At 41.7% G+C, this 576,716-nt stretch overlaps 5 protein-coding genes across 9 annotated transcripts; all 5 read right to left on the bottom strand.

The window, feature by feature from the left end:
• Positions 1 to 15,917: 15,917 nt before the first annotated feature.
• Positions 15,918 to 108,303, bottom strand: LOC136877305 (juvenile hormone esterase). Of its 2 annotated transcripts, XM_067151237.2 has the most exons (11): positions 108,246 to 108,303; positions 89,297 to 89,451; positions 84,476 to 84,613; positions 78,362 to 78,521; positions 76,472 to 76,657; positions 74,204 to 74,406; positions 66,244 to 66,415; positions 65,155 to 65,336; positions 50,810 to 50,957; positions 24,341 to 24,473; positions 15,918 to 16,172 (listed from the first exon to the last, which is right to left on the bottom strand). In XM_067151237.2, the coding sequence occupies exons 2-11, from the start codon at positions 89,432 to 89,434 to the stop codon at positions 16,013 to 16,015; spliced, it is 1,620 nt and encodes a 539-aa protein (XP_067007338.2). In that variant the 5' UTR covers positions 89,435 to 89,451; positions 108,246 to 108,303; the 3' UTR covers positions 15,918 to 16,012. The 2 variants fall into 2 exon arrangements, with proteins under 2 accessions (XP_067007338.2, XP_067007339.2); XM_067151238.2 differs by lacking the exons at positions 89,297 to 89,451; positions 108,246 to 108,303 and adding an exon at positions 86,269 to 86,412.
• A 22,211-nt stretch (positions 108,304 to 130,514) lies between these two features.
• Positions 130,515 to 202,389, bottom strand: LOC136877302 (juvenile hormone esterase). 2 transcript variants are annotated; one of them, XM_067151232.2, is made up of 11 exons: positions 202,128 to 202,389; positions 197,340 to 197,491; positions 193,497 to 193,634; positions 173,859 to 174,018; positions 162,497 to 162,682; positions 154,571 to 154,773; positions 149,621 to 149,792; positions 147,014 to 147,195; positions 138,914 to 139,061; positions 137,200 to 137,332; positions 130,515 to 130,756 (listed from the first exon to the last, which is right to left on the bottom strand). In XM_067151232.2, the coding sequence occupies exons 2-11, from the start codon at positions 197,475 to 197,477 to the stop codon at positions 130,597 to 130,599; spliced, it is 1,620 nt and encodes a 539-aa protein (XP_067007333.2). In that variant the 5' UTR covers positions 197,478 to 197,491; positions 202,128 to 202,389; the 3' UTR covers positions 130,515 to 130,596. The 2 variants fall into 2 exon arrangements, with proteins under 2 accessions (XP_067007333.2, XP_068084708.1); XM_068228607.1 differs by lacking the exon at positions 197,340 to 197,491.
• Positions 202,390 to 217,266: 14,877 nt separating this feature from the next.
• Positions 217,267 to 342,024, bottom strand: LOC137501520 (juvenile hormone esterase-like). Its single transcript, XM_068228606.1, has 11 exons — positions 341,905 to 342,024; positions 314,487 to 314,638; positions 292,775 to 292,912; positions 288,143 to 288,302; positions 287,577 to 287,762; positions 281,012 to 281,214; positions 274,360 to 274,531; positions 266,687 to 266,868; positions 246,784 to 246,931; positions 232,080 to 232,212; positions 217,267 to 217,571 (listed from the first exon to the last, which is right to left on the bottom strand). Exons 2-11 carry the CDS (start codon positions 314,622 to 314,624, stop codon positions 217,412 to 217,414), a joined length of 1,620 nt encoding a protein of 539 aa, XP_068084707.1. The 5' UTR covers positions 314,625 to 314,638; positions 341,905 to 342,024; the 3' UTR covers positions 217,267 to 217,411.
• Positions 342,025 to 360,477: 18,453 nt separating this feature from the next.
• LOC136877173 (esterase FE4) lies at positions 360,478 to 462,459 on the bottom strand. Of its 3 annotated transcripts, XM_068228603.1 has the most exons (11): positions 462,347 to 462,459; positions 452,911 to 453,053; positions 416,607 to 416,744; positions 404,764 to 404,920; positions 389,505 to 389,690; positions 384,856 to 385,058; positions 381,795 to 381,966; positions 380,238 to 380,419; positions 379,322 to 379,469; positions 371,157 to 371,289; positions 360,478 to 361,168 (listed from the first exon to the last, which is right to left on the bottom strand). In XM_068228603.1, the coding sequence occupies exons 2-11, from the start codon at positions 453,046 to 453,048 to the stop codon at positions 361,009 to 361,011; spliced, it is 1,617 nt and encodes a 538-aa protein (XP_068084704.1). In that variant the 5' UTR covers positions 453,049 to 453,053; positions 462,347 to 462,459; the 3' UTR covers positions 360,478 to 361,008. The 3 variants fall into 3 exon arrangements, with proteins under 3 accessions (XP_068084704.1, XP_068084705.1, XP_068084706.1); XM_068228604.1 differs by lacking the exon at positions 389,505 to 389,690; XM_068228605.1 differs by lacking the exons at positions 416,607 to 416,744; positions 452,911 to 453,053; positions 462,347 to 462,459 and adding an exon at positions 405,974 to 406,044.
• Positions 462,460 to 491,771: 29,312 nt separating this feature from the next.
• LOC136877304 (esterase FE4) lies at positions 491,772 to 551,842 on the bottom strand. The gene is made up of 10 exons (XM_067151236.2): positions 551,664 to 551,842; positions 546,337 to 546,474; positions 535,275 to 535,437; positions 531,524 to 531,709; positions 529,528 to 529,730; positions 521,715 to 521,886; positions 517,711 to 517,892; positions 510,853 to 511,000; positions 493,033 to 493,165; positions 491,772 to 492,589 (listed from the first exon to the last, which is right to left on the bottom strand). The coding sequence occupies exons 1-10, from the start codon at positions 551,799 to 551,801 to the stop codon at positions 492,430 to 492,432; spliced, it is 1,623 nt and encodes a 540-aa protein (XP_067007337.2). The 5' UTR covers positions 551,802 to 551,842; the 3' UTR covers positions 491,772 to 492,429.
• Between the last annotated feature and the right edge of the window lie 24,874 nt (positions 551,843 to 576,716).

Raw genomic sequence — 576,716 nt, 5'->3', positions numbered from 1 at the left:
TTTGGATCACCGCTACGTTCATCTAGAAGAACGATGAACTCCCCGTTCTAGGTGATATGAATTCAATGGATGGACCCAACGAACCTTAGTAAATTTTCTTTCACCTCAACCTTATTTTCGTAAGAATATAAATCCCAAGGATAACGTTCGTGTCCATGGACCAGATTCAAACCGAGACGCAAAATATGTGGTGGGGACTAGAAGTTGCCGGCAAGTTGACGGAAGTGGATAGCAACTGTCTGAGAAGTAGAGGGGAGTGACGTGGCGTGGCGTGGAAAGCAAGTGGACCGTGTGAAAGGAGCCTTTTAGCCTGGTCTCTCAACAGATACCCATCCACTATAGTTTCTTAATCTGTTTACCCTCCAGGGTTGGTTTCTTTCTCGGATTCAACGAACGATCCTACCTCTACCGCCTCAAGGACAGTGTCCTAGAGCGCGAGACTTTGTGTCGGGGGATACAACTGGGAAGTAGGATCAGTACCTCGCCCAGGTGACCTCACCTGCTATGTTGAACAGGGGCCTTGTGGGGGATGGGAAGAGTGGAAGGGATAGACAAGGAAGAGGGAAGGGAGCGGCCCGGAGGAGAAGTGGGAAACCATGGAAAGCCACTTCGAGGATGGCTGAGGTGGGAATCGAATCGCCTCTAGTCAGTTGACCTCCCGAGGCTGAGTGGACCCCGTTCCAGCCCTCGTAGCACTTTTCAAATTTCGTGGCAGAGGCGGGAATCGAACCCGAGCCTCCGGGGGTAGCAGCTAATCACGCTAACCACTGCACCACAAAGTCTATTATTATTATTATTATTATTATTATTATTATTATTATTATTATTATTATTATTATTAGTAGTAGTAGTAGTAGTAGTAGTAGTAGTCGTCACTACCATCAGAAACCACCAACATTCTTCTGTTATGGAGCTTATGACATTGATATTTAAACCCTTAGAAATACATAAATAAATAAATTAAATAAATAAATAACAAGAAGCAAGCAAGTAGTCATCGCCAAAAAGAAAATTACCCTGCGGAACTCCCGTTTCTCCTATAAGAGCCGATGCGCTGCGATTGGCTTTGGCTGATATAATATACGACACTTAGGCAGAGAGCAATCCTACGGCTTACTATTTGCCCACCACCGAGCAATACTGACAGTCATAGCTGTGACAAGTACGACGCGCCGAATGTAGTACGATAAGATTGGAGCGGTGATAACCTGCAATGAATAGTATACTCATTCGGAGTGGTAGACGTGCTCCTGACCGCCGTCCTCTTGCGAGTTTACAGAAGCAATCGCCTTGTGTGTGGGGATACACCCACTCGACAACAGGAGACTGAAAAGCTGTGGTGTTTTAAGGCCACCTCATCACTACCACCATCACCATCGGAGATCACAGGAATTAAGATCGTCGCAGTGTCTTCACCATGTGAAGAAGTAGCTAAGCATTAAGGAGAGATATTTAATGAGCAGCGACTAATATAGTAGTCAGAGTCAACGTCAATGCTAGTATGGTATCAATGGGTGATTTCTATGCTAGATTAATTGGAAATAAAAGTGGATGGTATGAGGAGCTAATGGACAGAAAAATGGAGGAGACATACAGTAGAAGCTAATAGAAACATGAAGTGTTTATTGGACTTCCGTGCTAGCATGGGATTAACAGGCGCTAATTCACACTTCAAGCACAACGCTCACGCATCCTTAAAAGATGATATCGTAACTGATTCTGAAATCAGAACATCTGTTACGAATGCACGAGCATTCCGGAAAATTGTTTGCGGTACAGAACTCTGTAATATGATGTCCAGTGAACTAAGTATCAGTTAAAGTCTCAGATAAGGGAGGATAATCTTAATCTATTTATATTAAAAGCAAAGCAAAGCCAAGTCACCTCCGTACAGGCCATGAAGGCCCTTGGAGGAGTGGAAGGTAAAGGCTTCCACCATTGTTAACCTCGGCACGTGATGGGGTAGAGTGGTTAGCTCTACGCCTGGCCACCTTTGCCCCCAGAAATTAACCTGGTACTCATTTTTGGTGTAGGCTGGGTGAACCTCAGGGCCTGATGCCCCTCCGCAAATGGAAATCTCGTTTCTTAAATTTTACGACTTCCTGAGGGGGATTCGAACCCACGTCCTTTCGGGCGAACCAAGCATGCCTTTACCGCCTCGGCTAGGCAGCTCTCATTTATATTAAACGCGTTGACTAAAAACAACTCTGACAAATCCGTCCGTCCGTTCTACTGGACTGATTTGCTTCATTTCTGTTTTATTCTCTCCGGAATTACCTGCCGGTGAATCGTGAGACATTGGTAGGTCTCTAAGTTTAGCCAACTTTGAGTAATCATGAAATCAAATCAATAAACGATCACTCCAATAATTGCAGGCGAAGGCTTACCCTAACCCGCAATACATTACGTACTTAGCAGGTTGCTAAGCGATTAACTCTTTCATTATTATTATTATTATTATTATTATTATTATTATTATTATTATATTTTCATCCTTAGTAATGTCATTGCATGCAGCCATGTTTGATTACTCCTTGTCAAGCCAAAGAGTATATATACACTTCTTGTGATCATGGAAGAATATTATTCTGTGCTATATACTCTTTGATTCTCTAACCTCTTTGATTCTCTAACCTTCTCCAGCGTCTGCATATATTCGACGGATGGCAGAACTTTCCTAATAACTTACATGCTTCTAACAGAAAACAGTCAACGTATGCACAGACGGGAATGTATCAAGTCGGCTAGCAGGGGCAAACTCTTGAAAAAGTAGGAGTCTATAATACTTACCCGGCCAATTGTATGTTGCACTATCCCGGGCAGGGTCGTTTGAAAATGTTAAGATACAGATTTTACGGAATGGTCGAAGCATAGTGAATAATGCATGTAAAGCAGTGTTATAAACTATATTACAGGTGTTAAATGTTCATAAAACTATTAGAAAGAGCAGGCAAAACAATATTCTACGACAGGCATATCATGACGAGTTATCTGACCTATTTATAACGAATGTTGCGGAGCAGCGCGGTTCCTCTAGTAATTAATTAATGTTATTGTTTTTATCCTACTATAGTAAATACATTCTGACGGTTTTCGGAGATGCCAAGGTACTGGAATTTTGTCCCGCAGGAGTTCTTTTAAATGCCAGAAAGTCTAACAAGGCTGACATATTTGAGTACCTCCAAATACCACCGGACTGGGACAGGATCGAACTTGCCAAGTTGAGGTCAGAAGGCCAGCGCCTCAACCATCTGAGCCACTCGGCCCCGGTTGGAAAATCTTCCGGTAAGGAAAAAACAGACTGAAGAATGTAGATGTGATCACAAAGAATAGATGATAAGCAGGTTTAGGATATATTGGAAGGAAATCTGAGGTATACAGGAATACTTTTTTTTTTTTTTTTTTTTTTTGCTATTTGCTTTACGTCGCACCGACACAGATATGTCTTATGGCGACGATGGGATAGGAAAGGCCTAGGAATTGGAAGGAAGCGGCCGTGGCCTTAATTAAGGTACAGCCCCGGCATTTGCCTGGTGTGAAAATGGGAAACCACGGAAAACCATCTTCAGGGCTGCCGACAGTGGGGCTCGAACCCACGATCTCCCGATTACTGGATACTGGCCGCACTTAAGCGACTGCAGCTATCGAGCTCGGTGGAATGCATTCAAAAGCTTTCTGAAACATGTTACGAGAGTAATAGTAATGCTTATACAGGGTGAAGCGAAATTCGTGCACTCGGGCGTCGCAGCGTGACTCCTCACATGCCAGTAATAAAAACTTGTCTCTCACAAAAGTTCGTTCTGCGAGTATATCCGGGAGAAAAAGGACGTTGAAGAGTGGCAATCTGCCAACACTGTAACCACATGTAGGGTAACTACCTCTGTCAACACACGTTACTCGTGCTGTACAGTTGGTGTAGTGGAGAGTGTTTTGGGTTAGCATGCAGGAGATCGAGGGGACTCGATCGTGGTTTGAGGCGCGTATGTTTTTTTATTTCGTAAATGTAGTCCAGGTGGTATGGTATCTGGCATCTTAATCGTCAACAGCGATTGCAGCGCGTCCTCTAGAAACCATTTGCACTTATACACTATGATCCTAGAAAGCCACGAACATTCGTTTTCATTGGTCAGCTTTGAAAGACGCCCTTTCTACGTCGTGGGAGTGAATTTATACGCACCACTTCATCTACTAGATGCGTTACAACGTGTTCAGCGTTACTAAATTTTGTAAATGTAGGATACATGTGACCTAAGAAACGGTGTCTTACTTTATTACAGTGTGTAATGTCCGATGAAATTAGCAAATAAAGAAGTGCGCCTCAACCCAGGATCGAACCCTCGACCTCCTGCATGCTAACCCAAAACTCTATACACTGCACCAACTGTACAGCACGATTAGGACTTGCTGACAGAGGTAGTTACCGTACATGTGGTTACAGTGTTGCCAGATTGCCACTCTTCAACGTTCTTTTTCTGCCGGATATACTCGCACGACGAACTTTTGTGAGAGACATTTTTTTATTGCTGGCGTGTGAGGATTCGCGCTGCGACGCCCGAGTGCGCGAATTTCGCTTCACCCTGTATAGCGTAGATCTATAGAAGGCATTTATAATGACTGATGACAATCATGCCACAGCGAAAACTGATGATAGAATGAGTTGTTGGTTCAAGGTAGTTATGGGGTTTAGACAGTCAATTAGTGCCAGTAACACGTAATATTTCACACAGGCCAACGAATTTGGAATTGGAGCTCACGGTGGCTCAAAAAAGTTTCAGTTTCAGAAACCCACTTCTTGCAATGACAATTCTAGTTCTGATTTCTACATCTGCAATAATAATAATAATAATAATAATAATAATAATATAATAATTTTATATCCCACTGACTACTTCATGGTTTTCGGAGACACTGAGACGCTAGAATTTTGTGCCGTGGCAGTTGTTTTATGCGTTAGTAATTTTAGCGACACAAGACCGGCATATTTGAGCACATTCAAATAGCACCACATTGAACAAACACAATACAAATAAATATGGTGAATTATAACACTGCAGAGTGCTAATAATTGAAATTTGCAAAAAGAAAGCGGAGATCTCACTGAACTAATGTCTTTTTTATTTAATTTTTGTAAAAAAAATTACTTTTATTGCACCGACACAGATAGCTCTTATGGCAACGATGGGATAGGAAAGGGATAGGTGTGGGAAGGAAGCAACTGTGGTCTTAATTAAGGTTCATCCCTGGCATTTTCCTGGTGCGAAAATGGGAAACCACGGAAAACCGTCGTCAAGACTGCCGACAGTACGGTTCGAACACACTATTTCCTGAATGCAGGCTAATAGCTACTTGACCCAAACCGCGCAGCCATTTAATTGGATGAACCTTTGTCCTCCCTTTGCATTGTCCAGTATAATTTCACATGGAGTCACCGACGTTTGAACTCAAAATGCGGCAGTAAAATGCTGACATATAACTATTTAAACCACGAAGGGTCTAAATTTAATTCTCAAATGTGATAATTATAGTTCACTTTGCGTAGATGCTCTAGTATTTTGGATTTTTTGTTGTTTTCTTAGATTTATCGAATACATTCAGAGTTATGAATTCGTATTATGTTGTCACAAATATTTTAGCTAATGACTCTTGTAGATTTAGTATAACTGAATTTTTATTTCGTGGTAATTTTTGGTGTATTGTATAGATTACAGTTGTCATTATTAATTAAATGTTTATTTACGACTGCCGAGTGAGTGGTAGCGCGATTTGGGTTACGTAGCTGTCAGTTTGCGTGTGGGAGATCGTGGGTTCGAACACCACTGTCGTAAGACCTGAAGATAGTTTTCGGTGTTTTTTAAATTCATACCAGACAAATGGTGGGACTATACCGTAATCAAGGCCACGGACACTTCCTTCCCACTCCCAGCCCTTTCCCATCCCATCATCGCCATGCGACCTACCTGTGTTGGTACATCGTAAAAAAAAAAAAAAAAAAAAAAAGGCAAAGTCGTCTCCATACAGGCGATGAAGGCCCTGGGAGGGATGGAAGGTAAAGGCTTCCACTAGCGTTAACCTCAGCACTAGGTGCGGTAGAGTGGTTAGCTCTACACCCGACCGCCTTTGCCTGGTACTCATTTTTGGTGCAGGCTGAGCGAAGCTCAGGGCCATATGCACCTCCGGAAGTGGAAATCGTGCTTCTTGAATTTTTCGACTTCCTGACGGGGACTCGAGCTCACGTCCTTCCGGGTGAATTGAGCACGCCTTTACCACTCGGCCACGCAGCCTTCTGCGGTGACCGTACTTACTGATTACAAAGCCGTCATGCAAAATGTAGTATTTGGAAGGAAGCCGCCATGGCCTTAACTAATGTACAGCCCCAGCATTTGCCTGGTGTGAAAAAGGGAAACCATGGAAACCATCTTCAGGGCTGCCGACAGTGGGATTCGAACCCACTACTTCCAGGATGCAAGCTCACAGCCGCGCGCCTCTAACCGCACGATCAACTCGCCCGGTCGTATGGCTTTTAGTGTCGAGAGTGTCCGAAGGCATATTCGACTGGACTGTTATTTATTGTGTGGCTTTCAGTATTGGTAGTGTCCGAGGATATGTTCGTCTCGCCTGGGGCAGGTCTTTCTGTTTGACGCCCATTGGTGTCACGGAGTTGGCACATAGGTTACTGCTGTCCAATAACATCAAGGCCAGGTTCGAGGTCCACTCAGCTTACGTAATTGGAATCAAGAGCTATCTCACGATGAGATGGCAGCCCCGGTCTCGAAGGCCCAGATATTTTTTTCTTTGTTTGCTAGTTGCTTTACGTCGCACCGACACAGATAGGTCTTATGGCGACGATGGGACAGGAAAGGGCTAGGAGAGGGAAGGAAGCGGCCGTGGCCTTGATTAAGGTACAGCCCCAGCATTTGCCTGGTGTGAAAATGGGAAACCACGGAAAACCATTTTCAGGGCTGCCGACAGTGGGGTTCGAACCAACTATCTCCCGAATATTGGATACTGGCCGCACTTAAGCGACTGCAGCTATCGAGCTCGGTAAAAGCCCAGAATAACGGCCGGGAAGATGCGTCGTGCTTACTACACAGCCCCTCGTAATCGACATGCCTTCGGGATGAGCAGCGGTCGCTAGGCAGGTCAGAGCCCTTTCAAGGGCGTTAAGTAGCGTGGGGTTTGGTAGCATACTCCAGATCAGAGATTTTTACGTAGACTTTAGAGTTTGTACAGTTTTGAGCGGAGCAGCAGTCGCTAAGGAGCTGTCGCTGACAATGTTCAGCCAGACAGCTGTAATAAAAAGCACGTGTAATTTCAAATTGCCCGCTACTACGTGCATAAGGTAGCAGCCATAAAGTTTTAGCCCCGTCAAGATGCCAGCACTAACGTTAGCGATGCTCTCTTGTTTAAAGAGCTGACAGCTGTCAAAAAGCACGTGGAATTTCAAAATTTTGCGCGCCCACGTAAATAAGGTGGCAACCATAAGGATTTTTTTTGCTAGGGGCTTTACGTCGCACCGACAAGATAGGTCTTATGGCGACGATGGGATAGGAAAGGCTTAGGAGTTGGAAGGAAGCGGCCGTGGCCTTAATTAAGGTACAGTCCCAGCATTTTCCTGGTGTGAAAATGGGAAACCACGGAAAACCATTTTCAGGGCTGCCGAAAGTGGGATTCGAACCTACTATATCCCGGATGCAAGCTCACAGCCACGCGCACCATAAGGGTTTAGGCCCGTCAAGATGCCAGGACTGACGTTAGCGATGCTCTCTTGTTTAAAGATGGCAGCTGTCAGCTTGACAGCAGTCAATAAAGCACGTGGAATTTCACATTTCGCGCGCCCACGTGCATAAGGCGGCAGCCATGAGGTTTAACGCTGTAAATATGGCAGCATTGAGGTTACCGATGCTCTCTTGTTTAAAGATGGCAGCTGTCAGCTTTACAGATTTCAAAGAAGCACGTGGCCAAGCACGTGACTTTGTTTACAAACAAGAGCTTGTGGTCGTGACGTCACAGTCACATGGTCATGACGTCACGGCGTCAATGACATTTGGCCGGGGTCAGTGGCCACGGGTGCTGACGCAGCAGAAAAAGTGCTGACTCTGGGTGTTCAGGAACCCTATAGCCCTACTCAAGAAGTCAGCTCTGGAGTTAGCGATGCTCTCTTGTTTAAAGATGGCAGCTGTTACCTTGACAACTGTCAAAAAGCACGTGAAATTTCAAATTTCCCACTGCTACGTGCATAAGGTAGCAGTCATGAAGTTTTAGCACCGTCATGATGCCAGCACTAACGTTAGCGATGCTCTCTTGTTTAAAGATGGCAGCTGTCAGCTTGACAGCTGTTAAAAAAGCACGTGGAATTTCAAATTTCGTGCGCCCACGTGCTTAAGGTGGCAGCTATGAAGTTTTAGCCCCGTGAAGACTAACGTTAGCAATGCTCTCTTGTTTAAAGATGGCTGCTGTTACCTTGACAGCTGTCAAAAAAGCAAGCTTGATTTAAAATTTCGCGCTCAAGTGCATAAGTTGGCAGCCATGAGGTTTAGTGCTCTAAAGATGACAGCAGTGAGGTTAGCGATGCTCTCTTGTTTAAAGATGGCAGCTGTCAAAAACGCACGTGACCAAGCACGTGGCTTCGTTTACAAACAAGAGCACGTGTTCGTGACGTAGCAGTCACATGGTCATGACGTCACGGGGTCAATGACCATTGGTCGGGGTCAATGACCTCGGGTGCTGACGCAGGAGGAAGGTGCTGACTCTGCGTATTCAGGAACCCTACAGCCCTACTACTCGAAATGTTAACTTATGCAGTGAAAGTCGGAAGGACAAATGGTGGTAAATGGTGTTTATATGCATATTCCACAATGATTTAGGTAATGGTAGATAGTGCTGGAATTTAAAAAAAGGCTTTGTAAAGTATATTTCGTGTTTAATTCTGAAATACATGACCATGAAGAGGAATCAGACAGTGCACTCCATCGACATTAGATATTACTCACGCAACTTTTAGGGATATTTGGGGTTACGGGGAGTGAGGAGTAAGAAGGGAGCTCTCCCGGTTCCGGTAATACTGCCAACTGAATTGAAATTAAATCTGAATTAAATCGATAATATAATCGATCGCTATGAATTTTCTAAACCTTTGGTTCATGTTTGTGGGTTACTGTCGTCACGTCCGAGTTCGTGAACCATGGGCAACGGCTGAGTGGCTTAGTAAGTGGTCCTGAGAGTCGGGATACCAGTTGCTATGGAATGGGAGTGGGCATCTCGGACATATTCTGAGTCATGGCCCTCCTTGTGTTCAGGCGGTTAGGACTATACAATTCACCGGTGGTCCATAACCCGTTAGAGGAGAGATCCTCACTTGGACTATGTGCAAGTAGGGTAGCATCCTGCTTCATGAATTTACCGAGCTCAGAACATTTTAAGCAAGCCTCGGACCTATGGGAGTAACGGAGTCCTACTCCCATTTGACAGGCGAGGGACTCCTTGGAAACAACTTGGCGAACGAAATGGAATTCGATGGGGAGCTATCAATATTAATGGGGCTTATGGAAGAAAGAAAGTAGAACTGGCTGAGTCAGCAAAGAGGATGCATCTGGATGTGTTAGGAGTACGAGATATTCGGGTAAGGGGAGATAACGAGGAAGAGATAGGAGATTATAAAGTGTACTTGACGGGTGTTAGAAAGGGAAGGGCAGAGTCTGGGGTAGGGCTCTTTATCAGGAATACCATTGCACGCAACATAGTTTCTGTTAGGTACGTAAATGAGCGAATGATGTGGGTAGATTTGTCAGTTGGAGGAATTAGGACTAGAATTGTGTCCGTGTATTCACCATGTGAGGGTGCAGATGAGGATGAAGTTGACAAGTTTTATGAAGCATTGAGTGACATCGTGGTCAAGGTCAACAGCAAGCATAGAATAGTGCTAATGGGCGATTTCATTGCGAGAGTTGGGAATAGAACTGAAGAATACGAAAGGGTGATTGGTAAATGTGGGGAAGATATTGAAGCTAATGGGAATGGGAAGCGTTTGCTGGACTTCTGTGCTAGTATGGGTTTAGCTGTTACGAATACATTCTTCAAGCATAAGGCTATACACCACTACATATGGGAGGCTAGGGGTACAGGATCCGTAATAGACTATATCTTAACAGACTTCGAATTCAGGAAATCTGTTAGGAATGTACGAGTTTTTCGCGGATTTTTCGATGATACAGATCACTATCTGACCTGTAGTGAACTAAGTATCTCTAGGCCTAGGGTAGAGAAAGTGAAATCTGTCTGCAAACGAATAAGGGTAGAAAATCTCCAGGACGAGGAAATTAGACAGAAGTACATGGATATGATTTGTGAGAAGTTTCAAACAGTAGACAGTAAGCAGGTTCAGGATGTAGAAAGTGAATGGGTGGCTTATAGGGATGCTGTAGTAGAAACAGCAAGGGAATGCCTAGGAACAACTGTGTGTAAAGATCTGAAAAGGCAAACATCATGGTGGAATGATGAAGTGAGAGCAGCTTGTAAACGTAAAAAGAAGGCTTATCAGAAATGGCTCCAAACAAGGGCAGAGGCAGACAGGGATTTGTACGTAGATGAAAGAAACAGAGCGAAACAAATAGTTGTTGAATCCAAAAAGAAGTCATGGGAAGATTTTGGTAATAACCTGGAAAGGGTACGTCAAGCAGCAGGGAAACCTTTCTGGACAGTACTAAGAATCTTAGGAAGGGAAGGAAAAAACAAATGAACAGTGTTTTGAGTAATTCAGGTGAACTCATAATAGATCCCATAGAATCACTGGAGAGGTGGATGGAATATTTTGAACATCTTCTCAATGTTAAAGGAAATCATCCTGGTGGTGTTGCGAACGGCCAAGCTCATGGGGTGGAGAAAAATTATGTCGGTGAAAATATGCTTGATGAAGTGGAAAGGATGGTAAATAAACTCCATAGTCATAAGGCAGCAGGAATAGATGAAATTAGAGCTGAAATGGTGAAGTATAGTGGGAAGGCAGGGATGAAATGGCTTCATAGAGTAGTAAAATTAGCATGGAGTGTTTGTAAGGTACCTTCAGATTGGACAAAAGCAGTAATTGCACCGTTCTATAAGCAAGGGAACAGGAAGGATTGCAACAACTATCGAGGTATCTCATTGATTGGTATACCAGGCAAAGTATTCACTGGCATATTGGAAGGGAGGGTGCGATCAGTCGTTGAGAGGAAGTTGGATGAAAACCAGTGTGGATTCAGACCACATAGAGGCTGTCAGGATCAGATTTTCAGTATGCGCCAGGTAATTGAAAAATGCTACGAGAGGAATAGGCAGTTGTGTTTATGTTTCGTAGATCTAGAAAGAGCATATGGCAGGGTACTGAGGGAAAAGATGTTCGCCATACTGGGGGACTATGGAATTAAAGGTAGATTATTAAAATCAATCAAAGGCATTTATGTTGACAATTGGGCTTCAGTGAGAATCGATGGTAGAATGAGTTCTTGGTTCAGGGTAATTACAGGGGTTAGACAAGGCTGTAATCTTTCACCTATGCTGTTCGTAGTTTACATGGATCATCTGCTGAAAGGTATAAAATGGCAGGGAGGGATTCAGTTAGGTGGAAATGTAGTAAGCAGTCTGGCCTATACTGACGACTTGGTCTTATTGGCAGATTGTGCCGAAAGCCTGCAGTCTAATATCTTGGAACTTGAAAATGGGTGCAATGAGTATGGTATGAAAATTAGCCTCTCGAAGACTAAATTGATGTCAGTAGGTAAGAAATTCAACTGAATTGAATGTCAGATTGGTGATACAAAGCTAGAAAAGGTAGATAATTTCAAGTATTTAGGTTGTGTGTTTTCCCAGGATGGTAATATAGTAAGTGAGATTGAATCAAGGTGTATTAAAGCTAATGCAGTGAGCTCGCAGTTGCCATCAGCAATATTCTGTAAGAAGGAAGTCAGCTCCCAGACGAAACTATCTTTACATCGGTCTGTTTTCAGACCAACTTTGCTTTACGGGAGCGAAAGCTGGGTGGACTCAGGATATCTTATTCATAAATTAGAAGTAACAGACATGAAAGTAGCAAGAATGATTGCTGGTACAAACAGGTGGGAACAATGGCAGGAGGGTTCTCGGAATGAGGAGATAAAGGCTAATTTAGGAATGAACTCGATGGATGAAGCTGTACGCATAAATCGGCTTCGGTGGTGGGTCATGTGAGGCGAATGGAGGAGGATAGGTTACCCAGGAGAATAATGGACTCGGTTATGGAGGGTAAGAGGAGTAGAGGTAGACCAAGACGACGATGGTTAGACTCGGTTTCTAAAGATTTAAAGATAAGAGTCATAGAACTAAATGAGGCCACAACACTAGTTGCAAATCGAGGATTGTGGTGACGTTTAGTAAATTCACAGAGGCTTGCAGACTGAACGCTGAAAGGCATAACAGTCTATAATGAGAATGTATGTAATGTATGTATGTATGTAATTATCTTAAGCCAACAACTGTGCCACACACATAACATTTCTCGATGCGAATCTTGTTCTTTTTTTTTTTTTTGCTAGTGGCTTTACGTCGCACCGACACAGATAGGTCTTATGGCGACGATGGGATATGAAAGACCTAGGAGTTGGAAGGAAGCGGCCGTGCCCTTAATTAAGGTACAGCCCCAGCATTTGATTGGTGTAAAAATGGGAAACAATCTTGTTCCTAGCATGAGTTCTATAGTTTGGCTTTGCTGTGTAAACAACAATAGTACTAGTACGTAAAGTGTGCGCCATACGTCTCACAGCGATGCATAAGCGATTCATAGTTTGTGTTTCAAAGGTTGCCAATACGAATCACGAAGATAACCGAGGCCTACCGATACAGCACTAAGAGAGCCCATGTATCACTAAAAGTTGCGCGAGTAATAACTCAGTCAAAACGCTGATTTTCGCAATCTAGTTAATATAATCTGAAAATGTATTTTATTAATTCCTATATCTGGACGTTTAAGAGACATCATATAGGAGATAACTGGGGTTATAGCTTAAATTCACCTGGGAACCAAGTGGGGGTGGTTTGTTAACCGTGGGAGTCAATGTGTGTTCTGCTGATCGAATTAAATGGATGTATCTGAACACACGATAACAGTTTTGCCCGTTATGGTACGGGGATGAGTTAGTGATTTGCTCGTTGATAGCTGCACACTTTCAAAAATAATTTCTGAGTATGCACTGAATAACAACGATGGACGTACTCTTCCCTGTCATACCCTTCTACGGTTGTTGAACTCTTCTGATAAGCTTTCGATTTGTAAAACTATTCCTGATAAATTTTGAAGATAATGAAAATAACTCTATTAGGCAGCGTCATCTGACTCCGCGGTATCAATGCTTCGTGGTTCAGTTCATTTAAAAATGTATTCAAGCGAGAAGACAGGTACACCATATCACATGTTTTGATATATCTGAAGAACATATCTGCTAAAGTGTACAACAGCTTCTATTTTATATCATTTTATATTTTCATTCGAGAAAGTGGCTGCGCAGTTTGGGTCACGTAGCTATCAGCTTGAATTTGGGAGATAGTGGGTTCGAACCCCACTGTCGGCAGCTCTGAAAATGATTTTCCGTGGTTTCCCATTCTTCAGTTGGTTTCACGTTGTCCGACTCTCATTGGCTGAATGGCCAGCGTTGAGACCTTCGGTTCAGAGGATCCCGGATTCGATTCCTGGCCGGGTCGGGGATTTTAATCGCCTTTGATTAATTATTCTGGCGCGGTGACTGTGTGTTTGCGTCTATCCCAACACTTTCCTCCTCATACTCAGACAATACACAACACTACCAACCACAAAAGAAACACGCAATAGTGATTACATCCCTCCGTATAAGGTTGGTGCCAGGAAGGCCATCCAGCCGTAAAACAGGGCCAAATCCACAGTGTGACTTCGCATCCACGACCCCATACGTGTGGTAAAAGTGGTAGAAGAAAAAGAATAATTGGCTTACCATCACTCCGACACAAATAAGTCTTATGACGACGATGGGATAGGAAAGGGCCAGGAGTGGAAAGGAAGCGACCGTGGCCTTAACTAAGGTACAACCTCATCATGTGTCTGGTGGGAACATGGGAAACCATCTTCCGAGCTGCCGAGAGTGGGGATTGAACCCACTATCTCCCGAATGCAAGCGCACAGCTGCGCGCCCCTAATCGCACGGCCAACTCACTCAGTGTTTCCCATTTTCACACCAGGCAAATGCTGGGACTGAACCTTAATTAAGGCGACGTTCGCTTCCCTCCTACTCCTAGTCATTTCCTGTCCCATCGGTACCGTAAGACCTATTTGTGTCGGTGCGACGTAAAACCAATTGTGAAAAAAAGCCTGGGACTTGCAAACCTCATCAAATGCGTCGGAGAAGGAGGAGAACAAGAATTGACCAAGTGAGTTCGCACAGGAAAGATGACAGTGAGGAACCTGACTAGTAAGTGGAAGCCATGTCACTCTTTGCTAGATGATCCGTGGTCGCCTACACACACTTCCAAATTGAGAGCCCGTGTGCTCGTCAGGCACATAGATAATGAACATAGTATGAGACACTGATGCGCACCCGTTCTTCTTATTCTTCCTCGCCTTTTCTCAGTTGCCTGGGGTCGGCACTTTGTATGTATTTAGCCCATTATTACGACCGGATACGTTTCCTGACAGCAAGACGATGTGGAGGGAATTATTCATTATTGCATACTTCTGTGGTAGTTTGTAGTGCGACATTTTGCGTGTTATATGAAAATGTGTATTAAGACGAATACAAACACCCAGTCCCCAGGCTAGATAAATTAACTGGAGAAAATATCACAGACCCGGACGGGAATCGAACCGGGGACCTCTGAACCGAAGGCCAGTGCGCTGATAATTCAGCCAAGGAGCCAAACGTCACATGTTATGTAATTATTTTCTCCCTTTTCCTCTCATCTCTTTCATTATATTATTTCCATCTTTTCTGCCCCCATAAATTTTGACTTAATTTCTGTCTTCTTCCGCTTCGCATCTCGAAATATAATGACGCTTAGTGAGCCATCCGATGACGAATGCGACTATCATTGCATCAGTAGAGCAACGGTCAGTATGATTTCAAATCTTTTGACTTTGTTAGAACAGTAGCAGTAGTTTTACTGCCAGATGCCCTTCCTGATGCCAACCCATGTGCAGCAATGTATTCAATATTTTCTGTTTCAATGGTGGTTAGTAGTATGGTATATTGTGTTGTGAGTGTATGAAGATGTGTGTTTCAAGAAAAACAAAAATATCCAGTCCTCGAGTCAGAGGAATTAACAGACGTGGCTTAAATCCCCGACTTGGTCGGGAATCGAACCCAGGGTTCTCTTAAGCGAAGGCCAGGACGCTGATCACTCAGCCAAGGAGACGAACGATGACGACGCCGATACTAATAATAACAATCATAATAGTCTGCCTCTGTGATGTAGTGGTTAGTGTGATTAGCTGCCACCCCCGGAGGCCCGGGTACGATTCCCGGCTCTTCCACGAAATTTGAAAAGTGGTACGAGGGCTGGAACGGGGTCCACTCAGCCTCGGGAGGTCAAATAAGTAGATGTGGGTTCCATTCCCACCTCAGCCATCCTGGAAGTGGTTTTCCGTAGTTTCCCACTTCTCCTCCGGGCAAATGCCGGGATGGTACCTAACTTAAGGCCACGGCCGCTTCCTTACCTCTTCCTCGCCTATCCCTTCCAATCTTCCCATCCCCCCCACAAGGACCCTGTTCAGCATAGCAGGTGAGGCCGCCTGGACGAGGTACTGGTCATTCTTCCCAGTTGTATCCCCGACCCAACGTCTCACACTCCAGGACTGCCCTTAAGGCGGTAGAGGTGGGATCCCTCGCTGAGTCCGAGGGAAAAACCAACCCTGGAGGGTAAACAGATTAAGAAGAAAATTTAAAGTAAGCAACTCACTTTAATGACAATCATTTATGTGCAATAACAAAAATAACCGTACAGTACAAATTTCCCATATCATATTTCGTCACATGGGACATCACAGATTGCGGTACAGTTCCTCCCAGAACTTGATGCGTTCCTTGAACAAATGCTTCTCCATTGTCAGTTCTTCACCAATTTGTAGGTAGCAAGGGTTAACAGCGGTATATGGCTGCCATGCGTTTGGAAGTAGAGGATCTGCCTCTGGTGTTGGATTCCTGAAACCAGACATACAAAACAAGTGCTGTATATGACTTACAAGAAGACCCGTTTGAAAGAGGTGCAGCAGGTAAAGCTGATACGAAATATTTAATGAATGAGCAACAGACTTTGTTCGAGCCATTTTCACATCTTACTACTTTGGGAACTCGATATGTAGATCTATCCTTTGTGATTACTGATTAGATAGGTATTACGGCAGTACATAGAGTTCTGTGAATCACAGTGGTACAACAGGTTGTCTGCGGACCTCATTCGGACTGTGCAGATATTTTTAATTGGCTTTCTAAGAAATTTCAATTATTACATTAACGATCTACATTGGCACATAACAAGAGCCTCCGTGGCTCAGGTGGCAGCGCGCCGGCCTCTCGCCGCTGGGTTCCGTGGTTCAATTCCCGGTCACTCCATGTGAGATTTGTGCTGGTCAAAGCGGAGGCGGGACAGGTTTTTCTCCGGGTGCTCCGAGTTTCCCTGTCATATTTCATTCCAGCAACTCTCTCCAATATCATTTCATCTCATTTGTCATTCATTAATCATTGCCCCAGAGGAGTGCGACAGACTTCGGCAGCCGGCACAGTTCCTATCCTCGCCGCTAGATGGGACTTCATTCATTCCATTCCTGACCCGGTCGAATGACTGGAAACACTGTGGATTATCATTATCATTGGCACATAACAGGCTGTCTGGCACCAACTTCGATCCACCACCTCATTTCTACTCTTCCTGTCGAGCGACTTGGCTGCGTGGTACGGGCCGTTTAGCGGTAAGCTTGCAGTAGGGAGATGGTGCGTTCGAACTCGACCATTAAGAGCCTCGAAGAGCCATAGTTTTCATTTTCACCTTAATTAAGGCAGCAGGCGTTTCCTTCCCATCCCTAGTCTTTTCCTTTCATATCGTCCCCAAACAGTTGTCTGCAGCAAATAAAAGAACATTAAATAATCTAAGATTCCTGTAAAAATGCAGGCTACAGATTTTCCAGATCCTTCATGTGACACATTTGAACTTTATCGGAAAAATATTGTGGCGAGTTATCGGGGTTATTCAAACTAAAATTATTACACGGAAAGTGTCAAATTATCCACTAAATTTATTGAACTACTACTTCTTTCTTTTTCTTTCTCTACCGCTTTTCTCACACCTATGTCCGGTTCCATGGCTAAATGGTTAACGTGTTGGCCTTTGGTCTCAGGAGTCCTGGGTTCGATTCCCGGCAGGGTTGGGAATTTTAACCATCATTGATTAATTCCGCTGGCAACGAGGGCTTGGTGTATGTGTCGTCTTCATCATCACTTCATCCTCGTCATGATGCGCAGGTCGCCTACGGGAGTCAAATCAAAAGACCTGCACCTGGCGAGCCGAACATGTCCTCGGACACTCCCGACACTAAAAGCCAGACGACATTTCATTTTCATTTTCCCACCCTCTGGGGTCGCCGGTGCCAAGTGTGTCACACATGTGGATTTGGCTCTGTTTTGCGGCCGGATGACATTCCTGACGCCAACCCTATGTGGAGGGATGTAATCACTACTGCGTGTTTCTGTTGTGGTTGGTAGTGTAGTGTGTTGTGTTGTGTGAATATGAAGAGGGATAAACACACACACCCGGGCCAGAAAAATTAATTAGAGGTGATTAAAATCTCCGACACAGCTGGGAATCGAACCCGGGACTCCCTGAACAGAAGGCCTTAACGCTGACCATTCGACCAATGAGTCGGACAAATTTATTGAACTACTATTTATAGTTAATCAAAAACTCAGTTTCGACGTAGTTATTACTTACAATCGAAACACACTCACTCGATAGATTACACTGCACACTTGCGCATCGAACTCCAGGTCCACGACACGGTTTCTACCAACGCAGTGTTTTTCTAGAATAGTTCACAACAACAAGCCTCGTTAAACTCCACGTAGTCGTCTGACGGACCCACTCCCGATGAATGACTCGTCAGGAACACCCGATCATCTCGTACTGCTTACTTTCACTCGCAATTGATGAACTCAAGACTGACTCCCTAGCGACTGACTCCGGACTGACTGGCATGAGCAAGTTGCGCTCTTTACAAAGGCCCGTAGAAGATCCCAGTGGTTCCTTCTTCCAGGTTATTCTGAGCGCCTCGTCCATCGTTATGCAGCTTCCAGCTGCTTCTAGGAGCTTCCTAAACATGGACCTCAACAATTCGCTAGTGTTATTGTTTAGCTCGCTGCTGGCTTTGTCCACATTGTTGCAACTGCGCCACAATTATTATTTCTCTCAGGCATTTTTGCCGGCCATCTCGCACTCGGCCTTGATAAAGAAACCATGGTGCAACAGCCCCAAACACAAGCGCCTAAAGACAGTCCCATGCTATGAACCACTTCCAATGTGCGCATGCGTAACACAACAGACAAAGGGCGAGAACCAGCAAGCTACAGGCGCGCATTACGACAGCTGAAAGGAAACAAATAAAAAGCAAGAGAGTTTACGCAATGACTGACATCGGTAACATTCCCTGTAATACAGTACTTGCATCCGGGAGATAGTAGGTTCGAATCCCACTATCGGCAGCCCTGAAGATGGTTTTCCGTGGTTTCCCATTTTCACACCAGGCAAATGCTGGGGCTGTACCTTAAATAAGGCCACGGCCGCTTCCTTCCAACTCCTAGGCTTTTCCTATCCCATCGTCGCCATAAGACCTATCTGTGTCGGTGCGACGTAAAGTCCCCAGCAAAAAAAAAAAATAAAATAAATGTAATACAGTACAGGTACTTAGTTTTTTCAAGCTGGTGAACGAGCACAAGTTTAGCACACACAGTCGACGGGGAGTTTATTCAGAAGACAGCAAGCAGCACAAACAATTGTGGACTTTGCAAACGATCACCCGCAATTTCATAAAGAAAGCGAACATGATAATTTACCCGCACATTTTATCTACAAAATGGTATTTTATAAGTTCTTTGAAAATACGAAGCTAATTAAGGACACACCGTATCAGAGTGCTGGTTGCACTGATGCCGTTTCAGACACGATTGCCGAATGAAAGTTTTATTACATTATGTTATAAACACGTACGAATCCCACTACCCTGAGGTTTCCGTGAGTTTGGCACTATCTCTTCAAGTTTTAGAGGATGTTCCTTTTTTACATACCTCCACAAAGCAGTTCTTGCTTCGTACACACTACACTGAGAGCAAGTAAACATTGCCTATCTTTTTATTTACAAAAAGAAACACAACAGCAGCAGCAACAACAACAACAACAAAATAAAGAAAAAGATCAAATCGAAATGAAAGCACGTAATAACGATAGTCACCTTACGATAATAGGAATTGTTAACTCGAACAGTTGCATTAGCGCGGTTTCGTTCATCTAGAGGTAGAGCACGGAAGCGTGCATGCGCATTTCGTGTTTGGTTCATAGTATGATCCTGTCACTAGGCGCTAGTGCCCCAAACAACCTTGCTCTACCCAGCGATCGACGCTCAGCCTGAAGGCCTACAGATAACGGGGTGTCGTGTGGTCGGCACGACGATCCTCTCGGCCTATATTCTTGGTTTTCTGAACCGGGCCGCTATCTCAGCTTATCAATTGTAATCCCGTAGGCTGAGTGGGCATCGAACCCGTTCTGAGATCCAGGTAAAACTCCCTGACCTGACCTGGCAGGAAATCGAACCCGGGAGAGGCATGCTACCCCTTTACCACAGGGTCGACACTTGGACTTGATAATTATAATATTTCATTTACTCTAAGTTAAAACATCTATGGCTGCTATACAACCCTTTAGGGATCTTGGTTTCCCAGGATGACTGCTTCTTCTAGTTTTACTGCTGTCTTGAACATATCCGCAGCCTCTCATATCGAGAGCTCATCACTTGTACCCACTTAGGCGAATTGAACGCCATTCCAGTCCCCGTTCCAGTATTAAAATCTGGGAAAGGATCTCGATGTTACCGGGTAACGCTACACTTACATTAGATGTGGGATCCGACCTGATAAGACAAGGACCGACTGATCAGACCGTAGGAAGGAAAACTAACACTCATTCCTGTATTAGAGGTTTAACATTGCAGCCGACCCAATTATAGTCTGGTTGACATAACGTCACTCCAAATATGCTCGATTTTAACACGGATATATTTTTAGGATAGGTCTATCTAGAATTAGCGTCATCAATTTAGCGCAGAAAATTTTGTGTGGTCAGAAAACCGACAGCATAGTAACCAGGCAACCAGTATTTGTCATCTGTCTGTGGTAAGTCTTTGTCACCTTCTTCGTCGCGTTATTACCGTGTGCCTTCCATAGGCCTATGCAGTAGATACAAATGGAGTCGTGAACCAAACGAGTTTCCACTGTCTTTGACTGGCGTTTCGTCTGGGTCACAGCGAAGCCACATAGGCTTTTCGTCCACTAGAAGCGGAAACCTGCGAACTGCGAGTTCGGACGAATGTGTGCGAAGTCTGTTCGTCCGAAGTAGTTCGTACGCTATCGTTCTTTGGCTGCGTATTGGCCGAGTTATTTAGTAGGTGTATGTGTGAGATGATGGCGTCTCCTGAAACTTTGTGTGATTTCTATGCATTAGATACACCTCAGAGCTCAGCAAAGGAGACGGAAGTGGGTATATGATGTTATCGAAAAGGAAAATATTTGGTGAATTTTCACGTACTGTATACTTATAGGCTGATCTGGAAAAGGACGAAAGCCAGTACTTTGGTTATGTTCGCATGACTTGACACTCCATAATAACTTCTGCATATCCCGAATGTGGTAATTAGACTCTCGCTGGTCCCACAAATACCTCCCATCTTGTACCATAAGTATCAGCTTTTCAGCATTGATGATAAAACGCAGCTTTTCGGCCGAAAAATCCAAACCAGTCCGGATAGTTCGCAGTTCGGAAGTGTTCGTGCGTTCACTGACGAACAACGCTGGTTCCAATAGACGCAGTCTTGCTTGAATTCAGCGGATTGGATCGTTCGGCCGTTTTCGTGCGTGTTCGTAAGAATTCGTCATCGCAGCTTTTCGCAGGTTTCCGCTTCCTATGGATGAGACCCCTTACAGTACACGTGGTAACGTCACCGAAGGCAGCGGAATGTTACATAAATATGTCTTAATGGCTGTAGGTCATCTGAACATTTGCGTTACGGAAGTTTAACCCTAGCAACCACGCAGGCTGTGATATAAGATATGAATGGCCAGATAATGTTATCTAACAACCGTGCAAGCTATGTCTTATGGCTGGTGGTCATGTACAATTAGCAACCGTTGATGGATGGTCATGACTGAGAGACATACTTATGATAATTCGTTTTTCAGAAAGGGAAAATTGGTTTCTTGTTCTCATAATATGTACCTTGCGAGTATTTATGGCCATAGAATTGCGTACTAAGTCACCTCCCATTTTGTTGGGCGCAGATCTTGATAGGTCTTGTGACATGGCATGGGAATGTTGTATGCTGGATCAGCTGGCATATTGTTGGACGTAGAGCTTGATAGATCTTGTGACATGGCATGGGAATGTTGTATGCTGGATCAGCTGGCATATTGTTGGACGTAGATCTGGATAGATCTTGTGACATGGCATGGGAATGTTGTATTCTGGATCAGCTGACATATTGTTGGACGTAGAGCTTGATAGATCTTGTGACACGGCATGGGAATGTTGTATGCTGGACCAGCTGGCATATTGTTGGACGTAGATCTGGATAGATCTTGTGACATGGCATGGGAATGTTGTATTCTGGATCAGCTGACATATTGTTGGACGTAGAGCTTGATAGGTCTTGTGACATGGCATGGGAATGTTGTATTCTGGATCAGCTGGCATATTGTTGGACGTAGAGCTTGATAGGTCTTGTGACATGGCATGGGAATGTTGTATGCTGGATCAGCTGGCATATTGTTGGACGTAGAGCTTGATAGGTCTTGTGACATGGCATGGGAATGTTGTATTCTGGATCAGCTGACATATTGTTGGACGTAGAGCTTGATAGGTCTTGTGACATGGCATGGGAATGTTGTATGCTGGATCAGCTGGCATATTGTTGGACGTAGAGCTTGATAGGTCTTGTGACATGGCATGGGAATGTTGTATTCTGGATCAGCTGGCATATTGTTGGACGTAGATCTTGATAGATCTTGTGACATGGCTTGGGAATGTTGTATTCTGGATCAGCTGGCATATTGTTGGACGTAGATCTGGATAGATCTTGTGACATGGCATGGAAATGTTGTATGCTGGATCAGCTGGCATATTGTTGGACATAGATCTTGATAGGTCTTGTGACATGGCATGGGAATGTTGTATGCTGGATCATCTGGCATATTGTTGGACGTAGAGCTTGATAGATCTTGTGACATGGCATGGGAATGTTGTATGCTGGATCAGCTGGCATATTGTTGGACGTAGATCATAATACTATATATTTCCTTCGATTTATCAGAACTCGTTATTGGGCCGATGACCTTCGATGTTAGGCCCCTTTAAACAACAAGCATCACAAGAATTCGTTATCTCCCCTGAGAGTGGAACAAAAGGATGTGTTATCTGTCCCCACTGTATGTCGTAAGATGCTACTAAGAGGGGAACAATCAAATAATCTGTACTCGTTCTCTTGTCTTCTAAGCCCAAAATCATATCCATCATTCTATGCTCTTTGCCGGGCTGAGTGGCTCATACGGTTGAGGCACTGTCCTTCTGACCCCAACTTGGCAGATTCGATCCTGGCTCAGTCCGGTGGTATTTGAAGGTGCTCAAATATGACAGCCTCATGTCGGTAGATTTACTGGCACGTAAACGAACTCCTGCGGGACTAAATTCAGGCACCCCGGCGTCTCCGAAAACCTTAAAAGTAGTTAGTGGGACGTAAAGCCAACAACATTATTATTACTATGCTCTTTCGTGTAGGGAAGGAATTTACTTAAATCTTTTCTTCCTCAGTGTCTGGCCAGTTTTCGCCGAACACGTGAGTCAACTGCGGAATAATATGCAATAATATTCTTAATTTGTACTAAATTCATTGCTTTTGTAATAAAGTAAAAGTGTTTTAACTGAACTGGTAAGAAATGAGAAACTATTGTGGGATCAACGGGACAAAAATTAATCCAAACTGTCATATGAAACCAGCCTTGTGGGGCAAGATCGGAAAGCTGTGAATGTTTCTGGAATTTAAAAGCAATCTTACTTTACAATGCTCATAATAAATATCAGAATTAAAATTTACAAATGAGTAATGTATTCAGGTACGGTAATTATTTTGCCATCGAAATGAATGACCAGTACTGATGAAGTAACTGTTGAGAGGAAAATTACGACTGCATTCGTCTGGTCTGGCGTTGAATAACTGCGGCCAGTGTCAGAACCTCGCCCAAACAAACACACCTGGTCGTCGGCTTCTAAGTGTGGTCGGCTCGGATCCCGTGTTCAGTGTAATCGTAGCGTAAGACTCATACTCATTACCCCTACACCATGCGACCAGCACAATAATAATAATAATAATAATAATAATAATAATAATAATAATAATAATAATAATAATAATAATAATAATAATAATAATAATGTCCGCCTCTGTGGTGTAGTAGTTAATGTGATTAGCTGCCACCCCCGGAGGCCCGGGTTCGATTTCCGGCTCTGCCACGAAATTTGAAAAGTGGTGCGAGGGCTGGAACGGGGTCCACTCAGCCTCGGGAGGTCAACTGAGTAGAGGTGGGTTCGATTCCCACCTCAACCATCCTGGAAGTGGTTTTCCGTGGTTTCCCACTTCTCCTCCAGCAAATGCCGGGATGGTACCTAACTTAAGGCCACGGCCGCTTCCTTCCCTATCCTTTCCAATCTTCCCATCCCCCCCACCAAGGCCCCTGTTCAGCATAGCAGGTGAGGTCGCCTGGGCGAGGTACTGCTCATTCTTCCCAGTTGTATCCCCCGAGCCAATGTCTCACGCTCCAAGACACTGCCCTTGAGGCGGTAGAGGTGGGATCCCTCGCTGAGTCTGAGGGAAAACCAACCCTGGAGGGTAACCAGATTAAGAAAGAAGAAGATAATAATGATATGCGACAAGGTCCTCCTAGCGGACAAATTCTAATGTTTACTGAAATTCCTAATATGAAAGAATACTTAACAACATTCTACTTTGGAACACATTGGTCATGTGTTGCAAACTGCAGTACCTAATACAATGAAATCTTACCCGGTCTTAGCGAAGTTGGTCCACAGCTTGACCATTCGGGCTCGAGTGAGAGCATCTTTGGAATCCGGTGGCACCTCCGTGTTTAGTACTTCAGGGTTGAAGATGTAACCACCTTCATCTCCATGACCGGAACCTGAAAAAAGAAACAATTTAAGGTTAATCCATGAACGTAGATTATTTTATTTGATATTTTAACGTATTTGCCTTCTTTCCGTACTCAAAAGAGTATATACATGTTCATTATACATCGAATGGTCAAAAGTCACGGGAAGGGATGTCTCATTAGAGAATGTGTCCTTATGACCCCTGAGCGTTGCGGCTAGCTGTGGCGTAGCTGAGCAGTCTGTCACAGACAACAGTGTCGTGAAGATGGCAACATGTCGCGAGTTAACCGACTTTGAACGTGGGATGTTCATAGGCGCACGGCGCCTGACTCATAACATTGCGGAAATTCCACGCGAATTCCAGGTTTTCCGAGGTCAACAGTGTCGAGGGTGGATCTTCAATATCGCAGAGAGAATGTTACCACCGCATGGGAATACCACAGGTGTTCAACGAACGGACATCACGTCGCCTCCGCAGAACCATACTGGGTGCTGGACGGGCTGCTGTGATTCAGATCACCGCCCAGTTGAATGTTGGGAATCAGGAACCCATTTTTACCAGGACTGTAAGGAGGCAACTGCACCGCATAGGCTTCACCAGCCGACGACCAACTCGTGTCCCTTTGCTGACACCTCGACACAGAGCTCAACGACGTGCATGGGCCCGCGAACATTGGCAATGGACCACAGAACAGTGGCGGCGAGGGTAATAATAATAATAATAATAATAATAATAATAATAATAATAATAATCGTATGGCCTCAGCTACCGTTTTGCAGACATTTCGATTTGACGCCATCTGGCTGTCTGCTCGTCAATTTCGACGTTCCGTTTTACTCTAGGTCCGCTAGATGGCAGACAGAATAAAAACCGGATCTCTCTTGGGCGTCTATGGCTGATATTTAATTAATTTTGTCAGGTAAATACCAAATGTATCACCAGAGATCTTTTACATGCCGACAAGGTACGACATGGAGTGTCGAATGGACTTTCTTCCGCTCTTCAAAAATCCGACTACCTCTGCCGGGTTTGAACCCGCTATGTTGGGAACCGGAGGCCGACACTCTACCACGGATCCACAGAGGCAGGCAGAGGCGAGGGTATGGTCCGATGAATCCCGGTTCCAGTTGTATCGAGCTGATGGGCGCGTGAGACTATGGCGTATGCCCCATGAAGCTATGGATCCTGCGTGTCAATAACTTTGTGTCCAGGGGTGAGGTGGCTCAGTTCTGGTCAGGACGGCGTCTTCATGGTTCAATTAGGCTCCATTGTCCTGTTGCAGGGAACGCTGACAGGTGCACATAATGTGGACATTCTTTAAGACCATCTGGCCTTAGAGTACCCTGATGGAGATGCCATGTTTCAACAGTGCAATGCGCCATGTCACCGCTCTGAGGTGGCACGCAGGTGGTTGGAGGAGCACTCCAGTCAATTTACGAACATGGTTTGGCCCTCCAGATCTCCCGATCTTAATCCAATCCAGCATTTATGATATGCTGTCGATGCTGGTGTACGCTCCATGAACCCCGCACTAACTACACAAGACCAATTGTGGGTAGCAGTGCAAGATGCGTGGGTTCAAATCCCTCCAAAACGATTCCAACACCTTGTAGAGTCAATGCCTCGCCGTCTTGCTGCCGTTTTCAGGGCTCGCGGAGGAGCGACTCTTTATTAACATCACATTCTGTGTCTTTCCATGACTTTTGACTACTCAGTGTAGAATGTTAAGCTTTTCAACTTCATTTTTTAAATAGGACATTATTTTGACGTCATTTGTAACCAGGGCCCTACCAATAACCAGCAGGAAAAAAGTGTTTGTACTTATCCCCCAAATATTTTTTACATAACTTGCCTTCTTTGGAATGAAGATATCATCATCATCATCATCATCTGTTTACCCTCCAGGTTCGGTTTTTCTCTCGGACTTAGCGAGATGATCCCACCTCTACCACCTCAAGGGCAGTGTCCTGGAGCTTCAGACTCTTGGTCGGGGGATACAACTGGGGAGTATGACCAGTACCTCGCCCAGGCGGCCTCACCTGCTATGCTGAACAGGGGCCTTGTGGAGGGATGGGGAGATTGGAAGGGATAGGCAAGGAAGAGGGAAGGAAGCGGCCGTGGCCTTAAGTTAGGTACCATCCCGGCAGTCGCCTGGAGGAGAAGTGGGAAACCACGGAAAACCACTTCCAGGATGGCTGAGGTGGGAATCGAACCCACCTCTACTCAGTTGACCTCCCGAGGCTGAGTGGACCCCGTTCCAGCCCTTGTACCACTTTTCAAATTTCGTGGCAGAGCCGAGAATCGAACCCGGGCCTCCGGGGGTGGCAGCTAATCACGCTAACCACTACACCACAGAGGCGGACGGAATGAAGATATACCAAATTAAATTATTTTCCGCGGAATGAGTACATAATGTCCGAGCAACAGACTTCTGAAGTGCCGGGCTGAGTGGCTCAGACGGTTCTAACCCCAACTTGGCAGGTTCGATCCTGGCTCAGTCCGGTGGTATTTGAAGGTGCTCAAATACGACACCCTCGTGTCGGTAGATTTACTGCCACGTAAAAGAACTCCTGCGGGACTAAATTCCGGCACCTCGGCGTCTCCGAAGACCGTAAAAGTAGTTAGTGGGACGTAAAGCAATTAACATTCTTCTTCTTCTTCTTCTTCTTATTATTATTATTATTATTAGACTTCTGAAGCAATGAATGTGTTAAAATATTGGCCCTATGATCAGTATGTCCTATTGTCCGCCTCCTTGACTGAATAGTCAGATTTGAGGCCTTCAGTTCAGAGGATCCCGAGTTTGATTCCCGGCCGGAGCGGGGATTTTAATCGCGTTTGATTAATTCTTCTGACTCAGGCAATGGGTGTTTGTTTGTTCCAAAATTTCTCTCTTCATATTCAGATAACACACTACACTACCAACCACTTCAGCAACTCGCAATAGTGATTAATGATAATGAAAATAATTCTAGTGCTATTGGCTTTACGTACCACTAACTATTTTTACGGTTTCGGAGACGCTGAGGTACCGGAATTTAATCCCACGGGAATTTTTTTACATGGCAATAAATCTACCGACACGAGGCTGACATACTTGAGCACCTTCAAATACCACCAGACTGAGCCAGGATCGAACAAGCTAACTTTGGGTCAGGAGGCCAGCGCCTCAACAGTCTGAGCCACTCAGCCCTGCAATAGTGATTACAGCCCTTCTAATAGGGTTGCGTCAGGAAGGGCATCCAGCCACAAAACAGGGCCAATCCACATGTGAGACAGTTCGCACCCCCGACCCCACAGGATGTGGCAATCGCGGTAGAAGAAGAAAAAAATAATAAGAAGAAAAGATCGGTATGTCCCATTACGTTTCTTTGGACACATTTCTCCTTCCCACACATGTTGGTGTGGGGTATTTTTCGATACGAGTGAAACTGCATACCCCTACCACTTCCTCTGTTTCCGGAAGTGCAAGATGAACACGTACAGAATGTGGTCGTATTGGAGAAGACCATGGTTTTCGCTTGTGGCGACGGTTCCTGGGCACCCTGTTGTCTCCCTTTTATTGACATAAGATAGTGTGACCAGACGTTCCTTATTTTTTTTCTTATATATATATATATATATTTTTGCTATTTGTTTTACGTCGCACCGACACAGATATGTCTTATGGCGACGATGGGATAGGAAAGGCCTAGGAAGTGGAAGGAAGCAGCCGTGGCCATAATTAAGGCACAGCCCCGGCATTTGCCTGTTGTGAAAATAGGAAACCACGGAAAACCATCTTCAGGGCTGCCGACAGTGGGGCTCGAACCCACTATCTCCCGATTACTGGATACTGGCCACACTTAAGCGACTGCAGCTATCGAGCTCGGTGTTCCTTATTTTTACGGGACTGACTATTATTTCTCTAAAGTGTTTCGTTGTCCCAGGAAAAAATATACGGGACGCATATTGTGAACTGTCCCGTATATTTTTAAATACCGTGTTTAAAATGTATTTATCACAAATCTCTGATCCTTATTTCTTATTGTGTAAAGTAATCACAGTTTGTTTGGTTGGTAATAAATGTAAAAAAGCCAGTGAGATAGACGTATATAAAATGTAAAAATGGCAACTGCATAGTGAGCATTGTTTTGACATGAATATGTCTTATGGCTTGGGGTCATGCAAAAATGTGTGTTACGGGACAAAATGTGTAACGAAAGTTACGTGACATTAGTCGTTACCGTACGCCTTGGTCGCCAAAGATGCTGCGGCTGTGGATTTGTATCAATAGTGTGTTTTGAAATAGAAATTGTACCGTCAGTGACGTCATATTAGTCATTACCGTACGCCTTGGTCGTCAAAGATGCTCTGTGAAATGGTGCAGATAAATCGTTCGTTATCAATATTTGAATTTCATTTATTGAAAAACATTTTCATGATCATTATCTTTTCTCAAATGGAAATGCTTTTTTCTTTGCAACACTTTATCTTCTGAAATTGGACCTCTTCCATTTTTAATAATAATAATAATAATAATAATAATAATAATAATAATAATAATAATAATAATAATAATAATAATAATAATAATAATAATATGTACTTGTTTTCTATAAATGAATACTACTCTTTGTCAGGTCTGTGACTCGTGTTAAAAATTCTCATTTTAAATAGGGCCTAATAATCAACGGCAGGCGGAATGTCCCGTATCTGGTCACCCTAAATCCTCTATTACTGAACTTGTAAATCGCAGTTAACATTGTTCTGTTATTTGGTGTCTTCTTATTAAGTCGCTCCTCGTACTGTTCTCAAATGAGAAGCAAACTCAGCCCATTCTGACGCTCCGCTCTGTATGACAGGAAATAACGTACCGCGATAAACACCTTCTCCCTAGTTGTGAGAATCATAATTGCAGAACACAACACTGAATTTAAAATGTCAAACTATTATCTGTATACAAATGGACGTACGCATGTTCCAACATAATTCTGGAACGCATTGAGCAATTTCAACCAAACTTGGTACACATATCACTTACTATTAGGAGAAAAATATTGTGGAGTAGAACATCCGTAGCAGCCCTAGGAGTGAGTGGGGAGGTGTGACATGTAAAAATAATCGAAAACATTCAATATTAGTGTCGAATCCATAGTTTTTGGGGTCACTGAGATAAAAACTGACACACCGGATGCCATTTAAATCCAAGTTCTGACACAACTGGCATGGTGGGGTCATAAGGGGTATAAACGAAAACGTCCAAAATTACCGCGGTTATGGATGTATCTGTATATATGTTCCAGCATTGTTCTCAGCCAAACTTTGTACAGATATGATTCACTATCTAAAAATGTAATGTGGGGGTAAGACACCCCTAGCACCACTATGGGTTGAGGAGGAAAGGAAGTGACATGTAAAAATAATCGAAAACGACCAGTATTGGTGTCGAATACAAAGTCTTCAGGGTCCCTGAGGTGACTAATAACCCTCCGTTTGCCGTTTAAGTCCACATTCAGCACTTTCGGCATAGGGGTGAGAAGGGGTGAAACACGTAAAAAAAGACCGCAATTCTGGATGTGCGTATGTTCTATCATAACTCTCAACCAACACACATAAATGGCTATCTGAAAACAAATATTGTGGGGTAGTACCCCTCGGGGTTGAGTGGAGAGTACGTGACATGCACAATATAGAAAACAACCGATATTAGTGTCCAATCCGTAGTTTTTGGGGTAGCTGAGATGTGACTCTCTGGATGCCGTTTAGTCCAAGTTCAGCCTTAAACGGCATAGAGGTGAGAAGGGGTGAAGTAGAAAATGTGCGAAGATTAGTGTTGAATCCACAGTTTTCGGGTTTGCTATCTGATTGGTGACTGACTCAATTATAGTATTTAACAATGAACGCCTTAGGGCTTTGCTGACATACATTGCAATATCTTCCAGTGTGAAAACGTTCACTTCTTGTACGTAGAATGGTTTTATACAATTTACGCATTCATACTACCCGATGCTGCAGTGCAGTGATGTGCTACTGCACCTGTCCAGGGCTCCAGTGCATAACAATTTATATTAATTGGCTTATAAAGTGGCTGTAAGGATTTATTCGACGAGACCCTTGGACATTCCCTGGAATCGAAAGCCATCACCCCTACTTGAGTTTCCTTCGGCTGGCTCAAGAGCTTGGGTTCGTGGTATGTCCGGAAGGGGGCTTAAACTATTTAATTCTAAGTAAGGGGAAAGAGTCTCGGATATCAGAGGAATACGAACACACTACTAATGAGAAGGAATACCGTCTATTTTGCAAAAACACTTTTAATTAACTAAGGAAAACACTTGAAATTTCATTACATACAGATATGCCGAAATATTTATTAACACACTACACTAATTATTAATCAGGCCTGAGCTTGAATGTCCCTTTCTGGCTTTTTCTCAGACCGGCATTCATCATTTCATAACCTTTAAATCATTAAACACACTGAAAAGGGCGTCCCCTTTGAATTATCTAACACACGAAAACCTTATTATATTAAGCAATTTTACACATATGTTATTTACAAGGGCATATCTTCTTACGGCGCGAGTTGTATCGCCCAATTCATTCGAATCATGTTAATTGAGTTTGTTTAAATGTTCGAGTACCCTTCGAAATACATGATAGCTATGTCACAGTCTCTATGCTAATGACCTCGTCTGATTTATCACACGGAGTATTTACCCCTTATAACGCCTGTTTCATAGGGATTTACCTAGGCGTTAATACAACAAGTGACATTTCATTTCAACGGCGTTCCTAAAAACAACAGGCATATCAACCAATAACTAACATATAATATACACACTGGAAGAAATAACATAACACCTAGCATTTGCTTCTCCATGCCAGAGAAGAAAAAAAAAAAAACAACAACACAGGATCTTGATACAGCTCCGATTTGTTACCACATGTGGGTAACAGTCCCCTTTGAACCCTGGAGCCTCGAGCGCAGGACTTCCATGATTTGTTACCACATGTGGGCACCAGTCTTCTTCGAACCCTGGAGCCTCGAGCCCAGGACTTCCATATGTGGGGTGTACAAAAAAAGAACCTGAAACCCTATCCTGGTTTTTATTTTAATAATAATAACAAAGGTGGAAGGAGTTCATTCATCTGTCATACCTAAGATATGCGCGACGGTGTCTTTATCTTGAATCGTGCACTGTTTTCGTTCTACCATGAAAAGAAGAGAGGGCTGAAACATCCCTTTCATACAGTGGCCAGCGAGTTCCTTTCATTCCCCCAGGCCATAAACCTGTCAAGCGGTTTGGCTCGCTTGTCTTTTATTTTCTTTTTCTTCACCCACAGAGCAAGGCTATCCACTTACTTGCAATATTCTAATTCTCGTATTATCGCAAAAAAAAACCTTCTTGCTGCGATTCATTGGCACTCTCAGCGCATCACCTTACATATGCCCTCAGCCATCTTATCTCTGTGCCGGCATTTTTTTTTCACTGTCCAAATGTCTCTTCTACCGGAGAACACATATATGTACGCACCACTGTACTTTCAAACTTACGAACTCACAAATCACATACCGTCCCTTCTCCCCTCATATCCCGAAAACAGTGCACATTTAACCAGAGGACTCTAGCCTTCAGAATAAAAATAAAATACAATAAAAATGATTCATGGTTAATCGCGTCTATAAATTCAAGTACAACCCACACTTTGTGTACTGCCGTCTTGTAGTATGCCGCCTTAATATATATACAGGAGGAACTTCTATCATCAGGTGACGTATCATCCTAAATAACTAATCAGGAAATTTGTGAGGATTCGTAACAGTTAAACTCAGCCTTGGACGATCGGATCACCTACTGAAACTTTATTCCCGTTATTTACATCACGTCACCTGTAAATTATACTAGGGCCTCATTAATTATCATGCATTATATCCCCTAATTAATAAAATGAGTGGCTCCGGCCACGAAGAAAATCTAACAGGAAAATCTTATCAACTATAATCCCTGAAACCTGCGTTATACTCAAATGATACTCAAGGTATTTACATGCAAATTAGAGATGTGTAGTTCCTGACTGAACTGCTCCTAAAGAACTGCTCCTCGGGTTGAGTAACTCTTTAAGGAACGACTAGCTACGGAGTTGTAGTTCTTTTAAGTCCCAACCGACCAATGAGACGCTTGTATCAAGGAAGGACTAGCTACGGAGTTGTAGTTCTTTTAAGTCCCAACCGACCAATGAGACACTTGCATGCGATATGAGCGGGACATGGTGGAACTAAGAGTATGAGTAAGACTAATCAGAACATAAAGGTTGGCTACTAGTAGTGTTTAAGAACCTTCGGTTGGCTAGTGATCAGTGAAAGGTAAGTTTACTTGTGTTGATTGATTGCATTGTGTGATGCCAGTTGCGAAACCATAAAACTTGGCGTATATTTATGTAGGCCCTAAATGTCGACATAATTTGTGTACATTTTCTTGTCGGGGGACTAGATATGGAGCTGTAGTTCTTTTAGTCCCAACCGACCAATGAGAGGCTTGTATACGATTTGAACGGGACGTGATGGGACTAGGAGTAGGAGTTGAAGTGAGACTAACCAGAAGTTTGTCCCGGGACTCTTCTACAGGAGTGCACGGAGAGAACTTTCTAGTGAAATATAAATTTACTTGTGTAGTTTGATTGTATTATGTGATACCAGTTGCGAATCCATAAAACTTGGCGTATGTTTATGTAAGTGTCGACATAATCTTTTACATTTTCGTGTCGCGAGACTAGCTACGGAGCTGTAGTTCTTTTAGTCCCAACCGACCAATGAGAGTCTTGTATGCGATTTGAGCGGGACCTGATGAGACTAGGAGTAGGAGTTAGAGTAAGACTAACCATAAGGTTGGCTCGGGACTCACAGGAGTGCGCGGAGAGAAGTTTCTAGTGAAATGTAAAATTTATATAAGTGTCGACACTTTCTTTTTTTTTTTTTTTTTACATTTTTGTGTTCGTGATGTAAAGTACCCAAAGTTAAAATAGGCATAATTCAAACGCACGTTATGCGATATTTAGAGGGTTTGAAACCATAGCCCAAGTTTCATAATCAAAATATTAATAATGTGGAATCACAGAACTCACAGCTTTTCACCGACCGGTATAGCGTGACGGTAAGCACTGCTTGCTTGTAACCCGGACTCGGGAGGCGCTGTGGGTTCGAATCTCTCCATCGGCTGTTCTTTAAAGGGTTTTCCGTAGTTTTCCATTTCCCTCCACGAACATGCTAGAAAAGTACCTTCTTCAAAAGCCATGGTTGATTCCTTCCAAATGCTTTTCCAAACCAACCCCCAAACCCCATGGCACTACAGCCCTTGAAGGGCCTTGGCCTACCAAGCGACCGCTGCTCAGCCAGAAGGCCTGCAGATTACGAGGTGTCATGTGGTCAGCACGACGAATCCTCTCGGCCGTTATTCTTGGCTTTCGAGACCGGGGCCGCTATCTCACCGTCAGATAGCTCCTCAATTCTAATCACGTAGCCTGAGTGGACCTCGAACCAGCCCTCAGGTGCAGGTAAAAATCCCCGACCTGGCCGAGAATCAAACCCTGGGCCTACACCACGGTTTCCAAACCACCACTTAGGAAAAAAATACCATTAAGAATGAATGGACTCTAGAAATAGATTTCCTTTTTTTTTTTGCAATTTATGGTGAAAAATAAATAAGTAGGGTCCTAACCTTCTCATACGTTTCAAAGCTTAGACCTTTATTTCTTTGTCACAGGTGAAGATGTCCAACAGAAGAAGTGCTGTGTGGCTGCATTTCAACTATGCAGAAAGTAAAGGCGTATGTCGATACTGCAAAGCAGAAATTAGTGTGAAAGGAGGAAATATAAGTAACATGTCGAGACACCTCAAGAATAAACATCCAACAATCCACAACAGTGCATATACCGGTATTACAAACAATGTTAGCGCTCAAAACCTCAACAGTGTATCATGTGACATTAACAGTGCCCCCAGTGCATCCTTTTCCCACCCATATCCACATTCCACTCATCAGCAACAACTTCTCCAGTCTCAGTCAAGTGAACCCCAGCCTGGACCCAGTACTTCCAACAAATCTGTCCAGCAATCCCAATTTCAAGAACGTATCACTAGTTTCGTCGATGTAATTAAACCACTTCCAGTGACTAAAACCAGAGCCCTGAATGAGCAATTACTAAAATTAATTGTAAAGAGATATCATCCCTTCAGTATTGTTGAAGAAGATGAATTTGTCCAATTTGTACATATGCTTTGTCCGGGGTATAAACTCCCAACTAGGAAAACCTTAACAAGAAGCATGATGCCCGTCATTTATTCAGAAGTTCAGGATAGAGTCAAATGTGAACTGCGTGAAGCTACTGCAGTATCTTTAACGACAGATTGCTGGACCTCCGTGGAGAATACTAATTTTCTTGCAGTAACTGCACATTCCATTGTGCAGCCATCAACTGTTTTGAAATCTTACCTCCTATCTTGTGAATGTTTTCCAAGCCCTCATACAGCTGACAATATTAAAAAAGTAATAGTTGATTTGTGCGTGGTATGGGGTATTGAAAACAAAGTTACTTCTGTAGTCAGTGATAATGCTGCGAATATGAAAAAAGCAATTGCTGACGCAGGTTTTCGGCACTTGGGTTGTTTCGCACATACTTTGAATCTCATTGTTAGATGTGGGTTAGAAACAATTGACAGCATTCTTGTTAAAGCCAAGGCTTTAGTGCAACACTTTAAACATAGCTCTAAGGACATGGAAAAGCTTCACGAAATCCAGAACCAAATGAACATGTCTCAATTGAAATTAAAACAAGAAGTTCCCACACGATGGAATTCGACTTTCGATATGCTGGATAGGATTCTGAAGAATAAAAATCCTATTATCTCAGCAACTGCACTTTTACAATTAGACCCTGACCTTGTTTTCACTGCCAATGAATGGACAGTGATGCAACAGGCTGTGGATGTATTAAAGGTATTTTATAATGTCACTGAAGAAGTAAGTGCTGAAAAGCGACTGGCTTTGTCTAAAACCTTGGTTCTCATTAGTATAATTAAAAAACGGCTGGAAAAACAGGCATGTAACCCAGAACTCAGATCAGAAGTTAAGGCAATGGTAGAAAAAATGATGGATGGGTTAAATAATCGTTTCAGGAGTTGGAAAAAAAATGAATTGGTTTGTCAAGCGGCATTTTTAGATCCGCGATTCAAGAACAGGGCTTTTGATACTGATGGACAGTTATTCAACGACATGAAGAAAGCAATAATCGGAAAACTAAATGCTGTTAACATTACATCTGACAGTGCTTTAACTGTGGACTCAGCGCTTCAAACATCAAAGCCACGAGAGAAAAAAAAACGATTTGTGGGACGAGTACATCGCTGAGACAGCAGCCTTGAGGGGAGCATCCAATAGTACAAATTCATCAGCCAGTATCATCGAGTTTGACAAATACCTGAACGAGCCACTTTTGGAGATTGATGATGACCCGCTGCAGTGGTGGGATGGAAGAAAGAAGGTGTATCCGCGTCTGTACAGTCTTGTGCTGAAGAGGCTCTGCATTCCTGCTACATCAGTTCCTTGCGAACGAATATTCTCCAAAGCCGGCAATACAGTAACGGAAAGGAGGAATCGTTTGACATCGAAAAATGTCAATCAAATTTTATTTTTGAACCATAATTTGTGATTCTGGTCGCGGACAAACATCTCAAAAATAAGTGTTTGATAGTTCATACTATGTATTTGTTTTTTACAAGTTTTACAATTTTTTTACAAATTTTAACTTAAATTTTAACTTAGTCTTTTATTTCTTTCTGATGTCAGTTCCAAAATGGGATTTAGACCTAGGCCCTATTGCGGCATACGTGTGATTTTATTTGTGGTATATTTTGTTCTATTAACGTAAGCCTGTATGATAACGTAATTAATTAATACCGTGGTTTATGATCGTACTTTGTTACTGATGGCCACATTTCAGAGTTATTGTAACATTGTTCCTGTACAGTATATATTTAAAGAAAATGCATTGAAAATCCAACCATTAATAATTTTCTTCTCAGTATCCTCATTGCTATGCCCTTTAAAATAATTTTTAAAGGTACATTCGGCTGCTGCGGTGCGAAGCGCGAGCAGATTTAACGTACCCACATGCTGGTCACGGGCCATTGTAGGCAGCCCAGCCGCCTGGGAGCGATGTGACTAAAAGAACTAAAGGAACTAAAAGAACTGCTCCCAAAGAACTGTTCGTTTCAGGGACTGAGCAGTTCTGACACTAGTCCTTCCGGTGAACTACTCTTACCCATCTCTAATGCAAATGATCTTTATTTCCCTACAAGTGACTAGCCATCAAGATAAATGAAAGAGTACTTATCACTTCTGCGGCTCGCTGCCCTCAGGGAGTACATCCATTAGCTTAGACGGTCATCGGGGCGTTGATATCTGCAGGGTTGTCCATGGTCTTCATCTGCTGGTTCGTCCGCATGCCGACTGGATCCTCAGATGTCGTTGGAAGGTCCAGAGTATACCTGACGTTTTGAAGTGACTATACAGCCGACCTCTCACCAGCCCTGAAGTTCTCGTAGGTCACACATGCAATGAGGAAGGATTATTGCGTTATAAATGCACTAAGTGTGTCGTGCATTTTAAACCCTTCTCGGCTAAAGGTACTCATATGTATATTTAAGTATCCTAGCCCTAGATTATTAGTCTGTCCTGCAGCTCGACACCATTTCTTTCCCTTGCACACACTAGTTCTCCATAAATATTTTAGTTGACTCTAGGAGCACCACGCGCTAGACGGACGCACTCACAGGGTTTGAACATACGTGTTACTATATCTTTTTATATCGGTCATCAATCGACCCACTCCACTTCAATAATATTTAATCCAATGTGCAACTCACTGCGTTAGAGCGAATACGGCGGACACTGCCCGGTCTATAAACCAATGGCTGAATGCCAATCACTGATGTCGTCGGTTCGAATCTCACCGCAACACTGTGATCGAACTATATTTTGAACACCACGCGCCTCTCTGACACGCAATCCGAATTTTTTTAAAAAATTTCACATCCAGCTCATTACAGGCTGTATTAGAAGCATGATCAATATCTGGCTTGCACCGCACTGTCACTCACTAGATGTTATCATTAACTATTACATATCACTGTTCGATGAGGAATTTCCACAATGTAAAACACTAACTGCTCACTCACGAAAAGACCTGTCGATTACACCGACGGCACAGAATATACTGGGTACCCTGGTCTCTTGCCTCTCGCCTATATGGTGGAACGAATTATTTCTGGAGGGGGAATCAGTCCACGCCCCCTTGTCACACCTCACTCCGCTGGCAGGTGTATTTACACTTTGAATTTAGTATCAAATTAAAGCTTGTACATTCCCCTTTCCGTGGATCATTTTTCATTGCGAATTTTTCACGGGCTCGCCTGTAATTATGAAAGCGTCAGTACCAATTTAAAGTAGGTGGAGCTTGACTCCTGGGATTTTTTAGTTTTCCTGGTCCTGTCAGAGCCGGGCATCTGGTCTTTCTCACTTCAAGATATTCGCTACCTGCGCAGTTCTCGTTAATCTTATCATGTAGAATGGTTCTCTACATGATAAATCCTCATAAAATCCCCTCATTTATTGAAGCTGTGACTCGAAATTATCTATCAAGCATTTCCGAGTTATCAATATTGATAGCCTCGTAACAGTTGAAAGCGATACATTGGTACCACCAGATATTTAGGGGAATACGTGGGGTGATATCGTCTAGAATGTTGGGACGACTTCCTGGAGGCTGCTTCGTGACCTCACCTCTCAGTCATGTGACATCCCGCTTGCTCCAGCTCCCTCGCTCAGAGAGAGAAAGAATTCCACTTACGGGCGCCTGTACTCCCTGTTTTCTCAATTACGCGCAACGAGAGGAGAGGCGCGTGACTCTACGGGGGGCGGCTCGCATCCCGGAACCGACAAGATTATCCCCGTTCGGCGGCTATTTGACGTAGAACCGCGCGGAAAACGGCATATTCTTTCTACAGGATGTCTCCATATACGTATGACGAGGTCATGAACGGTCACATCCCTCCCCCACTTGGGTTAAGAAAAATCACGACAATGAGGAGGGATTTTTCTTATAAATCAAATGCATCATCATGACCCTTTCACTTGACTATGTCGGAGGATAACGTTCTCCAACCTCAATTCATATCCGATCATAAGGATGCGCAAGTAATCTTGAGTCATCATATCCCGTCTTTCCGCGCAATCTATACAATCATCCTCATCTGAATAACCCCCGTCACCCTCTGCATCTCGATCCTCTTCTTCCATCAGCACACAGTTGACATCATCACCCTCTTCTTCCTGTTCATGGTCATTTTCAACGTCGGCTTCATCTTCTTCCTCATCTTCCTCTCCCGATGGTTCTCCATCACCACGATCATCCGGGTTTCCTGCTGGTAGCTGTCCAGGCGCGTGATATAACTTCAGATTTCCCGCATTGTATATGGATTCACTGGTGCCATCCATGGACTGAACCTTATATGAATTGTTCTCTAAACTCTGAATTACTCTATAAGGTCCAATGTATAGTTCTGCGAACTTATGGTAAAATTTACGTGGTGGGTCTGAACTAATGGGACGCTTTACCAGCACGAGCTCTCCCACACGTAATGCTCGGTGAAACCTCCTATTCCGGTGTCTTCGCATTCGTTTGTCTGCCTGCTTTCTGAGAGACTCCAAGGTATCTCGTACTCTTAATTCTGCTGAAAGCCTCGGATCCTCTGGACATGGTACAATGTTCTTCCAGGGCCTTTCAGGATGCTCATTAAAATGTACAACACTAGGAATCTGCCCCGTTGATTCGTGGACTGTGGAGTTGATGCATTCCATGATAATCGGAACAACATCTACCCACCGCCAGTGTTGCCTTGGGCAATATATCCTACAGAATTTACTGATTTCCCGCATAATCCTTTCTGCTGGGTTGGATTCTGGGTGTCTGATTGAACTCATGACGTGACGGATTCCCATTTGCTCCATAGCACGGCGAAATGCAATAGACGTGAATTGGGGTCCATGGTCGGTTAGCAATCGTTCTGGTTGGCCCATTTTCGGAATGATTTTATTCCTGATCTGAGTAATAACTGCACGGGTATTCGCTTTTTGCACCGGGCATAGAACCACAAATTTAGTAAATACATCCATACAGACCAAGATGTATTGGAGTCCTCTGGTCGCCTTGGGAAGGGGACCGTAAAAATCCATCGAAAACAACTCACGGGGCTTCTCAGGTATTATTGGCTTCGGTGGTTGTTTGAGCAAGTATGCGTTTGGTTTAATCCGCTGACAGGTATCGCAAGTCATCAGAACTGTGCGCATTATTCTCCTCATCCGAGGCCATGTGAAGGTCTCCCTAAGTGTGGCCATGACCTTATCAACTCCTCCATGCCCTACGGAATGATGCGCAAGCCATATTAAATCCACTTGGAGAGCAGGTGGAACGACCACTCTAAGACGCGTGTGAGCTTCGTCCACATATTTGTACAAGACTCCGTTTAGGAAATTGTAATTTGGAGCGCGTTTCTCAGCATCTTGATATTCAGGCGTTCCTGGCTGTAATTCTTTGCGAAAAAAGCGGATCATACGACGGGTTTCAGGCCAGCTTTCCTGTTCTTCCGAAATTTGCCTCAATCTGTCAAGAATCTCTTGATCACCTTCTACAAGCTGTAATTGATGCACGGCCTCCATTTCAGAATCCGGGTTTCTGCTAAGCGCGTCGGCGACTACATTCTCCTTACCCGCGCAATGTTCCACCTCCAAATCAAATTGTTGTACAAATAAGGTCCAACGGTTTACTCTTTCGGACGACATAGTGGATTTAAGCATGAATGTTAGAGCTCGATGGTCTGTACGCAGAAGTATGGGGAACCGATAGATATACTTTCGCCAATGGCTAAGAGCTGTGACAATAGCAAGCATCTCAAGCTCAGTTACGGTGTAATGTCGTTCATGTTCACGCAGCTTGCGACTCATGAAAGCCAAGTAATTTATCGGTGGCACAGCACCCTTCCTCTCTTGATAGAGCACGGCGCCTACCCCAATCATAGACGCGTCCGTTTGGATGACAAATTTCTGACTGAAGTCAGGATATCCCAATTTCACGCTCCGGCTCATTAACTCCTTTGTCTTACTGAAAGCTTCTTCACACGTGGCATCCCACTTCCATCTGTTATTTTTCTTTAGCAAGTCTTGTAATGGCGCCACGGTGTTGGTATATGCAGGACAATGGTCTGCAAAAAACCCACATAGACCTAAAAATTGTCGGACGTGCTTGACCCTCGTGGGTTTCGGAAAGTCCTGAATCGCCTTTATTTTCGTCGGATTTGGAGAAACACCCCCTGCATCGATTACATGTCCCAGGAAAAGGATGCTGCGCTGGCAGAAGTGTGATTTCTCAAAGTTAATTTTGAAGTTGTTCCGACTCAGATCTTCGAGAACAAGACGCAAGTGTTCCAAATGTTCTTCTAACGTTTGCGTAGCGATCAAAATATCATCCACATAACGGACCGTTATTTGTTTGACTTTATCACTCAAGTTTCTATCGAGTGCTCTGATTAAGGCTGACCCAGCATTCTTAATTCCAAATGGTAAACGGTTATATACATAGGTCTGCTGATCAAACAGGAACCCCGTCAAGACCTTAGACTCACCGGTTAGTTCCACGTGGTGATAAGAAGATCGTAAATCGATATTTGAGAACAATTTCATATTCTGGAATTTCTTCAAAATATCTTTGATATTCGGTGCCCTATCATACTCCGGCACGAGTCGTTCGTTAATGGCCCTAGCGTCCAGACACACCCTCAGAGATCCATTAGGTTTAGCTACAACGACTAACGGGTTTAAAAATGGCGTTGGAGCCTTTGATATGATATCATGATCTTCCATTTCTTTAATGAGCGCGCGCACCTTCGCGTGATGTTTCTCTGGGATAGGATAAGGGTTTTTCTTGAATGGTTCCCAACTAGTCACCACCAGATTATATTTGGAATTCAAAATTTTCCCAGGTTGTGAGCCGAAAACATTTCTATGCGTTTTTAGGATTCCCTTCAATTTATGTTTGTCATTTTCATTGATTTTAGCCTCATCCAATTTAATCTGCAATACGTCTTCAAACCTAGGTTCTTCTCCTTCGTCTTCTCTCTCCAAATCAACAACCATCATCTCGAATTTCTCCCTGATTTCTTCCATCATTTGAGCGTTCCAATTCGGAAATTCTCTAGGCCTATCTTCTTCGCTATGGAGTACCTGCGTTGTCCAGATCCTTTCTCCGTCTTCTGTTTCTGGCCTATCATTTAACCGGACATCCTCGCGGCTCATATTGATGCAAAATTTGACTTGATTTTGATCCATGTCGATAACCGCTCTATACTCACGCAGAAGATCTGCACCCACAATCACGTTGTATTCCATCTTGTCTAGAACCAAGAATGGATGTGCGAGCGTCGCGTTACCTATCTGTAGGTCTAGATATACTTGCGTATCGCATACCGTCGTGCGATCCGGAATGATGCCCCGCACCTTTACCTTAGCTACTGGTAAAGTAGGAATTTTAAATTTTGATTGGATCTCTCTGACAAAATTTCTCGACACCACGCTCACGCTGGCTCCGGTATCCACTAAACAACGTACGCGGAGTCCTTGGACACGTATGTAAATCACCGGTAATTCTCTAACTATCTTTTTACTGCATGGATTTGGGTCTTCTATCAGGTCCTCTGGTTGCATCACCCAGGTATCAACGGTAACGGTGGTCCATTCTAATTCGTTTTGGTGGTTGTTGGTATGGGGAAAATCTATCTCCTCGATACCTAGTTCATCTTTTTTTTTACGGCTCCACCCCCAGCATGATATTCGTTCGCGTGAGGGTTGAGTCGATTTTCGGAATCTTGTCTACGTTGGGCCTGAAGCTGAAGACTTTCCGCCCCTCTACTTTCTTCCATCGCGGCCATCTCTTGAATTGGTCCTTGCCATTTGTCATTCATAACAGGTTGATTTCTGAGGTGTTCAACGTATCTCCGAGACTCGGTCTGACGATCCCGTATGTGGCTGTCCGAACCTCTAGATCTATCCCATGGCCGTCCTCCATCACTTCTCCATTTCGTGTACGGTCTTCGATAACGATCGACTTGATTATATCCGAATCCATTTCTTCTTTCGTAAGGTCTTCTGTGTTCGTAATTTCGAGAACCCCATCTGTCACGATACCGTTCTCTTGGTCTATTCCACTTCGGAGCTGAGGCGTTCCTCCTTCTCGATTTGTATTGACTGTGTAGATAGCCTCATGGTGCCTCTGTCGAACGTATCCCCCGTTAGTTGTTTGGTCGAGCTGCCGCAAAACATGTTCAGCCTCGACCGCGGTCCTAACATTAGCAGAGATAAGTAATTTCTGCACCTCTAGTGGTAGCTGCTTCCCTATCGCTGCCACCAACTCCATTTCTGTTGGCGGACTATCCAGCTCTTTCATCCTCAGGAGCTGGTACACAAAGTATTCACAAAATCGTGTCTGCCCCGTGGCCGAATACCGCCGAGAATACAACTCCAGGCGTAGATTTTGTTGAGTCTCAATTGACCAATATTTCTCAAGGAATCGACACCTAAATTCCTCGTAACTCCCGAAGCAATATTTGAACGCCTTGAACCAAATGAGAGGCTGTTCTACTAGATACTTCTCCACCATTCTTAGGCGCTTATCTGCTGGAATATTGTGATCAAGAAAGTATTGATCCATTTCAGAAAGGAACCCTCTTGGTGTCATGTGAACGTTCGAGCCGAACTTCTTTGGTTCATCGTAACTCATGCGAAGAAAATTGTAAATTGGCATTGAGCTACAATCCTGTGGTGCCGAATTACGCCCGGGTGGAATACGCATGCGATTCGTTTCATTTATCTGTGAAGAGTCCTCCATTTTATCTGGTTCGGTGCGATTTCCGATAACATCGTGTTCACCTTTCTCTGGCTTCTTTAAGGCGGATTTTAACAGTCCATCTCCTCGAGACTCTTGAGATTTAAGGTTCTCGACTTCCTCTTGTAACTCCAGTATTAATTTGTCGTGAACATCAGCCTTAATACTAGCTTTATGAACCTTCAGTTCGAATCTATCAACCTTGTCCTTCGTCTCCTTCAAATTGCTTTGAATTTCCCGTTGTTTTCCCTCGACGTCGGTTTTCAATTCGACTTTCATTAGGTCCACCTGTTGGTCGAGGTACTCCCTACATTTCGCCTCTGTACTGTCTGTGACCACTATCAGTTGTGCCTCAATATCTTGGGATTTCACGGACAATTCTTCAACTTGAGTTCGTAAATTTACGACCTCTTCCGTTCCGGTATTAATCTTTGCTTCCAACCTATCAATTTTACTTTCCTGAGCGGTACATTTTTCATCAACTTCTTTTATTTGTCCCTCCAGACGGATACTTGTTTGATCTAATTTTTGTCTCAAAGAATCTATATGAGCAGTTAAGTCATTAACACGGGAAGTGAAATGGTCTTTAAGTTCTGTGGCCTGGGCCTTACATGATGCCTCGTATCTCTCTAAGCGTTCAGTGAGTTGCCCAACCTGACTGGTCTGTTGGTTCAAACATTGGTCTAACTTACTAAGCTGTTTTTTCGTCTCAGCGTCCGCTTGCTCCTGTCTAGCAAAACGTTCCTCGAGCCTGTCACTATCGGCCCTAATCTGCTCCTTCAAGAGTCCCGCTTGTCTCTCACTATCGATCCTGATCTGCTCCTTCAAGATTTCCGCTTGCCTCTCATTATCGATCCTGATCTGCTCCTTCTGTTCGGCCAATAGACCGGCCATCATCGCCTTAATGTCCTCTACATTCATACTGACACTTATTTGTGGAGAACGTGCACTCCCTGAATCGAGCTGACCGCAGTATACTCAATTAACATGATTTATTTTCCTAAAGTTAGGCAGGTGTGTTCATTTTTGAAACACGTAATTTGCCTTATACCAAATTTAGCTTCACAACAGCTACGTCACACCTCCTAATAACTGCAAGTGTTTCCTTAGTATGCCCATACATCATTCGTAAATATTTTCCCGGAACTCACTACAAATAACTTTCTGTAGCCCTTTATCAAATTACATGTCACCCGAATTCATGACCTAAATGGGCTCGGCAATTTACCTATACCAGACACCTGGTATATTCGATGAACATTGGATGCCGTCAGCTTCAAGATGTACAAGTTGCACTAGCAGTCAGTTGTCCGTCTATGAGCTGACAACATTTCACTGTTCATTTTAGGAAATATAAGAGTCATGGGGTGAGGCTCCCTCTCTTACTAACGGTATCTAATATTTAAAATAGGACGTATTCCCTAAGTTACCAAGGCCTGCTACTAATGCATCGCCTCTGGCACAAACCCGTAACCAGCAGGATTTGAAGAATTCTGCCCGATCACTTTGTCCTCACTAACGGGAAAGACATTGTATTGTCTCTCTGAAGTTTCACCATTTTGTAACGTCATCGGGTCTGCCATGATCATGAGTGACCATCGTGCACGTTACCACTTAATCTGGTTACACGATTTTCCCAATTTTTCTCCGTATATTTATTAAATATAATCTATTCCAATCACTCATTTACATATCATCACGTGTGATAAAACTGTCTACGGAAATGACCTAAGCACTCCGCCCGACACATCATTCATACTAGTTACTGTATTCACACGTTCTGACTTCATCTCGTATTCCTCCTTCCTACTAAATTCAACATTCGGATACATTCGGTATTTCTAATCCTTTAGTTCTCACCATACACCTTTGGTACTACTAAGTTTACCAGGTACTCCTTTTTATAGTAGTGGTGTTCGAACTAAGCCACATGTTCGGAGATGAACTTGTGCTCTGGAATACGGTTATATATTTTTGCCACTAAACTACCATATTAATGCCTGAACGTTGGCCGATATTTTGTACGCCCCTAACGTCGGCCACTATTTGTACGCCCTTACGTTGTGCGCCATTTGTATGCACCTGTCCAGGGCTCCAGTGCATAACAATTTATATTAATTGGCTTATAAAGTGGCTGTAAGGATTTATTCGACGAGACCCTTGGACATTCCCTGGAATCGAAAGCCATCACCCCTACTTGAGTTTCCTTCGGCTGGCTCAAGAGCTTGGGTTCGTGGTATGTCCGGAAGGGGGCTTAAACTATTTAATTCTAAGTAAGGGGAAAGAGTCTCGGATATCAGAGGAATACGAACACACTACTAATGAGAAGGAATACCGTCTATTTTGCAAAAACACTTTTAATTAACTAAGGAAAACACTTGAAATTTCATTACATACAGATATGCCGAAATATTTATTAACACACTACACTAATTATTAATCAGGCCTGAGCTTGAATGTCCCTTTCTGGCTTTTTCTCAGACCGGCATTCATCATTTCATAACCTTTAAATCATTAAACACACTGAAAAGGGCGTCCCCTTTGAATTATCTAACACACGAAAACCTTATTATATTAAGCAATTTTACACATATGTTATTTACAAGGGCATATCTTCTTACGGCGCGAGTTGTATCGCCCAATTCATTCGAATCATGTTAATTGAGTTTGTTTAAATGTTCGAGTACCCTTCGAAATACATGATAGCTATGTCACAGTCTCTATGCTAATGACCTCGTCTGATTTATCACACGGAGTATTTACCCCTTATAACGCCTGTTTCATAGGGATTTACCTAGGCGTTAATACAACAAGTGACATTTCATTTCAACGGCGTTCCTAAAAACAACAGGCATATCAACCAATAACTAAAATATAATATACACACTGGAAGAAATAACATAACACCTTGCATTTGCTTCTCCATGCCAGAGAAGAAAAAAAAACAACAACAACACAGGATCTTGATACAGCTCCGATTTGTTACCACATGTGGGTAACAGTCCCCTTTGAACCCTGGAGCCTCGAGCCCAGGACTTCCATGATTTGTTACCACATGTGGGCACCAGTCTTCTTCGAACCCTGGAGCCTCGAGCCCAGGACTTCCATATGTGGGGTGTACAAAAAAAGAACCTGAAACCCTATCCTGGTTTTTATTTTAATAATAATAACAAAGGTGGAAGGAGTTCATTCATCTGTCATACCTAAGATATGCGCGACGGTGTCTTTATCTTGAATCGTGCACTGTTTTCGTTCTACCATGAAAAGAAGAGAGGGCTGAAACATCCCTTTCATACAGTGGCCAGCGAGTTCCTTTCATTCCCCCAGGCCATAAACCTGTCAAGCGGTTTGGCTCGCTTGTCTTTTATTTTCTTTTTCTTCACCCACAGAGCAAGGCTATCCACTTACTTGCAATTTTCTAATTCTCGTATTATCGCAAAAAAAACCTTCTTGCTGCGATTCATTGGCACTCTCAGCGCATCACCCTACATATGCCCTCAGCCATCTTATCTCTGTGCCGGCATTTTTTTTTTCACTGTCCAAATGTCTCTTCTACCGGAGAACACATATATGTACGCACCACTGTACTTTCAAACTTACGAACTCACAAATCACATACCGTCCCTTCTCCCCTCATATCCCGAAAACAGTGCACATTTAACCAGAGGACTCTAGCCTTCAGAATAAAAATAAAATACAATAAAAATGATTCATGGTTAATCGCGTCTATAAATTCAAGTACAACCCACACTTTGTTTACTGCCGTCTTGTAGTATGCCGCCTTAATATATATACAGGAGGAACTTCTATCATCAGGTGACGTATCATCCTAAATAACTAATCAGGAAATTTGTGAGGATTCGTAACAGTTAAACTCAGCCTTGGACGATCGGATCACCTACTGAAACTTTATTCCCGTTATTTACATCACGTCACCTGTAAATTATACTAGGGCCTCATTAATTATCATGCATTATATCCCCTAATTAATAAAATGAGTGGCTCCGGCCACGAAGAAAATCTAACAGGAAAATCTTATCAACTATAATCCCTGAAACCTGCGTTATACTCAAATGATACTCAAGGTATTTACATGCAAATGATCTTTATTTCCCTACAAGTGACTAGCCATCAAGATAAATGAAAGAGTACTTATCACTTCTGCGGCTCGCTGCCCTCAGGGAGTACATCCATTAGCTTAGACGGTCATCGGGGCGTTGATATCTGCAGGGTTGTCCATGGTCTTCATCTGCTGGTTCGTCCGCATGCCGACTGGATCCTCAGATGTCGTTGGAAGGTCCAGAGTATACCTGACGTTTTGAAGTGACTATACAGCCGACCTCTCACCAGCCCTGAAGTTCTCGTAGGTCACACATGCAATGAGGAAGGATTATTGCGTTATAAATGCACTAAGTGTGTCGTGCATTTTAAACCCTTCTCGGCTAAAGGTACTCATATGTATATTTAAGTATCCTAGCCCTAGATTATTAGTCTGTCCTGCAGCTCGACACCATTTCTTTCCCTTGCACACACTAGTTCTCCATAAATATTTTAGTTGACTCTAGGAGCACCACGCGCTAGACGGACGCACTCACAGGGTTTGAACATACGTGTTACTATATCTTTTTATATCGGTCATCAATCGACCCACTCCACTTCAATAATATTTAATCCAATGTGCAACTCACTGCGTTAGAGCGAATACGGCGGACACTGCCCGGTCTATAAACCAATGGCTGAATGCTAATCACTGATGTCGTCGGTTCGAATCTCACCGCAACACTGTGATCGAACTATATTTTGAACACCACGCGCCTCTCTGACACGCAATCCGAATTTTTTAAAAAAATTTCACATCCAGCTCATTACAGGCTGTATTAGAAGCATGATCAATATCTGGCTTGCACCGCACTGTCACTCACTAGATGTTATCATTAACTATTACATATCACTGTTCGATGAGGAATTTCCACAATGTAAAACACTAACTGCTCACTCACGAAAAGACCTGTCGATTACACCGACGGCACAGAATATACTGGGTACCCTGGTCTCTTGCCTCTCGCCTATATGGTGGAACGAATTATTTCTGGAGGGGGAATCAGTCCACGCCCCCTTGTCACACCTCACTCCGCTGGCAGGTGTATTTACACTTTGAATTTAGTATCAAATTAAAGCTTGTACATTCCCCTTTCCGTGGATCATTTTTCATTGCGAATTTTTCACGGGCTCGCCTGTAATTATGAAAGCGTCAGTACCAATTTAAAGTAGGTGGAGCTTGACTCCTGGGATTTTTTAGTTTTCCTGGTCCTGTCAGAGCCGGGCATCTGGTCTTTCTCACTTCAAGATATTCGCTACCTGCGCAGTTCTCGTTAATCTTATCATGTAGAATGGTTCTCTACATGATAAATCCTCATAAAATCCCCTCATTTATTGAAGCTGTGACTCGAAATTATCTATCAAGCATTTCCGAGTTATCAATATTGATAGCCTCGTAACAGTTGAAAGCGATACATTGGTACCACCAGATATTTAGGGGAATACGTGGGGTGATATCGTCTAGAATGTTGGGACGACTTCCTGGAGGCTGCTTCGTGACCTCACCTCTCAGTCATGTGACATCCCGCTTGCTCCAGCTCCCTCGCTCAGAGAGAGAAAGAATTCCACTTACGGGCGCCTGTACTCCCTGTTTTCTCAATTACGCGCAACGAGAGGAGAGGCGCGTGACTCTACGGGGGGCGGCTCGCATCCCGGAACCGACAAGATTATCCCCGTTCGGCGGCTATTTGACGTAGAACCGCGCGGAAAACGGCATATTCTTTCTACAGGATGTCTCCATATACGTATGACGAGGTCATGAACGGTCACACTACGAATTGATTCTTTTTTTCACATTACGCGTGCATACGTCCAGAAGACGCAGTGAAATGGTGTGTATAGCTGCAATGCACTGTTGTACTTAGAATTGTTTCTAATACATTAGGCATGCTGAATAGGTTCTGAAGCCGCAATGGAGGGATGTGTACAACTGCAACACAGTGAGGTACTGTACTTAGAATTGCTTCTTACACATTTTGCATGCGGAATACGTCCTGAAGTCGCAGCGACGTGATGTGTGCAGCTGCGGTGCAGTGATGTATAGTTCTTGCGATTTCCTCGTTAACGACCGGCACGCTTTGGAAGCCTAGCTGGCCGGCTGTGTTTACATTCCTTGGACGCGGAGTGCCAGAATTTCCTCAACTCCAGACAGAGCGTTGTGAACTCTTAACTTTTAACTAAATAGCCACTCAAAGCGAACAGTGGGACTGGACAGAAGACCCGAGAAGCGAGCCGGCTTCAGAATCGGCATGATTTTAAAGCACTCCACGTGGACTGTCACTGACAAAGTAAGCATGCTATTGGTCAAAAACCATCTGGTATTGGTCCCAGCAGAGGAGTCCCCCTGTGGCTTGGGGAGGTAGAATAACATCCACGACTAAAAGAGGCCCCCAGGTGGTCTCAACTTGGAAGTGTGGGTTGGTGACCACGGTGCCCTGTGCTGAGTCCCGGCATTGCTTCCAGTTACTTGTGCCTGGCTCCTCACTTTCATCTGTTCTATACGACCTCCCTTGATCAACTCTTGTTCTTTTCTGACCCCGACAATATTAGGTATCAAGGCCTTTCATTTTCACGCCGTTCGTGGCCCTTGTCTTTCTTTGGCCAATATCTTCATTTTTCAGTGTCTGATCCTTTCCATTTTTCCCTCTGATTAGTGTTCATAGAGGATGGTTGCCTGGTTGTACTTCCATTTACAATAGTAACAACCACCACCACCACCACCACCACCACCACCGTAGAGGCGATTGTAGACAGTCGTAAATCTGGTTACTGTCGGGTGGTGGTCCCGCTTAACGATTGAGTCGCCGGTCGTTAACGAGGAAATTGAGAAAACTATACTTAGTATTGCTTCTCACACGTTACAGTTATGCATATTGCCTGAAGTATAGTGCGGCGGGTGGTATAAGCCGGTGGTCAAGCGAAGCTCTATTTCAAGTTCCTCCCTTGGACATACCATTTGCTATTTTTTTTAACTGCGGACTACCTTCCGTAAGATTATTTGTAGGCTACTTATCTCCCGAGCATCCTGTACGTTGCTGATTTTCATGGGATTCGTTGCCAACGCAACTGACTTCCCTTGTGAGTGTAACTGAGTATGCTAGCGAATCCACCTGGCTGTCTCACGCCTTGTATGTTTGTAAATTATGAACTTTATACATCCTGATACATTTTCCAAACGAGGACTCCAGCATGTAACATGAACTCTGTCGAAATGTTAGCCGGAGTCATAAAGAAGATTTCATTTACATGTACTGTATATGTCATCAGACGCATAATTACCACTAACATTCTTACCTGGAAAGTTTACTTGAAGTAATTTCTTTATTATATTGAGCTGGCCTTCGTACGTGAATTTGTACAAGTACACTGGAGCTTTTGCAAGCTGAGCCATCTTCTTCACTGTGGTATGGATCCCCTCGTTGAAGATCAGATCAGAATGCAACTGGAAGAACAGAGCAAATTACAAACGAATATGCATACATACATGTTCATTATAGAGTGGCATTCTTTTCAGCGTTCAGTCTGCAAGCTTCTGCGAATGAACTAAACTCCTCTACAATCCTCTATGTGGTGGCTAATGGGTATCTATAAGAATGAGGGCCTAGGAAACATAAAGAAAATTGCATGACGAGGCACATTTGTTGAGAGTATTTAGGGAAACAAAATCCCTTAGGATCAAACACCTGGGCAGTGATTGTAAATCAATAATAGAAAGAGAAAAATAATTTTATAAGATTATAAAATTATTAAACAAAAATTGGATCGCACCGGGTAGGACAGCAACATTTTTCGAGATAATAAAATTTATATGTAAAAGAGATTCAAAGAAAGCAAACAAGCACAAAGTCAACTTTTAGTATTATGGTCGTATTGTTGTTGTCATTTTCATTAAGGGAACTATGTGTTAACTGCATGTGAACTTGCTTAGGTTACAACAGATTAAATGTTCCTTCCTCAGCTTGTGGAGTTCCGTGGCTGTAGGCTGAGAGCATTCATTCATTCATCCATTCATTCATTCATTCATTCATTTGTTCATTCATAATGTCTGTTGTAAGCTAAGTCTAACTCTGTTCAGACTCGTGACACAAAAATAAGGACTCCTATTTTTGTAAATAAATACATAGACCTGTTTATTTCTATAATGGTTTACATCATTTTACAGCTACTTTTCTACATAATCGCCATTTCGGTCGATGCATTCTTGTAGATGCTGTGACAGTTTTTGTATGCCCATGTCGTACCAGCTCGCTGCCATGCTGTTCAGGAAGTTGTGAGCGGCGCTTCGGGAAACCTCAGGAACCAAAGTGCAGAGAGCATCCAGGGTGATCCGCCGATTTCATGCATGATTTGCTCAACCTTCACGACTGTCTCGGATGAAATTGACGGTCTCCCGCTCCTTTGTTCGTTCGTCGTGAATTTCTGTCCGACCGGCTGCAAACTCTCTACATCACTTACGAACATTTCTGATATCCATGCACGACTCACCATACACGTCCGTCAATTGGCGATGGATTTCAATCGGTTCAGTACCTTTTGCGTTCAAAAACCGAATAACTGTGCGCACTTCGCAGTTGGCGGTAACATCCAACGGGAGCTCCATTCTCAACGGCTGCCAAGCCAAGACTGAGTGCCTCAGCGCGGCGTGCGCATGTTTGTATGCGAACGCGGGAAACACTCTTCACAATATTGTGACCAACAGCCACACGAACAGAGTTCTGTATTTATAAAAAAATAGGAGACCTTATTTTTGGGATTACCCTCGTAAATACTTGCACTAACACAAATGAATAGGGGTAAGTTTTATGTTGTCTTAGACTATATAACAATATTAACGTCTAGGACAAAAATGAAAATCTTAGAAAGTACAATTTAGAGATCGGGTGTATTTAGTGAGTAGGCGTAATTGTAATATTTAAGGTAGTATTAGATAAATTAATTGTAACAAAACCATGCATGTATCAAAATAATTTGGATTTCAATAAATGGCTACTCTCTCCACAGTTCCTGGAGATCCGGAACTAGGGGATGGGAGTATTCTATTCTGTTCTATTCGAGAAAATCGTCTGTTTTCAACTAGCTCTGTTGATTCGTTTAGTTCCACAGTTATTTCATTTAATCATTTAAAACTGAGTCTAACCATCGTCGCCTTCTCTTTTTCTCTTACCCTTCGTACCTGAGCCCATTGTTCTTATAGGTAGCCCATCCTCCTCCACTCACCTCACATGATCCCCATCGCCGAAGCTGTTGTATGCTTACAGCTTCACTTTATTTCCTCATTTCGAATATCCTCCTGCCATTGTCCCCACCTGTTTGTACCAGCGATCATTCTCACTACTTTTAAGTCTATTCTAACTTATGAATAATTGATCCAGAGTCCACGCAGATGTCACTCCCGTAGAGCGAACTCGGTCTGAAAGCAGACTGATTTCAAGAAGGTTTCGTCCGAGAACTCATTTCTTTCTTACAGAATAATGTTAATAATAATAATAATAATAATAATAATAATAATAATAATAATAATAATAATAATAATAATAATAATAATAATAATAATAATCGTATGGCCTCAGCTACCGTGTGCAGACATTTCAATTTGACGCCATCTGGCTGTCTGCTCGTCAATTTCGACGTTCCGTTTTACTCTAGGCCTACTAGATGGCTGACCGTGTAAACCGAAACTCTCTTGGGCGTCTATGGCTGAGATTTAATAAATTTTGTCGGGTAAACACCAAATGTGTCACCAGAGATCTTTTACATGCCGACATCGTACGACATGGAGTGTCGAATGGACTTTTTTCCGCCCTTCAAAAATCCGACTACCTCTGCCGGGTTTGAACCAGCTATCTTGGGATCCGGAGGCCGACACTCTACCGCTGATAGCTAACTGCATTACCTTTGCTGCACTTTAATTTAATTTAACTTACGAGGAGACCTTGACAACGTGTCCCCACCGTTTTGATCTGTTTTCAGTACAGGATGAAGGCGATGGCCAGGAATTCAACCGATTCAAATTACAAGACACAGCTCCCAACTACGAGAACACGAGAAAATGTAATTTGGATATTTTGAGAGTGTCACGATATCTCTTTAATATGTTCGTAGAACCTGCAGTTAGAGAAATGAAAGAGCATACTAACGGGATGAATTTTAAGGTATTCAGGTGTACAGTATCCTGTTCGCAGATGCTATTGGTATCTTAGCTAATTCTGGAAAGGATATACATAAGATGATAAAAACATTCAACAAATCCTTAGAAAAATTTAAACTAAAAATAAATACGGTATAAAGAAAACAAAATCCACGTGAATAGACAAAGCAAGCCTACAGCTAGAAAAACTTAAAATTAAATAACACCGATAGAACAATCAGAGGATTCTCCTATTTGATTTGTGTAATTACTTCTGATAACACGTCTCTTTCGGAAACCAAGAAAAGAATAGTGGTAGCAAAATAAGCCTTCGGAAATAAGGAAACTTATTGCTAAAGAACCGTCTCAGGTTGAAGACCAGAAAATCATTTCTCAAGACCTTTGTTTGGAGTGTGCTACTGTACGGATGTGAAACCTGGACGTTATGGTAACAGGAAGAAACAAAACTTCAAGCTGGAGAAATGAGGTTTTGGAGAAAAACTTCAGAAATAAATTGGATGGATAAAAACAAATTATCTTGTTTTAAAAACATAAATGAGGATCGATGGTTATTAAATACGACGAACCATCAACAAATCAAACCATCATCGAAGGTAAAATATAGGGAAAGAGACCCAGGATGTCATACATCAGGAACTCCATCGGTGAAATGGCATGTGGTTCATATAGCAACATGAAGAGTCTAGCAGAAGATCGTCAGATGTGGCTACAGCGATAAGGCATTACCTTTAGTATATGATGATGATGATGATGATGATGATGATGATAGTGATTCATAAGACCTACAAACGAACCATTCCTACAGCGAACGTGCAGTCCAACGAATAAGCTCGTGATCTACTAATCCAGTCTCGACTTCGTAGTGCTTTTGTTTATTGCTGAGTCAGGTAGTAATCTGTACTGCAGTAGCAACACGAACGACTTTACAGTGATACTGCATGGTGGGATGATTCTGGCGCATGATAAATATTTCTCTCTAACTATAGTTACGCGAGATAAAATGAACCTTCCTGCATGATGAGACGCTGGAGAAACATCTATGTAAGTAAGCGGGTCCGACTCGTTGGCTGAATGGTCAGCGTACTGGTCTTCGGTTCAGAGGATCCCGGGTTCGATTCCCGGCCGGGTCGGGGATTTTAACCTTCATTGGTTAATTCCAGTGGCCCGGGGGCTGGATGTTTGTGCTGTCCCCAATATCCCTGCAACTCACACACACCACACATAACACTATCCACCACAATAACACGCAGTTACCTACACATGGCAGATGCCGCCCACCCTCATCGGAGGGTCTGCCTTACAAGGGATTCACTCGGCTAGAAATAGCCACACGAAATTTAAAAAATTAAAAGTGGGTATTATTTATTTTTCATAATGTTGGCAGCACTTTAGAAGGAAGAAATGTTTGAACGTCCTCCAGATCAGGAGGGAGTTCAGTATTTGCGCTAAAATCACATGTAATAATAGCGTGATACTGCATGGTTGTGCCGCTAAGAAAAAAACATACTCTTGCTGGTAAGTCTTCCGCTTAAATCCAAGCGCGGTTTGGTGTTTGGTTCAGATTCGTCCCATTATGCAGTGCAGTCTGGTCATGCAGCGGTGTGATAAGGGAGGAGCATAGACTCAATCATGGCATATTATCAAATCATAATGAGAACTAAGAAACTGCACATCAAAACTCTTCTACCATTTCTGAGATGTCACAATTGTGAATGCCTGAATTTTGTATCGACAAGTTAGTGGCCGGCTGGGTATTCAAAATATCATGACACTGGCATCATTCCGAGAAGATTTAGCACTTTCATTCTATCAAGTGGGGCTGTCAATTACCCCAAAACGAAGACGGCCGAGTTCTTAAGTTGAAGAACTCATAAAGAAGGCCCCAGGAGCAGTTTGCCGTCCACAACCAATCCGTTGCACAGTGAGTAATTTCTAACATCCAGCCGGCCAAATATAATATTTTCATTTAGTCGTGTTTATATAAAATTCTTGGGTACAGTAATTAAGTGTTGAAAGGTCCGGTTGTCTGGTTACCTTATCTCACCGAAGGCTTAAAGTGGCTCTTCTCTGTTAGGGGATAATATTCTAGAGAGGCGAGAGCACATTTTTTTTTTATGTGAGGGCTCAGTAAGGAGGTCAGAACTAAATATTTCTTTAGCGTACAGTATGAACATATTAGATGAAGGTATGTTTTTTATAGAGTATGTAGCATTTGCTGAAAATGGCTATATTATTGTCCGCAATGTGTGCTTAAAAGTCAGGTACAGGGTGTCCAAGCGCTATCTAATTATACAAATTTGAGCTGACTTTCAAAAGGGGTTGCCTTCGATTTCTGTAACGAAAGTTTTTGAAAGAGTTATCTATACTTTAGTGAATAGAAAACTGTGACTTTTTGCTACGACCAGGAGTGATCATGAGAGTAATTAATTTTTTTCAAAAGCCATGTACAATGTAACCCGGAGGTCGGTTTTCGAACTGTGGAGGAACAACAGGGAATATAAGCGGAACTATGATATTGCGAATGTTGTAATTGAACATTTAGGCCTTGCCGATTGTTCCGAGCATATATCCAAGTTAATAAGGAAATCGGTTAGAATTTTGTGTGCTAAAATTCGATCACTCTGGACAAAATATAGTAGAAAAAGGGACAAATTCCTGAAGTACAACAAAAGTTGGTTGGACCAGAAAGTGAGCCTTGCAGAAGGGCGTGCATCACAACAATGACAGGATGAGTCTGTCAGTACCAGCACTCGAGGACGTCCGCATAAACCGTTTGCAGATCTGGGGGAACGGTCTAAGAGAAGCAAAGCTAGATCACTTCTTGAAGAAAAATTACAAGAAGAGATAGCTTCTGCCATTTAGATGAGTCTTCAAGCTTCGTGAAAAAAAGGATGCCGCTGATATTGGTGAACTTTCATTTTTCTCACCTCAACGTGCGACAGAAATGAAAAGGTCACGCAATTTACTTTTGCACAACAACCGATAGTGTCACCTGATCAGACTCTCGCTATGATAATTGATTTGCAATTGTCATCTAATCAGTACATGGAACTGAGAGAAAATGCTAAAACATATAGCTGTAACTTGTACCCTCTATATTATCTAGTGAGAAAAAGTAAAGACGAATATTACCCCAGTGATATTTTAATCAATGATTCATCTGCAGAGCTGGCCACCCTACCGCACGTAAACTCCGGCTCAGGCACACCTCTGCGGAGGTTCGGACCTGCCTTCGGGCAGAATACACCCTTACCATCTGCAGAGGTCAGATTATGAGCGATTCTTGACCATACAGTACGCCGAATTTGACAAATACAAGGGAATATGCTGAATTCAGCATATCATGAATGCAAATCTATATATATAAAATAAGAGTTTTGTCTGTACATTGTTCAGAATTTAAAAAAGGATGGTATTTCTGTGTAAGAAACATGTTATGGGACAAAGATGTGCCAACGGAAGCAAAGGATACTATGTACAAGATGTATTACGTACCCATAACAACTTACGGAGCAGAAACTTGGACAATGACAAAGAAGGATGAGAGTCGAATACAGGCAGCCGAAATGAAGTTCTTGAGGAGTATGATACAGAAGAGTAGAAGAGACAAAATAAGGAATGAGAAAATCCGGAAAGAAATTGGAGTGGAAAAAATTAATGATAGAATAGAGAAGAGCCGACTAAGATGGTTTGGGCACATAAAGCGAATGAGCGACGAAAGAATGCCAAAAAAGGTGATGGAAATGCAAATCCAAGGAAGGAGAGGCCGTGGACGATCACGATTGAGATGGAAGGATACCATCCAACGCAGCATTATACAGTAGAAAGAAACCTGGACTGGGACACAGTGTCGGAGGAGGAGTGGTGGAAAGACCGAAGAAAGTGGAGAGGGACCATATTTGCCCCTACCCGGCTACAGCTGGATAAAGGGAAATGATGATGATGATGATGATGATGGTATTTCTGTATCAGTCGTTCCCACAGTAACAAGGAAATGCACTTTTTACTTTTCCGTAATTTCTGTCTGTCTGTCTATCTGTCTATCTGTATGTATGTATGCATATATGTATGTATGCATATATGTATGTATGCATATATGTATGTATGTATGTATGTATGTATGTATGTATGTACCTGAATCACGAGAAAACTGCTGGAGAGAATTTAATGAAATGGTAATTTAGGGGGAGGACTAAAATTTAATTCTCAAATATGTATGTTATTGATGGTCGTATCTTAATGAAAATCGGTATACAAAGTCGGGAAGTAACTCTCTATAATCTAAGCCATCAATAATTTTACTCACGCTGAGTGAAATGGTAGTTTAGGGGAACGCGTAAAATGTAGTTCTCAAATATTTGTTATTAATGGTCGTATCTTAACGAAAATCGGTAGGGGAAGTCGGGGAATAAGTCGCTACAATCTAGACAATAAATAATTGTATTCACGCTGAGAAAAATGATAGTTTAGGGGAAGGCCTACAATGGAATTCTCAAATATTTATGGTATTAATGGTCCTATCTTAATGAAAATCGGTGTGCAAAGTCGGGGAATAAGTCGCTGTAATCTAGGTCATAAATAATTTTATTCACGCTGAATGAAATGGTCGTTTAGGGGAAGGCCTGAAATTTAATTCCCAAATAATTATGTTATTAGTGGTCGAATCGATAAATACTACATAACGAAAGTTATATAGTATTATGTTTCCAATCATTTATGTCTTATACATACCAGCTATGATAAGAGATATTCATGAATTTGGATTTTTGTTACTAAGTCCTTATCAGCGCTGAGTCACGAGAAACTGGGTGAACAGGATTTAATGAAAATCGGTATGTAAAGTCGGAGAATAAGGAACTACAGTCTACACTATAAATAATTTTATAAGAAGCCCTAATATCACAGTGTCTAAAGAAAACTAAATGTGAAGGCATACAATATAGAAAGCTCATAAAATTGATCAACAATAACATTACATTGACCATTGTTTGTTGTGATGTGCTTTGTTTTCTGTTGCCACTCATCTCCGATAGATAGGATTACTGCTCCGCACTGATAATTTTTTTAAAACTTTGCCTTACGTCGCACCGACACAGTTAGGTCGTATGGCGACGATGTGATAGGAAAGGGCTATGCATGTGAAGGAAGCGGCATTGGCCTTAATTAAGGTATAGCCCCAGCATTTGCCTGGTGTGAAGATGGGAAACCACGGAATAACATCTTCAGGGTTGCCTACAGTGGGGTTCGAATCCACTATCTCCCGGATGCAAGCTCACAGCTGCGCGCCCTAACCACACGGCCAACTCGCCCGGTCGTACCGAGTGTAACAGTCTGCCTAAATATTGGCGGGAAGTAGCTGGGGAGTTAGGTAACTTTCTTATTTAGCATGCCATTCCTCTGTTTCATAAATTTTCCGATACTACTGGTACGTAACACACTGGTTCATCATAGCATTCGAACTATTTAATGCCTACTCTGAGGCACTGATTGGAATGAGAAGCGTGCATATTTAACGGAATAATGACAGAGAATTGCTCATGGCTGTCTGCGGCCTGGTCATTCCAGCTCTGGAACTTTGGACTGTTATTATTTGACTTTAAGTACATTTCAATACGGACCATAACATGAGATTTGTAACATGTAATCGTAGTACTGTTATATGATAACATTGCTTTTAATCGCTACATTCCTACTGACGTTTTTGTAATGACCTATGTTGACTTCAGTTAGAAAAACCACAAAGTCAGTCTTTCTGAGAATCCCGTAGCGAAGCACGGGTACATCAGTTATTATCAGTATAAACTTGTAACGAAGTAGGGCTGTGATGGCAGTTCAGGCTAAAGCCGCTGTAAACAAAGATTTTCAATGGATCGATCATTAAGTGACGAGTTTCTGATTTTCATTTCTTTTGTGCCCCCTCAGCTTTTGTTTAGCCACCCAAACACCGGAAACCAGGATACAATTTGGCATAATCCTTGACCTTTATCATCTCGTTACTGCAGGCCTATTAAATCAGAGTTCCAGAATGAAACAACCGACTTAATCCGGGACGAGGTGCAATGTATTAGCGCCAGAACTCTGTCGCAAAGAGCACTTTATACATGGCGCAGAGAGAGAAAAAAATGTATGCTAGAAAAATGCATTGGAAAGTTTTAAGAGACATACTTGCTTTAAAACTGTTCTGGACTGTAAGCTACTCCCTGTGACTTCTTTCTTACGTACAGCGTAGGCCTATTGCAAGGTAAATATATTCCAGCAGGATTTTTGAAATGGTAGTTCGAAAATTTTTTGAAACCAATATTGTCTGACATCGTGAGACAAAGGGGAGTATGATTGCTCTACATATGCAGTGCCGCTACCCTTTAAATCCAGCAATTAGAGTCTTAAAACGGTATTTTTTTTTTTTTTTTTTTGCTATTTGCTTTACGTCGCACCGACACAGATAGGTCTTACGGCGACAATGGGATAGGAAAGGCCTAGGAAGTGGAAGGAAGCGGCCGTGGCCTTAATTAAGGTACAGCTCCGGCATTTGCCGGGTGTGAAAATGGGAAACCACGGAAAACCATCTTCACGGCTGCCGACAGTGGGGTTCGAACCCACTATCTCCCGATTACTGGATACGGCATTAGGGCAATACTGATAATTAGGGGTCGGATGTTTATGACATGTCATATTTTATTTCTTTATATTCGTCTTCTTCTTTTTAATCGGTTTACCCTCCAGGGTTGGTTTTTCCCTCGGACTCAGCGAGGGATCCCACCTCTACCGCCTCAAGGGCAGTGTCCTGGAGCGTGAGGCATTGGGTCGGCGGATACAACTGGGGAGAATGACCAGTAGCTCGCCCAGGTGGCCTCTCTTGCTATACTGAACAGGGGCCTTGTGGGCGGGGGGGGGATGGGAAGATTGGAAGGGATAGACAAAGAAGAGGGAAGGAAGCGGCCGTGGCCTTAAGTTAGGTACCATCCCGGCATTTGCCTGGAGGAGAAGTGGGAAACCACGGAAAACCACTTCCAGGGTGGCTGAGGTGGGAATCGAATCCACTTCTACTCATTTGACCTCCCGAGGCTGAGTGGACCCCGTTCCAACCCTCGTACCAGTTTTCAAATTTAATTGAACCCGGGCCTCCAAGGGTGGCAGCTAATCGCACTAACCACTACAACACAGAGGCGGATTTCTTTATATTCTTTTCATAGAAAATACAAGTTAAGCATAATGTTATTTATGGTGACAAAAATTATGCGATTTTTACTGGTAATATAAAGTCATACTGTATTTTCGCTGTTTTAACGTTTTTTGTCATTTTCCGGTAATTTTTCATATTGTGGTCATATTTCTCCCTGAATTTTCGTTTTTTGTCATATTTTTATCCTTTTACTCCACTTCGCATACCTGCTTTTATCCTTCTCAGAAACGGATTTTTCACATCTCCTAATTGTCGCGTATAATTTCTTACAAATATACCGGGTGGAACAGCTGCCCCTATTTTTTCCCGAATATATGCAACCAGCTAAGACGTAAATGCCTCTTAGTCCCATCCTGCGCAACACCTTACAGCAATGTTATGTGCAGTTAACCCGATGTAGACTTCTCCGCACAATGGAAAAATGGTACAAGAGGCAGTAAGTGAGGTCCATCTCAAAAACACTGTACCATTTTATGTAGAGCGGTGTCCAATACTCTACTAATTTTTACGAAATGTTACTATACTGTACAAACCATAAACACGCCTATAGCTGTCGGTAGAGAACTGCGCACCTGATTGGTCCAAGAGGCCATTTTCTTTTGATAGAAAGGGCGGTCGTGGTATCATAGAAAACGTGATAGGGTAAGACCAATTACAGACATGTCAATGCACCACCATTTTGTACAGTCTCATCACATCGAAATTGATAGAAACGTGTTTTGCACTGTAGTTTATAATCTGTGGCACGCAAATGCTGTACAGCAGATGTGATAGCTTACGCCATGTAATTACTACCGTTAGAGCGATAAAAAACGGCATAAAACGGGACCATAAGGCTGTAACTCATCAGTAACTTGTCGAAGCGGGAACTTCCGCTCTCCTCGTGAATACAGAGTTACAAGGATGGCGATTGTACGTTGCAAATAGCTGCGCGGAATTACGTATGGAAGACGTACCTCGATAGGTTACTTGAAGCAGGAAGGGTTCCAACCATGCATTTTTTAATGTCATTTCGTATTCGGCTAGGCATCGTTTACGAAGACCTTTCTGAAATCTCCGATATTCTTCTACGGAAGTTATAATAAACAGGTAACATAAATATCGCTACATACGCACCGATTGTGAATACCACCTGAAACATAACGCTGGACTCATTCAACCAAGTAACGCGTAGAAAATGGTTGCAACTATCTGGGCGTAAGAGAGACGCAATTCTTTAGTTCACTGTGGTGTTTGCACATTCGAGTTCAGAACTTTTAACATCAACGATCAGTATCGAAGCGATAGCCTAGGTAATTCCATTAGTACAGAGCTACGAGACCAATTCTTTGTCGCCTGAAGTAGCTATATGGCATCAATCGCAGCGAGCATACGATATGTTAGCAGGCATTTAGAGTTCGAATCTAGTTACGAGCTCTTCAATTTTATTTTTATATTATACTTGTAAGGCCATTCGTAATAAATATTTAACGTTCTTAAGTCTCAAAAGTAATTTGCCACCTTTACAAAGAAAGCATACATACGAAAGGAATAATAACATGCGACTTCCATATGGCAAACGACTACAGGGAATGAAGCACAGTGCACGTGTTGTCAACATTCTGACCCACCCATTCAACCAAGCAACTGCGCACGTTCGACTCGAAGACCAACTGACAGCGGTCTACACTTCATACGTAGGGCACATGAAACAGCATATCGTAATCCTAGCAGCAACGTGTGAGCACGTACTGTACGGTTAGCACGAAAGCAAACATTATGTATTCACGGGATGATTATGTGAATATGGTACTACTTTATGGAGAAGCAAGGCAAAATGCACGGGAAGCCAGACGCTTGTATCAAGAACGATTTCCTGGACGAAGGCTACCAATTGCAGATACATTTCGACATGTTGAAAGATGGTTGCGTGCAACGGGGTCATTTCATACATTACCCCCCGTTCGGGATGCTCCAGTGACGTCTGGAAATAACGACGAAGCTGTTCAAAATGCAATTGCATACAACCCGCACACAAGCTCACGGGCCATAGCAAATGAACTGAACATCAGTCGTGTATCTGTACTGCGAATATTGCACCGCCATAAATTCCACCCTTTCCATCAACAGCTGCACCAGGAACTTCACGGAGATGACTTTCCAAAACGGATAGAATTTTCACAATGGATATTACAAAGAGTTGAAGCTGATGCGAATTTCTTAATGGACATTCTCTTTAGTGATGAATCCAGATTTCACAACAACGGAACTGTTAATCGTCACAACTTCCATTACTGGAGCGTTGAAAATCCTCACTGGATCAGGGGAGCTCGATTTCAGGTACAATGGGGCGTCAACGTGTGGTGCGGGATACTAGGTGACAAGATAATTGGACCATATTTCTTCGAAGGAAACCTCACGGGACGACGCTATCTAGAGTTTCTTCGTGAGTACCTCACACTCTTATTGGAGGATGTGCCCCTTATGACACGGTTACGGATGTGATTCCAGCAGGATGGAGCTCCCCCACACTGGTCGTTGGCAGTACGGAACCACTTGCATAGGACATATCCTGGACGATGGATTGGACGAGGGGGTCCGGTCACATGGCCGGCTAGATCACCTGACCTTACTCCACTCGACTTTTTCCTCTGGGGTTATTTCAAGGAAAGAGTCAATGAGCAGGAGCCTGAGAGCCCGAATCATTTACGGCGGCTCATCACGGAAGCCTGCCGGCAGATTCTACCACATATCTTGCAGCAAGCAAGAATGTCTCTCCTCCACCGTGCTCAGATGTGCATTAACGAAGCAGGTGGTCATTTTGAACATTTGCTTCATTAATCGAATGGCCCATCGCACCGCTGTCGGTACAATCTCACTTTATTGCAAATAGCTCTTTTAAGAGCTCCTTAAAAAACAAACATAGCTGAGTACCTGCAATATGAGAACTGATCATGATTTAGATTTGTCGTCAACAACACGACTCTCACGAACATCAACAACGCAATAAAAATATTCGTCGTACACAGGACTCGAACCGCCTACTAACGAACACCGGTACTCTCCTCTAACTTTTACCAAGCTCGGCTATCACGGGTTGGCGTTTAGCGCAGTTGTGTTGCTGCTACTTCTAGTCATTCACCAATAACATTCTCTGTACAGGACGTTTCTGCGACACATAATTTTCACGATTCTTTACCATCAATCGGTATTTTATCATTAATGCTGATTTGCTTGACACGAATAAACGAATTATGGAAAGCGTTGTAAGAGCAGACATTGTAGTGAGTAGTCAAGGTCAATATTTTTAGGTTCGACTATAATCTGCGGGTTGCATAAAACTGCGTGAATAGGGGCAGCTGTACCACCCGGTATATTTATGTGAATTAGGAGGGCAGGCTGTCTAGAAAGAGACAAATGCGTACAAAGCGACAGAATAGTGACCCTGAATTGAATTCTAATGATTTGAAGTATTTCAAACATGGCTCAATAATATCCTGCGATGTTGAACAGTCTTTTTTTTTTCCTTTACAAGTCAATGTTGCGTGAAAATAAAAGATAGTTTCTATTTGAAAAGTTTAAAATCTATGTAATTGGCTGTTGTAATTCTTTCTGATCCCATCAAAATGTGACATTTATTCCATTCTGTGCAGAGTCGAGAGTTACCTCTCGATTGAGTAATTAAATAAATTCAAAATATAGAAATAAAATTAATATTTTACTTATTTATTATTATTGAATGTTCTAGACTTTAACAGTATATTTTCAATATAATGTAAACTTAAACAGCTGCAAGATTTTGAGGTTTTCAAAAATGTGACCAAAATACTTTTAAGTCTTATTTATTGTCATATTTTAATACATTTTAGGCCATAAATTCTTGCATATTTCTAACACTTTTAGGTCATAAACATCCAGGCCCTACTGATAACGGAATTTGAAAGAGGACGAATTGGGGGATTTTTTAGGTTAAAATTGAAAATTCTATTTTTGGTCAAAAATTCCAACCAGTCACGATCCCCTTTAAGTACTCACGGCAACCAGTAAATACTGCGGGAAAATTTTAAGATACAATGATGTAAGAAAAGTACGTTTTATATAAAGACCGAGAAGAACTCTCGTTTTCAGACATATGAACTACACTACCTAAACTGGAAATGACAGTACAATGAACGTCTGGGACAGCAAAGTTTAAAATGAGCACACTGAACTGAGTTTGGATGTGATGATAACGCTTCCCATTTCCACCATGTTCTGAATAAGTAAATGTTGCAAAGTCTGGTCATACTTTGCCCGAAGCAAAATTAAAAAGAGGTGAAGTCTACTCACATCAATATACCCAGGCAATGTATCTTTCGTTATAGGTTTGTTGTTCAGGTAGAATTGCCTCACTTTACGGACGACCTCATCTGTCTTCTTATAGTTTTTAGGCAGACGAATTTCAGCTAGAACAATCCTTGCTAATATTTTCTCGAGTTTTTCGACCATTTCTGGATTGTTCAAATCGTTAACTGAAACAAAAATATGTTGTTAGTTTCGGCAGCACAAAAGAAGAAATAAAGGTAACAATATACAATTGAAAAAATAATATTTACAAAACAAGTAGGATTTTTTTTTGCTAGTTGCCTTACGTCGCACCGACGCAGATAGGTCTTATGGCGACGATGGGACAGGAAAGGGCTAGGAGTGGGAAGGAAGCGGCCGTGGCCTTAATTAAGGTACGGCCCCAGCATTTGCCTGGTGTGAAAATGGGAAACCACGGAAAACCATTTTCAGGGCTGCCGACAGTGGGGTTCGAACCTACTATCTCCCGAATACTGGATACTGGCCGCACTTAAGCGACTGCAGCTATCGAGCTCGGTAGTTGGAAAATTATGCCAGAAAGCAACATTATTTGAAGACGACGTTAGACGTCCTCTTCAAATAGTTAATTAAAATTATTCTTCTCATCTCGCATTGGAAAGTATGTCAACTAAAGGGCCACGATCACAAGAAGTAGTTAACTTGTGGTCAGTTACTTACCACTCTCCTTCCAGTCAACAGCTGCGCTATCTATCGACGTGATGACCGCATTTAATGTTGCTTAAGTTCAGATGTACCGAATAAGTGGCTGTATGGTTTAGATCACGTAGCTACCAGCTTGCATTTGGGAGATAGTGGGTTCTAATCCCACTGTCTGAATATGGTTTTCCGTGGTTTCCCAATTTCACACCAGGCAAATGCTGGGGCTGTACCTTAATTAAGGCCACGGCAGCTTCCTACCTCTCCTAGCCCTTTCCTATCCCATCGTCGCCATAAGACCCACCTGTGTCGGCGCAACGTAAAGCAAATTTTAAAAAGAAAGAAAAAAGAAAAATACATGTATTGAAATTAGTGATGATCATGATTTATCTCATTATCTGAAGAGTGGATAATCACACAAAAAGGCGACGAAGCCCTCCTTCTCGGTTACGCCCGTCATGTATGGCACATCGTGGTAACGGCCCTCTTCGAGCAGTTCCATAGGACTGGCAGGGAGGAATCTCTCCACGCCTTCAGCCTCCACTTCCAGTGCTGGAGTGAAGGCTAAGGCCAACATTCCGTCTTTTTCCTGAAAAACATAACATAAATCGCGGATTATCAACCGTGCAAAACTGTAAAGCACTGTGTAAGGTCATTTAAAACATAGATAAGCAATGTAGGGAGATATTTCCGATTCTGTGTGGAGTCTGGCATTTAATGGAAGTAAAATATTGATAGAAAACGGATGGTCTCACGCTAAAGAGAACCAAATGGCATTTATATGTCTTCGAGAAATCTTTGGTACAATCTTACTACTTATTTACTTACAGTAAGAATATGAATTAAAACTTCACATGCCCTGATGAAGGCAATGCTATTTGGCAGAAACCTCGGCTTTGTTAAAAATATATATGTTAGTGACTTTAATCCAGTTAGCACATTTATTTCTTTATTTTAATACAATGAGCCACGAAAACCTACGTTCATTAAAAATATGACTTTTTTCATGCAACATATTTGTAGAACATTTTATTATTATTATGTTATTAATAATAATAATAATAATATTAATAATATTATAATATTAATAATAATAATAATAATAATAATAATAATAATAATAATAATAATAATAATAATAATAATGGCGGTGAATATGGCATGTCATATGATATCACTACTCTAATAAACATGGCATACATAACCAAACGGTGCTCTCCTAGGGGGTTCTAACTACATTTCCTGATACAGAAGTGAGTTTTATATATGTGATGGTGTTTTCTGCATTACCTGTGCTATTAGTCACGAGATTTCTGTTTGTTTCTTACTTCTACAGTAATCGTTTTGAGTTTTGAGAGGTAACCATTTTTTTAACCTCCGTCTGGCATTGATCATATACTTGGAAGATAATAATCGCAAGCAAGCTGTGATAATTTCCAAAGCTGCGCTCCAAAGAGAAGAGAATTACATAACAAAACAGCATCAAATAGTTGGCATAAACTCGTACTAATGAATGTTGCCGGTTTTCATACATAGCTGTGTCACAATCATCTCCTGCACAATAAACGACACATCATTTTATTTCTCCTTTAGCATACATGCAGCGCTGTATCAGAATAACAAAGAAAAAGCCGTACACCGTGCCATATTTGTGACCATGAGAATATACAACCTGTGACAATAAAGTCGGTGAATGAAGTCAGAACGGTCGATCCGGCAACACTGGCGACACGCAACGCTGCACCTGCGTAGCAGCAAGTTTTGACCACCCGCTCCCAACGTTGCTCAGTTGAGCATCGTGTGTGTGGCGTGTAAGACCTGTTTGACACAGTGCGTGTTTAGTGCGTTGTTTCTGAACTGCGAACAGGAACATGAACGACCAAAAGATCAATGTACAGTTTTGTTTTAAGCTTGGCAAGACACAGCGAGAAACGCATGTGATGCTGGTACGGCTGGTACGTATTTATGAACATCAAGCACTGTCCTTGAAGTGTGTGTACGAGTGGTTCACCCGTTTTCGAGGAGGCCGGGGAAGTGTTTCTGACAACCCCCGTAGCGGAAGACCGGCGACCGTCGTCAGTGACGAAAACATTGAGAAGGTGAGGACATTAATCACGAACGATCGGCGATTAACTGTGCGCATGATAGTGGATGAACTGCAGATTAAACGTGAATCCGAGCGACAAATCGTTACCCAGAAGTTAGGGAAGAGGAAAACGTGTTCTCGTCTTGTGCCACATCACTTGACTGACGATCAGAAGCAGGCACGTTTAGAGGCTTCGCAGGATGTTGTCGAAACGGCGGATGTGACACCAAATTTCTTGGACTGTATTGTCACTGAAGATGAAACCTTGTGTCTCAGGTACGACCCTGAAACGAAACGGCAAAGCATGCAATGGCGTTCTCCGGAATCACCTCGTCGGAGAAAGGTCAGATCTCAATCCTCCAGACTTCTTCCTTTTCCCACGACTCAAACTCGCTTTGAAAGGAAAGAGATTTGACGATATTCCTGACATCCAATGAAACGTGATGAGGCTTTTGAATACCATCCCAAAGGAAGCCTTCTTGCAAAGTTTCCAGGACATGTATCGCCGATCTCAGCAGTGCATTGTTAATGGGGGGGACTATTTCGAAGGACAGTAAGGTCACTCTCGTGCATTGTTCATCTATGTTGATAGTACAGGACTATTCACCGAACTTTATTGTAACAGAACTTCATGGGTTAAAATGGAGGCGAAGTGACCCTTGCCTCCTTTTACATAAATATGCTTAGAATTTTTTCCTAACTGCTGTACATCACAAATGTAGTGTTGCTGTCATCCTCATAAGAAAATTTGATAATCAGTAAGAGATTGTTGCAAACCTGGTCGTAGGTAAAAGAGACAACACCCAAAGTCTCATGGCTTTGGTGAATAAATAATTGAAGAAACAGACGCTGCCGGAGGAACGTCCAGGCTCATCTAGAGCTGGTGCTGGACGTGACAGTTTACAAACCACCAGAGTCAGGTTGTTGATACAGCACACACCTGTCGGGTCAGACAAAAAAAGCTACACCTGCCAATGCTGATACCCAACAACAACATGTCGGCATCACCGAAAGTGCTTTGCAGAATTCTTCTGCAACATCCAAGGCTGGTCGCAGTAGAAAACGCTTCAGAAGGACTCGAGAAATGAATACAGACGTCATGCGTTTCTACTTCAACGCAATGGACATGGAAAGAAACACGACCGGATACCGAACTATTCTCTATCAGATGTTTGCCAATAAATACCCATTCTTGAATATAACCGAACAACGAATAAGTGATCAGCGTAGAACCATAACGTTAATTAGCCTTCTTAAGGGACTTCGAAATACAACAAATCAAACAGGAAGTTCTCAATGAACTACAACCAGTGCTGGAGATCTTCAATGAAAATCATCAAACAATTGATATAAACACAACACAAAATCAGAGAATAACAGATAATAATCAATCCCCACATTTAGAAATAGGAACGAACCAAAACACACCAGAGCAACAAGGAAAAATAACCGACATTATGGTGGCAGCATTTATCAAATGGGAGGGCAGTGATCCAAATTCAAGGACCTTTATCCCAAAGCTGAGATCAAATCACAGTTCTAAAATGATTATTGAAGATGTTAACCAATGTCTGCTATTATTTCTTGACAAAGTAGGAAACGTTACAGCCTTTCATCTACTCATATACTGCGCGGCTGTTACTGTGTTAACACTCCTCGACCAGGTTCCCAGCGACCAAAACTTTAACCCCAGTACGAAAAGAATTCCTCAGTGGGAACGACGGGTAAGTTAAAAGTAAAGGGCTTGCGTAAAGTTCTGGGCCTGCTCACACAGTATGATTTTTGATGATAACTAGAAAAGCCACTTCCAAAATCATGAGAAAGATACCAAACATTAAAAACAAGCAAAGCTGGCTGTACAGACGGAAAAATTGAGGAGATATAAGGAAAGCTATCAAAGAAGGGTACAGAATTTTCTCTTCAGGGTTAATGAACAGGCATTCTACAGAAGTCTTGATAAAAGGTTGAATTAGCAACTTCCCAAATACCAAATGAAGAAGAAATAACCAACTTTGGTGAACTATGTGGACCAAACCTGTACAGCATAGAGAGGATGCAGAATGGATCCATAAAATATATTAAAAACATTCAAACATCGATCCAGAACAAGATCTATTCATTACTGAACAAGACATACAGAGGGTTATTAACAGGACATACTCTACAGGTAGAACACTCCAGGACCAGACAAAATCCAAAATTATTGATATAAAATATTCACCAGCACACACAAGAAATGCTTGATCATGTAACTCAGGTAATTGATAATCCTCAAAATATGCCACAATTTCTCACCGAAGGACTAACCTACAAACTGCCAAAGAATGATGAAACTGCTAACCCAGTAAATGATAGACCAGTGACCTGTTTGCCCACACTCTACAAAATCATCACATAAGTCATCACCAATGTCATCTATTGACACATACTCCAGTATAACATTTTGACAGAAGAACAAAAAAGCTGTATGGCGTGTGGCCGAGGCTATAAGTAACAGCTCAAAATCGACCATGTAATCCTACAGCAGACACAGAAGCAGCAACGCCATCACTTGATGACCTACACTGACTATAGAAAGACATTTTGATATGGTGCCATACAGCTGGTAATCCACGCCCTTAAACTATACAGGATAAATGAAACACTCATCAATTTTCTCAGTATAACAATGGGTCTTTGACGTACCAGGATCATCCTGAAGACGAACACCTACACAGTCAAAGAAACAGAGGTCATCCCAATCAAACGTGGTATCTTTCAAGGCGATGCTTTGAGTGTAATATGGTTCTGCTTATATCTCAACCCAATCTCTGAGAACCTGAAGATGACCAAATATGGATATCAATTAAAAAGGAATTAGAAGTAATCTTCACAAATTAAACCACCTCTTCTACATGGATGACATCAAATTATATGCAACAAAAGTATTCCAAATGACTTCCCTCTTCAAAATTACGGAAAACATTTCCTAAAACATCTGCATGGAATCTGGTACGAGCAAATGCAAAATAACATTAAAAAGGGACAACGGTATAGGACAGGAGGATTAACCATAGGAGCTGATCAACAAATTGAAAGCATGGGAAAAATGAAACATAAATATCTAGGTTTTGAACAATCAATCAATATCGAAAAAAAAAAAAAAACTTCAGAAAGGAAAGCTCTTACAGAACTTTCAGCACAGACTCTGCCTCGTCTTAAAAACTAGGCTTAACGCTTCCAACCTATCAAAGGCAGTCAATACACATGCTGTAACTGCAATGACAATTAATTTGGCATTCTAAACTGGTCTCAGACAGATCTATAAAACATCAATCGCACAATAAGGACAATGCTCACTAAGCACAAAATGATGCATCCTAATTACCGGGCGAGTTGGCTGTGCGGTTAGGGACGCGCAGCTGTGAGCTTGCATCCGGGAGATAGTGGGTTCGAGTCCCACTGTCAGCAGCCCTGAAGATGGTTTTTCGTGGTTTCCGATTTTCACACCAGGCAAATGCTGGGGCTGTACCCGAATTAAGGCCACGGCCGCTTCCTTCCTACTCCTAGGCCTTTCCTCTCCCATCGTCGCCATAAGACCTATCTGTGCCGGTGCGACGTAACGCAAATAGCAAAAAACATCCTAATTAATGCATAGAGGGGGCAGAGGAATTCTTGATGTTATTGCTCTACAGAACCAACGAGCAATAAAATTGAGGAAATGCTTTCATTGCCGGACAAATGACAGCATTCTGCATAAAACTGTGGTTGAAGCAGATCTAAACTACAGTCCTCTGAATTTACATGAACGCCCCATGAATATCAAAGACACGAACATCCTTCACAGGGAGAAGATAGCGAGATGGGCTAGTAAAGAACTTCATGGAAGGTACTACAACTACAGCAATTTGCTCAGATTCATTCTATTCTATGTGATCAGACAGCGTGGACATTTTGGTACTCATTTGTTCTGTGGAGTTGAACGTCTTTCAGAGTTTATTTCTTTCCAAAATTGCTGGATTAGGAAGATTTAAAGGAGTCTAGGCTTCGAAATATTGAATGAGACTCGTGTCTTATGAATGAGTCTCAACGAGTCTACATGTTGTTTGCACAAATCTAATCTCTAGCATAAGAAATCTTATTTTAGTTCCTTAAAAAATATGCCACTGGATTTAGTTTAGCATAAGACCAGAAAAAATAGAATGGAAACTTTTGAAATACTGTGTCAGCAAATAACGTTGATGATGAAATGGGTGTACCGGGCCACTAATTAACTGACACTGAATGAAATTGGTGAAGGGAGAACGATTTACTGAATTTGTCAGAAGAGTGAGAAAGTAGAACACATATTGTAACAAACAGGACTTGTTCAATTCGATATTTATGGAAGCGCATGAGGACAGGACATGAATATGGTAAAGAGATTAGAGTCATTACAGGGTGTAAGGGTTACTTCGAAATGAAGAGGTTAGCACAGGATGGATTAGGCTGCATTGTAACATGCTACGGAGTGATGATCCAAACAACAAAACCAAATAGGTACTTACAACATTGATACATATTATTCCCTGTCAGGACTAAGTCCATTAATATCTGTGATTTATTTTATTATGAATTCCTTAAAATTGCGTTCTAATACCAATGGATCCTAGCATGGAATTGTTATCTGAAATATCACGTGGTATGAAAAAGGGCAGTCATCCTTAATCCTTCGATCAAATCATAAAATGAACCAGGATGGGCTCCGGTGACTCCTGAATTAACTGGGACCAGAGTAAGAATTTTAATCCAGCGAAGCTTACCCATGGAATGAAGAAGGTGAAGATGCCAACAGAAAATTACTTTAATCTCTTCAGCGTACTCCACACTGAATTTCACACACATTCGTCATTGATTAGGACGCTTGTGTATATTAATTTTTTGGCTCAAACACATACGCGAAGATAACAGTTCGAAGTTCATGAGATAATTTAGTTTTTTCTATGAAGAGATTATATTTACTTGCTAGATGTTGTAGAACTATAAATAGTTATTATTACAAACATTTCTAAAGGCTTGTGTATACACTAGCATGGTCATCGAGCGATAGAAAATGGTATGCCTATTTCGCCCTTCATCCTTGCATATTCGACAACGAAGGAGTGAGGAGATTTTGCAGTGACTTTCACTGTTGGTGGACCGCTTGGTGGGAAGTCACATTCTAAACATGATCCCTTCAACGTCCCATAAAAGATAATCACTCAAACAATGGGATGTCTTAAATTTTTTGAGTTATCTATTCTACAGCATTCAGGACACTTACCTATCGTTTCTTCAGAAACACGAAGAAGTCGCCACATACATTCATCTTCATTTTAGACTGCTATGCCACTAATCACTCAGTCTGCAAGCCTCTTTAGATTAACTGTCCACCTCCACAATCCTGTATTTGCAACTAGCTCCGTGGCCTTGTTTAATATTGATACAAATAATTAAAAACTGAGGCTTTGTCTCCATCTGCTTCTTTTTACCTCACGGACGTGTCCATTATGTTTCGAGGTAACTTACCTTTTTCCATTCACTTCGCATGGCCACACCACTGAAGCTGATTTGTACGTAGATCTTTATCCATTGAGTTTATTCCTAACTTATCCTTTGTTTTCTCAACCGGAGTACCCTACTGCCATTCTTTCCATCTGTTTATACCAACAATAATTCTCGTCACTTTCATAGCTGTTACTTTCAACTAATGAAGATATATCCTGTGTCCATCCAGCTTTCACTCCCGTGCTACGAAGACCGTATGAGAACAGACCGACGCAAGCTTACTTCTTTCTTACATAACACGGCTGATCGTAACTGTCAGCTCATAGCGTTAGATTTGCTGCATCATTATTCAGTTTCGCTTAGTAACTATCATCCTGGGTGATTACCCATCTTGAATACTTGAAGTGATTCACCATTTTCAGTTTTGTACTCCCGTCCTGACATTCAGACCCTTAGATTTCCTCCTTTTATTCTCGAAAATGCTAATGTTCATATCATACTCGCTGCACTTCTCTTGAAGCTCAAAGCCTTTGTTTTCTGCACTGTCTACCATTTAAATATAAGAATGACGAAAAAAGTTATGCCAATAAAAAAAAAATAGGAATATCTTCAGTGCCCACCGTTTCTTCAGAAACATAAAGAAATGGCCACATACATTCATCTTCATTTTCTACTCTCTAAGATGTAACACTGGAATTTACATTTTTCATAAATTTACATAAATGCAATGGAATGGAAACGTGAAGCCCACCGGCCGTAAATCACTGTGATAAAAAGAATGCTTACCTCCTCGCTAAAGCCATGTTCGGTGGCAGTCTTAACAAGAATCATGTCGTTAATGCCTTGTAGAAACTCCACCAACTCTTTAGGATGTTTGCCGGTGTATCCAAGTTTCTCAGCCACTCGAAACGCCATTTCTCGAGGATGCTTTTGTATTGCCCAAGGGTTAACCGCTGCTCCGTTCTGAGCTATTGCTCGAGAAAATAATCCTGCGACAGAAATATTTGGTAAATTAATAGTTAGTCCGCTTACAGAACAATTCTCACATTTAGTCAAGAATAGAATGCAAAGAATCCTTCCCAACTTGCTTCCTGGCAGAATTATAGTAATGTCTCCTTAGCAACCGCACTGTGTTGGTTGAATTGTTCCAGTTATGCATAAGGCAAAATAAAGAGTAGCAAACTTCGAACCAAAGATACGACACAAATCATCAAGCAAAATACTGAAGTGATGCTTGAAAGAAACAGATGGCAGGAATGAAGGACTATCCACATGGGAGATGAAACGACGGGAGTATTGCAGCCGAAACTGCCTGTTACCAGAAGTCAGAAGGACGTGGGGATAAGACGAAGACGATCTCGATAGCTTGTATAGGAGGGACAGTAGCAAGTCAGATTTAACAAGATCGAGGGAGCTCAGTACTGCCAAATACACACGAATATTAGAACGATGGATCTACCGCAATACCTATGCAGAAGAGGACACAAGCAAGACCAGTTTCTAGTTTGAGGTGCGGGAATGAAGCTCTGGCCGACATGTACTGGGCTAAAGTTCAAAAGGAATGCAGAATCTGCACAGAAAGTGAAGAGAGGTAATGGGACACCAGTTACTAGTATACGAGTGTATGCGGTCAAGGAGGAGAGACAGAGGAAGAATTCAGGAGGACGTATTGAACAAGAGAGGGGTGGAGAATTGTGTATGGCAGACCTTTTAAACCAATTGGAAAAGGCCATTGTATAAATTATTTCAATTTTTTTATATATATAGCCTACGCATTGCATATTAGGTAAAGATAATAAGTGCGAATTCCATTCACTATGTGCTCTATTAACATTGAACTACTACTACTATTATTATTTTTACTTGTTAGTCTGAATATTTTCCGTCATTCTGGCTGAATTGTCAATGTTGTCGCCTACGTTTTAGCGGATCCCGGGTTCGATTTTCGGGTGGGTCGAGTATTTTTGTCGTGTTTGATTAATTAGTCTATGTCGGAGGCTTTATTTTCATATAACTCATCACACTACCACTACTATAAAACGCGATTTTTAAAAATACATTTCTGCACAAATGGTTGATGTCAGGAAGGGAATCCGTCGTAAAATTGGGCCTAAACCACAGTAATGGTAACAAGTGTGAAAATAAAGATCCCGGCGGTAAGATAGGAGTAATATTATTGATCAACGTTCCTGTGCGAGTTCCTTGTTGATTGGAAAGTTTTTATTGATGTGAAGTATTTAGGATATCTCTCACCCACTTTGCTACCGAATACACGTCACTCGTACCAACTCAGTTTAATTAATACCACCCGCGTACTTATATCTTTGATGTACATCTCCTAACTTTACTAACGGGGCATTTGAACTCTTTGTCTTTCCGGTTACACAGGGTGGTCGGAAACAACGTGAACCGGGTTTATGAGCGTTAGAGGGTTGGTCATACTGATAAACAATTTGAAAAATATAATTCGATATCCTTCGTCGTTGTCTTGTTATCAGCTGCTGAAGTTAGCCAATTACATCGCTTCGCGGGTGAATTCAAATGGGATTTGCGAGGCGGTGTTGCTAAATCTACACGTGGTAGGCCTATAAGACTGGCTTAAGAGCCATGCCGATAAATCAGCATCAAACACAAGGAGACCATGAGTTTCAGCCGGTTTCACCGTAGCGTACTTGCTATGGTGCGATCGTGTTAGTTCGGAGATCCTTGCTCAAATCCCTCCCCTAGATAAGTTTTTCTTAAGCCAAGTACAGGTTTAGCAACACCACCATGCAAAGACCATTTGAATTCGCCCGCGAAGCTATCAGATTGGCTAACTTGAGCAGTTGATATCATGACAACGTCGCGAGATATCGAATTATTTTTCTCAAATTAGTTGCCAGTATGACCAACCCTTTAACGCCCACATACCCGGTTTCTGATCACCTGTATACTAGTGAACTGACTGATAAACTTCGTATTATGTCGGAAGGGAGAATTAAAGAACTAAGCAAAGTTTGAAACTATACATAAAATATTGTTTAATACTTTTTCACATGATTAAATTTAAATTACCTTTAGACATAGGTGACAGCATGTGGAAATGTACTGAACCTCCTCCCGCACTCGCACCGAAGATAGTGACATTGTTAGGATCTCCGCCGAACTTGGCAATATTTTTCTGTACCCAGCGCAGTGCTGCCACCTGATCCTTGAGACCAACATTGCCTGGAGCTGCGGGATCATTCAAGCAAAGGAAACCTGAAACACATAATAATGTAGCATCATAAATTATGTGACTAGGAACGCTGCTGGACTTCCTGACGACAATCGTTACGAAACTTTCAGAGGTGGACGATCGGACAAGCATGCAACATGTGTGATGTGCCACACTTCGCAATCGTACGTAACCCCTTAAACAGGAACCACCAATTACATCTCACAGACCGGGCGAGTTGGCCGTGCGGTTAGGAGCACGCAGCTGTGAGCTCGCATCCGGAATATAGTGGGTTCGAACCCCACTGTTGGCAGCCCTGAAGATGGTTTTCCGTAGTTTCCCATTTTCACACCAGGCAAATGCTGGGGCTGTACCTTAATTAAGTCCACGGCCGCTTCCTTCCCATTCCTAGGCCTTTCCTGACACATCGTCGCCATAAGACCTATCTGTGTCGGTGCGTCGTAAAGCAACTAGCCAAAAAAAAAAAAAAAAAAAACTCACATAGGTCCATTTTCAAATTACTAAACGGAGATGAGGTCCGGACCTACTGAACATACGTGGTTATTACAGGAATTTGGTAATTTCGTGATAATTTGGAACTTATTTAAATACCGTAAAATCGTGCCAATATTTACACATGTGCAAGTTGTATTTCATTAGATTGACATTTCGGTCGTTAATATTTGTGGATGAAATAATATTTTAACTTACTTTTTTTATGCAACTTACGCCTTTTTTCACGGTTATTTCGTGATATTCTTGGTAATTTCGTGATAGTACCTTGGTAAGTTCGTGATGCTTAAATTAAATCCATTAAAATACCATTCAAACCGCTATTTATTCTATAAAATTAAAATATCCCTTATTTTATAAAACAAACCTAACAAGGACGTGAAGAGAAAATACAATTTACGGGGTGGGAGGGGGAGAATTCACGAATAAAAAACAAACACACATCACAAACATCATGATGTCACAGTATCCTTCATTTCATCAAAATATCCAATAAAAAACTTCCATGTTTGCAAAACTGTCAAACCGAATCCCATTTCCTGCATATCGATAACATATTTATATATTCGTTGTACCATCTTCACCGACAAAGCAAACGGTTTGCCTAGTTTAGGGACGCAGTGCCCGACATCGTCTTCAACTTTAGTCCGTTTTAAAAAGATATTTTAGAGTGGACCATGGCACCTCACACTCTTTCGAAGCTTTATAAAACGAATAGTTTTGCTCTTTAACCAGCGTTATGAATTAAACAAGTTTTCGTTTTTGCATTGGCGATACTTCGGAGGCGTGCTGACCACATGGCACATGATATGTTAATTTAAATAGATATTTTGTTTAAAACATGGTATATTAACACCATTGTTCATGTAACAGTCAAACACGGCCAAATTCTTTCTTTCTTTCTTTCTTTCTTTCTTTCTTTCTTTCTTTCTTTCTTAATCTGTTTACCCTCCAGGGTTGGTTTTCCCTCGAACTCAGCGAGGGATCCCACCTCTACCGCCTCAAGGGCAGTGTCCTGGAGCGTGAGACATTGGGTCGGGCGATACAACTGGGGAGGATGACCAGTACCTCGCCCAGGCAGTCCCACCTGCTATGCTGAACTAATTGTGAGAAAGATATCCAATTTAATTTTAAATAAATGAATTCCACAAATTAAATAAAATTCAAGTTATCTACAGGAAGATACAGTACAGAGTTTAATAACTCCAATAATACATAATAAGTTAGATACTCACCTAGAATTCCAAGGCGGTAGTTGAAAGTGACAACTATGACTCCTGCATCCACCAAATAGTCGGGTCCGTGGATGTCAGTGTTGCCACATCCAAACACGAATCCTCCGCCGTGGATCCACACCATGACCGGCAGAGGTTTCTCTGATCCACTCCCCGGCAACTGTGAATATAGCACAAGCAAGATTGTTAACTTGATTATTATTATTACCGGTATTATTATTATTATTATTATTATTATTATTATTGTTACGGAGTTTTCCGTGGTAGTTAGAGGTGAACGAAGGTGCGGGGGGGGGGGGGTGAACAGGTCTCAGGCTACGAAATTAAAGTGAATTTAAAATTTAACAAGGTTATATTTTCTTTTCAAAATTAAGAAATAACAAGCATGGCAGGTACAGAGTAGCAAAGCCACTATACGAGAATGTACAATTACAGAGTTACAGGATGGGCTCCGAGAGCCAAACCCACAATACATGAACAATTAGCTCAATCTCACGATATACAGAAATTCAACAAAGGGGCAGAAGACCCCAATCATGCCCCGGAGCACTTGCTCCGAATTACACAGTAAAGCCTCCTCGAGGCATACAACACTCAATTTTCGAGAAAGAGCCACTCGCTCTCAACATTAAGCCTATTAAAGGCCACACCAAACTCCACCTTCAAGTTGTCCTCTAAGGACATAGATACAGGGGTAAAATACCCAACCTACTGAGGCCTATTAAGTAAGAAAAAGGTTAATTACATGACCTCAAAAATAACCACTTGAGAGGAGGCGATCTGCGCTCCTAATACATTTTGTTTAAAACCTAATCTGGCTCTAGGCCGCTAATGCAAGGGCTAATCCCATACTACAGAGGTGACTTTGGAAAAGAACAATTTACCTTACATTAAGGAAGAATCGGTTGTGAGAAATAAGTTCACCTCAAGGCAATATGAGTGGGAGCTCGAGAGGGTTAAGCACTCTCTATCCCAATATGTAGCTTTAAAAGAGAATAGGTGCTAAGAGTAGTTACATTTTAGGAAAAGGTTACATGGTGGAAACGCTTCGGACCCGCCCCGAGAGTTAAACTGCTGAGCTAGCAAGAAAAGAAGTTATTAAAGGGCCATTACCTGGTTATTGAGCTGCTGCCCGAAGAAAGAGGCGCTTCCCGCCCCCTGCTACGTACTTTACACACTGAAAGATGGTACAGAAGTGGCGCAGAGACCCCAAAATCAGCAGTTTATATACTCTCGCAGAAAGTTCGAGGCGTTTCAGGAAGAAAAACACCCGCCCACAATCATTTATTGGCTAGGGTACAGCAACATATCCCCTTTGGAGAAGATACACCTGATTGGTTAGAAATTAATTTTAAAAATTCGGGATTGGCTAAATACAAAACAAGGGGAAAGAAAGGGGTATACAGCCAACTTAAACAATAACAGAAAGAAATTTAACAAGAAACAAACTTTTGAAATAAAATTTTCTCCAAAAAACAGTTCTTTCACTTCGCACTAGGGTGCACTATTGTTGATCTTCAGTAGTGTCCTCTAGAAGAGAATGTTCACACTTCTTACTACAAGCAAAACAAAAATACGTCGAAAACAACACAGTTCAGAAACTACAAAATTTCCCAGTAGTGACATCTTCTGAGAAACTTGAAAATTAATTCCGTAGATAAAGTTCAGGCTTCCTCCAGCAGAGGAGTTTCAATTGGCGCAAATTTAAAATAAGCGGCGTGGAGGTGTACCGCCCGGTACAATTATTATTATTATTATTATTATTATTATTATTATTATTATTTCCCTCCTTATGAATTTGCCAACTCAAGCGCAATGAATTCCTGCCAAATTATTTAGGACATTTGAAATTAGAAGTCACGCCAATGGGGTTTGGTTCCATACAAGATAATTGAAATGTGATATCTACTGTACCAAAGGGCATGGCATATTTTACATTATCTCTCTCTCTCTCTCTCTCTCTCTCTCTCTCTTAATCTGCTTACCCTCCAAGGTCGGTTTTTCCCTCGGACTCAGCGAGGGATCCCACCTCTACCGCCTCAAGGGCAGCGTCCTGGAACTTCAAACTCTGGGTCGGGGTATACAACTGAGGAGGATGACCAGTACCTCGCCCAGGCGGCCTCACCTGCTATGTTGAACAGGGTCCTTATGGGGATGGGAAGTTTGGAAGGGATAGACAAGGAAGCGGCCGTGGCCGTGGCCTGGAGGAGAAGTGGGAAACCACGGAAAACCACTTTCAGGATGGCTGTGGTGGTGATCGAGCCCCCCTCTACTCAGTTGACCTCCCGAGGCTGAGTGGACCCCGTTCCATCCCTCGTACCACTTTTCAAATTTCGTGGCAGAGCCGGGAATCGAACCTGTCCGCTGGGGGTAGCAGCTAATCACACTAAGCACCACACCACAGAGGCGGACTTGACATTATCTACCAAACATAATTAAATACTTGTGTTTATCTCAAGTCTTTGTTATGCCATAGTCTGCTGAAGCCACCCCGTGCTACTACGTATAACCGCAGAAACCCTGTAAGCCATACTCTCGACTACGGCATCCATTGGAACGTACCACCATGCCTCTTTCAACCTCTCAGACAGTTGAGTAAAGGAAGTAGTTTGCGTCTCTCCAGAGCTCCATTACAGGTCCAATTCGTCCCATTCAATGAGATTCAGATCGGGACCGAAAGCAGGCTATTTAATCGGTGACATTGTTCTCTTCATACCACTTCATAGCAGCCACCGCAACATATCACCTGGTATGGTCCTGGAAGTAACAGGGATCCGTTTTGTAAAAAAGCCACAAGTTTCTCTCATTGATGACAGAACAGGTTAAATTAGTGTTATTGTTTTCTAGCAACTCTGAAGACAGGTGCAGTAAGTTCAATTCCCCTGTCGGCCATCGTCGGAGATCCTTTTTTCCGTAATTTAATTGTTTCAATTCCAGGCAAATGCCGGGATGGTATTTTCTCATGGCCGCGGCCTCCTCCTTCCCATTCCTAGCGCATACAATTACACCCATGCCTTCAGACAACAAGGCATTTACACAGTGGTACATGCAGTGGGAAAAGCAGCTTCAGAACTGGCGAACAGAACATGTTATCGGACACTCCCGGAACTAAAAGCCGCCAAAGAGGATCTCATTGCCTTGAATTGTACGTGTACCGTACGACTAATAAGCAATGCTCTCACGAACAACTCTCAGAATACCCTCTACACCAGGGTTTCCCTAACTTTCTGTCACTGAGGCCCCTGAGCATATCACCTACATGTCTAAGGACAGCTTATGATGCTGATGCTTGTTGTTTAAACGGGCCTAACATCTAGGTCATCGGCCCCTAATGGTATGAAATGAGACGAAATGTATTGACAAAATAAAATTCCAAAATCCTCCACTGAAAAGAATTAAAAACGTGAGGACGGAGAATGAATGGATAGATATGAATTTAAAACAATAATTGGATCCGACCCGCAATGCCTCACATTCACAGAAACTGACGTAAAACAAAGGTATTACTGACCAAGGGACTGCTTCTAAAGCACAGTGCAGAATCGATGATGCTTGCAGTCTAAAGGGGTCCACAATCCAAGTCATCGGCCCCTCATAATGGTACTTATGGCTAGGAAAGTAAGATCATGGTATTTGTCATGTTGCGGTACTAATCTAAAGTAGCGTAGACTCGCGGTATTCCACACATTATGGTACCACTCACAGGTAATGAAATTTGCACACGTAATTACAGACCTATGGTGTTTCGCACATTGCGGTGCCATTTACAGGCAACGCAAACCTATGGTATTCATCACATAATGTACTAACCACAGGGACCCCGCATTATCCCGTAGAGTTCTTCATGTAGTGGGTACTAATCATAGGCAAGCTAGAACCATGGTGTCGCTCCAAAAGTGGTACTAATCACAGGTACTGTGAAAGCCGGCAACGCACTCAGTTGCTGCTAATCACAAACCTATTTTCTACCTAACATAGTGGTACTACGCGTAAGTAAAAGCGATCCATGGTGTTCCCCGCGTGGTGGTACTAATCACAAATAGTTTCATGGTTCTAATACAATCATCCCTTGATCGCCCCTTTTAGTTGCCTCTTACGACAGCCAGGGGATACCGTGCGTGTATTCTTCATCTGCGTCCCCCACCCACAGGGGGGTTGTGTGTTTGGTCCGCGAGAGGTATTTTATTTCCCTCAGGTCTGCCGGCAAGGCGGTTAGGACCCCTCTATCCGCCATCTGGGACGCGCCACGTGGGAGTATCATTTCTCCCCCTCTACGCCAGCGTAGTAGGTTCGTGGAAGGACCCCTTAGCCACAGAACTTAATACTGCATTCAGTATACAAGAAACAGAATTTTGTAATGATACAATGCTTGATTTTATTCTTATAAATTTAGGACTAATATTTACTTTCTTTTGAAATTTAATTTACATAAAGATACTTTATAAATGCACAGTCAGAACTTAATTGAAAAATTTCTCTTGTTGCGGCTGTTGGATCAGTGAGACCGAGCGTTTTCCAAGCGTAGTCACTCGAACTGAAGATCAGCCTCCACATTGGCTCTGTTTCTGTACTTCGTCTTCATTTGTGTGAGAGCAGAAACGATACACTCACACAGATATGTTGTCATGAAAGGCATTATACGCAGTATATCCTTTCTAGAAATTGTAGGGCATAGGGGTTATCACGAACCCAAAAGTCGATCAGAAACGTGGAAATGTGATAGATTCATGGAACTTCCTGGAGCTAAACATGCCATGTGGATTTGGCCCTGTTTTAAGGCCGGATGCCCTTCCTGCCGCCAACCCTGTATTGAGGGATGTAATCACTATTGCTTGTTTCTGTGGTGGTTGGTAGTGTAGTGTGTTGTCTAAATATGAAGAGGAAAGTGTTGGGATAAACACCCAGTCCCCGGGCCAAAAGAATTCATCAGAGGTGATTAAAATCCCCGACCCGGCCTGGAATCGAACCCGGGACCCTCTGAAACGAAGGCCTCGACGCTGACCATTCAGCCAATTTGTCGGATAATGCTGGGATGGCCACGAAGAGTTAAGTCTATCGACACGAATGTGGTGTATTTCAGCACGTACAGTCGCAGTGAGCCTGAATCAAACACACCAACTTGGGCTGAGAACGGTACTGCTCACCATCCGAGCCGGAGAGCCCCATGGGCTGTTGTTGTTGTTTGAGTCATCAGTCCATAGACTGGTTTGATGCAGCTCTCCATTCCACCCGATCTAGTGTTAACCTTTTTATTTCTACGTAATTCCAGCATCCTACATCTGCTCTAATCTGCTTGTCATATTCATACCTTGGTCTACACCAACCATTCTTACCCCCTACAATTCCCTCAAAAAAGAACCAACTGAACAAATCCTGTGTGTTTTAAAATGTGTCATATCCTTCTATCTCTTCTTCGCGTCAAATTTAGCTAAATCGATCTCCTCTCACCAATTCAATTCAGTATCTCTTAGTGATCCGATCTGTCCATCTCACCTTCAGCATTCTTCTGTAACACCACATTTCAAAAGCTTCTATTCTCTTTCTTTCGGAACTAGTTATCGTCCATGTTTCATTTCCATATAATGCTACGCTCCAGACGGAAGTCTTCAAAAACGTCTTTCTAATTCTTATACCAATATTCGAAGTGGGAAAATTTATTTTCTTAAGAAAGGCCTCCTTTGCTTGTGCTAATCTGCCTTTTATGCCCTCGTTAGGGCCTACTTCTGCTATCGTTAGTTATCTTACCACCCAAGTAACAGTATTCATCTACTTCCTTTAACACTTCATTTCCTAATTTAATATTACCTGCATCACCTGACTTCGTTCGGCTGCACTCCATTACTGTTGTTTTGGATTTATTTTCATCTTGTACTCCTTACCCAAGACTTCGTCCATACCATTCAGCAATTTCTCCAGATCTTTTGCAGTCTCAGATAAAATAACGATATTATCGGTAAATATCAGGGTTTTGATTTCCTCTCCTTGGATTGTGATTCCCTTTCCAAAATTCCTATTTGCTTTCCTTTACTGCCCATGGACTATGCAAGTGAAATCGCTACTCGCATTGTACAAAGTTACTGGACATCCAGAGAAAAATGGTCGCATTTAACTTACTTTTGGTGAATACACATTGAGATACAGGCAGTCTTCGATGCCTTCGTATTGATTCATGAAGACATTGAATTGTGTACATTTTCCGGCTTCTTGTAATGCGTCTCGAACTCCGACCCACGGCTCAGGAGGTTCTGCTACCTGTAAGAAATGTGACGTACGTAATTAGAATATATTTCACTTTAATCCATAATTAAGAAATAATGTAAAATTGCTCCTTAAAAATCTTTCTTATTAGCAAAGAATTGTCTGCCGTTCTTCTCACAACTTCGTCGAGATCTTTCTTTGGAGTTCCTCACAATTCTGTAACATATTTATTACTTTATAGAATATAACACCATCCACAAGGAAACCTCATATGTGATTCTAGTTCTTTATCATATAATTTGTACAGTATAAAAAGAAACCTAAAGATCCAATAATATTGCCTTGTGAAACCCCCTTCCTAATAATTACAGAATCAAATAATGATTCATCTATTTTAATTCTAGAAGTGTAGCCACCAATTCAGTCAAATAGACCTCATTTTCGTCATTAGACTCCCATGATTTGATAGGCCAACTGCATCACAGCCTATTCAAACGCAACAATCGCCAACTGCCACCAAGAATAGGCAGAACTCACCACCGCCTGTTAGCCAAGCTCAACGCAGGCACGAAGCAAATTTGTCAGAGCCCTCAGTGTGGTCTCTGGTTCGAAGCTTGTCCCGTTGTGACACGACAAAACTAAACCTATTTCGACCGTGCCTACTGAGGGAGCACCTACCAGCGCGCCGGTCCTCTCATTGAGTTTGACCGTTCCAGTGTTTTAATAACCCCAAGAACCCTCCAATTCTGTCGGGACCACCTCGGTGGATTGAGCAGCCGAGAACCCGACACTCCCGTTTCAAATCATGTCCACGAATTACCTCGACACCCCCCCCCCCCCCTCCTTTCGATCAACCACTAGAAATCCGAACCAACGCCCGTGATTCCAGATATGACCCCTTCATATTCCCCATGCCAATTGACCGATTCCTGAACAAACACCAAAGACAAAACGCGCGGTATGACCACCGCAAAAACACATACTCAGCCATCAAGCCTGTCATTAAACACGTGCAACTCTTGCAGGAGCTCTGTGACGGATGCATTATCATCTTTCCTATGGATACAGAGTAAAGCTACAATGCAATATTTGAACATCTAAAATCTCAGGACATCCGTTACAGAGTTTGCTTTGGATATACTCCAGACGCAGGAGCAGCCACCCAAACTGAGCCAGACATAACACATACAGCAGCACAAACAAACCCTTCACCACTAACATTCACGAAATTAATACCAATATAAATGGTCCGTTATTGGACATTATAAATTTTCCAGCTAACTCATTCCTGGTTGCCAGCGTTTCGCCCTCGTGTGCTAGGCTGGGCTCATCAGTTGGTACCTAGCACACATACCAATACGCTGGCTAGTGCATACCGTGGAGGCCACTGCGTAGGCTAATTGTAGCCACCGGCAGTGCCAATGCACTATGAGACACTTCGTCTCATTATCAAAAATTGATGCCTGCTTGGCCATCAGATGATATAGATGTTGATTCCCATAGTGAATCTGAAACGCTGGCAACCAGGAATGAGTTAGCTGGAAAATTTATAATGTCCAATAACGGACCATTTATATTGGTATTATAAATTTACTCATTCGGAACAAATATTTCAGATTCCCTATGGGAATCAACACGTATATCATTCACGAAATTCTCACAAACCCACCCAAACCACGAACACCAGACAACACAGACAGATGACTTACCAATCAGCACAGACTCTCCCCTCTGCCCCCCACCAGCAACCAAACACGGGACTGGGACCCCATTAGTCTCACAACCGGGTACGGACACGCAATCCAAGTACACTCAGACTGGGAGCAGGCTTAACAAACCTGCCCGTAAGTCTAGGAAACCACCAGCACGGTACTCTAACACCACAGAGACTCGAACCCGCACCCCCTCCCACCCAACACTCATCACACAATGTTTCAATTGCCTTCGGCTGAACCACTCTGCAGCCTCGTGCTCAGAGAGCGTTGTAACAGATGTAGCGGTCCTCACTGTCTGGTTGCATAGTGCCACGTGACCAGGCGAGGTGCGCGAACTGCCAAGGCAGTCACGCCGCCTCATTCTCTGTCTGGCTGGTGCAAAACACCTACAAGCACACAATACACCTCCCCCATTATCAAGCCTCAATATCCCGCCCCCTTCGAACCCTGGACCTCTCACCCACGAACACACCACTCAGCCCAGTCAAGACCCCTACGCCCTGATAAACCTACTCATTAAATTACTTTCAGCCCGAAACCAGTCACCATATCCCACCATGCCAACCAAGCAACTGATTCTTACCTAAGCTAACCCCCCCCCCCCCCCAGCCCAGCAGCCATCCTCGCCCAGTAAACGCGCCAAGTCCTCACTTCCTGAAAGCAGCACTAAAAAGCACTGGAACACTCGGAAACCGAGGCGGGAGCACTCCATACTACATGCTGCAAAATAATAATGCTGATTTTTTCAAATTTAACATCTCCAGATGCTGTTAACTCATTCATATTTAACATCCGCAGATACTTGCTCTTTTATATGTTAAAAAGAGCAAGTGGCGAACTTAAAATACGATGCAGCGTTGCAGACTTCCGAACGCAACATTATGCTAGGGAAGGCCTGAACCAGGGCCTCTCAAACGCCCAAAATCTCACGCGTGCAGACAGAGGCGCAACAGCTCCGTGCACTGTGCATCGCTGCCGCTCGGCATGGCTCGGATGAACGCTTCGTCTCTGGGCTACTCGGCTAAGCTCGGCTCAACTCGCCTATACTCGGCTCAAGTCAGCCCGGATATGGAGCGCTACGGCGCAAGTGGGGCAGAGGGAGACAGGCAGAGCGAGCGAGACAGGTGTGAGGAAAGAGAGAGTAAGCGCTATTGCTCCAAATCGAGGAGTGGGGGGTCTGCACTCTGGTCAACCAAGCCAAGTCGTCTTTTGCACCGTGCACAGTGCATGCACCACGCGCATGCACCCTGAGAGGCCCTGGCCTAAACTATCAGGGCGAGCCACATCGTATACAGAAACACTGTGCTAGCCATGTCACTGAATGAGAACGTTACCTTGGGCACCTAACACACATATAAACACCACACACACACACACACACACACACACACTACACTACACTACACACGTACACAGTTAAGCATCATTGGGCGTGGTCACCCACTGAATAGATGACCACAACATATACACAACTTTCTACCACAATATGGCAACAATTAACATACTGGAAATTCAAAACACAATGTTAGCTAAATTACTGTTTAAAAAATACGCTACAGATAACCAACATTACAGGCCGACAGAGGAGACTCGAACGAGACACCGGTATGGGCGAGACACAGGCTGGAGTATACAGAACCTAGGGTTAAACTCTCCATTCATTTGGCATAGGTCGTTCATGACAACAGTAACCAAATAAGTACTTCAGATATGGTACCATAATCCAACCCATTATCTTTAGTATATCCCCAGAAATCTTATCAATTCCAGCTGCTTTTCTAGGTTTCAGCGTTTGTAACTTTTCGTAAATATCTTAATTATCGCGGGTAAATTTAACTTCTTCACTCATATTACTCACCTCCTTTACCTGCACATTATCCTAATGTTCAACTATCTTTACATATTGCTTAATAAATACTTATGCCTTCTGTAAACCCTCGCATATACACTCTTCTTCTCCATTAACGATTCCTGAAGTCAAGTTCTGTAATCTTTTTCCGCCTTAAAGTAACTATACATACCCCCATGGCACTACAGCCCTTGAAGAGCCTTGGGCTACCAAGCGACCGCTGCTCAGCTCGAAGGCCTGCAGATTACGAGGTGTCGTGTGGTCAGCACGACGGATCCTCTCGGCCGTTATTCTTGGCTTTCTAGACCGGGGCCGTTATCTCACCGTCAGATAACTCCTCAACTGTAATCACGTAGGCTGAGTAGACCTCGAACCAGCCCTCTGGTCCAGGAAAAATCTCTGACCTGGTCGAGAATCGAACCCGGGGCCTCCGGGTAAGAGGCAGGGACGCTACCCCTACATCACGGAGCCGGCAACCTATACATACCTTTCAATTTTTCACTAAAATCTATATGACTGCCAACTATAATTGCAATCATGTTTTGCTTAACTGACTTTTTTTTGTTAAATTCAATTGTCTAGTACGTTCCTTGAGTCTCTCCTTACTCTCACAATCATTCCTAACCCTGTTTCTCTCTAACCCGGACCTCCTCCTAAATCTCTTTCTTCTCTGATATAATAGAGTGAGTCTTTACTTTTCCTTATCACATTTAGTAAATATCTGTTTTCACACTCCTTAACTTGCTGTTCAAGAACTCCTTCATGCCTATCTTATCAATAAGACGGTATTTCTTAACAGACCTACTTATATAACCTCCGTCTTGAACACATTTATTTTTAATTACGACTAAAACAGCTTCCTCATCACTTATACCACAACTAAAGATGTTCAAATTCATTGAAAGAAGTGTGTCGTCCTCTGCTTTATTTCTGTTTCAGCCTTTCTTTTATGTGATAACTATTTCCTGTTCAACCTATTGGAAATATTCTCACGTCCTTACAGTTAACAAGTCCATACCAGGCACGACTTCTAGCCAATCTATGTATTAGCACGACGTTAAACCAATATTTTAAAGGATTATATGTATATCTGCCTTTCATAATGTATTACTCTACGTATGTTATTCTGATAAGAGTCACACACCTTAGAAAATAAACAGCGGTAGGTTTTACCTTAAAACGTAAAGGTCCGGTAGGAGGCTTGGCGTACGGGATACCTTGAAAGCTGTAGTACGTGCCTCCACTCTTGGAGCTGGTCTTCCTTCCTCTCAGTGTACCCTGAGCTACATCCACTGTCACGGTGTCAGTCATGATGATGATCTTCAGACCTGAAACATGGCCAATAAAATATTAGAATGTCACTAGAAGAACACATTTCACTTAGATATCGGAATGTACAAAGTTGTTGATATCGGTCAAAGCACTACAGAACGTGGAGTTCACATGCTCAATATCAGGGATAAAAAGGGGATTCTGGGCCAGGGGCTAATGCGCAAGATGGCCGCTATACATGTCGTTTACATGTCGTTTACATATTTACAGGACTCTGTTTTATATATACATAACTCTTCTAATAACATTATTACTTGAGAAATATTAAATCTTATAACTAAACCACATATATTACAGAAGTAGTAGGACATATTATCCACATATTAATACTTAAAATAAATTGAACTACTAACTATCTCTTGCACACATTAAATAAATTATTATTATTATTATTATTATTATTATTATTATTATTATTATTATTATTACTATTATTATACAATATCACACCAACCTCATCAGAGTCGAGTAGATATCAGTAAAATACCACGTAAGGTGAAACCTTGTGTGTGGTAATTTAGAATATTAATTACATAGTGAGAAATATATTTTAAATGATGCCTGAAATACGAGCATGGGTATGAGTGAATGACGGATATGATCAACAGCACATGGTGGAGCATTGAATAGAAATTGGATATGGTGACGTGATATTCTCATTTAGTTATTTCTTCCATAACAGTTTTATTATCCCTGACAAAGGATTTAAGACACTTCAGACTCATTTTCTGACCTAATAAAGTAGTTTGTAAACAACCGGGAAGGACATTAAAGAATTTTGGAATGAAGTACAAGAAATTGCGCTTTGTTATGCTAAGTTTGGGTTTGTATAACATACAACGGTGGTTCATCTTACTGCGTGTTGAATATTCATGTTTAATGTTCTCAATTATATTTTTGTTTTTGTTAATATATTTGTATATTTCAAGGGCATAGAGCTGTTTTACATTAAATATATTTGCTTCAGCATATAATTGACTACTTGGGTATAATCTTCCTTTCTGGTACATTATTCGTAATATAAGGTTTTGAACAACCTGTATTTTATTGATTACATTTTTGTAGGCTCCTCCCCATGCCAAAATTCCGTAGCTAAGAATAGACTGAACTAAAGCGTGGGCTCTTATGGGACTAACTTCTTGCACCTGGGCTAGGGGCTACTGCGCAAGATGGCGGCTATACATAGGCTCTTATGGAGAAAGCTAGCCATGGGGGAGACATAGGCCTTAAGGAGACGGCCTATGGCGATTGCACAATATGGCGGCTATACCCGGGCTTTTATGTAGAAAGCTAGCTCAGGGGCTACTGCGCAATCGGAATGTACAATGTTGTTGATATCGGTCAAAGCACTACAGAACGTGGAGTTCACATGCTCAACATCAGCTGCTTATGGGAAACCTTGTACACAGGTGAACGATAGAAATTCTGACTTTGGCTGGCGTGAAAAATGTTTCTGAATAGGAAGATGATCTACAGGAGATGTGAGTTACATTTCAAAGAGATCATCATCATAGTTCATAAAATGATAAGAACATATTTTTTTACTTGCATCACGATTAGCGAATGAAGAACGAGTTACTAAATTGATAAAGGAATTGATGAAGGAAGGCAGGGTATGCTGTATCGGAGAGAGATCCACGATGTTAATGCGCGAATCTCAAATGTTCCCTGAAAAAAATAATGAAATAGCGCATGGCTTTTAGTGTCGGGAGTGTCCGAAAACATGTTCGGCTCGCCAGGTGCAGGTCTTTTGATTTGATTCCCGTAGGCGACCTGCGCGTCGTGATGAGGATGAAATGATGATGAAGACTACACACACACACACACACACACACACACACACACACACACACACACACACACACACACACACACACACACACACACACACACACACACACCCAGACCCGTGCGAGAGAAATTAACCAATGATAGTTAAAGTTCCCGACCCTGCCGTGAATCGAACTCGGGACCCCTGTGACCAAAGGCCAGAACGCTAATCATATAGCCATGTCCCCTGGAAGCGTGCAGTCACGAATTCGAATAGCACGCCGCGTTGAGTTTCTTTCAGTCTCTGTATCTTCCACAGCTCTCAGCGTTGGTAATTTTGGACTTCTTCTCTTTGTTTTCAAGCATCTTATCGTTCACTATGCGTCGCTTATAGAACCCGCTCCAAATAAACGTACCGCGTGGTGTGTGAGAGGTAAAGTGTTCACGCGCTTCTATTATGATTCCTACAAACATTCCTACCGTTCCGCCCGGAACATTCAACACCTCAAACTGAATGGATTGCGCTTCGATGTTCTTGGTTTAGTACAGATGAGAGAGCGGGAACATTCCTCTGAGCAGAAGCGGTGCTAGAACAAAGCTTATCACACCGTTCAATGCACTGCAAACTTTAACAGCGATAACATAATTTATGAGCAGTGTGCTAGTTGCGTTCTTTTATGACGGATAGCAGAGAATTTACAGTGGTGCTTCGCGCTGTTGGAATTGTTTGTTCCTTCCCTACCCAGCGAGGGTGCCAGCTGTATATCAAATCCTCGAATGAGCTCAATCCCATCCGTTACATCAAGGATATATTGACAGTGGGCCCACCAGCATGAGAATGAAATATTGCAATTAATACGTTCTTAACTGAGGATGTCTGTAAAGTTTGCCTGTTGGAGGGGAGGTACAGTTTTTCATTTCTGCGCCCGGCACAGTTATTTGTATGGTGTTACACCTCCAATCTCATTTATACTGCTTATACCTCGCCATTGTGAATTTACTCAATTTTTTACAATTTGCTTTACTTCGCACCGACACAGATAAGTCTTTTGGTGGCGATGGGATAGGAAAGGGCTAGGAGTGCGAGGAAAGCGGCCGTGCCCTTAATTGAGGTGCAGCCGCAGCATTTGCCTGGAATGACACGCAGCCACTCGCTCGGTAATTTACTCAAGTTCACTAGCGAATTTCTTCAATTTAACTTGGCGACTGCTGATTGTTGCTCACTTTATATTGAAGCTTGGTTCATTACAAATCGTGTAACACCACTGTGAATGTTCTCTAGCTTTGCGTTCTTGGGTTGTACGAATTACAGTTAGGGTACGTTCGTGCTGCAGCTTCACTGCTGGCACATGGATGCTCGCCCTAGCACCTCGCTGCTGGCTATAGCCAGGCTGCTCGCCATGGACCTTTTACCCTGCAGCATCCCGCGCTCACACTGCTGGCAGCTCTGAGTATGTTGTAGTCGAACCGATAGTTAAGGCTATTTGCAATTTGCATAATACGATTATAGATATAAAGGGGCTGAACACTTAGACTACGAAGACGTACTTCCAAGAGCTACCCTGTCAAGGAGGTGCAACGCACCTCCCGCTGAAGAGTTTGAAGTGCGGGATAAATTCAAAGAATTTTTAACGAGCGAGTCAAAGTTTGGTTGGCGAGTGTATCCTAACAATAATCTGGTGTATTGAATGTGTAATAGAACGTGCAAAATGCCTCGCATGGATTTTTCAGTGCTTTTTCTACTGCGGAAGTTGATTGAAGAATGAAGTTACAGCTGCGTCATTTCGTAATTTAATACTGTACTTTTGAATAATATAAAGTAAGGGGTTTTAGAGTAGGCCTACCTCATGTTGACTTTAGTTAGGTCTCCTAAACAAAATGTATTTACAGTTTAAAAAAATAAATGTCGAACTTTCCATGAAAAACGAGGTACCGTTATTGCATATAAATCACCTGCTTTCCCCTAAATAAAGAAGCAAAGTTGTCATACTCTTCCAAGTTCTTTTGCCACTTCATTCCATAGTTTGATGATGATGATGATGATGATGATGATGTTTGTTGTTTAAAGCGGGCTAACATGTAGGTCATCAGTCCCTGATAGTACAACATGAGGCGAAATGGATTAAAAGTTTTAATAAAACCACTGAGTAGGATTAGAAAAATGATGATGAGGAAAATTACTATGAATTTATAATAATCAGTGGACCTAACTCGCAGTGCCTTATTTTCCTCTAATATTGGCAAGAGTAAAATGTAAAAAATTCAATAAGCCATTGACATAGCAGTAAAATCAAATTCAAATTTAAAATACAGAAAGGTACGGTATATAAACATATGGCCAATATAAAAAAGAGTAGTTAACAATAAAAGAAAAAAGCTTTACTTTTAAACACGATAAAAACAGGCTACTATCCCTCTTTAAACGGAGAACGAGGTCTACAGTATGCTCGTCATCTCGTCACTTCATTTATCTCATTTGAACCTCGTTTTATGATGATTCGCATGCCGCTCGTTCCCAGTCGCATTTCGTTCGAAGACAGATTCAGATAGCACCCTGGTGATCCGTATGTGTCACCCACCTCCGTAGAGATGGATGGTATGTGGGATACTGGTACCGGTGAGCTCCTGGTGCTCCTTTGTCGGTCGCAAATGCGTGTATTGCGTATAAGAATTTTATAAGGCGTGATGCGTTTGAGAACAGTATGATGCGTAAAATTTCTTATGCTTGTGTGTGTATTAAGTATTAATATGTTTGTGTTAATGTGTGTGTGTGTGTGTGTGTGTGTGTGTGTGTGTGTCCAGGGGACGGTGCTTGCTGGGGTTGGCTGACGCAGTAATTTATAGTGTATCGATATGTGGTAGTGACCACGCCCGATATTGCGCGGGTATTGCAACGAGACAGTATCGATAATATTGTGCAGTGACTGTTACATCTTAAGATGTGAGTGTGCGGTGTTAGATTTAGAAAAGCAGCATTGAAATTGACAGTGTTTATTCGATTGCACCCGCCTCATTTCCAGTTTCTGGTATTTCAGGTATTTTAGTTGAGGTAGTTATTATGGGCTAAGAAGGCAGTATTGGCAGTGTCCAAGAAGTGAGGGGGTAGGGAAAACGTGTGTCTTGGCATGATAGTCATTACTTGGCGGGAATATATAGGTACTTGGCTGCAGGGTCTCGGCTACTCGATCCTACTCCGCCCTGTATTGGAGGGAGATTAATTAATGAGGGAGTACTTGTTGAAGGGGAGGGTATCGGGGTCGGGAATGGGAGGAATGGGAGGGCATGGCCCCTCAGGAGGGGGCGCCCGAAGCAAACACGATCCACCCCGCCACGTGTTCCGGAATCGCGATGCATCGGCCGTAACAATGAGCAGGGTGGGGCACGCGCCCGAAAACAGACTACCCCACATCCTCGTGGTACCATGAGTTAGGGGGAGGTTGTAGGTACCTTGGCATTTCCCCTTGACCTAGGGAGGGAGGATCCACAGCATCTATGTGACGTGGGGACCTGGGAGGAAGGGGTGAGGAGGGGTGCGTTTGAAACACCAGAAGGGTCAAACGCACTTGGCGGACCGACCTAGATGGCAACCCGTTGCCTGGGTCGTGACAGGGGTAGTGTTTTAAGTGGTTAACGCTACTGGCAAGTCACGAACACAGCACACTGTGCCGCCGCGATAAATTGCTTTCCAGTACTGTTGTAGCTGGAACTTGAGACTTCGTTAGCAGTATACCAGCCGACGCGACGTTAGGGACGTTGTTGATATCCCCGTACTACTATATCTTGGCTTGGAGAGGACGTGGTAGTAGTACGGAGCCTTGGTTTGAGCCCTTGACGAATTCCTTGATGCTGTTAGACCGAGGGTGCTGATTGGTCGCTAGGTCGATGAAGTGTGCTCTGTTTGGTCGGTGATTTTTTCCGGAGCCAGCTACTTGGCTGCTGGGCCGGCCGTGGTGTCCGCGAGAGCCGGTGGCTCCCGCACTTGGCGGCCATCTTGTCTTGAGTCTTGGCGGAGGCTATCTTTCTTGGTTGCTATTGGCTGGTGTGACAGCGAGAGCCGGTAGGCTCTTGGTGGTCTTCTTCCTTCTACATGCACCTCGTGTTGTTCACACTCGGTCACCTGAAGTGAGAGTGGAGTGCCAGTGTGTGAGTCACAGATTCAGATAGCAAGTGATCACAGAACATCTGTATAGAGTGGGAGAGCAGCTGACCTTGAATGAACCAATCACAGTCCAAGTTACAGGATAGACAGCGATATGCCAGGCTCGAAAAACAGACGTGTTTGAGACCGTCTCGATGTGGTGAGGATTGCAGCCATCAGCGTAGCGATAAGACGGGCTCCAGTGTAAAAGCACGATTGAGATCCATTAGTTTGTTTCATCATCGCCAAACATCCACCAGCGAAGCTTGGCGATGTGCCAGCAGCGAAGCTGCAGCATAGATGTGCCCTTCCACTATGGCTGCAACGCGGCCCCCCAATTCGTGCCTTAACTTCTTATATCGTCGTTGCACCTGCAAAAACCACGAAGTGAAATATTTCAGCTTAGAGCTTTGGCCAGTAAGGTTCTGTTTTCTAAGGTTCAGTATTGTGCGAAAAGGTAGTTTAAAGGAATTCTCGCTCTTCATAATATATGTGCTGCGGTCAGTATTTCTCCAAAAATATTATTACATTTTTCGTAAGCCCAACGACGATGTGTTGCGTTTCGCTACATGACATACGCTCCAACTCAAGGACACATTCGATACAGTTATCCTTCGCCCATCATCATCGTTTAATTTACTGGAATATTTCGCGTAGTTCAGGAATTATAACAATGACAAAACTTGCCTGAAAAAGTGTCGGTCGACTTTCCGGGATGGTCCCCTATTTCAGTACAGGACTAATGTTATAGACTCATTCACTTCAAACAGACAACTTCATTTAAATCTAAATAGAAAGCTACCTCTTGCGTGGTAAACTAATCTTGGCGATCACATTTGTATACCATAGTGATTTAAAGTGCAATTTTGAAAAGTCCACATATTGAACCCATGACCTTTGTGCCCTAAGAATTGTAAGTATGAAAAGTTACTACATTTCTGAAAAGTTCTTGATATCACGGGAGTGTCAAGCCCTGAAAAACAGTAACGTATCATTTACGTTTAAAAATAATAGTGTACTCAGCACATAATTTTTAATCCATAACCGGTTTTCAGAACTCACATTTCATCACCAGTGGGTATAATTCCGCTACTTAGGCTTGAAGTCAGAAAAGGCGTCCAGTCGTAAAACTGGCCTTAGTCCACATGCTGAAGACGCAGTGTATTGATATACGTCTGTCACGGTGCCCATTTCAATCACAACTGTCTTGTAACAGGCTGTCTATCTGCAACAATGCGTTAATCGAGGAAGTGGGGAGATGTTATGTTTGTTTATATCGGGACACCATTTCTGTGCATGAGTGTACAAATGTGATAGGACACACCACCAAGTATTTGATTAGAATCCCAAGGGTGCTCGGAGAAGGAAATGGCCTGAGCACTCGTGAAGCCGTTCCGTCGAGGATTACGGTCGGCGACTGGGAGAGAAATGAAGAAATGAAGTGTCAAGATGGCGGCTGGAGGAGACACGCGCAAGCTTAGTGCTGCTGCAGTTTGTGTTGTTTGTGTGGTAATAATCAGAGTTGTTGCGCTTTACGGTTCCCTGCACGGGTGTATTCGAGTTAAGGAATCGGTGTATGCAAGTGAAAAAGTGAGTTCTCCTTTTGCATGGCTACTAGCAGAGAGAAACTACTACATTCCGGCGTTCTCTCTGACTGGATGCGCCATTTTCCAGACTTATAGGCGCCTCCCTACTAGCTCGGAGCCGAACAAGTCTAGGCCTGGTCGCTCAGCTTTTAGGGGCTTGCTTTGCCTCCTACTACTGGCTGGAGATGTCCACTTAAACCGCGGTCCCACCACTTGTGAAATGAAAACAGACATAAACATCTATTGTCAGAATGTGCAAAGCCTAAACAATAAGTTGTCTGATTGTGAACTATCCCTGCAAGACTTAAGAGAAGTTGACGTAATCGGACTTACTGAAACATGGCTCTCGTGGGCTAGTGACAGTGAACTACCACTCAGTGCTAATTACAGCATATTCCGTCGTGATCGCGCTACTCTAGGTGGTGGAGTGATGCTAGCAGTAAACAGTGCGTTACCGTGTAAACGAAGGACAGATCTCGAAAGGAACTGTGAGTTAGTGTGGGTGGAGCTACTCTTTCCTCGACGCCCTATACTTGTGGGATGTTACTACAGACCACCAAACAGCCCATTCTGTGACCTTGAACAGTGTCTGGACTCAGTCATTGCAGCGCTCCCTCATGGTGAAGTAATTTTAATGGGCGACTTTAACCTGTCTGTAAAGTGGTCTTCTCCAACTACCGGACAGTCAGCTAACCACTGTGACACATACTTTATAGACAGTTTTATTAATGGCCTCGGACTGAAACAGTTTAATATGTACCCAACCCGTGGACCCAACACCCTGGACTTCATACTCTCCTCATTAGAACTTAAAACAATAACCCCAGGCAGAAACCTTTTCCTGTGCGACAACCAGTCCCTCTATGCTACATTCCTCCTTCCCCACCCCTCCTCAAAGCCTCACAGCAGGACATCCTACCGCCCTACCTACATCTGGCGCCGTGCCGACTGGCCTGCAATGTGTCGTGCCCTGGAATGCCTTCCCTGGAGTCTGCTCGAAATAGCTGATATCGAATCGGCTCTTGACCTGCTGTACGACTGGCTGCAAGCTGCAATTAAAGACTTCGTACCTGCACAACGGGCTACTACCAGCAAACATCAACACTGGATATCACAAGAGACCAGACTGATACTATTTAATAAGAGGAGAGTTTGGCGCCTGTGGAAAGACTTCCCTAACCCACACACTCACAACACCTTCGTTAAAATCCTCCGCCACGCGAGGTTTATGGTCAGAAGAGACTACAAAACACACGTAGACACTGTAACTGAAAACGTCCGCAGCAATCCCAAGCGCTACTGGAGTCTCATCAACACACGGAGAAGGACGGAGCGGATTCCTGTCAACGTGAACCACAACGATGCAACATCAGATGGCGCCGATCGCAATGAACTGTTCAACAGATATTTCTTCTCCAACTTCTCCCCTCCCTTACAAAACCAACCGCTCCCTCCCGTTGGTACAGCTTCAAACATAACCCTATCAAGCATAACTACCACACCAAGTGAAGTTCATAACCTTCGTCAAACTCTTCGTACCAACAAAGCTACCGGTGCCGACACTATAGGTCCTCTTTTCCTAAAAAATACTGCCAGCACTCTTTGCGTCCCTCTCTCTAAATTATTTAACAGATGTTTTGCCGCTGGCTATTTTCCTATTACCTGGAAACAGGCAAATATTGTTCCACTTCTCAAATCAGGCAACAAATTTAATGTTTCATCTTACCGACCAATCTCTATTCTCCCCACACTATCCTTTATCTTTGAAAAAATTATACACCAGCGTCTCCTCGCATTCACTTTGCCGTATATCTCAACCAAGCAGCATGGTTTTCTACCAGGTGGCTCTTGTCTAACAAACCTGGCCACTCTGCATAGCTTTGCATCACACGCCATTGCAGCTAAATCACAGCTGGATATATGCTACGTAGACATTTCGAAAGCTTTCGATTCTGTAGACCATACTCTGTTGCTCCATAAACTCTCCGAACGATTTAATATACATGGCAGTCTTCTGGCCCTTCTTGCTGGCTTCCTACATAACCGTTGGCAGAGAGTGGTAATATCAGGCACTTCATCCTCATGGTTACCAGTCACCTCCGGTGTCCCACAAGGCAGTACCCTTGGCCCCTTGCTGTTTTCTTTGTTTATGGACGATCTGCCGTTCGAACTCAACGAAACAGCGAATACCCTACTCTTTGCTGACGACTGCAAGATATTTAGGGAGATCAGGAATCCAGCAGATGCAGCTCTGCTACAGTCCTCACTTAATGCCCTCTCGAACTGGTGCCGTACTTGGAAACTTATCCCCAATCCACAAAAATGCAGCCACATGACCATAACACTACGTAAATCTCCTCTACCGACATCATATTACGTACTCGACAAGCCCATCACCGTGGTTACGCAACAGAGTGACCTAGGTGTAATATTCGGTACAAAATTACAATTTAAGACCCATATAGAAACATAAACAACCAAGGCTATGAAATTACTAGGCATTCTCTATCGCTTCACAGAAATTTCTGACCCCATTGCTCTTAGTCACTTCTTCCTCACGATCGTTCAACCTCTCTTAAACTACTGCTCTCCGATTTGGACAACAGCTGCCCCCTCCAATACTAAGCACTTAGACAGAGCAGTGTCCTTCTTTGCTGCAATTGTAAGGAACAGAAACCCCAAACTCAGAAATCAGTCTACGCAGCAGGTATTAATGGCAATTAATCTGTCACCGCTGCACATCAGGCGACAGGTAGCTGAGTTTCCTCCACGAGATCTTAAATGGACATTACCGCTCGGAACATCTTGTCTCACTCTTCTCTCTCCGCGTTCCTTCCCGCTCCACCAGAACCAAAGGCCTTCTCCACATTCCCCCCACTCAGCACTCAATACTTCAACGATCTTTCCTAACCCGCCTCCCAACACTCTTTAACAATATTAATAGGAGACAAGAGCTTGATATAGCATCAAATAAAAGTGTATTCGAGAGATGTGTAAATAGTATCTTAAAGATAAGTTGATGTGAAGGGATTATACCGCCATCTTGACCCACGACGACTTGGCTATGAACATAGACATTCTCATGGTTTTCGATTTGGACAGTTATTAGCAGGATGTGTACCTGATCTTGTTATATTTTGTTATGTTTGTTATATTTTATTATGAAAGTTTACGTTTGTGAAATAGTCTGTTGACAGTGCAAGTGAAATTTACTCAATGTAGCTGTATCTTGTGCTTTGTGAATAAATAAATAAATAAATAAATAAATAAATAAATAAATAAATAAATAAATAAATAAATAAATAAATAAATAAATAAATAAATAAATAAATAAATAAATAAATAAATAAATAAATAAGAGGATCGCGAGCAAAAGAGTGAGATGCTGCAGCTTCATGGATGCCCTACAATGTGTTCCAGAGGGAGCTATAGGATTCAAAACAAATTATTAATATTATTAGTAGTATTATTTGTACACAGCTAAGTAGAATAGATGGGAAGCATGCATTTTTCTCTATACCTCATCCTCGAGGATACTTTTATGACATGACTCAGCATGACTAAACAATAACCACAAATGGTTAGCCAACTGGGCACAGTGAACTCATCGTGTGATAGAACTGCCTAGCCATGGCATGGTCTTCGCAGTAATAAACTTTCTAAAGCTTATATCATACCGCTGAATCATTCTACTACATAGTGAGTTGGCTGCGCGGTAGCTGTGAGCTTGTATTTGGGAGGTAGTGGGTTCGAATCGCTCTGTCGAGCAGCCCTGAAGATGATTTTCCATGTTTTCTCCATTCTCACACCATGATGCTGTCTCTCAATTAAATTCATAGCTGCTATCTTACCGGTGCTTGTTCCGTCTTATCACATCATCGCCGTAAGACAAGTCTGGGTCGGAGCGACGTAAAACTAATAGAAAGGCAATTTACAATTACAAAAAATTAATCAACTGAAGTTTTTTTGTTAAGATTAAAATAGTACTGGTAATAATTATATTCATACCGAGCAAGTTGCCACGCGGTTTGGATCACTAGCCGTCAGCTTGCATTCGGGAGATAGTGGGTTCGAACCCCACTGTCGGCAGCCCTGAAGATGGTTTTCCGTGTTTTTCTATTTTCACACCAGACAAATGTTGGGGCTGTACCTTAATTTAGGTCACGTTCACTTCCTTCCCACTCATAGGCCTTGAGAAAACTTGAATAAGCAATCAATTAACAAGATATCCTAAATGTAATGGAAAGAAACCTTTTGCCGTAAAATCCGTGGTAGTGAAAAAATAGCTGGGAGGCTTGGAGCAGGGATGAAACCTGCCAGCTTGAGCTCAGAAGGCCAGCGCGCTACCGCCTGAGCTACTCAGACCCCCTTTTAATATATACGAGTGTAGGAATAATGGCGTCTAATAATATAATTGTCGGCTAGTGGACATTATGCCGACGAATTTGAGCTTGCATCCGGGAGATAGTAGGTTCGAATCCCACTATCGGCAGCCCTGAAAATGGTTTTCCGTGGTTTCCCATTTTCACACCAGCCAATGCTGGGGCTGTACCTTAATTAAGGCCATGGCCACTTCCTTCCAACTCCTAGGCCTTTCCCATCCCATCGTCGCCAAAAGACCTATCTGTGTCGGTGCGACGTAAAGCCCCTAGCAAAAAAAAAAATGCCGACGAATTTAATTATATTATAGGAAGCAACATTGTTCGGGTTATAATGAAGGAGATATCGGACCAACTGCGATGTAGCACGAGTAGCTGGGCAACGGCGATTTGTATTGGGAGACTGGATCCCAAAGTGTTTAAATGCAAAACCTAATATTTCCGTGTAGAAGATTTTGTTCTCTGTATAAAACTACAGGGGTACAAAATACAATGCAATGGATGAAACTTCATGAACGACGGGAAATCTCAGTAGCTGTTGCTACACATAAAATTTTCAAACTGAAGACCCCATCCTATCTTTATAATGCATTCAAACCTATGGAGTCGGAACATAACAGAGATAATAGGTTTACAAAAACTACCCTTCAAATTCCCCTCCAACGTACCACTATATTTAACAAATCCTTTATTTGCACTCCATCACGTAACTTTCACACCTTTGATCTTCACGTTTCGCAAATAACACTAACCGTACTCAACTAAAGCAGTCCTTTAACGTCTATCTTCCAGGAGGAGTACGCAAGATCAGGTATTCTTGTGTCTAACAGAAATATGTGTGTTTCTTAGAAATTGTTTTACTCTATCTTTTAGCTTTAGATTCATTTGATTCTTGTATACATACATACATACATACATACATACATACATACATACACACATACATTATCATTATAGACTGTTATGCCTTTCGGCGTTCAGTCTGCAAGCCTCTGTGAATTTACTAAACGTCACCACAATCCTCGATTTGCAACTAGTGTTGTGGCCTCATTTAGTTCTGTACCTCTTATCTTTAAATCGTTAGAAACCGAGTCTAACCATCGTCGTCTTGGTCTACCTCTACTTCTCTTACCCTCCATAGCAGACTCCATTATTCTCCTAGGTAACCTATCCTCCTCCATTCGCCTCACATGACCCCACCACCGAAGCCGGTTTATGCGTACAGCTTCATCCATCGAGTTCATTCCTAAATTAGCCTTTATATCCTCATTCCGAGTACCCTCCTGCCATTGTTCCCACCTGTTTGTACCAGCAATCATTCTTGCTACTTTCATGTCTGTCACTTCTAACTTATGAATGAGATATCCTGAGTCCACCCAGCTTTCGCTCCCGTAAAGCAAAGTTGGTCTGAAAACAGACCGTTGTAAAGATAGTTTCGTCTGGGTCAATCTCACTATATTACCACCCTGGGAGAACACACAACCTAAATACTTGAAATTATCGACCTGTTCTAGCTTTGTATCACCAATCTGACATTCAATTCTGTTGAATTTCTTACCAACTGACATCAATTTAGTCTTCGAGAGGCTAATTTTTATACCATACTCATTGCACCTATTTTCAAGTTCCACGATATTAGACTGTAGGCTTTCAGCACAATCTGCCATTAAGACCAAGTCGTCAGCATAGGCCAGACTGCTTACTATTGATTCTTGTAGTCTAAAATAATAAATGTCCTGCTCCATTGTGAAATGGTTGGCGTGCTGGCCTTTGTCACAGGGGTCCCAGGTTCGATTCCAGGCAGGGTCGGGAATTTCAACCATCATTGGTTAATTTCGCCGGCACTGGGGCTGGGTGAATGTGTCGTCTTCATCATCAGTTCATCCTCATCACGACGCGCAGGTCGCCTACGGGAGTAAAATCAAAAGACCTGCACCTGGCGAGAACATGTCCTCGCACACTTCCGGCACCAAAAACAATACGCCATTTCATTTTTGTCAATAATAAATAACCTTAATGTTTTACTTTCGTACATATTAATGTAAGTTTTAATTTTACTGGATTTGGTATCTGTATTTTTAATGTTTAATTTAATATTTTAATATTATACAATTTAGTTAGTGTGCTCATAAACCTGTACATGATAATATGAAGACGTTAAGTAAAAGGGCTTTTCAGCCTCAGTGGCATGTAAATTATCAATAAATTTAATTCATTCATGCATCTGTTCAATTGTTGGAACACATGGCGACTCGGATGACGGCGTACAGTGCTTCGGCCACGTATGGACGATTACCACCCTCACCCTCACTCGTTGGCTAAATGGTCAGCGTACTGGCCCCTGGTTCGATTCCCGGTCGGGTTGGGGATTTTAACCTTAATTGGTTAATTCCAATGGCTCGGGGGCTGGGTGTCTGTGGCGTATTCAGCATTAGAAATCATCCTAGGTAGGGCCCTCACCTTCACAGACATGCAGTCGCCTAATAGGCCGTCTACGAGAAAAAATCCCGCACCAGGCCTCTCCGGAGGCCATACGACATTATTATTATTACCCAGGATAAGATGCATGTCACAGTACTCTACCGCATCTCCCTGCCACTGAGCACGACACTTGCAGACGCAGGCGGGTGGGTGTGAGCTTTCCATTACGTACACGTTTCCAATGGCTAATGGTATGCGAAGTGTACATGTAGTCGGTTCCTACACTGTGGAGCGCAGGCTACCAATGCCCGCTGTCTTCGTGTAATACAACTGTTCACTGTTAACAACATAACTGTGATGTCGTGGGCCTCAAGGCCGTAGACCGCACCGCATATCATTCTTTGTCCCAATCGCCCTGAGATGAAAATTGACCTATCCTGATTCCCCTTTATCACGCCCTGTGATAATTGGATGCCATGTTTCGTACACTCTGTATAAATTAATCGCAGTAGCACAATGGAACATCTTCACTAACTCACTTCACCACAGATTGCATAATCATCATACAGTATTGGGAGACTGGATTCCAAAGAGTTGAAATACAAAAATAAAACCTAATATTTCCGTTTGGAAGGTTTTGTTCTTTGTATACGTTACGACTACCTATATAATATGTACTTTTTTGATTTATATTTATGCACTTTTATTATCATTATATGTATGTATGTATGTATGTATGTATGTATGTATTTCTGTTATTTCGTTTCTTACCGGGCGAGTTGGCCGTGCCCGTAGAGGCGCGCGGCTGTGAGCTTGCATCCGGGAGATAGTAGGTTCGAATCCCACTATCGGCAGCTCTGAAGATGGTTTTCCGTGGTTTCCCATTTTCACACCTGGCACATGCTGGGGCTGTACCTTAATTAAGGCCACGGCCGCTTCCTTCCAACTCCTAGGCCTTTCCTATCCCATCGTCGCCATAAGACCTAGCTGTGTCGGTGCGACGTAAAAGCCCATAGCAAAAAAAAAAAAAAAAAGTATTTCGTTTCTGAACATGGTCGGGTATGAAGTAAGATGAATCTTCGCAGCGAACTTTTACGACCGGATGATCTTCCTGACGTCAGCCTCATCATAGGAGCTAATAAAAACCAAACTCCATGGCACTACAGCCCTTGAAGGGCCTCGGCCTACCAAGCGACCGCTGCTCAGCTCGAAGGCCTGCAGATTACGAGGTGCCGTGTGGTCAGCACGACGAATCCTCTAGGCCGTTATTCTTGGCTTTCTAGATCGGGGCCGCTATCTCACCGTCAGATAGCTCCTCCATTCTAATCACGTAGGCTGAGTGGACCTCGAACCAGCCCTCAGGTCCCGGTAAAAATCCCTGACCTGGCCTGGAATCGAACCCGGGGCCTCCGGGTAAGAGGCAGGCACGCTACCCCTACACCACGGGGCCGGCTCATAGGAGTTAATGAGATGAAATAAATGACGTAATATAGGATAGTAGGAAAGGAGAGGGTGAAACTCGGTGCCAGCACATATCCTACTCCTGTCGAATAACACCAAGGAGTCTGCTCAAAGCTTAACGTCTACATCCGACGGATGAATCACCATCAACAGCGTCATATGCCCTCACTCCAGATGAACACTTCGGAGAGGTTTGGAATTGATTCCAGGCTTTTGGCACGCAACCTGCAGGTCCTACCAGAAGTTTAAGGGCACCTGCCTATTTTATGAACATGATTCTTGTCCTTAAACTTCTGATCTCAGGCATACGATTTTTACAGGAAACTAGTACACACTTAGAGGAAGATTTGCTGGCATTATCATTGAAATATTACTCTTTATGTTTATGATACTAATTTTTTGTTTGTAATAGTTGGATAGGAAATAGCTACTTTTTAATACTTGAAGAGATCTGGACAGTACACTATGGGAATTACATTAATAATTTTTGTTATGGAGATACAAGGATACCTGTTTAATATTTATAATTGTAATAGAAAACACAATAAGTTTTCATTAAAAAATTCCCTGTTTTTTAGCTCGCAATAGAACCACAGAAAGTGGTCATAAACAAACATTCTTTGAACTTGACTGAGCAGGAGACCCCCCGAGTTATCTTCAACATGGTGAACGTTGAGAAAATACCGTACCTTTTCCAGTAAGGGGGCATTTCTATTTTAGGAACGGTAAGAACATGGGTTTGGTGAATTCAAAAGCCCAGACAAATTGTTCTTACGGAATGGATTTCTATCATCAAAACACGTTTTTGGAAGCCCGCAGCTCTATGTTGTAACAGTGGACCACATAATGTTTAGGAGCTCTAACCACTTTCTCGATGAGAGGTATGCAAATCACCATTTCTATCCCTGCCAGTAGCAGAGATCAAGATCCAGTGAGAACCATTGTTGAGCTTCCAGACCACTTACAACGGAGCTTGAGAATCCGTCTCCATAACAGCGAAACGGAAGAAACATGATGCTTCCAATCATCCTGATGGCCAATTTGACCTGCCAGAGGAAGCTTATGAAGGTAAGTGCATCATTCTCTTCATGGTGTAATTCTCACCCTCACTTAATTACCCCAACATAGCACAATGCTTTTCTTTCCTAAGAGCTTTGCCCATATCTGTCGAAAAGTTCATAGATTTAGGGTTAATTAGATTCTACGAACCCCCTGTGGGTGGAGGACCCAGATGAAGAATACACCCACGGTATCCCCTGCCTGTCGTAAGAGGAGACTAAAAGTGCCCCAGGGGCAATCAAATAGGGAGCGCGGTTTGGTGATCACGGGGCCTTAGCTGAGTCCTGACATTGCTTCCAATTACTTGTGGCAGGTTCCTTAGTTTCATCTATCCTGTCCGACCTCCCTTGATCAAATCTTGTTCTTTTCCTACCCCGACGGTATTGGAGCATTCGAGGTCTAGGGAGTCTCATTTTCACGCTCTTCGTAGCCCTTGCCTTTCTTCGCCCGTTACTTTATTTTTCAATGTGACGGATCCCTTCTTTTTTCTTCCTTTTTCTCTCTGATCTACCCCAAGTGGGGGGGGGGGTGCAGACGAAGAATACACCCACGGCATCCCCTGCCTGTCGTAAGAGGCGACTAAAAGGCGCGACCAAGGGATGATTGTATTAGAACCATGAAACTACTTGTGATTAGTACCATCACGCGGGGAACGCCATGGGTCGCCTTTACTTGCGAGTAGTACCACTATGTTAGGTACACAATAGGTTTGTGATTAGTAGCAGCAGAGAGCGGTTCACTGTGGGTTTCCAGCACCCCTGATTAGTACCATTTTGAGAAACACCACGGGTCTGGGCGTCGCCTGTGATTAGTACCACTATATGAGGAACACCACGGGAATACCGGCGCCCGTGATTAGTACACCTAGGTGAGGAACACCATGGGTTTGCATTGCCTATGAGCGGCGCAATTATGTGAGAAACACCATAGGTCTGCGTTACCTGGGCGATGTACAATACTTGTGAGTCTACGCTACATTTGATTAGTATCGCAACATGACAAATACCATGGTTCTACTTTCTTTATTTCTTAATCTGTACCTCGCCCAGGTGGCCTCACCTGCTATGCTCAATAGGGACCTTGCGGGGGTATGGGAAAATTGGAAGGGATAGACAAGGAAGAGGGAAGGAAGCGGCCGTGACCTTAAGTTAGGTACCATCCTGCCATTTGCCTGGAGGAGAAGTGGGAAACCACGGACAACCCCTTCCAGGATGGCTGAGGTGGGAATCGAACCCACCTTTACTCAGTTGACCTCCCAAGGCTGAGTGGACTCCGTTCCAGCCATCGTACCACTTTTCAAATTTCGTGGCAGAGCCGGGAATCGAACGCGGGCCTCTGGAGGTGGCAGCTAATCACACTAACCACTACACCACAGAGGCGGTATGGTTCTACTTTACTAACGATAAGTACCATTGTGTGGGGTCGTTGACCTGGATTTTGGACCCCTTTAGACAACAAGCATCCTCGATTCAGGATTGTGCTTTAGAAGCAGTTGAACTGTAGCCTGTGTTACGGGATGTGATGGACGTGATGGTTACTTAAGTTAATTAGTAAATTGTAAAATGTGATACTGTGCTTCTCAGGGTCTTAAAAAATGTTCGTAGTTTATACATATCTTGTTATTTTAATTATGATAGTGACAATAAACAGTAATACATAGACTTAAGGTAATAGTTCAGTGCAATGAACGCCTTTTTTTCCTACACATGTACGTAACCCAAATATATATATTTGTCTCATTGCATGTTAAAATTCCATATTGAAAAGTAAGTTACACATTTATAATGAATATAGATACTAAGATTTGTGAATTTCTGGACTTCTAAATCAGCAAAGAACTTGTTCTACAAGTTTTGAAATTTGAAAATGCTTCTATTGAAAAAGTTAGTAAAATGTTGATGAGCCCCTTCTTTCCCTGTACCCTTCAAATATCAAGTAAGTCCTGTGTATCACAGCTTTAAGCAAGTGTACAGTACCTGGTCTCCTGCGGCACGCCTTCTCTCGCTGTATACACAAGGCTAACTGTAATCGCGTGAAGCGCATTGGGCACTCGCAGGAGGCCTTGGAAATTGATATAACTTTCAGCCATTTATCTTGAGAGATTGTAATAGATTTGGTGGTTCAGCAGTCCTATGTCTGCCCATCCACTGACTAAGCATTATCACCAAATAATAAAGAACGAAACCAAAGTAAACAGTCATTTTTTTCTCAGTATTGTTGATTCCTGTCCGCCTCTGTGGTGTAGTGGTTAGCATGATTAGCTGCCACCCCCGGAGGCCCGGGTTCGATTCCTGGCTCTTCCACGAAATTTGAAAAGTGGTACGAGGGCTGGAACGGGGTCCACTCAGCCTCGGGAGGTCAACTGAGTAGAGGTGGGTTCGATTCCCACCTCAACCATCCTGGAAGTGGTTTTCCGTGGTTTCCCACTTCTCCTCCAGGCAAATGCCGGGATGGTACCTAACTTATGGCCGCGGCCGCTTCCTTCCCTCTTCCTTGCCTATCCCTTCCAATCTACCCATCCCTCCATAAGGCCCCTGTTCAGCATAGCAGGTGAGGCCGCCTGGGCGAGGTACTGGTCATCCTCTCCAGTTGTATCCCCGACCAAGAGTCTGAAGCTCCAGGACACTGTCCTTGAGGCGTTAGAGGTGGGATCCCTCGCTAAGTCCGAGGGAAAAACCGAACCTGGAGGGTAAACAGATGATGATGATGATAATGATTGTTGATTCATTTCTCGCTAATATTAACCACTTTTCTACTTTACAAAAGTGACAATGAAGGAGGTATTACCGTGTTAGGTTTCGTTTTGTTTCACTATTTGCGTATTGTGGATAGGAATAGAGCCGGCCCCGCGGTGTAGGGTTAGCGTGCCTGCCCCTTACCTATAGGCCCCGGATTCGATTCCCGGCCAGAGTAGAGATTTTTATCTGGATCTGGGGGCTGGTTCGAGATCCACTCAGCCTACGTGATTACTATTCAGGAGCTGTCTGCTGCACAATGAGCACGCCTGTCGAGTACACAAGAGCAAGTAATACCAGCGCCATCTGCGTCAGGCTCGGCAAACTCGTGGCAGTACGTTTACATGCAGGATTCATATCGATCTGAATACACTTCCCGTATTGATAACGTCATGTAAACGGGGACTCAGTTCGGATTGAGTCTCCAGGTCGATATGGTAAAATCTGGGATCGTATCGTACTCGGTTCGAACTGAGTTCCATGTAAACGCGGATCGTACTGAGATCGTATTGAAAACGACCGCGCACACACTCCATGTTTGTTCTGACAAAATCATCATAATTAAACTTCTCTCGAAATAACAAATATAATAAGCCAGTAAATATATTTACCTCTATAAATGACCAGCAACTGCAATCATATAATAAGATGGCCAGCCCTGGCGATTAAGAAAATCACGATAACCTTCTGTTAGGGGTAAAATTGAAATGTGCGTTCTATCTATTGCACCAATTACATTTGGAATACCACACATACTTTCAAAACTGAAAGTTATCTCCTGGGCTTCTACGTCTTTTGGCGTTTTTAAATTCTAAGAGGCGATATCGATTTTACTACAATTCTGCATTGTCTGTATACGTCGATGTTGCCTGGCGGATTCAATACGATACTCAAATACTACATGTAAACGGGGATCGTATTCAATACGGTAAGTGTACTCAAATCGATCTCAATCCCCATGTAAACTTACTAAATGAGAATGCGCTGCCTCAGCACCCCGTTAGACTTAACAGCGATGTAGACAGGGTTGATATTGTACTAACCGCAATACCTTGGCTGCAGCTGTAGACAACAGCGCTGTTAACGGAGCGGTTGTTTACGGAGCGGAGGCTCCGGGCGCTTTCAATCGGTGCCTCCGGCGAACCTCCGATTGAATTACAAGCGCGTAGTTTAAACTTGGTATGGGAGAAATGAACGAGCATTTGTACAGGAATTTATAACTTGTCGCTGTTAATGTGAAAAACTACGCTCCTCCGTTAATACTTCAGTTATTTGGCGATATTACAGATAGCATTCTTACGTAAAAACATAATAATTATGTAACAGAACCTCCGATTGAATGTCAAGCGCGTAGTGTGAACTTGGTACGGGAGGGAAGAACGACCATTTTCACAGGAATTTATAACTTGTCACTATTATCGTGAGAAACTAGGTCCCTCAGTTTATACCGGTACCCTTATTATTGGACGATAAGACAGATAGCATTCTTACGTACAAACATTGAATGATCGAACTCGATAGCTGCAGTCGCTTAAGTGCGGCCAGTGTCCAGTATTCGGGAGATAGTAGGTTCGAACCCCACTGTCTGCAGCCCTGAAAATGGTTTCCCGTGGTTTCCCATGGGGCTGTACCTTAATTAAGGCTACGGCCGCTTCCTTCCCACTCCTAGCCCTTCCCTGTCCCATCGTCGCCATAAGACCTATCTGTGTCGGTGCGACGTAAAACAACTAGCAAAAAAAAGAAAAGACATTGAATGACAAGCGCGTAGTGTGAACTTCATACGGGAGGAATGGACGAGCATTCTCATATGAATTTATAACTTGTCGCTATTATTGCGCGAAACTACACTCCTTCTTTAACTTTTGTAAATGCTATATGTTCGGGGCGTCGACCTTTGAAGATCTTTTGCCTCTACTTGCACCATATGTGAGGAAACCTGCGTGTATTATGTAAATGGCGATAGTATAAAGTGTTGAATGTGATGAAAGGAACGTTAAGGATGACACAAACACCCAGTCCCCAGACCATGGATATTAATAATTTAAATAAAAAACTCTGAACCGGCCAGGAATCGAACCCGGGGCCGCCGGGTGACAGGCGGACGCGTTGCTACCTACACCGTGAGACCGGTGTTTACGAGCTGTTTGTGCCATGTTTTACAGCGCAGCACTTACAGACTTGAACCGCTTGAACTCCTCCGTCCACTCGTAAATAATCATCCTTTATTTCTGCACGTCTTTCGCGTTTTTTACATATGTCCAGAAATTAAAAGTGAATTCAAATTTAACTTGAAACTACTGTATTCTAGTGCCAATACAATGGGAATATTTCCATAATAATGATAATAATAATAATAATAATAATGAACGAAGTGTATGTACTGTGTAAGTTCTGCACAGGTAGGGCCTGCACTTTTCTGAGAAACAACTGAACCTGTTTAGATATATTGTTTGTTGTATCTACAGGGTTTATACCTACAGGTATATGGGGTATGTATTATATGTCGATATAATTGCATTTTATTGATAACAAATGAGACGATGCATTAATTATTCTGAATGACTATACGTTCTTTGTTAAGGGGTATTGTACGGAATATCGGTGATATAGATCAATTTTTGTTTATGTAGGTAACGATTTTTATAGGGCGCCTACATTCATGGACGAAAGTTTGAAATTACAGCCCACTAAGTCCTTACACTCGGAGCTACTGTTGCGAATAGAGCTGGGAACGGAGCAGTTGCTCCTATGATTGCAATCGGTAGTGCGAGTGAGCGCTCCCTCCGGTATTCTCCGGTAGTAGACTGTTGCTGGGAAACCAATCGGTGCTTCGGCACGCGAGCGGAGGGCGAGCGGAGAACGGAGCAACAGTACTGAATGTGTGCCTCGCTTGCCGTTCCATCCGTGGTGCGCAACGGATGTGCTAGCGACATAGTAAATACTGCTTTATAAGTATGACGAAGGAGAATATAGGAAATATATACATTCTCATTTATCGTTCGTGTTTCATTTGTCGATTATTTTTGTAAAAATTTGCTTTACGTCATGCCGTCTTATGACGACGATGTGATAGGAACGGCTAAGGAGAGTAATTTCTAGTCGTGAAAATGGAAAACGACGTAAAACCATCTTCAGAGCTGCCGACAGTGGGGTTCGAACCCACTTTCATCCGGAAGATAGTGGGATCGAATCCCACTGTCGGCAGCCTTGAAGATGGTTTTCCGTGGTTTCCCACTTCTCCTCCAGGAAAATGCCGGGATGGTACCTAACTGAAGGCCACGGCCGCTTCCTTCCCACTCCCAAACCTTCCCTATCCCATCGTCGCCATAAGACTTCTCTGTGTTGGTGCGACATAAAAACAAAACCCAAAGTCTCACGCTCCATGACACTGTCCTTGAGGCGGTATAGGTGGGATCCCTCTCTGCGTCCGACGGAACACCCAACCCTGGAGGGTAAATTGATGGAAGGATTATTATTATTATTATTATTATTATTATTATTATTATTATTATTATTATTATTATTGTACTCCCATAACCACTTCTGTGGTTTTCTGTGACGATAAGGTGCCAAAAGTTTGTCCCACAGGAGTTCCTTCATGTGCCGGTACAGTAGCGACGATTAGGGGGGACGAGAGGGGACAGTCGCCCCCCTACTTTGTGGAGAAAACTTTGCATTTGTATTCCATTTTAGCTGGATGAAACAAAGAATTATAGGAATTATTAAAACAAGCAATTTGTACAAGCCCTGTTGTCTTATCAACTAATTATTTGCTTTAATTAATAACGAAATTATTAGCGGAAATACGCAACAAAGTCGTTCACGCGGTTAACCGATTTGTATAGCGCCACAGCGAGTACTGTAGTGGAGACTTTGTATGTGCTGTGAGGAAGGGTACGCGTGCATTCGTTAGTCTGGCAGTCTATTTAGTGTCAGTTTTTTTTAGTTTGTACTCAAATACTAAATGATTTTAATTATATAATCTATTTAATTGTAATACATGTGTAATATTGTTCCTCTCGTGAAAGTTTTATTGTATAGTATTGAATCAAAATCTCAAATAAATATTATCAACACAGGTAAGTTGGTAGGCTGAGAATCTTTACCTCTCTGTCGAAATTCCATTTAGTAGTTTTTTTTTTCAGTTTTAATGTATAACGTATATACCCCCCCCCCCGCTATATACCACAAACTGGGGTACTTTGTTGTATTTACATTTTTTGCCCCCCTACTTCTAATTCCCAATCGCCGCTACTGCCGGTACACCTGACCACCTTCAGGTACCGCCGAGCAAAGTCGGAATTGAAACCGCAAGCTTGAGCTCAGAAGGCCAGCGCTCTACCGTCTGAACTACTCAGCCCGGTACAGCATATAACCAGTTTCAATCAGAAATTTTCACTAAAAATTGAAATGGCGTATGACTTTTAGTGCCGAGAGTGTCTGAGGACACTACTCACTTCTTATCCATTTTTGTTACTTCTGTTCTACTTCTCAAAATTTCACTTCACTGGCCTCGATCCTGTTTTCGTCTATTCCCTTCATTACCCAAATTTCTGAAGCGTAGCCTATGTCAGTATTTGAATATAGTATGTCTTGCATATAATTATTTTGGAATATTGTCTCTGTGGCTGCTTGGGTTTCGTAGTTATAGGCCGAGAGCATTCATTTCATCATTCATTCATTCATTCATTCATTCATTCATTCATTTTATTATGAATGCTCTCTTCCCAGTTGATGGTTATCCGTGACTGGGTGAGAAGAGTTTCGTTTCGTTTCGTTTCGGTTCGTTCGTTCGTTCGTTCGTTCGTTCGTTCGTTGAATGTGGAGGAGAACTCCGTACAGACTTATGACATAAATAAATAATTGTTCTTTTGGTGTTCCGGGAGACATTCTTACACCAAGCTTCTAATATTTTTGAGGAATGTTTCTGCTTGAGCACCCCGCTGACTTTAAAAAGGTATCCTTATGTGTTCTTCCATTTTCTTGTATTAACCTGCCTAGTTACTTGTAGCTCTCCTTGCTCAGTTACTCTTGTTCTCCACAATTTTCGTTGTTGCTGCATCCTTCCTGCTCGTAAGCACCATCTCACTCTTTTTTTATACACTACTTCATGCCATGCATCCAACTGCTCCTGAACGTCCTCCCCATACCATCAAATCGTATTCAGGCACCATTACTTTAATCTTTTCTTCCGTAATTGCCTCTGTAATTCTCACCGTTAGATCTTCCATTACTAATTTTGATAGGACACTTGAGATTTTCAGCGACGGAAGGATGGGAAAGGGCTAGGAGTGGGAAGGAAGTGGCTGTGGCATTAATTAAGGAACAGCCCCGGCATTTGCCAGGTGTGGGAAAACCACGGAGGATCACTACTCCCGAATGCAAGCTCACAGCTGCGCAACCATTATCGCACGGCCAACTTGCTTGGTCCCATAAAATGTTTTCAGATTTTGCTTTACACCGCAATGACACAGATAGGTCTTATGGCGACGACGGGATAGGAAAGGGTTAGGACTAGAAAGGAAGTGGCCGTGGTTTTAATGAAGGTACAGCCCCAGCATTTGTCTGATGTGAGAAAGTGGGAAACCACGGAAAACCATCCTCAGGGCTGCCGCCAGTGGGGTTCGAACCTACTATCTCCCGAATGCCAACTCGGCCATACTTTTATTCATATTTCTTGAGGTCCCTCTTTCCCTCATTCCCTCCCAGGTTCATTGTCAGCAGTCAAAGGTCACTGTCCAAGGCCTTTGATGGTATTACTTTAATGTCCGTAAAACCTTTCTTCATTTCGCTGTCAAAGAACATACATGAAATGTCGTATAGCTTTTAGTGCCGGGAGATCCCAGGACGGGTTCGGCTTGCCAGGTGCAGATCTTTCTATTTGACCCCCGTAGGCGACCTGCGCGTCTTGATGAGGATGAAATGATAAAGACAACACATACACCCAGCCTCCGTGCCACTGGAATTAACCAATTAAGGTTAAAATCATCGACCCGGCCTGGAATCGAACCCGGGACCTTCTGAACCGAAGGAGTACGCTGACCGTTCAACCAACGAGTCGGACAAAGAACATACATGGTCCTCCGAGACCACTCTCTACTGTACCAGGACATTTTGTAAGTCTTTTTTTTTTTTTTTTTTTTTTTTTTTGCAACCAAGAGTTTCCATTTATTCGTTCATTCAGAAAATGCAGAAATAAAGTAATTTCTCGCTTAACCCTCTTTTCCAAACACATTTTAACATCCTCACCTTTTTCGCCTGTATATACGTTCAAAAAACCCATGCCTATCACTTTCCTTCCTTCCAACTGCATTTCTTCTTCAAAATCTTTCTTTTTTATTGCAATGTTCAGACATTTTTTTGTGGGATACACTTGCACTATCTCCAATTCTTTCCCTTTAGTGCTGTTTAAAATTTTGTTATTCTGCCATTTTCCCCTGCACTTTCTCTCTTAAACCATCTCTCGCTACTATTCCCACTCTATTTCTCCTTCCTCCCTCATTTCTAATCCAGTGTAATTTAAAACTGCTTCTGCTATCCTCCCTTCGCCTTTACATATTGCGTCTGCCAGTCTGAGGAAATGCGATTTCCTTCCATAGCTCCATGCTTCCTTATTTCCACCGCCTTCCCAGTCAGTGTTTCTATATTTGTGCTCCAATCCGCAGGCTTGGAGCACTTCTTTTATTATACCTAATTTGTATATTGTTTCTTCAATCAATCACGCCTTTTCAGTGCAAATGTACTAAACTGTTTCCTACTTGGTCGTGGAAGTACAGTACAGGCATATTGTTCTAGATTTTAAGCGTCGGTAAATGCATAGTGGGTCTCGACCCACAAGTGGCCACGGCTGGTCCGTGGTCCGACAGCTCTACATTCAAACCGGCCAACCGAGCAGAGGAGGGATGGTGACTCTGCCGTGGCTTTACGCCTCTACATTCGGGAGATAGAGAGGGGCTGGTCTCCATCGATGGCTGTCCTGATAATGGTTTTCAGTGGTTTTTCATTCTCCTGCACTACGGCGAATGCCGGGAGAGTTCCTAGTATAGGCCACGGTTGCCAACCCTCTCACCTTCTCCGAACATCTCCTTCACCTTATCACATCTGTCTGGACTGACAGATGGCGTTACCGTCTAGAAGACCCGCCATTCCCGTCAGGGATGGAATGAAAATTGTTTAGTAGTAGCAGTAGAAGTAGTATATTTTAAGGTATGCGGATGCAGAATGAGTCTCGGCCCACAAGTGACCTCCGCATTCGGGAGACGGATAGGGGCTGGTCCCCAACGTTGGCTGTCCTGAGAATGCTTTTCCGTCGTCTTCCATTCTCCTGCACTGAAGCGAATGCCGGGACAATTCCTTGTGTAGGCCTTGGTCGCCAGCCCTCTCACCTTCTCTGATACGGCGTCACCGTCTAGGAGGCCCGCTTTCCCCTTCATGGGAGGAATGAAAACATTTAGTAGTATAGTTTTATGCATTCTTCAATTATTTCAATGTTTTATAGTTATTGATCACGTAAAGCCCGGACTTGTATGCAGTAACAGGTTAGATTGCGAACTAATTTGGTTAGTAGGAAGTGTCGGCCACCCGCTCTTCAATAATGTAGCAAGAGTAACATACATTATAGGGGTTCTGATGGGCCATACCCCTAATGTTTATACAAACCCCATAGCACAGTCGTTGTGAAGGTAGACCATACTTGCTACCAAGGCCCTACACCGCTGGCTGCGCAGTAGCGTGTGACTGGGGAAGAGCTGTCCATGCGCGTATCGCCATGTTGCGGGCACTTCACAGCTCGCCGAGGAGACCGTAGTATGGAATTCATGCATTAACTTCAATTACACACAAATGAAAACACCTGTCGACAGGTTATTTTAATTCCTGCGATACAGGATAACGCGGTAAGGAAAGGTGTTCATTAGATACATCCAAAATGAAATGTTAAAAAGGTGCCGCTTCAGAAAACAGAAGCAGAAGATCCGTACGGAAATGTTTCGTTCCAAGCATCAGGAATCGTAGCTATTCCCAGGTCCTAATTCATTAATAATAAATGGCATAGCCTACACCGACTAACGTGAATACACGCAATAAATAAACAAGAACCAAGACGGTAATAACAAGGAAATGATACTTATGCATACAGCTGAACACATTTGCATTGTTATTGAACAAATCTCCACAAATAGTTTCGATAGCTAGCCTATGAGTAACAGATATAATAAAACAACATTTACAAAACGGGATAAGAAGACTTCAAAATGTACACTACTAATGATAGAAAATATATGCCTACGTAGATAAACACATGTCTTAAATTTAGAGAACAGTCTCCAAAAACAGAAAACATTGTATACCAGTACATTAAATTAATAAACTTCAAGAAAGAATATGTAGCTCAAATTAGGCCTACTATAATGATCATATTTGTTACTGATTTGTTTGCTTATTCGGAATAGACACATGCAATAAATCCTACACTCAGCAGTTAAGCTTTCATGAAAATACCAAGACATTTTCAAATCACAGCAGTTTACAACTTCACTATGATTTCCAGATCATGAGGAGAAAAACAATCTTTTACCTGTGACTTGGAGACTGAAGAACATCAGTAATCCTACAATTCTTTCAATATTTACAGTTTTTACAAACAGTTGTATCAAAAGCAAGAATCTGTAATATTGGCAAAAAGGAAACTTGTGAAATAGAATGTTTTTATGAAAGTTACATGGCAGATATTTTCTTTCTGATGAGTAATCACAGCAGATATTATTCAGTGCTATGAACAGATTGTTGAAAATGTACATGACTGCAGAAATCTGTAAAAAAATAAAGCTATGCCCAGTGTTCACCACAAGTAACTTTGCTTACTTTACTAATTTCCATCTGAGTGACATTTTTCTTTTTTATTATTTCCAGGATGTGAAATAGTATATCAGGATGAGTATACCTTCAGTTATGATTTGTATATGGTTTGGAAAATAGCCATCTAAAATATACTAAGATATACTGAGATTTTTACGTTTTGTGGGGCTTTCTGCAGTAAAATAATTGTGCCCCGATGAAATGCACTGTGTAACAGTACTGACTGAACTGCTAAATGGACTGGGATCTATGGTGTTATTCTGTTGATTTGTCTCTCCATAATCTAACTTCCTTTTTAAAATCCTACAGGGAGCCTTTTCAGTCTAAAAAAATAAAAATATATAGTCCTATTGGGTCTGTCATAAGAAAAACCTTATCATTAATAAAAAATGAAGTAATACAATATCTAATCCAAATTACTTGAACTACAAGTACCTTTTGTAGATTATCTGGAAAGTCAAACAGTGTTGGCACTGCATCATCTTTCAGAATTTTGTTCCCTTCAGATTGCCAAAAACTTACTTCTGTGAAGTGAATTGAACATAGTCTATGCAAATAAGTTGGAACAAACTTGTCTCTTTTAACAGCAACAAGCCACTTCGACAGAAATTCAGGCTTATTCAATGGAAATATGTAAGCAATATGTCTAAAAATAATAGCCATGTATTCGAAATCAAAGAAATGTATATATTTCTAATCTCCTCCTTTTTTTTCCTCAACCATTCCTGGTACAATGACAGAACATTTTCCCAGTGATTTATCACATATTCACCGGGCGAGTTGGCCGTGCGCGTAGAGGCGCGCGGCTGTGAGCTTGCATCCGGGAGATAGTAGGTTCGAATCCCACTATCGGCAGCCCTGAAGATGGTTTTCCGTGGTTTCCCATTTTCACACCAGGCAAATGCTGGGGCTGTACCTTAATTAAGGCCACGGCCGCTTCCTTCCAACTCCTAGGCCTTTCCTATCCCATCGTCGCCATAAGACCTATCTGTGTCGGTGCGACGTAAAGCCCCTAGCAAAAATTATCACATATTCTTCTGCTTCATAAATAGAAGCTCATGTGATATATTTCAGAACAGAGTGGTGGAGCCAGTAATCATTCACATTTCACTATATTATTTTACATTTTGAAAATATTCTTCCTGAAAATACACTATTTACACTAGTCTACTCTACCTCATAATTCTAAATGTATCTAACAATGAAAAGAATACCTAACTTACTTTAAGTTTCTCTGAATTAAATATATTTTTACCAGTTGGTTAAATTTAAGAGAGAAAAAATATATCATTTAGGTTGCAAAATTCCTTCTCATACTATTCTCACCTTAAATACCAATGGTAGCCCTGCTGATTTTATAAACTCAAACTGAAAGGAGATTTTCTGACCAAAAATTAAAATTGAAAATGTGTTCTAACTTTTCTATTACAGGAACATTGGAAGAAGATAAAGGAGAATGAATATTAAGCATACATGAATATAACAGTTAAAAAGGTAGTTTGATTAGTGTTTTCTAGTGCAAAGTAGAGTCAGCCTAGTCAAACTTCTCTGGAACAGCATACTTAACAATTCTTTTATTATAAAGGAGATGTGAAAACATGGATAATGATATCAATAAATCATTTCTCTGATAATTGTTAATAATCTGAAGCCATAATTTGACCTAAAATAGATGGGATTACGAAGCTTTATCAAGCATATTTTTCGGATTCTAGGCCCGTGTTCATCGAAATTTTAATACGGGCACACAGTCTATAAGAACAAAATGCGCGCTTTTACAGAATAGCTGTTTAGTTCTTAAGAACTGTCCCTAATGAAATGAAAAACGCCAAGAAGAAGAAGCCTAAACATTGAGAATGCCACGTCCATACATCCCGGAATCCACCACTCTGTAGCCCATTCTCGATTATGGTAATTTTATAACATTTCAATTTCTACTAACTTGTGAAAAGAAATACCAGATCCTTTCTGATACCGATTTGTGCAATTGAAAGCTGCACAAAAGGTCACCATCGTGAATATTTCTCCACTCCGCACTTACGGCATCACTTAGGCCTACTCTCCTTTAATATCGCCAATCAATGTAAGCTCGCACTTATCACTAAAGAGAGTTACCAATACTACAAATTATCACTTTATCACAACCACAGATCCGCTAATCGATAGGAATCACCATGAAAAACACACAAGAAACTGTAAACACCACGTGTTAACCATGCATTCAAAACTGAAGTGCCCGCAACATGGCGATGCGCGAAGCTATTCAATTTTCTGCATAGCACCAGCGCGCTCTGTGAGTCTAGATAAGTAATATTAAAGTCTTTGCTTGCTACTCGCTTCAGTAAGTTCGCATTCTAACCTATTAATGCATAAAAATCCGGACTGTAATTGATCAGTCATAAATTCCAGCAGTGGATTTCTGCGGTAAGTACTGTAGAATTGTTTGTATTGAATGCCTGACTGTGTGCTCCAAAGCAAGTGTGCTGCGTTATTTATTTTCAATCTTCAGGCAATATGGTACATTTCTGTGTGCCTAATCGTACATCTGCTGCAAAGGAGAACAAAGATGTACATCATCACCTTTCCTCGTTCGGCTCCATAGCTAAATGGTTAGCGTGCTGGCCTTTGGTTACAGGGGTCCCGGGTTCGATTCCCGGCAGGGTCGGGAATTTTAACCTTGATTGGTTAATTTCTCTGGCACGGGGGCTGGGAGTGTGTGTAGTCGTCATCATCATTTCACCCTCATCACGACGCGCAGGTTGCCTACGGGAGTCAAATCAAAAGATCTGCACTTGGCAAGCCGAACATGTCCTCGGAAACTCCCGGCACTAAAAGCCATACGTCATTTCATTTCATTTCATCACCTTTCCTCTAAGGAAGCTTCATTACCAGAGAAATGGAGTGTAGTAGTTCCTGGTAGCACTATTGTTCAAATGATAATTCGCGAATATGCAGTTGGCATTTTCTCCAGGTTCGGCTCCTTGGCTGAAGGGTCACCGTAGTCGCGTTCGGTTCAGAGTGCTCCGGTTTCGATTCTCCTGGCTCGGGGACTGGTTGTTTATAATGTTCCCAAGATCCCTGTTACTCAGACACCACACACAATACTGTCTTCTACTCCGATATCACGCAGTTTCCCGTGTATAGCATCTGTCATGTATGAGGAAACTGATCATTGCTTTTATTCACGATTACCTCGTTAATATCCTCGAGGATGGAGACGGCGATGATTTGAACGCATAGTACATATTTGCATAGTTCGTAGATTGGCCGATTGGTTTCGCTATGTCGCTGAAGTGACCTTATTTGTGCTTTTTTCATTGTGCTTCAACACATTCGGTGCTTATCCGGCAATAATTACCGTGCAAACTTCTTCCTCAGTCATGCTGCATGTTTTTACAATGAATGCATTTTTCTATCGTCAGATTCAAAATCACATAACTTGAGTTTAAACCTCTATACTTATTGAACGAGTGGGTCATTCTCAACTTAAAACACACCAACCATATCTCCTATTTTTTCTTAATTTTGGAAGTGATATAGAATCTTTCCTCGTATATTTAAAGTTTAGAATATTTTGACGGGATCGGAAAAAGAACCTGTTTTTTGACCTTCCATGGACGAACATCCAGTTTACAGTCACGTACAATAAAAAATTGGAGGAAATCGCATTTTTTAACGCAATGTAGCCTCGGCTGTTCAGTTTGCAAGTCTCTAGGAATTTACTGAATGCCTCCACAATGTACGTAACTAGCTGTGGCATCGGCGAGTTCCATACCTTGTACATTTAAATCATTAGAAACTGATTATGTCCATCGCTGTCCCTCTACTTCTCTTAACCTGCATAACAGAGTAAATTATTCTCCTAGGTAACCTATCCTCTTCCATTCGCCTCACATTACCCCAACACCGAAGCCAGTTTATGCGTACCGCGTCATCCAAACGGCCCATTCGAAACTCAGCCTTTATCTTCTCATACCTAGCACACTCCAGCCATTCTACCCACCAGTTTGTACCAGCAATCTTGCTACTTTCATGTCTGTTACTTCTAACTTATGAATACGATATCCTTAGACCATCCAGCTTTCCTCCCGTACAGCAAATTTGATCTGAAAACAGACCGGTGTAAAGATAATTTCGACCGGGAGCTGACTTCTTTCTTACAAGAATACTGTTGATCGCAACTGCGAGCTCACTGCGTTAGCTTTTCTGCACTTTGAATCAATCTCACTCACTATACTACCATCGGGAGAGAATATACATCCTAAATACTTGAAATGATCAACCTATTCCAGTTTTGTATTCCCGACCTGGCATTCAATTCTCTTAGGTTTCTTACCTACTGACATCACTTTAGTCTTGGGAATGCTGATTTTCGTATTGTCATGTGCTAGCCCTGTCATAGTCGCATTCGATACTTCCTGGAAGAGGCTAGTGAGCCAACTGGGAGCTCCCAGTCTGAGCGCATGGCCGGCATATCCTTGAATTGTTCTCTTAGAGTGGTTTTACCCTGCACCTTCTGGAACACGAAACGGGAGTGTTCTGTCTCTAGCCGAGCCCTGAATATTCCAGTAACCCATCATCGAGATCTAAATACAAGGCCGCCGCGAACGAGGAGTTGTTGTAGTGTCGAAGGGTCGAGTGTTTGGTGTGTGCTCCACCAGTCATTGTTGGAATTCGGTAGTCGGACTGGGGTGTCAGTAGAGTTGGCTGCCACCAGGGTCCCACCGGTGTCAGGGTATCTGAGTGGAGTACGCAAGTACTGACGGGAGTGCTGTACGTGTACCGACGTGGAGTGAGTGACTGGAACTTGACGGCAGTAGTGCTGGTTGTCATTTGTACCCCGCCGGAGTCAGAATATCGTCGTGTCCTGACCAGAGTACTGCCTTGGAGTACTGCGTGTGTACTACCGTGGACTGAGGACCGTCGTGCAGTCAATGTGTGGAGCAGCTGTCGTGAGTGTAATTGGAATAGTGTTAATAGTCGTTGTGAGGAGTACTGTCCTGCTGGTTAGCACTGTTGAGCTGTCGCTGTTTAGTTGTTCACTGTATTTGTATATGTGAATTACAGGACTTTCTCTCGAGTCGAACCAAGGAACAGTCATCGTATGTTGTGGAGGGCAGTGGCTCTGGTTTGTATCTGTCCATCTGTAGCTAATGTGCGGGGAGACTGGACTTGCGAGTGAAAGTGAAAGTAAGATGAGCCGGTCAATAAGGATTTTAGCGTCTCAGGTAATACGAACGAGCCGGACTGCCGACTGGGGTGAAGAGGACAGAGACTTGTAAATAAGCCATTCGTGGTTAATAGAAGTGTGTGTGTGTGTGTGTGTGTGTGTGTCCGCGCGCACTTATTGGGTCGTCCTAAAACAAATTAGAACTATAAAACAAACAGTGTTGTAATCATGAGAGTACCATACTGCACCTACTGTATTTTCGAGTTCCAAGATATATTGCAGGCTTTCAATACAGTCTGACATAAAGACCAAGTCATTAGCATAGGCGTCCGACTCGTTGGCTGAATGGTTAGCGTACTGGCCTTCGGTTCAGAGGGTCCCGGGTTCGATTCCCGGCCGGGTCGGGTATTTTATCCTTCATTGGTTAATTCCAATGGCCCGGGGGCTGGGTGTTTGTGCTGTCTCCAACATCCCTGCAACTCACACACCACACATAACACTATCCTCCACCACAATAATACGCAGTTACGTACACATGGCAGATGCCACCCACCCTCATCGGAGGGTCTGCCTTACAAGGGCTGCACTTGGTTAGAAATAGCCATACGAAATTATGGAATTATTAATTAGCGTAGGCCAAATTGCTTGCTACGTTTCCACTTAATTGAATTCCTCCCTGCCACTTTATACCTTTCAATAGATGTTGTAAACTATGAACAACAAAAGTGAAAAATTAGAGCCTTGTCTAACCCCTGAACCAAGAACTCATTCTACCATTAATTCTCACTGCAGCCTGACTGTCAACACAAATGCCTTTAATTGCTTTTAATAATCTACCCTTAATCTTATAATTCCATAGTTCGCCTAACACCTTTCCCTCGGTACTCTGTCATATGCCTTCTCTTGATCTATGAAACTTAAACATAACTGTCCATTCTTCTCGTAGGATTTTTCAGTTACCTGACGCATACTGAAAATCTGATCTTGTCAGCCCCTCTGCGGTCTCAAACTACGCTTGTAATCCAACTCACTCTCAACCCTCCCTTTCAAATTACCAGTGAACACCTTGCCTGGTATACTGATGAATGAAATACCTCGACAGTTGTTGCAATTCTTCCTGTTCTCCTGCTTATAGAGAGGAGCAATTACTGCTTTTGTCCAATCAGAAGGTATCTTACCAACATTCTATGCTAATTTTATAACTGTGTGAAGCCATTTTTCATCCATGTTTTCCCACTATATATCACCATTTCAGGTCTTAATTTTATCTATTCCTGTTGAATTATGATAATGGAGTTTATCACCTTTTCCACTTCCTCAAGCGAAATTTTATCAACCTCATTTTCCTCCCACCCACCTCCATGAGTTAGGTGTACGGGTCATCAACAGAAATATTTTCTTTTACGTTGAGAAGATTTTCAAAATATTCATTTCATCTGTCCAGTGATTCCCTGGGATCTACTATGAGTTCACCTGATTTACCCACAACACTATTTCCTCTTCTCTCCCTTTCTAAGAATCTTTATTGCCGTCCACAAAGGTTTTTCTGCCGTAAGCCTTTCCTGGTTATTACCAAAATATTCCCATGACTTCACCTTAGATTCAACAATCACTTATTTCGCTCTGTTTGTTTCATCTACATTCAATTCCCTGTCTGCATCGGTTCTTGTTTGGAACCATTTCTGATGCGTCTTCTTTCACCAAGGTGTTCTCTTTTTCCCACCTTTACACTCAGTTGTTCTTGGTATTCCCTTGCTGATTCTACTGCAATTTCCCTGCATGCCACCCATTCTCCTTCTATATTCTGAACCTGCTTACTCTCTGTTGTTTGCGATTTTTCACTTATCTTATCAATGTTGTTCTATGATTAACATCAACAGGTTTCGTTTCTAAGTATTTAATAAAATCAAGAAACTACATTAAATATATTATCAAATCCAACCACAATAAACTAAATGTTGTTTATCAAATAAGGTTCGCCATCCCAGTGCATAAAAAGAGAGACATTCAAAATTCAGGAAAATATATATTTCTATAAAAATTCCGTGACAACTTTGCATCCTGCCATCTTGAGTTCTGGGACAACTCAATACAGATCACAGATAATGTAGCCTATCAGACACTTTTACCCAGCGTCCATCTCCTGTTCTATAACCAGACACTTTCTGTTAAATTCTCCTAGTTTCACCAACAAACATTTTGTAATTCTTTCTCTTGATTGGGAGATCCAGGATGAAAGCCCTCATCGAAGCTCCTTCTCAAGTCATCAGATGTGGATACAGGTCGGGTCAGTTCTCCATTAGCAGTCTATACCTTCACCACTCTCACAACTCCATCTCGACCAGGGATGATCTTGGTGACTGTGCCAAGAGGCCAATTCAGACGCTTCAGGGTATCACTGCCAACAACGACGATGTCTCCTATTCTGACTGTGGGCTGACTCATCTTCTTCCACTTAACACGCTTTATCAATTGTCCCAGATACTCGCTTCGCAATTTACTTCGTAGGACTCTCTGGATTGATTGTCTTCGGTTCAAACTACGATGATCAACTTCATCTTAATCTGGAAGACCCACTTCTTTCATATATCTTGCAGAAATCATACCGGACTTACAGCAACCTCCAACAAATAACATAACATTTCTAAATGAAAAACAGGACGTGTGCCCATGATAACTCGCCGGTAAACAGGATCTGTAGTATCTTCAACAGTGCCATTCAGGAAAATAATGGTCTTGACTTCAGTCTGCCATTGCGTGAGTTTGTAACTGAACTTCATCGCGCAATTGTATGAAGTCCTAAAAATAGGGGAAATTGTAAGTTGAAGTCGTATAATATTGTGTTTGTACGTGTATTGCTTCATTTATTTTGTCATTTTACTTTGTCGTGTGTTGTTCCATCATATTAACATATAAGTTTCTTTAGTTTTAAGAAAAATAGTTAAATATTTTATATCAATATTATAGGAGATTAGGTAAAATTGTAGAATATATTTTAGATATAAGTTTTTAGAGAAATAGTTTAATATTTTATATCAATATTATAGGAGATAAGATAAAATAATTGTAGAATATAGTTTAGATATAAGTATCACCACGTTATTTGCAGCTTAACTTATCCGGCATAGTTGCCACAGTAATTGGGACACTAAGTCCTGTAGTGTGCAATAAATAAATAAATAAATAAATAAATAAATAAATAAATAAATAAATAAATAAACTCTAAATCAGTCTCAGTAATGAAGGTTAAAAGTCGTAAATTAATTATTGATTCACAGTCACAAAGTTTAGAAGCCATCTCTTCATAATCTAGACATTATTTAGCCAATACTGTTTAAATCAAGTCTTTTGATGATTTTTATGGTTCTCTCCCACCAATCATACCACCAAGCAGCGGTTGGGGTATTGAATATCCATTCAATATGATGAGTAATACTGTTCTCCAGACTCAAATCTAGCGATTTCAGTTGATTTCTAGCTCCAAGAAAGTTTGCACCGTCAACTGAGTTGATAATGGAGCATCCTCCTCTCTGTGCTACTTACCTTCGTAAAGCTACCAAAATATATTCCCTTGAAAGTGACGTTACTCAATCTAGGTGCATCGCGCGATAGAGTGCACAAGTGAATAGACAGACCCAAGATTTCCAATTATTTTTAAGAAACAGAGGGCCAGCCATGTCTGATGCGCTTACCTCAAATATACACTGACTGACAGAGCAAATGCAACACCAAGAAGGAGTGGTCAGAACTTTATGCCAATTGCAGGGTAGACTGACGTCACTGAGGTATGCTCATGATGTGAAATGCGCCGCTGTGCTGCGCACGTAGCGAACGATAAATGGGATACGGCGTTGGCGAATGGCCCACTTCGTACCGTGATTTCTCAGCCGACAGTCATTGTAGAACGTGTTGTCGTGTGCTACAGGACACGTGTATAGCTAAGAATGCCAGGCCGCCGTCAACGGAGGCATTTTCAGCAGACAGACGACTTTACGAGGGGTATGGTGATCGGGCTGAGAAGGGCAGGTTGGTCGCTTCGTCAAATCGCAGCCGATACCCATAGGGATGTGTCCACGGTGCAGCGCCTGTGGCGAAGATGGTTGGCGCAGGGACATGTGGCACGTGCGAGGGGTCCAGGCGCAGCCCGAGTGACGTCAGCACGCGAGGATCGGCGCATCCGCCGCCAAGCGGTGGCAGCCCCGCACGCCACGTCAACCGCCATTCTTCAGCATGTGCAAGACACCCTGGCTGTTCCAATATCGACCAGAACAATTTCCCGTCGATTGGTTGAAGGAGGCCTGCACTCCCGACGTCCGCTCAGAAGACTACCATTGACTCCACAGCATAGACGTGCACGCCTGGTATGGTGCCGGGCTAGAGCGACTTGGATGAGGGAATGGCGGAACGTCGTGTTCTCCGATGAGTCACGCTTCTGTTCTGTCAGTGATAGTCACCGCAGACGAGTGTGGCGTCGGCGTGGAGAAAGGTCAAATCCGGCAGTAACTGTGGAGCGCCCTACCGCTAGACAACGCGGCATCATGGTTTGGGGCGCTATTGCGTATGATTCCACGTCACCTCTAGTGCGTATTCAAGGCACGTTAAATGCCCACCGCTACGTGCAGCATGTGCTGCGGCCGGTGGCACTCCTGTACCTTCAGGGGCTGCCCAATGCTCTGTTTCAGCAGGATAATGCCCGCCCACACACTGCTCGCATCTCCCAACAGGCTCTACGAGGTGTACAGATGCTTCCGTGGCCAGCGTACTCTCCGGATCTCTCACCAATCGAACACGTGTGGGATCTCATTGGACGCCGTTTGCAAACTCTGCCCCAGCCTCGTACGGACGACCAACTGTGGCAAATGGTTGACAGAGAATGGAGAACCATCCCTCAGGACACCATCCGCACTCTTATTGACTCTGTACCTCGACGTGTTTCTGCGTGCATCGCCGCTCGCGGTGGTCCTACATCCTACTGAGTCGATGCCGTGCGCATTGTATAACCTGCATATCGGTTTGAAATAAACATCAATTATTCGTCCGTGCCGTCTCTGTTTTTTCCCCAACTTTCATCCCTTTCGAATCACTCCTTCTTGGTGTTGCATTTGCTCTGTCAGTCAGTGTAGCTTCGTCTCTTATTCTGGATTCTAGAAGTGGTGCAGCAAGTGTTTCGTCACACTATTCATCTAGATGTAACATATCTCGCAGAATTTTCACAATTTAGAGCTCAGTATCGCTTTCGCAGGATGCTCCTAAGGTACCGATACCAGCATGTTTGTTTGACTCATGATGTGAAAACATCAGTCTTCTGACGTTAAGTTTTGAAGGCAAAGTCATGGGTCTTTTGGAATCTTCCTTATATTTTCGGTAAACAAGTTTGATTCCAACTTTTATAATGCCATCAGCATCAGGGCATCTAAAGACCTCAGTTTCTCATCGCTTTCGCTGGAGAATGATTCCTCTTGAATTTGAAGCACGATCTTTCTTACTGCAACACGCAACACTTAAGGCCTTTTCCTGGCCAATCTATTATGTTCTCAGAACTTCTTCATTTCTTTCGCTTATCTTTCTCTGATCATCGGGCTCTAACAGTTTTGGCCTACTCTTTAACTACTTCATTTGTAAAATTTGGAGGTTGTCCATTCGAATATTGAACTTCTTTCTCTTGTGGATTAACTCTAATGGGATTCCAGTCTGTTCTACGTACTTCTTGAACTCCTGTACCCACAAACTGGTTGCATTTATTCCTATGACATATTCAAAGATCCTTTCGGTCAATCCGTTTTTATCAATTCTCACTAGATGTCTATATAATTTCAACCCTCGTTAGCTTATTGTATCCGCAGTCTTTTTGGTATACAGTCGAACCTGCCCTAATGGACACCCTTATTCAGCGGACACCTCCCTATACGGACAATTTTCCTCGGAACCGATTTTATTTTACATAAGACAAGTGTTAAATTGGCCTCATATAAGTGGGCACCTCGAACTCCGGACAGCGGACAGCCATTTTTCCCGTCCACTTGACTTAAGCGGACACTTTACACGTTGCAGGACAACTTATTACGCCGAACCACATTTCGTTCTTTCTTTTAAAACCATTCTTCAAACGTAAGGAAATCCCTTTTGAATGTTTATACTATTTCGAGTGCAAGGGGAGAGAAGGTACATCGGAATGCAGTTCTACGTAGTGGTGTAGGGGCCTATTTCGAGAATTCTAATTGCCCAGAAGTGCTGTCAGAGACTGTTAACTCACAAGTTACGTGGGGATTTTTTTCCCTACTTGCATCATTCTATTCATAACTCGGATTGTCGCTGATAAGGTCGAGCTCAGGTAGTCAACTTGAGAAGGAAAAGACAGTACAGGCGCTAATTAGTGAGACAGAAATACCATATCATTTCAGTTGTCTGTTAAACATGAGTAACAATGGATTACTTCGCGAAGCTGTAATGTTTGTAAATGATGAAAAATCACTTATAATAACTCTCTATGACATACTAACACAGAAATGACTTAGAATAATAATAATAATAAAGATATGCATGCTTATATTTCAGGTTCAATTAGATTACAAACTTGTTTTTGCGGACACCTCTCGTAACGGACAATTTTCCTCGGAACCGACAGTGTCCGCAGAAAGGAGGTTCGACTCTACTTGAAGAGGTACTCGTTTTTTTCGTTTCTTCCTTGTCACGACTATAGATTTCTGTTGTCCTAAAACATTCCTCAGCTCTTTTTTTCATTTTCTCAATTTCTTGCAGCTTTCCTTCCTTGACATCCCGAGCAGTAAAGTGCCTCTGGTTTTACCAATGTGTTATAGCATTTGATTTTGGCCTTATACCATATTGCCGGTTTATTAAGGCTGAAGTCTGTTAGTTTGTCGGCTACTATTAAGTCCACAATCTAATATCAAGGCAGCACACAGAGAGCAGCTAGATCGGCCACGGGTAACCCAATAAGATACAGGAAGGTTGTCATAGGAATCTGAAGCCATGCTGTCTCCAATGCATCTCGCAGCAGCTGCTGGATGCGTGTGGTGAAACCACAGAGCGAACACAACGATCGAGATGCACACGGATAATGAACATAATGAAGGTACACCCGTTCTTGTTCTCATTCTAATTCCTCGCCTTTGCTCGATTACCTGGGAACGGCACGTAAAATGGATTTATCCCATTTATACGGCCGATGCCCTTCCTGACGCCAACCCCACGTGCAGGGATGTATTCACTATTGTCTGTTTCTATGATGAATGGTAGTGTGGTGCGTTGGGATTGTATGAAGAGTTGTGTATTGAGACAAACAAAAACGCTCAGTCCTCGAGCCAAATGAATGAACAGACTTGGCTTAAAACGCTGCTTGGTCGGGAATCGAACTCAGCGCCCTCTGATACGAAGGACATGACACTGAACATTCAGCCAGGGAGCATGATAATAATAATAATAATAATAATAATAATAATAATAATTTAAAGTAAACAAGTCACTTTAATAACAACAATTTATTTAGAGTAACAAAATTACCCGTATAATACACATTTTCGATATCACATTTCGCCACTTGGGACATCACAGATTGCGGTACAGTTCCTCCCAGAACTGGATGCGTTCCTTGAACAAATTCTTCTCCATTGTCAATTCTTCACCTACATCTAGGTAACAAGGGTTAACGGCGGTATATGGCTGCCATGCGATTGGAAGTAGAGGATCTGCTTCTGGTGTTGGATTCCTGAAACCAGATATACAAAGCAGGTGATGAATATGATTTACAAGAATACCTGTTTGAAAGAGATACAGAGGTGAAGCTAATACGAAACATGTTGTGAATAAGCAGCAGTTTCTAGCGGGTTTTTTGTAGACAGACTTTCTCGGTCCTCGGCTTGAAAGTATGGTCGTGTCGGATCCCGTGTATTATCTATATACTAGCAAATGTACCCGTGCTTCGCTACGGTATTCTACATTGTATTCGAATATCGAAGTAAATACTGTACATACAGTAAATAAGATTGTTTTAAAATGGCATGTCTCTTAGCGTTATCCGAGAAACAGCATAGGGAGGTTCCCAATACGGTGTTTCCAATGTAAAGTGCTTGTTACGGATTTCTGATGATAACGGCAGGCTCACTTCCATACTGCCATTCACAATCGAGTTGGGGAGTTTTCATTATAATTGCAGGCCCCATCGTCTACTGCGCGGTCACAATCGATGTGGGAGTTTTCGTTACAATGGCAGGCCCCCTTTCCTACTTCCAGACAGATTAGAGTTTTCATTAGAATGTTTGACAACTTCCCTACTACCAGTCGAAATTGAATTGTGCAGTTATAATTATAATGACAGGTCCCTTTTCCTACAGCCAGCCAGCCAGCTTACTACCAGTCACACCATGTTGGTGAATTTCCATCAAAATAGCAGGCCACTATGCCTAATTCCAGTCACATTTTAGATGGATACATTTGTTTGTAAGGGCGGATACCCTTGCCTACAGCCAAACACAATCGGGTAGGGGACTTTTAAACAACAATGCATGCTCCCTTGCCTTCTGCAAGTCAAATCGAGAAGTGAATTATTCACTACAATGGTAGGCCTTCCTTACTAATGCCAGTTACACAGGTGTTGGAGAAGGCCCCATTCCTATTGCCAGTGAAAGTCGGTGTGGGGAGTACTGATTACAATAGCATACACACCCTTTCTCGATCGCTACAAGACGACATCAGTGAATGTATATAGATCGGCATACGAAAGTATATGCATGCTTAAAATATTGCAGACCTTCATTTACAGATTGACTGCTGCAAAACGGTACGTCATATCGACAAAGGATTGTACCATAAGACGTCAGATTTAGCGGCCTAAATGGCTTGTCGTATGATATCTGATCTATTCATGGGTCATTTTGAGTTAGAAACGTTGAATAGGATAACATTTTTGTAAGATTATCTCACATTGCATTAGTTTTCAGATAATTATGTGACAGCTACATACATAGCATTTGGCTCACATATGGCTACTGGGTGGGCCAATTTTCGTGTAGGGTTTGATGATTCTATCTTTCTTATAAGTGATTGAAAGTATGAATTATGCATGTGAAAAGTCCAAATTTACTTAACATCGAGAAATAGACAAAAATCAAACGTCAAAGGGATACAGATACAACAAAAAGTCATAAGACCAAGGCTGTAGATCGCTCCAAATTGAACGGAGATTGTGCCTTCCCTTATGTGATAGGACTTCGCGAAGATCTGCACCATCATTAAAATTGCCTCCATATTTTGATATTCTTCGGGGAAAAAGTGAAACATTTAAAGCTCTCAGAAATGTTCTGTCCCTTACAGGCTAAAACGTATAATTTTGCCAAATTTCTGTTTTCTTGTTTATCTGGCAGATTATGCCGCAATGTGGATTTTGGGCGAGGAGGGTTAAAATTAGGACTTTCAGGAAACTAAACCAAAAAATTATGCAGATGGTTGTTATTATTACCCCTTAAACGCGTAGCTGTGCGAACATTTCGCCAAAATAGTCAATGTACAGGCGCACAGTCTTTAGGATTTTACTTATATAGATAGATAAAGAATCTGCTCCACGTACAACACCTTTTGGTCTATGTCTGCTGGACTTACCCTACAAAACCGACCATTCATGATATCTCCCTTATTAGTCTTTCTGTCGAAAAAATACACATGAAGAAAAGTTTTAGAAATGGATTTCCAACAAATTTGGTTGATTTCCAGTCAGGTTGGTCATGTACTGTATATATTCTGGAAGAGTAAATTCACCATTTCGGTTCCCTATAAACCGCCAGTCCATTCCAGGAACAGGAAATGTTATTGACCTTTAAAAATCTACCTTTGGAAAGGTGGATGCTAAATATAAAGTTAGGTTCAAATATCTTCAATAGTTTTCAAGTTGTAAGAAATACGCTCAACACGCGACCGTTCTTAAGTTAAGTCCGGTTAATGATATCTCCCTTATAAATCCTCTTAGCGAAATGATGCACATGAGAAAAAAGTTTTAAAAATTAATTTCCATTAAGGCAGGTAGATTTCTATTAAGTTTGGTTGTGTATATTTTGTGGAAGTGCAAAATCACGGTTTCGGTTTCGTATAAACCCCCCCAGTCATTTCACGAATTTAGAAACAATATTTGTCCTGAAACCTACCCAAGGAATGGTGGATTATAAATATGAATTTTGGTGTAAATATATCGAGTAGTTTCCAAGTTAAAGACAGAGAGACAAACAGAAAAACAGACACCAAAGCTAAAAATATGCAGATGGTCATTATTACACTTGAAACGGATAACTACCGAAATGTCGCCAAAATAGTCAATGTACAGACACACTCTAGAAGTGCATACCTTTATTTCGAGAGTTACTGCTTTGAAACTCTGCGATATATCTGCAAACGGACCTCACCATCAGACGCCTCTTTCAGTGTTCTACATGGTTGGTTCCATGATATCGTCTCGTATCTCCTATATTTATGGGTTAGATTGAGTTAGAAACATTGGGTGTGAAATTTTGTACAGTTTTCGCATACTACTTTATATTTGTGATACTCATGTGACAGATAGAATCATAAAATTTGGCTATCACATTGCCACTGGTCATGCCAATGTGCGTGCCGAATGTCATGATTCTATCATTCCTATAAGTCTGCCAAATTAATGTTAACATATACGTGTGAAAGTACAAAATTAACTTGAAATCGAGAAATACAGCTCTATTTAACGTGTAAGGAATAGAAATACGATAAAAAGTCATAGGACCAAAGTTGTAGATCTCTCCAAAATGAAACGCGATTGTGCTTTCTGATTTGTGATAAGACTTACAGATTAACCACCAATTATCCCGAAACGAAGGTGTGCACCGTCATTAAAATTGCATCCATATTTCGATATTTTCCGGGGCCGAAAGTTATACATTTGCATAGCTTAGAATATTTCCTCAAAGGAAACAGTGTCAAGCTTTCGGGATTAGCACTCGCATACATACGGTGTAATTAAGGAAGAAAGTAATTCAGTAAAGAAAGTTGAAATGAATAGAAAATGGATTAAAACTGAGGACAGCCGGATGACGACAAAGTGAATGTATTGGAAAATCAAATGCCCCTCAATAAATTATGCTGGTGTGAGTTATGGATATAAGAAAGAGGTAATAGAGGAGAAATTTAGGCGCAGGCATTCTTAGGTCAACAGATAAGATGACTAATGGTGTTATTACTTAAGCTATTCGAGGACGGTTACAAACTCCAACGATGTTCTGCCAATATCCCGCAGAATGGCCGATTGACGCCTTCTCTTGCCTTCTACCCAAGGAACAATCATGAATTTAAAGGTATGGTGAGAAAAATGGCAATACGTTACTTCCCTGCTGACAAGCAGTCCGAGACGTTGCCATGGTAACCTGTAGGTTTGTTGTCGATCTGTCGGTCACACACGCAGACCATGATATCCGCAGAAAATAGTAAATTTCTCCGTCATTTGAATAGTAAGGTAAATTACGAACGTAACGAAAGTTGTTTGTAATGAAGAGACGTTTCACGTACGGTCCACGGAGTTTACAGGAAATCAATAGTATAAGAGAAAATGGAGGAAAACCGTTGTGGTTTTCCTATAAACCCCCGTCTAATCAAAGATTTAAAAATGAAATGCATATAAAAACCTTCCTCGGGGTGAGTATACTCCAAATATGAAGTTTGGTTGAAATCTATCCAGCCGTTTTGCCGTGATGGTGGAACAAACAAACAAAAGAACAAACGAACAAACAAACAAACAAACAAACAAACAAACAAACACGAAAAGTTAAAACCACCGATTCGGTCTTGAGTTGACCTAAAACGGATAAATATCTGAAAAATTGGCAAAACAAACGAAATTACAGACAGCGGATCCCCTACAACTTTATTTATAAGATTAACAAAGTTTACCAAAAACGGCTTTGTCCATTCCGTCCGACCATTCTACTGGACCGATTTGCTGCATTCTTTTGTTATTCTCTTCGGAATTGCCTGCCGGTGATTCATCCGACAATGATAGGTCTCTAAGTTCAGTCAACTTTGATTAATCCTAAAATCAAATCATTAAATGATCAATCCAATAATTGCAGGCGAATGCTTCCTCCAGCCCGCAATACATTCTATACTTCGTGAGTTGCTAAGCGATTAATACTTGCATTAATGTTCAGATACATGAGATTTTCCATCCTTAGTAATGTGATTGCATGCAGCCATGTTTGATTACTACCTGTCAAGCCAGAGAGTAAACACTTCCTCTGATCACGGAATAATATACTATTCTCTGCTATATACTCTTTGATTCTCTGACCTTCCGCAGCTTCGAAATATACTCAACAGATGGCAGAACGTTCCTTATAACTTACATGCTGCTAAGAAAAGACAGTCGACGCACAGACAGAAAGGTATCAAGTCGACTAGCTTTCTGCATGGCCATTAATAAAGCGTAGGGCAAACTTTTGAATAAGTGCGTGTCTACTTACCCGACCTACCGAGCTCGATAGCTGCAGTCGCTTAAGTATGGCCAGTATCCAGTATTTGGGAGATAGTAGGTTCGAACCCCACTGTCGGCAGCCCTGAAAATGGTTTTCCGTGGTTTCCCATTTTCACACCAGGCAAATGCTGGGGCTGTACCTTAATTAAGGCCACGGCCGCTTCCTTCCCACTCCTAGCCCTTTCCTCTCCCGTCGTCGCCATAAGACTTATCTGTGTCGGTGCGACGTAAAGCTACTAGCAAAAAAAAAAAAACAACAACTTACCCGACCCAGTATTTGGTCACGGCCAATTGTATGTTGCGCTATCTAGGCCAAGATCTTTTGAAAATATCAAGATTCAGATACTCTTGAAGAAACAGAATGAATGTTGTATGGAAAAACATGTTTTAAACTACATTACGAATTAATCAATTAGTACGTACTGGTGTTAAATGTTCATAAAACTATTAGAAAGAGCAGGCAACACAATATGACTGCGACAGGAATATCAAGAAGAGTTATCTGACCTATTTATAACGAATTCTGGGGAGCAGCACGGGTTCACTAATTATTATTATTATTATTATTATTATTATTATTATTATTATTATTATTATTATTATTATTATTATTATTATTATTATTATAGGCAGTTGCCCTTATAACGGGTTACTCTGATAATGATAAACTTACGACACCATAAGGTTAAAGAAAGGCTAAAAGACCTGCTAGGCAAGAAAGCCTAGGAAAGCAACCGATAGGGAATCTGCCACCTGGGCGACTGGCCTAAATGCAGATCAGTAGTGACTGAGGTTTTGAATGCTATGAGGAAGTGTTTGTTGTTGGTATGGATGGATCTCGCTGGTTCAGTGGCATCGTCGCATTTAACAATAATGATTCCCCAGCCATTATTATTGACCCGACCATCCGGTTCGAAAACAATGATCCGGACCAGTCTACCTCGGTTCAAAGCCATAAATCCATATACAGTGAGTGTGATGATTACTTTAACACCAAATTCTTCCAACAGTAAAGATCCCGGAAATTGGAGTTGTATTGCCATCTTTTTGTATCGAGAGGATTACTTTCAGATTCTGTCCATAAGTTTTTCGAAAATTATCATCTGGAAAGTCAGCTTAATAAAGAGTGGGGGGGGGGGGGTGAATCGATTCCTACCTGAGGCATCCTCGAAGTGGTTTTTCGTGGTTTGTCACTTCCCCTTCAGGCAAATGCCGGGATGGTAACTACCTTAAGGCCATGGCCGCTTCTTCCCTCCTTGTCTACCCCTACCTTCCCATTCCACCTCAAGGCCCCTGTTCAACATAGCAGGTGAGGCCGTCTGGGCGAGGTACTGGTCGTCTTTCCCAGTTGTATCCCCCTGATCCAAAGTCCCGCACCAGGATACTGTCCTGAGTCTAAGGGAAAAAATCAACCCTTGAGGGTAATCGGATTAAGACATAATAATAATAATAATAATAATAATAATAATAATAATAATAATAATAATAATAATAATAATAATAATAATAATAATAATAATAATAATAATAATAATAATAATAATATGCAACCTAAAGGACACAGTGTAACGTTCACTGCAGATGGAAGAATACTTAACAAACATTCTACTTTTTAACATATTGGTCATGCGTTGCAAACTGTAGTTTCTAACAAAATGAACTCTTACCCAGTCTTAGCGAAATTAGTCCACAGCTTGACCATTCGGGCTCGAAGGAGCGCATCCTTTGAATTCGGTTGCACCTCCGTGTTTAGTACTTCGGGATTGAAGAGATATCCAATTTCATCTGCATGAGAGGCTCCTGAAAGCGGAAGCACATAAATTTTAATCCATAGACGTAAATTATCTTTGTGTGTGCGCGCGCGCGCGCGCGCGCGCGCGTGTGTGTGTGTGTGTGTGCGCGCGTGTTCCTTCTTTATATCCTTAAAGGAAAGGCAGGTGTAAAAAGATACAAAACTGAAAATAGAGGCCTTGAATAAAGAAACACAACCGTGTATTCGTATAAGAACCCGATTATTTGTTTCAGGGATGAAATGAATTGAAATGGCGCATGGCTTTTAGTGCCGGGAGTGTCCAAGGACATGTTCGGTTCGCCAGGTGCAGGTCTTTCGACTTGACTCCCGTAGGCGACCTGCGCGTCATGATGAGGATGAAATGATGATGAAGACGACACATACACCCAGCCCTCGTGCCAGCGAAATTAACCAATGATGGTTAAAATTCCAGACCCTGCTGGGAATCGAACCCGGAGCCCCTGTGACCCAGGCCAGCACGCTAACCACTTATCCATGGAGCCGGACTGTTTCACAGATGAGCGGCTCTCTCTCGAACGTGGTGACGTCACTTGTACTATTTACTAGTTCCAGCACCAAACAGCAGCTTGAATCCAACGAGATTACTTCTTCTCCTATATAAATCGGTGACAGTTGCAAGATGCCTCAGTGGTACTAGTATTTGTTTCCTACACTTGTATTTGAATACAACGGATGTTAAATGTGCGTTTAAAGGAAATATTTATTTACAATTCAGACAGCGGTAATACTGAATTTCTTCAAAACGTCAAAGTCATCTCCGTACAGGCTGTGAAGACTCTGGGAGTGGTGGAAGGTAAAGGCTTCCACTATTTGTAAGCTCGGCACTTGATGGGTTAGAGTGGTTATCTCTACGTCCGGCCATCTTTGCCCCAGGAATTAACCTGGTACTCATTTTTGGTGTAGGCTGAGTGAACCTCAGGGCCATATGCACCTCCGGAAGTGGAAATCTCATTTCTTAAATTTTACGACTTCCTGACGGGGATTCGAACCCACGTCCTTCCAGGCGAACCGAGTACGCCTTTACCGCCTCGGCCAGCCAGCCCCTCCTGAATTTCTTCCCCTTACCTATTTTTACGTAAACGTGTGACCCCCTATGGGTGGGGACCGTAGAATAACATCCACTGTATCCCCTGCATGTCATAAAAGGCGACTAAAAGGACCCCAGTGGCTCTTTACTTGGAAGAGTGGGTTGGTAACTACGCGGCCGTTAGCTGAGTCCTGGCATTGCTTCCACTTACATTTGCGAGTTTCCTCACTTTCATCTGTCCTATCCGACCTCTGTTGCTCATTTCTTGGTTTTTTCTGACCCCTATGGTATTACGTTTCCGAGGCCTAGGGAGTCTTTCATTTTCACGCTCTTCGTGGCCCATTCCTTTCTTTGGCCGATACCTTCACTTTTCGAAGTGTCGTACCTCGTTCAATGTTTTCCCTCTGCTTAGTGTTGGTAGATAAGTGTTGACCAGGTGTACAGTACTTCAACAATAATCACCACTACCACCACCTAGCCCTTTCCTATCCCATCGTCGCCATCGTCGACGTAAAGTAAATTGTAAAAACAAAACACTCACCTGGGTAGTTTATGTGACGAAGTTTCTTTAAGAAATTGAGCTGGCCATCGTACGAGAATTGGTAGTAGTACAATGGAGCTTTTGCAAGCTGAGCCATCTTCTTCACTGTAGCGTGGATTCCCTTGGTGAACATCAGTTCGGAACAAAGCTGGAAAACCATTGAAATTTATCATATAAATATTCACATACATATTAATTATGGAATGTTATGGTTTACAGCGTTCTGTCTGTAAACCTCTGTGAATTAACAAAGCGCCTCTACAATCTGTTTCCAACCAGCTTCGTTTAGTTCCGCACCTGCTAGCATTAAAACTGAGTCTCACCATCGTGGCATTGATCTCCCTCTTCTTCTCCTATCCTCTGTGCCTGAGTCCATTGTTCCTATAGATAACCTATCCTCTTTCACTCGCTTCACATGACCTCTTTCGCCGGAGCCCGTTTATGCTTACAGTTTCCTGCCATTGTTCCCACCTGCCTGTGCCAGCAATCATCCTCACTACTTTCATGTTTGTTACTTCTAAGCAATGAATAAGATATCCTGAGTCATTCAGATTTATCCCCGCACAGCAAAGCAGACTGATGTCAAGAAATTTTTGTCCGAGAATTCATTTCTTTTTTACAGAATATTGTTGATTGGAACGGCAAGCTCACTGCATTACCTTTGCTGCACCTTAATTTAATTTAACTTACAAAGAGAATTTCCCTTTAAGTGCGGCCAGTATCCAGTATTCGGGAGATAGTGGGTTCGAACCCCACTGTCGGCAGTCCTGAAGATGGTTTTCCGTGGTTTCCCATTTTTACACGGCCGCTTCTTTCCCACTCCTAGCCCTTTCCTGTCCCATCGTCGCCATAAGACCTATCTGTGTCGGCGCGACGTAAAGCAACTAGTAAAAAAAAGAGAGAGAGAGACTTTCCCAACGTGTCCTCACAGATTTGATCTATTTTTCTGTATAGGATGAAGGCCATGGCAAGGAATTCCACCTATTCCAAGGCGAAACTCTTAACCAAATACGAGAAAATGGAATTTGTATGTTTCGAGAGTGCTTCATATGACTAGAAAACGACCCATTCCCATAACTAACGCGCAGCTAGCGAACAAGCTCTTCGTTTCACAAACTCGTGACCCACGGTTCGAATCTCGACTCCGTAGTGCTTTTGTTTGTTGCTGGGTCATGTAGCAATGTATAGTCGCAATACGACTCTTATAATGGCATATACCGTACTATAAACGGTAGTCAACAAATAAACCGATGTAGACGTGTGAAGAAATCAAAACTGTTCAAATGCGAGTATTCCATTTGTGATACCAAACTAATACACGTTATAGGTGCACTTATGTAGTACTTGAAACAACCAACGCGAACGTATTAACAATAGAGTACTCGTATTTAATACTTAACACCATCTGTCCCATAAGAACAACCAATTACATTACGCACATTAACTACTATACTATAATCAACCACTATTATTAAATACATATCATTGCTCATATCTGTAATGTGGTTGTAATAAATGACGTACAAACTAAACTAGTACGACTAGCAATGGAACATCGTTGCATAACGAGTTTTGAAGCAGGAAAACGAACTTTTTGTGAAGAATTAAACTGACGTAGATTACCAAATAGGGTACAAAGATAAAAGCGGAAAGCAGGCGTGAAAACGTTCGGCAGCGATTATGACTCACTCTGGTGGCTCGAAGTGCGCACTAACAACCGGGTATCAACAGCTGTGAAGTAATACAATATCAAGTGTGTATACTTAATTATTTTAAGGAAAAATGGCTGGATGAGGTAGTATTTGCGCCATATATGGTTGTAATAATTACAGAAAGTAAATTGCGTCAAAGTATTTCTACAGATTTCCGAAAAATAAGGAAATGTGAGTATGAGGTGAAATGTACATGTCATGTGTTACAGATTGTTATTTCTTGTTGGCGCATAAATACTGCGCACCGAGCTCGATAGCTGCAGTCGCTTAAGTGCGGCCAGTATCCAGTATTCGGGAGATAGTGGGTTCGAACCCCACAGCCCTGAAGATGGTTTTCTGTGGTTTCCCATTTTCAAACCAGGCAAATTCTGGGACTGTACCTTAATTAAGGCCACGGTCGCTTCCTTCCGAATCCTAGCCCTTTCCTGTCCCATCGTCCCCATAAGACCTATCTGTGTCGGTGTGACGTAAAGCCAATAGCAAAAAAAAAAATACTGTGGAGTCCTCAATAAAGCCTTTGTAAATAAAACAAATGATTCCTATACATCTCAACAGAAAAGTTTGCCTGAAAAGAGTTGCACCACCTCGGGATGAGGACACGTGTTTACTTTACCAGGAGTCAACATTTCTTTTAGGAAAAATTACATCTCAATGATATTTATGTACCGAGGGAAACGTATTACGAAACTGCAAAGCTGACATTTAAATGGTGATTAAGAGTTTAGAAAATAGGATACGAGAAAAATAATATAGTTTGATAACAAGAAAAGTATTTGACAATTTTTATGCATCAAAACTTGTTTTTTGCAGCGAGTTTATTAACAACAGACACCAAATTCAATCAGGAAATAGTAAAATTCTTTGTGGGGTGAAAATATCAAAATATCTCATGTTTTGCGGTTTCCACTCCCCTTAAGGGAAATTTTTACTTAACTGTGAAGTCGACGGAAGAATGAGTTTACTGATTTTATTCGTAGAAATTGTCTAATATAATTTGTCTTAGTAGTGAAGTTAGACGGGAGAAAACGTTTACTTACATTATTTTATGCATAAAAATTGTCAAATACTTTTCTTGTTATCAAATTATATTATTTTTCTCGTATCCTATTTTCTAAACTCTTAATGGCGATTTAAATGTCAGTTTTGCAGTTTCGTACCGGGAATCGAGTCCGGGCTCCTAAGGGCTACGCTATGGAGGCGGGCTTGACTAGTAGTGAAAACTCATGGATAGTGCATACATTTAAATTATCTCTTAAGTTTTGGAAATAATTAAATTTTAACCCATGGTATTGGTCATTTTCTCTAATAATTTCAGTCTTTGATTAATGAAGGTAACCGGGAGATACTGGGTTCGAACCCCACTGTCGGCAGCCCTGAAGATGGAGGGCTATCTAGCGCAATACAGAAAGGAGAAAGGGAAGGAGGGCATCTGTCCGTAAAATTGTGTCATATAGGGAGAAAGAGGGATTGGCATCTAACCGTAAAAGTGTGAGGAAGAGGAGGGGGTGGAGAAGGGGAGGAGGAGGTATTGAGCTGACCTCCGTGACGTCACGCTGTCGGATACAGAGCGTTCCATGGTTTTCCATTTCCACATCAGACAAATAAGATGACGTTCCAAATGGGCATCTCATTATAAAACTAGGTGCTGTAAGGTTAGACCCCAAGATGGCGTCGGGAAGGGGATCTGGCAAGATAGTAACGGAAAGGGGGCATCTGACCACCCTGTAAGGATAGGCCTCTCCAAGTTGGTGTCACCGGGCGAGTTGGCCGTGCGCGTAGAGGCGCGCGGCTGTGAGCTTCCATCCGGGAGATAGTAGGTTCGAATCCCACTATCGGCAGCCTTGAAAATGTTTTTCCGTGGTTTCCTATTTTCACACCAGGCAAATGCTGGGGCTGTACCTTAATTAAGGCCACGGCCGCTTCCTTCCAACTCCTAGGCCTTTCCTATCCCATCGTCGCCATAAAACCTATCTGTGTCGGTGCGACGTAAAGCCCATAGCAAAAAAAAAAGTTGGTGTCGGAGAAGGGGTATGCGGCAAGATGGTGTCCAGAAAGGCAACTAACCATAAAACTAGGGTCCTCTGAGTTAGGCCCCTTTAAGATGGTGTCGGGAAGGGGCATTTGACAAGATGGTGTCGAGTAGGTCAGCTAGCCTTAAAACTAGGGTGCACTGAGGTTAGGGCACCTCCAAGATAGTGTCGCGAAGGGCATCTAGCCTTGAAACTAGGACCCTGTGAGTTTACAACCCTCCAAGAGAAGATGGCGTTGGGAAGGGCATCTAGCTGTAAAACTAGGTTAGGCCCCCAGTCGACGTGGCTAAGTCCCGCCAAAAAGCACGTGGCTAAGACCCGTCAAGATATCGGCAGTGAGTTTAGGGTCGTTCAAAATTCCGCGCCTCACACCTGTCAAAAGCACGTGGTTAGGACATGTCAAGATGGCAGCAGTGAAGTCAGCCACGTTCTCTTTTTCAAAATTCCGCGGCTGCACGTGGCTAAGTCCCATCATGATGTCAGCTGTGAGGTTAGAGTCGTTCAAAATTGCGCGCCCAACAGGAGCACGTGGGTACGACCTGTCAAGGTGACAGCAGTGAGGTTAGCCATGCGCACTTATTAAAAATCCGCGCCGAACAACTGCACGTGGTTAGGACCTATCAAGATGACAGCAGTGAGGTTAGGGTCGTTCGCAGTTCCGCGCCAAAAGAAGTGCACGACGTTAGGACCTGTCAAGATGGCAGCAGTGAGGTTAGCCATGCGCACTTATTCAGAAATTCCGCGCGAAAACACGAAAGTAAGGTTAGAGTCTGTCATGATAATAGCTGACAGCTGCCACGATCACGTGGTCTTGTTTGTAAACAATAGCACTTGGCCGTGACGTCGCGGTCACGTGACCATGACGTCATGGGTCAATGCCCTTGGAGGGGTCAATGACCTCGTGGGAAAATGCTCACGCAGCACCCATTGTTTTGAACCTGCCCAGCCCTACTACTGCGGTCATATAGTGGTACTAAACGCAGGCAACGCCTAGACCCATGGTGTTTCTCACATAATGATACTAACGACAGGCAACGCAAGCCCGTGGTGTTCCGCATGTAGTGGTATTAATCACGGGTACTGTGAAACCCATCCTGATTCACAGTGTTGCTACTAATCACAAACCAATTGTGTACCTAACAGAGTGGTACTACTCGCAAGTAAAGGCGACCCATGGTGTTCCCCGCGTGATCGTACTAATTACAAGTAGTCTCATGGTTCTAATTCGATCATCACTTGGTCGCCCCTTTTAGTCGCCTCTTACGACAGGCAGGGGATACCGTGGGTGTACTTTTCGTCTGCGTCCCCCACCCACAGGGGGGTTGGGTGTTTGGTCCGCGAGAGTTATTTTATTTCGCTCAAGTCCGCCGGCAAGCTGGTTAGGACCTCCTATGCGCCACCTGGGTTGCGCCATGTAGGAGTATCACCTCTCCCCCTGCTACGTCAGCGTAGTAGGTTCGTGGTGCATAAGTTGGATGATGAACTTTGCGAACAATACTGGTTTAAAACTGCACGCACATTTAAACTAATGCCCATTATACATGCTGTTTCTTGAATTTTCTGGAAAGGAAGTATTTGACTGGTTCCTTTTAAACAAAAACCTCAAGTTTCTTCGGTGGGCGTTTCCAGATAAATCACAGTTTTTTAAAGATAATATATGACACTTGTACCGAGCGAGTTGTCCATGCTGTTAATGTCGCGTAGCTGTGAGAATGTATTCGGGAGATGGGGGTTCGAATCCCATTTTCGACAGCCCTGAAGATGGTTTTCCGTGGTTTCCCATTTTCACACCAAATAAATGCTGAGGCTATACTTCAATTAAGTTCACGGCCGTACCTTCCCATTCCTAATCCTTTCCCACCCTTCCGTCGCCGAAAACCTTCGAAGTGTTAGTACGACATTAACCCCGTGACAATAACATTTGTAACAAACTTAGAAAAACCACTTACACTTTTAGGTTTTTGTTACTTTAAAATAACAGATTCAACTTTATCCCTATTCATGTATATATGCACCCCATAGAACTGGTCTTTTTGTCCGCATCCCAAACAAGATACAAGATTGTCTATATTTCTGAAAATCTCGGCTGCAGTAGGTCGCTGGTCTTGAAGCTTTATATTCTTCTTAAATACTGTAAAAATATGTGAGCAAAAGTGCAAATTTAGTGGCCTTCTTTAGGCATTCTTTTCAATACAATTTTCGTCATCTTCAGTACACAGCTTTTCTTTATGGTGAAACAACTTAGAAAACAATTTTGTACTGCTAGTCAAAGTGAAGCCAGCTTACTTTTACATGGTTGTTTAGTTCTATCCATTCAGTTTCTATTAACATGTCTTTAAGCTCTTTTCTTCTTGCAGAGGGTGACATAGAATGGCCGTAAATTTTCAAAATTATTGACTCAACAACGAGCTCTACCTTTTTGTGGTAAATTTGAATACACTGTTGACCATTTGAGCAAGACAGCCAGCTTTTATATTCCTAAAACAATATTACTTACCAAGCGTGCAAGCTGTTATGTAAGGTACCCTACAGGCTGTGATGTGAGGTATGGATGGATGGCCAAACAATGTTACCTAGCAACAGTACAGAAGGTCTGAAGCTCTTCTAAAACTGTGGAAGAAGACCAGCCTGGACTCCAACCTCCCCGTTCACCAGGATATTACTCAACCTGCCCCTCCACGACTTAAGTCTAGATCTCCACCCTGGCGCACTGCACTTACACTGGAAGAATCTGGGTTCTCCATCACGAACGCCTGGTTACACCATTGGCAGCAGTCTTTTGTTCCCAATCAACATTTTGTGACTCTACCTCATGTTCAACCTCCCGGATTCCATCTACCCAGACGTCAATGGAGGACTCTAAACAGGATAAGAGTCAATCAAGGAAGATGCGGCTATACTCTTTATAAATGGCAGAAGTCTTCTGGGTGTGATTGTGGAGCTACCTCACAGACCATCCACCACGTAATTGCCGAGTGTCCACAGAGAGCATTTCAAGGTTCTTTGGAGGACATTCATAATGCAACTGAGGAGGCCTTAAAATGGATCAATGGACTTGATTTGGAACTATAGGCTTCTGCTTGTATATATTGTGTATATATTGTATACTTATTTATATAATCTATCTGTGCACATCATACGATAAATAAATAATAACAGTACAGGCTATGATGTGAGGTATGGATGGGTGGCCCGACAGTGTTACCTAACAACCGTGAGGTATGGATGGGTGGCCAGACAATGTTGCCTAGCAACAGTGTAGGCTATGATCTGAGGTATGGATGGGTGGCCCGACAGAGTTACCTAATACGGTGAGGTATGAATGGGTGGAGAGACAATGTTACCTAGCAGTCGTACAGGCCGTGATGTAAAGTATCGATGGATGGTCAAACAAAGTTATCTAGCAACTGTACAGGCTGTAATGTAAGGTATGAATTGATGGCCTACGAATTTTTTTAATTTTATTAACGTGTATTTAGCTATGTGAATACCAAAACTGGCGTTAGTGTTATTAAAAATCGTAATATTCGGTGCCCCAACTAACATCACGGCGGAAAAATCGAAATCCGAACTACTCACGAAATTCGGGTATGGTGTTAACCCTGTCTTCAATTATGGAGAAACGATATAAAATCCATTCCAAATAATATGAAATAACAATATAGCTTAAAAACTAAGAAGGATTTTTAACCCTTCATAAACACGGTAGTCATAACAGTGCTTAAAGGTACCATTTGTATGTTTGTGAGCGATGCTTAGGGCTTATGAAGGTTGATGTCACCAAGATCTTTTTATGTAGGCTAAGTATACATTGTAAATATACTCCTCGGTTCACGGAATGTGTGAAGTAATATCGTGCATGACGTCATTCAGGAGAGAGCGGAGCCTGATTGCGCATGCTCCCTTTACTCTCTCCCACCCAATTAGCGTCAACGTGATGTTCCCTCTCTCGCTCGTTCCTTTTTGTGGTTGGTGACTACTCATTGGCCCAGTCAGCAATGGTGCCGCTGGCGCAGAAGGCTTTGCTCCCTGCCACTTCACAGATTCCGTGAACGGAGTTTAACTATTTCGACGGTGCGCGAGCAATACCTCGTGTCCCACAATGCTACTCAGATCTATTACCCTCCTGAAGACTGTCAGCCACACATGGATATGCAGTCCATCAGAACGACGTTCGTTCTGTTCATTTTCCTGTGCTAATGTCTAAAGGATAATGTTAACCCTTTCTGGTTCCTCCATGCTCACGTACAGTGAGGGCATGCTGTAACTAAGTTATAGACGACATAAGAGTGTAAATGTTGCAAAGATTGTTCACACTTTCCCTTAAACAAAATGAAAGAGACGTGAAGTCTACTTACATCAATGAAACCAGGCAACGTATCTTTCGTTAAGGGTTTGTCGTTCATATAGAATTGCCTCACTTTACGAACGACCTCATCTGTCTTCTTATAGTTTTTAGGTAGACGAACTCCAGGTAGAACAATCTTCGCGAAATTCTGCTCTAGTTTTTCGACTATTTCTGGTTTGTTCAATTCGGTTACTGAAACAAGAATATTTCGTTATTACCTGAGGCACAAAGGAAGAAATGAAGACAATAATATACAATTAGAGGAAATAATTTTTTCCAAAGTAAATGGTGAAATTTTACAATAAAACAACATTATTTAAAGATAACTATAGATGTCCTAAATAGAAGCTAATGGAAATTATTCTTCATTTCTCACATTAGATAATATATCACCCAAAGGGTCACGATCAGAAGCAGCAGTTTACTTGTATTCAGTTCCTTACGACTCTCCTTCTAGCCAACAAATGCGTTACCTATCGGAGGGGTGACCACATCTAATGTTGCTTCAGTTGAGAGATTTTTCGGAATGCTGCTAGAGTCACGACGATGTTCATAACCAGTTAGGTACTCGTACCGCGCGAGTTGGCCGTGCGGTTAAGGGCGCGCAGCTGTGAGCTTGCATCCGGGAGATAGTGGGTTTGAACCCCACTATCGGCAGCCCTGAAGATGGTTTTCCGTGGTTTTCCAATTTCACACTAGGCAAATGCTGGGGCTGTACCTTGATTAAAGCCACGGCCGTTTCCTTCCCATTCCCAGGCCTTCCCTCCCCCATCGTGTACAGGAATTGGTTAGATTGGTAATTTTTGTGCTCGTAAAGAAAAAAAAAACATCTAAAAACTGTTACAACACATTCCGGTCTTCCTCTGTGGTGTAGTGGTTAGTGTGACTAGCTGCCAGCCCCGGAGGCCCGGGTTCAATTCCCGGCTGTGCCAAGAAATTTGAAAAGTGGTACGAGGGGTGGAACGGGGTCCACTCAGCCTCGGGAGGTCAACTGAGTAGAGGTGGGTTCCATTTCTACCTCAGCCATCCTGGAAGTGGTTTTCCGTAGTTTCCCACTTCTCCTCCGGGCAAAAGCCGGGATGGTACCTAACTTAAGGCCACGGCCGCTTCCTTCCCTCTTCCTTGTCTATTCCTTCCTATCTTCCCAACCCCCACCAAGATCACTGTTCAGCATAGGAGGTGAGACTGCCTGGGCGAGGTACTGATCATCCTCCCCAGTTGTATCCCCTACCCAGTGTCTGAAGCTCCAGAACACTGTCCTTGAGGCGGTAGAGGTGGGATCCCTCGCTGAATCCGAGGGAAAAACTGACCCTGGAGGGTAAACAGATAAAGAAGAAAAAGAAGAAAAAGCACTACCTAAAAAAATTGTTAAAATAATTTTTAAAGGTTCCATGTTTTACATGTTTAGTCTCGCTTAGTGATGATAGCCATGAAATGTCTCTGTGCTTAAAAACACACAAAATGAAGTAATATATTTTTATTTGCGCACTTTTCTATCATTCCAGCCCCGTGCGAAATAAGTCAATGACTTCCTTCGGACTGGCGTTCTATGAAGTAATTCTAATTATAAATTTGATGCTAACTTGTTGAAAATATAATTTGTAATTACCGGGATGAGTGGCTCAGGCGGTTGAGGTGCTGGTCCTCTGAGACCAACTTGACAGTTTCGATTCCTGGCTCAGTCCGGTGGTATTTGAAGGTGCTCAAATACGTCAGCTTCGTGTCGGTAGATTTACTGGCACGTAAAGGAACTCCTGCAGGACTAAATTCCGGCACCTAGGCGTCTCCGAAAACCGTAAAAGTAGTTAGTGGGACGTAAAGTCAATAACATTACTATTTTATTTTACTTGTAATTGTAGTTGAAAAATATTTCTTAGCTACAAGCCTCCGTGCCTCAGGCAGCAGCGCGCTGGCCTCTGACCGCTGAGTTCCGTAGTTCAAATCCCGGTCACTCCATGTGAGATTTGTACTGGACAAAGCGGAGGTGGACAGGCTTTTCTTCGGGAACTCCGTTTTTCCGTGTCACCTTTCATTCCAGCAATACTCTCCAATATAATTTCATTCCATTTCTCAGTCATTAATCATTGCCCCAGAGGAGTGGAACAGACTTCGGCAGCCGGCGGCAATTCTTGTCCAAGACGCTAGATGGGGGCTTCATTCATTCTCTTCCTGACGCGGTGCAACGACGGGAAACAGGCTGCAGATTTATTTATTTATTTATTTATTTATTTATTTATTTATTTATTTATTTATTTATTTATTTATTTATTTATTTATTAGCTAACTGTAATTCCCGCCGAATTACTTCTTTCTTGTACTTTTCCCATCAATGGTCTTAATACACTTCATTTGCATAGAACACAACACTCTGCTAATCCCCACAGAAACGCACAATAGTGAATATATTACTCCACTTGAGGATAATGTTAGGAAAGGTATCCGCCCGTAAAACTGCGCTTAATCCACATGAATAGTGACCACAATTACATTGGGAAAAGACCAGAAAGAATGAGAGTACCTGTATTCCATGATCGGGAATATTAATACCACTGCACCGACTTTATTGAAAGTACTGATGTTCTTGAATGTTCTCATTATCTGAAGAGTGGATACTCACACATGAAGATGACGATGCCCTCCTTCTCGGTTACGCCTGTCATGTATGGCACATCGTGGTAACGGCCCTCTTCGAGCAGTTCCATAGGACTGGCAGGGAGGAATCTTTCCACACCTTCAGCCTCCACTTCCAGTGATGGAGTGAAGGCTAGGGACATAACTGCGTCTCTTTCCTGAAGAATATAACATGAATCACGTGTTAGCAACCATTCAAAAATATAAAGCGATGTGCTAGGTCATTTAAAACATAAATATGCAAATTAGGGAGATGTTTCTGAAGACCTTTCCAAGCCTTATTTCCTGTCGTTTGCAGGCTTTCAGCACTGTCTGACATTAAAACTTAGTGGGTGGCTTAGGTGAACTTTTTTACTGTATTTCCACCAACTGAATTTTACCCTTCCATTTTAGACCTTTCAATAAAAATATCCATGTATGTTATGAACAACGAATGTGAAAGATTACAGCATCGTCCAACCTCTAACCTCTGTTACTTTGAATCATGAGTGCATCCTACAATTAATTTCCACTGCCGCCTTATTTTCACAATAAACGCATTTGTCGGGCTATAACAACTTACTCCTAATAGCATAACCCCTCAGTGTAGCTAAGACCTTTTCCCTCGGTACTCTGTCTTATCCATTCTCTAGATCTATCTTTCTTTCTTTCTTAATCTGTTTACACTCCAGGAATGGTTTTTCCATCGGACTCAGCGATGGATCCCACCTCTACCACTTCACGGGCAGTGTCCTGGAGTATGAGACTTTGGGTCGGGGATACAACTGGGGAGGATTACCAGTACCTCACCCAGGAGGTCTCACCTTCTACGCTGAACGGGAGCCTTATCGGGGGATGGAAAGAGATAGACAAGGAAGAGGGAAGGAAGCGTCCGTGGCCTTAAGTTAGGTACCATCTCGGCATTTTCCTGGAAGAGAAGCGGAAAACCACGGAAAACCACTTCGAGGATTTCTGAGTTGACCTCCCGAGGCTGAGTGGACCCCGTTCCAGCCCTCGTACCACTTTTCAAATTTCGTGGCAGAGCCGCGAATCGATCCCGGGCCCCCGGGGGTTGCAGCCAATCACATAAACCACTAAACCACACACGCGGACCTGCTCTAGATCTACTAAACATAAATACAGTGTGATTCAGCAGTCCCTTCCAAAATCGTTTGCTGCAGCCCAACTAACGTGCACATGGTTGTAGGGGTACTATTCCCCTGCAGGCGTACTGAATGGTACTAGTGTTCAGTGAGCACATTTTGCACACGATTCTGAACCATAGCGAAATGTTATATCATCCGTTCGCAAAATGTGACGCCTTAAAATCATGTAGCAACGTCCTTTTACCATGTAACTATGTTAACGTGTCGTGCCTCGTGACTGGGTGTAATGAAGAGGGGAATCTTTCTTTCTTAATCTGCTTACCCTCCAGGGTTGGCTTTTCCCTCGGACTCAGCGAGGGATCCCACCTCTACCGCCTCAAGGGCAGTGTCCTGGAGCATCAGACTTTGGGTCGGAGGATACAGCTGGGGAGAATGACCAGTACCCCGCCCAGGCGCCCTCACCTGCTTATGCTGAACATGGGCCTTGTGGACGGATGGGAAGAGTGGATGGGACAGGCAAGGAAGAGGGAAGGAAGCGGCCGCGACCTTAAGTGAGGTACCATCCCGGCATTTGCCTGGAGGAGAAGTGGGAAACCACGGAAAACCACTTCGAGGATGGCTGAGGTGGGAATCGAACCCACCTCTATTCAGTTGAACTCCCGAGGCTGAGTGGACCCCGTTCCAGCACTCGTACCACTTTTCAAATTTCGTGGCACAGCCGGGAATCGAACCCGAGCCCCCGTGGGAGGCAGCTAATCACACTAACCACAACACCACACAGGCGGAACGAGTATAACATTACGACGTTCTATCATGGTGAGGCGATAAATACCAAGATATCCGGTTGTGTTGTCTGAGCATACCGGCAGGGCAGATGTTTTCAGGACGGAATTAATATTATGGATTGCATTAAACTACATTGGAAGGGGCGGCTGAATCACGCTGTATAGCTGTCTATTCCTTTCATAGCATTTTTCAGTTACTTGACGTGTGCTGAATATTTGGTCCTGACAGCTCCTCTACAGTGTAAAACCACACTAGTTTCTTCCTTCTTACCAAGTTTGATAGCTGCAGTCGCTTAATTGCGGCCAGTATCCCGTATTCGCGAGATGGTGGGTTCGAACCCCACTGTCGGTAGCCCTGAAGATGGTTTTCCGTGGTTTCCCATTTTCACATCAGGCAAATGCTGGAGCTGTTCCTTAATTAAGGCCACGGCCGCTTCCTTCCCAGTTCTAGCCCTTTCCTGCCCCATCGTCGCCATAAGACATATCTGTGTCGGTGCGACGTAAAGCCAATAGTAAAAATCTTCCTACTTACTCTGTACAATTGATTGCACCCTCCTCTCTAAATTGACTGTGAACGCGTTACGTGGTATAGTGATCAAAGGACAACTTCTATAGTTGTTGCAAGTTGTTCTGTTTACTTGTTTATAGATTCTTGCAATTACTAATTTCGTACAGTCAGAACGTATCTTATTCGTATTCTTGTTAATCCCATTACTGAGTGAAAGTGTTCCATACGAGGGTTGGGGCAAAAGCCTTAGCAACTATTTTTATCACACGAATGCGGGGTCTATCCTACGAATGAAAATATACGATGGGAGTGCGTAGCATAAGTTGCTGCTGAATGTATGAATAATGCCGAGTAGGTTTACAAGGAAAGTCCGCCTCTGTGGTGTAGTGGTTAGCGTGATTAGCTGCCACCCTCGGAGGTCCGGGTTCGATTCCCGGCTCTGCCACGAAATTTGAAAAGTGGTACGAGGGCTGGAACGGGGTCCAGTCAGCCTCGGGAGGTCAACTAAGTAGAGGTGGGTTCGATTCCCACCTCAGCCATCCTGGAGTGGTTTTCCGTGGTTTTCCACTTCTCCTCCAGGCAAATGCCGGGATGGTACCTAACTCAAGGGCACGGCCGCTTCCTTCCCTCTTCCTTGTCTATCCCTTCGAAACTTCCAATCCCCCCACAAGGCCCCTGTTCAGCATAGCAGGTGAGGCCGCCTGGGCGAGGTACTGGTCATCCTCCCCAGTTGTATCCCCAGACCCAGAGTCTGAAGCTCCAGGACACTGCCCTTGAGGCGGTTAGGGTGGGATTCCTCGCTGAGTCCGAGGGAAAAACCGACCCTGGAAGGTAAACCTTTTACGAACGAACGAAGTTTTACCAGGAGCAGGATGTAACGCGAGCAGACTCTCAGACATGAAATCCTAGTTCTTCACAATGTTTATTCTTAAAGAGTACAGTAACCTTTACTGTAAACCTTCAAAGTAGTCCCCTAGATAGTCCACAACACGTTACCCACAATGCGGAAGATGTCGGATACAAGTCGTCTCACCAAGTGTGAATTTTGCAGTCTCATGCTTCACAGGGTTGGCAATACCCTCTCGTGTTCGGAACCGTCTCCCACGCAATTGTTCTTTCACTTTGGGGATGCAATCAAAATCGCATGGAGACAGGTCGGTGAGTATGGCGGGATGTCCAATGCCCCAGCGCTGAAGTTGGCTCGAATACAGCCCCTGCTGCGTGTGGTCTGGTGTTGTCAAGGAAAAGGATGACACTTTTTCGGCTTGTAACTCAAGTAGTGTCAATTTTCTGTCCATGTACATTCACTGGACAATTACTGCACGTGGCACATCAGTTTTGACACTAAAGGGCTTCCGGACCGTTGCATATCGCTGCTTGCTCCGTGCTGAAATGCTGCTGCCCATCTCGCAACGGTTCGGTACGGAAGGGCACTCTACCCCACAGCTTTCTCAAGTTCTCTGTGACATTCTTTGGCATTGCGACCCAGGTGATCGGCCAGTTTGAAGTACGCGCGCTCTTCTTGTAACATCACATCCATTCTGCACGGAACCTGACTCTCTACTGCAGTTTCATCACCGCCATCTCGTTCTGTGGCCATGCACTATGAGGGCCATGTTTTCCAAAATCATAGCCCGCTGCGATTTATGCCAAAACATAGGATCATTGTATAGTAGCACCGTGAAAATGTGAGGAAAAATAGTAGCATTGGCTTATGCCCCAATCCTCGTATTTATCTTCCCATTATATTTCACAATTTCTCTCTATTCCAGCTGTTTTCTCTCCGTAGACGAACATTTATATCACTTATATAATTTCACTCTTATGTTCATATGAATGGGTCGGTAGATGCAAAGTGGGTCTCGGCCGTCAGGTGGTCCGTGGTGCAACAGCTCTGCACCCTGACTGGCCAACCGAGCAGAGGAGGGTGGGCCACGGCTCTACCGTGGCTCTACGTGACTGCATTCGGAAGACGGGACAGGGCTGGACCTCACGGCTGGCCCCAACCGTCGGCTGTCGTGAGAACGGATTCCCGTAGTTTTCCATTCTCCTGCACTAAGGCGAATGCCGGGACAGTTTCTAGTATAGGCCACGGTCGCCAACCCCTCACCTTATCCACTAAGAGGCCCATCTCCCCGTTCAGGGGAGGAATGAAAACACTTTAGTGATGATAGTAGTCATATAAATGTTCGAGCTATATACAGATTTCTGTTATTTGGAGGATGGGCTTTGAACAGCCTGAAAAGTAATTATTGTTCGAATCAATACGTTCCTACTACACAGGTGATTCAATGAATATGTCATGTCCCTCGTTTCTGGTGATGTAGCCTAACAACAGGAGAAATCTAAAATTTTAAATGAATAAATGATAGCAACAACAAAAATTGGGGAAAGCTGACTTAGAATGCCCGACGGATGAACTCCTCTTGTCTACAGATCTACTCTCTCAATTGCAACACTGTAATTTACATTTTGCACTCATAAACAGGCAGGAGTATAATGGAATACAAACCTGTAGGTCACCGATCGTACATCACTTGGATTAAGAGAATACTTACCTCCTTGGTTAAGCCATGTTCATTGGCAGCCTTAATGAGAATCATGTCGTTAATGCCTTGTAGAAACTGCACCAACTCTTCAGGATGTTTACCGGTGTAGCCAAGTTTCTCAGCCACTCGAAACGCCCTTTCTCGAGGATCTTTTCCTATAGCCCAAGGATTAATCGCTGATCCGCTCTGAGCTATTGCTCGAGAAAATAACCCTGCGACAGAGAAACATTCGGTATGTTAAGCCACTTACGGAAAAATTCTCAGTTAGCAAGATGTGAAAGCAAGGAGTGCTTCCCAACTACTGTAGTTTCCTGGCAGAATTCTAATCACGGCTCGCATTGCGTTTCTTGAAATGTCCTTGTAACTCATAGGTCTCCATATTTTTTGCCTCCTTGGCTGAAGAGTCAGCGTTGTGACCTTTCGTTCAGAGGGCCTCGGGTTTGATTTCCGGCCCAGCCGGGTATTTTGTCAGTGTTTTATTAACGGGGCAGTCTGGAGATAAACATCGATATTTTGTTAATTTTGGCGGAAACATTCTTATGGCTGAAATTGAAAAGATTGAGTTTCTTCTTTCTTGTCACTAAATTATTACGTTGAATTCAAACAAATCACTTTAATAATACATTCTTTGCCAGTCTGCACACAATAGAAATGGGCGTTGCGTCAGCTTTGCTTTCGTTTTCCTACCAATTATAATTTTGCATTCTATTCCAATGTTTCTCCTATAATATACTGCCAAAATATAACAAAATTTCTATGATACACTTAAGAAAATGGAAATTGCAACACCATGAAGGTATTGGTCGTTTGTGTTGATTTTCAAGATATGGAACGATGTCATGTAGGTATGTAAACGAGCAAAGTTTCAGACCCATTGGATTGTTGCTACAGGTCTCCCCACGTGATTGGTCGCGGAGGAATCAACTCCAGTATACGGACTCTGGTGTAGCGTAGTTGACTTGCAGTCTGTGCAGTGAAGTGTTCCCCGTCAAACATGCCTTGACGACAGAGAAGAGCACGCTGTCAACAACTGTCGCCGTTTGAGAGGACTCAGATAATTGGGCTGTGTGAGGCTGGATTATCGCTAAGGACTGTAGCTGCACGTGTTGGCCGACAGACATCTACGGTACAACGTGTATGGCAGCAGTGGTCAAATGAAGGTACCCACACTCGCAGACCTGGCACAGGCCCAGCGCGACAAACAACTGTGAGAGAGGACCGCCGCATTATTCGGATGGCCCGGATGGAACCCCATGCAACAACAGCGCAAATTCGAGCAGCTGTGGCACCCCACGTTACACAACAAACAGTTGGTAATCGCCTGAGTGCAGCTGGCTTACGAGCCCGTGTCCCTGCAGAAGGTGTTCCATTGACCCCACAACAGCGACGTGTAAGGCTGGCCTGGTGTCGAGAAAGATCGATGTGGGTCGACGAATGGCATAGGGTCGTCTTTAGTGATGAATCGCGCTTCTGTCTTGCCCGCAGTGACCGCCGGAATCGTGTGCACCGACGTACCGGGGAGAGGGGCCTTTCAGATCTTATTGTCGAGAGGCACACAGGGCCAACACCAAGCATTATGGTCTGGTGAGCTCTTGGCTTTAATGTGAAATAACAATTAGTGCTTGTTGAGGGCACTATGACTGCTCGACAGTACGTTGATAGGGTACTCAATCCAATGGTTGTCCCTATGATGGCGAACATTGCTAATGGGATGTTTCAGCAGGACAATGCCCGGGTTCACATTGCACGCATCTCCAGAGAAGCTCTCCACGACATCACAACCTTATAATGGCCCGCCAAATCCCCGGACCTCAGTCCTATTGAGCATGTGTGGGACATGATGGGTCGACAACTAGCCAACCGTCCTCAGCCACCCACAACTCTGGAACAACTGACCCGTGCAGTGCAGCAAGCATGGGCCACAATTCCTCAGGAATCGATCCAGGGCCTTATTGACTCCATGCCTCGACGAATTCATCAATGGATTGCAGCTCGTGGTGGGCACATCCTGTATTGATTGTTGTCCCAACTTGCGATCAGAGGGACCTGAAAGTGTAATCATCGACTCACAACCGAACACTCGTCCTGCATGTTCAATTGCAGCAATGTGGCACCACTCTTTCTGGGTGTTGCAATTTCCATTTTCTTCAGTGTATATGTATCACAGTTATGTTAGGAAACCTGTGTATGGAATTTAAGATTCCAGAATTTTTCAAGTCATAGGGATCTTTAAATCCAAAAGTTTAGAACATAAAAGTTACACAAAATTTAGTACAATATATCTCCTAATATGAATTATGTACAGAAAAATCAATACACAGTGCTTTCTACAAAAGCATTGTCTATCTCATTTCAAAATTTCATTAACATCTGAATTAAATTTCATGGACAAAAGGAATTAAAAATGTCAAAACTATTTTCAATTTCTTTGAACACAATTAATTGTATATTAAATAAATATTCGCGATATCCCTACTTTTATTTAGGTGACATTCCTACAAAGTTTCTTGAAAAGTCATGCATTAGATAAAAATATCTGTCTATCTCTGGATTCCCTTATGTCTTTAGCTCGAGGGCTACATACAACACATTACACTATCAACCACCATAAAACGGGAAATAGTCAATCCATCTCTGTACATACATTTAACGCTAGGAAGAGCATTCGGCCGTAAAACTGGGCATAGTTCATAGTAATACCTACCCCAGATAATTGGAAAAGATGCGAGGAAAGAAGAAATCACAAGTCTCAATGTTCTGCTATAGTTCCGTAAGTTTGATCTGAAACATCGTTATGTAATCTGATGCATCACATCATCTATAAATGAACAAGAAGAGATAGACCATGTCTTCCAGAACTGGACCCGAACCAATCCGATAATAATAATAATAATAATAATAATAATAATAATAATAATAATAATAATAATGACGTGTGGCCTCCAGAGAGGTCTGGTGCAGGTCTTTCGAGTTGATGCCGTATAGGCGACCTGCACGTATGTGAGGATCTAACTATGATGAATTCTAATGATGAAAACGGCACACCACCAAGACCCCGAGCCACTGGATTCAAAAATTTAAGGTTAAAATCTCCGACCCGGCCGGGAATCAAACCCGTGACCCCTTGGGGCAAAGGTCAGCACTCTAACCATTTAGCCGTGGAACCGGACAGCGAATCTGATGGTGGAAAAATGTGCAAAGGAACGAACTGAAATCAGCATTGGCCAGTTTCACAGTAAGGCGAAATAAAACTGTGGAAGGTCAAAGGAAAAATGCTGTCAACTAATTTAAAGACTGGCATAATATGTTACGTTCACGTGGCCGGAGACAAAAGCAAAGAGATGTGTCAATGAAGTTTGTTAATGCTTGAATGTATACATGACTAAGTAACTTGCTGATTCTTTTACGTGTATTCCTTTACGTTGGAATAAAATTATTATTTTCACTTCACCATTTCATGGACTGACTGACATTTCATAATTCAGTACTCATATTTCAAGTATTGGGCTTTACTCATACACATAAGGTCTACCTTCAAAGTTGCTGGACTTGCGACACTTTTGAAATAACGATTTATTATTATTATTATTATTATTATTATTATTATTATTATTATTATTATTATTATTATTATTATTATTATTATTCCTCTCAATCCGTTTACCTTCCAGTGTTGGCTTTTCCCTGGGACTAAGCGAGGGATCCTACCTCTACCGCCTCAAGGGCAGTGTCCTGGAGCTTCAGACTTTGGGTCGGAGGATACAGCTGGGGAGAATGACCAGTACCCCGCCCAGGCGGCCTCACCTGCTATGCTGAACAGGGGCCTTCTGGAGGGATGGGAAGAGTGGATGGGACAGGCAAGGAAGAGGGAAGGAAGCGGCCGTGGCCTTAAGTGAGGTACCATCCCGGCATTTTCCTGGAGGAGAAGTGGGAAACCACGGAAAACCACTTCGAGGATGGCTGAGGTGGGAATCGAACCCACCTCTACTCAGTTGACCTCCCGAGGTTGAGTGGCAGCCCTCCAGCATTCGTATCACTTTTCAAAATTCGTGGCAGAGCCGGGAATCGAACTCGGACCTCCGGGGGTGGCAGCTAATCACGCTAACAACTACACCACAGAGGCGGACAATAAATTAGATAACTTCTGTTTTTATTTCAGTAAGAAATCCTGATAGTTCGCCTCTGTGGTGTAGTGGTTAGTACGATTAGCTGCCACCCCCGGAGGCCCGGGTTCGATTCCTGGCTCTGCCACGAAATTTGAAAAGTGGTACGAGGGCTGGAACGGGGTTTACTCAGCCTCGGGAGGTCAACTGATTAGAGGTGAGTTCGATTCCCACCTCAGCCATCCTGGAAGTGGTTTCCGTGGTTTCTCACTTCTCCTCCAGGAAAATGCCGGGATGGTACCTAACTTAAAGCCACGGCCGCTTCCTTGGCTACCCCTCCCAGTCTTCCCATCCCCTCACAAGGTCCCTGTTCAGCATAGCAGTTGAGGACGCCTGGGTGAGGCACTGGTCATCCTCTCCAGTTGTATCCCTCGATCCATTGTCTCACGCTCCAGGACACTGCCCTGGAGGCGGTAGAGGTGGGATCCCTCCCTGAGTCCGAAGGAAAAGCCGACCCTGGAGGGTAAACGTATTAAGAAGACGGAGAAGAGAAGAAGAATTGTTTTCAAAAGTGTCGCAAGTCCAGCAACTTTGAAGGTAGACCTTATGTGTATGAGTAAAACACAATACTTGCAATATGAGTACTGAATTATGAAATGTCAGTCAGTACATGAAATGGTGAAGTGAAAATAATAATTTTATTCCCACGTAAAGGAATACAGTCGAAATTGGTTATAATGACCCCGAAGGGACCGGCAATCAAGCTGATCGTGGTACAAACCGGTTTCCTTTCACTTTCTGTTTCTTTTTTTTTCCTAAAAATGTCATATCTGTAAGTTTTAGGCTGCACAATTAAATATTTAACTAAAAGAATTAAGTAAAAATTTCAGAGACGTAACTGAAATAATTACTGTATTTATAGTACAGTATTTGTGGAGTGGGACTGCGAGGAATTTCGTTGGCTTTCTCTTGAAGAAAATATCCATTGTTCGGTAGGTACATTAATTGTTGTTCGCTGCTTAAACGATCTAAGTAAAGATTCTTCAATACCTTTGTGCTCAGACGATTTGGCTCGTAGCCGCGCGGTTAGGGGTGCGCAGCTCTGAGCTTGCATCTTGGAGATAGTGGGTTCGAGCCCCACTGTCGGCAGCCCTGAAGATGGTTTTCCGTGGTTTCCCATTTTCACACCTGGGAAATGTTGGAGTTGTACCTTCATTAAGGCCACGGCCGCTTCCTTTCCTCTCCTGGCCCTTCCCTATCCCATCGTCGCCATAAGGCCTATCTGCGTCGGCACGACGTAAAACATATCGCAAAAGAAAAAAGATCAGGCTCGCTTGATTTTTTTCTTCGAAAAGAGACGTATTTTCTCTCGGACCTTCCAAATTGTAGAATTTGTTCACAATGCTGATGTTTGTATCCCCATTTTCTAATCGCCATATTATGTGTGACTTTTCTTCTGCGGCATCTTCTAGCGATGCTTGCTTTGACTAATTAATAGACAGACTGATTTCAAACCTACGATAATAAGCTTTATATTGTCCGACTCGTTGGCTGAATGGTCAGCGAACTGGCCGTCGGTTCAGAGGGTCCCGGGTTCGATTTCCGACCGGGTCGGGGATTTTCAACTTCATTGGTTAATTCCAATGGCTCGGGGGCTGGGTGTTTGTGCTGTCCCGAACATGCCTGCAACTCACACACTACACATAGCACTATCCTCCACCACAATAGCACGCAGTTACCTACACATTGCAGACGTCGCCCGCCATTATCGGAGGGTCTGCCTTACAAGGGCTGCACCCGGCCAGAAATAGCTACACGAAATTATATTATTATAGCGTTATACTGTTGTCAAGAATCCCCAAATACTTAACAAACAAAAGTCAACATTGGACGTTATAGCCCATAAATTTCTCCAAAAATGTGATCAAAAGATGTCGTTTTAAACGATGTGTCGTAATAAGCGACGTCGTACTAACAGAATTTTTAAAATACAGTGTTTAAACAGGAGAACATTGGACGTTATAGCCGATAAATTTATCCGAAAATGTGATCAAAAGATGTCGTTTTATACGATGTGTCGTAATAAGCGACGTCCTACTAACAGTTTTTTAAATACAGTGTTTAAACAGGAGAACATTGGACGTTATAGCCGATAAATTTCTTCAAAAATGTGATCAAAAGATGTTTTAAACGATGTGTCGTAATAAGCGACGTCGTACTAACAGAATTTTTAAAATACAGTGTTTAAACAGGAGAACATTGGACGTTATAGCCGGCAAATTTCTCCGAAAATGTGATTAAAATACGTCGTTTTATACGATGTGTCGTAATATGCGACGTCGTAATATCAGAATTTTTAAAATACAGTGTTTAAACAGGAAAACATTGGACGTTATAACCGATAAATTTCTCCGAAAATGTGATCGAAATACGTCGTTTTATACGATGTGTCGTAATAAGCGACGTCGTACTAACAGAATTTTTAAAAAACAGTGTTTAAACAGGAAAACATTGGACGTTATAATCGATAAATTTCTCCGAAAATGTGATCGAAATACGTCGTTTTATACGATGTGTCGTAATAAGCGACGTCGTACTAACAGAATTTTTAAAATACAGTGTTTAAACAGGAAAACATTGGATGTTATAGCCGATAAATTTATCCGAAAATGTGATCAAAAGATGTCGTTTTATACGATGTGTCGTAATAAGCGACGTCCTACTAACAGTTTTTTAAATACAGTGTTTAAACAGGAGAACATTGGACGTTATAGCCGGTAAATTTCTCCGAAAACGTGATTAAAATACGTCGTTTTATACGATGTGTCGTAATATGCGACGTCGTACTAACAGATGTTTTAAAATACAGTGTTTAAACAGGAAAACATTGGACGTTATAATCGATAAATTTCTCCGAAAATGTGATCGAAATACGTCGTTTTATACGATGTGTCGTAATAAGCGACGTCGTACTAACAGAATTTTTAAAATACAGTGTTTAAACAGGAAAACATTGGACGTTATAGCCGATAAATTTATCCGAAAATGTGATCAAAAGATGTCGTTTTATACGATGTGTCATAATAAGCGACGTCCTACTAACAGTTTTTTTAAATACAGTGTTTAAACAGGAGAACATTGGACGTTATAGCCGGTAAATTTCTCCGAAAATGTGATTAAAATACGTCGTTTTATACGATGTGTCGTAATATGCGACGTCGTACTAACAGATGTTTTAAAATACAGTGTTTAAACAGGAAAACATTGGACGTTATACCGATAAATTTCTCCGAAAATGTGATCGAAATACGTCGTTTTATACGATGTGTCGTAATAAGCGACGTCGTACTAACAGAATATTTAAAATACAGTGTTTAAACAGGAAAACATTGGACGTTATAGCCGATAAATTTATCCGAAAATGTGATCAAAAGATGTCGTTTTATACGATGTGTCGTAATAAGCGACGTCCTACTAACAGTTTTTTTAAATACAGTGTTTAAACAGGAGAACATTGGACGTTATAGCTGGTAAAATTCTCCGAAAATGTGATTAAAATACGTCGTTTTATACGATGTGTCGTAATATGCGACGTCGTACTAACAGATGTTTTAAAATACAGTGTTTAAACAGGACTTAGACGGGACCGTTAGATTTCTTAGAGGTATCCAATACGTCGTTGGAAACGATGTAGCTATAAACGGTTTCGATTGCATATCGTATTGTGCTCCTCATTAAAAAAAGGAAGCTTTGGCGGAATTAGGATTAATTTGAACTCACCGCATCAAATATTATTGCGTAATACTTTTACTCCTGATTAACTTCCAATTACCTTTAGACATAGGAGATAGCATATGGAAATGAACTGAACCACCTCCCGCACTCTCGCCGAAGATAGTGACATTGTTAGGATCTCCGCCGAACTTGGAAATATTCTTCTGTACCCAGCGCAGTGCTGCCACCTGATCCTTAAGACCAACATTACCTGGAGCTGCGGGATCATTCAAGCAGAGGAATCCTGAAACACAACATGTCAAATCATAATGTAGGTTCAGAGCCTTTCACACTAATTCAAAATTCTTACATTCAAGAAAAGGTTTGAACGGTTTTATAGTATTTGTCAATATCTGCTCTCAGATTAAGAATGATTCACATTCTCTTTAAAATTGTGCAATGGGTTCACTACTATACTGTCTCGCTGAAATTGTATTTTTCATAGCTAAGCCAGTCTAAGTAACAGCTTTATCAAACCATGTCAATAACTTAATGTAAGCAAGTAGTTACAGAAAAACGACATAATGTAGACAGTGATTTTTACGTGTTAATTTTCCACTACATACAGCACTTATATCACAGTTAAACATGGTTAAACACATTACTTCACTTAAGTCTTTTACCTGAATAAAGTTTATCTCTCGAGACTGAGCATGAAAATGAAAATTAGAAAGTTCAGTAATATTATCTCGTACGAAGAAATCACATAGGGCTGTGTGAAAATGTCCAAAACTAAAAAAAACTGACATAATGATTTTTGCTTCAAAACCCACTAGGGACGCTACTGGACCTCCAGGCGACAATCGTCACGAAACTTTCAGCGGAAGACGAATATATATTGGAAGCGACAGGTGTGATGTGCTGTACTTCGCAATCGGTAGAAACTGCTTGATGCGTGCGGGTCGCGAAGATCCATTTACAAAGAACTATATCAAGTTGAAGTCTGGGATTACTAAACATACTGGCTGTTACAGGAATTTGATGTACGTAATATATATATATATATATAGATATAACAGAATCAAAATGAATAGCGGGAAATATATTTAATTTAATTTTAAAGAAATTAGTGTCTCAATTTAAATAACACTCCATCGAAGTACTAGGAAGTGCAGTACAGAGTTACTAACTCCAGTATACACAGTTCACATAAATAGGATTTTCATTAGACCTGCTCACTAGGCTTTTGCAATCGTAACATTACCAGTTTTACTCCAGTGACGCAACGACCTGATGAGTTGGATTGCCATATCTCTCCAAATGTGATAGCAGATCTGTATTACTCTATGCTGCATTTCTATATCATATTTACCTTCCCATGCATCTACTACAGTATTTTCCAGAGTTTAATCCGACGAGGCAAATTTATTTTGTTCATCAGCGTGGCCTTTTCCCAATTACAATACAATAATACAATCAATACAATCAATACTGATCTGGATTTAGGGCAGTCGCCCAGGTGGCAGATTCCCTATCTGCTGCTTTCCTAGCCTTTTCCTAAATGATTTCAAAGAAATTGGAAATTTATTGAGCATCTCCCTTGGTAAGTTATTCCAGTCCCTAACTCCCCTTCCTATAAATGAATATTTGCCCCAGTTTGTCCTCTTGAATTCCAACTTTATCTTCATATTGTGATCTTTCCTACTTTTATAAACGCCATTCAAACTTATTCGTCTACTAATGTCATTCCACGCCATCTCTCCGCTGACAGCTCGGAACATACCACTGAGTCGAGCAGCTCTTCTTCTTTCTCTCAATTCTTCCCAACCCAAACATTGCAACATTTTTGTAACGCTACTCTTTTGTCTGAAATCACCCACAACAAATCGAGCTGCTTTTCTTTGGATTTTTTCCAGTTCTTGAATTAGGTAATCCTGGTGAGGGTCCCATACACTGGAACCATACTCTAGTTGGGGTCTTATCAGAGACTTATATGCCCTCTCCTTTACATCCTTACTACAACCCCTAAACACCCTCATAACCATATGGAGAGATCTGTACCCTTTATTTACAATCCCAGTGAAGATCTTTCCTTATATTAACACCCAGATACTTACAATGATCCCCAAAAGGAACTTTCACCCCATCAACGCAGTAATTAAAAGTGAGAGGACTTTTCCTATTTGTGAAACTCACAACCTGACTTTTAACCCCGTTTATCAACATACCATTGCCTGCTGTCCATCTCACAACATTTTCGAGGTCACGTTGCAGTTGCTCACAATCTTGTAACTTATTTATCACTCTATAGAGAATAACATCATCCCCAAAAAGCCTTACCTCCGATTCCACTCCTTTACTCATATCATTTATATATATAAGAAAACATAAAGGTCCGATAATACTGCCTTGAGAAATTCCCCTCTTAATTATTACAGGGTCAGATAAAGCTTCACCTACTCTAATTCTCTGAAATTTTCTAGAAATATAGCAACCCATTCAGTCACTCTTTTGTCTAGTCCAATTGCACTCATTTTTGCCAGTAGTCTCCAATGATCCACCCTATCAAATGCTTTAGACAGGTCAATCGCGATACAGTCCATTTGACCTCCAGAATCCAAGATATCTGCTATATCTTGCTGGAATCCTACAAGTTGAGCTTCAGTGGAATAACCTTTCCTAAAACCGAATTGCCTTCTATCAAACCAGTTATTAATTTCACAAACATGTCTAATATAATCAGAAAGAATGCCTTCCCAAAGCTTACATACAATGCATGTCAAACTTACTGGCCTGTAATTTTCAGCTTTATGTCTATCACCCTTTCCTTTATACACAGGGGCTACTATAGCAACTCTCCATTCATCTGGTATAGCTCCTCCGACCAAACAATAATCAAATAAGTACTTCAGATATGGTTCTATATCCCAACCCATTGTCTTTAGTATATCCCCAGAAATCTGATCAATTCCAGCCGCTTTTCTAGTTTTCAACTTTTGTATCTTATTGTAAATGTCATTGTTATCATATGTAAATTTTATTACTTCTTTGGCCTTAGTCTCCTCCTCTATCTGGACATTATCCTTGTAACCAACAATCTTTACATACTGCTGACTGAATACTTCTGCCTTTTGAAGATCCTCACATACACACTCCCCTTGTTCATTAATTATTCCTGGAATGTCCTTCTTGGAACCTGTTTCTGCCTTAAAATACCTATACATACCCTTCCATTTTTCACTAAAATTCGTATGACTGCCAATTATGCTTGCCATCATGTTATCCTTAGCTGTCTTCTTTGCTAGATTCAATTTTCTAGTAAGTTCCTTCAATTTCTCCTTACTTCCACAGCCATTTCTAACTCTATTTCTTTCCAGTCTGCACCTCCTTCTTAGTCTCTTTATTTCTCTATTATAATAAGGTGGGTCTTTACCATTCCTTACCACCCTTAATGGTACAAACCTGTTTTCGCATTTTTCAACAATTTCTTTAAACCCATCCCAGAGTCTGTATACATTTTTATTTACCGTTTTCCACCAATCATAGTTACTTTTTAGAAACTGCCTCATGTCTGCTTTATCAGTCATATGGTACTGCCTAACAGTCCTACATTTAAGACCTTCGTTTCTATCACATTTATTTTTAACTACCACAAAAACAGCTTCATGATCACTAATACCATCTATTACTTCAGTTGCCTTATAGAGCTCATCTGGTTTTATCAACACCACATCCAGGATATTTTTCCCTCTGGTTGGTTCCATCACTTTCTGAATCAGCTGTCCTTCCCATATTAACTTATTTGCCATTTGTTGTTCATGCTTCCTGTCGTTCGCATTTCCTTCCCAATTGACATCTGGTAAATTCAGATCTCCAGCTACAATCACATTTCTTTCCATGTCGTTTCCCACATAGCTGACTATCCTATCAAATAATTCCGAATCCGCGTCAGTGCTACCCTTTCCCGATCTGTACACTCCAAATATATCAAGTTTCCTATTATCTTTAGAAATGAGCCTTACACCTAGAATTTCATGTGTCTCATCTTTAACTTTTTCGTAGCTTACAAATTCTTCTTTCACCAGAATGAACACTCCCCCTCCCACCCTTCCTATCCTGTCTCTACGATACACACTCCAGTGCCGTGAGAAAATTTCTGCATCCATTATATCATTTCTCAGCCATGATTCAACTCCTATTACAATATCTGGTAAATATATATCTATTAAATTACTTAATTCTATTCCTTTCCTTACAATACTTGTACAGTTCAACACTAACAATTTTATGTCATCCCTACTTGATTTCCAGTTCCCTGTTCCCTTATCACCGCTCCCTAGGCCATCCCGTTTCCCTGAATGTACCTCCCTATTACCCTTTCAAACAAATTTCCTAACTTATACGTACCACTGCGGTTTAAATGAAGGCCATCTGAGCGCAGATCGCTGCCTCCTACCCACCCATTAGGATCTAGAAATTTCACTCCCAGTTTCCCACATACCCACTCCATGGTCTCATTTAAATCCCCAATCACCCTCCAGTCAGTATCCCTTCTACACAGTATTCCACTAATAACAATCTCCGCTTTCTTAAACTTCACCCGTGCTGCATTTACCAGATCCCTCGATACTATGTGTCTAATAGGCCTAATTTTACGGCCGGATGCCCTATAGGCTACTATCAGTAAATAACAAGTTAGGTACTACGCCCCTCTGCTTTTAAGATGCATACGGTATGTGCTTGTGCTAGACCAGCCTATGTTATTCTTCTCGCATGTCCACGGCATCGTTGGGCACGATTAGCGCCAAGGAATAAATAACCGGAAAACACAACACATACACAGGCAGAAAGATATCGAAAAATAAAAACAAAACAAAAATCAGTGGAAGCTCCAGTCAACCAGACGACATCATCCAGGTATTCTGCCTTATGCCAGGTCTTGTCATGGGATGAACCTCTGCCACTCTTGCCTGTCCTGCACCAAGTTTTCATGTCCGAATATTTCTTTCCTTTGATTTCGTCCAACATTTGACATATTTTCCTTCCTCTTCCTCGTTTGACTTTCAGCATTCCTTCTATTCCTTGTTTCAGTAAAAAGTCCCTCTTCAAACAATGCGCGATCCAGTTCATTTTTCTCCTTCTAATGATTTGCAACATACTTCGTTCTTCTCCAATTCTTCGTAATACCTCCTCATTCCTTACCCGGTCTTCCCATTTCACTTGTTCTATTCTCCTCCATACCCGCATCTCTAGTGCCTCCAATCTTCTCTCAGTACTTATCTATCATAGTTTGCGCGGACGGGATCGAAAATGACCAGAAACAAAAGTCATGAACAGAACTCGAGCCTATTCAATCAAAAGGGTAAGATTTAAAAGCCTGCCCCTCCTACTCCTTCAATAATAACGCCGAGTAGGAAACATAGATTTTATTAAATAAACATGGCCACACTAAAATCAGAAACAAATAAAATAATGAAAGAAAACAGGCTTCGAGAAATCATTACATATAAATCTTTCTACTACCATCATAGTGTCGTGCCTACCCATAATATGATCCAACCAAGAGATTCAATCTTCATAAATAAAAATATGCAGAATATAGGGAAAGAAATTGTTACTTTAGGAGCAAAATAGCCTTGTTGCATTACGCAAACCTCGGCCCAAAGCAATATATCATTTTGACATCCATATCACAAGGACGAGTATTTACAGGTCGCGACAAACGGTCATAAAATAAAATACAACTCAAAACCATTGTTTCCAACGAAAATCAACAAAAGGCGGAAAGATAAAATATGGCCCGACCAAAGATCAAAATAAAGGTCGGGTTACGTGCAAGCATGGCGCCCGGGATCAGATATAAAGAAGGAGCTGCTAAGGAAACATACATAAAAATAATGCAAGTGGCCAAGAAAATGTAAAGATAACAACAAACAAACAACACAACCACGCAATATGATATGCGTCCTACGTATCTCACATTCGAACACTCACGCAATAGCTTAAAGAGATCCAAGGAACAGGGAACGTAAAACAGAGAACAACGGTCAGAAAAGACCGCAAAAATATAGAAGTACGATTCATAAATAACGTCTTATGCGGATATGCGAAGCCAAACCCACACAAAAACTGAAGCCCAATTCACATTATCAATACGTCTCTCATATACAACTCAAATGCCTGTGCAGCACAAGCCTCCCATGTAATGGCTTTTGCGATACACAACCACATAGCGAGGACATCGGGGACCAAATTGGTACATGAGTAATAAGACAGAGACCTCTACAACACAAACAGTAAAAAAAATGGACGTAAGACACTTCCAAGGTGCAAATGAGCTCATTCACCCAATGCAGACACTTAATGATTGTAAGACACAGATCAATTTACCGAGTTGTGACATCAATAAAAACAAAGCTAATATAAATAATGTTACATGGATAACAACAGAACGAACAAAGACAGGCCACAAAATAAATAAATAAATAAATAGCTACGGAGAATAAAGAAATAGTAGCCAAGCACAATGCCGCGTGGTGGTATAAAATACGTATACATATTCCACGAGGCCAACCACAAATAACAGGGAGAAAGAAATCGAAAAAGAAATAGTAGTTCAATTACCTTAATCAGGCCATTCATGTAAGTACAATAAAGCACGTTGAAAACCTCCGAGACCAGAAATATTCACATCTTAAAAAGTTTGAAATAACGCCTGTAAAAAACAAGTTTAAAATGGCGGCAGAGTAACAAGACTGTGTGCGAAGTCTCTTGAATTTCGGTAATCCGCGAGTAAAACCTCTTTCCAGTTCTTTTTCAAAAGGCTAAATGGCAGCGGGACAAAATGGTGCTTGCATGTGACGGATGAAACAGTTGTGGAATTCATTAGTATAAGTGTGATTTGTGTTATTGTGTCTTGTTGGTGAAGGCATGGGAAATCAAAAGCAGAACAAAAACAAGAAGATGGTGAACTCACCCACACCATTGCCAGACAGAAGCCAGAGTTGCGTAGCGGGGAAAAGAGTGACGAAGGTTCAAGAAGAAATTACATATCCTCAGGAGGCTGATTTATCTGACTTAACCAAAGAGTTAATTAGAGTTATGAGTAGCTCTGCATTCTCAAATGCCGTGTTGGAACGTCTAGTTGAAAAAGTGATTGCTAGCTTAACTGATAGTACTGACTTTAATAGTAAAATGATTACTGATTTAAAGGCAGAATTTAGTCAAAGAGATCAAAAGATTCGCGAGTTGCAACAACAGTTAGACGTGCTGAATTTTAACACACACGATGTTGAATGAATGATTGAATGAATGAATGAATGAATGAATTAATTAATTAATGAGACGAAACAACGTGGAAATCCATGGTGTGCCAGACGTACATAATGAAGATGTTTACAGTATTATCAGTAGCATAGGTGCGGTAATCGGATGTGACGTAAATAAAAAATGACATTGACGTTGCACATAGGTTACTGTTCAGACACCTAGCGTTGTGAAGTTTGTGAATAGGAGGAAGAGGGCCGAATTGCTCAGCACCAAGAAAAGAAGTACACGAATTTCATCTCGGTCTATTGGTATTATTGCTGCGCAACAGCCGATGTATATAAACGAGCACTTAACTCCCAAAGCAAAGGGACTCTTGAAGAGAGCAAAGGACCTTGGAACGAGAGGATTTAAGTATATATGGTCCAGAGAAGGAACAGTCTTCGCTAGGAAAGACAACACCTCACAGGTAGTAACCATACGGAGCATAGAGGACATCTTAAAATTAGAATCGGCGTAACTAAGTTATGTTATTCTTAGTCAAACGGCATTAATTGTCTAAAGATGAATGCTGTAGGTAACTTAGATGATTCAAAGATTCAGTTAAATGATCTAGGAGAACTAAAACCGGAAATTCCTAGCACTCGTATTCTGTATGTTAATGCTCAAAGTCTTCGTAATTAGTGGCTAGAACTGTGCACTCTAACAAAACAAACCCAAGCGCCTGATATTGTAATAATTGTGGTAACATGGCTATATCCTGAAGAAGAGAATTATTTTATTCTGAATAACTATGTCCGTTATTTTTTCTCTAGAAATTGCAATAGGGGAGGTGGAATTCTTATCTATATTAAATCAGAGCAGCAAGCCAAAGAATTATTGTCAGTTAATTGTATAGATAAATCGTACAATATATTATCAATACAAATCAGTGCGATTCAAAAGGAAATATTTTAGCTTGCTATAACCCACATTATAACTTCAGTAAGTCCTTTCTAAGTGAACTTGAAGAAATATGAAACAAGAATTGTAGGCACTTTTGTGTTACAATTGGTGATTTTAATATTGATAAAATACCACAAAATCAGCAATCTATTGAGTTGAATAAACTAGGAGAATGCTATGGCCAACTGCCATGTAATAATATGTACCCCACTAGTGTGACAGAAAAGAGTTCTACACTTTTGGATCATATTTATATTAATGCATCATGTAAATAAATTATGTATAATGTTTACAGTGACTTCAGTGATCACAATGTACTGGTCTGTGATCTTGACATTCCAGTGAAAGATAGTAGCATTATTTTTAAATATTCCTCAACACACACCCTAAAAATAAACATTTAAAGTGTCAGGAAACTTTTATCTAAAAATCCTTTGATATTTGATGCTAATGACAACACTGTGAAACTACTGGTTTTTTTTTTTTGCAAGTTGCTATACGTCGCCTCGACACAGATCGGTCTTACAGCGACGATGGGCAGGAAAGGGCTAGGAGTGGGAAGGAAGCGCCCATGACCTTAATTAAGGTACACCCCGGCGTTTGCTGGTGTGAAAATGGGAACTACGGCAAACCATCTTCAGGGCTGCCGACAGTGAGGTTCGAACCCACTATCTCCCGAATACTTGATACCGGCCGCACTTAAGGGACCGCAGTTATCGAGCTTGGTGAAACTACTGTTCATAAGTTAACTAATCTCTTAGCAGAAGCCAGCATATACAGTTTTAAGACAATAACTGAATCAAGACATAAAAAAACTCAGGATGTCCATGGATGACTCCTGAACTCCTTGGCCTCATAAAACATAAAAATAAAATATATATGAAAATTAAGAAACAACGTTATAGGTTGGGAAGGGGATGCCAGCATGTCTCAGAATATCTAAAAGATGAATATACTGTAAAATACTCTGTAATAAGGTCACTAAACTTGAAAGAGTAGCTGAAAGTTCTTTAATATTTCAGTATCAGGTTAGTTTCTAGTAAAAATCCCTGGAAATTTGTTAACAAGATACTTCAAACAACAAATAGCAACTATACAGATATTCAACTAAAATTAATAATACTATGATCACCAATCCCTGTGATATTTCAACAACATTAAGTGAATATTTTACTATTCGTAGTATTGGCCAGGATCTAGCTGTTAATTTGCCTACAGCCATTGCCAGTAATCCACATAGTAATCACACAGCGCCAAGAAATTCTTTATTTTTGTATCCAAGTGACAAAGTAGCATGTATGATAAAATAATTGCGATTGTTATGGTTTAAGCAACACAATTCTCAAACAGTTATCAACCGAACTAGTTCCATACACCACTGCGTTTATTAGCAAATCATTAGCTGAAGGTACAGTTCCTCCATTGTTAAAAATGTCCAAAGTTTTACCCATCCACACGGGCTTAGATACATTAGACATAAACAGCTACAGACTGATCTCTATCGTTTCCATTTTACCCAAAATTTTAGAAAAAAATGTTAAAATAAGATTATTACAATCCCTTCTTAAGAATAATTAATTTTATAAGTGTCAATATGGCTTTATTCCAAATTCCAGCACATATAATGCTGTTGAGGTTATTATCATTAGACTGCAGGAAGCTCTTGACTCACTAAAATTAGCTTCTGGGTTATTTATAGACTTAAGAAAAGCCCTTGACACAGTTGATCACGAGATCATGATAAGAAAATTGGAAGAAGCAGGAGTAAGAGGTGTAGCGATGAACTGGTTTGATGATTATCTCAGTGATCGATCACAGTTCGTTTCAGATAAAAGTGCAAAACGTTTATCTCTTCCTACATCAATTGGAATTCCTCAGGGTTCAGTACTAGGTCTAATTTTATTTCTAGTATTTGTGAATGATATAGGCTCCTTAAAATTACAAGGACAATTATCTCTTTCTGGAGATGATACACACATTTTTATGTTGATACTTCTGCTAAAGAACTTGAGGTAAAAATGCAGTATGACATTAGCTTATTGCAAACTTGGCTTTCAAACAATGGACTATCCAGCAATCTTAGCAAGGCCAACCAAATGATTTTTCACAAGCCCTCATGTGCAACTCCTCTTGATTTTACATAAACATTTTTCGATCAACCTTTACCAAGAGTACTATTTACTAAATTACTAAGTTTAAAAATAGATGAAATGCTTGACTGGAATGAGCAAGTTAAAACCATATGCAAAAAATTAAGTCCAGCAATTGGAGTGCTTCACAGACTAAGATATAAATTCAACCGTAAGTTTTTAAAAACTATTGAAAGTCACCTTACTTATATGATTCATGTTTGGGAATGTTGCAACAAGGACCTCTTAGAGAAAGTTGGGATTTTACAAAAAAATGAGCAATAAAATACTTTATAATTTACCGCCCTTAACACCTATGGATTATTTGTATTAAAAAATTCAGACTTCTACCAGTCGACATGTTACGTGATAGAGCTTCAGCTATGATGGTATATAAAATTAAGCATAATTTGGTTCATACAAGCACTATCTATATCATAAATTCTGACATACACTCATATAACACTCGAGGAGCAAAGACAGTCCATACCGAATTTGTAAAAAGTAGTAGGTATTGTTGTAACTCGTCATTGCACTACTCTGTGAAGGTGTACAATGCTCTCCCTAACCATATAGAACAATTTCAAAATTTAAACAAAAAATAAATAATCAATGGAGAAAAGAAACTGAGCAGTAATGTACAGTGGTCGTATATATTCGTAAGGGTTTCCTCTTCTCTAAGACTGTAACGTATTTAGAAATAAGGTATTATTGTATTGTAAATATTTTGTAAACTCTGCCAATATTTATTCCTTGTATTTCACCTTTACGAGCCTCGGGCCAGGTGCCCTTTCTTGAATGAATAAATAAATAAATAAATAAATAAATAAATAAATAAATAAATAAATAAATAAATAAAATTTAAAAAAAGCGTCGAGAAATATTGTGTCGCTCTCCATTGCCCTTCACCAAGATAAAGCTAGAGAAGAAGAGGCATGGAAGAGCCAGGTAGACAAGATCGGCAACATAACGTAAAATCACAGGACGACAAAAGTGACACCTGTGATCTTCTTGGGCTAATTTTGCGTGTACAATTAGAAGTCAAAGTTGGCCATTACAGCCATGTCAATGAACGCGCATCCTAACAGAAGGCGCGAACCAGATAAAGATAGAGATATCCAGGTATGGCATAGTACTCACCTAATATTCCAAGGCGGTAGTTAAAAGTGACAACTATGACTCCTTCATCCACCAAATAGTCCGGTCCATGGAAGTCAGTGTTGCCGGAGCCGAACACGAATCCTCCGCCGTGGATCCATACCATGACCGGCAGAGGTTTCTCTGATCCACTTCCCGGCAACTGTGAACATAGGACAAGCGGAAATATTCACTTGTTCACTAATAATAAAAAAATTGTATTATTTCTCTCCTTATGAAATTACCAAGTCGACCACAGTTAGAATTCCAACCGCTCTGCGCGGAAGATAGTACCCGGAGGTCTTACATGAAACTTGTATCCAATGTTTTAGAGTAATTTCACCATATTTTGAGACACAACGTAGGATATGAATCACAGACGCCAAAGCTGAGCGAGGACACAATATGCCTCTTATTAGAACTATAGTAGAAATTTTCAGTCTACTTTACAAATGTATATTTGTACACTATCAACCAAAACTAATTAAGTACTTGCCTAAAATATTTATATCGGAGTCTTTGCTCAGTCAGAATCTCCTGGAGCTACAGATCGACCGCCGAGTGATGGAGACTCAAGTTAGCTCTGGCCAGACCTGACGCGGCAGATTTCCAGTCACGTTTCCATGGTAAGGGAACGGCCCTCGCAGTGAGTCCCAGCCCGTCGTGTTGTCGACATCGCTTATAATCTTAGCATGAAATTGTCTGAGCGCGGCGCAGCACTCGAAACAGCCCTACAGCTCTCCACTAGAGTTGGCTAATGTGTGTATGCTTCGAAACACTGAGCTGGCGCAGTCAGCTGTCTCGATGCCTCAACACATCAACGCTTCACTGTTTTGAAGCAGTAAGATTGCATCGTGCGTCGTGTCGCGTGAGCAGAAACTGCAGTTGTTCCGTACATGTCAGCTACATCTCGATGCTTCGAAACAGTGACGGTGCTTCATTTTCTCGCCTCAATAGAAACATTGCGCGTGACATTGCCCTAAATTTGAGCCGACACTCGATAATAGACGCTTCATATTCTGAACCGCAATTCAGGTTACTAAAAGGACAATGTACGCCGCAATATAATGTTTTACACAGAAAAAGGACATTGTTTTCAAAGGAGGGTCATACTATAACAGAAAGACGCTCCCGTTTGTCAAGTGCAAAATTTTCGATAATTATATTTTAAACTTCAATTTGAGGTAGATTTTTAAACTGGATTAGGTCAAGTTGTTACTTTACTTATAATATCAGCGTTGGACTTCTTAGATTTAATTTCTCATTTTATAATAATTCATATTAATTTATTTAGTTTATTAACTATCTTACTGTGCTTTCGTAAATAGTTTAGGTTGTTTCTTAATGTACGTAAACTTCCGATTTCCGACTCTTCTTGGATTTTCTAATTATTCAAGTTACTTCATTTACTTATACTAGTATTTTACAATGCTTTTGTAACTGGATTAGGTGAGTTTTTATTGTACATAGAATACCTAGTTTGAACTCTTCTTAAACTTCATTAATCATTTAATCATTCAAATTTGTTCCTGCTTTCGCTTTTAAGTGATCTCTTTTAGTATCATTCTAAGCGCGTAGTGAAGAAACAAACGCATAATATTACTGTATACTAGTACTATTATACTGTACATTCTCTATTTATCATACCGTATTTTGTACATTTGCTCATTAAATATTTAATGAACCTCATATTTTATCGTTATCAGAACGTCGAACAGTTTATTCAGTAAATTGAACTTAGCTATGAAGCGTGGTTCTTGTTTCACCATACCATCGCGAGACACTGCCTCTCTTGTAGTCCGAGATGGAAGTGCATCGTGTGTTGACACACTGCTTTACCACGTTATCGCGAGACACTGCCTCTCTTGTAGTCCGAGATGGAAGTGTGTCGTGTGTTGACACACTGCTTCACCACGTTATCGCGAGACACTGCCTCTCTTGTAGTCCGAGATGGAAGTGCATCGTGTGATGACACACTGCTTTACCACGTTATCGCGAGACACTGCCTCTCTTGTAGTCCGAGATGGAAGTGCATCGTGTGATGACACACTGCTTTACCACGTTATCGCGAGACACTCCTTCTCTTGTAGTCCGAGATGGAAGTGTGTCGTGTGTTGACACACTGCTTCACCACGTTATCGCGAGACACTGCCTCTCTTGTAGTCCGAGATGGAAGTGCATCGTGTGATGACACACTGCTTTACCACGTTATCGCGAGACACTGCCTCTCTTGTAGTCCGAGATGGAAGTGCATCGTGTGATGACACACTGCTTTACCACGTTATCGCGAAACACTCCTTCTCTTGTAGTCCGAGATGGAAGTGCATCGTGTGATGACACACTGCTTCACCACGTTATCGCGAGACACTGCCTCTCTTGTAGTCCGAGATGGAAGTGCATCGTGTGATGACACACTGCTTTACCACGTTATCGCGAGACACTGCCTCTCTTGTAGTCCGAGATGGAAGTGCATCGTGTGTTGACACACTGCTTTACCACGTTATCGCGAGACACTGCCTCTCTTGTAGTCCGAGATGGAAGTGCATCGTGTGTTGACACACTGCTTTACCACGTTATCGCGAGACACTGCCTCTCTTGTAGTCCGAGATGGAAGTGCATCGTGTGATGACACACTGCTTCACCACGTTATCGCGAAACACTGCCTCTCTTGTAGTCCGAGATGGAAGTGCATCGTGTGATGACACACTGCTTCACCACGTTATCGCGAGACACTGCCTCTCTTGTAGTCCGAGATGGAAGTGCATCGTGTGATGACACACTGCTTTACCACGTTATCGCGAAACACTCCTTCTCTTGTAGTCCGAGATGGAAGTGCATCGTGTGATGACACACTGCTTCACCACGTTATCGCGAGACACTGCCTCTCTTGTAGTCCGAGATGGAAGTGCATCGTGTGATGACACACTGCTTTACCACGTTATCGCGAGACACTGCCTCTCTTGTAGTCCGAGATGGGAGTGCATCGTGTGTTGACACACTGCTTTACCACGCCATCGCGAAACACTCCTTCTCTTGTAGTCCGAGTTGGAAGTGTGTCGTGTGATGACACACTGCTTCACCACGTTATCGCGAGACACTGCCTCTCTTGTAGTCCGAGATGGGAGTGCATCGTGTGTTGACACACTGCTTTACCACGCCATCACGAAACACTCCTTCTCTTGTAGTCCGAGATGGGAGTGCATCGTGTGTTGACACACTGCTTCACCACGCCATCACGAAACACTCCTTCTCTTGTAGTCCGAGATGGGAGTGCATCGTGTGTTGACACACTGCTTTACCACGCCATCACGAAACACTCCTTCTCTTGTAGTCCGAGATGGGAGTGCATCGTGTGTTGACACACTGCTTCACCACGCCATCGCGAAACACTCCTTCTCTTGTAGTCCGAGATGGAAGTGCATCGTGTGTTGACACACTGCTTCACCACGCCATCACGAAACACTCCTTCTCTTGTAGTCCGAGATGGGAGTGCATCGTGTGTTGACACACTGCTTCACCACGTTATCGCGAGACACTGCCTCTCTTGTAGTCCGAGTTGGAAGTGCATCGTGTGATGACACACTGCTTTACCACGTTATCGCGAGACACTGCCTCTCTTGTAGTCCGAGATGGAAGTGTGTCGTGTGTTGACACACTGCTTCACCACGTTATCGCGAGACACTGCCTCTCTTGTAGTCCGAGATGGGAGTGCATCGTGTGTTGACACACTGCTTCACCACGCCATCGCGAGACACTGCCTCTCTTGTAGTCCGAGATGGAAGTGTGTCGTGTGTTGACACACTGCTTCACCACGTTATCGCTAGACACTGCCTCTCTTGTAGTCCGAGATGGAAGTGTGTCGAGTGTTGACACACTCCTTCACCACGTTATCGCGAGACACTCCTTCTCTTGTAGTCCGAGATGGGAGTGTGTCGTGTGTTGACACACTGCTTCACCACGTTATCGCGAGACACTGCCTCTCTTGTAGTCCGAGATGGAAGTGCATCGTGTGATGACACACTGCTTTACCACGTTATCGCGAGACACTGCCTCTCTTGTAGTCCGAGATGGAAGTGCATCGTGTGTTGACACACTGCTTCACCACGTTATCGCGAGACACTGCCTCACTTGTAGTCCGAGATGGAAGTGCATCGTGTAATGACACACTGCTTCACCACGTTATCGCGAGACACTGCCTCTCTTGTAGTCCGAGATGGAAGTGTGTCGTGTGTTGACACACTGCTTCACCACGTTATCGCGAGACACTGCCTCTCTTGTAGTCCGAGATGGAAGTGCATCGTGTGTTGACACACTGCTTTACCACGTTATCGCGAGACACTGCCTCTCTTGTAGTCCGAGATGGAAGTGTGTCGTGTGTTGACACACTGCTTCACCACGTTATCGCGAGACACTGCCTCTCTTGTAGTCCGAGATGGAAGTGCATCGTGTGATGACACACTGCTTTACCACGTTATCGCGAGACACTGCCTCTCTTGCAGTCCGAGATGGAAGTGTGTCGTGTAATGACACACTGCTTTACCACGTTATCGCGAGACACTGCCTCTCTTGTAGTCCGAGATGGAAGTGTGTCGTGTGTTGACACACTGCTTCACCACGTTATCGCGAGACACTGCCTCTCTTGTAGTCCGAGATGGAAGTGCATCGTGTGTTGACACACTGCTTTACCACGTTATCGCGAGACACTGCCTCTCTTGTAGTCCGAGATGGAAGTGTGTCGTGTGTTGACACACTGCTTCACCACGTTATCGCGAGACACTGCCTCTCTTGTAGTCCGAGATGGAAGTGTGTCGTGTAATGACACACTGCTTTACCACGTTATCGCGAGACACTGCCTCTCTTGTAGTCCGAGATGGAAGTGTGTCGTGTGTTGACACACTGCTTCACCACGTTATCGCGAGACACTGCCTCTCTTGTAGTCCGAGATGGAAGTGCATCGTGTGTTGACACACTGCTTCACCACGTTATCGCGAGACACTGCCTCTCTTGTAGTACGAGATGGAAGTGTGTCGTGTGTTGACACACTGCTTTACCACGTTATCGCGAGACACTGCCTCTCTTGTAGTCCGAGATGGAAGTGTGTCGTGTGTTGACACACTGCTTCACCACGTTATCGCGAGACACTGCCTCTCTTGTAGTCCGAGATGGAAGTGTGTCGTGTGTTGACACACTGCTTCACCACGTTATCGCGAGACACTGCCTCTCTTGTAGTCCGAGATGGAAGTGTGTCGTGTAATGACACACTGCTTTACCACGTTATCGCGAGACACTGCCTCTCTTGTAGTCCGAGATGGAAGTGTGTCGTGTAATGGCACACTGCTTTACCACGTTATCGCGAGACACTGCCTCTCTTGTAGTACGAGATGGAAGTGTGTCGTGTGTTGACACACTGCTTTACCACGTTATCGCGAGACACTGCCTCTCTTGTAGTACGAGATGGAAGTGTGTCGTGTAATGACACACTGCTTCACCACGTTATCGCGAGACACTGCCTCTCTTGTAGTCCGAGATGGAAGTGTGTCGTGTGTTGACACACTGCTTCACCACGTTATCGCGAGACACTGCCTCTCTTGTAGTCCGAGATGGAAGTGTGTCGTGTGTTGACACACTGCTTCACCACGCCATCGCGAAACACTCCTTCTCTTGTAGTCCGAGATGGGAGTGCATCGTGTGTTGACACACTGCTTCATAGCAATTCGTTGTGTTGTATCGAACGTTTCGAAACAGTCAGCGGTGTCACTTCGCCCATCTCTACTCCCCACTACTGATACTACAGTGCGACCTTGAGGCTTCACCACTCCCCGGACGAGCTATACCCAGACATGCCAACTCCCCCGATTTAAGCGGGAGACTCCCTATTTTTGATCCTCCCTTACTCTCTACCGATCGCAGAGACTTATCTCCAAATTTGGAGAGCAGATTTACCGTCTTACTAATAAAAAGTCCTTATACATTTGTTTAACACTTGTATAGTTATACAGTGAATAAACCCTGTATAAGCGTTTTGTATTTTTCTTACTAATAAACGTGGTATACGCATTGTATTACTATACAGCACGTATAGACTCGTTCCAAGGCGTTTGTATCTCTTTCTGCAGTTCACTGGCGTTTTTCGCACGTTCACCGCCTTTACGATCTACGAGCAAAACTTTCCGGAAAGTCGCGCAGTAGCACGGCATATCGAAAAGGCAGTGGCAACACAAAGTGAGACAGCTGGAAATTGGCTTATACCGATATCAACATTTCTTCAGCTTGCTTGCGTAATGAACGCCAAAAATAAATGAAAAAGCTTAAGAAAAGATCAATAGCTCGTAACTGGGATAGTACGGAAAACATAAGCAATTGTAATTGAATCGGCGAGTTGAAAAGTGTACACATTCCAAAATCCTTACTTTTCAGGAGAAAGGAAAACCTGTTTTGTAGCTAAAAGAAAGGTTTGATCCATGAAGTTTCTATTAGGCATTTGTACATCATATTTCTGCGTATTCAAGTACAAAGTATGGAAATCATATTATGTAAGGTTTTCAAGTTATACAATTTTTTATGTCGAGGAATATGTCCCTTTTTATACTCAAATTTGATAAAGATCTTTGTAGAGGCAGATAATGTACAATAACCTCGCAATTTCAAAAGTCTATTAAACAGTAACACAGTATTACACAAAAATATGCCCAACCATCATTCAATTTATCGTTATTCGTTGTCATTCCGTGAGACAGCTGGAAATGGGCTTATATTGATATCAACATTTCTTCAGCTTGCTTGTGTAATGAACGCCAAAAAAGAAATGGAAAAGCTTAAAAAAAGATCAAAAGCTCCCATCTGGGATATTTAGGAAAACGTAAGCAATTGTAATTGAATCGGCAAGTTGAAAATGTTACGGTACACATTCCAAAATCCTTACTTTTCAGGAGAAAGGAAAAACAGTATTGTAGCTTAAAAGAAAGGTTTGATCTAAAAAGTTTATCTTAGGCATTTATACATCATATTTCTGCGTATTCAACTACAAAGTATGGAAATCATATCACGTACGGTTTTCAAGTTATACCATTTTTTTTATGTCGAGGAATATGTCCCTTTTTAGGGTACTCAAATTTGATAAAGATCTTTGTAGAGGCAGATAATGTATAATAAACTCGCAATTTCAAAAGTCTATTAAGCAGTAACACATTATTACACAAAAATACGCCCAACCATCATTTCTTTTATAGTCATTCCGTCTCTTTGAAGTGTTTTACTTTACAAAGATGTCTAGCCTCCATAACCTCTGAATGGTTTATGTCTTCTATGTTTAAAATACCGTGAAGATCACCAACGTTATCGTCTATTCCTTCAATGTGTGTTCAATGTTATATGGATAAGTCGAATATCTCACCACGATTATATTACTGTAGACAATAAATACCACGAAAATAAACTGCTCACTCGTTTCTTTTTCCGCTACTCGCTGCTATACAACGCTTGTACAAGGGTCCTGGTCTGTATAAGCAATTCAATGAATAACTATAACAGATTTATACACAGGAGGCTTATACGCGGTTTATTAGTAACGAATTTCACATAAACGGTGTATAAACCTTGTATAAATGTTATACACCGTTTATTAGTTAGACGGTTAGTATTCCTATATTTTTTGAAAATCCCAGGTTATTCCTCGTTCTTAAAGTAGCTGAAGAAAATTGATGTTTAGTGGGCACTGGCAAGACAGATGCAATCAGCTGGTGCTGTTCTTAAATACGACAGAATCCCTAACGTAATGTTTTTATTTTATCATTTCCACATACAATGCAGACTTTTTTAAGCGTATTTACAAGACAAAAACTCAATTCAGACCAAAGCTTTCCGAAAGAGAATCCTGAAGAAATTAAACCTTAAAACCCGTTCAACAAGGCCAGTGCTTGAGCATAAATGTAGTTCAGAAATTTATGAATATGAAGAGGCCTAAAGCAGTTACAATGAATTCTAAAGGTCAGATACATGCAGTATTTCAGTATTTACAAATAAATCAATTAATAAATAAGAAACATTACATAACTGATTAGTATGTGTTAAATAAAGGTATTCTGCAAAGTTGCGTCATCAATGTTGTGTTTTAAGATGTCGGGATATGCCGCAAAAACCTCCCGATTTTTTACTTTTTAAAGTTGCCACATCTGTAAATACATCTAGTTGCTATAACCGGAGCCATCTTTCAAGCCATGCTCTCGACTACGTCGTGCAGGATATCTATTGGAATGTACCACGACTGTGGTACCACCATTCCTCTTGCAACACATCATACGGTTAAGGAAAGGAAATTGGTCGCATCTGCGTACACCCTGCAGGTCTGAGGTCTTAGAACGTGTAGGATAGGTAATGGATAATTTCGCACACGTGGCCGGATGCCCTTCCTGACACCAACTTTTTATGGAAGAATATAATCACTATTGCGTGTTTCTGTGGTGTTGGTAGTAGTGTGTTGTCTGAATATGAAGAGGAAAGTATACGAACAAACACAAATACTCAGTCCCCGAGACAGAAGAATTAATCAAACACGATTACAATCCCCGAACCGGCCTGGAGTAGAACCCGAGACCCTCTGAACCGAAGGCTTCAACGTTGATCATTCAGCCAATAAGTCGGACATAGTTATTTCTTTCATCATTCTTAATCTGCTTACCCTCCAGGGTTGGTTTTTCCCTCGGACTCAGAGAGGGATCCCACTTCTACCGCCTCAAGGGCAGTGTCCTGGAGCGTCAGACATTGGGTCTGGGGATACAACTAGGGAGGATGACCAGTGCCTCGTACAGGCAGCCTCACCTGCTGTGCTGAACAGGAGCCTTGTTGGGGATGGGAAGATTGGAAGGGATAGACAAGGAGGAGGGAAGGAAGCGGCCATGGCCTTAAGTTAGTTACCATCCCGGCATTTACCTAGAGGAGAAGTGGGAAACGACAGAAAACCACTTCCAGAATGGCTGAGGTGGGAATCGAGCCCACTTCTACTCAGTTGACCTCCCGAGGCTGAGTGGATCCCGTTCCAACCCTCGTACCACTTTTCAAATTTCGTGGCAGAGTTGGGAATCGAACCCGGGCCTCTGGGGGTGGCAGCTAATCACACTAACCACTACACTACAGAAGCGGATACATGGTTCTTTAATAAAATAAATATATGGTTTTGTCTCTTCTACCATCCCTAGAATTTTGAGTATTGAATTTTTACGCACCTTGCATGTAAGGCGCATGACACAAGTAAATGAAAGAAATACTGGACTCATCTCGTCTCACAAGCAAGGCCATTGGAGGTAAAGATACGACGACTTTAAAAAACCGCACCGTTTCTTTCCATAAAACTGAGATAAATAAGAGTGTAATACTTGATCTTAATACTTGATCTCAATATATTTCCAATAGAAATGCATAGCAAAGCTGCTTGATTTTTAAATGTATAGTAACGCTCAGAAAAACACGACCTCTCCCATGTGCCACACAATCGGCCAAATTTTACAATAAGACCCTGGTATTTGAGCCGAATTAGAATGTAGAGGCTTGTTTGCAACTATTATACGGCTAAAAGAAGTTAGATATTAGACCACATATTTATCTCCTATAAGACCGGACCCCTGTGGGTTGGGGCGGTAGAATAACACCCACGGTATCCCCTGCCTGTCGTAAGAGGCGACTAAAAGGGGCTCAGTGGATCTGAACTTTGGAGCGTGGCTTGGTGACCACGGGGCCCTTAGCTGAGTCCTGGCATTGCTTCCACTTACTTGTGCCAGGCTCCTCACTTTCACCTATCCTATTCGACCTCTCTTGGTCAAATCTTGCTTTTTCCGACCCCGAAGCTGTTAGGTTTGCGAAGGCTAGGGAGTCTTTCATTTTGACGCCCTTCGTACCCCTTGTCTTTCTTAGATCAATATCTTCATTTTTCGAAGTGTCGGATTCCTTCCATTTCTTCCCCTCTGATTAGTGTTGTATAGAGGATGGTTGCCTAGTTGTATTTCCTTTTAAAACAATAACCACCACTACCACCACCCTGTAAGACCAGAGGACACCCAATCCTGTTCAACTGGCAATATCGGGTTCCATTGTATTTCTGTGTACCCTGTCAATAAAAGAGGAATGGAGTGAAAGTATGCAGTTCCAGGGAAAAAGTAAAATTTTAATGATCTGAGCCATATATATATATATATATATATACAGATCGTCAATTTGAAACGTAGTTTTCTTCCGTTAACACAATTACTGTATTTCGGGTGGAATTGTTAATGATGGTGACCTAACGCACCATTAGGATTCCTGGACTGCTTGGGACCGGACGAGTTGGCCGTGCGGTAAGGCGCGCGCAGCTGTAAGCTTATATCCGGGAGATGGTGGGTTCAATTCCCACTGTCGGCAGCCCTGAAGATAGTTTGCCCTGGTTTCCCCATTTTCACACCAGGCAAATGCTGGGGCTGCACCTTAATTAAGGCCCCGGCCGCTTTCTTTCCACTTCTAAGCCTATCCTATCGTCGCCATAAGACCTCCCTGTGTCGGTGCGACGTAGAGCAAGTTGTGAAGAAAAAATGACTGCTTGGGACCGTGATCAAACTCTTTACCGATTCTCCATCTCTGATCAAGGTTAGGCCCCCGTTGAGGCTAGCCAGTGCAACCAGTCTCGCTTGTCTGAAATGCGGGCAGCCTACGTACCAAGCGTACGTCACAGTCAAGCGAGAGAGCAAACATACTCGGCACGGGACAGGCGCAGTGATGTTCGATTGTGACTACGAAGTTCTTCTAGTACCATTCAAGGAATTGTTGATTGGCGTACAGTATAAAAAGGACACCATAACTGCAAGGAAAAGAGACCTTGATTTATACTGCACTCAACATTCCTAGACTTGGTTTTATTCTCCTATATTTTTACATTAAAAAACTGACATGATACAAATTTCGTGTTACAATTTACAAATATACCAGACTGAAGGGCGCAAGCTACGATTTCCAATTTCTTGTATGGTGATGACAGAATTTCCACTAAGAAAAGTAGAAAATAGCTAGCGAATTTAATCGCTATTGGGGACACCGATATTTACAATCCAGCTACTACACTGTAAATGAAATAACAAGTAGATATACATCACGTCTTCAAATAAGTAGTATAACTAATCTTACTCCAGGTAAACATGACTGGATTGTTGATGAGTTTATCAGATCATTTAAACTCAAGCAAGAAGAAGCCATTGCTTATCCGCTTTAGTCCTTATTAGGAATATTTCCAAAGAGTGCCCCTCTTAAAGTATAATAGTAAAAATTGTAATTCATTGTGTAGAGTAAACAAATATTTTGAGATACCAGTAAACTCTTTATTGTATCGGGTCAGTATCAGTGGCGGCTGGTGCATTAAATCAGTTTTGTGCTGTAACCCATTCCCCATCAAAAAATAAAAATATTTAGAAACATGTAGAAACACTCACTCAGTGACGATAAATGAATTCCATACGTCGCTCCTTCTTTCTGCAGGATTTGACAATCACCTTGGCGTTGAACCACTCCATGCTGAAGACCATCTTCTTCTCAGTGGAGAGCACTGTGAGGGCGCTTAGTCTTTCTTGTGACATGATGTTCCGCAGGAAGGTCTTGATCCTCTTCAGTAATGAGTGATGAGAAACATCTCTCAGACTCTGTAGTAATCATGGGTGTTGTTACTAATATCCTCAGAAGGATAGTTATTTGGCAGAATGTACCTTGAAGATTACTAGAAATTGTGAACTGCAGAAGTGGGGCTGTCCCACCAATATTCTTAAAATCAGGACTGCAGTACAGATCGACAGTTCTGTTCTGAGCCTTTTTTCCACGATTTTATAGGTCTGGACAGTCACATCAAATTCTTTATCCGCAAACATTTTCGGGAATCTTTCAAAGCTGGTGGTGGACTCTAACAATATTGCTGCTTCCAGATGATCCAAGGTATGGAAGCGATCACGGGACTCAGGTATTAATCTGTACCACAGTTTCTTGGCACCAGTACGCCGACATGATACCTTTCTGCGCTTGTTTTCTGAAGCACACGTTTCTTCAGAAGTATTGGCAATATTTCCAACTGATTCCCTAATGTTGTTTACCACTTGAATGAAATGTGACACGGCAGACATTATTTTTACAGCATTTGCTGTCGTTGACGCAACTGGTTGTACATGATGCCCACATGTAGCATCAATTTATGAAAAACTGATAGCCAATAGATGAAATCCTCGTTTTCTAAGCTGTGACGAAGCCCGTTTCCTTCAAGGCAAGTTTTATACGGTGGGGTTTTCTCCAACATTAATAAACGCTCCCTTATGGATTCACTTTGTTCGTACACCACACTTACGGTGTGCGACCTAAAATTCCATCTAGTCGCTGGTCCTGTTGGAATTCTTCGAACTGCCACTGCTTCTAAAGCAGACATCCGTTGCGGCGACCTTGAAAAGAAAACAGGGAACGCTGAAAGGTGAGCTAAGAACACCCTAGCCGACTGATTCTGCGAAGCAGCATGTTCCATTGTCAGATTGAGGTGGTGTGCATAGCAGTGGATGTAATGTGCTTTGGGATAGTAGGCTTTTATCTTTGCTTGCACTCCACCTTTACCACCACTCATTACTGATGCCCCGTCGTATGTCTGCGCAATAACTTTGTGCGGTATACTTTTAAACTTGTTGTTCATTTCACTTAAAATACATAATGCAAGAACATCCGCATCCTGACCTTCTGGTTTAAAGAAGCACCAAAATCGTTTGTATGGAATACCATCTTTCTCATACCGAAATATCAACATTAACTGCGCCTGACCTTAAACATCGGTAGTTTTATCGGCCATTACACTAACAAAATCTGCTTGGTGTATTCGTCTGCTATAACTTTTCTGCTAGTTTCTAGCATGCAGTCCTACAGCTCGCTCTGGATGGTTTTTGAGGTTCCTTTGGAAACCGTGCTCCTTTACTGCACTGTCTGTGCTCGAAATTAAATCTACTAGGTCCAAGAAAACACCAGGATTGTCGGAACTACCACTTTCGTCGTGTCCCCTTCAAACTAATTCAAACGCACCGCAAAACTTAATGCAGTTTATAAATTCTTGAAAGCACATACTTGTTCTTTTCCATTTGTTGATTATGCTTTTCTTTTTCTTCATGATAAGCACGGCTTAATAATGTTGCAATGTTAACCATTCCTAAAGCACTTAAGTTTAAAGAATTATTAACGTGTTTCTCAATCTAATTATGCTTCTTAATTAAAGCGTTTAGATGCTTAACATTTTTGACATTCACTGTTCCCGAAGAATCACAATTGCCAAAACACAAACACGGAAAACAGAAAAGGGAATTTCTAATCTTGTATCCGCACATCCAATCGTTTTCATTCACTTTTCTATTACGTTCTGTAGTGTATGCATATTTGTTAGAGGTGGCTTTCTGAGCATTATCTAAGTCTGGGGTAGGTTTACCTAACTTCTTTACCTTAGTTTTTTCTTCCAGAGTTCTGGTTGAAAATGCAGTGCTCTGCACTGAGTTTTCCCTACTAAACGAACACTCAAACAACCCCAAAACATATACACATTCCTCATAGAAAACTAATTAAACACACAAAAACACCTGCAATGACAAAACATTCACGAACTCAGAAACATTTGGCGTGAGCGTGCACATACAGAACTTCTCAACTTACCAAAAGCATTGAAATAAAAAAACCAGTAACGCCGTAATGCAAAATTACATGTCATGTTGCTATAGTGAAAATTAAAAACTAGACATTTTGTAATAAAAGAAAATCACAATATTATTTCCTTATTTTGACAACACAAAGGTATAAATTTTATAGTTCATCGATTTACAAATGATTGAATGATTTCCTGTTCTTCGGCTGAAGTCTTTTTCATTACACTATATTTTATTGTAGACGGAATTATTAAATTTATTTTGAATTAGGCAAGTTGGGAGTATTAAAAGACCTGGCGGGAACAGCTGATGGATTCCTTTACAGTATTTTTTTTTTTTCCGTTTGCTTTGAGCGATCCCCGCTCAATACTACCCTTGAATCCTGAGGGCGCTATCTGCCACGTCCTCATCTCGGTCGAAATTCTAGTGTGACCAGTGCTGCCTTTCTATGGTCGAACGCAGAATCGCTATGAAGCGATGTCTTGGCTGTTCTTTCCAGAGCACATCGGAAAAGTTGGGCACACATACGCAAAAGGCAGAGTTCCTACCTTCTGGCAACAATCTTACAAATTCTTTCTGAACTGTGATCTGCACAGCACCCGGCGTGGAGCGCACGACTAGTTATCTGGTTGTGATGGGAGTTGAATGATATCCTGTTCTTAGCTGAAGTCTTTTTCAGTGCTCTGTATTTGATTGTAGATAATATAATTAAAGCAATTTATTTTTAAATAGACAATGTCCTGCAGCACTTCAGCACATAAGGTACGGCCGCCCGTAGTGAGTATACCTAAAAGGAACAGAAATAACTAATTTCTTACAACTTAAGTTATATTGAAAATTACCTGGATGTCTATTCACTATATATAAAAGAATAACACTATTACCATAATATTCAAATGAACGTTCACATCCTGGGACGTAAGCGCAACACTCCTGTCGCTGAAGCGCACGCACTGACTGAGCACGACCTAACAGGCTACGTTAAAAGATTATTTCGACTACAATGCGGTCGTGAATATTCAATATTCAATAGGTTTTAAACATTGGATTCCGCTGGTCGTGTAATTCTGCTTTTTGCCTCTAGTCTCGCTATGTTTCTATATGACGAATGTTTTGTTTCGTTTTGTTTTTACAAATTTGCTTTACATCGCACCGACTTAGGGCTAGGAATGGGAAGGAAGTGACGATGGCCTTAATTAAGGTAGCCTACAGCCCCACTATTTGCCTGGTGTGAAAATGGGAAACCACGGGAAAGCATCTTCAGGACTGCCGACAGTGGGGTTCCAACCCACTATCTCCCGAATGCAACCTGATAGCTACGTGACCCAAACCACGCGGCCAGTTTATTATTTATGGAAATATTGTGTTCACACTTTTACAACTTGAATGATCGAAAATATGCCTTACCACTGAATATTTACACCATCCGGGATATCGTCCCCTATTTTTGCATTTCTTATGGTTGTGGAGATTTACTGTCCCTTTACTTAAATTGGCTTCAGTATGCCTTTATATTATTATTATTATTATTATTATTATTATTATTATTACCTCCTTATTTGAACAACCTCTTCCCAACTTCCTTCCTTATATACTCTGCTGAATTTATATTATTTACCTCGAAGTAATTTAATTTCTATTTCTTTTTTTCTCTAACAACTGTGTCCAAAGAGTATGGCCATAGAAGTATCATAAACACACCTCCTTGAGCCCCTTCAGTACCACGAAGCTTAATTGAACCCTTACAGCGCATAGCCTTCTCATGTCGAATAACATCAAGAGCTTACATACCCATCCGACAGGCGAATCACAATCAACAGCGTCATATGCTTTCACTCCATATGAGACCGTTAAGGAGTTGATGTTTTACCGATCATGGCCTCCAGGCGGGCTAATAATAATAATAATAATAATAATAATAATAATAATAATAATAATAATAATAATAATAATAATAATAATAATTATATTATATTATATTATATTATATTATATTATATTATATTATATTATATTATATTATATTATATTATATTATATTATATTATATTATATTATTAATTGCCCCATGCCACAACAGCTGTGAAGGGTTTTGGACTACTAAGCGACCAATGCTCAGCCCAGAGGCCTGCAGGTTACGAGGTGCCACGTGGTCAGCGCGACGAATCACTTCGGACGTTATTCTTGGCTTTCTAGACCTAGGCCACTATCCCACCTACAGATAGCTCCTCAGTGTAACCACGTAAGCTGATTCGATCTCGATCAACGCTTCGTTAAAAGTTTATTTCGACTATAATTCTTATTCTTCTTTTCTACCGCTTTCCCCACACCTGTGGGGTCGCGGGTAAGAACTGTGTAACACATGTGGATTTGGTTCCGTTTTACGGCCCGATGCCCTTCCTGACACCAACCCTATATGGAGGGATATAAACACTATTGCGTATATCTGTAGTGGTTGGTAGTGTAGTGTGTTGTCTAAATACGAAGAGGAAAGTGTTGGGTCCAGTCCCCTCTGAACCGAAGCTCTCAACGCTGACCATTCAGCCAATGAGTCGGGTCTTTTTTTCGACTATAATGCGGCCGTGAAAATTGAATATTCATTAGGTTTTAAAAATTCAATTCCGCTGGTCGTATATTTCTGTATTTATGATTATTATGATTATTATTATTATTATTATTATTATTATTATTATTATTATTATTATTATTATTATTATTATTATTATTATTATTATTATTATTATTATTACATCTTTATTTGAAACACCTCTTCCCACGCTTGCTTCCTTCCTTATGTACTCTGCCGAATGTACATTACTTATCTTGAAGTAATTTATTTCTCTTTTTCTCTGACCTGGCCGGGAATCAAACCGAGGATATCTGGATAAGAGACAGCCACGCTAACCTTAGATCGCGGGGCTGCAACTAATAATAATACAGTATAATAATAATAATAATAATAATAATAATAATAGTAACAACAATAATAATATTTTTTTACAAGTTGCTTTACGTCGCACCGACAGAGATAGGTTTTACGGCGACGACGGGCAGGAAAGGGATAGCAGTGGGAAAGAAATGGCCGTAGCCTTAATTAAGGCACAGCCCAGCATTTGCCTGGTGTGAAATTGGGAAACCACGAAAAACCATCTTCAGGGATGCCGACAGTGGGGTTCGAACCCATGATCTCCCGAGTACTGGATACTGGCCGCACTTAAGCGACTACAGCTATCTAGCTCGGTAATAATAATAATAATAATAATAATAATAATAATAATAATAATAATCGCTACGGGGAGACCGTAGTGGACAGAGGTGAAAGAAGGTGCGGACATGAATGGGTCTATCTAAGACAATGAAAAGATTAATTGAAAACTTTAAAATTAGAGATATTTCTTTCCTCGGTTATCTTTTGGTTTCTTTTCAAAAATTACAGTTTAGGTACAGAAGTTCATATGATGGGGTAACTATTTTAGAATCTCGAATAACGATTAATTAAACAATTGATTAACAAACTTGAGCTTGAAGCTCCTTAATTATACACTTTCCACGAGCGCTGCTGCTCCTTTCATAAAACAGTCAAGGAGACGAACCTCCCAATTCCTTTTACTTCACAAGAAGCCAGAGTATTCAAAGAATCCAATGTTTCAAGAGCACCTTTTGCTCCACAAAATTAACTAGGAGACTACTCTCCAAACATTACAACGTTACGGCCTTCCAAAGGCACTATTCAATATTTACACCAACACCTTTACATGAATAGAAAGAGCATCAATGCTCTATAAATTTTACACTGAGGAATCTATTTCCAGAAATTTCCAGGCCTATCAAGGGCTCAACCTACATTTGACAAATTTCAACAGTATGCAATATCTTAGACACTCAACAGTCTAACATCTTAACATAAGAAAAAAAAAATGAAATTGAATTTTACAGGGGTATTAAAACCCCATTCTACCGGGCCTTTGCGCAAAACAACAGGCTAAAGTTACTGTCCCAAAATCAACGTGATATGGAGGCGGATACTTGCACTCCTTGAAATTTGCAATTAAAAGAGTAAAACCCTATGTGGGCTTCTGGCCCGAAGTTAAAGAGGCTAAGCCTATAATACTGAGGTGACTAGATGGAGAAAATTTAAGTTACAAAAGTTACAGACAGAAGGTAAGGTAAGGGTTATTCTGCCCGAAGGCAGGTCTGAACCTCCGCATAGGTGCTACTGAGCCGGAGTTTACGTGCGGTAGGGTGGCCAGTTCCTTTCCGCTCCTCCATTCCCTTACCCCCACCAACAGCGCGTGGCAACCCATCCAACTCCTGACCACGCCCAATGTTGCTTAACTTCGGAGATCTCACGGGATCCGGTGTTTCAACACGGCTACGGCCGTTGGCTTACAGGCAGAAAACGGTTACAAAATCATAGTCACTTCAAAGTCAAGTTGATAGGGAACTCGAGAGGGTATCACACTCTCTATTCCCTGATTTCGGCTAAGTTCTATTGACTAGTTTGAAAGTTACATTTTAGAAAATTAAAGTTACATGAGTAAAGTTTGGAAACCTTCCCCTCGGGCTAGCTTTCAAAGACTATCATTTCTATAGGACTGCCATTACCCTGAGATGCTACTCTACTCGATGATGGACGAGGCTCTCCGCCTCCTTTATAACCACACCCACTAAACTGGAGCGATGAATAAGACCACCTGGTCGAAAAATGTGCCAGTTTTTATACCCGAGAGGAAAGATCCAGAAAACTCTGCGCTAAGGCCTGACACACCCCTAATTACGACTGGGTAATTAAATAGATACAAGATATAAGTTATTGGGGAGGAAAATACATATACAATATTTCCTTCTTCTATCTATCTTAATCTCTTTACCCTCCAGGGTTGGCTTTTCCCTCGGACTCGGCGAGGGATCCCACCTTTACCGCCTTAAGGGCAGTGTCCTGGAGTTTCAGACTTTGGTTCGGGGATACAACTGGGGAGAATGACCAGTACCTCGCCCAGGCGGCCTCACCTGCTATGCTGAACAGGGGCCTTGTGGAGGGATGGGAAGATTGGAAGGGATAGACAAGGAAGAGGGAAGGAAGCGGCCGTGGCCTTAAGTAAGGTACCATCCCGGCATTTGCCTGGAGGAGAAGTGGGAAACCACGGAAAACCACTTCGAGGATGGCTGAGGTGGGAATCGAACCCACCTCTACTCAGTCGACCTCCCGAGGCTGAGTGGACCCCGTTCCAGCCCTCGTACCACTTTTCAAATTTCGTGGCAGAGCCGGGAATCGAACCCGGACCTCCGGGGGTGGCAGCTAATCACGCTAACCACTACACCACAGAGGCGGACTACAATATTTCCTACTGGTCCATATTTGAAGTTGGCGGACAGAGATAGAAGTGTCCTAAACTTGAGCATACCAAAAACAAGGATTAAACGATTCAGTTTAGTAAACCTTAAAGTAACAAATTACTTTTCAATCTTAATAGTCCCTTTTCCCACCAGAGGCCATAACAAAAGTTTTGATAGAGACATTTGTAGAGAAAAGTCCAAAGTTCTTGTATTAGTAGTTGTAACTTTAGGATGGTAGAAAGCGTTCTTCCAGGCACTTGATTTAAATGAACGGGGCAGGTGAACCACCCGTTACAATAATAATAATAATAATAATAATAATAATAATAATACGTTTACTAGTGATTCAACGTCGCGCTATGCATATGTGGATGAGTACGAGGAGACTAGGACTGGGAAGGCAACAATCATAACTGTAAATCTGTCGACACGAAGCTTGTGTATTTGACCACCTTCAAATACCCCCGCAGTGAGACTGAATCGAACACACCAATATTAGCTGAAAATGGCAGCAATCAGACATCTGAGCCAGTCAGTGTCATGGACTATACTAGTGAAATCGCTGAAGAGACGTATCAGTACTCACACTGTGCAAATTTACTGGACTTGCACAGTAAAGTGATCATATTTAACTTACCTTTGGTGAATAGACATTGAGATAAAGACAGTCTTCTACCCCTTCATATTGATTAAAGTAGACATTGTATTGTGTACAGCTTCCACCGTGTTGTAAAGCATCTCGAACTCCGACCCACGGCTCGGGAGGTTCTGCTACCTGTAAGAAATTGAAGTATGTAATTAGAATGTCCCTCATTTGGACTTACTGTTATGAAATAATATAAAATTTGCACTTTTAAAACAAATAATTCAGAGCCACATGCTATGTATGTATGTATGTATGTATGTATGTATGTATGTATGTATGTATGTATGTATGTATAATTCATTACTGCTGCCATCTTCTTTACGTAAGAAACTACCAACACTACAAAAACCGACACAATCTGAATCCAAGTAGCAATAATACATAATAATAATCGTATGGCCTCAGCTACCATGTGCAAGCACTTTAATTTCACGCCATGTGACTGCCTGCTCGTCAATTTCGGCGTTCTCTTTCACTCTAGGCCTGCTGGATAGCAGAGTTAACCGAATCTCTCTTAAGCATCTAAGGCTGAGTTTTAACTATTTTTTGGGATAAACGCCAAAAGTGTTATCAGAGTTCTTTTACATGCCGACATCGTACGATATGGAGTATCGAATGGGAAATTTTCCGCCCTTCGAAAATCCGACTACTTGTGCCGGGCTTGAACCGAGTATCTTGGGATCCGAAGACCGACACTCCACCACTGATCCACAGAGTAGCAATAATAGAGACGCGTTTACCTCGTTACATTATTCCCGAAACGTAGGATGTAATCATTTACTAAATACATTATTTATATGCGCCTCTCCTGTATAACTTAGGAACCTAATATACTAACGTGACGCAATCCGAGATTAAGACAGTGATTATTCATTAACTAAATTCAAGAGATCTTGCTGAGATCACCTGTTAAAAGCGACCGACTGACGTGTGTACTGTACAGCTGAGTGTATGAATGGCGATAGACTATGTTTCTCTGGTATATGTAGCCCTAGTTGATAGTTGTGTATGCTTCTTGATGGGGTGTTAACGGTTCAATCTATCACCATTCACCTCTAGTCAAGTATGCTTCCGGTACATCGCGTGATGTTGAAATAAGTTTTTCTCACTACAAGACAATACTCAGCGACAACAGGAGAGGATTCTCTTCAACGATCTTAAGATGCATGTGGTCATAAATTGCAACAATCCTGATAATGGAGATTGGATCAGATATGAAAGCTTCATTCACATAACACATATTTTGTGTACAACAAAAAACTGATTGAATATTAAACAGTGAAAGTAACTGTAGTGTTTATGCCTTCCACAGAGTTCGTCCTTGACTAAGAGTATACCAGTGTGACCTCAATGAGTTCATGAACTATTCAGCATTATAGTTCATTTTTAGGTTAAAAATCTCGAAGAATTAAAACTAGTTTAACTCTACATTAATTGCAGCCTTCAGCAATCGTAATAAGAGTTTCTGGTCCACTCTACACTTGCCTTTCCTATCATTTCCTTTCTTCCTACTTCTCCCCTCCTCTCCAACAGTTCCCTATTCCTTCTGCTGCTCAAACTGCAGTATTTTTTTTAAAATTTCGTGTGGCTATTTCTAGCCGGGTGCAGCCCTTGTATGGCAGACCCTCCGATGAGGGTGGGCGGCATCTGCCATGTGTAGGTAACTGCGTGTTATTGTGGTAGAGGATAGTGTTATGTGTGGTGTGTGAGTTGCAGGGATGTTGGGGACAGCACAAACACCCAGCCCCCGAGCCATTGGAATTAATCAATGAAGGATAAAATCCCCGACCCGGCCGGGAATTGAACCCGGGACCCTCTGAACCGAAGGCCAGTACGCTGACCATTCAGCCAACGAGTCGGACTCTAACTGCAGTGACTCATACTCATTTCTCACCGATGCCAGTCCTGGATCATGCCCCTGAATATAGTCCTTTGCTCTGAATTTCCTTCTCCTTAAAACATTAGACCACCTGTCTTCTAAATTTTCGCCTTTCCTCCCCATGCCTCTTCTACTTGCCGTATCATGTACATTGTTTGAGGGAGACCTGCCTTCCTTCCCGTCCTCCATGAGGAGCCTAATTTTCTCCCTCAAATTCTCCAACTCCTCCCTCATACTCGTTAATGCCTGCTTAGACTCACAGTCCGTACACCTGCATTACTTAGACATTATTTACTCTTCTTTACGGAAAAATTAAAAGTTTTTTTGCTAGTGGCTTTACGTCGCACCGACACAGATAGGTCTTATGGCGACGGTGGGATAGGAAAGGCCTAGGAGTTGGAAGGAAGCGGTCGGGGCCTTAATTAAGGTACAGCCCCAGCATTTGCCTGGTGTAAAAATGGGAAACCACGGAAAACCATCTTCAGGGCAGCCGACAGTGGGATTCGAACCCACTATCTCCAGGATGCAAGCACACAGCCGCACGGCCAACTCGCCCGTAAAAAAATGAAAAGTGAAAAGGCAACAAGTTTTTGTCAGTCTGTCTCTGAACAAATATTGGAGTGGTTTCAAATGAAATAGCGTATGGCTTTTAGTGACAGAATGTGTCCGAGGACTTCGGCTCACCAGGTTCAGGACTTTTTATTTGACTCCCGTAGGCGACCTGCGCGTCTTGATGAGGATGAAATGATGATGAAGATGACACATATACCCAGTCCCCTTGCCAGGGCAATTAAGCAACTATGGTTAAAATTCCCGATTCTGCCGGGAATCGAACTCGGGACTCCTGTGGCCAAAGGCCAGCACGCTAACTATTTAGCCATGGAGCCGGACAGTGGTTTCAAATAGAGGTAGATAACGGTACCAGAATGACACGCTTGAAAGCTATGTCTTCCTTCACTAAGCATCACGTTCTCACTGTGATGGATGTGGCTTTTATTTCGCACGATCGTACGTCATCTGACCTCACTTTTCCCAATCTTAATCTGAAAAAGGTGAATTATAATTCTTAAAACACATGTAACAAACGACTCTTCTCGTTGAGAAGCAGTCACTCGACCATACACACTTGGGGCGTTGTAGGCTGCATGGTGTTATAACTTCAATTTTCGCTAGTGAATATCACAAGCTTTATAATGATAGAGTAGACATTTCAAAATTTATTCCTTAGTGATCGGTGTTAAGTGATTCTGAAGAAGCAATCACCGTGATGTATTCAATGGGGGATGCGTACTTGTCGTAAAGTAATATTCTCCAAGCAAATAACTTCTATAATTACGGATTCGCTGAAAAATGGCATGTATTCATTTGCAAAAATGTCGTTGTCTGGACGGTGAGTAAGTCCATTCTTGTTTTATTTGACACACGATGACTCAGTTTTTGGCCCGTTAAGTCAAAACTCATCGTCAGTATTCCGACAAACAACGTTCCGCATCATTTTGAATTATAGGCCGTGGGATAATGTTTGTCTTGCGAATTCTTAACCCAATATTTTTATCTTGATTTGATGTCAGTTGAAGAAACTGAAGATATTACCTTCATTGAACGAAACGTGCCATTCTGTGTTTCTCTTTCTTCAGTATTCGCGTCTTCGCTTTTTTTTCATATTATAATTATTTTTGTTCGACCAATTAGAAATATATTTCATATTCTTGCAGTTGACAAGCCCATACCGAAAAGCAATTACTTCATATACCTGACTTTCACAATGTAAAATGGACCAATAGCTAAACCTTCCACTTAAATGGTAAAGCTAAATCTTTCTTCTCCAAATCATTAATTTAATGCAATTTAATTTCACCATAATAAATACTTGTTTCTCTCCGCAAGTTAGCAACTTACACTATCCTTATTGCGATAATCGCACGCCTTAGAAGATAAACAGCGGTAGGTTTTACCTTAAAACGTAGATGTCCGGTAGGAGGCTTGGCGTACGGGATACCTTGAAAGCTATAGTACGTGCCTCCACTCTTGGAGCTGGTCTTCCTTCCCCTCAGTGTACCCTGAGCTACATCCACCGTCACGGTGTCAGTCATGATGATCTTCACACCTGAAACATGGCCATTAGAATATTATCTCCTCCTGCAACCAGCTCGAGATTTTTGAATTCGTCAATTGGCACAGTGCTGAACCCAGATCTCATGAGGAACGCATTGCACTTCGAGGTCGGAAAAGCACAATGATGTTGATATCGGCTAATGCGCTATAGAACGTGCAGTTCACATGCGAACTATCAACTGCTAATTGGAAACCTTGTACAAAAGTGAACGATAGATATTTTCTCTTTGGCTGGCTTGAAAAATATATGCTTTTTTTTTACAGGAAGATGTTCTACGGGAGACAGGAGTTACACTTCAAAAAGTGTCTTTTTTACTTTTTATTTATTTTTATGCCGCCTCTGTGGTGTAGTGGTTAGCGTGATTAGCTGCCACCCCCGGGGGTCCGGGTTCGATTCCCGGCTCTGCCACGAAATTTGAAAAGTGGTACGAGGGCTGGAACGGGGTCCACTCAGCCTCGGGAGGTCAACTGAGTAGAGGTGGGTTCGATTCCCACCTCAGCCATCCTGGAAGTGGTTTTCCGTGGTTTCCCACTTCTCCTCCAGGCGAATGCCGGGATGGTACCTAACTTAAGGCCACGGCTGCTTCCTCCCCTCATCCTTGCCTATCCCTTCCAATCTTCCCATCCCCCCACAAGGCCCCTGTTCACCATAGCAGGTGAGGCCGCCTGGGCGAGGTACTGGTCATACTCCCCAGTTGTATCCCCGACCAAGAGTCTGAAGCTCCAGGACACTGCCCTTGAGGCGGTAGAGGTGGGATCCCTCGCTGAGTCCGAGGGAAAAGCCGAACCTGGAGGGTAAACAGATGATGATGATGATGATGATGATGATTTATTTTTTATAAATGTTAGGTTCTTCAGTCTGCCGAAGCAGTTATAAAAATTATTTTCTGATCAATTACACTTCAGACCCTTTTCTAGCATGTTTTGTTGCTTTCTTAGTTGCGTCAGACTGAAAAACCAAATTTATAAAATAGCCAAGTCGAATAAAAATGGCTTTAGATATTACCAAAGGAATTCAAAAAGTGATCACCATTATAGCAGACACCGCGGTGTAAGGGCAGTGTACATGCCTCTTGTTCGGAGGCTCCGGGTTTGATTCACGGCCAGGTCAGGAATTTTTATCTGGATCTGAGGGCTAGTTCGAGGTTCACGCAGCCTACGTGATTACAATTGAGGAGCTATCTGACGGCGGTGCCGGTCTAGATAGAAAGAATAACGGCCGGTAGGATTCGTCGTACTGAGCACATGACACCACACAATTTGCAGGCCTTCGTGCTAGGCAGCGGTCGCTTGGTAGGCCATGGCCCTTCGGCCATTGGTTTTTGTTTTATCACTGTTAGAATTTATAATATGATAAGAACAGACTTTTAACTTGTACCATGATTAGTGACAAGGAAACGCAGGGTAAGGTATATCGGAGTGAGACCCACAATTTTAATGCACGAATACGCCGCTCGGGATGGGAAGTTAACAGATTCGTCTCAAATATCCCCTGGACATTTTACGTTTCGAAATAAATCCATTACGCCGCTTCGAGATTTTTCATTCTATCTACCTTCTACAGCTCAAAGTGTTGGTAAGTTCGGGCTTATTCTCCTTGTTTTCACGCGTTCAATCGTTCATTGACTTTCGATTACAGTACCCGCTCCAAATAAATGTGTCGTGTAAATAAATGTACAAGCGCTTCTACTATAATTCCTACAAACATGCTTACCGCTCCCCCCGGAATATTCAACACCTCGAACTAAAAGACTTACGCTTCGATGTTCTTGATTACATTAAAAGTCAGAAGGCAGATTCATCCCCCTGAACAAAGGACGTGCTAGAGTAAAGTCTGCCACATCATTCAGTCGACTTCAAGACTCTAAGAGCGTAACATTTTTACTAGCAGTGTGCAAGTTACGAACTGTTATGATCGATGGCAAAGAATTGGCAATGGTGCTTTACGCTGTTGCAATTTTGTTTGTCGTTTTATTTCATACTATAACGTAATTGGCTTCTTTTCGTACTGAAACTGTACAGAATATGACACTACAGAATAGCCTATGACCGTACTGTAATTATTTTCCGGATTGTTTTTATTAGAAATCGTCTCTGATTGGTTGAACCCCTTTTGTCACTAATGCAAACACGGATAGTCAGAGATATCAAGAATCAAGGAACACCAAACTTAACACCGAGCTCGATAGCTGCAGTCGCTTAAGTGCGACCAGTACCCAGTATTCGGGAGATAATGCGTTCAAGCCCCTCTGTCGGCAGCTCTGAAGATAGTTTTCCGTGGTTTCCCATTTTCACACCGGTAAAATGGCACGGCCGCTTTCTTGCCACTTGTTGAATTGAATTGTTTCTCCACCTGATTGCAGCACCGGGTTGTCCACACACAAAAATGGCGTCTCTACATTCCCAGCTCAAGTAATCTGCCAGCATCAAAATACTTACTAATGTATAGGTTAATCCCTTTGCAATAGACAAATATTACATACTAGCATTTGTACCCGTTCTTCGCACGGCAATTTGCAGTGAGTTACATGTTGTTACCTTTAGAATTTTATGCGAACTAACATGGCTCTATTCACAAGTTTAATGCGACATGTTAAAATTATATTTTCGTACGAAAGCGCGTGGCAGTAACGTGAAATATGATTTATCTGAACAAATTCTAGAGAAAATGTGGATGATTTCCAAATTTATTGTACGATACAGTCCATGGTTCGAAGTTGTGCGAAATTCTCCATGGTTCTCGGGTTGCATATTTTATGTTTGGCCACTGTCTCGGAGCTTTGACTTTGATTATACCTCCCTAATATCTGTCCCATCGAAAAGAGTAAAATGGCTCTTTAGTATTTCCCGTTACCCACCTTGAAGTGTCATGCACAACATGTCTCACGGGACTTGGACTAAAAATTCAATTTTTCGTAATCACCAGTGTTATTACGAGTCGTACGATAAATACGTACATGGCATAAAGGAACGGAAATGGCATATTCTCAAACGTTTGTTGTATGCAGTCTTTTGATAGACCTAATGTTAACGAAAATATTTGAGAATAATCTTCCTATAAATACCAACTCCATGCGATACCATGACATCATATGCACCTGATAACACAATCCTGAATGAGAAGAATACAAATATGTAGTTTGGTTGAAATAAGCCCAGCAGTTTCCCACTTTTAGTAATATGCAAACTGATAGATAGACAAACAGACGGACACCAAAAGGAAAAAAGTTCTACCTCGTGTTACCTCGGTGTTTAGATACATTAGTTGGGAGTAATTTATTTTTGCTAGTGGCTTTACGTCGCACCGACACAGATAGGTCTTCTGGTGACGATGGGATAGGAAAGGCCTAGGGTTCGGAAGGAAGCGGCCATGCCCTTAATTAAGGTACAGCCCCAGCATTTGCGTGGTGTGAAAATGGGAAACCACGGAAAACCATCTTCAGGGCTGCCGATGGTGGGATTCGAACCCACTATCTCCCGGATGCAAGCTCAGCCGCGCGCCCCTAACCTCACGGCCAACTCGTCCGGTTGGAGTAAAGCCGAAAGAGTAAGCGAAATTATGTAAAACAATTAATTAAAACGAATGGGCGTTTCACATATAGTCTACAGATTTTAAATATAATCAATAGTGTAACAGAAAATTTAAATAACTCTTCAGTTTTTCCTATAAACCCCCAGTCTATTCAGAGATTTTTAAGCGGTATCCGTATCAAAACCTACTCCTGGATGAGTAGACTCTAAATATGACGTTTGGTGGAAATATATTCAATAGTCTTCTTCTTCTTTCTTCTACCGGTTTACCCGTATCTGTAGGGTCACGTGTGCGAACTGTGTCGCACATGTGATTTCGGCCCTCTTTTACGGCCGGATGTCCTTCCTGACGCCAACCCTATATGGATGTAATCACTATTACGTGTTTCTTTGGTGGTTGCTAGTGTAGTGTGTTGTCTGAGTATGAAGAGGAAAGTGTTGGGACAAACACAAACACCCAGTCCCGGGGCCGGAAGAATTAATCAGAGGCGATTAAAATCCTAGACCCAGCCGGGAATCGAACCCGGGATCCTCTGAATCTCTGAACCTATTATATCCTTCACAGCAAGGCATGAACAACAAACAAGAAAACGTAAATGCATGTATCAAACATGGATGATTTGCATCGCGACGAATAAACATTATTTTAATTAAATTCGTTTAAATTAAAATATGTTAATTCACCATAGTTCTTTACGCAACAGCCACATAAAATGATCTACGACCGAGCGAGTTGGCATTGAGGTTAAGGGCGTGCAGCTGTGAGCTTGCATTCCGCAGATAATGGGTTCGAACTCTACTGTCGGCAGCCCTGAAGATGTTTTTCCATGGTTTCCCATTTTCATGCCATGCAAATGCTGAGGCTTTCTTAATTAAGGCCACGGCCGTTACCTTCCCACTACTAGCCCTTTCCTATCCCATCGTCGCCAGAAGATCTGTGTTCGAGCGACATAAAACAACTTGTCTCGCATCGTTAAATGACGTCATACCCTTCAACTGAAAGTCGCATTGGGTACAGTGATCCTTCGCCTGTCGACCATCATTTATTTCATTGAAATTTGTCATGTAATATAGGAATTATAGTGACAAGAACTTACCTGAGACTGTGTCGGTCAACTTTCTTGGATGGTCCCCTAGTACTGAACGAATGTTATAGAAGTATTCATCACAGAAAGTCCTCTCTATTCAAGTCAGAACGCCGGTGTGACGTTAATAGTCTGGGCGATCATATTTGTATATCGTAGTGATTTAATGTGCAATTTTCAAGTGTAGTTCCACATAAGATCACCATAAATCGTCTACCACACCGAAATGTTCTCTTTTGATTTAGACGAACTGAACTACAGTACAGTATCTCGTTCCCTTGTAAACTAGGTCGAAAGTCACTGATATCCTTGACTCATCCAGTAGAATAAAATGATAGCGGGACAATAATTCTGATGACGTAATGAACATATTTTCGTTAGTAATCAAAGTGGTGACGAAGGTTTAATAATAAAACAATAGGAAATATATTATCTAATTAAACTGAAAGTCAACGAACATATTAAGATGAGGGTTTATTGGCACCAAGAGTTATTACTATTATTATTATTATTATTATTTATTATTATTATTATTATTATTATTATTATTATTATTATTATTATTGTTATTATCGAGAAAGTGGCCACGTGGCTTGTATTCGGGGGATAGTGAGTTCGAACTCCATTGTTGGTTTTCCATGGTTTCCCCATTTTCACACATGGATAATGCTGGGGCTGTACCTTACTGTAATTAAGGCCACGGTCGCTTCCTTTCCACTTCTAGCCCTTTCCTGACCCATGGTCGCCACAAGACCTGTCTGAGTCAGTGCGAGGAAGAGCAAATTCTAAATAATAATAATAATAATAATAATAATAATAATAATAATAATAATAATAATAATAATAATAATAATAATAATAATAATAATAATAATGTTACTGGTTTTACGTTTTCTAAAACGGTGAAGTGCGGGGATTTAGTTCTGCAGAAGCTATGTCATATGCCTGTAAATCTGGCATATCTGACGTGAGCACCTCCAAATAGTGTCGTGTCGGACTGACCAGGGATCGAACTCACCAACTTAGGCTCAGGAAGCGAACGCTGGGCCATTTGAACCATTCAGACCGACGATACCAAAGATATACGAAAAGAAATGGTTCAGCTGAGAGTCGGACAATAAGTCTGATTACGTTATGGATAATCATTTATTATCGGTCACAAAATCCAATCTATAATGACCTTAAAAATGTCCTATCTTCTATATAAATAAAATCGTAACGACCGTGTGTCTGTTCATTGACTATTTTGGCGAAATTTCCGTAGTTATCCGTTTCAGGTGTAATAATGACCATCTGCATATTTTTTAGCTTTGGTGTTTGTTTGTTTGTTTGTTTGTCTGCTTGTCTATAACTTGAAAACTACTGGATATATTTCTACCAAATTTCATATATAGAATCCACCTATCCTTGGGTAGGTTTTAAGGCCGATAGTGCTTCTAAATCCCTGAAATGACTGGGGTTTTATAAGGAAACGAAACCGTGATTTTGCACCATCACAAAATATGCAAAACCACACTTTGGAAATCTACCTGCCTTAATGGAAATCAATTCCTAAATCTTTTTTTCACATGTGCATCATTTCGATAGGAGGATTAATAAGGGAGATATCATTAACGGACCGTTTTTCGGTACAAGTCCCACTGGATTTAACTCAAGAGTGGGTGCGTGTAAAGCGTATTTCTTATAACTTGAAAACTAGTGGAGATATTTCAATCAAACTTCATATTTAGCATCCACTTGTCCAAAGGTAAATTTTTAGGTCCATTCCATGTCAAATTCCCGAAATGGTCTCGAGGTTTATAGGGAACCGAAACAGTGATTTTACTCTCCCACAATATAGCCAATACAAGACCAGCCTGACTGGTAATCGACCAACCATGATAGAAATCCATTTCTAAAACTCTTCTCTCATGTGCATTTCTTCGATAGGAGGAGGAATATATCATTAACGGACGGTTTTTCAGTGCCGGACTGAGTGGCTCAGACGGTTGAGGCGCTGGCCTTCTGACCCCAACTTGGCAGGTTCGATCCTGGCTCAGTCCGGTGGTATTTGAAGGTGCTCAAATACGTCAGTCTCGTGTTGGTAGGAAGCGGCCGTGGCCTTAATTAATGTACAGCCCCAGCATTTGCCTGGTGTGAAAATGGGAAACCACGGAAAACCATCTTCAGGGCTGCCGACAGTGGGGTTCGAACCTACTATCTCCCGAATACTGGATACTGACCGCACTTACTGTAAGCGACTGCAGCTATCGAGCTCGGCACTCGAATCAAAACTTAGGAACAGAGGCCTACTTCGATCAGCTTGAATTCGTATCTCATGCGTAATACTTCCTCTGTATAACGTTTCGAACATTGAACATTCACTGGAAACTTGTGGAACGAAATTCCACTATCTTTAATTTCTTGTGAATAAACCATGACTGGAACTGCGAATGCTTAACATTAGACGAATACATAATACATTCACAACCAAATCAGTTAATGAACACGTTTAAAGGCGCGAACCTGGTAGACAGGGGGCAAGAAAGCGATCCTAGCGGCCCGGCATTGAACTTCAGTGTAACCACTTCCATAGCGTTTTACGGGCTCTATTTCCAGGCCTTGTATTATAACGTAGGCTACGGTAATAATACACACAAATATATTACATGTACACTAGTGTCCAAAAGTTAAGTATAAGTTACGAGTAAGCAGGGCAACAGGAAATAGCAAATCGCATGACATATGCACCTACCAACCTTACGTGTTCGCTGTGTATAGCAAAGGAGTGTTCCCTGCTTTGACTAGCGGCGTAACCGCAAGGTAAACACAGCCAGTGCCTGCGCCCCATATTCCCTCAGTCGTGTTTGCCCTGTTATAGTGTACGGAGTGTAGCCTCGTGGTGAATGTGACAACATAATGGCACAACGACGCCATTTGGACCCCGTTTTGCAGGGTAGAATACTCGGCCTCCTGGAAGCAGGCCAGACACAGACCGAAGTCGCCGTATCCTTGAATGTGCCACAAAGTGTCATTTCCAGGCTTTGGAGACGATTTCGAGACACAGGAGATGTTAGTCGTAGCCAGTACCAGGTCGACCAAGGGTAACCACCCCACAGCAGGACCGATATCTGGTCTTAACCGCTCGACGAAATCGGAGTGCACCTGCAAGACAATTGTCGGCGGAGCTTGCGGCTGTCTCAGGGGTTGCCGTTTCCGGCAAACTGCGTAGCGGAGGCTCAAAACAGCAGAGCGTTTGCCCGAAGTCCAGCGGTGTGCCTCCCGCTCACTCCATCACAGAGACGGGCCCGTTTAATTTGGAGCCGTCAACATCGAAACGTGACCATGAATGAATGGAGACATGTGCTGTTCACAAATGAATCCCGCTTCAGTCTGCAGAACGATTCCCGTCGCACATTAATCTGGAAAGAACCGGGTAGCCGATACAACCACAGGGACATCGTGGAACGGGACCAGTATGGTGGTGGTGGCGTCATGGTGTGTGGCGGCATCATGTTGAATGGCCGTACGGACATGCACACCTTCATGGGTGGTCCTAGGAACACTGTTAACGCTCGGAGATACAGGGATGAGGTACTGAGACCACATATTCGACTCTTCAGAGGTGAGGTTGCTCCAGACTTTCTCTTAATGGACGATAATTCCCGACCGCGCCGCGCTTCTCTGGTGGATGAATTTCTGGCTGGGGAAGACGATCATCGCATGGACTGGCCAACGAGGTCTGCGGATCTGAATCCTATAGAACATGCCTGAGATGCACTGGGGAGGCTAATTTCATCCCGTCAGCATCCACCAAGGACCCTCCAAGACCTTGGCATTGCCCTTTCGGCGGAATGGGATCAACTACCACAAGAGCTCTTGGCCATCTGATAGAGAGCATGCCACGTCGCTGCGAAGCATATGTGGCCAGTAGGGGTAACCATACACCCTATTAATAGCATATTCTGCTGTGGAAGACATTGCCAAGTTTTGTTAGTTGTGGTCAAAGGTGTACCTTAGCTATTAGAACCGTTCTGACACTGTTTTTTTTTTTTTTTTGAAATGTTGTGTGACATGGTGTGCGAGTCAGCTTCCGTTTGTTCAGCAATTCGTCTGACATTCCTATCAGGCGGTATGGCCTCGTTTAATGATTATGCTTAACTTTTGGACACTAGTGTATATACGCCGCAAATAAATAAGAACACAGAAAGACTAATTCTGCAAACCGTACCAAAGTCGTGACAAGACAAGGTTAGGTTTGGTTAGGTTAGGTTAGGTTAGGTTAGGTTAGGTTAGGTTAGGTTGGTAAAGAAATCTCCTTCCATTTCAACTGAACTGACCTTTATAGAGGAGGTAACGTTGCTTTTCTTTTTCGGAGGAATTCTTGCAGATTTCTCTTGCTTCTTATACACTCTAGTTGATTTGACGAAATAAGATGCTGCGCTCGTCGTTTAACACCAACTACGTTATTCGAACATGCTACAATTCAACTACCTGGTATTAACCAAGCAGATTTACAATCCTACAGAAAAGGAAAATGTGTTTTACTTACTCCCGCAAATATAATACTAGTGATTTTCACAATACGGCAATGCTAGTACGTATCGGTACGTATAATCTCGCAAGTCACGAAAAAATCATGACTACATAGTGCTACTGTCCAAGATTAACAGGAGCTGTAAGACGTCATATCGGCAAGTAGGGTCCCTAAACTGAATGGTTAGCAACACTGAATCGAACCCAAAAGTTAGAAAATCACAACCGGCAGTATTAAGAGGAGAGAAAGAGTAAGGTTGTACCCTTAGTGCAGGGCCTCTCAAACGCCCAAAATCTCACGCGTGCAGATAGAGGCGCAAGAGCTCCGTGCACTGTGCATCGCTGCCGCTCGGCATGGCTCGGATCAACGCTTCGTCTCTGGGCTACTCGGCTAAGCTCGGCTCAACTCGCCTATACTCGGCTCAAGTCAGCCCGGATTTGGAGCGCTACGGCGCAAGTGGGGCAGAGGGAGACAGGGGGAGCGAGCGAGACAGGCGTGAGGAAAGAGAGAGTAAGCGCTATTGCTCCAAATCGAGGAGTGGGGGGGTCTGCACTCTGGTCAACCAAGCCAAGTCGTATTTTGCACCGTGCACAGTGCATGCACCACGCGCATGCACCCTGAGAGGCCCTGCCTTAGTGTATAAGTTAGCATGGTAGAGACTATATTTCTATTTTGTTTCTTTAAATTGGAGGGTGCTCTCGTCTAAAACAGTGGAAGATGTTGGTAAGAGTCATCCTCTCACTCTTTGCTTAATGTCTACCTTATGATACTCCTAATGTGGATCGAATGGTAACTTTGAAGGCATAAATGACCGTTCCTTTCCAAAACGAATTCATCTAATACACGACCATTTTATTGGATGTCCAGATCCATCTTTACGTTTTGAAATCGCAACAATGATTCCATTGCATCAAGGGAAATAAAATAAAATGTAAATACACTACACTAATTATTAACAAGAACGTAAATTCAAATTTTCCTTCTTATGTCCTCCATGATACCATACACGCAGGCTTATACCACCGTTATACTAGAACATGTACTAGAAGCTCACATTTAACGTCCGCATATAGTGGCACCAGTCCGCCTCTGTGGTGTAGTGGTTAGCGTGATTAGCTGCCACCCCCGGAGGCCCGGGTTCGATTCCCGGCTCTGCCACGAAATTCGAAAAGTGGTACGAGGGCTGGAACGGGGTCCACTCAGCCTCGGGAGGTCAACTGAGTAGAGGTGGGTTCGATTCCCACCTCAGCCATCCTGGAAGTGGTTTTCCGTGGTTTCCCACTTCTCCTCCAGGCGAATGCCGGGATGGTACCTAACTTAAGGCCACGGCCGCTTCCTTCCCTCTTCCTTGCCTATCCCTTCCAATCTTCCCATCCCTCCACAAGGCCCCTGTTCAGCATAGCAGGTGAGGCCGCCTGGGCGAGGTACTGGTCATACTCCCCAGTTGTATCCCCGACCAAGAGTCTGAAGCTCCAGGACACTGCCCTTGAGGCGGTAGAGCTGGGATCCCTCGCTAAGTCTGCGGGAAAAACCGAACCTGGAGGGTAAACAGATGATGATGATGGTGATGATGATGATATAGTGGCACCAACTGGATTTACAAAATGTACCACATTTTTTTCTGAAATCCTTGATGTATATAGAGTAGAAAAAAGCAAATTCTCCGAACACGCCGTGAAGGCCCTCGATGGGTGAAGATAAAGGCTCCAACTGTCTGTAACCTCGACACTTGATGGGGTAGAGTGGTTAGCTCTACGCCCGGCCGCCTTTGCCCCCAGGATTTAACCTGGTACTCACTTTTGGTGTAGGCTGAGTGGCCCAAGAGGCCATGCGCACCTCCGGATGTGGAAATCTATGTAGAGTACAACTTTTAAATTAAATCTTGAATTATGTAACTTGTACCACCTTCATACTAAGCGCCTCATTTGTTAATAAAATTTATTTTGCTGGATAGTGTTCATCGAACTTCGTGACTTCGAAGTGAATTATGGCATCCTCCTAGGAAACAAAATGGTGATGACTCCTTTATAAACTGAATTAGTTGTTTTAATTTTCTGGAAATTTATCACGCAGTTTAGGACGATCTGAGTTACATACTGTATAATTATGATGGATATATGAAAAGAGAGGAATACTTACCGAAACTTGATCAGTCAGCAATGACGATTGTGTGGACAACGCACCAGATAATTTACTACTGCACAAATGGCCTTGAAGAATTAGATTTATTGAAGTGGAATCAACATACCGTGGCCTGTACTTTTACCCTCTTAGGAAGATAATAAAGCACGTCTCAAATTTGTAGAGTATTAAAACTCCATCAGCTCATTATTAAGTTAAGAAAGCTGGGTATTGTCTGTCTTCAGCATGGATAAATTGTCATCAGTTTTATGTTTTGCCATTTTAAAGGGCAAGAGCTCCCTAGCATAGACACGAGGAGTTCGTGTTACCAACGCTCTGTAAGGTAGGTATGCTTACCCATCACTCTGGTTTTTACGATCGAGCGAGTGACTGCGTGGTTGTCAGCTAGCATTCGGGAGATAGTGGGTTCGAATCGTACTGCCGACAGCCCTGAAGATGGTTTTCCGTGGTTTACCATTTTCACACCAGGCACCGGGCTGTATCTTAGTTAATGCCATGGTCCCTTCCTTCCCAATCCTAGACCTTTCCTCTCCCATCGTCCCCGTAAGTTCATGTGTCGGTGTGACGCAAACAAATTGTAAATTAAAAATGGTTCTTACGTGCGCGAGGGTCATGTGATCAAACTTCACTTCCGCCTACAAGCGCATTCTACCCCACATTGAATGTATTGTGTTAATTATATGAAATTAATTTTTCTGTGAGGTTTTGAGATGAAAACCTACAACCTGTTTTCCAGTCATTGACCATGTCAGGGATGTAATGAAATGAATTATATAGGCTATTAGTACGATGGGGTCGCCACTCCCAAAGTGATTTATTAATGACTGATAGATGCTATGAAATCAGAATTGAGAGTGTTGCTGGAATGAAAGATGACAGGGAAAACCGGAGTACCCGGAGAAAAACCTGTCCCGCTTCCGCTTTGTCCAGCACAAATCTAACATGGAGTGACTGGGATTTGAACCACGGTATCCAGCGGTGAGAGGCCGACGCGCTGCCGTCTGAGCCACGGAGGCTTCTTCTGTGAGGTTTTATAATCATTTATTTACAAAGACATCCCTCTAGCTCGGCCTCTCTGGCAAAGATTTGTTAGCACAGAGTTTGTTACGCTAAATTTTGTCTCACGGTTACAGATTTCTCAGTCGATCTGAGCGCAAACATTACGTTTCTGGTGATCATTATATCCCCTGAGTTCTGAAAGATCTAAGCCTCTACATTTCCTACGATTGCCAGTTTCCCTCAAGATCGTCTCACTTCCTACTATTTCTAAGTTGATGGTGCGTTTTTCAAGGTAGGAATGAAGTTACAATAAATGAGCAGGCAGTGCCGGCCGGGACCTTTAGCTTAGCCCACGTGGTAGCGCCACTGCCGCGTGCCGTCAGCCATTTTGGGTGTTAATTCCGTCCCCAACATCCCTGCAACTCATACCCCACGCACAACATTATCCTCCACCTCAGAAACGCGCACTTTCCCGTATGGCAGATGCCGGCCACCCTCGTCCTACTGCCCAGTAGCGGTGACAAAGGGGGGCGACTGCCCCCCCCTCACTTCGTGGCGAAAAAATTATTCCATTTTAGCCGTCTGAAACTAGGAATATAGGAGTATTTTTTTATAAAAGCACTTTGTACAAGCCCTGTTTTCTTATCAGCTAATTCTTTACTTTATTTTCCTTAATTATTAGCGGAAATACGCACAAAATGTCGCTCGTTGCGACTAACTGATTTGCACAGCGCCACAGCAAGTAGTGGGGATTTTGCATATGCTGTGAGAAAGGGTACCAGGGGTATAACGTTTTGCCAAGATCATGGACACTGAGGTATGATTCACCGACTTGCCGCGCACATTCGTCCGTCTAGCAGTGTCTTTACTGTCTATTAGTTTCTTAGTGTATAGGCCTAGTCAGATACTAAATGATTTTAATTGCATAATTACGCCGTACTTCTATTTCATTGTAATAGATGTATATATTGTTTCTTTGGTGAAATTTTTATTGTATAGTCTATATTTGAATCAGAATATCAAATTATTGACACAATTAACCTTTTCCATCCCATGCTCGAGTTAACTCGGATGTCAACATTTCTGCTGCTGTCCCAAACACGAGTTAATTCGGATTTAAAGCAATGCGCTCTTGTTCACTTCCGAGTTCAGTCCAACGCTTTTGACGTGTTTTGTTCAGACGACGGACGATTAATAAATCGACTTACCGTTTTTGACGATAATTATGTGCCTTGTGTTTTTCTTTCACAGCTGTCTTCTGAGATGGGTGCACGGGAGTGTAAAGAAAGCATAACGAAAGATTATATTTTAGAAATTTTAGGCAGTGATGATATATCTGATTTTTTATGAATATAGTGGAGAAAAGTTTCAGTGAAACAAGCTGTCGACATTTATCACGCCAAGTTCTTTCAAGTTTTGGGGAAAGTGTTAGGAGAAAACTATTGCTAATATTGTCGTTCCATGACTTTTCAGTAGCTGTGTAAATATGAAGTATTTATGGCCCATTACAACCAATGTCGAAACGTCCAGAAAAATCTGGTATGGGGCATGCATAAGGCAGAAAGAAACTTGGGAGTGAAAAGGTTAAGTTGGTAAAACATTTACCTCTCTGTGGAAATTAGCTCAGAGAGCATAACTAATTATTCCCACTTTGGAGGTTCTTTTTCAGTTTACAATACATGCATACACCACGCCGTTTTCCTCCCTCCAACCCCCCCACCGCCCGCTATGTCCCACTAACCCATGTACTTTTTGTTGTCTGTACATTTTTGCCCCCGCCCCCCGACTTTTGATTTCCAATCACCGCTACTGCGACTGCCTGCCTTATAAGAGCTGCACCAGAGTAGCTAAAATAATAATAATAATAATAATAATAATAATAATAATAATAATAATAATAATAATAATAATAATAATAATAATAATAATAATAATGTGTTTACCCTCCAGGTTCGGTTTTTCCCTCGGACTTAGCGAGGGATCCCACCTCTACCGCCTCAAGGGCAGTGTCCTGGAGCTTCAGACTCTTGGTCGGGGGATACAACTGGGGAGTATGACCAGTACCTCGCCCAGGCGGCCTCACCTGCTATGCTGAACAGGGGCCTTGTGGAGGGATGGGAAGATTGGAAGGGATAGGCAAGGAAGAGGGAAGGAAGCGGCCGTGGCCTTAAGTTAGGTACCATCCCGGCATTCGCCTGGAGGAGAAGTGGGAAACCACGGAAAATCACTTCGAGGATGGCTGAGGTGGGAATCGAACCCACCTCTACTCAGTTGACCTCCCGAGGCTGAGTAGACCCCGTTCAAGCCCTCGTACCACTTTTCAAATTTCGTGGCAGAGCCGGGAATCGAACCCGGGCCTCCGGGGGTGGCAGCTAATCATGCTAACCACTACACCACAGAGGCGGACATTATTATTATTATTATTATTATTATTATTATTATTATTATTATTATTATTATTATTATTATTATTAATCTTACGGTACCCACACTCTAGCAGTGTAATTCAGAAACGCGCAAAACGAATAGACTAATTACAGCATGATCTTTCGCGTTGGCAACATCAAATTGTGATCTATGGCACTGAAAATATCAAACAAGTCCTGTGAATCACAGCTTTAAACAAGGGCACACAGTAGGTACCTGGTCTCCTGTGGCACGCCTTCTCCCGCTGCGTACGAAAGGCCAACTGAAATCGCGTAGCGCTCGTAGGTAGCCTTGGAAATTTATATTATCTTCAGTCTTTTATCTTGAGAGATTGTTATATATTTGCTGAATCAACAACCGTATCTTCGCCCATACAATGATGAAATGGTATCACCAGGTAATTAAGAACGAAGCCAAACATTCATTTACCGGGCGAGTTGGCCGTGCGGTCAGAGGCGCGCGGCTGTGGGCTTGCATCCGAAGATAGTGGGTTCGAATCCCACTGTCGGCAGCCCTGAAGATGATTTTCCGTGGTTTCCCATTTTCACACCAGGCAAATGCTGGGGCTGTATCTTAATTAAGGCCACGGCCGCTTCATTCCAACTTCTAGGCCTTTCCTATCCCATCGTCGCCATAAGACCTATCTGTGTCGGCGCGACGTAAAGCAACTAGCAAAAAAACATTAATTTGTTATTCAGTACTGCTTATTCAATTAAACACACTCACCCCGCTCAAGGATTAACATCTTCTTAAGCGTGAGTAGCAAGCAGCCTCTGGGTCCCAGCTGACCACCATATTTAAGGTGACTATATGTCCCAGTTTAGCCGCATCCCCACCTGTTTTTTCTAGTGGTTTAACGTCGCACCATTATATCGAAGGTTTTTGGCGACGCAAGGATGGAAAAGGACTAGGGTTGAGAAGGTAACGGCCGTGGTCTTATGCTACTTTTTATTTTATTTTTCAATATGCTTTACGTCGCACCGACACAGACAGGTCTTATGACGACAATGGGATAGGGAAGGCTTAGGTGTGGGAAGGAAGCGGTCATGGCCTTAATTAAGGTACAGAACTTGCCTGGTGTGAAAATGGGGAAAAAATCTTAAAACCATCTTCAGGGCTACCGACAGTAGGGCTCGAACCTAAGGCGTTTAGCGATAATTTCATAACCAAACGAAAGCTTATAATTGGCACGTACGTAAAAGTCGTGCAGTGATTATGCAGTAAGTGTTTTAAAGGCGATTATAGTTTGGTACACGGCAAAGAAAAATCGACCATCACCCTACTAACGTTCGTTGGGATGACTAAAAGCAGAAACGTCAGGCGCAGCGGTATTCCTGAGCTTTCACTAAAGAGAACATAACTTCTAAACTACTCACTTCATTTGCATACTGTTAAGCGTATGATTGTCTTGATAAAATTAGTGAGGTGAATAAATATTATTTATTCCGATAAGGATTGCGTGATTAATCTCAAAACGTGTTTTCCAATTTTAATTTTGTTTACTGCAAATTAGGACGTAAAGACGCTTGTTGAGAGCTTATTTATTTATTTATTTATTTATTTATTTATTTATTTATTTATTTATTTATTTATTTAGCTTATGACATTAAAATAAATAAAAAACACAATCACAAATTAAATATACAGTATACTATGTAGGTTACAATTTCACAATCAAGCTCTGTAAATAGTCTATACAAGAAGCATTTGGGTCAAGAAAGTCTTTTGGGCTACCCTGATAAGCACTCTTGGGTCACTGTTCCACTATATGACGAACTGTTTGCTTAGGGGCACCACAGCTACATTCCGGGGAGGGAAGTTTGCCCCATGTATAGAGGAAGTCAGCGCACTTTCCATGGCCTGTCCTGATACGATTGAGGGTTGTCCAGGTTTTGCGAGGTAGGTCAAATCCTTTTAATATACTTGTTATACAGGGGAAGTTCTGATACTCAGCTGGAGCCATAGAAGTCCATTCTTGAAACCAATCCTGCTGCAGGCTGAATTTGTCAACCAGGATTTTGGCAGTCTTTATTCGTGGATTTCTGGACCGAAGTCTGTTGTTCAAGGCGTAAGGTATATCTCCATGAACTGGCAGATTGGAATTTCTCGACAACTTCTGGTACTCATGCAACAAGGCATTCCTTCTCCGTAGGTGAGGTGGAGGAATATGGCTCAGAACTGGTAGCCAAGAAGTGGGGGTAGATTTTATGGTTCCCGATATAATGCGCAAGGTATGATTTAGCTGAGTATCAACCAGTTTTGTGTAACAGCTGTTCAGCCAGACTGGAGAGCAATATTCTGCAGTTGAGAGCTACGTTTTACAGACAGATAGCCCAGACACCGTCGCCGATTTATTTTATTTTGTAGAGCCTCCGTGTGTCCGCCTCTGTGGTGCAGTGGTTAGCGTGATTAGCTGCCACCCACGGAGGCCCGGGTTCGATTCCCGGCTCTGCCACGAAAATTGAAAAGTGGTATGAGGGTTGATACGGGGTCCACTCAGCCTCGGGAGGTCAACTGAGTAGAGGTGGGTTCGATTTCCACCTCAGCCATCCTGGAAGTGGTTTTCCGTGTTTTCCCACTTCTCCAGGCAAATGCCGGGATGGTACCTAACTTAAGGCCACGGCCGCTTCCTTCCCTCTTCCCTGTCTATCCCTTCCTATAGTCCCATCCCCCACCAAGGCCCCTGTTCAGCATAGCAAGTGAGGCCGCCTGGGCGAGGTACTGGTCATCCTCCCTAGTTGTATCCCCCGACCCAATGTCTCACGCTCCAGGATACTGCCCTTGAGGCGGTAGAGGTGGGATCCCTCGCTGAGTCCGAGGGAAAAACCAACCCTGGAGGGTAAACAGATTAAGAAAGAAAGAGCTTTCGTGTTTACTTGTGATCTGTCGTTGACAGTTTATATCATCATCATCATCATCATCTGTTTACCCTCCAGGGTCGGCTTTTCCCTCGGACACAGCGAGGGATCCCACCTCTACCGCCTCAAGGGCAGTGTCCTGGAGCTTCAGACTCTTGGTCGGGGATACAACTGGGGAGAATGACCAGTACCTCGCCCAGGCGGCCTCACCAGCTATGCTGAACAGGGGCCTTGTGGAGGGATGGGAAGATTGGAAGAGATAGGCAAGGAAGAGGGAAGGAAGCGGCCGTGGCCTTATGTTAGACATACTTAATAAAATATGACGGCGTGTTTCCATCCTTCTACATGCAGCATTTCTAGCATTACTTACCGGAATGCCATGATACAGAGTAATCATGCAAAGAGATGTCAAGATTATAGAACGTTAAGCTTGGTAACACATGCCTCCAAAATTATTACAAGAATTGTTTACCATCGCATGGAGAAAAGAATAGAAGAAAACCTCTCAGAGGATCAATTCGGGTTTAGAAGAAACAGAGGAACAAGAGAAGCAATTATGAACCTTAGAACAATTATTGAACAAGTCCTAAGAATCAGTAAAAACATCCTAATTGCTTTCATTGATATAGAGAAAGCGTTTGATAATGTTAACTGGAATATTATATTTAAAACCCTTAGAAGTCTGAAAGTGGACTACAGAGATCAAAAAATCATCTCTCATCTGTACAAGAACCAGACAGCGCTTAGCCTATAGGAAAGGAGCAAATCAACGTGAAAATTAGAAAAGGACTAAGGCAAGGATGTAGTCTGTCACCTCTATTGTTCAATGTGTATTTAGAAGAAGCAATGAAAGAGTTTTCAGCCACCTCCACCCATGGAATAAAAATAAATGTCCAACTATACCAAACAATACGTTTCGCGGATGATATTGCACTCATAGTTGAAACTGAGAAAGAGATAGAGACCTCACTAAATAAATTGAATGATCTACTAATACTAAAATGTAACATGAATGCTAACAAAACAAAGACCAAGATAATGAAATGTACTCGCGATGGTAAACAGGATGTTAATGTTTGGTTGGAAGGAGAAAAATTGACTCAAGTAAATCAGTTCACTTATTTGGGAAGCATCATTACATCTAATGGGAGGTCTGAAAAGGACATCCTTTCTCAAATAGCCCAAGCTAAAGAAGTTTTCAATAAAAAAAAGAAGAAGCCTGTTGACCTCCATGGCAATATCCCTACCAGTAAGAAATCATTTCATTAAGGGCTTCACTTGGAGAATTGCAACCTATGGCTCTGAAACCTGGATTTTATTAAAGGCTGATAAGAAAAGAATATATGCATTCGAAATGCGGTGCTGGCGTCGAATGTTACGAATACCCTGGACTCACAGGCTAACAATTGAAGACGTTCTCAAGAGAGCTGAAGAAACCATCATGGTGCACCACACTGCTTGAAGGGAAACTGGAAGGACGACCAAGAGCAGGGTTCCTTGATGGCATTAAAGGGTGACGTCCATATCAACTAATCAAGCAGCTGGCTTAGGATAGAAGATCGTTGGACGAGGACAGTCATGCTACCCACCACATCAGGTTGAGGAGAACGAGAGAGAGAGAGTAAGTCGCTGTCGCCTAGCGACAGTCTGTGCATCAAGTTGATCCATTCTTGGTGCGGCTTTGCAGTTCTTCTTCGTCATCTTATTCTTCTTCCAAGGCTTTCCCCACAAATGTGGGGTGGTGGGTGCGAGCTGTGTCACACAAGTGTATTTGGCCCGGTTTTACGGCCGGATGCCCTTCCTGACGCCAACCATATGTGGAGGGATGTAATTACTATTGCGTGTTTCTGTGGTGGTTAGTAGTGTAGTATGTTGTCTGAATTTGAAGAGGGGAGTGTTGGGACAAACAAAAATAAACCAGTCCCCGAACCAGAAGAATTAATCAGACACGATTAAAATCTCCGATCCGAGCCAGAATCGAACTCGGGACCCCCTGTGACCAAAGGCCAGCACGCTAACCATTTAGCCATGGAACCGGACGGCTTTGCAATTAATTATATAAAATGACTCATCATAAAAAGCTACCCATCGGATTTCGTTCAAACCACTTCATAAACCCTCTCAGGAGTAATAAGACAAAACTGTAGAATTTTCAGCGCAATCGGTCCAGTAGTTTTTGAGTCCAGTCGAGACGAACAAAAGATTTAAAGAAATCAACTCACTTTAATGACAAACAATTATATACACTTATTATTTAAAGAAATCAACTCACGTAAATGATAAACATTTATGTACATTAACAAAAATAACCGTATAATACAAATTTTCGGTATCATATTTCGCAACGTGGGGCATCACAGATTGCGATACAGTTCTTCCCAGAACTGAACGCGTTCCTTTAGCAAATGCTTCTTGATAGTCAGTTCTTCACCAATTTCTAGGTAGCAAGGGTTAGCAGAGGTATATGGCTGCCATGCGACTGGAAGTAGGGGATCTGCCTCTGGTGTTGGATTCCTGAAACCAGACATACAAAGCAGGTGGTGAATATGACTTATAAGAAGTCCCGTTTGAAACAGATACAGAAGGAAAGCTGATATGAAATATTTTATGAACAGGAGTCTTTAATCGGGCCATTTTTATATCTTACTACTTTGGGAAAAAACTGCCATTTGTGATTTAAAAAAAATAGTAATACCATTAATGTTGAACTTAGTATTGGAAGCGTAGAATTGGTTTAAGAAGACTTTGACTCGTGCTTTCTTGAGGTCTTCTGGCAGTATGTAATGTGAATCAGAGTGGTACAACAGATGGACTACAGACCTCGTTCGGAGTGTGCAGATATATTTTAACTGGCTCTCAAATAAATTTCAATGATTACATTATCGAGCTACATTGGCACATACCGGGCTGTCTGGTGTTAACTTAGATACACCGGCTCATTTCTACCCTCCCTATCGAGGGATTTGCATTCGTGGTACTGGCCGTGCTGCTGTTAACTTATATTTGGTGACCACAATTCACACTTGCTCATCGATCTCCAGGTTCCCGGCACAGCTTCTCGCAGCGCAGTGTTGTTCCCTTAAATGAGGGCCCTGTGGGCCAGTATTACTGGACCATTGTTTTCTTATGTATATAAATGATTTGAATAAAGAACTGGAATCACATTTTGGCATTTTGCGAACGATATTATACTGTATAGAGCATTAATATTGTAGGATTTGTAACTCCAAAAAGTCGACGAAGTTGTGAGATGGATGGCAGACATTGGTATCCTTGGCACTTCAAACCCCCGGCGTGGTTTTGACAGAAATTATAGTAGACAACCTCTTATTCTCAGCATTCAAGGACACTTTTATTCTCCGTCCCGCGTAGTAGGGAAAATAATACTAATCCACCAGCGGTAAAAGTTCATATAACCACACTTCAGCTGAAAATTGTAGTGTAGATACATTGTAGTACAGTACATTTAGATAGTGCCGTATCTTGCCTGCTATATTCGTGTGTTATCTTACGTGTGTATCTATTAGAGCGTAGTATTAATAATAATTTGTCTAAGCATTTAGCTGTGTTGGTAATCTTTGAGTACAGTAGTTCTTCCAAATTTCACTTCTGTTTGTGCTTAGTAGTGACATAAGGTACGGGTATCGTAATTAGGATACGTCTGAAAGTAGTTAAAAAATTACTGTAGTGTACTGTACAGTAGTATACGAGTAATATCCTATTAGAATTTAGTGTGCTTATTTTATTATTGTAAAATATTTGTGTAGTACTGGTGTAGTAGAGGTATCTGTAGAAACTCTTACTAAAATTCTGTTGTTGTAATTAAGATAGGCTTAATTGCAGTTTGTAATTGTGTAGTTCTTGTGTATTACTTTCGATATTCAGTAATTAACAGCAGTTTTTATCCTGTTAGGGGATGTAGGATAGAAAAAAGTGTACGACTAAGTAGTATTGTAGTGTAGTCGTATATTAATTACCTTATTGTAGTGTGATCTTTGAGTACTATCCCAGACAATATATCCTTCCGTTCATTTATTTCTTGCAAATAAGTTATTTTATTTTTATTTTCATTTTTTCCGTAAAGAATGGCTAAGGAGCGCGAGTGTACGAACTGCGGGTGTGGCGAGGCATTGAGGGGTATGAGGGAGGAGTTGAAGAGTTTGAGAGAGATAATTAGGATTCTCACAGAATACAGGAAGGAAGATAGGACTCCCTCAAACAATGTACAGGTTACAATAGGTATACAAGAGGGAGGGGAAGGAAAGGGGGAGTTGTAGAAGACAGGTGATCTAATGTTCTAAGGGGAAGGAGATTGCAGGCTAAGGGCTCTATTCAGGATCAGAATTCCGGACAGGTGTCTGTGCGAAATCGGTACGAGTCACTCCAGGTAGAACAACAGAGGGAAGATGAGGGAAAGCGAACTATTGCTGAGATGTGTGGAAGTAGGAGGAAGGGAAAAGGTAGGAAAGGGAAATGTAGAGTAGAGGATAGGAAAAGACAGGTGGAACAGGCTCATGGGAAGGAGACAAGGGAGGAGGAAGTAGCTTCTGCAGCTATCAGGAAAGATAGGGCTGACCAGGAAGGGAGGGGATCAAATGAGGTGGGTAGGGTTGAGGCTCTGGTCATGGGGGATTCCATCGTTAGACACGTGGGGAAAGTGTGTGGAGGAAAGGGAACCAGGGTAGAATGTTATCCAGGAATTAGTTTGAGGCAGATGTCGAGGAAAGTAGAAGAGAGGGAAGAGGGGAAGGAGAAGGTGGTAGTGTTTCACGTTGGTACCAACAACGTAAGGCAAGCTGATATAAGTACCAACATACGTGGTTGGAGATGTGTGGGATCTGGTAAATGCAGCACGGATGAATTTTAAGAAAGCGGAGACAGTTATTAGTGGAATACTGTGTAGGAGGAATACGGACTGGAGGGTGATTGGGGATTTAAATGAGACTATGGAGTGGGTATGTGGGAAACTGGGAGTGAAATTTCTAGATTCTAATGGGTGGGTAGGAGATAGGGATCTGCGCTCAGATGGCCTTCACTTAAACCGCAGTGGTACGTATAAGTTAGGAAATTTGTTTGGAAGGGTAATAGGGAGGTATATTCAGGGAAACGGGGTGGCCTGGGGAGCGGTGATAAGGGAACAGGGAACTGGAAATCAAGTAGGGATGACATAAAACTGTTAGTGTTGAACTGTAGAAGTATTGGAAAGAAAGGAACAGAAATAATTTAATAGACATATATTTATCAGATATTGTAATATGAGTTCAATCATGGCCGAGAAATGATATAATGGATGCAGAAATTTTCTCACGGCACTGGAGTGTTTATCGTAGAGATAGGATAGGAATGGTGGGGGGGGGGGAGTATTCATTCTGGAGAAAGAAGAATTTGTAAGGTACGAAAAAGTTAAAGATGAGACACATGAAATTCTAGGTGTAAGGCTCATTTCTAAAGATAATAGGCAACTTGATATATTTGGAGTGTACAGACCGGACAAGGGTAGCACTGACGCGGATTCGGAATTATTTGATAGGATAGTCGGCTATGTGGGAAACGACATGGAAATAAATGTGATTGTAGCAGGAGATCTGAATTTGCCAGATGTCAATTGGGAAGGAAATGCGAACGACAGGAAACATGACCAACCAATGGCAAATAAGTTAATATGGGAAGGACAGCCGATTCAGAAAGTGATGGAACCAACCAGAGGGAAAAATATCTTGGATGTGGTGCTGATAAAACCGGATGAGCTCTATAGGGAAACTGAAGTAATAGATGGTATTACTGATCATGAAGCTGTTTTTGTCTAGTCAAAAATAAATGTGATAGAAAGGAATGTCTTAAAAATAGGACTATTAGGCAGTAACATATGGTTGATAAAGCAGGCATGAGGCAGTTTCTAAAAAGTAACTATGATCGGTGGAAAACGGTAAATAAAAATGTAAACAGACTCTGGGATGGGTTTAAAGAAATTGTTGAGGAATGCGAAAACAGGTTTGTACCTTTAAGAGTGGTAAGGAATGGTAAGGACTCTCCTTATTATAATAGAGAAATAAAGAGACTAAGAAGGAGGTGCAGACTGGAATGAAATAGAGTTAGAAATGGCTGTGGAAGTAAGGAGAAATTGAAGGAACTTACTGGAAAATTGAATCTAGCAAAGAAGGCAGCTAAAGATAACATGATGGCAAGCATAATTGGCAGTCATACAAATTTTAGTGAAAAATGGAAGGGCATGTATAGGTATTTTAAGGCAGAAACTGGTTCTAAGAAGGACATTCCAGGAATAATTAATGAACAAGGAGACTGTGTATGTGAGGATCTTCGAAAGGCAGAAGTATTCAGTCAGCAGTATGCAAAGATTGTTGGTTACAAGGATAATGTCCAGATAGAGGAGGAGACTAATGCCAAAGAAGTATTAAAATTTACATATGATAAAAATGACATTTACAATAAGATAAAAAAGTTGAAAACTAGAAAAGCGGCTGGAATTGATCATATTTCTGGGGATATACTAAAGACAATGGGTTGGTATATAGTAGCATATCTGAAGTACTTATTTGATTATTGTTTGGTCAGAGGAGCTATACCAGATGAATGGAGAGTTGCTATAGTAAGCCCTGTGTATAAAGGAAAGGGTGATAGACATAAAGTTGAAAATTACAGGCCAGTAAGTTTGACGTGCATTGTATGCAAGCTTTGGGAAGGCATTCTTTCTGATTATATTAGACAAGTTTGTGAAGTGAATAATTGGTTCGATAGAAGGCAGTTCGGTTTTAGGAAAGGTTATTCCACTGAAGCTCAACTTGTAGGATTCCAGCAAGATATAGCAGATATCTTGGATTCTGGAGGTCAAATGGTCTATATCGCAACTGACCTGTCTAAAGCATTTGATAGGGTGGATCATGGGAAACTACTGGCAAAAATGAGTGCAATTGGACTAGACAAAAGAGTGACTGAATGGGTTGATATATTCCTAGAGAATAGATCTCAGAGAATTAGAGTAGGTGAAGCTTTATCTGACCCTGTAATAATTAAGAGGGGAATTCCTCAAGGCAGTATTATCGGACCTTTATGTTTTCTTATATATATAAATGATATGAGTAAAGGAGTGGAATCGGAAGTAAGGCTTTTTGCGGATGATGTTATTCTCTATGAGTAATAAATCAGTTACAAGATTGTGAGCAACTGCAACGTGACCTCGAAAATGTTGTGAGATGGACAGCAGGCAATGGTATGTTGATAAACGGGGTTAAAAGTCAGGTTGTGAGTTTCACAATCAGGAAAAGTCCTCTCAGTTTTAATTACTGCGTTGATGGGCTGAAAGTTCCTTTTGGGGATCATTGTAAGTATCTAGTTGTTACTATAAGGAAAGATCTTCATTGGGGTAATCACATAAATGGGATTGTAAATAAAGGGTACAGATCTCTCCACATGGTTATGAGGGTGTTTAGGTGTTGTAGTAAGGATGTAAAGGAGAGGGCATATAAGTCTCTGGTAAGACCCCAACTAGAGTATAATTCCAGTGTATGGGACCTTCACCAGGATTACCTGATTCAAGAACTAGAAAAAAATCCAAAGAAAAGCAGCTCGATTTTTTCTGGGTGATTTCCGACAAAGGAGTAGCGTTACAAAAATATTGCAATGTTTGGGTTGGGAGGAATTGAGAGAAAGAAGAAGAGCTGCTCGACTAAATGGTATGTTCCGAGCTGTCAGCGGAGAGGTGTCGTGGAATGACATTAGTAGACGAATAAGTTTGAGTGGCGTTTATAAAAGTAGGAAAGATCACAATATGAAGATAAAGTTGGAATTCAAGAGGACAAATTGGGGCAAATATTCATTTATAGGAAGGGGAGTTCGGAATTGGAATAACTTACCAAGGGAGAAGTTCAATAAATTTCCAATTTCTTTGAAACCATTTAGGAAAAGGCTAGGAAAACCACAGATAGGAAATCTGCCACCTGGGCGACTGCCCTAAATGCAGATCAGTATTGATGTACTGATAATGGGAGTGAAAAATCAGGTTGTAAGCTTCATCGAGAGGAAACTTCTCTTCAGTTTTAATTGCTGTGTTGTTGGAGTGAACGTATACTTCACGGGGAATGTTGTAAGTATATAGCTGTTAAAATAAGGGAAGATATTCACTTGTTAACATTGATGTTTTCACGCCCCGTTCTTGTAGACATGATGTGGGATTTTGGGCTTAGGCCGTGTCAAGAAAACAAGGTGAAACTCTTTATGTTTCAAGAAGAAATTGCTCCGCGTCTTTCAGAGGAAAATTCTCGGCTGTTCGGAAGGAAATCTTCTTTAATAATTAGGGTTTGAAATGAAAAATATTTTACCGTTGGATAATTGTAGTGATACGCTCGTTCGTCACCAGGTGGCTCGCTGTATGCAGGCACAGCGCTCCAAGCGGGAGATGACGACAACATTAAGCTACAATCACGGCCGACTTGATGCGTCGCTCTAGCTAGCTCGAGCGCAGCAAGGGGTCCAATCGGCCGTGCTACAATACGACATAACACATAACCCATAACTTAGAATGAACCAACTGATGATGACGAACGTACGAATGTGGAAAACACCGAAACGAAATAACAATATAGAAAGGACAGAGAAGAGAACTACGTACGGTACGCAAATCCTTAATGGCTGGAAACAACATTTTACTTAATTGATAGGTACTGTCGTTGTTGAAATAGATAGAATTTTTACGTATTTCCAGAGCTTCCCGTATAACCCTAGACCTGTAGGGTTTAGTGTGGGTAAAAGTTCGAACATCTTGGAAGTCGACATCTTGACCCGGTGATAGGGCGTGCTCAGCTCTTGCTGACTTTTCTGGCTGGTTTTGACGGATATTTCTTTGGTGTTCCTTGATGCGAGTCCCAGTGCCCCGGCATGTTTGGCCAATGTATACCTTGCCGCAAGTACAGGGAATGTTGTACACCCCAGGGTGTAATTATTTTTATTTGCTTTACGTCACACCGACACATATATGTCTTATGGTGACGATGGGATAGGAAAGGCCTAGGAGTAGAAAGTAAGCGGTCGTGACATTAATTAAGGTACAGCCCCAGCATTTGCCTGGTGTGGAATTGGGAAACAACGTAAAAACATCTTCAGGGTTGCCACTGTCTCCCGAATGCAAGCTCACAGCTGCGCGCACTTAACCACACGGCCAACTTGCCCGGTCATGGGGTAATAGTGGAGACAATTTGTCCTTGCTTTTACCTAAACTATGAGCAAATTTATTGATTGTGCCAAACACGGTTTTGATATTATGCTTGCGAAGGCAATTCTATCTGTGGTGTTGTGAATGTAAGGCAGGTAGGCAGTTCGCTACACTACTTCTTTCTGTGAGTTTTGATTAGTTGTCCCTGAGGGATGCAGGTCTCTATGAATCTGTACATCATTGAGTTGTAACCATTACCCTTGAACGTGAGTTTGAATGTGTCCATCTCGTCCTGGATATTTGATGGCTCACAAATTGGTGGCGATTGTCGTGCGAATGCCCTGATTTTGTGCTGGATGGTGGTGAGAATTTACATGGAGGTAGCGATTCGTGTGAGTAGGCGTACGTTAGACGGTATGTCCTAAGAAGCCGTCTCGTTTCTTTCTTACTAGAACATCCAAGAAGGGAAAGCATTCATCCGACTCCATCTCCATAGTGAATTTAATTGAAGGATGTTGCTGATTTAAGTGGTTTAAACATACAGGACATTTCTCAGGACCTTCTGTCCATACCTCAAATATGTTATCCACATACCTCCACCAAATCATAGGTTTGACGGGCGCCGAAGCAATAGCCTCTCTCTCAAAATTCTCCATAAAGAAATTAGCCACTGCGTTTTTCTGAGAAACGTGAAGAGTTTCACCTTGTTTCCTTGATATGGCATAAGCCCAAAAGCCCATACCATATCTACAGATCTTCACTTGGTTATTTAAGGGTTGTAGTAAGGATGTAAAGTAGAGGGCACACAAGTCTCTCGTAAGACGACAATTAGAGTATAGTTTCAGGCTTGATTCGAGGTCTGGAGAAAGTCCTGAGGAAAACAACACTTTTTATTCTCGGTTATTTCGGACAAACGTGTACGGTTATGAAAATATTACTATTTTTTGGGTGGGAACACTTGGGAGTAAGCAGACGAACTGTTCAACTAAGCGGGATGTTCCGAGCTGTCGGTGGAGAGATGGCACTAACTTCGATACACGACCTCATTTCTACTCTTATCGAGCGACTTGGCTGCGTGGTACTGGCCGTGAGGCTACTAGTCTTGTTAGAAGACGAATTATCTCAGTAGAGCTGTTAAAGTTAGGAAAGATCATAATATGAAGATAAAGTTGAATTTCAAGCGGACAAATTGGGGAAAATGTTAATTTATACGAAGAGGAATTCGGGATTGGAATATGTTCGATAAATTTCGAAGTTCTTTGAAAGCATTTAAGAAAAAGACTCAGTACGTAACTGACAGAGAATCTGCCACCTGGGCGACAGTCCTATGTAAATGCAGACCAGTGATGAGGGTTGATTGATTGATTGATTGATTGATTCATTCATTCATTCATTCATTCATTCATTCATTCATTCATACATTCTTCTTACTTTCACTCGCGATTGATGCAGTGAAGATTGACTCCCATGAGACTGACTCCAGACCGACTGGCGTGCGCAAGTTGCGCTCTTTGTATAGAGACCCGTAGAAGATTCTAGTGATTCCCACTTCCAGGTTATTCTGAGCGCCTGGTCGATCGTTATTCAGCCTCCAGCTGCTTCCAGGAGTTTCCTTATCGTGGACTTCAATTCGCCGGCGTTATTGTTTTGTTCGCTACTGGCGCCATCGTCCACATTGTTGCAACTGCGCCGCAATTGTCATCTCTCGCTGGCATTATTGTCGGCCGCCTCGCACTCCGCCCTTATAGTCACAACTTTACATGAAAACCTTCGTTGGGAGATCCACTAGGCAACAGTGAAAACCGTATAAAAATCTTCTCAGCGGTTTTCGAGTTATGGAATGCTATTCCCGAACCTAGCGCGGGATTTATACTGTTAAAAACATAACATGAGTTATTAGAGCCGAGTTTTAAAGATACGTATGTAATCTTCATACAAATGAACATTTTATTGCACTTTCTATGTTCTACAATTTGTAACCCTGTACTTTGTGGATATCTTCAATTGTTTAGGTGGCGTAAGTCGATAAAATTGTAGCCTGGCATCATTTCTTTCGAGTTGTTTGACAGAAATCTTAGTGCTCTGTTTTGTTTCATTGGTAATATTTTACGGACGAAAATCTTAATTAAAAATCCCCTATGTAACAGCGAAAACTGTATAAAAATGCATCTGGTAAAAAAGTAACCTCATGTCCTCATTCCGAGATGGTGTAACTCTTTTCACGCACATCCCCAATGGAGGTGAACTGCATGTGCCATTTTAACCATGTACCAGCCCTCCTAAAATTCTTAAGTTTTTAGCAGTACCGGGAATCGAGCACGGGCCTCCCAGGACGGCAGCTAATACCGCCAACCGTTACGCTACGGAGGCGGACATCCATCTAGTGGTTCTCGAGTTATAACTGGACAGCATTACAGACAGAGAGTCAGACAGCCATTGAGTTTGATATAGTTTATGGAAAATATTCTACTATAAATATCAAATGAGCATTGAGACAATAAGGCAATATATCGTCATCAGGAAGGAATACTAGAAACTGCTGTCGGTAAAACGAAATGAACATATGGAAAAGGAAGCGATAAAAATCGTGAAGGATGCCATCAAGGACCCGTTTGTAGCATTAAAGCCTAGGAAAATGCAAAGCAGTGGAATGATAGAAATGGATACATGGGAAGATCACTTTAGGAATATACTAAATATGGATGAGGACGTCAATACTGAGGCTGCGATAACAGGATCGTACCAAGAAGTAACTGACCCGTTCACAAAGGAAGAGGTGTACGAAGCTATTATGTCACTTAAAAATAAGAAGGCCATAGGACCCGATGGCATATACATCGAGCACATAAAAGACTCATCAGAAACACTATTACCGGCGATTTCAAACCTAATGAACCTCTGTCTACAAGTATGCAACATCCCAACATCTTGGAGAATCTCGACTATGAAAATGTTGTACAAGGGAAAAGGCGACCAGTCAGACCCTAACTCATATAGAGGAATAGCTATAGAAAAATGCATGCTGAAAATAATGACAAAGCTTCTCACAAAAAGAGTTACAGACGCAGTAGAACACAAACTTCCAGAGGAACAGTTTGGATTCCGTAAAGGAAGGAGCACCCTCCATGCCATTAACAACCTCATCAATGACATTGAAGAAGCCCTCAGACATCCAAGAGGCAAATTCCATGCAGTATTTGTTGATTATGCAAAAGCTTTCGACACGTTAAGCAGGCCACTAATAATCGCGAAGCTGGAAGCAATAATGGGGAAAGACAATCTCACGACTCTGATAAGTAACATACTGACGACAAATTACATATAAATTGATGACCAGGTCGCGACTTCGAAATTGATCATTCAGACCAACGGAGTACTCCAAGGAGACCCACTAAGCCCCTTGCTGTTTAACATTGCGACGTACGATGTGGTAAAGGTTACTCAGCAAGGTATAGAGGATTTGAAAATATACTTATATGCAGACGATATGGTCATTGGATCAAGTTCCCTACATGATGTGCAAAAAGCTGTAGACAATCTAGACAGGTGGGCAAAAGATAACAAGATGAAAATTAACACAGAGAAAACAGTGAAAATGACATTTCGGAAAGGTGGCCGAGAGGCCGCAAGTGACAGGATATACCTAGGATCTACAGTCCTCAAGACTGTCAATACATTTACGTATCTATGACTGAAGATGCAAACAACAACAACAACAACAACAACCTATAGGATTCACATAAAGTCTAGAGCAACGGCGGCCACCAAAGCTATATATGATATTAAAACAATTACCAAGCTTTCACTAGAAACTGCTATGAAACTATTCGATGCGAAAATTGCGCCAATTGCCACATATGGACTGGACATTATATGGAATAAATTGGGTTTGGCTGAACTGAAGACAAATGAAGCAGTCAAGTCGAGCTTCCTGAAAGCTACACTGGGAATATCAAAATACACAAAATCAAGGCTTGCATATGAGCTTGCAAAGGAAACCTTCTTCATCGAGGACCTCCGAATGAAGCGAGGTTTTCCATCCACAGATGCTTGGGAAAAATTAATGCAGGACAGAGTGAAGAAGAGGGAAGAAATCTGGCTCGATTTCTACCCAACGGAGGCGATGATGAATAGAACATGGACAAAGACCAATCAAGACATGCGACATTTCGTTAACTCGATGGCGGTCCATGGGTATCACCATAAACTTTGCAACACTGAGTACTTCTATGACCCCGACGAAACCTGTGTTTGCAAGCTGTGCAATGAACATTGCAGTCGATATCACGTAATCACATGCAAAAACCGGGGATTATCTATTGTGAACTTTTGTAATAGTGAGAAGTGACAGTACATATGACAAACTTTGTTTATACAATGCACAATGTGTGTGCTGTATCTTTATTAATTATGATGATTAATAAAGTGTTTATTATTATTATTATAAATATCAAATTAAAATTACAAAATTGACCATTAATGAATAAATAATATATGAAGTTATTAATTCAAGTTTTGCCACGGAATTGAACCACCAGGACTGGAAGTAACTGTCCAGAGATAAAATACGATGGTTGGGTCTAGTCTGGCGCTGAATAACCGCGCCCAGTGTCAGAGCCTCTTCCGACTCGGTCTGGACAAACTTTCCAGGTCCTCGGCTTCAATGTATGGTCGGGTCGGATCCCGTGTATTATTATTACATGCGAATAAGCCCATTAGGACTACGCAAAGTACTTAGAGGCGTGCATTTTCCTTCTTTTGTGCCCATATTTATTTCATTCTTTTACTTTGGGCTTCCTTTCTGTCTTCAGACCAGGTTCTTACAGTTTTCTTCTTTGGTCTTTCCTCATGGTCAACTTGGCATTTGTGAATTTTGGATCTGAAGATTACCCTGTTTCGGATATCTGCTGGTGAATTCCTGTCTGTTTCAAAACGGTTTTAATATCGCCAATCCATTTCATTGTTTCTGTTTCGCTTTACGCCTATTTTCGTAGAATTCGGCCATATGTTTTGTACGTCTGTCTGAATGCATTCTTTTAATATGACCAAAGGATCTTAGCCTGCGTTTTCTAATGTCACTGCGCATCTGTGTGTATTGTTTGACTTCCTGTCTGCCTCTAAGTTGGTATTGTCCGTTGGTGTATTTTTGCCTAGAATTTTTCTTATGCTTTTGCGTTCCTTTTATCCAATGTTTTCAATGTCTGCTTTCCTGTTCAAAATTAGCGTCTCTCATCCATAAAGACATTCTTGTTTAATGACAGTATTGCAATGTCTCAGTTTTGTATGCTAGGAGATATATTTTTTGTTATAGATATTTTGGAATAGTCGATTTGCAGTTTCCATCTTTTGGCATCTAATTTCATTGGCTTTTATTTCGAGTCCATTTTCCTGAATTTTTCCACCATGGTATTTAAAATGTGATGCTCGTTTAATTTTGCCATATTTTGCTTCCATGAATTTTGGTACATGTTTGTTGCAGGCCGTGTATTCTGTCTTTTCAAAAGATATCTGAAGGCCGACGTTCTTCGCAATTTCTTTCAGGAATTCAGTTTGATTTTGGGCTGTTGAAATGTCTTGGGTTAGTATTGCTAGTTCGTTCGCAAATGCTAAGCAATCTGTCGCTAGTTTTCCTCTGCCTAAAGTGATTGCTTGGTGAACTTTGAGGACCAATTTCTGTTTGCACCATTCTTGTATCACTTCTTCAAGGACGCAGTTGAAGAGTAAGGGCGAGAGTCCATCTCCTTATCTTAATCCCGTTTTGATTTCAAAGGGATCTGAGGTCAGTGGCTTCGTGGCAGTCAGTGTCTGCTTTATGATTGAAAGTATTTTCATGTCTAAACCTTATTCTTTCAATATTTGAAAGAGTGATTTGCTATCAACTGAATCATAGGCTTTTTTGAAACCAACAAATGTACAGAATAAATTTTTGCTACACATTCTCTGATGTCTTAGGATTAGCTTTAGGTTCAAGGTTTGCTCTGGACACGATCGGCCTGTTCTGAATCCTGCCTGATATTCTCCGATTTTTGGTTCTAATTGTTGTTGTGCTCTATCAAGAAGACTTTGGGATACAATTTTGTAAGCAACTGATACTAGTGAGATTCCTCTGTAATTGTTTACATCTGTTCCGTCTCTCTTCTTGTGTAGCGGATGAATTAATGAATTTTTCCAGTCTTCTGGGATTTTTTCTGTCTTCCAAATGTCTTGAATGATTGTGATTTATTTTATGGCGTTTGGGCCTCCACCCTCAGCGGATGCTTTGTTGTTTTTAAGTCTCTTGATCTGTCATGTGATTTCTTCTTCCTCTGATGGTAATGAATTTGGATTAGTATTTTCAGGTTCTTGTGGAGAAAATCTTTGTGTTGGTTCTGGACATTTCAGTAATTTTTAAAAATAACTGGCGAGTTCCTCGCAGTTTTCTTGTTTGTTTAGTGCCAACTGTCCATTTTCTTTCATGAAGCAGAGCCTTTGTTGTTGATATCCTGCAAGCTTAGTTTTGAAGTTCTTATAGAAATTCCATGTGTTGTTTCTCACAAAGTCTTTCTTGATTTCAAGTTGTGACGTGTTTGGAAGGTGAGGCTTTTGTTAGACAGTAGATTCCTCATTTTCAGAAAACTAGCACGAGCCATTTCTATTCGCACACGGATCTCTAAGTCCGGGTCCAAGTCCTTAGTAATCCAGCTGCCAAGGTACTTAAATTTCCGCACTTGTTCAACTTGTTCCCCATAAATGTTCATAAGAATGTGCTTGTTACGAGTTCTAGTAGCCACCATCTTTGTCTTGTCGGTGTTAATTCTGAGTCCAAGTGCAGGTGTACTGATACGATTCTGTGTACCAGACGCTGAAGACCTTTAGTACTGTCAATGCCATCTGCGTACCTCAGATTGTTGATAAACTTTCCGTTAACTTTTGCTCCATCTTCCGCTTTTGAAGAGTATGTCCGAAGATATGCTCAGAATACAGGTTGAACAGCAGGGGAGATAACATGCATCCTTGCCGTACTACCTGCTTGATCCTGGTAGCGCGAGTCTCGGGAGTTTCCAGTTCTCACGGAAGATTCTTGATGTTCATACAGCTATTTGAAGAAAGTAAGACCTTCACTATCTACTCCAGCTGTGCTCAGAATTCGCACAAGTTCAGAATGCTTGACACAATCAATGAAGCACATATGTACTTTTTTAGACTGGTCTCTATAATTTTGTAAAAATGTCGTCAGGAAGTACAAAGCCCCACGTGTCCCGAACCCCTTACATGGAAACCAAATTTTTAGTCACCTATGTGCAGTTCGCGTTTATGAATTCTGAAATGTATTGTCTTTAGAAGCAATTTAATAACTTCACTCAAGAGACTAATGAGCTGGTATTAGATACATTTAGTGGCATTTGGCGTCTTAGGAATGGTGATTAGAAATTATTTAAGCCATTCTTGTGGGACGTATCCTGTCCTGTTCATATAATTTAAAAACTCGGTTAGTAATATAACACTGTTTTCAACAAGTAACTTTAAAATTTCAGAGTGAATGTCATCTGGACCTGTTGCTCTTCCAGTTTTTAATAAAGTTACGACCCTTTGCACTTCACTGATCGAAATTCCAGGTCAAGCTCTGTACTCATTAGGCCTAATAGTGAAATTGGTTTTATTCCTTCTCCAAATAGATATTATTATTATTATTATTATTATTATTATTATTATTATTATTATTATTATTATTATTATTATATCCAAAGTAAACAACAAATTATAATGTTCACAAAACTTTCTAAGCTGGAAGAATATTTAAATAATTTTTTAACATATTTGTCATGAGTTGTAAACTGTGGAGTCTTAATACAGTAAAATGAAATCTGAAATCTTACCCAGTCTTAGCGAAGTTGGTCCATAGTTTGACCATTCGGGCTCGAGTGAGCGCATCCGTAGAATCCGATGGCACCTCCGTGTTTAGCATTTCAACATTGAAGAGGTATCCAATTTCATCTGCATGGGAGGCACCTGGAAGAGGAAGCAATTTAAGGTTAATCCATTGACGTAAATTATCTTATTTTTGGCGTATTTCCTTCTGCATCTTCTGCATCTGCATCTTTTGTGGTTTCCTTGTAACCGCATAAATTTTGGTGGTGCTATTTGAGGATCCAACCAGCCTCTGGGCTGATGACCTAACAGACAGACAGAGATTTTAAGAAAATATGGTGGGTGACCTAGAAAAGGAATTCTTTTAAGTAGAACTTAAGATGAAAACGTGGCTGGGTTACACTAAAACGGAATTCATTAAAGTTGAAGTTAAGACGAAAACACTGTGAATTATCAGAGAATAAACTCGCGTGAATGAGGAAATAATACACATAAAGAACTGTCATATATGAGCTATGAACTGTTGTCGCACTGTCATCCTGTCGGTCATATCTTATAAATTAGTAGTGAGGATTATTAGTGCTGAACTCTTGGACTTAGCCTATTTTGATCGTAAAAGTTAATTGTTATCTATGGAGAGTGGTTAATTTCCAGATTTAGTAGTTCCACAGACTATTTGGTGATAGCCTTTCAAGCATCATCAGGTGTTAACATATTGGAGCCTAGCAAGAGGCTGTGCGGTTTGGGTCACGCAGCTATCAGCTTGCATTCTGGAGATAGTGCGTTCGAATCCCGCTGTCGGCACCCATGAAGATGGTTTTCCGTGGTTTCCCATTTTCACACCAGTCAAATATTGGGGCTGTACCTTGATTAAGGCAACGGTCGCTTCCTTCTCTTCCTAGCCCTTTCCTATCCCATAGTCGCCATATGACCTATCTGTGTCGGTGCGACGCAAATCAAATTGTTAAACAATAATAATAATAATAACACTGGTACTGGTTTATAAGTTAAGACTATACTAGTATGTCGGCCAGTCAATAAACTGCAAGGAAAAGAAGGTGGTGTTTTACGCGCCAGCATAATGAGGAACGCTTCCAATAAATTATTATCGTCGTTGCGCCTCGAAATACCGTTATGTAACAATGTTGAGGGGAGAAACACTGACTCGCAGCACATGTATAACTTAGAACGAAAATTCTTTGATATACAGCAGTTCATACAGTACTGAACCTTGGATGACAGAATCTTTCTGCTCATATTTCTAAACTGAAATATGATCGCATAGCGGCTTTTTTAGGCCCAACGACGATATGTCCCACCCAGGGAAAAGAATCAAAGACAGCATTGAATCATCATGAAGTGATGTCCAAAGCGAATAGGAAATCAACGATTAGCAGGAGTGAGTACTCGTCCATTACGAAAATTGGGATGCCATTTTTATTCCTAAGGGGAATATTTACCAAGGCTGATCTGATTCAGGTTGTTAGAATCGTAAATTAATTTGTATGAATGAATGAATGAAATGAATGAAATGAATGAAATGAATACACTTCTCTCCCAGCCACGGAAGACCACCAACTGGGGAGAGCGTATTCGTTTATTGTAATCTAAAACATTACATGTGGTTAAATTTAACGTACGCCAAACAAACTAACAAACCAACAAACCAATAAACGAAAGCAAGATAGGAAAATTCAAAGATATTCAAATTCGTTAACAGGTACATAATGTTAGTATATGTTGCATACCCCATACATACATCCTTATGAAAACAGCGAACATACACCCCCCCCCCCACCAAATCAGGGACAACCGCCCACCGGGGAGAGGGGGAAGGTCCGCCCGCCGCGTCCATTGCACTCACATGCAAACAGAATTATTAATTACGGTAAATCAAATATATTTAACTCCACACGATTGATTAGACACAAAGAACGGACATCCCCCTCCCCCAGTCACGGATGGCCACCAAAGCCGGAGAAGAGACCGACCGATCATCGCATCCATCGCTATCACATATCACTGGTTCTGTTCAATTTCGAAATGCAACTCACTTGTAACTGATACCACATTCAATTACAGCTTACTACCGCAGACATATTCCTTAATAGTTACTTAAATATATCTTTGAAAAGTATACAACCTTATCCTTATGAGGCATTTCCTGGATTTTAACTAAGTTGTACAGTCCAGGATACCTCTTCCGTAACTACATGTAATTATCTCTGTTTTCTTTACATTTTTTCCCCAAATACCTCTAATAACTTGAATTAATTTTGTTATTTTCCCGGTTCCTTCCATTCTCTGTTTAATAGCCTTGAAAGTGTGTAAAGTTCATGTTCATTTAGGATTTTATCCAACTCTTTCCTTTCTAGGTATTTCTCTCTGATATTTCTTGTTTCTTTACAATCCTCAATCAAATGTGCCACTTCCATGTTTGAATTACATAAAATACATTCATTTTCGTCATTTTTTCTCTTAAAGCTTTATTTTTATACAGTCCCATCAACCACCAGATTATTCCTCTCATTTCCCTTTTTGTTAACATTTGTACCCTTATAGTCATATTCTCACTTATTTGACAAATTTTTATTAGTGCTCTCTTGCTGTTTCATTCTGTCCTTTTTGTTTGTCTTTCTATATCTTTCACTCTTTGAACTACTTTCTTATGCAATTCCTGTCATTCCTTGATATATTACTTACCCAGTATGATCCCAATCCTATGTACTCTTCACCCCATCCACCCAGTAGCCTTCGCTTAGATGTTTCATTTGGTGCTGATAGTATATGCCTAATATTTCACCACCTCCTCCCGTTTATAATCTCAACCAATACTTGACTATTCGTTTCGCAATATCAGCCCGTATATTCACCTCTTCACACATCATTCTTGCTCCACTGTGTGCAGTACAGTTTGGCAGTCCCATAATTATTTTGGCAAATTTACTAACGATTTCCTCCAATGCTACAATTTCCTGATCTATTCCCCAAATTTCTGATCCATACAATACCTTAGCTTTAACTAGTGCATTAAATATATTTTCCAGAACTTTGTATTCTATGTTAGGCACCTTTTTATCCAATATTTTGATACTAGCCAAGGCACTTATTCCCTTTATTTTTGCTCTTCTTATTTGGTCTGACCATCCACCATTACTACTTACAATCGTCCCTAAATATTCGATTTTTTTGACCACTTCTAACTTTGTCTTACCCATCCACCACTGTTCACTCTTCGAAAGCTTTACACCCATTTTACAGACCATTACTCTGGTTGTCTGTGGGTTAACCGTTAAATTCCACACTTTACAGTAGTTCTCTATCTCATTAATACTATTTTGCATCTTGTTGGGTGTTAATGCGAGTAGAATTATATCGTCCGCAAAGATTAGGCCTGGAATATGTTGATACTCGAGACATGGATAAGCACCTTTCTCAAATTCATTCGAGTGGAAAATATCGTTAATAGACACCCTTGTTTAAGACCCACTTTATAAGTTATCTCTCGCACTACTAGACCATTTTTAACTTTGACAGTACATTTAAATTCCGAATATATGCTATCAATTGCTCTTATAATTTTAGCTGATACTCCGATCTGCCCCAACTTGTGGACGACAGCTCTTCTAATCGCCGAATCGAACGATTTTTCTAAATCGATTACAGTAATGTAAAACTTGCCTCTTTTCTTCTTATATTTATCTATTATTGTTTTAATTACCATTATATTGTCACTTGTCCTCATTCCCTTTCTGAATCCTGCTTGTAATCTGGACATGATCGAGTACTCCTCCGCCAAATTCCTTAATATTTTTGCCAATATCCCTGTATATATCTTAAAGAATCTAGCAACGTAATCCCTCTATAATTACTTGGGTTAGATCTTGTATACGGGACAGATGATTCCTTCTTGCCATGATTCAGGGAATCTTGCTCCTTCGAAGTTCTTGTTAAATATTTTGACTATACTTGTTAGGATAAAGCTGTTTTTGCCTGCTTCCGTCCAGAATTCATTGTTTATACCAGAAATTGCTCCTGATTTCCCCTTTCTCCCTTTCTTTAATATTTCCTTTACTTCGTCGGCTGAAATTTTCTTATCTAAATCAGACAGGGTGCACTCTAATCCTTTCGAGATTCGCATCTTCTGTACATCCAGTTTCCAACTATCTTCACCACTTAATAGTTTACTAAAGTATTCTATCCATTCTCTATGACTTATATTCACCTTTAGCTGAGTTATATTTTTTCTATCTTTACAAATTTGATTTATTCTGTGCCATACTTTCTTAATATCATTATTCAGAGCATCTCTGTTTAAGTAGTCAGTCTGTTTCTTCTGCCAAAAATCTTTAGTTCATACCAATGATTCTTTGTACTCTTTTCTTTTGCTACAGAATGCAGTTCTTGATTCATGCCCGCCTATTTTTCTGAATGTGTCTATTGCTTTCATTGCTTCCGCTTTTTTCGCCTGCATTCTTCATTGTGCCACCCACTATTTCTTTGTATTCTTAACTCCCGAGCCTGCCTCTTATGACCTGCCATCAGTATTGTGTTTTCTATTAGCTTTATCGCCTCATCTATTTTATTTTCTTCCACAGCGGTCTTAATTCCTGTCTTAATAATTTCAAAGGACCTCCCTTCGAAATATTCCTTGAATTCTTCGCTAAGGTCTTCTATTTATATAAACTTTATCACTGATCTCTCTTTAATATTACTTTGATAATTCCCCCACTATTCTCTTCCGTGCTTACCATATTTATAGTTATGGGTAAGTGATGTGATTCTCCCCAGTCTTTAACATTTATCCTCTTAATGAGTGGTAATGCCTCCTTAGAACATAATACTAGATCAATTGCACTACCACCCGTTTCTGTTATAAACGTTAAATTACCCCTTTCATCTCCTGGCCACCACCTATTTAAAATATAGAGTTCTTCTGTTCCAAAAAATTCTCATCGTTTGCCGCCATAGTTATTGCAACCTTTATCTTGACTAGTTCATTTTCCAATTATTATTTCCTCAGCCTATTTACAATAAACTGGTTTTAAGTCTGCAATCTTTGCATTGAAATCCTTCATTATTACAATACCTATGTCCTAAATGTATATTCTTTAATCTGTTTACTTCTAATGCTAACTCTGTGAAGAATTCCTTGTTTGCCAATGTCGAGCCCTCGTGAGGAATGTATACAAAAGCGGGACATAGATTAACATCCATCTTCTCTTTTACCCTTGTTTTCACCCAAAGTATTTCTTCTATATCTGATTCTATTATTTCAATTTTTCCTTTACTTCTTCCCTTATCAAGGTTAGTATACCACCGGGATATCTACCTTTACGAGCATTCCTGCCCCTTGACTTGCTATACGTTTTAAAACCTTTAATATGTACTTCATATCCCGGTGCTATCCAACTCTCAACGAAGGTAATTTCTGCCGTTAACAATTTCACCTGTGTTCAAAAAACCTTCAATGTTGACCGTATCAATATTCCATTCTAGCTATTTCTTACTTTTACCCTCAGACGAGTTACCTGCCTTACTTCTAGTTATTCTCTTTGTCTCCAGTTCTAGAATACTACCCTCTGGTGAAGTAATAATTTCTTTATCTAAATTGTCTTTCTGTCCTTTGCCTTTCTTGACCCAGAAGGCTATTACACTCAAGGATTTACCTTGCCCAGCCAACTTCTTGGTTCTCTCATTAGATGGACAGCTGCTCCCTGGATTCGTGTCGACTCAACAGTCAGCTGGTTGTCAATCCCCCTCTACTATACGTTCGTCACTCTGCAGGCTTCTGTTCTCCTGTAGAGTACGAAGTTTGTCATCAGAGTGTACGTTATCGGCCACGGTACAGGCAGCTGACTGGCACATTCCTTGCTCTACAGACAGTTTCACTTCCTGGTGCGATGAATTCAACTGCCTATCCATTTCCCGTAGCTGTGCAACTGACCAAATACGCGACCAATTACAGTCCCTACTATAAGACGTTTGCCTCTTATGTATGCTTTTAGTCCATAGTTCCTAGCTTTTACTAGATGAAATCGCAAGACTCTGTGTTCCATGACTGTCTCTTTATCCATATCTCTTCTCACCCAAATTCTTTCTCCTTTTAAGTTCTTCCAATGGAGGATAATTTTGTTCGCCTTCAGAGCCGAAATGAACTTTAATAGGTCTTTTCCCTTTGACTCTCCCCACTCTATAAATTTCATCAATATCTTCTTCTTTACAATTTATCTTTATGTGATTATTTATAAAATCAAACACTTTACTCGTTAGATCATTCAAATCCTCCTTTTCGTTCTCCGGAATGCCGTATATGAAAATATTTTTCCTCCTTGCGTCCTGGATAGTCATTTTCTGTTGCTACTTTAATTTTTCCATTTCCCCTTCAATCACCTTCACATTTTACTTCAATAATTCTATTTCCCTACAGTTTTCCACCACCTTTTCTGTCATAATTCTTCTCTCTTCTTTTATACAGTCTTTCATTTCTGTCATATCATATCTCAACTCGCAAATTAGCTCTCTCGTTTGCTCAATCTGGCAAGCATCTCTGATTATTTCCCTAATATTTTCTATGTCCTCCCAGCTCAATGATCCCATTGGGCCAGGGTTCACTTCTACGCCTCCTATTATCAGAAGAATTGTCACTACTGCTGCCACCATCATAGTTCCCTCGAGCCCAGATTGTCGTAGGTGAGCCTTACCACTCGCCGAACACACACTGCACTCACCCGTGCCATCGCCCTATGGCCGCGCGATACTGCTCTAGAGCAATATTCATTCTTCTCACTCACCACTCACTGAACAATACAACTTCTCGCTTCGCTAGCTCGATTACAACTGAATTCATTTGTAATATAGACTATTGCAAGTTTCCTTTCATGGTAATATAAATAATAGAATCAAACTGTCGGTTAAATTTAGTTACAGCAACCTTGATTGCGTGCTCTGTCATATCATTTGCAGGGGGCACTAGGTAAGGCACAGTCAACACAGCACCAGTTTTGAGCGTTTATGAACGCTACCTGAGAGGAGTCTTTTATGTTCTACCATTATTTGTTGGCATTTACTACAGTTTCGGGAAATTATAAATCATTAATATTATCAAGCATGTACACTGACTGACAGAGCAAATGCAACACCAAGAAGGAGTGGTCAGAACTTTATGCCAATTGCAGGGTAGACTGACGTCACTGAGGTATGCTCATGATGTGAAATGCGCCGCTGTGCTGCGCATGTAGCGAACGATAAATGGGACACGGCGTTGGCGAATGGCCCACTTCGTACCGTGATTTCTCAGCCGACAGTCATTGTAGAACGTGTTGTCGTGTGCCACAGGACACGTGTATAGCTAAGAATGCCAGGCCGCCGTCAACGGAGGCATTTCCAGCAGACAGACGACTTTACGAGGGGTATGGTGATCGGGCTGAGAAGGGCAGGTTGGTCGCTTCGTCAAATCGCAGCCGATACCCATAGGGATGTGTCCACGGTGCAGCGCCTGTGGCGAAGATGGTTGGCGCAGGGACATGTGGCACGTGCGAGGGGTCCAGGCGCAGCCCGAGTGACGTCAGCACGCGAGGATCGGCGCATCCGCCGCCAAGCGGTGGCAGCCCCGCACGCCACGTCAACCGCCATTCTTCAGCATGTGCAAGACACCCTGGCTGTTCCAATATCGACCAGAACAATTTCCCGTCGATTGGTTGAAGGAGGCCTGGAGGCCTGCACTCCCGGCGTCCGCTCAGAAGACTACCATTGACTCCACAGCATAGACGTGCACGCCTGGCATGGTGCCGGGCTAGAGCGACTTGGATGAGGGAATGGCGGAACGTCGTGTTCTCCGATGAGTCACGCTTCTGTTCTGTCAGTGATAGTCACCGCAGACGAGTGTGGCGTCGGCGTGGAGAAAGGTCAAATCCGGCAGTAACTGTGGAGCGCCCTACCGCTAGACAACGCGGCATCATGGTTTGGGGCGCTATTGCGTATGATTCCACGTCACCTCTAGTGCGTATTCAAGGCACGTTAAATGCCCACCGCTACGTGCAGCATGTGCTGCGGCCGGTGGCACTCCCGTACCTTCAGGGGCTGCCCAATGCTCTGTTTCAGCAGGATAATGCCCGCCCACACACTGCTCGCATCTCCCAACAGGCTCTACGAGGTGTACAGATGCTTCCGTGGCCAGCGTACTCTCCGGATCTCTCACCAATCGAACACGTGTGGGATCTCATTGGACGCCGTTTGCAAACTCTGCCCCAGCCTCGTACGGACGACCAACTGTGGCAAATGGTTGACAGAGAATGGAGAACCATCCCTCAGGACACCATCCGCACTCTTATTGACTCTGTACCTCGACGTGTTTCTGCGTGCATCGCCGCTCGCGGTGGTCCTACATCCTACTGAGTCGATGCCGTGCGCATTGTGTAACCTGCATATCGGTTTGAAATAAACATCAATTATTCGTCCGTGCCGTCTCTGTTTTTTCCCCAACTTTCATCCCTTTCTAACCACTCCTTCTTGGTGTTGCATTTGCTCTGTCAGTCAGTGTATATGAGATAGGTTTAACGAAATTAATTATTATTAGATGTGAGGTAAGGAGGTGTTACAATTGGAATCCAAGCGTGAGGCGAATGAATTTAATAGTGTGAAGAGTATAGTCATGATACAATTGACGCCCAACAGTGGGGGTAAGTATTTTGTTAAGTTACACTGCTTCTCCTAAATAAGCCGGTGATAGTTGTAGTGTAGTCCAATGATACTGGTATTTACTTCCTGCATTTTCATTTGAATACAATGGATGTTAGAAGTGCCTTTAAAAAACATTTATTTACGTTTCATTTTATCTATTTTTACTCTAAGCAGTTGATAGCGAGTTGAGTAAGTGCCGTGACGCGTATTTAATCAAGTTCTTTATTATTGCTTCTCTTGTCTACACCAAGTTCAGGCAAGAAACAATATTATTGTAACTTTTCTTCCATTTTTAGGTAATCGTACCGGCAAGACATACTTCAAAACTTAGTGCTTAAAATCAAGCCCTACTAAAACAGAAACCTGCTTCTTCCATTTAAATAACCGGCAAGCGAATATCATCTTGAAAGTGTCACTTAGTGGAAGTCTTCTCCCTCATAATGCCAACCCCAAATATCTTGGAGTTGCTCTCGACCGAATGTTATCATACAGGAAACATCTAACCAAACTAGCAGCCAAATTAAGGTCACGCAACAACATCACAAACTTGCTGGCTCCACATGGGGAGCTTCGGCATCTACTTTGCGTACTTCAGCTATGGCGCTGGTGCTTTCCACAACTGAGAGAACTGTTCTTCAGTTTGGATCAACAGCTGTCATGCTAGAAAGGTGGACACGGTCCTGAATGAAACAATGTGTGTGATAAGTGGCACAGTAAAATCTACTCCTCTTTTCTGGTTGCCAGTGCTCAGCCACATAGAACCTCCTAGAATTAGAAGACGGAATAACTTGCTTAGAGAATACAACAAGATATTAACCAATACTGATCTCCCCATCCATGAAGATGTTAACGTCAGATTCAGCCGCCTCAAATAAAGATCTCCTCCTATTCAAACAGCACAGGAACTTGTTAGGAGGGATTTCATTCCAAAAACTGATTGGCAACAAGAGTTGAACAGCGTAGCTCCTACTCAATGGCAAATATTGTTCAATTATAAGAATCCTCCAGCTGGCTTTGATTTGCCCCGCAAGACATGGGTAGCCCTCAACAGAGTCCATACTAACCACGGGAGATGTGGATCAATGATATTTAAGTGGGGTATGAGATCTTCTCCAATCTGTGACTGTGGTGCAGTTAAGCAGACGATCGACCATATTGTCACCGAATGCATTGGAAAGGCATTCGCTGGATCCATCCAGGACTTTTTGGTGGCTTCTGCTGAGGCCATACAATGGCTAGAGAATCTAGATCTAACTCTTTGAACCCTTTTGCTTGCATGATTGTTTTCAATGTTATAGTGTGTATATCTTGTGATTATGTATATAATATTTTGTGCTTACTGTTCATGTATATTTAATCTGTGTATTGTTTTGTGTACGTTACCATACGCTAATAATAATAAAACCGGCAAGTGACTTTAGACCTGACTGCTCCTTTAAATATTATCAAGACGTTTTGACATGAATATGTCTTAGAGCTAGGGGTGAACCGAAATTTTGTGTAACGGAATACTCTCATGTGACAACATGTGTGATGGAAGTGTAAACTAGCAACCATACAGGCTGTTTTATGGCTTGCGGTCGTCTGAAATTAGCAACCGTTGAAGGCCGACATAAATATAAGACATATTTATGATCATTTAATTTTCCAACAGGGAAATTAACACATTTTCTTAACGTAGACTTCGGTGGCGTGCGGTGAACACATTAGTTACCCCAGTTGCAAAAAAAAAAAAATGTTTTTAAATATAAGAAATTGTAGCCCCACGATACGGTCTAAAGTCAACATTACCATTTTATAAGGCTGCATTTTTCGTGGATAGGTCTACCTGAGAAAGGTTTTTCAAAAATATTTTCAACCACACACTCCAAATTGATATTCATGACGACACCATCAAAACTTAATCTATAGCAGATTTTAAACAATGTACTTACAGTCTCACACTCTTCGTGATAGTACAGTCATGGTTTTTACACACTGGGACCAAAATTTAACTGGTATTTTACCGCCACTGAAGTTTTATAGTTACACTCTCTTACTGAGTGTATGTGCATCAACGACAAACGAGGGAAAATATTCGTCACGACATATAGCACACGTTATTTTCACGAAGAACGCCACAGAACTCGCGAAACCTCTTATAATCCAAGAGGAACACTGCAAAATTTTACTATTTATCACCATCACAGACAACTAAAGACAAAATTGTTTTATTTCGCGCTTAGGTTTGTGTTCATGCTGGGCATAATAAAACAAATTCTGCGGCTATCGGAAAACATACTCTATTCGTGCCATCAGTGAATTGCTCGAAAAAACTTTATACATGCCGAAATCCAAAAATAAAATATGTTCTTCTATATTATAATAGAGTTCTAAACTGGCTCAATTTTTATCAGCAAGACTATGTGCAAGTAGCTATACTGCTAATATGTTCATAGTTTCCTTGTAGTCTCTACTGTGTGGCACTGAACACTTCGAGTGTGAAGCATTAAAACTAAGATACCTTACCTAAGCTAGCTGTCCTGTCGCCGTAAATTGCTGTCTGGGGAGGACCCACAGCTCCACCCCGCTTGCAGGACAAGGAAGCTTCAAGTGTATGTGTCAACCAAGAAACATGAATTTCACTGGGGTAGCTCTCTTTCGCGCCGGTAAGGAAAGCCAGCTCTCTGGAGAAGCTGAATTGCGGTGGTGCGAGCGGATTGTCGAGACAGCTATAGTTGGCTTGGTGATATTCGCAGCTTTTAAAACTTTATAAAAAGCGTTGTAAGGAATAATAAGAAAATCTTAATACAAAGCAGCGCTGGGGTAAATGGGGTTCGGTGCACACCACTGGTAGACTTACGTTCCTCGACAACGGGTACATGGAAAGAAACATTTTAAGACGTTTTTATTGTTTGGGCAGAACGCGTATATCACCAAGAGTATTTAACTTATGATTATTTTTAATGTATTAATTGACAGATAAAAGAGGCTATCTGTTGCAAAAAAGGAAAATCTGAAACGTAGTTTCATGAAATAGCGCTTTAACCTCTTAACATACCAATTATCTACAAAATTGTGATCTTTTTTACCTAATTTTTTATTGTTAAAATGGGCTATTTATTGAAAACTAACGACAGTGATAACAATGAAAATACATTTTTCGAGCTTAACAATGAAATATAAGCCACCAAAAAGTTCCTGTTTTAAAATCCCGAGTATACTCGTGATACATTTTACGGGTTCTGAAATGAATAACACAGCACTAAACATCCTCACAACACGGCTGGAAATGTATTTTAGGATTAGCCTTGAAAGGAAAACGTGGTAGGGCAGGTGGTAGTGTTCCGGAAGTATCAATTTCACACCACTGTCTGGCACTTGCAATATCACAATCAGATGAACTAGAACTACCACTTTCTTTTTCTGAACTGTCTTCAGAAACTTCTTCAGAACTATCAGACTCACTAAACTCAAAGTCAAACTCTTCTTCACTCTCCATTTTCACCTAACAGACAAAGTACACTTAGATAGCAACAAATACGGGAAAGCCGCGAAAACGAACTGCCTGAGTCACCGACATCCACTGCGGTTGAGTCAGAGACATCTGTTGGCAAAAATAGGACCCTAAAGTAATAATTTCATAAACATCTGGCGGAAATATTGAGAAACAACAAGAAACGAGTATATTCGGGCTTTTGAATTAGGTATCGACCAATGAGCGACATTCCCGAGTATACTTGGGATTTTATTTTATATAAATGTATAAAACCCCGAGTATACTCGGGCTTTCATGCTAAGAGGTTAAATGAGGCAAAATTTATGCTAAGTATGTAACGTCACACGCATACTCTGTTACAAGATGGCGCAATGTTGACTCGCGCGCTCAGTTTGAGGTTAGCTGTCTTTGTGAATACACTGTGATCAGTTTTATATAATAACAAATTTAATAATGGAAAATAACGACTTCATTCGGATTGCGAAAAACGTGCAAAAATAAGAGTTGAAACGTGGAAAGTGAATAATGAAGGAATAAAAGAAATAAAACGAAAGGAGTGAAATAGGCGTTACTATGAGATATTGAAACAGTGAAAGTTATAAATTACCAGTCCGTCGTAGTCAGCTGACAGTCAACTGTACGACGGTGACTCTTACCCCTCAACTTTAGCCCAGCCACGATCTACTGCACGACGCATCTCCGCGCGAATATTCACCATATCCAGCGTCAATAACAGCATGAATTACACATTTCAAAAAAATTAGGGGAGCCTGTTTTGTAACGTCTGGTATGTGAACGTTAATTTTGGTAGATTGGGTTCCAATGGTCGTACAGCTTACCTTGAGACCTAAGCTATTCAGGCTATCTCAAAACGAAGTATTATCCTCCATCTGTAGGCGTAGCCATGCATTAAACTGTCAAGTGACCTCTCAAAACAAAGTGAATAGCGGTGCGTCCGTGTGTCGTTGTGAGGTACACAGACTACTGCAGTCTTTTGAGCACGTTGTACGTAATCCAGCACATCCCATGAGACACCTTAACGAGGTTCATGTTGCAAGGGCCGTCACATTGATCCAGAAAGGATGGACTTATCGTCGTGTAGCTGAGGATCTCAGTGTCTCGCCGTCAGTTATTCAACGCTTGTGGGATCGTTACAGTGAGACAGGCCAGTTCACAAGTAGGGTTGAACAAGGTCGTGGACGCATGACGACCCTACAGGATGACCGATATCTGACCACCTGTGCGCTGCGGCGTCGTTCAGCAACTGCCAGAGAACTGCAACAAGACCTCAGGAGGGTCACTGGAGTCACAGTATCTGACCAGACAGTAAGGAACAGGTTAAGAGAAGTGTCCTTACGACGTACTGTTCGAGTACCCCGTTTAACGCAGAAACATCGAGCAGCTCGCCTTCTGTTTGCCCGTACCCGCGTGAACTGGCAACTTCGCCAATGGAGAGCTGTGTTGTTCAAGATTTCCCATGACACAGCATGATGGACGTCAGCGTGTATGGAGACGCCGCGGTGAGCAGTACATGCCAAATGTTGTCCAGGAATGACCGATTCGGACAAAGTTCTGTGATGATGTGGGGTGGCATCAGTATTTATGGCCATACGGATCTTGTCATCATTCGTGGTAATCTTACCACTGCGGAGTACATCGAGCAGAACGGATACTGCTACAGCATGTGTTGATTGCTGCATACGGTGTTGGCCCTGAATTCGTACTCATGCACGACAATGCCAGGCCTCATTTAGCGCCACCAGAGCTGTCTTGCGAGACTTGGACATTCAAGAGATGGAATGGTCATCAGTGAGTCCCGACCTTAATCCCATCAAGCATGTGTGGGATAGGCTTGACAGAAGTGTTCGTGGGCGTTCCGTTCCACCACAGACTCTCCAAGCCCCGAACAGGCTATCGTTGAAGAATGGGACCTGATACCGCAATGTGACCTCCGTCGACTTATACGGAGTATGGCTGTGCTAAGCTGTGATAAATGCTCGTGGAGGACATACACCATACTGAAGCTCTCCAACTGTCATAAAATCCATTTGGAGGACTGTTATCACTTTTTTTGGCCCCTGTTTGGACATTTCCATTTGTGTTCTGAAAATGAACGCGAGTCCATCGATGTTCTTTTGTATACTTCAACGGTAAAGAATAAAGGTTTAATTGGTAATATACCTGGGTGTGAGGTATTGTTTTGTGGAGCATGGCATACGTTCAAAAACACGTTCCCCTAATTTTCTTGAACTGTGTATTAACCTGAACACATACGGTTTTCACTTTCGGAATGTACACTAGCTCAACTATCCGCATATAAACTTTAAACTGAATTGGAATGTAAAAATTAGAAGGCTTCCCTTGTGAGTGTAACCGAGTGTGCTGGCGTATCCACCTTGCCGCCCAAACAACTTTGCCACACACACTGTATATTTGGAAATTATGCCCTTTACATCTCCAGTTTATAACATGATCTCCTTCAAAAATGTTACCCAGAGTCATAAACACGACTTCTCTCTCATTAGACGCATAACTATCACTGAAATTCTTACCTGGGAAGTTAATTTGACATGTTGCTTTTAAGAAATTGAGCTGCCCCTCGTACGAGAATTGGTAGTAGTACAATGGAGCTTTTGCAAGCTGAGCCATCTTCTTCACTTTAGCATGGATTCCCTCGGTGAACATCAGATCAGAATAAAACTGAAACATCATTTACAAATTAACTTACAAGTATACATACATACATACATACATACTGCACCCGTAAGCCTTATCCAAAGGGTGCAATACATACATGTGAATGAATGAATGAATGAATGAATGAATGAATGAATGAATGAACACTCTTCTCCTCCAGTCATGCATGACCACCAACTGAGAAGATAGTATTCGCTTATAGTACTCATAACTATTACATGGAGTTAGTTCTTGTTAGTAGCCTAATACAAAATACCAAATATATTCCAATGAGCGAAATGCTATAGGAATGTTTTAATTATATGTCTTCTACATGTGAACGTACATACACAATGGACAAGATGTCCCTGTCCCCCGGACAGTCACGAATGACCACCAACCGAGAGAGAGAGCATCCGCCCATCGCAACCACATGCCACTAGTTTTCTTAATCTTACAAAATACATATAAACGTCTTCAATAGTGAATTTTATGCTTTTCAGCACTCAATCTGTCTGCAAACCCCTGAGAATTAGCTAAGCGCCTCTATAACCTATTTCCAACCAGATTCGTTTAGTTACAAACCTCTTAGCATTAAATCATTAAACGCTGAGTTTATCCATCGTCGCCTTGGTCTCCGTCTTCTTCTCTTACCCTCCATTGTTCTCCTAGGTAACCTGTCCAGCTCCACTCCCCTCACATGGCTCCCACCATTGAAGCCCGTTTATCCGTAGCAGCTTCACTTTAACAACTTATTTCGAATATCCTCCTGCCATTGTTCGCAGCTCTATGTAACAGCAATAATTTTCACTACTTTCATGTTTGTTACTTCTAACTTATGAATAAGACATCACGAGTCCACCCGTGTTCATTCCCGTACAGCAAACTCGGTCTGAAAGCAGACTGATGTCACGATAGCTTCGTCCGAGAATTCACTTCTTTCTTACAAACTATCGTTGATCGCAACTGCGAGCTCGCTACATTAGGTTTGATGCACCTTAATTCAATTCAAATTACAAGGAGACCTTGCCAACGTTTTTCCCAGCAATTTGAGCTTTGTTTACTTGTTTATTTTTAGAATTGGCTTTACGTCGCACCGACCACGACCCTACTACTACGCTGGTGTAGCAGGTGGTGCGTCCCAGGTGGCGGATAGCGGGGCCTAACCAGCTTGCCGGTGGACTTGAGGGAAATAAAATACCTCTCGCGGACCAAACACACGACCCCTGTGGGTGAAGGACGCAGACGAAGAATACACCCGCGGAATCCCCTGCCTGTCCTAAGAGGCGACTAAAAGGGGCGACCAAGGGATGATCAAATTGCTAGTTGCTTAACGTCGCACCGACACAGATAGGTCTTACGGCGACGATGGAATAGGAAAGGCCTAGGAGTGGAAACGAAGCGGCCGTGGACTTAATTAATGTACAGCCCCAGCATTTGCCTGGTGTGAAAATGATAATCTACGGAAAACCATCTCCCGGCTGCAAGCTCACAGCCCCGCGCCCCTGACCACACGGCCAACTCGCCTGGTGATGATCAAATTAGAACCATGATACTACTTGTAATTAGTACCACCACGCAGGGAACACCATGGGTCGCTTTTGCTTTGCATAGTACCACTAGGTTTGTGATTAGTAGCGACAGTGTGTGCTCAGGATGCATTTTACAGTACCTGTGATACGTAACACTATATGAGTCCGAGCTGCAGGCTTACCCACCCCTATTCTGTTCAACCCAGTCCGTTATCGATCAACTCCAAATTTCACTACCGAAACCTGCCCAGAAATGCATCACGCCAGCTCCCAAACTAACCCGGTACCACCTACCATTAGATCCGAAGCCCAAACCGACCGCCTACAACCCCCACCGCCCCCACCACTACCACCGCTACCCATCCAATCCACACAAGCCCACACCAACCCACCACCAACACACGCTGACACCCACACACAGACCAAGAGCAGGCATCAAAAGCCTGCTCCTAGGCCGCACACTCAAAAACACTACCTCAGAATCGAACCTAGATACTCCCACTCACATCCCTCATCACACAGTGCTTTAATTGCTTAAAATTAAATCACACAGCAGCTTCTTGTTCTGCGTCCAGCCGCTGCAATAGGTGTGGCGGTCCCCACCGCCATACAGATTGTAAGGTACCACGGGAGCAGGCGAAGTGTGCCAACTGCGAAGGCAGCCATGCCGCTTCGTTTCCTGGCTGCCCGTTTTTCAAAGAAGCAGTTAAGGCACATTACAAACAGTCACGCCACTTACACCCAAATCCAGCTTCACCCCTACTATTCAGTCTTCCACTTCCACCCCCTCCACAACCGAACCAACGACCTGCCACAACCCCCTCCGCCCCTCCAACCCCAGACATAAATACCCTGCTTCAATTACTATTACACCTACTTTTGACCCAAATTAGGCCACCGCACACAATGCCCACCCCCACAACCCCACGACACCCTCAAACGACTACTCCAACCAAGAAACAACCCCAGCCAAGCCAAACATAAGTCCCAAGAAAGTTCTCACTTCCATTCAGAAACGGCCTTCCAGCCTCACATTATCGCAAAGTCCACCCCCAAACAAAGTCTAAAATCCACAAACGATCCTATACAACCATATAAAACAGTAATCATCACCACCATAACCGAAGCACTGGAAACCGACTGGGCACCTAGGCGGGATGCACACAAACGCTGCGAATCCACATGCTGTTTTTCTAAATTCGTAATTGTGTCACCGACATGGACACACCCGAATATATGATTAAAATGCATATATTCCGGCAAATATTCCAGTGACTGGGCCCGAGATAATTAAGCAATATCGGGCGTGGTCAGAGTTTGGATGGGTCAGCAACCATGCTCGGCCATTGTCGCTGATCCGAAATAATTTAGAAACAGTTTGAATTATTACATACACAGCCATGGTCCACACAACGTGAAGGTCAAACATTACCCAATTTTCACTTTACCGTAAATCACGATAGAGACGATTAACTTCAAAATTATTATTATTATTATTATTATTATTATTATTATTATTATTATTATTATTATTATTATTATTATTATTATTATTATTATTATTATTACCTATAAACTTATTATTTTTTACACTTATTTTCCTGAACAGGCCAGTAGAGGAGCGCAACTTAGCGCACCGGTACTGGTACCCAATTAGCCCCCCTCGGCGGTGCCCTAAAAGTAACTTTTGGGCACTATATGAGCGACACCATGGGTGAGTGGCACCACGGATCTTCCTTGCCTAAGATGAGTACCCACTATGTGAGGAACACCATGGGATAGTGCGAGTACCTGTGGTTAGTCCACTTATGTGAAGAACACCTCAGGTTTGCGTTGCCTGTAAATAGCGACACACTGTGCGAAACATCACAGGTCTGTGCTACATGTGCGCATTACATTACTTGTGAGTGGTACCATAATGTGTGGAATACCGCGAGTCTACGCTACTTTTGATTAGTACCGCAACATGACAACTACCATGCTTCTACTTTCCTAGCGATAACTACCATTATGAGGGGCTGATGACCGGGATTTCGGACCCCTTTAGACTACACGCATCATCAGTTCAGTATTGTGCTTTAGAAGTAGTCCCTAGGTCAGTAATGAAATGAAATGGCATACGGCTTTTAGTGCCGGGAGTGTCCAAAGACAAGTTCGGACAAGTTCGGCTCGCCAGATGCAGGTCTTTTGATTTGACTGCCGTGGGCGACCTGCGCGTCGTGATGAGTATGAAATGATGATGTTAACGACACATACACCCAGCCCCCATGCCAGAGAAATTAACCAATTATGGTTAAAATTCCCGAACCTGCCGGGAATTGAACCCGAGACCCCTGTGACCAAAGGCCAGCACGCTAACCATTTAGCCATGGAGCCGGACTTGGTCAGTAATATTATTATTTAACGCTAGTTTCTGGGAATGTGGGGCATGGTGAGTTGGATCCACTGATTGTTTTAACTTCATGTCCATCCATTCATTCTTCGCCCGCATCCGGGAGATAGTGGGTTCGAATCCCCTGTCGGCAGCCCTGAAGATGGTTTTCCGTGGTTTCACATTTTCACACCAGGCAAATGCTGGGGCTGTACCTTAATTAAGGCCACGGCTGCTTCCTTCCCACTCCTAGGCCTTCCCCATCCCATCGTCGCCATAACACCTACCGGTATCTGTGTCGGTGCGACGTAAAGCACATAGCAAAAAAAAACATTCTTCGTCGTCACGTTTTGAATTCTGGTCAGTGGAGGATTATGGATTTTTAATTGTCCTTATATTTCGTCTCATTTGGTGCCATTAGGGGCCGATGACCTAGATTTTAAGCCCCTTTAAACAACAAGCATCATCATAATCACGTCGCACCGACACAGATAGGTCTTATGGCGACTAGGGGATAGGAAAGGAATGGGAGTGGGAAAGAAGCGGCCGTGGCCTTAATTAAGGTGTGCCTGGTGTGAAAACGGGAAGCGACGGAAAACCACCTTCAGGGCTGCCGACTTTGGGGTTCAAACCTACTATCCCCCGAATGCAAGCTCACAGCTGCGCGCTCCTAACCGCACGGCAAACTTGCCCGGTGATTTGATCTATTTTCGGTGTACCATGAAGGCCAAGGCGAGGAATTCAACCAGTTCAAATTACAAGGCACAACTCCCAACCAACTACAAGAACATGAGAAAATGGAATTTGAATATTTTGAGAATGATTCATAAGACCGGCAAACGACCCATTCCCACAGCCAACGCGCAGCTCAAGGAGCAAGCTCTCCGCTTCATAAGCTCGTGACCCACTGATCGAATGTCGACTACGGAGTGCTTTGGTTTATTGCTGAGTGATGTTGCAATCCACAGTTTAAACACCACTCTTACAAAGGCATATACCGCACAATAAACGGAAGAAAACAAGCTTATCGACGAAGACGTGATCACGATCTTTTACACTCAAATATGAAACGAAACCAGCTCAAATGCTGGGTATTCCATTATGATACCAAACCAATTGTCACAAGTTATAGCTGTAGCTACGTAGTTCTTGAAACAATCAATGTTTAACAATAAGATACTCAAATTATCTACACCCCCTCATGTTCATAAAAAACACAACACCTTGAAAGACTAGAGATCGGACGTTCATATTCACAGGATATATTCATTAGTATGTTCTGCAGAAATGATTAGCATTTCGGTCACCAAGTTTTAGCATGTGCCCTGTTGCCTAGTAACTACTGGGTCCTCCAGGGGCACTGATAACTTGTTCCATACGTGGTGGCATCGCCGCGTATAAGGCGCAAATGGCATTCTAGGGTATAGCCATTCATGCTGCATTCACCTGGTTCCACTGTTCATTTTTTGTGCTTGGCACTGGGTCACGGCGACACACACGTCGTTTCACCATATCTCGCACATCTTCGATTGGCGACAAGACCAGGGATCTGGCAGGCCAGGGCAACAGTCTGACATCCTGTGACAACAGGAAGGCACGTGTTCGTGCAGCAACGTGTGGTCGCGCATTGTCCTGCTGAAATATGGAGTCTGGGGTGTCGTGCAGAAAGGGTAAGGCTACGGGTCGCAGGATGTCATTCACGTAGGTCAAACTGGTTACAGTGCCCTGGACACGCACCAACTGTGAATTGTGGTTGTACCCAATAGCACACCACACCATAAGGCCTTGAGTTGGCGCTGTATGTCTTTTGCGAATGCAGTGAATGTGATGCTTCTCCCCCTGTCTGCGGCGAACCAAAATGCGGTCATCATTTTCAAAAAACAAAACCTGGATTCGTCCAAAAACACTATTTGCTGCCATTCCTGTCCCCAGTGACGTCGTTCCATACACCATTGCAGTCTAGCTTGTTTATGCATATTAGTCAAAGGTAGGCGTAGAAGTGAACGACGCGCCGGTAACCCAGACCGTAATAAACGGTGACAGACTGTCATTCCTGATAGCGTGCGATGTGTTACACTGTTCAACTGTTGCGCCAGAGCCCAGGAGGACGCAGATCTGTCCTGCAATGCCATTCGTGATTAGGTGTCGATCTTCTCGGGGGGTGGTCTGGATGGTACGACCAGGCCCATGTCATCGTGTTCTACGGCCTTCTGTGAACCATTCTGTAAACACCCGTTCCAATGCCAACAAATTCGTCCCACAGTAGCAGCAATTTCCCGGATGGATCTATCACGTTCTCTCATGCCAATACTGCGCCCTTTTTCAAAATCACTCATGTGACAGTACGGTTCTCCCATGCGTCTGCGAGGCATCCTGCACGTTTGCTCAAGTCACACTTATCCATTACCTTCGGTTTATAGCGACAACGGGAGCCGCAGGCACATTCTACCAGTCGGTGGTGGTGCGCCGAGATATTGATGTGGACCTTTCACCTGAGGGCCGACGTGGTTCAAATGCTAATCATTTCTTCAGAACGTACTAATGCACATGTCCTGTGAATATGAACTTCCTATCTCTAGCCTTTCAAGGTGTTCTAGTTTTTGTTAGCGCGATAGTAGCGTCGCATTTCCCACAGAGAATCAGATGACATTACGCACATTAATCAACCAATATTGTTAAACGCATATATCGTTGCGCGTATTGTTAATATGCTTGTTATGTAAATAACGTACAAACTGAACGTTAAAACGAACAAGTATGAAAAACATTGCGGAGGCGAGTTTCGGTCAGAGGATCAGGAGCTTGTTCGTTGTGGGAACGTGATACGTTGTCGAAATATTCAAATTCCATTTTTTCGTAACTGGTTGGGAGTTGTGCTTTGCAGTATGTACCGGTGGAATTTTTCGCCTTTACTTGCAAGTATGCGGAAAAGGGATCAGATCAGTGAGAACATGCGGCCGAGGTCTCTTTGTTAGTATTATCTAGGGACCACGTACAGTTCCTCATGAAAAGAATGAGCGCATGGTATTGCGTATGTTCCTTTTCTCAGAAAAAATTACCTACATGTATAATGCTTGTTGTGGAAATCCATCGTGATTGTACCTACATGGGAGGTGAATTGTGTGTTGAAATGTGATAACTTATTAAATCCTAGGAACATACAGTACCATACAGTAATTCTGTTTTTGAGCGACTATTAAGGAATTACTTGAAATTATTTCCATGTTCCATTTATTCAATATTCTCTGGTAAAAATCATTTAGATATACAGCATTTCCTTCATTCCATTTACAGATTGAGAATAAATCTTGCAGGATAATATGCTGATGTTAAGTAAAGATGAAGTAAATAATATCATGAACACCGAAACCCTTTCAAGTCCGTAAAGGGGATTTGGAGTGGCATGTGTCAAAATATGCTAAAATTGCAAAATGTACAGTATGTTCCTAATAAGTCTGATATTTCCTCAGCCATAATTTTGAAAGATCTATTTTTGGTACAATTTTGCACATAACATGCCAAGCTGACCCCGCGGTGTAGGGGTAGCGTGCCTGCCTTTCAACCAGACGCCCTGACTTCGATTCTCATCCAGGTCAGGAATTTTTACCTGGATCTGTTAGGAGTTCCACTCAGTCTACGTGATTAAATTCGAGGAGCTATCTGATGGTGACATAGCAGCCCTGATGTAGAAGCTAAGAATAATGACCGATAGGATTCGTTGTGCCGATCACACGACACCTCGTAATCTGCAGGCCTTCTGGGCTGTTGATCCATGGAGTTTGGTACTTTTACGATGTTAGAATGCAATGTTTGTGCTCTGACCACATCGAGTACGTTTCCTTTCATTTAGAGCAGAATCTGAGGAAGAGCTCGTAGCTCAGGTGCTTGTAGCTGAGTACTCTCAACAACACATGCCTGTGGCCTTAGAACGTGTGCAGCAGGCAATGCAACGTCGTTGCAGAGCGTGTATTGGAAAAAGAGGTCGCAATTTGGAACTTATTCTGTAAAATATTACAATTAAATTGGCATTTAATAGTTGTATTCTCACCACCTCAAAATGCACCTCGACTATTGATTTCCAGCCTGTGGTTATTTCATTAAAATATGTTTTTGTCTCGATTACCATCCGTACAAGATTGAGAACTGAATTTTGAAACACCCTATATGAATTAATTTTAGTTAAAGCAATTTTAAAACCTTTACCGCAATTTTTCCAGTGGTGCCTGCTGTTTCTTTTAGAATCTTGAAGAATATTTGTATATTCTACAATCTGTAGTACCTATACATCTAAGATTAAACTATAAAATACTAAAATTACCATTAAAATAATACATTATGTGTATTCATACAATGAAGCACTAATAACAAACCAAGCACCTCACCCTAGGCAGCTATATGTAGGGTGTTAGGGGTATACCTGCAGATATTAAGCTAGTCGGCAAAGAAAAATACATCTCACAATATATGCTATGTACGTTTTACCTTGTCCTATTAGTTTTCCCATAATTAAGCCAAATATTTCAGGACCTAATGTGTTTTGAACGGTCGTAGCAGGATACGCCGTTTATGTCATTCTGTCCACGCGTAGTGGAAGTACAGTAGCAGAGTATAGGGCTTGTTGAACCTGTTTTTTTTTATCGCAGGCCAACACATGTTGTTGTGCACTTCCCGTAAAGGCTTAGCAAGTAGGAGAGGTTCACTCACGTGCCAGGCCACTTGCTGTACTCGAAAATCGGTCTAGGCTAGTCTGTATGAAAAGTACACAGAATCCTTACAGTGACGTCAAAGATCCGTACCACCACATGCATGCGAATCAAGTGTTGTGTAGTTGTGTGTGATTTATAAGACGTCGATGGCATTACTCAGTGATCCAAGCTCACAAAATGAAAGGAAATAGTTAATAAGTAATGAAAAATGAGCGCAATATTTCTGTGCAGTTATTGCAATAGTCTACGATGAATTTCTGACAATAGACAATGCGAGTTGTCTATGCTTATTCATAAACTTTTTACGTCAATGAAAGAACGCTGGCCACTGAAAGAAAAGGCTATAAGTATTATGTGAAATTGTTATTAATGAGACAAATTTCAAAAACCGTAGTTGAATCCATCGTGAACATTGCTCAAAGGAAAAAGAGCTACTGTGGAATTGCCGCCGGGCATTTGTAATAGAAGGTTTATTCTTCCTTTTCCTAATCTGTTTACCCTCCAGAGTTGGTTTTCGCTGGGACTCAGCGGCTATGCTGAACAGGGGCCTTGCGGGGGGATGGGAAGATTGGAAGGGATAGACAAGGAAGAGGGAAGGAAGCGGCCGTGGCCTTAAGTTAGGTACCATTCCGGCATTTGCCTGGAGAAGTGGGAAACTATGGGAAACCACTTTCAGGATGGCTGAGGTGGGAATCGAATCACCTCTGCTAATTTGACCTCCCGAGGCTTAGTGTACCCCGTTCCAGCCCTCGTACCTTTTTCAAATTTCGTGTAGGAGCTGGAAATCGAACCCGGCCCTTCGGGGGAGTGGCAGCTGATAACACTAATCAGTACACCACAGAGGCGGACAGAAAGCTTCTTCTTACTGGAGAGTAAGTGTCGATAGGTAAAATGGTGACTGTAATGGACCCGTTTAATTAGAACTTCCGTAATAATATTACTACTACTACTACTACTACTACTACTACTACTACTACTAATAATAATAATAATAATAATAATAATAATAATAATGTCTTTACTTTCCACTAAACCGGGCGAGTTGGCCGTGCGCGTAGAGGCGCGCGGCTGTGAGCTTGCATCCGGGAGATAGTAGGTTCGAATCCCACTATCGGCAGCCCTGAAAATGGTTTTCCGTGGTTTCCCATTTTCACACCAGGCAAATGCTGGGGCTGTACCTTAATTAAGGCCACGGCCGCTTCCTTCCAACTCCTAGGCCTTTCCTATCCCATCGTCGCCATAAGACGTATCTGTGTCGGCGCGACGTAAAGCCCGTAGCAAAAAAAAAAAACTTTCCACTAACTAATTTTCAACGTTTTCGGAGACGCTGAAATGGCAGAATTTTTTACCGCAGTATTTTTTTAATGCAAGTAAATCTACAGACACGAGACTGGCGTATTTGAGCACTCTCAAATACCACCGAGCTGAGCCGCCATCGAACCTGCCAAGGTGGGATCAGAAGACCAGCGCTCTATCGTCCGAGCTATTCAGACCGGCATTAGAGCTTAGAGTAAGTTGGTCGTGCGGTTAGGGGCGCGCAGCTGTGAGCTTGCATTGTGGTGATAGTGGGTTCGAACTTCACTGTCGGCAGCCGGGAAGATGGTTTTCCGTAGTTTCCCGTTTTCACATCAGGGAAATACCGGGACTACACCTGTATTAAGGCCTCGAACGCTTCCTTCCCACATGTATCCCTTTTCTCTCCCATCGTCGCCGTATGACCTACTTGTGTCGGTGCGACGTGAAACAATTTGTAAGTACATGTTTCTGTAATTTCGGAGACATGTCTGCAATTATAAGATTAATAATAATTTGGACTTGCTAAAAGTTCACTATTTTCTTTAGTGTTTTCTGACAGATTACCAGCTACGAAGTTTGAGTGGGGCGTTTAACTTTTATTTTCATAATAGTTAGTAATAATGGACTAACGCAGTTATTATTATAATATTGGTAGTGGCTTTACGACGAATGCAAGCTGACAGCCGCGCGCTCCTAATCACACGGCCAACTCGCCCAGTAATAATAATAATAATAATAGTAAATGTTTACGTGCCAATGGAGACGCGCGATTTCGGAATTTTACCCACAAGTATTCTTTAACGTGCCTGTAAATCTACCGATCCGAAGCGGACGTATTTAAGCACCTTCAAATACCAGCGGACTAAGCCAATATCGAGCCTGCTAAGTTTATGAAACCAGTGCTTGAACCGTCTGAGCAACTCAGCCTGGACACGTTTATTTTGATACGTCTAATAGGCACTGCAATAGCAAAATACTTTAATTTACCATTAAACATGTTCTTTTCGTGTGAAAGCACGAAAGGAAGATACGTTTAATTTATGTATTTTTATAACATGTCCCTTATTGGCATGAAGCCAAACGTTCGATGTACTTTGACAATTCAATTCTGATACTACTCACTTGGACATCCCATGCATTCTTTCGTTGACGTAAGACACTGTATTTACGTACACGTCAACACGGGGTTTTTCTGCATACGGCGAGTTGGTCTCCCAAAAATCCATGGTATTGAAATCACACTGTAGGAGAATATTCCACGTAAGCAGTTCGACAAAAGCACTAGACCTGTCACGTGCCGGTTCGGTTGTCTGCTGTTCCTAACGACGGGTATGTGGTAGGTCGAGTTCCCGCCCCTACATGAAACCAGACTAGAGGTATGAGCTGTCTGTCTGACCTTGACCTGAATAACAGCTGTCAGAGAGGCGAATTATCGTCCGTACCAGTACGCGAGTTACTTCGTAGTGGTAGTAGTAGTATTGGAAAAATGCCAGTGTATGAATACCACGAATACCATGATATGCTGCTAGTGTATCGTGTGGCAGAACAGAAAACGGGTCGCCCTCCATGAATCTATCGGGAATGGCTTCCCAACAGACGGGTGCCGAATCCAGCAACGATACTTGTACTGCAGCGTATTCGCGATACAGGTTGTGTTACATCACGCTTTTAGAAGCGATGGCCTGAACGGCCACGTGTAATCCTAGACGCGGAAGAAGACATCCTGACAATGAAATGAAATGGCGTATGGCTTTTACTGCCGGGAGATCCCAGGACGGGTTCGGCTCGCCAGGTGCAGGTCTTTTGATTTGACTCCCGTAGGCGACCTGCGCATCGTGATGAGAATGAAATGAGGATGAAGACAACACATACACCCCATCCCCCGTGCCAGGAAAATTAACCATGATGGTTAAAATTCCAGACCCTGCCGGGAATCGAACCCGGGACCCCTGTAACCAAAGGCCAGCACGCTGACCGTTTTTCCATGGAGCCGGGTATCCTAACAATAGTAAACGATGATCCCGGGCGCCGTACGCGTAGTATAACACGTGTCGTTGGTGTACCAACTTGGACCCTACGTAGGACACTGCATGAAGAGCGAGTGCATCCTGACCATATCCAACGGGTGCAGTGTCTTTCACAGCTGATTACCATGTTTTTACGAGTTGATGTACGTCGCCACGACACAGATAGATCTTACGGCGACGACGGGACAGGAAAGGGCTAGGATCGTGAAGAAGCAACCGTGGCCTTAATTAAGGAATTACGGAGCCCCTACTTCTTTTCTACAACAGAGTGTTACTATTGCGACTGTAGTTCCTACGACCACGCCACTCTTATGTCTGTGTCACTAATGTGCCCCTTGTTCGGCTCTGTCCTGCTTGATTATGTGGCTCTCGTTACCTTCTTCTTCCTCTTCTTCTACTGCAGCCTTATGTCTTAACAGGTGTACTGTATTCTACCGACATCATGTTATCCCCCTGTGGGTGGGGGCGGCAGAATAACACCCACGGTATCCCCTGCCTGTCGTAAGAGGCGACTAAAAGGGGCCTCAGGGGCTCTGAACTTTGGAGCGTGGGTTGGCGACCACGGGGCCCTTAGCTGAGTCCTGGCATTGCTTCCACTTACTTGTACCAGGCTCCTCACTTTCATCTATCCTATCCGACCTCCCTTGGTCAACTCTTGTTCTTTTCCGACCCCGACGCTATTAGGTTTGCGAGGGCTAGGGAGTCTTTCATTTTCACGCCTTTCGTGGCCCTTGTCTTCCTTTGGCCGATATCTTCATTTTTCGAAGTGTCGTACCCCTTCCTTTTTTCCTTCTGATTAGTGTTATATAGAGGATGGTTGCCTAGTTGTACTTCCTCTTAAAACAATAATCACCACCACCACCACCACCGACATCATGTTAACACGCAGTAGCGTAATCTGGTGCGATTTGTTATTAGCACTATCATAGTAGGATGTAGTTGTGGAAGAATCTTCTTAGATACGTTCGACATCTGTGAATTGTGTATAATTTGATATCTCATCTTGTGCTCATGAAAGCGCCCGTCGGCCTGGCGTTCGGGTTAATAGCTACATGTCTGTAACGTGTAACATTGTTTATGTTTCTCAGATTTGTTGATGTGTATGTTTGATGTTTATACACAATACGAGATAACAGCTGACTCATCCCTACGAACTTGACTTGGTTCTCGTCTTACGCATAGTAATGTGTAGTTAACTACTACGACCGATGTTGCATCACGTGACGTATATTTCATCTTGTTTCCTCTTAAACCACGCATATTTTATTATTTTCTTCAACGTACTTCAGCTTTTAATGACCTGATAATAATAATAACGTTAAGTTCTTTAGTCCCACTAACTACTGCTACGTCTTTCTGAGACGCTGAGGTGCCCGAATTTAATTCTTTTTATGCACCAGTAAATCTACCGACACGAGGCTGACGTACAGTATTCGAGCACCTTCAAATACCACCGGACTGGGCAAGGTTCGAACCTGCGAAGTTGGAGTCAAGAGGCCGGCACCTCAACCGTCTGAGCCACTCAGCCCGGAAGAAGGCACAAAATGTAGGTACGTTTAATCTATTCAGTTGGTTCTTTTTGCTATTTTGCTTAACGTCGCACTGACACAGATATGTCTTATGGCGATGATGCGATAGGAAATACCCAGGAAGTGGCCGTGGCCTTAATTAAGGTACAGTTCCGGCATTTGCCTGGTGTAAAAATGGGAAACCACGGAAAACCATCTCCAGGGCTGCCGACAGTGGGGCTCGAATCCACTATCTCCCGATTACTGGATACTGGCTGCACTTAAGCGACTGCAGCTATCGAGCTCGGTTTATTTAGTTGTATAACATGCCCATTATTCCTTTGAAACTAAACGTCCGATGTGTTTCGATAATTCAGTTCCTATGCACAACGGGGATCGTGCCGTATTTCACATTCCGGCGCGCCTATCCCAACCAATAATTATATCACACGCTCATACAGGTCCCACACCGACACAGGTTTTCAGGTCATTTCCATACTCACTAGACCACGGGGCTGATGACCACAGATATCCCAATCTCCTAAAGGACGTAACAGCAAATGAACCAGTATTAACGCTGAGAATTCGATATATCTCCAGGGTCCGAAACCGATGGCCAGTGCTGTTTGAAGCCCCTAAGACGGAAACTAAATACTACCAACAACAAAACCAGCCTGGCGAAAATGTAACGTAATACACTACTGTAGTAGCCACCTTCAGCTGTTATCGTAGTTCAGTTGCTCTTAAACATGAAACCAGTTTGACAAGTATGTTACGTAACATCTCGTGCATTGCATAGGTGGCGTTCAGCTGTTACAGTAGTACATCCGCTCGTAAACATAAACAGAAACCTGTTTGGCACGGATGGCGCGTGACTTGCCTGTTAACAAAGAGAAGCTATTCATTCACAAGAACAAGGCATACTACCTATTCTAAAAACATCGTATATCTTTGCTCTCGAAAATAACTTCCGGGAATTACTAAAAGTTTGATATATAGTGACTATATAGTGGTTCGTCACATCGTTCTCTATTGCTAGAAGAAATATCTGCAGGTATACACCTAACATATATCTATATATATAAAATAATTTGTCCTGACTGACTGACTGACTGACTGACTGACTGACTGACTGACTGACTGACTGACTGACTGACTGACTGACTGACTGACTGACTGATTCATCATCGCCGAGCCTAAGCTGCTGGACATAAAGAAATGAAATTTGGGGGATATTTTCATATTAAGATGTAGGTGCTCGTTAAGAGAGGATTTTTGGATATACCGTCGCTAAGGGGATGAAAAAGGGGTGAAATTTTAAAATGTGTGTATCTATATCTCAAAACTTTAAAAGTTTACAGATTTAAAAATTAGTATTTAGATTCTTCTTTAAAAATAAGGAACAACGTGTTTTTTGTTTTCAGAAAATCCCAATAGGAGGGGTGAAAAAAGGTGAAAAAGGGGTTGAATGCCTTTAATCGGGATACCGGTACTTATATCTCAGAAACTGAAGATATTAGAGACTTGAAAATTGGTACCTTTGACCTTTTTAAAAATAAAGAAACACGTATTTTTGTGTGTTTGGAAAATTCAATTAAAGGGAGGGTGAATTTTTAAAATGAGTGCATATATATCTCAAAACTTTTAAAGTTTACAGATGTAAAAATTGGCATTTAGAATCTTCATTAAAAATAAAGAAACACGTATTTTTTGTTTTCGGAAAATCCCAATAGGAGAGGCGAAAAGGGGTGAAAAGCGGGTTGAATGTATTTAATGAGGATACTTATCTCTCAGAAACTGAAGATATTACAGACCTGAAAATTGGTGTTTGGGATATCCTTTAAAAATAAAGAAACTTTTATTTTTTTTTTTGTTTTTGGAAAATCCAATTAATAGGGGGTGAAAGGCTTTTTAAAAAAGAGTGTATCTATATCTCAAAACTTTTAAAGTTTATAGATGTAAAAATTGGTATTTAGAATCTTTTTTAAAAAAACTAAAGAAACACGTATATTTGTTTTCGGAAAATCCCAATAGGAAGGGTGGAGAAGGGTGAAAAAGGGGTTGAATGCCTTTAATGAGGCTACTTATATTTCAGAACCTGAAGATATTGCAGACCTGAAAATTGGTATTTGGGATCTACTTTAAAAATAAGGAAACAGGTATTATTTGTTTTTGGAAAATCCAAATAATGGGGGTGAAAAGTAGGGTGAATTTTTAAAATGAGTGTGTCTATATCTTAAAACTTTAAAAGTTTACAGATGTAAACATTGGTATTTAGAATATCCTTTAAAAATCAAGGAACACGTATTATTTTGTTTTCTGTAAATCCCAATAGGAGGGGTGTAAAAGGGTGAACAATGGGTTGAATGCTTTAATGAGGATACATATATCTCAGAAACGGAAGATATTACAGAACTGAAAATAAATATATAGGATCTCCTTTAAAAATAAAGAAACACGTATTTTTTTGTTTTTGAAAAATCCATTTAATGGCGGTTAAACAGGAGTGACAAATTGGGGTGAATTTTTTGAAAGACTATATCTACAGAATATCTGAGAAACGTAAAATGTTTCAGACGTAAAAAGTAGATATTTGGAATCTCCTGTAAATGTAAAGAAACATAGGTGATTTGTTTTTGGAAACTCCACTTAAGGGGAACTAAAGGGGGTGAAATTTAAAAATGAGAATTTCTACAGTATATCTCAAAAAACTTAACATTTTACAGAAGTGAAAAATGGTTTTTTTTATCTCTATTAAAATAAAGCAAAATAAAGAATAAAAAATAAATAAACTCCACTTGGGTGGAGGGTGGGATTAAAAGTGACTGAAAATGGTGTTGAATTCTTTTAATTTAAGATACTGATATCTCAAAAATGAAGATGTTACAGACATGAAATTTGATAATTGGAATCTGCTTTAAAAGTAAAGAAACACGTATTCTCGGAAAATAAAATGAAGGGGGGGGGGGTTGAAAGAAATGAAAAATTGACATAATTGTATGAGAATGCATACATCTAATAAAAACTAAAGTTGTTACAGACGTGAAAATTGGTACTTGGATCTCCTTTAAAAACAAAGAAAAACGCGTTTGGGGAGGGGGGGGGTGCGGAAACATCTTGGCGGGCGGGAGTATAAAGGAGTTGAATTCCTTTCATGAGGACACATACATTAAAAATTGAAGAAGTTAGAGTCGTGATAATTGGTATTTAGAAAACCCCTTACTATTAAAGAAACAAGTATTTTTTTTTGCCGGGAAATTCACTTGGGGTGGGGGCGGGGAGGGAGTGAAACAAGTGAATTTTATTTTTATGGGGATACTTCTATCTCATAACTGAAGGTAATAGACGTGAACATTGGTGTTTGGAATCTCCTTTAAACATAAAGAAACACGCCTTCTTTTAATTTTTTGGAGGGGGGGGGGGTAAAGAAACTTAACGGCAGTAGGGTGTAAAAGGAGGTGTGACCAATTGATTTTACTGTTTATAATGTACTTAAAAGGAGCCTCCGTTGCTCAGGCGGCAGCGCGCCGGCCTCTCACAGCTGGGTTCCGTGGTTCAAATCCCGGCCATTCCATGTGACATTCGTGCTGGACAAAACGGAGGCGGGACAGGTATTTTTCCGGATACTCCGGTTTTTCCTGTCATCATTCATTCCAGCAACACTGTCCAATATTTCATTTCATTTGTCATTTATCGATCATTGCCCCAGAGGGGTGCTTCGGCAGCCGACACAATTCCTATTGTCGCCGCTAGATGGAGCTTTATTCATTCCATTTCTGACCCTGTCGAATGACTGGAAACAGGCTGTAGATTTTTGATGTACTTATTCTGATCATAAACCGATCATTTTTAATCTTTCCTGGGTTCGTTTGCAACAGCCATATTTTCCTTCGGAGAACACTCTTGGATTACAGTAGATTCTCCTGGCATTTAATAAAAATTTAAACACATTTGAAATAAACGATAGGAATGAGATTGCCCGTCAAATTATTCACCTCTATAATAAGGTCAATACCGGGCGAGTTGGCCGTGCGCGTAGAGGCACGCGGCTGTGAGCTTGCATCCGGGAGATAGTAGGTTCGAATCCCACTATCGCCAGCCCTGAAGATGGTTTTCCGTGGTTTCCCATTTTCACATCAGGCAAATGCTGGGGCTGTACCTTAACTAAGGCCACGGCCGCTTCCTTCCCACTCCTAGCCGTTTCCTGTCCCATCGTCGCCGTAAGACCTATCTGTGTCGGTGCGACGTAAAACAACTAGCAAAAAAAAATAAAAAATAAGGTCAATAATGCACGGAAGTATGTAATTCGTATCGACATAAATCCCGCACACTTGCCTACGTGCGACAATGGTGCTGGTCACATTGTCAACAATGACAATGGCAGCAGATGTAATTTACCGCCAAGTAGCGGTCTTGCATCTTGCTGTGGGGTCCAGAACATCTATAATAATAATAATAATAATAATAATAATAATAATAATAATAATAATAATAATAATAATAATAATCTGCACCGTCGTCAAATGTGCGGACCGCGCTGGAAACGGGTCCGGGACGGGTAATGACTAAAAATGCAGTCCGGTCGCGGGTTCAGTACCGCCAAGGCACCCAAGACGACACTACGCCGGATCTCGTGAAGGATTTGATCCATATTAAAAATGCTTGTTGGAAAAGATGGCAAGGATTTAGGACCCAACTGACCGGGTGGAATACCTGGACGTAGCCCGGGAAGTAAGAAATCGATTGCTGGAAAGAAAGATTGAAAAATGGGAGGAAACTTGCAGTAATCTATTAGAAAACGAGTCAGATCGCGAATTTCGGCGGATTATATATCTAAAACAATAAGCATTCAATTATAAATTTCAGTATAATACCGTAGCGAAGCACGGGTATCTTGCTAGTATACTCATTTTAAAAACTGCCCCACTCCTTGACTGAGTGAACAGCGTTGAGGCCTTCGGTTCACAGGGTTCCGGGCCCGATTCCGGGCTGGGTCGGGGATTTTAATTGCGTGTGATTAATTCATCTGGCTGGGGGCATGTTGTTTGTGTTTGTCCCAACACTCTCCTCTTCATATTCATTCAACACACCACGTTACCAACCACAACAGGAACACGCAATAGTAACTACATCCTTACACACGGAGTTGGCGTTAGGAAGGGTATCCTGCCGTAAAACAGGGCCAAATCCACAAGTGCGACACAGTTCATATCCGCAACTGCACAGGTGTGGGAAAATCGGTAGAAGAGGGAGATAATCATTTTAAAAATTCACCCGCTTTTCTTTTATAATGTCATCCCTTAAGTGGATTTTCCAAAAAGAAAGTGTGCTCATTTATTTTTAAAAGAGATTCCAAGTACTAGTTTTAATGTCTGTAACATCTTCAGTTTATGAGATATATGTAACCTCATATAAAGAATTCAAGTCCTTCCTTACTTCTTTCCCCCCGCCCCCCCCCCCTTGCCCCTTAAGTGGATTTTCTGGAAAAAGGTGTGTTATTTTCTTTTTAAAGGAGATTCCAAATACCAGTTTTCATGTCTGTAACATGTTATGTTTTTGTGATATATTGTAGATAATCTCGCTGCTGTAGAATCCTGGAACTGACGTTGCCATGGTTACGGCAGTTCATTTCTTTATCCGATTCCTAGAGCAGAGGTAGTGTGGTGCCAATATCTCCGTAACGGTTGGTTTTAGGGCCTTAAAACACGGGGATAATGAATATTTACATTAGTAAAATAATTTTTAGAATCGGTCCAGTAGTACCTGAGATTAGCCATTACATACAAACTTTACCTCTTTATATAATGTAATAGTGTAGATGCGTTCTGACAGTTCTTAGAGGGAGCTCCGTTTACTGGCTGCCTGGGTGGAGAGAATGGAGTATGGCGCATGGTTGCCATGGAAACGTGGGCGTGCCCACAGCGGTTGCCATGGAGATAAGACTGCTGACCGGCTCGTGTTGCTTGGAGTTGCCAAACCCTTCACTTCTGAGTCACGTACAACAGAACACAGCGGTCTGAACGAATAAGTGAGTCGGAAGCGAAGCGAAGGAAAGGAGAAAGGAACACAGGAATGTGGTAACACCGTGCAATGGCACGTACAATGTTCCTCCCTCCAGCCTGATCTGTCAAAACGCTTCTTTTAATATTATGTGTATAGAACGGGAATTATAGCCTGAGACTGCAAAGATTCAAATGAGAACGTTGGACGGGGTTTGAACATTGATATCATAACATTTCCCGGTTCCTCCACGCTCACGTACAGACAAAATAAAAGTCTGAAGTTTGTAAAGTTTGCACACACTTTCCCTTAGGCAATATTAATACAACGTCTACTTACATCAATGAATCCAGGCAACGTATCTTTCGTTAAAGGTTTGTCATTCAGGAAGAAGTGCCTCACTTTACGGACGACCTCATCTGTCTTCTTATAGTTTTTAGGTAGACGAAGTCCAGACAGAACAATTTTCGCGAAATTCTCTTCAAGTTTCTCGAGTATTTCCGGTTTGTTCAAATCGGCAACTGAAACAGGAAGATTTCGTCAGTTTCTCAGGCACAGAAGAAGAAATAAAGGATAACAATATACAATGGGAGAAAATACAATTTTAGAAATAAGTTGGGAAATTATGCAAGAAAGCAACATAATTTCAAGAAAGCGTTAGATATTCTTTTCAAATAGGAACTAACTGAAATTACTCTTCATTTCTAGCATTAGAAATTGTGTCAACTAATGGGCTACGATCAGGAGCACGAGTTTACTTGTGGTCAGTTCCTTACGACTCTCCTTCTAACCAATAATAAGTGTGCTACCTATTAACATGGTGACCACATCTAATATTGCTTAAGTTCAGAGATTTCTCGGGATGATATATCATTCAACATAGCTACGCCGTTGGACTTACAGAGGACAGACACCATATTAGGTCATTCAGATGACCTGCAGATATTGTCGTCCCAAGTGGTAAGTGTCACATCCTCAGCCGTGTAGCTTGACTTTATTGGCCAGATACGCTGCCTCTCGAATCAGATAGCTATACAGCTGATCGCTCGAGACAGTGAGCCTGGTTACAGCCCTCAATCAGGAAATGAAATCCCTACACGAGTTGGGAATCGAACCTGAGACCTCCGGGTAGGGTATGAATAAATGTATAGATATGTATGTTTTAATGCTATATTGTAATTTTAATATACGCTGAATAAATAAATAAATAAATAAAAAAATAACCCTACACTCCGACCAGTCCAAGTATTTTTAATTCTTGGCCAAAGGCAGGAACATGGTTTACCAATCTCATGAGACCAACTAAGGTGTTGGTTGATGTGAGCGGCAAGGGACCCGGGACTAGGTAATTTTACGTAAGTAATGGTGCTCATGTTGTCGCACTGGCAACATGACATTACAATATATACAGACCATCCAGTTGGGCAGTAGTCATTTTGGCAGGCCAAGGATCTTAATGACTGTTGCCTCACCGGTTCGTTCGTTTCTTTAGTTTCGTTTCGTATCAGCCTTCTCCACCTCTAGTGCTTTCAACTAGTTACCGCCTTTCATTCATATCTTATTTTTTCTTATTGGCTTTACGTCGCACCGACACAGATAGGTCTCATGGCGACGATGGGACAGCATAGAGCTAGGAGTGGGAAGGAAGCATCCGTGGCTTTAATTACGGTGCAGCTGCAGCATTTGACTGGCATTAAAGTGGGGAAACCACGGGAAAACATTTTCAGGGCTGCCGACAGAGGGATTCGAACCCACTATCTCCCGAATGAAAGCTCACAGAGGCGTGTCCATAATCGCACTGCCAGCTAGCTCGGTCAGATGTTCTCTTTAAATTCATTGATTCTATACAACCTGAGGGACAACTTGAAACAGTCAGCTTCTCCGTTTCTTCAACATTAAGTTATGTCAGCATACCACGAATATTTGTAACTTATAGACTAAGCAGAGCAAAGTCATGCCCGTACAGGCCACGAAGGCCCTTGGAAGGGTGGAAGGTAAAGGCTTCCACTATCCGTAACCTCGGGACTAGGTGGTGTAGAGTGGTAAGCACTACGCCCGGCCGCTTTTCCCCCCAGGAATTAACCTGGTCCTCATTTTTTGTGTAGGCTAAGTGAAACTCAGGGATATGTACCTCCGAAAGTGGAAATCTAGTTTCTGAAATTTTTCGGCTTCCTGACGGGGACTCGAACTCACGACCTTCTGGGTGAATCGAGCACGCCCACACCAACTCGGCCAGGTAACCCGTGATATTTAATAACATAATGCAGCCAATGGCCCAAAAATAAATACAATATCGTACATTGCTCATTCACTACAAAATGAGGTCAATTACGTTGTTCTCTCCGTACACTCCCGAAGATGGTACCGATCGCATTGTTTCTTGCACAAATTGCAAGTACAGTCGTTAGTAGGGCCGTGATGTCTTGTCGCATATTTTGTGATGGAATCCATGCACAGCAAATCGCGTCATTATATGTCGCAGGTCGTAATTTGGACGTTGCTAGTCTTGAGTTATCATAGCATCCGTGGTGTAAAACGTGCTCCAATATTTCTTTCTTCTTGTCGTGTAGTTCTTTTAACGCACTCTGATACACAGGTATAGAATGTAATAGCATCCATTCTCGAAGATCCTCTATAAATAATCTTTCTCTCACCAGCTCATATACCAACCGTGAGGGGTAAATTTAGATATGCTGAGTACTCTTTTTAGATAAATTGCCTTGATCTTTTCCAATTCCAGAATATTGTTCTTAGAAAGATGGTCCCATACTAGATGTAATCCGTAGCTCACAATAGGCGAGATCTTCACTCTGAATAGCTTTATCACTGTATCCACTGAGTGTTTCCTTATGTGTAAGATGTCGTGCATTGCTATTATCGCAGTTTCGACCTTGTCCTTGATGTGAAGTGTGAATGTGGTTCCTGTAGTCTGTAGCATCATTCCCAGGTATTTAAAGGATCCGACCGTCGTTAATCTTTCGTTCTTATAATAAATTGTGTCAGGTGATGCAATTTTCCCCCTTCGTCTGAATGTCATAACTACTGTCTTATTTGCATTCAGCTGTAGGTTATTTCTGCCAGCCCATTCCACTAATCTATTGAGGGCTGCTTGCAGATATGCATGAGAGGATGACGCAATCGCCATGTCATCCCCGTAAACATATATTTTTACATTACTGGAATTTACTGTTGTAATTGCGTCCACGGTCGCTATGTTAAACAGGAACGGACTCAATGGGCCCCTGAAGCACTTCTGTCGTTTGCTCTATTGGGATAGATTTTGTCAGATTGTCATCAATCTGTACGTAGTTTTCTGCGAGTATGTTTCGTATCAGAACTAAGAAAGATGTACCACTTTCGAAGACTTGATCCAGTCTTTCCTACAGTAATATTCTATTGATTGAGTCAAAGGCCTTTAAAAAGTCTACGAAAGTTACATGTAATTTTCCTTTCGTGTTTCTCGTCGTTTCCTGTATGTCATCTTGTAGACACTTAACTGCTTGTAGAGTAGATCTTCCCTTGCGAAACCCAAATTGCTCTTTAGGTATTTTACAGTCCACGAGGTCGGTCAATCTATTTTTGATAAGCTTTGTCAGTATCTTGAACGGAATGCATTCTAAAGCGATACCCCGATAAGCATCGGAGTCTCCATTATTTCCTTTCCCCTTCTAAAATATTTTTAGAGTGGCGTACCTCCTTCTGTCAGGGATGGTTCCTCTATGAGGCATAGATTCATGGTGGCTGTCCAAACCGCTTTGAAGACTGTTAAGATTTGTTTAAGATATTCATTGAAGATGTTACCTGGACCACAAGGCTTTCCATCTTTACTCTGCAGAATGGTCCCTTCTACCTGGTCCTCTGTGAACAAATTGATATTTAAGTCTGTTTCATTAGTATTTCTCTTAATCGATCGGGAGATCCTTGCTTGCAATACCTTGCCAAAATGTGATGTCCATGTTTCCATTGCCATGTGCCTAGGAAATTTCGGTTGCCTCGGTTGCAGAGCCTTATATGGGTTTTCTTCTGCCTTTTCTACCAATTGGATTTCCATTTGACGCTGATACACTTCCTTTGCTTCCTTAACTATCTTCTTGTAAAATCTCCTTAATGTCGAATAATTCTGTACGTTTGTGTCAGTGTTTGTACGAGTCACTGCATGAAGAGCATCAATGGCACTTCTTCTTGCCTCATAGCAAGTAGCATTAAACCATGCTTTAGCTGGGCGTTTATGTGATCTTGCCAATTCCTTTGAATTTTCTAACGAGTTTTCGATTGTACGTATTACTTCGTTCAAATCTCCATGTCGTATCATGTTTAGTAGATCCGGTGCTTTTGCTACTTCCTCTACTAGACGGTCACTATTAATCGTCCTTGGATTTGTCTCTTGTTGTCTACATTGCTTCTTACGTCCGTGATGAAAGTGGTCTCGACTGGTAAGTGCTTTCTAATAATTACATCTTGAAGTACTATCTGTTTCATGAAGTCCCTTCATGTTTGAAAAGACAAGATCTATTGTACTGCTCCCATTATGTGAGAAGTATGTGTGTTTGTCTGGATCATTGAGAAGGGATAAACCCTCTACTTCCAGAAAATCCAGTACGAGTTTCGTCTTGTGAACTCACGATCTATCCTGCAGTTCATATCACCGGCTAGTATGAGAGGCTCATTCTTGTTTATATTAAGGAAGGCAGTGCTGCACTCTATAATAGTCCTGTCGTGGGTGTCTGGTGGAAGGTAGACTCCCATTATGGTGCATTGAGCAGTTTTAACAACTAATACATTGTCTGTTTTATAAGCCAGTTCGAAGGGTGATATGTTTAGGCTTATAAGGCACGATATTCCTCCCTTTGGGCGCCCCAATAATCCTTGCGTCGCCAACACATGTGCCGCATAATGGTCTGGTGGAGTCCATTCTTCTGTTAAGAACGTTTCTAGCAATATCACGATATCGTATGTCTTTAGTCTATCCTGACTTAATGAATTATTCGCATTCTTCATCCCTTGTATATTCCATGTTATGCATCGAAGCTTCAGTTAAGGTGGTACATTCTCGTCTCTCTTTTGGTCAGTCTGCTGATGTTCTTAGTGATGCAATCGTGCTCCTTCTGTTGTCCTCCGAAAAGGATGTGTGTACCGCCTGACTAGTATTACTTTCGTCCAGTACTGTGGTTGTTTAACGATATCCAACATCTCTAAGGGTATTCCTATCTTAAATGACTATTGCTCCGTGTTGGTAATTCGTCACACACAATTCTACCTGCTTCAGTGCTGCTCTCTTTAAGAAACGTTACCAGTTCTTCCTTATCCGTAGAATGGTATAAACGTCTCACATAAAGCCATGCATTTTGGACACTCGCTTTAAGCGTGTTTCCTTATGCTACTTTCGTGCCTATTACAGAGATGTTACTTTTCCTGGGCTTCCGTCTTCCAGCCTTCTCCCAGGTGCCCTCGTCTCCTATTTGCTGACCGTTAAAAGTTGTTACGGCATCAGTCAATATGTTTGCGTCTTTTATACCTGCATTATCCTTGTTCTGATCGTCTATGTTCTGCGCTGTTGCATTCAGACTTGGATTTAGCGTTTTTCCGATTGAACGTTGTTCTTCTTTTTGCTTTGATATTTGAGATGTCTCAGCTGTCCGTTGTATACTAGCTTGTTGGATAGTTGCCACAGTCTCAGGTGCGTGGGGTTGCGGTGCCTTCCGCTTTGTCGCTATTGGACCTGGCAGAAATGTATCCAGTTCTATCGGTAAAGCATTCACAATTTATTCTCTAACCTTTCCTTCAAATTTGTTCTCCAAACAATCCAAGACCTTATCCATCATTTCAAAGAGTTTTCCATAATTAATCTTCTCCTTGGAAGAACTCTTTAGCCATGGTTTACAGGTTTCACATAACCGTATTAGTTTGGAGTCTTTCCGGTGTACCTGCGCAAGTTCCCCTTTTATAAGTTTCGTGCAAGGTGCGTGTTGCCATTTGTTACATAAATTGCATAGAATTCCATTATCTTGGCTCGGACATACCTTTCCGCAGATGTCGTCAGTGTATTCCTTGACGATTTGCGTACCAGCATGATGATCGTCAGATTAGAGCAGATGGCTGTGAGTTGAAATGTCTGCCTTTGTTGACCGAAGTGCATACTCGAAAATAGGGTTATTTAATGCTCTTTTACCTTTGCAGTTGAAGTTAATGAGTGAAATGGTTTCTTTATACTATACGGTTTGTATTGAAATACTAGTGTACTTAAATTCTTCTTAGATCTTATAGAATAGTACCAAAAATCACACACTGAAAGTACGCATGATCTTCAACTGTCAAATGAGAATCCGTGATATTTGTAACTTCCAATGCGAATTTACCCTACATTAAAAACATACTGCAATGAAGAAGGTGAAGCATTTATCTTTACTTAACACCAGTCGATGGTACAATATTCCAAAGTTCTGCAGTACCAGTATCTATACTGAATGTAAGCGTAGTGTCCTCCAGTTCAAAGAGCCCTAGGTTCGATTGCTTGTCGGGTTGGAGATTCTAGTAGAGATGGACACTATCGACTGAAAACTACTATCGACTAATCGGGCGATAGTCCCTTCGAACTATCGACTGAATAGTCGAATGTTTTCAGTCGAACGAAAGTATTAATTACTTCCTGTCGAGAAGACTGAGTAGTCAAATGATTTCAGTCGAATGAAAGTTTTCATATAACGCAAGTAGTCGTTCCCTGAAAAACATTTCAATGTTTCCAGTCGAAACTCTCCGTATCAAAAGTGGAGAGTCGTACTTTTACGAATTCGACTTATTTTAACGCATTTTACCAATAATTAGAAATCGCTTGTATAGACACCCATTAGAACAAAATTAATGTTATATTGAGTGACTTACAAATTTATTCAAATGTATTCGCAGCCGAGAAGTCCACTCCGCTCTACATTAGGAATAAGAAGCTACACCACCCGGAGATCGCAGGTTCGTATTCCATTCATTGACAGCGGATACCGTATCCTTAATGTAGTTTTCCATGTGGTTTTGTACATTCATTCCTGGCAAATGCTACAATAGTACTGTACCTTGGGCGCATACCCTAATCCCGGACTTATATAATCACACTATCGAGGAACTCACAGTTGCGCAGGTTAAAATCCGATTTACGTACCCGTTCGTACACGGGGCTAATAAATAGAGAGATCCCCTTAACATGAACCAGCATCATACGAATGGCCTTTCTTGGTGCTAACTGGACAGTGAAATGTAGAAAGACGGCAATGGAATTCTATTTCTCAACAATGCTAACAATAATATGTAAAACTTGTTGCGGTAGTATACTATCAGGATATAATTATATGAGAATATCTAAACACACTACTACACTACTGCTGTATTTTCTATATTATTATTGTAGTTATTCATTATGTATGAATGACGTAATTTAATACAAACAAATATACAACGAAACAAAAAAACACATAAATGACAAGAGAACATCGCCATATCAAATAGGTACCTATAAAGTTAACATATATATTACATATCCGAAATGACCATAAACCGATAGTTCCATTCGCTTCCGCGTCGCTGCGACGGGAGTGCGACTGAATTCAGTCGACTTGTTTTTTAAAGTAGCTGGCTGTTACGATAGTTTAAACTATCGACTAGTTCGATAGTTATCAGTCGATGGTGCCCATCTCTAGATTCTAGTATCGTCTGGTTAATTCTTCTGACTCGGGGACTGGGAGCTTTTCATCTTAATACACTTTCTTATTTGCATACAACACAACACACTGCCAACCACCGCGAGAACACGTAATAGTGAATACATTACTCCGCTTGGGGATGGCGTCAGGATAGGCATCCTTAACATACAAGTGGTGACGCCAATTAAATTGGAAAAGGAACAGAAAGTATAAGAAGAAGAATATCTGTATTCTATGATCAGGAATATTAATTTTATTGCTCTGACTTTATTGAAAGTAGTGATGGTCTTGAATTCCCTCATTATCTGTTGAGTGGATACTCACACATGAAGACGAGGATGCCCTCCTTCTCTGTCATACCCGTCATGTAGGGCACATTGTGGTAACGGCCCTCTTCAAGCAGTTCCAAAGGACTGGCAGGGAGGAATCTCTCCACGCCTTCAGCCTCAACTTCCAGTGCTGGAGTGAAAGCTAAGGCAATAAGTCCGTCTTTTTCCTGAAAAATATAATACAAATCATGTGTTAACAGCCATTCAAAAATATAAAGCGTTGTGCTAGGTTATTTAAAACATATATTTGTAAATTAGGGAAATGTTTCTGAAGACCTTTTCATGGAAGTGGGCATTTAATAGAGCGAAATAATGACAATAACTGGATTGTCTCACGGTAAAGAGAACCAGTTGACGTTAGCAAAACTTCGAGAAATCTTTTGTACATTCCTACATATTTATAGTACGAGGTTAGTTTTTATATAAGTATCGACTTTTTTTCAAAGGAAGACATTATTTTGAAAAGATTTTCTTTGGATTTTATACACAATAAAACTACTACTTCACATAGTCGCCACCATTGCTAAAGCACTTGTCACAACAATTTTTGCATGCCTTCGTCATAGAATTACGCCACCTGTGATGAAAGCCTCCCAAAACAGAGAGAGAGAAAGAGAGAGAGAGACGAAATTATGCACCGTCTGTCCTCACGAAAGTTTGCTTCAACCGCGCACACCAATCCAGCTACGACGACAAATAGAAAATCGGGACGTCACACACATGTTGAGGACTTTCATTTTTCTCACCATTTCATCCGTCATTGCACTTTCTCCACACACCTCACACACTTCCTGATGAATGTTAGCTGGTTTAATGATCCTTGCATTGAAATCACGGACCGTATCTCAAAGTCAACGGGTTGCTCTCTGTCTCGAACCTTTTAAACATCCGCTACAAGATGGCCACACTCTGTCAATGTCACTTTGCATACTTTTAGCTGTCAACACTAGAAGGAAAACATTGCGCATGCTTAACATCGTATCCGCAGCGCTACTCCGGAAATATATGGAAACCATACTTGCGAAAATAACGCCCCTCGTATGAACCCATTTTATTACTGTAGTTGTAGAAGGAATCAATGAGTTTTAACATACAGCAGAAATTGCAGAGCAATTTTTAAAATTAATATTTATTTATTTATTTATTTATTTATTTATTTATTTATTTATTTATTTATTTATTTATTTATTTATTTATTTATTTATTATCCTCCAGGGTCGGATTTTCCCCGGACTCAGCGAGGGATCCCACCTTTACCGCCTCAAGGGCAGTGTCCTGCAGCATGAGACATTTGGTCTAGGATTAAAGTGAGGAGGAGGACCAATACCTCGCCCAAGCGGCCTCATCTCTTTTGCTGAACAGGGGCCTTTATATTAGTGTAGGAGCTCACTAAGGAAGGATTTTTGGATATTCCATCGCTAAGGGGTGAAAAGGGGGGGTGAATGTTAAAAATGAGTATATCTATATTTCAAACACTTGAAGGTTTACAGACATAAAAATTGGTATTTATAATCTCCTTTAAAAATAAAGAAACATGTTTGTTTGTTTGTTTGTTTGTTTGTTTGTTTGTTTGTTTTCGAAAAATCCCCTTAACTGGGACAAGAAAAGGTGAAAAAATGTTTGAATGCCTTTTATATGGATACATATACCTCAAAACTGAAGATGTTACAGATGTGAAAATTGGTATTTGGAATATACTTTAAAAATAAAGAAACACGTATTTTTTTCAATAATCCACTTAATGGGGGATGAACAGAAGTGACAAAGGGGGTGAATTTTTAAACAGATAATATCTGCAGTATATCTCCGAATCGTAAATTGTTACAGACGTGAAAATTAGTTTTCGAATAGTCTGTAAAATTAAAGGCATAGATAATTTACTTTTGGATAATCTACTTAAGGGGAACTGAAAAAGGGGGTGAATTTTTAAAATGAGAATATCTACAGAACATCTCATAAATGTAACATGTTACAGACGTGAGAATTGGTATTTTCAATCTCTTAAAAATAAAGAAAAGTGCATTTTTTGTTTCTGGAAAAACTTGGGAATTGGTATTTTGTATCTTCTTAAAAAATAAAGGAACACGTATTTTTGGTTTTCAGAAAAATTGACTTAAGGTGGGGGGTGGGGGATAAGAAAAGAAGTAGTTGAATTCTGTGTTTGAGGATACTTATGTCTCAGAAACTGAAGATGTTACAGACACGAAAGTTGGTATTTTGAATCTCCTTTAAAAATAAAGAAACACCCATTTATTGTTTTCGGAAAGGTCTGGAAAGAGGGTTGAAATCCTTCTATTACGATAGTGATAACTGAAGAACTGAAGATGTTAAACAAGTGAAAACTGATATTTGGAGTCTCTTTTAAAAAAGAAATTCGTATTTCTTTGTTTTCGGAAAATTCCTTAAAGGGGGAGGGGTGTGAACGAAATGAAAAATTAGTTGAATTATTTGATGAAGATACTTATATCTAAAAAAACTAAAGATATTACAGACATGAATATTGGTATTTGGAATCTCCTTTACATATAAAGAAACACGCATTTTGGGGGGAAAGTCAACTAGGGGATGGGGGTGAAAAAAGGAGTTGAATTCTTTTTATGAGGATACATGTACTGTATCTCATAAACTGAAGATGTTACAGTCAAGATAATTGGCACTTGCAAGCTTATAAATAAAGAAACGCACATTTCGGGGAGATCAACTTAACGGGAGTGGGGGGATGAAAAAGGAGTTGAATTATTTTAATTAGGATACTTATATTTCAAAACATGAAGATCTTCCAGACATGAAGATTTGTATTTGGAATCTTCTTTCAAAGTAAAGGAACACGTATTCTTTTCTTTTTGTAAAACCCACTTAAGGGGGTTGAATGAATTGAAAAATTAGTTGAATTATGTGTATGATGATACTTATATCTAAAAAACTAAAGATGTTACAGACGTGAAAATTGGTATTTTGAATCTCCTTAAAAATAAAGGAACACGTACTTATTGTTTTCGGACAATTGTCTTAAAGAGGGGAGGGTGAAAATAAGTAAAGGAGGAGTCGAATTCTGTTTATAAGGATACTTATTAATCAGAAACTGACGAAATAGACGTGACAGTATTTTGAATCTCCTTTAAAAATAAAGAAACGCGTATTTATTGTTTTCGGAAAGTCCACTTAAGGGGGAGAGGGGTGGAAAGTCGTTAGAAAAGGTTGAATTATTTTTATGAAGATACAAACATCTTAAAAACTGAAGATGTTGCAGGCGTGAAAACTGGTATTTGGAATATTCTTTAATATTAAAGGAACCTGCATTTTTTGTTTTCGGAAAATCCACTTAAGGGTGAAAATAATTGAAAAATCGGGACAATTTTTAAAAGGAGTACCGGTATATGTACAGTATATGTCAAAAACTTAGCATGTTACACACGTGAAACTTGGTGTTTGGAAAGCCCTTTCAAAATACAGGAACATGTTTTTTTTCTTCGCAAAAGGCACTTAACGGGAGTGAAAGAAGTGAAAACCCAAACCCCATGGCACTACATCCCTTCCTGCTCAGCCTGAAGGCCTGCAGATTACGAGGTGTCATGTGGTCAGCACGATGAATACTCTCGGCCGTTATTCTTGGCATTCTAGACCGGGCCGCTATCTCACCGTCAGATAGCTCCTCAGTTCTAGTCACGTAGGCTGAGTGGACCTCGAACCAGTCCTTAGGTCCAGGTAAAATTCCCTGACCTGGCCGGGAATCGAACCTGGGGCCTCCGGGTAAGAGGCAAGCATGCAACCCCTACACCACGGGGCCGGCTGAAAGAAGTGAAAAAAAGAGTTGAATTTTTTTGTGAGGGTACTTTTATCTCAAAAACTGAATATGTTACAGACGTGAAAATCGGTATTTGGAATCTCCATTAAAAATAAATATGTATTTTTTATTTTCGGAAAAGTCTACTTAGATGGGGGTGGGGGAAGGACTGATAATTGGGTTGAATTCTTTTTTATGGGGATACTTATATTTCAAAAACTGCAAATGTATCAGACGTGGAAATAGGTATTTGGAATCTCTTTTAAAAATAAAGAAACACGTTGGTTTCGTTTTTTTTCGTTAGACTTGAGAGATGAATGTTTCTCACATTTACAGTTCCATGTCGCATGGTTATCTTAGCCCCCAAATGGCAATACCACAAACGTGGTTTACAAAGAGTTTATCGGGTAAATGAAATGGAATTTTTCGGTGAGTGTTTATACGTTAGAGATTTTCAGATAATGTTTCAGTACAATACCGAGGAACAAATTTTAACAAATTACTAAATCCACACGAGCAAAGCAGCGGTAACAGGCAGTATATATATATATATAAAATAACATCTACTGACTGACTGACTGACTGACTGACTCATCATCGCCGAGCCAAAACTACTGGACATAAAGAAATTAAATTTTGAGGGTACACGTATATTACAGTGTAGGTCCTCACTAAGGGAGGAATTTTTTATATTCCGTAGTTGGGGGTGAAAACGGGGGTGATTTTTTAAAATGAGTGTATTAATATCTCAAAACTTCACAACTTAAAGATGTGAAAAAATTGGCATTTGGAATCTCCTTTAAAAAACAAAGAAACTCATATTTTTCTGTTTTCAAAAAATTTACTTACGGGGATGAAAATAAGTGGAAAAAAGGTGATTTTTTAAAATTAGTATATCTCAGAAACTTAACATGTTACAGACGTAAAAACTGGTATTTGGAATCTCCTTTAAAACTAATGAAACACGCATTTTTGTTTTCGGAAAATCCATTTAAGGGTGGGGGTGAGGTTAAAAGAAGTGAAACTGAGCTCGATAGCTGCAGTCGCTTAAGTGCGGCCAGTATCCAGTATTCGGGAGATAGTGGGTTCGAACCCCACTGTCGGCAGCCCTGAAGATTGATTTCCGTGGTTTCCCATTTTCACACCAGGCCTTAATTAAGGCCACGACCGCTTCCTCCCCACTCCTAGTCTTTTCCTGCCCCATTGTCGCCATAAAACCTATCTGTGTCGGTGCGACGTAAACTACTTGTAAAAACAAAAGTGAAAATGGGGTTAATATTTAAAATGAGTATAAAACTTAACACGTTATGGACATGAAAATGTGTATTTTGAATCTCCTTAAAAAATTAAAGAAGTCAATTTAAGGGGCTGAAAAAGATCGAGAAAGAGGTTGAATTCTTTTTATGAGGATACTTATATTTCAAAAACTGAAAATGTTACAGATGTGAACATCGATAATAATTCATCTCTTTTAAAAATAATAAGAAATACGCAGTTTTTATTTTCGAAAACTCCACCTAAGGGGTGAAAATAATTGAAACATAGGGTGAATGTTTAAAATTAGTATATCTACAGTATATCTTATAAACACGTTACAGACGTTGAAATTGGTATTAGGGATTTCCTTTAAGAATAAGGAAACATATAATTATTTTTTCGGAAAATCGACTTGGTGCGGGTTGGGGGGGGGGTGAAAATAAGTGAAGAGGGAGTTGAAATGGATACTTATAAACTGTCTCAAAAACAGAAGGTGTTACAGACGTGAAAAATTGATTTTTGGAACCTGCTTTAAAAATAAAGACACACGTATTTTTTTGTTTTGTTTTCAGAAAATCCAATTTTTAAAACATCTCAGAATATCTCAAAAAACTTGACATGTACCAGACGTGGAAATTGGTGTTTGGAAAGTCCTTTAATATACAGGAACATGTAGTTTTTGTTTTCGGAAAAGCCATTTATCGGGAGTGAAAAGAAGTGAAAAATTGAGTTGAATTCTTTCTATGAGGATACTTATATCTCAAAAACTGAAGATCATACAGACGTAAAAATTGGTATTTGGAATCTCCATTAAAAATAAAGATATAAGCCTATACATATTTATTTTCGGAAAATCCACTTAGGTGGGGGAAGGAGTGATAAAGGGGTCGAATTCGTTTTATGGGGATACTTATATCTCAAAAACTGAAGATGTTACAGGCGTAGAAATAGATATTTAAAATCTACTTTAAAAGGCAATACCAAAAAAACTTGGTTTGTAATGAGTTTCTGGGGTAAATGAAACTCAATTTTCGGTATTTTTTTTACTTTAGGGATTTTCAGATAATGTTTTAGTACAATACCAAGGAACTATCACTTTTATCAAATTACGAAATCACCGAGCTCGATAGCTGTAAGTGCGGCCAGTATCCGGTATTCGGGAGATAGCAGGGTCGAACCCCACTGCCGGCAGCCCTGAAGATGGTTTCCCGTGGTTTCCCATTTTCACACCAGGCAAATGCTGGGGCTGTACCTGACCTTACCTGTCCCATCGTCGCCATAAGACCTATCTGTGTCGGTGCGACGTAAAGCAACTTGCAAAAAAAAAAAAAAAAAAAAAAAAAAAAAAAAAAAAAAAAAAAAAAAAAAAAAAAAAAAAAACGAAATCCACGCGAGTGAAGTCGCGGGCAACAGCTAGTGTAATACCAATATAAATGGTCTAATAACGGACCATTTATATTAGTATTGTGAATTTAGTCATTCAGGACAAATATTTCAGATTCCGTATGGGAATCAACATCTGTATCAACAGCTAGTGTAGCAGTATAACGGAATGAAAACCTGGAGCCCACCGAACGTACATCACTTTGATGAAGAGAATGCTTACCTCCTCGCTGAAGCCATGTTCGTTGGCAGCCTTAACAAGAATCATGTCGTTAATGCCTTGTAGAAACTCCACCAACTCTTCAGGATGTTGGCCGGTATAGCCAAGTTTCTCAGCCACTCGAAACGCCATTTCTCGAGGATTCTTTTGTATTGCCCAAGGATTAACCGCTGCTCCGCTTTGAGCTATTGCTCGAGAAAATAAACCTGCGACAAAGAAACATTTGGTATGTTAAGTCTTCCGCCGCGGTCGAGTTATTTGGCCGTATTTGATGAATGATGTCAAATATGTCCCAAATTCAGCAACGTTAAAGCTGGATTTTCTGTGTATGAATAAACGTACATACTCGATGTTTTGAGTACTAATTTATGAAATGTTAATACATGAAATTATGGGGCTGTACCTTAACCACGCAACGGTTGCTTCCTTCCTCTCCCTAACCCTTTGTATCCCACGTCGGCATACGACTTGTCTGTGTTGGTTCGACGTAAAAAAAACAAAAAAAGAACAGAGAAGTGCATATACGGTGAAGTCAAGGTAATTCTTTTGAATATATGTCATTCGCCCCCAGTGACAATCGCTCCCAGCTTAAAATGTGTGACTCGTTCACTGTCCGGCTCCCTCCCCGGGAAATTCCACAGGACTATCCCTTTCACTCTAAAAATGTCACTTGCCTGCTAGCCTTACTTTCTCTCATTTTCGCTCCGAGTGTCATAGTGTTCTGGTCATATTTATTTAGGGCATTCTAGTTGTGCTTGATATGGAAGTTTCAACGAGCAGTCACAGGAAGCCGTGCGCCCACTACCAAGGTTACTCGTACAATTTTAAAGGATAAAAGAAGATGAAACTGTAATTTGATGCTGTACAAAGAAGAGAGGCCGAGGATCAATCAAGAGCCAACGTTAAGTGCTGTGTTCAAGCGAGCATCAATGTGGACCTCCTGATGAAGTTCGCTTAGGCCCGGTTTCACAGTTTGAGTTTAAGCCGAAGCTTTAGTAAGCCACGCACGCCGCTTAAGCAAGGCTTACTCTTTGGCTTAAACATTACGAGTTTCACAGTAGGGGGACCATGTGAAGCTTTACTAAGCTGAACATCTCCGAAGTTGGTAATGCTTGCGCATGCGCAATGATTGAATTCTCATCTTTGTTTACATCCGTAGCCTATGATTGATTGACTTGTAGGTTATACATCGTTTATCAGCCAAGATAATTTAGAAAAATGAACGGAAAATGTGATTCCAATAATAGTAGGCTAACAAAAATAAAGTTTAAAAAAGGTCACTCGCCCGTCCTGCTGACACGTATTACTACTACAGTCTAAAATGGCCATAACTTCTGAACCATTCATGCAAATAATGTCCTGACAAGGTTATTGTAATTCTTATAAAATACTGGAGGAGGTCAAACAATTTATTTCGATGAGGAATTCGAGGATAATATCGAAATATTTATTTAACGTTAAGGACTTATATTTTTTACCGCTGAGTATAGCATAAAATCGCTTCTAGAGGGCAAACGGTTGGAAATAGGTATATACCATCGCGGACTTTTTTGTAGAGGTTTCTATGCTCTACAATTCTTACGCTTACACTTGGGGTCTATCGTTGATTGTTCACGCAGCGTAAGCCAAGAAAGCAAGTGACCGACCGACATTTTTGTTTCTTTTACTGTATATCGGAACACGGAAACTGTATTATTTCACGAGCCTCGAAATATATTCAGAAATATAAGTTAGTTAATGTTATTGGTTTTACGTCCCACTAACTATGAATTTGAGCACCTTGACCACAGGACTGAGACAGGATCGAACCTGCCAAGTTGGGCTATAAGAAGGCCAGCGCTCTACCATCTGAACTGAATACTTAGCTTAAACCTCAGTTTCATACAGCTTAGCCAGTCACAGATAACCTCGGCTTACCACTTGCACTCCCCACTGTGAAACTCGTCCAGAGTTTAAGCTCCCGCTTAAGCCCGATCCAAGGCTTAAGCGTATACTGTGAAACCGGGCCTTAGAAGTATTAAAAGCTCTCAGTCAGGCGATGAGGAGAGCATGCGAGAAGGACACGCCAGTTTCTAAAATATACTGTGAACAAATGGGTAATCTCCACAACATGGGCTATGATTTCGTAACCGAAATACCAGCACAGTAAGTTACGAAGAGCCAAATCGCAAGGTAATCAACCAGACCCGGAATCGTCTGAAGAAGTCGTCCTGAAAATGGAATTGCTTACCATGACAGATAAGAGTAGTTTTCTTTGAAAGACGACAACATTGGCGAGCGACTTATTAATTTTAGTGGAATTCTAGGGAAAGAAGCTTTGAGAAGTAAGCAAGATTTTTTTTATTGGTGGAACTTTTAAGAGTCGCAGTAAACAATTTTCGCAGATTTATACCTTTTATGTAGACACTGGAAGCTCAAAAAACGAAACAAAAATATATCTAGTTGTATTTGCTCTCATATATTCGGCTTTTTGCCTTCTTATTGAGGCCATACCAGAGTGGAAGCCAGCAAGAGTGACGGTCGATTTTGAATCGGCTGCAATTTTGGCCATTTCCAGCAGTAGAAGTAAAAGGATGCTACTTCCACATGAAAAAGTGCATCTGGTGAAAAGTTCAAGATTTGGGACTTGCTTGTGAGTATATTAACAACAAAAAAGTGATAATGATCATCCGCATGTGTGCTTCTTTAGCGGTTCTTCGACGTGAGGATGTTTCCGATGGCTGGTTAAAAATACATTCCAGAGCACTTGATAATGAAAAACTTTCTGCATTTTTGGACTATTTCCTAGAAAGATGGGTGGAGAATGAAGAAGTTCCAGTCGAGATTTGGAGTTGTTACGGCAGGCGTCATCGAACCATCAACTCCGTCGAGGGATGACACAACAAAATTAACGCCGAACTTGGAAGACCAAATCCTCGAATCAAAAACCTCATCAAATGTTTAAAGAAAGAAGCAGAGAGCTCTGTATGTGCACTGATAAGGGCCTAGCTCAATATGGAAGGTAAACGAAGAAAGACCGCTTACATCGCTCTAGATGACAGACTGGAAAGAGCAGTTAAAAACATATGAAGAAAGCGGTGATATTGTCGCTTGTTTGAAAACAATTTCCCATATCCAAAAACTTTGAAGAGTTGCTATGAAATCCAGCAGTTCATCGTTGATTAGCAAGGGTAAATATGTAAATAGTGTAAATAGAATCACGGGGAAATGTAAATACAGTAAATGTCCATGCTTAAAACTGACGGAGATTAATTTTAGCACAAAGTAATTGACGAAGCCAATAGCTGATTTTAAACACGCCTATATACAAAGATATTGTGTGTAGCCAGTCCAAAGCCTGGATAAAGTGTGATGGGAATCAGTTAGTCGTCCTAAACACAACTGATGGTCACGCACAGTCAGTGTAACACTTTGCCCGTACGTAGTTGGCCTCTCGCTGTGGGTGGCGGTGGTAGGGGCCCCAGGGGGTCTGAACTTGCGAGCGTGGGATGGCGACCACGGCGCCCTTAACTGAGTCCTGGCATTGCTTTCATTTACCCGTGCCAGGCTCCTCACTTTCATCTATCCTATCAGACCTCCCTTGGTCAACTCTTGTTCTTTTCTGACCCGGAAATTATTAGGTTGCGAGGGGTAGGGAGTCTTTCATTTTCACGCCCTACGTGGCCCTTGTCTTTCTCCTTTCCTCTCTGATTAGTGCCTAGTTGTACTTACTCCTAAAACAATAATCACCATCGCCACCACCACCGTACCTGGCCTGCAGAGGTGTCGTCTCATTTGCGGTCAGTCTCATTTGCGGTCACTCAGGTAGAATTCAAAAATAAACTCGTTTTGACGGATGAGACATTGTCCCATTTGTGATCACTCTTATCAGTGGGAATGTGGAATTCCCTACTCAAGGACTGGTACAGGCAGACAGCCTTTTAAATAACTGACGACAGCTGCGTGCTAGGATTCGGATGCTGAAACTCATTAAATTAATTATGTTTACCGCTTGAGTACGATGCGTTAATATCGGAACAAGGAGACTAAATAGGACTTATTTGTACCTTTTATTTAGGGTTAGCAGATGGTTATGGGTGTAATCAAATGATTTTTGAAATGCAGGACAAAAGCAGGGCGTATTAAACCGTTAAATTTCTTCAAATTCAAAATAAATGTTTTGCTGTAACACTCTACTTCCTCGACATTGCGACCCTTTTTGGGTTGTGTCTTGATTGCGGACAAGGCAAAAACCGTCCAGATTCCGAACAACTAAATATACCGTGTCCAGATTGCGAACAAGAGATTAGTGTTGTCGTGGGATACATAAAACAGATACAATTTTCAAAACAGCCTCATATGAAATTTTTGTTCTAGTAGTAGTAACATTAACTGGTACATTGGCATGTTTTAGACAACCCAACAATATTTATAAAAATATTTTTCTTATTGAAAATGTTTAATAATTCAGTTTGGGGTAATCTTACGATTTAGAATATCCTTTTTATTGTATAACATAACTAGAGGGGCATTTGTTTATGGTGGATTAGTGAGAGTTGTATTATTAATAGATTATTATTATTATTATTATTATTATTATTATTATTATTATTATTATTATTATTATTATTACTCCTCCGTGGCTCAGACGGCAGCGTGTCGGCCTCTCACCGCTGGATACCGTGGTTCAAATCACGGTCACTCCATGTGAGATTTGTGCTGGACAAAGCGGAGGCGGGACAGGTTTTTCTCCGGGTACTCCGGTTTTCCCTGTCATCTTTCATTCCAGCAACACTCTCCATTCTCATTTCATAGCATCTATCAGTCATTACTAAATCACTTTGGGAGTGGCGACCTCATCGTAATAATAGCCTATATATGATTCATTCATTACATCCCTGACCCGGTCAATGACTGGAAAACAGGTTGTAGGTTTTCATTATTATTATTATTATTATTATTATTATTATTATTATTATTATTATTATCTTTTTTGCTAGTAGGTCTTATGGTGACGATGGGATAGGAAAGGCCTAGGAGTTGGAAGGAAGCGGTCGTGGCCTTAATTGAATGGGTGAAAACCATAACGGTATAAGTAGCATTTTGGTCATTCAGAGAAAAAGGCATTTAAACACCTTCAACACTCATATAAAGCATGGTATTTGTAGTTATACCACCCATCAATAGAGCGCAGAATATTACCGCTATCACTTGTATCTCTTTGTTGTGAAAGGATACATCCTCCTGGAGTTACATCCTGCCCTTAACTAATTTTTTTTTAAAATGTCACTTATACCGTTATGGTTTTCACCCATTCAATTAAGGTACAGCCCCAGCATTTGTCTGGTGTGAAAATGGGAAACCAAGGAAAACCATCTTCAGGGCTGCCGACAGTGAGGTTCGAACCCTCTACCTCCCGGATATAAGCTCACAGCTGCGTGCCCCTAACCGCACGGCGAACTTGCCAGGTGGAAGTGATTTTCAGATTTTAATTTTATCTTTATTTTGATAGAGCTATCCAAGACTCGCGATTTGAAACCTTTTGTGCCTTTTAGCTCTTTAACTTTCGGCACAATTGAGTAAATTGCTGCATTTCACGTATTTCGTAGTACCCTTTCCGCTAGGAAATGTTTTCAATATTAATAAGTAGTTAGAAGTTGTAAAATCAATCACATTATATTCGTGCGAATAGAACTACGGGGACGGGTTGGGAGAATCCCTGAGTCTAGCCTAATTAGCAGTCTCCCTAGCTGCCTCTGTGGATCCGTGGTAGAGTGTCGTCCTCCGGATCCCAAGATAGCGGGTTCAAACCCGGCAGAGGTAGTCGGATTTTTGAAGGGCGGAAAAAAGTCCATTCGACACTCCATGTCGTACGATGTCGGCATGTAAAAGATCTCTGGTGATACATTTGGTATTTACCCGACAAAATTAATTAAATATCAGCCATAGACGCCCAAGAGAGATCCGGTTTACTCTGTCTGCCATCTAGCGGACCTAGAGTAAAACGGAACGTCGAAATTGACGAGCAGACAGCCAGATGGCGTCAAATCGAAATGTCTGCACACGGTAGCTGAGGCCATACGATTATTATTATTAGCAGTCTCCCTGCTGCATGGACGTTGGAAAATCCCAACAGGTTGCTGATAACTTCAAAGTGATCGCAAATGGGACACGAACTGGTCTTTCTTCGCATTCCTTTTTTCTTCCGAACTGGAAGTGGCCGCAAATGGGACAAATTTTGCTGTGACCGCAAATGGGACTGACCGCAAATGGGACACAACCCCTGCAGAACACTGCTGGAATTCAATAGTAGATAGAGGTGGTGGGGAAAACCCTCAGGAATACTCTGATGAGAACGGCCCCTTCTGGGGACGATTTCCAAGGTGAACAGCCGGACCGGACTGGGAGCGATTGTCGCACATTTTACGCTGGGAGCGAGTGACACTGGGGGCGATTGACAGGACACCAATTATTTTATACATGTAGAGAAAACGGAAAGATCTGTCGGGCCTAGGATGAATTTGAACTCACTGCATTACATAATATTGTAGGCCTATAATACTTTTACTCCTGATTAACTTTAAGTTACCTTTAGACATGGGAGACAGCATATGGAAATGAACTGAACCTGCTCCCGCACTCTCGCCGAAGATAGTGACATTGTTAGGATCTCCGCCGAACTTGGAAATATTCTTCTGTACCCAGCGCAGTGCTGCCACCTGATCCTTAAGACCAACATTACCTGGAGCTGCAGGATCATTCAAGCAAAGGAAACCTGAAACACAAACGTTACATCATAAATTCTCTGACTAGGAACTCTGCTGGACCTCCCTACTACAATCTTCATGAAACTTCCAGAGGTGGACGAGCGGACAAGCATGCAACATTTGTAATGTTATTTTTCAACTGTGAAATTACCAGAGTTTTGCCCCACTGAAGCAGCAGCCTTTTCGGATGGATTACCACGTCACTCCTAATAGGCCTGTTATGTTGAAGGCGAAGTTTCTCCGTATTATACGTTTTTCTCATATTCGCCTTTCTGTTTTCCAATGAGCTAAGTTGCTTTTCCTACTTACTCGGCACTATGCGTCGAATAAATCTAATTTCACGGCTGGATGCACTACATTGCCAGTAAATAATAAGTTATGTACTCACCTAATATTCCAAGGCGGTAGTTGAAAGTGACAACTATGACCCCTTCATCCACCAAATAGTCCGGTCCCTGGATATCAGCGTTGCCGGATCCAAACACAAATCCTCCGCCGTGAATCCACACCATGACTGGGAGAGGTCTCTCTGAACCACTCCCCGGTAGCTGTGAGCATACGACAAACAGGATTGTTTACTTGATAATTAATAATAATATATTATGTTCCTCCTTATGAAATTGCCAAGTAAACAGCATTTTAATTCCAGCTAAAGTGTTTAGGATTTCTGAAATTAAAAATTAGCCTTGTGGTTCGGCTTTCATACAAAAATGGACGTCGTCATGATATAAACAGGCATATAAAACCGTAGGCCTGTTTACTCATCTGTGGAGCTACAATAGAAATGTTTAAACTAATATATACAACAACTGCATGGTATACATATACGCTATCTAGCAAAGTCAAAGTGGAAGGTAAGGGCTTGCACCATTGTTAACCTCGGCACGTGATGGGTGCTCATTTTTGGTGTAGGCTGAGTGAACCTCAGGGCCATATGCACCTCCGGAAGTGGAAATCTCGTTTCTTAAATTTTACGACTTCCTGACGGGGATTCGAACCTACGTCCTTCCGGGCGAACCGAGCACGCCTTTACCGCCTCGGCCAGGCATCCCTTACTTATACGCTATCTACCAATCGTAATTAAGTACGAGTCTAAAACTGCAGCCAGTCTGTAAGTCATGCTCTCGACTACGTTGTCAGGACATCCATTGGAATGTACCACCATTCCTCTTGCAACATCTCAGACAATTGACGAAGGGAAATAGTTCTCGAAATCAACGTTCAACCTAGTAGGTCGCGTTGAAGAGATTTTAAGTACACAACAAAAATGGCCAAACGTACACGAGTAGGATCCCAACCCACATCCTCCCAATTTCGTGTCGGTTGCTCTACGAATTGAGCTATGGTGACCTAGGTCATACTGTATTTGTTCTGTTGGAAAGGATCTAAGTTACAAGTTGTGGATTCGGATCCCACTGATGTCCGGTTGGCCATTTTTGTTCTGTAGGCCCTTAATATCTCTTCGCCACTGTGGTGTAGTGGTTGGCGTCATTAGCTGCCAGCCCCTGAGGGCCGGGTTCGATTCCCGGCTTTGCCACGAAATTTGAAAAGTGTTGCGAGGGGTGAAACAGGGTCCACTCAGCATTGGGAGGCCAACTGAGTAGAGGGGGTTCGATTCCTACCTCAGCCATCCTCGAAGTGGTTTTCCGTGGTTTCCCACTTCTCCTCCAGGCAAGTGCCAGGATGGTACCTAATTTAAGGCCACGGCCACTTCCTTCCCTCTTCCCCTTCCAATCTTCCCATTCCCCCACATAGCCCCTGTTCAGAACAGCAGGCGAGGCAGCCTGGGCTAGGTACTGGTCCTCCTTCCCAGGTGTATACTATGACCCGAAGTCTCACGCTCCAGGACACTGCCTTTGAGGCGGTAGAAGTGGGATCCGTCGCTGAGTGGGTAAACAGATTAAGAAAGAAAGAAAGAAAGAAAGAAAGAAAGAAAGAAAGACTTAACCAGTAGATGAGCTCTCCAGAGATGGGAACTATTTCAATGAATACTGAATTTTCACGACTGCATTGTAATCAAAATCAACTTTCAACCTATTGGGTTATGTTCCGTTGAAGAGATGTTAAATCTTTCAATGGTAGTGCGATAGGGACCCAATGCAGGCCAAACTAATCGGTGACATTGTTCTCTGCATACCACTTTATAGCGGCCACCGTATGATAGCACGTTGCATGGTCCCGGAAGTAACAGGGATCCGTTTCGTAAAAACGCCGCAAGGTAGAGCGGATCACATAGTCGACCGAAAAGGTTAGCTTAGTGCGTTGAAGAACGGCCAGCTATGTTTGCTAGCTACGCACTCGGAAGAAGGGTGCGTTTTTCGAATACCCCGTCAGCCACCTTCGAAAATTGTTTTCCGTGGTGTACTTTTTTAACTCCACGCGAATACCGGGATGGTAACTTTCTCAAGCCCATCGACTCTTCGTTCCCATTCCTAGCCCGTACAATTACACTGACTGACAGAGCAAATGCAACACCAAGAAGGAGTGGTCAGAACTTTATGCCAATTGCAGGGTAGACTGCTGTCACTGAGGTATGCTCATGATGTGAAATGCGCCGCTGTGCTGCGCACGTAGAGAACGATAAATGGGACACGGCGTTGGCGAATGGCCCACTTCGTACCGTGATTTCTCAGCCGACAGTCATTGTAGAACGTGTTGTCGTGTCCCACAGGACACGTGTATAGCTAAGAATGCCAGGCCGCCGTCAACGGAGGCATTTCCAGCAGACAGACGACTTTACGAGGGGTATGGTGATCGGGCTGAGAAGGGCAGGTTGGTCGCTTCGTCAAATCGCAGCCGATACCCATAGGGATGTGTCCACGGTGCAGCGCCTGTGGCGAAGATGGTTGGCGCAGGGACATGTGGCACGTGCGAGGGGTCCAGGCGCAGCCCGAGTGACGTCAGCACGCGAGGATCGGCGCATCCGCCGCCAAGCGGTGGCAGCCCCGCACGCCACGTCAACCGCCATTCTTCAGCATGTGCAAGACACCCTGGCTGTTCCAATATCGACCAGAACAATTTCCCGTCGATTGGTTGAAGGAGGCCTGCACTCCCGGCGTCCGCTCAGAAGACTACCATTAACTCCACAGCATAGACGTGCACGCCTGGCATGGTGCCGGGCTAGAGCGACTTGGATGAGGGAATGGCGGAACGTCGTGTTCTCCGATGAGTCACGCTTCTGTTCTGTCAGTGATAGTCACCGCAGACGCGTGTGGCGTCGGCGTGGAGAAAGGTCAAATCCGGCCGTAACTGTGGAGCGCCCTACCGTTAGACAACGCGGCATCATGGTTTGGGGCGCTATTGCGTATGATTCCACGTCACCTCTAGTGCGTATTCAAGGCACGTTAAATGCCCACCGCTACGTGCAGCATGTGCTGCGGCCGGTGGCACTCCCGTACCTTCAGGGGCTGCCCAATGATCTGTTCCAGCAGGATAATGCCCGCCCACACACTGCTCGCATCTCCCAACAGGCTCTACGAGGTGTACAGATGCTTCCGTGGCCAGCGTACTCTCCGGATCTCTCACCAATCGAACACGTGTGGGATCTCATTGGACGCCGTTTGCAAACTCTGCCCCAGCCTCGTACGGACGACCAACAGTGGCAAATGGTTGACAGAGAATGGAGAACCATCCCTCAGGACACCACCCGCACTATTATTAACTGTGTAGCTCGACGTGTTTCTGCGTGAATCGCCGCTCGCGGTGGTCCTACATCCTACTGAGTCGATGCCGTGCGCATTATGTAACCTGCATATCGGTTTGAAATAAACATCAATTATTCGTCCGTGCCGTCTCTGTTTTTTCCCCAACTTTCATCCCTTTCGAACCACTCCTCCTTGGTGTTGCATTTGCTCTGTCAGTCAGTGTATATCAACACCCACAGACAACACCCTTATACAACAGTACATGTAGTTCGCCCTGATGGGGTGAAGTGAGGAAATCAGCTACATATTTGGTGACTCGAACATATCCTCGGACATTCCCGACACTAAAAGGCAAGTGCTAAAAAATATCAGTCTAAAATTTTACAGTACGACTACAAGTCAGTGCTACCACGAATAACTATCAGGAAACCCTCTATATCTGCACGCTACCTTGTAACGGTTCAACTCATTTACAAATATTCCTCACCATTAAGTATTGCTATTGGTGGCCATGAGCGCTAAGGCGTGAAGTCTATGTGGCCTGACACGGCGGTTAGCCAGTTCGAGTCCCGTTGGACGAAAACAATGTCATCATCAGAATGTGCGGCCTAGATTAAATTTCAAACCTCTCCGCCGTGCTCATATGGAGTGAGGACATACTACGCTGTTGGTGATTCATCCGTCGGATGGTGACGTAAAGCCTTAAGCAGACCCCTTGGTGCTATTCGTCAGGAGCAGGCTATGTGCTGGCACAAGGCTTCATCCTCTCCCTTCCTACCATCACATGTCACGTCATTAATTCCTCTGATGAGGTTGACGTCAGAAAGGGCATCCGGTCGAAAAACTCGCTACGAAGATATTTCTTTTCATACCCGAGCCCGCAGAAACGGGTCAAGGACCGAGTGAATTCACCGTGCGGTTAGGAGCGCACAGATGCGAGCTTGCATTCGGGAGATATTGGGTTCAAACTCCCCGCTGTCGGCAGCCTTGAAGATGGTTTTCCGTGGTTTCCCATTTTCAGACCAAGCAAATTCTGGGGCTGTACCTTAATTAAGGCCTTCCCACTACTAACCCTTTCTTGTCCCATCGTCGCCATAAGACCTATAGATGTCGGTGCGACATAAAGCCGACATCGCACTAATATATATATGACTACAAAGGGGTTAGGACTGGGAAGGTAGCAACCATGGCAAAATCTGTTGACACGAAGCCTGTGTATTTCAAGACGCCAAGTTGGGCTGAAAACGGCAGAACTCAGACATGGAAGCCGGTCAGTGTTATGGACTATACAAGTGAAATCTCTGAATAGTTGTATCAGTACTCACATTGTACAAAGTTACTGGACTTGCGTAGAAAAGTGATCAGATTTAACTTACCATTGGTGAATAGACATTGAGATAAAGACAGTCTTCTACGCCTTCGTATCGCTTCAGGTGGGCATTGAATTGTGTACAGGTTCCAGCATGTTTTAAAGCATCTCGAACTCCGATCCACGGCTCGGGAGGTTCTGCTTCCTGTAAGAAGTTGAAGTACGTAATTAGAATATCCCTCATTTAAACATGTTATTACACTGAGTGCCCAAAAATCACGGAAAGGGTTATCCCATTAAAAAATGTGCCATGCATGTACCCTGGACATTGCGGCCAGTTGCGGCGTAGCTGAGCAGTCTGTCACAGACACCAGTGTCGTGAAGATGGCAACACGTCACGAGTTAATCGACTTTGAACGTGGGATGATCATCGGCGCACGGCGCATGGGTCATATCATTGGAGTACGCTAATTCGGGTTTCAGAGGTCAACTGTGTCGAGGGTGGATCTTCAATATCGCCGCGAGAATGTTACCACCCGCGTAAACCGCCACACGGGAAGACCGCAGGTGTTTAATGAATGGATACCACGTCACCTCTGCAGAACCATACTGGGCACTCGACGGACTACTGTCAGTCAGATCACAACCCAGTTGATTGTTGAAAGTCAGGAACCCAGTTCTACCAGGACTGTAAAGTGGCAACTGCACCAGCCGACAACCAACTCGTGTCCCTTTGCTGACACCTCGACGCAGAGCTCAATGACGTGCATGGACTCGAGAACATCGGCAATAGTCCATGGAACAGTGGTGGCGTGTGATATGGTCCGATGAATCTCGGTTCCAGTTGTATCGAGCTGATGGACGCTTGAGCCTGTGGCGTATGCTTCATGAAGTTGTGGATCCTACGTATCAACAAGGTTGTGTTCAGGTGGGAGGTGGCTCAGTTCTGGTATGGGAGGCGTTCTCGTGGTCGCAATTAGACCCCATTGTTCGGCTACAGGAAGCGCTGACAGGTGCATGTTACTGTATATAGACATCTTTCAGATCATATACATCCCTTTCTGGCCCTAGAGTACCCTGCTAGAGATGCCATGTCTCAACAGTACAATGCGCCATGTCACCACTCTGTGGTGGCACGCAGGTGTTTGTAGGAGCACTCCAGTCAATTTACGACAATGGATTGGCCCTCTAGATCTCCCGATCTTAATCCATTCGAGCATTTATGGGATGCTGTCGATACTGTGTACGCTCCATGAACCACGCACCAAATACACAAGACCAATTGAGGGTAGCAGTGCAAGATGCTCGGGTCCAGATCCATCCAGAACGATTCCAACACCTTGTAGAGTCGATGCTTCGTCGTATTGCTGCCGTTTTTATGGTTCGCGGAGGAGCAACTCGTTATTAACATCACATTCAGTATCTTCCTATGATTTTTGGCCACTCAGTGTATGAAAGAATGTAAAATTTGCACTTATAAAACAAATAACACAGAACTTTGTAAGATCATTATTGCTGCTAATTTATTTACGTACGAAAATAAACTAATACTACATAAACCCACAGAATCTGAGTGCAAGTAGCAATAATTGAGACTCAGAACAGTTTTCATGAAACTTAGGATTCAATCCCACACAAAATATATTTCCAAATACATTATTGGTATACGTACTATTCTACATACCTGATAATATTCTAATAGCGTTACACATAAAATAATATAATATATTAAAAGGGAGCCAACCGAGATTCTAGGTCAAAATGTGGGGTGGGGAAATGAACGAACTTACACATTGCTCTATTTAAATCAGCTGGTTTTCTTGAAAGCTTTTGAAGTTGATGCTGTAAATATGACATAGCTTTAAAATCTCTGGCTTTACAGGAACGAGTACTGTCTCACTTTACAACTAATTTCCCGACATTTATATGTTTTCGAATAAAAGGCGCAATTTCTCTGGAAGTATTAGTTCCTGTAATAAGAAATTTACAGCATGAGCCCGTAATATTTCTACATTATTCAGAATTTTAAAAACTGGATGGACTGTATCAGAGACACACGAGATCGTACCCGGGCGGTTAGGGGTTACACCCTCCACCTCCACCGGCCCCGAAATGAACTTGACGAATTTAATCGCCACATATGAATTTTAGAAAATTCAACTCATGATAAAAACTATTGCAAAATCAAGAATTCGGAAAATAAGAAATGAACTTAAGCTCTAAAAATAGTCCGTCATTAAATGTTTCTCTATGAATATAGTTAACAAATTTACTGAAAACATAAATAAAAATTTTAATTTTGGTGAGATATGTTTACTTTTATATTTTAACAGTAATTCAATTATTATTCCTGTCGAAAATGTTTTGTTTGGGACTTTTATTAGCATTGAATAAATGAAAAACTGAAAACATATTGTCCAGAATTGGTTTTTCCCTCAGTTAGGGACCACACCTCTACCGCCTCAAGTGCAGTATCCTCGATAGTGAGACATTTGATCAGGGATAAAACTGGAGAGGTATCCTCACCTGCTATGCTGAACAGGGGCCTTTAGGGCTATGGGAAGATTGGAAGGGATAGTCAAGGAAGAGGGAAGGAAACGGCCCTGGCCTTAAGCTAGATATCATCCCGGCATATGCCCTGAGGAGTGGGAAACCACGGAAAACCCCTTCGAGAGTGGCTGAGGTGGAAATCGAACCCCCTCTACTCAGTCGACCTCCCAAGGCTGAATGGACGCCGTTCTATTCCTCGTAACACTTTCCAAATTTCGTGGCAGAGCCAGGAAACGAACCCTGGCCTTCGGGATGAATGTGGGGAAGGGGCTAGTCACACTAACCAGTACACCACAAAGGCGGACAACTGAAAACATAAATTAGGCTATATTGTGATGATGATGATGAGGATGATGATGCTTGTTGTTTTAAGGGGCCCAACATCGAAAGTCATCGGCCCAGGCTATATTTTCTTAATAGGCCGTCTACGAAAAAAATACCCGCACCAGGCCCCACCGGAAGCCATACGCCATTATTATTATTATTATTATTATTATTATTATTATTATTATTATTATTATTATTATTATTATTATTAGCCTGTAGGACCTGGATAGTTATTCCGAATTAATCTGTGCGGACTGTAGCTGCATTTGTTGATCGAAATGCATCTGCGTCACAGCGTGTATGGTTTCAGTGATCAAGTGAAGTTGCATATGCTCGGAGTCCTGGGACAGCTCCAATTCGACGACAGCAATAAGGCAGAATTGTCGCATTATTCGCATATACCGGCTAGACCCCCGAAGACACAGCAGGGGAAATTCGTGCTACTGTGATACGACACGTCACGCAATTGAGAAGATTTTAACACTTCATTGAGTGAAACGTGCCATTCGATATTTCTTTTGTTTCAGCGTTCATGTCTTCGCTTTTCTCTTTCTTTCTTTCTGAATCTGCTTACCCTCCAGGATTGGTTTTTCTCTCGGACTCAGCGAGGGATCCCACCTCTACCGCCTCAAGGGCAGTGTCCTGGAGCGTGAGACATTGGGTCGAGAGATACAACTGGGAAAGATGACCAGTACCTCTTCCAGGCGGCCTCACCTGCTATGCTGAAAAGGGGCCGTGCGGGGGGATGGGAAGATTGGAATGGATAGACAAGGAAGAAGGAAGCGGCCGGAGGTACTATCCCGGCATTTGCCTGGAGGAGAAGTGGGAAACCACGGAAAATCACTTCCAGGATGGCTGAGGTGGGAATCGAACCCATCTCTACTCAGTTGACCTCCCGAGGCTGAGTGGACCCCGTTCCAGCCCTCGTACTGAGCCGTATCCTACCGGCCCATAATAATAATTGGAATATTATTTGACCAAATATGTGAAATATTATTCATAAAAGTTACAGTTTAACATGTGAAAGCATCGTATCCTAAGATAGTTGATACCGGATGTTGAGCAAGACAGTGGTTCGCTGGATATTGTTTCATATTTCCATATGACCGTGAGAAAAGATAGCGTACCCAAGCGTTGGCAAGGATCGACACGTGTATTAGATGCTGACCAAGCAAGATATTTCAGCCAATGGGAACTTAGGGATTAGGCAAACCTGGAGGCTACACCGCGCCAAATATTAATTCCAGGATGACCAACGTGCTCTGTGGATAAAGTCAGTTTCTGTAAGAGATCGGTTTTCCACAGTTTCTGAAGTCAGATATATTTGGAAATGTATTATAGAAATTGGTGGAAGAGATTTGCTAGTGTTTGAGCTATGTTTTGTAAATATATCACAATAAGTATTATGTCATCATACATGATGAACTCTCTGATTGGTGGTTGGTTCAGACACCCGGGAACCCCAACATTATTGGCGTCACCGAAGCCTCCTCAGTAACCCTAGCTCTGGAGAGCGTCATTCCGTAGTTGAAATTTGAGCAGTACGGATGTACCAACTCCGTCTTTCGGTAGTAAAAATTTGAGCGGTACGGATGTACCAACTCTATATCTCCGTGGTAAAGATTTGCACAGTGCGGATGCATTAACTTTGTGGCTGGTGATCGTGATTAACGTGGTATCATTCCTGTAATAGTAACTGGTTATCATTGATACTGTAAATTGTGCAGTCGCAATATTTACTGTACTTGAGTAAATGAAATAGTACAATTTTGGCAGAGTTTACTGTCAATTGATAAAGACGGTGTAGTGACCGCTAAGTAACAAGTGTAGTGGAAACGTGCTATTGTTTCACTATTTCGCGACGGGCGCGTATTCGCGTGGAACTTCCGTACCGATCCGTGGGCTGTTTTTTTAAACTGTGTTTTTACCCTTTAAGTGAAGTGTGTTATATATATGTGAATCAGTGTGTTAGCTGATCTGATAAAAGAAAGGGTATTGCGGCTCGCAGCATTAAGCAGCGAAGAGATTATCAATAATAGTCTTCTGTGTTCCAGTGAATTATTTTCCAGCAATATGATGGATACGCCTGTAGAGGAAGGAAGTGCATTCCCACATGTTAATGCTGTGATTAACATGGAGTAGACCCATAAAGCAGTGGGGATGTAAGCTGCTATCCTGGTTTCCCGAGAGTCATGTAAAGTAAGACGCATGTATTATTTACGGCATGATATGTAAGTTGTGTTAAGGTACTAGGGCAGTGTAGATAGAATTTTAATTTTCATTTAAAGTAAGCCTGACGGCATGTGTTTGTTTAAATTTGTTTCTATGATAGATTGGGATACGAGAATTATGCATGTTTATTTTATTTTCATTTTGCTTTATGAGTAGATGTTTGGGAAAATGAGGGATTGACAGGATCAGTTATTGTTGTAAATATAGTATTTAGCGTAGGATATTCCGAGTTTTCCTTAAATATATGCTAGAAGGGCTAGATCGACAGGTTCATTTTTATATTACGTCAAACACGTATCAATTCATTTTATTTTGGTTATTCAGAGAGACAGGTATAGCTATTTTGCATGATGCATGGTTTTACAGAAGCTGCCAGAAGGAGCTGCAGAACGTCGTTGTTAAATTAAGATCTTTGAAGTTAAGTTGGATTCTGTTTGCCTGGTGGTCTGCCAAGGACTCGAACTGCGTCTCGTTATGTGGAAAGGCCAGTGGGATTCATGAGGAATAATGAGATAATAATTGCATGCTGAATTATAATGTATTGGTGCAGGCTGATGGTATGCCTGACAAGATAAAGAGTATTGTGCAGATGTGTGTGCCTGCCTAGTGTCTTCTGAGTGTTTATTGTGATCAGAATGGACAGTGTTAATTCCAGACTATTGAGTCTGATGTTGTTAAATGGCCCAAGCATGCCAAGAAGGAATAAATATACGTGAGTTTCCGTGTAGCTGATGATGGGCGTTATCTCATGGCAAGCTGATTCCTGGCCTGTGTTATCGGTATATGTGAAAGAGACAGTATTTCCTTGTGGCGGCCTCGGGAGACAAAATCCAATCTTTAGCATAGTGGAGTTCAACATTTCTTTTACAGCTCGTAATCTACCCGGAAGTACATGACGGATGACCGCGCTGTTGAGCGCTCAAACGCAGCAGAAGGAGGCAATGTTGCCCATTGCTTTCTTCATGATATCAAGGATTATTTATATGTTTTTCCCTTACAGGATGGTTTTACATTATTATTTGTGACTGTATACCTTGTCTCGTTGTTTTTAAAGGGAACAGCCCGAGTGCTGAAGTATTGTTGACCGGGCGAGTTGGCCGTGCGCGTAGAGGCGCGCGGCTGTGAGCTTGCATCCGGGAGATAGTAGGCAGCCCTGAAGATGGTTTTCCGTGGTTTCCCATTTTCACACCAGGCAAATGCTGGGGCTGTACCTTAATTAAGGCCACGGCCGCTTCCTTCCAACTCCTAGGCCTTTCCCATCCCATCGTCGCCATAAGACCTATCTGTGTCGGTGCGACGTAAAGCCCCTAGCAAAAAAAGAAGTATTGTTGGTTTCTCTAGTTCTGTCTAGATCTTTTGTAGTGAACCGGGATTCACATTAGAAGCAGTGTAGCATTTAAGACTTTATTCGATATCCGATGTATATATATGTTTAGTTTGATTATTTGAATTGCTGTAAATATAGTGTAGGATTTGCCCCTAGTATTTTGCATACCTTACATAGCGTCCGGTGCGTCTTAATTATTTTTCTTTCCGTCGTAATTTTTCTTATAATGTAACTTTTATTTTACGGAAATAGTTTGACGACTCTCGGGAGTAACTTAACTTTGAAACCGTTTCGTTGGGATGCGATAGTGTGAAACTCCATACGGAAATACCACATGGCAGTGTTTGCGTACACTTGTTGCCATATAACATAAACATTGGACTATAAGAAAAAATTCAGTCTTGATTTTTATAAATGTTCATTGTTGAACTTGCTTTTTTTAAATGTCAAATTTGTACAATCATTCAATTAACGTTTCTGATTTCAACTTATTTCTATACTTTGAGTTTATTTTTTTACAAATTATTATTTTTGTTGATTCAATTTATTTTCGTGTGATTTGATCGGGGATATTTGTTAATAAATCCATCTTACCCCCTATGATTGTTTCTCATTCGTGTTATACCTCCATTTCCTGTTATTGATTGCTATTTAGAGTAGAACTTCGACTTTTTATCCTGACCCAATCGACAACGAACCCACACTCTGCCCAACCCTGAGTTAGTCGGATGTTCATACAGGAATGGAGGCATCGTCCTAGAGGGTATTTACCCCTGGGTACGGTACATATATATGTGGCGCCGCACCTAAGGGCAAATAGACACTTTGGTGTATGTTCGTATCCCGCTGGGAGTATTTTTGTGTTACCCAAAGATGTCTAGGTTGTTCTTACAAACTTGGGCAGGTCAAATTGAGATTTACGAGAGTGAATGTGATTTGACAAGCTATTCCGAAGGCTAGATAGGATTAGGATCATGGTTCGAAAGCTGGAAGAGACCGATAATTGGTATCCAGATAATGATTAAATTTAAGAAAGGTAGATAGGTAATTTCGAACCATAGGCGCAACTTAGGAATCTGGCAACCTAACGTTCAGACAACTTGAGTCTGGAGTCCCATGTTCAGTGCTACGAATGATAGTAGGCGTACATGAAAGGGCAAGATTTCATCGGAAATCGTGTGTTTAGAAAATAGAGTAAAATCTAAATGCATTACGTTAGGAACATCGGCAAAAAGTTTGTTTTAAATTATGTTAGGAAGAATGAGAAACATATGGCCGATAAATAAGGCGTGTCGTAGTAATAAAGGAACTCTATTTGAGTCAGAGAACTATAAAAAGATTTCTCTAATGAGGTAGAGTGGTCGATGTCGTGTCCTTCAGACATGTGTTGATCTTGACATAGCCTGGAATTTGTGTGCAGATCAAATTTCAATTGCCAGTAACGATAATTTTATTTGATTTAGAGTAAGGCTAGGAACTTAAGATCGCCTCAGTCTTAAGAAAATGGTGATGATATTTGCAATGAATGGCGATGATTTAAGACTGGTAAACCTATGCTGGAATATTAGTCTGGAGTCGGAGGTATTTATCGTAAATATGGTCCAGTACTGTTGTCTAGTACTTAGATTAGAGCCCAAAAGACAGGAAAATTAATAATGTTTGGATTAAAAGAATTTGGGGCCACAATATTCGTAATTTCTTTTTAAAGTTATGATAACGCGTTTGTTTGTTATGCGCGGCAGAATATAAATATCCCAAATCATAGGAAGCTTCTATATGGCGAATTTTGAGGCCATGTTTTCTTGGTATATGATTACGTAAATCATAAAAGCTTCTCAGTAGAATAAATGGTTTTCGTATGGAGTACACAAGATACGGTATAGGATACTAGGTAGTGGCGAGCATCCCTGCGTTTTCTCGAATACGTATTTGGTATGGCGATGACGATAGAGGAGTTGTTGGCGGAGATGGACAGAAGGGAACAGGAGCGTATGAATGAACTTTCGAGTAACTTGGAGGAGCAATTTAAACAAGCGGCGGATAGGTCAATGGAAGAAACTAGGGAACAATTTAAACAAGCTGCAGATAGGACTGATGAACAGTTTAAACAAGCTGCAGATAGGACTGACGAACAGTTAAAACAGGCTGCGGAAAAAAGCGAAGAACAGTCCAGAAAGACTAGACAGTTCTTAACACAGGCGGCGGAGAAAACTGAGGAGCAACTTAAGGTGGCGACCAATGAGTTACAGGGGAAAATTGACTTCGTTCGTACATGCTGTCTAGAAGGCATGGGAAAATTAGAGAAACAGCTAGAAACAGTAGAATTTAAAACACAGACGCAAATTGAAAAGATTTCAGATTCTGTTGAGGAAATCGCCGATCGGGTGACAGAACACATGACTAGCACAGATAAGCGGCTGGGAGACTTATCGTACACATTAGAAGAAGCTACAGCAGAGATTACACTCCAGCGAGGCGTGATTGATAAGTTACGGATTGACACGGAGACGAGGTTGGAAGAGTTCACCGTGGACATCAGTAAACAAATTACTGAAGCTCAGCAGAAAACGGAAGACAAAATTGATTTGAAACTTAAGATGAAGCAAAAGGAGACTGAGGAAAGAATGAAGGAAATAGAAACTCAGATTCGATTGGAAATGAAGGAGGACATCACGGAGACAGGCAAGGAAGTCAAGGACATGATAATGGCTGATCGGGAAAGGAACAAGGAAGATCTACAGGTACTTGGTTCGAGTCTGGAGATGTGGACAGAAGTTTCACAGAAAAATCACGTGAAGATAGAGGTTGTTGAGAAGGAAATCGCCTATATGAAGGATAAATTAGAATTGTTGGATTTACGTACGGACAAAGAACTTAGTAAATTAAAATGTACAGTTCAACAAACTATTATAGAGAAGGCACCAAGTCAAGTTAGCGATAACGTTGCGTTGAGCGATCTTTTACAGTTACCGCGTCAGGGGGTCTACTGTTCAACTCCGAATGAAGCACATAATGTTCCTATTTACAATATCCTGAGGAGCAATGAAGAAAAACCACGGAAGTTTACAGGAAATGATGAGAGAACACCTAAAGATTTCTTGCGTGATATTGATGACTTCTTAGCAGATTACAAGGTACCACCAGAGCGTAAATTGAGGACAGTAGAAAGATTTCTAGGCGATACCGTGGCTGAATGGGCGAATGCTTTCCGTTATACATTTACTACATATGAGGAGTTTAAGGATGCATTTCTTAAAAATTTCTGGGACGTATCTACGCAGCAATCACTGAGGATGGAATTGTATTCACGTAGATATCCGGCTACGACGCCAACGAAATATTCTCCTTTTTTCATTTCTCAGATGCTCAAGTTTCGTGACTTAGACATGCCCCCAAGCGAGAGCGAAATTATAGCAGGAATCTCTCGACAACTACCTCTTGAAGTGCAGAGGACATTAATTGCAGCTAATGCCAAAACTGCAGCAGAGGCGGAATTGACTTTAAGACAGTTAGACTTAACATCTAGTCAAAACCAACCAAGGTTGAGGCATGTTGAGGCTATTCATACGGTAGGGGTGGAAGAAGGAAGTAATCCTCCGAAAGTAAGGAAGAGAAATGAGTATCAAAACTTAGGGATTCAAACAGCGACACATGAGCAAGCCAACAGGAGTGCTGTACATCAGGATGGTAACTGGCAGCGGAAAGATAGAAGAGACCAGTTTCGAAGAAATAATTATCAAGGTAACAGCCTAAATCAGCGAGGATATAGCTATCCAAACGGAAATAATGCGAGAACCTATAGATACAAGTATAGAAATTATGGTGGACCCAGAAGACCATATTATCGTTGGGACGAGAAGGAGCGAAACCCCAGAGGAGGAAGAGGCAATTACCAGGAGAACCATGACCAAAGAAGAGAAGAATCAAGACAGTACGTTGAAGAGTTGAGAGGGAAAAGGCAGGAGGAAGACCGGTGGAGAGGAGCCATACAAGCCAGCGGTAATGAAGAATGTCATGGAGCTGAAAGTGTTGCGTACAGGGAATACCGTGTAAGGCAACAGGAAAACAGGTTGAATCCCAATGCTCCTAATTATGAGAGTAGAGGAAATAATGGTAGCAAAGCCCAATGACGATTACAGCAAATTAGAATAGATGACATCCCAGAAGGAGAAGAAGAAGAAGGAGAGATGGCAGAAGATGAGAGTGAAGATGATGGAGAAGAAGAGGAAAACCCGAATGATGAACCTGTGATGGTGGAAGCAGATGACCCGGAAGAAGACACGGAGAATGTCAACTTCGCGCAGATGGAAAGAGACAATTATTCAGAAGAAGAAGATTGTGAAGAGTGTGGTGGGATGCAGCGACGTTTTCACGCGTTACTTGATATCTACTACAACATCCGCCAAGATAATGATAGACTATGGGAAGAGAATACAAATTTGCGAGACGGCAAATAGTACTAAAGGAAAGAGATTGCATATATCCAGATGATAATAAATAGTCAAATAATACATTAAGAAAAAACTAAATACTCCATATTCACTTTTTTTCCCTGGATAAGAGAGGGATGAGCCGTATCCTACCGGCCCATAATAATAATTGGAATATTATTTGACCAAATATGTGAAATATTATTCATAAAAGTTACAGTTTAACATGTGAAAGCATCGTATCCTAAGATATTTGATAACGGATGTTGAGCAAGACAGTGGTTCGCTGGATATTGCTTCATATTTCCATATGACCGTGAGAAAAGATAGCGTACCCAAGCGTTGGCAAGGATCGACACGTGTATTAGATGCTGACCAAGCAAGATATTTCAGCCAATGGGAACTTAGGGATTTGGCAAACCTGGAGGCTACACCGCGCCAAATATTAATTCCAGGATGACCAACGTGCTCTGTGGATAAAGTCAGTTTCTGTAAGAGATCGGTTTTCCACAGTTTCTGAAGTCAGATATATTTGGAAATGTATTATAGAAATTGGTGGAAGAGATTTGCTAGTGTTTGAGCTATGTTTTGTAAATATATCACAATAAGTATTATGTCATCATACATGATGAACTCTCTGATTGGTGGTTGGTTCAGACACCCGGGAACCCCAACATTATTGGCGTCACCGAAGCCTCCTCAGTAACCCTAGCTCTGGAGAGCGTCATTCCGTAGTTGAAATTTGAGCAGTACGGATGTACCAACTCCGTCTTTCGGTAGTAAAAATTTGAGCGGTACGGATGTACCAACTCTATATCTCCGTGGTAAAGATTTGCACAGTGCGGATGCATTAACTTTGTGGCTGGTGATCGTGATTAACGTGGTATCATTCCTGTAATAGTAACTGGTTATCATTGATACTGTAAATTGTGCAGTCGCAATATTTACTGTACTTGAGTAAATGAAATAGTACAATTTTGGCAGAGTTTACTGTCAATTGATAAAGACGGTGTAGTGACCGCTAAGTAACAAGTGTAGTGGAAACGTGCTATTGTTTCACTATTTCGCGACGGGCGCGTATTCGCGTGGAACTTCCGTACCGATCCGTGGGCTGTTTTTTTAAACTGTGTTTTTACCCTTTAAGTGAAGTGTGTTATATATATGTGAATCAGTGTGTTAGCTGATCTGATAAAAGAAAGGGTATTGCGGCTCGCAGCATTAAGCAGCGAAGAGATTATCAATAATAGTCTTCTGTGTTCCAGTGAATTATTTTCCAGCAATATGATGGATACGCCTGTAGAGGAAGGAAGTGCATTCCCACATGTTAATGCTGTGATTAACATGGAGTAGACCCATAAAGCAGTGGGGATGTAAGCTGCTATCCTGGTTTCCCGAGAGTCATGTAAAGTAAGACGCATGTATTATTTACGGCATGATATGTAAGTTGTGTTAAGGTACTAGGGCAGTGTAGATAGAATTTTAATTTTCATTTAAAGTAAGCCTGACGGCATGTGTTTGTTTAAATTTGTTTCTATGATAGATTGGGATACGAGAATTATGCATGTTTATTTTATTTTCATTTTGCTTTATGAGTAGATGTTTGGGAAAATGAGGGATTGACAGGATCAGTTATTGTTGTAAATATAGTATTTAGCGTAGGATATTCCGAGTTTTCCTTAAATATATGCTAGAAGGGCTAGATCGACAGGTTCATTTTTATATTACGTCAAACACGTATCAATTCATTTTATTTTGGTTATTCAGAGAGACAGGTATAGCTATTTTGCATGATGCATGGTTTTACAGAAGCTGCCAGAAGGAGCTGCAGAACGTCGTTGTTAAATTAAGATCTTTGAAGTTAAGTTGGATTCTGTTTGCCTGGTGGTCTGCCAAGGACTCGAACTGCGTCTCATTATGTGGAAAGGCCAGTGGGATTCATGAGGAATAATGAGATAATAATTGCATGCTGAATTATAATGTATTGGTGCAGGCTGATGGTATGCCTGACAAGATAAAGAGTATTGTGCAGATGTGTGTGCCTGCCTAGTGTCTTCTGAGTGTTTATTGTGATCAGAATGGACAGTGTTAATTCCAGACTATTGAGTCTGATGTTGTTAAATGGCCCAAGCATGCCAAGAAGGAATAAATATACGTGAGTTTCCGTGTAGCTGATGATGGGCGTTATCTCATGGCAAGCTGATTCCTGGCCTGTGTTATCGGTATATGTGAAAGAGACAGTATTTCCTTGTGGCGGCCTCGGGAGACAAAATCCAATCTTTAGCATAGTGGAGTTCAACATTTCTTTTACAGCTCGTAATCTACCCGGAAGTACATGACGGATGACCGCGCTGTTGAGCGCTCAAACGCAGCAGAAGGAGGCAATGTTGCCCATTGCTTTCTTCATGATATCAAGGATTATTTATATGTTTTTCCCTTACAGGATGGTTTTACATTATTATTTGTGACTGTATACCTTGTCTCGTTGTTTTTAAAGGGAACAGCCCGAGTGCTGAAGTATTGTTGACCGGGCGAGTTGGCCGTGCGCGTAGAGGCGCGCGGCTGTGAGCTTGCATCCGGGAGATAGTAGGTTCGAATCCCACTATCGGCAGCCCTGAAGATGGTTTTCCGTGGTTTCCCATTTTCACACCAGGCAAATGCTGGGGCTGTACCTTAATTAAGGCCACGGCCGCTTCCTTCCAACTCCTAGGCCTTTCCCATCCCATCGTCGCCATAAGACCTATCTGTGTCGGTGCGACGTAAAGCCCCTAGCAAAAAAAGAAGTATTGTTGGTTTCTCTAGTTCTGTCTAGATCTTTTGTAGTGAACCGGGATTCACATTAGAAGCAGTGTAGCATTTAAGACTTTATTCGATATCCGATGTATATATATGTTTAGTTTGATTATTTGAATTGCTGTAAATATAGTGTAGGATTTGCCCCTAGTATTTTGCATACCTTACATAGCGTCCGGTGCGTCTTAATTATTTTTCTTTCCGTCGTAATTTTTCTTATAATGTAACTTTTATTTTACGGAAATAGTTTGACGACTCTCGGGAGTAACTTAACTTTGAAACCGTTTCGTTGGGATGCGATAGTGTGAAACTCCATACGGAAATACCACATGGCAGTGTTTGCGTACACTTGTTGCCATATAACATAAACATTGGACTATAAGAAAAAATTCAGTCTTGATTTTTATAAATGTTCATTGTTGAACTTGCTTTTTTTAAATGTCAAATTTGTACAATCATTCAATTAACGTTTCTGATTTCAACTTATTTCTATACTTTGAGTTTATTTTTTTACAAATTATTATTTTTGTTGATTCAATTTATTTTCGTGTGATTTGATCGGGGATATTTGTTAATAAATCCATCTTACCCCCTATGATTGTTTCTCATTCGTGTTATACCTCCATTTCCTGTTATTGATTGCTATTTAGAGTAGAACTTCGACTTTTTATCCTGACCCAATCGACAACGAACCCACACTCTGCCCAACCCTGAGTTAGTCGGATGTTCATACAGGAATGGAGGCATCGTCCTAGAGGGTATTTACCCCTGGGTACGGTACATATATATGTGGCGCCGCACCTAAGGGCAAATAGACACTTTGGTGTATGTTCGTATCCCGCTGGGAGTATTTTTGTGTTACCCAAAGATGTCTAGGTTGTTCTTACAAACTTGGGCAGGTCAAATTGAGATTTACGAGAGTGAATGTGATTTGACAAGCTATTCCGAAGGCTAGATAGGATTAGGATCATGGTTCGAAAGCTGGAAGAGACCGATAATTGGTATCCAGATAATGATTAAATTTAAGAAAGGTAGATAGGTAATTTCGAACCATAGGCGCAACTTAGGAATCTGGCAACCTAACGTTCAGACAACTTGAGTCTGGAGTCCCATGTTCAGTGCTACGAATGATAGTAGGCGTACATGAAAGGGCAAGATTTCATCGGAAATCGTGTGTTTAGAAAATAGAGTAAAATCTAAATGCATTACGTTAGGAACATCGGCAAAAAGTTTGTTTTAAATTATGTTAGGAAGAATGAGAAACATATGGCCGATAAATAAGGCGTGTCGTAGTAATAAAGGAACTCTATTTGAGTCAGAGAACTATAAAAAGATTTCTCTAATGAGGTAGAGTGGTCGATGTCGTGTCCTTCAGACATGTGTTGATCTTGACATAGCCTGGAATTTGTGTGCAGATCAAATTTCAATTGCCAGTAACGATAATTTTATTTGATTTAGAGTAAGGCTAGGAACTTAAGATCGCCTCAGTCTTAAGAAAATGGTGATGATATTTGCAATGAATGGCGATGATTTAAGACTGGTAAACCTATGCTGGAATATTAGTCTGGAGTCGGAGGTATTTATCGTAAATATGGTCCAGTACTGTTGTCTAGTACTTAGATTAGAGCCCAAAAGACAGGAAAATTAATAATGTTTGGATTAAAAGAATTTGGGGCCACAATATTCGTAATTTCTTTTTAAAGTTATGATAACGCGTTTGTTTGTTATGCGCGGCAGAATATAAATATCCCAAATCATAGGAAGCTTCTATATGGCGAATTTTGAGGCCATGTTTTCTTGGTATATGATTACGTAAATCATAAAAGCTTCTCAGTAGAATAAATGGTTTTCGTATGGAGTACACAAGATACGGTATAGGATACTAGGTAGTGGCGAGCATCCCTGCGTTTTCTCGAATACGTATTTGGTATGGCGATGACGATAGAGGAGTTGTTGGCGGAGATGGACAGAAGGGAACAGGAGCGTATGAATGAACTTTCGAGTAACTTGGAGGAGCAATTTAAACAAGCGGCGGATAGGTCAATGGAAGAAACTAGGGAACAATTTAAACAAGCTGCAGATAGGACTGATGAACAGTTTAAACAAGCTGCAGATAGGACTGACGAACAGTTAAAACAGGCTGCGGAAAAAAGCGAAGAACAGTCCAGAAAGACTAGACAGTTCTTAACACAGGCGGCGGAGAAAACTGAGGAGCAACTTAAGGTGGCGACCAATGAGTTACAGGGGAAAATTGACTTCGTTCGTACATGCTGTCTAGAAGGCATGGGAAAATTAGAGAAACAGCTAGAAACAGTAGAATTTAAAACACAGACGCAAATTGAAAAGATTTCAGATTCTGTTGAGGAAATCGCCGATCGGGTGACAGAACACATGACTAGCACAGATAAGCGGCTGGGAGACTTATCGTACACATTAGAAGAAGCTACAGCAGAGATTACACTCCAGCGAGGCGTGATTGATAAGTTACGGATTGACACGGAGACGAGGTTGGAAGAGTTCACCGTGGACATCAGTAAACAAATTACTGAAGCTCAGCAGAAAACGGAAGACAAAATTGATTTGAAACTTAAGATGAAGCAAAAGGAGACTGAGGAAAGAATGAAGGAAATAGAAACTCAGATTCGATTGGAAATGAAGGAGGACATCACGGAGACAGGCAAGGAAGTCAAGGACATGATAATGGCTGATCGGGAAAGGAACAAGGAAGATCTACAGGTACTTGGTTCGAGTCTGGAGATGTGGACAGAAGTTTCACAGAAAAATCACGTGAAGATAGAGGTTGTTGAGAAGGAAATCGCCTATATGAAGGATAAATTAGAATTGTTGGATTTACGTACGGACAAAGAACTTAGTAAATTAAAATGTACAGTTCAACAAACTATTATAGAGAAGGCACCAAGTCAAGTTAGCGATAACGTTGCGTTGAGCGATCTTTTACAGTTACCGCGTCAGGGGGTCTACTGTTCAACTCCGAATGAAGCACATAATGTTCCTATTTACAATATCCTGAGGAGCAATGAAGAAAAACCACGGAAGTTTACAGGAAATGATGAGAGAACACCTAAAGATTTCTTGCGTGATATTGATGACTTCTTAGCAGATTACAAGGTACCACCAGAGCGTAAATTGAGGACAGTAGAAAGATTTCTAGGCGATACCGTGGCTGAATGGGCGAATGCTTTCCGTTATACATTTACTACATATGAGGAGTTTAAGGATGCATTTCTTAAAAATTTCTGGGACGTATCTACGCAGCAATCACTGAGGATGGAATTGTATTCACGTAGATATCCGGCTACGACGCCAACGAAATATTCTCCTTTTTTCATTTCTCAGATGCTCAAGTTTCGTGACTTAGACATGCCCCCAAGCGAGAGCGAAATTATAGCAGGAATCTCTCGACAACTACCTCTTGAAGTGCAGAGGACATTAATTGCAGCTAATGCCAAAACTGCAGCAGAGGCGGAATTGACTTTAAGACAGTTAGACTTAACATCTAGTCAAAACCAACCAAGGTTGAGGCATGTTGAGGCTATTCATACGGTAGGGGTGGAAGAAGGAAGTAATCCTCCGAAAGTAAGGAAGAGAAATGAGTATCAAAACTTAGGGATTCAAACAGCGACACATGAGCAAGCCAACAGGAGTGCTGTACATCAGGATGGTAACTGGCAGCGGAAAGATAGAAGAGACCAGTTTCGAAGAAATAATTATCAAGGTAACAGCCTAAATCAGCGAGGATATAGCTATCCAAACGGAAATAATGCGAGAACCTATAGATACAAGTATAGAAATTATGGTGGACCCAGAAGACCATATTATCGTTGGGACGAGAAGGAGCGAAACCCCAGAGGAGGAAGAGGCAATTACCAGGAGAACCATGACCAAAGAAGAGAAGAATCAAGACAGTACGTTGAAGAGTTGAGAGGGAAAAGGCAGGAGGAAGACCGGTGGAGAGGAGCCATACAAGCCAGCGGTAATGAAGAATGTCATGGAGCTGAAAGTGTTGCGTACAGGGAATACCGTGTAAGGCAACAGGAAAACAGGTTGAATCCCAATGCTCCTAATTATGAGAGTAGAGGAAATAATGGTAGCAAAGCCCAATGACGATTACAGCAAATTAGAATAGATGACATCCCAGAAGGAGAAGAAGAAGAAGGAGAGATGGCAGAAGATGAGAGTGAAGATGATGGAGAAGAAGAGGAAAACCCGAATGATGAACCTGTGATGGTGGAAGCAGATGACCCGGAAGAAGACACGGAGAATGTCAACTTCGCGCAGATGGAAAGAGACAATTATTCAGAAGAAGAAGATTGTGAAGAGTGTGGTGGGATGCAGCGACGTTTTCACGCGTTACTTGATATCTACTACAACATCCGCCAAGATAATGATAGACTATGGGAAGAGAATACAAATTTGCGAGACGGCAAATAGTACTAAAGGAAAGAGATTGCATATATCCAGATGATAATAAATAGTCAAATAATACATTAAGAAAAAACTAAATACTCCATATTCATTTTTTTTCCCTGGATAAGAGAGGGATGAGCCGTATCCTACCGGCCCATAATAATAATTGGAATATTATTTGACCAAATATGTGAAATATTATTCATAAAAGTTACAGTTTAACATGTGAAAGCATCGTATCCTAAGATATTTGATAACGGATGTTGAGCAAGACAGTGGTTCGCTGGATATTGCTTCATATTTCCATATGACCGTGAGAAAAGATAGCGTACCCAAGCGTTGGCAAGGATCGACACGTGTATTAGATGCTGACCAAGCAAGATATTTCAGCCAATGGGAACTTAGGGATTTGGCAAACCTGGAGGCTACACCGCGCCAAATATTAATTCCAGGATGACCAACGTGCTCTGTGGATAAAGTCAGTTTCTGTAAGAGATCGGTTTTCCACAGTTTCTGAAGTCAGATATATTTGGAAATGTATTATAGAAATTGGTGGAAGAGATTTGCTAGTGTTTGAGCTATGTTTTGTAAATATATCACAATAAGTATTATGTCATCATACATGATGAACTCTCTGATTGGTGGTTGGTTCAGACACCCGGGAACCCCAACATTATTGGCGTCACCGAAGCCTCCTCAGTAACCCTAGCTCTGGAGAGCGTCATTCCGTAGTTGAAATTTGAGCAGTACGGATGTACCAACTCCGTCTTTCGGTAGTAAAAATTTGAGCGGTACGGATGTACCAACTCTATATCTCCGTGGTAAAGATTTGCACAGTGCGGATGCATTAACTTTGTGGCTGGTGATCGTGATTAACGTGGTATCATTCCTGTAATAGTAACTGGTTATCATTGATACTGTAAATTGTGCAGTCGCAATATTTACTGTACTTGAGTAAATGAAATAGTACAATTTTGGCAGAGTTTACTGTCAATTGATAAAGACGGTGTAGTGACCGCTAAGTAACAAGTGTAGTGGAAACGTGCTATTGTTTCACTATTTCGCGACGGGCGCGTATTCGCGTGGAACTTCCGTACCGATCCGTGGGCTGTTTTTTTAAACTGTGTTTTTACCCTTTAAGTGAAGTGTGTTATATATATGTGAATCAGTGTGTTAGCTGATCTGATAAAAGAAAGGGTATTGCGGCTCGCAGCATTAAGCAGCGAAGAGATTATCAATAATAGTCTTCTGTGTTCCAGTGAATTATTTTCCAGCAATATGATGGATACGCCTGTAGAGGAAGGAAGTGCATTCCCACATGTTAATGCTGTGATTAACATGGAGTAGACCCATAAAGCAGTGGGGATGTAAGCTGCTATCCTGGTTTCCCGAGAGTCATGTAAAGTAAGACGCATGTATTATTTACGGCATGATATGTAAGTTGTGTTAAGGTACTAGGGCAGTGTAGATAGAATTTTAATTTTCATTTAAAGTAAGCCTGACGTCATGTGTTTGTTTAAATTTGTTTCTATGATAGATTGGGATACGAGAATTATGCATGTTTATTTTATTTTCATTTTGCTTTATGAGTAGATGTTTGGGAAAATGAGGGATTGACAGGATCAGTTATTGTTGTAAATATAGTATTTAGCGTAGGATATTCCGAGTTTTCCTTAAATATATGCTAGAAGGGCTAGATCGACAGGTTCATTTTTATATTACGTCAAACACGTATCAATTCATTTTATTTTGGTTATTCAGAGAGACAGGTATAGCTATTTTGCATGATGCATGTTTTACACTAGCTGCCAGAAGGAGCTGCAGAACGTCGTTGTTAAATTAAGATCTTTGAAGTTAAGTTGGATTCTGTTTGCCTGGTGGTCTGCCAAGGACTCGAACTGCGTCTCATTATGTGGAAAGGCCAGTGGGATTCATGAGGAATAATGAGATAATAATTGCATGCTGAATTATAATGTATTGGTGCAGGCTGATGGTATGCCTGACAAGATAAAGAGTATTGTGCAGATGTGTGTGCCTGCCTAGTGTCTTCTGAGTGTTTATTGTGATCAGAATGGACAGTGTTAATTCCAGACTATTGAGTCTGATGTTGTTAAATGGCCCAAGCATGCCAAGAAGGAATAAATATACGTGAGTTTCCGTGTAGCTGATGATGGGCGTTATCTCATGGCAAGCTGATTCCTGGCCTGTGTTATCGGTATATGTGAAAGAGACAGTATTTCCTTGTGGCGGCCTCGGGAGACAAAATCCAATCTTTAGCATAGTGGAGTTCAACATTTTTTTACAGCTCGTAATCTACCCGGAAGTACATGACGGATGACCGCGCTGTTGAGCGCTCAAACGCAGCAGAAGGAGGCAATGTTGCCCATTGCTTTCTTCATGATATCAAGGATTATTTATATGTTTTTCCCTTACAGGATGGTTTTACATTATTATTTGTGACTGTATACCTTGTCTCGTTGTTTTTAAAGGGAACAGCCCGAGTGCTGAAGTATTGTTGGTTTCTCTAGTTCTGTCTAGATCTTTTGTAGTGAACCGGGATTCACATTAGAAGCAGTGTAGCATTTAAGACTTTATTCGATATCCGATGTATATATATGTTTAGTTTGATTATTTGAATTGCTGTAAATATAGTGTAGGATTTGCCCCTAGTATTTTGCATACCTTACATAGCGTCCGGTGCGTCTTAATTATTTTTCTTTCCGTCATATTTTTTCTTATAATGTAACTTTTATTTTACGGAAATAGTTTGACGACTCTCGGGAGTAACTTAACTTTGAAGCCGTATCGTTGGGATGCGATAGTGTGAAACTCCATACGGAAATACCACATGACAGTGTTTGCGTACACTTGTTGCCATATAACATAAACATTGGACTATAAGAAGAAATTCAGTCTTGATTTTTATAAATGTTCATTGTTGAACTTGCTTTTTTTTATGTCAAATTTGTACAATCATTCAATTAACGTTTCTGATTTCAACTTATTTCGATACTTTGAGTTTATTTTTTTACAAATTATTATTTTTGTTGACTCAATTTATTTTCGTGTGATTTGATCGGGGATATTTGTTAATAAATCCATCTTACCCCCTATGATTGTTTCTCATTCGTGTTATACCTCCATTTCCTGTTATTGATTGCTATTTAGAGTAGAACTTCGACTTTTTATCCTGACCCAATCGACAACGAACCCACACTCTGCCCAACCCTGAGTTAGTCGGATGTTCATACAGGAATGGAGGCATCGTCCTAGAGGGTATTTACCCCTGGGTACGGTAAAGTACCACTTTTCAAATTTCGTGGCAGAGCCAGGAATCGAACTCGGGCTCAGGGGGTGTCAGCTAATCACACTAACCACTACACCACAGAGGTCTTCGTTGTTTCTTTTCATATTACAGTTACTTTGTATTCGACTTATTGGAATTTTTTAAAATTCTTACACGTAATTAGCCCGTACTGAAAAGCACGACTTCTAACTAATCTAAGCTGCTTTCACTATGTAAAATGGTCCACTTTCACTTTGTAATATTAACATTTCTTCTCCACTTTCTTAATGTTATTTTAATTTTAATTTTAACGTAATAAATATCTGTTTCTCTGCGTACGCTGGGTAACTTATCCTACTTTAATTCTGATAGTCATATATCTTAGAAAATTAAGATAAGTAGGTTTTACCTTAAAACGTAAAGGTCCGGTAGGAGGCTTGGCGTACGGGATACCTTGAAAGCTATAGTACGTGCCTCCACTCTTGGAGCTGGTCTTCCTTCCTCTCAGTGTACCCTGAGCTACATCCACTGTCACGGTGTCAGTCATGATGATCTTCACACCTGAAACATGACCATTAGAATATTAGCTCTTCCTGCTATTCTCTCCAGATATTTGGATTTGTTTATCAGCACAGTGTTGGACACGAATGTCTCACGAGTAGCCCATGTCACTTCGGGTAGTACCGAACTGGTCGGACGGTCAAAACACTCCAAAGATTTTTTGTTCCATAACTAAAGGTCGCGTATGAACAGGTCCGTCGGGAATTGGCAGGTAGGGCAGGAATTCCCGAATGAGTTAGTAACCTAATCCCTACCACTCAAAAACTGCTTCATTTGTGTAGACTCAGATTCAGTTCTCAGACAGTTTCAGTGCAGTGTAGTGGCCTACTAGTAAAAGTGTACAATGTTTTCCATGTTAAATGAGAGGGTCTTTAACTTAGTCGTTTTTGAAGGATTTAAATATTCAAAAGGTGACAAGACACGATCGGGTCAAAAGTGGCGATCCTAACCTAACCTAACCGAAAGGCCACTACAGATATACGTTATCTGATAAGGCCGAAAGGCGGCTACACATATTTACTATATCGTCCTGTGTCATTTTGTTAAGACAGTTGGTATAATATATGATCGGATAATAAGGCTTCGTCTATCTTGGCTTTGATATTTTAGCGTCGGACCAGTTCGACCCCACCCCCTGTGCTTACCGTTGGACCAGTTTGACCTCACTAATTGGTTGATCTCCAAATTCCTATAATCATTGGATCTATTCAAAACACCCATCACTTCGACTTCTGGAAAGCACATTGTTGATGATATCGGCAAAGCACTGCAGAAGATGTGTAGTTCGCATGCGCAATATTAGCTGCGTGTGGGCAAACTTGTTCACAGGTGAACGATGGAAATTTTGACTTTGGCTGGTCTGAAAAAAATCTGTTTCTGAGCAGAAAGATGATCTGCAGGAGACAGTAGTTATATTCCTAAAAGTGACCACCGTCAGAGTTTATAAGAAGATCACAGCAACTTACTCGCACCATGATCAGCGAATGAAGAACGAGTCACTGAATTGATAAAGAAAGGCAGGGTAAGCTGTATCGGGGAGACAGCCGCGATTTTTATGCGTGAATACGTCGATCGGGATGGGATTCATCTCAAATGTCCTCTGGAAATGTTCCGTTGCGAAAGTGATTAGCAACGCCGCCTTGAGTCTCTCTCTAACTTCTACAGCTCTAAGCGTTTGTAAGATTGGGCTTGTTCTCTTCGTTTCGACGCGTTCTATCATTGCTATCCGTCGCTTATAAATCACGTTCCAATGCAATGTGCCGCGAAATGCGCGAGAGGAGAAACGTACTCTTGATTCTACAATGATTCCTACAAACATTCCTACCGCTTCATATGGAACATTCAACATGTCTAACTGATCGACTAGCGCTTCGATTTTCTTGGCTTAGTACAGATCAGATCTGAAAAGCGGAGGAGCTAGGGCAAAGCCTGCCACATCATTCAGTCTACTATAGACCTTTAACAGCGTTACCATAATAATTTGCGAGCAGTATGCTGGTGTAACACCTATGATGATCGATAGCAGAGAATTGGCAATGCTACTTTACGCGGGTGCAATTTTGTTTGTCATTTTTTCCTTCCCCATGCAGCGAGAGTGCCAGACGTGTGTCACAAATCCTCACGTCTTCACCCATTGTTGTACAAATGTTACGTGATACGTTGTATAGTTGTGGAATAGGAGTTCCGACATTTCGGTTTCTCAGGTAACCCAGAATTTGTGTAGGCGGTCCTGGTCTCATATTTTGACGTCTCCCATTCTAAGCTCTCGTACCCTTCTTACAGAAGCACTTACAGATGGATTTCCTGAATTAAACAAATCATTGTAAAATCCATTTTGTATTGATGGAATCAGAGGCAGTCGTCCTGTAGGTTTTCCATTTTCCTTCTTTAAATCTGGAGGGGGCCCTCATATAAAGTAGTGAGAGATTTTGAGGAGCGCCGTCCTCTCGCCCTTTTCTTAATGTTTACCTTTCAAAACTCATAACCTGGGTTCCACGACGACTTTGAAAGCCTAACAAATGACCGTTCCTTTTCAAAACGAATTATTCTTTATACATGATCACTTCGATGGATGTCCAGATTCATCCATACAATTTGACACTGAGACAACTGAATCCATTGCATCAATTGCCATAAAATAAAATTTGAATACATTAACTGTTAACAAGAATTCGTTAGATGATGTTTAACCTTTGCAGTTAAACCCATTCCATTCCATTAACATTCTTCTCCTCATGTCCTCTATGCTGACATGCAAATAGGCCTATATCTCCTTTATACTAAAACATTTGCAAGGCTATGTCCGCGCATTGTGGCACCAACTGGTTTTACAAACTAACACATTTTTCCTGAAATCTTTAATACGCGTCGAGCACATATACCTCATAAATGAAATATTTAAATTTGTACCATCTTTTTAACTAAACACTTCATTGCTTAAGAACATCTAGTTTGTTGGATACGTGCAATGGCCTCTGTGACTTCGAAGTGAATTATGTTATCCTCTTAGGGTGGCGTGCACCATCTTGGAGTAAATTACTACGCAAGTAGCGTTTACTAAAGAAGTCCATATTACAGAAGTAAATTACCACAGGAGTTACTTACTCCGGAAGTAACGTCGGAGATTTGAAGTACAATTTACTCTTTTAGTTACTAATATAGAAGTAGCGTTCGTTACTCGCGGAGTAGTGTTGTGTTTGTGTATATTCTTTAAAGAAATCTAAATGGATAAGGTTATGTGCGATAGGAAACGGGGGAAAAACGTAAGCGAAAAAGATAAATGCTTGTTAATAGAGATAATGACGATCTATGCAAAGGATATAGGGTGTAAGTAACACAACATAAAGATGCTGGATAAGAAAGAAATTCATGGAAAGTCGTGACAGAAGAATTCACTGCTTCGAGTGACGGAAAACGCAGTGAAGAGCAAGTTAAGATTCTGTGGAAGGACTTAAAAGCGAAGACGGAAGCAAAGCAGAAAGTTGTGGACACACGGGAAAAATTAAAACTGATAGCGGTTTCTTCATACAGATGGCCTACATCCACAGCGAAATGTTCCCATTTTCACACCAGGCAAATGCTGGGTCTGTACTTTAAGGCCACAGCCGCTTCCCAATCCCTAGGCCTTTCCTGCCCTATCGTTGCCATAAGACCTATCTGCCGGTGCGACGTTAAGCAAAAAAAAAAAAAAAAAGAGATATAAATACCTCTTCCGATTTCTGAAAAGTTCACCATTGTCACCGAGACGGCAAAAAATGGGAATATCCGCGCGGTCACAGTCAATTGCACCCACGAATGTGTGGAAACCTGCCAACGTGAAGAATATCCTTTTTATTTTCCGAACAATCATCATCATTTGCAGGGGTACCTCCCTCTTAGCCTCAACTAGTGCTTTAACCACGCGATGAAAGATACGGCCAGCAGTTGTGCGATAAACGTTAATTAGATCACCGGCAACTGTACTGAAATGTTCCGGTACGAAACACTCGTAGGGCACACGACTGTAATTTGAGAGATACAACAAAATTAAGACAAGAATTCAGCTGTAAGTGATCTCCAAGTAGATTTGGAAGGAAAGTAAAGGATTCCTTCCTAAGACCAAAAACATTCCTCAAACTCTCCGTGTGCACATTATACAGCTCTCGCCTTTCACACACTGTAGACCTGCGCACTATTACATTTCCCATCGTTTTCTGCGTCGAGATCGTCAATATAATCTAAGTAATCCATAAACGTGTTTGAAACTTCCTTCCTCTCATATACGGCATGATATTACCATTAGTCAACAAGTCTAAACTTAGCTTACTCCATGCACGACGTGAGAGTAAATTCTAACCTATATTCGTGCGTTCTTTACTTTAGTAATATACTACAATATGGTGCTCTTCAGCATTTTACTCTTGTAGTAATTTAGTCCAGGAGAATCTGAAAGGACTAAAATACTTCGGAAGTAATTTATTCTCGTATGGAAGTCGCCGAATGCTGACTTCAAGAGTACTTTACTACGGAAGTAGAACTTACTCTTGGTTGGTGCACGCCACGCTTAGTAATCAAAATGGTGATGACTCCTTTATAAATTAATTTAGTTGTTCTAATTTTCTGGAAATTTAGAATACAGTTTTTATATTTATAAAAACTGCTGTTATCCTCTTAGTAATCAATATGGTGATGACTCCTTTATAAATTAATTTAGTTGTTCTAATTTTCTGGAAATTTAGAATACAGTTTTTATATTTATAAAAACTGCTGTTATCCTCTTAGTAATCAATATGGTGATGACTCCTTTATAAATTAATTTAGTTGTTCTAATTTTCTGGAAATTTAGAATACAGTTTTTATATTTATAAAAACTGCTGTCATCCTCTTAGTAATCAATATGGTGATGACTACTTATAAATTAATTTAGTTGTTCTAATTTTCTGGAAATTTAGTATACAGTTTAGTATAATCTGAGTTACATATATGATAGTCATATGAAAAGAGAGGAATACTTACTGTAACTTGATCAGTTAGCAACAACGACTGTGTGGACATTGTACCAGATAATTTGCTACAGCAGTTACAAGGTTTACTGATGTGAAATCAACAGACCGTGGCCTTCACTTTTACCCTGGTAGGAAGATGATAAAGTAATTGATCTTGACCTTGCAAATCATCAAAATTCCATCAGCTTACGAGTACGTTAATAAAACTGGGCGTCGGCTGTCTTCAGCATGGATGCTGAATTGTCAGTTTTATGTTTTGTCATTTTAGAAGGCAAGAACTCCCTAGCCTAGACGCAAGCACTTACTTTTAAACTGTTAACGTGTAGTCAGAGAAAAAGTAACCAGTTGGAGGGAGGGAACCAAACACTATGCTGTGGTTATTTGATTTACCATTCAGTACACTTATTTGATATAACTCTCCATAACACGTTAGTAGCAGGTCCCATTTTCATCTCTACATAATATTCTACCAGTATCTACTCCATTATAGGTTTTCCCCAGAAATGGTACCCTAGCACTGCTCTGCGATCCCTCTTCGACTCGGTACTTACAAGACACGTCAGTTGAGTTTGGCATTACTTCCACTTAATCTTGTCAGACTCAAACTTATAGAAAATACATCATCTCTACCTTAAAATTCCAATTCCTAGTTCAAATACAATATTGTAAAAATTAGTAATTTTATAGTAAAGTAAACAGCTGAAATGCCGTTCCAAATAAACTGCAACTGTAATATAATTACCTGCATATGCGGTACTTGAGTTCTGCTTATCATCTCTCTGTCCGGCTTCATAACTAAATGGTTAGCGTGCTGACCTTTGGTCACAGGGTTCCCGGGTTCGATTCCCGGCAGGGTCGGGAATTTGAACGATAATTGGTTAATTTCGCTGGCTTGAAGGCTGGGTGTATCTGTCGTCTTCATCATCATTTCATCCTCATCACGACGCGCAGGTCGCCTACGGGAGTCAAATCAAAAACCTGCACCTGGCGAGCCGAATTTGTCCTCGGACACTCCCGACACTAAAAGCCATACGCCATTTCATTTCATCATCTCTCTGTGGATCAGTGGATTCCAAGATCGTGGTTCAAACCTGGCAGGGTTAGTCGTACTTTTGAAAGGCGTAAGATGTTGGGATGTAAAAGATCGCCGGTGACAGATTTGGTGTGTATCCAATAGAATTAATTAAAACTCAGCCATAGATCGTCCAAAAGACATCCTTTTTTCTGCCTTCTGGTAGAGTGAAACAGAACGTCGAAATTGACACGGAGGCAGTGTAAGTGGCGTGAAATAAAATTTCCTGCTTACAGTACCTCCTCAGGCCATACGATTAATTATTTTTACAATTGGCTTTACGTCGCACCGACACAGATAGGTCTCATAGGGACGATGTTATGGGAAAGGGGCGAGGATTGGGAAGGAAGCGACTGTGGCTTTAATTAAGGTACAGCCTCAGCATTTACCTGGTGTGAACATGGGAAACCTCTGAAAATCATCTTCAGGGCTGCCGACAGTGTGGTTCGAATCCACTATCTCCCCAGTGCAAGCTGGCAGCTACGTGACTCAAACCGCGCAACCAGTCGCTCGATATTCTTCTCCTTTTCTTATTGTTGTTAGTGCAGTAATGGAGGGGGAGGCCTGGCTGCCTCTTACCTGGAGGCCCCGCGTTCGGTTCCTAGGCAGGCCAGGAATTCTTACCTGGACTTGAAAGTCCAAGGTTTCCCAGTTAAGTGGGTTTGACAAACTTCAGTTATGTTTTTTTTTTTTAACAACTAATTTCTGACGCGTAACTGTAATATGTTTAGTTCTTCGATGTTTGTCTAAAAAATCGATGGAGTAGATTCTCCAAACTCTTTCAATTAACATATTACCATAATATAAAAGAGAACTACTGGGAGTACAAGTTAAATCGTAGACAAAATGAAATGAAATTCATAAATGTCCCTTTTCATGCATTTATCCTATACAACTTCCTTTAGTGAAAATTGGTTTTGGTTCCACGTGGTCGGTATTAGATTTGTGAAAAGCAAGTGGAACTTTCTGGATTCCGTTTTCAATTCCAGACTCTTGCAGGAAATCCTCTTTCTCTGGATACTTGTGGGAATTTACGAACACTTAGTATCCCTTCATCTTTACATATTAAGGATTGGCAACATGAAAAATTGCAGCTTTTTCAGAATTAGATCACAAGTTTTGGAAACACTCATTCTGCTCCCATAGTCAGTTCTTGATTTATATCTGCCCAGACAAAATTATCACTATCCGAAAGACAAGAAGTCCTTGGAGGCTGCACGTTTCCATGCAGTTAGCCTGTAATGCGAAAGGAGCTGGAATACCCACGACAGTCTCAGAATCAGAAGCGAAGTGGATTCCGAAAAAAAAAATGAAATGACATAATTACAATTACCGCAAAAAGTTCATACCTTGTATTTGCTGATTCTCTTTCAAGAAATTTATATTATTATGATTATTATTATTATTATTATTATTATTATTATTATTATTATTATTATTATATACGGTATATAATTCGCTGGGGCCATCAAGGACCACGTTAAGTCTTGTTGCATTTGACACTGAACTTGGCCTTCTTTAGATCCCAAATTACCTCATTCTTTGTGAGTGGTCCTGCTTACGCTCCTCTGTCCAAGGGGCACCGTGTCTTATTATTATTATTATTGTTATTATTGTACCGGGCGGTACACCTCCACGCCGCTTATTTAAACTTTGCGCCAGTTGAAACTCCCCTACTGGGAGAAGTCTGAACTTTGTCTTATGTGTTAATTTTCAAGTCACCCTGGAAACTTGGAAATTTTGAAGTTTCTGAACTGTGTTGTTTTCGATGTATTTTTGTTTTGCTTGTAGTAAGAAGTGTGAACATTCTCTTCTAGAGGACACTACTGAAGAACTACAACGGTGCACCCTAGTGCGAAGTGAAAGAACTGTTTTTGTTGAGAAAATTTAATTTCAAAAGTTTGTTCCTTGCTAAATTTCTTTCAGTCATTGTTTAAGTTGGCAATATTAACCCTTTCTTTCCCCTTTGTTTTGAATTTAGCCAATCCCGAATTTCTCGAATTAATTTTCAGCCAATAATATGTTTCTTCCTCGTATTGTGTAGGGGGTTTCTTGGTGAACCAATAAAATCCTTGTGGAAGGGTGTTCTCATTCCAAAAACGCCTCGAACTTTCCGCGAGAGTATATAAACTGCTGATTTTCGGGTCTCGAGGCCACTTCAGTACCATCTTTCAGTGTGTAAAGTACATAGCAGGGGGCGGGAAGCGCCTCTTTCTTCGGGGAGCAGTTCAACACCAAGGTAATGGCCTTTTAATAACTTCTTTTCTTGCTAGCTCAGCAGTTTAACTCTCGGGGCGGGTCCGAAGCGTCTCTACCATGTAACTTTCCCTAAAATGTAAAGACTCTTAGCCTCTATTCTCTTTCAAAACTACATATTGGGATAGAGAGTGCTTAACCCTCTCGATCTCCCACTCATATTGTTCTGAGGTGAACTTATTTTTCTCAACCGATTCTTCCGTAACAGTAATGTAAATTGTTTCTTTCTTAAGTCACCTCTTTAGTATGGGATTAGCCCTTGCATTAGCGGCCTAGTGCCAGATTAGGGTTTTAAACAAGTGTATTAGGAGTGCAGATCGCCTCCTCTCAATTGTTATTTTAGAGGTCAAGTAATTAACCTTTTCTCACTTAATAGACCTCAGTAGGTTGGGTATGTTACCCCTGTGTATATGTCCTTAGAGGACAACTTGAAGGTGGAGTTTGGTGTGGCCTTTGATAGGCTTAAAGTTGAGAGCGAGTGGCTCTTTTTCGAAAACTGAGTGTTGTATGCCTCGAGGAGGCTTTACTGTGTAATTTGGAGCAAGTGCTCCTGGGCTTGATTGGGGTCTTCTGCCCCTTTGTTGAATTCTGTATATCGTAATGCTGGGCTAATTGCTCAGAATTGTGTGTATGGCTCTCGGAGCCCAAATCCTGTAATTGTACATTCTCGATTAGTGGTTTTGCTACTCTGTACCTGCCATTATTGTTATTTCTTGTTTTTTGCTAAGAAAATATAACCTTGTTAAATTTTACATTAACTTTAATTTCGTAGTTTGAGACCCGTTCACACCCGCACCTTCTTTCACCTCTATCTACCACAAAAATACGGTAACAATTATTATTATTATTATTATTATTATTATTATTATTATTATTATTATTATTATTATTATTATTATTATTATTATTATTTCGTATATACCAGCTAAGAACCACGACATTCAACTATTACATTTTGGAATGGGCTTTGATGTTTGCCCAGTAGTTGCGCATCCTCAGGCTGTGTTGCTCCTTCCTCTCCTTTGTCCAAAGGGCGCCAGTCTTCTTCGTTGGTAGTCTGTCCTGGAACTCCTTATGTTTAAGTATCTTCCTGAGTGTATTCCGATCCTTTAAGTTTCCTTCTGTTATTCCCAGTTCCTGTAGATCTTTATCCACTTCCATCAACCTTGGTCAACCTGGTCGGATGCATCCTATAGATATGCCCATAGAATGCTAGGCGTCTCTTCCTTGTTACATTCGTTATTCTTTCATAGTACTTGTAGAGATCTTGGTTAGGCCGTCTTCTATGACTGTCACCTTCCTTGACTGGCCCCAGTATCTTCCTCATTATCTTTCTTTCCCGGATTTCAAGTTTTTCCATAAGTCCCTTCCTGTTGAGTGTTAAAACATTCTGAAGCATATAAGGCTTCAGGGCGGATGACTGTCCGGTAGTGCTTCATCTTAGTATTACGAGAGAGACACTTTTTATTATAGGTATTCTTGGTCAGTTGGTAGGCCATTTCAAGCCTGTTAACTCGAGTTGACAAAGCTGTTCCTTCAGTGAGATTAGATTCCAACCATTCTCCCAAGTACTTAAACCTGCTGGTTTTCCTGATCTCTCCCTGTTCGAGATGCAACGCACAAGGAGATTCACCGATGTTCGTGATGAATTGTGTTTTTTTTCAAGAGATACATGTAGCCCAACCTTTGCTGCTTGTTGTCTTAGAACATTTAGTTGTTTCACTGAAGTTTCTATTGAATTAGATATAATGGTCAGGTCATCGGCAAACGCCAGACAGTCAACATTGCGCTCATTGCGCTTATGTCCCAGATAAATGCCACTTGGAATCTCCTTACTAGCTAATTCGTTTCGCCACTCTCTTATTACCTTTTCCAGGGCACAGTTAAAGAGGAGAGGGGACAAACCATCTCCCTGTCTCACTCCTGATTTAATTTCAAAATTTTCTGGTATTATTATTATTATTATTATTATTATTATTATTATTATTATTATTATTATTATTATTATTATTATTATTACTATTATTAAGGAAACGACCATTTCATTACCAATTTTAGTCCTTCCCCAACCTTACGCCAAAATGCGACATTATAGCCTATCACTAGTAAAAAAAAAAACGAATTGGTGCGTGCATTCTTTGACTTTCTGATGGGGAATCAAACTAACGTTCCTCTGAGTGAACTCCGCACTGCTTTACCACTTTACTAACCCATTGGCCATGGGCTCTTCTTGTGTAAAAATAGATGTCTATATTTTCAGTATTTACCAGTATTAGAACATAATTGGTCTCAATTATGGACTGACGTCTAATCTACAATATTATTTCATCAACCTGTCCGACTCGTTGGCTGAATGGTCAGCGTGCTGCCCTTCGGTTCAGAAGATACCGTGTTCGATTTCCGGTAGGGTTGGGGATTTTAATCGCTTCTGATTAATTCTTCTGGCTCAGAGACTGGGTGCTTGTGTTTGTTCCAAAACTCTCCTTTTCATATTCAGACAACGCATCACACTACCAACCACTACAAAATACATAATAGTGATTACATTCCTCCTCGTAGTGTTGGAGTCAGGAAAGATATCCGGCCGTAAAACAGGGCCAAGTCCACATGTTCGACGCATTTTACACCCACATGTCTGGGAAATGCGGCAGAAGAAGAAGAAGAAGAAGAAGAAGAAGAAGAAGAAGAAGAAGAAGAAGAAGAAGGAGATTCGATCTTCAACCTGTGAATAAGAATGTACACTATGGTCGCATTAACCTGCAGTGTCGTCCAGTGCTTACTATCTGTGAATGTTATAGTTCTCTAATCACAGCATACACTATTGCCTCGTCTTCAGCACACTCAAAAGACTCAGAACAACACTCAAGGAATAACCTAACGTAAAATAGTCATTCAGATCAGGAGTACCCAACACTGATAAACACAACCCTAGACCAGTATGAATTTTGGCCCAACCATCTCTGCTCCCTAGACAAGGGCCGTTAACCCTACAGAAATAGAGCACAAGGCAGGAAAGGAGGCAAACCGAACCGCCAATCTACCCATGCCAATGCCAGTCTATGCACATTGATTCAACTCAAGACTAGAAGGGAGGTGACATTTGTCCCTCTCCTCCATCAAAGGTCAACTCACACAAGCAGAGCATATTCCCATTGAAGTTATACTATAGTCCAGTGCTTTAACTGACAATGATATCATCCTCTGCATCAATATGTTGACACAAAACAAGGTGGAACAAGTGTGATGTAAACCGGGTGGGTGCAACACTTATAGGACTTTTGGTACCAAACTGTTGACAGAATCAAGTAGTATATTTTAAAATTACTAATGAAATTATATTGCGAAATTATGATTTCATATCCTCTTTGGTACAGATCACCACCAGAGGAATGGCACGGTAATTAAAAAGGATCCAACTTGGGCCTATAAAAGAAATAAAATAATAATAGCAATAAATGAACGCAATCACGTAGCTCACTTTCTGGTTCCCCAGACATCAAGATCGCAATTAGAAAAATGTGGATTCAGTACTTCGAGATAGGCCTACTTATTTTAGAATCTTGCCAATCCTACTGGATATCAGAAACTCATTATCACTTAGGTCATTGATTAAAATATCTGTTAAAACTTCCATTGCCGGCATCCAACATATCGGCGCTCATGAAAATAATTTTGCCCTGTAGCCATTATTGAATTATTCTGAATTCAAATACTGAACAGAGTGTTTGGAATTTATATTTTGAAATTACTTTCCAAATGATATTTTATTCATTGCCAAATTATAATTTTACGTTCTCTTTGGCACAGACCAGTTTTCACATTCTAACGCTGATTAGCGTGCTGGCCTTTAATCACTGGGGTCGCGGGTTCTATTCCTAGCCAGGTCGGGGATTTTAGCTTCAACCGGTTAATTTCTCCGGCTCGGGGGGCTGGGTGATTGTGTTCATCTTAAATGCATACGTTGGATTCATTATAAGTTCGATTCATCAAGTCAATTCATAATTAATAAACTAAAACATACAACATTGTAGCTGGCTAAATGGTCGTTAAGACCGAAAGCTAAAATAAAAAAGTTCTAACCCCGTATGCTGAACAGATCAATAATTTTCGAATTCAGACTCAACACACAAACAATTTTCCAATTCTATCCCCTAATACTGTAAATGGATCAATTCTTTTCGCCCCTGTTAAATGAATTAACTACCTTTTTTTTAATGAGATCCATGCCAATATTACGTCGTAAATAGACCTCGGATTTTAGGCAAAAACCTATTTTGTTCCTGAAGAGATAACTTAAAATGAAGTTATATTTACACGTTTTATGTATTTATAAGTTTAGAAAGGGTGGTCTTCCAGTGCCTAAAACTGCCTATATCCCTAAATTGATTAAAATACTTTTAATTTTTTCGAGAAACTAAAATATTTTGCTGACTCTCTTTTCCAGTATCTTGAAACACTTTACAAGCAAAATCTTAAACCACACTCCTCAGAAGTTATTAAGAACCTTCCGCAGTAAACACGCGCGTAGTCTGGGCGTCACGAGGCGAACGCACAGTGTCCATTGACCTCTGGAAATAAAACTCTTAATTTCATTGTGTGAGAACATTTCAGTTCAGTGTGTGCATTATGCCAAAAGCATCAGCTTCCAAGTCGTCCTTATTTAAACAGAACCTGCTACTGATTTTGTAACATTTAAATTCATCTCTTAATTTTGTAAACTTTCTCTCCATCTAGTCACCTCCGTAGTATAGGCTTAGCCTCTGTAATGTCGGACCATAAGCCCACATAGGGTTTTAGTATTTTCATGTGAATTTCAAGCAGTGCAAGTGTTCGTTTGATTTTCGGCTAGTAACATTAACCTTTCGTTTTACCAAAGGCCATGTAGAATGGGTACTTGTTACCCCTGTTAAACTCAATTTCATTCTTTTCCTTTTCATGTAAATCAGATTGTTGAGAGTATAAGACCGTGTCTACTGTTTGTTTTGTTAAATGTAGGTTGTGCCTTTGATGGGCCTGGAATGTGAATATTTTAGAGAATAGTCTCCTAAAGTGTACATTTTTAGAGCAAAGACGCTCTTCCTACCGATGAAAAAATTGGGAGATCCGTCTCCTTCACTGCAACAGCAGTGCTCGTGTAAAATTTGTAACCAGGGAGCTTCAAGCTCAGGTTGCTAAATGGTTGTTAGTTGATTATTCCGATTTTGCTAATAATATTACTCAAGATCACGAGCTAGACCTTGCACCTGAATTTTGTTATTTGCTTAGCAAAGTGTAAAGTTTTTAAAAAATAAGGGAAAAAAAGGAGAAAGAAATATAGCTAAATTTTAAAGTTTTATATTAATCTTCCGACTTTCGTATATCCACCCATTCAGGGTCGCACCTTCTTTCACCTCTGACAACCACGGAATCCCCGGAACACCTATAACAAAGCGCTAGTGAGAACTCCATAGCCAACTCCGGGGCTTGGCTGATGTCATATTAAGCAGATGTAAACATATCTTAATACAGTCCGGCTCCTTGGCTGAATGACCAGAGAACTGGCCGACGGTTAGCGGACCCCGGCTTCGATAACCGGTTGGAGCAATGCTTTACACTGCGTATGGTTTTATTCCTCTGGCTTTCGGACTGGGTGTTCGCGTTTGTATTAATACATATATTTTCATCCACAAACAGCACACCACACTACTAACAACCACCAAAAAAAAAACCGCAATAGTGAATATATTTAGGCCCGGTTGTATAAAGACATCTGACTGGAGATCAATTAAGAACTTAGTTCTGAAAATGACCTGAGATTACGACTTCATCGCGTTGTATAAAACTGAACTCGGTTTACACATGTGTGATTCAAATGTAATCGGAGTTCAAAAAGTGGACGTGACAACACCGCAAAACAAATTAAATAGCTCGGCACGTTGGATAATACTTAAATGGTAGGATTGACCTGGCCGTGACTGTCAACAAATGAAATACGAAATTGTCGTGACTGTTGAAGAAGGAGAAGAAGATAATATTGTAATCTCGCAAAAGTAAACATGGAAGGAACTTCAAAGGAGCGTTCTGCGAATTTCACACCGAAATAAAAGTACGATCTGATGGATATTGTACTATCAAGGTACAAACATATACTGTAATAGAAAATAAAAGAACCGATATGGTGACATCAGAGTTGAAAGAGAAAGCCGTTGACTTGCCAATTTGAAGAGATCTCCAACAACCATTTGAAAAATTCCTGTAGCATAAAACTTAAGGGTTATTAATAACATACACATAGGTGACAGGGGATAATTTCTTTTAGGTTTTTGTAGTGTGTCCCTTAACTTTAGTTCCAGTCGTTCCACAACATCTTTCGTAAAACGAAATCTCATTTTGAACATTGATCTCTCATTTCAATCATCGGATTCCGTCTGTGCCGAAAGACGCGAGGAGCTCGTCGTAAAATCAACTCTTCTTCATCAGACGAAAAGTTGAAATAATCTGACATCCCTGATAAAGAATATATATATATTACACAATTGCTTTGTTTTGTAAACATGAAACATAATTTAAAATAATTAATTATTGAAGCAGTATCATGATATTGTATGATATTCACATAACCTAACTTCCGAAAAAATCGAGCGATCTTAAGCAATATTATTTAACTACCAGCATTCAAGATATTGGTAACTCACCTCGATATTATTAAGGTGCGGTATTCTTACGCAGATATGATACAAGGAAACACTTCTCAAGTCTTCAGGTCTAGTTCAATGTTTAATATGAATGATAATGATCTAGGTTCAAGGAGATTAACCGACGAATATTCGGCAGTCAAATCTGAACTTAGATCGAGACGAGATGATCTTAGATTAGCGTTTATACAACGGATAATCGAAGTTCAACTTGACTGGCAGCCATTTTTCCTCGTTAAACTCAGATCAAATGTTTTATACAACCGGGTCTTAGGGTAGGTGTCAGGAAGGGCACCCGATCGTAAAGTTAGCCAAATCCACACCAGTTCTCTCCCAAGGGGCGTAACGAATGCAATTCGTACCAAAATAAAATTCGGCCCTCCCTCAAATAAAGTGTAAAAATCTATGAATAACTAATGTAAACCTAATTACAACAGGTAGAATACATATACAGTATTGTCAATTTATGTAAACAGAAAGATCATTCGTTGTCTTAAGACTTTAAAAAAATGTTTAAATGTTTTATTTGACTATCTCCGTGGTTTAACGGCTGAGCAGCTGAACTGCCAACCATGAACCACTTACAAGGGAACATCCACAATGGTGAAGTCGCCGATCGCGATGAAACTTAGCAAACACATTGAGGTACATGTAGAAACAATGCCAGCATCAATTTTAGGCGCCAACATTCATTAGCGCGTTAACTAAGGGCCTAAAAGTTGCGACATTTCAAGTTCCGCGCGATCAGCGATGAATACGTGCTGGCCAATGCTAAGCCGGCACACACACTTCCCGTCTGGAGACACACCCTCTGCACCGCCTTTTACCCTCCAAGTGGTTCTCCCCGGCACGTTCCCCTCCCTTCTCCTCGCGCTTGCCGGCTGCTTGGCTGTGGAATGAGACCGGCGCTATATTTTGCTTCTTTACGTACTATAATTATTGAAATCCTTTAAATCACGTTCCGTTTCACACATAATGATAATAAATAACCTAAACGTATTTACTCATATTTTATGCAAATGTTAAATTTTCATTCCTGCTAATTCCGGTGGGTTGTCAATTCGTGGGTACAAGCCCGAGTTAAGCACCATCGGGCGTGGACAAACGTGGTATAAGGTACCGCGTCCGACCTAGGCTTCAATTATTATTTACGTCTGAAACACCTTGAAGCTGTCGGTAGTGTCATTTAGAGTGGACATACATATGAAATTTATTAAAATAAATCACCCACCTTGAAACAACGTTAAATATACTTTTATTTAAAGAAATTACGTGCCCGGGTAGAGGATCTCAATGAATGTAATGAGATGTTGTACCTCGGGATATCAAAATATGGTTACAGGTCCAGACCTTCTTCACCGTGACTTCCGTGCTTTGCTTGAAGATGAAAAATAATTTTTGACACGCTCAGTGTCATTGCCCTTAAGGACTCGTCGCAACCGTTTTCATAAATATTTCATAAAATGTAAACTGCCTATACAATGTGGAAATTCCAAGGGAGAGCTATGAGGAAGGCTGATAGCGTACGCAGTGTAGCACAGGTTCTGTTCGACAGCTAAGCAGACGGCAGCGCGGGGAGAGGGAAACGAGTGGGCTGAACCAGGCGGGGCGGAGGGGAGGAGGAGCAGAGGTGTGGCAGAAAGCAGTGTTCCGGCTAAGCATTGGTCAGGAAGAATTCATCGCTGATCGCGCGGAACTTGAAATGTCGCAACTTTTAGGCCCCTTAGTTAACGCGCTAATGAATGTTGGCGCCTAAAATTGATGCTGGCATTGTTTTTACATGTACCTCAATGTGTCTGCTAATTTTCATCGCGATCGGCGACTTCACCATTGTGGATGTTCCCTTGTTAGATATGCGAACTTAACTTTAATTGTTTTCATTTTTCAGTAACTACAAAACTATACTCTGTAAGTGATACCGAAGGCCCTAACGTTGGGCTGCGCCCATGCCTCTCCCCCAATAACCTGTGAAGAAGGCCAGGAGGAAGAAGGAGAAGAAGATAGTTGTCACTACAGAAAACACATGAACTGGGTCGATGACCTAGATTTTGGACCCCTTAATAATAATAATAATAATAATAATAATAATAATAATAATAATAATAATCCTACATTTTAGAATGATAATTGATATTGTATCATTCTTGCATGTAGAACAAAAACTAAGGCACGTTAAAAACTGAACTTCGCATAATCGCTATTATTTGCATTATTTTGGTCAAATCCTTAAAGCTAATTCAATCATTAGGTCTTCCCCCACACAATTCGGTAAGTGGTCGGTAAGAGTTAATCGGTAATTCTTCCATTTACAGTTTGTCTACGTACTGCTTACGGAATTTTGTGTGCGTAGACCTATTAACAATACAATATCCTTATTACAACAAAATACTGTTATTATCAAGGTCAATTGAATTGAGAAATACTTTTTTTTTTTTTTGCTATTTGCTTTACGTCGCACCGACACAGATATGTCTTATGGTGACGATGGGATAGGAAAGGCCTAGGAAGTGGAAGGAAGCGGCCGTGGCTTTAATTAAGGTACAGGCCCGGCATTTGCCTGTTGTGAAAATGGGAAACCACGGAAAACGATCTTCAGGGCTGCCGACAGTGGGGCTCGAACCCACTATCTCCCTATTACTGGATACTGGCCGCACACTGCAGCTATCGAGCTAGGTAAATGAGAAATAAACACAGCTATTTGGTGCTGAATTATTTTTATAAATTGTTTGCAGTAAATTAGTTCAAATAGTTTCCTTATCAATATAACGATCATCTATAGTACAGTCTACCATGAACATAAAACTGATAAGTATCTTGTTCTAATAGGGGGGCGCCCTACTGAACCTTACTCCGCCTGCTTACAAAGCGACGGCTCTGATACCAAATATCGGAATATATGTAGGCCTGCGATGTACGTTGATCAGCCGGCCCGCGATCTTTTGTGTGCAGGGTATCTGCCTCTTACCCGGAGGCTCCGGGTTCGATTCCCGACCATCTCAGAGATTTTTCCTTATTTTAGGGCTGGTTCGAGGTCCACTCAGCCTACGTGATTACAATTGAGGAGCCATCTGACAGTGAGATAGCGGCCCCGGTCTAGAAAAGCAAGGATAACGGCCGGGAGAATACGTCTTGCTGACCACATAACACCTCGTAATTCCGCCTCCGTAGCGTAACGGTTAGCATTATTAGCTGCCGTCGTCGGAGGCGGTGGCTCGATTTCCAGTACTGCCATCAATTTAAGTGGCAGGAGGGCTTGGTATGTGGTTGAAATGGTACATGCAGCTCGTCTCCATCGGAGGTGTACCTGAAAAGATCTGCACCACCTTAGGAAGAGAACAGGAATTTACGTTTTTTCCTCGTAATTTTCAGGCCTCCGTGCTGAGCAGCGGTCGCTTGGCAGGCTATGGCCCTTCGGGACTGTTTGTGCCATGCGGTTTGATTTCTCTTTTACGTGAAGCTCGTCTGGCAGATTGTGCCGCAATCCTGATTTTGAGGGAGGGGGGTAAAATGAGGACTTTCAGGAAACTAATGCTATGGTCATTATTACACCTGAAACGGATAAATGTACGAAAATGTCACCAAAATAGTCAATGTGCAGACACAGGGTCGTTACGATTTTATTTGTATAGATAGGAAAGGAATCTGCTCCACGTACAACACCTTTTGGGCTTTGTCCGCTGGACTCAGCCTGCAAAATCGACCGTTCATGATATCTCCCTTATTAATCCTCCTATCAAAAAATGCACATGAGGAAATGTTTTAGAAATGGGTTTCCATCAAGGTTGGTCGATTTCCAGTCAAGTTGGTCTTGTATATGTTGTGGGAGAGTAAAATCATTGTTTCGGTTCCCTATAAACCCCAAGTCCATTCCGGGAATTTGAAATGGTATGGGCCTTAAAACCTACCTCTGGAGAGGCGGATGCTAAATATAAAGCTTGGTTGAAATATCTTTAGTAGTTTTCAGGTTATAAGAAATAAGCTTTAAGTCCGTTGGGACTTGTGCTGAAAAACCGTCCGTTAATGTTATCTCCCTGATTAATCCTCCTATTGAAATGATGCACATGAGAAAAAAGTTTTAGAACTTGATTAGAATTAAGGATGGTAGAATTTCATTAATTTTGGATGCGCATATTTTGTTGGACAGCTAAATCACGGCTTCGGTTTCGAATAAACCCCTAGTAAATGTAGGTATTCAGAAATAATATTGGCACTAAAACCTACCCATAGACAGGTGGATTCTAAATATCAAGTTTGGTAAAAATATATCCAGTAGTTTTCAATTTATAAGAACTCAGACAAACAAACAAACAAACAGACAAACAAACAGACACCAAAGCTAAAAACTATGCAGATGGTCATTATTAAACCTGAAACGGATGAATGTACGGAAATTTCGCCAAAATAGTCTATGCACAGACACATGGCCGTTACGATTTTATTTATATAGCAAATAGGAAAGATTTGCAGGCCAAAGAAGCACAGTTACTGAATAGAAGAAAATAAACCCAAAAGATATGGAACAGAATAAACAATATTTGTTAAGGTAATAAGAATAGCAACTTTGTAAGTATAAGTAATAATGAATGGATAGAGTATTTCAAGGAATTATTAAGGTGTCAGGATAAATAGAAACCGAGGGAAAATGAAATTGGCATACTTAGAACTATGGAGAGCACAATACTCTTATTAGATGATCCGATAACAACGGAGGAAGTATTAGAGGCAATGAATAAAGAGCAGAGCGGAAAATCAGGTGTTATATGTGGAATAACATACGAATTCTGAAAAGAGTTAGGTAACAACAGTTATATGCTGGGAACTCTAACAAAAATATTTAACATCATTCTTGATGGAAGGAAAATCCCGAGATTTTGGCAAGAAGGAGTAATATGGCCCATATAAAAAGAAAGGAGAGAGATCCTACACAAATAATATAGAGACATTACTCTATTGGACACACTCAGCAAGACTTTTTTTACTGGAATGTTAACAAAAAGGTAAAGTGGGTGGGGGATTACTCTGTAGTCTCCGTATATTAGTTCGGGTTCAGAAAAGGAATGAGATGTTTAGACAACATATTTATCACCAAAGCAATAATAGGAAAATACTTAAAGAGAAAGGGGGTAAATTGCATGTGTGTTGAGTCATCAGTCCATAGACTGGTTTGATGCAGCTCTCCATGCCATTCTATCCTGTGCTAACCTTTTCATTTCTACGTAACTATTGCATCCTACATCTGCCCTAATCTGTTTGTCATATTCATACCTTGGTCTACCCCTACCGTTCTTACCACCTACACTTCCTTCAAAAACCAACTGAACAAGTCCTGGGTGTCTTAAGATGTGTCCTATCATTCTATCTCTTCTTCTCGTCAAATTTAGCCAAATCGATCTCCTCTCACCAATTCTATTCAGTATCTCTTCATTCGTGATTCGATCTATCCATCTCACCTTCAGCATTCTTCTGTAACACCACATTTCAAAAGCTTCTATTCTCTTTCTTTCTGAGCTAGTTATTGTCCATGTTTCACTTCCATACAATGCCACGCTCCACACGAAAGTCTTCAAAAACATCTTTCTAATTCCGATATCAATGTTTGAAGTGAGCAAATTTCTTTTCTTAAGAAAGCCCTTCCTTGCTTGTGCTAGTCTGCATTTTATGTCCTCCTTACTTCTGCCATCGTTAGTTATTTTACTACCCAAGTAACAATATTCATCTACTTCCTTTAAGACTTCGTTTCCTAATCTAATATTTCCTACATCACCTGCCTTCGTTCGACTGCACTCCATTACTTTTGTTTTGGACTTATTTATTTTCATCTTGTACTCCTTACCCAAGACTTCATCCATACCATTCAGCAACTTCTCAAGATCTTCTGCAGTCTCAGATAGAATAACAATATCATCGGCAAATCTCAAGGTTTTGATTTCCTCTCCTTGGACTGTGATTCCCTTTCCAAATTTCTCTTTGATTTCCTTTACTGCCTGTTCTATGTAAACATTGAAAAGGAGAGGGGACAAACTGCAGCCTTGCCTCACTCCTTTCTGGATTGCTGCTTCTTTTTCAAAGCCCTCGATTCTTATCACTGCAGACTGATTTTTATACAGGTTGTAGATAATTCTTCGTTCTCGGTATCTGATCCCTATCATCTTCAGAATCATAAATAGCTTGTTCCAATCAACATTATCGAATGCCTTTTCTATATCTACGAATGCCATGTACGTGGGCTTGTCCTTCTTGATTCGATCCTCTAAGATCAGACGTAAAGTCAGGATTGCTTCACGTGTTCCTACATTTCTTCTGAAGCCAAATTGATCTTCTCCCAACTAAATTGTATATTACAGCAGTGGAGTTAGGGAAAGCTTTTGGCTTTGTAAGCAGAGGGGGTGGTCATTGCGAAGCTGGCTGAAATAACAGTGTCAATAAAATTGATTAATGCCATAAACGAATTCTATTCAGAGGTTAAATGCACGATTAAAGTGAAGCATTGGTCTAAAGCAGGGGTGCAAATTATCACTTATGTTATTCATACTATGTATTAACGATATTTTAGACAATGGAGGAAGTGAGAACAAAACAAGCCCATGTCTTAACAATAAAGATATTCCTGGCCTAGTCTTCGCAGAGGACATTCTTCTGTTATCACATCAGTTTGTATGCAAGGAAACATCACAAGAACGGCGTAATATTGTACAAAATGGAATGTAAAATTTGACGTTAAGGGGACGAAAATTATGGTATGTAAAAAAGGGGAAATAAACTAAAGAGAAAATAAAGGTGGTGGGTAGAAGGTGTAGAGTTAGAGGTAGTCAATGATATAGAATATTTAGGAATTATACTAACATCTACTGGCAAGTTGAAAGAATAAATGAGGCGAGCAAAAATTAAAGGACCGGCAGCCTTATCTAGCATGAGATGTTTGGAGAGGAAGATGCCAAATGTTGAATATAAACTAGAGAAAAAATATTCTTAAAATCACTTATACATAAAATCCAAAGCATTGTACGGAGAAGAATTGTGGAGCATTGAAGAAAGTAATAAAGAACTGGAGGTATCTACCTACTATCTACTATCTAAGTCTGCAAAATAATAATGGGTCTACCACAATGTACAGATGACAGTGGTTTCAGAACTCTATGTGAAGATATAAGTATACAAGCAGATATAGCTAAAAAAGTAACAAAATATTGGTTAGGTTAAAGAGGAGAAACGGGAGGGAAATACTTAATTTAGTATACCAACATCAGATGAAACATCTATACGATGAGAATTGGGTAACCAAGGTGAAAAGGATAGAAATCGGAGACGCTTGGGATAAAGAGATCCAGAACGAAGACAAAAAATAGAGTAAGAAAGTAACTATTGGAGTGAAAGACATTGAGAAACAGATGATTATGTCAGAACGCAGAACCAAAAAACCGTAACAAGAATTCTGTGAATTAGTAAAAAACTGTATATACAGAAAGAAAGAAAGAAAGAAAGAAAGAAAGAAAGAAAGAAAGAAAGATTTACGAATAGAGAAATAAGAGGTATCCTATATTGTGGTGGCTGATGGGTATCTATAAGAATAAGAGTCTAAGAGAGAAAAATGAAGAAAATTATTGTTTGTTTTGTGGAGAATTAATAGAGAAGGCACACTTGTTGAGAGTGCAGGGAAACAGAATCAATTAGGATCAAGTACCTGGGTAGTGATTGTAAAGCAAAAATAGAAAGAGAAAAGGAATTTTATACAATTGTTAAATAAACAATGGATGGCACCGGGTAGGACAACAAAATTTTTTGAGATACAAAAAGAAATTTAGCAAAAGAGAATCAAATAAACTAAGCACATACTGTAGTTAAGTTTTAGTTTTGTGGTTGTATTGTTGATGACATTGTTGTGTGTAGATGGCTTCATAATATTTTCCTGGTTTTTCTCGACCAAGGTGGCAACCGCTCAGTCCATCATTTCGTGTTTAAATTCCATCTTTGCTTCTTTTGGTCTGTGTCAATATTTGGTTTCTGATAATGCTAAAGCCTTTACCTCCAATCTCTTCCGTAAATTCTGTTTTGATCTGTCCATCTCTCATGTAACTACTTCGGCGTATTATCCTCAACCATCTCTGGCTGAGCGGGTCAATCGTAATCTGAGATCGGCGCTTATCGCATTTCATTATGAAGATCATTCCAGGTGGGATACGTCCCGGCATTGGTTGGCCTTTGCTTTGAATTCGGCAGTTCATGAGGCCCATAAGTTTACTCCTGCTTCTCTGATGTTTAAATTTGTACCTAGCACGCCACTCTCTAACCTTTGGTTACTTAATGATATTCTATCAGAGACAATATATTCCGATAATATTAGAGATCTATGGAAGAAGGCTAGGGCCAATCTTAAAGTTTCTCATGAAAAGGTTAGGGAAAGATATGCTCGTGGACGGAGGCCCACCAATTTAAAAGTAGGAGATCAAGTCATGGTAAAAAACTTTGTTCCCGCGGGCAAGCTTACCCCCGGATTTCATGGACCGTGCGTCATTTTAGATTTCCTGACTCCTGTTACATTATTCGTGAGCAATCCAGACACCAAGAGAATCTTTAGGGTCCACATCTCCCAGATGAAACCTGTGTAATGTCATTGTTAACCTTGCCAGCAACGTTTAGTAGCAGTTCGAAGGTTATATTTTTGGGTGGCCTTCTGCCCCACATTATTTGATTTTGTGATATATATAATTTTGTATGTACGATCTTCCCCTCGGGTTTTCCTGCTATCTGTTCCCGAGTGGCCATTACCAAGCCCCCGTCTCCTACAAATCCACAGAAATGGCAAATGCCTTCCACGCCGCAGGCAACTCAGCATCACCAATAAAGATCGTACCCTCTATTCTCAAGTCAGCAACAACTCTTTTCTGTCGCCGAGATCTTACTTTTTCAGTGCCCCCGCAGCCGTTCGTCGCCGTACCACCACTGAGGTGGGGTACGGGCCCATTCCACTCCCGTGAAGTCTACTTGTGTACGGCGCGCCGGAGTCCATCTCCCGGCAAAGGATGAAGTGCGGCGCCCCTACCGCCAACTCATCTGGGGACTGTAGATAGACTTCTGATCTGCGGCGTCCTTCACCACGACTACACCTCTCATAGTAGCGGGAGAGGTGTATCTGACGGTACTTGAGGGGTTCGGGCGACCTCAACTGGATATCGGCAGCGGCGGCAGTACTTGCCGTCAAAATTATCAACATGTATTGCACATTCTACGGCAACAAAGACAATCTACCTTCCACCGGTCTACTTAAAAAGAGTTTAGATATTTTTTTCTTCAAAGTTAAATAATAATTTGTCAAAATTCTTCTGTGTCACCCCTTGGAAGGACATTTGGGGAGGGGGAGGTCTGTACCGGCAGGTACACCTCTACGCTGCACATTTAAATCTCGCGCCTAAAAGAACTCCTCTTCTGGAGAAATAGTGAACTTGAAACTACACCTGCTTCAACCATTACTCAGATGTCACTACAGTAATTGGACGAAATTTTCTTATTTTAAAGTTTCATGTACTGTATGAAATTCTACGTGTTTTGTTTACCAGCCATCAAGAAGTTTGGATTTTCTTCAACAGATGTCTCTGCTAAAAAACTATGATCATGCACTCTGGTGCGAAGTGAAAGAATTTTGAAGAAGTGTTGTATTCATAAGTTTTTTCTTTACTAAATTTCCTTTATTCCTCTTTGGGTTGGCAATATTTATCCTTTCTTTCCGCCAGTTTTGAATTTAGCCAATCACGAATTTCTGTAATTAATTTTTCGCCTATCACAGGCTTCTTCTTCGATTTTGTGTGTAACTTTAAGGTAACCAATAAAGTGAGAGGGTGTGGCTTGATTATTCATGAAAGGTCTCGAACTTTCCCCGAGGGTTTATAAACTGCGGATTTTCACGTCTCTTGGCCAATTGATCGTCATCTAACTTAGTGTGTGTGTCAAGCAGGAGGCGGGAGGTGCCTCTTTCATCAGGCAGCAGTACTCTGATAAGGTATGGCCACTTAACATCTTTATTTCTTGCTATCTCTGCAGTTTAACCCGAGGGAGAGCTCCGAAACCTTAACTATGTAACCTAACTTTCTGAAAATGTAACTTCTGCCGGCTTATGTAACAACTTCATAAAATCTTTGACTATAAATCGGGGATAGAGAGTGAGGTACCCTCTCGAGCTCCCCTTCGTATTGGTTTGAGGTGACTACGTTTTGTAACTGGTTTTCTTCCTTTCCGTAATGTCTTAAATTCTTTCTTATACGAGTCACCTCCATAGTTTAGGAATATTCCCTGTTTCATCGGCCTAGTGCCCTTTAGGTTTTAGAATTCACATCTAGGAGTGCAAGTATTCACCTCCTTTCATTTTGTGTTCGGGCCATTTATAAACTGTTATTTCTTTTACACGAAGGCCCTATAGGTTGGGTACGAGATACCCCTGTTTCAGTTTGTAAGCTGGGCCATGGAAGGCCAAAAAGGTGTAAGATATTTTTGGTGTTGCCTTGAATTGGCTTGAAAACTGAGAGCCTGTTAGCTCTTTTTCAAAGTAAGTTTACTGAATGCCTTTTGAAGGCTTGATATTGTGAGTTGGGAGCCAGCGCTCCATGTATTAGGGGATTTCTGCCCTTGTGTAAAATTGTACTCTTTTGTAAAGTTGAGCTGAGAGCTCAGGAAATGTAAAGCGAGGGGCTGAAAGCCCTGATTATCAAACAGTCACTAAAGTTTGGGTTTTCTTGCTTTGTCTAAACTTTGTCATGGTACCTGATATATCATTGTTATCTCACTAAGTGAGAATTTTGTTAACTTGTTGCTTTTTGAAAATATAACCTTCCATTTCAGTTTAAATTCTTTCTTGACATAGTAGTTAGACCCATTCACCCCGGCACCTTCTTCCACCTCTGCTGGTCCACGGGTATCCCCGTAACAATAATAATAATAATAATAATAATAATAATAATAATAATAATAATAATAATAATAATAATAAAAAAACAGTGCGTGTGGTCTATCTTCCTATTAATTTGTTATAACAAGAACATTGTGTTTTTAATAGGCCTCCATACACAAAATTTGGTATATGTTAAAGCTTATAAGCAATACATAGAAAACTGCGTATGTATGGCGTTTACGTAGGCTAATACTTGACGAATTTTGCGTGCGGAGGCCGCCTAATGTTTGAATCAGCTTTAAGATTTCTACCAAATGCAGGCGATAGTCATTAATGTATTGTATGACTACTCCTTAGTTTCGATTCCGGATACGGGGTCGGGGATGGGGTGAAATGAAATTATATGGCATGCATTTTACGGCCCGATGGCCTTTCTGCCGCCAACCTTAGGTGATGAGCCGATGACACGAAATGAATGATGGTAAATGAAATTGGATAAGGAGGAGCAAGGAATTGGCTGTGGCCTATTAATAGAAACTGTCCCAGCATCTGCCTGGAAGTGTAAGTGAGAAAGCACAGAAACTTCTGAAGACAGCTGATGTAGGATTTGAACCCACCCGTCTCCCTAGCCATAGCACGTGGTGTGTCCACGCCAAGATGTTTTCGTTGATTTTGTTAATAAACACCGCTAACCAACATTTTTCATGAACATTTTTGCCTGTCAATAAAAAGAATAGCGTGTTCGTTAACTTTCCGAGCATATTGATAAACAAAATATATTTAACTTTTGTGAATGCAACTTTTCATTAACTTTTCGTGTTTTTGTTAACATTTCGGTTCGCGCATGTGCAAGGACGCAATTAGTGCATGCAAATTTGTAGCGCGGAATACGATGCTTTCTTATTTCTTCTAGAATGTACTATCAAATCACAAGCGAAAATTCTTATATAGAGTATGTTTACTTCTGTATGATATTCTTTTAGCTGTGTTTAATGTAGTTTCATTTCCAGCTTCGCTTCTCGCTGAATAACCTAACTTTCCATAATTACTTGTAGCCTATATCATAATACTATTATCCCGTCCGGCTCCATGGCTAAATGGTTAGCGCGCTGGCCTTTGGGAATTTTAACCATAATTGGTTAATTCCGCTGACACTGGGGCTGGGTGTATGTGTTGTCTTCATCATCATTTCATCCTCATCATGACACGTGGGTCGCCTACGGGAGTCAAATCAAGAGACCTGCATCTGGCGAGCCGAACTTGTCCTTGGGCACTCCCGGCACTAAAAGCCATACACCATTTCATTTCATTTCACTATTATCCCAGCTAGGTTAAATGGAGATTTTCTTTATTTCGTACCTTTACCAATTCCTTGAGATTGCTGGATAAATAATAACTGAAATTGCCCAAGTCACCAGTTGCTAGGTGTGGACATAATGTTGAAGAAGTTTGTTAACAAAAATGTATTAACTATGTTGAGAAATATTTTCTTTGACATTGTATATTAACTTTGTTTTCTTAACATTGTTTTATTAACTTTGGTGTGGAGTACCCATAAGTCACTGTGAAAGTCTTTAATGTACCGCGTGCCATATGTTGTGTTTGATGTGCAAAGACCATATACATAAAGTGTAAGAAATTATCCTCGGTACTGATAAGCTTGTACAGTATATACACTATGTCATTTTGCTAGTGTTATTTAATAAATTGTTAAACTAATGTCAATTGAAGTTGATAGTCATGATGAGACTTGGATCTTTACACATATTCTTTTGGAAACACTCTTAATCCAAATATTTTGTTTTCAAAATTATAAATAACAACGCCCGGCGGAACGACCGCTCGCCCCACCCTGGCGACGGCCCTAAAGACGGAACCGAAACGTCATCCAATAAACTTACCTTTTACTTGGCTCGATGAGGGATTCTCACTGTGCTCCAGTTTTAACTTCTAATGATCCAGAAGTATTGAGATAAACTAGAGAACATCCCATTTAGATGCGTCATCCCCAGAAGGGCGGCGGTTGTATGAGCTTTAGATAAGATATAGGAGTGTGCAGTCTACTTATCTGTAGGTAAGTTGTCACAAGGTCATCTCTCAAGTACTCTAGTGTTTTCAGTCCATGGTCGTCTCAGTTGTATGGAGATGATGATGATGTTGTTGACGAGGATATAATCAATGAGGACGAATTCCGTACTTCGATTAAAAGTCAGGTGAGGGCCTTGGCATTGGGCATATTGTGGGTTTGAACCCCACTGGCGGCAGCTCTGAAGATGATCTTTCGTCGTTTACCATTTTCACACCAAGCAAATGCTGGGGCTGTATCTTAATTAAAGCCACGGCCGCTCCCTTCCCCCTTCTAGTCCTTTTCTATCCCATCGTCATCATAAGACCTATCTGTGTCGGTGCAATGTAAAGCAACCTGAAAGAAAAAGTCCATTCTGGGTGAAATGGTAGTTTAGGGGAAGCCCTGAAGTTAAGTTCTCAAATATCTATGTTATTAATGGTAATATTGATAAACACGGCATAACAAAAGTTACAGAGAATATAATATCCGATCATTTATGTCTTCTACAGTTCTACCTTAAAGCTATGATAAGAGCTATTCATGAATTTGACTTTGAGTTATTTCAACTCCTAACCCGAGGGGGTGAGGCGGGCCATCAGCCGAACGTGCGGCTCTTAGGCCGTAGAGAGTAGCAGTAATTTTGAGAAATGTAGTGTGGGGGAGTATGCGTTGAACATACATGAAAGGAGAGGAAGATATAGTGTATGACCGGCGCAGATCTCACCGCGAGACCCAAATGAACACTCAGAGCAGATCCGCATTGGTGGTGGTACCACAAGCGCAACAGCAGGTCCTCCAGTTGGCGCAAACCGCTGGGTGGTGGTGAAGTAGCATTGCTTGCAATTTCCTTGTGCCAGCCTCCTAGATTTAACAGCCACAATTGGGGCTGTTTGGGGCCACCGGTAGGTTTTGTCTGAGCTTGTGCGGACTAATTTTGAGAACCGCGGAATGGATTTTGATGCGGTTTTTTCCGCTGCGTGGAGTATTATCGATTAAGGTTTAGATGTATAAAGTACGACAAAAGGGGACCAAGCAATGGCGATTACAATTAACAAAGTCTCAGAAAAATCGGCTGTCGGAGAGTTTTCTAGCCTTACGCTGCCTAAATTTTGATTGATAGACCCGATGTATGTGTGGAAGATGTATGTTGCGTATTGAGCCCGAAAGATGGTTTTATCCTCCACAGTTCGACCAACAGCTGCCATAGTTATCCTAGGCGTCACTGAAGAGGCATACTAGGGAGTGAGGAGTGAGGTAGTTTCCCGTTGCTTTCCTCACAGAGCCAGAAGTTGCTATTACATATCAGTCTGCCAAGCCCACTGAAATGCATGCAACAACCGATCCTATGAGTGATAATTTCACAGCATTCATAATAGGGACTGACTGCACAAGGAATTGTATTACTAGCATCCCTCATACCTCAGTCACTTTCACATCGTCAAAACCAAGGATGAGAGTGAGACAGGGGAATGAAAGTAACAAATGTTATTTACCTATGTAGAAAAGGTAGTCCTGAATAAGCGTTTTGCCGGGCTGAGTGGCTCAGGCGGTTGGGCACTGGCCTTCTGACACCAACTTGGCGGATTCGATCCTGGCTCCGTCCGGTGGTATTTGAAGGTGCTCAAATACGTCAGCCTCATGTCGGTAGATTTACTGGCATGTAAAAGAACTCCTGCGGGACTAAATTCAGGCACCTTCGCGTTTCCGAAAACCGTGAAAATAGTTAGTGGTACGTAAAAACAATAACATTATTATTATTATTATTATTATTATTATTATTATTATTATTATTATTATTATTATTATTATTATAATTATAATAGACATTTTCATATAATATGAAGCCTATGCAGTTAAAGAGAAACTTTACTGGAAATTATATTATGAGATTAATATCTTTATTATTATCTAAATAGTCGTTTATTCACCTTAATATTCTTATTAACGACCGCTTCTATGGTGTAGTGTGATTAGCTACCACCCCCGGAGGTACGAGTTTGATTCCCGGCTCTGCCACGAAATTTTAAGATTGGTACGAGGTTGGAACGGGGTTCACTCAGCCTCAGGAGTCAGCTGAATAGAGGAGGGTTCGATTCCCACCTCATCCATCCTCGAAGTGGTTTTTCGTGGTTTCCCACTTCTCCTCCAGGCAAATGCCGGGATGGTACCTAATTTAAGGCTACGGCCACTTCCTTCCCTCTTCCTTGTCTATCCCTTCCAATCTTCCCATCCCACCCCCCACAAGGCCCCTGTTCAGCATAACTGGAGAGGCCGCTTGGGCGAGTTACTGGTCCTCCTCCCCAGTTATGTGCCCCACCCCTCGGCCCAAAAGTCCTCAAAGTCTCACGCTCCGCGACACTACCTTTGAGACGGTAGAGGTGGAATCCCTCGCTGAATTCGAGGGAAAAACCAACCCTGGAGGGTAAACGGATTAAGAAAGAAAGAAAAAGTAGCAGGTTACGTCTCTAAACTCACAAGTTTCAAAACTCACGGGCTAAAATTAGTTACAAATAGTATCAAAACTCCCGACTACAAACTGGTATAGTTGGGGGACAAACATTACAACCTCGCCCCACACCACTACCCTATAGCGGCAGCCCGGTGTCTATTAGCGGCTTGTAGGATTTACTGCCGTAGTCTGAATTACCAAATCGTCTACCTCATTAGCACCAAACGAGCCAGAGCAGGTACTTATTATTATTATTATTATTATTATTATTATTATTATTATTATTATTATTATTATTATTATTGCATTTGATCCAAACAACACCTCTCTGGTAGCTCACGAAATAATTCAAATTGCAATGAATGAAACCACATGTTTATTGTACACTATAGATCACTTAAAACTAACAAATACATTAAGCCAAAACACGCGTGTCTACTCGAGCTCCATTTTCACACTCACCCCCATCATGCCACTCTCCTCTTACCTAGAGTCCTTGACCAGTGCTGCCACTGGCCACATGTCAGGTGAAATAAAAAGAGCTAAGCAACCAAACATGCCGCCCACCTAATTTGGACTACAAATTACAAATGAATGAACAAATTGACACAGAAAGGAGTATGCACATTGCAAGTCACCAAAACGAAAAACAAAAGGAAAAAAAGGAAAACAATTGCGCTGTAAACTCTGCATAGTTCAGTCATCTGATGCTGCAGTATAACAAAAGATACATGGACATATGAATCAATAGCAGAAAAAACACACAACTACACGTCCACAGATAATGGGTGCCTCATCGGTCAGTAGGTAGGAAACAGGCATATCTTGGTCACAGGTCGTTGGTAGGTTCCTTTGGCAGTGCGCACAGACACCACACGAACATGACCGTCAGCTCCAGCATGAACCTCCTCTATGATGCCAGTCTGCCACATAAGGGGTGGAAGATTGTCCTCGTTGATAAGGACAAGTGTTCCTGTCTGGACGTTGGTCTTGGGGTTGTGCCATTTGGTTCGCTGCTGTAATTGAGAGAGATAGTCACATGACCATCGCTTCGATATTTGCTGTCGACACCGCTGAACGAGCTGCCATCTGGATACATATGAAATTGAAGTAGTAAGACAGTCTGGTTCAGTGAAGGATGAGAGTGATTCACCAATCAAAAAATGTCCAGGAGTGAGGAAGGAAAATTCATCAGGATTGTTGGGTAAAGGGGTTACTGGTCGGGAGTTTAAGCACGCTTCAATCTGATTTAAAAGGGTGTACATTTCTTCAAAGGTGAGAAGAATGTCTCCGGCGACCCTCTTGAGGTGATTCTTCACTGACTTGAATCCTGCTTCCCAAAGACCTCCAAAATGGGGAGCATGAGGTGGAATGAAGTGCCAATCAATACCTTCGTTGGACGCAAACTTCTTAACAGCAGACTGATGACTGCGGGACCTCATCAGCTGCTGCAACTCCTTCAGCTTTCTCATTGCTCCAACGAAGCAGGTTCCGTTATCACTAAAGATCTTGCTGCATCGTCCACGTCGTGAGATGAACCTCCGTAGAGCTGCAATAAATGCCTCAGTAGATAGACTGCTAACAAGCTCGAGATGAACGGCTTTCGTGGCCATACACACGAAGAGGGCAATGTAACATTTGGTTCGTGTCCTGCTCCTAGGGGTGCCATGCTTGACATACAAGGGACCTCCATAGTCAACTCCACAGTTGGAAATGGTTTACTGGAGTTAAACCTTGCTGGGTGTAGCTGACCCATGAGTTGGTTTGTCGTGGTTGCCTTTAACTTGAAACAAGTGAGACAGTTGTGAATGACCTGTCTAACGATAGATTTTCCATTAGTGAACCAGAATCTCTGACGTAGAGAAGCTAACACCAATTGACTTCCCGCATGTAGAAGCCTATGATGTTCATGCAGGATGATGAGTTTGGTGATATGGTGTTTGGGATGCAATATGAAGGGATGTTTCTGGTCGTAGGGGACTGAAGAGTTTTCAAGTCTACCGCCCACCCTAATCAAATTGGCGCTGTCTAGAAAAGGATGGAGCGCCATAAGTTTGCTTTCAGATGGGATCGTCTTCCCCTGTTGCAGGTTAGGTAGTTCTTGCGCAAAGGTGGAACGTTGCGACATGCCAACGACAACCTTCAAGGAATCATGTAATTCAGCTGTGGTCAATGGCCCATGACGCCTGTCAGTAACATTACTTCGAAGATTTTGAAGAAATCTACGCAAATAGGCTGTCACTCGTTGCAGTCTAGACCAACTGGAAAAGCGTCTAACGTAGTCGTCCAGGTCATGGTTAACTGTCACGAGGCACATAGTTGGCGCTCGCTCTTCTGGTATGTTAGAGATGGTTTCCTTTAAGACTGGCCAAGTTGATGGATGATTCTGAAGCCAACTAAGTCCCGCCCGCCATAGCAGCATTGTCTCAAGTTCCTGTGGTTCAAGTCGTCTTGAAATACAGTCTGCGGGATTGTCTTGTGAGGGAATATGTTTCCAGTCTTCTACTCTTGACAAGTCCTGTATTTCTGACACCCTGTTAGCCACAAAAGTCTTCCAAGAATTGGGTGAACCTGCTATCCAAGCTAGAACTATCGTAGAGTTCGTCCAGCAATATCGAGCATCAATTCTCATGTTGATAGCTACAAACACCTTATCCATCAATCGGCGCAATAGTACAGCACCACATAGCTCCAGCCGAGGTAACGAGATTTGCTTTAGAGGTGCCACTCTCGACTTAGCAGTCAACAGGGAGACGGTAACATCACCATTGATACTAATGCACCGCAGGAAAATACAGGCGCCATACGCTTTCTCCGATGCGTCCGAGAAACCATGTAGCTCCAGGCGCACCATTGCCCCGTTGCATGTGACTCACCTTGGTATGACGATGTTACTCAGGGCAGATAGATGTTTATGGGTGTTTATCCATGAACTTTCAATTTGATTGGGGAGGGACTCATCCCAGTCTACTTGTTGTTGCCAAAATGTTTGGATGAAGAGTTTGCATCGTACAATAACTGGACCAAGTAGTCCCAGAGGATCAAATATTGCTGCTACAGTAGCCAGAATGGTGCGTTTAGTCCACTGTGGAGGAGCATCCTTAGTTGATGCAACTCCGAACTTGAATATATCTTCAACAGGGTGCCAGAGAATACCAAGTGTTTTCACTACATCTCCAAAATTTAAATTACAAGGGACCTGATTTTCTTGCAATTCTAACGGAATGGATGCCAATATGTCAGGGTGATTAGCACGCCATTTCCTAAGTTTAAATCCTGCTGTGTTTAGAAGGGAAGTCAGTTCCGCCTGTAACTAATGGGCATCTTGAATGGAGTTGGTTCCAGTCAGCAGATCATCAACATAGAAATCACGTGTCACAACTCCACAGACTCGTGGAAATCATCGTTGCTTTTCCCTTGCCAACTGAATCAGACATCTGGTTGCTAAGAATGGAGCTGCTGCTGTTACATAGGTCACCGTTGTAAGCCTATAGGTCTTCAGCGGTTGATGGGGTGAACTGCGCCATACAATTCTCTGTAAATCGCGGTCTTCAGGATGGACGTTGATGTGGCGATACATTTTCTCGATATCTGCAGTTATGACGTACTTGTGGGTACGAAACCGAAGGACAATGGAGAACAGATCTTGTTGGACTGTGGGTCCGATCATCATGATGCCATTAAGAGATACTGACATTGTAGTTTTAGACGACGCATCAAAGACTACCCTAACCTTCGTCGTAGTGCTACCTTTCTTTACAACAGCATGATGAGGCAAGTAGTAGGATCCTTGACTTTGAATAGGGGCTTCGATTTCCTCCATGTATTCCAGTTGGTGATATTCTTGCATGAAGTTAGTATATTCCTCCTTCAGTGCAAGCTGTCTTTCCAGTCTTCTCTCCAAGTAATGGGAACGTTTCTTAGCAGTGTCCAGTGAGTCTCCTAGGTTGCTCCGATTGGAACGAAGGGGCAGTTTAACCACGAAACGTCCCGTTTCTTCTCGAGTGGTGTGCCTCTGAAAATGTTCTTCACATTCCCTTTCTTCCTTTGTGAGTGGATTGGTCCTCACTTCTTCCTGTGTCCAGAAGCGCTCAACCTGTGCGTGCAGCATGACACCCTTTAAAAATAAAGCCTTAGTTGTAGCACTTCGATGTTGTACAGAGTGGTTGGGTATACAGCCAGCAAGTACCCAGCCAAGAGTAGTGTTTTGAAGAATGGGATAGCCTTTCCTTGCGCGCTGCCCGGGTAGTAAGATATCATAGAACACACTTACTCCCAGGAGAAGATCAATATCGTGTGGTTGGTTAAACCGTGAGTCTGCTAATACTATGTCCACAGGCAAGTTCCTGTCAACACAGTTAATTCTAGTAGTAGGAAGTTGACCAGTTATTTTTCCTAACACAGAGCAAACAATGGATTTCCCATAACCACTAACTCTGGAAGAGAAGGAAACTTGGCAAATATGTGAAGATTCCACTGTTTTCATATTGCTGATGCCACTGATTGGCATAGAATGGCGACTTAGTTTGAGTCCTAGTCGGTTCGCAAGGCCATGCGACATGAAATTCATCTGAGAACCACTGTCCAGTAAGGCTCGACATTCATGAACTCTACCACTACTGTCCCTAATATGAACCACAGAAGTTGATAGGAGAACTTCGTGTTGTTGAAATGCTCCTTTCAAAGAGCAATATGACTGCTGTTGTGGGGGATAGCCTGTCGAATTTGATGACCTCTGGTTGTCTTGCTGATAATGTAGCAGGATGTGATGCCTTTGGTTACACATTCTACAACTGCCTGAAGTGCAACTGCTTCCAATGTGATCACCTTTCAAACAATTGAGACAGAGCCTGTGGTCTCTAATTAAATTGATACGGTCATTAACAGATATATCCTTAAATTTAGAGCACCGATAGAGAAAATGAGAAGCACCACAAAGTTCACATGGTGAGGGAATGGAGGTGTATGAACTGGTGAAAGGCTTGGAAGATCCGCTGACCTTGCCTATTTCTTGCTTCTCTGCTCCGGTCTTATGGGAGGAGACGATTTCTAGTGTCTGGCAGTTACTTTCAGAAAGAGGATTAAGTCTTGTAAACTTGGACATTTGTCCCCTGAGGTCGAGTTCTCCCACTGTTTACGTAGACTTAGGCTTATCCTTTGGAATACTAAATGTGATAGGATGACCTCATGCAAGGGGGTCTTAATTTTCAAGGCTCCTATCGCATTGAGATTGCTACACAGCTGATTTATGAGCATTCTTAGGTCTTTGGGCGATTCACCCTTAACAACTGACAGTGACAGAAGCTCTTTGACGTGAAGATCTAAGATGAGCTTTGGGTTATGATAACGATTACATATTAAGTCCCATGCTACTTTGAAGTTTTCTTGCGTTACTGGAAGGTTTTCAATTAATTTATGAGCTTCATCTGATACACATGACAGCAAGTAATAATAGCGTTGTATGTCAGTCAGAGAGTCGTTACTGATGATTAGCGACTCAAAGGTGTCATGAAAGTTCATGAATTCTGCGATAGAACCCTTAAATTTAGGCAAAGAAATAGTAGGTAATTTGAGTAAGTGGCCATTGGTTGTGGTTGAACTGCCTATAGGAGAGGAAGGCAAGGCAGTGTTAGTTAACAAAAGAGTTTGAATTTTTGACTGAATGTCTAAACAAATTTCTTCAAATGCTTCCCTATCAGAATCGTGACTAATGTCGTCGTCATTTATTTCGAGTTGACTCTGAACATTGTTGTATTCTTCGATACTTCTTTGTAAAAGATCCTGCCTCACTTTGATATCATTTAAATTTTCTCCTTGAAAGATACTGATAAAGTTTCCTAAGCGAGTAACTCGAGATTTCACAACAGCCCTTTTCTTCGTCAATGTGCGCTTTAGATTTTCTTCCATTATGGGAAGGACAAGCAAGGAATAACAAGGAATGACAATTGAACCAGACTGCACTCACCCTTCGAGGACGCGATGATGCTGCTCCTGGTGGCTGACTCGTGAGTTGAAATCCCCGTTGGGTGCACTGCTCCTTGTTCTGGAGGTGTACTGACACTGTTGGCTCCACTGGCTGAAAGTGTGGTGGCAGCCCTGTTGTATGATGGCGCGGCTCGATTGCTCTACAACATGGCGCTTCCCGCCGAAATCCACTCGTTTTCTTCTTGCACCTTAACACTGGCATGAACTGCTTTGATGCGTATGATTTCACATTGAAAATGATTCTGACATTATAACTTCCTTACTTGTTTGCATCGCACACAACGGCAACGTACTTATTTCCTTGATGTTCTACGCATGGACTGACCTCGTGGTTCTAGTGTGCTGTTACAGCATATCTCGGTTTAATAATGCACAATGAAAATCTTAGTCACACTGAAATGAATTCGGTCCACCTCTACTCCCACGAGGAGGAATATTTAATGAAACAATGATGCCGATGCGGTGAAGTGAAACACGCTACGCTAAGGTACCGTATCTGTTTGAACATTAGGCCTACGGTTTGCACACTGCGAATCCGGCCCGGAGGACCAAAAAATGTTGCATTTGATCCAAACAACACCTCTCTGGTAGCTCACGAAATAATTCAAATTGCAGTGAATGAAACCACACGTTTATTGTACACTATAGATCACTTAAAACCAACAAATATATTAAGCCAAAACACGCGTGTCTACTCGAGCTCCATTTTCACACTCACCCCCATCATGCCACTCTCCTCTTACCTAGAGCCCTTGACGAGTGCTGCCAATGGCCACATGTCAGGTGAAATAAAAAGAGCTAAGCAACCAAACAATTATTATTATTATTATTATTATTATTATTATTATTATTATTATTATTATTATTATTATTATTATTATTATACATCGAGTTGAGCCTCTATGGACTACGTGGTAACAACCAACTTCATTTTAGTGTCTAGGTCTTGTTCTTGTTCCGGCTTTGACTTCCTGCCAGTATCTTCTGAACCCAGCGACGAGTGCCTGTTTATGCTCTTCAGACAAAGGTCCTCTCCATCTTCTGGAAGTTGATCCCAAAAGTTCTAGACGCATAGACGATAGGCCGTCTTCCGAGTTCCGTTTCCTGATGAATGACCGAGGCAACAGCAGAGGAAGAGGCATCGGTTTGGACTATGAATTTCTTAGAGAAATCTGCCATAGCTTATATTGGGGCGTTACAAAGCGCTTACTTAAGATCTTCAAAATCAGCTTGCTGCGACGGCCCCCATTCGAATTTGACACCTTTCCTATGAAGTATGTTCAGGAACAGTGCCCTATTAGCGAAGTTGGGAATAAATTTCCGGAAGAAATTCACCATGGCTATGAACCTAGCAATTCCTTTCATGTCCTTAGGAGGCTTGAGGACACGAGTAGCCTGCGTTCTGGAGTGGTCTATAGAAACACCATCGGGAGACACAATGTGCCCTAAGAATGTCAAAGAAGGCTTAGTAAAAGCCTCCTTAGATAATTTAACAGTCAACCCAGCCTTACGAAGGCGACTGAGGACTTCCTTCAGATGATCTGAGTGCTCTTCAAAGGTCTCCGAAAACACGACATCATCGAGATAATGATAAAGATACAGTATTTAAATTTGATGTCGGAGAAGACCCTATCCAGCAGTCTAGTAAGAACAGCCGCGCCCGTGGATAAACCGAAAAGCACGCAGTTGTATTCATACAAATTCCAATCCGTGGCGAAAGCCGTTAGATTTTTCGATTCTTCTGTCAGAGGTATTTGATTATATGCCTGGTTAAGATATAAGATGGTAAAGAACTTAGCGAAACCATGAGAAACCAGAATGAAAATCAGGAAGGGACACCGACTTTAACACGACGAAGCCCTGTAATGAATGATAGGCCTAAAACCACCTTGCGGTTTCGGTACAAGAAAAATGAGCGATGAATAGGCCGACTTTGAAGGTCGAGTAATCCCATCTCTTAACATCTGGTCAATGATTTCCTTAAGATGATTCATTTTAGGTGGAAAAAGCCTATAAGGAGGAAACCTCACTGGAATAGAGTCGGTTAGCTCAATCTTGTACTCAATAAGGTCAGTGACGCCAAGGGTTTCTGAAAACACGTCAGAAAAAGAATGACACAACCTTCTAATACTTTCAGCCTGCCCCTCAGGTAGATGCCTAAGATCTAACGACATCGCACTCTGGGTAGGCGAAATAGATGAAAATGACACAGAATTACATTTCAAAAGAGGAATTTTAAGGTTGCTAACAAACTTGAAGGTGCACAACTTGCTCTGAAGATTGAGCACAAGACCGGAATGAAACGTGAAATCGGCCCCCAATATTACAGGGCAAGACAATTGTTTAGCCACAAATAAATTTTCCAAGTAAATTTTGAGATTCGAACTTTAGCCAAAATGAAGCCTAAAATTTCTAATGATGACGAGTTTGCCGAAACACATTTAATGAAAGACAAACAATAGTCTGGAAATTTACAGCAAGCTTGCAATTTAAGGTACCATTCCTCGGAAATAATGGAGCTAACGCTCCCTGAATCTAACAACGCCGTGACGGGTTCGTTATTCACTTCGCTTATCAGAAATGGCACGAATTCTGGGGTCTCAGAGGCAATTTTAAGGCATTCCCTTGGGCCTTCAAACAGTAATTTATAGGAAGGTTCTTCCGTGAAGGATTCGTTGCCTAATTTAACGTTAGCCGAGCCCCGGGAAGGTGAACATGGTGACTCAGCCGATGATTCACTTCCTATTGTCCGTGTTAGTGGAGGCAGCATTAGAAGTTGAACAGGACGGTGTGCTGTTAAGAGAAGTGCAATTCTTTGCTAGATGGGAAAACGACCCGCACTTAAAACAACCTTGGGACGGACATGCCCCGTTTCTAATTTCACTAGATTTAATCAAGGGACATTTATTTCTAAGGTGTTTCGTTGATCCGCACGCATAACACTTGCGTGTGGGGAATGTTCCGTGAAGTGGTGGCCGAGAACTGTTAGATGACGGAGGGGGCTCCCTGGCGACTGTTCCTCACCCCTTCGACTGACACTGCCATTGCCTCGAGTTCCGAGAAGAGATTCCTTCTACTATGGTTTGCACAATTTGCTCTTCTGGAAAATGGAGAGTGAATACCCTATATAAAATGTTATATCTTGAATAAAGTCGGCAAGATTCTCATCCAACCTCTGTACTCTGAAGTAGTACTTTTTATTCAAGATGATATAGCTCTAACCGGAATGAAGTTAGCCAAGAGGTGGGCGTGGAAATCTTCTATCGAAGATCTATCACCTATTGCTTTTACTATTTTGTCCGAGAGGACGCCTACAGAATATGGGTAAATTATTTGGAGAATTTGAGAATGAGAGAGAGCAAATACCAAGGCATGGTCTTGAAATTCGACTAAGAATTAGAAATGAAATCATCTCATTAATTGAGTAAATGGAAAACTTGGATATGCCTTTAAGCAACATGGCTAAGGGGTGGGGCAAACTGCTAAACCTAGGCGACATAATAGGTGACGGCGTAGGAGCTTGAGAGTGTTCAAAGTCTGCATTACTCATAAAGAAGGGTGGAAGTTGTCTTAGATGATCAGACACTTGTTCCGATGGGGCAGATGTTTGTTGAGTAGCCACAGATTTCCTACTCTCAATAGTCCTACTAGAGTCCTCTTCCGCAGCCAAGTTTACAGTTTGAACAGGGTCAGTTTTAGCACTAGCGGCCCCAGACAACAATTGCCTAACCCTATTAGACATATCCGACAGATGTTCGACCAAGTTACTAGCCTCTTTCGCATGATCATCCTTTAGTTTTAGAGACAATAGGTACCTAGCCTTATTATAAAAATGAAACAGTCTAGCTTGAACTCTTTTAAGTTGATTAGCCGAAGGATCTCTTACATTTAAAAATCTAACTACAGAAGCTAGCTCGGTGGTATTATCCATGATGGTGGAAAGTGCCTCATCAATATCTTTGACCCCAAATAGGAAGTTCTAAATATTCCTTAAGTTTGGCAATATTTGCCACAACCGTGCCACCAGATTGGACCTTCTTAATAAGAAGCTCATAAATTAATTCCTCCTTGCACAGGTACCCAGGTGCAATGACTTCACGAGGACCAGACATACTGATAGAAAATCTAACGAATTTTGAAAATTTCCAGCAACCAAGTACATTTTTAGGTTCGGAGTTGATTTCTATGTTTAGCCGTCAAAAGGAGCTTTATCCAGACCCATCCAACCACGCTCTGCTACCACTTGTTACGGAGATATCGTGGTGGACAGAAGTGAAAGAAGGCGCGGGCATGAATGGGTCGATAGAAGGTAATCAGAAAATGAATTTAAAACTTTAAAATTAAGGTAATATTTCCTTCTCCTTTTTTGTTTCCTTTCAAAGTTAGACTTTACAATTTCAGGTGCCAACATTTGCTTACAAGCAAGGTGACAACGTTCAGAAAATCAGAACAATCAACAAATGACAAATGAGCAAACTTGAGCTTGCAGCTCCGTAAATACCAATGTTACATGAGCACAACTGCTCCCATTAACAAAAAGTGAAGGAGACGGATCTCCCAAGTTCTTTTACATCAAAATCAAAGCACCCTTTCTCTGCGAGTTAATCTAGGAGACTACTCCCCGAACCTTATGGCATTGCAGCCTTTCAAACGCACCATTCATCAGTTACATTACTAGAAAGAGCGCCTTTGCTCTATGAAACTTAGGAATCTAATTCCAGAAAGTTCCAGGCCTATAAAAGACACAACCTACATTTTACAATTCAACCAGTATGTACTGTCTTATAATGCTCAATAGTCTACATCTTTACATAAAAGAAATGACACAAGGGTACGGAGTACCCATTCTACCAGGCCTTTGTGAAAAACAACAGGTGAAGTTACTGGCCCAAAAATATAAATGGAGAGGAGGCTGACATTCGCGCTCCTTGAAAATAGAAAATGAAGTTTAAAACCCTATTTGGGCTTATATCCCGAAGTTGCAAAGGCTAATCCTATACTACTGAGGTGACTAGATGGATAAATATTGAAGTTAGAGGGATTACAAACGGTTACAAAATCATAGTCACATCGAAATTAAGTTGATAGGGAACGCGAGAGGGTATCTCACTCTCTATTTCCTGATTACGTTTAAGTTCCTTTGGTTTGTTTGAGATTTACATTAGAAGATTGACATTTAGAAGTTTTGAAATCTATATTTTAGAAAATTGAAGTTACAGTTTTAAAGATTGGAAACCTTCCCCTCGAGCTAGTTTTCAAAGACTATCACTTAGTTGAACCAGGGTTTCCATTACCTTGAGCTGATGGATGTTTCGGCGATGAACGAGGCACCACCGCCTCCCTTTGCAATCACACACACTAGACTAGAGCGAAGAATAAGAAGACCTGGTCGAAAATGTGCCAGCTTTTATACCCGAGAGGAAGGTTCTAGAGAGTTTTTGGCTAATACCCGACACACCCCCAATTTTTATTGAGTAATTAAATAAATACTAGACATAGTTTGATTGGCTGAAATTAAATATACACAATTTTCTATTGGCCAACATCTTAAGTTGGCGGGAAGAGATGGAAGTTTTGTCAACTTTAACACACCAAAAACAAAGAATAATCAACTCAATGTAGTAAACCTTAAAAAAATAAAAATTTACTTAACAATTTTAATAATTCCTCTTCACACTAGAGGGCATAACAACAGTTTTTTAGTAGAGACATCTATAGAAAAAAGTCCAAACTACGTGTATTAGTTGTTGCAAACTTCATATATCAGATGGCATCCTCCAAAGCCTTCTTTTGAATGAACGGGGCGGGTGTACCTCCCGGTACACATACCATAAAAAGCTTTAAATAGGTTGGATTATTGTTATTTTTTTACTTTGTCAGATCATTATTCATAAATATTTGTAAAAGGAAGAAAATGCATTAATTTGATGTGTGTGTCCCCAGAAAAAACTATTATTATTATTATTATTATTATTATTATTATTATTATTATTATTATTATTATTATTGGTGCAATACAGGTACAAGGTTAATTGGGGCGACAAACCAAACGAAATGGAATTACTCTGTAACGCGCCAGCGAAGACCACGGGTCCCTCATACCAATATACTCGTGTGGAGTTCGGGTTCAGTCTGTAGATACTAATTAGCCATCACACCATAACTTACCTCTTACTTCCCTATTCATCTTTCTTTATAAACATTTTTTTTTTCTAATTTCACATAAAATCCAGCATAATTTCTTTTGGTCCTACATTCTGATATGATTATCTACTTCTCAGTACTGTACCTTTCACTTCAATGCTTCCTTTTCTTACCCGGCTTTTTTTCTTCGCTCTGACCTGATTAGTTAGAAAAGTAGGTGCTAAGAATAGGTGTATAAAGCAAAGAAAGGGAGGGACCATGAAAGGCAGTAGTATAATAACTTCCTCGGCCTCGCTAGTATCGAAGTTCGCCGGGCTGAATGGCTCAAAGGGTTGAGGCGCTGGACTTCTGACGCCAACTTGGCCGGTTTGATTCTGGCTCAGTCCGGTGATATTTGAAGGTGCTCAAATACGCCAGCCTCGTGCCAGTAGATTTACTGGCACATAAAAGAACTCCTGCGGGACTAAATTCCGGCACCTAGGCGTCTCCAAATACTGTGACAGTGGCTAGTGGGACGTAAAGACAATAACATTATTATTTTCTAAGTTCATTATATCAAGTGTGGCCAAGAAAATTCAGGCAAGCAAATTACGTAAGTACGTAGAGATTCGGCTGTTGTCGCGTGAATTTCAAGCAATCTGACATACATATATGGAAAATGGGTCCGTGATTTTAACTAGAATAAAAGCAAACCAAGGTATTTTCTTTAACATTTTATTGAGGAACTTATGTTTATTTTACAAATGCACGAAAAAAGAAATATAAGTTAAAATGCCATTTAATACATGTAGTTAACATCACATACGTAACCGAGTTTATGGAAAGTAAATCTTGAAATAATGTGCACGTAAGCCTGATATGATGGAAGAGCAGCCTGACTATGTTGACTCTGAAGAGTTGTTTGAATGGTTGTCTTCTTTTTTTTTTTTTTTTTTTGCTTTACGTCGCACCGACACAGATATGTCTTATGGCGACGATGGGATGGGAAAGGCCTAGGAATTGGAAGGAAGCGGCCGTGGCCTCAATTAAGGTACATCCCCGGCATTTGCCTGGTGTGAAAATGGGAAACCACGGAAAACTATCTTCAGGGCTGCCGACAGTGGGGCTCGAACCCACTATCTCCCGATTACTGGATACTGGCCGCACTTAAGCGACTGCAGCTATCAAGCTCGGTATGGTTGTCTTCAAGCTCTGATAAAAAATGAGTACCAGGTTAATTCCTGGGGGCAAAGGCGGCCGGGCGTAGAGCTAACCACTCTAGCCCATCACGTGCCGCGGTTAACGATGGTGGAAGCCTTTACCTTCCACTCGTCCAAGGGCCTTCATGGCCTGTACGGAGGTGCCTTTGTCTTTGTCAACCTCTGATGATGTTTTTGTTTTGTTTTTTGTTTTAAAGGGTTCAGCTCGAGGACATCGTTCCCATAGAAATATTGTAGTTATCTGATGGCTCTCAAATTATGTATCAGGATACTTGCACTTAACCACTTCAAGTCTTCTGGGATAGAGTAGTGTTGTGTTATGATAAACTGAAATTGTAGCACCGTCCATCAAAAGGACCAACAGTTCGAGAATACACAACCAACCATTATTCGTGCTAGTTCGATTTGACTTTGTCTATAATCATGAAGAATATATGTACAAGACAAGAATCTTGGAAGTATCTAGAAAAGAGGTGAGAAATTGAGAGGTATTTATAATGATCTCAAGCTGACATTGAATCAGTTGAGCGTAAATGGGCTAACTGCTCCGATAATGAAAGCGAAGGGGCAATAGATACATTAGATACAGTTTATTAATGGACATTCTCGGTTATTTTTTACAATTAGCTTTTCGTCGCACCGACACAGACAGGTCTTATGGTGACGATGGGGTACAAAAGGAGTGGGAAGGAAGCGGCCGTGGTATTTGCCCGGTAAGGAAAAAGGGAAACTACGGAAATCCACCTTGAGGACTGCCAAAAGTGGGTATCACGCAGCTGTGAGCTTGCGTTCGGGAGTTAATGGGTTCGAACCCCACTGTAGGCAGTCCTGAAGATCGTTTTCCGTGGTATTCCATTTACCACACCCGACAAATGCTGGGGCTGTACCTTAATTAAGGCGGCGTTCGCTTCCTTCCCACTCCTACCTTCCTATCCCATTGTCGCCGTAAGACCTATCTGTGTTGGTGCGACGTAAAGCAACTTGAAACAATAAGTGACCCTTTAATGTCAATGAGAGAAAATTGGTGGTGGTTGAGATTGTTGTTTTAAGGGATAAAACAACAACATTATAATCTCCCCTTAACAATTAATCTAGGGGAGCGAAGAAGGGGCTTAACCTTTCAAAGAGTTAGTGTATCGGCAAAGAGAAAGTGTAGGGCATTGAAAAATACGAAAATTAAAACCTTCCAATACCTCTCAAAAGAGATACTTTCGCGGTAGGGAGAGAACAAATATTATCCAAGAGAGACTGAATATCAAAGATGGAACAAAGGTGCCAGAGACAAGTAGGTAGAAGCGGTGTCAGGCTCAGGTTGAGGCAAATGCTGGGGCTGTACCTTAATTAAGGCCACGGCCGCTCCCTTTCCACTCCTAGCCCTTTCCTATCCCATTGTCGCCATAAGACCTATCTATGTCGGTGCAGCGTTAACCCTATTGTAAAAAATGTCTGGTATGAAAATGGGAAACCATAGAAAACCATCTCCATGTCTGCCGACGGTGGAATTCGAACCCATCATCTCCCGAATGCATGTTCACAGCTGCAATCCTAAGCGCAAGGCCAACTAGCTCAGTAATTTATCAAATATTTAGATATATACGCGTATAAGAGTAAGCAACTTGTTTTAAATCGTGTATTAACCAGGTTAGATGCAAGAGAACGTCACCTGATCTTAACCTTGTCAGGATAAATAAATCGTGTATTAACCAGGTTAGATGCAAGAGAACGTCACCTGATCTTAACCTTGTCAGGATAAATAAATCGTGTATTAACCAGGTTAGGTGCAAGAGAACGTCACCTGATCTTAACCTTGTCAGGATAAATAAATCGTGTATTAACCTGGTTAGGTGCAAGAGAACGTCACCTGATCTTAACCTTGTCAGGATAAATAAATCGTGTATTAACCAGGTTAGATGCAAGAGAACGTCACCTGATCTTAACCTTGTCAGGATAAATAAATCGTGTATTAACCTGGTTAGGTGCAAGAGAACGTCACCTGATCTTAACCTTGTCAGGATAAATAAATCGTGTATTAACCAGGTTAGATGCAAGAGAACGTCACCTGATCTTAACCTTGTCAGGATAAATAAATCGTGTATTAACCAGGTTAGATGCAAGAGAACGTCACCTGATCTTAACCTTGTCAGGATAAATAAATCGTGTATTAACCTGGTTAGGTGCAAGAGAACGTCACCTGATCTTAACCTTGTCAGGATAAATAAATCGTGTATTAACCTGGTTAGGTGCAAGAGAACGTCACCTGATCTTAACCTTGTCAGGATAAATAAATCGTGTATTAACCAGGTTAGATGCAAGAGAACGTCACCTGATCTTAACCTTGTCAGGATAAATAAATCGTGTATTAACCAGGTTAGATGCAAGAGAACGTCACCTGATCTTAACCTTGTCAGGATAAATAAATCGTGTATTAACCTGGTTAGGTGCAAGAGAACGTCACCTGATCTTAACCTTGTCAGGATAAATAAATCGTGTATTAACCTGGTTAGGTGCAAGAGAACGTCACCTGATCTTAACCTTGTCAGGATAAATAAATCGTGTATTAACCAGGTTAGATGCAAGAGAACGTCACCTGATCTTAACCTTGTCAGGATAAATAAATCGTGTATTAACCTGGTTAGGTGCAAGAGAACGTCACCTGATCTTAACCTTGTCAGGATAAATAAATCATTAATCAATCAGCCAATGGCCGATGATCTAGATGTTAAGCCCCTTTTAAACAACAGACATCATCATCAATCAGCCAGTCAGTCAGTCAATCAATATGCCGATAACTAGAGTTCGATATAACAATATTAGTTTCGGTACGGGTATCGTAGTTTAGGGAATCCTGCTCTATCCATTGATCTCTTCAGTATTACAAACAATACCTGAATATTTTGAAACAATGCAGCTTGTCTCAGGTATTTCTGATGTCGCTGGAGCCACCTTGGCTCCTTTCGATTTTTACCGGGGAGTTAAGGCAGGATGCCACGTGATTATTTAGGTGAAAATTCCAACCAGGGATCGACCAGAATTCGAACCTCAACCATCCGGGTGGAAAGCTGGCAACTAAGCCACTGCGCTAATCACGCTCCCCGTATCTAATATCCGAGTAGTTCTTTATAAACACTCACTGCAAACCTACAGAGCCACATACAAGTTTTCATAAACTACTATAAACGTCTTCCCAGAACTGTATACGATCCCTGAATATGTTTTTTCTCAAATTAAGATCTTCATTTATTTCTAAGTAGCAAGGGTTGGCAGCAGCGTACCGTTCCCATGTCACTGGAAGTAGTGAATCCATCACAGGCGTTGGATTCCTGAAACAATAAACAAAATCCGTTCAGCCAAAATAATACTAATAATAATAATAATAATAATAATTGTACCGGGCGGTACACCTCCACGCCGCTTATTTAAACCTTGCGCCAGTTGAAACTCCCCTACTGGGAGAAGTCTGAACTTTGTCTTATGTGTTAATTTTCAAGTTACCCTGAAGATGCCACTACTTGAAAATTTTGAAGTTTCTGAACTGTGTTGTTTTCGATGTATTTTTGTTTTGCTTGTAGTAAGAAGTGTGAACATTCTCTTCTAGAGGACACTACTGAAGAACTACAACGGTGCACCCTAGTGCGAAGTGAAAGAACTGTTTTTATTGAGAAAATTTAATTTCAAAAGTTTGGTCTTTGCTAAATTTCTTTCAGTCATTGTTTAAGTTGGCAATATTAACCCTTTCTTTCCCCTTGTTTTGAATTTAGCCAATCCCGAATTTCTCGAATTAATTTTCAACCAATAATATGTTTCTTCCTCGTATTGTGTAGGGGGTTTCTTGGTGAACCAATAAAATCCTTGTGGGAGGGTGTTCTCATTCCAAAAACGCCTCGAACTTTCCGCGAGAGTATATAAACTGCTGATTTTCGGGTCTCGAGGCCACTTCAGTACCATCTTTCAGTGTGTAAAGTACATAGCAGGGGGCGGGAAGCGCCTCTTTCTTCGGGGAGCAGTTCAACACCAAGGTAATGGCCTTTTAATAACTTCTTTTCTTGCTAGCTCAGCAGTTTAACTCTCGGGGCGGGTCCGAAGCGTCTCTACCATGTAACTTTCCCTAAAATGTAAAGACTCTTAGCCTCTATTCTTTTTCAAAACTACATATTGGGATAGAGAGTGCTTAACCCTCTCGATCTCCCACTCATATTGTTCTGAGGTGAACTTATTTTTCTCAACCGATTCTTCCGTAACAGTAATGTAAATTGTTTCTTTCTTAAGTCACCTCTTTAGTATGGGATTGGCCCTTGCATTAGCGGCCTAGTGCCAGATTAGGGTTTTAAACAAGTGTATTAGGAGTGCAGATCGCCTCCTCTCAATTGTTATTTTAGAGGTCAAGTAATTAACCTTTTCTCACTTAATAGACCTCAGTAGGTTGGGTATGTTACCCCTGTGTACATGTCCTTAGAGGACAACTTGAAGGTGGAGTTTGGTGTGGCCTTTGATAGGCTTAAAGTTGAGAGCGAGTGGCTCTTTTTTGAAAACTGAGTGTTGTATGCCTCGAGGAGGCTTTACTGTGTAATTTGGAGCAAGTGCTCCTGGGCTTGATTGGGGTCTTCTGCCCCTTTGTTGAATTCTGTATATCGTAAAGTTGGGCTAATTGCTCAGAATTGTGTGTCTGGCTCTCGGAGCCCAAATCCTGTAATTGTACATTCTCGATTAGTGGTTTTGCTACTCTGTACCTGCCATTATTGTTATTTCTTGTTTTTTGCTAAGAAAATATAACCTTGTTAAATTTTACATTAACTTCAATTTCGTAGTTTGAGACCCGTTCACACCCGCACCTTCTTTCACCTCTACCTACCACAAAAACACGGTAACAATAATAATAATAATAATAATAATAATAATAATAATAATAATACGCCTCTGTGGTGTAGTGGTTAGCGTGTTTAGCTGCCACCCTGGAGGCCCGGGTTCGATTCCCAGCTCTGCCATTCTCGAAGTGGTTTTCCGTGGTTTCCTAATTCTCCAGGCAAATGCCGAGATGGTACCTAAGTTAAGGCCACGGCCGCTTCCTTCCCTCTTCCTTGTCTATCCCTTCCAATCTTCCCATCCCCCACCAAGGCCCCTGTTCAGCATAGCAGTTCAGGCCGCCTGGGCGAGGTACTGGTCCTCCTTCCTAGTTTGATCCCACGACCCAAAGTCTGACACTCCAGAATACTGCCCTTGGGGTGGTAGAGGTGGGATCCCTCGCTGAGTCCGAGGGAAAAACCAACCCTGTAGGGTAGACGGATTATGAAAGAAAGAAAGTTTCATGGATACAGTAGAAATAATGTAACGGTTCAAATCCCGTTACAAGATGATATCTGTGTTTTTATTATTGTATGATTTTATCTGTATTTTATTATTATTATTATTATTATTATTATTATTATGTCAGTATTATTATTATGTTATCTGTGATATTGTTACTATTATTGTAATTATCAGTCTTATTTAATTCGATTTTGTAATGTCTGTTGCTTGCAAGATTGTACTTAGATGTATGCATATCTACGTATGTGTAGATTATCATTAAATACCTGTACAGTGAGAGTTTCGATGTATCAGATGTGGAAGTGACGATGTTATATTGCTATACCACTGGCGATTCTGCCAAGTCATCGCCAAGCCATGGCTACGTCATCGTATTTATTTGAATATGCGCTCAGAGAGTCAGCCGCCCCGGGCTATTTCACAACTGTATGTAATATCTGTCGCGTAGGTGGGAGTATGTCATTGTTATTTCTGGAGATTACGTAGCTGTGTCAACCAACGTCTATATAAGGTGGGTGCATATTGTAGCGTCAGTCATTACTTAAACGGAAGCAGTACAGTGAAGAAGTCTACTAGATCAAGAGGCCTTAGTTGGTCAGTCAACGAGTGTGAACGAGAGATGGTGAAGACTCAGTGAGCCATTAATTATTGGTCATTGAGAGAGTGAGACCAAAAGGTTGGTCCGTCACTTAGTTGAAGACACGGACGCAAGGGCTTACCATGAAGTCAGAGAGGGCAACCCTGGACCTGCCAAGAGGTAATACCATATTGACTTACAAAGAAGTCAGATGATATGGAGAAGAAGCAGTCACAAGGATGTATCACCAAGTTAGGCGTGACACATCTACAGTAAACACCAGATCAATGGATTACGTCGTAATTACACTCAAAGTGTTGAAGGTACAGTCAAGTGAATCAGTGAGGGAAATATTTCGTATAAATTGTTAAATGTCCGGTCAAGAAGAATTCAAATTCATGCCTAGTTTCTTTCAGTTGCAATGTCATAATTTCATATTCTCATCTGTTTTATCGCAACAAGACTCACTATCTTTTGATATATTATTTAAAGAATATATATTGTTCTATCAAACGAATTCATAGTTTTATTTCATTGTCAGTAAAATATCTTAACCTCAAAATTAATGGGGAAACCGAACGCCAATCTCCTTTTCCCAGAACTTATATGGTATGCTGTCAAAAGTAAGCTTATTACCCCACACCCTAGAGATAGTCAAGAGTCTCATTCTATTATTGCTGCACTGAGTGGCAGCTGGCGCCCTTCAAATAACGTATGTGTAAGTAAGCAGGTAACAAGTAAGTGTGAGTACAAGGTCAGACGAGAGTGTATTTTATTTAATGAATGTTAATTTTCAGATTTTCCATTTTAAATGCAGACATTCAAATTTTTCAATTTAATCCAGTTTTATATGTTTGTAAATATAGTCAAAGGATTAGGAAAGCCTCAATAATAATAATAATAATAATAATAATAATAATAATAATAATAATAACATACATACATTACCATTATAGACTGTTATGCCTTTCAGCGTTCAGTCTGCAAGCCTCTGAGAATTTACTAAAGGTCGCCACAATGCTCGATTTGCAACTAGTGTTGTGGCCTCATTTAGTTCTATACCTCTTATCTTTAAATCGTTAGAAACTGAGTCTAATCATCGTCGTCTTGGTCTCCCTCTACTTCTCTTACCCTCCATAACAGAGTCCATTATTCTCCTGGGTAACCTATCCTCCTCCATTCGCCTCACATGACCCCACCACCGAAGCCGGTTTATGCGTACAGCTTCATCCATCGAGTTCATTCCTAAATTAGCCTTTATCTCCTCATTCCGAATACCCTCCTGCCATTGTTCCCACCTGTTTGTACCAACAATCATTCTCGCCACTTTCATGTCTGTTACTTCTAACTTATGAATAAGATATCCTGAGTCCACCCAGCTTTCGCTCCCGTAAAGTAGATTTGGTCTGATAACAGACCGATGTAAAGATAGTTTCGTCTGAGAGCTGACTTCCTTCTTACAGAATACTGCTGATCGGAACTGCGAGCTCACTGCATTAGCTTTACTACACCTTGATTCAATCTCACTTACTATATTACCATCCTGGGAGAACACACAACCTAAATACTTGAAATTATCGACCTGTTCTAGTTTTGTATCACCAATCTGACATTCAATTCTGTTGAATTTCTTACCTACTGACATCAATTTAGTCTTCGAGAGGCTAATTTTCATACCATACTCATTGCACCTATTTTCAAGTTCCAAGATATTAGACTGCAGGCTTTCGGCACAGTCTGCCATTAAGACAAAGTCGTCAGCATAGGCCAAACTGCTTACTACATTTCCACCTAACTGAATCCCTCCCTGCCATTTTATACCTTTCAGCAGATGATCCATGAAAACTATAAACAGCAAAAGTGAAAGATTACAGCCTTGTTTAACTCCTGTAAGTACCCTGAACCAAGAACTCATTCTACCATCAATTCTCACTGAAGCCCAATTGTCAACATAAATGCCTTTGATTGATTTTAATAATCTACCTTTAATTCCATAGTCCCCCAGTATGGCGAACATCTTTTCCCTCGGTACCCTGTCATATGCTTTCTCTAGATCTACGAAACATAAACACAACTGCCTATTCCTCTGGTAGCATTTTTCAATTACCTGGCGCATACTGAAAATCTGATCCTGACAGCCTCTCTGTGGTCTGAAACCACACTGGTTTTCATCCAACTTACTCTCAATGACTGATCGCACCCTCCATTCCAGGATGCCAGTGAATACTTCGCCTGGTATACTAATCAGTGAGATACCTCGATAGTTGTTGCAATCCTTCCTGTTCCCTTGCTTATAGATAGGTGCAATTACTGCTTTTGTCCAATCTGAAGGTACCTTACCAAAACTCCACGCTAATTTTACTACTCTATGAAGCCATTTCATCCCTGCCTTCCCACTGTACTTCACCATTTCAGGTCTAATTTCATCTATTCCTGCTGCCTTATGACAATGGAGTTTACTTACTACCCTTTCCACTTCCTCAAGCATAATTTCACCAACATCATTTTCCTCCTCCCCATGAGCTTGGCTGTTTGCAACACCACCATGATGATTTCCTTTTACATTGAGATGATGTTCAAAATATTCCCTCCACCTCTCCAGTGAGTCCCTGGGATCTATTATGAGTTCGCCTGAATTACTCAAAACACTGTTCATTTCCTTTTTCCCTCCCTTCCTAAGATTCTTTATTACTGTCCAGAAAGGTTTCCCTGCTGCTTGACCTAGCCTTTCCAGGTTATTATCAAAATCTTCCCATGAGATCTTTTTGGATTCAACAACTATTTGTTTCGCTCTGTTTCTTTCATCTACGTACCAATCCTTGTCTGCCTTGGCCCTTGTTTGGAGCCATTTCTGATAAGCCTTCTTTTTACGTTTACAGGCTGCTCTCACTTCATCATTCCACCAAGATGTTCGCCTTTTCCCATCTTTACACACAGTTGTTCCTAGGCATTCCCTTGCTGTTTCTATTACAGCATCCCTGTATGCCACCCATTCACTTTCTATATCCTGAACTTGCTTACTATCTACTGTTCGAAGCTTCTCACTAATCATATCCATGTACTTCTGTCTAATTTCCTCGTCCTGGAGACTTTCTACCCTTATTCGCTTGTAGACAGATTTCACTTTCTCTACCCTAGGCCTAGAGATACTTAGTTCACTACAGATCAGATAGTGGTCTGTATCATCGAAAAATCCGCGAAAAACTCGTACATTCCTAACAGATTTCCTGAATTCAAAGTCTGTTAAGATATAGTCTATTATGGATCTGGTACCCCTAGCCTCCCCTGTGTAGCGGTGAATAGCCTTATGCTTGAAGAATGTATTCGTAACAGCTAAACCCATACTAGCACAGAAGTCCAGCAAACGCTTCCCATTACCATTAGCTTCCATATCTTCCCCACATTTACCAATCACCCTTTCGTATCCTTCAGTTCTATTCCCAACTCTCGCATTGAAATCGCCCATTAGCATTATTCTATCCTTGCTGTTGACCCTGACCACGATGTCACTCAATGCTTCATAAAACTTGTCAACTTCATCCTCATCTGCACCCTCACATGGTGAATACACGGACACAATTTTTGTCCTAATTCCTCCCACTGACAAATCTACCCACATCATTCGCTCATTTACGTGCCTAACAGAAACTATGTTGCGTGCAATGGTATTCCTGATAAGGAGCCCTACCCCAGCCTCTGCCCTTCCCTTTCTAACACCCGTCAAGTACACTTTATAATCTCCTATCTCTTCCTCATTATCTCCCCTTACCCGAATATCACTTACTCCTAGCACATCCAGATGCATCCTCTTTGCTGACTCAGCCAGTTCTACCTTCTTTCTTCCATAAGCCCCATTAATATTGATAGCTCACCATCGAATTCCATTTCGTTAGCCAAGGAGTCCCTCGCCTGTCAAATGGGAGTGGGACTCCGTTACTCCCATAGGTCCGAGGCTTGCTTAAAATGTTCTGAGCTCGGTAAATTCATGAAGCAGGATGCTGCCCTACTTACACATAGTCCAAGTGAGGATCTCTCCTCTAACGGGTTATGGACCACCGGTGAGTTGTATAGTCCTAGCCGTCTGAGCACAAGGAGGGCCATGACTCAGAATATGTCCGAGATGCCCACTCCCATTCCATAGCAACTGGTAACCTGACTCTCAGGACCACTTACTAGGCCACTCAGCCGTTGCCCATGGTTCACGAACTAGGACGTGACTACAGTAACCCACAAACATGAACCATATAATAATAATAATAATAATAATAATAATAATAATAATAATAATAATAATAATAATAATAATAATAATCTATGGGCTCCTACACCGAGTGAGGGCATGTGTAACCAGAGTTGTTTAACACGCGGCCATTGTACTACATGGAGTGCCAAATTGAAATTTCTTCCACCCTTTGAAAAATTCGACTAACCCTGCCGGGTCAGAACCCTCCTTCTTGCGTTAAGGAGACCGGCATTCTTCCACTTTAATTTTTTAAATTTCATGTAGCTATTTCTAGCCGGGCGTAGTCCTCGTAAGGCAGACCCTCCGATGAGGGTGGGCGACATCTGTCATGTGTAGGTAACTACGTGTTATTGTGGTAGAGGATAGTGTTGTGTGTAGTGTTTGAGTTACAGGGATGTTGGGGACAGTACAAACACCCAGTTCCAGAGCCAAGGGAATTAACCATTTAAGGTTAAAATCACCGATCCTGAAGGGAATCGAACCCGGAGCCCTCTGAAACGAAGAGCACTGCGCTGACAATTCAGCCAAGGAGCCGGACATTCTACCACTGATCCGTAGAGAGAACCATTAGCACGGGTTATGAACTGCTTCATCACCAACAATGCAGACATTTGTCATGCTCATACGATGACAGCGGTGCTTTTCAAATGAGGACTCTGATGGTGACAGTGATCAGTATTGTCATCAATCAATCAATCAATCAATCAATCAATCAATCAATCAATCAATCAATTTGTCGAATATTTCCCTTGATAATGTATTCCAATCCCTTACTCCTCATTCTATAAACGACTGTTTACCCCAATTTGTCCTCTTGAATTCCAACTTTATCTTCATATTATGTTCCTTCCTATTTTTAAAAGCTCCGCACAAGCTTATTCGTGTACTGATATATTTCCACGTCATCTTTCCACTGACAGCTCGAAACATACCACATAGTCGAGCATCTCTTCTCCTTACTCCCAAGTCTCCCGAACCCAATGTTTCCAACATTTTCGTAAAACTATTCCTTTGTCGGAAATCACCCAGACCAAATCGTGCTGCTATCTTTTGGATCTTTTCCAGTTCTCGTATCAAGTAGTCCTAGTCTGGGTCTCATATACTGGAACCCTGCTCTAATTGGGGTCTTAGCAGAGACTTAATATGCCCTCTCATTTACATCCTTACTACTTATAACCATGTGAAGAGATATGTAATCTTTCTTAATAACTTCCTTAATATGATTACTCCAATGACCATTCTTTATATTAACACCTAGGTACTTACAGTGTTCTCCATGAGGTACTATCATCCCATCAACCCCTTACCAGTTGTAAAACTGGGAGGTAAACAGTTGTGTTTCTAGCCTGTGTTGGGATAACTAGAGACGGAAGAGGAATATTAAAGGTAGTGGCTTAAGAAAGGAAAGGGCTTTGATATTTTAGAATGAAAGACTCCTTAAGATCCGTCGAACTAAAATAGTCAAGCTCGCAAGAGGACAATGGATGACCAAGAGGGGATTCGAATACTGTAAGCAGAACCAATAACCATAATCATCTGAAGATCCTTGGTGTAAGAGTCAAGCCTATGACAATACAAAGCGAGGCCATTCCAAGTAGACACCACCCCAGGCTGTCACAGTTGACAACGAGCCCCGAAGTTGTTTTTTTTTTTGCTTTACGTCGCACGGACACAGATGTGTCTTATGGCGACGATGGGATAGGAAAGGCCTAGGTATTGGAATGAAGCGGCCGTGGCCTTCATTAAGGTACAGCCCCGGCATTTGCCTGGTGTGAAAATGGGAAACCACGGAAAACTATCTTCAGGGCTGCCGACAGTGGGGCTCGAACCCACTATCTCCCGATTACTGGATACTGGCCGCACTTAAGCGACTGCAGCTATCGAGCTCGGTGAGCCCCGAAGGAGAGAGAAAGCGAGCAAGTGGGAAAGAGACGGAGAGAAGTGATTTTTTTTACAATTGGCTTTACGTCGCACCGACGCAGATAGGTCTCATGGCGATGATGGGATACGAAAGAGCTAGGAGTGGGGAAGGAAGCGACCGTGGCCTTAAGGTACAGCCCCAGCCTTTGCTTGGCATGAAAATAGAAAACCACGGAAAATTATTTTCAGGACTGCCGACAGTGGGGTTCGAACCCATTATCTCCGGACAAGCTCACAGCTGCGCGAACCCCACTGTCGGCAGCCCTCAAGATGGTTTTCCGTGGTTTCCCCTTTTTCACACCAGATAAATGTTGGGGCTGTACCTTAATTAAGACCCGGCTGCTTCCTTCCCACTCCTAGCCTTTTCGTATCCCATCGTCGCCACAAGACGTATCTGTGTCGGTGCGACGTAGAGCTAATTGTAGAAAAAGGTCTCGTCTCAAATTAATAATAGACTAAAATTCTTCTGTGGCTCAGGCAGCAGCGCGCCGGTCACTCACAGCTGGGTTCTGTGGTTCGAATACCGGTCACCCCATGTGAGATTTTTGCTAGGCAAAGAGGAGGTGGGACAGGCTTTTCTCCGGGTACTGCGGTTTTCCCTGTCCAGCAACACTCTCCGATATCATTTCATTTCATGTGTCTGGTTCCAAATCGAACCGTCGGCAGCCCTGAAGATGGTTTTCCGTGGTTTCCCACTTTCACACCAGGCAAATGCTGGGGCTGTACATTAATTAAGGCCACGACCGCTTCCTTCCAACTCCTAAGCCTTTCCTATCCCTTCGTCGCCATAAGACCTATCTGTGTCGGTGCGACGTAAACCCACTAGCAGACATTTCATGTGTCAATCATTAATCATTGCCCCAGAGAAGTGCGACAGGCTTCGGCAGCCGGCACAATTCCTATCCTCGCCGCTAGATGGGGGCTTCATTCATTCCGTTTCTAACCGGATCAAATAACTGGAAACAGGCTGGGGATTTTCGTTTTTAAAAAATAACAGAATCAGGTATCAAATCAGAGGCAAATTGATAAAAATTATGAGAACATCTAGACCACGGAGGTGGACAGTAATCAAACGAATTGATATCTTTATCATGCCTATGAATGGGCGTAAGTTCAAAATCCATCATGCAAGTAGGTCTACTATGATATTGTAACAAAAATCTGGGTAGCATGTCAGTTAATTAACATATAAACCTGATCCCATAGACTTATTTCTTGTAAACAGTTGTAAAGGCGAAATCAGATATAGAAATTACCTACTTACCCAGTCTTGGCGAAATTTGTCCACATTTTCACCACCCGAGCCCTAGTAAGTGCCTCTGGGCAATCTGGAGCCATGTCAGGGTCCACGGACCGTGAGTGAAAGAGGTAGCCCAGATCATCAGCATGGCATGCTCCTGAAATATATTAAAAACTGGATGAGGGTTCACTTCGAACATTACAAACCGTGCCGTGTACTGAATATTATCATATAAAATTCAGGGGATACCAATTGGTCTTCATCAGGACAAATGCGTCGTTGTAGTTGTCCCGTGTTTGGGGCTATAGGCTTACTTAATTACCCTTGTATAAAAGTACCGGTAGAGTGGACTCTGGTTAATTGGACATTGGATTATTCGAAAACTGGATAATATGAATACAATTTACTCCCCTTGAAACTCTTGTTTTAATCAATACCAAATAAAGAAGAAATCGTATTTAATTCGAATTTTCGAAGTTTAAATTTGGGTAATTCGAAGTCAGGTTTTTATCGCAAGATAATTTTGTAACGGTGTCACGATTGAAGCCTTCAAATAATTCCCAAGATTTCTCTGTTTTTAATTCGTATTGTACCTTCTTCTCTGAAACTCTCAATTAGTGTAGAATCGGCATGCCCTTGACCATCGCTTGTCTGCGGGCATCCGCAATTGGCCATCGAGAATCTTCCCGGAACCTTTCTTCTCTCAGTGTTTTCAAAATGTCAAAACGTGCTGCATACAGTAATAAATAAATAAATAAATAAATAAATAAATAAATAAATAAATAAATAAATAAATAAATAAATAAATAAATAAATAAATAAATAAATAAATAAATAAATAAATAAATCAGCAACTTTTCTAAGTGAGCAATGGAATTAGTGTATTGTTACTACTACTACTACTACTACTACTAAATGTTTTCATTCCTCCCCTGAAGGGGGAGGCGGGCCTCTTAGACGGTGACGTCGTCTCTCAGGCCGGGGGATTTGTTACGGTGAAGGAGATGTGCGGAGAAAGTGAGGGGGTGGGCGGCCGTGGCGTATACTACGAACTGTCCCGGCATTCGACTTAGTGCAGGAGAATGGAAAACCACGGAAAACCATTCTCAGAACAGCCGACGGGTGGGGCCAGGCGTGAAGTCCGGCACTGTACCCCAGGCCCGTCTCCCGAATGCAGAGGCGTAGAGCTACGGTAGAGCCGTGGCCAACTTTCCTCTGCTCGGTTGGCCGGTCAGAGTACAGAGCTGTTGGATCACGGGCAAGCCGTGGCCTCTTAAGGGACGAAACCAAAGGGCCGAATCCCACTCTGCATCCACCGACCGTATTGTTACATTTGCTAAATTGTGTGAAAATGCTGTAAGTGCTGTTGTTTTACTAATGTTTATACAATACTAGCACTTGTACTCGTTCTTCGCACGGGAATTTCCAGTGGATTACATGTTTCCCTCAGGAATTCCTGAGAAGTACCATGGCTCTATTCACACGTTTCATGCGACACGTTAAAATGATATTTTCTTACAAAAGCGCGTGACAGTAACGTGAAATATGACGAAGCTGTACAAAGTCGAGAAAGAGAATGAGGACGTTTTCCGAAGTTGTGCGAAATTCTCCGTCGTTCCCGGGTTGGCGTGGCGCTCTGGCGTTGATGTCCTCCCTTGATATCTGTCCTATCGAAAAGTGTAAAATGGCTCTTCAGTTTTTGCCATTACCCACCTTGAAGTGATATGCAGATCCTGTCCCACGGGACTTGCACTAAACATCCAAATTTTCGTAATCATATGCGTTATTATCCGTCGTGCGATAAATAAGTACATGGTATAAAGGAACAGAAATAAGATATTCTTAAAGGTTTGTTATACACGGACTTTTGATAAACTTAATGTTAACAAAAACATGAGAATAATCTTCCTATAAATACCAACTCCATGTTATTACCATGACATCATATACACCTAATCGCACCATCCTGAGTGAGTAGATTCCAAATACATAGTTTGGTTGAAATACGTCCAACAGTTTTCCACTTTTAGGAATACACAGACAGACACCAAAGGGAAAAGTTCTACCTCATGTTTCCTCGGTGTTCAGTTACATTAGGTGGGGTTCATTTTCAAGCCCAGCAAAATATTATGCTTCCTCTTATTTTCTCCTGTTACGGATCTTTCAAGTAACTGTAGGTCTGCGAGAGTGTCCTTCACTGGCTGCAGAGCATGAAGCCCGTAGGAAATAGTAATTTTCTCCGTCATTTGAAGAGTAAGCGAAATTATTCACATGACAAAAATGATTTAAAATGAAGTGGCGTTTCACAAACAGTCTACAGATTTTACATATACTCAATAACGTAAGAGAAAATTGAAAAACTCTTTAGGTCTCCCTATAAATCCCCATTCTATTGAGTGATTTTTAAATGATATGCATATAGAGACCTGTTCCTGAATGAGTAAACTCTAAACGTGAAGTTTGGTCGAGATCTATTCAGCCGTTTACCCGTAATGGTGGAAAAAAACAGACAAACACGAAAGCTAAAAACTACTGATACGATTCTGAATTGACCCAAAACGGATAAATAAATGTGGAAAGAAATGGAAATCTACCACATTTAATTAATATTCCATAGAAGTACATGCAATGAGTCTTTCTGTAAAAGTATTCGGAGGTAAAGCGTCCTTTCAGTCGGATCTACGGGAAAGGGCTGCAATGAGAGCAATTAGTGACAAGAGAAAAAGAGGAAATTTTAAAAAGAGGAGAAGTATGGGAAAAAGTAAGAGGACCCTTCTTGGAATAGGAGCGTGGAACGTACGAACCCTACTACAGTCTGGCAAGTTTGAAAATGCCAAACAAGGAATGATTAAGAATATACTGGATATATTTGGTATGTCCGATGTGCGCTGGGGAGGAAGGGGTGAATTCAGTAGCGGCGACTAAGGGAGGCGAGGCGGGGTGGGGCGATCGCCCCCCCCACCCCACATTGCAAAGAAAACATTGCATTTTTTGTTCCATTTTAGCCGGCTGAAACTAGGAATTTTAGGAATTATTAAAAATACAATTTGTGCACATTTTTAATTATTAACAAAATTATTATCGAAAATATGCACAAAATGTCGTTCGTTGCGGCTAACCGATTTGTATAGCGCCACAGCAAGTAGTGGAGACTTCGCAAATGCTATGAGGAAGGGTAACAGGGGTATATTTTTTTGCCAAGGTCGTGAACACTGAGGTATGATTCACCTGCTTGCCGCGTGCATTCGTCAGTTAGGCAGTCTCTTTAGTATTGTCTATTAGTTTCTTAGTGTGTAGTCAAATACTAAATGATTTTTTTAATTTTATAATCACGCCGTACTTCTATTTAAATGTAATACGTGTGTAATATTGTTTCTTTGGTGAAAGTATAGTATTGAATCAAAATCTCAAAAAAAAAAAAAAAAAAAAAAAAAAAACTAAAAAAAAAAAACTAATATTGCCGCACTTAAGTTAGTAAACTATCAACCTTTACCTTTCTGTCGAAATTCGCTCAAAGAGCATCAAAAACTTACCATTTTGTAGCATTTTGGTTCAGTTTTGATGTGTATAACCCCCCGCCCGCTCTCCCGCCCGCTATATCCCTTAACCCGGCTACTTTCTGTTGTCTGTATATTTTTCCCCCATCCTGCACTTCTAATCCCCAATCGCCGCTACTGGGTGAATTAGCAAGTGGTGACTTTTATTTCTATTATTCGGGTGAAGAGAGGAGTGGATCAAACGAAGTGGGATTGCTGCTGCCAAATTAAATCAAATGAAAGGCTATAAAAGTAGAAGTAATTCTAGAATGGTGACAATTGGATTAATGGGCGAAGGTAAAGATTTCGTTATAATACAAGTCTATATGCCAACCAGTCAACACCTAGAGGAAGAGATAGAAGAATGCTATGAAATGATATAAGGTATAATTGAGAATGAGAAGAAAGATTTTTATGTTATTATAATGGGAAATTGGAATGCAGCAGCTGGAGAGGGGGGGAAGAAGATGGAATTGCAGGAAAATATGGCCTTGGAGAAAGAAACAGTAGGAGACAGGCTCTAATAGACTTCTGCAGAGAGAGCAAATTAGTTATTTGAATATCACAAAAGAAATATACCTGGATGTCACCAATGAACGATCAGAGGTTTCAGATTGACTATATCATGATCCAAAAGAGGTATAGCAACGGACTAAAAATGCAAAGACGCATCCTGGAGCAGATATTAACTTTGACCACAATGTAGTGGTAGCTGAGATAGAAGTGAAATTGAAGGAAACTGCTAAGTGTTGGGTTAGAGAGGAGCTAAACTTAGAAATAATAAAAGAAAATGATAAACATGATGAGAAGGAAAGGATTTTTATTGAAAAGATGAAGGTATAATCAGACACAGGAAATGTAAATAAGGAATGGATAGCAATTGGAGATGGAATGAAAGAGGCAGCCAAGCAATCACTTAGAGTGAGAGAAGGAAGACGAAACAGAAGGGAATAGGTAACAAAAGATATGTTGTATAAAATGGAAGAATGAAGGAAGTGGAAAGCAGTTAAAACACGAGAAGGCAAGAAAAACTACAGAAATCTAAACAATGATTTGAGAAGAGTAACCGATAGGGCTCGAGAAAAATGGTTGAAAGAGCAATGTGAGCAGACAGAGAATCTAGAAAGACAAGGGGAATATGAACTGATGTGCCAAGAAGCAAAGGAAATGGTGTTTAAGAGAAAAATTGTAGAAGAATAGGAAAAATTGGAAGAGGTGATCCAGAAGAAGAACTGAAACAATGGAAAGGATACATACTTTGTATGATACTGCAAACAGACTTATGGATGTACAATTAGAAGATGAAGATAAAGTAGATAAGGATGAAAAAGGCTACTCTATACTTGAGGGAGACGTAGAGCTTGCCATTAAAGAGATGAAAAAGGGAAACTATGTAGAGTTGATGATTTGCCAGTGGATTTTTTTTTTTTTTTTTTTTGCTAGGGGCTTTACGTCGCACCGACACAGATAGGTCTTATGGCGACGATGGGATAGGAAAGGCCTAGGATTTGGAAGGAAGCGGCCGTGGCCTTAATTAAGGTACAGCATTTGCCTGGTGTGAAAATGGGAAACCATGGAAAACCATTTTCAGGACTGCCGATAGTGGGATTCGAACCTACTATCTCCCGGATGCAAGCTCACAGCCGCGCGCCTCTAACAGTGGAAATTTTAAAAGCTTTAGGAAATAAGTGTATAAAAATAATATCAATCTGCAACATGATATACGAGACAGGAGAGTGGTCTGATGACTTTCTCGCTACAATTATGGTTCCTATAGAAAAGAGGAGTAATGCAGTTACATCTGAAAATCACAGGACTGTAAGCCTCATTTCCTATACAGCAAAAATACTGCCTAGAGTCCTAAATCGGAGACTATACAATAAGTTAGATGAATTCATTATGGAAAAACAGTATGGATTTAGGAAAGGAAAAGGGACAAGAGATTCTATTGGGTTATTAAGATCAATTGGAGAAAGATATATTGAAAAAGGAAGACTGGTGTTTGTGGTTTTTATTGATCTTTAAAACATATTTGACAGAGTACAGTGGGAGAAATTAATGTACATACTGAAGAAAAAATAAGTATACTCGAAAGAAAGAAGACTAACAGAGAATCTTTACACAAATCGAACCGTTCCGGTGAAAAAAGGACAGAATTTGTCGGAAGAAAGCAAAATTGGTAGAGGGGTTGGACAAGGTTGCTGTCTTTCACCAACGTTGTTAAATGTATAACTTGAGGAAATAATTCGAAGCTGTTATCAAGGTAACCAAACCAACCAATCAAACCACAACAACCCCGAAGGACGATGGCCTACCAAGCGACCGCTGCTCAGTCTGAAGGCCTGCATATTACGAGGTGTCGTGTGGTCAGCTCCTCAATTGTAATCACGTAGGCTGAGTGAACCTCGAACCAGCCCTCAGATGCTGGTAAAATTCCCCGACCTGGCCGGGAATGGAACCCGGGGCCCCAGAGTAAGAGGCAGGCACGCTAACCCTACACCACGGGGCCGGCGTTTTCAAGGTAAGCAAGGTGTTATTGTGGGAGGGGAAAAAATCAATGCATCAGATTTTCTGACGACATGGTGGTCCTAACAGACACTAAAATGACGAACATCATGCTGGAAAATTTTAGCAGATCGTGTGAAAACTTTGGTATGAAAATTAACAGAAAGAAGACTAAGGCAATGATAATGAGTAAGAAGAAGGATGTAACAGCAAGTGAAGAAATAGACTAGTATCTGCATTCAGTTATTTAGGAAGCAGAGTCAGAAGTGATCTATATTGTTTGGATGAAGTGAAGAGCTGGATCGCAGTGACCAATGAAGCATACATGAAGCAAAGGGTACTGATCGTGGGCTACAGAATATGGATCTTAAAAAGAGGTTGGTGAAGTTCTTTATATGGAGCGTTGCTCTTTATGGGTCTGAGACTTGAATTTTGAGAAGGGAGGAAGAAAGAAGATTGAAATCTTTTGAAATGTGGGTGTGGAGAATTGATAAAATCAACTGGCAAGACAAATTAAGGAATGAAGTAGTATTGGAAAGAGTAGATGAAGAAAGAATGACAATACTGGAAACTATTCAAAATAGAAAGAAGAATTGGTTAGGTTAGCCTACTATTTCATCATCATCATCATCATCTGTTTACCCTCCAGGTTCGGCTTTTCCCTCGGACTCAGCGAGGGATCCCACCTCTACCGCCTCAAGGGCAGTGTCCTGGAGCTTCAGACTCTTGGTCGGGGGATACAACCGGGGAGTATGACCAGTACCTCGCCCAGGCGGCCTCACCTGCTATGCTGAACAGGGGCCTTGCGGGGGGATGGGAAGATTGGAAGGGATAGGCAAGGATGAGGGAAGGAAGCGGCCGTGGCCTTAAGTTATGTACCATCCCGGCATTTGCCTGAAGGAGAGGTGGGAAACCACGGAAAACCACTTCGAGGATGGCTGAGGTGGGAATCGAACCCACCTCTACTCAGTTGACCTCCCGAGGCTGAGTGGACCCCGTTCCAGCCCTCGTACCACTTTTCAAATTTCGTGGCAGAGCCGGGAATCGAACCCGGACCTCCGGGAGTGGTAGCTAATCACGCTAACCACTACACCACAGAGGCGGCTAGCCTACTATTTACGAAAGAAATGTTGTTGTTGTTGTTTTCTTGTTAGTGGTTTTACGTTGCACCGACACTGATACGTCTTATGGCGACGATGGCATGGGAAAGGCCTAGAAGTGGGAAGGAAGCGGCCGTGGCCTTAATTAAGGTTCATCCCCAACATTTTCCCGGTGTGAAAATGGGAAAGTACGGAAAACCATCTTTAGGGCTGCCGACAGTGTGATTCGAATCCACTATCTCTTGGATGCAAGCTCACAGCCGCGTGCCTCTAATCGCACGGCCAACTTGCCTGGTAAGGAAATTCTTATTAACAAAGGAACGGGAAAGAAAAGTTGGAGGGAGAAGGTTGAGAGGAAGAAAGAGGTATCAGATGATACACAGTGTGAAAATTAATGGAAGATACTGGAAGACTAAAAGGATCGCAGAACACAGATCGGCTTGGAAAATACGTGCAAACACCTGATGATGGGCAGAGAACTGATGATGATGATGATGATGATATTCTACCATACTCCACCATCTGTAAACTATTTCAAACCGGACGAGCTGGCCGTGCGGTTATTGGCGTGCAGCTGTGAGCTTGCATCCGGGAGATAGTGGGTTCGAACCCCACTGTCGGCAGCCCTGAAGATGGTTTTCGGTGGTTTCCCACTTTTCACACCAGGCGCATGCTGGGGCTGTACCTTAATTAAGGCCACGGCCGCTTCCTTCCCATTCCTTGGCCTTTCCTATCCCATCGTCGCCGTAAGACCTACCTGTGTCGGTGCCACGTAAAGCAAATAGAAAATAGCAAAATAGCAAAATAACTATTTCAATACATTCCTTCGGATTCATATCAGTTCCCTTGCTACACTGCCAAGCTCCTCAACCGTAATTCTGTTTCCATCCTCACTTTTATTCTTCTGAATTCTGGTGCACGATTTCCAACTAGAGATGATTTCATCAAAATTGAACAGTTTATTTTCACCATAACCCTATCACTGACCAGCACTTTCCTATAATCTAGGCAATCGACAAGCTCACATGGAGAACTCTAATATTCCTACCTGGGAAAGTTACTCCTGTACTTTTCTTGAAGAAATTGAGTTTACCATCACATGAAAACATATAGAGGTAAATAGGTAGTTTTGATAGATCAGCCATCTTCTTCACGGTGTAGTTCACCAGCTCAGTATACATGATATCTGTGTACATCTGAAACACACACGTACAACATGTTAGTTTATTTCACTAAGGTAAAGGTGATGGTAATTACTTTTTCAGTGAATAATAGCCTGCCCGTCTAACAGATTATGAGTTCTGACTTCTTAGAGAAAATAGGCTATCGCTGAAGAGAAGGATCACCATGCAAGTTGGCCAAGCGTTTAGGGGCGCACAGCTATGAGCATTCGAGGGATAGTGGGTTCGAGCCCCACTGCCGCCAGCCATGAAGATAGTTTTCTATGGTTTTCACATTTTCACACCAGGCAAATGCTGCGGCTGTGCTTTAATTCATTAACGCCAAGGCCGCTTCCTTCCCACTCCTAGCACTTTCCTCTCCTATAGTCGCCATAGGACCTATCTGTGACGGTGCGACGTAAAGCCAATTAAAAAGAGAAATGGGACAAAAATGAAGATGTAATAGGTATACAAAACCTAACGATGCTTTGGTCTGAAGAGAACATGAGTTGAACAAGGAATGATGGCCAGAAATGTTGACATGGAATAAGTAAGTGGAAAATTTGACAGACTCAGTTGGAACCCTTTGGCTAACAAACAATGACTAATGTTTAACAATGACTATTGTTAAAACAAGGGTGAAATCTAGGATCACAATATTTGAACATCTGGAGAATAGAAAATTTCTACGAAAGAACGAAAAATAATTTTAAAATGCTACCATAAAAATTATGTAAAGTATTTGAGAACTGCCATGCAGTGTCTCTTGAATAAGAATATCATGAGTTCATGAGCAGTACTTACATCTGTGAATTCTGGTAGTAAATCTTCACTCAGAGGCCTGTCTTTGAAATAAAAGTGTTTGACTTTGGAGACAATCTCATCAGTTTTGCTGTAGCTTTTAGGCAGACGCAAGTGTGGTAAAATAATCTTCCCCAAATCCTTGTCGATTCTACTTACAGTCTCCGATTTCTTGAAATTTGCAACTGAAACAAATCGTTTCAATTATTTCCATATTTTTCAAATTTTGAAATCTGACAATTGCAATTCTAACTATAGTCTCTGCCTTACTGAAATTCACATCTCAAACAAACTTATTTACTACGATATTTCAGTATTTTAAAATCATGAAAACTGAAAATTGCTGAACTGCCATACCACTTTAAAGATATAAACAACCACAAGTAGCATAGAATAGAAATTGAAAGGCAGAGGATAATATAATAATTCGCGTTGTTATACTGGGCATCTTATCCATAATAAGGTAAGGTACGGGTTTATTCTGCCCGAAGGCAGGTCCGAAACTCTGCAGAGGTGTATCTGAGCCGGAGTTTACGTACAGTAGGGTGGCCAGTTCCATTCCGCTCCTCCATTCCCTTACCCCCACCAACATCGCGTGGCAGCCCATCCAAAGCTTGACCACGCCCAATGTTGCTTAACTTCGGAGATCTCACGACATCCCGTGTTTCAACACGGCTACGGCCGTTGGCTTATCCATAATAAATAATCATTACTTTCAGAAGAAAATAGAAGAGAACTGGTTCGAAGCTAGTCCACTGCTAAGTTGCAGTGTAGTGTACAGCCCCGAGAGAGTACTTCAATTGTGTAATTAGAGACGTATGAGAGGGATCGAAGGGTAGGCCTACGAGAAGCAGGATGGTCCTATTGGAGAAGTCTGGAGCAGGTTCAGGGCAGCCACGTACCACAGACAGTCGTCAAGATCGATGCATTGTAAGGGGGACAGTGGAACAGATCAGAACCAAAATTCCACCAGAACTGTCCATACGATCTATTTGAAATTCCTTTCTTGAAGCATTCCTCTGGCTGGACTTCAGCTTGCACCACAACACCGTGTTGCATATCTCCGATAATGTGACAGAAAAAAGTCAACTGGAAGATCGAATGACGTTCTTTACTGTTCATTGTTGAGGACCTTGTCTAGGGTGTGTTTGTTTACAACATACAGACCCAGAAGCATGGTACCGAGACGACTGCAACTTAGCACTCGACTAGTTTCGAATCAATTCTCATCTATTTTCTTTTGAAAAATGAAACCATTCTGTTAACATTCCTACAATAACAAGGTGATTTACTATCTTATAAGGATAGTGTCTATCCGAATATTGGTCATGCTAGCACGACCGACAGATCTATCCTCCAGAAAGAGGATAGGACATAATGGATCAACTCCAATCGCGATCTGGCAGGTTACCTAATTGTCTTAAAAGAGGTGTGAATGTTCATCACATTTATGGTCGCCTGTATGCGAATGTATAGGTCTACTGTTTGATATCCAAGGAGATCATTACTATAGCGTACATCAATATTCTCAACTATTTACAACTATGGTTTAATACCTACATTTGAATGAGAGAATTCCTTCTCTATCTGTGATTCCTGTCATAAATGGTACATCATGGTACATCCCTTTTTCCAAGAGCTCAGCAGGTTTGCCAGGAAGAAATCTCTCAACTCCTTCCACCTCCGTCTCCAAAGTGGGAGAGAACGGAAACACAACGAGACGATTTCTGTCCTGGAAAGGAGATAGATAGGCTATGTTTACACGAAATATGCACCGATTATTGATATAGTACATACGAATATACACAAATAAATACATATATACACACGTCGATGCATCATTACATTATGAACACCCATCTAATACGATGTAGGGTCAACTTTTGCTCGCAAAACCGCGGCAACTCGGCGAGGTACAATTCAACAAGGTGGCGTAGGGTGTCCTGGGGTATCTGTTCCCACAAGCGGAACAGCAGGTCCTCCAGTTAGCGAACAATGCTGGGTGTCGGTAATGTAGCACAAAATCTCTTCTTCAAGTCAAAACCACAAGTGTTGAACGAGGTTCGTATCGGGGCTAGGTGGAGGCCATGGCGTTAAAGAAATGTCACTATCATCTTCCTCGAACTAGTCTTTCTAAATCGTGGCAGTGAGGCTCATGGCACGCCGCATTGCTCGTTTGAAGTGGCGGTCACAGTCAAGGAATGTTGACATGGACGAATGGATTCGGTTCCCAGTAACGTCCAAATACCGGATAGCTGTCGGAGATTGCAGCATCGGAATAATGAACACCAGTGTGTCTCATCAAAACATCGCCCAAATCATTACACCTCTTCCACCAACCTCTCTCCACCCGACCGTGTACCCACGTGCCATAGCCTCCGATGGAAACCGGCCTACACGCATTCGGCCGTCCACGAAATTAACAAAGGGACTGCCTGGCCGAGGCGGTAAAGGCGTGCTCGGTTCTCCCGGAAGGACGTGGGTTCGAATCCCCGTCAGGAAGTCGTAAAATTTAAGAAACGAGATTTCCACTTCCGGAGGTGCATATGGCCCTGGGGTTCACTCAGCCTACACCAAAAATGAGTACCAGGTTAATTCCTGGGGGCAAAGGCGGCTGGGCGTAGAGCTAACCACTCTACCCCATCACGTGCCGAGGTTAACAATGGTGGAAGCCGTTACCTTCCACTCCTCCAAGGGCCTTCATGGCCTGTAACGGAGGTGACCTTGCTTTACTTTTACGTAATTAACAAGGAATCTGGATTAATCGGACCAGGAGACCGTTTTTCAATCATCCACAGTCCAGTGGCGACGATTTTGTGCCCACCCCATGCGCTACTTCGGTGAAGAAGAGTCAGCATTGGGTACGACTGGGTCATCGACTCCGCAGTCCCATGCACAGCAGTGTACGATGAACCGTGAGCCTAGAAACATTGGCCTGGTCATCATCGTTGTACCTGCTGGCGATTTTTTTACCGAACTGTGGCCCTCGGTCGCTCCGAATAATGTGCGACAGCCTCTGCTGGCCTCTGGTATCAGTGAGCTGCTGTCGACACAAGGCTGAACGACGCGTCGATGTTTACCCTTCGCTGTATGACTTTCGGTTCGTGCTCTCAACAGCGGTACGTGCGCAGCCCACAAGCCGCATCGTTTCAGAGAAGCTGGTACCATGCTGCCAGCATATCATGTGTTACTCTGCCCGCTTGAAACCCGCCAAATATTCCCGGGTCAGAGTGGTCATAATGCAATGGGTCATCCGTGGACATCCATACATATACATAAATAAAAACTATTATGAGAATTTAACTCAAACGCTGAGTATTATTATCATCATTTTTTGCTAGTGGCTTTATGTTGCACCGACACAGTTATGTCTTACGGCGACGATAGGATAGGAAAGGCCTAGGAGTTGGAAGGAAACGGCCGTGGCCTTAATTAAGGTACAACCCCAGCATTTGCCTGGTGTGAAAATAGGAAACCACGGAAAACCATCTTCAGGGCTGCCGACAGTGGGATTCGAACCCACTACCTCCCGGATGCAAGCTCACAGCCGCGCGCCTCTAACCACGCGGCCAACTCACCCGGTGTTTTTTTATTATTATTATTGTTATTATTATTATTGATTGATTGATTGATTGATTGATTGATTGATTGATTGATTGATTGATTGATTGATTGATTGATTGATTGATTGATTGATTGATTGAGCAGTTCTTTTTCTCAACGTCCCCAAGTGTTGATGAGAGTGGTCACCCTTCCATGAAGATGGTCACCAATGTTGCTCAACTATTGTAAGTTCATAAGAATTAATCACTTTGGAAAGTAACATCCGTCTCGGTTTTCCGCATATTTCCAGTGCAGCAGAAAGGTTTCTTCCAGCATCAAAAACTATTTGTACCACCGTAGTGTGTTCTTACTATGCGTGCATCTTCGTTACGTTACTGTTGTAGGACGACATCTTACGAGAGAACCATCGCTTCCATACCCGACGGAGATATTCTGGAAACATATTCTTCTACACTAATAAGGCAATGTTTCTTGATACATCTAAAAACAGGACATAATTACGTAGTTACGAATATGTATTACAGGTTTAAAATCTGTAGGTGGGGACAGAATTCGAACCCGCCGCCCTAACCATTGTACACAAAGCACAGTTGGGAGAGATATCTGTTTCATATCTGACCAGACGTATTATTATTATTATTATTATTATTATTATTATTATTATTATTATTATTATTATTATTACTACTATATTACGGAATGTTTAATTCGTATTAATAGTATACGGATTAACAATGTTAAGCATGCGTCGGTTAGATCGATGTAACAATCAAAGCGAAATGTTACTACACTAAATGCACTTGCCTCAGAAGCGGTGACAGTGTTATTAAAACCAGAAAGCTACTTTTAAATACAAGAAACGGAAGAAAGAAGCCCTACTTAATATAATGGTAAAGTAGTAGAGGTCTTATACCAGTGGCCTTGCAATCCCTTATTGTGTCATTTGGGTTGCCTATTCGATAAAAGTGGACGGCGATTCGGGGCATTTTTTATAAACGGAGAGTACAAACCAACAAGGTTACCCGACACGATGCATAAGACAATTATAATAACTCACCTCCTGGGTTAACGCATGCTCGTTCGCAGCCTTGACGAGGGTCTTGTCGTCCACACTCCTTAAGAATTCAACCAGATCCGTCGGCAGTTTACCAGTGAAGCCTAGTGCCTTACCCAGGCGAAACGCCTTTTCTGGACACTCAGTGTCAATAACTCGACGAAATGTGGCCGCTCCACTCTGTGCTATCACGCGATGGAACAATCCTGTAGTTATGAAAGAAGTAGAAGACAATATAATTTAGATTGAGCGCTAATTTCAAGAGAAAACGTAAATATGCACTAGATGAAAATGTGAACATGAAAAATGGCTTATTTTGATCTTGATGTTCTGAGATCTAAATTTATCAATGAATGAAATCCTTTTCTCTAACCATTTCGTGAAATTTAGTGAACATCAGAGAGGGTTCACGAGTCACCATTATTTTAAGATAGGAGTTCCCCAGTTGGTTCCAAGCCGGAACTTCCGAAACTCAGGTCTGTTCCCGTTAATTTTGGGTCTTAAATTTAACATTACTCCATTTGTTTCCTATAACTTTTGGGTCTTGAATTGTAGTTATTATAATTCAATGATGATAATCATATTAGATGGTAGTGATATCCGATGCCTTGGCTGAATAGTCAGCATTGAGATCTTCCGTTCTTAGTGTCCCAGGTTCGATTCCCGGGCGTGCCGGGAATTTTAATTGCATCTGGTTAATTGCATCTAGCTCGGGGACTGGGTGCTTGCGTTTGTCCCAACACTTTCCTCTTCATATTCCTACAACACACCACACAAGCACGCAAGAGTCAATACATCCCCCCACATAGGGTTGGCGTCAGGAAGGGCTCCGGCCGTAAAACAGGGCCAAATCACATTTACGACACAATTGGCACTCGTAAATCCACAGGTGTTGGAAAAGAGGTAGAAGAAGATTAGCTGGTAGTGATATTTCCCTATATTTTTGGCAGATTCAGGAACAGAGCTAGTTCAAATTTATAATATAATCGATCTACTGCGTGGTTCTACGCTCCACACCCCAATATATTCCATTATATATATATATATAATCATAATCAGTGCGACACTTTCATCAAATTTAGATGCGAAAATAAAAGTAGGCTTAAAAATGTCTAGGATGAATAGATTGCAACACGTCTATTTTACATTTTTGCCAACTTCGACTTAAACATCATTTCTGACTTTAATTTATTTATTTTACCGCGAAACTGGTCAATTAATGTTGATACAGTATAACAACAATTTGTAACCATGCCTACAGCAGCATCAGTAGACTGTCCTCAGTCTGTCAAAATAGAAAGGAAAATGTTGTTAATGGGGAACCAATTCCTGTACTGACCCTTCAACAGTTTGGAAACCGACTCGATTACTTCCTCTAAAATGGGTGGGAACCAACTAACAGATTTGTAAACCAACTCCACTATATTTAAGATCCATCGTTCAGCACGTCAAAGCAGAAAATTGTAATATAATACTTTTCTTTCTGGACATACGTAAAGCTTCCGTGAATATTGGCCACTTACATCTAAAGCATACACTTACTGCCTCTAAATTGACTTCTCAGTTGAGAGGAAATACTTTGCCAACTGCAGGAACATAGTTTATCCAAGTTTCATTTGAATCTGAGAAAGACAAGACATATTGCTTTGCGTCGAGAAGTCATCCAAGAATTCCCCACAATCGACTAATGTACAGTATACAACATAATTTCCGAGAACTGAGAGAAATGGAGTTATTATGGTTAGTGGAATAATACGACATAAAACTACTACTAAATGTTGTCATTCCTCTTAGACAGTGACGCCGTCTCTCAGGCCAGGAGATTTGTATCGGAGAAGGAGATGTCCGGAGAAAGTGAGAGGCCATGGCCTATACTAAGAACTGTCGCCTTAGTGCAGGAGAATGGAAAACCATGGGAAACCATTCTCAGGACAGCCGACGGTGGGGACCAGTCCCTCTCCGTCTCCCGAATACAGAGGCGTAGAGCCGTAGCCACCCCTCGTCTGCTCGGTTGGTCGATCTGAGTGCATCCGCTGACCCTACAGATAATCGTTGTCATGGTCAATGGAGTAACACTATTCGCAAGCCTTGGCTTCGCCGACGACACATTAATCATAGGCAGAAACAAGAAGACAGCTCTTGAACTTATACAACTAGCTAGTGAGATTTGAAGAACTATAGCTTAAGATCAACGCCAAAAAATAATTCATTATCACCATAAATAATAGGAAGCTAAATGGATATAATTTGTGCATACTGAATTGTTCAGGTAGAAGGAGCATTTTCGGTTCCGAATTCACTAAACGTTCTGGGCGTCAAATTCGCAGATGCTATGATATTCGACCCCAAGACATTCATATCACAACTGGAAGAGAAACCCAATTATCTGGCATTGTCTTCGTAGGTTCATTCAGATTAAAAGCGCACTGTTCTATTATTTCCAGTTTACCCGGATGCAATGTTCTATAGTGCTAAAGCATTCAAAGGCCCTGAACTCTTCCGATCAAATTGGGAAGCAGCCCTGCAACAAATCAACAGTTGCAGCATACTTCGCTGAGTAGCAGTCAGCAAATCGAAGCAAAAAGGAATCTGGAAGGAGAACACACAAAATGCAACGCTCAATATTGACAACCTTCCCGAGAGCGCCTCCAGCCTGCAGGCACAAAGTCTTTACAGCACGAAGAATGTCAGGAAATCCTTCAAGGGACAGGAATGTAACAACTAGTGTCAACTAAATCAAGAAGTATTTAATAATATTAATAACAATAATCTTATTGTTTCTACTCCCAATGAACCACTGTGACAGATTTTCGGAGGCATAATCAAGAATTCACTCCAGGTAACTGACAGGTAAGAGAACAAATCGGGATTACTTGTACTTACTTGTACTTGTATCGCACCCGTACGAGCTATTCCAGGCAGGACCAAGTGCGGAACTACTCCACGAGATGCGGTGAGATCAAATTATTGATTCACATCTCAAAACCCCCAACTTTAAAGTTAATATCTAAGGATCTCGAGACACCACAATATCCCATCATCTACGGCTGGCAAACTACGACGAAAGAGGTAGATAGTGCACGAAAATGTCGCCTGTCTTTCAACTAGCGGTTGAACGAGAAGAATCGATATGTTTTGACGACAAAAAAGGGTTCATTCTCGATCCAAATATCAAAATCAAGACCCATACAACCTCGTGAAGTGGATGAAGATAGGAAAGGCAAATGCGTGCCTACCATCACACATCGCATGGACATCGAGGTCAAACGACTAATGTGGGAGTGAGAGGAAACTTTCCAAACCGCTGATCACAACGATGGGACTCTTCGGTGTTCGGCATGAAACCATCACTAATCAGGGCATCCGCGCACCGAAGGCTTCAGTTTCCATCCCATGACATTGCCCCTTTTCCATAAGTAAAAAATCATCTGCTTTACTCATTTTAATCGTAAAACGTTAGCCGTACATACTCGCAACAAAATTACGTATTCTTTTTATTTTAGGAGCACTGTAAGAGGGCTTGACTGAGTTTTGACCTTTTTCCGCAACGCCGAGAATGAATAAATGAAAAAATAAATAAACGAAGCAGCAAAACTGATAACAGTGATAACATACTGGTGTTCAATAGCGTTCAGCTGCAGAGGACAAGAACAGGAAATATTGCGTTAAGTAAAACCCCATTTCTAAATAGCCTGCTAGTGGTGTAGTTAAGGTGGCTGGATGAGCAAACAACCTGTAGTCAGATAAAATTAAGTATATCAGATTTTCATGGAACTGTATGATTGTTTGGCCGGCCCCGTGGTGTAGGGGTAGCGTGCCTGCCTCTTACCCGGAGGCCCCGGGTTCGATTCCCGGCCAGGTCAGGGATTTTTACCTGGACGTGAGGGCTGGTTGGAGGTCCACTCAGCCTACGTGATTAGAACTGAGGAGCTATCTGACAGTGAGATAGCGGCCCCGGTCTAGAAAGCCAAGAATAACTGCCGAGAGGATTCGTCGTGCTGACCACACGACACCTCGTAATCTGCAGGCCCTCGGGCTGGGCAGCGGTCGCTTGGTAGGCCAAGGCCCTTCAAGGGCTGTAGTGCCATGGTGTGGGGGGGTATAATTGTTTGGTGTTTCCTCATAATAAATACATTTTCAGTATTCGGTTTGAAAAGTAGGTGATGTAAGGGCGTAAACTGATTAATGTTTTATGAAGAGCTATCGCCCTAATTCTGCAGACATTGTGCTGTCTGAGGAGCACCGTCGACTCTTTTTAACAGAAGGAATTTTGTCATAGTTACTTTACTGGAGTGCAGTTCTGTAACTTAATTTAAATCTACATCAGGAATATCCTCAGTAAGTGGGTCCTTCATCAAGACTGAAGATCTGTCAAGATGGCTCCTCAGTGAGTGTTGATGATTGCCGTTGGGATGCAGAAATGAGAAGAAATGGATGCTGTAGAACTGAAATTGATGAGGAGAGATCCCATCTGTTTTGAAGATGGCGGTGTGTGAATATGGAGAAATAAACCTGTCTTTTGGGTTTTCATGTTTGTCCTCTTTTCTCTGTTGCTCCGTCTTCTGACACTGACCTGTCGTTGTTTTTATACTGTTGTATATTTCTATTCATGTGCCTGTCTTAAATGACTCTTACATGTTACTTAAGCTTACCTTTAGACATGGGAGAAAACATATGGAAGTGCACAGAACTTCCTCCTGAACTCTCGCCGAAGATAGTGACATTATTCGGATCTCCACCAAATTTGGAGATGTTCTTCTGCACCCAGCGCAATGCTACCACCTGGTCCTTGAGTCCCATATTACCAGGAGCACACGGATCGTCCAAGCATAGAAATCCTAAAACATAATCATTATTGCATTCACCTATTAACCATAGAGAAATACATTGAATATTTCTTTAAATTAAATGGCAGTTTTATTTCTTTTCCAATAATAATAATAATAATAATAATAATAATAATAATAATAATAATAATAATAATAATAAGAGAAGAGGATCCTGAGAAATAACAACGTGAGACTTAAACTAAAGACCTATACACGCAAACAGTACAACCATAACTGACGAAGAATTGGCAGCCAGGTCAGGGAGAATGAAACATTTCTGGGAACAAAAGAAGAAACATCAACCAAATTTGTAACCAATATTCATAAGACTTGACTGTATATAGATTGATTTCAGTGCTCCAATGTGGGCGTAAAATAATAATAATAATAATAATAATAATAATAATAATAATAATAATGTTATTGGCTTTACGTCCCAGTAACTACTTTGACGGTTTTCGGAAATGCCGAGGTGCCTGAATTTAGTCACGCAGGAGTTATTTTACGTACCAGTAAATCTACTGACACGAGGCTGACGTATTTGAGCACCATCATATACCACCGGACTGAGCCAGGATGGAACCTGCCAAGTTGGGGTCAGAAAGCCAGCGCCTCAACCGTCTGAGCCACTCAACCCGGCCTCCTTTCCAATAAATTAACATCGTGATACTATTAGAGAGATACTAGTAATGCTTACGACAGATTTCAGCTTGGTTAGTGAAAGAACTACCAGCCCTTGGTCCTTGATACAATGAAGTCAGCTCATATAGACTATTACTCGCACACATTTTAGTGATAGATTTGTGTACGGGGGTGAAGAGAAAGGAGGGAACTCTCCCGCTTCCGGTAATACTGCCAACTGAATGGAAATGAAATCTGAATTCGATAATGCGGTCGATCGATATGAATTTTCTAAACCCTTATTATCTTAAGCCAACAACTGTGTCACACACACATTATATAACATTTCTCGATGTGAATCTTGTTGCTAGCATGAATTATATATATATTGCTATTTGTTTTACGTCGCACCGACACAGACAAGTCTTATTGCGAGGATGGGATAGGAAACGCCTAGGAATTGGAATGAAGCGGTCGTGGCCTTAATTAAGGTACAGCCCCGACATTTGCCTGGTGTGAAAATGGGAAACCACGGAAAACCATCTTCAGGGCTGCCGACAGTGGGGGTCGAACATGAATTATATAGTTTGGCTTTGCTGTGTGAACAACAACAGTACTAGTACATAAAGTGTACGCCAGAAGTCGGACAGAGATGCATAAGCTATTCATAGTTTGTGTTTCAAAGGTTGCCAATACGAATTTCGAAGATTGCCGATGTCGACCGATTCCCCTTAAAAGTGTGCGAGTAATACATAACATGTGAACGCGACTGAGTGCTCAATACGTCAACTGAATACATCCGTCCACATAGGGTTAGCGTCAGGAAAGGCATCCGGCCGCAAAACTGGGCTGAAGTATTCATTATTGCAAGTTTATTATTTTACAGTGTAATGCCTTGTGCGTAGATGAAGATGTGTATCGAGACAAACACAGACACCCAGACCCCGACCCAGAGGAATTAACTATGCATATTTAAAATCCCCACCCTGCCTAAAATCGAACCCGGGACATTTGAAACCGAAGCCAGTACGCTGACCACTCAGCCAAGGAGACGGACTTGTTGCTAACAGCATAAGAAATAAAAGCAACAAATATATTTTTTTTTTGTATTAGTATTAGTATTTATTTATGAACAAACAGGCTTTCCGCCCCATTACATGTTCACAAAGCAATAAGACACAATATTAATAATTATAATAAAAAAATAATAATAATAATAATAAAAATAATAATAAAATAATGATAATAATAATATAATACATAATAATATAATAATGATAATAGAGATAATAGGAATAAATAATAACAAAAATGATAACAATTCTGTAGCAGTCCTCGGCTCGAGGATCCAGCAAACTCATCACTTGTCCTTATGCCTACAGCAACTTTCGTCACATTCATTTTCCCTGACATACTCCCGATCAATACCAAAACATCGACAGTCAGCACTTACATTCTAACCAGCCATAACACAAACAAAAGTCCTCCACGTTCACAACAATAAATAACACAATCCTAACCCAGCAGAAAATCATAATAACTTACAATCAAATTTCAACACTGGTCTCCCTCCACACTTACCTTAAATACCACTTTTATTTCAATGCATTACTACCTCTCATGTTGCAACTTGACCATTATTTAGCCATGCTTGATCTCATTTTAAAACCCAAGCCATGCTCAGCATTACATTTGCTATCGCAACCACCACTCATTACGTGTCCTTGTGGATTCAGCACATACGTCATCTTCATTGTCCTCTAACTTACTCTCTGTCCAAACCATAACAACCAACATTCCGCAATTGCCCTTCAACCCATCATACACTACATTTACCAACCCGCACTTCTCTCCAACTCCAAAAGTTTCAGCAATAAATTAAACCATCTCATTACCAAACCATCTTCGCCTATACCAACACTTCTCCCACACCACATTTTGTTTCAATCGATAAATCTAAAATAATTCAGCAATAAATAAACCATCTACATACCAACTCCCGGCTTCAGATACCACCTCTTACCCACAATTTCCATTCCAGATCCACCTCATATACCTTCCACAATACACCACTAAATCTAAATTTACAACATCTCAGATTTACAAAATAACACCGCTTAACACTGCTTCTCACCATATTTCAACCATAGTCCTCAATAACTGCGACCATTTTATACCACCACTTCTCCAACACCTCATTTCAGCAATATGACACATCTTACCTTAATCGTATCTAGATACCAGGCCATCTTCACCTTAAAATACCAAACACTCATATACCATCTCTTCACCAACACCACATTCCAATCTCTACCATCCAAAACTCTTGTCCCTCTTAACACTCACTTAGTTAGCATTAAATAAACCTCCTACCAAACCAAAAGCTAATACAGCTACCCTTCAATACCAACACATCACTTCATATACCACCTCTCAATCTCATACCACACTATCATGCTATCCTCTCTCTTATATACATCAACAATAAATATACCACTTCACCATTGCCACATTTCAGCCTTCACAAATAATTACCATCATAACCTAATAAATTTACAGTGAATAACAATTACTGACATATCATAAAACTTACCAATCAGCGTCAACTCCAAATATCACAATAAATATATCACTCCACCCTTACCACGTCTCAGCCTTCACAAATTATTTACCATATTTCAGTCTTCACAAATAGTTACCATCATAACCTAATAAAATTACAATGAATAACAATTACTGACATATCATAAAACAAACAGACCATGCCATCCTGTCCTCTTACCCAACTCCCCTAACTAAATACTCAGTCCCTATATACACTAAACCATTAAAATTTTAACCTACTATCTCCTTCCCTTATACAGATAACTATTCTACCCCCCTATTCCCCTGCCCACCCTCTAACTCACTCTCCTTCATTTTACTCTCGCAGGCCTTTTTTGTCGCACAAAAATACCTGTTCAATTCACCCCCTTTTTCCCATTGTTTAAGAATCCATCTCAGTATTGCGTTCTCATCCCCTCTCCCCAGTATTTCCCGATGCTCGGCACTCAATAATCCATGTCTTAACCCCCTCGTTCCCTCACAGTCTCTTAGCAAGTGAAACTCATCATTCACATCTCCACAAAGTACACACCTTGTCTTATCCCTGCCCTGTAACCAGCCCTTATTCCTTGGCAGACCTAAAAGCCACCACATCATCCCATATCGATTTGACCTATCGACGTATCTAATATTCAACCCTGCTATCTCCTCTATTTTCGTCAAAACAATCAGCGAATTTCTTAGTCTGCTTTCCCCCAATAATTTCTGCCTATGGATATCCCTAATTCTCCTTTCCAGTATTTTCATCCCTCTCACTTCTGTCTTTGACCAAACCTCCCCCCACAGGTGCCCTAATCCTATCCTCTCTAAATATCCTTTTATTTTTTCTAACCATCCACCCTTATACATGCTCTTAAATTGCTGTACATATGCAGCCTGTAAAACTCTCCCACCTTCCTGTCTTTTTAAATTCATCCAATATCTAACTATTCTTTTCACACCCTCTGATTCCAAATCCTCCCCACACATTAATTCCGCCCCTACATTTGCTGTACACCTCGGTAAGCCCATCACTAACTTAGCAAAACTACTAACAATCTTTCTTAGTTCCTCTCTTTTTTCATCCAGCCCCCAAACTTCTGCTCCGTATAATACCCTCCCCACTATTACCGACCTGAATACGAGTCTCAGTGTTTTATAACTGATCCCCGGGAACTTGAGTAGCAAATTTCTGACTGAGGCTAAGGCTGCCAAGCCTCTATATTTCATTCTTTTGATCTGGTCACTCCAAGTTCCTTTATCATTAAAAATAACTCCTAGATATTCCAGCTTCCTTACCTGTTCCAATCTTTCTCCCTGTATTACCCAATTCCCTTCCATCTTTCTTCTTTGTTCACCTGTACTATCAATATTTTAGACTTATTTCCATTAATTTTCAATCCCCATTTCCTCGCAAATAGCATCACTGACTCTAAGGCCCTATTCATCGCCCCTGAAGTTAACGTCATCAATAACACATCATCCGCAAATATCAGTCCTGGCACTTCCAAACCATTAATTACCGGTACAGCCCAATTTCCTGCCCCAAACCCCTCTAAAATATCGTTTATAAATAAAATAAACAGTATGGGCGATAACTTGCAACCTTGTTTTAAACCCACCTTGGACTCTAATGGTCCACTCATTCTCCCTTCTCCCAATTTTACACAAAACCTGACGTCCCTGTATATTCCTTCCACTGCCCTCAACATCTTCTCCGAAATCCCTAGCCTACCTAATTTCTCTCGTAGGGCCTCTCTATTTACCTTATCAAAAGCTTTCTCAAAATCTATTGCTGCTACATAAACCGTACTTCTATTCATATTCTTATACTTTTCTAAAATAGTCTTTACTATCATTATATTATCCACTGTTCTTTTCTTTTTCCTAAATCCCCCTTGGTAATCTGTCAAAATTCCATTTTCTTCCGCCCACCCACTTATTCTGTTCGCTAGCACCCCAGTATATATTTTACTCAGAGAATCCAACAGAGATATACCCCTATAACTGTTCACATCGTTCCTACTACCCTTTCCCTTGTATATAGGGCATATAATTCCTGTTTCCCATTCCCTAGGGTAATTTCCTCCCTCGAATATCCTATTGAATAGTTTCACCATGCCCTCTATCATTATCTCATTTTTACTAATTTCCTTCCAAAACTTATTATTTATACCATTACACCCCCCGGCCGACTTCGCTCTGGCTCTGCTTATCACTCCCCGGATTTCCTCTCTTGTGATTTCTTTATCCAAGTCATAAATTGCCACTCCCCTATTACTCCAAATTACTTCTTCTCCCGAACCTCTCCATCTATCACCCCCCTTTTTTCCTAGTAATTCCTCGAAGTGCCTGACCCATTGCACTTCCTCAATACTCGTTCTCTCCATATTCCTTCCACCCTTAATAATTCTATTAATCTTATCCCAGACTCTCTCAAAATTGTTAGTCTTGCAGTCATTATTTATGGCTTCCATTTGTTCCTCTAACCACGTCTTTTTTGTCTCAGAAATTTTCTTTTTATACTCCTTCCTCAATCTACAGAAAAACTCCCTTTCTTGGCTTCCACCTTTCCTTCTATATTCTCCTAAAGCGTCCATCACCCTCCTCCGCAATCCTTCACACTCCCTATTAAACCATTCTTCTCCCTCTTTCTTATTTCCTTTTCTGGCTTTCACCTTCTGCGCTATCATCTTTATTGGATGTAGCAACAATTCCAAGGCTTTATCAGTATCATTCTCTTCTAACGCCCCTTCCCACCCATATTTCAGAAGATGTAACTCCTCCTTTACTACCCTATTCCAATCCCGGCCCACCTTCTCTGTCCATTTGTACTTATTATAACCCCTCCCTCGTTTATCCTTTGTCTCATTTTCCTTCATTGTACGCTTCTCTACCTCTCTTTTCAGCATAACCCTCACCGGGAAATGGTGTGACTCAATCCAATCTCCTATTTCCATACTTACAACTTCCTCAATCATCCCTTCCGAGCTCAGAACCATATCTATCACACTACCCCCTTTCTCCGTAACATATGTCAATTTCCCCGTCCTGTCACCCTCTATCCACCCATTCAGAATATACAAGTTTCCCACAGCACACATCTCTAGGAGCTTCTCTCCATAACTATTTGTAATTTTGTCCTCACTCCTTCTGCTTTCTAACAAACACATTCCATCCTCCCTACTATAAATTGGGCTCTGTTCTCCTATTCTCGCGTTCCAATCCCCAAATAACAACATATCCTCCTCCCCTGGATACATTCCCCTTATCCTACCAATATCCACCAATAACTCTTCAAAAAAATATTTATTTGCATATTCTGAATTACTAGGATGGCAGTAAACAAAAGCTAGATTTATTTTCTTCCTCCGTCCCTCTCTCTCTCCCAAATTCAATCTCAGCCATATGGTTTCCATCATATCGGTCTCTATATCCTCTACTCTTTCACTAATTTCTTCCCTAATTAGAACTATCATCCCTCCTGGTGCTCGTCCCTTATTCCTCTCTTTTCTTCTATATTTATATTTTATCTCAAACCCCTTCCATGCAATCTCCCTCCCTGTTTCCAACCACGTCTCTAAGAGTGCCACAACATCGAAACTTTCAATTACTTCCCTAACTTTCTTGTTTCCTAATTTGCTCCTTACTCCTTCAATATTCACACATCCTATCTAATATTTTATTTAAATGTATAAATATAATAAATTACAGTTACAATAAAATACCGGCAATTACTGTAAGTAACTAAAAGTAGTGAAGGAAATGAAATAAAACAGCACGTGTTGAAAGGTTATGTGAGAGTACTGCAATTATTACAATATTAGCTCAAAAGGATCCGGATTTGGCAGTGCGGGCGCGCTGTTGGTCCCATAATAGGTGTAAATAGAAGCCTTCTCCAGGGTTCACACATGTAATACTATCCTGGTCGGAAGAGTTCAAAAGTTGAGAAACTCGGATAGGAAATATGAAAGAGAAGATCCTGGCAAAAGTAAGTGTAAGGAATGGTAATGATTATTGCTCTATAACTGGGCAACCATTCTTGACACTAATAAGCAATGAAAGATGTCCATCCCATCCCTTCGAAGAATGAAGGTATCAGCAATGAAGGGCCACGAAGGGTGTGAAACTAAAAGTCTCCTCCTCCTCCTCCTCCTCCTCAATCGTTTCCCCTTGATAGAACATGGCGGCATTCGTGTTGTGCTGCCCTTATTTGCTTACTCTATGTCTGACGGTATAATAAGTGTACTCTTATGGAAATATTTCCCCACCAGGAGTGGTGGTGGTGGTGATTATTGTTTTAAGAGGAAGTACAACTTGGCAACCATCCTCTATATAACACTAATCAGAGAGAAAGAATGGAAGGGGTCCGACACTTCGAAAAATGAAGATATCGGCCAAACGAAGACAAGGGGGTCGGAAAAGAACAAGAGTTGACCAAGAGAGGTCGGATAGGATAGATTAAAGTGAGGAGTCTGGCATAAGTAAGTGGAAACAATGCCAGGACTCAGCCAGGGGCCCCGTGGTCGTCAACCCACGCTCCAAAGTTCAGAGCCCCTGAGGCCCCTTTTAGTCGCCTCTTACGACAGGCAGGAGATACCGTGGGTGTTATTCTACCGCCCCCACCCACAGGGGGTTCCCCACCAGGAGCTGCAGCCGGTCCATACACCCCACTGGATTTCTTCCTCGGAGTCGCGTACCATTAACCTTTCCCTCCACCACCATCTTCTCCAAGGTTCCTGTTCTTCTGGCGATGTGTCCGAAGTACCGAAGGTAAGCCTGGCTGATCTACTCAAGCAGTCTAGTTCTTCCAGCACGGACGTATTTGTACGATGTTCAGTCCAAGAAATGTGGAGAATGTGTCGGTAAACCCACATACCGCAGCTCTATTTACCTCTTATCTACCTGTTCTGTTGTCAATGTCTCAACTGAGTAGATGGCAATGGGGAATATAAGAAAGTGAGTCAGCTGCATTTTTGTGTTCTTTGTTACTGTCCAGTTCTTCCATATCCTGTTCAGGTTTCTGGTAGCTTCCTTGGCCATGACTGTTCTTCTCTTGATTTTGTTGGAATATCTTCTTATACTAGAGATCATTGAGACCATGTGGACGAATTTCTGGATGACCTCAAAAACAGCTTTCATACTTCAACTTAATATCTATAAATCTAAGAAAATTATCTCAAGAGATATTTGAATACATCTTTTAAACATGGTATTCAATCATCACCTTTGTCTTCCTTCTATTTAATTTCCGGGCAATATCATGCTAGTCAACATAAGGATCTAAAGTTCCTGTGCATTAGCAGCAGCTCCCTACGACTAGCAAATCTAATACTGACGAGGTAGTAGGAGATAGAGAGTTGACAAAGGAATTTCGGATAGGGAAGACGAATGCGAGGTGCCTGGCAGAAGAGTAACCAATACCAGACTCAAGTAGGAGTCCGGTGGTTGTCAACCCACACTTCCAGGACGAGAGACCCTGGGACTATAGAAGGAATGTCTGGCTCAGTTGTGTTTCCGTAGTCAACCTCCATGTCTCTAAAATTGAGAGCCCCTTAGCGCTATAATCCCGCTTTCAGTACCTGACAACCAACCAATCATATGTTTTGTTATATAGGAGCACCGCTTTTCAGCAAACGGGGTAAAGTAAAATAAAACCATGGGCTGAATTTCATAGTGAAATTCCTAATCAGGATCAGATTTTCAGTATGCGCCAGGTAATTGAAAAATGCTACGAGAGGAATAGACAGTTGTGTTTATGTTTCGTAGATCTAGAGAAAGCATAAGACAGGGTACCGAAGGAAAAGATGTTCGCCATACTGGAGGACTATGGGATTAAGGGTAGATTATTAAAATCACCGGGCGAGTTGGCCATGCGGTTAGGGGCGCGCAGCTGTGAGTTTGCATCCGGGAGATGGTGGGCTCAGACCCCACTGTCGGCAGCCCTGAACATGGTTTTCTGTGATTTCCCCAATTCACACCAGGCAAATGCTGGGGCTGTACCTTAATTAAGACCACGGCCGCTTCCTTCCCATTCTTAGACCTTTCCTATCCCATCGTCGCCATAAGACTTATCTGTGTCGATGCGACGTAAAACAAAAGAGCAAAAATTATTAAAATCAATCAAAGGCATTTATGTTGACAATTGGGCTGCAGTGAGAATTGATGGTAGAATAAGTTCTTGGTTCAGTGTACTTACTGGGGTTAGACAAGGCTCACTTTTGTAGTTCGTAGTTTACATGGATCATCTGCTGAAAGGTATAAAGTGGCAGGGAGGGATTCAGTTAGGTGGAAATGTAGTAAGCAGTCTGGCCTATGCTGACGACTTGGTCTTAATGGCAGATTGTGCCGAAAGCCTGCAATCTAATATCTTGGAAGTTGAAAATAGTGCAATGAGTATGGTATGAAAATTAGCCTTTCGAGGACTAAATTGATGTCAGTAGGTAAGAAATTCAACAGAACTGAATGTCAGATTGGTGATACATAGCTGGAACCGGTAGATAATTACAAGTATTTAGGATGTGTGTCCTTCCAGGACGGTAATATAGAAAGAGAGATTGAATCAAGGTGCAGTAAAGCCACTGCAGTGAGCTCGCAGTTGCGATCAGCAGTATTCTGTAAGAAGGAAGTCCGCTCCCGGACGAAACTATCTTTACATAGGTCTGTTTTCAGACCAACTTTGCTTTACGAGAGCGAAAGCTGAGTAGACTCAGGATATATTTTTCATAAGTTAGAAGTAACAGACACGAAAGTAGCGAGAATGATTGCTGGTACAAACAGTTGGGAACAATGGCAGGAGGGTACTCGGACTGAGGAGATATAGGCTAAGTTAGAAATGAACTCGATGGATAAAGCTGTGCGCATAAACCGGCTTCGATGGTGGGGTCATGCGAGGCGAATGGAGGAGGATATGTTCGCTAGGAGAATAATGGACTATGTTATGGAGTGTAACGGAAGTAGAAGGAGACCAATACGACGACGGTTAGAATCGGTTTCTAACGATTTAAAGATAAGAGGTACGAAACTAAATGAGGCCACAGCATTAGTTGTAAATAGAGGATTGTGGTGACGTTTAGTGGTTTCACAGAGGATTGCAGACTGAACGCTGACAGGTATAACGGGCTATAATGATGTATATTATTATTATTATTATTATTATTATTATTATTATTATTATTATTATTAGAGTGAACTTAATCTTCCAGGTAGACAGGGAGAGGAAACTACTAGGTGCATTGGAACAGGGTACAATTGGAGTTCCGAGTATTACTGTGTATTTATTTTGGCAATTTAACGAATAATCACAAAATTGAGTTGATAAATACATATGTGATACTCCAGAGATACATCAACGTACCCGGGATTCAATATGACGGTGGGTTGATGCATGTCTCAATGGTAACAGAGTACATTTTATGTAAGAAAGAGTTTCGTGTGGTTTGGTGGCACGTTCCGTTCCTGTGGGTTTCTCATGATTAGTGTACCATGTAGAGCTGTAGAAAATGAGTTCTAACAAGGAAATAAAGCGTTCCGGACTTATATCTTCTACGTGTGAGGATTGTGTCCAGAAATTTTGGTCTACCATATTGTTACACCCTGTATACTCTTTCATTTCTGCATTTAAACTCTTTGGGCAGCAGTCTCCTAACATGTCGGATTTATCAGAATAAAACACGTCTTGCTGATTGTGTTGTCTGTGGCCAATATTATTGAAGATGTTTCACTGTGTTATTCTGATGAATTCATATAAAGTTAGTGCTCGTACGAGCGACAAAATAGAAATGATAGCACGAAAACGATATAATAATAATAATAATAATAATAATAATAATAATAATAATAATAACGGCGCGTGGCCTCCGTAGAGACATGTTACAGGTCTTTCGAGCTGACGCCCTGTCGGCGACCTGTGCGTTTGTAAGGATGGGGGCCTACCTAAGGTGATTCCCCGAGCCAGGGGAATTAACCAATGAAAGATAAAATCGCTCACCCGGCCGGAAATCGAACGCCTTCGTCCACAGCCAGCATCTAACCATCTAGCCATGAGGCCGGACACGAAAACGGCAAAATGTGGTGAAGGACAGCCGTTGATTCGTTGAAGTACCTGATATTCTTATACCGTACTGGTCAGTAGAGTCATGAGCAAAATACTATAGACAATGGCAAACGTTGAAGTTCTCCTAGGTAATCTATCCTCTGGCATTCGCCTGACATACCCCACCACTGAAGATGGTTCATACGCACAATTTAACCCATCGGATTAATTCCTTACTTAGTCATTATCTTCCCCTTTCGCATACCTCCCTACCATAGTTCCAACGTTTCTTGTTCTTGCAGTAACTTTCACTACATTTATGTCTGTTACTTTCAGTTTATGAACGGGATATCCTGAATCCACCCAGCTATCGCTACCGTACAGCAAAGTCGGCCTCAAAACGGAATGACTAAAATATAGTTTCATCAGAGGACTCACTTATTTTTCACGGAATACCGTTGATCGCAACTGCGAACTCACTGCATTAGTTCATTAGTTTTGTTAATAGGCTTTGTTCATTCAAAAGAACTAAATAGCCTATATCTCATGAACAGCATTTATTAGAAATTAGCCGAAACCCGTCAAACTTGACGATCAGTCAATGGGGTAAATATTTAGTGATGGGTTTCCATGTATAAAACAATCTTTGTGGCATTATTGCAACTTTAAGAACGTCAAAAGTTTCCGCTCTTGACATTGCAACATTTGCCACGGCTGGAAACTGGCTGAGGTAAATTGAAACCTGCATGTTCCAGTGTTTCTCCTTGAGCTTTATTGATCGTGAAAAAAATGTCAAGTGAACTGTCAATCGGTTCGGCCGTTTTCTAAAACTCGCGGTAACAATTTTTTTTTTTTTTTTTTTTTTTGCTAGTTGCTTTACGTCGCACCGACACAGATGTCTTATGACGACGATGGGGTAGGAAAGGCCTAGGAAGTGGAAGGAAGCGGCCGTGGCCTTAATTAAGTTACAGCCCCGGCATTTGTCTGCTGTGAAACCACGGAAAACCATCTTCAGGGCTGCCGACAGTGGGGCTCGAACCCACTATCTCCCGATTACTGGATACTGGCCGCACTTAAGCGACTGCAGCTATCGAGCTCGGTGTAACAAAAATTAGCCTAATGTTTAAATATATAGAAGACTAGCAGAAATACCCGTTCTTCGTACGGGTTATCAGAAACTGGCTTTAGTTACTCATACTATCGGTGTGACTGACTTCATCAGATATTTATATCATTGTTGTATATACTTAAGTACGTAGAAATTATTTGCCATGTTTGGAATTATAGTGCAACTTCTTCTCCTTCTCTTCATGGGGGCCTCTAAATATTAGTTCCTAACTATCGTCGACCTCTAAGATCTTTTGCTACCATGTTTCTCCTTCATTCCCACCTAGATATACCTGCTCCCTTCACAAAGCTGCAGGTTTAGTGTAAGTATACTTCCGCTAGATACTACCACAAATATAAATATTATTGAATGTATTTGTTTAATCCGACATTTCGTAACTATTACAAATGATCAAGGAAATACACGATGCATAAAAGAAACTACTATAATTATCGAGAATTATAATTCTCAGGGTTTGTCACTCATGTCGCACATCATATAATGAATCTGAGTATAAATGTTGAGACATTTCTTTCAAGTCATGGGCACACCATCTTGACAATTGTGTACAGAATATAGATTGTTTTCATGGTTATAATGAACGTAAAAGTGGAGCAAAATATCGGCACTAATAACATCTGTGATCCTACCACTCCATGGTTTGACAGAAAATAGTTTAAACTATAAGTAACAGGCTCCGCAAAATGCTGAAACCTAAGCCAGTACTTAAAAACGGAGGCCCGTCGGCAACCGCTGGTCGCTGTACTAAGGAGATCTCCGGGGCTATTCTTTTTATACTTCACTCCCTTTCCACCCACACCCGAAGGAGTGCTATGAGTATGAGCGTCTTCACAACAATTTATTTTTTCCGGATAGTAAGTCATATGTGTATCAATTTTGGTTGGCAGCTATGCCCAAACGTACATGCAAAATCTAGCTGCTATAGAACCCTGGAGCTGACGTTGCAATGGTTACGGCCGTTCGTTTCTTTATCCGATTCCTAGAGCAGGGGTAGTGTGGTTCCAGTATCTCCATAACGGTTGGTTTTAGGGCCTTAAAACACAGTTTTAGGGCCCGAAGGGTTTACCGAGTTTTGTTCTTTGCGTCAAGGGCTTTAAAATGAGCTTTGTCTCGTCCTTGTACGACAAATTCGATTTCGCCTACTTTAGCCTATTATTTTAATATTTTTATATCTCCACCCGTCGCCCCCCCCCCCCGCTCGAATTGTTTTGAAAATAAAATACAGCCCATGTTACTCACTGGCAACGTAGCTTTCTATAGGTGAAGTCATTTTTAAAATCGGTTCAGTAGTTTTTGAGTCTATCCGTTACAAACACATATGCAAATTTTTCCTCTATATAATATTAGTATAGAAGTATAGATTACATCTCTACACACACGATTACCGTCAGGAAGGGCATCCAGCCGTAAAACAGGGTCAAATCCACATTCGCGACACAGTTCGCACCCGCAACCCCACAGGTGTGGGTAAAGCGATAGAAGAAGAAGATACTCATTTTAAAAATTCATCCGCTTTCTTATTCTTTTCACCCCCCACCCCTTAAGCGGAATTTCCAAAAAGAGTGTGTTCATTTTAAAGGGGGATTCCAAGTACCAATTTTAAAGTCTGTAACATCTTCATTTTTTGAGATATATGTATCCTCGTATAAATAATTCAACTCCTTCCTCACTTCTTTTAACCCCCCTCCCTTAAGTGGATTATCTGAAAACGAATATTTGTGATCTTTTATTTTTGAAGGCGATTCCGAATATCAATTTTCATGTCTGTAACATGTTAGGTTTTTGTGATTTATTGTAGATAATTTCGCTGCTGTAGAATTCTGGAGCTGACGTTCCCATGGTTACGGCAGTTCATTACTTTAACCGATTCCTAGAACAGGGGTAGTGTGGTGGCAATATCTCCGTAACGGTTGGTTTTAGGGCCTTAAAACATGGTTTTCGGGCCCGTAGGGCTTACCGAGTTTTGTTCTTTGAGTCAAGATGATTAAATTGAGCTTTGTCTCGTCCTTATACGACAAATTCGATATTTTGCCTATATTAGCCTAATATTTTTATATCTCCCCCCCCGTACCCCCTACCTCGAATTGTTTTGAAAATAAAATACAGCCCATGTTACTCGCTGGCAATGTAGCTTTCTATAGGTAAAGTAATTTTTAAAATTTGTTGAGTAGTTTTTAAGCCTATTCGTTACAAACAAACAAATTTTTCCTCTTTATAATATTAGTATACTGTAGATATAGGGAGAGCCGCAAAGAGACAGTAGCACTGCGTTGGAAAGCTTCTTCTCGACTACGTGACTATCTACTACACAGCATAGACTGGAACAGCTGACCAGGAAGACGTACGACTGCGCATGCGTGCTTGCCCCGTTCCACCTTCCCTCTCGCATCGGATGCCTCAGGGCTCTCACAATCCAGGTGGCCTTGAAGTGCTGGCGAGCGCTTTGGCCAATCGTAATGCTACAATTTCTTGAATAATTTAAAAATTATGGCAAGGAATTGTTATGCTTTTAAAGATACTCTGCAAATCTACAGGCCAAGAGCTTTCGTCAGAATGTTTTGCGATGTCAATCGGTTCAGCCATTCTCTCAAAATCACGCTAACAAAAATTAGCCTAGTGTTTAAAATATACAGATGATCAGTTAGATTACGTTTAACCCTTACAGTGAAATTTATCAATTAATTTCGAAATTAAAATGTCAAAAGTAAACCTACCCAGGACTCCAAGACGGTAGTTGACATTGACAACCACTACTCCCTCATCCACTAGGTAGTCCGGTCCGTAAGTGTCAGGATTGCCCGAGCCAAACATATATCCTCCACCGTGGATCCACACCATGACTGGCTTCTCCTCTGATCCGCCAGCCGGCAACTGCACACAAGGTAATTATTTTAATTCATTGTATGCTATAGGATTTTTCTCCCAATTACAGCAGCATTCCTTCTAATACACAGTAAAATTACAAAGTATTTTTGCTTAACATTGCCCAGTCTAATTTAATTGAATCTAATCTAAAGTAACATGTTATGACGGTTTTGCGCTTGCAATAAACTGTTTCAGAAAGACCTCGTCATTGTTGTGAGATGGACAGCAGCAATGGTATGGTAGTAAGCGGGGTGAAAAGTCACGTTGTAACTTTCACAAAGAGGAGAAGTCCTCTTAGTTTTAATTACTGTGTTGATGGGGTGAAAGTAATTAATGAAGATCACTGTAAGTAAGTAGGTGTAATACAGGGAGAGATCTTTATTGGGGTGTTCATATACACGGGATTGTCTATTAAGGTTACATACCTCTTCATATGGTTATGATTATGAGCGTATTTAGGGGGTTGCAGTAAGAAATTAAAGGAGAGGGCATTTCAAGTTTGTGATAAGACCCAAGTTAGGGTATGGTTCCAGTAATACTGCTTCCAGGATTACTTGATTCGGGACCAATTTGTTCTGGGTGATTTCCGACAAAAGATTGATGTTACGAAAATGTTGCGAAATTTAGGCTGGGAAGACTTGCAAGTAAGGAGACGAGCTGCTCGACTAAGCAGTGTGTTCCGAGCTTTCAGTGGAGAGATGGCGTGAAATGACATTAGTAGACGAATAAGCTTGAGTGGAGTTCTTAAAAATTAGGAAAGGTTGGAATTCAAAAGGACAAATTGGGACAAATAATGGTGTATAAGAAGAGGAATTACGGATTGGAATGATTTTTCATGGGATATATGTGATAAATTTCCTATTTCCTCGAAATAATTTAAGAAAGGGCGAACGAAAGCCCTACAAGCAGGTTAGTGGTGGTTGATTGATTGATTGATTGATTGATTGATTGATTGATTGATTGATTGATTGATTGATTGATTGATTGATTGATTGATTGATTGATTGATTGATTGATTGATTGATTGATTGATTTTGAAAATATATTTAATATACTCACAGTGTTGTATCGTAAATTACCCGCTGGTGGCTGTAATCCTTAAGATATCAAGTCTATATGGTCTGACACCATGGTTAACCGGTTCGAGTCCTGTTGGTAGAAAAAATCACCATCAGAATGTTGACCGGCAGGGCAGGAGAGGTATGCAATGTCTAATTAATAGACTGCGTTCCAAAAGCCTGGATTCAGTTCCAAATCTGTCCCCATTGTTCATCTGGAGTGACGGCGTATGCCGCTGTTGATATGATTCGTCCGTCGGATGGGGATGTTAAGCTTTGAGCAGACCCCTTGGTATTATCCGACAGGAGTAGCCGATATGCCGGCACTGGGTTTCATCCTCTCCCTTCCTATTATCATATATCACGTCATTAATTTTTAGTCATTAACTCCCTGATGAAGTTCACGTCAAGAAGGGCATCCGATCGTAAAAAGTCACTACGAAGATTAATCTCGCTTCATACCGACCCCGCAGAATAACGGGAGGAGGCAAGTGCTGCACATACAGTACTGCATCGTACGTGTTATTTGTCAATGGTAGCCGTGAATTCTTTTTGAAATATTGTCATATTTGTACTGAAAGAAAGAGCATTATTTCTTCAAGATTCACTGTTATAGATACTGTACAATCTGCAAAGTGGTGAATTTTGGTGGGTGCATATTCTGACCTTTAAAGATAAAATTTGAATTGAATCTTAAACTTGAGCCACGGCACATACTGTAGTTATTTAGAAGGCGAAGGAATTCAGGACCATCGAATTGTGAATTTATTAATTTGTGACACATTTGTAAATGAATTCGTTTACAGAAAATCTCGATTCTAACACACAATGCCATCGAGGTGGACCTCAACGTCATAGTAGCCAACTGTGTCTGGCGCTGTCCCCTGGCCCCACCTATTACCGTGAGAGGATGATTATCCTCTTAAAACACAGTTAGGGCCATGTTGCTCTTAGCTTGCATTCTGGAGATGGTGGGTTCAAATCCCACTGTCGATAGTCCTCAAGATGGTTTTCCGTGGTTTCCCATTTTCACGCCATGCAAATGCTGGGGTTGTACATTAATTAAGGCCACGGTCGCTTCCTTCCTACTCCTCGCCCTTTCCTATCCCATTATCGCCATCGGATGGGTGCGACCTAAAGCAAATAATAATAATAATAATAATAATAATAATAATAATAATAATAATAATAATAATAATAATAATAATAATACCAGTTTAGCTACCGTGTACAGGCATTTTGATTCGACGTCACTTAGGCCGGCCGTGAGTTAATGGTAGAGAAATTAAAACCCTTACGCGTCGCCAACTGTTGGACTCCTGTAGGTGAGGCAGTAAAATATTTCTACGGAATCCCCTGCCTATCGTAGGAGTGTGGGCTTACTACCACGGTTCCCCTAGTTGATTCTGGTATTGCCTCTACATACTTGTGCATCTCCTGACTTTCATCTTTCATACCTGACCTCCCTTGGTCGACTCATGTTCTTCTCCGACCTGGACTGTGTTTTGTGAGGTGTAGGGCATCTTTCACTCTCATGCTCTCCATAGGCCTTCTCTTTCGTTTGTCGATAGTTTCTTTTTTTTTTTTTTTGCTTTACGTCGCACCGACACAGATAGGTCTTATGGTGACCGACGGGACAGGAAAGGGCTAGGAGTGGGAAGGAAGCGGCCGTGGCCTTAATTAAGGTACAGCCCCAGCATTTTCCTGGTGTGAAAATGGGAAACCACGGAAAACCATCTTCAGGGCTGCCGACAGTCGGGTTCGAACCTACTATCTCCCAAATACTGGATACTGGCCGCATTTAAGCAACTGCAGCTATCGAGCTCGGTGTCGATAGTTTCATTATTCGAAATGTTGGACTTCTTCCTTTTTTCCTTCCCATTAGTGTTAAAAGAGGATGGTTGCCCAGTTGTTTTTCCTCTTAAAGCAATAATCATCACCACCACCATCACCTGGCCTACATTTTATCAGATAAGCACTGAATGTATCGCCGGAAGTCCCTTTGAATCTGATACCGTACGGCGTGTAGAGACGAATGTACTTATAATTGCTCTTTAAAGATCCGACTACCACTGTCAGATCTGAATCCGTGTCCTTGAAATTCGGAGATTAACAGTGGTGGTTATTGTCTGAAGATAAATTACGACTGTGCCTCCATCTTGGCATTGACACATAAAGAGGAAGGGCCACGAAGTGCGTGATAATGAAGGACTCCCTAGGCTTCGCAAAGCTACCGTGATACCGTCGGGATACGTAGAGAACAAGAGTTGTCCAAGGGAGGTCAGACAGAAAAGACGAAATTGAGGAGGTGGTGTTGGTGATTGTTGTTTAAGAGGAAGTACAACTAGGCAATCATCCTCTATATATACGTAGCTTAACACTAATCAGCGAGAAAAAATGGAATGTGTCCAAAATTTCGGAAATGAAGTAATCGGCCAGAAGGAAGACAAGGGCCAACTAGTGCGTGAAAATGAAAGACTCCCTAGGCCTCGAGTGCTCTAATAGCGTCGGGGTCAGAAAAGAACAAGAGCCTGGCACAAGTAAGTGGAAGCAATGTAAGGACTCAGCTGAGGGCCCCATGGTCGCCAACCCACGCTCCCAAGTTAAGAGCCACTGGGGCCCCTTTTAGTCGCCTCTTACGACAGGCAGAATATACCGTGGGTGTTATTATACCGCCCCCACCCACAGGGGATCAGAAGCCTGACGTAAGTAAGTGGAAGAAATGGGTGGTTGTGGTGATTATTGTTTTAACACTAATGAGAGGGAAAACTTGGAAGGGGTCCGACACTTCGAAAAATGAAGGTATCACGGGAAGAAAGACAAGGGCCGCGAAGGGTGTGAAAATTAGACTTCCTAGGCCTCGGAAACCTAATACCGTCGTGGTCGGAAAAGAATAAGAGTTGAACAAGGGAGGTCGGATAGGAAAGATGAAAGTGAGGAGCCTGGCACAAGTAAGTGAAAGCAATGTCAGGACTCAGCTGACAGCCACATGGTCGCCAACCCACGCTCCCAAGTTAAGAGCCCGTAGGCCGCTTTTAGTTGCCTCTTACGACAGGCAGGGGATATTATTTTACTGCCTTCACCCACAGGGGGATGGAAGCTGGCACTCTACTACTAATCCACGTGGGGATCTACTGGGTAAAGAAAAGAATGCGTCATGAAAGACAAGACAATGGAACACTCCTAAGTTTGGTAAATACAGGATAACCGGGATCGGAAGAGAACAAGAGAAGATTATGGGTGACACACAGGAAAGATGAATCAATACCATCTGCAATAGTATCAGACCTTAATACAAAATCAACTTGGCCGACGCCTCTGTTGAATGTAAACAAGCCTGTGATATTATCGTACTGAATTTCTAAGTTGTCAACAATGCCGTACAGAATACTTTACTTTGGGCAATAAAACCAATGCTGTCTAGAAATACAATATATATAGATAAGCAATATGTGGAAAATTCAAAATATAAAGTCTTCTCTATGAACTACTATGGTCTAGGAAATAGGTAAGATAGGATTGCATTATAAAGTATCAGCCCTGGGGGATTATCCGATGCGTTTCAAAGAATGGCAGTTTCGATCGATCAATCAATCAATCAATCAACCAATCAATCAATCAGTGATCTGAATTTAGGGCTGTCGTCCAAGTGGCAGCTTATATATCAAATGTTTACCTAGTCTTTTTTTAAATGATTTCAGAGAAGTTGAACATGTATCGAATTGGTGTAGTCATAGTCGTAGGCACCCTTTTTAAATTATTCCAGTTCGTAATTCTTCGTCCTATAAATCAATACTTATTTTAGAAACATATTTATTTGACCTTTTTATTACCATACGCTTTTAAATATAATAGCCTGTATCTTCAAGAAATCTATTAAAAACAAAACCCTGTCACGCATTTCAATTCTCTCATAAGTGATTCTGATTTACCTAATTGTTATACTACATCTGTTTTACATCAGATAATATTTGTCTCTCAATAGTAGAATCGATTTGAAGTTCTCTGGTGACATATGCGTGTTCGTATAAAGCATATTAACACCCAAATCGTTGGTAACACTAAATACTACTGTAAGTGACAGTATATCAGTTTATACCTTGTCCTCTAATTTAACGAAGAGAATATAATCTTCATTATTACAGAGAACTACAGACCAATCAGCCTGACCAGTATAGTTTGTAAAATACTGGAGAGTTTAATAGCAAAGTACATAAGAGGGATATGTGATGATAAAAATTGGTTCATGAGGAGCCAGTATGGATTTAGAAAGAAATTTTCTTGTGAGGCACAACTGGTGGGATTTCAGCAGGACATATCAAATCAGTTAGATTCAGGAGGCCAGTTAGATTGCATAGCCATAGATCTTTCCAAAGCCTTTGATAGAGTGGAACATCGAATATTATTAAAGAAATTGGAGGGAATAGGATTGGACCTAAGGGTTATACGTTGGATAAGAACATTTCTAAATTCAAGGGTTCAGAAAGTCAAAGTAGGAAATAATATATCACAGGAAGAGAAAGTTTGGAAGGGAATTGCACAGGGTAGTATAATCGGTCCGTTACTTTTCTTAATATACGCAAATAATTTAGGGAACAATATAACATCGACAATAAGATTGTATGCAGATGACATAATTGTTTATAGGGAAATAAATAACATTGAGGATTGTTCAGAATTACAAAGGGACCTTGAGAGTATCCAAGAATGGGTTGAAGAAAACAATATGAAGATTAATGGAGGGAAATCAACTGTTACAACATTTACAAACAGGAGCTTTAAAACTGAATTTGAATATACTTTGGATGAGGTAGTTATCCCAAAAGATGGCAAGTGCAAATACTTAGGTGTGAGATTTGAAAGTAATTTGCACTGGAAGGGTCATGTTGATGACATTGTTCGGAAAGCATACAGATCGTTACATGTCATAATGAGGCTACTTAAAGGATGCAACACAGAATTAAAAGAAAAAAGTTACTTAAGTATGGTTCGTCCATTATTGGAATATGCAAACAGTGTTTGGGATCCTCACCAAGAATACCTAACAAAAGAACTAGATGGTGAGCAGAGGAAAGCAGCAAGGTTTGTAACAGGGGATTTCAGGAGAAAGAGTAGTGTATCAGAAATGTTAAAGGAACTTGGGTGGGAAACTTTAAGTAAGAGAAGGGAGAAAACTAGACTTACAGGATTATATAGAGCCTATACAGGAGAAGAAACATGGAGAGATATCCGTGAGAGGGTTCAGTTGGAAAATAATTATATTGGTAGAACTGACCACAAGTACAAAATTAGAAGGAATTTTAGCAGAAGCGATTGGGGTAAATTTTCTTTCATTGGGAAGGGCGTGAAGGAGTGGAACAGTTTACCAGGGGTAGTGTTTGATCCTTTTCCAAAATCTGTACAGATATTCAAGAAGAGAATAAACAACAACAGAGATAATAAATTAAATATTAGAGGGCATTCGACCAGTGCAGGATATTGTAAATAAAAATGTGTGTGATTCAATTAATTCCATCCCCTGGTCTAAGGAGTTTGGACAGCCCAAGTAGGAGACTGCCTGTAGGGGTGAATACAGTGGGGACTTCGAGGGCCCTGGGACTGCTACGGTAGCTGTGAAGGCCCTTCAGGAACCCTGAAAAGTGGTGGCAAAAGGGGCTCTGGTTAAGACGCAGCAGGTCGTTATGCTGCTTAGGTTCCAAAATGGGTAAAATATAAATATGTAAATAAATTCAATGTTAATTTTAATCTTATACCAGTTGTATAGTATTATTAGAAGTAATTTCACATACCGTACTGTATATGAGTTGACTATGTTTGTAAGGTATTATAAGTAGAATTTTGTAAACAATATAAATTTATTAAGGATGATATGTGTGTTTAATAGAAAAAATTATTAGCGTAAATTGTATAATATTGTATTCTAGGAAAATTTTCTTCGTCCCCTGTTAATTTAAAATTTAGTGCTTGACAATAATGTATTTTAGTGTACCATTTGCCACCGAGGTAGACACCTCATTTGCAAATAAAGAGATTTTGATTTGATTTGATTTGATTTTATTTTATTTTATTTTATTATTTTATTTTATTTTATTTTATTTTATTTTATTTTATTTTATTTTATTTTATTTTATTTTATTTTATTTTATTTTATTTTATTTTATTTTATTTTATTTTATTTTATTTTATTTTATTTTATTTTATTTTATTTTATTTTATTTTATTTTATTTTATTTTATTTTATTTTATTTTATTTTATTTTATTTTATTTTATTTTATTTTATTTTATTTTATTTTATTTTATTTTATTTTATTTTATTTTATTTTATTTTATTTTATTTTATTTTATTTTATTTTATTTTATTTTATTTTATTTTATTTTATTTTATTTTATTTTATTTTATTTTATTTTATTTTATTTTATTTTATTTTATTTTATTTTATTTTATTTTATTTTATTTTATTTTATTTTATTTTATTTTATTTTATTTTATTTTATTTTATTTTATTTTATTTTATTTTATTTTATTTTATTTTATTTTATTTTATTTTATTTTATTTTATTTTATTTTATTTTATTTTATTTTATTTTATTTTATTTTATTTTATTTTATTTTATTTTATTTTATTTTATTTTATTTTATTTTATTTTATTTTATTTTATTTTATTTTATTTTATTTTATTTTATTTTATTTTATTTTATTTTATTTTATTTTATTTTATTTTATTTTATTTTATTTTATTTTATTTTATTTTATTTTATTTTATTTTATTTTATTTTATTTTATTTTATTTTATTTTATTTTATTTTATTTTATTTTATTTTATTTTATTTTATTTTATTTTATTTTATTTTATTTTATTTTATTTTATTTTATTTTATTTTATTTTATTTTATTTTATTTTATTTTATTTTATTTTATTTTATTTTATTTTATTTTATTTTATTTTATTTTATTTTATTTTATTTTATTTTATTTTATTTTATTTTATTTTATTTTATTTTATTTTATTTTATTTTATTTTATTTTATTTTATTTTATTTTATTTTATTTTATTTTATTTTATTTTATTTTATTTTATTTTATTTTATTTTATTTTATTTTATTTTATTTTATTTGAATAGCTGCATCACTTTTCATAACCTCCCGTTTCAAAACCTCAAAAGGTATAGTCATTGGGAAATGTACTAGGATAGGCACCAACACAGAGTTTTAGTCTTATACGGAAGAAAGTAGCTTATCAAGTCACGGAACATGTCCTCTCTAATGACAAATTTGTCCTCGAATGTTTTGATGCACCGTAATGTATTATTTGTAACTACGAAATCATCACGATGCATTAAGTACACATGATCTGACTGTGAGTGAGCATCTGCTTTAACAGGAACTACATCCAGGCAGGCAATACGGTGGATACGTCCTAATATATCATATTAGTTTTAAAACCAAATTTCAATAAAAAATATCACCACACTAACGTTTCCTAATCAAACCAAACCAACAGAAAGAACTAAACCTATGCTTCGCACATACTCTTGTTTAAATTTGAACAAACCGAATGCGGCGCCATTTTAGATAATATCGACAGCTGCAAGGTCTGATAGACCGTAGTTGGTCTTGGATGAATCACAGATCAAGACGTACAGGAAAGATGAATCACAAAACAAGAGAAGATTTTGGGTGATACACGGGAAAGATCAATCACTTGGGTCAGGCACAAATAAGAAACGATTATGCCAGACTTAATGATGTATTAAAGCATGTCTGAAAAATCAGGAGCGTTTTAGGAAAGTATGTTAATTCGCAAACAAAAATAAGGAGACACAATGAATTGTACATCAAATGTCAAACATTTAAGTACTACAGTAGAGTCTCGCTCAACCGACCTTCGCTTATCCGACACTCCGTGTTATCCGACACTGGTAGTCTTAATTTGAACTTTAGGTGGATGCAATTCCGTATTATCCGACATTTTCGGTGATCCGACGTACCCCAGGTCCCGTTTAAGTCGGATAATCGAGACTCTACTGTATTTTCTTTCCAAGGGAGCTTGTTGAAGTTGGCTAGTCAATTCGTGAAAAATTCAAATACATCGTCAACCTCGCGTTGATAGATTTACCGGCATGTAAAAGAATTCCTGGAAGATAAAATTGCGGCATGTCGGTGTCTCCAAAAATCGTAGTGAGATGTAAAACGAATAACATAGGGCCTGATTGCTAGAATTCTTGAATGCTCTTGTAACCAGTAGCATGGCTAACTCCCCGTGTATTTTTCATTAGGTCCTTTCCATGCTATTCTGCAAATTATTTGCTGTTGTACGACCATGCGCGTTTAAATGTCGGGTTAATATTTGGTTAGTATAATACTGTTCATAAACTGCACATAACTTCCCCATTCCCCTTGTTTTAGGTATGTTGGGAGAACATTTTATTTTCCGGGCAAATGAAACATTTTACCACTAAGGAACCCGTCACACTTTTGGCATAATGATATGCTGCCATTTGCAAGATGATCCTTTCTAGCCTGCTATGGTAACTGTCGGCAGCCCTGAAGATGGTTTTCCGTGGTTTACCATTTTCACCAGGCAAATGCTGGGGCTGTACCTTAATTAAGGCCACGGCCACTTCCTTCCCAGTCGTAGCTCTTTCCTGTCCCATCGTCGCATAAGATATATCTGTGTCGGTGCGACGTAAAGCCAACAACAACAACAAAATGCTATGGTAACATGCACCCCAAGTACCCGAAACAATGGGAATTTGGACAGATTAACAGTATATTTCTACTCAAAGGTATAAGTCTAGAACTGTTCGTGTAATCAAACGTATTTGGTCCCGCATCATCAGTAATAGCATGGAATTAGTCTAATGGACCCTGTGTGGGATGCTATCGTGTTACTGGTTATAAAGGCTAGTATCAAACTGTGGGGGACAGAAAACTGAAATTGAAGTTTGTCATTCGATGTATTATTTTCCAGAAATAGATTTCGGGAAGCCGCTGGAATCTACAGCGTGGGCAAAATAAAACTGGCGCGGAAAATATTTACAATAGGACTAACGCGGAATTTTCCCTTGTTAATGAACATCACAGAAGATGCTTCCAATGGGCTCATCTGAAGAAATGAAAAACTGAGGATCCAGAAGTCATCATCCCACTTCACTCTGAAACCACCGGCAGAACTCAACACGCGAAGGTTCGTCTGGACATTTTAATGCATGTAAATTTGTAAGGATACAAATGTAGGTCCTTTATGGTAATGTCTCAACGCGACGATTTCTAATTCTGACTTGAAAAGATAAATGGCATTTAGATTTTATCGGACTTCGTTCCAAGATTTCCTTCACTCGAGCAATGTTTTCTGCTTGTTCGAACTCTCTTAGGATAGTTATGGTTTTATTCGCTACAGAGCCCGTTTTACGCCACTTTGCCACTAAGTTTTGCATTGCAGACTTTGCTGGAAGTTTTGCCAAAACACTTCCAGTATTAAACTCTTGCGCAAAACAGTTCCGCTGAGGTATTCCAAAAAAAAAAGTGCTTCGCGTAACACTCGACAATGAACACGCGCTGTTTGATCGTGTTGCATTCATCTGGTCACTAAACACGTCTTCTCCTCTCACTCACTCACACGTAATGGCACAGCAACGAAATCGGGAAATGCGGGAAAGGCGCACGCGCAGACATGTGACGGCAATCGATTAGTGCATCGAAATCACGGTTTCCAGCATTTCCTGTGATGGGCAGGTCTCCTGTTCATTAACAAGAAAGAAGTGTCACAGAAGACCAAGCTTCAGATATGTTAGACTTCGTTCCCACCCACCTTATTGTACGGCTCAGAGACTTGGAACATAACAGCAGAATAACAAATTTGGAAATGTTATTAATAGTGTACCTACTTTCAAGTTATTAACAAGACTATGGAAGATATAATAAGGAGGAGGAAGAACTTGACGTGACATCTACAGTAGATGTCAAAACAGTTTGGCCACTTGGTCTATATGAATGCTGACAGGATTAAACGTGTGTTTGATGCTAGACGTGAGGGAACCAGTTGAAAGGAACGGCCACGAATTTAGTGAAATCAGTTGCTCAGGGAGTACCGAGGAAAAGATCAAAACGATGTAAGGCAAGACAAGGGCCAAGAAGGGCATGAAAATGAAAGACTCCCTAGGCCTCCATACGTAATACCATCGGGGTCGGAAAAGTATAAGAGTTGACCAAGAAAGGTCGGATAGGATTGATGAAAGTGAGCAGCCTGGCACAATTAAGTGGAAGCAATGCCAGGACTCAGTTGAAGGCGCCGTGGTCGCCGATCCACGCTCCAAAGTTCAGAGCCCCTGGGGCAGGAAGAGGAGGAGGAGGAGAATTCTCTATGTACTTTTATCTCTGATTTACAAATATACCTTTTCTGAACAGTTCCTGATATTTCGTATTATTTAGCGTACGGCATTAGAACACAGAACTTACGTAAGAAAATTAAAGAAAGTACTCGTTAGCACCACGCATACCTGCCATAAGGAGGATAAGTCATTGTTGCTACCACGATGTTGTACTACTTTATTTTGTCTATAAATTGAAATTGGAATAACGTTCAAAGCTGCCCAAGATGAATTATACTATTTAAAAAAGATAAAACTTACCTTTGGGGTGTACACGTTCAGATAAAGACAATCTTCACTACCTCCATACTTCTTAGAGTCACTATTGAACTGTGTGCATGCATTTCCTGGCTCTAGAGCATCTCGAACTCCTGACCATGGTTCAGGAGCCTCTGCCACCTGTAAGTAAAAAATGATAAATAGCACATGAATATTGTCATAATTAAAAACTCGCTACAGGGCCTAAAACCACCAAACATTTAAACCACCTCATTAGTAAGTAATATTCATATGTCCTCAGCTTCCGAGTTGCAGACTTTCTGAAGTTGGTGCCATCTAGGCGGCCTGCATACCGATTTCGACATTCTGATAGTGCTGGCCTCTAGCAATAAAATAGGAATTCTACTGGATATTGCCGAGTGGCACTGAGTGCGTCACCAAAAATCTTTAACATGCCAACAACATTGACACGGAGTGGCAAGATGTTTTGACCGCGCTTCAAATACTACCACCTCAACCGGGATCGAACCCATGAACTTGGCATCATGAGGCGGACACTTTACTACTATATTCCCACTGTATTTCACCATTTCAGCTCTAATTCAATCTATTCCTGCTGCTTTATGAAAATGGAGTTTATTTACCATTCTTTCCACTTCCTCAAGTTTAATTTCACAAACATCGTTGTCCTCCTTCCCATGCGCTCGATTGTTCGCGACGTCACAAGCGAGATTTCCTTTTACGTTGAGAAGATTTTCAAAATATTCCAAAAAGCTATTCATATATTTTTCCCCCTTCCTTTCTAACATTCTTTATTATTGTCCAGAAAGGTTTCCCTGCCGCTTGTCCTAGCTTTTCCAGGTTATTTACCAAAATCTTCCCCGACTTCTTCTTGGGTTCAACATTTACTTGTTTTGCTCTGTTTCTTTCATCTCTGTCAGTCCTTGTATGGAGTCATTTCTGATATGCCTTCTTTTTATGGTTACAAGCCCCTCTCACGTCATTATTCCAAGATGTGCACCTTTTTTTCCATCTTTAACATAGTATTTCCTAGGCATCCCCTTGCTCTGATTTGCAAGAGCGTGTATGCTGTCGATTATTATTATTTCTTTTTTGTTATTTACTTCACGTCACACCGACACAGATAGGCATTATGGTGACGATGCCATAGGACAGGGCTAGGAGTTGGAAGGAAGCGCCCGTCATCTTAATTAAGGAAGAGCTCCAGCATTTGTTGATGTAAAATGGGAAACCACGGAAAAACATATTCAGGGCTGTCGCCAGTAGGGTACGAACCGAATATCTCCCGAATGCAAGCTCACAGCTGCGCCCCCCTAACCGCACGGCCAACTCGCTCGGTTTGTCGATGATGTGTTCATACATGGCTAAAGAGACCAATTCTACAGTGCAAGTCCGTCGAGTTTCCGATTACTTCCTTTGCCGTGTCTGGGAGAATAGGACTCTTAAAGCTCGCCCAGTAATTTCATGGTCTCAGCTAGTCTGCTTTAAGCTTCCGTGAGCAGTGAACACACAGTACAGGAAGATGTTAAGAATCTCACAAATGGACAAATTAACTAACAACTCAGTAATTCAAGAACCCACTGTAAAGAGGAGATCGTCCGGTATTTGTTTCCAGCGAACCCTTCAGTACTTTGGGCACATATTCCGCGACAGGAGGATAACTCTGAAAATATGATTATCCAAGGCAAAGTTAAAGAGCCAAGACCTGTAAAGCGATGGCTGGATTAGATAACGGAGAAGGCTAATCGAACATTGGGCCAGCTCCTTCGTGATGCCAAAGATCAAGAACGATGGAGACGGCCTGCAAAATCCATCCTATGATGGGTCACCAACTTTCAACTGTGAAAGTCTATTATATGATCTGTTTTATCGGATTAGTTCCTTCACTGCTGTTGTTCAAAGTTGTCAGCCTCTCATGAACAAAACGTTCCCAAATCGGCTGACCAGACACTACAGTACGTCCCCCTCCCCCCCCCCCCCTCCACAGTTGGCGATGCAAATCTGACATCCCTTCATATTAGAATTGCATCGTTTTTGCTCTTCTCCCCGATTTACACCACGGTGCTCATACATAGCTGAAACAGCAACTGCTGGTGAGGATGGCGATGGCGTTGGTGGTAGTGATTACTTTAAGGGGCATAATAACAAGATCATCAGACCCTTGTAGAAAAAGTATTTTGGCCGTACGAAGAATGAGTTGTCGAGTGAAGAAAGGGAACTCTTACGAAGGCAGAGAAATAATAGACTCACTATTTCATGAGCTACCGGGTGATTGGCTGCTCGTTTTGGATCACGTAGATATCAGCTTGCATTCAGGAGAAAGTAGGTTCGAAACCAACTGTCGGCAGCCCTGAACACGGTTTTCCGTGGGGTCCCATTTTCACACCAGGCAAATGCTTGGGCTGTGCCTTAATTAAAGCCACGGTCAATTCTTTCCGACTCTTAACTCATCGCCACCATAAGACCTGTCTCATGAACTTTATATTGTTGAGGTCGGAAGAGACCAACGTTGACCAAGCTTCCTCGGACAAAAAGGATGCTGGTGAGTGTAAGCGATGGAATACCGTCTTTGTCATACAAATGTTACAACTTCTGAAACCCTGAAGATTGTGTGAGGAAGGACCAAGGAAAGTATTTATTTATTTATTTATTTATTTATTTATTTATTTATTTATTTATTTATTTATTTATTTATTTATTTATTTATTTATTTATTTATTTATTTTAGCAGTGACAAAGTAGGAATAAAGGCCAGTACATAGGCCTCACAAATCTAGCACTGGGAGTGAAAAACTGCTGATCGAAGTAGTTCAGATAGGAAAGATGAAACGAAAGAATCTGGCCAAAAGTAAGCGGAAGTAATGCTACACTCAGCTTGGACCGCGTAATTGCAATACACATCTCACTAGTGTAATTAATAGATGGAATGCGAGAATAGAGGCCGGAAAAGCCGTCTCGTGAAGAAAATAAGTGATAATCGTCTTTAAGGTAATAGAATACGACATGCGATTTTAAAATAATTAGCTCGATGAATCGGAGCTCAAATCTATGTGGATAAATATGAAATAAAAATAATAAGAGGTGTTGAATACGCCAGTAATTAACAGGGATCACAAAGATAATAAGGAATGACAGATGAAGTCATTGTGTCAGAGATGAAGGTGCTCGTGGACATTATCGTAAAAACAAATAGACCAATGAAGATATGAGATAAATAAGCAAGGCAGCACTGAGATATGAATAATGTGATGTTGATTAAATGATGAAATTCTTAGATGAATATAGTAAAACTTATAGGAGGATAATAATTTATGGATTGGTTGCCGACAGTAGAACCTCAGTGTGAATAAATATGTAAAAGTAAATTGTAACCATGCGTGTGACTATATTATAAACTGTGATTTAATTCGTGTTGTATTTGACGTGCCAGATTAACATCATCATCATCATCATCATCTGTTTACCCTCCAGGGTCGGCTTTTCCCTCGGACTCAGCGAGAGATCCTACCTCTACCGCCTCAGGGACAGTGTCCTGGAGTTTCAGACTCTTGGTCGGGGATACAGCTGGGGAGAATGACCAAAACCTCGCCCAGGCGGCCGCACCTGCTATGCTGAACAGGGGCCTTGTGGAGGGATGGGAAGATTGGAAGGGATAGAGAAGGAAGAGGGAAGGAAGCGGCCGTGGCCTTAAGTTAGGTACCATCCCGGCATTTGCCTGGAGGAGAAGTGGGAAACCACGGAAAACCACTTCCAGGATGGCTGAGGTGGGAATCGAACCCACCTCTACTCAGTTGACCTCCCGAGGCTGAGTGGACCCCGTTCCAGCCCTCGTACCACTTTTCAAATTTCGTGGCAGAGCCGGGAAACGAGCCCGGACCTTCGGGGGTGACAGCTAATCACACTAACCACTACACCACAGAGGCGGACGCCAGATTAACATACTCATAAAAATAATGGTGGAGACATGAGCTATCGGTATCTTTAATGAGATAAAGTACAGTCACTAAAGATGCCAGTTAAACAAACAGACATTATTGAATCTGACACGGTGATAGTAAAGTTATGGCGCTGATACTTGTGTTCGAATCATTGTAGGAAGGTGCGTGAATGTCAAATTATGTTGTAAATTCAGTGTAGATATTGTATTTCAGGATTGTGTGCTTTTGTTATTATATTTGTATGAACACTATAATGATGATGCTGATGATGCTTGGTGTTTTAAGGGGCCTAACATCGAAGGTCATCGGCCCCATGAACACTATGATTGACAGTGTTGTGTGTATTTGTACATAATTTCAAGGGTAATTTGATCCTTTAATTAAGTAACAGTAAGGAAGGATAAACCGATGGTCATCGTTATTAAACTGTAACATTTCTCTTTATCTTAGTGAAAGACATCGCAAAAATAATCACATTCAATAAATGTAACTGAGAAATTATGCCATGTCACTGAATTGACCTTGATAAGTTAACCTAATGTCAAAATAAATGCCGCAAAATTGTTGATTAAGATTGCAGAAACCTCTCTCAACAGTACATAACGCAATAGCTTGTATATTAGAAGGGTTGCTAAGAGTAATCAGCGGTATAATTTCTATATGTGCAGAAAGGCAGGTTCAATTGATCAATGGCAGAACAAAATGTACTTGTAAATATATTTTTAAAGTGTCCAATGACTGTCACAGCGAGTAACTTCATATTTCCATGCCTGATATATTGTTTAAATTTCTCATTGTATTAAAGACAGCCATGAAAATCATTTGATATCTGTGTGTGAGTAAAATAACAAAGATAAAGTGACCTCCGTACAGCCCATGAAGGCCCTTGGAGGAGTAGAAGGTAAAGGCTTCCACCACTGTTATTTGCGGCACGTGATGGGGTAGAGTGGGTAGCTCTGCGCCCGGCCGCCTTTGCCCCCAGGAATTAACCTGGTACTCATTTTTAGTGTAGGCAGAGTGAACCTCAGGGCCATATGCACCTCCGGAAGTGGAAATCTCGTTTCTTATATTTTACGACTTCCTGACGGGGATTCGAACCCACGTCCTTCCGGGCGAACCGAGCACGCCTTTACCGCCTCGGCCAGGCAACCCCTGTGAGTAAAATAACACAAAAATGAATTACGTGTAGAGATAAGAGTGTGTGTTCATGGGCGAAATGGATTCGCACGGCTAACAGTCTGCAGTGGTAGGTTAACTAACTATTTCGAATTAATAGGATTATCGCTGTAATGAACTAGTTTCATTGATTAGGTCTGGTCTTAGGAATTAATTGAGTTAAGACTGTTGAAAAAGTTTGATTTAATCTTATTATAATTTCTTTGTGTATAATTAATTGTTTAATTTTACCGGGTGAGTTGGCCGTGAGCGTAGAGGCAGGCAAATGCTGGGGCTGTACCTTAAGTAAGGCCACGGCCGCTTCCTTCCAACTCCTAGGCCTTTCCTATCCCATCGTCGCCATAATGAAACATATCATATTGCCCCAGGGACTTTTATTTGCATATTGCGCAACACTGTGGAGGCGTTAAATTTGAAAGACTTTGTTTGCGAGGTGGCAAGCAAACGGCTTTGTGCTGGGCCGCGCCCTGGAAGAGCGGCCGGAAGCCAGGTTTGAATCGGCCTGTGGTTTGAAAGTTTGAACGAGGCTGTGGGAGTGTCGCAGCGTCACCTAACGTGCGGCGAGTTTGAAAAGAGCCAATCGCGAGCTGTGAAAGCGAGTCATAAAGAATTGCGCGGGGTTGCTAACTTCGATCATCACAGTGCCGACCTATTAGAAATAAGGGTGAAATCTGAGAAATAACCCGTGCTCCACGGTTTCGATACGCCTGATGAGTAGTAAATGAATTTAGACTTCTTTATCTGTTCATTCATCGGCTAACTTCTACATATATATTTGTGTGGATAGGTTATAACGGTTGTGGGCTTTGTCCTGAGAAAGCGGTTGAAACCTCGCGCCATAGCCAACAGGGCCACCCCCTCTTTTCGGAACGACGCGGGTGGGTCCATAAAACCAACAGTGGCTTGGGGAAGCGGGCTGTCTTTCGTGAGGTGTCCGTGGTACAGAAGGTAGTCTCCACGCCAGTCGAGATCGCCATTTTCTTTGTCCGATATCAAAGTGCTACAGTGACGTTATTTCTTCATGATTGATATATGAATATTATACACATAGAAACGTGCCCAGACTACAGTAAAACGTATCACCTGGTGTGAGTTACATTTAATAACTACGGGAGTCATAAGTCCGTATATGTGTATTTACCGCTACGCGTGTGACGCTTCGCTCTTACATCAAGTGCGGTAGGTACCACGTATGTGTGAACGCGGTAAATAAAAGGGACGATAGCTGTGCATACCGGGAAGATTGTCGTGAACTAATTAGCTGTATTACACGCCAACGTTTCGGGTCGGTTTCGCGATCGCGGAGAAAACGTGTTCGATCGTATCGTAATTGCTCTTGCATACGGACGGATCCGGGGCGAACTCCATGATACTACGACTCTGATCAAAGAATTAATCTTTGTCCAATTATGTGTGCTAAGCAATATCTCCTTAAATAGTGTGCGCGTATGCAATTGAGCAAGTGAAGTGTTAACCTGTTTTCCATTCATTGTAGGAGTGTTATCTGCAAGGACAATCATGGAAGCTACATGTGTAATTCATATCTTTTGTAACGCCATCAAAGAGGATATGATGGCCGAGTAATCTCCTGACGCTGCAGTTGTGCAGATGGTGTGATTGCTGAAGACAACAAAGCTAAGTGCATATGTCAGATTTTTAAGCATGTGGGTAACATTTGAGGTCAATTCAGTTTCATCCAGTTTTTAGGGAAATATTAACGGTCAATGTCAATTTGCTAACGATGAGTAATTATATTGTCAATAAATCAGTGGGAGATCCAGGGCAGGATGTATGCTAGTGCCCTTATTTGTTGCAGTCATTCATGGTTAGTTTAGTTATGGGAAAAAGGGTTGTAAATAGGTAAAGTTAGGAGTGTGTGTGCATGCATTGTTTTTAATCCTTTCAGAGCATTCCTAGGTGTGTGTGTTAAGTGTTAGGAATGTGGATAGTTTCATCATTAACGAGGCCAGACCGCCTTCTCTTTGTGGAATAATTATCAGTAAAGACCAGTGTAGGCCTCTTATATTTTATCTGTGCGTGATTTCAGATATATGTTCGCTGCCACAGGAACGCCACGACGTCTTCGTTGGGTAGTTAGGTTCTTCTAATGAGCAGAGACGACAGTAGATCGGGGTGGAGATTATTGCGAGGGTTGAGAGGCTGAGATCGCCTGATATATGACGCGGAAGTCAGATATGGGTTTGAATGCCTGTAAACATGGCAAGGAAGGGATGTTAGCAGGGCAAGCTGCTTTAAACAAGGATGGGCTTGGATATGCCCGCAGAGTAAAGAGACAGAGTCGAGTATCGAACTCCCGAGCCGCTGAGACGGAAGGCCATGTGTGACGTCTTCCTTGAGAGCGATTTTTGCGGCATATGTATTGAAAGGTGAAGAAGAGATGTTTCTGTTGTCATAGAAGATTTTATAATCGGGAGAAATAATTAGTTTACATAATAAGGCAGCAGTATTTAAGAGAGAAACCTTCTTTTGTTGTGTGAGCAAGTCTGGCTGGGATAGCCGTGAAGGAAGCAATTACCTGCACCCCGTTTGCCTGGAGTCCTTTGCGAGGCAGTATGAATCACTTTCCAGCTGGGTTCCGCTCCCATGAAAAGTGAAACTTTCCACTAGTCCAAGGGGAATGTCCTGATCGCCCTGGCGGACAGGGGCGTGCCACTAATGACCTGGTGATGAGGAAGTGCTCTGATTGCATGTACATATTTTCTTTATATTGTGATTATGCTGTTATTTTACAGGAGCTGTGTTTGTATACTTATGTACCTTGTATCGAAGTGCCTTGTCGTATTTGTTGTCAGTGTGTTGTGTCTTGACGAATTAATCTTTCTCTCTTAAATTTAGCCCGGAGCTAATTTTCTCTGGTGGTATGCAGCTTCAGGCTGGTTGCTTGCGACAGATCGGATCTGTCAGTAGAATCTGTGTAGTAGATAAGTTAGGATCCCTGGATTTTCCCTTATCAGGATTAATGATTTTGTATATGTAAATATGTGCATTATGGAATGAAACTGGCGTGACTTTCTCTTGTCGAAGCATAGCTTGTGGACGGTCGTAATCGAAATTCCCCTCGGGGAAATCGGCATACTCACTTGGCGGCGTTGCCTATAATTAACGATGTAGAACAGGCCAAGATTTAATATTTTGTTTGTATAATTTATTTGCTCGGTATTTGGACCGACCGATTTCAGTAATGTAATTTGTAGTTATTTCTAATGTGCACGGCGCATTATGCTTTTATTATGACAGTTTGCGTCATGTTTTATTGTATTTTGTAGAATTTCGTTAGTATGAATATTAATTATGTGCTCTAGTGAATAAATCCATTTTACCCCTTTATCTGTCTCTTATTCACAACAAATGCAACTGTTTCCCATTCATATACACCATTGGTGATTATTTTTATAGAACTTAGATTTAATTCTCGCCCTAGACCGAACGAAACCACGAAGCTCTAACCGACTGAGTCTGGCATTGTGATATTGATGGATGGGAACGGTTCATTTATGGCGCCTTGAGTGGTGGCGATTGTTGTTTGGGCGGCGTCAGGTTCATTTCTGGCGCGATGCAACGTTGAGCGATTGTTATTTTGGCAGTTGTCATATGTGCAGCGCCCGGTTCATTTTGTTTGTTTGTGATGCGCGACTTTGTAGGCCTTGTGTAGGAGTATATAGTTGGGAATTTTGGGAGTGACCAGAGTGGTACCCAATATTTAAGTTAGGTAGATAATTCCGAACAGGCGCATTATAGATGACGAAGCCTGAGATTCTTGCTCGATACTCAGACGGAGTCATGGGAGCTGGCAACCTAGCGTATTAGACAATTGGGTCTACAGTCCGGTATTCGATTATACTTATGTTAGTATACGGATACGAGAGGGCGAGGTTTCCGTGGAAATCGTATATTTAGTGAAAGTCTGTAATTCCTAAATATATAGGTATACGTTGTGTATATATCGGCATTAAATTGAATTTTTATATTAATGTTAGGATGTGAATAAGAGCATGATGGCCGATGGTAGAGGTATGTCAAATAATTCAGTGATTCCATTGGGAATTCGAGAACTAGGAAACGATTTCTCACTTGGGGCAAGTAGACGATGTGTATCCCTCAGATAAACTCGCCTATGGACATGACCTAAAAGTTTGTTCTGTGTAACAGATTTGTATAGCCGGAGATTTTAATTTTGTTTTTATTTAGATTAAGATAGGGACCCGAGTCAGCCTCAAACTCGGAGGAAAACTTGTAATTACAGTGACATCATTGTCAAAGATTGAAGGTGTATGGATCATTGTTGTGGGAAGTATAATCCTTTAATCGGAGATAAGATGCAAATGTGGTTACGCATTGATGTCTAATGCATATATTTGAGCCCAAATTAGCATAGACCTACATTTCCAGTAAACGGTTGGGGCTACATTGTAATTATCTTTTTATTATTTTTTTAATACACGCGAGGATTTCTGATTATTTTATCGCGATATTATGAGCACATGATAATTATTCGTTAGGCAGTTTCTGCATGGCGAATTTGTGAAGCCAGACTGCTTGTGGTTTTTTTAACGTAAAAGGCAGAAACTGGAAATTTTCTATATTAATATTCAAAATCTTGGTTCTACATCTAGAGACTCTCACACCGGAAGCATAACTGCGTAGTCGCATTCGTATCGAATATTATGGCTGTAACCCTCGCCGATCTTTTGGCGAAAATGGAGTTAGCGGAACAGGAAGCTGAGAGACGCGAACAGGAAGGTGTGAGGCGCGAGCAAGAAAACATGACGGAGATCGCGAACAGACTTGAGTTAGTAACGCTAGAGGCCGAGAAACGTGAGCATAAGAACGTGAGTGAACTTACGGCGAAAATAGCACAGGGTAACGAGAAGCTCGAAGAAAAGATAGAAACAGTTCAGAGGTGTTGTCAGGAGGGGATGAATCGATTAGAGAAACATATCGACGCGATAGAGGTTCGAACCGAGGAACAGATTGAACGGATGCAGAAAACCGTTGAGGAGCTAGCAGGGAAAATATCAGATGGAGCCGAAAAGACAGACCAACGGCTAGAAGAAGTAACTAGTAGGTTAGATGAGGCACGGACAGAAATCGGTAAAAATCGGAGCGCAATAGAGCAGCTTAGCGCTGAAAATGAAAAGAGACTTTCATCGTTCTCGGAAGAAATTAAGAATCAGGTTGCCGAAGGGCAGCAGAAGAGTGAAGAGAAAATGGAACGGAAGTTATCTGAGACGATAAAGGAAAATGATGTCAAGTTGAAGAACCTGGAAGAAAGAGTTACGCGGGAGGTCACGGGCCGAATCGCGGGTAAAGGCGAAGAGATTAAGAAGATAATTCTGGCGGACAGGGAGAACACCAGAGCCAATATCAATGAGGTTGGTGCGACAATTGAGATATGGGCAGAGCATAGTCAAAAGAACACAAACAAGCTGGCATATGCAGAAAAGGAAATTCAGCACTTGAAGGATAAGATAGAATTAATCGACCTCAGGACCAGCAAGGAGATGGACAAATTGAAATGTTCAATTCAGCAGAGTCATATCGAGAGAGCTGCTAGCGACACCAATGAACCAGCGATGATGAGCGATATAATTCACTTATCCCGCCCAGAAGAGAGAGCGTCCACTCCAAACGTAACAAATGGAGCGCCGATTTATAATATATTCCGTGCGTCGCCCGAGGAAAAACCGAGGAAATTTAGTGGCATGGACGATAGGACTCCTAGGGCTTTTCTTCGTGAGATAGATGACTTTCTATCAGACGCAAGGGTGCCCCCCGATCGAAAATTACGTACAGTTGAAAAATTTTTGTCCGATACCGCCTTGGAATGGATGCAGGCCTTCAAATATACGTTTAGCACATACGAGGAATTTAAGGTGGCTTTTCTCCGTAAATTTTGGGACGTTTCCTTACAGCAAGCTCTAAGGATGGAGCTATACGCTAAGAAATATCCGGCGACGATTCCGACGAGGTTTTCGAGTTATTTTGTGTCTCAAGTTATCAAATTTCGAGACCTTGATACGCCACCGTCCGAGTCTGAGATGGTCGTGGCCATCGCGAGGCAATTACCACTCGAAGCGCAGAGAACCCTTATCGCGGCCAACGTCAAGTCAGCGGCAGAGGCTGAAAGGACGTTACGTCAACTTGACCTTACTTCGAGCCAGTCTCAGCCAAGGGTTAGACATACGGAAACAGTTCATATGGTAGATGTATCTCAGGATAGCAGCCCGCCGCGCAAGATAAGGAGAGGAGGAGACGTCCAGAATTCCGGGACACAGACTACGTCGCGAGAAATACAAGGAGACGAAAATGGGCAACCACGGAGAGACCAATGGAATTCTGCGAATAATCGTGACAACAGGAGAGGACCAGGAGGCAATTGGAATAGGAATTACGACAGAAGCCGAACTTATTCATATGGAGGAAATGGGCGTGCCTACAGGTACCGACCACGAGGATACATAACACAGAGGCGGCCGTATAACCGAGGGGACAATAGGAATTTTCGTAGCAGCTCTAATGAATACGAGCAGGGACCAGGTGATAGAGAGAGACACAGTAGTATAATGGGAGAGTTCTGGCGCCTCCTCCGCCGCACGCCTCCGCCCGCCTCCTCCTCCGCCGCCGCCGCCGCCGCCCGCGGGAAATTTGAATTTTGGCGGGAAATTAGAATTTTGGCGCGAGATTTGAATTTGTAAACAAAGCCACGTGCTTTTTGACAGCTGTCATCGACAACAACGCAACGCTAACCTCACTGCTGCCATCTTGACGGGCCTAAACCTCACTAGTGCCAACTTAACCTAACTAGCATGAGGTAAACAAACCCACGTGTTTTTGACAGCCACGTGCTTTTTGACAGACAACAACGCATCGCTAACCTCAGTACTGCCATCTTGACGGGCCTAAACCTCAGTAGTGCCAACTTAACCTCACTAGCGCGAGGTAAACAAAGCCACGTGCTTTTTGACAGCCACGTGCTTTTTGACAGATTTGTAAACAAAGCCACGTGCTTTTTGGCAGCTCGCATCAACAACAACGCATCGCAAACCTCAGTACTACCATCTTGACGGGCCTAAACCTCAGTAGTGCCAACTTAACCTAACTAGCATGAGGTCAACAAAGCCACGTGTTTTTTGACAGCCACATGCTTTTTGACAGATTTGTAAACAAAGCCACGTGCTTTTTGACAGACAACAACGCATCGCTAACCTCAGTACTGCCATCTTGACGGACCTAAACCTTAGTGGTACAACTTAACCTAACTAGCGCGAGGTAAACAAAGCCACGTGCTTTTTGACAGCCACGTGCTTTTTTGACAGCTGTCATCCGCCATCTTTAAACTACAAAGCACTGTGCTGCCCTCTATATCGCAGTAGCTGTAAAATTCGTCACCTGTCATCGGCAGTGCTGCTATCTTGACGGGTCTAAACCTTAGTGCTACCAACTTAACCTAACTAGCGCGAGGTAAACAAAGCCACGTGCAGCTGTCATCCGCCATCTTTAATCTATAGAGCACAGTGCTGCCCTCTTTGTGGTGGCGGATAATTTGAAAAATGCTTTTTTGACAGCAGCCATCTTGCATCGCAAACCTCAGTGCTGCCCTCTTTAGCTAGATACCTGTGGTGGCAGACAATTCCACGTGACAGCAGCCATCTTTAATCAAGAGAGCACCGTGCTGCCCTCTATGTGGTGGCGGCAAATTCCACGTGCTCTTGTTTGGAAACAAACTCACGTGCTTTTCTGACAGCTACTACCCACCATCTTTAATCAACAGAGTATAGTGCTGCCCTCTATGTGGTGGCGGTAAATTCCACGTGCTCTTGTTTGGTAAACATAGCCACGTGCTTTTTTGACAGCTGTCATCCGCCATCTTTAATCAACAGAGCACCGTGCTGCGGGCAATTTCATCACCTATCACCCGCCTTTTTGACAGCCGTCATCCACCATCTTTAATCAACAGAGCACAGTGCTGCACTCTATGTGGTGGCGGCAATTTGAAAAAATCTATGTGCTCTTGTTGGGAAACAAAGCCACGTGCTTTTTTGACAGCTGTCATTCGCCATCTTTGAGCACTGTGCTGCGGGCAATTTCGTCAGCTGTCATCCGCCATCTTTAATCCAGAGAGAACAGTGCTGCACTCTATGTGGTGGTGGTAAATTCCACGTGCTGTACAAACCTATGCGCTTTTCTGACAGCTGTCATCCGCCATCTTTGAGAACAGTGCTGCCCTCTATGTAGCGGTGGCAAATTCCACGTGCTCTTGTTTGGTAAACATAGCCATGTGCAGCTGTCATCCGCCATCTTTGAGCACCGTGCTACCCTCTTTAGATGTAAATTCGTCACCTGTCATCCGCAGTGCTGCCATCTTTAGCTAGATACCTTTGAAATGTGGTGGCGGATAATTTAAAAAGAAAAATTCTACAGCAGCCCTCTCTCGACGCTAATTGCATAAGATGGCGGCTATACATGACTCCTTAAGGGTGCTTACGCAAGATGGCTGCTATACACAGGTTCTTATGAGACGCCCTTGGGATGCTTGCTCAAGAGGGTAGTTATACATGGCTCCTTATGATATGCCCTAGGGATGCTTGCTCAAGATAGCGACTGCTCTTATGGGACGGCTTAAGTGTCCTTGCACAAGATGGCTTGAGACGCCCTAAGGATGCTTGCGTAAGATGGCGGACACCAAACGGACAAAATTTTTCTGCCTAATACCTAGGTTCGCAGTATGAGGAACAAGTAAAACATAGTCTAATGATGGGATCAACGGTTCGGTTCCTACTTAGGCCCTTTGGCATTTGCTCTGTTTTAGCTTGTATTGAAGCGAGTCTTCGTAACATGATCAGGTCTAGCTATGGTAGAGAGTATAACGTACCGTGCTGGTTCGATTCATTAAATTTGGAGGCTTAAATGCAAAATGTTAAATATCTCGAAAACGGACAAAATTTTTCCGCCTAATACGTAGGTTCGTAGTATCAGGAACAAGAAAAAACATAGTCTAATGATGAGATCAACGGTTCGATTCCTACTTAAGCCCTTTGGCATTGGCAGCTATCTATTTCTACAAGATGGTGGCTGCTCTTATGAGACACAAGATGGCTTGAGACGTCCTAGGGATGCTTACGCAAGATGGCGGACACAAAATGGTGACTATACATAGCTCCTTATGAGACGGCCTAGGGGTGCTCGCACAAGATGGCGGCTACTCTGATGAAGAAAGCTAGCTTAGAGGCTACTGCGCAAGATAACAGCTGCTGTTATGCATGCGGTGGAGGGCAATTTGAAATTCTATGTGCTTAATCAACAGAGCACCCTGCTGCCCTCTTTAGCTGAAATGTGGTGGTGGATAATTTGAAAAATTCTTTTGACAGCTATCATCTTTAAAAACAATGGCGACTATACATAGGCTGTTAAGGCCTTATCATTCTCCTCCTCCTCCTCCTCCTCCTCCTCCTTCTCTACCTCCTCCTCCGCCTCTTATGTCAAGGCATAGCTTTATATCGAACAAGTTTAAACCTGCATCGCGAAGGCAAGCGTGTGCAGCGATAACATTATTGTACATGTTTAGTCTTTCGAAACATAAGAAGAGTAGAATCAAACGCTGTACTCGATACGACATGTGATCAGAACATTGATTGATGCGTTCAGAAAACAAAATAAGTGATCAAGACTAGAATCGAACACTGTACTCAATACATCATGTGTTTAGAATATGTCATGGGATACCCTTGTTCTAAGAAGATCAGATTGAAACATAACAAGACTAGAATAGAACACTGTAATCGATGTTGTTAACTTCAACATGTGATCAGAACATTGATTGATGTGTTCAGAACACAAAATAAGTGATCATGACTAGAATCGAACACTGTACTCGATACAAAATGTGATCAGAACATTGATCGATGTGTTCAGAACACAAAATAAGTGATCAAGACTAGAATCGAACACTGTACTCAATACAACATGTGTTTAGAACATGTTAGGGGGTACCCTTGTTCTAAGAAGATCAGAATGAAACATAACAAGACTAGAATCGAACACTGTAATCGATGTTGTTAACCTCAACATATGATCAGAACATTGTTTGATGTGTTCAGAGCAAAAGTACAATTTTGATGATTTGCTTAGTGTAAAATCAAAAACTATGGAAACACACTGTGCACATATCGCGTAGCTAACTCGCTCAGTAAGCAATATTGCAAAACTACAACTTCAATGATTTGCATAGTGTAAAAATCAAAAACACACTGTACCCATACTGCGCAGCTAACTCGCTCGGTAAACGATATAGCCAAAGTATAACTTCAAATTATTTACCTTCCATCATTCGTCTTGTGTGTGAAAATCAGTCGAACAAGTTATCGCATAAACATGGCTGAAAAAAAAATCGTGATAGGGTATGGAACCCAGGGGTTACATCTTATCAGAAGGGGCAAAAAGGATGAAAGGACTCTTCCTCCTCCTTACCGCACATTCCTTGTAGGGCTAATTGGCTGAAGGGCTAATGGGCAAAAGGGCTAATGGGCTAAAGGGCTAATGGGCTAATGGGCAAAAGGGCTAATGGGCTAAAGGGCTAAAGGGCTGAAGGAGCAACAACCTCATCGATCGCTATCAGCAAGAACGCTTGTACTTTGTTAAGCGTAGAAAATTAATCTTTATTTGTAAATGGTTTCATGTTCATAACAAGGAATGGAAAATCCCCGAGGTGCGACGAGTTTCGTTTTTTTAACTAGTGTTTGGAACACTGAACTTTTCAAGATGGCAAGAGTGAGGTTAGCAATGTTCTGTTGTTGGATTATAAATTCCGCGCTACAACATGCATAAGGTGGCAGCCTTGAGGTTTACTGCCGTAAAGATGACAAGAGTGAGGTTAACAATGTTCTGTTGTTGGATTTTAAATTCCGCGCTCTAACATGCGTAAGGTGGCAGCCTTGAGGTTTACCGCCGTAAAGATGGCAGCAGTGAGGTTAGCGACGCTCTATTGTCCTTCAAGTGAGGTTAGGGTTCGTCAAGAAGACAGCTGTCAAAAAAGCACGTGGCTATGTTTACCAAACAAGAGCACGTGGCCGTGACGTCACGGTCACGTAATCAATCCTTAGCTCGACGTCGTTAAGAACAGTATTAGGGTTAGCTATGCTTAAAAGTCTTGGGAACAGAGCAGCAGTATGAATTGCTATGTTTCAAAGCGTGTACACATGACCTATCGATTTTACATGCATCGACCATCGAACTAAACTTCATCAGCTAGATCGTGCTGCTATCTTAGCATGACTTTAAAGTACAATGAACAGCCATGTTTCAAAGCGTGTACACATCACCTATCGATTTTGCACACATCGACTCTCGTACTAAACTTCTTCCGCTAGATTGTGCTGCTATCTTAGCATAACCTTAAAGTACAAAGAATAGCCATGTTTCAAAGCGTGTACACATTACCTATCGACTTTGCATGCAACAAATATCGTACTAAACTTCTTCCGCTAGGTTGTGCTGCTATCTTAGCATAACTTATACACATGAACTTAAAGTACAAAGAATAGCCATGTTTCAAAGCGTGTACACATTACTTATGGATTTGGCATGCATCAAATATCGTACTAAATTTCTTCCGCTAGATTGTGCTGCTATCTTAGCATAACCTATACCCATGAACTTAAAGTACAATGAATAGTCATGTTTCAAAGCGTGTACACATCAACTATCGAATTTGCATGTATCGACTCTCGTACTAAACTTCTGCAGGTAGATTGTGCTGCTATCTCAGCATAACTAAGACGCATGAACTTAAAGAACAAAGAATAGCTATGTCTCAAAACGTGTACACATTACCTATCGATTTTGCAAGCATCGACTCTCATACTGAACTTCTTCCGCTAGATTGTGCTGCTATCTTAGCGTAACCTATACGCATGACCTTATGGTACAAAGAATAGCCATGTTTCAAAGCGTGTACACATTACTTATGGATTTGGCATGCATCAAATATCGTACTAAATTTCTGCCGCTAGATTGTGCTGCTATCTTAGCATAACCTATACCCATGAACTTAAAGTACAATGAATAGTCATGTTTCAAAGCGTGTACACATCAACTATCGAATTTGCATGTATCGACTCTCGTACTAAACTTCTGCAGGTAGATTGTGCTGCTATCTCAGCATAACTAAGACGCATGAACTTAAAGAACAAAGAATAGCTATGTCTCAAAACGTGTACACATTACCTATCGATTTTGCAAGCATCGACTCTCATACTAAACTTCTTCCGCTAGATTGTGCTGCTATCTTAGCGTAACCTATACGCATGACCTTATGGTACAAAGAATAGCCATGTTTCAAAGCGTGTACACATTACCTATCGACTTTGCATGCAACAAATATCGTACTAAACTTCTTCCGCTAGGTTGTGCTGCTATCTTAGCATAACTTATACACATGAACTTAAAGTATGAAGAATAGCCATGTTTCAAAGCGTGTACACATTACTTATTGATTTTGCATTCATCGAATCTCGTACTAAATTTCTTCCGCTAGATTGTGCTGCTATCTTAGCATAACCTATACCCATGAACTTAAAGTACAATGAATAGTCATGTTTCAAAGCGTGTACACATCAACTATCGATTTTGCATGTATCGACTCTCGTGCAAAACTTCTTCAGGTAGATTGTGCTGCTATCTTAGCATAACTAAGACGCATGAACTTAAAGTACAAAGAATAGCCTTGTTTCAAAGCGTGTACACATTACCTAATGATTTTGCAAGCATCGACTCTCGTACTAAACTTCTTCCACTAGATTGTGCTAAAATCGTGTAAGTGTTCTGCTATCTTAGCATAACCTATCGATTTTACATGCATCGACTATCGCAAGCATAACTAAGACGCATGAACTTAAAGTACAAAGAATAGCCTTGTTTTCAAAGCGTGTACACATTACCTATCGATAATGTATGTATCGAATATCGTACTAAACTTCTTCCGCTAGATTGTGCTGCTATCTAAGCATAACCTATACGCATGACTTTAAGGTACAAAGAATAGCCATGTTTCAAAGCGTGTACACATTACCTATCGACTTTGCATGTATCGACTCTCGTACAAAACTTCTTCCGCTAGGTTGTGCTGCTATCTTAGCATAACTCATACACATGAACTTAAAGTACAAAGAATAGCTATGTTTCAAAGTGTGTACACATCACCTATCGATTTTGCATGCATCGAATCTCGTACTAAACTTCTTCCGCTAGATTGTGCTGGTATCTTAGCATAACCTATACCCATGAACTTAAAGTACAAAGAATAGCCATGCTTCAAAGCGTGTACACGTCACCTATCGATTTTGCATGCATCAAATATCGTACTGAACTTCTTGCGCTAGATTGTGCTGCTATCTTAGCATAACATGTACGCATGAACTTAGAGTACAAAGAATAGCCTTGTTTCAAAGCGTGTACACATTACTAAATGATTTTGCATGAAACGACTATCGTACTAGACTTCTTCCGCTAGAGCATGTAGCAATCGCTTTTGTGTATCCCTAATCCATGTGCACGAACTTAAAGCACAAAGAAGAGTTATGTTCTAAAGCGTGTACACATCACCTATCGATAATGTATGTATCGACTATCGTACTAAACTTCTCCTGTCAGAGCGTACGAGTATCGCTTGTGTGAGCACGAACTTAAAGCATAAAGAATAGCAATGTATAAAAATCTTATAAACAAAGCAGCAGCATTACGTATAGTCAAGTTTAAATGCGTGCACACATCATGTATCTATGATGCACACAGTACTAAACTTATTCTATTAGAATGTACGAAGTTCGCATGTGTTTGTGCTGCTATCTTAGCAAAGCCTATGTGCATGAACTTAAAGCATAAAGAATAGTTATGTGTAAAAAATCTTATGAACATAGCAGAATGTTTACTACGTAAGTGTAGACATTGAACTTTGCATGCTGAGGCAACATACTACGTGACCGTGACGTCACGACCACGTGCTCTTGTTTGGTAAACATAGCCACGTGCTTTTTTGACAGCTGTCTTCTTGACGAACCCTAACCTCACTTGAAGGACAATAGAGCGTCGCTAACCTCACTGCTGCCATCTTTACGGCGGTAAACCTCAAGGCTGCCACCTTACGCATGTTAGAGCGCGGAATTTAAAATCCAACAACAGAACATTGTTAACCTCACTCTTGTCATCTTTACGGCAGTAAACCTCAAGGCTGCCACCTTATGCATGTTGTAGCGCGGAATTTATAATCCAACAACAGAACATTGCTAACCTCACTCTTGCCATCTTGAAAAGTTCAGTGTTCCAAACACTAGTTAAAAAAACGAAACTCGTCGCACCTCGGGGATTTTCCATTCCTTGTTATGAACATGAAACCATTTACAAATAAAGATTAATTTTCTACGCTTAACAAAGTACAAGCGTTCTTGCTGATAGCGATCGATGAGGTTGTTGCTCCTTCAGCCCTTTAGCCCTTTAGCCCATTAGCCCTTTTGCCCATTAGCCCATTAGCCCTTTAGCCCATTAGCCCTTTTGCCCATTAGCCCTTCAGCCAATTAGCCCTACAAGGAATGTGCGGTAAGGAGGAGGAAGAGTCCTTTCATCCTTTTTGCCCCTTCTGATAAGATGTAACCCCTGGGTTCCATACCCTATCACGATTTTTTTTTCAGCCATGTTTATGCGATAACTTGTTCGACTGATTTTCACACACAAGACGAATGATGGAAGGTAAATAATTTGAAGTTATACTTTGGCTATATCGTTTACCGAGCGAGTTAGCTGCGCAGTATGGGTACAGTGTGTTTTTGATTTTTACACTATGCAAATCATTGAAGTTGTAGTTTTGCAATATTGCTTACTGAGCGAGTTAGCTACGCGATATGTGCACAGTGTGTTTCCATAGTTTTTGATTTTACACTAAGCAAATCATCAAAATTGTACTTTTGCTCTGAACACATCAAACAATGTTCTGATCATATGTTGAGGTTAACAACATCGATTACAGTGTTCGATTCTAGTCTTGTTATGTTTCATTCTGATCTTCTTAGAACAAGGGTACCCCCTAACATGTTCTAAACACATGTTGTATTGAGTACAGTGTTCGATTCTAGTCTTGATCACTTATTTTGTGTTCTGAACACATCGATCAATGTTCTGATCACATTTTGTATCGAGTACAGTGTTCGATTCTAGTCATGATCACTTATTTTGTGTTCTGAACACATCAATCAATGTTCTGATCACATGTTGAAGTTAACAACATCGATTACAGTGTTCTATTCTAGTCTTGTTATGTTTCAATCTGATCTTCTTAGAACAAGGGTATCCCATGACATATTCTAAACACATGATGTATTGAGTACAGTGTTCGATTCTAGTCTTGATCACTTATTTTGTTTTCTGAACGCATCAATCAATGTTCTGATCACATGTCGTATCGAGTACAGCGTTTGATTCTACTCTTCTTATGTTTCGAAAGACTAAACATGTACAATAATGTTATCGCTGCACACGCTTGCCTTCGCGATGCAGGTTTAAACTTGTTCGATATAAAGCTATGCCTTGACATAAGAGGCGGAGGAGGAGGTAGAGAAGGAGGAGGAGGAGGAGGAGGAGGAGGAGGAGAATGATAAGGCCTTAACAGCCTATGTATAGTCGCCATTGTTTTTAAAGATGATAGCTGTCAAAAGAATTTTTCAAATTATCCACCACCACATTTCAGCTAAAGAGGGCAGCAGGGTGCTCTGTTGATTAAGCACATAGAATTTCAAATTGCCCTCCACCGCATGCATAACAGCAGCTGTTATCTTGCGCAGTAGCCTCTAAGCTAGCTTTCTTCATCAGAGTAGCCGCCATCTTGTGCGAGCACCCCTAGGCCGTCTCATAAGGAGCTATGTATAGTCACCATTTTGTGTCCGCCATCTTGCGTAAGCATCCCTAGGACGTCTCAAGCCATCTTGTGTCTCATAAGAGCAGCCACCATCTTGTAGAAATAGATAGCTGCCAATGCCAAAGGGCTTAAGTAGGAATCGAACCGTTGATCTCATCATTAGACTATGTTTTTTCTTGTTCCTGATACTACGAACCTACGTATTAGGCGGAAAAATTTTGTCCGTTTTCGAGATATTTAACATTTTGCATTTAAGCCTCCAAATTTAATGAATCGAACCAGCACGGTACGTTATACTCTCTACCATAGCTAGACCTGATCATGTTACGAAGACTCGCTTCAATACAAGCTAAAACAGAGCAAATGCCAAAGGGCCTAAGTAGGAACCGAACCGTTGATCCCATCATTAGACTATGTTTTACTTGTTCCTCATACTGCGAACCTAGGTATTAGGCAGAAAAATTTTGTCCGTTTTGCTCTACGGTGCACCGTTTTCGATATATTTAACATTTTGCATTTAAGCCCTAAATTTAATGAATCGAACTAGCACGACACGTTAGCCTCTAAGCTAAGAGTAGCAACCATCTTGCGCAAGCACCCTTAAAGCGTCTCATAAGGAGTTGTGTATAGCCGCCATCTTGTGTCCGCCATCTTGCGCAAGCATCCTTAGGGCGTCTCAAGCCATCTTGTACAAGGACCCTTAAGCCGCCTCATAAGAGCAACCGCCATCTTGCGCAAGCATCCCTAGGGCATCTCATTAGGAGCCATGTATAACTGCCATCTTGCGCAAGCATCCCAAGGGCGTCTCATAAGAACCTGTGTATAGCAGCCATCTTGCGTAAGCACACTTAAGGAGTTATGTATAGCCGCCATCTTATGCAATTAGCGCCGAGAGATGGCTGCTGTAGAATTTTTCTTTTTAAATTATCCACCACCACATTTCAAAGGTATCTAGCTAAAGATGACAGCACTGCGGATGACAGGTGACGAATTTACATCTACTACGATAAAGAGGGCAGCACGGTGCTCTCTGGATTAAAGATGGCGGATGACAGCTGCACGTGGCTATGTTTACCAAGCAAGAGCACGTGGAATTTGCCGCCACCACATTTCAAACTAAAGAGGGCAGCACTATGCTCTGTTGATTAAAGATGGCGGATGGTAGCTGTCAAAAAAGCACGTGAGTTTGTTTACTAAACAAGAGCACGCGGAATTTGCCGCCACCACATTTCAACTAAAGATGGCAGCACGGTGCACTCTTGATTAAAGATGGCGGCTGACAGCTAACAGAACTTTTCAAATTGCCCGCTACTACATGCTTAAGGTAGTAGCCGTAAAGAGGGCAGCACGGTGTTCTGTGGATTAAAGATGGCGGATGACAGGTGATGAAATTGCCCGCATGATAGCAGCACGGTGCTCTGTTGATTAAAGATGGCGGATGACAGCTGCACGTGGCTTTGTTTCCAAACAAGAGCACGTAGTATTTACCGCCACCACATTTCAAACTAAAGAGGGCAGCACTGTGCTCTATAGATTCAAGATGGCAGATGACAGCTGTCAAAAAAGCACGTGAGTTTGTTTTCAAACAAGAGCACGTGGAATTTGCCGCCACCACATAGAGGGCAGCACTGTTCTCTCTGGATTAAAGATGGCTGCTTGTCGAAAAGCATTTTTCAAATTATCCGCCACCACATTTCAAAGGTAAGTAGCTAAAGAGGGCAGCACTGTGCTCTATAGATTAAAGATGGCGGATGACAGCTATCAAAAAGCACGTGGCTGTCAAAAAGCACGTGGATTTGTTTATCTCGAGCTAGTGAGGTTAAGTTGGTAGCACTAAGGTTTAGACCCGTCAAGATGGCAGCACTGCCGATGACAGGTGACGAATTTTGCAGCTACTGCGATATAGAGGGCAGCACAGTGCACTGTGGTTTAAAGATGGCGGATGACAGCTGTCAAAAAAGCACGTGGCTGTCAAAAAGCACGTGGCTTTGTTTACCTCATGCTAGTTAGGTTAAGTTGTTACCACTAAGGTTTAGGCCCGTCAAGATGGCAGTACTGAGGTTAGCGATGCGTTGTTGTCGATGACAGCTGTCAAAAAGCACGTGGCTTTGTTTACAAATCTGTTGAAAAGCACGTGGCTGTCAAAAAGCACGTGGCTTTGTTTACCTCAAGCTAGTTAGGTTAAGTTGGTACCACTAAGGTTTAGGCCCGTCAAGATGGCTGTACTGAGGTTAGCGATGCGTTGTTGTCTGTCAAAAAGCACGTGGCTTTGTTTACAAATCTGTCAAAAGCACGTGGCTGTCAAAAAACACGTGGCTTTGTTTACCTCGCACTAGTGAGGTTAAGTTGGCACTACTGAGGTTTAGGCCCGTCAAGATGGCAGTACTGAGGTTAGCGATGCGTTGTTGTCTGTCAAAAAGCACGTGGCTGTCAAAAACACGTGGCTTTGTTTACCTCATGCTAGTTAGGTTAAGTTGGCACTAGTGAGGTTTAGGCCCGTCAAGATGGCAGCAGTGAGGTTAGCGTTGCGTTGTTGTCGATGACAGCTGTCAAAAAGCACGTGGCTTTGTTTACAAATTCAAATCTCGCGCCAAAATTCAAATTTCCCGCCAAAATTCAAATTTCCCGCGGGCGGCGGCGGCGGAGGAGGCGGCGGAGGAGGAGGCGTGCGGCGGCGGAGGTGCCGCAGAACCCGCTTATTATACTACTAGACACCTAGAATCTCAACGGTATCTCTCCGAGCTCAGAGAAAGACAACAGCCCAGCGGACAATGGCAGACTGCTATCCAAGAACAAATGGCTGGTCAAGGGCACGGCGCGGAAAGTATTGAGTACCGTAATTTCCGGGAGGCTCAACACAATAGACTGAATCCCCATGCGCCAGACTTTAACGCAAGGGAGAACGGAGCTAAAAAAAAAAAGCTCAACAGTAGAAGGGGAAGATAGACTGAAAACGGGAGAGAAGAAGGACGGTGACCGGTGGGTCACAGTCTCGGTGGATAGCTGGATAATAAAACCAGAGGACTTATTGGAGGAGAATGAAAACCTGAATCAAAATTATTTACGAAAATTACCTGTAATATATATTAGACTAGGAGGTCTTCGCGTAAGAGTTTTAGTAGACACAGGTGCCACCATAAGCGTTGTCTCGCAAACTTTGATCAGAGAATTAAAGACAAAAATGAAGGTTCCTATTATACCGATATCAAGTTTGAAGGTTCGAGGCATTGTGCCCGACAGGACTACGATTTGCAAGGAGCAGGCCCTACTGGATTTGGAAATAGGAAATTCTACAGTGTCACATCCTTGTGTCATTTTGCCACGCATGGAGTACAATTTAATTCTGAGAACCGACTTCTTAAGTACTTATAATGCAGTGATTGATATGGGGTTAAATAACATCAACTTTCGGATGGAGGAGCTACGTGAGAATTTGCAACCAAGCGGAAGAGGAATTTAGTGAAGAACAGATCTGGACGACCGTAGCAGATGAAGGAAAGGAAGATGATGATTTCCCGGCAGACTGGATTACCAACTGTGAAGAACTTAAAAAAATTTTTGAGGTTATGATTGCCAATTTAGAAAATGACGATGAGGAGGCTAAATTTAACCAGTTATTGCCTACCAAGGTAGCAGAGGCCCCGGTGGATGAGGTCACGCGTGGAAAGCTACGGGAAATACTGGTGAAACATAAGACGGTGTTTGGTTCTAAACCTGGTAGAATACCCAATTATGAGTACAAGATTGTCGTGAACGATTGGGAGCCCTTCAAACAACGTCCCTACCCTGTACCGGAAAAATTATTTCCACAGATGAAGGAGATTATTGATGATATGGAAAGGAACGGCGTTATTACTAAAGCTGCCAGTCCGTTTCTTAATCCAATCCTGGCCGTGCCTAAGGCAAATGGGTCTCTTCGCGTTTGCCTGGATGCACGTGCTGTGAATAAGCGCCTAGTCCCCGAGTACGTTCAGCCACCCTTGATTAAGGACCTATTAAAGAAGTTTGGAGGGATGGAATTCTTTGGAACTGTTGATCTGACGGCTTCGTTTCACCATATCGTTTTGGACCCAAGCACAAGTATGCTAACTGGCTTTATGTTCGACAATCAAACATATATTTTCCAGAGGTTGCCCTTTGGCCTGGCCAACTCAAGTTCGGTATTGATAAGGGCTTTGGAGAGCAATCTTAGTCCGGCAGTGAAGGAGTTTACGTTAAAATATATTGATGACATTATTTTTTGTTCCAAAACCTTGGACGAACACTTGAAGAAAATTGATCTTTTGCTGGAAGATTTAAACCGTTGCAATTTTAAAGTGAACCTGGAAAAATCACACTTCTGTCAACGAAGTACACTATTTCTTGGCCATGTTATCGATGGAGAGGGGATTGGGCCAAATCCTGTGAAAACGTCTGCCGTACAAAACTTCCCTAAGCCGACTCGAGTTAAGCATATCCGCCAATTTTTAGCATAGCATATACGGAGACAGTCGCTCCCCTGCAAGAACTGTTGAAAACCAACAATCGGTGGAAGTGGACCAATGTCCATGATGAGGCATTTCGCCAGACTAAAGCCATGTTGGCTAACGCAGTCAAGTTAGGCTACCCACAGTACGACAGACGTTTCTTCATTCAGACAGACGCATCAGGTGTTGGTATTGGAGCCATCCTCTTCCAAGGAACGCCAGAGAAAGAACATAAAACGACTTATCTTGCCTTTATGAGCCGAAAACTCCGACCCCACGAGTTGAAATGGACGACCACGGAGTTAGAGATGCTATCCATTGTCGTAGCTCTAACTCAATGGCGGAAGTATATTTACGGATTCCCGATCACAATCCGGACGGATCATAAGGCCTTGACGTTTATTCAAAAGTCAAATGTAGCTAGTGATCGTATTTGCCGATGGTCGTTGTTCATACAGCAGTTTGACCTAACCTTTGAGCATTGTCCTGGCAAACTCAATGTGGTGGCTGACGCCTTAAGTCGAAACCCGAACCCCGAGGAAGCAACTATAAATCTCGCTGTACTAGGTGAAGAAGATCATACTATCCTTAATCGATTACCCGAACTTAAGCAAGAGCAGGAGAATTACCCACCTACCCGTCTCATGTTGGATTATTTTCGAAAGGAGATCGAACCCGGTACTGCCAGATTCAAAGATGCCCAGAAGAAGTCTTCATCTTATCACCTATTTAATAATATCATCCATAAATTCATTGACCAGGACCATACTAAATTTCGAATTGTGGTTCCGCCCACGTTTCAAATTGATTTGATATGGCTAACTCACCATACTACCGGTCACGCAGGAATCGAGAAGGTGACAGCAGTACTACAGGAGACATTCACATGACCACGGATGAGGCGAATGGTGCAGCAGGTCCTGCGCACTTGCGATAAATGTCAGCGGGTGAAACCAAGTCCCTTCTTATTGAAGCAGGCTCCTAAACCAATTTTGCCTAGTGCCCCGAAACAGCTGTTCGCGATCGACTATTTCGGATCGTTACCTGCTAGTCGTCGCGGGATGAAGTATATACTTGCATGCCTTGATGTATTTTCCAAATTCGTAGACTTATGTCCTGTGCAAAAGGCAAATACACGGTCAGCTCTGAATCAGATTAAGAATAAAATTATACCTAAGATGGGTAAGCCTCAGAAAATACTAAGTGACCACGGGCCACAATTTACCTCTCCCGTGTTCAAGCGTGAACTTGAAAAGCTAGGCATCCAGCACGTACTTAGCTCGATACGACATCCAGAATCCAATCCTAGTGAGAGAATAATGAGAGAGATCTCTAAATATTGTAGACTGTATATTTCAACGGAGCACTGGAAATGGCTGGATGTTGTACCGATTATCACAGACAGTATCAACACGACGCGCCACGAGTCTAGTGGCCAGATCCCGATGGTCTTACAGCACAACGAATATCCGAATAGAGCCTGGCACAGCATTATTCCGTGTCCCGTTGACCCGCGCCCCTCACTCGAGATGTGTGTGAGAGAGACAGCCGAGAAGTTGAGGAGCCAGGCCGAAAGAAGAGCACGTCGAACAAGAGGGAAACGCTTTCATCGTCCTCTAAGGGTCGGTGAATTAGTATTGGTGAAGCGACCGACAAGTTCGGATGTGTCCGCCCGCTTTTATCACAAGTTCGCGGAGTTGTATGTGGGACTTTATCGTGTAGTTCATGACTACGGGAATAATTCATATCGGGTCCGCAGTATGGACGGTACAGTGGAGAAAACTTTTAACACATCCAATCTGAAGCCCTACCATCTACCGGGACAAATTAGAATCGATGAAATTCCAGAGGACGACCTAGAAGGAGACGACGACGACGACGAGGAGATTGAGGATGAGGCACGTGAAGGAGAAGGAGAAGAAGAAGAAGCGGAAGAAGAGGAGGAGCAAGAAGTAGAGGCCGAAGACGTGAACGTGATAGCAAGTGAAGAATCAACTCACCTTCCGTCGCGAGAATGTAGTCAATGTGAAGGCAACGAGAGGAAATTCCAAGCTTTGTTGGAGATATACTGCAAGGCCAGGAAGAAGAAAGAGAGCCTACTCGCGGAACGAAACCTCCTATTAGCACGGATGTGTTAGATGAAGCACAGTGTTGATATAATAGAAAAAAATATATGTCTCCATTCTGTCTCCACATATTTTTTTACGGGGTGTTGGGAGAATGAAACATATCATATTGCCCCAGGAACTTTTATTTGCATATTGCGCAACACTGTGGAGGCGTTAAATTTGAAAGACTTTGTTTGCGAGGTGGCAAGCAAACGGCTTTGTGCTGGGCCGCGCCCTGGAAGAGCGGCCGGAAGCCAGGTTTGAATCGGCCTGTGGTTTGAAAGTTTGAACGAGGCTGTGGGAGTGTCGCAACGTCACCTAACGTGCGGCGAGTTTGAAAAGAGCCAATCGCGAGCTGTGAAAGCGAGTCATAAAGAATTGCGCGGGGTTGCTAACTTCGATCATCACAGTGCCGACCTATTAGAAATAAGGGTGAAATCTGAGAAATAACCCGTGCTCCACGGTTTCGATACGCCTGATGAGTAGTAAATGAATTTAGACTTCTTTATCTGTTCATTCATCGGCTAACTTCTACATATATATTTGTGTGGATAGGTTATAACGGTTGTGGGCTTTGTCCTGAGAAAGCGGTTGAAACCTCGCGCCATAGCCAACAGGGCCACCCCCTCTTTTCGGAACGACGCGGGTGGGTCCATAAAACCAACAGTGGCTTGGGGAAGCGGGCTGTCTTTCGTGAGGTGTCCGTGGTACAGAAGGTAGTCTCCACGCCAGTCGAGATCGCCATTTTCTTTGTCCGATATCAAAGTGCTACAGTGACGTTATTTCTTCATGATTGATATATGAATATTATACACATAGAAACGTGCCCAGACTACAGTAAAACGTATCACCTGGTGTGAGTTACATTTAATAACTACGGGAGTCATAAGTCCGTATATGTGTATTTACCGCTACGCGTGTGACGCTTCGCTCTTACATCAAGTGCGGTAGGTACCACGTATGTGTGAACGCGGTAAATAAAAGGGACGATAGCTGTGCATACCGGGAAGATTGTCGTGAACTAATTAGCTGTATTACACGCCAACGTTTCGGGTCGGTTTCGCGATCGCGGAGAAAACGTGTTCGATCGTATCGTAATTGCTCTTGCATACGGACGGATCCGGGGCGAACTCCATGATACTACGACTCTGATCAAAGAATTAATCTTTGTCCAATTATGTGTGCTAAGCAATATCTCCTTAAATAGTGTGCGCGTATGCAATTGAGCAAGTGAAGTGTTAACCTGTTTTCCATTCATTGTAGGAGTGTTATCTGCAAGGACAATCATGGAAGCTACATGTGTAATTCATATCTTTTGTAACGCCATCAAAGAGGATATGATGGCCGAGTAATCTCCTGACGCTGCAGTTGTGCAGATGGTGTGATTGCTGAAGACAACAAAGCTAAGTGGATATGTCAGATTTTTAAGCATGTGGGTAACTTTTGAGGTCAATTCAGTTTCATCCAGTTTTTAGGGAAATATTAACGGTCAATGTCAATTTGCTAACGATGAGTAATTATATTGTCAATAAATCAGTGGGAGATCCAGGGCAGCATGTATGCTAGTGCCCTTATTTGTTGCAGTCATTCATGGTTAGTTTAGTTATGGGAAAAAGGGTTGTAAATAGGTAAAGTTAGGAGTGTGTGTGCATGCATTGTTTTTAATCCTTTCAGAGCATTCCTAGGTGTGTGTGTTAAGTGTTAGGAATGTGGATAGTTTCATCATTAACGAGGCCAGGCCGCCTTCTCTTTGTGGAATAATTATCAGTAAAGACCAGTGTAGGCCTCTTATATTTTATCTGTGCGTGATTTCAGATATATGTTCGCTGCCACAGGAACGCCACGACGTCTTCGTTGGGTAGTTAGGTTCTTCTAATGAGCAGAGACGACAGTAGATCGGGGTGGAGATTATTGCGAGGGTTGAGAGGCTGAGATCGCCTGATATATGACGCGGAAGTCAGATATGGGTTTGAATGCCTGTAAACATGGCAAGGAAGGGATGTTAGCAGGGCAAGCTGCTTTAAACAAGGATGGGCTTGGATATGCCCGCAGAGTAAAGAGACAGAGTCGAGTATCGAACTCCCGAGCCGCTGAGACGGAAGGCCATGTGTGACGTCTTCCTTGAGAGCGATTTTTGCGGCATATGTATTGAAAGGTGAAGAAGAGATGTTTCTGTTGTCATAGAAGATTTTATAATCGGGAGAAATAATTAGTTTACATAATAAGGCAGCAGTATTTAAGAGAGAAACCTTCTTTTGTTGTGTGAGCAAGTCTGGCTGGGATAGCCGTGAAGGAAGCAATTACCTGCACCCCGTTTGCCTGGAGTCCTTTGCGAGGCAGTATGAATCACTTTCCAGCTGGGTTCCGCTCCCATGAAAAGTGAAACTTTCCACTAGTCCAAGGGGAATGTCCTGATCGCCCTGGCGGACAGGGGCGTGCCACTAATGACCTGGTGATGAGGAAGTGCTGTGATTGCATGTACATATTTTCTTTATATTGTGATTATGCTGTTATTTTACAGGAGCTGTGTTTGTATACTTATGTACCTTGTATCGAAGTGCCTTGTCGTATTTGTTGTCAGTGTGTTGTGTCTTGACGAATTAATCTTTGTCTCTTAAATTTAGCCCGGAGCTAATTTTCTCTGGTGGATGCAGCTTCAGGCTGGTTGCTTGCGACAGATCGGATCTGTCAGTAGAATCTGTGTAGTAGATAAGTTAGGATCCCTGGATTTTCCCTTATCAGGATTAATGATTTTGTATATGTAAATAGGTGCATTATGGAATGAAACTGGCGTGACTTTCTCTTGTCGAAGCATAGCTTGTGGACGGTCGTAATCGAAATTCCCCTCGGGGAAATCGGCATACTCACTTGGCGGCGTTGCCTATAATTAACGATGTAGAACAGGCCAAGATTTAATATTTTGTTTGTATAATTTATTTGCTCGGTATTTGGACCGACCGATTTCAGTAATGTAATTTGTAGTTATTTCTAATGTGCACGGCGCATTATGCTTTTATTATGACAGTTTGCGTCATGTTTTATTGTATTTTGTAGAATTTCGTTAGTATGAATATTAATTATGTGCTCTAGTGAATAAATCCATTTTACCCCTTTATCTGTCTCTTATTCACAACAAATGCAACTGTTTCCCATTCATATACACCATTGGTGATTATTTTTATAGAACTTAGATTTAATTCTCGCCCTAGACCGAACGAAACCACGAAGCTCTAACCGACTGAGTCTGGCATTGTGATATTGATGGATGGGAACGGTTCAGTAAGACCTATCTGAGTCGGTGCGACGTAAAGCCCCTAGCAAAAAAATATATATATTGTTTAATTTGATTCTGAGTGATTCTTGAGTACAGTGAGGTGATACTCTGTAGCATTTGCGGGTTGTTTGAGCGGGAGTAAATTCAATTAAATTTTCAATTACAGTTAAATTTAATTTTGTTTGATTTCACTTTTTCTTCTTGTTTTCGAATTTGGACGCCTATGGACCGCGCTGAACTTAAGGTTTTCTATTCTTCTTCTTGTCCTCCCAGAACCTTTTCATCCTTTCACTTCTGATCTTCCTTTCTTTCTCAGATATGACCAATTTGAGTCTCACATTTTGGTGGTTTCTCCTGGAATGTTTTGATGCTCTCCACTCGGCTTCTAAATTATTTTCTATTATGAACCATATCCATTGTAAGTCCACTTTCTATTGCATCTCCTTTTACCTCTTCTACCTACTTCGTCGAAGCTTTCAGTCCAGTGATGTACTTGAATATTTTCTTAGTTAGCCGTTTCTCATCCATTCTTTCTAGATGCCCATAAAATTTTAGCTTTAGCTTTCGCGTGGTGACAGTGATTTTTTCAGTGTATTTGTAGAGGTGGTGGTGGTGGTGATTATTGTTTTAAGAGGAAGTACAACTAGGCAACCATCCTATATATAACACAAATCAGAGGGAAAAATGGAAGGGGTCCGACACTTCGAAAAATGAAGGTATCGGCCAAAAGAAGACAAGGGCCACGAAGGTCGTGAAAACGAAAGACTCCCTAAGCCCTAGCAAACCTAATAGCGTCGGGGTCGGAAAAGAACAAGAGTTGACTAAGGGAGGTCGGATAGGATAGATGAAAGTGAGGAGCCTGGCACAAGTAAGTGGAAGCAATGCCAGGACTCAGCTAAGAGCCCCGTGGACGCCAATCCACGCTCCAAAGTTCAGAGCCCCTGAGGCCCCTTTTATTCGCCTCGTACGACAGGCAGGGGGTACCGTATTTGTAGAGATCATAATTTTTTTCTATTCCTCCACACTCCATCAGCATTTTTCTGTGGTCTTAACAATTTTCCTTAAGATTCTCCTCTCCTTTTTTTTTCGACATGTTGAAGCTCACCCTTTTTATTCATTGTCAGGCTCTCTGAAGCCTAGAGACCCTCGGGCTTACCACTGTGATGTAATGTCTAAGTTTTGCCTTGCAAGATATTGCTCTTTTGTTGTATCTGTTCTGGATTAACCTGTAAGTTGATTCTAGTTTTCTAATCCTTGCCCTTATTGGTTTTAATCAGTCTGGGCTATGTTACTGTAGATGTTACCTAAATTCTAGGAACTTGGACGTACCAGCCCTGAGGTAAGTTTCTACATGCGCGGTGAGTATTATTCCTTTTCAGCAGTCGAGTTAGAACTACAGGACGATCACCGCCACAGATGCCATAAAAAGGGTACAATATATATATAAAATTATTATTATATCGCGTGGTAGGTTATTATTCCACTCCTTTACTCGTAGACAACTGAAAATGAAGAGTTTCGACAAATTGCAGTTCTGATATGGTTATACTTGGATTTCATTTGAGATATTTTTACATATTCCTAGAAACATTTCATCCTTTACATATTATGTGAACAATGTAACATTAACATTATTTAGAAATTTCCTGCTACGCTCATGAACTAAAAATGTAAAAAAAAGTTAAACGATTGTGTAACATACTCCGCGATTTACAGTGCATAACATTATTTTTTAAATATTTGAAGTAAGTTGATTATGCATTTAACTTGATTATTTAATACGTATACTTAATGCAAAAATTTTAAAAAGTATTCTACGCAAATTATCTAAAGCAACAATGATAACTTCGCCATTAAATATGTTTTAAACAATTGTTGTCTCTTACCACAACCGTGACGTATTAAGAGGAATACACAAACTTTTTTGTAAATTTACTACATTAATACTACTACTAGCCTACATATTTTATGAATATTGCATATTTCACCGGTAATTACTACATTTTATGTACATATTTATTATACACAGAAGTTAATGAATACTCTATTGCTTTTGTACTAAATTTAGTTGTGTGCTTGCTAAGTACATGTAAGTTATTTTTCTCTGTTGTCCAATATATATTAATTTCACTGACGAAATTCACTGTCAGTGAACAAGAGATTATGCAAAATTGTATAAATAATCAATATGAAATTAAACGATACTGTGCAAGCAGATTAAAATGTAATATTATATTTGATTCAGAATTCGATTTAGTGCGCGGGTATAGCCGATGAAATCCATACATTGAACTGAGTGCCCTGTTTTTTAAAGCCTCAACACTGAGCCATGTCTGCATGGCAAGTTCATTAATGTAACTATTATGTTATTGCTAATGGCCTCTTCTGGCCTCACCATGAATGACTTAACTATTTCCATGATTGTACTAAAGAGGGCAGCTCCCTCGATGGTGAACACGGAAGATCGATCTTTCCCACGAGATACTAATTTTATCTCTTTGACTCGAATCTTTGTTTTGGTTTAGAGAGAAGAATAAAAATGGACCCCACGCAGATCGGAGTGGTATTTTTGAGTTACAGAAGGGTTTTTAAAAGAGTCAAACTTAGCCTATACTACCATCCTCCTTCTTACTTTGCTGGTTAATATATACCAGGTATGTAATTCCTTCATATTATTATTTGTTCGCCTGTTCTTTCGTAATGTTTGTTCTGTTATTCATAGCTGATTGATATGCATCTTCTCGCTCTGCTGTATGAATGGACTGCATGTTTTCTTGTGGTTATTGTGATTGTGATATATTGATACTTGGGTCCCATATTTACTTCTTTTCATGTGCAGTGCATTCTAATGTAATCCGCCATCTAATGACTGCTTGCCCTTCGTGTCGGCGCAAGCTTCCACTCGTGTTGTACGAAGTGCGAAGCCTGATGGATTTGTGCATGACTACGGGATTTCTCTGATCCCGCAGCTAATTCCTTTGTGCTGTGCATGCAACTTTTGATAAAAATGAGACCTCGTTTGTGACCTTGGAGTCATGCTATATACATTTGAGTTCGCCTTATGACTGGCGCTGTGCTCGTTTTTGGTTGCCGATCCCGGCTGTGTCTGAATGTGTGCACGTATGTTGATGTGAGAGGAGAGTGAAAGAATGACGTATCGGTCAGATAAATTTACATTTTAATCTTGTTTCTGTATCTTATTTTTTCATTTTCGTACGGTGCTGTTTCTTTTGACTTCGCACCTGTCTTGGCCGCTCGCTTACCCATGGGGCCGCCATGTTTATGTTTCTTAAATTTAGGCTATGCGATGCCTTAGTTTCTCCTTTCGGTCATTTTATATTGTTTCCTTGGTCCAGAGATGTTTCTCTGTGCCATACTGATATCTAACATATTTTATTTTTTCCTGCTCGGGGTTTTTTCTCCTTGCTGTGTGGGAGTTGGACGATCTATGGTGATTGTTGGTATGAGGGAGGAGTTGAAACGTGTGCGAGAAAGATGATACGATATTAAACTCGTGGAAAGAATGACCTGCTTGATCTATGACACTAATATTTATGCTGGCATATTCAATAATGATTTAACAAAGTGAGCTCGTCAAAATTTTAATTTTATCTTGGAGTTTGATAACGTCATGCTCACGTACCAATGTTATGCCACCAACTGGACCAAGCCTACTCATATATACCCGTTCTCATCTTTTTAATTGATTCCTTTTATTCTTTCCTTCTACCTTTATTTTACGATATTAATAAACCCTCATTACGTGTACTTGAATTTTATTACTTGTAGTGTTAGTCTCTCACTGTTTTAATTGGTAATTAGGACCCTTTCCTGTTCAAGGCTGTGTTCTTTGGCCTTTCCTAGTCGCGATCTACGCCTCAAATCTCTCACTGTATTTATTTGTTCTGGATTTGTGTCCGCGATAGGAGGGGGTGTGGCTCAACACTGTTCCAAAAATAGCTTTCATGGCCGCAGATCTTAAAATCTCGGGAATAGAACCAGCTTTCGGGTGGTTAGGTCGTGTGCGTTTGTAGAGTTTCGCCCAGACGTGCCATTTGGGCTCATCAGTTGGATTGGCACGCCCCTTCAAGACTCCACTTAGCAGTGGCAGGCAAATTGTGTGGTCCCGCCGAGTTAGCAAATAGGGATTGCCAACCTGCTAAAGAAGAAGTGAATTCTCCGTTTCCAAAATATGTACTCCCCATAAAGATACAATGGTCTGCCACTGCTAAGCAGAGTCTTGGAGAGGCGTGCCAATCCAACTGATGAGCCCAAATGGCACGTCCAGGTGAAACTGCAAACGCACGCGTCCTAACCAGCCTAAAGCTGGTTCTGTTCCCGAGATTTTAAGATCGGTGGCCGTGGAACCCATTTTTGGAATTGTGTCTCCATGGTGAGCACATATTTTTGAAAACAGAGAATTCACTTCTCCTTTAGCAGGTTAACAATCCCTATTTGCTAACACGGCGGGACCACGCAGTTGGTAAACGCACACGGCCTAACCACCCAAAAGCTGGTTCTATTCCCGAAATCTGAACAATGTGCACGGTGGTCAGCTAATACCTCGTCCATAAATCTTTCTACTTATGCAAGGAAAGATCCACTTTATGCACATAGATAACTATTACTGTAACTTTAGAAATGAATTACATAGTAACGTCAGTGTGAATCTGGTGGTGGTGATTATCGTTTTAAGAGGAAGTACAAATAGGCAACCATCCTATATATAACACTAATCAGGGGGAAAATAAGGAAGGGATCCGACACTTCGAAAAATGAAGATATCGGCCAAAGGAAGACAAGGACGACGACGGGCGTGAAAATGAAAGACTCCCTAGCCTTCGCAAACCTAATAGCGTCGGAGTCGAAAAAGAATAAGAGTTGACCAAGGGAGGTCGAATAGGATAGATGAAAGTGAGGAGCCTGACACAAGTAAGTGGAAGCAATGCCAGGACTCAGCTAAGGGCCCTGTGATCGCCAACCCACTCTCCAAAGTTCAGAGCCCCTGAGGGAGTGTGAAACTGAGAATTACACGATATAACCGCTAGACTGTGCAGTCAGTGACCAAGAACAATTAGAAGTGCAGAATAAAGTCAGTTAGATTGCGATTACTATCTGATGGCACAAACCTGCGCGAAGCCACGGGCTTGGCGTGGAAGGACGATAGTGGAGGGGGTAACAATTGCTGTGCTACTGGGAGCGAAATGAAGCCTTGTCAGGCTGACAGCAGAAGGAAAAACGCGAACAAGGGCATTCAATTGTCTCGAGCCGGTGTGAACACTTCGCTAGCAACTAGCGAAATAAACGTTTTGCAGCACGTGGACTCTTCCGCATACAAAAAAAAATCTCTTATAGTGCGCAACTAAGGTTTAGTGCGATCAGATAGTAATCGTGCTCTGGAGTAAAAATTATACCCAATATGCGTTACTCAGAAAACTTACCTTAAAGCGTAGAGGACCAATAGGAGGCTTCGCGTACGGTATACCCTGGAAACTATAGTAGGTGCCACCAGACGTGGAACTGGTCCTTCTGCCCCTCAATGTTCCTTGCGCTACGTCCACCGTCACTTCGCCAGGCATGCCACCTAGAATAAGAATTTCTGTTAAGTCTTCAGCCCAGAGGCGGGTTGGCTCTTCAAAAAGCACCACCAAAGGTTATGCGTTTATAGGGAACACGCAAAATCCTATAGCGGTGCCATAATGCGGAGTTAGTTTGCCATGGTTTTCCTCACTGGGCCAGAAAATGCTTTTGCAGCACGAGCAGTCCTATGAGACACGTTCCATGGCATCCAGAAACACAAGCTCTCTGCCAAATGCCATACCTCAGCGGCTCTCACACTGACACAGCAGTAAATGATACTGAGACGTTCATGGAAGCTAAATTTTGCTCTGGCCTCTACTAAAAGACACATACAAAAATATTACATCCATCAATAAATAGCCACAGGTTAAGAATATGAATATCAGCTTCATATTTTCCAGCTCCATGGCTAAATGGTTAGCATGCTGGCCTTTGGTCCAGAGGGTCCCGGGTTCGATTCCCGGCCGGGTCGGAGATTTTAACCTTCATTGGTTAATTCCAATAGCTAGGGGGCTGGATGTTTGTGCTGCCCCCAACATCCCTGCAATTCACCCACCACACATAACACTATCCTCCACCACAGTAACACGCAGTTACCTACACATGAGAGTTGCCGCGCTCCCTCATTGGAGGGTCTGCCTTACAAGGGCTGCACCCGGCTAGAAATAACCACACGAAATGATTAGGCTATTATACCTTCATATTTTCTGAAGTGATATAAGTATTGCGCCAGCCCACCTGGTAGACATGGTCGTTAAGGCGTGAATTCTATAATTGATCTGACACGGTCGTTAACCAGTTCGAGTCCCGTTTGTCGAAAACATTTTCACTATTACATTGTTGGCCGACATGGTAGAAGAGGTTGTGGTATACAATTTTTGGTATGCAAAAAGCCCTGATTAAATTACAAACATCTCTATTGTGCTCATATGGAGTGGGTGCATATGACGCTGTTGATGGTGATTCGTCCGTCGGATGGCGACGTAAAGCTTTGAACGGACCCCTTGGATCTATTCGACAGGAGTAGGATAAGTGCCGGCACCGAGTTTCACCCTCTCCCTTCCTATTATCATATCACGCCATTCATTTCATCCCATTAACTCCCCTTATGAGATTGACGTCAGGAAGGGCATCCGGTCATAAAACCTCGCTTCGAAGATTCGTCTCACTTTATACCCGAACCCTTAAGGAAACAGGACAGGATGTAATACATACATAATTGTAAGGACTGTGTCATATAATAATAATAATAATAATAATAATAATAATAATAATAATAATAATAATAATAATAATAATAATAATAATAATAATATTAATTGTACCAGTAGGTACACCTCAACTCCGCACATTCAAAATAAGCGCCTTATGAACTCCTCTATCGACCAAAAGGTGAAACTGATACTACATAAAGTTGGAACTTTAATCAGAAGATGTCACCACTGAAGTATTAAGTAATTGTGTTATTGTGAAGTTTCCTGAACTGATTGGATTTCTCTTGGTTTTGTTTTTGCTGTAGGCCTACATCAAGAAGTTTGGACATTTTTCCACAGATGCCACTACCAAAAACTATGGTCATGCACTCTGGTGCAAGGTAAAGGAAGTTGTTATTGAAAGAAAGTTTGTGTTTATTGGTTTTCTCAACTTTAATTTGTTTTTTTATGTAATTCTAGGTTTGCAATACATCTTTCTCATTCCGCCAGTTTTGAACCTGGCCAATGAAAATTTTCTGTAATTAATTTTCAGCCTATCACAGGCTTCTTGTTCGGTTTTGAATGTAACTTCTGGGTTCAGCCAACAAAAATGGGAGGGTGTGTCCAGATTATCCCAGAATCCTCTCGAACCTTCCCTGACGGTATATAAGTTGCGGCTTTTCAAGTTTCCTTGTCTCTTGATCGTCGTCTTTCTGAGTGTGTGATTTAAGACAGGAGGCGAGGAGCTTTCGGCTAATGTAAAATTCCATAAAGTCTTTAACTGTAAATCGGGGTAGAGAGTGAGTTACCCTCTCGAGCTCCCCTTCATCTTGATTTGAGGTGACTATGATTGTGTAACTGTTTTCTTTCCTGTAATATATTAAATTTATTTCCATGCGAGCCACCTCAGTAGCTTGGGACTAGCCCCTGTTTCATCGGGCCGAGAGCCCTGTTAGGTTTTTAATATTTCATTATCTGGGAGCGCAAGTCTACGCGTCCATTCAGTTTGTGTTCGGGCCATTTATTTAACCTGTTCTTTTTCCGCAAAGGCCCAGTAGGTTGGGTACTAGATACCGCTGTGTAAACTATTTCCATTTGCAAACCATGCCTTGTGAGGCCAGAGAGTGTAAGATTTTGATGTAATGTTGCCTTGAATGGGCTGTAAGAAATCGAGAGCATGTGAGCTCTTTTCAAAGTTTTGTAATAGTGAGGGTGCCTCTTAGAAGGCTAAATGTTGTAACTTCTGGAGCAAGTGCTCTTAAATCGGGATATGTCCGTCCCTGTCTAAACATTGAGATTTCGCAAATCTTGTAAACTGGATCCGGTATCTCAGAATTTGTACTGTAAGGACTTGAGCCCCAAGGCTGTAAAATTCACTAATCTTGGATTTTTTCCAAGTCTCGTTTCAAGATTGCTAATAGTACCTGTCATGTTGTTATGTTCACTCAGTGAAAAAATTGTTAAGTTTGATATTCTAAAAGAAATATAACCTTTTAAACTTTTAATTCAATTCTTGATATTGTAGTTACACCCATTCTAGCCCGCACCTTCTTTCACCTCTTTCTGCTCCATGGATATCACGGTAACAATAATAATAACAATGATAATAAAAGCGTGTGGCTTCCGGAGAGCCCTATTGCAGGTCTTTCAAGCTGACGTCTTCTAGGTGAGTGGTGCTGGTGATTGTTGTTTTAAGAGGAAGTACAACTAGGCAACCATCTTCTATATAACATTAAAGGGAGATAAAAAATTGAAGGGGTCCTACACTTCGAAAAATGAAGGTATCGGCCAAAGGCAGACAAGGGCCACGAAGGGCGTGAAAATGAAAGACTCCCTAGGCCTCCATACGTAATACCGCCGGGGTCGGAAAAGAAGAAGAGTTGACCAAGAGAGGTCGGTTAGGATAGATAAAAGAAACAGAAACAGAACAAAGCAACTAATTAGGAACTCTAAATATAAATACTTTCAGGAACTGATGAACACTAACAGCCCGAGACAAAAATGGAGTAAATTACGTACGTTAGGTATAGGTAAAACCGTAGAACAACATGTACCAAGCATATCACTAGAGGCTTTAAATGATTATTTCGCACGGCCAAGAATAGCCTCTACCTCCTTTCCTAAAAGTTCACTACCCTTGTTTCAACAGCATTCTGTGCATGAGCAATTCTCTTTTAGAAATATAACTTCGAATGAAGTTAAAGGTGTGATATACTCTATTACATCTAATGCCACAGGTAATGATGACATTCCTACATCGCTGATTAAAGATATCTTGGGAGCTGTTCTGCCAATACTAACACATATATTTAACTACTGCCTGACAAACGGAGTGTTCCCAGATGTTTGGAAAGATGCACTAATTAGACCCATCCCAAAGAGTTCCAAGTTAGATTCTCCTTCAGATTATCGTCCAGTATCCATCCTACCACCCCTATCCAAGGTACTTGAACGCCTAGTTCACACACAAGTTACTGAATACCTTACCCAGCATTCCCTCCTCAATCCCTTCCAATCCGGCTTCAGGAAAGGACATAGCACTGCGACAGCTTTACTACGAGTGACAGATGATATTAGACGTGCAATGGACCAACGGGACGTGACTGTACTGACATTATTAGACCTCAGTAGTGCCTTTGACACTGTCAACCCTCAGTTACTACTGCACAAACTTCGAAAACTAAATTTTAATAGTGTGTCGCTTCGGTTCTTTTCCTCTTACCTTGAAAATCGCCGGCAACGTGTGACAGTGGGAAATATGACTTCAGGGTGGCAAAGTAAGACCCTCGGTGTCCCTCAGGGGTCGGTCCTGGGACCACTGTTATTTATCATCCAAATTAATGATATATCGAAGGCTCTTAAATTCTGCAAAGTGCAAGTGTACGCAGATGATGTACAAATTTACTGTCATTCAAAACCGAGTGATATTGATACTGCAATTACTAAGATAAATTCCGACCTAAAACATCTTAGTGACTATGCAAATGAAAACAGTTTACTAATAAACCCGAATAAAACTCAAGTTATTATTATTGGTACCAGTAAAAACCTATATTCCCTTAAGCAACGGGACATCTCTCCAATAATTTTAAACAATGAAATCATACCCTACTCTACTTCAGTGACTAACTTAGGAAATTATTATGACTGAGACCCTAAATTGGACTCAACAGGTGATAAGCACATGTAATAAAGTACACAAATGCTTATATCTTCTGAAGCGATTCTGCAATGCATTCTCGGTTCGACTTAAAGTACAACTAATTCACTCTCTTATACTACCTATACTTGACTATTGTGACACTGTGTTGACTGAAATTACCTGCGACAGTAACAAGAAACTCGACCGGAGCCTCAACAGCTGCGTAAGATATATATTTAATCTGCGATATGATGCTCACATAGCACCATATTATAAGGAATTGTCGTGGCTTCGAGTGCACCAGCGCCGTGAATTTCACATGTTATCACTTCTGCACAAAATACTTTCCACTAATACTCCCAACTATCTTTCTTCACCTTTTTCTTACCTCTCTTCATATCATGACCACAATACGAGATCTGGCTCCTCTCTTTCAATACCTGTAAACCGCACTGCTGCTTAAAACCGCTCCTTTATAATCTCTGCGTCCAGGGCATGGAATTTGCTACCTGCGAACATTAGGGACAATCCCTCTCATCGCAAGTTTAAAGTGGCGTGCCGCGAGTATTTGTTGAGTAGATCCTGCTGACTTGCTGGATAATTGTTGAGTGAATGAAAGAATGAATGGGATGAATGAACGGATTATTGCAGTGGATTTTACTTTCTGTATTTTAAAATTAAGGATTCTTTTGTTGTCATTTTTAATATTATTACTATTGTTTTTGCTATTAATATTATTTGTTTTATTTGTATTTGTAAGTACTGTATAAGTTATGTACATGTATACTCGTCTAGTGGAAGAGAGGGCCTTGAGCCCTAACTTCGCCACCAATAAAGGCATTATCTATCTATCTATCTATCTATCTATCTAAAAGTGAGGAGCCTGGCACAAGTAGGCCTAAGTGGAAGCATTGCCAGGACCTCGACACCTAATACCGTCGCGATCGCAAAAGAATAAGAGTTGACTAAGGGAAGTCACAGAGGTTAGATGAAAGCGAGGTGCCTGGCAGAAGTAAAAGGACGAACCTGGAATCGAACCTAGTGCCTTCGGGTCAGAGGAAGACACGCTACTCGTGGTGCAGTTTGTGGTGAGTGGTGGTGATAATTATTGTTTTAAGAGGAAGTACGACTTGGTAAGCATCGTCTATTAACACTAATCAGACGAACAAGAAATGGAAGGGGCTCGGCACTTGGAAAAAATGATGAAGGGCGTGAAAATGAAAGACTCCCTAGCCCTCGCAAACCTAATATTGTCGGGGTTGGAAAAGAACAAGAGTTGACCAAGAGAGGTCGGATAGCATAGATGAAAGTGAGGAGCGTGGCACAAGTAAGTGGAAGCAATGCCAGGATTCGGCTAAGGCATCCGTGGTCGCCAACCAACGCTCCAAAGTTCAGAGCATTGGGGCACCTTTTAGTCGCCTCTTACGACAGGCAGGGGAATCAATGGGTCTTATTCTACCGACCCAACCCACAGGGGGATTACCCAATATCATTCACTATAATTCATTTCACGTTCAACTGATGTTGGCGTCGAGAAGATCTTCCGGCCGTAAAACACATCAGGCGGTGATGATTAATGTTTTAAGAGGAAGTTCAACTAGGCAACCATCCTCTATATAACACTGATCAGAGTAAAAAATGGAAGGGATCCGACACTTCGAAAAGTGAAGATATTGGCCAAAGAAAGACAAGGGTCACTAAGGGCATGAAAATGAAAGACTCCCTAGTCCTCCAGTACTCTAATACCGTCGGGTTCGGAAGGGAAGAAGAGTTAACTAAAGGAGGAGGTCGAATAGGAAAGATGAAAGTGAAGAGACTGGCATAAGTAAGTGGAAACAATGCCACCCATGCTCCCAAGTTGAGAGCCCTGGCAGGCCTCTTTTAGTCGCCTCTTACCACATCCAGATGATGCCGTGGATGTTATTCTACCACCCCTGCCCATAGCGGGAGAACATTCTGGTGGTTGTCAGAGTGACAGTGGTGGAAAATGGTATCAACGTCCTAACTAGCGGGATCATCAGCTTTGTAACACTGTAGGAGAGAAAAAAAGATTATTCCCGATCTTTCAAAGAAGGGATATCAGAGAAAAGAAAGAGAGATGACGTGTAGGATGATGGAAGAAAGATTTCGTAATCTTCAGAATAGTTAATTTCCTCGGGGTCTGGAATACACAACAGTTACGTTATTTATGGAAGGTCGGGAGTGAAAAATGAGATTCAAGTACCTGGTACAAGTAAAAGCAATACTAAACTAAATCGGTGCATTATAGTCGTTGTGAACATCTCATAAATTGGTTGTGTTTAGGTCGAGTGAGCTACGTTTTCAGCATTGAAATAAGAACATTCAGAACCGAACTGTAACGTACGTATTCTACTCCCCACATTGCATTTACACTGGTCCATCGTGAATAGTATGGATGATTTATTTAATGTGTTTCTTCTTCTTCTTATCGACTCAGCCCTTTGCTTACGATTATTGACAAGCCAAAGACTGCCAATATCCAATCATTGAGTAAACAAAGATAAATAAAATGTAAGTTGAAGAGTTTCAAAAGATGTCATTAGATGGCGAGACTACCTGTGTTCATGAATTTTGTACGGAGGAAAAATAAATAAATAAATAAAAAACAGACATTACCCAGAATAACAAATCGTTTTAACATGGATATGGTTTTGGACTGGGGTTGTATTTGAAATTTGCGTGGATGAAAAACCAGTGTACATCATATGGATGGAAATTTGACGCTATTTTGGTGGACGGAAGAATATGTTTGATTACATGTAATTCCTTGTTTTAGCTCCATTACTATTACTACGCCACTGCATACAAAAACAAATAATATATAGCCTAGTGCACAGTCCGGCTTTCCGTGAACTTAAATATCGAGTTTCAAGAACAAAACTGTTCAAGCCACTTTCCCGTGATGTAACAATTAAGCAAGCAAGTAAGCAAACAAGCAAACAAACAAACAAACAAACAAACAAACAAACAGGCAAACAGGCAAACAGTGAACGGAACGTAATTTCAACGAGATCAAAACAAAGAATGAGGCAAAAATTGTAAGTGTAAGACAACAATTATAAGTTAATTGTATTTACATTGACTATTTGTCATTTATTTTTAAATCGTTATCAATCGGTGCTCTTATTTAAGCTGTGCTGCCGCTTTTGAATGAGCGTTGCCTCTTATAGACTTTGAGATTTAAAAGATAGCAGGAAAAAAGACACTTAATTGGCTACATGAAAGAATAAGCGGGAAAATGAAAAACAACGTAGGGCTTCTAAATCGCCGGGGTCGGAAGATAACAAGAGTTGACCACGTCACATAGGATAGGAAAGAAGACTCAAATTAATGAAAACAATGTTAGACTTCGTTGGAGTTCCTGAGGCGATCGCCTTCCTTTACCCATTAATTCAAACTCGGAGTTCGAGACAAACTCATTTTTCTAACTTTTCTTTTTGCGTCGCACCGACAGGGGCAGGTCTTATTACGGCGATGATATGATAGGAGGCGACCGCGACCTTAATCAAGGTACAACTCCAGCATTTGCCTGGTGTGAAAATAGGAAAGCGCGGAAAATCCATCTTCAGGGCTGACGACAGTGGGGTTCGAACCCACTATCTTCCGAATGCAATCTGACAGCTACGTGGCCCAAACCGCGTAGCCAACTCGCTTGCGACACACTCGCAAGCTGTACGATAACCCAAGGGCTTCTATTTGAGGAATCCGTGTAATAATCCTCAGGCTTCTCCTGAATATGGCATTAATTCTGCTTTCTTGTGCCCGACTCACTGCCCTTGTCCGCACTCTCTTAGCCAAAAAAGAAATTATTTTTTCAGACTGTCTGAGTTCTACGGAAAAATTTCATATTTCTGTCGTTCACGTTCCTTTTCTTTCATATCTGATATTCTTAGAGGGGGATCTCCCTGTTACCCTTCAAGTACATAAACTAATGACCTTAATGATATGGGCCTTTAAACTGAATCAAAAACGGTGTGATGATGATGATGATGATGATGTTGATATCAGGCTGAGTGTGTGAGATGTTTGAAAAGCTGATCTTCTGAACCCAAGTAGGTCCAGTGGTATTTGAAGGTACTCGGATTCGCCAGCCTCGAGTCAGTAGATTTAGCGGCACGTAAACGAATTCCTTTGGGAAAGCATTCTGACACCTCAGCATCTCGTTGAACCCACTGTGGGGCGGAGTAACTTTTATTTTTCCTTTCCTCTCAGTATTGAGTTATTTTGATGTAACGTACATTTATGTTCTGAAATATGTACAGAAGGCAGAGATTAGATTAATGTCTCCTATTTGTGAATCCTGGAACAGAACGAGAAGAAAAAAGGAAAGAAAAAAGCCAACGCGGAAAAATGGATCATACAGATCAATAGGGACTGATGACCACAAGAAAAAGGAGTCTTCCAATTACAGTGAAATCGAAGCAGCTTAGAGTTCGGTCGGAAGAAAAAGAGACAGAAAAATAAATAAATTAAATAAATAAATAAATATAGAAAGAAAGAAAGAAAGAAAGAAAGAAAGAAAGAAAGAAAGAAAGGAAGGAAGGAAGGAGTCGAGAAAATGCAATGAGATTTTGTTGTAAAAAAAACGTTCTGAGAGAAAGAGGGAGAAAACGCCTTCGACCTTTCGAGGGATTAAAGTATCAGCAAAGAAAGAGGGAATAATGATATCTGAATATCAATTTGTTTTATTAGCCTAAATGCTCTGTCACCTAGTACTCTGAAATACCAAATGAGCCGGTGTTCAAACGCACTAACTATATCATGCAATTGGATACCGTATATCAAGAAGAAATTCAACAACTCAAATATATATAGGCCTACACGGTATATAAAATTGTACAGCAATAGGCCTATGCAATGTTGTAGCCTATTAGAAGAAATATTGCCGGTGTGGCTTATCATCCCAGTAGAAATGTTGTATTTTATTACCATCACCCTTACCTGCTGTTTCACACACACGGGAGTTAAACACAAGTTCCAAACAGCATGGGCAAATCTGTTGTCATTGGCTTTGCGTGACCTTACTTCAGTCGGCACTTGAGCGATATTATTATGCAAGACCTCCGCATTGAGCGTCGTGTGCTTGCGTCAGCTGAGTTGTACAATCGCAATAGTTACAACTCCAGCGCTAGGTGTCACTAGCATACACTACTTCTCATAATCCATGCAATGTATCAATCAGGTCTCTCCAAGCCGCCATTTTTGTGCCATAAATTGAGGTCACTGATCCGTTATCTTGTACTACATGCAGTCGGATAAAGCGAATGTAAGAAGAAGAAGCATTTTTATAGAGATTGGCTATTATAGTCCGATATTCTTAAGAAAGTACATTACTATGGTGCGAGTAAGGTAGGCAGGTAGGCCGCAAACATAGCTGTATTGCGCAGGTTGCACGCCAGTGGAATGACAGAAGGAAGCTGCCGCCATAATTAGAAATGCAGTGCAGCACACTGTCCGGCGGAGCGCCAGTATCTCCACTGGTGTACATGTAGTACACCGCCGACTCGTCCGTCTCGATACATACGCTATAGCAGGGTTGGCCACAACGCAGCTCGCGAGCCACATGCGGCTCTTCAGTCAGTCTTGTGCGGCTCTTGACACCAACCTTAGAGTAAAATTAAATGATATAATTAATGGAATCTAACGACATCTCGCGGCCGGTGGCAGTCAGTAGCAGTGATGTGCGGCTTAACGTTGTTAGCGCTGTACGTCAGTGGTAAAACATGGGAAGTGAAGATAGTTCCGGCACCTTCTGTTAGATAGTGGTTTGAGCGGGAGAGTGTGTCAGTGAGTCAGTGTCGTGGTGTGAAGCCAGTCGCGTTCATGTATAGGAAATAGCGAGTGCCGATACTTTTCTGTGTGCAGCTGTTGTGTGCTGTTTGAGTACAGTTGTGGCCTGGTGTCCGAACAGTTACGATGCTTTCTAAGAAGCGTAAATATGAAGATGAGAATCGATCTTTTAATACCGACTGGGAGGAAGAATTCGTTTTCGTAGAAAGAAACGGTAAGCCAATGTCTCTTTTGAGTCAAATAACTTTGTCACAGTTCAAGGCCAGTAATCTAAAACGCCATCATGACACTAACCACGGCGGTTTCAACAAAGATTTTCCTGTTGGCTCTCAGTTACTGAAATCACTAAAGGAAAAACTTCATGGTCAGAGTAGGGTTATGTCAATTTTTACCCAGGAAGCAGATTTGACAACCAAAGCTGGCTTCACCTTGGCTTTTATTACTGCAAAAGCAAAAAAGCCTTACACAGAGGGCACAAGTTACATGTATTTCTGTTTTAGAACCCAAAAATAAGAAACTGCAGAAACTGATCAACGAAATGCTCGCTGCTAGACACACAATAGAGAGGCGAGTTTCTGTTATTAGTGCGGATATTTTAAATAATTTACAAAAAAAAATCTAAGCGAGTGCTGGACGAGTCTACTGATATCAAAGATAAACCACAACTAGCCATACTTGTGAGGTATGTGTCAAAGGACTTGGAGATGGTGGAATAACTTTTAGACCTGGCTAATTTGAAGGATACTACTCGTGGTTGTGACATTAACTCTTTATAGGTTTGTGGTCGAATTTTCAACCACACCACTTAAGGTTCAATTTCTCTTACAATATATTATAAATATCAGCCTAACGGTGTTAGGCTACTGGCATGGAACGTTCTGTGGTCGGAAAATCAGCCACAATGTGTTTCCAAGCGCTGGTAAACAGAGAGCAGCACTTTGTAGAACGCAATGCACATTGTGGTTGAAAACTGAACCACAATCCATTCAGCTCACCCACTGTGCATGGAAGTAGATCATCTCATGAGGTAAGTTAAATTTATTCAATAATATTTCATTTATTCCTATATATAGTGGTTCTAAGGTAATCTGAAATGTATGTTTTACCGTATTTACGTGGAAATAGCACAACAGATGTTGTAGCATTTTAGTTATATATCCTAGAAAGAGGCCATGCATTCGTAACCTCACTTTGTTCAAATTCATGCCATAATTTTTATGTTCATTCTAAACTCACAGTGATAGATAGGAACATGTGCTTATCAAAATAAATATCAGCGCTATGTTGTCAGTTAGTTCAACAAATATATAGTCGCCATATGTGTTGCGCTGACTTGTTATAGCATTTTGTTTATGGTGGTGTCAAGTGTTCCATTGGCCACCATGATTCCTTGTGAACACAAAATTCTTTATCATTGCGTGCTGTTTCACTCCGCAGCATGTACTTCTGAAACAACAAAACTGTTTATATAATTGTTCACCCGGTTATCAAACTATATCAAACTGTTGATTTTTTGTAGGCTACAGTCATGGCGAGGAGGCCTGATTGCTTGGATGCGGGAGCACTACTCAATATTTTAGATACAATAACAGAAGAACAAGCTTTTGAGTCAGATTTGGAGGGCGATTCTAATGCTGAGGATTGTCGTCCATTTCCTGCGGCAAAGCAAACATATTCGACAGACAACGAAGTACTAGGCTTGAGTGGAGATAGATCAATGGGTGCAGACTTCGAATCCGATCACGACATCAACATTCACAAGTTGATTTTGTGTTGACAAAGTGCTCACGTTATTGTAAAAAGGTTTTTTCCTTCTTTTTATATTTTCAAGTAATATATATTGTCCAATTATATCAGAAATATACATGGAAATTACAATAAACGTTCAAATTAATTATTTTATTTTTATGGTTTATTTATCAACCACAAAACATGAAAGTCCAAACCACTTCCCTAAATGGATTGTGGTCGATTTTTTGACCTCAGTTTTTTAGGAATTAACCGTGTTTTAAAAACTGTATATATATATCTCAAACATATAAACTATATTGGAGGATAACCGTGAACATATACATTATGCGTCCTATGATATTTTTCATAAAAATAGTTTTGCCCTATAAAGGGTTAAAGAAACCCTGGATGGTGTTTTACAGAAAACTCAGTGCCTATCGGTAATATTGTCAGCATTGCTACCGATGCGATGGTGCACCATGTATGACTGGCACGAAACAAGGGCTTATTGGGCTTTTAAATGCTGACACATCATTTCCTGTTTTCCTACCTGTACATTGTATTATTCACAGAGAACATTTAGCAGCAAAATATTTTCAGTACCCGTATATTATGCAGGTAGTTCTAAAAATTGTGAACAGTATTCGCTCATGTGCCAAAACACACAGACAGTTAAAATCTTTTATATAAGATATGATCAACGATGAGCTTTCTGAAGATGTATCTTGGTACTGCTTAATAAGATGGCTATCAGTAGGCAATGTTCTTGACAGATTTTTTGAATTACTTGATCCAATCAAACAGTTTACGGAAAGCAAATCATTCCCTGAACTTAATGACCCCCAGTGGTTGTTAGATTTTGCTTTTTTTACAGATGTGGTCCGGCATTAAAAAAAGCTGAACATATCTTTACAAGGAAGAGAAACACTTTACTGAATTGGCCCAGACTGCATTTAGCTTTCATAGCAAGTAGAAGCTTTTCGGGAAAGGCCTCCAGACTAAAACATTTTCTCACTCCAAATGTTTGAAGAAAATTACTAAATGCTTTCCTGACATTCAGGTGGAAACCGAAGATTATATGAGTAAAATGTCTGGCCTTGCTGAAGAAATCAATGGCAGATTTAATGATTTGAGATCACTTAAACCTTAATTTTCATTCCTGGAAAATCATTTTTCTGTTGATGTTGTGGGCGATGGCTGTCCTGTTTCATCACCAATAACAAAGGATACAGCAGCTGTAGAGTTGGAGCTACTAGAACTGCAAGAGGATGAAGGACTAAAAGGTCTCAAACGAAGTGGCATTTCTACCATAGATTTTCGGAAGAGTGTTCCAGAAGAAAAATACCCACTAACAAAAGATTGTGCCAAGAGACTAATCTCAAACCATGGGACTACTTATGCGTGTGAATCACTGTACTCAACGCTTAAATTCATTAAATCTAAATATCGATCTGAACTAACTGATGAACATTTAAGTGAGCTTGTGCGAACTGCGCTTACCAATTATCAGCCATATTTAGAAAACTAACAGCAAAAATGAACACTCAAAAAAGCACTTCTCAAAAGTAAAATCTCATTCCTTGATGTGTACCTGAAAAATAATGTTGTGTGTAGTGTAGAAAATAAATGTTCCTTCATTTGTTATAAAATGAAAAGCGTGTCTTCGTTTTGTAAACCATTTTCTGAACAAGCTCCCAATTTTTGTCTCCTAAATTTGCGGCTCCCAGAAGTAAGGTTAGCGGCCACCCCTGCGCTATAGCATAACCGATGGCATAACAGAAGCAATCTTGTTTTCAGTTTAATTCGCCTGAAAATGAGAAACGATCCTGAATTTAACATCAGACTAGTCCAGTTAGTGGAGGAGCGAAGTGATCTTTATGATAACTCATGGAATAATTACGCAAATAAATTGTTACAAGAGAAATTGTGGAAAGAAGTGGGAGAAGCGTTGCACGAAGAAGATTAGTACAGCGATTTAGTAGACAGTTTAATATTTACACAATTTACATATAATAATTTTCATAATTATGTTACTATTTTGCAAATTCAGTATCACAAGGTCAATGTTTTCAAAACAAACTTCAAAGTCATTTCATTTACAGCTTTTAGTTGTTCACGGATTAACATCGAAAATCTATTGTACATCTCAATGAGATTGTCAGGGGCGCGCAGTTTTGAGCTTGCACCCGGGAGATAGTGGGTTCGAAACCCACTGTCGGCAGCCGTGAAGATCGTTTAGCGTGATTTCCCATTTTCACACACGTGGCCTTATTAAGGCCACAGCCGCTTCCTTCCCACTCCTAAGCCTTTCATATCCCATCGTCGCCATAAGACCTGTCTGTGTCGGTGCGACATAGAACAAATTATAATGAGACTGTAGATGTACACATAGTCATTTTTAAATATAAGTTACAAATATCACTTCACTGGTTTTTTTAATGGTTACTGCAAAGCCATTCGTGAAGTGAATTGGACTAGCAATGCATTAGTCTTTGAGCTTGTCTCTGTTCATTTTACTGACCTGATTCGCCTCCTTGTTAAAACGATGCACACGTTTTATATTATGTCCATGTTCATTGTTGCATTTTGCTTCAAATATATATACCTCTCTCTCGTTTAGGAACATAATTATGTAAGAGTCCGGCTCGATGGCTAAATGATTAGCGACCGGGCGAGTTGGCAGTGCGGTTAGGGGCGCGCAGCGTGACCTTGCATCCGGGAGATAATGGGTCCGAACCACACTGTCTGCATCCCTGAAAATGGTTTTCCCTGGCTTCCCATTTTCACACCAGGCAAATGTTGGAGCTGTACCTTAATTAAGGCCATTGCCGCTTCCTTCCTCTCCTAGCCCTTTCCTGTCCCATCGTCTCCATAACACCTATCTGTATCGGTACGACGTAAAAAATGTAAAATATGTGAGCGTGCTGGCCTTTAATCACAGGGGTCACGAGTTCGATTCCCGGCAGGGTCGGGAATTTTAATCATAATAGGTTGATTTCGCTGGCACGGGGCTGAGTGCATTCATCATAATTTCATCCCCATCAGCCGCGCAGGTCGCCTCGGGGAGTCAAATCAAAAGTCCTGCACTGGCGAGCCGAACTTGCCCTCTGACATTCCCGACACTAAAAGTCATACGCCTTTTCATTGTTTCATTGTGTAAGAGACTTACTTTACAATGTTGCCAACGGTATCAACATGTCATGCACATGGGATATCGAAATCCCGATACCAGCATTCCAAATGTACATTAAAATACTTTTCTTGCTCTTGAAAGTCTGTAATTAAACATTTTCCTGTCCTCTGGTAACTGAGTGACGGCATATGGGCCCATAGGTCTCTTTGTATGGGTAAATACTTTATCAGCCACAAAACAAGTGGAGAAATTGGTCATTAGTTTCAAATAGAAGGACATCATCGCGGAAAGAAAGGGGGCTCTGCTTATCTATTTTTTTCATGTTGCAGTCTGAGAATACATTTCCATCACTGTTTCTGCCGAATTTCCTAACGTCAACTGCAACGAAGTTCCCATCCCCATCTGCAAAGTCCACAAGAATTTCAGAAAAGAAACCTTTCTAGTTGATGGCTTCTTTATTCGGATGTTTTTTTCCAGCTACTGCTCCAAAACAATTCGGTATATTCCACAAATGGAAAAATCTCGGGGCAGTATTTCAACAGCCCTCTTTATTCGGGATTAGCATGAATTTAGGGTACAGGATTTCCCAAATCTGCTTTGCCACTTTCTTCATGATACGACGAATAGTGCCGCGTTGAGTGGCTCAGACGGTTTAGGCACTGGCCTTCTTACCCCAACTTGGCAGATTCGTTCCTGGCTCAGTCCGGTGGTATTTGAAGGTGCTCAGATACATCAGCCTCGTGTCGGTAGATTTACTTGCACACAAAAGAACTCCTGTGGGACTAAATTCCGGCATCTCGGAGTCTTCGAAAACCGTAAAAGTAGTTAATGGTACGTAAAGCAGATAACATTAATATTATTATTAGTAGTAGTAGTACGACAAAGAGCCATCTCCCCTCTGTGAAAATACACCTATACCTGGAGCTAGGTACATAAAATGATAATTGATTTTATTATTATTTAAATGATTTCATGTAGAATTAAACAGATCCTGTTTTCGTTTATTTTAGGGCTGCAGTGCTGTGAAAGATGGAATAACCTGAGGGGTAATTTTAACAGAGGTTTGAAACACCATCTGAGTGGATCTGGAGTGAAAAAAAGGGAATATTACTTACACAAACATATGCAATTTCTCATGCCATAAATGAAGTCAAGACAGACGACTGGAAATTCAGAAATTTTTAATGAAACAGGAGGCAATAGCCTGGATTTTGTCGACTTTGATGTGAACAATTCGGACAACGTGATTCCTGTCCCCGATGTGGAGGAAGAAAGCCCGATTACAGTCGATATGCCAGGTCCATCATCTGCACCAACTTCGGTAATCGGTACTCCACGTAGAGACATTGTAAGAAAGAAGAGGAAGAGTGATACACTTGAGGAGACCATATGTGAATACTTTTCAAACAGAAAACGTAGCATGACAGTGGAAGAAACAGGTGACATGTACTTACTAATATCTTTGTTTCCGCAGCTCCGGAAACTCAGCGAAAAGAGGAAATTTGAGTTTAAAATAGAGTACCTGCAACTGCTGAGTAACAAGTTGCATGAACTGTGACTTTAGGATATTTTTGTGTTTCTTTTATTTCGTTTGGGTTTTTTGGGTATGCTCTACTCTCCATGATGTATAATTGAAAGTGAATAATAATAATAATAATAATAATAATAATAATAATAATAATAACAAAAAACTGTACTTTAATTTTAAATTTACGGTGAACTTTTTCTCAGACGTAATTGAACTAGTGCAAATTTTTAAAATAAACTCGTACAACCAGCCACAGCTCGTCATTTAAGGCTTTAAGACTCGTCGAAATTTTTGTTTAAATACTGTATTTGTAATAATGGGAAAACAGAATTAAAATATACTAGAATCATCCTAAATTTAGTACGTTCGGTATCGATCAATATATTTGCTCAGCTGTTTAATGTTTCACATCAAAATCATGCTTAACGGCACGATCCTTCGTAAACTTGCGGTAGGCGTGAACTATTCTTCCCGTTATACAGTGTTACAGTAAGATACGGCCAAACTTTCAGGGCACATTCCTCACACGAACAAGAAGAAAATAGGCCTGTGTTATATGGACTTGGGTTTGGAAACGCTTTGTTAAGTTAGAAATCATTTTCTACAACTCTGCATAGTACATTAATCATGTGAAACACAAAGGAACACGTAGTGCTGGTATACTCGTGGTCACAAGATTTCCGGGTAGAAAGGAAAACAGGTAACGTGTGGGTGAAGATTTTGGCCAACCCTGAGGATGAAGGGGAAGTAAGCGAGGCAACGACACATGTGTTTGTCTTCCAGTAGATGTGTCCTGTCACGTTACACACTCAGAGGTTAAGTTACTCCTAACTCAATTTTCTCAGAAACTGGTTAAGATGTTTCTATGGTTAAACATGCTTCTCCTAATCAAGGAAAACAATTAATTAACTGTAATTTAATTCTGAAGAAATGTGCACGATGTAATTCCACCCCAGTACGTACGGCATATGATTGATTGATTGATTGATTGATTGATTGATTGATTGATTGATTGATTGATTGATTGATTGATGTTTAAATGGGCCTAACATCTAGGTCATCGGCCTCACGTATGGCATTTAAGTGTTTGATCAGCGCCGACAATAACTCCAAAGGAACGGTTTTCCAAACATCCTTGCGTCTCTGATGGTCACAAGTAATGCCAGGATAATTTTACTTTGATTGTTGAGGATAAAACATGATATTATTATTAATAATAATATTATTATTTACGCATTCACACGAACCCATGCTGTCATTAAGTTCAGCATATAGCATGTGTGTATGTTGGGTGCTCATCCCCAAGGCTGGTTTGGACCTCAACAGTTCCACCACCAGACGTTTGGGTGGCGCAGATGTCACTGAAGAGACATATTAGGGAAATGAGGAGTGAAGTAGTTTCCCATAGCTTTCCTCACTGAGCCAGAAGTTGCTATTGCATATCAGTCTGCCAAATCCACTGAAATGCCCGCACCAACCGACCTATGAGCAACATGTTCACACCGTTCATAACAGGGTTTGGCTGCATAAGGAACATCACTCATACCTTGGTCACTTTCATGTTGTCAAAGCCAAGGATGAGACTGAGACAGGTGAACTGAAGTAACAAATTTGTTTTAGCCCACACAAGAAGGCATAGTACACTGTAAACACTAGGTCTTGGCAGCAAAGGCAACAGCATATAGCATATTTACATATTTTATGTGTTTAACTGACTGATCGAGATCGCTAACATTCCATTCAGCCTTCGCACACAAGAATTATAAAAAGCTGGAGAACAGTGGATGAATTCACACCTCCGCGGTCGTCTGCAGCGTGTAAGAAATAACAATTATGAATATTCATCCTGGCGATCCGTAGCGGTTGGTGTTCCACAGGGGTCTGTCCTAGGACCGTTTCTATTTTCTGTCTATACCAATGATGTTACGTCATCGGTAAACAGCTGCAGACATCACATATACGCTGACGATATACAATTATACTTGCACTGTGAACCGGAAAGACTAACCGATGAAATTAAAATTTTCAATACTTAAAAGGAATCTGTAACTGGACTGACATGCATGGACTTAGATTAAATGACGTAAAATCTCAAGCTATAATAATTTCGCATCCTCGGCTTTGTTCAAAAACCATAATCAACGTCACTCTACCTACAAAATTTCACCCATTGATTTCAGTGAATCTGTCAAAGATCTCGGTGCTATGATAGACGAACATCTTTCTTGGAAGCAGCAGGTTAACAGCATCTCCAGGTAAGTATTTGAGACACTTAACTCACTTAGAAGATTCCACAACATATTTTCTGGAGTATTAAAAGAACGCCTCATTTGCACTTTGGTATTACCTCATTTCTACTACTGTGACGCCGTGTACAACGACCTATCTGTTACTCTTGACGACACACTACAACGCGCGCAAAACGCCTGTGTTCGCTATATATGTGATCTACGTTACTTTGACTATGTTACACTTGCCTACGATGAACTCGGTTGGCTAAAGCTCAAACACGCCGTAATCTTCATGCTTTATGCCTTATTCTTCGAATACTCTCCTTATGCTCACCTCCCTACTTGTACAGTCAATTTCACCACCTCACATCCAATCACAGTTTCGAAACACGTTCAAAATCTGATACACTCCTATCTATTCCACCTCACCGCACCACAAGATACAGAAACTCATTTGTTATGTCTTCGGTACCACAAAGGAATACACTACCCGTCTCTGTCAGAGGAGCCTCATCTGCTAGTTTTAGGCAACTTTGTCACCGCTACCTACTAAGTAATACGTAGATGAATTCCTAAAGTATTATTCGCATGTTATGGAAATATTGTATATTTAGCCTTCCTCAAACTACACACTTTATATAATCTCACTGTTATTACCAAGGTTAATAGAAATTAGCTACTCATGTCATGTCCGACTCGTTGGCTGAATGATCAGCGTACTGGCCTTCGGTTCAGAGGGTCCCGGGTTCGATTCCCGGCTGGATCTGGGATTTTAACCTTCATTGGTTAATTTCAATGACCCGGGGGCTGGGTGTTTGTGCTGTCCCCAACATCCCTGCAACTCACACACCACACATAACACTATCCTCCACCACAATAACACGCAGTTACCTACACATGGCAAATGCCGCCCACCCTCATCGGAGGGTCTGCCTTACAAGGGCTGCACTCGGCTAGAAATAGCCACACGAAATTAAAATTAAAGCTACTCATGTCATAATTGTGTAAATAATAATAATCATCATCATTCTCCTATTTTCCCTATTTTTATTTTTATATTAATATTGTTTTGTGTAGTAGTTGCAAGATGTTTCAATTGTAAGAGTATTTATTTTAATTTTGCACGTGTAGATACTGTATTTTCTGGTTAGATGGAAGAGAGGGCCTAATGGCCTTAATCTTGCCAGACAAAATAAATCCATTGTATTATATTGTATTGCATTGTATTTTTTTGCTATGGGCTTTACGTCGCACCGACACAGATAGGTCTTATGGCGACGATGGGATAGGAAAGGCCTAGGAGTTGGAATGAAGCGACCGTGGCCTTAATTAAGGTACAGCCCCAGCATTTGCCTGGTGTGAAAATGGGAAACCACGGAAAACCATTTTCAGGGCTGCCGATAGTGGGATTCGAACCTACTATCTCCCGGATGCAAGTTCACAGCCGCGCGCCTCTACGCGCACGGCCAACTCGCCCGGTTGTATTGTATTTGACCCTCAGTGAGTTGACATACGCTGTACGTCTGTTGCCTTCAAGGAACCGTGTGGTTCCTCCCCTCATTCAATCTCTCTCTTCATTGTCGAGTCAGGGGGATGTGCACGCCGGCGGGGAAGCAAGTACCTTTCCCTCCGGGTGTGTTTCGTTCATGCCAGATATCCTGTACTTCGCTCTCTCCATTTCCCTTCACTCTTCAGATGTGTGCATATGTTACGCATCTAATAGATGAATACCTGACGGCAAAAACGTTGTAACCCTCAAAATGCAACTTTGTCCATTGATACGTTTCTGCACCCGCACGACCCGTGGCGAAATTTAAACAAAAGAAAGTCGCTTAACGTTCAAGTTTGCCAGCATAACTTCCTACATGCCTCACTCTGACCGCATACATCGTTTCTGCACGGAAACCCAGCATTCTAGAAAAGTGAGGGTTACAACGTTTTTGCCGGCTGGTATTCAGATATGACCAATGCGACAGTGTGTGTTAAAGCAGATACTGGTTGGTTCTGAGGGTTGTACTGATTTCCTGCCTGAAATGACTTCTAATATAGAAATAAAACGTTTCCAGATCCATGTCCATATGCCATATTTTCTTCAGCTACTTGTGAGGAATATGTCCTGAACATCGCTCCGTACTTTATTGTTACACTCTGTATTCAGTCAGGCCACGCGTCTCGCTCCAGCCTTAAACACTGAACAAGCTCCTCAAACGAAAATTGATAAACGCTCACCTTATGCATTTATACCATTTATTACATTTCCAGAACAGAAAATGAACCTAAAGTATAATAATATTATTATTTTTACATCCCACTAACTACATTTGACGGTTTTTGGAGACGAACTCTAAGTATTCTACAAAGTATACTAGGGTAATAGTTTAGCAATTAGAGAGGATTAACCGCAGATAGAATATTATGATCACAACTTATTAATGGTGTGGTGAATGAATGCTAGAAATTACTTATAAAAATATAGTCTTTTTAATACGTCATACAAACTTCAGAGTAATAACAAGAGGTTTGTGAAACCCTTGTACTAAAGCTCTGGCTTTTTCATATATTCTCTGATAACTACTAAATAATCTTTTAGCTAGAATACTTCCAACAAGTTAAGAAGAGAGATCTTTCTCATTAATTATAAAATGGTGCCCCGTTTCCTGCTGGCGTCTTGCAATATTTCCTATGGGGAGGAGCAGTCCATCGTGCCATGCGTTTCAGTCGTAACAGACATCTAATGAGATCTTGAAAAAATAATTAGAGGGCGTGTTTGTTTATTGTCTATTGTGTGGCATTTTCTGGAATTTGTTTAGGTGCTACTGCCAGTGGAGATTTATGAATTTTATAGTGCTGTTGTGAGAAGGAATATCTTACGAAAAGAAATTCGGTATGTAATGCATCAGGCAAATATTTGGATCACGAAAAGAGAATAAGTGTGAAAAATCTTGGAGCACCTGATCCGAGCATCATCCAAAAACAAAAACAGTGCAGATCTAGGGGAGGTTATGTTCACTATTTAAATAGGGTATTGGATAATTTTGCGGTGCAGAAGGATAGGGGAGCTAATTTTATCTACTAGCAAATATGCTCAGGTAGACGTACTCATTTCTAGTGTTTTAAAACAATAACTTGACTCTTTCTTTGACAAGCTATGGTTGTACTCCACAGAATGGCAGGTGTTGTAGTTTAATAGATCGTTAACAGTCAATGTATGGTAGGTGCGTAATACCATGGAAAGGCGTCTTGTTAATATAATAGTCTACCAATTGACCATGCTCACTTTGTGCATTTATTACATTTCGGGTACAGAAAATATTATATATTATATATATATTATTCATTCATTCATTCATTCATTCATTCATTCATTCATTCATTCTTGCCCTTATGGACAGTGTTTGAACTCGAATATCTCATGATGACACAATTTTCACTTCTTTCTCTTCTTCCTCTTCTCTTCCCAAAATCTCTTCATCCTTTGGCTGTGCTCCTGTTTCCTTTGTTCTGTCCACAATGTTCCTGTCTTCTTCTTCTTCTTCTTCTTCTTCTTCTTCTTCTTCTTCTTTACTATAAATTTTGTATTCCTAATTTTGTTTCTGAATTCTTTTCTGTCTCCTATCTCCCTATCCCTATCTCCCACTAACTACATTTGACCCTAAGTATTCTACAAAGTATAGTAGGGTAATAGTTTAACAATTAGATAAGATTGTGTTGCTTGTTGTTTTAAGGGGCCTAACATCGAAGGTCATCGGCTCTCTTTGTTTAGAGATGATTAACCGCAGATTGAATATTATGATAAAAACTTATTAATGATGTGGTTAATTAATGCTAGAAATTGCTTATAAAATATAGTCTTTTCAATACATGATACAGAGGTTTCACAAATAATTCAGATGGCAGTCTAGAGTATGTCTTGCTCTTAGAAGCACAAGACACTAAAAAATCAGATGATGTGCAGTTTGAGGGGATCCACAGAAACATGAATAATCGTCTGAAATGTTATCTCAAATTTGTCGAAGTGTGACTTGAATTTAGCACGGCCATATAAAATGTATGCATTTACGCTAGTATGACAATAATTTAGATGTCTGTCTGTCTGCTAGGTCATCAGCCCAGAGGCTGGTTGGATCCCCAAGTAGCACCACCAAAGGCTATGCAGTTATAGGGAAACTGCAAAAACCAATGGCAGAGCCCAAATGAGGCATACTATGCAAGATGAGGAGTGAGGTAGTTTGCCATTGCTTTCCTCACTGGACCAGAAGGTGCTACTGCAGCACGACTCATCCTATGAGCAACACCTTTCATAACACTCAGACACTAGTTGTGCTCCAAATGTCATTACTCAGCACCACCCATACCCCAGCAGCTTCCATATTGTTACAGCCATGGATGAGACTGGCACTTCGGTGGAAGCTACACTTTGCTCTGGCCTGTGCCAAGAGATGGATACAAAAATACTGCATTCATCAAGAAATGGCAACAGGCGGAATAGTTTAGATATGAGGCTTAAATTACTATTCTAACGTGCACTTAATTATATGTATATGATAGCAACTTGCAAGACTACTTTCATTCATATTGATTATTTTTTACTAATCTGCAAATTACAAAATGTACATTTCTTGAGCTGCTGGAATGAAAGATAACAGAGAAAAACGGAGTATCCGGAGAAAAACCTGTCCGCCTCCACTTTGTCCAGCACAAATCTCACATGGAGTGACCGGGATTTGAACCACGGTATCCAGCGTAGCAAGTAGCAAATTACATTTTTTGTCAGGCAACATATCATTAGAATGACTGGGTATAGCCTATTGTCCGTGAGAAATTTGCTACAAATAGGCCTACGCATGCACAGTAATTCTTTGCAATGTTTGCGTGACGTTAGAAACAACAAAATAGTATTTGGTTTACGACGCACCAACACAGATAGGTCTTATGGCGACGACGGGGTAGGAAAGGGCTAGGAGTGGGAAGGAAGCGGCCGTGCCCCCAATCAAGGAGATGTGCCTGTTGTGAAAAGAGGAAACCACGGAAAACCATTTTCAGGGTTGCCGACAGTGGGGTTCGAACCCATTATCTCCCGAATGCAAGCTCACAGCTGTGCGCCCCTAACCGCACGGCCAACTCGCTTGGTTTAATAGAAGTCAGCCTGCGCACGTTTATTGGTAAAACGTATATTAGACACATCGCACTTTGGGAAGAAGTGCAAAAATGATACTTCTGAGATAATTACAATGTAGGAATATAAAAATATATTAAAAATAAATAAATATACAAATATGTAACTGTACCGCGGGGTACACCTCTACGCCGCACATTCGAATTTTCCGCCTTAAAGTACTCCTCTACAGGAGAAACAGTGAACTGAAAACTGGACCTACTTAAATTTTTCCTCTGAAGATGTCACTGTGTGAATTTCAACTTGTTTTTGTTTACTAGTTATCAAGAAGTGTGGACATTCTCTCGTAGATGTCTCTACTAAAGAACTATGATCATGCACCCTGGCGCGAAGTGAAGGAACTTTATTTTATGAAATTTTGTACTCATAAGTTTTGTCCTTACAAAATTTCGTTCTTTCATTTGTGGGTTGGCAATATTAATCTTTCCTTCCGCAAGTTTTGAACTTAGCCAATCCAGAATTTCTGTAATTAAATTTTGACCAATCGTGTCTTTCTTCTCCGATTTTGATGTGTAAATGTAAGCTACCAAATAAACGCCTGTGGGTGTGTCTTAATTATTCCTGAAAGGTCTCGAACCTTCCCCGAGGGTATAACTGCTGCTTTTCTTGTCTCTGTGCCACTTCATCAACATCTAACTTAGTGTATGGACGTGTAGCAGGAGGCGGGAAGCGCCTCTTCCATCTGGCAGCAGCTCTTCATTAAGGTAATGTCCGCTTAACATCTATATTTCTGGCTAGCTCAGCAGTTTAACCCGCGGGAGAGGTCCGAAACTTTTACAATGTAACCTACCTTTCTAAAAATGTAAATTTGTGCCGGCTTATGTAAAAACTTCATATATCTTTAACTGTAAATCGGGGATAGAGAGTGCTTTACCCTCTCGAGTTCCCCTTCATTTTGATTTGAGGTGACTGCGTTTTGGTAACTGATTTTCTACTCTTCCTTAATGTGTTAAATTCATTCATTATACGAGTCACCTCTATAGTTTGGGAATAGCCCCTGTTTCTTCGGCCTAGTGCCTCTTAGGTTTTAAGAAGTTTCATGTAGGAGTGCGAATTCACGCCTCCATTCATTTTTGCATTTTTGGCCATTTACTTAACCTATTCTTTTTTTACTAAGGCCCAGTAGGTTGGGTACAAGATACCCCCGTTTCATTTTGTGTAAGTTGTGCCTTGATGGCAATTTAGTGTAAAGCCTGGTATTGCCTTTAATAGGCTTGTAAAACTGAGAGCGGGTCAGCTCTTTCTTGTATTTGGATATGTGCCTCTAGGAGGCTTGACATTGCCAGGTGGGAGCAAGTGCTCCATGTTATTAGGGGATTTCTGCCCTTTGGTAAATATGTGTTTGTGAGCTGAGAGCTCAGAAATTGTAAAACTTGGGGCTTGAAGCCCATATTGTTAAATTGTCTCTAAATTTTGGATTTTCTTGTTTTGGTTAAAGCCTTGTCATTTTACTTAACGTTTCATTGTTATAAAATTTGCTAAACTTGAATTTTAACAAAAGGAAATATAACCTTCAGTTTAAGTTTTAAATATTTTTCTTTTCTTGCCATTTGTAGTTAGACCAGGCGCGGCTCCATAATACGATCTGCAGAGCTGCAGAACCACCACAATGAAGGATATACAGTAATGTAATATATAGCGATTAGCGATCCCATCCTTCATATCGAGTGTGTATATCGAGCCAAAGATCGATACCCACACAGCTGCTGGTGATCTGGCAACCCTGTTTAGAACTGTGAACGACAGAATATTAGGAGAGCACACTTAACTACAGCTTTCTTCCGTTAGGTGGCTAAGAGTCGCCCATAAGGTTCTGTATGAACTGCACGCCTTGCAGTACGTCTGGCCTATAGTGATGGGACATTCGATTCATTTTACTGAATCGATTCATTTGATTCCGTTCACGTTACTGAATCGATACAGTGATCCGATTCACGGCTCATTGGTCACCGCTCTTACTGCATCTGTGTAGTATGTGCTAGTAAGACAGCAGCAACAGCATTCAGTGCTCGCAGCTGCCATCTGGTCTTCATACAAAGAACTCCTTTCTTAGAAAAAATGCTAGTTACTCTAATACATCGAAGGTTTCCGGCGACGCAGGGTGGGAAAGGTTAGGAAGGTAGCAGCCCTGGCCTGAATTAAGGTACAGTCCCAGCATTTCCTGGTGTGAAAATGGGGAAAGTATGGAAAAACCATCTTAACGGCTGCCGACGGTGGGATTCGAACCCACCATCCCCCGAATGCAAGCGCATAGCCACGCGATATTAACCGCACGACAACTCGCTCAGTCATTTTTTAAAAAGTATTTTTCTATAGCTGAGGATGTTTTTAATCGTCATATTTTGTATAGGCTACCCGAGATGTACGCCCGCTGGTTTTCTGATTCAACATACTGTTATTGCGTCTGTTCACATATGATTGAAGTCTTGTGCAACGATGTGACATATGAACTGAGAGAATACTGAGCCGTTCTTCCAAAATATAAAACAGGTACTTTTGAGTGGTCATGAGCATGACTCATAGTCATAGGACAGGCTAGAGTCGAGTTTAATTGTCAAATGTCAAGTAAGTTATAATACTAAGATTCATTAAACTAATAAATAGTATAACCTAATAGCCTACCTACTTACTAGCTACTTCAGAATTATGTTGTGACTACCTTTTTAACACTGCAAATAAATCCATCTATTACTTAAACCTCCCTGTAAGAAGAGGACAGTGAATGCAAATGGGTATTATTTTCAAATGAGCTGAGCTCGAGAGTCCATTATAGCATACGATTCTTTCAGTGTAGCATGGCTCACTGTATGTCTCGATGCAGCGGAAGCTCGGCTCTCCGCGTGTCCAGTGAGCCGATAAAGAGCCGTGTGTATCATGTGTCTCACGGAGCCGCGCTCGTTCACGATTCTTTCGATGTGCCATGATTCAGTGTCTCGCTGCAGCGGAAGCTCGGCTCTCCGCGTGTCCAGTGAGCCGATAAGGAGCCGTGTGTATCATGTGTCTCACTGAGCCGCGCTCGTTCACGATTCTTTCGATGTGCCATGATTCAGTGTCTCGCTGCAGCGGAAGCTCGGCTCCCCGTCAACGTCCAGTGAGTGCGCCACTCAGCACTGTCCGCTGGGAGTAAGCTGAATCGTGTGCCGTGAGCTCGCCGTTCCTGTGAATCGATTCACTCGGACACTTGAATGAATCGATACACTGCTTCGAATCATTCATTCAGTAGCCAACACTACTGGCCTATTCCCGTGACCATAGAGTTAGTAAATAATACACTTGACAGCGCCACCATCCGTAAGAGAATCGCTGCAGCAAGTGAGCCTGTTGAAATCTCAGCTGTTTGGGAAAAACTCCCTCCATTGTACTCACCAGTGTAAATAGAGAACTTTTGAACTTTTAAAACTGTGTGGATATTTATATGGTTTAAAATTCTTACATGTCAACATTCTCACATACTACAATAGAGTTGTGATGCTTCTGTTCAGTAGACAGAAAGCCCAAAAAGTTTAAATACAGGATAAATGCGTGATAAAAGAGGATGGTTGTGATTAAGTAACACAAAATTAATTTACTGTCCATGTTAAGTCTTCATACAACGTACCTTATGATTGGGGTATGCATATTGTTCTATCTTTTGTGTAAATGACCAGGACTTCAGCAAAATTCTATCCAACGACATAAAACATTCTCTCTCGTACGAAGCGAATGAGCGAGTTCTTAGGCTTACAAGTAATCATGACTATGTTTCTCCGTAATGGTAGTGAATTCTTCCGAGTTAGGTAGTCATGAAAATGAAAACAGAAACGCTAGTACCATCAGATGATGTTCCCCCTCCATTAAGAAAGCCGGCTGCCAAAGATGTATGCAGGTCTCGGAACCTTTGTAAATATGAATATGTCGATAAGTCAACTTTTTTTCGATAAGCGGAAGGGGGCTTTATTTTTTGTAAATTTTAATTGTTGTTTTTTGTACAAGTCAGTTATTTATATTTATATTCGGTACATTTTCGAGAACTTCACACTGATAGGACATGGAGAAAAGCATTTCCGCGGGATTGGAGGACGTATACACACGAGCTCAGCTGACACTTCCTGTATATAATAAGAATTTAGATTTGTCTATTACACTTACTGCAATGGACTGGGCGTCACAGAGCAGAACCACGAGCCGCCACTGAGTTAGACCCATTCACCTTCTTTCACCTCTGCTGTTCCACAGATACCTCGGAACAGTAACAAAGACTGTATGAAAATATATTAAAAACTGAATTTACAAGACCTTTTCAAATATTATATTGCAATTATCTCAGAAGTACGAGTATCATTTTGCACTTGTGGCCTTCTTCTTCCCAAGGTGCGACATGTCTGTTAAGAAATCGTCGTCGTCGTCGTCGTCGTCGTCGTCGTCATCATCGTCATTGTCTCCGTTTGCCCATGTGCGGTGTGAGAGCGCTCTCGATCTCTGCCTATCGAGGTACATATCTTCTTTTTGAACTTGGCACCATTCCATGACTCTTCCTTCAACGTCCTGCTAAATTTCGGAGATCCGTCTATTTCTCAATCGGCCTCATGTCTCTTGCCTTCCAGATCGTTTTTATATAATTATTTTGCAACTCAGTTTGGATCCATTTTCTTTATGTGGCCAGACCGTTTCAACCGTGATATGACTTTTTCACAGAGAGGTTGTTTCACTTGAATTTCTTCATTTCGGAATGAATAAACGAATGAATAAGATAAACAAATGGAATTATTTAAGTTTTTCTTTACAATTTGTTTTACTATTACTATTATAAATGTTTTCATTCCCTTACGGCGATGGGATAGGAGTGGGAAGGAAGTGGCCGTGACTTTAATTAAGATACAGCCCCAGCATTTGCATTTGCCTGGTGTGAAAATGGGAAATCATGGACAACTATCTTTAGGGCTGTCGACAGTGGGGATCGAACCCAGTGTTTTCCGAATGCTGCGTGACCCTAACCGCACGGACAACTTGCTCGGTCTTATAGTTACTTCATTGAAGTGTACAGTAGTTACCATGTTAAAATTACGGATTTTACTACTATATAAGATAATACAAAGAGCCTGAGTAGAACACTAGATTGACCGTTATTTTTTTTATTTGATGATGTGATTCCTTGAAGGTGACAAATATTTCGTTCAACACTGGCAGTTATCAAACGCGTACAGCATATAAAGAGTCGAACTCGTACCATTTAATACGAGTACGCGAGAAGTTTTAATCCAGTAAACTTTGACTGTAAATATTTCTGTGAACTTGAAATAAGGAGAGAACTGGATCTTCTTCTTCTTCTTCTGTTTACCTTCCAGGGTCGGTTTTTCCCTTGACTCAGCGAGGGATCCCACCTCTACCGCCTCAAGAGCAGTGTCCTGGAGCTTCAGACTCTGGATCGGGGGATACAACTGGGGAGGATGACCAGCACCTCGCTCAGGCAGCCTCATCTGCTATGCTGAACAGGGGCCTTGCGGGGGGGGGGGGAAGATTGGAAGGGATAGATAAGGAAGAGGAAAGGAAGCGGCCGTAAGTACCATCCCAACATTTGCCTGGAGGAGAAGTGGGAAACCACGGAAAACCACTTCCAGGATGGCTGAGGTGGGAATCGAGCCACCTCTACTCATTTGACCCCCCGAGGCTGAGTGGACCCCGTTCCAGCCCTCGTACCACTTTTCAAATTTTATGGCTGAGCCGGGAATCGAACCCGGGCCTCCGGGGGGTGGCAGCTAATCACACTAACCACTACACCACAGAGACGGACGAACTGGATTTTCTCGCTACCAAAAATCTGGATGACAACTTAGGTATTTTGTAGATAATCTAACCTTCTATGCAGTGAACATAGAGATCACGGAACTGAGGGATGCACTATCTGCAACGAAGGTTCAGTGCTGCCTTTCACAGTAGTGAATAACCTGGAAAGTTCCTCGTGCGGCTTGTTGGGAGGAATGTGGGAGAGAGTGGTCAGATCTACCACGAGCTATATTGGTAAGATAATTGGACGTTCTAGCATCAGTAGAGAAGGACTTCAAACCGTGCTACTGAAGCATGAAGCCGCACTCAATTCAAGGCCCATTACACAAGTGTGATGATGAATTACTGATACTTGCGCACTTCCTCGTGGGTGAGCGACTTTTAAGGCTACAGAGTGGAGTAGAGTCCCAGTTATCTGCTGACTTGATAAATTAATTCCGACTGAGACAAAATTTAAGAAACACTGAAGCCATGAGTATTTAATGCTCCTGCAGAGGTTACTTCAAGTACGCCGGCTGGAAGAATGGGTGGGGAGATCTGAAGTAGAGATTTCGTCCTCCTTCAAGAGGATATCCAACCAAGGCAGACCTGGAAAAGAGCGCTAATATAGAAGAGGTGAAAGAAGGGAGGGATAGACTAGTATGCACGGTTGGGCCGATGACCTTCGATGTTAGGCCCCTTAAAACAACAAGCATCATCATCATCAGCAGTATGCACGGTAATCCTTCCTGCTCCTAATGAACTTGTCGGACCTATTCAACTGGGCATACGATTGAAGGTACGCTAGGGTAGAGAGAATGTGGAGGAATGGCTTTCGGCATTACTTTCAAATCAGGCTTGCCATCTGTTTTAACATTCCCATAATTTCCAAGAGATGCTTGCTACGTATTTCTAACTTCTTTGAGGGTAAACAAACAAGTCATACAGATGGCGTGTATCTTTACTTCCTCATCATTGTCATTCGGTGTGAGTTGCAGGTGTACTTTCACGGCATCCTCGTGGTTAAGTTTGGGAAGCCTTTTCGGCGATACAAAGAGGTAGAAGTTTTCCGGTGACATTTAGGAATAACGCTTGTTTGCCCGTCCTCTTTTCTCAGCAGTCTATGTTTCTTCCTGCCCCCGCTGTGTCATCTGGAGTGTGAGTTCCCCTTATAACAGAGCTCAGCAGCTGAAGTACCGAGGAAATAAGCGACGTATCAGGTTTACTAACTCCATTTCGAATAGACTTCATAAGAGCGCTGTCGATAAGTATAAGAAGAAAAATTCTGATGCGCTCAAGACTTCAGAGTAGAAGTATAATATAAAAAGTTATGAAATAAACAGGCAGTTACCTAATTCCCGTAACAATATAACAGCTGTAATGAAACACAGTGACAAAGAAGAAGGCAACAGATCAGATTATTGCCCTCCACAATGAAATTCTTAACAGATTTTGAGGCATGTTTGTAAAGCCGCGTATACACTTGAGCATTCGTCCCGAATGAGCATGCGTTGCCGATACGGGAGCGCACAAGCACGACCCGCATGCCAGTCTGTTGAGCAAGTTTCCACTGTGTTCGGACCTCGTGCGGACCGAGAACACCCTCTGTGTTTAGGTGTAGTGTAGTGTTTTGTCTGACCTGAGGCTACAATGGTGAATCTAAAATTGATCGTTGCCAAGAAAGGAGAAAGCGGTGGTGGTGAAGAAAACTGTATGAAGAGAGATGCAATGCTCAATTGTTAAAAACGATCGGACATGAAACAGATGACAATTTTTAAAAAAATTACGAGAATGTCATCCAAGGATTTTGAATGGATATTGCATAGTATCAGGGCTACGATTGAGAGAGAGGACATAACATTTAGGAAAGCCATATCTGCCGAGGAACGCCTAGCTGTGACACTGCGATTTACAGGAGACTCTTACACGAGTTTGCTGTACCTCTTCAAAATTTCGAAACATGCTATTGGCAGAATCATACCTGAAGTGTGCCAAGCCATCGTAGCCTGCTTAAAGGATTATGTGAAGGCAAACAAAATAATAATTAAATAAAAAAGTAGTTTATGAAGAAGCAAATACAAAGAAAAAATACTAAAGTATTAATGAAACTGCAGGAGTTTACATATTAATTTGCACAGTCAGCAAAAGTTTGGTAATAAGATATTAATTTGCACAGTCAGTAAACGTTTGGTAATAAGATTGGGCTGAATAGGAATTTTCAATTTTCTTGCTGCACTTATCGTTTGGAAATTGCATGAGGGCAGCATTTTCAACTCCAAGCATCGTCCTTTTTTAAGGTATTGTAATAGAACTCGTCCTTGGGTTCCACAGAACGGGATACTTGTGGTAGTACCCGAGGAGGATAAGAGAATTGTCCTGGGATAATTCCATTTCAAGTTGAAATTATCTTTCACACTCTTCCTTCACTTCACTTGCACGAGCGAGATCGCATATGCATGGCGGAAGCAGTCGGCTCATACTGTTCGGTCTACCCCACTCGTCATCAACCGTCCACACTGAGCACGAACAGAGCACGTGCTCACTTTGAGGTACCGACAACATTCGGTTCGCCCTGTACTCATCTGAGCAGAACTAGGCAAACGCATGCTCATTCGGGGCGAATGCTCAAGTGTATACGCGGCTTAACTCAGATGATACCGCGATAAGGCTGTCAATATCGGTATGAGGACAGTTTTTAAGGGGTGCCGTGCCGTCAAGTGGAAGGAGGAAAACCTCAGAATATAATGGTGCAGTTATGGCAAGATGCAGCTACTCACATCTGAGCAACTCCCGGAGGGCAATCTAGAGCTTACTGATCGATCGGTATCCAGATTCAGAGCATTTCCAAACCGCGGTTATGAGGTACAATGGATGCTTCTAAATGACATGTTCACGAGCTAAGGAAGGACAGAGCCTGAGAGTAGTAGCTGGCGTGAATTTTCGGAACGACTGTTTCTCCCCCGGTCAGTTGTATGTTGCCTATTCCAGGGTGAACTCGCATGAATGTCTGGTCGTCCTGCAACAAGAAGGACGAAAGGCAAATGAATTGTACAGGATCTTTTTTTTTTTACTCGTTCCGCAGCACCACTCAGAGCACGGCACGATTGGCGCAATGACACTCGGTCGCTAGCCGGTATAATGCGCGCCTTTCCTCTCCGCTACTCACGGCAATTCACACTTATAGAAATCAATTTCTAGTGAAACTATCAGTCTAAAACCTACCTGGCATTATATTTGATGTTAAACATGTCGCCCCTCAGTTGTCAAACACGCCAGACACCTCGTAAATAGGTTTGCAGACACTAGGCAAATCTCAGCCCGTATGATGTTCTCTTGTAGTTCTTCTCTTGTGTGAGGGTTGTTCACATACACGTTTCCCTTCAGCATCCCCCACAGGCAATAATCACAGGGATTTAAATCAGGAGATCTAGGGGGATAATTAACCACATGATCTTCGAAAACTTCCCGTATTACCTCCATAGACCAATTAGCAGTGTGTGCCATCGCATTATCTTGCATGAAGTAACCATTACTCCTTTCTTCTTCCGTCAGCTCTTGAAAGAATGGTCTGAGAATGAGGTCTACATATCGACCAGCATTTATTGTTTCACGGGAAAATATAGGCCCTGTAATTCTGGGAGCACTTATTGCGCACCAAACTCCTATCCTTACATCATGAAGTCGACGGATATGCAGCTGGTGAGGATTTTCTGCACACCAGTAGCGATTGTTTTGACTATATACATAGCCACTTAAGTGTAGCCATGTTTTATCACTATAAAATAAAAGTTCTGGGTCAACATACCCATCGTGAACTGACTGATGCAACCGGCTACAATACCGAACCATAGCGAAACCTCTTAAATGTTGGGCAGAGGTGGGTTTGTACGGTTTTGCTTTTAACAGTTTTGTTGCTTTGTGGGCAGAAGATAATGACACATTAGCTTGTATGGCGAGACGCGACAGGGATTTTGTTGGAGTTCTTTCGAAGAGAGCTATTTCGTCAAGCTTTTCCTCTGTTAAAACGGCTCGTCTCCTGCGTGATTTCTTGTTAAGAATGGACGCGGTGGTGCGGAACTTCTTTACTAATTTACGGACCGTACTCCTATGGGGAGGGAGGATGCCAGGAAATTTGCGAATGAATCGACAGCGGCACTCTGTATAAGAAGAATGCTTCGCATAGCACAACACAATGAATACACGCTGTTCTACTGTATACATCACTCGATAAACACACTATTACTTTAATATTCCTACAGAAACTACGCTATTTTAAAACGAACACATTGAATACGCTACCAATACCCCCACCAAACCCCATGGGACTACAGCCCTTGAAGGACCTTGGTCTACCAAGCGACCGCTGCTCAGCCCGAAAGCCTGCAGAGTACGAGGTATCGTGTAGTCAGCACGACGAATACTCTCGGCCGTTATTCTTGGCTTTCTAAACCGGGGCCGCTATCTGACCGTCAGATAGCTCCTCAGTTCTAATCACGTAGGCTGAGTGGACCTCGAACCAGCCCTCAGCTCTAGGTAAAAATCCCTGACCTGGCCGGTAATCGAACCCGGGGCCTCCGGGTAAGATACAGTTACGCTACTCCTACACCACGGGGTCAGCCGCTGCCAATACCACAGATGTTAAACTAAACTATTGCTGTGAAGCAATGGTTATCGCTACCGTACTGCATTAGATCAGCCTAGCCGGTCATGAAGCAATATATCTCTCGGCAAATTAGTCACCCGGCACGCTATCGCCTTCCGTGCGTGTTCCCCTGACAGGTATACTAGAGAGCGATGCCCTGGCACAGACACACGGAGCGAGCCAAAAAAAAAAAAAGCACTGTGCAACGAAGTTCTTTGAATGTGATAAGTGAAGCTCTTTAACAACGTCTCTATCGACATAAGCTTCAACTACGACAGGTTTTGGTGAGCTATCCTTTAAAGCCACTTCTGAGACTTATGACATGCATAGGCTACTACTGTAGTACATGAATTGTAATCACAGGATCGTGTCCGTTTTCAGAAACAGCTCTCCATAAATAGGCGCTACAAAATACCGAGCATGTCCAAACCTCTGCGTTGACACATTAAGATAAAGAACGGTCACATCTTCGGTAAGGGCGACTTTGAGAGAAGGTGGTCTTTTCCAAGTTTGTCATCATATTTGTTTTGTCAATAATTCAGAAAAGAACGTATTCCACCTGCTGCATAAGCACTATCTTCTATTTTGTTCTGAACTACCCCTAACAACCGTGTAAACCACAAGGACGTTTCTTTGATTGGTACAGAGTACACCACAGTATTTTTAGTAAGTAAAACGGAGTTCTCAAAATGGGGCGCTGTTCAGTTTTAGTTACATGTCTGACTAGTCGTAATGCAGCTTGGCTATCAAGCTAGTACATACATACATACTGTACCCTTTTGGTCCCAATTTAGGGATACCTAGCTTTCTTACCTATCAGCAAAGTTCATGAGATCTCTCTTGGGTCGTATCGGGTTCTTCGTCACTTGCTGAGGTAAAGGTAGGGTTCAGTAATTCTGATCTATCTACTTTGAATGAAAGGTCTGTTTAAAAGATTTTAATTTATTCAGGAAATTCTGAAGCATTCTGATATGTCAACGCTATTACTGAAATTACACGTGTCCACTGGACACCACAATCATGTTATTACATATAAGGTTAGAACACTGGTGAGCCTTTGACGTGTCTGCCTGATGGGCATTCTTACCAGAAACCATTGTCTCATTTTTATTAAAGAAAAGAAAGTCTGGAAATCCTTAAATTCGGCTTCCACGTGAGACCACATGTACCATCATAGTGATTCGTTATGGTCCAGCCCTCGTAACACGAACTCTGGACTCGGGGTATAATTAAGGCAGTCCAATCGGTGTGTGCCACACAGTGGTTATACAACATGGACCCTTAATTGAATCGATGTGACCTGCGTCTATGTCATGGACCGACATCTAAACTTCTAAGTTACTTTAAAGTCATCATGGATGATGACCGCAAGGAAAATGGTGCTACAATGGCATATGGCCGTAATCTAAGTCACTGAGGTTGATGACCCCCTGACCATCCAAGTTTCTAAGCTGAAGGCTAAACTCAATTAAGTTACATCGGTTGATGACCAAAGTTGCCACTTTACTATCCCCAGCACATTCACTGCTCAATCAATCGAAGTTAAATAATTACAACAATAGCAATGCTCACAAACTTTGTGGCAATAAAATCCATTTCCTTCGGATATGTCCCCTTAATCGTTACGTTACCATTTAAATGTTCCCCAGAAAACAAACTAAGATTTCCAGAATGCATCTCCAAGTTATTCGCTTGATTAAAGTTATTTCAAAATGCGGTTTCACTGAATTTAATAATAAAATAAATTTAAATGATTTAATGAAATCTTAAAGGACAAAAAAATTCTATCTCCGCGGACTCTGGTTTCTTCACACATTCCTACGCAATTGTGATCTCACAATTTTTAAATCCTATCGATGTTTATCTGTTGCTTCCCATTATCTGGAAAAGAACTACATCATTCATGTCCAGTTTATATATCTCGTTTCATGATCTCACACTTAAAATCTAATCTAACCCTAGCCATTATTAACACTTGGATACCCTAATAATCTACGTACAAACCCAAAGCAACTCGCCATATAATTACGATGTCATATCTCGTCATAACATATTATAAAGTTTGCGCACCCCTCACAGACAAACAATTACCACTACCATCGCTCTATATTTTGGACAACCCTGAATTTGGCTAATCGTACTCTTTGTACTCTAAGTTCGTGGTTTCAAATGCACATTACGTCCCTATTAAACAAAATTTACAGTATCTAATAACACTCAGGTTTTTACCGGATGAAAATTTCAACTAAATCCAACATTTAACTTTCTCCCCGGCCGAGAAATACAATCTCAATTCCACGCGTGTCCCGTTATATCCCCACTGTGTGTGTTCCTCTATCAGCTGAGGCCTCTCGCCCCCAAGTTCGCTTGGCAGTTACACGAAACATCTGTCGTTCCACCTAACTGGCTTCTCTCTTTAAATCTTTAAACTCTGTCGACATAATTAAACAAATACGATATTCTAACCAATAAAATGCACAGATTATGCTTCAGGATGCCCACAATAATTATACGCGTCGCAAATTAATACCGCTATGGATTTCTATATATTGCTTTCCATTCCCAACATTATAAAATATTCCTCGGGCTTCCATGTCCCGGCTTCAATGACAGGTCTACACCCTGATTCACAAATCTCATCTCGACTCATACGACAAAACTAACCTCTGTTTCCCCACTCCCAACTATCACCGACAAAAGAACTGGAATAAAATCCTTACTAGAAATCCCAACGTCTAATATCGCACAATGCATTAATAATGAACAACTTCGCATAACATGATATCGTATTTTAATAACTTGATTTTACGAAAAATGACTGAAAATTTCTACTAGATCTTTTTTATTGTCAGTCAGACACAGTTTAAAATGGGCCTAGAAAAACGTTTCGCTCGGTGACCAAATTCATCACACTAGACTCTCACCCGACAGCGCGCTTCCACTCTATCGAAAATGAGTAACCATGGATTTCTATATTATTTACGTCAAAATTACAGACAGAAAAATTTTACGTCTAATGAACATCTTAATTTGACATCACAAAATATAGGCAGTAAATGACGGAAATGACGATCTACATTGGACGTGATATCACTTCGAAACCCTATTCAATAACTTTTTACAACATCATACGGCACTAGCAAGACTTCAAAAATTTTATCCAAGTGAAAAATAAACAAAGGACTCTTTTAGTCGTATTCTAACATTTACAAAACTTAATAGGGGTGACCACTGCGTCGTATATCCCCATTCAAATACACATTTAGAGATCATGAAACAAGATATAATAGGTAGTAAGATGGAAAGTCACATACCTTATGTAGTCACACCAGTGTTCGTCATAGGGCTCACCTGCGACCCTGGCATTTTTATTTAGCCATTTTTACATTTCTGGCTTTACAGATTATTATATTTCTTCAGGTTTCCTGGAATAAAGCATTAAAAAAAAGAAATGCCCTTCACTTTTTTTCTTTGAGCGCACACGATGGACTGTAATTACTTCCGCACACGAATTTCTTTAATTATCACAGGAGAATTTATTCAGTACTTTGACCGTCCTATCTGGTACAATTATTTCCACTCAAGAAAACTATCTCCACAGGGAGTCAAGACCCCAGCCACACTGGCTAAAATCTGCGGTTGAACTTAGTCTACTTTTGTTGTTTGATTTCACAGAGCAGCTCAACACTTTATCGCCCGCTTCGTACCATAAAATGCAGGAGAAGGAGACTTCGTCATGGCGTCCCTTCATATTTATAGCAGTTACCCCCTCTCTTCGGGCATCTCCCTTTGTCGCCAAGAAAATTTCTATACTTTTCTGACTTAACTAAACTGAAATTACAAGAGTTTTGAAAGTGACTACATACTTGCTACATTTCTGGCGGTAGTGTTCATGGACATTTAAAATGTATACGGGTTCGATTTGTGGTATAATTGACCTCCTTTGATAGGCACTATATTTTTTTGACTTGGCTTGGGGCACGCCATATACACGCGCTTAGAAATAGTTCACAAAACTGACTTAAGATTCTTCCGCCGTTGACACGTGCGACTGACGTCACGTATCCCAGAGCGTGGGACCGAAGGTAATCACCCCCTCGTCACGTGTCAAATCCATGCTATCAAGAATCGAACTTCTAATTAAATTGTCAATTTATGCATAATGTTCTTAGGGCACAAAGGTCATGGGTTCAATACATACATACATACATACATACATACATACATACATACATACATACATACATACATACATACATACATACATACATACATACATACATACATACATACATACCGGTACATACGTAGAGACAGACAGATATTGCACCGCTGGTCTCTAAGGTCTTCATATGATATGGAAAGGTTTTAGTCAAATAAACTGATCATAATGTACCGACAAAACGTTTTATTGATAGAGATATTTATAATTCATTCTGTTTAACAACATTTTCAGTATGAGGTAACTCATTAGGTCATTTTTACAACTTTCACTGGTCGTAAGATATAATTCATAATTCAATATCAACATGCTTGTTGCAATAGGTTCCAGAAATGAAAGTGGACTGTCTTGACTCTTAGCCATTATGGCGATATTCTTTAAAGGCTAAAGGCTGCTCTTATATTATCTCATATATATTCTAATATCTCCTAAACGTCGAAATAATACTGAACTTAACTCTATAGGCCTATTCCAATGTTCGCCACAAAACTTTAGTTAGAGACTTTCTAAAGCATCTTAGAACTGTAGTATAAATACCACTTTTCAAAATTCCTTATGATATGAACCTCATATTACTTCGCAAGCATAATAAAAGTAATCGGCAAGCATATACTGGAAGGAAAGGTGAAAATATGAGCTAATCAACTTCCGTAATAAATTTCGTCATCCGGCGATGTCTGCACTTCAGAACAAGTAGTACCTACATACTCAGGCTTACACAGGGAGGTAGGCGAGGTGGAAGACCGAGAATGCAACAACAACGCACTTACAATAATTGAGAACGGAAATAATTAATTTTCCAGTCTGCTTTCTGCACAGACTTAGGACGTTAAATATTCCGGTAAAATTCTTCCCAAAATTGCATGCGCTCCTTAAACATATGCTTCTTCATACTGAGTTCTTCATTTATCTCCAAGTAACATGGATTGGCAGCAGTATGTGGCTCCCACATGACTGGAAGTAGGGGATCCCCCTCTGGCGTAGGGTTCCTGAAATATCATACGAAAATTATTAACAGTGAATAAAATATAGAATTAAAAACAGGCCAAAGCCAACAGGCCATTAAGTCGCCTCACCGCCTTTTCTCCCAGGAATTAACCTACGACTGGTTTCTGTTGTTAATTCCAGGGCCAGTATGCCTCTCTAGAAGTGAAAACCTTAACACTAATACTCACTATAGTTTCTCAGTATCAAATGTTCAACTCGTAAGTTAAATTTTCAATTACGCGTAATAAATACTGCACATTATTAATCAAATCTTTGCCTATAGTACAATAATTTGACAAAAAATTCCACGAAAATATTAATTAAAGTGGAACATCTTGAAATGATATTGTCATAATAATTACCGTATTATATAACTGTCATAACTATTACCATAGAGCACTTACATGGAACTATGTCAAATTTTGAATTTGGAAGGAATACTTGCCCTGTCTTAGCAAAATTCGTCCACAGTTTGAGCATGCGGGATCGAGTGAGGACAGCTGGGGGATTTGCAATGGTATCCATGTCCATTATTTCTGGATTGAATAGGTAACCGAGTTCATCACCATGGCACGCACCTGGAACAAGAAGAAGTCACGTGACGTGTAATATTTGTTATAGAGGTCCCTCAGGGTAAGCGTAAGATTAATACATCTATAGTGTAATGACCGTCATATTTTTCATTAACATGTATTGCGATATAGTATCTAGGTTTGTGTTATTTCGTAGCAAACATTTGCATGTAAACTTTTATTTATAATGTTCATATTGTTCTTGTTTGTGGCATCTGTTCGTAGACTGGTTTGATGCAGCCTTCCATGCCACCCTACCCTGCTGTTTTTACCGCCTAGACTTCCCTCAAAAACTAGAAGAACGAGTCCTAGGCGTCTTAAGATGTGTCCTGTCGTTATGTATCTTGTTGTGCTCAAATGTCGCCAAATAGTTATCCTCTCACCAGTTCGGTTCAGTATCTCTTAATTCGTAATTCGATCTACCTATTTCACCTTCAGCATTCTTCTCTTACACCACATTTCAAACCCTTCTATTATCTTTCCTTCTGAGCTAGTTATTGTCCATGTTTCACTTCCGCACAATGCCACGCTCCAGATGAAAGTCTTCATGTAGTAGGGATGTTAATTGCTACATGTTCTGTAAAGAGTTCCATTCAGCGTGCTTTTCCCCAATTACAGTAGAACCCCGCTTAACCGGAACCCGGCTTAACCGAAATGCTCTGGCAAAATTGTGTTTTAATATTTTGTTTTTATCCTCTCGTTCTCAGCCGTCGATATTAGTAAATCTGTTGCTATATGTGCTGATAGCTACTAGGCAAACCCTATTTTTATAATATGACTTATGTCAGAGTGCAAGTGTAGCATAAAACAAAACAGTTTCTTACCCTCTAGTTCGTTCCATGTTACAATTTTTCTTGAACAAGCAGGAATTATTATTATTACCGGTACTGCGTTATTGTAATTATCATAATAATTATTATTATTACTGCATTATTCGTCATGAAATTATGCAGACGACTCCGACCTTGACAATAGCAGTTCTGAGAATCGAGTTACATTAGATGATGGATTTAATGCATTGGAGATAAGACTGATTTCGAATTTTTATTAAAATACAGTACCACACGCTTTAATTACTGTATACAGTATTCAGTTCAGTAGTAACAAAAAAGGTTTCATTATTTCAGATTGCTTTGCGCTTTGTTGAACAAAGCGATGAACCCACACCAGCTGATGTATTGTTGATGGTGGCGCGACATGGCTGCACGACAGCGCTGCACCAAGAAAATTCAGAAGAAAATAACTGATTTTATACAATGAGTGACATTATGTAAACATTTTAATGTTAATATACCGTATGCACCTTTGCTTAACAGAATTATACATTTTTATTTCGACATTTAACTTCGGAAAATATTTACCATGTGTCATTCGAAAATCCGCGTCAACCGAAGTGGCCCGCCCCCTTTATTTCGGATAAACGTGGTTCTACTGTATGTGGATGATATGTACGTGTGAGGCGCTCCATCAGCCCTTCATTTAATGAAGGGAAACTTGTAGAATTTCATCTCATTACTGCACATGTCTGATTGATCATTAGAGTGCGCGTGCTGACTTTTGTTTACATCTGTAGCGCAGACGCGAGAGCTAGGGAACCAGCATGTACATTCATTTCAAAGATTTATTTGCGATTATTAACAGTCTGCGAAACCAAATACAGTTTGCATGCTGTTGAACTACTAATATTTATGAAAGCACAGGATATAGTATATCATTAACGCGTAGCATCTGTCGTAGAATATCCGGCATCAAAATCTTCATCTTACGCAACTTGCATCCGGGAGATAGTGGGTTCGAATCCCACTGTCGGCAGCCCTGAAGATGGTTTTCTGTGGTTTCCCATTTTTCCACCAACAAATGCTGGGGTTGTACATTAATTAAGGCCACGGCCGCTTCCTTCCAACTCCTAGGCCTTTCCTATCTCATTGTCGCCGTAAGACCTATCTGTGTCGGTGCGACGTAAGGCCAATAGCTTCAGCTGTACCTATCGAACTATCGTCAAAGCCACTGGCTGTCGCACCCACAAAGTTGTCAGATGCTACAAAGAGGAAAGGGGAAATCAGCGTTGCCAACCTCCGAAAATTGAAAAACCGTACAGAAATTCAAAATAAACCGTATCTTTTATCGTAATGAAATGAAATGGCGTATTGGCTTTTAGTGCCGGGAGTGTCCGAGGACATGTTCGCCTCGCCAGATGCAGGTCTTTAGATTTGAACGCCAAAGGCGATCTGCGCGTCATGATGAGGATGAAATGATGATGAAGACGACACATGCACCCAGCCCTCGTGCCAGCGAAATTAACCAATTATGGTTAAAATTCCCGACCATGCCGGGAATCGAACCCGGGATTCCTGTGAGCAAAGTCCAGCACACTAACCATTTAGCCATGGCGCCGGACATTCTTTATCGTAAAACCGCTGTTGCGAGCTATTAGTGCTTACCTTACGTTTTAAAAAAAAAAATAATAATAATAATCTCCCCGTCGAATTGGTGCTCTTTTCTCCGTCTGCTGTTACGAACTGTCGGCTTCCCCGCTGCTTGTACTACTGCTGTCACTGCTCGCCTCTATGGCGCATCCACTCTGACGTCACACCTATAGTATGTTCTCGATATACCCCGCTGGCATATATATATGGCCTTGTGTCGTTTATTTGGCAGGTCAGTTGTGGTATAACCTTGTTTGAAGACAGTGGGAGCTGGAACTCTCCACACGGCTGGTCCGTGTCCATTTTACTTGTAAACTTCGTGCTGGACTTCTGTCAAGGGTGAGCAGACACACTTTCTTTCTATCATTTAACGTGCCCTACCTTGCTATACTTGGGCTTCGCCGTAGTAACGAAAATTGAACTTTGGTCCCTTCAGGACACATCTGAGTATTCTAACAGCGCAAATGTTCTGCCTTTTGGACATTTATATTCCTAAAATGTGGTGTAAAATGGTGTACTGGACAGCTGATCTACTATTCTAGTCCATAAACATTCCTGCTTTCTGAGATGAACTCTTGCATCGCGTCTGTTAGCGCTGGGGACTTGGCGGCTTGATCCTTATCCTATCCCATTCCTCCGTTTCTTATTTCCTTATTCTATCCTTTATCTTGTACCTATCTTTATTTCTTTTCTTACCCTATCTATCTGCTTAATTTGCGTAAAAATGGTGCTTGCTCAAAAGATGTGGTCTGCTAATTTAATTTGTATGTTCATTGGTTAGCTTCTATTTTATTATCACTTCTGCGCATGCGTGTGTGTTTTAATCCCTGCTGGGATCACTTGTTAGAATTCCTATTTATTTTTATTTTTAATCTACTAATAGGATCACTCCCTGAAATTCGAGATTGGTTTATTTCAATTCTGAATCTCTTGAATTGTTTGCCATGAGGTTGCATTACAATGTCTTATTGTAAACACTGTATCAATTTGTGAGCTCATCTTGCAGGTGTATCACACTACCAACTTTCTATTCTACTGGCACGAGCCTGAAACCTTATTGATGTACCTCCCTTCTAGCACATTGTGTAATATAATGCAAAGAAACTGATTTCTGAATTTAGGGGTCTCCCCCCCCATTCCCTTTCTTTTTCCCCTAATTGAAGTGTCGGAACATATGTCCAAAGATTGTAGTGATTGGTGCTTAGGGATTCGATTATGACGATGTAATTTAAATTTGTATCACCTACGTATCTTAAAATCAAACTTAACGTTTTTTATGACATATGCTGGTTCATTCTATTTGTTCTGATGTAAAATATAATTTGTTACCCCTTTGAGATTGGTATAATATATATTGTTATTTTCAAACTTGTTTTCCAAAATTCTCTTCCTCGAGTTCCTTTCCCTTAATGCTTTGGTTTTCACTGGTACCTACCACGGCAATTCTCTTGGGTAGCGGCCTTTTAACTTATTTATGCACATGTATGGAGCTCTAAGCTGCACTGTTTACGGTAATGTTGACACAATGTATTGAACTGTTATATTCTCATGTTGCACGCTTCTCGGCACTCTGCGCGGTTGTGTACTGCCGTTTCTGAGTACTTTAATATTTTGTTATCTAGTGTCCCGATCAAGGGCACCCTTTTGAAAGCAAGTCTCAATTACAACGCTATTTCTAGCAAGTTGATAGTAAGCAAAGACGCTATCAAGTACAAAGACCGTTACATATGGTAGCAGAGTTACCCTTTACTTTAGTCCTTTTCTTTGATTATTCTGTATATCATGGCTTGTTTTTCAGATAATTTCCCTTTAGGGGATGACCTTTCTCTACTGTCTTCACCAATTCCTCAAAATTTGTCACTCCCAAATCCTTCTGTTCCCAATTTAATTTCGTTTTCTTCTCCTTCCTCAGTCTCTCCGTCTTCTACTGATCATGCGCCTGATGTAACATCTGACGAGAGTAAACCACCTCCCTTCCGATACCCTATGGCCCCTCCCCCTCCTCCATACCCTCCCTCCCCTGTTCTTCCTACCACTTCGGTGGATAGTTCTCTCAATGTTCAGATTATTAAACAATCTTTACTTCAAGTCCCCCAGTTATCGGCAACAGATCCTCGTAGTCTTACAATTTGGTTATTTTCAGCCCGTAAATTTCTAAATATTAAAGTAGCTTCCTTTCCTCAACTGATTGGTCTTCTCTCCACGAAAACCACGGGTTTTTTCTCCACATTTTGGCTTGATAATATGTCCAACTTCTCTAACTGGTACGAATTGAGGCACGCTGTTCATAATTATTTTCTACCCCTGGAAGTACGTTATAAATTGAGTAATGAATTTATTAGACGACATCAGTTACCTAATGAACCTGCTCATGATTATCTTGACTCTATCATAACTTATACCGATGTTTTGAATATATCACATAATACCCAGGAATTAATTTCCATTATACAGTTTTACGCGGCTCCCTCATTTCGCATGCTATTTAACGTTTTAGCTCCTCCTGTTTCTCTTCTGCAACTTTATAATTTAGCCCATCAGCACACTATAAATTCTTTAGGAGGTCGTTCGTTCTATTCATCTGTTCCTCCTCCGATTATTCCTTCTACTTCTTCATATTCTGCTTTACCCGCACCTTCCCTTCACGCTGTCCGCCCTCCTATCATTTGTTATCGGTGCAAACTGCCCGGCCACCTTGCGCGTCAGTGTACTACTCCATTTTCGGGAAACGCATTCCACCCGCGTCGCTAGGCAGTAGACGCTTTGATGGGGAAAATCTGCCTCCTGTATTAACGGCATCTTCCCAATCCACTTCAAATTTGGCTTCATTTTTACCTCCTACTTGTCATATCTTAGTTACTGCCAATAACTCTCCTTCTGTCGCCCTTCTCGATTCAGGTGCCGCTGTTTCTCTTATCAGCTATCAATTCTATAAATTGTTAATCGAACTAGATCCCCATTTACATTATCTTCCTACCTCTACACGTTGTCTTTCTGTCTCTAATCAGCCTTTGAATATTATTGGTACGGTTTCTTTGCATATTAAAATGCAGTATTTTTCCTGGCCGTTTACCTTCCTTATCGCTGAATCTTTATCTCTCCCTATCATTTTGGGGTATGACTTTTTTGCTTATACTGGTCTTCTTCTTGATTCCGCGCATTCTAAAGTTTCTTTTCCCTTTTCTGATAAATCTGTTCCCTTAATTCATACTCTCGACTACCCTTCTCGTTTCTATTCTCCCCTTCCTAGAATTAATTCTATTCATTCCGATCAAGTTCAAGCTTTGCTCACTGAATTTTCGGACGTCATCACCCCTAAGCTCGGTACTGTCAGGGATTTCTTTGTCCATATTGATCTTAATGATACCACCCCTGTTCGCTCCTCTCCATATTTCCTTAGTCCTCCTCGGATGAAGGTTCTAAATCAGCTAATACAAAAAATGTTGAATGATAGTACTATTATTCCATCATCTTCCGATTACGCCTCTCCCGCCTTTGTGGTTGATAAGCCTGATGGCTCCGCGAGATTTATTGTGGATTTTCGTAAGTTGAATGAGAAAATTGTTTATGATGCGTATCCTATGCCCAAATTAAACTCTGCATTTCAACATTTTTCCGGTTCAAAATTTTTTTCGATTTTCGATCTTAATTCGGCCTACAACCAGCTCCCGTTGGATGACATTAGCTCCCGGTATACGGCTTTTATTACCCCTAATGGCCTTTACCAATTTAAAAAAGTCCCTTTCGGTTTGAATTTAGGTTCCCAAATTATGCAACGCTTCGTCGACTCCCTATTCTCTGATATTAAGTACAAATATCTTTTCCCTTTTATTGATGATATTTTGATTTTTTCTCCCGATTTTGAATCTCATCTGTCCCACGTTCGCGAAGTCCTTACACGTCTCCGCAACGTCGGCTTAACCGTAAATCCGTCTAAGGTTTTGATCGCTCAAACCTCTATTAAATTTCTGGGTCATATTTTAAGTTCTGATGGTATTGCTGTTGACCCTGAACGGGTTTCTGCTATTACTAGAATTCCGCCTCCCTCTAATTTAAAACATTTACGATCTTTTTTGGGAATGGTCGGTTTCTATGCCAAATACATTCCAAATTTTTCTGCTATTTCTGAACCTTTGAATGCTCTTAAACGTAAAGGTGTTAAATTCCTTTGGTCTTCTCAACAACAAATTGCCTTTGATCTTTTAAAAACTAAATTATCTCATGCACCTCTTCTCCAGATTCCTGATTTTAACGTCACCTTTGAATTGTCCACTGATGCTTCTGATATTGCTATAGGCGCCGTTCTCCAACAAACTATTAATGATTGCACACTCCCTATTCCATATTTTAGCCGTCTATTATCCCCTGCCGAACGTAAATATTCTACCTACGAAAAAGAGGCTCTTGCCCTCATCCTCTCTATTGAACACTTCGCTGATTATCTTGACCACCGCCCATTCATTGTTAGTACCGACAATCAGGCTCTTTCTTGGCTCCTCCATAATGCCCCGAAAATTGGTCGTACGGGTCGTTGGTTACTCCGCCTCTCACGATTCAAGTTCTCTCTTAAATTCGTCTCTGGATATAACAACTCCGTTGCCGATGCTTTATCTCGTTTATTTGAAGAACCTCATTTCCAACACTCTGAGCTCGATTCACTTCCTGTTAATTCTGTTTTTTCTGTTTCCTCGTTAACTAATTTTCCGCTTTCTTTTCAATCGTGTTTACAACATCAACAGCTTGATCCTTACTGCCAACAAATTTCTCGTGACCTGGTTTCCCCTAATTATTCTGGCCCGTTTCGTCATCAGCAGCAACTTCTCATTTTTAAGCCTACTCCCAAGGCCACTCCTCGCCTTGTTCTTCCTTCCAGTTTACGGTCCATGGTTTATCAATACTTTCATGACTCTCCTGTAGGGGGACATTTTGGGAGAGCTAAGACTTATGCACGCCTTGCCTCCCAATTCTATTGGCCCCAAATGCGCAAGGATATTTTTTCATGGGTGCGTTCTTGTGCCTCTTGTCAACGCCATAAGCCATTGAATCACCTTCCTTATGGCACCTTTGCCGCCTCTCCCGCTACCTACACTTGTGAGAAATATTATGTTGACATTGTTGGACCTATTGTCAAATCGTCTAAATCAAATTCTTATATTTTTACTTTATTAGATGGTTTCTCCAAATTTCTCATTGTTCGCCCTTTGCGAAATATTTCCTCTCAAATTGTTATAAATCTTTTGTCTAACCATATTTTTCCAATTACTGGCCTCCCTAAATTTCTTATTTCTGACAATGCATCCATTTTCACGTCGAAATTATTTTATAATTTTTGTTTTTCATTAGGTATCAAAAAAATCTGTACTTCTCCATATCATCCTCAAGCCAACACTGTTGAACGGTACCATAGGAATTTGAAAACCTTCCTATCCATTTTTCACTCCAATAATCAGAAGCTATGGGATACTGAACTTCCATCTTTTGTGCTTGCTTTAAATTCGACCATCAATTCCTCTACGGGTTTTTCCCCTGCTAAACTTTTTCTTGGCCGTGAATTGAACACCCCTTTGTCTCTTACGTGGGATTTGCCCTCTCTCTTGGACACCCCTCCTCATCGCCTCAGCCATTCCCAATTGCAAAAGGCATATGACAAGCTCCTTCAGGCGAGGGAAGTACATAGGAAAGCTTGTAGAACTCGGGTCTCTCAACCTAAATTTAAGATGTTTGACCAAGTTCTTCTGAAAAACCATCCTCTTAGTTCCGCTTCACAAAATGTTTCCGCTAAACTTTCCCCACGTTGGTTAGGCCCTTTTCGTATTCTTTCCTTTCCATCCCCTAATACTGCTCAGCTTCAATCTCTTCATACCCCCACGGACATTAAAAAAGCTCATTTTTCTATGTTAAAACCGTTCCATTCTTAAGGCCCCCTCCCCTCCCTTTTTTTTTCTTTCTAGGGTGGGAGTTGGGTAGCGATCGGGCCTGCTATACCTTTTTTTTTTCTTGTTTCTTTGGTATCGTTTGCTGTCCAGTCCTCCTTTTTCTCCCTTTTTTTTCTGGTTTCTGCTCTCCCTCCCTCCAGCTCCCACTGTCTAATCTTTTCACGCCTGACCTCCTCTCATTATATTCGTTATCTGTGTTACCTTCTTTATATATATATATTTATTGATCAAGTTTGTTCTTTTATTGTAAACATTTTGATTGCAGACCACTTATCATTGTATTATTGTTATGATACGATCCGGATTTTCCTTTGTCCTCCTCCTTCCCCCCCCCCCCCACTTGTTCCTCTTTTTCTTGTTTCTTCTTTCTTGTTACTCATTCTTTCGTTCTTTTTTTTCCCTTTTGCTCCTGCATCCTGCCCGGCCCCGGAGATGCGCCACGTCTGGACTTCGTCGGATCTGCGTGTCTACGTTTCTTCTGCATTCTTCTGTTGCTGCTTTCGTCTGTTCATCATGGGATCCGCGCTGCATCTTCACCCTCCTCATCTGTGCTGGCTCCACCAACCATCGCTTGCTCGACGTGCTTCTTCATCGTTCATCGCACCAATCCTTCGGATTTTTCCCGTGTGGTGGGAGTATATGTTGCGAGCTATTAGTGCTTACCTTACATTTAAAATAATAATAATAATAATAATAATAATCTCCCCGTCGAATTGGTGCTCTTTTCTCCGTCTGCTGTTACGAACTGTCGGCTTCCCCGCTGCTTGTACTACTGCTGTCACTGCTCGCCTCTATGGCGCATCCACTCTGACGTCACACCTATAGTATGTTCTCGATATACCCCGCTGGCATATATATATGGCCTTGTGTCGTTTATTTGGCAGGTCAGTTGTGGTATAACCTTGTTTGAAGACAGTGGGAGCTGGAACTCTCCACACGGCTGGTCCGTGTCCATTTTACTTGTAAACTTCGTGCTGGACTTCTGTCAAGGGTGAGCAGACACACTTTCTTTCTATCATTTAACGTGCCCTACCTTGCTATACTTGGGCTTCGCCGTAGTAACGAAAATTGAACTTTGGTCCCTTCAGGACACATCTGAGTATTCTAACAGCGCAAATGTTCTGCCTTTTGGACATTTATATTCCTAAAATGTGGTGTAAAATGGTGTACTGGACAGCTGATCTACTATTCTAGTCCATAAACATTCCTGCTTTCTGAGATGAACTCTTGCATCGCGTCTGTTAGCGCTGGGGACTTGGCGGCTTGATCCTTATCCTATCCCATTCCTCCGTTTCTTATTTCCTTATTCTATCCTTTATCTTGTACCTATCTTTATTTCTTTTCTTACCCTATCTATCTGCTTAATTTGCGTAAAAATGGTGCTTGCTCAAAAGATGTGGTCTGCTAATTTAATTTGTATGTTCATTGGTTAGCTTCTATTTTATTATCACTTCTGCGCATGCGTGTGTGTTTTAATCCCTGCTGGGATCACTTGTTAGAATTCCTATTTATTTTTATTTTTAATCTACTAATAGGATCACTCCCTGAAATTCGAGATTGGTTTATTTCAATTCTGAATCTCTTGAATTGTTTGCCATGAGGTTGCATTACAATGTCTTATTGTAAACACTGTATCAAATTGTGAGCTCATCTTGCAGGTGTATCACACTACCAACTTTCTATTCTACTGGCACGAGCCTGAAACCTTATTGATGTACCTCCCTTCTAGCACATTGTGTAATATAATGCAAAGAAACTGATTTCTGAATTTAGGGGTCTCCCCCCCCCCCATTCCCTTTCTTTTTCCCCTAATTGAAGTGTCGGAACATATGTCCAAAGATTGTAGTGATTGGTGCTTAGGGATTCGATTATGACGATGTAATTTAAATTTGTATCACCTACGTATCTTAAAATCAAACTTAACGTTTTTTATGACATATGCTGGTTCATTCTATTTGTTCTGATGTAAAATATAATTTGTTACCCCTTTGAGATTGGTATAATATATATTGTTATTTTCAAACTTGTTTTCCAAAATTCTCTTCCTCGAGTTCCTTTCCCTTAATGCTTTGGTTTTCACTGGTACCTACCACGGCAATTCTCTTGGGTAGCGGCCTTTTAACTTATTTATGCACATGTATGGAGCTCTAAGCTGCACTGTTTACGGTAATGTTGACACAATGTATTGAACTGTTATATTCTCATGTTGCACGCTTCTCGGCACTCTGCGCGGTTGTGTACTGCCGTTTCTGAGTACTTTAATATTTTGTTATCTAGTGTCCCGATCAAGGGCACCCTTTTGAAAGCAAGTCTCAATTACAACGCTATTTCTAGCAAGTTGATAGTAAGCAAAGACGCTATCAAGTACAAAGACCGTTACACCGCACAATACATTAATATTCAATAGAATGCGTGCAATAATAGCAAGTAACAATAATAACAAATAGGAATACTTGATTGATACGTATTACTAGAAGTAAGAAAATGTAACATGTAGGCCTACACTTTGCCCTTTCTTCACATGTTGGACCAGGACGCAGCCACCGAGCTCGATAGCTGCAGTCGCTTAAGTGCGGCCAGTATTCAGTGTTCGGGAGATAGTACGTTCGAACCCCACTGTCGGCAGCCCTGAAGATGGTTTTTCGTGGTTTCCCATTTTCACACCAGGCAAATGCTGGGGCTGTACCTTAATTAAGGCCACGGTCGCTTCCACCCCACTCCTAGCCGTTTCCTCACCCATCGTCGCCATAAGACATATCTGTGTCGGTGCGACGTAAAGCGACTAGCAAGAAGGACGCAGCCACTTCTTATACTATCTATACTCTCCCACGACTGCTTGTACTTTTGTTTCCTTCTGGGTGTTTTAACAGAAAGTTTTAATTTCCTTTTGGGTGTCGAAGGACCCCCTTTATTTCTGGAATCAGATGGTTTTTTTTTTTTTTTTTTTTTGCTAGTTGCTTTACGTCGCACCGACACAGATAGGTCTTATGGCGACGATGGGATAGGAAATGGCTAGGAGTGGGAAGGAAGCGGCCGTGGCCTTAATTAAGGTATAGCCCCAGCATTTGCCTGGTGTGAAAATGGGAAACCACGGAAAACCATTTTCAGGGCTGCCGATAGTGGGGTTCGAACCTACTATCTCCCGAATACTGGACACTGGCCGCAATTAAGCGACTGCAGCTATCGAGCTCGGTGAATCAGATGTTAACCGCATCTTTACTGATTTCACATGCTAAATAAATGCCCAAGAAATAATATATACTTAATTAATAGATAGTAATTAACCAACAAGAAATTGAAACACTACACTGTCACGCTAAAGAATTTGTAAGTACATCAAACTATTAAGTTTGACGAAATCACGCTATCCATAAGATTTACAACTAGACGCTGCACTATTACATGTTTGATGTTACAAGACATTTCACTGCAGAAGAAGTCCGACTCGTTGGCTGAATGGTCAGCGTACTGGCCTTCGGTTCAGAGGGTCCCGGGTTCGATTCCCGGCCGGGTCGGGGATTTTAACCTTAATTGGTTAACTCGAATGGCTCGGGGGCTGGGTGTGTGTAGCGTATTCGGCATTAGAAATCATCCTAGGTAGGTCCGTCTACTACAAAAAGACCTGCACCAGGCCTCTCCGGAGGCCATACGCCATTATATTATATTATATTATATTATATTATATTATATTATATTATATTATATTATACTGCTTAAGAAACGATCGGCGGAGTTCCGTGTGGGCTCATCTAAGAGTGTGACTGCGATCAAATATATATCCACAGTTGATGAAGTTCGAAGTAGGGTAATCCCGGCTGCAGAGTGAGGCAGAAAAATACCACGTCAGATTATTCAGGCCCTTCATTGGTTGATCTGAAACCAGCTCAAAGGTGAATCACAACATTCAAAGTTTGGGAGTTCCCTGGAGAAATGGAGACCACGTCATACATGTCCAGGAAATGAGGTATGTTGAAACAAAACCTGAACATTTCCAATAATAAGAAAAATGTTCATTTAAAAATTTCGCAGAACCGTATGTATAGCGTACGGTTTGACATTCGAACTGTACACCGTACATAGAGGGTTAAAACCGTAAATGAACGATTCAAACCGTACGGTTGGCAATGCTGGGGGGAATGTTCTCCAAAACTGCATGAAGGACAGCTAAATCTGTAATTATTGCGCCTCTCTATTAATATGGATATATTTTTGGGCTGTGGGTCTATCTGGAATTAGTGCCAACTTACCTGGCGTAGGGCTGCCCGGCTGAGGCGATAAAGGCGTGCTCGGTTCGCCCGGAAGGACGTGAATTCAAATCCCCGTCAGGAAGTCGTAAAATTTAAGTAAACCAGATTTCCATTTCCGGAGGTGCACATGGCCTTGAGGTTCACTCAGCCTACACCAAGAAATGAGTACCAGGTTAATTCCTGGGGGCAAAGGTGGCCGAGCTGACCACTCTACCCCATCAAGTGCCGAGGTTGCGGATAGTGGAAGCCTTTACCTTCCATCCCTCCAAGGGCCTTCATGGCCTGTACGGAGATGACTTTGCTTTGCTTTCTTTTACCTAGCGTAGACAGTTTTGCGTGGGCAGAAAACCGACATCGTGGTAACCAGGCAACCGGTGTTCATCTTCCTCACTTTAGTCTTCATCATTTGTACCGACTGTAGGAAGACAGACGAAGACCTTCTACGTTGAACTTCAGGATGAGGAAAGAAAGTTTGAGAGACAAGAGCTTAGTTATAACTTGGGTCACTGCAACCTGGAGTGTGCTGAACTTCAGCACCGAGCAAGCAAAATGGTTAGCGTGCTGGCCTTTGGTCACAGGGGTTCCGGGTTCGATTCGCGGCAGGATCAGGAATTTGAACCATCATTGGTTAATTCCGCTGGCATGGGAGCTGGTTGTATGTGTCGTCTTCATCAACTTTATATTCTCATCACGACGCTCAGGTCGCCTACGGGTGTCAAATCCAAAGACCTGCACCTGGCGAGTCGAACATGTCCTCGGACACTTCCGACACTAAAGACCACCGCACACAGAAAGCCAAGCCAAGGGAAAAAATCGGTCCAATGAAGTTATATGGAATGGCACACACAGACTGCTATGTTAAGCTACGCTAACCTAAGCAATGCCAAGCTAAATTTAACAGATCGTCAAGGAGGCGATTTTCATAGCGCACAATCACTTTTTGCCCGACACCTAGCAAACAGTCATTTCGTGAATTACTTTAATACAGTAGCTACTATATTACTTAATTGTTTCTGTGCTTGTTAATTATCATGGAGGACAGACGAAAGAAAGACAGACTGATTGAAGAATTGAAAAATATACTTATCTATCAAATTATTATTATTATTATTATTATTATTATTATTATTATTATTTACGTATGGACCCTGTTGAATCACGCATTACATTTATGATTCGCCTTTCTAACAGACCATATTGCTTTCATTCTTTCACTGTGTGCTTGTTTCCTTTCTTCTGATCACTTAGTCCTCGATCTTTTAGGGACTTCATTCTCTGCCTTTACTACCCAACTATTTATCTTGCGACGGTAAATGTTTCTGTCCAGCATTTCTGATTGTTCTATCTGGGCCTTTTCCAGATCATTTTTAATATCTTGTATCCATGGTACGTTCTTCAATTTGTCAGTATGTGTCAAAATCTTGTGGGTTAGCCTTGGAGACGATAGACTGTGAACGTGTCCATAGAATTTCAGTCTTCGTTTCCTGACGTCTGCGGCAAGGTTGGACAGTTTTTCCGTAGCTTTGCGTGATTTGAGTCTATACCATTCTTCTTTTCTCTCTGAGCCCAGAATTTTCCTCAAGATCTTCCTTTCCTCCTTCAAGATGTTTCCAGATCACCTTTATTATCAAGTACCAAGATTTCACTTGCATACAGCACTTCAGGTTTAATCAGCGTATTAAATGTTTGATTTTTGTATATATGGACATGCATTTCTTGTTGTATATGTCACGGGTTCTCCAATATGCTCTTTTGAGTTTTTGTAATCGAACTTTCTGTGCTTCCTTTTCCAACTCCGTTGGTTCTAGGATCTCACCGAGATATTTGAAGTATGGAACTCGTTTGATCTGTCCATATTTTGTTTGTAATTCCTGAATGTCGAATTTAGTGCAAATAAACTTGGTCTTCTCGAATGGGATTTGTAGTCCAGTTTTCTCAGCGCATTCCTTGAGGACTTCCATCTGTTTGATCGCTGAAATATCAGTGTCTGTTAGTATCGCTAGATCGTCTGCGAAAGCTTAACAACTGACATTAATGTTATCTTCTTTCGGCCAAGTTGAATGGGTTTCCAGTGCTTCTGAACTTTCAATTCCTTCTCCCATTCTCGAATGACTTTGTCTGGAACAAGATTGAAAAGCAGTGGTGACAATCCGTCACCCTGTCGCACGCCGGTCTTAATGGCAAAGGGCTCCGATACTTCACCCATGAATTTCACTTTTGACTTCGTGTCTGTGAGTGTTTCCTTAATGAGTCTTAATGTCTTGGGTCAAGCCCTTGTTCTTCTAAGATGTTAGAAAGAGACTTTCGATCGATCGAGTCGTACGCTTTCTTGAAGTCGACGAAACTACAAATAATCGGAGAGCTCCGGGTTGCTCTATATCTCAATATCGTCTTCAAGTCAAAAATTTGTTCAACACAGGACCGTCCAGGTCGGAAACCGGCTTGATATTTTCCAACTTTGGGTTCAAGCTGTTCTTGTACTCTTTGAAGAAGACACGTGGAGAGAATCTTGTAGGTGACTTCAACGAGAGAAATCCCTCTGTAGTTATTTACATCGATTTTGTCACCTTTCTTGTGTACCGGATGGATAAGTGCACATTTGCATTCTTCAGGTAGCTTTCCTTTTTTTCAAATGTCCATGATTATTAGTGTGAGCTCCTCAAGTGTATTGGGGCCTATATTCATTAAGAGTTCTGCAACTATGCCGTCTTCTCCAGACGCCCTGTTATTTTTGAGTCTGAAGATGTGTCTCTGGATTTCTTCTTTGGTAGGTGGTGGAGATTCAGGATTTATGTGTACAGGAGTTTCTTTGGGCCATCGTAATGTTGGATCCTGGCAATTGAGTAATTCAGAGAAATATTGAACCAACTCCTTACAATTATCCTTGTTAGACAGTGCGAGTTTTCCGTCTTGTTTTCGGAAGCATAAATTCTGTGAGGTGTATCCACGGATTCTTCCTGCGAAAGTCCTGTAGAAGTCTCGCATATTGTGATCTCGGAAATCTTTTTCTATAGATTTCAGTTGGTCCTTCATGTATCTCCTCTTCGTTTGCCTGATTACTTTTGACACTTCCTTCCTTGTCTGAAGATAATGTTGTTGAGTCTCGAGTGACTTCTTACAGTTGTATTTCTGAAAGGCTCTCTTCCGCTTTTCTAGTGCTTCTTCACATGCAGAGTCCCACCAAGTGTGTTTCGTATTCTTCTTCAATGGAATCGTCTCTTTAGCTCTTGTAATGATCTTGTCATGGAACTGTTGCCAGGTGTCCGCCTTTTCCTTTTCCCATTCTTCTTTTATGTCAATTTCCTTTATCCTTTTCGTGTCGAACTTCTGAAGATGATATTTCTTGTAGTGGATTATTATTATTATTATTATTATTATTATTATTATTCTTTGTCGTTTAGGCCTACTGAGGACCACGGGGCTCGTATCTACTCTTGGGTAAAGTTGTTGCTTTCTTCTTCTTCCAATAGTCCTTCATGTGCTGACTATGAGCCAGCTTTCTCTCCTCGGTCCACTTAGTTCCTGTAGTCTTCTTACTTGTAAGGGACGTTGGGAAAACTCCGTGTCGGATGGCTTGACGGAACAGTAGTCGGTCATGAGTTTGTCCCGGTGGGATATCTAGTTGTTCCATATCTGACTTAACTGACGTGATCCATTTGTTCTTAGAAGCCTTGCCTATTCCTGTTACTGTGAATATCCTGTTGGTGAGTCTTTCGGAATCCAGACGGGCCAAGTGTCCATAAAAGGTCAGGCGCCTTTTCCTTATAGACGTGACGATGTCCTCCTGGTGTTCATACAGTTATTATTATTATTATTATTATTATTATTATTATTATTATTATTATTATTATTATTATTATTATTATTATTATTATTATTATTATAGGGATATAACCACGAAAGACAACTGTTGGCAAGAAATAAACGAAAGTATGCAAATTGATTGTACACATCATTTATTAATTTTACATACATTTTTACCCTATATTCTACAATTTGGGTACTTCATGTTCATTTTGTTCTTAATATCACCACGAATTATTCTCCTTCCAATTCCACATATACAGAATCTTCTCCTCTTTCTTTTTCTTTCTAATTCTTCATCTTCCACGACAGCGACTAATAAAAACGTCTTCTTTTCCATTAATCCGCCATCTTTAAACGGCTGCCGAACATAGTTTAGCTACGTTTTTCTTTTATTTGTGTCATGGCACAATATAGCCTGGCATTACTTAGCATACCATAGCTTATCTTAGCTTTCTGTGTGTGGTGGTCTTTAAAGCTATACGCCATTTTATTTACCAAGCAAGCAAGCAAGGTAGCGCTGTGAGAGGTAATGTTTTTTTGCTAGGGGCTTTACGTCGCACCGACACAGATAGGTCTTATGGCGACGATGGGATGGGAAAGGGCTAGGAGTTGGAAGGAAGCGGCCGTGGCCTTAATTAAGGTACAGCCCCAGCATTTGCCTGGTGTGAAAATGGGAAACCACGGAAAACCATCTTCAGGGCTGCCGATAGTGGGATTCGAACCTACTATCTCCCGGGAGAGGTAATGTAAGGTGTACCTTCAAGCTGAACCCTTTGAAATAGAACGTCCAAGGAAGTTGGATGAAAAGTATAATGCCATAAAATCTAGACTCAAGCAACAGTTTGAATACACCTACAACGCAGAGAGCGTCCTTTTTTTTTTTACGTCGCACCGACACAGATAGGTTTTATGGTGACGATAGGACAGGAAAGGACTAGGAGTGGGAAGGAATCGGCAGTGGCCTTAATAAGGTACAGTCCCATCGGTTGCCTGGTATTAAAATGAGAAACCATGGAAAACCATCTTTAGGGTTGTTGACCGTGGGGTTCGAACCCACTATATTCCGAATACTGGATACCGGACGCACTTAAGCGACTGCAGCTATCGAGCTCGGTAGGACGTTCTTCAATATGTGGTTTGTGGGCACCTCTTCGAAACAAAGACTGGGTTCATCAGTCACGCCCGAGCACATCAAATGAACAGGAACGGTAATACAGAGCAGTAGTCGCTGTGACTGGATACGGTCAAGAATTTTCATATGTATAAAATCCTCCTACCTGAAGATTTTATTTTCGTCAGAATCTTGAAGCCATTGAAACTGCCATCGAATGAGAACTGATAGTAGTACAAAGGAGCTTTTGCTAGCTGTGCCATCTTCTTCACAGTGATGTGGACCTGCTCAGCAAACCACAGATCAGAACACATCTGAAACATCATAAGGTGAGTACATACATAATTTGTATTCTCTCAATGCAAGGTGAAATTCGTTAACTCTAGAATACAACTTAGTGCTTTATTCCCCGACTTTACATGCCGATTTTCATAAAATTATGTACATCCATTTTCTCGTGGCTCGACTTTGATAATAGACTTAGCAATAATAATCGAAATTCATAAATATCTCTGTTATCATAGCCGGTACAGTAAAAATGTACAAGATATAAAATATCGGAAATTTAATTCTAAATAACTTTAGTTATGTAGTATTCATAGATAAGACCACCAATAACATAGATATTTGAGAATTACATTATAGGCCTTCCCCTAAACCACCATTTCACTCAGCGCAAATACAATTATTTATAGCCTAGATTGTAGTGCATCATTTCCCTATTTTACATAGGGATTTTCATTCAATTCTCTTAAGCCATTTTCTTGTCATGCGCGTACATACATGCATACAGGTAGACAGACAGGCAGAAATGGCGGAAAATTTGAAAAAGTATTTTTCCTTGTTACGGTGGACATGACCGATTTATAAATATCATTCTTTTAAATTCTGAGCAATGCATAGACAAGATATAGATTATGTACGGTACTACACCATCCGCAAAGAAAAACCTTCTCTGTGATCCCAGTACTCTAATTATATCGTCAATACAGGCTCAAACATCACTGATCTGCATTTAAGACTGGCTCCCAGGTGGCAGTTTCACTGTTAGTTGTACTAGTCTTTTCTTAAATTCTTTATATTCAAATTCAAATCATGCAATTCAATTATTCAATTTAATTTCAAATTATTTCACTAATCATATTCTCTGAGACCTATTTTCTAGCAATTTAGCCACCCATTCAATCAATCCTTTGTCTAGTCTTCTTCTTCTTCTTCTTCTTTATCTGTTTACCCTCCAGGGTCGGTTTTTCCCTAGGACGGAGCGAGGGATCCCACCTCTACCGCCTCAAGGGCAGTGTCCTGGAGCTACACACACTGGGTCGGGGGATACAACTGGGGAGGATGACCAGTACCTCGCCCAGGCTTCCCCACCTGCTATGCTGAACAGGGGCCTTGCTGGGAGATGGAAAGATTGGAAGGGATAGACAAGGAAGAGGGAAGGAAACGGCCGTGGCCTTCAGTTAAGTACCATCCCGGCATTGCCCGGAGGAGAAGTGGGAAACCACGAAAAACCACTTCGAGGATAGCTGAGGTGAGAATCGAACCCACCTCTATTCAGTTGACCTCCCGAGGCTGAGTGGATCCCGGTGCAGCCCTCGTACCACTTTCCAAATTTCGTGGCAGTGCCGGGAGTCGAACCCGGGCCTACGGGAGTGGCAGCTAATCACACTAACCACTACCCACAGAGGCGAACTCTTTGTCTAGTCAATTACGAGCTCTTATTTTCTTAAGAAGTCTCCCATGATCTACCCTGTCAAAGCTTTGGATATGTCAATAGCAATGCAGTCCATTTGACCCCCTGAATCTGAAGTATTGCTACATCTTGCTCGAATACTACAAGTTATGCCTCACTGGAATAACCTTTCCTAACCCCCCAATTATCAAGAAGTCAGTCAGTCAATCAGTCAGTCAGTCAGTCAGTTAGTCAATCTCAGTCATTTCGCAAACGTGTTTCCCAAAGCTTACATGCAACGCATGTCGGTCTTACTGGCGTGTATTTATTATCTTTCCCTAAATGAGAAGTAAACGACTATTTACGTTTTTATTATTATTATTATTATTATTATTATTATTATGGTCTAGGAAGCCAAGAATAACGGCCGAGAGGACTCGTCGTGCTGACCACACGACCGTCATCTGCAGGCCTTCGGGCTGAGCAGCGGTCGCTTGGTAAGCCAAGGCCCTTCAAGGGCTTTAGTGCCATGGGGTTTGGTTTATTTTAATTGTTATTATTAAACGAAGAGTGCATATCATCAAGACCCACTCCAATACTCAGACCGTAATCTATATAATATATAAAATATCAAATAAACATGGCGGGCGAAGTAGCCTAACACGCAGGGGTGAAGCGTCTGGGGAGACAGAGTAGACAGCGTGTACCCTTAATATTTTGTGAACGAAATGTTGTCTAGTTAATTCAATTATTTTTAGGACATTAATTAGTTCCGCATACATGACATTAGTGTATTCCCCGCTTTACTTATTTTCGTCTCACTTCGACAATGCTCGCGCTCACGTCGGTTTCACGAAGCACGTAAGCGAAAGTAGACGCTGTCCATTCTGTGTATGTTCCATTCAACTTTCAAGGCTTTCAGATAGAGCAACACTAACGCTATCTGTAGGCGCTGATTGTGGAACTATGACTTTCCTATAGCGAGATATCTCCGCCCAGTAGACAGACGAGCGTCTCTTCTTGCTCTCATTGGCCACTATTTGAATCTCAGTTATAAAGGTGCTGTTATTGGCTACCATCTGGGTACACTTTAAATGTAATTAATTTGAATCCACTTTATTATAAGACATGACTAAAAATAAAAGAATAATATTCAAATACGAAATATAGCAAACTTACATCTAATAAGTGAGGAAAGCAAAGGGAAACTACCTCACTCCTCATTTCCCTAGTACGCCTCTTCAGTGATGCTTAGGCCATCTATGACAGCTGATGGCAGAGCTCTTCAGGATCCCACCAGCGGCATCGCTGACGGACTGAACATACATATACATACATCTAATAAATGATAGCATCAAACCCTTCAGGTACATGCATTTTCTTGCCGGCCAATATTAGTTACGCTATTATAACCTCAACAACTATTGGCTTACATTCTTAATAATGAACTCCAGAGTGTGTATACGGAAACAACAAAATTGCTTAACTTGATGCTGTCTATTCCGTTAATGTCACTTTCTAGTGTACGCGCTATGAGTGCCTTTAAACGAATTCAAACCTATTTAAGGAATTCGATGACCGTCCAGAGACTGTCTAACTCTAGCTATAGAGAAGGAACTAGTGTGGCATCTTAGCAAGATGTCTGACTTCAAGATGAGAGTATTAGATATATTTACTGAAAATGAAGGAAAGGCGGATTGAACTCATTGTTTTTTAGGTGACTTGTACGAAAATCTATTTATTTCTTATTTCTCGTATTAAATCTATAAAAGAAAATTATATTGCTATTTTTTAATTCAAAAATGTATGTTGTTATTTGACAACTCCCCGCTGCATATTTAGTCTACCTAGGTATATTTAATAAATAGAGTGCACGTAGGAGTTATAGGTTGTTATAGGGTTTGTCTTAGTTTCGAAGTCATTAATGTAATATTGGACACAGATCTGTATGCGTCGAAAACAAAATTCCATATATAACTTAATATGATTAAAATAGTTTTAAGTTTAAAAATTTTCTCTGTCTACACCATTACTTAGTTCACGCTTCGCCACTGCTAACATGGAAATACCACATAGCCTACATATTATACCAACGGCGGTGATTTAACATGATAAATGTAACGTCATAAGGAAAATCGGTTTCACCTATGAAAACGATTTTCGAACACCCATCACATATAATCAACTAGAATCACATATATATTAGTCGAATATCTGGACAATCCCACGGCAAAAGAGAAGGTGCTGATTATTTAGAAATTTCACTTAGTCAAATAACGTTTTCTCTTAGATTTCACTTTACTGGATAGATGGAAATATATGCTAAAACTGTTAAAATTATAACATCATTTTGAATGTTTAAAAATAAATTGTGTGAAAATCGTCAATTTATTCACTTTCATGAGAACTGTGAAACATAACTTATGTATGTTGCCTTTGTTTCGTGCGGTGGAAATTTTCAAAGACTGTGTGTTGATTATTGTAAAAAAAGTTGGCCATTTTATAGTTAAAATATCAGCAGATATTGCCGTTTTATGTGTAAAACAGCGAAAAATATAACCAAACTTGAGTGGCAATAGAACTCTATTGAAGGTATATGTCAGCGTTGCTTATCATCATAAGCCTACAGTCTGAAGTGCCGTAGCGGCAGACAGTGGAACTAGGTGGCATTAAAGAGACATGTTCCGAGCGATCACTTTATTACCTACCCTTCGAACACCGTGGTACAATGAGATTAAAACGTTAAAACTATTAAAATATTACATTTTATAAAAAATTATAATAAAAAAGATGGACGTAGCAACCAAATCTCCAAAGAATTATTAAGATGAAAGTCGCCACAGTTCTCTTACCTCTGTTTCTATGAATTGGCTGGGTTTTGAGTTAGAATGCAAACATACTTATACGAGTAGCAAGTACAGTATTTCCTACGGTTCTGCAGTGATATTTGCATAAATATTAGAGTTATGACCTATTATTAGCCCAAATATTTATGCAAATCACATGTATAACTGTCCGCCTCCGTATTGTGACGGTTAGCACTATTAGCTTTTGTCCTTCGGGCCCGAGTTCGATTCCCGGTACTGCCAGAAATTTAAGAAAGGCAGGAGGGCTGGTATGTGGTTAAAATAGTACAATGCAGCTCACCTCCAATGGGGGTGTTCCTTAAAAGAGCTGCACCACCTCGGGATAAGGACACGAGTTTACTTATTCTTACCTCCGTAACTTTTCAAAGTGTGCATTCTAATCTATTAACACTTGAAAACCCGGGCTCTGAGATTTCTACCGGTGAAAAGAGGCAGATGTCCTATTGGCGTAGTTAAGGTTATTAGGCCTTCTCTTACCCTAAACCATTTATTGTACATTTAATACGTTTGAAAATTTCTTACAATCATAATTAATACTATTGTAATTAATACTAAATAAAGCACAGTTACTCTAACACAATCAAAATATTGAAATAGAATTCCACCCAGTGAGATATGCATAGTTTCTTGATTGTACAGTTAATAATAACAATGATGATGAGGATGATGATGATGATGATGATGATGATGACGATGTTGCAGCATGATCAATGAAAGACCAGAAATGCACAATTAGCTCGTATCCTACTGTACCTTATAACTCTTTTAAATTACTCTAGTTAGTAAATCTCAGATGTCGCCCGGAAAACGGTTGCATTCTCGTGCGGCAGACACAGAAATTGAGTTGTTATATGTGGCAGTTCGATAACGAGGAATGACGAGCAGGTTTAATGTTTGAGTCGTTGTATCTCTGTGAGGAACCTTCGAGAAATAAGGAAACGTGAAGAAAGGTGAGATGGGGGAGATGTAGGAAGAATTTGGTGGAGAAGAAACAACGTATGGTGGTTAAGACGAACATGAAGTCGTGAACACTCTAGTTCTAGGAAAGATGATTACACATGGTTATTCATTTTTAAATTACATATATATCCCACACATGAATTTTGAGCGCGCTGCAGCCTTAGGAACAAATCTAGCCTTACGTCATTGAAAACAACATCATAATAGCCAAAGTGTGGAATTACAAAAGCTTCAGTTAATTTCTTTTTAAGTTATATTGAACAGATTTGTGTTTATATAAAGAATGTTCAGCTTAGAAAACATCGTGGCAGATATGTATGAATGTGCATACCAAGTCATGCGCTCGCCAGTGATCAAGCTGATGTTCTTCACTTGTGATACAAAAAGAATTTGAACCATGTTTTTAGGATTACACAGGGCAGCGGTGTTCATTTATAGTTTTAATTTGATTCTGATGGCCAAGGAGGATTACTTGTGACTTTGTAGGTTCAATTTCAGGCCGTGCGCAGCAGACCAGTCACTAACAGCCTATAAGTCAATGTTTAGTAAGTCGATATTCTCGTGAAGGTCCCGTGCTGTGGATTCTGTGTAGAGTTGAAGGTCGACGGCGTACATATGGTATTTGCAAATGTCTTAGATTCGATTATATGTCATTCACAAAGAGTGATAAAATAAGAGGTTTGAGCGCAGAACCTTGTGGAACTCCTCTGTTCATGTGGTGCCACGAGGAAGCAAGTTCATTGTTATGTACATTTCATACAACTTGGACGCCCGTGAAGATAGGAATACATCCAAGCAATCGTACTCTGAGAAAAATGTAGAACCATAATTTTCAAGTAGTAGCCTATGCCAATGTTTACGCTGTTAAAAGCTTTGCTGTAATCTAGTAGTACCAGAACTGTGAATTGTTGTCTGTCTACTGTTTGTCGAACATCGTCAGTCACTTTAAGTCAACGAGAGATCACGTTCTTCCTATTTTCTTCCTTATAAACAGGGGATTACGACCATGCGGTTTTGTAGCTTATTATAATAATCACCACCATCGCCAGTAAGTTCTTTACCATGACGACTGAACCATATTTCTATGTCAATGGTACTCGCCCTAGATGAACCTAGAAACAAATATCTAAATTCGTGAATATCTCCATTATCATATCTGGACGGCGAAACTAGCCCATATCTGATACAGAAGATTTGAAATTGGACTTCCTATCATTTATGTTACGCATTATGTGCATTCTTTAAATAGAAAATACTTCCTATTATTCATACGTTTTTATTCTTTCTTTACCTCTTTCTTTTGTTTATTTGTGCTAGTGGTTTAACGTCTCACTAATACATGGAAGGATTTCGGCGACGCGACGATGGGATGGGCTAAAATTGGAAAGGTAGTGACTGTGTCAACTCCAGCAATTTTCCGGATTCTACATTTAACATATTGAAAATACTGTTACACGAAACAGACGTAATAATTTAAATATCTTGGGTTTGTGATATCTTTACTAAGACATCTGATACTCACATCAATAAATCCAGGTAGAGTTTCTTCGCTGAAAGGTTTGTCTTTCAAAAAGTAATGTCTCAATTTGGAGACTGCCTGATCCTTCTTGCTATAATTCACAGGTAGACGTACGTCTGGTAGGATGATTTTTGCAAAATCATTTTCAATTCTTGTCATTGTTTCGGGTTTGTTGAAGTCAGCAACTGAAACAAAATTGCACTGTTACTTGGACACAGAAACAAGTAAAGGCTTAATTCTATTATCAATCTCTGCATTTGCCCATTGAAGAGAACATTATTTTTACAACAAAATTTAATTTTAAGAGAAAACACATCACTGGGCAAATACGAAATTATAAAATAAAGGAAAGTAGGCCTACTTGGTTTGGTCTGCGGAAGCCGGCCTGGAATAGGATGATAGACTTTAGGGGTAGCAGTATATTGTTTACTTAATATATGAGGGTAAGTCAAAATGTTTTAGGTCAGATACACAGGAATGGAACTCGGAGCAACTTTTAAAATCGCTAAATAGCTGTGCTATGGTTAGAAGGCACACAGCTGCAGAGTCAGTGAAACAGAACCTTGGCTCCGCGACGGTTTCAAAATGGCAAAGTTTATGCATGAAGGTGCGTACATTGGTCCAATGTCTGTGGGCATCCATTGACAGGAGGATGAGTGTTTTTGACTTAATAGTGGACTGCTGAGTGGTACAAAACCATGAAAGTTCACAATCTAAATAATTTCTAGACAACACGTGTGACAACAAGGTCCATAACTCACTGTATAAGAGGAAGAACCACTCTACCAACCATGACGTCATTGACTGTGCACTCGTGCCGCCATCTTAAGGTACTACAATGGCCGTGCCATGTGGCTAAAAATTAGTTCAACTCTGCGGTTAAGATGTCGTTTGATTCGTCTTAGCGAGTTCTACAAGTAGGCCTATACTGCAAAAACAAAACAAATAATGAATAACGCTTTTTAGAAAAATATTCCGATTAATGATTATCATCCATGAGAGAAATAACCGACACATAAAATCTACACTTCAGATTCCCATACATCGTACTGTGAAATACAATGGCGTGTGGCCTCCAGAGAGGCCTGGTACAGGTCAATCGAATTGAAGCCTGATAGGTGACGATTAAGAGTAATCGAATTACTTATAACGATTATTTTCTTGTAATCATTACATTTTACAAAAAGGAATTTTTCCTTGCAATTTACTTCTTCAAATAAAATTGCAGTCGTTACATTCTAGTAAATGATATACGTCCCATGGGAGCAGAAATGTGTAAATATAATTATGAAGATGACTTTTTCAGTTCTTCTACAGCAGAACCAGTAGCTTCACCAGTTCTGGATGAAGTACTCTCTTACCTCCCCGGTACTTTCAAAGACATTCCAACGATGTTCTTAAAAATGAATACAGGTATTTCTTCAAGTGCCCCGGAACGGCGTATTTTCAGTAAATACAAAGATAGATTATACTTTGCCCCTCAAGACGTCCAGAATTAGCAATGAGAATCTTAAGAACCAATTAATTTATTTGCAAAGTAAATAGAAAATTCTTTCAAACGCTAAAAGTCTTCTTCTCTCTTAATCTGTTTACCCTCCAGGTTTGGTTTTTCCCTCGGACTCATTGAGGGATCCCACCTCTACTGCCTCAAGGACAGTGTCCTGGAGTGCGAGACTTTGGGTCGGGGATACAAATGGGAGGAGGACCAGTACCTCGCCCAGGCGGCCTCACCTGCTATGCTGAACGAGGGATTTGCGGGGAGTTGGGAAGATTGGAAGGGGTAGACAAGGAAGAGGAAAAGAAGCGGCCGTGGCCTTAAGTTAGATACCATCCCGCCATTTGCCTGGAGGAGAAGTGGGAAACCACGGAAAACTACTTCGAGGATGGCTGAGGTGAGAATCGAACCCCCACCCCCTCTAATCAGTTGGCCTCCCGAGGCTGAGTGGACCCCGTTCCAGCCCCAGTACCACTTTAAAATTTCATGCCAGAGCCGGGAGTCGAACCCGGGCCTCCGGGGGGTGACAGTTAATCACACTAACTACTACACCGCAGAGGCGTAAAAGTCATTAACTAAAATAAAAATTTTGGGAAAAATATAATTTCGAAAATTCTAAGTTATCTATTTAGTCTCACCTTGGGATCATAGACACTTAATGCCTCTATGCTCAAAACACGCACAATGAAGTAATATATCCCTTTTCCTTGCAAAATTTTGTATTATTCCAGGCCTAATTGGAACAAGTCTGTAAATGAGTTGTAACTGTAATGTTACTGACTACGTTTTGAAAAGTAATTTGTAATCGTAATTGAGTAAAATATTTCTCAAGTAACTGTAATGAAGCCCAATTACTATTTTCTTGCACTCTTCCCATCACTGAAGATGCCACACCCACCCATCCCCCCGAACTATCGGATTCTAGAAAATTGGTCTCACAGAATTAAAGTAGGCGAAGCTTTATCTCACCCTGTAATAATTAAGAGGGGAATTCCTCAAGGCAGTATTATTGGACCTTTTTCTTATATATATAAATGATATGAGTAAAGAAGTGGAATCAGAGGTAAGGCTTTTTGCGGATGATGTTATTCTGTATAGAGTAATAAATAAGTTACAATATTGTGAGCAGCTGCAACATGGCCTCGATAATGCTGTGAGATGGACAGCAGGCAATGGTATGTTGATAAACGGGTTAAACGTCAGGTTGTGAGTTTCACAAATGGGAAAAGTCCTTTCAGTTTTAATTACTGCGTTGATGGGGTGAAAGTTCCTTTTGGGGATCATTGTAAGTGTCTAGGTGTTAATATAGGGAAAGATTTTCATTAGGGTAATCACATAAAGGTTTAAATAAAGGTCACAGATCTCTGCACATGGTTCTGAGGGTGTTTAGGGGTTGTAGTAAGGATGTAAAGGAGAGGGCATATAAGTCTCTGGTTAGACCCCAACTAGAGTATGGTTCCAGTGTATGGTACCCTCTCCAGGATTACTTGATTCAAGAACTGGAAAAAATCGAAAGAAAAGCAGCTCGATTTGTTCTGGGTGATTTCCGACAAAAGAGTAGCGTTATAATAATGTTGCAAAGTTTGGGCTACGAAGACTTGGGAGAAAGGAGATGAGCTATTCGACTAAGTGTTATGTTCCGAGCTGTCAGCGGAGAGATGGCATGGAATGACATTAGTAGACGAATAAGTTTGAGCGGCGTCTTTAAAAGTAGGAAAGATCACAATATGAAGATATGGTTGGAATTCAAGAGGAAAAATTGGGGCAAATATTTATTTATAGGAAGGGGAGTTACTGACTGGAATAACTTACCAAGGGAGATGTTCAATAAATTTCCAGTTTATTTCCAGTCATATAAGAAAAGGCTAAGAAAACAACAGATAAGGAATCTACCTCCTGGACCACTGCCCTAATGCAGTTCAGTATTGATTGATTGATTAACCAATGAAGGTTAAAATCCCCAGCCCGGCCGGGGTTTGAACTCAGGTCCCCTTGGACCAAAGGCCAGTACGCTAAGCATTTAGCCATGGAGCCGGACAGACAAGGAGTGTGTCATAAAATGGCCAAAATAAGGAAGGAAGTCACAGCAATGAGGCTATGTGTACGCGCGCAGTACTTAGCCCACAGCGTACAATGGCAATGGCAATGGAGAAATTCTTGTGGTTGACTATATGCACAGCCAGAGATATTACTGGACTTCTCTATAGGTTAACCACCGGCACCACAAAGATCTGCCTAAAAGCGAGTGGGATGGGAAAGGTGGAAGCAGAGTTATCAGTTTTCTTTCTGCAATGTGGTGTTTATTTGTTTCAAGTTTGCTGCTCAAGCGAAGTAGGACAGTACGAAACACGACAAAATATCGCAACACCGCACGTTACTCCATGCGGACTTGACAAGCAACTGTCTGGTGCGGCTTGAGTCAAAGAATACAAGGCAAGGCACATCAACATTAACGTTTAGAGAAGTCCAGTAATACATATTTACCTCTCTGTTTCACAGTTAGTACACTCACATTGCCATGCGACGAGGCCTTCCACGTTAGTAACGCCCGTCATGTAGGGTACATCTTGGTAGATTCCACTTTCCAAAAGCTCTAGAGGACTTCCGGGAAGAAACCTTTCCACTCCTTCCGCTTCCATCTCTAGGGTTGGGACGAAGGCAAATACCAGAATACGTTCTTTGTTCTGAAAACAAAATACAAAATCCATTGTGAATAACTTCATTGTTAGTCATTTGTATTAGATCAACGTTTCTCAACCTGTGCCCCGCGAAGGTGAGGCAAAAATGCACAGGCAGATTTGAAAATTTATTCCTAATTAACAAAAGAAGCATGTACGTTTCTGGTTCGATGCAGTGTATGTAGGCAATTAGGCAGAACAAATGGAGAAAGAAGAGAGAAAATTCCTTGGGAAGATACTGGGACCAAAAAGAGGAGTTGAAAGGTGAGAACGAAGACCACGGGACGAACTGTACCGAAATATGAGGACGGTCTCAGAAGAAATAAGATTCAAAAGAGCAGTATTTTTGGACATGTGATCAGGATGGACGAGGAGAGAATGAGCAGAAGAGTATGAGAGACAACAGGTAGGACGAGAGGAAAGACGGGATCCAAGTGGGTTGTCGAAAGTACTGGACTGAGATGGCGATCAGAGTGGAAGGGACGGAGAAATGAACAAATAATTGGAACCAATATGCCGGAGCTCAATGACAGAGAAAGGTACAGCAACAGGGTAGAGAAACACCAATGGGGGAGACAAGACAAGAGGATACTGAAAATCTCAGCTGAAGAACGGATGAGAAGGAAAGACGGGATGAAGACATTCTGGGAGGTTAATAAGAAAACCCAAACCATGACAAGGCTATCCGTGGTCCTAAAGAGGTCATAAAGAAAGAAAAACAATGAATTGCACAATGTCGTGTTGTAATAGGCTAGAACAAGTTTGTTACTTTCATTGACCTGTGCCTGTCTCATGAAATTGACTTGAGTTATGAGCATTCCCAGTTATGTCATTCCTTACGCAACCAGTATCTGTGATAGGAAGTATGAAAATATCATTCATAGGATAGGCTGGTGTGTGTTTTTCGGTGGACTTCGTACATCTCTTTAGTGACTCTTATGCCATCTATGAATATTGATAATGAAGCTGTTGAAGACCCAATCATCCTTCGGGATGAAGACCAAACCAAACCAAACCAAACCAAACCAAACCAAACCAAACCAAACCAAACCAAACCAAACCAAACCAAACCAAACCAAACCAAACCAAACCAAACCAAACCAAACCAAACCAAACCAAACCAAACCAAACCAAACCAAACCAAACCAAACCAAACCAAACCAAACCAAACCAAACCAAACCAAACCAAACCAAACCAAACCAAACCAAACCAAACCAAACCAAACCAAACCAAACCAAACCAAACCAAACCAAACCAAACCAAACCAAACCAAACCAAACCAAACCAAACCAAACCAAACCAAACCAAACCAAACCAAACCAAACCAAACCAAACCAAACCAAACCAAACCAAACCAAACCAAACCAAACCAAACCAAACCAAACCAAACCAAACCAAACCAAACCAAACCAAACCAAACCAAACCAAACCAAACCAAACCAAACCAAACCAAACCAAACCAAACCAAACCAAACCAAACCAAACCAAACCAAACCAAACCAAACCAAACCAAACCAAACCAAACCAAACCAAACCAAACCAAACCAAACCAAACCAAACCAAACCAAACCAAACCAAACCAAACCAAACCAAACCAAACCAAACCAAACCAAACCAAACCAAACCAAACCAAACCAAACCAAACCAAACCAAACCAAACCAAACCAAACCAAACCAAACCAAACCAAACCAAACCAAACCAAACCAAACCAAACCAAACCAAACCAAACCAAACCAAACCAAACCAAACCAAACCAAACCAAACCAAACCAAACAGGCAAATTAAAATTAAGTAAGTGAGAAAATGTTCAAATTAATGGATATTCTAAAAAGGGTAATGTTGTGTGTGTGTTTCGGCAATATTAGGCACAGCAGAAACACTTAGTCCCAGAGTTAAGGGTTTTAATATTTTAAAGGCGTATGGCCTCCGGAGAGATCTGGTGCAGGTCTTTTGATTTGACTCCCGTAGGCGACCTGAGCGTCGTGATGAGGATGAATGATGATGCAGACGGCACATACACCCAGTCCCCGTGCCAGGGGAATTAATCAATTGTGGTTACTAATCCAGACCCTGCCGTAAATCGAACCCGGGCACCTGTGACGAAAGGCCAACACGCTAACCATTTATCCATCGAGCTGAACAGAGTTAAAGGTATAAACTGTCCATTATTAAAATACCGAAACGCTGTTGGGAATCGAAACGGAAACTGAGAGGCACGAAGGTCAAGATGGACGTGGAGAGAATGAGTTTGTATTCACATACGCCAAACCGTTCGAGGAGATTACCCCTTCACACGTGTCTGTCTAGGTATGAACCCAGTTAGGTATTTAGACGAGTCCCAGAAGCCTGGGGATTGCCAAACAGTCACTGTATGTAAGTCCAGTGGTAATAATAATTTCGTGTGGCTATTTCTAGCCGAGTGCAGCCCTTGTAAGGCAGACCCTCCGATGAGGGTGGGCGGCATCTGCCATGTGTAGGTAACTGCGTGTTATTGTGATGGAGGATAGTGTTATTTGCGGTGTGTGAGTTGCAGAGATGTTGGAGACGGCACAAATATCCAGCCCCCGGGCCATTGGAATTTAAAATTTAAAATCCCCGACCCGGCCGGGAATCGAACCCGGGGCCCTCTAAACCGAAGGCCAGTACGCTGACCATTCAGCCAACGAGTCGGACAGACCAGGGGTGAAACCCCACGAGTTATCGCCTAGTCCACCTGTCCGTACACTTTTTCAAGCACTCTAGGATGCCGTATGATTGCGGTGCTGGGATGCTCGTCAGACGTCGATCGGTAGTCCACTATATCACTTAAAAAAAAAAAAAAAAGAGAGAGAGAGAGTAATGTGCTGTAGGCGCTGGAATCAGAGTGGCCGATTCATGAAGTACTTCCCTTGTTCCAAAATTGGAACCAGGATTTGTGTTTGGACTTCGCAGAGGCGACTATTAAAGCTGTGTAAGCCCCTCAGCCAAAAAAAAAAAAAAAAAAAAAAAAAAAAAGCGTATCGTTTGTAGTACTTCAAAATCAACTGCAGAACTTATAAAGAGCACATCTTGATTTTGGTATAGGTACCGAGAAGCGATGTGTGTTTATAATATACAATGGATGGTAAAGTACAGCATTTTCTACAAGAAAATAATGAAACAATTGTCTTTAGTGTTGCAAAAATAATTACAAAAAATGTTTCGGACAATCTAGATTTCGTATAAATGTAAAGATAATAATATATGAAATATCTATGTTAAGTCTTCAGCCTGTAGGCTGGTTGATCCTCAAATAGCACCATCATAGTTTATGTGGTTATGGGGAAACTGCAAAAACCGATAGCGGTGATATAATGAGGTTTACAAGGTATGGTGAGGAGTGAGATAGTTTCTAGTTGCTTTCCTCACTGGGCCATAAATTGCTGTTGTAGTACGACCGTCCCTTTGAGGAACATCCAAACACACTAGTCGTGATCCGAATGCAATTACTCAGCACCACCCATACATTAGCAAATTCACCCCATGTTTATGGGGATCCACGGTATCCTCTACCTGAAGTAAAAGACGATTTAATGGGGCCCCAAGGGCTCCTAACTTTGGAGCGTGGGTTTGCAACCACGGACCCCTTAGCTGAGTCGCGGCATTGCTTCCAATTACTTGTGCCAGGCTCCTCAATTCCATCTATCCTATGCAACCTCCCTTGATCAACTCTTGTTCTTTTCCGACCCCGACGGTATTATAGCACTCGAGGCGTAGGTTGTCTTTCATTCCAGGCCCTTCGTTGCCCTTACCTTTCTTTGAGGGACACCTTCATTTTTCGAAGTGTCGGACCTCTTCCACATTTTCCCTCTGATTAGTGTTTACAGAGAATGGTTGCCCAGTTGTACTGCCTCTTAAACCAATCTTCACCACCACCACCACTAATACCCTGCATTGTCGCATTTCGCTCGAGCGTGAGCGAGAGATCAATTTGTTGGCTAGTACACCGCTAGATGAACTGCGAGGCTTTTTCGCCCGTCAGCGAGCTAGGAGCGAGTGATGCTCGTGACGAGCAAGCAGCAGTCGTGGTAATACAACCTGTGACAATAGAGTTTGGTGAATGAAGTCAGAACGGTCGATCCGGCAACACTGGCGCCACACAACGCTGCACCTGCGTAGCAGCAGGTTTTGACCACCTGCTCCCGACGTTGTTCAATTGAGCATCGTGTGTGTGCCGTGTAAGACCTGTTTGACACAGTGCGTGTATAGTGCGTTGGTTCTGAACTGCGAACGGGAACATGAACGACCAAAATATCAATGTACAGTTTTGTTTTAAACTTAGCAAGACACCGAAAGAAATGCATGCAATGCTGGCTCGTGTTTATGAAAATCAAGCACTGTCCTTGAAGTGTGTGAACGAGTGGTTCACCCGTTTTCGAGGAGGCCGGGAAAGTGTTTCTGACAATCCCCGTAGCGGAAGACCGGCGACCGCCCTCAGTGACGAAAACATTGAGAAGGTGAGGACATTAATCACGAACGGTCGGCGATTAACTGTACGCATGATAGCGGATGAACTGCAGATTAACCGTGAATCCGTGCGACAAATCGTTACCCAGAAGTTAGGGAAGAGGAAAACGTGTTCTCGTCTTGTGCCACATCACTTGACTGACGATCAGAAGCAGGCACGTTTAGAGGCTTCACAGGATTTTGTCGAAACGGCGGATGCGACACCAAATTTCTTGAACTGTATCGTCACTGAGGATATCGTCAAACAGTTCATGGCAAAAAAGGGGGTGGTGCAACTTGAACATCCCCCATAATCGCCAGATCCCAATCCTCCAGACTTCTTCCTATTACCACGATTCAAACTCGCTTTGAAAGGAAAGAGATTTGACGATATTCCTGACATCCAACGAAACGTGACGAGGCTTTTGAACACCATCCCAAAGGAAACCTTCTTGTAAAGTTTCCAGGACATGTATCGCCGATCTCAGTAGTGCATAGTTATGGGAGGGGACTATTTCGGAGGAGAGTAAGGTCAATGTCGTGCATTGTTCATCTATGTTGATAGTACAGGACTATTCACCGAACTTTATTGACACAGGTTGTAGTTGCTTAGTCAAAATAGAACGGGAAACTAAAGAGGTGGTGAAGAATAAACTTGTAAGTCACGATTACAGTTTAAGGAAGCCAGTAGGCTTCAAAAGTGATGCGTGGGAAAAGTTCTCTATTGCAATTAATCATGATGGTAAGCAGGTAGGCTATATATCCTGTAAACAGTGTTCTTCGTTTTGAACATATAAGGCTACAACACTGCATCTGAGGTCACACGTTAGAGGGACGTAAATTTAATAACATGACCATTAAGGAACGTATGTAAAGTACGTTTCGAAAGAACACAGAGTATTGTGTCACAAGCTGTTAAAACTTTCTTACACCGAGCTCCATAGCTGCATTCGCTTAAGTGCGGCCAGTATCCAGTAATCGGGAGATACTGGGTTCGAATCCCACTGTCGGCAGCCCTGAAGATGGTTTTCCGTGGTTTCCCATTTTCACACCAGGCAAATGCTGGGGCTGTACCTTAATTAATGCCACGGCCGCTTCCTTCCCACTCCTAGCCCTTTCCTGTCCCATCGTCGCCATAAGACCTATCTGTGCCGGTGCGCCGTGAAGCAAAAGGCCAAAAAAAAAAAATGCTTACGCGGAAATGTGTAAAGATGTACACTTCTGATTTACGTCATTTTAGTGTCGTATCGGGTGATGGCTTTCGTGAGATGTCCCAAGAACTAATAAATACTGGTGCGGATGATAGGCTATTCTACGCCTTCTAAAACTATCTCACATAACACAAACAAAGACCGCTGAAATAAGTGCGAAGATGCTTAATAGGTCGGATTCTAAATAGACAATGAAACGCCTTGTCTTAACAACATACGTTTTCCCAGAAAAGAGAAGAAACAGGAGAAAATATCAGAGAGGAAATCAAGGACAAGCTTATCGAACTGGGAATAGAACCTGAACTTACGCGACATCTGTTTCACGTGCGATCGAGGATCAGATATCTTGAAGGCCCTTGAACCTTACCTAGTGTAAGCAAATTATATATTTTATTTTTTTGCAATTTGTTTTACGTCGCACCGACACAGAACGGTCTTGGGGCAACGGTGGGAGACAAAAGGGCTAAGAGTGGGAAGGAAATGGCCGTGGCCTTAATTAAGGTACAGCCCCAGCATATGCCTGGTGTCATGGAAACCATGGAAAGTCATCTTCAGGACTGCCAACAGTGGAGTTCGAACCCACTATCTCTCGAATACAAGCTCACAGCTGCGAGACCCTAACCGCGCGGCCATCTTGTTCGGTCAAATTATTTTTTAAAGTGGATTAATCTACATCATTGTTACTTTTTACCCCAAGACATAATTTAATTTACGTTCGGTCTAGTATAGGCGTACAATAATAAAAACATAGTATATGCATTTAAACAATTGAAACGGCAAGCAAAAGATAAGAAAAGGATCAAATACACAGAAGGAACACAATTCACTATTTTATTTCGTTGTTCAAGTTTCTAATTCATATACATTTTATTTTATCCGAATGTATTGTTTAAAATGATGATCATATTTAATGTTATAATCACAGCAATAGAACCAGCTTTTGGGTGGTTAGGCCGTGTGCATTATGCAGAGTTTCGTCCAGACGTGCCATTTGGACTCATCAGCTGGAATGGCACGCCCCTCCAGGACTCTGCTTAGCAGTGACAGACCAAACTGTGTGGCCCCGCCGTGTTAGCAAATCAAGTTTGCTAACCTGCTAAAGGAGAAATGATTTCTCCGTTTAAAAAATGCTCCCCCATTGGAGATACAATATTTAATGTTGTTTACAAGATAAAAATTACCTATTTAATTTTCATTGATTCTGTGTCTATAATACGAAGATGGCACCGAGTATAAATTATAAATAATAAAAAGATAAATCAGGACAAACGTAAATATTATGGCAATATTTTGTCGCTTTCTAATAAAAATTCAACTGACTGCCTGTTGTTTCCTGCGATCGCCCTTCTCACGAACATAGTTCGCTCATCAACTTGGTTTCAAGCGCTCTCCGCTCGGGGGAAACCGCTCGAGTCCGGGACTTTCGAACGAATACGAGCAAGTGAAAAACGTTCATTGCAGGGCACTAACCATCACCACCACTACCACTATCACCACCACCACCACCACCACCACCACCACCTAAGCAACTTCTATACAGGCGCAGCCATAAATTAGATAGAGACTTCGGTGGAAGCTACGTTTATCTCTAGCCTAAGCCAAGAGAAAGATGCAAAGATATTGGATCCATTAAGGAATATTAACTAATATTCACGCTGGTTGATCACGTTAGTTTATCGATTTCTCGCAGCGCAGCGTTGCCGGTACTGATTAGATTATCTGCTACTGCTTTCTTAACTGCTAGTCTGCTAACTGCTACTAGCTGCTACTATTGGCCTTGCTGTGCGTTTCACGCTGGTTGATATTAATATTAATATTAAGGAATATTAATAAGCCTGCATGTACAATAGGAGCTAGCAAACACAGAGTGTCACTTACGTATTCAAACAGTGTCTGCATTTATAAAGAATGCTTCCTCAAATGTATTGCACTATTTTCCTAAGTAAGTTGTCTATTAGTAGAATTCTTACCTCTTGAGATAAGCCATGGTTCAAGGCAGCTTGTACAAGTGTCATATGATCTACACCTCGCAGGAATTCGACCAACTCCTCCGGCTGGTCGCCACTGAACCCCAGAGCTGCTCCGACTCGGAACGCTGCTTCTCTTGGATGTCGCTCAAATCCCCAAGGATTGAACGCTGCTCCACTCTGAGCTATCGCCCGACAAAATAGGCCTAGAATAAAATAACAAATATGAAGATAAGATGCAATATCAATACTGAAGTCTATAATTCAGTTCAAAAGCAACTGATCCAATTTGAACCAAGAGCTTGATCTCTATGGGCATAAAAACTCATCGCATCCCACTGCAGGCTATCATGTCCGGCTCCATGGCTAAATGGTTAGCGTGCTGGCCTTTGGTCGCAGGGGTCCCGGGTTCGATTCCCGGCGGGGTCAATTTCGCTAGTCCAGGCGATGTATGTGTCGTCTTCATCATAATTCCATCCTCATCACGACGCGCAGGTCGCCTACGTGCGTTAAATGAAAAACCTGCATCTGGTGAGCCGAACTTGTCCTCGGACATTCCCAACACTAAAAGCCATACAGGCTATTACTTCCGTTGTGGTGGTGGAAAACATTTAACAGGCTCCAGCTTAACAATTTTTTCATGCTTCTAGATCAGGGCCTCTCAAACGCCTAAAATCTCACGCGTGAAAAACGAGGCGCAGAGGTTCTGTGCACCGTGCATCGGTTCAACTCGGCTCTGTTCGGACGAGCGAGTTCACACCCTTCCACGGACGAAAGTTTTATTCTTCGATTGGTGCTGTCAAGCCGACGCGACAAGGGTCGCATGTTACTGTGGTGGAGAATAGTACTGCGTGCGGTGTATGAGTTGCAGAGACGTTGCGGAAGCACAAACACACAGTCTTCGAGCGAGGGAATTAACTATTTAATATTAGCATTCACGACGCGGCTAGGAAACGAATGCAGGGCCCTTTGAATGGAAGGCCATTATGCTGACCATTCAACCTAGGAGCCGGACTATTTATTTATTTATTTATTTATTTATTTTATTTATTTATTTATTTATTTATTTATTTATTTATTTATTTATTTATTTATTTATTTATTTATTTATTTATTTATTTAGCGTGAGGCTTTTTGTCCGGTTTGTCCGAGGGCAAGTTCGGCTCGCCCTGTGCAGGTTTTTCTACTTACTGGGTGGATGATGATGATGATGATGATGATGATGGTGATGTAGAGGGATGCCGGGCTGAATGGCTCAGATGGTTGAGGCACTGGCCTTCTGACCCCAACTTGGCAGATTCGATCCTGGCTCAGTCCGGTGGTATTTGAAAGTGCTCAATTACATCAGCCTCGTGTCGGTAGATTTACTGGCACGAAAAAGTAGTTAGCGGGACGAAAAGCCAATAGCATTATTATTATTGTTGATGTAGAGAGAGGATTAAACCCGGTGTTGGCACATAGCCTACTCCTGTCGAATAACACAAAAGGGTCTGTTCAAGGCTTAACGTCTCCATACAACGGACGCATCACCATTAACAGTGTCACATACCCTCACTCAATACGAACACAGCGGAGAGGTTTGGAATTGAATCCAGGCTTTTGGCACGCAGTCTATTGATACATACGACCACCTGTCCTACACTGCCGGCCGACATTCTTATGGTGAACATTTTTCCCCGCACCGGGAAACGAACCGGCTAACTACGGTGTCAGAGCTATAGTCTTGACGCCTTAACGGTCATGACCACCAGATCGGCACAATGATGATGATATGATAATGATGATGATGGTGGTGATGATGATGTTTTAAGATGAAGTACAATTGTCATACAACATCTGAGATCCCCTCCCCCCACCTTTTTAACCTCATATTAGCAAGATTTAACTGTACACAATCACACATCTGCTTACGACTTCTATATCTCTCTCTCTCCCTATTTTCACCTCTGCTTCTCATCAGGCTAAGAAACAGGGCATGAAATCAGACATCAGTACTTACCCTTAGACATAGGAGAAAGCATATGCATGTGAACTGAAGCTCCTCCAGCACTCTCACCGAAGATGGTAACATTGTTTGGATCTCCACCGAACTTGGCGATGTTCTTCTGCACCCAACGTAGTGCTGCCACTTGATCCTTGAGACCGGCATTACCAGGAGCAACAGGATCGTTTAGGCATAGAAACCCTAAAAGAAAAGTAAATCATTTCTTTAACCACATTCACTTCTTATTGCAATCTCCCTGAATCTCTCAATTGTTCATAACATAAATCAAATGATTGCATCATATGAATACATGATTTTAAGGAGGAGATTCAACCCTTACTCTCTACCCTCTGCCTCGAACTATCGCCCTTCCCTCTCTGTAATAAACGAGCCATCCCAATCATGGGTAATCACCCCCCCCCACACACACACACACTGGTAATCTGTAAATTACATCATTATTTCACCTTACTTTTACATCCACAAGTATAGCTACGCTAGGCCTATATCCAGTGGCAGCTGGTGCAGAAAATCAGTTGTGTGCGTATCCGAGTAAACATATTCCTCAAGAGTTTATATTTTCACACACTGCTTTTGAATATGTTTCATATGGGTTAGTCGCCCAGTCTTGGCATGAAACATACGTCCACATAGATCACATGGAATGGCCAGGGGAGAACGCAGCTTCCGTGCTTGTTGTTTATCCTCTTCATGTCGTCGTTCCTCTCCAAACATCGTAACTGATGTGGAAACAATGTAGCGCCAAAGTGAATGATTCTCAGCAAGCGTATGCCAGGATTGAGTGTTAATTCTAGCTCTTTTTGTATTATGCTTTAGCTGATCCTTGAAACGCCTCAAAGGGGCTCCTTGAAATGTTGTGTCAGCGCAGAGTTCACCATACAGGAGTTGACGGGGAAGGCTGGTTTCACTCATGCGACGGACGTGCCCTGTCCATCTGAGACGGTGGCCTCAATGCTTATAGCATGTGCTTTCTCAAAAACTGCAAGGTTGGTGATACGGTCCTCCCATTTGATGTTTAAAATGGATCTAACTATATCTAACTGTATATAGTTATATACATAATACTAGCTGATGTACATGTGTTTCGCTACGGGATTCTCAGAAAGACTGACTTTGTGGTTCTCCTAACTGAAGTCAGCATAGATCATTACAAAAACATCAGTAGGAATGTAGCGATTAAAAGCAATGTTATCATATAACATACTCGATCAAATGAAAAACCTCACATTTTCTCACTTTTAACGAACAGAACTACGGTGCCGATCTAACAGTCCAGCGTTTCAGAGCTGGAATGACCAGGATGAACCAGTAGATGTAACGTACCAGTAGTATCAGAAAATGTATGAATCAGAGAAATGGCACACTAAAGAAGAAAATGTTCTAACTCCTCAGCTACTTCCCGCCAATATTCAGGCAGGCTGTTACACTCGGTACGCCCGGGCGAGTTGGCCGTGTGGTTAGGGGCGCGCAGCTGTGAGCTTGCATCCGGAAGATAGTGGATTCGAACTACACTATCGGCAGCCCTGAAAATGGTATTCCGTGGTTTCCCATTTTCACACCAGGCAAATGCTGTTATGTACCTTAATTAAGGCCAAGGCCGCATCCTTCACACTCCTAGCCCATCGTCGCCAGAAGACTTATCTGTGTCGGTGCAACGTAAAGCAAATTTTTAAAAATACTCGGTATACAGCAGTAATCCTATCTATCATAGATGAGTGGCAACAGAAGACACAAAGCACATCACAACAAAAAATGGTCAATGTAATGTTATTGTTGATCAATTTTATGAGCTTTCTATATTGTAGGCCTTAACATTTAGTTTTCTTCCGACTCTGCAATATTAGGGAGTCTTATAAAATTATTTATAGCGTAGACTGAAGTTCTTTATTCTTCGACTTTACATACCGGTACCGATTTTCATTTAATTCTGTTTACCCATTTTCTCGTGACTCGGCGGTGATACGGACTTAGTAACAAAAATCCAAATTCGTGAATATATCTGTGATCTTAGCCGGTACGGTAACAATGTATAAGACATAAACGATCGGAAATTTAAATTGCTATATAACTTTAGTTATGTAGTATTTATCGATACGACCACTGATAAATATTTGAGAATTAAATTTTTGGCCCTCCCCTAAACTACCATTTCACTTAGCGTGAATAAAATCATTTATGGCCTAGATTATAGCGACTTATTCCATGACTTTCCATACCGATTTTCATTAAGATAGGACCACTAAAAACATAAATATTTGAGAATAAAGTTTTAGGCCTTCCCCTGAACTACCATTTGTCTCAGCGTGTATACAATTATTTATAGTCTAGATTGTAGCGACTTATTTCCCGACTTTGCCTACCGATTTTCATTAAGATACGACCAGTAATAAGATAAATATTTGAGAGTTAAATTTTAGGTATTCCCATAAACTACCATTTCACTCATCGTGAATACAATTATTTATGGCCCAGATTATATCGACTTATTATCCCGACTTTTCATACCAATTTTCATTAAGATACGACCAATAATAACGTAAATATTTGAAAATTAAATTTTAGGCCTTCCCCTAAACTAGCATTTCACTCAGCGTTAATACAATTATTTATAGCCTAGATTGTGGAGACTTATTCTCCGACTTTGCATACCAATTTTCATTAAATTCTCTTCAGCCGTTTTCTCGTGATGCGTGTACATACAGACAGACAGACAGACAGACAGACAGACAGACAGACAGACAGACAGACAGACAGACAGACAGACAGACAGACAGACAGACAGACAGACAGACAGACAGACAGACAGACAGACAGACAGACAGAAATTACGGAAAATTAAAAAGTACATTTCCTTGTTACTGTGGACGCGACTGATACAGAAATACCATCCTTTTTAAATTCTGAGCAATGTACAGACAAAACTCTTATTTTATATATATAGATATCCATGTACTGTAAGTAGGTAAGTAAGTAAGTAAGTCTTCATTCCGGAGGCTGGTTGGATCTTCAAAAAGCACCACCGAAAGTTATGTAGTTATAGGGAAGCCGCAAGGACCGATGACGGCGCCAAAATAAGGAGCAGAAGCAGAGGCGTCGACTTGTAAAATTGATTGGTGGTGGTCTCTTTTTAAAAATACGCAAGAAGCAAGTTAAACGTTATGACGTTTATGTTGAACAACAGTTATTCTATTAAGTTTTTCGCTACTATAGAAAGGCCCTTTCTTGTGCCAATCTTAGTCGAGGAGGTAAGGAATGGTGGTGAATAAAGGAATGATATTAGGTAAGGAGATGGAAAGAAATGGCTGTATCCTCTGAAATAGGAACTAGGAACTGTCCCGGCATTTTCCTGGAAGTGAAATGGAGAACCACAGAAAATCATTCTCAGGAGAGCCGACGGTAGGATTAGAACCCACTCGTCTCCTGAATGCAGAGCTTGACTTCATAGCCGTGGCGTGTTAACACGCACAGCCACTCAACTCGGTAATTTAATCATTTACTAACTTTCTAAATATCTCCGAGATCCGGTTAAAATACCGGTCTATAGGACGCCGGCAGGTCCACACTGTAGTAAGCTATGCAGTAACTCGGCTTGCTATACCTCAACAGGCCTGGCGAGTCGGGAATTTTACCCAAAACAGAGATCATGGTGTGAAATAAAGGATATCATTACAGAATCGTCCGTAACTTCACGACATTCGAATCAGAGGCTGGATGAGAAATAATAGTAAATTAAGCAGATACCTACCAAATATTCCTAGACGGTAGTTAATAGTGACGACCAGAACTCCTTGGTCCACCAGGTAGTCGGCTCCATAGTATATGGCATCCCCTGAACCACACACGTACCCTCCACCATGGATCCACACCATGACAGGCAGTCGGAGATCGTCTGATCCGCTCTTCGGCAGCTGAACAAGGAGAAACATAACAATTATTCCAGGATAAAACTGGGCTATTTTACAACTGGGAAAGAGATTCATAGAGTACCCTGCACTGCTTTGTCGATACCTTAACGTTGAAGCAATATTTTCTAAAACTTACATCCTACCATTATGGCAACTAAATAAACTAATTGAAACCCTTAGCGAATGTGCTGGAAAGGTTGGCCTACAAATTTCCTTTGAAAAGACCAAGTTCTTCTTCTCAAAACTTGACATCCAAAATTTGAACACGACATATGGGCAAATCAACCGAATACCATACTTTAAGTACTTGGGAGAAATACTTGAACCAACGGGAGGGGAGAAGGCTGCCCAGAACATTCGCCTACAAAAATTTCGGAAAGCCTAAGGCAGGGTTCACAACATATACAATAAAAAGTGCTTGTCCCGTCATGCAATTATCAGACACTATAATACAATAATCAAGCCCGAAGTCTTATATGCCAGCGAGACCCTTACACTAAACGGAAAAGGTGACCTAGAAAACATTTTAAAAGAAGAAAAAGGAATCATGAGGAAAAATCTCGGCCCCCTGAAAACAGAATATGTTTATAGACTGAGGTCATGCAAAGTGACAGAAGAGCTTTCCAACATTGCATCAGACATCCACAAAAGACGTCTAAAATTCTATGGGCACGTCCGCAGACTGCCGGCAAGTAGAGTGACACACACGATTCTCACCTACATAGAACATCTAAAAAATATTCCATGGGTACTTGAGGTGAAGAAGGATCTGAAAAAAGCCCAGATGAACTCAATTTACACCGCGGACAGAAACCTCTATAGGAAAAAAAATGAATGGATGGAAACTGCAACCAGAAAACGAAGTGAAAAAGAAGACTGGAGCAAAGTGGACAGAAGGACGAAAAAGGATCCACGGAGAAAGGATGTGAGCTGTTTGGCAACTCAGAAAACAGAATCGTTAGAGGTTTGCGTGATCCATGGGGTCCATACGCACCTAATAATAATAATAATAATAATAATAATAATAATAATAATAATAATAATAATAATAATAATAATCCAGAAGAGAGAAAGAAAATGGCTAAGAAAAATTCTGGGCACAAATGTACTAATGGGGAGAGGAAACTCATATATAACAAAGAATTGTATCAATGAACAGAAGGAGTGGTTGAACTGATGAGAAAGAGAAGGTTAGAGTTCTATGCACACTTGTTGAGGATGGACAATAATAGACTCAAGAAGAGAATCTTTGAATTCTTCAGGAAGAGGAAAACAGAGCTGAAATGATTTCGAGAAGTGAGGATGGACTTGATTGAAGATGGGGGTTCCGGAAGATTATATCATGGACAGAAATCAATTCAGACAACTCGTCAAAAAGTTCCGCGGTTTCCAAGAGACTGAGGAAACGCTAGTGAGAGAAGGGACGTCCTACACGGATGAACAGAAGAAGGAAGTAGGATAAAGGATGAAGAGATACAGGTAGAGAGTGAAGGCAAAAAAGGCTAAAAAAAAAGTACTGCAAAGGTTGTCAAACGTGGTCCCTAGGCAGCCGAAATGGGAATTTTTAAAAATGTATTACAGTAGAAGTCCGATAGTCCGGCACGTTCGGGACCGGCCCGGTGCCGGATTACCGAAAATGCCGGACTATCGGGCGGTACCTCTTACTACGATATAGGTTAAGGCGTACAGCGAAAACAGCTGTAACATGACGTTTTGCAGTAAAATGTTGATCAGTAGAATCATTAGTTTAATAACACACTCCTCTTTTTAAACGTGTTATTTCTTATTGCCATTCCATAATAATGTCGGAGTTCGTCGATGTTTTTATCTGTAAGTCTTCCTTTAACATTTAGAGTATTTCCATCTACAACTTCTCTCTTCCTTCTGTCAGCTTCACTTTTTGAAGGCATGTTCCGATCCGTTTTTGAACGTGGCCCATACATTCAATTTTTGAAATCTGTTTTTTTTAATCATATGGTTGGCTTTCCAGTACTCAGTATAGAACACAGCCTTCTAGGCTGAATATTTCCAGAGATACTGTAGAAACATTTAAGTAAATCAATGCATAACAAATGTATTTTATCAGATACATTTGCACTATTAAATTTGAAATAATAAAAAATACACTTCGATTAGTTTCGACAAATAATGCATCAAATTGTTCACGAGAGATCATTATTAAGAGATAATAACATAAAAAGTCCTGGTATGGTGCCGGACCATCGGGCGTTCCGGACTGCCGGATGCCGGACTAATGGAATTGTACTGTAATGGAAACAAAACGGGCTCTTGGAGAAAACTCAGTTATTGTGGAAATGTGCCAGCGATGAAATTATTGAAAAATGTCATCACATTTGGGAAACAGAAAAGTTACGGAAGAATGGATATTTTCTCTCTACATGCACTATACAAGAAGGGCGATCGAACAGAGGAATCTTCTTGCCCCCTACTAAATACATAATAATTATTGTCTTAAGCACGGCTGAATCGTTTAGAAGAACAAGTTGACTGTCAAAGTGGAGAATACCTACTGGTTTAAAGTCGCACTAACACAACGAAGATTTTCGGTGACAGTCGGATATGAAAGGGCTAGGGTTGGGAAGCACGGCCAACTTCCTCGGTCTGGAGAATACCAAGCAGGGTTTATAAAAGGAAGATTTTTTGGAGAACACATTCTAAATCTTATATGAATCATCAGCGACCATTGTCTTAGAAACAGAAGGCTCATAATAATCTTTATTAGACTTCGAGAAAGCATATGAATCTGTTAAGAGATATTCTCCCCAATGTGCTGGACGAATGGGGTACAGATAAAGAGGCCTTAGAAATAGTGTTATTCTTTTTCTTTTTCAATCTGATCATCCATTCATGGAAGTTGATGGTTTTTCTACGGATGTATGGGAACGGTGACCATGCTCTCGTATACCGACACGCGGCATACAGGACCAACGACCCTGTAAAACACATATGACTCTTTGTATATGGTTTTTTCAACCGAAATTGCTTGCTATTTGACGTAGCTTTATGCTGATATGACTGCAGCAGGCTTTAGTATTGATTCTATTGGAGAGCTTTTTTCATATCAACACAGCTTTTAAGCTAGGATGTCTGATTACTTCCACATTGGTTTCCCTGTACGTCGCCACTGTCATGCAGGAGGTAAAAATTGCAGCAGGTAAAAAATGAACTTCCTCCAAGGATACAAATAAATTAGAAAATGGACGGGAACCTTATCAATTAGAGCAGAATAAAGGAGAGAACTCGAACATCTTTTGTAGCATTAGTTGAACTATAGCATTCTGAATGGAGTTGTAACTCAGTCGTAGAAGAAGCCATGGCCTCTTTAAATGTTTGTGCCATATCTCACACTTAGCACCAGTAAGACCGAGATCTTTCACCAATCAGCTCCAGGAGCTGAACATCTTCCCTTACCCCGGTAGCATCCTTTCATCGAGCGCAGATATTGATTCAGATGTCCAACAAAGGATTGATGATTGGTTCTTGTTGTTTAAAGGGGCCTAACATCTACACTAAGAGCTCCATGGGCGGGATTTCAAAGCTCGAATGGAATTCTGTCGGTGGCTTTTACGCAGGCTGGACAATGATGCAGCATTCGTATCGCATATCTTGTTCTCGGACGAATCGCGCTTCCACAGTAATGGGAATCGTCAATCGCCACAACATGCACTATTGGAGTCCGGACAATCCTCACTGAGTCCAACAGGCGGCCAATCAAGTACGATGGGGAGTGAATGTTTGGTGTGGAATCTTGGGAGATCGGCTGATTGGACCTTATTTCTTTGAGGGCCATTGGACGGGCCCTCGCTACCTGCATTTTCTGCGTTAGAAACTCCCACTGCTGCTGGAGGATGTGTCTTTGCACGATCGTTGATGATGTGGCTGCAACAGGACGGAGCTCCACCATATTCGACTTTGTCCATTCGTAACCATCTGAACGAAAAACTGCCGGGGAAATAGATAGGGCGAGGAGGCCCTGTTGGCCCACCAGATCATCGGATTTAACGCCGTTAGACTTCTTCTTGTAGGGACATTTGAAGAGTATCATTTACACTCAAGCGCCGGAAAACCCCGACCAGCTCCGGTAACTCATCACGAACGCCTACCGAGCAATTACACCTGGAATGCTTCAGCTCGTAAGACGATCTGTTGGACACCGGGCTCGAATGTGCATAAACCAAAACGGTCATCAAAGATTGGCAAGGCAGTTGTGTTTCTATTATTTCCGATCTGTATATGTCTGGCCTACTAACTAATCGACCCTTTCTAGGGCCACAAACACATTAATCCACACACAGTTTGCATGAAAGCGGGTATTGAACTTACATTGCATGCGGTACCTATTAAATAAATATTTCAAAAATTTGTAATCTTCGTCCGGACTCGAGCCTCCCCATTGACATGTAAGCCCACTCCGTCACGTCTTTACCAACTACACTACGGTTCCGTTTGCCACCCTGGGCAGCTTATAGAAAGGATTAGGTTTACTGCGGTCACAGTATCAATTTAGTGTTTAGCCAGCGTGTCAGGTTCATATGAACTAGAAGGCACACTCATGTCTTCCAGCGTTTAATAATAGTATAACATTACGGCGTCCTATCATGGTAGGAGGTAAATACCAAGATATCCGGTTGTGTTGTCTGAGCATACCGTCAGGGCAGATGTTTTCAGGACGGAATGAATATTGTGGGTTGCATAAAACTACATTGGAATGGGCGGCTGAATCACGCTATATTTGTTATCGGATCTACACCCTCATTTAACTCTCTGAGGGGTTAAATTTGTTTCAGACCTTTTGTTACTTAACACCGAGGATACCATTTGAAACGTTTACTTCGTAATTCAAACGGTTTCATATAAATGGATACTATTGTTATCATTCTTCACCCCCCCCCCCCCAGTCAAAACCCCTTGAAGGTGTATTGTTTCAAGACCACTTCTTATTTGAAATCAAAGACAGATTTTTATGTTTATAGTGGACAGCACCAATCTCTGATTTTAAAAAAAAGAGATGAAACCTCCATTATTATTTAGGACTACTATGTATATGTGTTAAGCTTGTGGAATTTGATTAGTAATTTGAGAGTTTTAAATCTTCATTCAACGTGCGCAAGACCACGTACATACCATTAATGGTATACAGTCTCAAAGAATGTTCCTCCAGTCGTGTACTAAGTTTAAGATTACTTCAGTTAAACCTCTGAGTTGTAATAAATATGTTTGGCAATAAAGAAGAGAAATTGAAAAATTCGGTCGAGTACCTTGGCTGTTGTGAAGACTTAGTTTTAGAACTTTAACGACTTCTACATGGTCCTGATCCTTATATACGTGAAATATTTATAATCATATTATATTTTATATTTACGACATCCGAAATTCTTGTAAAATCACAAATTCAAACGTCAAACGGTTTGGAGGAATGAATCATTTTGTCGCAAGTCTTCACCCCCCCCCCTGCCAAAAATCCCTCACAATGTGTATTTTTAAGACCTGTTATTATTTCAAATCTAAAACGTATAGGAGCAACCATCATGTGAAATGTTAACCTCGTATGTCAAACGTTCCAGAGAAATGAATATTTATATCATCAAAATTCACCCCCAGTTTGTCCGACTCGTTGGCTGAACGGTCAGCGTACTGGCCTTCGGTTCAGAGGGTTCCGGGTTCGATTCCCGGCCGGGTCGGGGATTTTAACCTTAATTGGTTAATTCCAATGGCACGGGGGCTGGGTGTATGTGTTGTCTTCATCATCATTTCATGCTCATCATGACGAGCAGGTCGCCTACGGGAGTCAAATAGAAAGACCTGCACCTGGCGAGCCGAACCCGTTCTGGGATATCCCGGCACTAAAAAAAAGCCATACTACATTTCATTACCCCCAGTTTAAACCCCTTAAGGATGTGTTGTTTTAAGACTACATCTTAGTTAAAATATAAGGCATACAGGAGCAGTCATCAAGTGAAGTTTCAACCTCGAGCGTCAAACGGTTTGAGAGAAATGAATATTTTTGTCATCAGGCCCCAAACCCGGTTAAAACCCTTTACGACTATGCTGTTTCAAGACCACTTCTTATTTAAAATCTAAGATGTATAGGGTCCGTCTCTGTGGTGTAGTGGTTAGTGTGATTAGCTGCCACACCCGGAGATACGGGTTCGATTCCCGGCTCTGCCAGGAAATTTGAAAAGTGGTACGTGGGCTGGAACGGGATCCAATCTGCCTCGGGAGATTAAGTGAGTAGAGGTGGGTTCGATTCCCACCTCAGCCATCCTGGAAGTGGTTTTCCGTGGTTTCCCACTTCTTCTCCAGGCAAATGCCGGGATGGTACCTAACTTAAGGCCACGGCCGCTTCCTTCCCTCTTCCTTGTCTATCCCTTCCAATCTTCCCATCCCCCCGCATGGCCCCTGGAGAGGCCGCCTGGGCGAGGTATTGGTCATCCTCCCCAGTTTTATCCCCGACCCAGAGTCTGAAGCTCCAGGCCATTGCCCTTGAGGTGGTAGAGGTGGGATCCCTCGCTGAGTCCGAGGGAAAAGCCAACCATGGAGGGTAAACAGATTAAGAAAGAAAGAAAGAAAGAAAGATGTGCAGGAACAACAATCAAGTGAAAGGAGTTGTGATACGACAAAAAGTCATAGGATCAAAGTTGTAGATCTCTTCATTCAAGGGACCGGAAGTGCTATCCATTTTTTTATATGAATTACCGTTCAGGCACAAAATACCTCGAAACGAAGGTCTGCACCAGCATGAAAATTGGCTCAATATTTCGAAGTTTTTTAGAGGTAAAAAGTTAAACATTGGAACTTTATGAAATTTCTCCGTCAGTTACAGGGTAACAACTGTAATTTTTCCAAATTTCAATTTTCTAGCACATTCGAAATTTTGGATCCGCCATTCGTTTTGGGGGGCGTAAAAAATAAAAATTTGAACTTTTTGGAATTTTTCCTTGGATTACAGCCAATCTATCAGATTGCCGAATTTCAAGTCCCTAGCTCACCTAGAAGTATGTAATCATTAATGTCAGTGAGCGAATCAGACTTCTGGCTATAAAGCCAGGATTGGAGATGTGCACCTTTATAAGTGCAGACCGTCATTTGGAAATTTACTGTAGAAGAACAGTACCTTGTACCGACAAACGGATCGCGCTAGTAGACTTTGATTTTATTGGCCTACATGTTCGGTCCTAAGACCTTTTCTCGTATCTCGGCTATTTATGCCATAGATAGAGTGTAAAATTTCGCTCCATGTCAAATTTTGCACGCGTTTGACAAGTTGAAAAATTATTTTGCCAACATAGCAGATAGCTACAGTCTTCGAACATGGCAAGCAGATCGACAAGAAACGACCTTCAACTTTGGTTCTTTCACGTTTTGTCGTGTCTCCATCGGCTGCACTTTATATGCCTTAGAAACCTAGATTAGGCTGAAATTTGAGTAGTATTTTCATATAGTCCTTCCGTTTTCCCACACATTCATGGCAGCTAGAATAATGAAAGTTGGTTACGTATGGCCAATGGACTTAGCAAGGTGCCTGCTAAATTGTACGATTCTATCTGTCTTATAAGTGTTTCAAGCAGTGAAATAATATATGGAAAAGAAGTAATATTGACCCAAAATCGAAAAATGAAGCTCAGTCTGAGGTAGAAGGAATTGAGATACGACAAAATGTCATAGTACCAAAGTTATAGATCTCTTAGTTTTAAAACGAGAAAATGCTATCCGTTCTATGATAGGAATTACCGTCAACACATAAAATGCGTCGAAACGAAGATCTGCACCGGCATGAAAATTGGCTCGATATTTCGATATATTTCGGATGTAAAAAGTTAAACATTGGAACTTCTTGGAATTTCTCCGTCGGTTACAGGGTAATACCTATATTTTTTCCAAACTTCAGTTTTCTAGCGCACCCGAAATTTTGATTCCGCCATTTTGTTCGGGGGGAATATTAAAAATGTGAACCTTCTGGAATTTTTTCTTGGGTTACAGCCTAATAGCTATTAGATAGCCAAATTTCAAGTTCCGAGCTCATCTGGACGTGGATAAACATTAACGTCAGTGAGTGAGTCAATCAGCCTTCTGGATTTATATAATAGGAATTATATATAAGATAGATAGATCGCTCCAGACCGACTTGCATTTATTCATATACATGACAGATAAACATGGGCACGTTTTTAAGTGCAGACCTTCATTTCGATATTTACTGCTCGTAAACGGTACATCATATCGATAAACGAATTGCGCCATCAGCGGCCCATTCTATCGTTCTACATGGTTGGTCCTATAACAGTTTCTCATATCTCCCATATTTATGGGTCAGATTGAGTTACAAATTTTGTATAGGGTGAAATTTGGGCACATTTTTAAAACTTCAACAATATTTTTCGCATATTTATATGGAAGCTACAATACTGAATTTTGGCTCGCACATGGCTATGAGTTGTGTGAATATGCGTGTAAAATTTGATGATTTCTTGTCTACAATTGTGTGAAAGTATAAAAAATTACGTGTAAAATGTACAAAATTTGCGTAAACTTGAGAAATGCTGCTCTTTATAACGTATAAGGGATGGAGATACGACAAAATATCACAAGATCATTGTTTTAGATTTATTCATGCTGAGTCCTGTTGTGTCATCCGTTTTGTGATACGACTTACCTTTGGCCACGAAATACATCGAAACGAAGGTCTGCACCGTCATTAAAATTGCCTCCATATTTCGATATTTTTCGGGGGGTAAAAAGTTGAAAATGTAAACACCTCGAAATGTTTCCGTCGGTTACAGGATAAAAGCTATAATTTTACCAAATTTCAATTTTCTATCTCGGCTGGCAGATTGTGCCGCCATCTTGATTTGAGGGAAGGGGATAAATATGAGGACTTCAGGAAACTTTTAAGCCCTCGAAACCTATATGTTATCGCTTTGGACAAATACAGTAGATTTGAGAATTTTCGATTTTTCTAGGGATCCTGAGGTCATCAGCTTCTCTGGTTTCAAGTTTCTAAGATGCCTGGAAGTGCATCATTAATTCACGTCTATTTTCATTGTTATAAATTGATGTATGTATAGATCACTCCAGACCGACTTGCATTTATTATTATTATTATTGTTATTATCGGAGTCGGTAGAAAACAAGAGTTGACCAATAGAGATTGAGAGGAATATTGAACAGGGAGCTCGTTACTAGCCAATGGAAGCAGAGAAACACCCAGTCAGATGAATGTGTGCGCGCTTCATTCTCCTTTTGTTTTAGATCGATGCGACTGTATTTTAGATATGGGATTCGGAAGGAATCACCTTTGACCTGTTAGATAAGCCTCATCCCAGCAAGACATCGCGAAAAAGAATAAGTTCGCAGTTCAAGGGTACCCAGCGATAGAATTAAAACAGAAACACAGAGAGCAACGCTCAAATATAGTGATGGAACGATCTCAGCTGTAGCCTACTTGCTAATCCTGACTAAACTGATTTAAGAGACTAATAATATTAGTTATTACTGAGGACGTTTTCCAATAATTTTCTAACTGATCGACTGACTTATTTCATGAACTTCAGTACCTTTAGCTTCTCTCATACTGGCATTTCTAGATTAATGCCCATTGTACTCGTCAAGAAACTAAAGGAGTAGGGTGGCGGTCACTATTGTTTTAAGAGACAGTTCAATCGGGCAACCTGCACTACGGTTGCTTCCTTCCCACTCCTAACCCTTTCCTATCTGATCGTCACCATAATATCTGCCTGAGTCGGTGCGACGTAAAGTAGGCAGGAAAAGAAAAAAGAGAAAGGAAGAGGTCGGACACTTCGAAAATGGAAGTTATCAGCAAAAGAAGAGTGAGGTGGTGGTGGTGATGGTGATGATTATTGTTTTAAGAGGAAGTACAACTAGGCAACCATCCTCTATATAACACTAATCAGAGAGAAAAATGGAAGAGATGAGAAACTTGAGAAAATGGAGGTATCGACCAAAGAAAAACAAGGGCCACGAATGGCGTGAAAATGAAAGACTCCCTAGGCCTCGAGTGCTCTAATACCGTCGGGGTCGGAAAAGAACAAGAGTTGACCAAGGGAGGTCAGATAGGATATATGAGATTGAGGAGCCTTGCACAAGCAAGTGGAAGCAATGCCAGGACACGTCAGCCCATGTTCCAAATTACAGAGCCCCTGGCGCCCCTTACGACAGGCAGGGGTACCGTGTGTGTTATTCTACTGCCCCCACGTACAGAGGGAAGAAATGTGAGGACCACGAAGGGCGTGAAAATGAAAGGCTCTCTAGAACTCGCAAATCTAATATCGGGGTCGAAAAACAACGAGGCCAAGGAAAATCACTTAGTAAAGAGGAAAATTAGGAGCTTGGCATAAGTAAGCAAGTTGAAATAATGCCATACTCAGCTAGGGGGCCCGAAGTCGCCAACCTACGCTCCCAAGTTAATACCCCTGGGAATCCTGCTTTCAGTAGCCTTTTACAACAGACTGTGGATGTATTCTATCGCCCCTACCCACAAGGGGTTAAACTTCACGGTCGCAAGCCTAATAGCCTATACTACATGTTAGGAGATACACGAATGATCCGTCAATAAGTTCCTGAATGAGACCTCATTGGAAAATAAATCGGCAAGATAAAGGAGTTATTATTATTATCACCATCCCTTCGAAGTATTCGGAGAGCAGTGACCATGATGTTGCACCTATTGAAAGAAACACATTAAATTTTCACTTTTCGATTTACAGTTGAAATCATCCTCGTGATAATTATACATTCATCCAATTTTCTACACACATTTAAGAGAAAAGTGTACGTAATTAACAGGTCAGGGTTGAAATACTATTAACAATGAGAAGGTGAGATCACTTACTAGGTGTTTGGATTAACTCTTTTTAAACTTACCTGAGGTGAGTAAATATTCAGGTAGAGGCAGTCTTCACTACCTCCTAACTGTTTAGTCTGAAGGTCTAATTGTGAACAATAGTTGCCCTCTCGTAAAGCATCTCGAACTCCAGACCATGGTTCCATGGGCTGGGCGTCCTAAAATAAGGAAGAAGAAAAATGACCAAGTATTCGAACAAACACTAGTGGAAGAACATGCAGTAGGAATATATATGTATATCTGTCCCAACGTTTGTACAACAAGATGATGACGGTGTGTGGTCAAAGTATGGAGTCCGCGAGGCATCTAGAACATGTAAAACTGGCTGTCAGAAACCCACACAGTAAACATCTTAATAACGTGTATTACCAGCCGAAGAAGCCTAGTAAGCAGCTAATCCGGCAGGTAACTTGTACAAATGGATGGGCGTACACTAAAGGGAGCCAAGTGACACTGATTAAGAGAAAAATTGAGGAAACTTTGCTACTTTTTTACAGTTCATTTACTGTCTCTAGTTGTGTTAATACAGTCGCAGCTACCCTAAGGGCCGCCGTTATTCAGCATACCCCACACCTCCCTATACGGACATTTTTCCACGGAGCCGATTCTATTTTACCTAAGACACCTGCTAAAAATGCATCATTTAAGCAAACACCTCGAACCCTGCACAGCAGACATCGCCATTAGTCTCGTCCACTCGTCTTAAGGGGACACTTCACACGTTTCAGGACTTTTTTTAAAACTGGCCTAAGCCATCCTTTTGTTTAAAACCATTCTACAGGCATACGGGAATTCCTTTTGAATTTTTATATTATCACCAGTCTAGCTAGTTGCTTTACGTCGCACAGACACTGATAGGTCTTATGGCGACGATGCTACAGGAAAGACCTAGGAATGGGAACGAAACGGCCGTGGCCTTAATGAAGGTCCAGCCCCAGCATTTGCCTGGTGTGAAAATTGGAAACCACGGACAACCATCTTCAGGGCTGCCGACAGTGGGGTTCGAACCCACTAGGCTATCTCCTGGATGCGAGCTCACAGCTGCGCGCTCCTAACCGCACGGCCAACTCGCCCGGTATCTCCAGTCTAAAAAGTGAGAAAGAAATGCTATAGTAGGCGTGAAGTTAATTCTTCTGTACATGTCTCTTTCCAAACCTATCGTTATGGTCACTTTGCGTTCTAATTGGTGTACAGTCCGAAAATTCTAGTTGCACAGGAATGCTGCCTGTGACTGTTTACTCACAAGTTCCCGAGGGATTTTCAACCCAGCTTGTACACTACTATTCTATTCATTCGAGGTCAGGTAGTTCAGTTAAACCTGACAAAGAAGAGGAAAAGGGCCCTTACACACGAGCGTTTTCCTGCCGTCGTAGTCGACCATAACAATTAGATTCTTTGTCGCCGGCTCGACCACCTCTTTAGTTCAGTGTGACCACATTTCAAAAGGTGGTCCGACCAACTTCACCGCGTATGGAGTAATGTCGTTCAGCAAGTGGAACTTCGGTCAATCACAGTACGAATTCCTACCCCCAACAAAGATACCTGGTTGAAAATTGCATGAGATTTTGTCAAACGTGTCCATTTTCCTAACTGTCTTGGAGCTATAAACCGCAAACACGTTCGTGTAATAAAACCAACAGAGAGTGATCATTATTTTTTTAAATTACAAACATTTATTTTCTCTTGATTCAAACTATAACTTCGTTTACGTTGACATAGGATCGTACGGGAGGTTCTCAGACTCAACAGTTTGTTCTAACAATTCACTTTATGACAAAATGAAAAAAAATAATAATGAACTTGATCTTCCAAACTCTAAACCACTTACAGAGAATGGAATAACTTAATCGGGGACGAGGGATTTGCTCCATCAAAAAATTTGTTACGTCCATATACAAGGAAAATTTTGTTTACGAAGGAAAAGGTCTTCAATTATCGTATGTAATGCTAGAAGAACAGTAGAATGCTCTTTCGGGATTCTAGCGAATAAGTGGAGAGTGTTTCATGGGCCACTAAATGTGTTAATTGGTTTTTCTGCGGATATAGCTAAGGCATGTTGTGTATTGCATAATTTCGTAGGCATCGTGCCGGGTACAGTTACGACGACACCCTCACATGTGAAGGATTCCTGGACGTGAGAGACTGCCCCACTATAAGCAGAAGATCTGTGAACACTACGCGTGAGGAATTTGCGTCTGCCGAGGGGTAAGTTGTCTGGCAATCGAGAAGAATTTGAGAGAAATGCCCTTGTCAGGAAGGACTAAAATTTCGTTGACTGTTAATTTATATATCATGCATGTTTTAAGTTAGCAATTACTGTTACTAGCTTTAAGCCTACTAGAATATGGGAGAATAATTAAACATTTTCCAAGTAACTATATGTAGGTCTACATCTTACCTAGCTTTTTTCTCCTTTGTGCTTAACTCCTGGAAGTTACTGTGAAAGACTTCACAAATTTTCTCCCATACTCTGACCTTCTCAATTCTGTTACAATACGCGTCACTAGTGTAGTTTCATACAGTGGGTTGAGTTTGATTCTCGGCAATAAAACGTATCCGTATCGAAAGTCTTCATCATGATAAATGCCAGCGGGAACTTGTCGCCGTCATCATGCGCCCGTCTGTAAAACGCTGCAGTCGGGTTGTGGTCAGTGGACGGGATCGGCTACAACTGGCGACAGTGGTTCACTTGTGGTCGAGAAAACGTTCGTTTGTAAAGGGGAAGCATTCTTCCCATTGCATTATATGGTGACTGCAAAGCGGCGACAACCGACTATACATGAACCACTTTTTGTGGTCGAAACGACGACAGAAAAACGCCCGTGTGTCAAAACAGAAATACTGTAACATTTCAGTCGCCCAGTAAATATTAGTAACAAGGGACAACCGTGTTTAGATCTCGAGACAAGAAAGTGCGAAAGGAATTTCGGTAAGAAAGTTCTCTGAAAACTTCGGATGCGGGAAATCTAAATTAACACAATGTGAACAATAAGAATGACATTTTAAGCGAGAGGGAGGAAAATAGGAATCGACTTCGGGAAAGAAAGCGGGAGTCAATTTTTGCAGAAGTGAACTTTGCGGTATATGGGTTTTTCAAATGTGCTCGAGCAAAGGAAATGTGACTGAGTGGGCCAATGTTACAAGAAAAAGCACGAGAAATCGCAAATAATGTGAAAGTTAAACAGATGAATTTGCGTGTCTGCTTCTGAGCCCGTATTGCTCGCCTGCGAGTTTAGGATCTAGAATTTTCCTCTCTTTATTATTTATTTATTTATTTATTTATTTATTTATTTATTTATTTATTTATTTATTTATTATTCGCTAAGCGGCCAACTAGGGACCCCGATAAGTTTCATTTTGCATTCTGGCGTTTATTCAATTTTCCTTTGATCCAGTGGATTTTCATTACCTTGCTGTGTCGGGCACGCCTTTCATCCGACCACTTTGCACTAGTTGTCCATTTCTCATCTCGGGAAGTCTCAAAAGTCAATGTCAATTTTCGTGACTGTTTAAGGTTACCAAGACGCTCAGACACGTCTTCAGCATGACGTTGCATCCCCTTTAGAATCCGATTGGTATGCGTGTGTTGCTTGTCAGCGACGGTGGATTCCTGCAAAGAGTTACCACCTGGGGTAATAGTTTGTTTCCTTTGTGCCGTCATGCTTGTAAACTCGAGTTTGCTTTGGAGCAATTGCTCACTCCGTATACAACCAAGATTGCTAATCTTGGAAGGCCTTGGTTATTATTATCATTATTATTATTATTATTATTATTATTATTATTATTATTATTATTATTTCTTTCTTTCTTGCGAACCGGCCAAACTTCTTTTTTTTTTGCTAGGGGCTTTACGTCGCACCGACACAGATAGGTCTTTTGGCGACGATGGGATAGGAAAGGCCTAGGAGTTGGAAGGAAGCGGCCGTGGCCTTATTTAAGGTACAGCCCCAGCATTTGCCTGGTGTGAAAATGGGAAACCACGGAAAACCATCTTCAGGGCTGCCGATAGTGGGATTCGAACCTACTATCTCCCGGCCAAACTTAAGGACGACGCCAATACCACTTCACTTCCTTTTTATCATCCCTTCTTCCTTCCTCTTTCGCCACAGTGCCTTCATTCTTTCAGAATGTTGCACTCTTCTCTCTTCAGTCCAGCATCCCCCTCTGCGCTCTTTCTTTTCTTCAACAAGAACTTTATGTTGGAAAGTCTTTTCCTTAATTGGTCTCTACCATGACATTCTTCATCTGCAATTCCTAACCTCTTGAGTTCTTCCTTCATCTGCTTGGCATAACCCCCCTGGCTCTTCAAGTAGTATATTTTATTAAAGATTTGTTTATTTAACCTTGCTGGATCCATTCTGACCATGTGTCCGTAGAATCGCAACCGTATTTTCCTTATTGTTGTTTCCAGATCTTCTGTTCTTTTGTACATCTTCTTATTTGATCGTAATCTGCAGTTTACCTCTACCATCCTTGGGCCGTAAATCCTCCTTAATATTCTACTTTCAATATTTACTAGTTTTTCCAGGTTCGTTTGTGTGGCTGTTTCCACCCCATACAGAATCACTGGTTTTACCACAGCATCATAATGTCTTAGTTTGGCATTAATGGAAAGATTCTTTTTGTTGTAAATAGCTTTGGTGGCAGTGTTTAGCCTTTCCAACTTAAGTCTCCTATTTTCCATGGGCTCGTTATCCATCCCGTTGCTGCTGATAATCTCTCCCAGGTATTTAAACTGCGTTGTGACCTTCATTTCGCCATATTTCGTCTTCATTGTTCTTTTAACATAATTCCTGTCCGTGCTCATCATCTCTGTTTTTGTGAAGGAGATATTTTTATTATTAGTTCGTTTTGTCCAATTTGAGGCTTTATGGTTTAAGAACACAAGGGGCGGGTGGTAAAATATAACAGAAGAACGTTTCCGTGCAGTGATACCAAGAGTAGACTTAGCTATGATGGTCGCCAACCTTCGACAGAGGATGTCACACGAGGATTTTATTTCACATATAATTAATTAAACCGTTAGAATTGAGGTTAAAGTCTATGTTTTAATTAGATAGTAAAATATTTGAATTTAAACATGCCTTTCGTTCTTCTTTAGAAATGAAGTACCTTAGTTTGTTGTACTGAAACATTTTCTTTGAAAGCAACTTTCCTTTCTCTAACCTATAGTAATAGCAGATGGCAATACAGTATAATGACTGTCACCATTCAACCCACCGCTCTATATTCTTGAGTAACGTTGAGGATTTGAAAGTCAGAAAAATAGTCGTATGTTACAAAGTCACCGACCGTTGTAACGGTTTATGGTAACTAAATTGTTTGTGGAGTTCCCGAAGTGCCTTACCTTAAACCGGAGAGGTCCTACCGGAGGCTTGGCGTACGGAACACCCTGGAAGCGGTAGATCGTTCCTCCACATTTTGAGTTGGTCTTCCTGCCTCTCAAAGTTCCTTGGGCCACCTCAACTGTGACCGTGTCCGTCATGTTCTCTAGACTTCACTCCTAATAAAAGAACAGATTCGTTAAGTGTGCATTGCAAACAAGCCAATCAGTGGTGGCTGATAAAACAAGTGAAATATGCATCTAGAGAAGTATAGAGTTTAACTGATGCCACCTTTTGGTCATATTATCAATTATTTGCAGTGCTACCAACTCTGTCCATAACTTACAACATGGCCTCTCAGAGTGCATGCGCCTGGTGCATGCACTGTGCACGGTGCAAAAGACGACTTCGCTTGGTTGACCAGAGTGCAGACTCCCCCACTCCTCGATTTGGAGCAATAGCGCTTACTCTCTCTCTCCTCACGCCTATCTCGCTAGCTCCCCCTGTCTCCCTCTACCACACTTGCTACGTAGCGCTCCAAATCCGATCTGAATTGCGCCGAGTAGAGCCGAGCTGAGGCGAGCTTAGCCGAGCTTAGCCGAGTAGCCCAGAGCGAAGCGTTGGTCCGAGTCGAGCCGAGCGGGAACGATGCACAGTGCACAGAGCTCTTGCGCCTCGATTTGCACGCGTGAGATTTTGGGTATTTGAGAGGCCCTGACTTACAAGGTAAGGCCACCAAAAAGATATATCATGAAATGTGAAAAAACTAGCATCAAATAGAGTAATAGACGATGGTATGAAATGCCGTGTCATCTTCAAAATTGGGGGCACTCCCCATAGCGCGAAAAGAATGGAAATATCGATACATCGTGTAATCGATGACCACAATGCATTTTACTTTGCACAAGGGTAAGTGTCCTGTGCTGCGGTCTAGTGATTAAGATGAGGAACTATAGTTCATTCCAAGTTAAGAAAACAGTATTGCTCTTATGATAACAGGGTTGCCGCATCGAACGGCTCTGCTGAACACCATCACGGGAAAATGGCGGCACATAAGTTTGTGAAATTCGGTATTTAAGTTCAAGACAAAAAGTGGAAGAAACTATGCTGCAAATTATTTTTTTATGAACTCAAAGGGTTTCGGGGGTGCTACAGGGGCTATTTTTGGTTTGTACAGAATCAGAGGTAATCTACAGTACATAAACATCTACAGCATTGAAGTGTAAGGCAAATTGAGAGCGATAACATAGAAATATAATATTTTTATTGAATTGAGGGGTGAGGGATGCATTTAATTGCATTTAATAAATTTCCCCAGGCAATGCGTGATACTACAGTGCTGTCGTATCGCTCACAAGAAACAGTAAACATTAAATGCGGACGTAAAATGGAGTGTAAAATTAAAATGCGATTAAGAAAGAACACCTAAATAACGATATAAAACACAAATAAAACACACGGCAGTTTTTTATCAGTACAATTTATGCCATGATATATCGCTGCACACCACAACACCAACATCTTCAGTAACAACTTCTGTACAGTACGAAAATAATAGAACACACACAGATATTATGCAATATACAGCCAACTCTTACTAAACACAAGGCAAGTACGCTCTGATTTAAAGCTTGAAAACACACACGCAACAAATAAATATGGTCACCCTTTTTATCTGTCTTTCGTAATACTGTGCCGTTCCCGTCTAAAACAATATTCTAGCGGCGCCTACGGAGACCTGCGTGTTCGTTTCGTAAAAATATGACCAGGGCAAAATAAATTAAAAATCTCAGGATAAAATATACCATGGGTATGTGAACGGGAAACAGTAACATAATTCCGAAATAAAATTCAAAATAGGGGGTAAGATAGATTTGTTATCTAAGAAAACATTATTGAAACTCGAAAATAAACAAATGAATATGAAAACGATTCACATGGCTCAAATAAATGCCAGAAATTCCAATATATGCCGTGAACATAATTAGCACAAAAAGATGGACAATGTCCCGTTTTAAAATAAAAATATGTACAAATTAAAAAAAAAACCTGGGGAAGAAATACATACTTCGCATCGAGTCAACGCAGCTAAGTTCATCTTATTGAATCCTGACGGATATCGTTCAATTTACGGATATAGGACATACCGCGACAGAATAAAATTATGCTAAATCCGATCCATAATTAAAAAATTATATTTACAGCACTTATTAACAAATCAATGTTCCAGGGTCCCTACTTATGCTACACTGAGTTTACTACCAGACCGCTCTGTTACAAATTGGATGGCTTGAAAGCCGACTTCCCAATAAAATGAGCTCCGAACTCATATTTAAGAACAAGACTTTATCAACGATGACAATGGCATGATCAGCAATAAATTCATGTAACACAATGCAATATAAAATAAACACTCCGAAAAAACCTGTAAAATTCATGCAAATAAAATAAACAAAACATCTGTGTATCCGTTCTGAAATACAAGCAATAAGATGCTAAACTCCTTCATATTAAAAAAAAGAACACGGAACTCCTGTCTCAGATGTCCATGTGTTTGTCTTTCACTTAGCACGCCGCATATAAATACAGTGATACTTCTAAAGTTCCAGCTATGAGACATCCTGCCTCGCAAGAAAAGGCACTAACTAATTGGATTGGTAATTCCTGTCTGAGAGATTCTAATATATCAGGGAACATAAATTAACGCTGCCATTCACTTCTCTGTTCATTAAACTAACACAAGGCCACGAACTCATGGCATCACAACACCCATTCATATGGCCTTAAATACATATTCCAATTTAACACGGCTATGATACGACATACGGCACATCTGGCCTAACACTTCGGAGTCCATGAGTTCGACTCTTATAGTATTAATGATCATTCAAGGCAAATCTAGCCTATCTCGATTATCATGCAGCTAACACCCTTGTAATCTCAGTATCAGGCTAATCTTGCCTTTTTCTCGTAAATTTATAACACAATACCAATTAGCTAGTTCTCTTTGCCGATTTAAAAGATACTAGTTCAACGGTGCACTTTCACGCTGGTTACAACTGCCATACACTCCTGTAAATATGCTACATGTTAAAAAAAAATGTTCCCTACTGAAATTTATTCCCAAACAAGCTTTAGGCTGTGCAGCCTTCTTAATAAAAGAGTCTACATCTTATTACAAAAAATGGAATGCACAGTTACCTCTTGACATACATATATCCTCATCTACACCTAATCATTTCCCTCTTATAAAAATGAAATAAAATAATATAAAAACATCAGGGTTCAAACATGCATCTTCCCTGTAAAAATGACATTAAACTATAAAAGGAAACCATAGCAGCCACGAAAGGACTGACATTTATAGTTAAACTACTATACGATCGCATTAGCCTAATTTCTTCTATCTAAGCATGCCCACATTTTTTTTTAAATGAACTTATCTGGCATCGTCTCAGCTTCTTCATGGTTCCAGGCCGCTGTGTCTACAAAATTTTCGCCATTGTAGCAACAAACTGCATGGCGTTACCAAATACACTGCAGGTCCTTTCTTCTTCCATCATCTTTGAAATATGGTGCTTCCCACACACCATTAAATTATACCGAAACCATAACGACGATTCGCACACGTTCTTCGCGTTACCGGACGCGTACCGATCACAATATTTGCACTATACAAATGCAAATTACATATACGGGTTTGAAAGTATCGATAGTAACTATCGTCTTAGTTATAGTCAATCCCGTGTCAAAACCGCACTCTGGCATACTACATCATCATACGTGATCTTATCTATATAGCAAAAGTAAGTGCTTTGTTACTGTACAATACACTTTCTTAATTACATTATATCACTTGCATTTAGAATATATTCTCAGAAAATAACGTTTCAGCTTTCACAAAAATATGTATACTTGTTTGATTAAAAATCGTCACTGTAAAAGTTACTTTCATATAACACTGGCTTAATATAAGAAACATCGACCCGCGCGGTTAGCAACTTCAAGTCCGAGTGAGCTTCCCATCTCCAGAAGCTACTGCGTTCACCAAACTTCCGGTATTAGTAATATCATCGGGGATTTCACTGATGCGATGACGCCATGGCTCGGCCGCTTGCTCGGCAAAGCGCTGACTCAATAAAAATATATTAATTACATTATTAGTTCAGAATTAAGGACTGTGACTGTCTACAGGTAGTTTTTAACGCGTAACTTGCTTCTATTTCATATCAAAAACGTGGAGTATGGCTTTATAACAGATTGCCTAATAAAATCAAGATTAGTACAGCACTGTAAATCTCGAAGTTGGTAGGACTGGCTTCACTTGTTCTGTATATTCCTATCATTCAGCAACTTCGCTTACAGGGCTGTGATTGGTCTCTTTTGAATCGGCCGCTCTCAAACACTCTCGTAAATTCCCCAATTGAATACCCGTGTTACTCGCTGTCACTATGGAAGATAAGAAGTTATTTTTGAAGCCACGCACTGCCGAGATCTTGCATACGCAACTTCTATATTGCACCATGACTCCTTCTTGTATTAAATGCACAATATTACACCATATTGCCTAATTACTATTTGGGTCATATATGATATGGCACAATACATTACAATGTACAGTATAATATCCCTTAATCACGAGGAATTAAGGGTGTCTCAGAGGGAGTGGGGTGTTTACTCTTTGTAGGCCCATAAGAGCAATACTGTTTTCTTAACGTGAAAGTGAAATATCACGGGTTCAAACTCCTCTGGTGTATTTTTTATAGTTTGTTTGATCTATTGTGTCGTGTTTTGATTGAATGTCGGGTTATTGATATTCATACCGGAGACTTATAAACAGACACAAATAATTATTTATATGTGAAATAATTTATGATATAGGTACAATATGTAGTATGTGGTGAGACGGAGACCTGCAATCGTGGAAATATAATTTTAAAGTTTTTATTTAAAGGGTCTGAAAGATTTCATTTTTGGTTGGCACTCTGGACTCTACTGGAATTATTTTATGTAACTGCAAGAAATATTAATTTGGATATGTGTGTAATAATTTTTCTTTTAGCCAATAGGCAAGATATATGGAACTGTAGATGAACACTGCAAGATGCAAGAAGTATTTTGATTCAAAAATTATGTAACTAGTAAAAATGTAATTTAAGAAAACCTCAAGATTGGATTGTTAACATTGCAAGAGTGATTAAGTGATCTGTATATCTTGATGTAATTTGGTAACATTTAATTCGAAACAGCCTGTACCGCACGCGCGGTTATAGGTGGTGAAATAGGTGTCGCAATAGGAAATATCGAGAAGTTGCTAACTATCTTAATATGACCATATATGGTCATGCAATTTCATTTGTTAGAATAACAAGATTTCCTATTGGCGAAAATATAGGGAATCTAGTGGAAATTGTTTCCCATTGGTCGGTTGTGATCGGGCCATTTCCGGACTTTCTGCCGGCTTCGGAAAAATCATGCGTGAGCTCGGCGTCATTTACATCCGACCACCCTAGCGAGCGCAAGCTCGAGGGTTTCTCTCGGGAACCCCTGCCTTTCCGCGGTAAGTGTTATTTCAATGTTATTCTCAATGTTTTCTGGTTTCATTTAATTTAATTACTTTGGTATTTCTTTTCTTAATGTCAGTTTTAAAGATTTAAATTTAACGTGTCCGAGTTTCACCTAGATTCCTGATGTTGGTAATTTCATGTCTTTCATCTGTTTTTTAATCAACAATCCATTCATTTGTGTTTTTGGATTCGTAATTGTATCAGTTTGTCAAAAGCGTTAAGTATCGCCTGCTTTGTGATTTAACTTTGTTTTTGTAATTTTTCGTTTGATATTTTAATATAGTTGAGCTAGAGGGTGTTTCATGTAAGTCTTTTCTCCCCCATAACGCTATACGTTCCCATGGACCTCATAGGGCCCTTTCACCTTCCACTCTCCTGTCTTAGTTGTCATTTTTAGGCCTGTATGTGTTCCCTAGTATTTGATGTAAGTTTGCATATCGAAAAATACTCGTCACATTTCCATGCTCTGCGTCATTTACCATTTCCTTATTCATATTATTAAGTGTCTATTATTATTATTATTATTATTATTATTATTATTATTATTATTATATATCTGCTATAATTATTATTATGTGTAAGCGTAATTATCCCGATTGCGGTTACACAGTACATGAGGGACATACCACCATTCGAGTTTGCAAGTAACGAACAGAATAATCTGCACCTTGACGGCGATATTTTCGCTTATCTGCACATTACAAATTATCCCCACACCCTAAATGCACACCATTTTACTAGCCTTGCGATGTCTATTTCTATAGGCAAGTGAAACAATCCAGTGGTGGATACAGCCTATAGGGCATGCAAAACATGCGCTGCGTGCTCAACCGCTGCACAGTTCACAGTGCGTAGTCACCGCACACTGGCTTTGCATGCGTCTTGAGCATGGTAGGCGTGTCCGCTCTCGAGGAGAGAAAGACGTAATGTGGTGGGGAGCACTGACCGTTCAGCTGTTCACAGGTGTACTGTGGGAGTTTGACGGCTAGGGAACTTACCATACACCAGTGTCCACCAACTGGCTGTCGTGTGACGTCGGGGAGCCCGTGTGACGTAAGAGCGCACAGTGGTCAGGCGCTTCAGTCGTAGAGTGAGACGAAGGGATTGCCTCGCTTTTTAGTAGGCACATGCTGTGCCGAACATAGTGGTGTTAGTAGTGGTACCAGGTATTTTTTAATTCACCTTTGTTGTATCAACATTTGGTCATCCTACATGTATAAGGAACACTGACAGCACACATACAAAAACATAAATATTGTCAGCGCAAAGTACATGTAAGAAATAAAAAGCAAATCGTCCACATTCTTCAAGTATATAACACCACACTGAATCACTCTTTCGGGAGGAGAGGGGGAGAACAAACAAAACACTGGCAACAATGCGATGAGCACAAGGTCAAATTCTAATATCAGCGATTCTCAAAAAGTCCTCCACAGCTTTGAGAAACTGAATTGTTTTCACCTTGCAACACCAATGCAGCGCTGTCCGGGAACGGCACTTGGAGATCAGATAGTTCAGATAAAAATCGGCTTCGAGAAGCTTCATTAAGGCCACACTTAAAAAATGTGGTTGAGATCTCCGTCCTCCGCATACTGACATCGACAGTGCGGTGAATCCAAAACCCCTATTCGATGTAGATCTGAAGGGAATGATCCACGATTTAGCCTCATTCGAAATACCGAACAATGACTTTTTTCAACTAATCATAAGGATATTGGAACATTATACTTCATTTTTGGTGCTTGAGCAGTTAGACCTCGTGACCGATGAAAATTTTAATACCATGGCTTAGGAGGGATGTCGGGTTTACGAGAGCATAAGCTCTATCTTTGTGCAGTTGAGACGTTTCCCATTCCGTGGATCGTTTGTGACAAATTTTGCTATCGAATAGTAAGGAATAAATTCCACCCATGGGAATTGCAGCCTTCCGACGCACCACGTTTGGCTAGTACGTCAGCCTTTTCATTGACAAAATTCCACTATGTCCTTTGACCCAAACAATTGCTATGGAGCAACCCGAAGAGTAAATGTTAAAAACACGCTCCGCAATGTCATACAAGTAATCATGCGTTTAGAGATTCTACTGGAGATTTTGTAATTTCTTCATAACATTTTTGGTGTCCGTAATGATGAGAGCGGAATCGAATCGCTTGTTTTGACAAAAACGAAGTGCAGCACATATAGCTAAACTTTCCGCTGTATAAATAGAGGTTTCAGGTGGTAGCTTGAAGATACCACATTCTTCCGTTTGTTGGCGGTAAGATTCATATCCCTCCGAGTCACCGAATTTGGAACCATCTGTGAAGATATAAGTACTACTGGGCCACGTGGAAAAAGTCAGGGCGGGAATGTAGTTCTATGTATGAGCCTCTGTGGTGAGATACCTAGGTAGATAGTATCTAGGTAGTCGATGTGAAGAACACTGAAAGCTGGCTTCAAATCCGGGCATGTTTCGTGTTTTCAGAGTTCATGAGATAATCGTTTTCAGTTCGTTATAGCAGCGTAACAGAAGCTGTGGCTTGTATCGCGTGCGCCGTCCATGTCTCTCCTGGATAACGGTCAATCGTTGAAGTGCAATAAGAATGGGATGTTATGAAATAGCAGAACGATGTAATAGAAATGTCTTGCCTATCATTTCTCGAAGCATATGCAAAGATAATTCTCCAGATTCTATTAAGAGAGCTTTGTTGGTGTGGATCGCATAGCGCCCAAACACATGTGGATCGCCCAAAATTGTATGGTATCGAGTTTCTTCGTGACGTATGCAGGAGCATCCCCATACAAAAAAAACTCCCACAATCGATCATGGAGCGTATAATAGAACGATAACAGAGTCAAAAGTGTAATAGAATCAGCTCCCCACTAGGTACGTATCCCGAAGCGGAGAATATCAATCGCTCGTTCAATTTTTTGAAGAACGTGAACAATATGGCAACTCCAAGTTAGCTGACTATTAATGTGCATACCCAATAGGCGTAACGATGATTTCACTGGAAATGTGAATGGTCCTAAATGGACCAAGCTGAGGCAAAGTCCTCTTCCGGGTAAAAATCACCACAATAGATTTCGATGGATACAATTCAAGACCATTATTACGCAACCATTTTGTCAGATCGCAGGCCACATAATGTAAACGAAGAGATGTAACCTTGAAGCTAGAGGAAGTAGTATAAATACACACATCGCCCGCGTATTGTAAAACGTGAATCGAGGGGCTAAACAGATGCTTAAGATCAGCAGTATAAAGTGTATTAAAAAAAGCGGGCTGAGCACAGCGCCCTGTGGGAGAACTTTACACACGCGAGGAGGGCCATGTAAACGACTTATGTCCATCTCGTACGTAGAATATTGTTCTTGTAACAATGTATGAAGACCATATATGAAAGCTGAAGGGATATGGCATGTTTGAAGCTTACTGAAGAGAACTGGTATACTGACGTTATCATAAGCTGAGCTGATATCTGGTGAGAGAGCCGTAAGGTATCCATTAATCGCGAAAGCATGTTCTATTGCAGAAGTGAATATACTGTTCCTCTCCCACGGCGGAATCCGTACTGCAACTGAGGAAGCAGCTGCCGGTGTTCTAACCACCACTCAAGTCGTGTTTTCACCATCCTTTCTAGAGTCTTTACCACACACGCGGAAAGCGCAATTGCTCTATAAGAAGAAGGGTTACTAGGGGTCCTTTCCAGGCTTCAGAATAGAGATGGCAATTTGAGAAATCCAGTCCAAAGGCAATTCTTCCAGTGTCCGTATGTTGTTAAAAATGTCTACTAATAGGACATGCGCTGAGTGAGGGAGGTGGGACAACATCGAGTACTGGATGTAGTACTTACCGGGGACAGTGTTGCTGTTATATTTTAACGCCAGGTGCAGTTCCTTGTAAGTAAATGGCCGTAAAAGAAAATGATTGCGATCCCAGTTGGGTGAAAGTCGCCAACCGGCCAATTGCGACACAGTCGGTGAAGCAATATGACTATGAAAACCCTCAACTCAATCGGATGGAAATTAAGAACGTGGAGAGCTACTTCCTACCCCTTTTAAGGACCTTACGTTATTCTAGATTGTAGTAAGCGGGATTTCTCTGCTCATTTCTTCACAGTATCTTCACCATCTGGACCGCTTTTTCTGTTTTAAAAATATTTTGACCTGTGCGTTGATACGGTGTTAATTAGAATAATTATTCCAGGAAGAAAGACGTCGATATTGCATAAAAGCAAGTTTACTTCTTGCAATCATGCGGGAGCATTCTGTGTTCCACCACGGCGTAGGGATACGTTTCTGAAAACAGAAAGGCTGTTTCACCGGGATACTAACCGAAGCTGCAGCATTTATGATGTGTATTAAATAGTCGTATTTTACAAGTGGGTTGGTAGGGAGAGTTGCAGTACGAAGTTCGGAGTCTATTTTCCCGCTGAAGGCAATCCAGTTTGCTTGTTTCGTGTTCCATTTTGGGGTGGGGTAGAAGGTTGTAGGTAAAGCGTAGCTATTTTGTAAATAAATGTCGATAGGAAGATGATCAGATCCCAGAGAGTATCGTCGTGCTTCCCACGTTAGGTTTGCAGCAATTGCTGGAGAAGAAATAGTTATTTCTACTGCCGGAGGTCGATGTCCAGGGAGAGATATAAGGGTAGGACTACCGTCGTTGAGTATGACCAGGTGGTAGTCATCCAACATATCTTGAAGGGCTATTCCAGCACGGTCCGTAAAAGCACATTCCCAAGCTACACTGTGGGCGTTAAGGTCACCACACATAATGGATGTAGGTTCCAGTTGGTTAAATAAACTGTCCCATTCTCCTGGTTGAATTACAATACGTGATGCACAATAGATATATATTAATGTAAAAGTCACCGTGGGGAGGAAGATGCGAGCCGCTACCACTTGTAATGAAAGAACTCCTGGAAAAGTAAGGGATATTGCACTGTGACGAATATTGTTGCCTATTAACAGGACATTTCCTCCATATCCATCATCTCTGTCTGAACGCAGAACACGATATCCAGAAATATACTTAAGAAAATGGAAATTGCAACACCATGAAGATATTGGTCGTTTGTGTTGATTTTTAAGATATGGAACGATGCCATGTAGGTATGTAAACGACCGAAATTTCAGACCCATTGGATTGTTGCTACAGGTCTCCCCACGTGATTGGTCGCGGAGGAATCAATTCCAGTATACGGACTCTGGTGTAGCGTAGTTGACTTGCAGTCTGTGCAGTGAAGTGTTCCCCGTTAAACATGCCTCGACGACAGATAAAAGCACGCTATCAACAACTGTCGCCGTTTGAGAGGGCTCGGATAATTGGGCTGTGTGAGGCTGGATTATCGCTAAGGACTATCGCTGCACGTGTTGGCCGACAGGCATCTACGGTACAACGTGTATATCAGCAGTGGTCAAATGAATGTACCCACACTCGTAGACCTGGCACAGATCCAGCGCGACGGACAACTGTGAGAGAGGATCGCCGCATCATTCGGATGGCCCGGATGGAACCCCATGCAACAGCAGCGCAAATTCGAGCAGCTGTGACACCCCATGTTACACAACAAACCGTTGGTAATCGCCTGCGCGCAGCTGGCTTACGAGCCCGTGTCCCTGCAGAAGGTGTTCCATTGACCCCACAACAGCAACATGTAAGGCTAGCCTGGTGTCGAGAAAGATCGACGTGGGTCGACGAATGCCATAGGGTCGTCTTTAGTGATGAATCGCGCTTCTATCTTGCCCGCAGTGATCGCCGGAATCGTGTGCGCCGACGTACCAGGGAGAGGGGCCGCCCAAATCTTATTGTCGAGAGGCACACAGGGCCAACACCAAGCATTATGGTCTGGGGAGCTATTGGCTTTAATATGAAATCACAATTAGTGCTTGTTGAGGGCACTATGACTGCTCGACAGTACGTTGATAGGGTACTCAATCCAGTGCTTGTCCCTATGATGGCGAACATTGCTAATGGGATGTTTTAGCAGGACAATGCCCGGGTTGACACTGCACGCATCTCCAGGGAAGCTCTCCACGACATCACAACCTTAGAATGGCCCGCCAGATCCCCGGACCTCAGTCCTATTGAGCATGTGTGGGACATGATGGGTCGACAAATGGCCAACCGTCCTCAGCCACCCACAACTCTGGAACAACTGACCCGTGAAGTGCAGCAAGCATGGGCCACAATTCCTCAGGAAGCGATCCAGGGCCTTATTGACTCTATGACTCGACGAATTCATCAATGTATTGCAGCTCGTGGTGGTCACATCCTGTATTGATTGTTGTCCAAACTTGCGGTCAGAGGGACCTGAAAGTATATTCATCGAATCACAACGGAACACTCGTCCTGCACGTTCAATAGTAGTAATGTAGCACCACTCCTTCTGGGTGTTGCAATTTCCATTTTTTTAGTGTATAATTTATATACCAGCGCGAAACTAAATCTCAGATAATGCTGCCGAGTTGATGTGCCGATCATGTAACTCTTTTTGAAGACTATGTTTTTGAGCTAGCACTGTTGGGCGATTCCACTGCAATATTTTTAATTTAAAAGCTTCAATGAATGTTTTGTCATCATTTTGCGAAGTTCCGATGCCGAAGGGTTACCACGACTTGATTGAAGAATACCGTGTAGAAGCTGAGTAACTAAGTTTAAGGATGCCAGTAATAAGGGATTCTGATGAGGTAAGTGGTGGTTGAGAAGAGCTACCAGGCAAGGGACTTGTACTACGGGATGCGAGTAAGTGCGGCTGAGGTGGCTAAGGGTTTGGGCCCATGCCCCCCCCCCCCCTCCAGCTGTCTTCATGGGGATAGTAAAATACCGGTGGGTTGGGGTAGATGTTCTGGGTAACTCTGAAGGAGGTTGCCGACGTTAAAAACGGTAATTTTGTGATTTTGTTGTCTTGGTTAGGTAGGAAATTTGCTCATGTGAGAGACTGTAATGGCTGAACCACTTCAGCATATGATTTTTTTCATAGCAGCTTCCTTAACTTCCTTGAATGGTATGTTAATTTTTTCCGAAACCTCGTTTATCTCTACTCCTTTGCTATACTCGGGGCACTCTTTACTGAGGCCTTTGTGTTGACCTTGACAATGTACGCACTGAGGCTGAGACAGTAAGCAGGGTTTTGGAGCATGTGACACACCACAGTTATTGCGTCTGTCCTGAGAGCGACAGTGTTTACTAATGTGTCCGAAGCGCAAGCAATGGTGGCAGATACGTACTGGTGCCACATATGGAGACACCTCACAACGTGCCCCATATATTGACACACTGTCTGGAAGAGTCTGAGAGTCAAAGGTAACCACACAAGTCCGTATTGGAACAGCAGTTGGAACATTGTCCTTACGTGTGGGCCTGTACATGCGACGGACTAGTTTGATTTCAACAGAAGAATCTATCACTTGTAACTGTTCGTCTTCCGTTATTTCTGTATGCACATCTCGAGTGACACCCTGTCGAGTGATGACGTGAGAAGGGAGGAACTGATGTGAGGAAAAGAAAATAGAACTAACGAACCAGTTTGCTGTTTGTGCTGAATGAAATTCCATTTAAAGACGATTTTTCCCGGTGAAAGAAATATCGTTGATATTTCGACGTTGAGATGGACACTCCCGATAAATCATTTTACCAAACGCCATCGGATGTACTTTATCTATGTTTCCTTCCTTCCCTTCCACATAGATGTAATAAAGGCCCGAAGAATCAATGTGATACCGGTTAACTTTGTTATAATTATATGCACTGAGCCGAGGCGGTGCTCCGCTATTTTGAGAGGGAAGCACAGCTGGTACCGCATTCAAGTCAGAGAAGCTGAGCTAGACACTGAATCACTGTGAGAGTACGTATGTTTTGAAACATTACCTGTAGCGTTTTCTGGTGTAAATGCTTGTTCCTTATCGATGTTATCTGAAGGTTCTTCTAATGATCGCTTGTTTGCCGGCACAACAGATGGAAAACTCGCCTCCATATTACTGTACAGTCGTAGGTAGGAGGTGAATTTAGCACCGCCAGAGCACTCCCGACGCTATGAGACACCTGCTGTATACTGTTCGGTATGAGCACATTAGACGGTGATATGGGGGAGGACCGCCCTTCCATAGCACTAACTGCTAATTAAATTGAGAGGTATATCATTAGGCTACACACTAGGAAGACGTAGTCACTGAAAGGCACGAATAAATGTCCACACAACTACTAAGTCCGTACTGCCGTACTCGAATTGAGCTTGAACCACACGGAGGGAACACACAAGCAACTGCACGCCACGAATATTACGAACATACTGGGTACCAGGTATTGTTCCCTTCGCTTCGTTCCCCCGCGTGCTCTGGGACGTGCAAGGAGAATGTCCCCTCTCTAGCCAAGTCCTGAATATTCTAGTAACCCATCATGGAGATAATTATAAATATAAGGCCACAGAATGTATTTCACTTATCCTAATGCATGTTTGGATCTTTAACTATTAATTATTACCAATTACTTACATAAATGTATGAAGTAACTACGCAACTCTTTAATTATTTTACTAGAATAAATAGAAAATCATAAATAAGGCGTAATTCATTTTCCAGCAGAACTGAAGAGTGCAAAGACAAAACAGAATAGTGATAACAGTAAAAATATATTAACTAGTTCAAAAAGAGAAGTTAAGAATCCAACATGGCACGGCTCACATGACGTCACTGTGCGCTACACAGGGCTGCCAACTTAGGAACTTAGGCCAGGCTAGTGACAAGAACATGACAGAATATGAGGCAGACCTACGTCAGGCTAGTGACAAGACCATTTGGCTGTGGGAAAGCAAAGGAGGTCTGGTGGTTGAGTCTGGGGGCGTTAACTTCCATGTTAGAACCGTCAAGCGTCCCACCACAGGCCTCTAGTATCTTTGTGACAGTATTGGCCAGTGGCAAAGCCATTGGATAATTACGTCTTAAATACTGCGACTACCGAGCAAGTAGCTGCAGGATTTGGACCGCGTAGCATTTAGCTTGCATTCGGGAGATAGTGGGTTCGAACCCCACTGTCTGCAGCCCTGAAGATGGTTTACATGGTTTCCTGTTTTCAATGCTTGGGCTGTACCTTAATTAAGGCCACAGTCGCTTCTTTCTCACTCCTAGCCCTTTCCTATCCCATCGTCGCCATGAGACCTATCTGTGTCGATGCGACATACAGCACGTTGTAAGAAAAGACATGTTAAAATGATACTGCGACTACATCCGACACAGGACATGATACTTTCAAACTCCGCGGTTTCATTATTTTCACGGAATGTGGTAACAGTGTGCCACACGCGATGCGAGTTCTATCGGAGATGATAGGAATTGCCCTGCAGCCAATAGGAAACCAGGGAATGGCCACATTTCAGAGATTGGCATTGTGTCGGTTTAAATTTTTCTATACAAGATTGCCTACGTATAGGGTTATATTGGAGAGTCACTGGCAAGTATTAAGGAAGGATCTCTCCTCTTGCGTGGTTTACGCCTTCCTAAATATGCGAACGAACTAGTTAAGTTAACCCAAAGGTATTTAAGGAGCTGTAATATACTAATTTCCATGCGGGCAAGAACGTAACGTATATCATGCGCATTTCTATTGATACAATGTACCCTACTTAAATATCGAATTTCAAGACATTATGTTGAACTGTTTTCTTGTGAATGAGTGAACAGACACAGATAGTAAAAAATTGAACTGAACGTACGTTCGACTTTTTTGGACTTTATCAGAGTTAAGCATTCATTTACATCAGTGGAATGTAATGAACTAAAAGCGTGACTTTGGTCTCGCTAACATTTAAGTTAAACTAGGTGCCTCAAACCTAATCAGAAAATAAACGGTTGTCCAGTGTTGCGTCGGCACGACCATATTATGAATAATGCATATTTCTTAAAATACTTCCATGTCAGCGATGTCCGTCGTTGATGAACTTGGCAATAACAATTTCAATCTATACTAATACACAGCTGTGCACAACTTAAGGATGAGAGAGATAAAGCAACTGTCTTATTAGCTACTCGGTGGAAATGAATGAAAGTGCGGTAGCATGTTGCCAGAGGTCTCCCACACGTGCATAGAAACCTGGTGTAAGTTCAGCGCGACTATAGCGCCAAATGGGTCCGGCCCCACAAAGCGAGGCAGTTGGAGGGAAGGTACAAGACAGGGTGAGTCAATCAGCGAACAGTTACGGTGCACTGTGGTGGAGTTATTCATTACCACCTGTCCCGGAGACAACATTTGCATGACTTCACACGGGGAGGAATCATCCGGAAACTGGAAGAAGGACGAAGTGTGATGAGTGGAGCCTAGCAGTTTGGTATTGCTCACAGCATTGTTTCACGTGCGTGGAGAGCATTCCGAACCGCAGGCACTGTTGCCCAAAGGAGAGGAGATTAGCAGCAGATTACCGCTACATTGTGCAACGGGCAAGAAGAGACTCGCGTCAAACAGCGAGTGCAATTGCAACCACATTTAACAGGACTGCAAGGCACCCAATCTCACGCTCCACAGTAGCACGGTGACTGCATGAGGGTGGTATGTTTGCCCCACGACCATTACGTTGTATTCCGTTGACACCCGCACATCGATGGCACCGTTTGCGATGGTGCCAGGAGCATCAGGTCTGGACCGACGAGGAATGGGGTCGCGTGCTCTTCTCACACGAGGACAGATTCAGTCTGAGTAATGATTCTAGACGTACCCTCGTCTGGTGAGAGGGTGGGAACACGTAATGCATCCAGGAACATGTCGAAAATGATCATTTTGATGATCCAAGTGTTATGGTGTGGGGAGGCATAATGTTGCATGGGCGTACCGACAGTGTACTCCTTCCCCATGTGGGTCATTTCAGGGGTGCATTCGGCCCTGACTTAATTTTTATAGATTACAATGCACGGCCGCATCGAACAGGAGCTCTTGGAACGAGAAAATATTCGGCAAATTGACAGGCCTGCCCGTTCTCCCGACATAAATGCCATCCAGTACGTATGGGGCATGTTGGGCAGACGTTTTGCAGCACGTCCACATTCACCAACGATCATCCAGCAGTTGTCAACCGCGCTAGTGGAGGAATGGAACGCCCTACCACAAGAACTTCTTACCAATCTTGTGGCCTGGGAACACGTTGCAGAGCGTGCATCGCTGTACATGGTGATCACGCACCCTGTTAAGAACCATGCCCATTCGTTTGTGATGTCGAGAGGACCATCTTGTGTCACAGTGACTTACGTGTAATTTATTGACTGTACAAAAGTGTCATTTCTGTTCATCTCATCGCATATTCCTTTCAGTTGCCTACCGTACCATACTGTAGCAGCTCTTCCTATATATGGTTCAAGTTTCATCGAGCTATGCCATTTCGCAGACACAACATGCTAAAGTTACTTTCGTCCTTATGTTTTGCACAGCAGTATATACAGGATAAAGCGAAATTCGCGCACTCGGGCGTCGCAGCGCGACTCCTCACATGCCAGCAATAAAAATAATGTCTCTCACAAAAGTTCGTCCTGCGAGTATATCCGGGAGTAAAAGGACGTTGCAGAGTGGCAATCTGGCAACACTGTAACCACATGTAGGGTAACTACCTCTGTCAGCACACATTAGTCGTGTTATACAGTTGGTGCAGTGGATAGCGTTCTGCGTTAGCATGGAGGAGGTCGAGGGGGTCGATCCTGGTTTGAGGCGTATGTCTTTTATTTCCTAAATGTAGTCCAGGTGGTAGAGTATCTGGCATCTTAATCGTCAACAGCGATTGCAGCACGTCCTCTAGAAACCATTTGCACTTACATACTACGATCCTAGAAATGGACGAACATTCGTTTTCATTGGTCAGCTTTGAAAGACGCCCTTTCCACGCCGTGGGCGAGAAATTATTCGCACCTCTTCATCTACCAGATGCGTTACAACGTGTTCAGCTTTACTAAATTTTGTGTGACCGAGCTCGATAGCTGCAGTCCCTTAAGTGAGGCCAGTATCCAGTATTCGGGAGATAGTAGGTTCGAACCCCACTGTCGGCAGCCCTGAAGATGGTTTTCCGTGGTTTCCCATTTTCACACCAGGCAGATAGGTCTTATGGCGACGATAGGATAGGAAAGGCCTAGGAATGAGAAGGAAGCGGCCGTGGCCTTAATTAAGGTACATCCCCAGCATTTGCCTGGTGTGAAAATGGGAAACCACTGAAAATACTCTTCAAGGCTGCCGACAGTGAGATTCGAACCCACTATCTCCCGGATGCAAGTCACAGCTGCGCGCTCCTAACCGCACGGCCAACTCACCCGGTAATCTCAGAAACTAATGGACCCTTTTTTGAAATGTCTTTCACCATTTGAAAGATAATAACATTCCGCGTAACACAGGCTGTTTACCGTCCCGCAATATCAAAAGGTTCGCGCGAGAACCGAGATTTTAAGGAATAAATGTCAGAAATAGTAAATCTCAAAGTTGGTACGTTTGCAAGTCTGTGTTTTTCTTTTTCACGTAAAATCTGATGTCCGGTTCCATGACTAAATGGTTAGCGTGCTGGCCTTTGGTCACAGGAGTCCCGGGTTCGATTCCCGGCAGGGTCGGGAATTTTAACCAACATTGGTTAATTTCGTTGGCACAAGAGCTGGGTTTATGTGTCGTTTTCATCACCTTTTTTTTTTTCTTTTTTGCTTTACGTCGCACCGACACAGATATGTCTTATGGCGACGATGGGATAGGAAAGGCCTAGGAATTGGAAGGAAGCGGTCGTGGCCTTAATTAAGGTACAGCCACGGCATTTGCCTGGTGTGAAAACGGGAAACCACAGAAAACCATCTTCAGGGCTGCCGACAGTGGGGCTCGAACCCACTATCTCCCGATTACTGGATACTGGCCGCACTTAAGCGACTGCAGCTATCGAGCTCGGTCATCACCATTTCATCCTCATCACAACATGCAGGTCGCCTACAGGAGTCAAATCAAAAGACCTGCACCTGGCGAGCCGAACATGTCCTCGGACACTCCCGGCACAAAAAGCCATAGTCCATTTCATTTCATTTGCGTGGGTGGCAGCTATTCACGCTAACCACTACACCACAGAGGCGGACACTGCAGTCTGAATATCAACATAATTTTCTTGTATAGTGTTCTCATGCATGCACACACCACACACGCACAAGCACCTTCATTATATTCTATTTTTGTAACTATATCCGCCCCCCCCCCCTTCCCTCCCCCAGTATCGGCCGATCCTGGCTGCCCTATTGTATAGGCTAATTAAAATTACAGTGTATCTTACAATGAAAACTCCCCAACTTGACCGTGGCCGGCGGTAGGCAAGGGGGGCTGTCAATATAATTAAAATTCCCAACCCGGTCTTCACATAAGGTACGGCGTATGGCGATCTCACAGTCGTGTTTTTCGGGTAAGGCAAAGAACCATGGTATATGATTTTAAAAAATATTGGAACGTGTATAATACTTCATGCACAATTCTGTATACAGTGCTGAATTCAGTAGCGAGGCACAGGTATTGCCTATATCTTCTTTATAGCTTGTACGGTACAGTAAGTAGTAACAAATATGAACGATCGGAAGCCTGGGGCTCCTCGGGTTCACAGTCTGAAAAACACTGATCTTTGACACTATCCTTGTGACGTAAACAATGTCCAACAAATCTTTTAAATTACAGCTTTAACTCTTTATAGGTCTTTGGGATATTATCTTCCCAACTCGTATATACATAACGGTTTTAGGGAGATTATCTTCCCAGCTATTTCAGAGCATGCCTTCTTCGAATATCGCATGTCCACGCTTTTTTCGGCTGGGTGGCTCTCATCTCTGCTGTTACCCAGTCGGCCCAAGGAAAATCAAACGGGCAGACGCCTCGTTGGCTGTCGCCTCCCCTCTCCACTATGTACTCGTGCCTAATCCAGGGCGTGACACTTCTTATTCTCCAACCTCCATCCGTGATGAAATTCGCCGCAACGGAACCTTCGTTGAAGCAGTTCGCCTCCAGGATGGCCTCTCAGGACAACCTTCTCCAGACGTCGTCGCCTTCTTCCGCTTTCCACGCCCACCGCTCGGCATTATTGCAAATGGTATACGACTTTATGATGCTGACTACGCTGCAGTCCCTACTCCGGAGCATCTACTACAGCAAATGATTTCCCTTCCTGACTTCCCCCATCTCTCCTAACATCCCTCCCATCGTTACTCACTCCAACCCCACGTTTACTACTACTACCACCACCACCACCACCATCACCCCTTCTGTACATTCTGCTCCGTCTACTTCCACCTGCACTGTTACCTCCAGTCACCCCTCTTCTATCATGTCTGCACCAGTTGTCTCCCTACCTGCTCATACACAGCCGCCCCCTGCTCACTTCACAGATGCCACCGTCGCAGCTCCACCACTCTCCCCCAACACTGAAGACTCCTCTGTATCAGCTCACAACCCGCCTTCGTCACCGAGCTGTGTCATCCGTGGCCTGGACCCTGCCTTCACCGAGCAAGACATCCTGGCTGAACTGACCTCCACCGGCGTCCCAGCCCGTCGAGCGCTACGCATCTTTAACTCCAGCGGCCCGACCTTCATGGTTCGTCTCCAAGTCTCCTCAGCAGCCGACGTCGACCATCTCATCACCACCGGCGTCCAATTTCGCGGGCGAACATATAGAGTGGAGCCTTCTCGCTCCCCGCCCCGCTCGTGCCCCTCCTCGTACCTCTTCTCATAGTCCGCCGTCCGCCCCGCCACCCACGCCCCCACCGCAAGCGGTCCCCTTACCAGCTCCACAAGCTAACTTCTTCCTACCGCCCCTCCCGACCCTAGACCTCCTCCGTCTTGCCACTTCCCTTACCAACATTACCGCCTCCCTTTCCTACCGGGCCGATGACCTTCGATGTTAGGCCCCTTTAAACAACAAGCATCATCATCATCATCAACCTTTCCTACCTTCTCTCACAATATTACACTCCACCTTACACCCACTTTCTACCCACACCATATATGTAATACGATTTTGTACATCTCTGTAAATAAATGTCACTCTCTGTAATGCGCGCCCGAGATACATCAGTTTTCAATAAAGTCAACTGTCCCCTCTTCCCCTGCTGTTCGTAGGGGTTTGCCTGCGCGGGATGCTTTGCGGGCTTCGCCCTGGGTTCCGGCTTGTTGTGACAGTGCCCTTACGCCAGATTCATTCACTCTTTTCCCCTTCTGGTGTGTACAACACACACCCCCTACATTTTCTATTTTCTGTTAATTTTTCCCTTTACACGGCCGAAGAGCTCCTTAGTTGAGCTGATGGCCCGCCCCCTCGTCTGAGGAGAGGGAATGAAATAACTTGTTTTCGCTTCGCTTCGCAGAGCATGCACATCACAACACATCACATCGCTTCTCGCCTGGTGCAAGGGGAAACTTCGCCACAGCACCTCCAAGATTTTTGCTCGGCCGGGTGGCCCTAAACTTTGCTTGCTACCCAGCCGACCTCATATAGCATATAGGCTGACGCCTCGTTGGCAGTCGGCCTTCCCCACCCACCATGTCTTACTGCCTAATCCCCGGAGTAGATCCAACTATCTCTGAAGATGCCATCTACCACGACCTGCGTACAGCCGGCGTCCCAGCTTATAACGCCTACCGATTGATGGATGACATAACTTTCACTCCAACGTCGCAGATTTTGGTACATCTTCCGGGAGAGGACGACCTGCAACGCCTCTTCGCCTCCGGAGCGACCATTCGCCATAAGACCTACGCAGTGGTGCCAACTCCGCCGTCCATCCAAGACCAGCTCTCTGCGGATCCAACTATTGTTCCAGTCTTCAACGCGTCTCTTTCCCGGACATTGCCTCAGCCACCATCACCCTTCTTCTCAACAACCCCTATCCACACGACCACTATGACGACCGCATATACCAGTTCTCCACTTCCCATCACCACTGTCACAACTTGTCACCCTTCACCAGTAATATCCTCATCTCTCCCACTACTCACGACTACCACAACCCCGCCACACTCTTCCACCGCGTTGACTTCGACCACCGCTGCTTCTTCATCGCCGCCTCTACAAGACACCTCCGCAGCTGCCGAAGACCCGCCACCATCGCCGCAGCAGCAACCGCCATCCTTCCATGCCACGTTTAGTTGCGTCCTACGCGGGATTCCACCTGACATCTCCGAACGGGCGGTCCTCCAGTAACTCCACGCGGACGGCGTTCCCGCCCGACGCGCGATTCGCATCCACAACACCAACGGCCCTACTTATATGGTGCGGCTCCAGCTTCCCAGTGTCGAAGACGTTCAACATCTCATCCGTACCGGCGCTCGTATCAACGGCCACCGTCACAAAGTGGAGCCCTCCCGTTCTCCACCCCAACCAGTTCGCTTCCCTTGAGCTAATTCACACCGTCGCCCCCGGCCAGCCGCTCCTCCTGTTCAACCTTTTCCACAAGTCTGTCAACCTCCTCCTAGTTTCATTCCTCCACCCCTTCCGATATTCGACCTTCTCCGTTTTCTTATCACTTCTCTTTCTAATATCACAGCCACCCTTCATCTCCTCACCTTGCATCTCCACCCAAGACCTCTCTTCTAACCTTCATCTTTCCCATTTTTGCACTTCACCTTTTCCCCGACCACCCTTGCACTCCCCTCTGAATATTAAATCCTTGCACACATCCCCGATACCTATAATACACTGACTGACAGAGCAAATGCAACACCAAGAAGGAGTGGTCAGAACTTTATGCCAATTGCAGGGTAGACTGACGTCACTGAGGTATGCTCATGATGTGAAATGCGCCGCTGTGCTGCGCACGTAGCGAACGATAAATGGGACACGGCGTTGGCGAATGGCCCACTTCGTACCGTGATTTCTCAGCCGACAGTCATTGTAGAACGTGTTGTCCTGTGCCACATGACACGTGTATAGCTAAGAATGCCAGGCCGCCATCAACGGAGGCATTTCCAGCAGACAGACGACTTTATGAGGGGTATGGTGATCGGGCTGAGAAGGGCAGGTTGGTCGCTTCGTCAAATCGCAGCCGATACCCATAGGGATGTGTCCACGGTGCAGCGCCTGTGGCGAAGATGGTTGGCGCAGGGACATGTGGCACGTGCGAGGGGTCCAGGCGCAGCCCGAGTGACGTCAGCACGCGAGGATCGGCGCATCCGCCGCCAAGCGGTGGCAGCCCCGCACGCCACGTCAACCGCCATTCTTCAGCATGTGCAAGACACCCTGGCTGTTCCAATATCGAACAGAACAATTTCCCGTCAATTGGTTGAAGGAGGCCTGCACTCCCGGCGCCCGCTCAGAAGACTACCATTGACTCCACAGCATAGACGTGCACGCCTGGCATGGTGCCGGGCTAGAGCGACTTGGATGAGGGAATGGCGGAACGTCGTGTTCTCCGATGAGTCACGCTTCTGTTCTGTCAGTGATAGTCACCGCAGACGAGTGTGGCGGCGTCGGCGTGGAGAAAGGTCAAATCCGGCAGTAACTGTGGAGCGCCCTACCGCTAGACAACGCGGCATCGTGGTTTGGGGCGCTTTTGCTATTGCGTATGATTCCACGTCACCTCTAGTGCGTATTCAAGGCACGTTAAATGCCCACCGCTACGTGCAGCATGTGCTGCGGCCGGTGGCACTCCCGTACCTTCAGGGGCTGCCCAATGCTCTGTTTCAGCAGGATAATGCCCGCCCACACACTGCTCGCATCTCCCAACAGGCTCTACGAGGTGTACAGATGCTTCCGTGGCCAGCGTACTCTCCGGATCTCTCACCAATCGAACACGTGTGGGATCTCATTGGACGCCGTTTGCAAACTCTGCCCCAGCCTCGTACGGACGACCAACTGTGGCAAATGGTTGACAGAGAATGGAGAACCATCCCTCAGGACACCATCCGCACTCTTATTGACTCTGTACCTCGACGTGTTTCTGCGTGCATCGCCGCTCGCGGTGGTCCTACATCCTACTGAGCCGATGCCGTGCGCATTGTGTAACCTGCATATCGGTTTGAAATAAACATCAATTATTCGTCCGTGCCGTCTCTGTTTTTTCCCCAACTTTCATCCCTTTCGAACCACTCCTTCTTGGTGTTGCATTTGCTCTGTCAGTCAGTGTACTATCCGCACACACCTCCTAATCCCATACATCAAATTACCCTCCTCCCCATAACATCGCTTGTCCAACCTGCCGAAACTCCTGGCCAGAGTGAAGACGTTACCTTCAGGGTGGCCCGCCCCTCCCCTTCAGGGAGGGGAATGAAAGCATTTGTAGATAGATAGATAGATAGAGCATGCAGTTCCACTTGCTAGTGTACGAGGCTGCACGGTTTCAATTCAAACTTAATAACCTGATCGCTACTGTGACCGAGATCACTAGGTGGGAAGTATATATCCCAGTGGTTCCTAGCGCGCGTACAGTGATAGTCACTTTGTGTTCAGCTGCAGTGAAATGGTGTTTGTTGGAAAAAGGTGTGAAATACTCAAGACAGAAGATTTCTAAAGGTTAGTATATACTTCAGAGATGCAGTTTATCATGTTTTATTCAAGGAGCAAATCTATTTGTGCCACGAATATAATAATGATGCATCCGTTGAGTCATTCAGAATACTAATAACAGAATCAATCATAATTTCATAGTTTCTCTGCAACTTAGTAAGATGCTATTTCAAAATTATTTACATATTTTTCAAACTTACCACAATTCGTTATTTTAAAACTGTTTTAAGTTTCCCCTTATGCCTACAGATAAAGATGTTATAGTCATTTGCACTATTTTTTTTGCTAGGGGCTTTACGTCGCACCGACACAGATAGGTCTTATGGCGACGATGGGATAGGAAAGGCCTAGGAGTTGGAAGGAAGAGGCCGTGGCCTTAATTAAGGTACAGCCCCAGCATTTGCCTGGTGTGAAAATGGGAAACCACGGAAAACCATCTTCAGGGCTGCCGATAGTGGGATTCGTACCTACTATCTCCTGGATGCAAGCTCACAGCCGCGCGCCTCTACGCGCACGGCCAACTCGCCCGGTCATTTGCACTTTGTCAGAACTTGGGTTTTATGTAAGATCTAGGCCTAATTTTGGTTGGACTGCATTTGTGCTATTTAGTTCTTCTAATAAGTGGTTTCAGATCATAAATATAGGTAAAGCATGTTTCCTCTTATAGTAGCTTGGTAATAATAATAATAATAATAATAATAATAATAATAATAATAATAATAATAATTTAAATACAGTATTTTATTGGAACTAATTGTAGGCTGATTACTACTGCTCTGGATATGGAAACAAAGATTGAAGTCTGGCTGAAGTCGGAAGAACAAGCTGTGGACTCGGAGGAAGGTGGAGACTCTGATCATGTCCAGTACTCTGGTGAGGAGAAACAATGTTCAACCCACACAATCTGTTATGATTGGAATTCCTATACATAGTATCTTACAGGTTCATGTTATCTTTTATCGGCAGGTCAAGAAGTCAAGAAGATGGTGGGTCAAGATTTTTATTATTTCCTGGACAGTATGATTGTCAATTCATACATAGTGTACAAAGCAGA

This window comes from Anabrus simplex, chromosome 7 (genome assembly GCF_040414725.1).
Source record: "Anabrus simplex isolate iqAnaSimp1 chromosome 7, ASM4041472v1, whole genome shotgun sequence".
In the NCBI taxonomy this organism is placed as follows: Eukaryota; Metazoa; Arthropoda; class Insecta; order Orthoptera; family Tettigoniidae; genus Anabrus; species Anabrus simplex.
The sequence above is the reverse complement of the archived record's forward strand: the minus strand, read 5'-3'. Positions and strand labels throughout refer to the sequence as shown.

Bases quoted from the DNA above. Each gene is read 5' to 3' on its own strand.
- LOC136877305 (XM_067151237.2), bottom strand. From the start codon at position 89,434: ATGACTGACACCGTGACAGTGGATGTAGCTCAGGGTACACTGAGAGGA. The intron at 76,658-78,361 runs GTGAGTATCTAA...TATGTGTTTCAG, and splicing joins CTACCGCCTTGGAATTCTAG to GTTTCCTTTGCTTGAATGAT. The intron at 24,474-50,809 runs GTAAGAATGTTA...TTCTTTTTTCAG, and splicing joins ACTTCAAGTAAACTTTCCAG to GTTCCGGTCATGGAGATGAA.
- LOC136877302 (XM_067151232.2), bottom strand. From the start codon at position 197,477: ATGACTGACACCGTGACGGTGGATGTAGCTCAGGGTACACTGAGGGGA. The intron at 174,019-193,496 runs GTAAGTTAAATA...CTATGTTCACAG, and splicing joins TCAATGTCTATTCACCAAAG to TTGCCGGGAAGTGGATCAGA. The intron at 137,333-138,913 runs GTGAGTGTTTTG...TTCCGCTTTCAG, and splicing joins TCGTCACATAAACTACCCAG to GAGCCTCTCATGCAGATGAA.
- LOC137501520 (XM_068228606.1), bottom strand. From the start codon at position 314,624: ATGACTGACACCGTGACAGTGGATGTAGCTCAGGGTACACTGAGAGGA. The intron at 292,913-314,486 runs GTAAAACCTACT...AACTTCTTACAG, and splicing joins CCGGACCTTTACGTTTTAAG to GAAGCAGAACCTCCCGAGCC. The intron at 287,763-288,142 runs GTGAGTACATAA...TTTGTGTTTCAG, and splicing joins CTACCGCCTTGGAATATTAG to GTTTCCTTTGCTTGAATGAT.
- LOC136877173 (XM_068228603.1), bottom strand. From the start codon at position 453,048: ATGCCTGGCGAAGTGACGGTGGACGTAGCGCAAGGAACATTGAGGGGC. The intron at 404,921-416,606 runs GTAAGTTTTATC...CCTTGTGTGCAG, and splicing joins TGAACGTGTACACCCCAAAG to TTGCCGGCTGGCGGATCAGA. The intron at 361,169-371,156 runs GTAAGTAGGTAA...TTATTGTTTCAG, and splicing joins ACAAATTTCGCCAAGACTGG to GAATCCAACGCCTGTGATGG.
- LOC136877304 (XM_067151236.2), bottom strand. From the start codon at position 551,801: ATGACGGACACGGTCACAGTTGAGGTGGCCCAAGGAACTTTGAGAGGC. The intron at 517,893-521,714 runs GTGAGTGTACTA...ATTTTGTTTCAG, and splicing joins AGGCCTCGTCGCATGGCAAT to TTGCTGACTTCAACAAACCC. The intron at 492,590-493,032 runs GCAAGTATTCCT...ATGATATTTCAG, and splicing joins ACGAATTTTGCTAAGACAGG to GAACCCTACGCCAGAGGGGG.